Raw genomic sequence first — 576,716 nt, 5'->3', positions numbered from 1 at the left:
TACAAATAATTAATAGAGATCTGCTAATGTTTGTGATAAAAATAATAATTACATTGTTAACACGTATACCAAAGCAGGAGAAAATTTCCTGACAACCCAATAAAAAATTACCATAATCTCTACAAATATTATTATTGATTTGTAACTTGAGATTACAGAAGTCCTATACAATTCAGGAGAGATATATGTGAAATTCCTCCTTGCCTGAGCTTTAGAATTTCTTCAGAATTTCTTTTCATAAAAGTTCTTACTACTTAGAATTTGAAATTTTTTTTCCGACCAACACACTGGCCCAAATAACCCCAATTTCTTGGATATCAAACTGATTCTAATATTAAATGAGACCATAACATTTTTTTTTTTTTCAAAGAAGAAGGTCTTTCAGAATCGTTGATGACAAACACCAAACCAGAAATGTTGGCACTTGCAGTTTTACTGTCCTGGAAGGAAAATGGAATAGTAGCCACTTAAAAGTCAGGGTTTTTTCTCTAAGAAAATGTTTCATATGGGTTCTTCCAAACAAGGGTCTGGGCACCTGCGGCTGAGGGGGCTGAGGTCCACCCTCAGGTCTGGCGGTGACCTCGGGGGCCTCGGGGAGCTCTGCTCACCCCTTCCCTGCCCTGCACCCCGACCCCCAGCTCCTGCTCCCTCTCTCTCGCTCTCTCAAATGAACAAATAAATAACTGCATGTCTTTTTTTTTTTTTTTTTAGTCAATTCATCTGTATCGTGGTGCAAGTCACCTACAAGGAGCCCAGCCGTCTTAGATGGACGCAGCGGCCGTCACTCCCGAAAGAGGCACGAAGCCAGAAATCCATCCGAGGATTCTAGTGCAGAAGATTTAGGGGGCATATCCCGCCAGGAGGCATATCCCTCTGGAAAACTGGTCGAAATCACTCTAAAATATAGATAACAGAAAACTATTCCAGAACCGGCTCCACCTGTGGAAAGGCCAAGGTGGAGGGGGACTGGAGAAGAGAGCGAGGCCCCCGCAGCGCCTGCCCCCAGCCGCCCCGTCCCGGTCCCTGTGCTCCAGGGGCCACACCCGTCGGGGGCACCGCCCTGCGCCCCACATGGCCTCAGGCCCTGTTGCCCGGCGACGCCACCACCTGCGCAGGCCGCCCCGGCCCAGGCTGGGGGGGGGGGGGGGCAGGAAAGGAGCACGTGGGAGCGACTCCGGCGAGGGGCAAGGGTGCAGGGGAGGCAAGGGGGTGCAGGGCGGGTGCAAGGGGGGGCAAGGGGGCCGCAGGAAGGGGAGCACGTGCGAGTGACCCGGGCGATGGCAAGGGTGCTGGGGGGGCAAGGGGGGTAAGGGGCAAGGGGGGCAGGGGGCCGCAGAAAAGGGAGCATGTGCGAGCGACCCCGGCGAGGGTGGCAGGTGCTGGGGGGGCAAGGGGGGGGTCAAGGGGGGGCAAAGGGGGGACGGGGCCGCAGGAAAGGATCACGTGTGAGTGGACCGGGCGAGGGTGCAGGTGCTGGGGGTGGGGCAAGAGGGGCAAGGGGGGCAGGGGGCCATAGAAAAGGAGCATGTGCTGGTGACCAGGGTAGGGTGCAGGTGCTGGGGGGGTAAGGGGGGCCAAGGGGCCACAGCAAGGGAGCAAGTGCGAACGACCCAGGCGAGGGTGCAGGTGCTGGGGGTGGGGCAAGAGGGGCAATGGGGGCAGGGGGGCCATAGAAAAGGAGCATGTGCTGGTGACCAGGTGAGGGTGCAGGTGCTGGGGGGGGTAAGGGGGGCCAAGGGGCCACAGCAAAGGGAGCAGTGCGAACGACCAGGCGAGGGTGCAGGTGCTGGGGGTGGGGCAAGAGGGGCAAGGGGGGCAGGGGGGCCATAGAAAAGGAGCATGTGCTAGTGACCGGGTGAGGGGTGCAGGTGCTGGAGGGGTAAGGGGGGCCAAGGGGGCCACAGCAAAGGGAGCATGTGCGAACGACCCAGGCGAGGGTGCAGGTGCTGGGGGGGGGGGGGCAAGGGGGACAAGGGGGGCAGGGGGGCAAGGCGCCGCAGGACAGGGAGCACGTGCGAGTGACCCAGGCAAGGGCGCAGGTGCTGGAAGGTGCAAGGGTGTGGCAAGGGGCTGCAGGAAAGGAGCAAGTGCGAGCGGTCTGGGGCGAGGACGGCGGCGCGGGGGAAGCGAGTCGGTGCCGGGGCTGCTCCCGCAGGGCCGCTCGCACCTGCGCCCGCGACGCTGGACACATCAGCCGCACCGCCCACCCCGCGGGAGAAACAGCCGCGTCCATCCACTCGCCCCACGCCCACGCCCACGGCCACGCGCGAGCTCAAGGAGGAGCCGGAGCTTCGGACACCTGCGAGGATTCCCGTCGGCCCCGGGAGCTCAGGTGCTTAACGCGAGGCACGTGGAAGTCCGAGCCCCTCCGCTCGCGCGCTCGCACAGATCAGCGACACACACGGCAGGCCGCAGGCCCGCAGACCGCCTGACCCCCAGGCCCGACGCGCCCCCCGCCCCTCCACGCCCCCGCCCCGCCGCACCCCCACTGCACGGGCAGCCGGGCCCGCTCACCGCCCTCCCCGACGGATGCAGGCGTCAAGAAGAATTCTGTGAACATGCTGCATCCCGAGCAGATGGGCTGGAGACAGTTAGGGACGGACACACCCCGGAGAAGAAACCTGCGGAGGCCAGGCCGGGGTGCGCGGCCCCCCTGCTCGGCCCGGTCCCCGGGAGCCCCGTTCTCCAGCCCCCATCCCCCCCGCCCCCCCATGAGCAGGCCGAGGAAATGCTGCCTGGCAGCTCCTCTCTGTCGGGGACCCGAGCCGCCGTCCCAGCTGGACGGCCCCTGCCCCCCGGGCACCTGCCAGAAGCGCTTGGGCACTGAACGGCCGCTGGGGACCCCAGGTGACCGCACCTCACTTGCGCGGCCACCCGCTGAGGCCTCGGCCGCGGGATGCCGTCTCCTGCGCCCCACAAGCCATCGGCTGAGGCCCTGGGCCCCCCCCCCGGGAGCCCCCCCGTGGTGCTCACGACCCGAAAGGTAAGGACCCCGGTGCGTCTGAGCAGCGGCGGGGAAGGCAGCTCTGCGGCCTTGGGGGCAGCAATTCCGCTCACAGGCACACCTGGCGACACGCGGCTCTCTGTCGCCGAGCGCAGCGGATCCTCAGCAGAACCCAGAGCGCCCAGCCCGGACTTGGACTCAGACTCGGTCCGGCCCTCACTCGCTTTGCTTTCAGGAGGGAAAGCCCTCTCCGTCCTTCCCGAAACTCTGGCCTCCATGAGCTCAGATTTGCTACCAATCGTGTAGCATGTATGATCAGCAGTAATGAGAGGCCCTTACTAAGGGCTCTAACCGTGTCACACACGTTGTCTCACCCACCTGGACACTGTTGGTGCTTGTGTAGACAAGGGAGGCGCAGGCGACCTGGCTTGACCTCAGTCCCAGAACTGCCCTCCTGCCCTACAAGTCTTGTTTTTGCAGGTGCAGGACGCTGTGCCTTCACTTCTGCTAAGGGTCCCACTTCCACACTGGGTGGGACTCTAGGGGAGCTGTTGCTCACCTGGGCTGCGACCTCCTGACCTAACCTAGCCAGTGGAAGGTGGGGGGATGTCACCCGAGGGTCAGTCACGGGGAATAGGGTCGTCGGTCTCTGAGTGCACGTGAGCCTTGTGGAACAAGGATATAGGGAGCAGGGAAAAGGCCCCCACTGCTGCAGGCCAGAGAGCATTAGGAGCCAGGTGTAGGGCAGCCCGGGTGGCTCAGCGGTTTAGCGCCTGCCTTCAGCCCAGGGCCTGATCCTGGAGACCCAGGATCGAGTCCCATGTCAGGCTCCATGCAGGGAGCCTGCTTCTCCCTCTGCCTGTGTCTCTGCTCCCCCCCCCCCCCGTCTCTTAATAATCAATAAATAAAATCTTAAAAAAAAAAAATGAGCCAGGTGTAGTTAGAGCACCACTGGCTTCTTTGTCATGATACAAACCCAGCCTCCTGGTGAGTGAGGCCACGACTGAGAAAAGAAGACCTGAGAGATGAGAAGAGAGCGCGGGGGCAACACACCCTGAATCCAGGGAGGGGCGCCGCAGGTGCCAGGCCTCGGACTTGCCGCGGCCAAAGCCGACAAACGCCCTCTCTGTGTAGCTAGAGTCGGACTGGGGCCAGCGCGGCAGGACAAGCCCGGGTTGCCACACTAGGAGAGCCACTGGACCCAAACCTCTGACTATATCACCGTGTCAACTACTGTGTCTTCCCTGAAGGCCACTTAGAGATGGGCGTCCTATGGTTGTTGATAACGCGACCAAGATAAAACGTAGACATTGCACCTAAATGCCCCACACATAGACCCAAGATTGGTAATGAGCATCTTTGTTATAATTACCCTTTTTTTTTTTTACTTTATTTATTTATTCATGAGAGACAGAAAGAGAGAGAGAGAGGCAGAGACACAGGCAGAGGGAGAAGCAGGCTCCACACGGGGAGCCCGATGCGGGACTCGATCCCAGGCCTCCAGGATCAGGCCCTGGGTCGAAGGCGGTGCTAAACCGCTGAGCCACCCGGGCTGCCATAATTACCCTTTTTATGTTTTTTCCAGGACTGTCCCGAGGACGGGTGCCGTGTCTCCCCCCGTAACCCTTCTACGGGGCCTGGGCTCTAGGACGTAGAACATGCTCAATACCTATCTTTTGAATAAACAAATATTTGTAGTAATTTACCAAGAAGACATTTCTACGTGTTATTTCAGTTAGTTGGGGGTACCCTTGCCCAAGATAACTGCACGTCCTACCCCCTTCGTCTATTCAGATCTTTGCTTCGAGGATCTGACTTTCCCTGCGAGCTTTCCCCACGGGGGCTTCCGACCCGCTGCCCTCCTCACTGCTCTTCCTCCGCTTTCCTTTCCTTTTCTTGACGACACTCTCACCTGCTGCAAGGGACATAGTCTGTGCCTGTCACTCCAGTGGGTGAAAGCTTCTTGGGAGTGGTGCCTGCACGTAGGAGGCTCTCAGAAATGGTTGAATGATTAAATATTTACATCGTCAACAGTGTACTTGACGTCGATGCAGTCTAACGAAACGGAGATAACGTCTTCACATTATGACGAGTGGGTCCCCCCGTCAGATGTCTGGCCATCGCGTGAACTCTGAATCTAAGACTCTTCTGCTAAATCCATACTGGTCATCATATTGATTAACACGGTATTGCCTGAAGACAGTCTGCTCACCGGCCATCTGTTTGCGCATGTTGTTATGCTAATGATATCTTAGCCTAGATTAACTGTAGTAATATGTTGAGGCTTAGTGAAATCTAGGTGTAGCTCGTGACCGAGCCAGATAAACTGGACATATGTTATTTTTCAAAAGGGCTTTCTTTGGCTTTGATTTTTTAACTATGACCTAACGCATTTGTCTACCATCATCGGTTTGTAAGTAAATACGGCTGCAGACCCCCCCAGCAATGGTAACTTGCTAGTAAAATTATATTTTGAAAAAACCCACCAATTTAAAAGTAACACATAGGGAAAAAATTCAGACAAAAACCTCTTTTGCTAGAAAGTGATTATGAAAAAATAAATATATCAAGGCAGATTAACTAGGGAAAGCATTCAGTTTTTACTTCTGTTTCATTAATCTCCCGGTTAGATTGACTTTGAGATAGAGCTTTAAAAACCGTGGCAACCGTCACTGTTCTCTGTCTCCCGGCTTCTGTGCCTAGGTATTGCTCTTATTGGTAACCTTTAGGGCTATTGAAAAATGACATATTCGGGTATTTTTCCATGAATATCATGAACTTTTAGAAAAATATTAAATTGCAATTACAGTACAAATCAGTAGCCCCGTGTAATTAAAATAATGACAGTGCATTGTCTCTTGCTGACTCCAAATGTCTAGCTCCTTCTTGCTCTTTATTCCTCCAGTTATCGGAGAGAACAGCTGTGGTTCTACATGGGCTACACCTGGCAGCTTGAAGCATCCAGATGCCAACTCTTGCTTTAAAAAGAAAAAGGGGAGGGGAGAGGGGAGAAGAAAAAAGCACTCCTTTCAAGATGATGTTTATTTCAGACGCAAGTAGTGCTTGGAGTGGAGATTAAAGGAGAGAAACTAGGGGAAGGAAAGGAGCCAGACTTCCATTTGATTTTCATCTGTGACGAATACAGATGACGTGTCATTAAAATACCAGTTCCCTGACGGAGGGATCACTCCTTTCTATTGGAAAAGTATAAGTTAAGTCTCAGCTCACGCCTTTCTGTGCAAATGGGTGACTTGGCTGTAGTTTCCCTCTTTCTTCTGACAACGGAGGTAGGCCAGGGCTTTCATCCCTAATGCGGAGAAGAGGTCGCTATGTGACATTTATACCAAGAGGGCGAAGCCGTAAGAAATATCGGAACCTGGGACCCTAGGAGAGAGAGGGCAGGAAAGGTTTTACGTGAATTAAATGGAAATGCAACCTCCTTTGTTTTGGAGCTTTCATAAAACGTCAAGTAAATTAACCCAGAAGTTGCAAACTCCAGACTGACCACATGTTCTTCATTTAGAGTCTATGTAAAATTATGCAGACAGTGTGATTACCCCCTTGAACACAGCAAGTGATCAGAGGAGGCTTAGGGTGACTTGTCTCATAAGGATCACAGTGAAACCCTGGGTTTGCAAGGGCCAGCAGGGAATTACCTAACGAGGAGTACCTATTCCTGAGGACTTCTCCTCGCTTCCCACAGAGGGAAATTTCCAAGTGATACTTGTTTTTAAACTGAGAGCAAAGCAAGAAAACAAACCCGTCATAATTACAGTCGTGTCCTGGAAAATGGCATTCTTCCCCTTGCAGTTTTAGTTTCTTTTGAGAAAGAATCCTTTTTCTCTGCTTATTCTAATCATGAATTACAATTCAACTGGCCTCAGTAATTTTTACAGAATGAATTTACCCACTTCTATCAAAAACTCAAGTTCACTATTTACTCCTTAACATCTCATACTCTATTTATCTATGTTGATATACAGATGTTAAGACTGAAGTACTTTTCTTCCTTTCTCTGTTAATTCTCATTAGGAATTCCTGGAGGCATTTTGCAGCTCCTCTTCCCCCAGTCTAACTCCATTATATACATGTAATATTGTTATTTGGCTCTATATGTGTCCCTAAGTCATGCCTTTTCTTTCACCCAATTTAAATAACTCTGGAAAAGGAAAATCTATCTTCTTTCACTACTTAATACTTGAATCATATCCCCTACAATTCACAACTGGTACCAGGACAGTCTTATAAATGCCACCATCAAAAAATCATCCCGTAGCCAAAAAATTAGTAAGTAATTCATCCTCAGACTGAACCTAAGTACAGATATTTAATCTTTCGCTCACATTCTTCAAGTTGGTTGTTTTGTTTTGTTTTGTTTTAGTTTACCACTCAGCCCCTAGCTCACATTGTAATCAACAACACCAACCATTCTTATTTTAAATGTATTCGTACTCAGGGATCTCAGCTCTTATTCTAGCTAAAATCTCCTGGTATAGCTAATACTTCTCCGCAGAACCTACAATTCTAAGAGCCACGTCCCTCAAAGACGAAGAGCACCCAGGGACAACTGAATCGAGAGATTGTCTTTAGGAACTCTAACAGCTTCCACTTACAGACCAAGCAACGAGAAATAAAAAGCAGAGCAATATTTGGAGAAACTCAAAACAAAGACCTTCTATAATTCAAACAACACAGGGGCACCTGGATGGCTCAGTTGATCAAGCGCTTGACTTGATTTCTGCTCAGGTCATGATCTCAGGGTCCCAAGATCGAGCCCCAGGTCTGACTCCATTCTCAGCACAAAGTCTGCTTGTTCCTCTCCCTCTGCACATCCCCCCACATGCAGTCTCTCCCTCTCTCTCTCAAATAAATAAATAAAATCTTTAAATATAAATATAAATATATATATATTAAACACCACAAACACACAAAAATTCACTTAAACTCCTTACAATTGGCTATTGCTAGTTAGAATACCAGTGGTTTGTTAAATGAAAAACCCCAGCTTTGTAAAAAGTAGATGGCTATATGAAGGATGTTTAAGCAAATAAGACAGTGGCTTATTTGTGTCCACTGGCAGTTGTAAATTCCAGTCCTCACCACCAGTCCTGGAATTAGCTCAGGGGCCGGGCCTGCACAGGGCGCCTGCCCTCTCAGGGCAACCAATGCTCCCGTGCCGGCCTTGGCAGTAACGATCACAACTCTCCTCCACAGACTCCTGGGGGACAGACAAACCCTCACTGACCCACGGGGTTCTCATCATATCCTCTCAGCTTGCAGGCCCCCTCCAGAGGTCGGCTTCTCTTTTTTTTCACTGGATATTGTTCAAACCCCTGGAGAACATGACTATTTTTAAGAAATTGCTGTACTTAAATCCTGTACTCATCCCATTATTTCCTTCTTTCCAGCCCAATCTCTATAACGCAAGTATTATTTGACCTACTCCTATGTGCAGACACCATTATCTGGGGAGATATAATTGCTAAAAAGTATGACTCTTGTGGAACTTCTAGTCACGGTGAAGCTTAAAAACTTAACCACGGCTTAGAAAGAGGATAGTAGAAGACACTATGTGTTTAATTACCAAATGTTGTGTTTCAAATATCAAGAACAAGGGCTGTTCTTGACCTCTTCGAGGCCAGGTCCAGGCAATTGACACTCTTAGAAGACTTTCTAGGTTATTCTAATATGTAGCCAGTGATGAGATCCACTGTGCTGGAAAGTCTCCACTCTGACCCACAACTAGCCTTCTGTCATTGTTTAGGAAATCAAGAGGGTGAAGATACAGATACTAACCCATTGTTTCTCAAACCTTAGTCTGCAGGAGAAATATCTGGGGTTCTATTAAGCAAGCATGGTTCTGGGGCTGAGCCTCCAGAGAATCACTTTCCACTTTCCACTTTCCTACGTGGGGACCCAAACTCACATTTTCAACAAGAGGCCTTGATGATGTTGATGCAAATGGTCATTAGGCCACACTTTGAGGAAAGCCACTCAAAATCCAGTCACTATAGACCTAGATTGGCGACACTTAGCATCATAATACGTAACCCAGAATCAACAAATCAATGTGAAAGTCTTGAAAAACTAAAGTATCTTACAAATATATCTTAATATCCTTGTCTTGCACTACTTCATAAATATTCCTTTTAATTTTATTTTTATTTGTTCACTTTTGAAGTAGTCTGTATGCCCAGTGTGGGCTTTCAACTCTCACCACTCAGATCAAAAGTACGACCCTGAGGGTATCCCTGGGTGTCTCAGTGGTTTAGCACCTGCCTTCAGCTCAGGGCATAATCCTGGAGTCCCAGGATCAAGTCCCCCATCAGGCTCCCTGCATGGAGCCTGCTTCTCCCTCTGCCTGTGTCTCTGCCTCTCTCTGTGTCTCTCATGAATAAATAAAATAACATATTAAAAAAAAAAAAAGAGTATGACCCTGAGATCAAGAGTCGCACACTCTACCAACTGAGCCAGCCAGGCACCCCTATTTCATTAATGTTCTTAGCAGGTAAAATGAGTTATAAGAAGCAGTTTTGTTTTGCAGTCAGTAGATAGACGTTCATAGTGCTTTGGAATTATCCCTCTCCTGGCACCATCATGACTTAATTAGAAAAGGAAACAGTTGAGATTCACTGTTTTGGAAAAAAAAAAATGGAGAAAAGATTTAAAAAAATGGAAAGAGAGAAAAGGACTTTCTTCCATTATTGTGCATGCACGTGTCTGTGTGTGTGTTTTCCTTGTCTTGTTTTTTGGGGGGAGGAGAAAGGAGGGGTAGCAAAAGCAACGTAAAGTTTTTATTGTAAAATTATTAAAGCTTTCAACTAATGATGTACACCTATGGTAAAAAGTCTATGACTTGCCCATTTTGGCTCAGTGCAACCAAATCGTCTTACTTAAACTACTAAGAAGACTTTTAAAGCCATGTCTGGTCCTGAAGGCAGAACTTTTACATGAACAAAACATAGGATAGAGACAGAGCCCCCTCAAGGAAACTGCACAAGACACATAGTCTTCCCATCACTAAGTACTTACTTACTGAAGTACTGGAATTAAAGTACTTACCGAAGTCCTGTACTGAAGTCAAACGTCAAGGTACGGGTTGGAAAAAGGGCCTCGATGCTATCGAATGCATAACAACGTCTGCTAACCCGTATAATGGACTCCCTATAATTATCTTTGTTTTATTTTCAGACTAAAGTTTCATAAGTGACGTTAATAAAAAAAAACGGATTTTGATGCTTTTAAATCTCTGCAATTATTTTAAGATCACGAGCGAGCATTTTATTCATTTAGTTGGCTTCATTCTCCTCTTCCAAATCAAGCCTTGAAATTCAACTGCTTTAAACCATCTGAATCCGGCCTCCCTAGGAACAGGCGCACCTGCAGAAGGATCAAAGTTCTCATTGACCTTGAGAGCGCAGCAGTTTCAGCGGAGTAATCTCATTTAGTAAAAAGAAAACCATATGTGAATCAACATTAACCACTCTTAGCCCACATCAGGGATGATGGCTCCCTTGGCACCCGTCTGAATTTCGAGCTGAGGAATTTGGCCAGAGCTTCCTCTCGCTCAGCCAGGACAGATTGATAAAGAGGTGCAACATTAGCATAATCCGTTGCTCCATATTTCTGCAGTTTTCCAACCCTGTCCCCCGTAAGTTTGCTTTCAACAGAAATACAGAAAGGATGTTTTCACAGACGTCTCACTCTCCAAGTCAGTTCCCTGTGCGTCGGGGAGAACTGAGCTTAGTCAACCAAAGTTCCCACAACTACTAACACATTAACGGGGAACGTGCCTGACCTGAGACGGGCAGTTTCACACATACTCTGCTGCTTATATCCACGAACCCCTCAAGTAGCTCTCGTCACCTCCACCGCACGGAGGAGAAGAGCAAGGTTGACAAAGGCCCAGTGATTCCCCCCAAGGACAGAGTGAAACCGAGGGCAGCCGAACCTGTGGGACACAACCGCGGCCCAAACGCTTTGAATCACCCGTTTCCACTTTGTGTGTGGCATCGAAAAAGTGGACAGCTGCCTTTTACTTGGAGTTCACTGTGTGTTCGGCACCGACTAAGCGCTCTCATGCGTGAGTCCTTTTAACATTTCTACTGACCCTGCGACGAAGGTGTTGTTATTGGTCTCGTTCTGCAAGTGATGAAACCGAGGCGCCAGAGGTTCAAGCAGCTTGCCTCCGTCTCCAAGCTCGTACACGGGGGACCCCCGATCTTCCCCGGACAACTCGCATCACCGTACGTGTCTTTAACCACGAAGCTGTAGGAATACTAATAGTTTCCAAGTAGCCATTTTTTAAATTTAATTAAAACGTGCAAACACACGCTCCAACCGTCCACATCGGGGTTTATCCCAACAAGACGGAATGTCAGTGTGAGTAATCGAGTTGATAAAAAGAAAGACTCTAATGCTTTACCTGCCAAAAGACAGGCAGGGAAGACCAACCGGACATCAGAGACACCGCGCTGTGTGAGAGGACTCCTGGGTCTTTCCAAGAAATCAAGAAATCTCAGCGTAAAGAAGCGTTCCGTCCTAAATAAAGGCGTTTTGTGCAAACCCCTTAGCAAGCCCCTTGGCACACCTCAATGGTGCAACAGACAGCACAGGGGGCAGGTGTGGGTCACGACACTGCGGTGCCGGGGAGGGGATACTTCACATATCATTTCCACCACCTCACCTTTTCTGAGTTTCAGCATCACGGTTGTGATGCATGAAGATTAACATAATAAATCTTACAGGAAATAAATGCACAGCACTTCACAGAAGAGGAGAGCTCTCAGAGGGAAAAGAAGGGATAACGTTTATAACAGTAGCTTCTGGTGGGTTCGGCAAATGTGAAGGAAGAGGCAAAGAGACGATTATCCGCCTGTCTTATGGGAACTGGTCGGGACGTAACAGCTCGAGTTCTGAGGTTCGTTCTCCGAGAACAGTACGACTAGTTAGCAAACACTTCCATTAAAAGAAATGGGGGAAAACGTGTATCTGCAGAGGAAAAGAAAATTGCAACACTCTTTTACTTAATAAAATAGCAAATATTGACACCGAATGCGGGCGTAGCCCCTGCCTGGATGTTAGGTGTCAAGATACCTACAAAGATGGAGCATCTCTGAGCTTTGGGGCTGTTTGTCCTCACTGGGCACCCCGCTGGCGCCCCTGGGAGTCCCGCCCGTGACCCTTGCGGGGTTGCCGTCGCAGCTGCTGTCCCTGTTGCGTGGTGCTGATCCTCTGCCTGCAAAAATGTGGGCTCCAGGGAGGCCCGGCCGTGCGAGTCAGCGTTGACTATGATTCTAGTCTTCCGGGAAGACACGGTCAGTCACGTTAATAAGGAAAGAAAAAGAGAGTCGAAATTCTGTCCTTAGAATTTGGACTGTTGTCGTTCTAGTGTCATTTAACCACCGATCCTCTGCAATGAATCACTTATACAGAATTCATGAAGTGAGCGAACAAATAACTTAAGGAATTTTTTTTTTCGATTCCCGGTTTCTGATCCTTATATAAAATTTATTTATTTTTCTTACATAGAATTTAACGAACAAACAGGAAAAGAAAGAAAATGGCAACATGCTCTGCACCTTATGTGAGTGCGTTGTTCCATAGGCACCTCCGTTTTGAAAAGTTCGTGTTCTCTCTCAAGTTATTAAGCTGACTAAGATGACTTTAAAAATAAAAGTTGCTTTCTGGCCTTTTTTTTTATTTTCTGAGAATTGTCTGATCCATCTCAGAGTCATTGCTACAGTCCTAAACACCACTCTCTGCTCACTACCAAGAGAGGATTTCTAGGTCATCTCTTAGATAGTTCAAAATGCGTAGTGTTGGGGAATTAGGTACTCCTTGCAATTATATTCAGAGCTTGGTATCACAGGCTACACTCTTATTTTTTGAAATATAAATACTGCAATTTAGATGGCGTGGCACTATTCGGGGCGGCTTGCCATATGCCTTTAATTTCACTGAGAGACATGCCATCTGCCACGACATTCAATAGTGATTACAAAAAAAAAAAAGAGGAAGGAAAGAGGAAAGAAAGAAAGAAAGAAAGAAAGAAAGAAAGAAAGAAAGAAAGAATAAAGTGTCAAAGAAGAAGGAGATGAAGGAAAAAGAGAAGAAGAGCAGAAGATTGTGACCAAATCCAAGAATGTCATCCATCATGTGCACCTTGGTCTGGCCCGGTGCCGTTCATTACCTGTCGTCAGAAGTCAAAGTCAGACAATTTGAACTAATTACTCTTTTTCCGTAGGCGATGAGCTGAGCGCGATGCGGTGCACTCAGCATGATTATTGATATTGGTTTAGAAAAAAAGTCTTTGATATGAAGTAGAAGCCAAAGATCCTCGGGCAATTTAAATTTTAAAGGAGTTTTGGCCCAGAGACTAGGATTAAAACAGGGAGAACTCACTTATATATATAGTTCATTTATTTGTGAAAAATTAATACCTTCCTGGGTGGGGGGAGGGAGGTTAGAGAAAGAAGAAAATAGCAAAAAGTCAGAGATTTTGAGGGAATGTTTTTCTCTTGAGGGAGATGTCTCCATCTATTTTGGTCCTATATTTTATCAAGTGTGAAATCATCTCAGTGTTTTAACGCTACATAATAAAATTGCTGTGATAAATCCCTTAAGATGATTCCCAAAGAACGGAAGTAATTTTTCTTAGAAGCTTAAAAATAGAACTCTCCTCAAATGTATCCAGACAGCGCCCGCACAGTCCGTATTTTGTCAAAGAAACAAAAAACAGCAGAGTAAGTGTAAGTTTTACGGGAAAAAAATTATAAATAGCGGTGTGTTTATTTGGTCTCATTTACCTAGACAAGGAAAATATTTAAATCCTATGGACCAAATTTTGGCTGAGAGAATAGCATCTGAACAACACAGCTGGATTGTGACCAAAGTTTTCCTTATAAAATAGAGAAAAAAAAATGTTGCTAAACTGTAAAACTCGTTTTGAGAATGAAATACAATCTTGTTTTAGAAATCTGTAGCCAATATTATAAGGCAGTCGTGTGCCTAGCTTGTGAGATTTATTCGAAATGTTTTAGCCCAGAAACTTAAGCACGGGTAAAAAATGGTTTCCAAATAACTGAATTTCTAGTACTCGTCTAGGAAATAAATCTTAATGGAAATATTTCCAGCTCCCCAAAAGTGACTAATTACAATAATTATATTTGTCCTGAAATTATATTTGGCCTAGAAATTTCATGTCATCATTTATTTTAAAAAAAAATTTAGTGGGTATCTAGAAAAACACTATGGGAAATTCTAAAAAGAAAAGCTCGAGAATAGTGTATGGTATTTATATATTGCTTTATCATTTATTTACAATGTGTACCTGCTTTATCTGTAAAACGTATTTTTCTATTTTATAGATAAGAAAGCTCGGGCTTATTAGGGTTAATCACCCACCTAATGTCAAATTGCTAATAAGAGTTAGAATCAGAGGTGAGGGGATCCCTGGGTGGCTCAGAGGTTTAGCGCCTGCTTTTGGCCCAGGGCGTGATCCTGGAGACCTGGGATCGAGTCCCATGTGGGGCTCCCTGCATGGAGCCTGCTTCTCCCTCTGCCTGGGTCTCTGCCTCTCTCTCTCTCTCTATTTCTATCATGAATAAATAAATAAAATATTTTTTAAAAAAAGAATCAGAGGTGAACTTAGGTCTTATGAAGCCATGTCAGCGCTTCTTAGGGACAGGGCAGGCGGGAAGAGAACCCCCGAAGCTTCACTCTTAGCCCAAGACGCCAGGGCGTCAACATTCAGAGTTGGACACACACAACCCCATAGAGTTACCCTCAGGTTCTCCATCTTTTTTGAGTGAAACTAATAACATTTTCAACTATTTTTAGCAACAGACTGTATAAATTAAGGATTTAAGAATTTATTGGAAGGGCACCTGGGTGGCTCAGTCAGTTAAGGGTCAGCCTTCAGCTCAGGTCATGATCCCGGGGTCCTGGGATCGAGCCCCTGCTAGGGCTCCCTGCTGAATGGGACGTCTGCTTCTCCCTCTCCCTCTCCCTCTATTCCTCCCCCCTGCTCATGCTCTCTCTCTCTCTCTCTCATATAAATAAAAAATCTTAAAAAAAAGAATTTACTAGGGAAAGTGAAGGGGTATCTTTACGTCACAGCTTCCTACAAACTTCTCAAGTGACCAGGTATACACACATGAAACACCGTAGCAAACAAAGTGTGCTTGCTCATAATATCACACCTTGAGATAGGAGAGCGATGATTTGATCAGTACAATTAAGGAGTCAGACACGACCTAACAGGGTTTACAGAGAAGGAACATCTCAGGGTTTACTTTTCTGGGTCAAAACTTGCACATATAAGTCACTAAAACTTGTGAGCATAGCACAGTGGCATTAGAGAATTTCGAATTATTAAAACGAATAATCACTCTGCAAAGCATCCAATGACTTATTTGTGGAGACGGTTTCGTCTCAGAAATTCTTTGGTTGCTGCGCGACTGGAACTTGAGGTGCAGGGTCCGCTCCGAACAGAGGGCGTCTGCCTCCCAGGGAAATCCTCACGGGCAGCGGGAGCGGGACGGCGCCAGAGAAGTTGCAAGTGCGCTGAATTCCTTAGAGAAAACACTTAAGGGCCTGAATAATATTCCTCAGAGCCGTGCCGCATCTACCATTTCTAGAAATACGTACAGCTGCTAAAAGAGAAAAGGAAAAAGGAGCAATGGGAGGAAAAGACAAGGAAAGTAAAGCAGGTAATAAAACAAAGGTCATCCTTGCAGAGCAGCCCTTGGGGGGATAAGACCAGGTTGAGACACCCAAGGCCGTGGGAATGTGGCTCCGTCCCGTTGGCACGAAAGAAGCGGAATGCGGGTGGACAGACGGACAGGTCGCCGGCCCTGCTGCGTCCTTGTCTATGCCCTGGACGAGGCCCAGCAGGAAGTTGCCAGGAGCTCCTCACTCACGGGAGAGCGTTGCCTTCGCCGGGCCAAGCTGCGCTCATAAAACCTTCTTCTGCTTTTCCGTGTGTTAATCAAACACTACCCACGTCCCCTCCTCCAAGAAGCACATGTTACGTAAGAAGGTGAGATGACATGACCGCCAAGGTCTCTCCAGCTCTCGCAGGAGAAGTTGACGATAAGTGAAAAAACGCCTTCACTGTGTTTTGAAGAATCACCAAGTTGGAAAGTTCTGTTAAAAAAAAAAAAAAAAAAAAAAACATGCTTCTGAGACTCTTACCCTGAGGTTAGGAGAACAGTGGATGATTCATATAATCAACTTCCCATTAAGTTTGGGGTGAAGTGTTTGTCCGCAGAGCATGGATGAAATTCCCCAAATTGAGATTTGTTTTTAGTTCTCCTCCCGCCACCTCCCATTTGCCAGTTGCTCTTTTTTACACTTGCTGGTCTAAGAATTTGCTTGGCTCTTTTCCTCCATTTAATGACTATATTTAAAAAAGGATTTGGCTAGATGCCTAGAGGCTCATGGGTATTGGGTGCCATATAAACAAAATTAATTACTTATCTGAGCGCCAATGCCAGGTCACTGGCAACGAGAGGTTACTTGACGAAAAAAGTGGGGGCCGGGGCGTGGCACACAGTCGAGAGCATTTCAACAAACGGCCCTATGCGCTCTGTGCATAAATCAAGAATGTGCAAGAATTGGTAGAAATGATCCTACATTTGTGTATATGGACATGGTGCTTTTGTGGGCTTTCTTTCTTTTTAATATTTTATTTATTTATTCATAAGAGACACACAGAGAGAGGCAGAGACCCAGGCAGAGGGAGAAGCGGGCTCCATGCAGGGAGCCCAATGCGGGACTTGATCCGAGCTCTCCAGGATCACGCCCTGATCCAAAGGCAGACACTTAACCGCTGAGCCACCGAGGCATCCTTTTTTTTTTTTTTTTTTTTTTTTAATATTTTTAAATATTTTTTGTGGGCTTTCTTCCACGTGTTTTCAGGTACGTTATTTCCTTCAGTTGTCAGAACAATCCCATCCGCTGGCAACTTACGGAGATGACTGACTTCATCTTACAAAATTAAGGAACCAAGGTCCCGAGGTGTTGAGCTGCCATGTACACGTTTTTTTGGGTTTTTTGGTTTTTTCCATTCACTCAGCAGACGCTATAAGCTGCTACTAAGGCCAGATGTCACCCTGGGAGTAGCAGAGTGACCAACGGTCCCAGGTCACCCAAACTGAGGCGGCTCCTGAGATGCAGGCTCCCAGCGCTAAAGCAAGACAATCCTGGCCCGAGTGGGGCGGTTGGGGCCACCCGAATACGGTTCCCATCACCTTCACGACACACCACAGCAGGAGTCCAAGAGAAGCTGTGGGCCCCAAGGAGATCTCCGTCTCCCTCTTTCATCATTTTTCCCTCACTCGGGACTTTTCCTTCTAGACCCCAACTCCCAGCTCTGTACTAAAAATTCCCTTTGATGGGATCCCTTAGGGACCAAAAATTGCCCTCCTGCTCCCCAGGGTCTCCAAGTTACTTGGCATTGTCACGACCTGGGGTTCCCTCTTCCTCACTTTTTCCCGGGCCTTTCTGTGTCTGTCGTAACGGCCTGGGTGTGCCCGTCTGAACGTGCACATGAACGCACGACCTCGCCCCCGTGGCCGCAACAAGGCAGCTCTGACACAGGGATGGGACTGATGCAAAGACTCCTCTGCTCCCGGCCTCCCACCAGCTCTTCCAGCACAAAATCTCTAAATGCAAAGGAATTTTTTTTTTTTTTAATCTCATAGCCAATGCCTGGTCTTGACTTTCCTATCTCTGCTGTTTGGCAACATCCCTTGGCCCCAGGTCCGGTCACAAGTCACCCTCGGTTCTTTCCACCCCATCTGATGTGTTGCCCGTTCTTAACAGGCAGTTTTCTAGGAAGTTCTTCACATTCATCCGTTCTTTGCTTTTCTAGCTATTATCGCCAAGACGAAGTTCCTCTTTCCCTCTCTCCAGTTTACCGGATGAACCAGCTACACCCAATCTATCCACTCCTCCTTCAACTCATTGCTTTTCCTTCACTCCAGTTTAGTCTACACTGCTCCCAAGTTCAAGTGCGTTCTGATCTTCATTCCTAATGTTCTTTTATTTTTTTTTTTAAATTTTTTTTTTTATTTATTTATGATAGGCACACAGTGAGAGAGAGAGAGGCAGAGACACAGGCAGAGGGAGAAGCAGGCTCCATGCACCGGGAGCCCGATGTGGGATTCGATCCTGGGTCTCCAGGATCGCGCCCTGGGCCAAAGGCAGGCGCCAAACCGCTGCACCACCCAGGGATCCCATTCCTAATGTTCTTTTAGATGCACATTCTCCAGCCAAAATAAACCACTTGCCATGAAGTCCTTTCCTCTCTATGCCTTTGTTGGCCTCATTTCTTTTTTTTTTATAAATTTATTTTTTATTGGTGTTCAATTTGCCAAGATATAGAATAACACCCAGCGCTCATCCCATCAAGTGCCCCCCTCAGTGCCCATCACCCAGTCACCCCCACCCCTCCCGCCCACCTCCCCTTCCACCACCCCTAGTTCGTTGGCCTCATTTCTTATGTGTGGAATAGCTTTGCCAGTCGAGATCTTACTCATCTTTCAAGACAATCTTAAATTTTGGACGTTTCTTTTTTTTTACTTTTTAAAAAATTTTATTTATTTATTCATGAGAGACCCAGGGACAGAGAGGCAGAGACACAGGCCGAGGGAGAAGCAGGCTCCATGCAGGGAACCCGACATGGGACTCCATCCAGGGTCTCCAGGATCACACCCTGGGCTGAAGGCAGGCGCTAAGCTGCTGAGCCAAGGGTTGCCCAAATTTTGGAAGTTTCCGATAAAATTTTTGTAGTTCCAAAAGGAGGTAAACCTTCCTTCCTTTGAACCCTTTTCACCTTGTACTCCCAAATGACTCCTGTCACCTGCTTCATGTTGTAATGATGTGCGTCCTCTTCTGGGTCCTCCCCACTAGACTGGGAGCTCGTTGGGACGGCGACTGCATCCGACCCATCACAGGGCCGCTGCGTAACACAGCAGGCGCTTATCAAGCTTGTCTTAGAGACAGAAATGCACTAACCCCTCTCCTAACTCTGGCTTTGAAAGTGCATTTTGTAGAAAATTCATTTCGGATGTTTGAAATTTAGCATGTGACCTAAACAAATATAGGACGACTGCATGAATGCTGTAATTAAAAAAAGAAAAAAAAAAAAAACCGAGTCTCAAGCATCCGAGGGTTATCTAACATCAACGCGAAGTTTGTGAGCCCGGAGGCATTCGCACCAGGAGCTTTACTTTAGGGTGTAGGTTTGTGCACACACGTGTGCCAGCTCCTTATCAGCTCCCCTGCAGAAAAGGCCGCAGAGAAGAAGAGCTATTCCAGGATGGGCAATCACTTGCGTTCAGAAAATAGGCTTTAATTGAGTAATTTTTCAGATGATTGAAATTGAATTGATATTGCACTGCAGGAAAAACGCGTGATTTTGGCCTAAATTGTTTCTCCCCGTCTAGAGAGGGCCACAACAGAAGCATGAAATTCATGCAGTTGGGGAATCATAAACATTTGGATTTCGGGACCGTCCCCAAAGAAACCCATCAATCTGCGCCTTAAAGGGTTTCGCTTAATTAACCTGGAATCAATGAAAACATCAGAACTGAAAAGGTTGGTGATATTTGTTGAATCTCTGCGGAGACAAATCCCGAAAGAGCAGAGTTGAGGAGAAGCAGAGGCCTTTTTCACAAAGTTTTCCGAATGTCCCGAGGGCTTCGGGTCTTTCTCATAGAAGAAAACCCTATGAGAGTTTACCCTGTCCACTGCCCCGGCCCCTTTCCCGTTCCCCAGGCGCCTGGGCCCCCCAGCCCTGCACAGCCGTCTTGGGGAGGCCCCGGGGCTCGCCCTTGGCCTCGTGAGTCAGCTGAGGCCTTGCCCCCCGGTCTGAGCCGAGCCGTGTCCAGGAAGGGGGGAGATGAATGCGTGGCCCGTGCACCTGACACCTAATATCTGCTACTCAGATTTGGGGTTTGATTTAGCGTCTCTATCAGAGAGTTGGAGGAAACAAAGTCTTTTATCTTCTTTAAATAAATCCACGCGCTGACGCACAATTTACCTCCTCTGGCAGTTTTATTGCTCAGAACAATGGGCTTTTTCAGTTGTGCGATATTGTGGCTTTTCCCGTTCCTCTCGCGTGGATCAACAGAAACACTGAGGGTGGCACCTTACACAGGCCGCAGCCGGGAGCAGGCGCGGCCGTCACACTGCGAAGCCGCCGGCTGCCGTCTGTCCCCTGAGATAGAGCAGAGGGTGCAGAGCGGGCCAGCCCTGCCCCCCAGGGGGCCTTTATGGACTTTGCGATGCGGACACGAGAAACTGCACAATTCAGCCCAGGGGCCAGGAGGGCCTCCACTGTGCAGAGGCCGGGCCGGCGTGGTGAGTGGGGTCCGGGTCCCCGCACCCCGACCCCGCGGCCCGCAGCTGAGTGCAGGTGCTCTGCCTCCGAGCCACACGCCTCCCTCTTGCTCAGCACGCGGCCACCACCTGCTCGGCTGATGCCCTGGTGCCGCATCGCCCGACGGCCGGGCGTCCCCTGGTGACCTGCACACGAGGCCTCCCTTGTCTCGTTTGCACGGAGGCGTCCACGAGCTGCAGGTGGGCCTTGCGGGTCTGATGCGTGTCTCTGGATCCACAGAAGAAACAGCATGCAGTGGGGTCCGCGGGCCGGCCTCCCCACCAGAAACCCCGCGGTCTTGCTAACGGAGCTTTTGCTCCGTAGGAAGGCAACTGAGGGCAAAGGACGGGCCGGGAAGACTCCTGGCGTTCTGGCCGAGGGCCCCCTGGGTGGGGTGGGGGCGCGGCGTGAGGGCGCCAGTGGTGCCCGGGGGGGATGCACCAGAGCCACGTGCAGCTGGCCCAGCAGCTGTGCCGCCGAGCCTCCACCGGGAGCGGGTCCCAGGGAATAAGCCGGCTCTCACCCTGGGGTGACACGTGGCTCCGGGTACAATGTGCTCCTACGGTTGAGTCACATCTCGAGTGTGACAGGGCAGTTCCTGAGGCAACAGAAGGCAGCAAAGACCGAGCTGCACGGTGAGGTCGCCCTCGGGAGGAGCGGGCAAGCGCAGTTACCGCCTCCCTCATCTCCCCGCGGGTCCCGGGGGGGAGCACAGGCGAGGTGCAGCAGGTGCTGCGGCGATTCCGTGGTCCCTGCAGTCGCCCGCCCGGGCCTGCTGCTCTCTCTGTCGCCCCCACCCCCACCCCCACCCCCACCCCGGGGTCTTCCTGGTGCTTCTCCACGCCCGTCAGTCTCTGACCCCACCTCCTCCCCGCTTACTTGGAGCAAACCTGAACTAGCATTTCACAGAGAAGTTGAAGATGAGCTGCCGACCCCCTCCCCTGCCTTCATCATCCATCCCGTGAGTCGACCGAGCACTGGCTGCGAGCCGGGCGCCGTAGCAGGTGCACCTGCAGGACATGATCAGAGAGGCCCCTGCGGCCTGGCGCCCACTGCCCTACACAGAGCGCGGCCTCCGCATTCAGGCCTCCCTTCCTCCCGCCTGTTTCAGCAGATCTTCTCCAATCTTATTGGGCCCGTATCAGCGCCTGTGGTCTGGTTCTTATCCCACGAGCCTCTCTCTTAAAAACTCTCTCTTCTCCTTTATCTTCTGTTTCTTTTTCCTCTCAGCGTGTAAGACTCAATGCTCTTTAAAAAAAAAAATCTCCCCAAGTCCTGGCTACTGATCCCTCTCTGTCTGTCTTTCTCTGTCTTTCTCTGTCTTTCTCACAGATTTCAGGGACTCGTTGCTGGCTCCTGGCGTATTTACTTCCTCCCGACCAGCCTGAAATTGCTAAACTTGCTCTCCCTCCAGTCCCTGAATCCCACGTGCAGGCTCCAGGTCTCACTGGTAGCATTCTCGATAGTACCAAGCTTTCCTACACGAAAGCCTCCCTTCTTAGGCCCCCAACCTTCCAGCACAGCACACACCCTGGTTCTCCTCTTCGATTTCTGGCCGCGGACGCTCAGTCTCCTTTATGGTCTTCCGATAAATGCCGATGTTGTGTGAGACCCTCGTCCCCTTTCACTCTGTTCACTTCCCTTGGGTGACCTCGATCGACGGTGAAATGGTTTCAGTTATTTTAACCCAGGAGAGTTCAAATGTTAGCGGGCATAAGAATCAACCGGAAAACCTGATTCGGGCAACGTAAAGCGGGGCCCCATTCAGTATCTGGCACTCCAGACAACCCTGAGCAAAGCAGGCCCCACATTCAGATTCCCCTAAGCACTGAGCTAAGCTGCTGTTTCTGTGAGGTCACAGACCGTGTGTGTCGTGCCCGTCTTGGAGCTCCCTGAGCCCAGCAGGGTGTCCAGCAAACTGACGTGCGCCCTTCATACCCGCAGAACGAGTGAATGTGTGTGCGGGGACCCCTCACCCCGGAATCGCCAGCCCGGACTTCAGCTTGCGTTCCCTCCTGACCCCCAGGTCGGTGAGCAGCCACGTCACCCACTGATGACATCCCTGAGCCCTCCGTCTACCTCAACCCTCCATCCGATTACTTCGTAAACGTACCACGTCGATCTTCTAACGTCGTGCAAGACCCTGCGCTCCCCTCTGTCACCATGGCTGGTGTCCTAGTCCTTCCTCACGTGCACAGCTTCAGGGCTTCTCTGACCAGTCCCACTGCCTCTTGCTAGTGCTCCAAGCTCCCTTAAACCACGACTGCATCCCGGGGTCCAAGCAGGTGAATACGGCTCCCGCGACCCTTCATGAGAGGGCCTCTGCTTGCCATTTAACAGGCCCGTGTGCAACCCCGTTCACCTCCATTCACCCCACTTTGGGCTCTACTCATAATAATTTGGGGAAGTATTTTTCTTGCTTTTGATTCTAATTATTTTTTTTTAATTTTTAAAGATTTTATTTATTTATTCATGAGAGATACAGGGAGAGAGAGAGAGGCAGAGACACAGGCAGAGGGAAGAGCAGGCTCCCTGCGGGGAGTGAGACTCGATCCCAGGACCCCAGGGTCACGCCCTGAGCCAAAGGCAGACACTCAACCGCTGAGCCACCCAAGTGCCCCTAATTGTTTCCTTTGACAAAAATTTTATAACCTACACTTATTGACACTCCAGTTCCGTGTGAGAAATCTTTTTTTTTTTAGGTCTCATCTATATGAGCTATTTAGTTTTTCACATTTTTACTCCTTCACTATGGAGTTTACAATTTCCAGCCTTTGTTGACTTAATCTAGTGTTTTTGACACAGCCCGTTGTTATTTTTGTTGTTACGTGAAGCCTCCGTCGCATTGTGAATGTCTCACGATGTATTTCTATTTTCCAGATTAATTTTTGAAATTTGAATTATTTCTCTAACAAAATATTTTTCATCTTTTCTCTAACTGCTGTTTGTGCAAATCTTTTTAAACGCTTTTGTGCCTCCTCTCTCACTCTGTTGGACCAGGTCTCTAAATGGCTTTTCGAGAATGTGGACAGATAACATATTTTTGTAGCCCTAGCAAAACCTGAAATTATCTTTCTGTTACCTGAATGACAGGTTGATTCTATAAACTATTCTTGGGTCACAGGATTTTTTTATCCCTCGGTATTGATTTTTGCCATTCATTTTGCATTAGACATCTAAGACCAAACTGGATTTTCTTTCTTTGATGGTGAATTACATTTGTCTGCTTAGGTTCTTACAAGGTATGTTAATCTATGCAGTTCAATATATTTTTTTTTTATTTTATGACCAGGTGGGGATATATTTTCATTGACTTTTTCTCCTGGAAGACAGTGAGGGTTTTCAATCCCCTGTCGAATGTTGGCTCCCTAATATCACCAAATCAACCTGTTAATAAGGCAAAGTTGAGTCTGTTGCTTACCTTGCTGAGGGAGCACACTACCTCCTGTTCCTAGCATCGCTGGAGGGAAGAAGGCAAAGTTAGGATGCTTTATGAGACTTTGAAGTCTGGCTGAAGGTAGCTCCTGGGGAAAAGGAGGAGATTTGCTTAGGACAGGGTAAGCATCATGATATAATAGTATCGGGTTGGCAGGCGCAGCAAGGAGAGAATTTTGTCCTGGGGGAGAAAAAATAGGACAACAATACCATTATCACACCTGAAATATTAGTAGTATTTCTTCTTATTATTGACTACGGCTGTTCAAGATTCCCCAAGCTGTCTAATAAATTCAAGGGGCAAAACAGTGTCTTGGGAGGTAAACTTTCCTTCAAAGCTTCCTATCAAGGAGCTGATGGGTCTTCCTAGACTTTTCCAGAGTAAACAAAAAGGTTAATGTCACTTTTATGCCCCTGAACAAGAGTTTCTGGGAATAATAAAGCCGCGTGAATGCGGACAGTAGCAGGGGCGCCTGGGGGCTTGGTGGGTTAAGCATCTGCCTTGGCTCAGGCGTGATCCCAGGGTCCTGGGGTCCAGCCCGGTTTCGGGCTCCCTGCTCGGTGGGGAACCTGCTTCCCCCTCTCCCTCTGCCCTAACGCCCCAGTTCTCTCTCACTAACTCAAATAAATAAATACAATCTTTTTAAATAAATAAAAGCAACAAGAGCAGTGTGGGTACACACAGAAGGTTTCAGTTTTCACTGCATAGACTTGTCTTTCTTCAGCTCAGGAAAGGATTACTGATGGGGGGGGGGGGTCTTCCCGCATCTGTTCACAGCTCTTCTTCAGCATTAATGATTATTCGTATGGGGTCTTTCCAGTTCTAGCTTCCACATCTACTCCCTTCCTGACGACCTTCACCATCTTGACTCCTTGTCGTTTTCCGCAGCATTCTGGAAGACCAGACGAATTTTTTTTAGTCCACATCAACACCAACGTTCTGCAGCATCAGGTCTGCGCTCTAGTGCTCTCAGTGTACATGAAAATGTAAAATCTTCTCATTTTTCTTGTTTGAAACTTCCATTTTTAAGTCTCCATGTTCATGTTTATTCATTTCAGGATGATCTTTTCCTAATGGAACACGCCCCTACTTCATAGTGGACACGGCCCTGGCACTTCCCTGCGGGCTCTAGATAGTTTTCTGAACTTTATTTTGGATTCTGTAGTAGATAATCTGCACAGTATTTCATTCCTGGGATGCTTATTAATCTTTTCCTTTTTCTGGCAGCATTTGTCACACGTTCTAGATTGTTGCCCTGCCCCAGGAATGAGGAATTCATTCCTGGTCTTGCTGTTGTTTCTCCCTTTCTTTCTCTCTCTTTCACCCTGCTTGTCCATGAGTAAGGCACGTTCCTCTGTATTTAGTGGTTATCAAAAGAAAAAAAGAAGGTGATGAAATTGCCCGAAGTCCTTTTTTAACCCCTGGTATGGTGCTAAAATCATTCTTTCAGATCTCAGCTCAACTCAGTTGAACATCTCCTCCTTTGAAACTCTTCCTTACACTGATTTTTACCTGCCTCACTGGCTATTCGTTCACTGTATGCTTTGCTGCCCTTTTTTTGTTGTTGTTGCTTTTTTGTTTGACTTTCAATTTTTAAATATTGGTATGTTTCAAGGCCCTGTCTTGACCTCATTCTATTTTTCCATTTCTTTAAATATTCATGTGCTGGTGGTCCCTGGGTCTACGTTTGAATGCTGATGCACATACATTCTCTTTGGGCTTCTAGACACATTTTTCTAAATGTCTATCCAGTCTCTCTCTCTCTCTCTTTCTCTCGCTCTCTCTGGCTAATAGGCAAAGCAAATCTAACATAAGCAAAGTAAAACTATTGATATTTTTTCTCACTTACCTTCCCCTGGTCCTCTATATCTTAGTATCACGTCACACTATCGAATCCTTCATTGAGGCCATTAATTCAGAACAGTCCTAATTTCTCTCTTTCCTTCATTTTCATTTCTAGCCTAGTAGCAACTTCTGTTGATCCTACCTCCAGGAGGTAGCCAAAATCCTACATGCTCAAGCCTCTCCACTCATATATGCTCTTGTCCATGAAGTCCTGGGCACACCTTAAGGCAATTTTTATGTTTGCAAGACCTTTTCTCTGTTTTTCTTTAAAAAAAAAAAAAAAAAAGATTTTATTTATTTATTCATGAGAGACACAGGCAGAGGGAGAAGCAGGGAGCCCGATGTGGGACTTGATCCCGGAACCCGGGGAACATGCCCTGAGCGGAAGGCAGAGGCTCAACCGCTAAGCCACCCAGGTGCCCCTCTTTTCTCTCTTTTTCATCCCCACCCACAGAACCTTTCATGGCAAATTTTTTTCTTTTCATATTCAGTCTTAAATGTTGTCTCACTGAGGTCTTTCTAAAAAAGCTTCCCAATTACAAATGATGTTTACATCATCTTGTTTTTATCTTCTGTATAGATCTCATCAATAAATTATTTTTCTTCTTATTTATTTTTTCCATTGGCTTATTTTCTACCCTTCTTAACTGCAATATTAGTTCTGTGAGGGAAAGACCTTATCTACTTTTTATATTTCTATATCCATGGTTCCCTGAAATTGTTTCTCATAAATAGTTTCTCAAGTGAGCAAATCTATGGCCTGAGGGTAGATATTAACGTGTTTAATTCCTTAGCCAAATCACAGGTTTTGTCAGACTTGGATTAAATACACAGGTGCTCAGAAGTAATGTAATATATGACAATATATTCTTGACTGCATTGCTATCAAGAAGCATCTTATATCATTCTCACCTCCTGTCTTTCACTAATGAATGCTAAGGATCATATCTTCCGGAAAATTCTGTATCAAGCCAATCCTCTCTTCCATTTTCTTCCCACTTACTTTTCCATGAGGAAGGTCTGGGCTTATGTTGGTTCACACGTTGGGTTTATGGGTATAGAACACCCATAGGAGAAGGGAGAAGTATAATATCATAGTTCATTTTATTAGGTGATAACCTTTGTGATATGAAACCAAGGCTCGAAATGACCTAAACCCTAGGAAGATTTTCCAACAACCCATTTTCATTTACCTAGTAATTATTGTCAATCTTTTCCAAATAACTGGCACTTTATCCCTGTGATAAGAGGGTTCCCATTTATCCCTCACCCAGTTCATCAATTTTTGTCATCTTACTTTATCACAGAATATGAAGCAAACCTTACTAAACTGCAAACTTTCTTTGGATTTCACCAGTTTTTCCATTAATGCCCTGTTTCTGTTCCAGAATCCAATCCTGCATACCACATGGTGTTCAAAAGTCATGTTTCCTTAGTCTCCTCTGGGTTTTCACAGTTTCTGCCCTCTCTTGTTTTTTTATGATTCTGAAAGTCCCAAGTAGGACTGGCCAGGTATCCTGTAGAATGTCCCCTGAGTCTGGATTTGCATCCACTAGAGAAACAGAACTAGGATGGATGGATCTCCAGGTGGATAGATAGATGTGTAAATCAAAGAATTGGCTGAGTGATCATGGTGGCCAATTCACCAAGTCCAAAATCTGGCATGCACGCCATCAGGAAGGGGAGGCTGGAAGCTCTCCCGCAGGAGCTGATACTGTGTTCCAGAAAGTCTTCTTCCTTGGGGAAACCTCACTTCTTTTCTTAAAGCCATTTAATTGAATGATTGGATCTGGCCCACCTCAATTATTGAGAATAATCTCCTTTGCTTAAAGTCAACTGATTGTAGAGGCTGATCACGTTCATAAAACACCCTCCCAGCAACACCTAGATTAGTGTTGATCGAATAACTGTACTATAGCTGAGCCAAGTTGAAACATTAAACTGAACATCACACTGGAATTACAGATTTTTTTTAAAGAATGTACTGGAGGTATATATCATAGCAGGAAGTACAAACTATCCACATCACATCACTGATGAGTTGACCATCACTTGGTTAAGGTGACATTTGCCAGGTTCCCCACTGTAAATCGACCGCTCCTCCCATTTCTGACTCTAATCTTTGGAAGTTATCCACAAAATCTAGCACATTCTGGGGAGTAGAAGGAATTAAATTCCCCCTCCTATAGTGAGCAGTTTCTCCATCTATTATTTGAATTCTTCTGTAAGAAATATCTGTCTCTTTTCCCCATTTATTTCTTTATTCAATTATTTATTTTTGTCAGGGTCATGTATATATTCTGGATTACAATCTATACTGCATCGTTTTATTGATCAAATTGCTCCAGCTCCAGCTCTAGCCATCGGGAGCTCTTTCAAGTTGATTCCTGTGTCTCTTTGACATACCCCCAACCTCTTACTTTTGAGCACTTCCTTACTTCCTGGTACTTAAAGGTAACAGACCCCTCTTCCATTTTCCCTGCCCTGGCCTAGAAACAGTTATTTCTCCAAGGAGCTTGTTGTTTTTATCGGAGAACGATATTTAGAAACCAAAATCTGGGTGTGCGTTGTGCTTGTTGCTACTGGGGTGTCATTGCTGCCAGGCCCTCTCAGAGGACACTGCTATGTAATATATATACTTATACTAACCCGTGTATTGTTAATTGTTTCTATATTTAATTGTTTAATTAATTAAATTGTTAATTGTTTAATTGTTTCTATATTTAATTGTTTAATTGTTTCTATATTTATCCAGGAGTAGCTATAGAGAGCTGAACATGAGCTTCTCCTGATGTCTCGAACTCTAATCAAGCAGTACAGGGTTTATTCTAGACTTCCTTTCTTGTTTATCTGTAATTCTACTCACTAACAATGAGAAACTTGTCCCCCACCACCCAACATCTATTTTCTTTGTGCAACCCCAGTGCTCTTATTAAAGTAATTTCAGAATTGTTAGTCCATGCCTTCGTAAGAAAGAAAGTTGCCAAGTAGACTATGCTGTTTACAAGTAGTTTCTTTTTTAGTTTGCATACTTTTTTTAGTTTTTTAAAATTTTTTTATATATTAAGCTTAACTCTTCATTGTGTTCAAGTCTTTGGATTTTCACAACTTGATTTGTGTAAACGTAATCCCAGGACCATATAGAACATTTCCTTCGTGCTAAAATCTCCCCAGTGCATCCTCTTTGTAGTCAACTGCTCCCACTACCATAATAGGTCTAAACTTTAAGTATTATTTTTACTTTTTAATCTTTTTTCTTTATATGCTTATAGTAATTTTATTAAATAATTGCAGGCAAAGCTAAACTGGGGTATGCTAAACGTAAGGCCTTTTCTATTCATTCTATTTGGAGCAAATGTTTAATAAGATCTTCATCTTACCATGCATTTGTGCTGGGTGGAGTATATACAGAAGAATAACACTTCCTGGGATGCCTGCGTGGCTCAGCAGTTGAGCGTCTGCCTTCGGCCCAGGTCATGATCCTGGGGTCCTGGGATCAAGATCACCTGCTTCTCCCTCTGCTTGTGTCTCTGCCTCTCTATCTGCATCTCTCGTGAATAAATAAAATCTTTAAAAAAAATAATACTTCCTTATTAAAGGTGATGCTTACTTCAGATACTATATTTAAACGTTTAATTATTTTATTTCTTTCTAATGACACTTTAAGATTTAGTCAGAAACTGAACAGAAGCTTTAAGAAACCAAAAATGCTTAATGTCATACCGATGAAGATATATTAGGGAAGAAAATAAGATGGTCTTTATGAACTCAACTTGCTCTTAGTCATTGATAATGAATGACATATCTGGTTCAATGTTTTAAGACAATTCTATGCAAAATGTAGTGATTTACCATGGGTCAGCTTTTAACTTTAGAACATATATATATAGGTACATATAAAAGTCCATTGTCATATTTATTTTATAGTTTACAAATATCAAACCAGTAAACCTTGCTTGTTAAGTTTTATTTCCCATGAAGTTAAGAAAGCTCAGGAGACCACTTGATACCTCAGCCAAGTGTGCATTTGTATATTTGTGTTTATTGGGGGAGGGAGTTTTAGATTCATCTTTGAGCAGTTCATGATCTCATATTCCCTGCTGTCTTCCCTATTTGATTCCATATATCTCAGTCTGCTTCGACTTCAAATACCGTTAGAGAAAAGGTATTCTGAGAACTCCTAAATAAAGTGTAATTATTGTAAAAAGAGACGCAAAAAATTAGATTATCCTTTCCATTATGACAATTTGCTGCTGTGGAAAATGGGAGCTAGATGAATTTAGAAAACTAATGAATTAAATAAAATTTATAGTCCCATTTCACTGTCTCATTTTTAAGACAGAATTCCTGAATTAATAAATCACCTACTATAAGACTCTCAGAGACTTTTCCCATTACTTTGCATACTTCAAATCAACTAACAGAAAAAAATTGCAATTTCGTCTCATCTGAAATTCTGTGGGAAAAATGATTTATCTGTTTTAACCAACCTGATCCGATGACTCTGCTTTCAGAAATATTTTTGGAAAGATTGCTGCCTTGACAAATACATTCTGAACTAAATGTATAAAATGCATTTTGAGCAATTTAAGCGGTAGGAGAGAATACAGAGGAGAATTTGTAACTTGGCTAAATAGAATTGAAGACCCCAAGGGGTGAGGATGATAATTTTCTGGTATAGACCTGATAAAACCTTTCTTTGACTTTACTCCCAGGGCCTGGGTATTAGATAGAACCAGGGAGGTCATCTAGATACCAGGTTTTGTAATTCAATCTTGTGTTTACAGTTGAATGTCCCTTGTATTCCCATTATCTCTTCACAGAAAATAAATGTGGTGGATGCTCATAGCATCTGATCTCTTTGGGAAACTGTTCGACAGAATGATTCATTCATTGAGAGAAAGTTTAGGTGAAGACCGAAATGAAAACGATGCTTTTTAATTCATCATTCCAAAACACATTTGACATTTTGTTGTAAACTGTGTTTCTTGCAGCTGTTAGGGTGATTGTTTTGCCAGTCGCTGGTTGCAGATGTTGGCAGCGGGAGATCCGGAGCAAGTAGCAGCTTCTTGAGGGGATAGAATCAAATATGTGAGAACATGGGATGACGTCATGCTTTTGCGGTCATCTTCAAAACTGCTCTGCAGAGCCGAGTTCTGGAATCCCCACTAATCGTTGGGAAGGTCTGCTAACCTTAAACCTTGAAAAGCTCGAAGCCTCTGCTAGTCATAAAAAAAAGCACGTCATTTTTCATAAGTAAATTAGATGACAAAGAAGCCTCCATGGCCAGCGCAAAGAAAGAAAACTAAGGATTTATTTGAATAATTAAATAAAAGAGGAAGTTTTATTGAATTATTCAGGTAATTGCTTCAATTCCCCCACTTAGCCTTGCCTGTGAAGACCTGACAAAATGCCCTTTTCTCCTACGTTTAGTCTCTAGAGCAACCTAAAAGGATGCTGACAAACATTAATTTTGCATTATAAAATAGTCTCAGTAAGTGACAGCAATTTCGAGATTAGTGTGTTGGCCTCCCGAGAACACGTTTCAGGAATGGAAAAGGTGCTCTTAGAACTTTCTTGGACTCTTACAGAACGCCAGTCGCTGTATCAAAACGACCTTCGCCAGCCGAAGCCGCCGCCCTCCCAGTCCTCCTCCCATGGCCAGTGTCGGTGTGTGTCCCTGACCCGTGGGGCTCGGGGTGCTGCCTTGCGATGTGCGTTCAGGTGCAGGGTGGAGCAGAAAGGCGATACAGGTGCGGGACCTGAGGTCACTGCGGAAAGGAGGCCAAGCCAGGCCGCAGACTGCCAGGCCGTGTGCAGGTTACCTGGGTGCCAGAGAGCAGCGCCCAGCGCCCGGCGGGCCCCCCAATTCCGCAAAGTGAGTGACCCAACTGGAAATGGGCAGAGATGTTGGGCAGATGCTTCGCCCCGAGAGCTTTGCGGGTGACAACCACAGACGGGAGACACGAGCAGCGTTGCTGGGCCGCAGGAGGAGCGCGGGAGGCCAGCGCGGTGGCCGGTGCGCCCCGGAGCCGCTGCGTTTGCAGACACCTGGGCGGCAGGTGTGGCCGCGGCCGGTGTGGGGCCGCCGCTGAGCAACCCACCGGTCCACCAGGGCCCCCGGACGCCCGAGTCCCTCGGTCGGCGACGGGCGGGCCAACTGGGCCTCGTCCCCACAAGGGAAAGCCCTCGGCGACGCCAGGGACGGAGACTCCACACGACCGGCTGGTCCCAGGCTTGGGCCGACCCTATAAGGCAGTGTCCCACGGGGACAGCCTGAAGGAGCTCAGGACACGATGCTCCAGCAAAGGGACGCCGGGGAGCAGTGGCCACAGGCGCCCCGGGCCCGGCCAGGACATGGCCCGCCGCCCACCCGCGCCGGCACCGGCAGAAGGTGCACCTGGACGCGGCCGGGCCAAAGTCAAGATTTAAAGGCTTGCTTTGAAACGCGCTCACGTGGGGATGCGCTCATCTGCCTCCTCCGGGCTTCCCTGTTGCCTCTGTGACCGCCAGGGACCCGGGGACCTGCCGGGGACGCGAGGGGAGTGGCCCTCATCAGCAGGCCCCTGCTCTTCGGGTGCAGGCACTTGGGACGCTGAGCGCCTTGCCTTCGGGTCCGAGCCCGGGGCCACCATCAGACCCGCATCCGGGGGGATGGGAAGCAGCGCCTGAGACTCCGCTCGTCCTGGGGAACGAAAGTCGCTGGAAATGTCCCCGCAGCCCCCCCAGAGCCAAGAGGTAAACCTGACAACGGGGACCTCCTGCCTCCCAAGTTCTCCTGACAGTTGCGGAGCAACCGGGTGTCACAAAGGGGAAAGGCTGCAAAGCGGGGCCTCCTGGCGCCAAGGCACCAGCCGGGCACCCTGGTCACTAGGAAGCTCCATCTCCCTCGGCGGCCACCAGGGTGTCGTCGATGGACCAAACCCAAGCGCTCAGCCAGGGGGAAGTGTCTCGCTCGTGCCCAGAGGAGCAGGGTTAGGCGGGGTGCCCTTTGCTCACCCTCCCTGGCCGCCCCCGGCTGCTGCGCCCTCCCCTCCTGCACTCGGCCCCATCCTCCTGCTGACTCTCCGGCCGGGGCGAGTCCAGCACCTGCGCGGATCACGGCAGAACCGGCTCGCAGAACTGCAGGCCCTGGGCTTGGGGCCCGGATTCCAGGTGCGGCATCGGGGAAGGGTCCCGGCCTCGCCCTGGGGGCTGAGCACGAAACTGGGAGCAGAGACAGGTTGGCTCCAGGGCCGGGCCTCCCGCTGACGACGGGGAGGTGAAGGCTCGCGACCGCGAGGCAGGGGCTTTCCGGGCTGGTTTTCGCAGGAGCAATGGTGCTCGGTGCTTGAGGAGCTCTTACCATCTTCTACTTTCAGAATTCCATGTGTCTAGCTTTAAGGAGTTGAAAAGTTGGATCTTTTTAACACTCTCAAGGAGAAGGTAGGATATTGGCCAATAGACCCTTATAAATCACCCCTTGTGATTTCTGTATAAGGAATCATGAGGTCAAACAATGAGCAATTTTTTTTTTTTTTTGAGATGAGCAATTTTAAACAAAGCTGTCCAAAGACCAGGGTAGGATGTTAAGTTAATGACCGAACTCTGAGCCAAGAAGCATCCGTATCCTGAAGCAAGTATCCCCATGTGCTAAGCCTCCTAGCGTCTCTCTCTAGCTCCACCGGCCCTCAAAGCATGATTTCATGCTGCATAATCCCGCTGAGGTCATCCGTAAACTTGTTCTCTATATAGTGTTGGCTTTACAATGTGCCAGGAGTGTCTATAGTGTTGGCCATAAGTCAACCAATTACTTACCGTACCTATTTTTTAACGGTGAGTTAAAAATGGTTAGATTAAAATGGTCTATGTTGGGGCACCTGGATGGCTCAGTCAGTGAAGAAGCGGAGTCGTGATTTTGGCTCAGGTCATGATCTCAGGGTCCTGGACTGGAGCCCCACATGGGGGGCTCTGCGTTCAGCGGGGAGTCTGCTTGTCTGCTTGAGGATGCTCTCGCCCTCTGCCCCTCCCCGACTCGCGCTCACTCACACTCTCCCTCTCTCCCTCTCTCTCAAATAAGCAAATCTTTAAGAAAAAAAAAAAAAAAAAGAAGGAAAGAAGATAGTGTGTATGTTCACTGCTATACCTGCCAACAAGTAGGGGTAAACACAGCTCTTTTCAGTGGTATTAGTCTGTAGAGGAGGAAATAAATGGTTTGAACTAAGTCTGTGGCTCTCATTGTTTTCCAGAAAGAGCAAACTCCTAAGAGCCCAAACTTTCCATTTAAAAGGGTCTCTTGTGTGAAATCCAATAGGCAAAGAAAAGGTCGTTTAATAGAATCTAGGAACCTGAGAGCAGATAAGAGTTAAGCCTTGGCCTCAGGAAGATTCATACTGGGACTTTTTTTTTTTTAAGATTTTATTTATTTATTCATGAGAGACACACACACAGAGAGAGAGAGGCAGAGTCACAGGCAGAGGGAGAAGCAGGCTCCATGCAGGGAGCCTGTGTGGGACTCGATCCCTGGGCTCCGTGATCATGACCTGAGCCAAAGGCAGACACTCAACCACTGAACCACACAGGCATCCCCATACTGGGACTTTTTAAACTTATCTGGGCCTTTTTAAGCTATATATCCCACTAGTGAAAGACAAAAACAAAAACAAACAAACAAAAAAGACTTTATAACTTTATTTTCTCCTGTTTTGCAGTAGGTAGAAGGCTAGTGGACATTCTTTATGCATCAAATGCCCCTCGGCTCCTTGAGGAAAGGTTCTGTGCATTCTCATTCCCCCAGCCCCACCCCAGACATGGGTCATAGAAAATGCTGTGCAGCTCAACAGGTGTTTAATTATTTACTCAATCAATTCAAGGCAGGAAACGATAATAGACTACACCAGGCTGGTTCTAGTGCTATGGGAACCACTCAGCATTTCAGACAAGGGCACTCACTGAGGAACTGCAGTCCATTTCTAGATCGTCTCTGCATCTCTCAAAAGAGAGTCCTAGGAGAAGACTGTTTTCTCCTCCCCAAGCCCTGTGATACATGCGTGTAAGACACTGCCAAATGCAACATCATCTTTGTCCCCAAATAGGTATTTATTCTATCCTGTATTGGCGTGTGTGTGAATTATCTCTCCTAAACAAGGTAAATGTCTGACAAAGAGAAAAATGTTGTAAGGGACATAATAATGCCTTCTTTCGAAAGCAAAGCCAATTTCCTAATTAAATTTATGGGGAACTTCTTTAGATTGATGAATGACAGTTCAGATAGAGGGCTCCATGGGTTATTTTGCTGGGACAAAAAGTTCATTTAAAGAAAAAGTTGCAACCATCCTATGTATTCAAAAGCTTTCTCTTAAATTTTTCTTGAGAGGGATCCCTGGGTGGCGCAGCGGTTTGGCGCCTGCCTTTGGCCCAGGGCGGGATCCTGGAGACCCAGGATCGAATCCCACATCGGGCTCCCGGTGCATGGAGCCTGCATCTCCCTCTGCCTGTGTCTCTGCCTCATTCTCTCTCTCTCTGTGACTATCACAAATAAATAAAAAAAAATAAACAAAAACAAAAAAATATTTTTCTTAAGAATATTCACTGGTCATTAAGCCCGTTCACATTCAGAGTTACTATTGAAAGATATGAGTTTAGTGTCATCATGATACCTATTCAGTCCCTGTTTTTGTGGATTGTTCCATCGGACTTCTTCTTAAAGGGGAATTTCTCATTCATTTGGGGAATATAAATAATAGTGAAAGGGAATAGAGGGGAAGGGAGAAGAAATGGGTAGGAAATAGCAGAAAGGGAGACAGAGCATGAGAGACTCCTAACTCTGGGAAACGAACTAGGGGTGGTGGAAGGGGAGGAGGGCGGGGGTGACTGCGTGGTGAGCACTGAGGGGGGCACTTGACGGGATGAGCACTGGGTGTTATTCTGTATGTTGGCAAATTGAACATCAATAAAAAATAAATTATTAAAAAAATAAAATAAAATAAATAAAAATAAAAAATAAAATAAAATAAAAAATACCTAACATCCTTTGGCCTCAAAAAAAAAAAAAAAAAAAGAATAATAACTGGTTGACATCAGAGTGAGATTTCTTAATACGTAGTTCCTTTTTTTTGCATGTTCCTGTTTTCAAGTGAGGAGAATAAGGCCTATTTTTTTAAAAAACAATTATATCCAGAGAGTTGCTTTAGAATCTCTTACTCACGGACACAATATCACAACACTGGCCTCTTTAGACATCAAAGTCATGAGTTCCTGACGACCCTGTCTGCCATCTCTTCTGACCCATTGATCTTTGTCCCCACAGTCCTACCAAACTGTTCGAGTCACTGTACCTCCATAAGGTGCTTTGAGACCTAGTAATCCAAACCCAACTAATCAACATCTAAAAAATAGTTTTGGCAATCCTCACTGGCTGTTCTTACTGTTATAATAGAATCATTTTCCCAATACCTCTTTTCCTCCAGCCAACAAACTTATCAATTTACTTTGAACCATATTAATCTATAACTATTGAAGTTACACGCTCTACTCTCCTTGTGGGCAGAGACCATAACTTGCCCTTGTATAGGTCGCACGTGGCACAAAGCAGGGTACAGAATCAATAGTAGAACTTGGTCTGTGTTTAATAACACCTGCTATCTGTTTGCCAAATAGTGGTCAACTGTTATACCTGCCCTGTGTTCTGGAGGGAAAAAAAATAGTACTTCTGATAAATCTCATGGCTGTCTGACATCTATCTCCAGGATTCAAAATTTTCTTCCTTTCCTGCCATCACACCTTACCAAGAACGCTCCTCCAATGCTGAGCTCTATTTGGGGCCTCTTTCCTTTAGAGTGTTCCGGACCAAGACTAGGCAACTTCTGAACCTGTTCCAGAACCTTTCCTAGTTCGTGCAACTTCATCTTTCCCCCATCCGCCGAGCCAGAAATCAGACGTTTTTGTTCCATTTTTTAGTAAATATAAGTTCATCCCAATTAATGGAAGCCATGCTTTCCTTGACATTAAAAAAAAGATAATTAAGTTCAATAGAGTCATTGCCTAATACGATACTTAAGAAATGGGAAATATCTTTGCAAAAAAAAATAACCATCATATACTGAGAACTTACTATGTGCTAGGCTCTGTGCTAACCTTTCTTGGAATATTTAATTTAATCACCACAACACAATGAGGTAAATATCATGTGGATTCCTAAATTCCAGTCAAGGATGCCAAAGCTTGAAGAAGTCAAGGGGATCCGTAAAGCAGAGGTAGAGATGGCATCGTAAGCCAGGTGACTTTGACTTAAGGAAAGGGCCCTCCAGCACGATGCTCAACAGCCCCTCCAATTCACGGGTGCAAATCCCCATCTCACACCAAGACTGGGGGTAACTTTAAACTAGAGCCACAGTTCGCGTGCTCCATTCCGATGCCCTCCTCCCGGCTTCCACGGATGGAAATAATGGCTGGACTGGACTGAACAAATCTCCAAGCCCCGGGGGGTGGGAGTCCTTCACAGGCTAATCGTGATGTGCAAGGGTATGTTAACCACGTTAAGTGGGCAAAAGGTGAGAGAAATTAGAACGTAAGATGAAGCAGATGTATTTCTAAGGCCGCTCTCTTGGAGCAGAGTGTCTGGGACCTGGGAGTGTTGAGAAAAAACACTGCTCGCTGTCGCAAAGCCAAGCCAGCTGGCAAGCTGGACAAGGCCTGCGCAGGTGGGGGCCTGGCTGGCCGTAGCCACCTGCATTTGCCAGGTCTCCTAGTCCACCTCCCTGCAGCCACGGGACTTCCCCTCACCTGCCCATTTAATACTTAAATTCCTAAAGTGCATTTTTAAGGACTTGTTTCAGATGTGGCCTCTTGAAAAGCTATTAAGCTAGTTACCCTGCCGCCCAGAGGGCTCCTCTTCAGTAAAACTGATTGTACCACTGTACGGCCATTAAAAGAACCCTGCATAGCCGCCTGCGTGATTCCTGTGAAAGGTCACCCAGACTTCAACTACGAAGGCCTTCAGTGTTTCTTTTACAAAAAAAAAAAAAAAAAAAAATAGAGATAGAGATAGAGAAAGAAAGAAGGTAAATCAGCTATTTTCAATTTTTCCAGAACAAAAACCAGCATAAAAGCCCAGATACACATTTTTCCCTTCTCTTCAACATACTTAAAATAACTGCATCATCCAGTTGCAAAATGTTGGAAGGAAAGTTACCTCGCCATGTTATGACCTAAGCCAAAATCCATTTTAATTTCTATTCCTGTATCTATTGATTCCATTCTTCAGATATCCCACCTGTAAGTGTGGAATTTTCAATTATTTGATGACATAAAGCAGAAAGCAGGCTCTATGTTAGGCCAATTTTTTTAATGATAAACCGATCCTGGGGGCTCCGTCGGTTAAGCATCTGCCTTCAGCTCAGGTCACGGTCCCAGGGCCCTGGGATGGGGCCCCGCATCCGGCCCCCTGCTTCTCCCTCTCCCTCCACATGCCGCTCCCCGTGCTTGTGCTCCCTCCCTCCCTCCCCCTCTATCTCTCTCTCTCAAATAAATAAATGAAATCTTTAAAAAGATAAAAAAGAAAGAAAGAAAGCAATCCACTCTGCCGTGGAGTAGTAAACAAGCTCCTGCAAGATGCCAACTGGGGAAGCGCAGTGAGAAACAGCGGATCTCCTGTGCGACATTAGCTCAAAGCTCGTGTCCTACAGCCACCCTTGAGGCTGGGATAGCGCTCTTTGTAGTGGACTCGACACGGTGGGCGGTAACGGGGCTGCAAGTTGCATGGAGGCGGCAGGTAACGGGTGATCAGAAGGCCAAGGTTGCCTTGGTAAGCGCCTCCCTTCTCACAGCCAGGCCACCCGCAAGTATCTCCATCTTTTAAAACCTCCCTCTCCTGTCTTCTGTGAGCGGGCCCTAAACGAGCAGGATGGCCAGAGCATGAGAAAGGTTAAAGGTTCCACCTTTCATGGAAAGGTAGGAACTAAGGGAATGTTCAGTGAAACGGCCTTTCGTGTCAAAAGGAATAACAATCACTATTGAAATACAATTAGTGGATGAAACGTGGTTTGATTCATATTATTTTTTTCTGATTTCCCCTAAAGCAACAACTCTTCCTATGGCTTGTCTCTGACTCGTAGAAGGACAATTTTTTTTCCTCGATTCTTCCTGAGTTAAAAACAGCTTTTCCCGTAAAGAAGACGAAGGACTGGAAAGCTCCAGAGTTGTGAGGAAAACAGGGCTTTAAAGGACAAGGCTCTTGCGAATGCTTCTGCCAATTCAAAATAAACTAACACCCCCAAATATATATATATATTTTTTTAATAGTGAAGCATGGAGACTAGTAACGGTGGTTAGGACCAGCCTGCCCCAAAGCTGGCTCGGGGAGAGAGCTGCTGCGGCCCAGGATCTTCCCTCCCGGAGGGCGAGGCCGCGGGGCAGCGGGAGGTGAGGGCGGGCAGGAGGCCGGAGCCTTCCAGCGTCAGGGCAGGCAGGCAGCCCCGAAGATTCATTGGCAGCTGGACGTGGGTGGAATTTTCTGGCCAGATTCTGGGAGTGCGTGTGATGGACCCATAATAAAGGTGGAAAAATCGAGACACTATAACACTAGATGATTTGCAGGAGGGCTGAGTCCCATGCCCTGGGCCCGGTTCCACGGCCTCCTGGCCTGTTGCAGCCACCTTGCCATGCACTCTGCCCCCCCTCCCCCCGGCCCCATGTCCTTGTCTTGGAAAAAAAATTAAAAATAAAAAAAGAAATGTCCTCTGAAGTTTTCCCCCAGATAACTCGACCTCTGGGCACTCCTGATGCTGCTCAGGGTGTAGAAGGGACGACCTCAAAAAAAAAAAAAAAAGAAGGGACGACCTCCCCTGTTGGTGATCACGTGGATGAAGTGAGGCTGGGAGGGAGGAAAGGGCTGCGGGGACAGGTGGGTGCTGGTGGGGACAGGTGGGTGCTGGCGGGGGTGGGTGGGTGCCGCAGGGGGACCACGGGGACAGGTGGATGTGGTGGGGACAGGTGGGTGCCATGGGGACAGGTGGGTGCCTCTGGGACAGGTGGGTGCTGGCAGGGGTGGGTGGGTGCTGTGGGGACCGGTGGGTGCTGCAGGGACTGGTGGGTGCTGTGGGGACAGATGGGTGCTGTGGGGACAGGTGGGTGTGGCGGGGACAGGTGGGTGCTGCGGGGGCAGGTGGGTGCTATAGGGACAGGTGGTTGCGGTGGGGTCAGGTGGGTGTCACGGGGACAGGTGGGTGTCGCGGGGACAGGTGGGTGCGGCGGGCCGGGTGGGTGCCGCAGCGCCGAGCGCCCTGGCCCAGCCCAGCCCCAGCCCAGCCCCAGCCGCAGCCCCGTGCCCCAGGCTCTCTGTCCGCGGGCCCTGCCCTGCCGCTTCGCCCCAGCCGCCGTCTCAGGGGTAGGCCTGGATCCTGGGGGTCTCAGCCAGCTTGGAAGGGGACGATGCCCACACGGGAAGCCAAGGGCAGCCGCCCGCCCCTGGCAGGTGCCTCCGCACCTCGGGGTGCCTAGCCCTGCCCCAGCCCCACCCCAGGCCGCAGCGCCGAGCACCTGCCCGCGGGGAAGGTAGCGGTCCCCGTGCACGCCCTGCACCTGCCGCCCGCCTCGGGGGTCAGCCCCGCAGCACGCACTGGGTGGGGGGACAGTGAATCGCGCTTTCTGTGACCCGAGCTGCCCGCGCTCAACAGGACAAAGGTCGCTTCTTACATCCACTTCTGGATTCTTCCCACCTGAGCATTGCTATTGCTTGAAGAGCGCATCGTGGACAGTGCGCTGAGACGCGGGGCTGCACAGACACTCAAGGCTGCCATGCCTGCTGCCCCGGGGGGCCTTGCAGGTGCGCTTGATCCCTGCCCTTGCAGGTGTGCTTCATCCCTGCCCTTGCAGGTGCACTTGATCCCTGGCCTTGCAGGTGCGCTCGATCCCTGGGCCTTGCAGGTGCGCTCGATCCCTGGGCCTTGCAGGTGCGCTCGATCCCTGGGCCTTGCAGGTGAGCTTGATCCCTGGGCCTGATCACTATTCTCCCAAGAATGACCTGAATCAGAACTCTGCAAGCGATTTCAATCGGGGAAATAGAACCTGTGAAACCTTTGATTGACAAAACATATTGGACAAATAATGATGAGGCATTACATATAGGATTTAGTGACTGTGCCATAATGAAGTTCAGGAAAAAAATTATTTGGGGGGGACACCTGGGTGGCTCAGTGGCTAAGCGTCTGCTTTTGGGGTCCTACTCAATCCTGAGGTGCTGGGATCGAGCCTGCTTCTCCCCCTGCCTATATCTCTGTCTCTCTCTCTGTGTCTCTCATGAATAAATAAATAAAATCCTTTAAAAAAATCATTTTGTACTATTTGTTGGGTTGTGACTTGGATTTACACGGAGGGGAAATAAAAAGAAATTAGAACAAGTCTGAAGTTTTGCTCCTCTAAGATGACTCCTTTTGTAGCAAACCCTAAAGGGGCAATTAAATGGGAAAACATAAAACACACTTTTTATTTTTTTCATATAAAGTCACAGCAAAAAAAAAAAGTAAACAGAATTACGGTAAAGCAATAGGTTATAACAAAAGCATTAAAAATATCCATATAGTATTTTGTGTATCTTGTTACCCCATATCCTCCCCAAGAGATATTTTCTATTTCTGAGATTCGTACCTTTATTTCAGTCATCTATAGCTTTTCAATAACTAAATATTACGAGGGGTAGGTATTATGGCAATAAAAAAGAGACAAATAATGTGGGTGAGTAAATCAGAAACTGTTTAAGGACTAAAGCACTTATTTAGTAGACGTCCCTAAATACCAAAGTTCTAGGACTGGTGATGTTGCCGTGTTCCTTTTCCCTTCCTTTATGCGCAATCCCCATACGACAGAAGGGAGAGCGGGTCCAAACAACCATCGGGAGCATGAAGGCTTATGACTATCATCTCATACAAAGGACACTTTCTAGGGTGAGAAGTAATTTCCTGGGGAGCTATTGAAATTCTGGGATGATCTGAAATAATATGAATTTCCAAAAGTTCGGGTTTTTTTCAGCTTCAGCTCTATTTCACTATTTCACAAGATATAAAGGAAGGGTATAGAGAATAAAAAAAAGTTTATCTTTTCATTCTCATGAAATATATTCTTAGTCTGGGCTTTTTCATTGTTTGGTAGGACATAACCATTTTAAGTAATGAAAAAAAATTGCACAGCGACAAAAAAAGGAATTGTTGGCATTATTGTGGTGTCATTAAATAAGAGAACTTGGCAATCATTCATCGAATTACCGACTTCCCACAATATAATCACCATATATGAAGAAATTGCAAAATTCTAGAAACTACCATGTAATTACATTAAATTTCACAAGTGTTTTCTGTACTTATATTTTGAAAATGAGGTTTAACATACATTTTACGTACTTTTATCTACTATATACATACAAAGATCTGCTGTCCTGTTTGCCTTGAATTGTATTAGGTACTAAGGTAACCACAGGTTTTAGCAGCTGTCTCTCGCTGCAACCACAGTATATTAAAAGCAGCTGAAATTTCACAGATGTGCTTATTTTGCTGACCTTCCCTATATCACCAGAAAGTGGGACAATTTCATCTTTATTTGCAAGCCAAATTCACTCTAAAATTTTCATGGGGAAAAGATGAAATTAAAAAACACAAAATGCCAAATTATCAAAATGGAATGTAGTTTGCTTCATTCACATAAGTATTTTCTTTGGAGGGGGAAAAATAAAAGAAGGAAAAGACAAGGAATGGGGAAGAAAGGAGTGAGGAGGCGGAGAAAGGAGAAGGAAAGGGGGGGAAAGAAAGAAAGAAACATCTTTTTTCTTGCCATTTTCAAACTCAGTTACTTGGTTTGCTTCCAGCCAGAAAAGGACTCTGTATTTTTATTTAAAAACCTGAAGATCAGGGGCACCTGAGTGGCTCAGTCAGTGAAGGGGCCGACTGTTGATTTCGGCTCAGGTCATGATCTCCGGACCCTGGGATGAGCCCCCTCCGAGCCCCCCGCTCAGTGAGGAGCCCACTTCTCCCGCTCCCTCTGCCCCCCCCCCCTGCTTGTGCCCACCTGCTCTCCCTCCCTCCCTCTCTCTCTGTCAAATAAATAAATAAAATCTTTAAAAATTTTCTTTTGAAGATTAAGGGCGCCTGGGTGGCTCCGTCAGGTAAACATCCAAGTCTTGATTTCTGCTCAGGTCTTGACCTCAGGGTCGTGAGACGGAGCCCACAATGGGCTCCACACTCAGCAGGGGTGTCCGCTTGGGGTTCGCTCCCTCTCCCTCACCTTCTGCCCTTTCCCCCACTCGCACGCACACCCACCCTCTCCTCCTCTAAAAGTAATAAATAAATACATAGTTTTAAAAAAAAATTTTTAAGGAATCACAGGTTAGTTAATTAAGGTTAACTTTAAGGTTAATTTTAATCTTCAACATGTATCAAGATTGGGTTGTGGAAAAAGATGGCAAAACTTGTAAAAAAAAAAAAGAAGAAGACAGGAGAGGAAAGAGAAAAGGAGAGGAGAGGGGAGTAGAGGATGTGATGAGAGGGGAGTGGAGGGGAGAGTTCCCTTAGGGCATTATCCTTCTCTTCCCTCTCTCTTCTCTCGCTTTTCTTTCCTTTTCTTCTCTTTTTTCTTCTCTTTTCTTTCGTTGTCTTTTCTCTTCCTCCTTCTTTCTCTTTCTTCCTCCCCCAGTGGTTTTGTGGTTCGGAACCTAAATGAGCACAGACGAAGGGCTGGGGGCTGACTGTGCGGCCGCCTGGACAGCTGTGCAGGACAAGGTCAGCCGACGACTTTGCCATCGGGCCATCGGGTCACTTGCTCGCTCCTCCACCAGGTGCAGGCTCCTCAGCAGAACGAAGAGGGGGGCGGAGGCCAAAATAAAAGGAAGTGAGGGAGGGGGAGGGAGAGAAGGAAGCGGGAGAGGAGGGAACCGTGAGGTCAGTTTCTTGACTCACATTCAAAGAGGGTCTAAAAGCTCTTATTTGGATGTTTCACAGGCAAATAATAATAATAATACTTAAATATATCTTGTGACGAGAGATGCTCTATTAATCGCTGACACAGCGGAGCACATTTGCCGGTTGCATCAATGAGAAACTGTGGATTCGTGTCACGACCTTATAATTTCACTCTGCACACCCTGCGAGCCTGGGTGCTCAACGAGCTCGCCCGGGGACACGCTAGGAGCCCCCGAAGACGTGCAAGGGCTCTTCTTACGTAGATGGAAAATTTGTCTCCTGAGTAAGCACGTGGGGCAGAAAGGAGCCCAAAGTAAATAAAGCATAAGTTTCCGGAATATTTTTAAAATCTCATGGTTTAAAAGTCTGGTTACCGTCTTTAATTGAACCACGAGGTGACAACGGTCCCTCGCAGCAGGGTGTGGGCCCTCATCTCCGGGCCGCGACAGACAGACGCGGGCACACTTGAAACTAATACCACAATGTGTGTTAGCTAACTGGAATTTAAACAAAAACTTTTAAAAAGGTAAAGTTATTTAAGTCCTTGATAAGATCGGTGTAGCGGACAAACCTCTGATAAGCTTGATTAGATAAAGAGGTGAAAACAAGATATATAGTATTATATAGAATTACAGGTAATATTTTTAAAATAATGAAGGAAAATTGTAGAGAGTCTGGCAATCAATTCAGACACTGGCCATTTTATCTGTGTGCAATAGTGTTTTCCTTTGTCAAAACTTTTAGGAGCAAAGGAAAATGAAACAAAGTCCCTTCCTCTTGCACTTGGGGAGGCCGCCGGCCCGAGTCCCTGGCTTCTCTGTGGGCCCTGTCCGCCCCCTCCCCGCCGCCTGCGTATCCACAGAGCCGAGCCCCTCTGCTCTCTGCTCCTTCTCGAACTCTGCTCTCTGGGCAGGAGACGCCCTGGACACGCACTCCTGCACCACCCCCCGTAGCGGTGCCCGCACTTGCTTCCCCGTAAGGCCTCTCTGACAAGGCCATCTGCATCCCCACCTGCCACCTGCAGCTCTGCTTCTAGCGGCGTGAGGCTTCAGCTCAGCTCATCCTCCCCCCTTCTCAGCCCTTGGCGACGAAACTGTAGGAATTATACACGCATCAGGCCAGCATCTGGCTTCAGCTCAGGTCATGATCTCGGGGCCTGCGATCGAGCCACCGGTGGGGCAGGCTCTACGCTCAGTGGTGAGTCTGCTTCAGACTCTCCCCCTCTCCCGCTGCTCCTCCCCGCTCACACTCTTTCTCTCGAATAAATAAATAAAACCTTTAAAAAAAAAAAGAACTAGTGCAAAGGTAATAATAAATATGTTCAGTGTGTTTGCTGGCATTAAAAAAATTCACTACGTGCCACACACTCTTACCCTTCTCGGATCCCCAATTCCCTACCAACCAGTTCCTACTCTTCGAGACGCAAGGGAGGCTTTTCATACTCCGTTCCCTGTGTGAACCGAGCGCTTCCTCTCCAGGTGGCGGTCACCAGCTTCTTGCGGGGATGGCAAAATGCACTTTATTTTTTTTTTATTTTATTTATTTATGATAGTCACACAGAGAGAGAGAGAGAGAGAGGCAGAGACATAGGCAGAGGGAGAAGCAGGCTCCATGCACCAGGAGCCCGACGTGGGATTCGATCCCGGGTCTCCAGGATCGCGCCCTGGGCCAAAGGCAGGCGCCAAACCGCTGTGCCACCCAGGGATCCCTATACTCTGGTTTCTCTTCAGATCGTATAAATCTTTCGCCTTTTACAAAATGCACCTTAAACAGGATGCATCGCGTTATAATCATTCGCTAATCCGTTATTTTCTTCTGGGAACAGTGAGCTTCTCAGAAAGCAGAGAACACTTGCGTTCCAATGCGCTCAAGACATTTGACAGATTCTACGGACAAACGTTTTAGTGCTGCACGAAGGAAAGTGGGCCGACTCCCTCTACGTCCTCGCGGGTCGCACCGGGTCCTGCTCGCATGGGGCAGTGAGCAGTCCATAAACCCGAGCCAAAGACTCATCTACCTTGTATCAGCGATAAACATACACGGAGATACCAAAAGGGCTTTGTACGCACAGACGGGGCAAGTTCAGTAACTGGACACGTCTAGACGAACCTAGTGGTTTCCTAAAGGCTGAGATGTGTAGCCTCTCTACAACTGGGCGCTTGGGTTTTCGTAGTCTAGTTAATCTATAAATCGGTAAACCCCACTGCATGGATGAAATGTTCTGTGTCCCAAAGAATATTACTACATCCCACAAACTCTCCATGTGCGTGCAACGGTGAAGTATGACCATAAAATGAATTACATTTTGCTTTATGCATTCTGTTAAAGTAGGACCACTGACACCACGTTTAAACTCTATTCTAGAAAATTCTTGAAAAACGAAGCTCGCTCAGTAGGTCTCCAGTAAGAAGTGTGCAGTGAATGAATGGATAATAAGTGTGGCTACTTAAAATATGATTTTGAAAAAAAAAAAAACTAAAAAATAAAATAAAATAATAAAATAAAATAAATAAAATAAAATAAAATAAATAAAATAAAATAAAATATAAAATAAAATAAAATATGATTTTGCAGAGTAATGGTTTAAATCCCTATTTGTCAGTTAGAAGCTTGCGGAGTTACCTAAGCGGAACTTTAAAACTCATACTATAAAAGAATTACATTTTACTTTATGTATTTTTTTAAAGTAGGATCATTGACATTAGCTCTAATCTCTATTCTAGAAAATTCTTGAAAAATGAAGCTCAGTCAGTAGGTCTCCAGTAAGAAGTGTGCAGTGAATGAATTGGTAATGAGGACGGCTATTTAAAATGGGATTTTGGATCCCTGGGTGGCGCAGCGGTTTGGCGCCTGCCTTTGGCCCAGGGCGTGATCCTGGAGACCCGGGATCGAATCCCACGTCGGGCTCCCTGCAGGGAGCCTGCTTCTCCCTCTGCCTGTGTCTCTGCCTCTCTCTCTGTGTGTGTGTGACTATCATTAAAAAATAAAAATAAATAAATAAATAAATAAATAAAAAATAATAAATGGGATTTTGCCGAGTAATGGTTGGATTTCTACTTATCAGTCAGTAGCTTGTGAATTTGCCTAAGTAGAGTTTAAAACCCATTTTTATACAGGTTGGTTCAATCTAAATATATCCTTCTTCAAAGGATATTTATCAACATAAACATTAAAGCATATTTTTTACAATATGATCCCAGAGGTGATGGAATCGAGGACGTCAGGGGGCAGCTCTCCCGGGCTACGGAGAGGACGGGGTACCCCGAGCCCTTCTGGAACGCAGCAGGGCCTTGTTTAGTGCCCTAGAGAGCGGTCAAATGAATGCTTGCTTTATGATTACTTGCTAAACCGTACATACATTCTAGATGCTCGGGACATATGTTTTAATTCATAATTCAAAAAAAAAAAAAGAAAAAGAAATCGATGTGCTTCTAGTATCTAGCATAGCTCCCTAGGGCCGCTGTAATAACCAAGTGCCGCAAACTGGGTGGTGTAAAATGATAAACATTCATTTTCTCACCATCCTGGGGGCTGGAAGCCCAAAGTCAAGATGTCAGCAGAGCCACGATTTCCCCGAAGGCTCTGGGGAAGAATCTGTTCCCTGCCCTCCTTAGCTTCCGTCGTCCCACAATCCCTGACATTCCTGGGCTTCTAGGTGCATCTCTCTGATGTCTGCCTCTGTTGTCACCGTACTTCTCCCTCTATGTCTCCCTGTGATGCTTCTCCTCGTCCTATAAGGAAACCGGGGTCCTCCTATTGCATTAGAGGCCGCCCTAACTCTCCGTGACCTCATCTTAACATCTTGGACCTGGAAAAACTCTATTTTCCGATAAGGTCACACCACCCGACCCCTAACCACATCTATCTCGAAAGCTTCACTAAGGATCATGAGAAAGGAAGGCTAGAGCTGTTATTATTTAACTACAGGCCAGCTGTTTGGAAATATCGTGTATTTTTTCTTTCAGTAACTTAGTGTTGGTGCTGAAGAGTGCAGAGTACAGCACGCGGGGCAGGGTGTGCGGGAGAGAGCGAGAAAGGGAGAGAAGGGAGCGATCAGAAATTAAGGGCTATCCCTTAATTTCAGGCCTGAGTTAAATTCGGCCACATCATTTCTCCCGTTAGTTAAATGTGCCGTAAGTGAGATTCACATTGTAAAACCAAGACGGTGAGGGGTTATGGCTCCTTGTTCTTTTAGTGCTGACGTTTTTTTTTTCATTTTTTTTTCCCTCTCTGGATTCTTTGTCATGTTTGTCTTGCTTTTCTGTTGCTTTTGCAATCATTGGTTCTCAAACTTGCAATTAAAAGTTAAGCGAAAGTTTTTGTTTATTTTGTAGCAGCGTCCTTAAATATTTATGAAGGCTCTTAAGTCTGACTCGCTTTGAGGAAATATAGATGAATTAATAATTGATATGGCTGCTTTGCAGAAAATTAAAGGTTGGAGGCACGTGTTAAAAAATTAAATCATCGATGGCTAAGACAGCGGATGTTATTTATTTAAAATCTTGCAAAAAAATGTACAATCAGGTTCTTTCTTCCGTCCACGTCAACTGAAAAACCTAATGATCCATTCCAACTTCTCAGATTCCAAGACCTGAAGCTCATCAAAGACTGGACAGTGAAGCAGAAAGAGAAATTTCACTTTTTTATCCCATCTAAAGAGAGGAGGGGAGATTCTCTGTTCTGTAGTATTTGAGTCCAGAGGCAGAACCGATGAATAGCTTTAGTATTAATTTATGATCACAGAAATCCTATTGTTTATTAGCCATTTTGGTACAAAAGAGCTTGAAAGGGTGTGATTACATTTCTTCCACTTGGGTATTTCTTTCTGTATTGAAAATAAATAAAATGACGAAAGACAAAGATGCAGAAAATGCTAGATTAAAAGTGCCTGCCCTCCCCCCCCGCCCGGTAGGCATCGGTAACTCCAGCAGCTGGGAAAGGAGCAACTCACGCTTGGGCACGAGATTTATGGAACTTGCAGTCTTGGCTGGAAGTATTATTTAGAGGGCAACCTTTCCATAAAAGTTTAGGAGTTTTATTTCTGCCTAGAGAATGAGAGAAGGTCTCGCCCAAATACTATCAGACTATTCCAGAAGCAGAAGCGCGGAAAGCACGACCTCTACACGTCCTCACCGAAGCCTCATTTTCTTATCTCACACTTGAAAAAATAAAGTAAGTCGCCGAGCGAGTCCCTTGAGCAGACACCTGTGCCACTGCGGTGGCTTTCAGCTATGACTCGCCGCCCGGGCTTCCGGAAGGCGTCGCTTGTGAGGGTGTGAGTTGGAGCCTCTTTATCTCCTTGTGGTACGACGCCCCGTGACTTGAGGAGCCCGCGCTCAGCATCGGGTTCAGGCGTCTCTGCCCCTGGAGGGTCCCCTGCAGCATTGGCCTTCTGAGCCCTGCTTGGCGCCACGACCTTGCGACACACAGGCCGGGTCTTTAAGTGAAAGTAGGAATCCGGGAAAAACTTTTCCGGGTTCCTCAAAAGTGAAAAGTTTAATTTTTCTTATATTAACAGACTTTGAAGGTCATCGGTATCCCGGTATATCTAAAGCGTCCTGAAATCTGAAAATAATTTTTCCCGTGGGACACCTGGGTGGCTCAGTTGGTTAGGCATCCAACGCCTGGTCCTCAGGCATCCAACGCCTGGTCATTACACATCCAACACCTGGTCCTCAGGCATCCAACGCCTGGTCCTCAGGCATCCAACTCCTGGTCCTTAGGCATCCAACCTCTGGTCCTCAGGAATCCAACGCCTGGTCATTACGCATCCAACTCTTGGTCCTCAGGCATCCAACGCCTGGTCATTACGCATCCAACTCTTGGTCCTCAGGCATCCAACGCCTGGTCATTACGCATCCAACTCTTGGTCCTCAGGCATCCAACTCCTGGTCCTCAGGCATCCAACGCCTGGTCATTACGCATCCAACTCTTGGTCCTCAGGCATCCAACGCCTGGTCATTACGCATCCAACTCTTGGTCCTCAGGCATCCAACTCCTGGTCCTCAGGCATCCAACGCCTGGTCCTCAGGCATCCAACTCCTGGTCCTCAGGCATCCAACGCCTGGTCCTCAGGCATCCAACGCCGTCATTACGCATCCAACTCTTGGTCCTCAGGCATCCAACACCTGGTCCTCAGGCATCCAACGCCTGGTCCTCAGGCATCCAACGCCTGGTCATTACGCATCCAACTCTTGGTCCTCAGGCATCCAACGCCTGGTCATTACGCATCCAACTCTTGGTCCTCAGGCATCCAACACCTGGTCCTCGGGCATCCAACGCCTGGTCCTCGGGCATCCAACGCCTGGTCCTCAGGCATCCAACACCTGGTCCTCGGGCATCCAACGCCTGGTCCTCGGGCATCCAACGCCTGGTCCTCAGGCATCCAACGCCTGGTCCTCAGGCATCCAACGCCTGGTCATTACGCATCCAATGCCTGGTCCTCAGGCATCCAACTCCTGGTCATTACACATCCAACTCCTGGTCCTCAGGCATCCAACTCCTGGTCCTCAGGCATCCAACGCCTGGTCCTCAGGCATCCAACACCTGGTCCTCAGGCATCCAACGCCTGGTCCTCAGGCATCCAACTCCTGGTCCTCAGGCATCCAACGCCTGGTCCTCAGGCATCCAACGCCTGGTCATTACACATCCAACGCCTGGTCCTCAGGCATCCAACTCCTGGTCATTATGCATCCAACTCCTGGTCCTTAGGCATCCAACCTCTGGTCCTCAGGCATCCAACTCCTGGTCCTAAGCATCCAATGCCTGGTCCTCTGGCATCCAACTCCTGGTCATGAGCTCAGGGCCCTGGGACGAGCTCCAGGGTGGGCTCCACACTCACTGCAGAGTCTGCTTGAGATTCTTTCCCCCTCTTTCTTCCTCCCTCTGCTCCTCCCCCAGCTCTCTCTCTTGCTCAAATAAATATTTAAAATCTTTGAAATATTTTTCCCAAATTATCAGAATTAACTATCTTTAAGGCTTTATTTAATTCACACTCATATATATCCATGTGGGCCTAGCAATTAGTCACACACATACACACAAAAGGAAGCCAAGTCTCCATCACAGAACTGACTGGAAATCCTCGTGACGTGATTTGCTCTGTGGTTAGGGGAGGCAATCTGGGGTCGAAGCCCTGATTTGTCAACAGTCTCATGAATGGAGGTGTCAACAAAACACTCTTGCTTCACGTGACTCCTACCAAGTGGCCCTTGGCCCTTGGCCGCTTGATGGAGGTCCCTGAGCATGCGTGGGGCCGTGGAGAAGGGACGCACCTGTGCATCTCGTGGCTTCTTACATTGCCAAATGGTCTTCTTTATAAATTAAGTTTCCTAGTCTTCCCTAAATGCCTAGTGGCTGTCTTTCCAAATTAAGTATATAACCTGGGATCCTAGTTTATGCTCCCCAAATGCACTTAACACTTTTTTTTCTCTTTTTTTGCCCACGGTCCACCATGAAATGAAAAAATACCATGCTGCTGAGTAGCCAGCTTCCTCCGGATAGTTAAAATCAGACCAGTGTCTTCCACGCATTGTTTTGTAGCATGTCCTCTTGGTATAATATCTGCCACAATGCTGCACAAAATCAATACGTTTGTTCCAGATTGGACCAATGTATTCAAGGAAACACAAGAGAAATGCTTTCAAAGCTTAGAGAAGAGTGCACTGGGGTGGCTCGGCTTCCAGGGATGTTAGTCACGCGTTCTGCATCATGATTGAAATATGCAGCGGACACGCCGAGGAGCAGCCCTCGGTACTCCCCACCCCCCCCCCCCCCACCCCTGTTTGAACCTATAAACCATCTCGGTGGGAGTCAGTTAGGCTAGAGCTTTAAGAACAACCTTCCTCACTTCACAGCTGTAGTGGGGGCCACGGTGAGCAGTGGCCTAGCCCTCATAACCCCAGGGTTTACACCCCACCTGCTAAAAGAGCTTGTCCTCACCTTCTGGTCACCCCTCGACGCCCCTTTGGCAGGCGTTGATGCCCTGGACTAACGGCAGGCAGGATGCCCTGGACTAACGGCGGCCTTCCAGCCGCAAGGCCTCTGCTGGAACACGGGTCCGCCGGCTGCTGTGACCCACCAAGGAGAACCAGCAGCACAGACCACACGTGACCGTGGCCTGTTCGCACGTGCCGGCTGCACAGGCCACTACGTACAGTACTACTGTCTCGAGTATAGGGTCGTATATGGAATCAAGCAGTCACTACACAGCACGTAGGACCAGTGCCACACATGTAATGGTACATAGCATGTGACCACAGTGCCTAGAATTCAAATAAAGTCTAGCAGAGCGTCGGGCACGTCTACAGGATACCGTCTAGGGCAGGAGCGATCGTGTGGCGTAGGGTGTGGTGTACACAGGGGTACAGGCCCAGCAGCCCTGCCCGAGGAGGGCAACTCTCACCGAGACACCATCAGGCCCCCCATCTCGGCCCAACCTGCTACCTGCCCGCTGCTCCTCCCTCCTCCCCTCTCTCCCGCCCTTCTCTTCCCTTCTCCTCCCAGCCCGCTTCCCTTTCCCTCCCACCCCTCTCCTCCCCTCCCCTGTCTCTCTCTTTCTCCCTTTCTCTCTCCCTCTATGATTATTGATCCGGAAACCATCCCGAGCAAAGTGCAGCACGTGGGGGACAGCTTCCCAGGGGCAGCGCGTGTTTCAGGAAAACGAGAACGTGACCCAAACAAGCCTGTGAGATTCCCTTTCTGGACAAGACTTTTAAAGGCATAAAATAAGTGATTATCTTTCTAGAACCATTTAGGTTTCAGCCAGCCTGGATTTTTTTTTTTTCTTTTAGATTAGATGATGTGGATGATCCAATTGTGGAGAGTGTAGGAATAGTCTTAAAAAATCAAGGAGTGTACACATAAGAATGATTCAGCAGCCCAGAGTAAGTACAAATCCTATAAAAAACGTAATATGATTTCAACCAGTGATCCATCTCCGTACATTTCTGACATTCTTTTACTTTTCCATTAACAGTTACTTTTTCTTGTTAATTTTTCTCACCTTGAAATAAAACACATAATTGTCAACACAACTGTCAATTGTCATTGCCACCAAAATAAATTTTAAAAATATGCCATCACTTTGCTCTGTACATATCTTTTTAATAGTCCCTTTTGAGAAATAAACTACGATGACTTTAATGAAGGTCTAGAAACTCATCTGTAAGCACCAGTGTCAAAACCACATACAGAATCTAAAAGCATTTAAAATTTGGGAGCTCACATCAACAAGAGGCCCTGGAGATTACCAATGGCAAAAAAGCACCGAGTACAGAGTCGCTCAGTATTACCAAAAGTCTCTCATCTCCACTTAAAATAACGAAGTATCATTAGGGAGATCGGGGTGGGGCTGGAGGTCGAAGAGTTTTCAAACTTGTTTAATTTCTACATTATTCTAACTAGCGGCTGATTTGCACTAAAGAAATCCTGCCATCGCTTCAGAAGGGCGACCCATGTCTGAAACCAGGAACAAGTGTGTTCTCCTTGACGTTAGAGCATCCATGTCTCATTACACAGTTAACGTCCTGTTTCATCATCTCACGAAACATAATGTGACAAGTAAGCCTTGAGGAAAGAAACCATTTTTTTATGTTAGAGCCACTTTCTTTGGGAAGAGCTGGTATCAGCCTCCACTTCCCTGAACACACCAAGCAGTTCCAGGGCTCAAGCCAACATCTGCGTGCAAACATCGGTTAATGAGTTGATGGCTGACTTTTAAAAAATCTAAGTAACTTGACACATCACTCTCCACCAAAAAAATTATGACATATGATGTTCTATTGCTTCCAATTTGCTTGAAAAGGCTGTGTTTTTCTTGTGTATCATCTTTTCCTGTCTTGTTTATATATTTTACCACCTACATGGATTCACACAAAAATATCGAGTTCCTTTCCATTTCCTTAATTAAGACAAACTACATAATTCCATAAATGCCAATGGAGAAAAATATTGTTAAGTTTTGTTCCTTCTAAGATAAAAACACAGAAAAATATGGGCCAAGATTGTCTTTGCTTCCCATATGTTCCAACCCTGAAGAGAATGTACTTCTATGCCCCAGCTGATGTGGTGCATAAGAATTTTTGGGTGCAAATACATCATTCTGTCTCCAGTAGCAGAGAACTCAATCTCTGGATAAGGTTTCCATGCAGTTTTAGAACATTCAATGTTCAATGATTATTAAAATGATTTTTAAATTACATCGATTTTTAATATAACATTGAAGAACTCTCCTATCGGAGGATCAAAATTTTAATTATTGACACTGAATCCAATTCTTTGATCGTGCTGTACCATCCTTATTAGTGTTGTTTACACTGCTGCTATTATTATTAGCTCTGCGTTCATCGTTTCCTTTGTATCTCATTGACTCTGAGTTAAAACAATGGAAATTTCCCATGGAGAATTTAAAGATAGTGCCTTTAATGGAAAATAGCAATGGTGTTGAGAGGAGGGGAAAAATCTGAAGCTTAAATTTTTAAGAAGTCTATTTCATCCTACTTAATTTTTATAAAGCATCAATTGTATAACTGATATAGGACAGAATTTTGAAATTCTCCTTCCTTAATGAAAGATTAATCCAGCCCACCACCTGTTCTTGGATGCCCCACAAGCTAAAAATGCTTTTCATGTTTTTTAATGGCTTGTCAATTTCTATGACAACTATGATCACTGGAGGCAGAGACTACTACCCTCAGAAGCTAGAAGCAGTGCGAGTGAGTCTAGGAAGGATGTTTCAGGGACATGGTTTGGTTTATTTTCCCACCTGTTTTCTATTTGTACTTATTTTATTATCTTTTGGCTGTCAATCCAGCACTCTGTCTCTCTCCACTTCTTCCATATGCTTTTCCTTTCAGACGGAAATAGCATATTCCTTGAGAATATAAATACAACACAAATGTCACCTATTTGTGGACAAGTGGGGACTGAGTCATCATCGGTCCACCTCTTGTTACTGATGTGGACATAACTGAATAATGAATACACATCAACTATAATTAAAATAGATCAGTAGTATCACTATAAAATAAGGTGCTTTTTTTTTTTAAGATTGTATTCTTTTATTTGAAAGAGAGAGAGAGGGAGAGAGCACACCAGTTGAGGGGAGGAGCGAGGGAAGCGGAACAAGCAGACTCTGTGCTGCTGAGTGTGGAGCCCCAGGGTGGGGCTTGATCCCACGACTCTAGGATCATGACCTGAGCTGAAACCAAGAGTCGAATACTCAACTGACTGAGTCACTCAGGTGCTCTAAAATATAAGATGAGCTTTAAAGAAAAGAAAGATGGTGGATTTTTCCCCTTGGCTAAGCTTTGGGTGGGGACATGGGAATAAATTTTGTATTAAATGAAAACGTGAATAACTGACTCAAATTATCAACTTAGACATGTGTTCATTTGGTTCACTTGAAGTATTTTGACGTGCATATTTTACTTGATGGTGTCAATAAGTTTGTTACTGATGCCTCAGACATGGAATTTTGAGCAAACTTCCTTAAGTTACAGGTTGACATCTTTTATAAAAGAACAATTCTTCTATCTATAAAAATGACCTTTTCCCTATGTCAGTTGTATGACTCTATTTTTGGGGTAAGATCTTATTTATTTATTTAGGGAGAGAGAGTGAGTTGAGTGAGAGAGAAAGAGAAACAGACTCCCCACCGAGCAAGGAGCCCAACGTGGGGCTCGATCACAGGACTCCGGGATCATGATCTGAGCCGAAGGCAGACACTTAACTGACTGAGCCACCTAGTGCCCCTATGGCTCTACTTTAAAGAAGCAATATTTTAGGACCTAGGTAACTAAATGCCTTTCTGTTAACTAAATGCATGCAGTTAATTCACCTTTCTAAATTATAACAATGAGTTCATGCTCATGGTTCAACAAAGTTGAATAGCACATTAGTATTTTAAGATGCAGAACAAGAAACACATTCCCTGTCAAGCAGGTCTGACTGTCCAGGCTATTCAAAATGAAAAAAAAAAAAAAAAAAGGCCATAAATCTTACACTGTGATTGGGGATAGCAAATAAGAGGGATGACATTTGAAAAGGAACCTCAATCCTTTCATTTTAGAAAAGAGAGGAACCGAGATCCAGGGGGATAGAAGGGAGCTCTGAGGTTCTTCCAACATTTAGCTTCTGTGATTTTTATTCCTAAATGAGTAAACATGAGCTTCTAAATTTTCACACTTGGAGCAGAATAAAATAGTATCTAATGCAATTCAAAACAGCTTTCGTAAGTCATCCTGCGAGTATCATAACATTTCTCTTTTTGGTGCATCTTTCTTCCAAACCCAATTTTTCGTTTAGCACCAAAAGAGACTACACTGCAGCACTCAGAAAAGAAATAAAGGTTTTATTTTTAAAGAATGCTAAGTCTACAAGTGACTAAAGAGTCTTTGATACCAAAAATACTCTAGGTAAAGGGGGAAATTTCTCAGTTTGAGCACTCTGCAGTCATAAATGTGACAGACGATTAGCCCAGACAGTGGGATGAACAGTCGGTGAGGCTGCGGCTCTTTGCTGAGGAGCACAGGCCAAACCAGAGGGCGTATGGATAAGGATGCTTCCTTCTCCTGTTTGCACATACACACCTGTACACTCACGCTCACATGTGCTCAGACATTCACATACACGTCATGTCATATGTACACACATACTTAGAAACACACATACCCAGTCACACACACATTCACAGATACGCACACCCAGACTTTACATATACATATGTATACATATACGCCTGGGGGGCTCAGTCCATTAAACATCTGCCTTCAGCTTAGGTCGTGACCCCAGGGTCCTGGGATAGAGCCCCGCATCAGGCTCCCTGCTCATCAGGGAGTCCGCTTCTCCCTCTGCCCCTGGCCTGTGTTGCTGACGCTGCTCATGCTCTCTTTTCCCTCTTTCTCTCTCTTTCTCCATATCAAATAAATAAATAAATAAATAAATAAATAAATAAATAAATAAATCTTAAAAAGAAAAAAGAACTGTAATTTGAAGTATGTCCCTTGTAATCATTATTGGTCCTCTCACATCTAAAGAAATTACCCCTTAATTACCAAAACACCTCGTCACCATATTGAAAAATAGCTTCTTATAAACATGCCAGGAGCTTGGTCAACTCGGGAATGTGTCAACATGATGATATAACAAAAGGAATACATAAAAAAATGCACATGAAGGAAAACATGGCTTCTCATCTGTTTCTGAGAAAAGCTAAGTGACTCACTGTCAAGTCACCCTGGTTCTTCATTTGGGCATGTGGGTGCTGAACTAGTGTCCCCCAAGCTCTCATACTCTAGGAACATATGCTTAGATTGGCATAGGAACAAGAGCGATGAACTCTTATTGTCTGACCTCAAATGGGCTGTCAAAGCATTTTATTAAAGCATTTGCTGCACACCTGAATATTCAGTACTAGAGAAATTATAGCATTTTCCATACAAAGCATTTAATGTGTGCCTTAACTAAGCAGGGAAAGGGTTGGTTGGTTGGTTGATGTATCTACCATTGACCTTGACCACATAAGTAGTGAGAGAGACTTATAATCCTTAGGAGTTATCAATAGTAAACCATCTATATCACCATAAAATAAATCATTCACTAAAAGCATGAGTGCCTTGGGTGCTGAATAGACATTGTGCATGTTAAACAGACTCCAGATAATGATGGTGAAAGCAGTACACTGTATATGAGAAGCAAAACTTCCTGTGTGAGCCTCTGTAGGACTTATGCCTGACACTGGATTTCACCCACTCAGTATGGCTTTAATGTAGGAATCTGTTCAAAAATCTTTTAGGTTTGGGAAAATTAATGGTGTGACTTAAGTACTATTATACTCATCTCATATAGAAAAACAAATCAGTGAATTACCCACAGTTACAAACTACCAACTATTGAGTTCTTAGCATGATCGGGTGGTTTGACATTTTATTTAACATTGCCCGCACTAGGCCACAGTGCTTAAAATTGCTATTTCCATCTACAGATATTGTACTAAAGCTCAGAGATAAGCTAACCTGCCCAAGGCCACAGAGCCAGGAAGTAGCTCATCTAGCTCGGAACTCAGTTCTGATGGATTCTTGGCCACTGCACAACTGTGGCTTAGATGCATGCAAAGGTCCATGTGAACAGAGGCACTCTTTTGGGGTGGCTAGGAAGGCGATCTCATGTTAATCGTAGAAAATACAAAGGCTATTATCTTCTAGAGAGTGTGGCTCCTGATCCCAACTCACATTAGAAGCATGAGGAATAATAGGGCCTCACACAAAAACCAATTATCAGAGAATGAGGCCTTGGCCTTGGTATATTTTGAAAGCTACCCAAGGGAATTTGGCTTCTGAGTAGAGCTGAGAATCACTGTTGTGACCAGTGGTTGTCCGGGTGTAGTTCCAGGTCAGCAGCATGAGCATCACCTGGGAGCTTGCAAATTCTCTGGCCTCACAGACTAGCTGAGTAAAAGCTCTCGAGTCTGAAGCCCAGCAATCTGTGCTTTCGCAAAGCAATCTTGCTTTAACAAGTCCTCCGGGTGATTCTGACGCATGTTAAGGTTTGAGAAGCACTGCTCTAGATCAAGGATTCTGAGACATGGTTTTCAAAAATTAAAATGTGTAAATGTTAAAATGAAGATGATAATTCAAGAGGTCTGAGTGGAGCCTGAGAGTCTGCATTCCTAACAAGCTTCTTCCAGGTGATGATGACGCCCTCCACAGAGGATACTCTGAGTAGAGCTGGTTTCCAGCCTTTTTTGTCTTTTTTTTTTTTTTCTTTTTAATTTCCTTCATCAATGCCAATTTTCCATTCAAGGCAATACTCTGGTGTTAAAAAACAGGACTCTTGGAAAGATATCTCCGATAGTAATAGACAAGGGAACATAAACTTTCCACTATCGTATATAAGATGCAGCAAATGAAAAGAAGCAAGAAGAGAGTTCCAAAGCTAATTCTGAAGAAGTTTGAGCAAGCCCCTTGACTTCTTTATGGCTACTTTTCTTCCTTTTTAAAATGAATAATTTAGAGTAGATAATTTTAGTATTTTTAACTCAAAAATTTTTGTGTATGTAATTAACCTTTTATTACTCTACTGAGCACTCACCCTATTTCTATGCTCTGCTTAGAACATGCTATTGAATACAAGGACCGTCACTTATAAATCCTTATGCTCTTAAGGCACTGGGATATTGCACAGCACCTAGTACGTCCTTCCAACTACCTGATGAAAGCACTAGAAGCAAATTATAAACTATTTTCTCAGAAGACTCTAATTGTTAAAACAATAGCTGTAATTTCATTTTTTTCTTTATAGAGACATTTCTTTGCACTAATGAAGAAGATGCACCCCCTTAAAAATCTTGTTTTTAAGTAACCACCAAAAAAGGCTTCCATGAAGCATCTGACCTATTGCATCACAAATGGAGCAACCTCTTTATGCTTATGCAATCTACACATAGTGAGCACAAAATGCCAAAGGATTTAAAAATACCAAAAAGGACTTCTCGCTTAGAATAACAGCATTTTAATTTTAAGCTACAATGTATAGATATTCAAGACTGTCATTTTGCCCCTTTCTCAGTTGTTGTCATTGAAACACAAAGTAGTCAAAAATGTTGAAAGGTTAACAACAAATGACCAAAGAAAATAAAATGTATGATTTCACTGGATTCAGTATTTTTAGAGACACTCACTTCAAACTCTCTCTTGTCCTTTATTCCTAAAACTGTGGAGGCAAGATAAATACCCTCCTTATGGGTTGCAAACCAAAGACAGGGAGAGGGCATCCTTGAGACTTGGAGGAAGGTCAGTAGATTTGGATAAATAGTGAAACCTGAGAGTCAAAGTTTATCAGGAAGCTGTAATCATCAGAATTAGGCCAGGGACATGAGTGAGACTCATTTGGTTGGGTTGACCATGAACAAAATACTTTGAAAGTTTTAACAGATGGAGTTGAGATCCTTAGAGAACATGGGGACCTGTCTTAAGAAGCAGATGGCTGATGACAAAGTACAGCCTTGAGAACCAGATACAAAATGAACACATGAAGCGAACAAAGATGACTGTAACCTATTCATTAGTGTTGTTCTAAAAAAATGGATCTGGGTGCAAAAGACAAAGTCTAAATCATAAATTAATTAATAATAATAAAATAATAATAATAATGCATTTCCTATCCATGTAAAGAATACCTCTTATTCAGCAGGACAATTCATAGACGTATACAAATGCAAAATAAGCAAAGAGGACTCAAGGATGCTAAGGTAGCAGAAGCAGAAAACCAGCATCACCAGTTAAGACATGTTACTTTGGACTTTAGCAAAAACAAGCAGAACTCTCAATCACCCCTGAAGCCAGGCTAAGTACCATCACTGTACTGAGTGTTGGGGATACAATATTGAGTAAAAACAGACACAGTGCCAGCTCATATGGAGCTTATCATCCAGCGTGGAAGATGTCTATACAACAGTCATGTAAATGCAAACCCTTCCTAGGAGAGAGAAGTGCAGTGGTGCTCTGACAGTTGGTAAGAGTTTGAGTTTGACCTCAAAAGGATGGTGCAGGACATCCTTGAGGAAGTAAGGACTTTGGTGAGACCTGAACAAGGAATGGGAATTAAGAGGATGATGCATATGTTGGTGGTGGGGAGAAGGTGTTGCTAAAGAAGGGATGAGATTGAAAATCCCTGAGGAAAGATGGGTAGTGAGTGATAGATGATGCTGGGGAGAGGGATGGAGGGAAGACCAGCAGAGCTGAAAAGGCCTTTTGAAAAACTTTGGTTCTGATTCTAAAGTTGATGAGAAGCTGAGTCCTTGTGTCAACAGGGGACTGGCATGGGAAGTTACATTTTATAAAAAAGTTTTAAAAATCATTCCAGCAGTGGCATAGTGCACAGCATAATGCAGCCAGATTTGAAACTAATAAAGCAGAAGATTTTTAGAGGCTTTTACAGTGTCCCTGGTGAAGATGATGGCAGCTTGAACTAGGGTGGCAGCAAGGAAACAGAGAGAAGTTCTTGGTTGGAGAGATATTCAGAGAGTAATATCAGTAGGATCTGGTGATGCACCGACTGGAAGTGGCAGATAGAAAAAAAGCATGCCTTCAAGGATGACCCAGATTTCCGGCTTGCTTACCTTTGAAACAGCAATGCTAAAAAAAAAAAAAAAAAAAAAAAAAAAAAAAGATCTGCTTTGTTTGGGATGGGAAGGTGACAAGGATCATAAATTCAGTTTGGGATGGGTAGAATTTAAAATGACTTGAAGATACCCACATGGAGACAACCAAATAGGCAACTGAACACCCTGGCCTGGAGCGGCCCAGGAGAGCTCGGGGCTGAGGATAAAAATAGAACATGTAAGGCCTGGAGGTGGTAATCAAAGCCACAGGCCAAGGTGAGATTGCCCGGGGGAAAAAGTGGATAAAGGGAGAGAAGAAGAGATCTCAGGATGAGATTCAAGTCAGTCTAATGGAGAGAGATCCGTAGGCCATGCCCTCCTGACTCTGACCGGACTTGACCCTCACCTAAATAGTACCTTTCAGGTACAGCAAAACAGAAAGCAAATGAATAAGCAGAGCAGAGTACACCAACATCATCATTTCAAAAGTGGCCTATAGTGGTCTCCGATTTAAGTAAACAAGGTAAAAAGTCAAATAATCAAAATATATATTAAAGTCTGATTTTCGCATAAGAGATGTTTTCATTTACCAAACAAAGGGGTTATCCTATGTTCGTTAAAACTTACTTCTTTCTGAGCACTTAAAATGAAATTTGCTCAGCAGAAAGATAAATTAAGAAAACAATCTCATTTACAATTGTGTCAAAAATTATAAAATACCTAGAAATAAATTTAACTAAGGATGTGAAAGATCTATACTCTGAAAACTATAAAACACTGATGAAAGAAATTGAAGATGACACAAATAAATTGAAAGACACCACATGTTCATGGATTAGGAGAACGAATATTGCTAATATTTAGGTAATATTTCCATATTACCTAAAACAATCTACAAATATAATGCGATCCCTATCAAAATACCAACAGCATTTTCCACAGAATTAGAACAAATAATCTTAAAGTCTGTATGGACCCTCAAAAGACCCTGAAGAGCCAAAACAATCTTTAAAAAGAAGAATAGGGGCAGCCCGGGGGGCTCAGTGGTTTAGCGCCGCCTTCAGCCCAGGGCGTGATCCTGAAGACCTGGGATCAAGTCCCACGTCGGGCTCCCTGCATGGAGCCTGCTTCTCCCTCTGCCTGTGTCTCTGCCTCTCTCTCTGTGTCTCTCATGAATAAATAAATAAAATCTTATAAATAAATAAATAAATAAATAAATAAATAAATAAATAAATAAATAAATAAAACAGGAAGTATCGCAAGCCTACATATCAGGATGTACTCAGAGCTGCAATAATCAACATAGTATGAACTGGCACAGAAATAGACACATAGATCAACGGACCTGAAGAGAGAACCCAGAAATAAGCCCACAATTATATGGCCAATTAATCTTCAACAGACAAGGCAAGAATCGACAATGAGAAAAAGTCTCTTCAACAAATGGTGTTGGGAAAATTGGACAGCTACAGGCAAATGAATGAAACTGGATCCTTTCTTACACCCCACTCAAAAAGAAACTCAAAAATGGATGAAAGACCTAAAGATGAGACCTGAGACCATAAAAATCCTAGAAGAGAGCCCAGGTCGTAATTTTTCTGACATCAGCCATAGCAACGTTTTTCTAGATATATCTCCTGAGGCAAGTAAAACAAAAGGGAAAATAAACTATTGGGACTACATCAAAATAAAAAGCCTCTGCCCAGCAAAGAAAATAATCAACAAAACTAAAAGACAACCTACTGAATGGGAGAAGATAAATGCAAATGATATATCAGATGAAGGGTTAGTATCCAAAATATATAAAGAACTTGTACAACTCAACACCAAAAACCCCCAAATAATCCAATTTAAAAATGGGCAGAAGACATGAACAGATGTTTATAACCAAAGAAGACGTCTGGATGGCCAGCAGACGCATGAAAAGATGCTCAATATCTCTCATCATCAGGGAAATGCAAACCAAAACCACATGAGATATCACCTCACATCTATCAGAATAGCTAAAATAAAAAAAAAAAAAAATACAAGAGTTGGTGAGGCTGTGGAGGAAGAGGAACCCTCGTGCACTGTTGCTGGGAATGCAGGCTGGTGCAGCCACTGTGGAAAACTGTGTGCAGGTTCTCAAAAAATTAAAAATAGAGCTACCCTGTGATCCAGTAATTATCCAAGGAATACAAAAACACTAATTGGAAAAGATAACACGCGCCCCTATGTTTATTGGGGCATGATTTGCAATAACCAAACTACGGAAGCTGCCCAAGTGTCCATCCATAGATGGATATTCCATTGTGTATCACTCAGCCATAAAAGAGAATGAGATCTTGCCATTTGCAGCAACAAGGATGGATCTGGAATGTATAATGCTGAGTGAAATAAATCAGTCAGAGAAAGACAAATAGCATATGATTTTACTCATATGTGGAATTTAAGAAATAAAACAAACAAGTGAAGAGAAAAGAAACAAGCCAAAGACCAGACCTTTACTAGAGGGGAGGTGAGTGGGGGAATGGGTGAAATAGGTAGAGGGGATTAAGAGTGTACTCGCCACGATGAGAACCAATAATGCACAGAATTGTCGAATCACTGAGCACCTGAAGCTGATGTAACACTGTCTACGAACTATCCTGGGATTAAAACTTAAAAATGAAAGTGAAAAAACAAGGGCACCTGGCTAGCTCAGTTGGCAGAGCACGTGGCTCTTGATCTCGGGGTTGTAGATTTGAGTCCCACGTTAGGTGCAGAGAGTCCTTAAAAATAAAATATTTAAAAATAAAAATTAGGTTTAAAAATAAAAAAGCAACAATACAAATAAAGTGGGGTTTGCTTTGGCATCCAGATAACCAAGTGAACTGTCCATGCATATACTTCAGACATGAAGCTGAGGCTTCCAACACGCCCTGGGCAAGGGGGACTGGACCGTGCAGTTTAGGAAGCGTGTTGGGTTTCCAGAGAGGAGAGGGAGTTCCCAGCGTAGCAGGACAGGAGACTAGAATCTCCTTTCTGAGCACAGCACACATAGTCCTGTCCATACCTCCTGACAATCTCCCTCCTTAGCGACAATCAGGCAATCATGATTCTGAAGAGGAAAATGAGGAGGTTGTTTGTAGATTACTAACCCAGAGGTTAAGGTTGACCTGGAAGCACAAATGTGAATTGAGTAAGGTGTTTCTAGAAGGAAAATAATGTATCTCTAGCTCCCTTTCTATGATTCTTTTTTTTTTTCAAATGGTTGAGTCTGTAGTTTTTGCATAGCAAAAAAAAAAACAAAAAACAAAAAAAAAAAAACAAATGTATGAGAAATGCAAAATCCCACAGAAAAAAATCTGTAAACTTATTTTTCACATCTGAGTTTTTATGCAAGCGCTCACATTTTTTTTCCATTTTAAAAACAATGGCTGCTAAGGGAACCATCGCGGCACACAGCAAGGCAGATGAACACACCCAAGGATTTGTGAAAGACTCCCAGTTGGTAACTTCATCACGAGAAAGAAATATTCTCTCAAGGCTCACAATGAGATTTTTAAATCTTGTGTTTGGGTGATTTTTTTTTTTTTATGTCTACTATTTTTAAATTGTTCTGAGAAATGTTTTTGTCCTCTGGAGAAAACCAACAAAAGCATAACTGACAATATATGCACCATTTTTTTCAATATCTTTGTAATCTTTTTTAAATTCTCTCTTTTATGTTTCCTCTGAAAATATTTTTTTTTATTCTGACATTGCCATTCTATTATGAATTTTAGTTGTCTTAGCCTAGCTTTGTCTAACTTTACAGATTTAAATACCTCGACAAACTTAAAGTATAAGGGAGGAAAGAAAGAGAAAAAAAAAATCCCTGATGTGATGTCAATGTGCCAACTGAGTGGTATTTATACTTTGTAGTCAGAAATGTTACGATGAAATTGTCTCTGCTTGTGATCTCACATTATGGAGAGTTCTGAGGGTCTGACAACCCCGACATTATGATATACTCCAGTTACGTGGTTAAATCAGACAGCCGGAGCAGAGTTCTCCGCAGAGCATAAGGAAAGATTTATAGACATGGCAAAAGAACACTTTGCCTGTTCCCTTCTTTAAATAATTATGACTTTCCATGAATCTCTTTCTAAATCAACTCCAGAATGACAAATATCTGGGCAAAGAGGAGGCCACAAAAATATCACTTACGGTAAGCACTATTGAGGTTTTAGAAGCACAGTATTGAATTCTCTGTTGTACGTTCCGCATATGATACATGATGTGGGATGCTCCCCACCTCTCCACACACCGTATATTTCTCCCATTATCATTCAAAAAGAACTTTAAGAACGCCCTGTTTCTGTCAAGTTCTTTATTTTCTCAATACAACGGGTCAAGAAGGAAATATTTCAGTGTATTTTGCACTCCACAGTTGAAGGGATGGGCTAAAAAATATTGGCCTAGGGATCCCTGGGTGGCGCAGCGGTTTGGCGCCTGCCTCTGGCCCAGGGCGCGATCCTGGAGACCCAGGATCGAATCCCATGTCGGGCTCCCGGTGCATGGAGCCTGCTTCTCCCTCTGCCTGTGTCTCTGCCTCTCTCTCTCTCTCTGTGTGACTATCATAAATAAATAAAAAATTAAAAAAAAAAAATATTGGCCTAGTTGAGGACATGGTATGAGTACTCTGGAAGAACGTGCCAGGGTTTGGAGAGAAAAAAAAAAATTACAAGTGTATCTGGGATGTCTATTTCATTTAATCCCAAGGATTTACATAAAGTAGAAATTTTAAAACACGGAGTTTTCTTAAATGCCCACTTTTCGTCAGGGAAGGGAAAGGGAACTCACGTTTATGGAGCATCTGTTCTGCAAGGGCCTTTCCATATATCCGTCAATCTTCACAGCGGTCCCAGGAGGGAAGGGGTACGAGCCCCATTTCACAGATAAGCACATTGATTTTCAGGCAGATGACGTCCTCGAGGCCGTACAGGTATGTTAAAATTGCCTCCTTTAAGTACATGATTGCTACAAACCTAAACAAGCGTAATAAGCTCCTCATCACTTTCATATTTCCACATATAAGAAAACTCTGTAATTATCATTTTAATTGTCTAAAAAATACACAGATACTGTTTAAAAATCTATTTAAAAAAAACCAATACAGAAGTTAGCTTTAAAAAGTACCATGGGACCTAACCTGTTGTACTCCCTACTAGCCCTACCTTCCTCCCTAAAAATAACTACCGTTCACAGATGTGTCCCTCTAGAGTTTTTCAGTGCATCTTCCGAATATATCACATGTAGTTATAATTACACAAATATAATTTGAAGTCATAGTGTGCCTTTTTAACCTTGTCTTAGGGCTCTTTCAATGTAAGGGACACGTAGACACTTAGCTCTATTGCTCTCATTCTTCATGCCCAAATAGTTTACCATGATGCAGATACACCACATTTTAGTTTTCTGTTCCACAATTGATGGACAGCATGTTCTTTTATGGGTTCTTTAACTTTTCTCTAAAGCATCTATCTTGTGCTCGGCCCACCTGCCATGTCCAAAATGAAATTTATCGCCATCCTCCACATTGCTAATCCCTGTAGGGATATATGTTCTCGAGGTCAGTGCTACTGAAAGCATGCGCTGTGGATCAGTGATGGTCTGGGGATTATTTGAACTGGTCCATGAAGCAAGGAGAGAAACTGAAAGTAAGCATCTGGAAACTTGCACCGCAATTTGACAATGCTGCAATATCTAACTGCATGCTTCTAGTCGTTCGTTTTTATTGTATTTTACAAAAAGTTTACAATGAATGAGAAACATTTTTCTTTTTCTTTTTTTGTTAATTGGAGTTCAATTTGCCAACATATAGCATAACACCCAGTGCTCATCCCACCAAGTGCCCCCCTCAGTGCCCATCACCCAGTCACCCCCACCCCCTGCCCACCTCCCCTTCCACTACCCCTTGTTCGTTTCCCAGAGTTAGGAGTCTCTCATGGTCTGTCTCCCTTTCTGATATTTCCCACTCAGTTTTTCTCCTTTCCCCTTTATTCCCTTTCACTATTTCTTATATTCCCCAAATGAATGAGACCATATAAGGTCTGTCCTTTTCCGATGAACTTACCTCACTCAGCATCATACCCTCCAGGTCCATCCACGTCGAAGCAAATGGTGGGTATTTGTCGTTTCTAATGAGGAATATTCCACTGTACACATAGACCACAGCTTCTCTATCCATCATTTGTCGATGGACACCGAGGCTCCTTCCACAGTGTGGCTACTGTGGACATTGCTGCTAGAAACATCGGGGTGCAGGGGTCCTGGCATTTCACTGCATCTGCATCTTTGGGGTAAATCCCCAGCAGTGCAATTGCTGGGTCGTAGGGCAGGTCTATTTTTACCTCTTTGAGGAACCTCCACACAGTTTCCCAGAGTGGCTGCACCAGTTCACATTCCCACCAACAGTGCAGGACGGTTCCCTTTTCTCCACATCCTCTCCAACATTTGTGGTTTCCCGCCTTGTTAATTTTCCCCATTCTCACTGGTGTGAGGTGGGATCTCATTGTGGTTTTGATCTGTATTTCCCTGATGGCCAGTGATGCGGAGCATTAAATGAGAAACATTTTTAAAACGAATCCTTCGCCATAGTCTGAGAAACACTGGCTACTGCAATTCACTGAACAGCTCTACTGTGCCACCAGGCACCTAACCTGGTAATGTGGGCATATCCCTCTGACCAAGAATACACAGACAGACAAGCAGGAGGAAAACCAGGAGAGGGCAGCCCGGATGGCTCAGCGGTTTAACACTGCCTTTGGCCCAGGGCGTGATCCTGGAGTCCTGGGATCGAGTCCCACGTCGGGCTCCCTGCATGGAGCCTGCTTCTCCCTCTGCCTGTGTCTCTGCCTCTCTCTCTCTCTCTCTCTCTCTCTCTCTCTGAGTGTGTCTCTTGTGGATAAATAAATAAAATCTTAAAAAAAAAAACAAACAGGAGAAGATGTCTAGGAAAAAGGAATTGTTTTCAAACTCTTGTCTTCACTGCTCCCTTTCCCACTAGGATTAAAACACGCTGATTTTTCTCTAATCTCTTAAATACCCTCTCTCAACTCCACACGACCCTCCAACTATTTCTCTGTCTTTCTTCCCCTTCATGGTAACACTTCAGTTAAAATGTATGGGGGAACATCATGACCCCTTCTGTGATCCCCATCAGTTTTGATAACCTACTGCCATATGATTGTTTAACTTCTCTGTTGAAAATCTTAATAAAATAGCCAATGATGACTTTTTTTCTAAATCCACAGTTGATATCCTATCTTCCTTGGCCTCTCTGCAACATTCAACACCATTGGCCAGCCTCTTCCTGATACTCATCTTGGCCAATGGTTCCTATTCCAAAACTGTGAAGTAAGGTATGAGGTCATCTGTCAACAGGTATAGAAGACCTAAAATTGCTCTGGTGGAGGTTAAGCGAGGGCAGTGTCTACAGAAAATAGATAGACGGCCAGGCAGTGCTGAGGGCCTGGATCAGTCTGGAGACATCAATGTGGATTAGCACCAACTGCTTCTTTCTCTTATTTTCTCTAGTGAACGCAGCCTCTGAGTGGTTGGATTGATCCAGAAATTATTTTGACGGTTTGGGTAGTGGCTAAATACCACTAGTGAACCTAAGATCCCTTAAGAAACACACCTTGAATGAGAAGCCAGAAAGACCAACGACAAAATTCCAGATGATGTCAATATTTAAGGAGTTGGCAGAAAAAGTATTTACTGATGATGCTGAGGAAAAGTAGTAGCCGGATAAAATGATAAATATAAAAAAAGCAGGACCTAAGAATTATAGAGACTTTTAGAAAGTAGAGATCATCAACAGTAGCAACTGTGAACAGATTACGCAAGATAAGGCAAAAAAAAAAAAAAAAACCACGTGATGGTGCAAATGAACGTCATTAGTGATTTTATCAATAGTAGCTTCAGAAGCACCGGGGACGTCCATACAGCTACAGCTTTTGCTGAATCCGACACAAACACCGCCTCTGGCAGCACTGGGACTCGTGCTGGTAGCCGTGATATTCCCAAGGCCATAAAATATATGACCACAATTAGTGGGCAGCAGCAAATCTCCCCGGAAAAATCCTTCCGTGCACGTTGCCATCCCAAAGGCCTTGACCTGAGAGTGTTATCTGTCATCATCGACTCTACAGCATAAACCACCCAAGCGCCTTTGTGGAAACTGTTCAACCAAGGCAAAACTCTCCTCGCTTGGGCGAAGAGCAAGTGAAAAAGCTGGTTGTTGCCTATCTACTACCACCTCCAAGCTCTGTCTGAATGGACTACTAGGCGCTCGTGTCTGATTGTTCGTAATAATTTCCTTCTCTCTCTTCTCCAAGAGAGAAAGAACCAAGCAAATCAGAAACAAAATCAAACCAAACCAAACCAAACAGAAAAAGTCAACCCTTCTAAATCAACATGAAAGTCCTTATTAAAAAAAGACTAATCTCCTTGGGCTGTCCCTCAACTTTTCATTTATATTTCTCATCCCAAAGGATACTCCAAGAGCCCTCCATGGTTCGCACACGTGTCATGTAAGTCCCATCCAATCCTAGTCCCACCAGCAAAGCCCTCCGTACAAGGAGTGCAAATTTCTCAACATGAAACTTGAGCGATGGGACGTTGGAAATTTGGAACCTTTTGATGTGTTAAAAGACCAAGAGAGCCCTACGAACCACCCCTCAATGTCAAATGTCACTCCTGCTCTTTCAGAGCACACTGAGTGACAAACATAGTGTAAGTGCCATGATGTCTAAGACGAGACTGGAGACACTGTTCCTTCCACCACAGGCACTCCCCGCTCTATCCCGGGCTAGCACCGTGGCAGAGGTCATGCTATGTGTCCACCAAGTTCCATTTTCTACGTCTCTTTCAAGGACGTGATAATAACTACATGTCCAGCTGGCTAGCCTGCCGTTAGACAAGGCCATGGCTCTCGCTCTGGACGAGGAACTGTGAGAGGCAGGGGCAATGGGGCTGGAGATTGGGCCCCTGCCCCAGCGAAAGTGGGGTGTTTGTGTAAAGACAGCAGAGAGATGAGATTCAAGCACTTTGGTTTGCTGGGAAACCACTTGGAGGACAGTCATCATTAGGTATCTCTCAACTTGCAGGCAGGCTTTTCATGTGACTTTTTTTTTTTTTTTTTTTTTTTTTTTGGTTTAAGCCGCAAGGTTTGGGATTTAGTTTGTTACACCACAGCATCTTCATCAATGCAAATACTACATAATTATAGATCTGATTGGGATTATTTACCCCAATTTCTTTTTTTTAATTTCTTTTTTTATTGGAGTTCAATTTGCCAACATATAGCGTAACACTCAGTGCTCATCCCACCAAGTGCCCCCCTCAGTGCCCATCACCCAGTCACCCCAACCCTCCCCCCCAATTTCTTCTTTTTGGATATGAAGCTCAGGCTCAGTGAGTCCATGTGACATGTCCAAAATCACAAATCTGTGTGGTACAGAGGAACACAGAATGTAGGCCTTCTGACGTTTATCCCACTGCTCTATTGTTTATAAGAGATAGAATAATCTAAGGCGATAGAACAATAATAATAGATATTTTGAAAGCGTGTTATTGATATTTTAAAAAAACAGGCACATCGATATGCATGTGCAAGATAAATCCATATTATTAAATATATGTGTGTGTATAAACACATATAGACACGAGAAGGCTGGCTCCTTCATGACCTTCGTGCCTCTCACATGACATAGAATCTGGTTCTGCTCATCTCAACAAGGGTAATAAGATGAGGGCGTCTGGCTGGGTTAGGCACGTAAGTGTCTGACTCTGCATTTTGGCTCAGGTCATAGTCGCAGGGTGGAGACTTGAACCCCGCCTCGGGCTGCATGCTGAGCGTGGGACCTGCTTGGGATTCCGTCTCTGCCCCTCTCTCTCGTGCAAGCTCTCGCTATCAGAAATATTAATAATAAAAATAATAATGACAATAAGAGGATATCCTCTTGCACATCATGTGTTATTTAGGATATGTCTTGCACATCATGTGTTATTTAGGGTTTCCTTTGCCATTGGTAAACAAGGAAACAGAAACCCAGGAAGTAAGACAATATCCCAAGTTAGGACGATCAGTCAGTAGCAAACACATCGTTCCCCTTCCCCTTCCCCTTCCCCTCCCAGTTGAGAAAGTCATTGAAAGTTGAAATGATTTGAGGCTTGAGGAAGGAGAGAGCAGTTTCTTCCATAAAAGTGGTAGGCCCCAAAAAAGATCCAGAACTGGGACAGACGGAGCATTAAGAAGTGAAATAAGGAGATTATTGGCCTGACGAGGAAGGAGGAGACAGTGGTGATGGTTAGGAGCAAACGGAAGAAGCGGGCCCTCAGGAAGTCAGGAGTTCATATGAGCTGGGGGAGAGCAATCTTTGAGGCGAGAGTAAGTGGGTCCTCCTCCCAGCCCGCTCCCCCTACTCCCTGTCTGCGAGGGGTTAGGAAAAGAGCAAAAGGGCGGGGAGAGAATGGCTGCCCCTTACATAAGACTGGGTGGCCCCTGGAACTCCCAGGGACAGGCCTGATGAAAATAATGTCATTCCAATGCCTGTTCCCTCGCGGCTGAATCAATCATTATGATAAATGCTCCCCCACTTTCTGGGCCCAACGAGGCCTCTGAACAAGGCTTTCCTTTCTGTGGGGCTTCAATCTCTTTTCCCGACGCCCTAGATTCCAGCGGCCCTCTGTTCCGAACTTGGACTCTAGCCTGTAAGTAGGCTCCGAGGTCTCTGCTAGAGACTGTGGTTTGCGGTGGGCCAAGAGCGAGGAAACCCTTCCCGAAAGGTCTGCTGGAAAGGTACTAGAATGACCTCATGGCCTATGAAGTGTTCATTAGGAAAGTGAATATGTATGTGGGTGTGTATAAAAGTCCACAACCATCTTCCGTGGCTCCTCCACGGAAGGGGGGCATGGAGATGCAAAAGCCTGTGCCCCCACCTCGGTGGCACAGCCCAGCCCACACGGCTCCCGACTTCTCTCCGCCAAGTGGCTTTATCGCCACTGGTCCACCGGCAGAGGCTCTGTAGACAGTGGAAGCAAATGGAGGCCCCAGGGACCGTACAATTATCCGAGGACCTATTTACTTCCATCTTAAGAATTGCCTATTTGTCCACAAAAAAAAAAAAAAAAAAAAAAAAAATCAGCATTAAAGGATCACCAAAAAAAAAAAAAGAGAGAGAGAGAGAGAAAGAAAGAAAGAAAAAAGGCAGAAAAGGAGGCAATGCAGCTATCCCTCCCCTGACAAAACCACGCACCCAGCGTCGCCTCCCACAGGTTAGCGATCATCATGACCTCCCCGAAGCCTCCACGGTGCTCTAGACTCGTGTTCCTTACACACGATTTTGTTGTGACTTATTCATTTGCGTGACTCCCTCTTGGTAAACTATACATGCTGGAAGGTCAGGAAACCTTTTGTGTACATTCCTACCCCCAACTCTGACACCAAAGTCAAAGTTCAAATTTTGTTTGTCTCAGCAAACGAATGAACGGCTATGAAAGCCAACGACTTGACAGGAGAAGAAAGGATCTTGCAGATAAAAATAACATGCACGAAGGTAAGGAAGCCAGAATCAAATCTGCCTCTGACTTGTCTATGGTAAGTTTTATATCTGTCCATCTTCTGGGGTTTTGGGGGGGGCGGGCGGTCAGGCTCTCAAGCAGCTGTGTCTGCTTTGGGGAAATATTTTCCGAGATGCATGGAAATACTTATTTTTGGCTTAGGAAATAAGAGGTAAAGAACCAGGCCCCGTGTAGAAATCATACACCAAGGTACATGACCCAGAAAGGTGGTGGCCCAGAAACTCTGTCCTCCAGCAGGGTGGGAGAACGTGTCCTCTCCCACTGACCCCGCGGCTTGGACCCATCGGGTCTCCCAGGAGCTGGAGACTACCCAGCAGAGAGAGAAAGGAGGGGACCTGGGGGTGCACAGGGTTTGTGGGAGTCCTGAGCAGAGGCCCAGCGCAGACGCCTTGCAGGCGAGCAGAGGGAAGCTGACCAGGTGGGACAGCAGCACCCAGTGGGCCCCCCAGCACCATCGCAGGTGGGTCCAGGAGGAACCCAGTAACACGTGCACGCCTTCCTGGTGCACAGAGGCCTCCCCGCTCCCCATGTCCTCACCGGCCCCCCGGGACCCCTCGCAGGGCTTGTGTGTGACACGGCCAAACCCTCAAACGCCAGCAACTCTGGGAGTCCGGGCTGTGACGGCCCCTCAGGGCTCCCGGTGCTCCCTGTGACTTACACTGCTTCCTAGAACTCAGTTCTCTGGGGTGACCTTGCATCGCTTGTATCATATTTTAGATAAGCCCGTCTATTAATAATTTACTCATTTCTCATTTACATTATGTTATGTTTGTTTTCTTAAGGAAGTAAGAGTATTGATTTTAATTTCTATATCATGAAGCAAATTATTTCTGACCTCTCTATGTACAGAAGATATGCACTTAAGCGGCCGCTCCTGCTTGCCATAAAATACCCTGCTGAATCATGAATATTAAAGCAAATAACTTTCCATCTTGGGGCCAAGAGTGTACACTTCCATAAAAAAAATAAAGAGTCCATTTAATTGTAAGTAAAAAAATTTTTTTTTAAATTGAATCATAGAGAAGTTGAGAAAAATCTTAAGGGGAATAGAAGAGCTTAACATAAAAATATCTAAATGTTACTGCCGTAATTATAATGCTATGAGAGAAAACACAGAGTTGCAGCCTTCCATTCTAATTTTAAAAATTTGTATTTTCCTCAGCCAGTGAGCCGCTTCTTTAGTGATCACTAATCATTACCCTCCCTTTCCAGAATATTTTGTGTGTGTGTGGTGGGGGGGCGTCTAACCACCCCTTGAATGACTCTTCACATACACATACACAAAATAACAAAGATCTCTGATATAATCAGAATTCCCTAAATTTTATTTTATTCCCAATTCACCATATAACGATCCTCTAAGATATATATAGATACATCCTGTATAGATACATAGATCCTCCATATGTACGATAGTGATACTCTTTCCTTCCAAAATCAAGATGTCTCTGAATTTTTTCTTTTTTTTTTTTTTTTTTCTTTTTGAAATTGACTTTCCCAAATCGTTTAAGCTATTTGTGGAAGGAAGTGTAGATGCACCAGTGGGAAAAAGGCGAAGAAGGATGTGTTTGGGGCGGGGGGCGGTTCTCTCTAGTAGGATCTCCGTGAAAGTGACATTTAAAGAGGGGTTCATCACAACATTGATTTGCAATAGATCCAAACTCTCAGCTTCCCATTGATGCTTTGTTCATGTTATGATGCCACAAGCCACAGCATTTTCTAAGTTGTAGCCTTCAGACATGTATTGAAGCTCGAGTGAGGAGTCTCCTCTTTAGGACCATCCTCCTCGTTACCCTGTCTCCCTCGATGTTGGGGCACACACCAACCCCTACTTTTCATGCTCACCTACCTTATAGTCGTTCCTGAACAATGTACCATGTTGCATATGTGTGATTGTATTTCCAATTGTTTTCTTGTCTCCCCAGTAATATTGTAAACTCCCTGTGGGCATGGGGTCTGTTTTATATGCACCAGAAAATCCAGCCCCATGTGTGCCTCTTTATATTCCCAGCTTCTACACAGCGCCTGCTAGCGAGTATTAGATAAGCTCATCTTTATATTTTAAATGTAGTTACAATAATGAATGATATAATAGGTGAATGTGGCTATAATAGCTAATCCAAAATACACCTGAAGAATGATTTATATTATTTATCTAGAACCTAAAGATAGTATTTCAATCAGCACAGAACAAGAATGCAGTTTAGCTCTTGATCTTTAATGTTATCACAGTAGAGCTCTCGAAGGGAAAGACATCTATTCCATGTGGTTTTCCACTCCAAAAAAACAAAAAACAAAAACCCACAAAGGATCATCCAAACCTCTGGGACAGGGGCGCCTGGGTGGCTCAGTCAGTTAAGCGTCCAATCCTTGATTTCAGCTCAGGTCATGATCTCAGGGTCGTGGGATCTCCACCCAGTGTGGAGCCTGCTTAAGATTTTCCATTCCTCCCTTTCCTTCTGACCCTACACCACCCCCTCTTTCTCCCTCTTAAAACAAAACAAACAAACTTCTGGGAGAGATGTGAGTGTACCTGCCTTCCCTTCTGCTCCAATTTAAAAAAAAAAAAAAAAGCACTCTGAGCAACTGTAAAAGACGAATGAATAGCAAAATATCAGGATTTGCGATTTCTTGGCATGATTGTTTAATGTGCAGTTTTGCACATGTATCCACTTGATCATTAAGCAATATTTGTGATAGCTAATTGTTTTATCATCATTTAGATCTGTTTGATGCACCCTAAAGTCATTAAATTCTTGCATCCTTATAAATATTGAGATAAGGCATCAGTGAACATACATATGTTACTCTAGTTATCCTTATAAAAGACTTCATTTCATAGTTATACATGAAAAAATCAATATATACTTGAAATAAGGCATGCCATTAATATTTAGACACAACAAATTGCATTTTCTCAATGTTGAAACACTTGGCAAGATGGCCATTTTATATTATCAATATTATTTTCTTTATGTCCTAGAGGTGAAACTACACGGAGAATTATGTCATAATCAAGTAAGATAAGAAAAACATATTAAGTGTGGGCTGTGAAGGAACGTGTGCTTGTGATCCACCTCCATTTAGATTTATTGATATATAATAGATATCAAGTAACTCTAAATGGTTGTCTAGTAATAATAATTACATTTTGGGGCCACACTTTATCAAGTTGATTCTATACATAAGAATTTTACTACCCAACCGACAATGCAGTAATGAGCTCTTCTCTTGTAACTAATGACAGTCTATTAAATGGCGTGATCAAAGCCTTAGCAGTCCTTGAAGTTAGGCTGTAGACATGTTGCAAAATTCACATTTCACATGTAGTTAGAATTTCATTGATACAGTCAGCTCTTGAGACAGTAAGAAATCAGGGAATAATATTTAGCAGCTCTTTTCGCTTTCAGTTCATCAATTTTCTAGATAAATAGAACACTGACCTGAAGAAGTACGTTTTCTTATGACTTTTGTAATCTCCAATATCTTGTTCCGTGTGTATATTTATATAGCTTCTATCTTCCTATGCAGGGTCAAAGTTGATGCCCAGCAGCTTCTCTCTGCTTCCTGGCATTAAATTCATAGCACATGCCTCCACCAGCTTTTGTGTAATTAAACTTGCTGTTCTTGACACTCAAGCAGAAACCATTGAAAATATAATGGTAACTGTTGTGTGGATGAAAAAGGCCTGTTTGTCACCATTCATTGTGCCAATTCAGCCATGATAAATTAACAGAAGTGGAGTATTCTCCATATTTCTACTACAACCCCCGTTAAGCCTCAAGGTCTAAAGGCTGAAAGAGGGTGCTTGGCAAAGAAATGGCACGCAGGATGCTGGAATTCGTAGCAGCGCTTTGCAGGCTGGAGCCCCAGTGGCCCGGATCTGATTCATCTCCATGTCAGACTTGCTTGGCATGTGGCTAATGTGTAATTTTGCTTTGACATGAATCATTGAAGCTTAAACATGTTAAACTAAATATTTAAACTCTACATAAAACTTTCATTAAAGATCTAAAGTATATATTTGAAGACTTTTAAAAAACATCTTAGATAAACATAAAATAATTACATATAATAGTCTCCAAATTTCCTGACTTTTCTCTTTTCTAAGGGGAGACTATTCCAGGCATATCGCTATTTTGCTTTCAATGAAAGGAAGATCATTTCAGTGTGAACTTGTCTCCTCGGGATGAGGTGATATGAAAGCTCAGCATTTATTAAGTAACCTTGAAAATTGACTCATTGGTGACAAAGGATTTTGAATCCATCAACACTGGAGGACTAATCTCTGAAGTATCTGGGGAGATGCCGCCTTTCTTGTTAGGCCACTTAAAATTGAATCGAGAAAGAGGACAGTTAAAATATAAAGTAGTGATTTTTTTAAAAAGGAGGTGTTTTTCAAATAATTAAAAATAGCTTTTCAGATGTTATCAACATCTGATATTGATGACCTGGAGAGAAGAGCTGTGATGGTCAACCCTAGATTCAGCAAATATAACTTTGCATTGGATAGTAGAGCATAGAAACCAACTTTGAGCAGTGACCTTCTGAATCTAGCAAAAAGAGAGTCTTCCAAGCTAGTAAAAAAAAAAAAAAGTCCTTTATCCAGAACAGGTATTTTGAAACTTCCACACATTATAAAAGATGACTCCCTACTTCCTTCATTTCAGGAGAGCTATTTGTGGACACTATGGGAGCTTCATACTAGTGCTGAGATCAAAATGGGGTCCCTTATAACCTGACCCCAACAGGCTTCTCCTCCAAGTAGGTTTCCTTGGAACTGTCTCTCGACTCAACTTTGGGAACAGCAAAAAGATATTTTTGATGACAAACTATGACCAAATGTTAAAAAAAAAGCTCAACTTAACAAATCAAAGTAATTTGAAATATAAAAAGGCATATTTATAAAGGCGATAGAACCCAATCCTAAAATACTACTTCAAGTGGTAATTAAATAAAACGCTCTGTGTCTTCATGGGGATATTGAATCAATATGGGAAATACAGGAATACTTGCATTTCTAATTTTGCACTAGCAACAAAAGAAGATGAGATTAGCCTGCAATAATGGTACCAAATGCAGAGCCATGGTCCTCGCAGCTATGGTTAAAGCAATGGGCTCTAAGAATGGAATGGTATGAACGGATGAAACCCTTCTCTCCCTCTCCTGACAGCTGCTCAATTCTCTCCAGCTGATTTTTTTAAAATGCCCTTTTGCACTAAACTGACCTTTTCCATGAATAGGTCAGCCAGGTGCTAGCTACCAGATGTGACTTCCCACGGTTTCTAAGCCTCAGGAGGCCATTTATCTCTTCTATTAGATAGGACTCGATGCTAACAAGAAGCGTGGCGGAGCAGCATTGTTAGGATATGTGGGTCTGATAAAACTGTGTGTTCTCCAGCAAGAAAAGCGCTCAAGATGCACTGCTTCTTTTTATTATAACATGATTATGTTATAAAACAGACTTCTCAGTGTTTTGGGAGTAGTATGGAGATGCTTAGAAAGCCATTTCTGATGGCCTAAATTGCCTTACATGCCTATAAAATGCCCCTTTCACTTTGTGTAGACTTTTTTTTCAATGGCTCAAAAACATGTTGTATGATTTATGCCAAGACTTCAACAAACTTAGAGCCTGTTGGAATAGCTCAAAAATCTAGCTGGGTTTTCTGGAGGACCTCAAACCACTGAAAAATGCACTTCTACTTCTTTTGGGTTGTCCTCCACACCCAAGGTCAGGCCTCCTTGAATGCTTTGTGGCTCTTTTCCTAATAAATAGGACATACTGTCCCTCTCCCCTGACTAGGAGCTAGAGGGCTTCTGATCCTTATGTTTCCATGTCCCAGTACCTGAGGCTCACTGGCTCATTAACCTCATCAGAAAAGTTCATCTCAGCTGATGTTTCGAAGGCCTTCTTGGTGATAACACCTATTTAACATTCCCTGAGAGATGTAGCTTATGTAACTCAAAACTAAAATCTGAAGAGCTTCTTAAAAATGATTCTATAAGGGCAACCAAGATTGGGAACCATTTGGTGAACTCACTAATGGCTATTGTGAGAAGTTTGAGAGCACAGTAATTAACGGGATGCTATCCCCAGGCCAAGGAAAAATCTATGGTCTTTGTTTTTTGTTTGTTTGTTTAAAGATTTTATTTATTTATACATGAGAGACACAGAGAGAGGCAGAGACCCAGACAGAGGGAGAAGCAGGCTCCATGCGGGGAGCCCAATGCGGGACTCGATTCCGGATCCCGGGATCACATCCTGAGCCAAAGGCAGATGCTCAATGGCTGAGCCACCTGGATGTCCCAATCTATGGTGTTTGGAATTACATAGACCCAGGTTCAAATCTCTAGTCTCTCACTTATGAGGTGGATGGCCTTTTGAGCCTCAATTTTCTCCCTTAGAAAATAAGGCAGTAATAATACTTGCCCAGATTAAGTGATTTTGTCAAAGATGTTAATATGAGGCAAGAAAAAGAAATTGAGAAAAAGAAGATAAAACGGATGGTAGAATAGAAATCATAGTTGTGTAATACAGTCCTGGAAGAAATAGTCAGCTCTACCACTTTTCTGATGAGGAAGTCAAGTCATTACGCTCTTCTGGGCCACGACATGGAATTACCCTGGGTGAAAATTAAGAATTGAGATTGAGAAGTGGCCCTGGTCAGGATTTAGGGAGCTTCTCCCCTTGGACAACCTGAAAATTCATCCATATGTTCATTCAACTTATGTCTGTTGAGCACTTATTCTCTGCCAAGCAGAAAGGATACCCACAGAGATTTAAGAGAGCCCGAGAAACATCCATGCTCTGTTGTAACTCATCTTCTAGTGGGAGCAAGGCTGATAATAAACAAATAAACAGTAAATCAATGAAAAAGAAAACACCAGATTGTCATAAATACCGTGGAAGGCATTAAAAAGGCGATGTGAGATGCAAGATCTAGACAGACCCTTTCAATAAAGTGGGAGAAGAGAGCATCTCCCCCAAAGTGACTCCTAGGCTAAAACATGAAGCTCAAGAAGGAGCCAGCCATGAAAAGGTTAGGGGTCAGGGCGTTCTTGGCAAAGGTCGCAGCTAGCACATAGGTTCTGAGATGAAATCCTGGCATGTTCAAGAAACAGGAGGAAAGCTGGTGCAGGTGAGGCACAGTGGGCGATGGTGAGGGGGTGGGACACAAGGTCAAAAAGATGAAATACAAAGAGCTTTGTATTTCAGAGTCAGGAGTTTGGATTTTATTCTAAGAGTGATGAGAAGTCACCAGAAGTTTTTAAGTCACAGTAATTCCATAGTTAGATGTATGGTTCCCCAGGACCAATCTGGGTCCTCAAAGGAGAACAGGTTTTAAATAAAAATAATATCATGGTTCAATATTGTTTCCCCAGGATCAGCCTGAGCTTTTAGTGGTGGATGAAGTTTCCAGCAAAAGGAGTGAAAGCAGACAGAGCTTTGAGGAGGCTACCACTGGGGTTTAGGCAAGAGGGTCGGTGGATGTCCCGTGGAGGACGGTCGCAACCACCAAGAGCCAGAGCAACAGATGGAGTCAAGAAGAAGAAAGTTGTAGAAGCGGTGTCTCCAGTTCTTATGATGTAGTAGATACAGGAGAGGAGGCCAAAGAGAGGAGCCAAGGGGCAACCAAGGCTGAGGGCTGGGGTAAGTGGGTGAAAGCTGGCAAAGGGCAGGTTGAGAGAAGCAAATTCAAGAGCTCTCCTGGTGATATTCCAGCTGCCATAAACCTTGAACGACAACCTTGAACCGAAGTCACAAGCCTGAATAGACCCATGAAAGTCATTCAACACTTACCCCGGAACCAGAGAAGCTACCTCTGAACTGACAGGCTCATCATACAGTAACTGAACTTTATGTTTTATCCTAAGGGATTTTTCAAAAGCGTTTTCCAGCGCATTTATACGAAGAACAATTTTTTAGGAATCATCCTCTCCTGGGATGAGACGTACACAACTACCAAATGGTGCGGCCAAGTGTAGGTACAGTTGAACCTACATCAGGGCTATGTTAGGACTCAGTGGACTTGTGGCCATGAGGCTTAGCAAACTTCCTTTAGCACCCACTTGGCTATCGTGACATGGGGCACACAGAGAGCTCCCCGTTTACAGGCACTGCCTGAAGTGTGAGCTTTTCGGTGACCCTATGAGATGAATCCCAGAACCACGCTCGGTTCCCGGGAGGGGGGCCCTGGAGTCACATCCTCGCTGTCACCACCGCCTGCGAGGGGAAACAAGGCTTGAAGTCAAATCTGACTCCAGGACCCTAAGTCACGCTAGAAAGCCAGCTCCTCCCAGGCCAGACACTTCTGGGACCTCCGGCATCAGTGGAAAGAGTTAACAGCGTCATGCTCCAGGCATCCCCTGGAGAGCATTCTGTCCACAAAGCCTGAAGATAAACAACCCCAAACCCTTGGGGTTTGAAAGCTATGATGGAAGAAAAGATAATTGTGTCATTAACCAACCAAGTTCCATGTAATTAATGTCAAGAAATACTACTTTTTCTTCTTAGAATTCTTTAGGGTCTTATTTATAAGCTGGAGAAATTCAGGTTTTTTTAAAAGTCATTGTTTTTTCCATGAAGATTTTACTTTAAGCATCTCTACACCCAACATGGGGCTCAAACTTACAACCCCACGATCAAGAGTTGCAGGCTCTACCAACTAAGCCAGCCAGGCGCCCCAGGAGTCATTTATTTCTGATGCTAGTGATTAAATCTGTTATCAACGTATTTTATACTTACGATGCAGTATAAAACAATCAGGGCCTTTCATAAAGCAGAGTTTTTACGAACTTAGCTTTATTACTTGTTAATACCCATTTATATCTTAGCTTAAAATATTAACTTTCCTTGAGATTATGAAAACTCCATCCCTTCTCAAACATTTTCTCCGGCAGACTTCTCACTATTATTCCCAGTGAATGAGGTTTTAAACTGTTCACATTTATGGGGCTACGTATAAAAATACTAATAAACACCAACTTTCAAAATTATGCCCTTTTTAATTTTGTGGAGACTGTTTAGAGAAATAAAAATGTAAACGATACAAATTTACAGTTCTTGATTCATGGAGCAATTCTTCCCAAATTGATGCAAGAAGCCAGCAAGTGCCCATAACCACATAAGATTTTTTAATTATAGCTATTTCAAACACCACTAGATTTTTGTCACTCATTTTTAGGAGGAAAATCTCCATGCTGAACAATAGGAAATGATGAAGAGCTGGTTTTGATTGATGCCTACTTTGCTTTTTTTAAAAAAAATAATTACAGGACAGAGAACTCACAATAATTTGACCCAGGACAAATAGTGTTCACTTTTGAGAGGAGGGAAGTCAGTCGGTCGTCAAAGCTAGGATTTACTGAGAACTTCCTATGGGCAACCCCTACTTCAGTACTTTGCGGGAGGCGTGGCGTCTAACTTTAGACCCCTGCATGTGCCCCACTGGGGGGAGACTGGCATCCTCGAGGGGGCGGGAGGGCCTAGCCCTGAGGCTGGGACCTCGCGCATCATCTCCATCACTTGGCTCTCCAGGTGAGCCGTGTCCCCAGAAGTGCCAAGCGGTCGGCATCCCGTCTCTGCCCGGCCCTGGCCGCAGCAGGTAGAGGCGGTGATGTTTTCAGACCATGGTGGGAGGATGTGCCTGGCCTGTGGCCGCCCATGAGCCATAGAGCGTGGAGCCGAAGCCAACAGCTCACTCTGTTCTGTCCAAACATCCTACTCGTTTACTGGAAGCAAAGCCGTCATCCAACCCCCTCGACACACTGACCACTTCTCTGACCTCAGGGTCTGTTTCTTTGTTTTGTTTTGTTTTGATTTTTAGTAGAAATTTTCAAAAAAAAAATTTCAATCTGTTCTCATTTCCCAAGTTTAAATCTCCCAGGGACATAATACATGTTCACGACTCCAAATTCCCCTGCACATTTCTCTCCTGTTGTCTTCCTCTGGCTTCTCATCACTTCCTGTTTTCTCTTTTCCTTTACTCTCTTCTGTTCCCTTCTTGTATTCCTTACCTGGTGGAGGAGGAAAGAGGAGAGGAAGGAAAGAAGAGAGAAAGAAGAGGCAAAGGGGGGTAACAAGGTCGAGCTCAGGATTGACATCGTACGTAGACTGTTTTTGTGCCCCTGTCACTTCCTGGATGTTTGCTTTCTGGTTTTAAGGTTTTTATATCATTAAATGCAATCGTTTGGGGAACTATGCATTTGGACGGGGGTAGCTTTCCTTTCCTCACCCTTCGTGTGCTCCAGCAGAGAACATGGGTTCTGCTTTCCAGCCACGTGACCTCCTGAGTTTGTGACTTTGAATGAGCAATAGCTTGTCGCATGCTCACCTTCACCGTCCGGGGGGAGAGAACGCCACCTGCCTCCCCACCTGGTGCAGCCATGGAGATGGAGCGCGACCCCAGGAGGCGTCCACTCGTGAGGCCTGATGCTCTTGCGGCCGTGGCAGTCCAGGCCGCACAACCCTTCTGGCTCTTTCCCTGTCCCCTCTCCAGTTCCTCCCGCCTTTTTTTTTTTTTTTTTTTTTTTTTTTTTTGCTTTTCTCATCCACCACATCAGCAATGAATGCCTCGTTTATTTGACACACCGATAAATATGGTGTTCCACTAGAAATTAATGAGTTTTCCATCGAACTAAACCATGGAAATTTATTTTTTAGCTCTAATCATTTTAAATGAAACATTTTTAGAGTAGGATTATTCATATCCTGCCTCTTTAAACATAGTTAATTAAAGGTAGTTTCTGTTTCCTTGATGGTTCAGGACTCTGGTCGCTCTCAATATATGATGCCTCCCCCCCTGGTAGACCGGGTGTCACCCACCTCATGCTGCCCCTGGTACCGTCTCAATGACTTGTCCCTGCATCTGTTGGCGTACTTATCTCTACCGCTTAACTCATCTGTGTAGTCTCTCTCCCCAAATAATCCTTAGTCCCTTGATGGCATGGACTGGCTTTCTTAAGACCATATGTCGTAGTTCTACGCGGTATGGATTATTCAATTTATGATGTAGTATGAGTTTAATAAGCACGATCTGGATTTATAAAATGTAGTGATCACCAGGGAATCATTTCTAGGAGGGAAGGAAGGAAAGGGGACCTTCCCACACACCTGTTGCTTTACATACATTTCATCTTCCTAATAATGGGATAAAGAATGTAGTATGAATATCCCCATTTTAGAAAAAAGGACGGTGAGGTTCAGATCAGTCCAACACCGGCCCAAGATTGCACAGCTACCCGCAGGAGACCTGTAACCTGAATCTGAGCCTGTTTCATGCCAAAGCCTCTCCTTCTGCTGCCACACCACATAGTCACTCTGACGTCGAATGGGCCACCTGCTTTTTGGTTTGAGATAAAGTTCATAGGCTTCTACAATTTTTCTGCCTCTCCCTCAAAGTCACTTGTCACCTCTTTGCCTATGGTTTATTACATACCCTCTCCCACGCTGTTCTGGTCTGCAGTTGGCCTAGAAAACACTCCCCATACTCGTTAGACTTGTTTAGAAACAAGAATAAAACATTCTCCATAACAACATAAGGAAATGATGACAAATGGTATTAAAGCTGCACGCTTGACCCCAACAGAACAGTAGTAGCAGCCTGGAGAGCTGGGTTGAGGCAATATCCAGGCTCTGCAGGAAAGGAGGACCCACAGGGAGTAGCGATGTCTGGCATAGTGAAGGGAAGGGAAAGCGGTGCCACTCTTCCGGGGCCTGGGGAGCTTTCAATGAGTCAATTGCGTGAAGGTTACTGTGTGGTCTTGGCATCGTCCATCTACATTCTCAGATGTGCCGGTGCTAACGCCTTCGTTCTCAGCTAGAGTATACATGGTTAAGGAGGCTAGACAAATGACTTCTGGGTGACTGAAATATTTACAAGGGCCTTTTTCTTTCTCTCTCCCTTTGGTTTACTTTTCTTGGCCCCTGCTCTTGGCTTAAGATCTTCAGTTGGAAAATAATAATAATAATAATAATTTTAAAAAGATCTTCGGTTGGACACTACCGCCCACAGCATCCACTGGCCTTATCTAAGTCATTGAGAGCACGTAAGGCTAAAAATGTGCAAATCTCTTGTATAGATTAGACAACCACAAGTAAGTAAACAAGCAGAGAACCAAATGATTACCATCAGCATAAGAGATGGTTTTCCAGGAATATTCAGCGTGTGAAGATTTAAATATACATGGAGCCCCAACACCCACTGGACTACCGATATTAACTCTGAACATCACCCTTGCATCATTCTTTTCCACTGTCCCCAGGAGCTGATGACGTGTCTTGGCCCCCAGGCTACCATTCCTGTCTTGGTTACCACTACTGCTCCACGTACAATCTCCTTTGCTTGCTTTCCCTTTCTCTTTGCCTTTCTTATTTCTTATCTTCTTGGATCCCTGCCGTGTCATCTGAGCTTCTTGGCTTCTACTTAAAATGACTGACCTTTTATATACATCATTATCAGGCCAGAAGATATCTTCCCTCTTGTTGGAGAATCAATCATTCACAGCTCACCTGCTGTAACCTTCATTTGCTGGGCTCTTCTTAACTACATTCGGAATGCACAAAACTCACAGTTATTTCTTTTTGCAAGATACATGTTCTTTTTACCCTTTTGTATCCGAGACTACTCCTGGTGCTCAAATGCTAGACTCTGGATAGCTGAGGTTATGCTGCACCATATAAAGCCAACCTCCTGGAAGTCACTTTTTCATTGTTCCACACATGAAGGGTCAGTGTATGCGTTCATGACCCCTCCCAAGGGGACCCAGTTTAGGCCCAGCTCCCAAGTGGCCAGCTCTAACAATTCCCTTTCTCCCCCACTCTTCAACGTATGCCTCAAAGGGGGGGGGGATGTCTTGTTAGAGGAGTAACCTCAATTTTACTAGAAGTAAATAATCACTAGAATCACTAGTAATCACTAGAATCACTAGAAGTGATTTATTTAAATCATTTGCCAAATTCCTTGTGGCAAAACGTAGTGTGTTTTGGTCCTAATATTAATAACTCCTGATAGCTCAATTTGCTAGAGGTTCATCCTAAAAATATGATTGCTGATGGTTTGTCATGACTCAGAGATCCAGTTCACCAAGTGGTATCCTAATGGACATGATCATGTCATTAATCTAAGACCAGAGTTACCCAATACTGAAAATTTAAACAGCCTTGTGAAGGAAAGAGAAAATAATAGAAAAATAGGTTCTGGGTACTAAGAATAAGACAGGTTTTATTGCTGCTATTTTGTTGGGGTGGTTGTTATGTCAGATACAAAGTTTTATTTACCTATGTTTACCTGTTGAAGAGAAGCAAGAGGAGAGGGAAGATAAAAAAAATATATTGGTGAGGGTTGCCTGGTGGCTCGGTCAGTTAAGCATCTGACTCTTGATTTTGGTTCAGGTCATGATTTCAGGGTCCTGGGATTGAGCCCTGTGTCAGGCTCCAAACTCAGCAGGAGTCTTCTTGGGATTCCCTTTCTCCCTTTCCCTCTGCCCCTCCTCACCCTCTCTCTCTAAAAGAAAACAAATAAATAATAAACCTTTAAAAAAAAAAAGAGAATATATTGTCAAGAGGAGGTTATTCATGGTATAACATTGTCCAATATGGTAGCCACTAGCCACATGTGGCTATTGAGCACTGAAAATGTGGTTAATCTAAAATGAGATGTGCTGACCGTATAAAATACACATGGGAGTTTGAGGATTTGGCAGGAAACAAAAGCATGTCAACTATCACATTATTTCTTCTTTTTTTTTTTTGTATTGGTTACGTATTGAAAAGATAGTATTTTGGATATGTCAATTTAAATAAGAGATATCATTAAAATTATTTTCACCTGTTTCTTTTCACCTTTTTAAAATGACTAGTAGAAAATTGGAAATCATGTATATGGTTTACAGCTGTGGCTCACATGACATTGTTTTTAGGCAGCACTTGTATAAGGTTTTCCCTATTGGGATTAGGTTCAACCGCAAGTAACAGAAAACTCCAAAATAACATGGGATTACTCAAGATAAGTGTGTATTGATTCCTGACACAATAGACCAGAGGTAGACAGGGTGATTAGGGCCACTCCATATTCATCAGAGACTTGGCTTCCTTTTATCTTTATGTTAGGATACGAGAAGTCTGCTGCCTCGTGGCTCAAGACGGCTGCTAAAGCTCTAACCAGAATAACCACCTTCCAGCCACAGGAAGGGGAAGGAGCTCAGTAAGGATACTTTCCATGTGCAGCTTTCTAAAGACATTTTCTATAATTTACCCTGATGGACGAGAAACCAAATTGGTCAAGATACGGGCACCCCGGTAAAACCTTAGGGGGAGACTTACCACTGTCTTCTGGTACCACTTTGGTCACGAGGTCACCTGCAAATACAAAAGAGGCTGGACAACGCAGTCTTTACCCCTAACAATCAAGTATTCAGCTAGAAATCAGGAATTATTTTTAGGATGACCATGTGTCCTAGTTAACCAGAAAGTCTACTTTGCGTGTGTTGTCCTGGCATAATTATTAATAGCTCCCCCTTCCTCTCTCTCAAGTGTCCTAGTTTGGATGATAAATTATATGGTCACCGTTGCTGTATTATCAAGGAAAAAAAAGAGAAAAACAGAGGATGGGGTAGACAATTGAGTATCTGCTAGAGATTCTTGAGGAGTCGCTTGAGAAAACCTTCGCAGGTGGGTGTTTCCTGGGGCCGCCTCCCAATTGCTCTGAAGCTGTGCTTTTGGACATTGCTTGTGACCTCATATTGATAGATTAAAGGACTTTTGTCCCTATTATTGATCCAGTTAAATATCTGTGACTCCATGTACCGAGCACTACGCATTTGGGGGACATTGGGATAAAATAGAATTCAATACTATTTGTCCTCATACTATTAAACCCATCTCCTATCACAGTGGAGTAATAAAAATCTGAATTGTCTGGACCCTGAGACTATTGTTTCTCCCGCTGGATATTTGTCTAAGTCTCTTTCTTTTTCTGCTTCCAGAATATTCTAGCCCATCGTTTCCCAAAACGCCTCCAATAAATCACTAATGCTTCAAGAAAGTGCCATCGTCAAAAAAATACTTGCAAGGGCAGCACATTTAGAGCCTCGCAATGCACGTTATCATATCAAAGGCTCTGAGAAGTACACAGTAGAAATCTCTTTTTGACTCTTCTAATCTGAACTGGCTGTAGGGTCAATACCTGCTAATGGCTGCTACAACATCTCTTTCGCGCTGCTCTGTTTGTCCGAGAAGTATGGAGGTCCTAAGAGTGAGTCTCTATCCGTAGTTCCCCCCTCCACATTCAGCCTCCCGATCCATTTGTTCCTAAGGAGACGACAACCTTTACCTCAATCCCCACACAAATTCAGTGGTCACCTCTACTTGAGCAGAGCATCCTCGTCTCAAGCTTCATGGTCTTGAGCTTAACGACCTAAGAGTTGAATTTGCTTTGTGTCCACCATCAAGTCTCCCCTCATGCACAACGATTTGGGGAGTCATACTGCCTGTGCTAGATATTTTGTTTTTTTTGTTGGTTGTTTCCTCCTTTGGGTTTGGTTTGGTTTTGGCAAGGGTTGCGGTAGGAGTTTGGGGGCAGGCTGAATGGCCTTGCGGCTTCATTCCTACTTTTGGAAAACGTTCCTTTTTGTGCAGTTTGGTGAGACGCTGTGCATTGCCAATGTCTCCCGGCAGCCTCGGCCTGAGCACGGGGTCTGGGCTCAGCCAGTCAGCCTCCCACTGGGGACTCAGAACCTTGAGTTATCAGCACAGAAAAATATGGGAGAAGAAAAGAACAGAGAAATATGAATGGTTACAGTTCACTCATAGGGTGGCAGTGGTGGTTTTAGCAGAGTCCCTTTACAACACTGGCCTGGTCACCCCAGATGACCTGATGCATTTTAAAGTTTGACAACCACTGCTTCAGGTTCCTCTGCTTCAGGTTCCTCTGCTTCAGGTCTTTCTTATATATCAGCCTTTCCAGGAAGATTTAATTATTATTTAACTCTTCCTTTTCTAGAGTCTTATGACCCTTAATATCTATAGCAGTTGCTGAACCTATGCTATGTTGCTTTGCTCTTAATTAAGTGGGTACCTTATTCCTAAAACTAGTTTCTAAGCTTCTAGAAGGCCGGATAGAAGTCACCATGACTTACATAAAGTAATAACTCACTTGGGAATGCATGAATAGTTACTAATGACAAATTAATTGCGCCTGATATGCAAACTTTCGTATTTTCTAGAAAATAAACTTTAAATTCGTTCATCTCTGTTCAAGAGCTTCTAAATCAATGGTTCTCAAATTTGCAATTCTTTATTTTTAAGGAATTTGTGTATTTATTTATTTGAGAAAGAGAGAGAGAGAATGAGGTAGGAGGAGGGAGAGGGACAAGCAGACTCCCTGCTGAGTGCAGAGCCCCAGGCTGGGCTCGGTCTCAGGACGCTGAGATCACGACCTGGGTTGAAACCAAAAGTTGGATGCTTAACCCACTGAGCCACCCAGAAGCCTCTCAAATTTGTGGTATTTTTAAATCACCTAGAAAGTTATAACAAACACATATACTCCAGTCACAACTTCAGGGAATCTTACCTAATCGATTTGGGGTACAGCAGTCTGGGCGTTGTGATTCTCAAAAGTTCCTAAACGATTCTACATGACAAGCAAGGTTGTGTTCATGATTCTGATATCGAAAGGGTGGTTCAAAAACCAGGAGCAGCAGTTCACCGGGGAGCTTCAGAATGTGCAGCTTAACAAGCTTCCCAGAGGATTCCTATATGTATTAGAGTACGAGAAGCACTTGATCTAGAGCAGTAAAAGTCAATAGAAACATAAGCCTGAGATACTGAGATTTATAAGAAATATATATTTGGTCATTCAAATGACCAAAATACATTTTTCTTACCCGTACCCATATTTGGTCTTTGTCCACACTTCCTAGCTGACAGCTCCCACCACCCTTGGAATTTCCTGAACAAATAGGAGCAACAGGCACATCTTTTGTTAAAATATTTGATCTCTTGTCCTCTGTTCCTGAAATCCCTTCAGAGCCATAAAGGTGAAACGGGTGTCTTGTTATTCGTAATAAATTTCTTTCCACCACAACTGGGCTTGTACTAATGAGATGACTTTGGAAAATACCTACAAATGGAGGTGGGTTGGAGGAGAACCTCAGTCCCATTCGATGATTTCCAGGGAGACGAGAGGGGTGGAGGCTGAATTGGTCATCATTGGCCAAAGATTTAATCAATCACACCTGTGTAATAAATGCCTAATTTATGTAATTAAGCCATCATAAAAACCCAATGGGAGGGGATTCAGAGAGTTTCAGTTTGCAGAACCAGAAACTACCACCCTGCCAGGCCCCAAATTCTACAGGAATAGGAGCTCCTTTGTTCAAGTCTTTGACCTACATATTTCTTCATCTCCCTATTGATTTGTATCTTCCAATATCCTTTGCAACCGGTATTCTAGTGAGTAAATGGGTTTCCCGGGTTCTGTGAGACGCCCTAACAAATGAATGAAACCCAAGAAAAGGATAGTGGGAACTTCTGGCTTACAGCCAGTCAAGCCCAGGTAACAACGTGGGCTTGCGATCGGCATCTAAAGGGGATGGGGAGCAAGCCAATCTTGTGGGACTGAGCCCTAACTAGTGGAATCTGATGCTACCTTTGAGTAGTGTCAGAGCTGAGTTCAATTGTAGGACCCCCAGCTGGTGTCTGAAGATGGTCTGTTGGTGTGGGGAGCCCCCCCCACAACATACACACATTAGAATTGGGTGCAGAACCCTTGTTTTTTAAAGATTTTTATTTACTTATTCATGAGAGACACAGCATGAGAGAGAGGCAGAGACACAGGCAGAGGGAGAAGCAGGCTCCATGCAGGGAGCCTGATGTGGGACTCGATCCTGGGTTTCTAGAGTCATGACCTGGGCCAGAGGCAGACGCTCCACTGCTGAGCCACCCAGGCATCCCAGGGTGGTGTCCCAGGGTGCAGAAACCTTTTAAAGCCACCTCTACAATTTCATATCTCCTAGTAGCCATATTTAAAAAGCTTTTAAAAGGGAAAAAAAATTAAGAATATATGACCCAATGTATCTCAAATATTATCACTTCAATAATTAATATAAGACTTTCAGTTAACTGTTTTACAAGGCCCTCTTTCTTCCCACTAAATTTTTGAAATCCAATGTGTATTTCACACAGGCAGCCTGTCTCCCATCAGTCCAGTCACATTTCAAGTGCTCCCAAGCCACACGTGGCGACTGGCTACCATGTTGAAGAGGGCAGCTCTAGAGCTCGTTCACGTTTCCATCTCTGACACCAACTCCACCTTGCCTTACAAAAGCTTTGCGCCGTAGTCAAAGGACCTTTTCACCGGCCCATCGACCTTCACTTTCCTGTCTTTGCAATGCTGTCCCCATGGCTCCTCGCAGCCTGGAAAGCCCTTCCTCTTCTCCCTCCTGGTCTAGGTTCCATTCTTCTTCTTCTTTCTTCTTTCTTCTTTTTTCTTTCTTCTTTTTTTTTTTTTTCTTTAAACCAGTCCAGGTCTATATTTCCTGGGCAACACTTTCCTAGAATGGTCCCAGATTACATTGGTTAGTTTCTGCTCTAGGTTTTCTATAGGGGTAAGATTTAAATTCTTACTTATTAGTGAAGATGGCAAAAGATGATGTTAGAAAACTAAACATGGGATGCAATTAGAATTGGAAAAATGCGTTCCTTCTCGATAAACACAAAATGGAGGCCTCAGAAGGCTGGTATCAGAAAACAAGTTCCCGTTAAGGAGGAACAACCTTCCTAGGAATCTAAATCAATCCACAAATTCTTCTCCTGGAGATCTTTCACAGTTACGCTTGCCTGCCATTCCCCACCCCACACTACTAGAGTTAAATGACTAATGCTCTACCTTAAGCATAGACTCACATGAAAGCAACAACTCCTCTTAATTGCTCCAAAATGGAACTGAGACAAAGATGGAATATTCAAAAAAAAAAAAAAAGACTTTATGAATAGTCCAGTTAATAAAGTAAATTTAATGAATTTTGACAATATGACTTGTGAAAGTTAACCTCTTTTCTGCAAGAGCAAGAATACCTCATTCCCATAGGACACGGACAGGGACTCGGGAGAGAACCTGCACACTTCTCCCTTCCTTGCTCCTCTTCTTCCTCCACAGGGCGACATTATCTTTAGCCTACAGACCTAGCACTTCCAAGATATCTTGATTTCTCTTGGTCTAAACTTGTACCGTCCAATATGGTAGCCATTCACCCTCCTGGGCTCCTGAATACCTGAACCAAACTGAGATGGGCTGTAAGTGTAAAATACGTACTAGATTCCGAGGTTCAATACATGTATGAGTTTTCCATTGCTGCTTTAAAAAATCACCATAAACCAAGTGGCATTAAACACTCCTTTGTTAGCTCACATTTCTGTAGCCCAGCAGTTGTCGTGTGCTGTGGCTTAGCCGAACCCTCTGCTTAGAGCCTCACGAGGCCCAGAGCAAAGCCTCCGTAGGCCTGTATTCTTCTCTGGAGGTGAATCTGCTTCCAGGATCATTCCGCTTGTCGGCCAAATTCATTCAGGTTGTCCCTTACAGTTGTTGGTGGGGGCGAGGGGGGTGGGGGTCTCGTTCCCTTCCCGGCTGGCAGAAAGGAGCCCCTTCCATCTCCCGAAGGCCACCCCCATCCGTTGTCCCGTTAGCCCCTTCATCCTTAAACCAGCCACAGCATGTTGAATCTTTCTCGTGCTTTACAATCTTTGACTTCTTTTTCACATCTTTTCTTGCTTTTCAGAACTCCTGTGATTGGATCCACTGCAGCAAGCCTGGATAATCTCCCTATTTTAAAATCTGTAAACTTAATTACCTTTGCAAAGTCCCTTTTGCTATGTTAATGTCACATATTCGCAGGTTTCAGGGATTAGGGCCTGGGAGCCATTCTATTAAAATGCAGAAAAAAGGGGAAAATATTTCATTAACACTTTTTAATATTTCTCTTATGTTAAAATTGTAATATTTTAAATATTTAAGCTTAAATAAGCTATATAATTGAAATTAATTTCACCTGTGTCTTTTTACTTGTTTAACTACCGTATATTTGAAATTGCATGTGCGGCTCGCATGCTGCCTTGCTTCTGTTGGTCTAAACCTAGAGGAGGTTAAATCCGCTTTACCATCTTTATAGCCTGTGACACCTGTCCTGTGGACTACTTCTTCCATAAGAAACGCTTCCCTTACAATCACGTGTGTGTGGCCTTACACCTTCAGGACTCCAACCACAATGCAAAAATCACAACTTTCATACAAGACTTACTCAAATAGGGTGATAAGAGTGCAGAGATGTAGGTTCAGGGACTCATTTCCATATAAGGGAAGGACCGCAGGCCAACAGGATGGATCTATAACCCTAGTAATTACTGAGCTTGCCCTCTGAGGTTGAGCTTCTTATTCATCTTTTCATTTCTGGTTGTGGGTACAGAGAGGGGTTCTTTGAACGACTATTTGCTCATCCAACTTTTTATCTAGATGTCAGCGCCTGGCTAGTTAAAAGGGAAAAAAAAAAAGATGGCTATCCCCTCTTTCCTACAATGACAAATACTTCCATGCTATAACTGAAAGGATCGGCCTCCATTTAAACTATAAGCCGGGGATCCCTGGGTCGCTCAGCGCTTCAGCGCCTGCCTTTGGCCCCGGGTGTGATCCTGGAGTCCCGGGATCGAGTCCTGCGTCGGGCTCCCGGCATGGAGCCTGCTTCTCCGTCTGCCTGTGTCTCTGCCTCTCTCTCTCTCTTTCTGTATTATGAATAAATAAATAAAATTAAAAAAAAATAAAATAAACTATAAGCCAAACACTATTTAACATTGAGTCTCTATGAGACAAGAGAGTGTGGTGATGCTCAGAAAAAAAAAAAAATCTCCACCAAATGATCACTCTAACTAAATATTTTCATTAACTGTGCTTTCTTTGGCTTCGGTACAAAACCAAACCAGAATCTATGACTGTTTTCAAAACTGGGTTTCGAAAAGATTGTTTTGGATGTGCTACTTTGCCTGGTGTTTAGTTTTAATCCAACACAGTACCAAAATGTTACTAGTGAGTATGTTAGACTCCCCCCGCCCGGCCCACCGCCGCCCTCCACCCGGCAAGCGGGAAGGCTGGGATACCCGTGGGAGTTGAAGAGCCGCACACAAATAAGGTGCAAACACCCCGATGGAATCCTCCGACCGTAGGCAAGGTGGAAACCCTCTCCAAGGGCTCTTTGCCTCTCAGTTTCTGGGTCTGTAGCCGCTCCCAGCCCGAGGTGGGGTCTTGCACACACTAGGCCAACTCACTTGACTATCATGCCCGGCATCAGCTACGGAGCCAAGGACCCTCCGAGGAGAGGCCGGGCTTGCTGAGAAGCACCGGCTGCTGAGTGCTCCTCTCCTGCCGGACATAAACCCGGAGCAAGGCAGATTATGAGAAGCCAGACTCCTCTCACTCACCCCCTGGTCCTTCTCTGTAATCTTCCTGGCACCAAAAGACAAAGAAAGAACAAACACCCATAGGGAGATAATATTAACATTTTTAAATAAAGTCCACTAATTGGGAGGACTCACAGATGAAGGGAGGCGTCCTTCAAAAATCTGTTGTCAGGCCTTTGTGGACTTTATTGCTTATCAGCATTTTCCCCCTGGAGAAAAACAGAACAGCAACATTCGTTCGGAGAAAAAAGCCAATTGTGTTGCTTCCTTTCTTATTACTTTTATTGTTTGAGGTTTCTTTTAGACTATCATGTGGCATTGTGATTTTGAGAGGGGGGAGAAAAACCAACCCCTGGTCTTTCAAACTTAAGAATGCGATCCTAGGCTATTGTTGCCAACAATGAGCTGAAGAGGTTAACGGATCACATACCTGGCAAACAGCCATTCTCCCTCCTGCTCAAATAATATCACACAACATACGTTGTGCCGTGGCTGCTGAGCTTATCAGTTTGTCCGAGTAGTTGGTAAATAAGTTTTTCCTGACACGTGAGTCATCCCTTTCTAGAACTCGGCGGCTTTGTCCTTCAGGCTGGGCCCTGACAGTCTACATGAAGTGCAGTTTGGGATCCGAGCGCAGGAGCTTCCAAAGTGATGCTAAGAGCAGGCCTGTGGGAAGGGGCCGGGCCGGCTGTTGAAGGCGAAGCTGCAAATAGGGCGCCTCGCCCGCGCCCATGCCCATGCCCATGCCCATGCCCATGCCCATGGCGTCCGACCTTTCCTCCTCGGATCGCCTGCATTGACCGGCTGGAGTCCGCGTGATACAAAGACACGGATGCCGGAGGGAGCATCTCTGCCCTTGTCACCCATCTCGTTACGCGGAGCCTCCTCTGCGGCCCCAGGGGGACCCGCCCGGGGCCGCTGTGACTGTCCCTGGGATGCAGACAGGCCGGCGGGGGCGGGGCCGTGGGATGCGCGGCCCAGACTTGTCCGTGTGCTGCACCTGCACCTGCACCTGAGTTAGCAAGAGGGCTGAAGCCCCAGCAGCCAAATGGGGCTGGGGGGGGGCGTTGCTCATCATCATCATCGTCATTATTTATTATTATTATTATCATCATTATTATTATTTCCAAGGAAACTCCGGAGAGAGGAAAGTTCATCAATCGGGGGGGGGGCGGGGGTCGTTAGTTTTCCGGGGCCTCCCGCCTGGGCGGGCGTGGGAGCCGCTGGGCAGCCGCGGGGCCGCGGGGTCCCGGGCGGGGGGGGCGGGGGGGCGGGAGCTGCACCTGCGCCTCCCGGGCCTCGGCGGCCGCGGCGGGGCTGCGGGTTGGGCTGCGCGCGGGCGGGGCGTCGGCGCGGGCGGGCGGGCGGGCGGGCTGGCAGCCGGGCGGTGATCGCCCCCTGCGCCTCGGGACGCGCACAGCAGGCCGCCCCCCCCCCCCCCCCCGCTCCCCGCCCCGCCCCGCCCCCCGCACCTGTGCGCCCCGCCCCCGCCTCCCCCCGCCCCCCGCCCCCGGGGCTCCCGCGGGGTCCCGGCCTGCGCCCTCCGGGGGGGACCCCCGCGCCGCCCCCGCACCTCCCCGCCCCGCGCTGCGGCTGCGGCCCGCCTCTGGGAGCGGGGCGCGCCCGGCGGGGGAGGAGCCGGGGCGGGGCGGGGCGCGGAGGAGGGAGGGGCGGGGGGGCCGCAGCCAGTCCGCAGCCGGCGGGGCCGGGTTCGCCCAGACGCGCGCGCCCGCAGCCGAGCTCGGGCCGGGACCGCCGCCGGGAGGGGGACCCCGCGGCCCGGAGCGCTGCTGCCCGGAGGCCCTCGGCGCCGCGGGCCCGGGAGGATGCGCGCCGCCCCCCGCACGGCGGCCCCGGGCCTGGGCGAGCCTGCGCCGCGGGAGCGCGCCCTGCAGCCCCTGCAGCCCCTGCAGCCCCCGCCGCCCGCCCCCGCCCCCGCCCCCGCGCGCCGCGCGCCCTGAGCCCCCCCGCGCCCCCCCGCGCCCCCCGCCCCCCGCTCCGCCCCGCCCCGCCCCGCCCCGCCCGCCCGCGCCCGCGCCCGCGCCCCGGCTTCCGAAACTACGGGACCAAGTGCCGCCGGGACTGCGGGAGCCGCGCCGGGGACCCAGGTGAGCGGCCGCGCGGCCCTGCACGCCGGGAGCGGGGCCCGGGGCTCGGGGGCGCCCTCCTCCGCGCCGCGCCGCGCCGCACCGCGCCGGCTCCCCCGAGGCGGCCCCCGGGCGCGGGGTTCGAGTGCTGCGGGGCGCGGAGGACGGCGGTCGTCGGGGCGCTGCGCCGGGGCTTCGGGGAGGCCGGCACCTCGCGGTGGCCGCGCTCCGCAGAGTTGGGGGGTCGCGCCCCGGCTGCCCGGGCCGGGGGCTGGGGGTCGGGGTCCGGGGGTCGGGGTCCGGGGGCCGGAGTCTGGGGGCTGGGGGCTGGGGGCCGCGGCCGCAGGAGGACTGCGGCCCCGTGAACTTGCGGGCCGGGGGCGCCCCATCCCTCGGGGCCCCATCCCTGGCGACCTCATTCCTCCCTGGCGGCCCCATCCCATCCTTGGGGTCCCCATCCCTCCCTGGCGACCCCATCCCTCGGGGCCCCATCCCATCCCACAGGACCCCCATCCCTCCTACCTGGCGGCCCCATCCCTTGGGGCCCCACCCCATCCCTGGCGGCCGCATCCCATCCCTCGGGACTCCATCCCTCCCTGGCGACTCCATCCCTCCCTCCGGACCCCATCCCATCCCTCCCTGGCGGCCCCATCCCTTCCCCGGACCCCATCCCTCCCTCGGGACCCCATCCCATCCCTCCGGACCCCATCCCTCCCTCGGGACCCCATCCCTTCCCCGGACCCCATCCCTCCCTCGGGACCCCATCCCTCCCCCGGGCCCCATCCCATCCCTCGGGACCCCATCCCTTCCCCGGACCCCATCCCATCCCTCGGGACCCCATCCCTCCCCCGGGCCCCATCCCATCCCTCGGGACCCCATCCCTTCCCCGGACCCCATCCCATCCCTCGGGACCCCATCCCTCCCCCGGGCCCCATCCCTCCCTGGCGGCCCCAGCCCCCGCCACACGCGCGCACACCCCGACACGGATGCGGTCGCGGGCGCAGAGGCCAGGAGGTCGTGGGGTCGCCGCGCCGCTGCCCCGAGCGAGCGCCGACTCGGCCCGGACGCCCCTACCTGGGCTCAGGTACCCGCGAGCAAGCCCCCGCGCCTCGCTGGCTGCGCTCCCGGCTTGGCTCCCGAGGCCGGAGGGCGCCCGCGCGGGACAGCGGCGGCCCCGGGCCTGCCCCCGCCTCCCCCTCCGTCCATCGCAGAACCACCTTCTTCTTGGAAAACGTTGATCCCTTCAGGGGAGGTTTAATATTTGCAAAGTGCTTTGTATCATATTACTTGGTGGATGCATTTAATTGCACTGTAACTCTTCCCTGATTTATGTAAACTTGGTCTGATAAATAGCAAACAGGGCCAGGCCGGGGTGGCGGCAGTGGGGGGTCGATCTAGCTCCAAAGACGCCCCTTTCCAGGCAGGTTTGCTGGAAGTGCTACCGGCGCGGCGCTTCTGAAAGCTTTTGCTCAGTAGTTTTGACATATTTCAGGGCTTTTTAGACAAATGTGGCCGTTTCCATTTATCTCCAGGGTGTTCGGTTTCTGTTCCAAGAAAAAGTTGAAGTGGAGGTAAGGAAGGAGATCACGCATTTGGATATCAGGACTGTTTGTAAAAGGTATTTTAAGGTATGATACTTTATTGATATCAATGATGTAGCAGATTTTTTTTTTTTTAAAGTTGCCCTTAGCGATTTCTCCGAACGGAGCTCTTAAAAGGAGAAATGAAAAAAAAAAAATGCTCCTTAACCCTTGTTTTCAGATAGGTGCTACATCAACTTACGGGGGAAATGGTGAGCCTAGTATTTAACGCAGTTGCACAGAGGCGCTAGGATGGTGGTTTCTAGGTGAAGCCAGACCTGATGCTTCGATGTTCATACTGGAAGTTGCTCCCTTTTCGGCATCTTTGTGAGGAGGTGCTCCTTCCAGTGTTTTGATTATGCTTTCATCATTGTCCTTCCTTTTTCGCTGGCGTACACAGATGTTTTTGAATGAATAACCTTCTTACTCACTGAATTTTCACTCATTCAAAAAGTATTTGTTGAGCGCCTGAGCACACACGCATATGCAAAGCTAAGCTGGATGTTATTTTAAATAACAAGGAAGGATTTTCGGTAGAAGCAGGATGCTTCCTCCTACACTGTGTAAAAAGAACTGCAAGATCAGGGGCTTACTTGGGGGAAGCAGCGTCTTGCCCAAAGTAGGTGGTCAACAAAGAGCGGTTGACTCAAAAATCCTCCGAGACACGTTAACCGGCCAACTTCGCTGCTTTCACCCTAAAATCGATCACTATTCTTAACGCACCACCTCCCGGAGCCGTGACTCAACCTCAGAGAATTGATGCTGACTTTACTCGTCTTGCTCTTTGTCTGGATACTTTGGAGAAATAGCAGCATCCATGCCCTGCTCTAGCTTTCCGCGTGTGATTTCTGTGGAGCCGTGCCAGACCCGCTACGTCATTAGTATTCATTTATGAGTAAATGCAAATGTTCCTGTTGCATTGAGAAAGTGCCCTCGGATTCATAGAACACAGCATATATTTTGCTCCTTTCTTTCTCTTTACAGTCTCAGAAGCTGTAACGACTCTGACAAATGCGATCCTATGTCAAAGAGCAGGTTAGTTATTTTTATTTAGAAAAAAAAAGGTCGCTTAAGATTATTTAAGAAAAGGAGACCCTCTTACGGAAATTCTAGTCGAGAATTTTCTTTAGCTCTCTTGACATGTCTGGCAGGATGGTCTTTTATTTTAGGGACGTTCATTCATGAGTGAAATAACTCTCAAGATAACTTCCTAGTAAAGGGAGCTGGCAGGGAAGGGAATTCTTGCTAAAAATGATGCTAACAACTCTGGGAATAGAGTGTGAGCAGTACCGCTAGGTTTGTGCCATTGGAATTATGGGAATGCTTATATATTTGATTGGTTTTTATAGGCGTGGCTTTTTTGGGATTTCTTTGTGATACTTTATTCAAGTACCTTCATATTTCGCGGTTAGTGCAGTTAGGTGAGGAGTTATTGTTTGGTAATGGACTTATAGTTTTTTTTTTTTTCTTTCAGAAAAGATAAATAGTTTGAAAGAAGAGACCAAGTTGAGTTAAGGGACTAACTATTCAAACCACAGATTCATCTTCTTTCAGGGTTTATCCGCTTTCGGTAGGAGGGAAACTTCAGAACTGAAATAACTGGTTAAACTCTCCACATGACCTAAATTGCTACTATATAGAAAAAAACCTACATTTTACTTTTTCTGCAAATTTAAGATGAATTCTTTAAAACCAGCACAAGTGTAATTTTTTTTCCCCCTCCCCGGAATCTACTCTCATTGTTGATACATTTTGGTCCCTCTAGGATCAGTGCTAGTTTCTGAGAGTCATGATGTTTCCCTAACCTTTATAGCAGAAGTACAGTTAAAGCAAGACATTTATAACTGCGTTTAAAAAAAAATCACTGATCTAAGTCAAAAATATTTCAGAGCAGCTAACACCTCACAAAAGTGGAAGCAAATGATGGTATCTGGAGGTCCACAGAAGGTATAGGTAGGATAAATGCAACTTTATAGATCTCCTGTGCAAGCTCCATTATCATGTCTTAATTCACGTTTGGTACAATGGATTGTTTTCCATATATTTTTTTAAAGTTTTATGAAAGGCAACTATGTCAGTTTAAGAGGTGATTGAAGAGTTGGCTTGCCGTTAGCCCACTTGACCTAGATTATGAATGGGAGGTGGGGAGGTTTTACATGGGTACACCTATGCTTTTAGGTCCATACACGCATATATACTCATATGCATACACATGGAGCTTATCTTTATTCATTTATGTTTCCGCATATTTCTGTGCTTTGCCCGATAACTCTACATAACAGGAAGAGGGTCTCCTTTGTGGCATGCGTAGTTCGTGGAGTCAGCATCCTTTTGAGAATGGTATTGACAAATGCTCACATGCTTTGATGTTAAAAATTGGAGCATATTCACCCCTTTTCTTTTCTTGAACAACTTAATCCAGAAGCTCTCATCGTAATGTTTAATATGTGCCTGCCGCCGTCCAAAGAATTCTCCCAGCATTAACTCACCGAATCCCGCTAGGCACCCAGGCACCCCGCTCCGCCCCGTTTCACAGAGGGGGCACGTCCTTACTGGCCTTGAGAAGACGAGCCAAGTGAGGTGCAGGGGGCCGCAGAAGGGGCTCGGGCTCGGCAGCTCCCGGGCGGCGGAGGCCGCGGTCAAGGCCAGGCCGTCCACCGCGTGGTGCCGCTGCTCGAGGACGGATGCCGGGGCAAGTGCACTTGAACAGGGGCCGAGTGCGGAGCAAGTTAGGTCATATGACAGGTACATCCTGGCAACCGAGATGTGCCACAGTTTTCAACTTTGAGCGAATTCGTAAGGCAGTCCTCAGGAAGGCCGTTGTCCTGAAGCACCGACGTAGCCTGAGCTAGAGCAAGAGCGGGGCTGGGACTTCACGTAGGTTTTAATGGGCTTGATGATTTCCTTAGGTTCAGCTACTTTTAAATTAGGTAACTTAAGGACGGATGCTGTATTTAAGTAGTTTTAATAGCTCAGAGGCTCTGGTACTGAATGTTTTATGTTTCCCATAATATCCTTATAATGGGAACTTCTCGTGTAGAGGTCGATGTTATGTGTCACTTGCTGGTACTCGCCAAAGGAGCGGGAGTTTTTTATGAAAGGGTGAAATGAGCCTTAATCTGTTCTGATGCACAGGGCATACCGTTGGCATCCAATTAATGTTTACTATGTGAATTGATACAGAATATGCTACAAGATGATAGTCCAGAGGTTAAAAAAAAAAAAAAAGTCTTTATATTGCATAGTTGCAAGACTGTGATTTAATATGGAATAGACCTTTTCCTTCCTCATGATCTCAGGACATTACTGTCTGCGAAACCCCGCGGAATAATAATCCTTATGAGACTGAATGGCCTGAGATAGGAAGAGGAGGGCATAAGGAGGGTGAAATAACAAACTCATTAACGTGTTTAAATCTAGAGGTCGACCAAAGGGAAACTGCCGTAATTGTACCTTTAATTTAAAAAAAAAAAAAAAAAAAGAAGCATATAAGACGTAATGAACATTAAGCAAAAGAATCTTTACACTGCTAATGAGCTCGCAGGACTGTCTTATCGTAAATATTAACAATCTTACTAAATGTATGGTTTGGAGAACTATGTTTGAACATGTTAACATGTCACCATAATCTCTCTGCCTGTGGCTAACTAGCTCAAGTCAATGGAAGAAAAAAAAATCACAATTTCTGCATGTGCCGCAACATAAATAAGGTGTTTTTTTATGGTACAAGTACCGGAGCCAGAGCCGCCTGAACTAGAGGCCCCGCTTCAGGTTTTATGAGCTGTGGGATCTTGGGTAAATCACTTACCCTTTCTGTATCTTAGTAATATTCTCTTACGTGGTTGTGGAAATGCCAATTCCGGATTTCCATATGATGCGGTACGTGAAAGGAGTAGCAGGGAGGGTGGTGCGCGGTCAAGGCTCAGGAACTCGTAATCGATACCGCTGTTAGCGTCGTCACCGACGGTCAAGCATAACGGGCCCAGGACCCCGGGCTGGTCTGTGTATACGTGTGCGTACGTGTGGGTGTTGCGCCGGGTGTTCGTTACCATAAGACGTAGGTTCTACGGATTCTCTTACTGTTGAGGGAAAGGTAGAAAGAGAAGAAATTCGTGTTTCAGACTGGTTCCAGATAAAGGCCTGTGCCAAGCACCGAAATTACACGGAGGCTTTGGGGACAGCCACTCTGCTATTTCCTCTTGCTGGGCCCGGCTATGCATTTTCTTATGGTTCTTTGGAAGACGTAGTTATAAGTTCTAGTTAATGGGAAAGAACACAAGGCATTGTAAAGCATTGAGATATATATATATATTTTAAAGATTTTATTTATTTATTCATGACAGACACAGAGAGAGAGGCAGGGACACAGGCAGAGGGAGAAGCAGGCTCCATGCAGGGAGCCCGACGTGGGACTCGATCCCGGGTCTCCAGGATCATACCCCAGGCTGAAGGCGGCACCAAACCGCTGGGCCATCAGGGCTGCCCAAGCATTGAGATATTTATATTTATTTTTATAACCAATAGGAGTTGAAGTATTAGGACACGCAGAAATTTCTTACTCTTTTATGTCTATTTCCTTTTTTAATATTTTTATACCATATAGAGTTTGTGGTTTAGGGGTAAAAACGCTGTTTTCTAACTCTGGTCGTTAAGCTTGCATAAGATAATTGAAAAGATTAATTTTATTCTTAGATTTTTTATTTTTATTTTTTAAATTATATTATTTTTTTATTATATATTTATTTTTTATTGGTGTTCAATTTGCCAATATATAGAATAACACCCAGTGCTCATCCCGTCAAGTGCCCACCTCAGTGCCCGCCACCCAGCCACCCCCACTCCCCCACCTGGGAATGTGAACTGGTGCAGCCACTCTGGAAAACTGTGTGGAGGTTCCTCAAAGAGTTAAAAATATTCTTAGATTTTTTTTTTAATTTTAAGTTTTAATTTTTATCTATTTTTTTAAAGATTATTTATTCATGAGAGACACACAGAGAAAGAGAGGCAGAGACCCAGGCAGAGGGAGAAGCAGGCTCCATGCAGGGAGCCCAACGTGGGACTCGATCCCGGGTCTCCAGGATCACACCCCAGGCTGATGGTGGCGCTAAACCGCTGAGCCACCTGGGCTGCCCTATTTTTAGTTTTTAAAGATTGATTCATCTGAGAGAGGGAGAGGGTGTGTGTGCGGGGGCCAGGGAGGGGGGCACAGAAGGAGCGGGAGAGAGAGAGACCCTCAAGCAGACTCCCTGCTGAGCGCTGAGCGGAAGCCCCGACACATGACTCTGAGGTCATGACCCGAGCCAAACCAAGAATTGGTTGCTGACCCAACTGAGCCAGCCGGGTGCCCCTCTTGTTTTTTTGTAGCTTATTTTAGTTTTGGTAGGTATCTGGCTCTCCTCACTTTGCAGATTTAGAGACTTTAGGAACTAAACTTCATGTTTAGTTTGTTGTAATGAGTGTACTTATTTACCCCCTTTTCTTTGGAAAAAATAAATGATAATAACATTTAATTAATATTTACTCTGTACCAAGCATCCTACAGGTCCTAATGCATTTCAGTGTTACTAGTATTCCATCTCACAGATGAGGAGACTGAGGCCCAGAGAAGGCCCGTAGCTGGGGGAGTGGGGCCATGATCCAAACCCACGCCGTCTGGCCGTGAGCTCCCCTGTGCCCACACCAGCAGCCCTCTCAGTGGCATTGAGCCCCAGAGCACCATCCCTGGATTTCTGGGCCTTGAAACTCATGCCTCCCTACTCCACTGTGTCCTTCCTGCAATAAAAGAGGGATTTATTTTTAATAAAGTGTAATTTGTTGGCTTTGTCATATCGCACTATTTTCCAATGTATATGCAACAGCCACTAAAGCAAAGAATGAGACCATACTAATTTTTAGTAAACTGTTGGATCTATTTTTAAATAGACTTAAATAGGTCTGCCAAGATCCTGCTAAATAGTTGCATCCGTGCTTTGTATGCAGTGGTAGGGAACTGATACTCGGTGCTAGTGGAATGTCTTCATCTGGTGAGCCAGCTGCCTGTGGGCTGAACTTCCTAATTGCCTTACTTTTTCTGAGCTGAATGAAATAGTACAGGATCTGGGGCATTGGAAAAGGGCTTTTCTTCCCAGGGATACAGTGTGGAGAAGTGGAGAGGCTCAAGGCGTTGGAGCTGCAGGGTTCCTACACGTGTGCACGTTCCTTTCTCTTTAGAGCCAGCAGAGGCCCAGAGAGCACTCACTGAGCCCCCGGCGGACGCCCCATCCGAAGGGCAGGGCTTGCTGGGCCGTGTCCTTGTTCCCTTCACTTCCACGGTGTCTGGCACATGGTGTGATGGGGCAGATGCAGGGCTTCCTCCCGTGGGCATTTCAGAGCCTGGCGAACAGAGCTGAGGGATCCAGGCAGTGGGGACGCGGGAGAGAGCCAGAGACGGGTGCACGAGGGATGGATGGGCCAGCAGGTGGGTCGGTAGCCAGCGGAGCTCCTTGTTTCCATTTCCCTTGTAGTCCAGCGCGGCTGTGTTGCTCCTGCCCCGTCTGCACCACGTGCGCGGTGCCCACTGAGCCCTGGGGTCTGGCTCTAGAGAGAAGACCGTTCTCGCTAGTTGTCCTGGTGGCCGGCTCTAGCACAGCACAAAGTCCTCGTCTTAGCCTCGACTATTGCCCGACGTCCTACAGAACTTCAGGATAAAGTTCAAACCTATTCAACATTCAAAGCACGGGAATCCCTGGGTGGCTCAGCGGTTTAGGGCGCCTTCAGCCCAGGGTGTGACCCTGGGGTCCCGGGATCGAGTCCCACGTCGGGCTCCCTGCATGGAGCCTGCTTCTCCCTCTGCCTGGGTCTCTGCCTCTCTCTCTCTCTTTCTCTGGGTCTCTCATGAATAAATAAATAAAATCTTTAAAAAAAAAAAAAAACATTCAAAGCTCTGTTTTTTCCGTCCGGTGTTTCTGCAATTCGGAGATGCGAGGCCAGGGGTGGCGAGGGTGCGCGTTCGCACGCCGGGCCTTTGCACGTCCCACGCGCCCGCCTGGCCCAGCCCCCCCTCACCGCTTCTGCTTGCTCCCCGTCTCCTTCGGGCAGCTGCCGACCCCCACCCAAACCAGGGGCTGGCTTCCCGCGCTTCCCACCATAGTATGGACTCTGGATCCTGGTCCTCAGGGGCTGCCTCGTTTGTCCGTGGCCTCCCGGCACGCGTGCACGCACCCTGCTCCCGCCCCAGCCGCCAGCTGCACCTCCGGGGTCTGGCATAGGGTCTGCAGCAGCAGAAGCACTAAATACATCTTTTTTTTTTGGAGAAATAATCATTGTATGTTTCCCTCCGCCTTACTTCTTCCCGCCTTCTTCTTACTCGCTGACTTGTCCACTGATGTCAGGATGTCGGAACACACGTCTTGAGCAAGGCCTGAGTCGCCGGCGGTGGGGTGGGTGCCCAAGAGGCCAGTGGCTCAGTCCCTGCTCTCAAGGAAGGTGCAGGGCCAGAGCAGATCCAGCTGGGGGGGGGGGGGGGGTGTCCGTGCGCTAGATGATGGGGGTACAGTGGGGACGCAGCCGGAGGGAGAAGCCCCCTTCGGCCTGAGGTGAGGGAAAACCCGCTCCCCGCCCCCAGCCCGTCCCCCTCCAGCTTTCTCAGCGTCCGTAAGTGGCATCTGTCCAGCAGGACTGCTTCCTTTGAAGGGCCCATTTAGGTCTCCGTTTCTCCTGTAACAGTCTATAGAGAATTACGCAGTTTTAATCTTTATTTCCTACCTATAAGACTAAGGAAGCTTCCGAAAGTTCCTTAACAGGCCATGAGCTCTTTTTTTTTTTTTTTTAGTTTTTCTCCTATTAAATTCTTTTAAGTATATCTAATAATCCTGTGATTCCTTAACGGTTTCTCCTTGTAAAGCAAGACACTTCATGTTTAACCAGCTATGAGTATTTACTGAATGAGAGATGGAAATTTCTCTTCTAAGATTTGCGACAAACATGAAATTAAGTTCTTTGACCATGGGCAAAATGGAAAATGCTGTAAGACCAAAGGGTTAGCTGACAATGTATGATAGGCACAGTAACGTCTTATCTAGTTCTAGAGAAACAGGAATAGAAATCGGTATCAATCAACAAACCTATACACACACACACACATAATTTGTTTTTATTTTATATTTTATTTTATTTTATTTTATTTTATTTATTTTTTAAAGATTTTATTTATTTATTCATGGGAGACAGAGAGAGAGGCAGAGACCCAGGCAGAGGGAGAAGCAGGCTCCATGCAGGGAGCCCGACCTGGGACTCGATCCTGGGTCTCCAGCACCAGGCCCTGGGCTGAAGGCGGCACCAAACCGCTGAGCCACTGGGGCTGCCCCTATAATTTGTTTTTAGACTGGGAACAAAGAGGGGAGAGAGAGAGAATCTCAAGCAGTCACCAGGCTTGATCTCATAACTGAGGTCATGACCTGAGCCAAAATCAAGAGTCGGGTACTTAATCGACTGAACCACCCAGGTGCCCCTAAGGATGTTCAGTAGGAAGCCTTTCTATTTTCTTGAATTTTTGAAAAAATATTTTGTTTATACTTATTTTTACTTATTTATATCTATATTTACATTTATTTAAATATTTTATTTATTTATTTAAATATTTTATTTATTTATTCATTTCAATTTATTCATTTATTATTTATTGAGACACAGAGAGAGAGAGAGGCAGAGACACAGGCAGAGGGAGAAGCAGGCTCCCTGCAGGGCCCCGACGCGGGACTCGATTCCAGGACCCCGGGGTCATGCCCTGAGCCCAAGGCTGACGCTCCACTGCTGAGCCTCGCAGGCGCCCCTATAGGAAACCTTTTTGGATGTGTGAGGCTATTCCCTGGTGAGTAACCAAACATACAAATGAGATAAGAAATTCCCTTCAAAAATACAAATACAAAATTATCTTGAAAGCGTAACATACAAAATATAACCGACTACTCTCTAAGAAGACCGATACATGTAATATGGCATCTAAACCGTGTTTTGGCGGACTTCCTTTAGTAAGGTATCATTTCTAAAATGAAAAATGAAAACGATATTAAATACTACGTTGTTTGCTTCCCCCGAAATACACGAAAGGATGGGTTCCTCCTGTTCCCTGGTTGTACAGACGCTGCAGTCCCGCCGATGCCTTAAAGCTGCGACAGGACCAGGTGCAGTATGAAAGAACCAAGTTAGTCCCGTTTGCCGTCAGTTAGAAGTTCACTTTGAAATTTTTATACTGTTGTCAGAATTTAAGTATATTCTGTGTTAAAAGCTACCTTAGTTAAGGGTGTATATTATAGAGGCACCGTGGGTGGAGGGCTCAGCGGTTGAGCGTCTGCCTTGGGCCCAGGGCGTGACCCCGGGGTCCCGGGATCGAGTCGTGCGTCGGGCTCCCCGCAGGGACCCTGCTTCTCCCTCTGCCTGGGTCTCTGCCTCTCTGAGTCTCCCCTGAATGAACACATACAGTCTTTGTAAGAAAGGGCAGAGCACGTGTACATCCCCGTAAGTGGTGTTCCGCTGGGTGTACTGCCTGCCGTTCCCATCAGCGCGTCCACATCGCCAGGGTGCACGCGGACCCCGTGTCTGGACCCGCGCAGTCCTGTTGCCTTGACGGACGGCGCGCTTGGATTCCTGTGTGAGCCGGAGGCTCTCCGTGACCCAGTCCCCGTGCAGTGACCATCAGGGTCCATCGGCAGCTGGTCCCCCGCATGCACGACATGCTCCGGACATGTTCGAAGGTGAAATGTCAGGAAGCCGAACAGGAGACGTGTGCGCTCCAGGTGGCTGGTCGCCCAACCCTGGCCGCCCGGGGGGAGCCGCTGGGCCCGCGGCCCCGGGAGCCCCAGCCGCACCCCCTTGGCTCCCCCGAGGCCCCCGGGGCGCACGTGCTAGCCTGTGTCTTGGGCCTCTTGTACCCAGTGGGCGTGAGGAGGTGGCCTGGGTTTTCTTCCTGCAGACATAGTCCGGTGGGTCTTGGGTCCCCCGGCTGGTGGGAGGGAGCCCGATGAGGAGACCAGGTGTCTGGGTGTGCGCCCGGGGAGCCCGGGGTGCAGGTGCAGGTGCCAAGACAAGGCCCAGGGCCCGTCCCTGCCACGCCACCCGGGAGGCGACCACCCCCAAGCCGTGCTGTGTGCACTCCAGCCCCCGATGGCCCTCGGTGGCTCGACCCTGCCACCCCCCTCCCCGCTCTAGGAGGGGAGCCAGTGGTTCCAGTGCCCGCTCGCAGGTCCAGCCACGGCTTCCCGAGCACCCAGCGTATCCTGGGACCCCGGGATCATGCCCTGAGCCCAGGCTTGCGGAGGACAGACCGGCCCCTGCCGAATCATCACGGGGTCCCGCAGGCGCCCACAAAGTCAGCGGCTGCCCTACAGCCCCCGCTGCCTTCCCAGTTCTTCCCTTTGAGTAAACCCGGCTTCGGGGCAGACAGAGCACCTGACTCTGTGAACCCAGCGAGGGCAGCAGGCGACTGGGTGATGGGCACCGAGCACGGCACCTGACGGGACGAGCACTGGGTGGCACTCTGGGTGGCAAATTGAATATAAATTTAAAAAAAAAAAAAGACAAATGGGAAAAACAACACAAGAACCCTACTTCAGAGGAGCTGAGTAGCTATTCGGTGTGTGCTTTCTTCTATAGAGATGCTGATGGCTTCAAATCTTTAACATTTTGGTGTTTTAGAGATACGTGGAGTAATCCCAGGATTCTCAACAAAGGACGTAAGAGCTCACGCCACCGGGAAGGGAGAACTTACGGCCTCTCCGCTGGGCCTTGCATCCCTTGGGGTGGGTCCCAGGGGAGAGGGTACAAGTCCGTACCCTTTACCTACTGTATTTCAAACATACATTCTACTAGTTCTCCCTCTTTCCATTATTTTCCATCGGGAAGGATTTTTCTAAAAAATTCTCTTCCTTTCGGTCTGGGAGGAACAACCGAACTATCAGTTGTATGTGAATACTGTGCCGTATGCAGAAGGCTCGCTGCCAGATTTGTGGGGCCCTGTAAGGAGGGGATTAATTACCCGGTGACCCGCGGACCACGGATGTTGGGGAGAAAACCGAGGGGGAGAAGGAGGCCGGGGGGCGCGTGGGAGCCCGGGGCGGGGGGGGGGGGGGGGGGCAGCCTCTGCCGACCGGGCTCTCGGCCTCCCTGCGCGCCTTCCCCATCGGGCCTGCCACCCGCATCTCTTGGCTCCTTGAGGCCCCGGCCTCCCCTCCCTCCGCCCCACATTCCTTTGAAATGTCAAGGGAACTAAAAGGGGAGGTGGAGGCTGGAGCTCTGCCCCTGGCCCGGGGGTCTGGCTGCTACGGCCTTGTCGAGACGACCCTGGCGTCGGGGACACACAGGGCCCCGTTCGGAATCAGAGGTGATACATTCGTGCGACAAGCAAAAGCCGTGCATTTCTCTCCCGTCTGCAAATTTCGGAGCCCCGAGCCCAAGTCGAGCCTGTTCCCGGGCGAGACCTGCTGGGGCGTCTGGGAAAGGTCTAGAGGGCAGCGTCACCCCCCCCCCCCGGCCGCCCGCCCGCCGCCACCAGCTGTCACAGTGACCCTCCGACTGGTCCGCGTGCGAGAACGAGGAGGAGCCTTGCTCCCGAGCTCTGCGTGACGGGTCAGGGCGGCGACGTCGCCGGGCTTGGCTTCACCGACGGCTGACGCTTAGACTTGGGGGGCGAGAAGGACCCCTGACTTGCAGACTTCGTTACTCGGCGGCAGGTCCCTCGTTCATCACAAAGAGTCAGAAAAGAGCGAGGCCCCGACCTGGGCAGTCGGGGGGGGGGTCACCTTGCCCAGCCCCCGGTGTCGGCGTCGGGCCCATCCTTCATGGCTTGAAGTAGAGCCCCCGCAACAGAGCCCTCTGACGAGCAGCGATACTGACGGCTGCGTCCAATTAGCGCGGGTTCCTGCTCACGACAGTAAAGCCTCACTGCACGTTTGGCGCTGGCACGGGCGGTGGAAGAGGTGCCTTTGCCGGCTCGGGACGACGGGACCTGTTTTCTGTGGTTGCAGGTCCCACCACAGCCCGCGGCGTGGGGCTGCCGTTGAGCGTGTGCGACGTGGGAGTGTGTGCATCGCAGGGGGAGGGAAGACGGCGACTGTGAGAGCGGTGGAGGGACAACAGTAAGTTGTGCAGGGGAGAAGAGAGGTCCACTGGCCCCCAGTCCGTGGGTCGGGGGGCGGGGGAGGAGGTGCCCGGACCGTCTCGGCCCGTCCCTTTACGCCCTGGGCCACTCCGCAGCCGGTGCCTGTCTTGCTGTCGCCGTCAGTCTTCCGAAGGATTTCAAATAATAAGGCCCGGACATCCTGGAGGGCGGCAGGCGGCAGGGTCGGGCGGGGGCCCCTCCCGGACCTCAGCGGCCTCCCGGAGGACCCCAGGGTGCCCGGGGCTTGGCGGCAGAGCACGGCCCAGGCCCAGGCCGTGACCCCGGGGCCCCGGGATCGGTCCCCAGGGGTCCCCCCGCATGGAGCCTCCCTCTCCACCTGCCTCTCTCTGTGCCTCTCAGGAATAAATAAAATCCTTAAAAAAAAAAAAAAAAAAAAAAGGGACCTTGGAGAGCAGCAGCACCAATGGACGCGCTTGGACTTCGGTGGCACCTGCTGTTTCCGTTACTTGAATCTATGACTCGGGCCGCGTAGACGCATCAGCGGTTTGTGGCTTTATCAGCAGACCCAGGCCGGGAACTTAACGTACCTTCTTCCCGCTGGCGGAGCCCAGGTCTGAAGCACTTACGGGAGGCCCCGGGTCCCGCAAGAAGAGTGATGTCGCACGTCCGGGAGGCGTCTTTGTGCGACGGCCTGGTGTGTCTCCACGGCGCTGCTTTAAGTTGTCTCGAAGGCATTTATTTTTTACATCGTAAAAAATAGACTCCGTATAATGCACTGCCGTCTTGTAACTTGCCGTTATAAGGGCTGTATTCCTAAAAACTTATGTATCCATGGCAATGAGAGGCAAGCTGAATACGAATCAAGGAATCCTAAATTGATTCTCCAGAAAAAAAAATTTCCATCCTCAAACTGGTCAGCAGAGTTTCCAAACGTAACCTTTTTTTTTTTTTTTTTTTCCCTCCTCTGCCCCCACTCACCCTCTAGTGGACGTAAGGGCCGAAGGGGCACCCGGGTGGCTCAGGGGTTGAGCATCTGCCTTTGGCCCAGGTTGTGACCCTGGGGTCCTGGGATCGAATCCCATATCGGGATCCCTGCAGGGAGCCTGCTTCTTCCCTCTGCGTGTCTGTAATGAATAAATAAATAAATTCTTAAAAAAAAAAAAAAAAAAGAACGAAGGGGCTGCCCCAGCCAGTGTGCAGCAGGTAAACAGTGGGGATCGCCCAGAGGACGGGGCCGGCCCCCTAGTTTGATATTTAATCAATACGCACAAGGACATGTGCCCACAGGCTGTGTTCACAGCCCCAGACCGGGCACTGCACCATCTCCGCTTCCACTACGTGTTCTAACTAACAAAGGTACTTAAAAGAAAAAAAAAAAAATTCAGGAGCACATCTCTCGTTCCAAGGAGCTTTTGCAAAAAAGTAGATTCTGAGAAACAGCATTTGTATGGATGCTAAATATAACGATGTAACTGAGCGTTTAGTTCAGACCATTAAGAGTTATTTTGATTATTAAACTGCAAAACTTCGCTAACATCCTAAATTTAAAGCCCTGCCGAATCTTGTAATATATTGGCATTTAAATCCTATTAAGAATAGAGGTTTTATTTTTATTTTGTGCTTTAGAAGCCAACCAAGAATAGAAGATTATTCACTGAAAACAGTTCATAGGATTCAAGGACACTGACTGAAAAGAAGTATTGTCATCATTGAAACTGGGTATGTTTGACGACTGGATGTTTCGACGATAGAACTTTCCAAAATTAGATCTATAGATTTGGAAACTCTACCCCCCCGCCCCCATCTGCTCTTAATTACGGTGCTAGCTCATAAATTAGCACTGAGGAGTAAAGGCTCCAATATTCTCTTTTAAGAACATCTTTGACTTTTAATATTGTCATTATTCAGAATTCCGTGTCTAGTCGTCAGGCAGATACTCGCCGAGGGCCTCCCGTGGGCCGGAGAGATGAGCAAACAGTCCTCGGGCTTCTCGGAGTCCGGCGAAAAAGCCGATGATTACATTACGATTAAATAAAGACGATTTCATTGTCACCTCTTCCCTCCTACCAACTAGAATGTAAACTCCACTGAGAACAAGATCTTTTTTGTTCGCCGACACACCCTCAGGCTGCCAGAGTGTTGGCTGCACCTAGTACGTGCTCAGTAAGGACTTGTCGAATGAAATCCTGGTTTTAGGACATATTAAAGAAGATGCGCCGAGGAACAAAGAGGAGGCTGTGCCGGAAAGGACCAAGAAAGCACTTCCCGCAGTAGGTAAACCTTGAATTCAGTCTAGAAGCTCTCAATGAAAAATCACTTGAGCGAAGCCGATAGGGGCCTTCGATACTTGCTTAAAGCTGAGCGGGGTTTTCTTTTTCTTTTCATTTATTTTTCTTTTTATCTTGAAACACGTCTCACATCGAGTCAGAGAAGTATCACTTTGATGGCCAAACTAGTAAGCCAGCGGTTTGAATCTCGGGATGCAGCACGGCTTCTCGAGACCCGCTTTTTTCTTTTCTTTTTTTTTTTTTTTAAGATTTTTATTTATTCATGAGAGACACAGAGAGAGAGGCAGAAATCTCTGCGTGTGTTTCACCCACACAACAGCCATGCCCAGAAGCCCTCGTCCTTGTCTGCTGACTCCTGAGGAAACCGTCCTCCAAACCCAACCCACCTTCACAAGGAAATAACGCTCTCGTCACGTCTCTGTCCCACCCTGCTGTGGAACCAGCGCCCTACATTCCTATCAAAGTTGGTCTAGACTTCACATTTTTAAATGGGAATCAGCCTTTGTTATGGAGCCTAGGTAACTTTGTGGTTCCTTTTTTTTTTTTTTTTTTTTTTTTAAGATTTTATTTATTCATCAGAGACACACAGAGAGAGAGAGAGAGAGGCAGAGACCCAAGCAGGGGGAGAAGCAGGCTCCATGCAGGGAGCCCAACATGGGACTCGATCCCGGGTCTCCAGGATCACGCCGTAGGCCCAAGGCAGGTGCTAAACCACCGAGCCACCCGGGCTGCCCTCTTTGTGGTTCCTAAATAGGTTCTTGTTTTAGCCGTTGACCAGTTGTGCCTGGGTACGACCAACCCCATCGAGTTGACCTGCTAGAATCCTTTCTGCTCCAAGCCGTATCTGCCGCGGCGGATTCACAAATCATCTACAGGTGCTAAATGTAGCAAACTGTTCATTGAGAAAGTAGGGGATTGGGCTGATGCCTTCATTCAAGGTTCATTTCCTGCTGCAAGGCAACCCAAAGGGTTTTTTAAGTCTTTGTTTAAATGTTCCTTTCTCCAGATTGTTGGCCTGGAACCCCAGCGTAGACATTTTCTAAATGTGTAACAGTCATTTCCTAGTTTGACAGCGCTTCACTGACTGGCCATATGACTAAAGTTGGCCTGTGCTCAGTCGTGCCCCTGACGTTGGGTAAGACGCGTTATCTGCAGTTGGAATCCCTAGGAAGCATAGGAGTGGTGATCCCATAGACGGGTATGAGTGAAGGAAGGCTACTATGGGGGTTTGCTCAAGTGCACAGATCTATTCCTGGGCCATCTGCATGCTCTTGAATATGCAGGCCAGAGTCTTCTTTTCGGAATGTTTCCATCCCAAGAGACTATTGACAGACTGTGCATCCAGTTGTCTCAAGAACTGGCATAGACTTTTCCTGGAGAAGGCAGAGGACATAAAGCAACGTCAGTAAGGGACAAGTGATGCCCAAAACGCACAGCGATACAGTCTGCCACGCAATACCCTAGCTCTTCTTCTGAGGGAATTTATTTTGATGTGGGCAATATCTGCAAGAAGCGCAGGAGAATCAATCTTAGCCTACATAATGATTAAATAATTTGGGGGGGAAGGGTGTTCATTTTTTAAAACTTGGGAGTCGGAGCCATCAAACTAATGTTGCATCAAAATGTTTGAGGTCCAAGGATTTTGTTCTGTTGTACTGTGATTGAATGTCAAAAGCCATGTGTAAATGATGAATAAAAGTGATGAGCTGAAACCAGAAACCAACCCATGTTAAGAACTACTTGCCCCTCCAGGGCCAAGTTAGAAATGAAAGTTTTCAGGAAAAGACATTCGCGGGAATGCAAGGGTAGCTCCCTTCACCTGATGGAGAATCTTAGAAGCTTCTCGATTTTTTATTTTTTCTCACCTAAGAATTAAACTGGGTGTCAGTGCTACCTGCCAGCTATCGTCTACAGGGAGCCAGGGCGTGTAGGCACTTCAAGAAGGTGCATTTTACGCGCAGCAACGACGATAGCGATGCACAGTATCTCTTCTGTTAGGTGGGGTTTACATCCTACAAACTCCTTGTCCTGCCTCTTTGCAAATCTCACACTCTCAGGAGCTAAGAAGGAAAGGAAGAAGTCCGTGCCCACTGGTGCACCTGCTGGAATCGGCTCTGGATGGTCTTTGTTGAACTTACTCCCCACTCAGCATCCCTTCAGAACGGCCGTCTGGATCTCTTTGGGCCTGGCTAAAATTGCCTTGTTCTGGGCACCTTTGAAATTACCCTCTGTTGCAAGTTAAGGTCCAAAGTCTGATACTAGTTCCTTAACTCACCCTAGGGCTGCCCCTAGCTTTAGACTCTGGATGATTTTGTGTCCTTTAGCTTCCTATTCCTTGTGTAAAGTAAATATAAGCAATAGGATTTGTCCTCAGGTGAGCAGCCCCTGTGTGCCGTGTCCTGGGTCAGGCGCTCCAACACGCCTTCTCTGCTACCTTCACAAAAACCCAACAGAGTCTTCCACGCTCCACTTCCATAGAATAGGAATTGGACTTGAAGTTAAATCGCTCAAGGTTGAGCAGCTAGGAAGAGGCAGAGATAGGAATTAAACTCCTGCGTGTCTGATTCCATAAACTCGTGAAACCCCTGCCACCTGTCATATTACCCACGACAGGTCACAATGAAAAAAGTGCTTTGAAAACAAAACAAAACAAAACAAAACAACAACAAAAAAACAAAACAAAACAAAAAAACAAACAAAAAAAAAGAAAGAAAAAAGTGCTTTGATTTCTGAAGATGAAATTTAAGTATCCCCGTCCTGCTGGTACTTATGAGCCATTGAATGTTTTCCCTGTATCCCCCCTTTGCACACTTAGTAGTCGTCCAAATAAAGGTCTGTAATCTCTTTACGGTTACATATCATTAAATAAGTTACTTTTCTCTAATCCCACCGACAGTCCTGCTTTATGGTTTTGGTTTTGTTGTTGTTGTTGTTGTTGTTTTTCTCTTGCACCTTCTAGGTAAACAAGCTCCCTTTCTTCATCCTGGTGTCTGACTTCTTATCCGCACATGTTAGTCAGGAATAGGCTAGGGTGTGCTGAGGTGACGAATGACCTGATGTCACTGATCTCACGCCTCGGACATTCACTCCTCCCACCGCCACATTTCCATGGCTGGAGGGCTCCCTCCGAGGGGCTGTGCTCTGGGACCCAGGCTGTCAGAGCACCATCCACAGGGACCCTTGTTCCTCTTTTAGTGCAGGGAGGAGAGATCACAGTGGAGGACGTGCTGGCTTTAATCCCCCCGCCCCCCAGAAGGGACACAGGTCTCTCGTATTCATGTTATTATCCCAACCAGTTCCTCTGGCCAGCTCTGACGCGAATGAGGCAGAGAAATACAGCCCTTCCCCAGGGAGGAGCAGCAAAGACCTGGGAAGCCTAAGACCGTCCAGGGCATTAGATACGGATGCTTCCCACTTCTCACAACTACTGTGTATCTAGTCTTGTTAGTGACTAAGTCAAAAAAAAGAAAAGGAAGGAAGGGAAGGGAAGGGAAGGGAAGGGAAGGGAAGGGAAGAAGGGAAGGAAGGAAGAAGAAGGAAGTAAGGACGGAAGGAGGGAATTGTTCCTGTTTAGTCCTCTGCCCCTTCTTTTCTTTTCCTCCCTTCTCCCTCCCCTCCACTCCCCCCCCCCACCCTCCCTCCCTCCCTCCCTCCCTCTCCCGCCCTCCCTCCCTCCCCTCCCTCCCCTCCCTCAACTCCCTCCCTCCCCCCTCCTACCCTTCCTCGATTTTTATTTGTAGAACAGTGAATGCCTGCAAGGAAATCTTCTCAAGGGCTCTCTTAGCAGCTTCTACAGAAATGACCTCCAGGATTCCTGTCCTTTCACAAATAGGTTTCTTCACATCTATTACTTCTGCTAAAATGGATTTGAGTCATTATCAACAGGGAATTTATAGGCTTCAGTGTTGTCTTTTGAATTTAGAATATATATTTAGAATTTGGAATCATTTTCTCTGATGTCAGTTCTGCGACTGATTTTTTTTTTTTTTTAATGTGTTACATGAGCAAATGTAGATTGTAACTATAAACACCGTGCAGGGAGAAAGCAGGCCCATCTGTCTCTTTCAAACTTGATTAGGGAAGGTTGTGCAGACCATACTTTTAGGATGGTCTTAAAATTAAGGTTGAGTTGCTTTGAAACCAGTTGACTACCATAGACTCCTTCATTCTGAGGGTTAGGATAAGACAAATGGAAAACCTGTACGCATTCCCAAAGACGCCTTATGCTGTCACTTTAAAACCACATTTATTTTTTTGGTTGCACAGGAAATGCACTTGCAGGGATAGAGAGCGTTCCTTCTCTGACTCCGGTGATAGAAATTTTGAAATGGCTGGCAACTCTGGGAAATTTTGGAACGGCTAACAGTTAGAATTTTGGCAATTCTATGGGAAATTTTGAAACGGCTAACAGTTCTATTATTAATAAGGGTTGAACTCGCTACCAGGGGGTGGCCTGCGGACTGTCAAGCTTTGTCGAAGGGAAGAAAGTTATGTTATTTTCATCTAAATGATAGAAGAGTAAATTCAAAAGTGACTGCAAGGAAAAAGTGCCTTTTTCATTTGTTGTGAAGTCTGATCTCAATAACGAATGTGGAAGACTGTTCGGTGGAGTCACAAACTTACTGAATCACTCCGTGACCCACAGGCACCGGACTAGCCTCCCATCACCACGGGGAAATAAATAAATGCCAGACAGTCCAGTAAAGAGTCAGATGCTGGGTTAATTGAGAAAGGCTCTGGCAGAAAGCCTTTAGTGGCTCTGATGAAGAAAAGCTTTCAGGGAAAAGAAAGGAAATTCCAGGTCTGTTTATGAAAGAGCAAATGGATTTTGGCCTGGAGAGTGCGTCAGGTGCACAGGTCAGGCTGTTGCGGGTCCTCTGTTGGGGACTTCACATTTTCAGTCTCCCCAGTGCTGCTGGGTGGGAGGGGACGGGGGTCACAGGAGGGCGAAAAGGAGGCTTACAGGGGTGGGGTGACTTGCCCAAAGTTTCCACTAGGACCCCGGGGGGCCAACAGGAATTAAATGCATACATCCGTGCGTCCCTTCAGCAAAGGCTTATCGAGTCCTTTCTGGGCACCATCCTGGGCACCGAGCATGTGCAGTCAGCGCGCGAGCAAAGAACCTTCCTATCCTAACGGAGCTGCTATTTCCATGACATTCGTGGTTTTTTTATTTTGTTTTTCACTATTGGAATGTTGGGGGATTTTTTTTTTCCAAATGAAATCTCATGGGACCCCTTCCCCCTGGACACAAGGCAGAGGGAGACCCAGGCACTGTGCTCCCCGTGAGGACAGGGGAGCGGGAGCCCTCGCGGATCGGTGCCCCCTCTGCACCTCCCTGCTTCACTGGCAGGTGCCTAAGCCCCTGCGCCCTGAGGTTGTGGCCACAGCCGGGGTGGGGGGTGTCGGGGAGGCCAGGGAGCCCACACGCTGGGAAGGCCTGAGAAGTGCCTGAAGGAGTAAGACCCGGTTAGTACGGGGTGGGGTGGGGAGATATCCAGGAGCCAGCAGCAGGGCTTTGAGGGAAGTAACGCAAGGCAAGGAGACCCTGCAGGGGGCTGTTTCCGAATCTGCCTGAATTAGTGAGACAGGGGTGCACACCGAGGGGATCCAGAGGATTCAGGGGGGTGATGAACTTCCATATAAGCTGATACCCTACAGAGACATGGATTTGAGGGCACAGGATAGGTTTAGGAATTAAGGGAATCTGGGTACACAGCCTGGCCTCGGTACTTTGTAACTTTGGTCGCATTGCTGATTTGACCCGAACCTCCATTTCCTCACCTGAAGAATGGGCATAATAAACCTATCTACCTGGGTGAGTTAAAGGTAATGCATATCAAACCCCAAGAACAATGCAGCTGCCTACAAAGTACCTTCCCATCACCAGTAATTTATGAGATTTTCTAGGGAATGTCTTTTGTGTAGTTAAGAACAAGTTCTGTTAGTTATCTGTTATTATCATTATTATTCTTACTATTATTGTTGTCGTTACCACCACTATTTCTTCTTCTCTAAGAAGAGATGGGATGCAATAAAGAAATGATAGGATCTGATATGCCGTCTATTATTGTGAAGGGTCAGAGACAAGAAGATTCTCAGCCTGATTGGGATAATGGTGCAGCCGTTGACAAAAAATTAGAATCCGGTAATTACATGCATGTGTGCAAAGGAACTGAAGTATGTCTATTGCAATATTGTTTGTAGTAGCAAAAAACTGGAAAAACGTAAATTTCCATCAGTGGGAACTGATCAAATAAATTAAGCTATAGAATACTATAAAACCGAAAGAAAGAGTGAGATAGGAATTTAAATAAAAATATGTAATGATTTCCAACATAGTTTTTAACTATAAAAGGAGGATGTATACCCTCTGAAGAGTGACATGAGGATTTCCCACATGATATTTATATTCGGAGTACTGATAAAGAGAAAAGATAGAATAAAAAAATGAGCAAATGACATTGTTGTTTAAGGCTTTTGAAGTGGCCTTCACAAAACATCATCATGGCCATAACCGTGGATTGACTTAGAAAATAGTCGTGATAGCTGGTAACCAGAGCCTATACTATACATGAATCAAATTTACGGAGAACTTGAATATTAAGAAATCATTCTCTTAAAAAAAAAAAAAAAGAAAGAAATCATTCTCTTACGCATTATTTGGCTATGAGGTCACTCCCAGCAATTAATATCTTTGAACTCCCAAAGGAGAGGAGGTGATCGAAGTCACAAGTGTTGCATAATGGTGCATGCAAATTAAGTAATCCAAAAGAAAAGTGTAAATTTTGAGAAAATTAAGCAGATTCAGTGCTCACTTTCTATAAGAGCTTGGAATATATAGGGACGCCTGGGTGGTTCAGTGGTGGAGCATCTGCCTTCGGCCCAGGGCATGACCCTGGAGTCCCGGGATCGAGTCCCACATCGGGCTCCCCGCATGGAGCCTGCTTCTTCCTCTGCCTGTGTCTCTGCCTCTCTCCCTGTGTCTCTCATGAATAAATAAAATCTTAAAGAACAATTTGGAATACATAACATCTTAAGAGACATGCAAATACACATTTATCACATTTAGCAGAAGCTACTTAAAATTAGATGCATAAACAAAATTCGAGATATATACTTTGGAAGGTCACTGATTTGAAGGTGGTGGTGGTTTGCATTCAAGTTTGCAAGCAAAGCAAAACAAAAAGGCTGTCCAGATAACAGGAAATGCCTAAATCTTGTTGCTCCTTGGGTTGATAGGAGCTGATAAAAGTGCTATTTTAGTCATTCTTAGAAAAAAGCTTATGGGGTCATAATAGCCAGCAGATACTGAGCACTTGCTGGGTGCAAGCATGATGCTGAGTGATTTACATATTACTTAAATCCTCATAACAACTTGATGAGGTAAGTGCTTCTGTTTCCCCAAGTGGTTCATTTACGTGCCCAACATCCCACAGGTAATAAGAGGTCAAGTGGGCATTTGAACCCGGGTCGGCTGACGCCAGAGCTCTGATTTGTAACTAAGATGCTGGATGCTCTGAGCTTACGGTGCATCCTCCACGAGGCAGATCGGTAGGATTTAGTTAGGCAGAGCTCGAGGAAGGACCATTCAAGAGAATGGGTTTGGGTAGAGAAACAGGAAATAATGATGTGCAGACTCGGTGGGCAGATTCAGCGACCTATAATTCACTCTCAGAATTTGGCCCAGGACAGTTATTTATTGTCCGGCAGTTATTTATTTATCTTTAATCTGCTTAAAGAGTCTGAGATTAGATTCCTGAGAATGAGTGAGCGAGGGGAAAAAAAAACTAAAAAATTTGGACAATGCAGTGATGCGCAGATTACAAAAGTAAAGCACATGAGTTTCGAAATCAACGAGGAGGAGACTGAAGTTGAGTTAACGCGCTGCTAAGAGTCTTCGCCAAGAAAATTCGCACGATGCCTTTGGCTAGGGTAGGCCTCGCGTTTATTTCCTGGTCGGTCACCTCCTAGTTTGGGCCAGCGATGAAGGGACATCATCGGGACAGATGATGAAGTGGACAGAACGTAGTAGGCTCTGCAGGCTGGGGAGCCGGGAATAGTGAGGTGTTAAACGGTGGAAATTAATGAGCCTTGGCAGGTCAGGGTAGGGGAGCTTGGGTGGCATCTGCTCTCCCGGCAGTGGGTTTAGCTCTCTCCAGTCGTATGCGTAAGAGCTGATGATAGTGGAGAAAAACTTACCTCTTCCAACACGGAATTCTAATTTTTAATTCTAACTTTCCCCACCTTCCGGCCCTCCCGCAGCCCCTGTTATTACTCTGTGGTTCCCACGTAGCCTTTGGGCAACTCGTGGATGTTTGGTTGACTTGGGTTGGTGTCAATCTCCAGATAAACCCAGCTCCGCATGGACAGGCCCGTCCCTCTCGGTCTCGGGGGGGGGGGGGGGGGGGATGCATCGGCCGCCCCTGTGGTGCTCTGGGAGTATCTGTTAAATGAACATAGTCAGCAGCAGCACTGTGTGCTCTCCCAACGGCATATCCATAGGTCCTGGCCCGAGGCCTGAAGGAAGCGTGTTTTCTCCTCGTGGTTTAAGCCGCTCCTAGATCCCTTTGCGTTTCCGTTACCCGCTTCGTTCTGCAGGGAGGTGAGCAACTGGCACTAGGTGCTTCCCCTTCCTGCAGGCAGGTCAGCGAGGACTCGCGAGTGGTCTGGGCTGAAGAGGTGCCTGGAGAGGGGCCGCCCTCCACGTGAGACCATGACCCAGGCCACCGTCGACCTGTATATGTCGCCAAAATGAAATCGAAGCCTTTAGGTGCTTCTAAGGCCTTAGCTTTTACAGAGGTGTCGGACTTCAAATTCCTCATTCGTCGTTTCCACGTCGTTTCCACGATTTCCACGAATCAGGGAAATCGAATCCCTCGCGCAAAGTCCCCTCACTAAGAACTGCAAAGTCCACGGTGTTGAATCAGATCCTTGAATCAGACTCCGGTGAGTTTGCCATGAAAACGCACTGGAATAACTTACGCGAACATCTCCTTTGAGGCTTCGGACTAGCCGCGGAACTGCTTGCGGCGCCGTCATTTCGTTGCCGTTAGAACTAAACAAACAAAAACTCCAGCAACCCAGTGGGTTACGCTATCATCTTTTTCTTACAAACTCATCTAAAATATTAGCATTTAAAATAATCTAAGACATTTTTGGGGCAGCCCGGGTGGCTCGGCGGTTTGGCGCCGCCTTCAGCCCAGGGCATGATCCTAGAGACCCTGCATGGAGCCTGCTTCTCCCTCTGCCTGTCTCTCTCTCTCTCTCTCTCTCTCTGTGTCTCTCATGAATAAATAAATAAAATCTTAAAAAAAACATGCTGTTTAAAAAATAAAATAAAATAATAAAATAATCTAAGACATTTTAATTCTATCTAAAGTGTTTTTTAAAAAAATTATTGTAAAAGCTTAAAAATAATTTGTGCTGATGATTCGGTGACCTTGTTCATCCAGGAGAGCTGTATTTTTTCCAGCAGCATTAACTAGAGAACACATAGGTAATATTTATGGTGAATGTCTTAGCCAAATAATATAAATAATAAATTTGGCATGTATAATGTGGGTTGCTCTTGCTCCGAGATCATCTGCTTTTATTTTATTTTATTTTTCTTTATGAATCGAGTTGTCACTTGAATACTCTTGGATATATCTGGAACCATCTCCCTCTTCTGCTCTACACTGCTTGTCCCCTTGGAATTAAAAAAAATCATCAATTTGATTTTGGTGCTCATCTGATATGTGACAGAGTAAACAATACTGGATGTGTTCCAGGCCCACATTACATTTAATGCCATCCCTCCTCCAACAGATGGCCGGTGCGGTGTTCGTTTTATGAGTGTCCTTAGATCGGGGCTGCTTCCTGCATCGTTGGTTTATTGCAACTGGTAGCGATATGGTTGGAAGAGTTACTTCCAAAAGCAGATGCCGTTATGGTATAATTTACACAAATAATTACCTGTACACAGGCAAACTACTAAAATACAAAAAAAAAAAAAAAAAAAAGATTTCTGTTGCCTTGAAAAAGAAAACAGGTGGAGTTATGGAAGGTCCTTGCGCCCTGATGGCCTAATTCACTTGATAGAACAATGAACTCCGTAATTGTTGATAAGAAAAAAGTCACCTGCCTGCTTCCATTTCTCTTGACGGCACTGCAGGCTTAGATTGCAGCGTGAATGAAGAGATGGTGTGTTCTCAGAGCCTTGGCAGCCTGCAGTGACCTTCAGGAGAAATGAAATGCTCTGCTGGCTAGAGAAACAATTGAGCTGAAACCAGCGAGGCGCAGAGAGCTCAGAGATAGACTCCCAAATTAAAAGCTGTTAGCAACAGCTCAGACAAGAAAAGGGAGAAAATAGTAGCATTCCGCAAGATGATTTTATGCAGAGATTCAAAAATGGGGGAGAAAAAGTTCAAGTGACAGGAAGTTTGCTTTTTGTCTCCTGCAGAGCTTAGCGTCTATACCTTATCTAGACCATAGATGTATGTAAGTCTAACCTGTTGGAAAGCAGGCGGAAAAAGAAAAGTCAGACCTTTTCATAAAGCGGAGCGTGAACGAATTAGTAGTGGTCATAATAGTTTTACAGCCACGTTGTTTTCTCTGCGCTTTGGAGTCACAGAATATGGGTCAGTGGACCCCACACTTGTAGAAGCTGTTTGACATGTTTACTATGGAATATGAATGCTAAATAGGTCTACCAAGTCTGTGGATGGTTAAGCTCTATGATTATTTGCAATGTTTTTCTATTTTATGGAAATAATTGAATGTAACAAGGTTTCTGAGCTTGTTGAGAAACTAAATCAACCTCCTCTAAATGTGTGTCTAGGATAGAGACCAGATAAAAGCAGAAGCCCTTCTCTTTTATATTTGCGGGGAATAAAGGGAGTTGTAGTGGACAACGAATAGAGAATCGTGCTGTGTTACAATATTATGTGTGACGGTCCTATCAACGCTTAAACAGAATGCAAAATAGGTAGGAAATAATCCTATCCATGTTTGCGCATGAAAATCTATATACACAAGTGAAAATGTTCTTAAATCATAGAAGAGGTATTGTTCATAGATCGTCTGAGCCACATAGTATAGTTATTAATTTTACCCCATTATTTGTTGTTTTAATTTACGTTGAAGCCAAAAAGTGGGGAAAGGTGAAAGTATAATAACACAAAATTAAGAATATCTTAATTTTAAACTTGAAAAAAAAATTCCACTTCTAGAATGTCTTGCAACTCTCAGAAGCTCTTTCTTTGCTCATTACTTTTCCGTGGTGAATACATTCATTCCTCTCCACTGTTAGTGACCTACATAATATCTATGCCAAGCCTTCAATCTGAAACTTCTGAGTGCTCAGCACAAATAAAAAAAAAAAAATGAAATTGTAAGCTTTCATGTTCACTTACTGTTTATCTTTGAAGAAAACTCATGTATATGAAAATTAAAAATGGAAAGGATACTCGCAGAGTTACTTCAGTGTATCTTAATCTTTTTTGATCATATTCACTTGAAAATTTGATAAAACTTCATCTTCTCTCTAGGGGAGGAAAAAAAAAAAAAGCATGCACACAGAAAATTTGTGTTGAATTTCAGAGCACTTGCCAACCCTCTCTATAAATTTCCTGGGACTCCTGGGACCCATGAAAGCAAATAAAAAGCTCACTTTATTTTTTTCAGGAAATTACTCAAAATACTAGATTTTATTCCCATTAAATGGAGACACATACGTATGGCCTTAAGCTGCTAACACTGCCCTGTATCTAACTGCAGCCAGGCCAGCTTGCTGAAATTGACCTATCTAATTGACTCCATTTGGGGATCATTTTGTCGGTCTCTATGGCAATAGTTTTCCAACTGTGCCCTAGAGGAGCGATGTCAGCATCCCCTGAGAACTTGTTAGAAATGCAAATTCCTAGGGCATCACCCCTGACCTACTGAGTCAGAAACTTGGGGTAGGATCCAACAATTGCCTTCCAGGTAATTCTGATGCAAGCTACAGCTTATAAACCACTCATCTAAGGAATTCCCTTATTTCTAATCTTCATAGCCAAGCATCTATTTTAAATTTCTTGATTGGTACACAATTTACATACAATAAAATGCATGCATTTTAAGTGTACATTTGGTGAGTTCCGACAAATCCATGGATTCATTTAACCACCACCACAGTGAAGATATTGAGCATTTTTTTCCATACCCCTAGCAAGTTCCCCCATGCACGTTTGCAGGAAATCCCTATCACCTTTTCCCCAGCAAGCTATTAATCTGATTTTTACCACTATTGATTAGCGTTGCCTGTTCTAGAACTTCATATAAATGAAACCCATATTTCTCTACGTAATTAATAAAAGTTCATCCAGGTTGCTGTGTGTATCAGCTCATTTCTTTTTATTGCTGAGTAGTCTCTTGTATGGATATACCACAATTATGTTTTCCCATTCATCGGTTGTTAGACGTATGGGTTGTTATCAGCTTAGGGTTATTATGAGTAAAGATGTTATAAACATTTTTTGTGCAAGTCTGCTTGTGGACATGTTTTTATTTATCATGGATGAATAAGACCTAGAAATGGAATTGCTAGATCCCGTGGTCAGTGTATGGTTAAATTTATAAGACTGCCAAACTGTTTTCCAGCGTAATTGCACTCCTATCAGAAACGTAAGAGAGTTTCAGTTTTTCTATCACATCTTCATTAAGAGTTAATATTGCCAGCTTTTTGTCTTTTTTTTTTTTTTAATGTTTGCCCTGCTAATGACTGTAAAGTGGTCTCTCACTGTGGTTTTAAATTTCATTCCCTTGATGACTTATGTTGAGCATCTTGTGTTTATTGGCTACAAGTATATCTTACTTGATGAATTGAATTCTTTTGGCCATTTTTATGTGAATTGATTTTCTCCTTATTATTTATCATTGAGATTTTTTTTCTTTTTTCTTTTTCCTTTCTTTTTCCTTTTCTCTTCTGGATATAGGTCATTTATCATTACACATGTTAGAAATATTTTCTTCCAGTCTGCGGCTTGCCTTCTTATTTTCTTAATGATATCTTTTTGAAGACCAGAAGTTCTAATTTTGACAAATTCCAATTTATCAATTTCATTTTTTGAATTTTATATGTATTTTGTGTAGTCTAAGAAATCTTTGTCTCAAGGATCTTGTCCTTTTACTGCAGAAATTTCATAATTTTAGCTTTTATATTGATGAATATCTTATATTTTTAATTTAGACCTAAATCCTAAACTTATTTTGCGTGTGGTGTGAGGTACAGATCAAGGTTCATTTCCTTTCCTCCCTACTTGGCTCTGTCTGGTTGTTTCAGCACATTTGTTGAAACGTGAGACAAGTATCTGTTTTTAACTTTCAAATAGTTTGCATTAACTTTCTGTTAAAAGTTTAAGACTCTTCTCCATTATTCTTACATTTTTACCAGAGGTTCCGTTAGGTAATGTTAGTTTGTAAATATATTTAACAAGAGGGGCTCCTGGCTGGCTCAGTTGAAGGACTGTGTGACTTGATCTCGGGGTTTTGAGTTCAAGCCCCATGTTGGGGGGCTGACTAAAAATAAATAAATTTTTTTAAAACCCTATTAACAAGAAACTCAACTATTTCTGAGGAATTTAGTACTAGTCTAGATACTAGTTTGGCTTAAATTCAGCTAAAGGAAGGAAAAGACAAAAATGCTCTATGTGGAACTCTACCTTTTTGGAAAGGTGAATATGAAAGTAGCAAATAACATGTTAATGGAGGACATTACTCAAGTTGTAAAATAAAAATACTACAAATTTTCAAATCAGAATGCTGAATTGAAAGTAAGAGGACTCAAATGATGAACTACCTAGTAAATTATTCATTGATTCAGTTATGACCATAGAAAAAATGTTTTCCTCAAGGTTTTTTTCAAGTGGTAGCTATTTTTTAAGTACTTGGTTTTTTAAAATATTCTAACAGAAGCATAAATTTATTTATAAAAAATGAGAAATCATAAAAAAATATAAAGAGTAATTCAAATAAATGATAGTTCTTCCCATCAGAAGTAATGTATCTTAACACACTAGTGCGTGTTCTTCCAATTATGGAACCATAAAGATCAAAATGGAAATATAGTCTAGATATCATTGTTTTCCTTAAGACATTTCAGATCCCTGTATGTCTCAGTAAGTGAATATTAGAATTATGTAAATTTTTTTTATTTGAAAGTTCTGTATCTTAGTTAATTACTTCCATATAATTTTTTTTGTTTTCTTTTTGATTTTTATTATTATAAACACTGCTATAATTAACAGCCTGGTGTATAATTTTATATTCTTGTCTGATTGTTTTATAATATAGTATTTATTTCAATAGAAGTGGTTGTTGTGTTTCTTTGTTTATTGAATGTATTTATTCTTGAACCTGAACATTTAATCTTGATGACTTCAGTGATAATCAGCATATTCAACCTACTGGAACATTGATAACTGGAACTAAAACCTGAAAGTTGCCAAACTGTACTTATATTTCATGGGGATTTTGACGCCTTAGGTGAATTTATGTATGTGGAATAGATGAAACATTCATCAAACATTCTTCTCATTGAAAATTGTGGGAAACATAATATCACTAAATGAACATATATTTAACAACTCTTTATTGTGTACGAGACCCTATTTAGATGGAAGTAGGCTGAAAAAAATTTTTTTTCTGTGTGCCTAGGAGGAGTAAACAAAATGGCCTTTGGTGAGTAAACAAAATGGTCTCTTCTACAAAAAAGCATTTTTAGAGTTTCTGCCTTTTATAATACAACTGAATTTGACAGCTTAAAATGCAGTTTTAGTAGGAGTTCCTTTCTCTAGAGTCTGTAGGTAACTTTAGGCCTATTTGATTTCTTAGCTCCTTGGAGGGAAAAATATCTAGGGTTCCAAACTTTTTTTAATACAACTACATCTCCCTGACCATTACTACACAGTGAAGGCAGATTTTTTCTTCACTTATTGAGGAATTATTATATAATAGATGTTGTATTGAGCACCCTGGAGGAGCTTGACACCTGCCTGGGAATTTAAAACTAGAAAGATATTTTAGATTTAAGAATGTTAGCGTGGATTTAAATCTAAGTCTTCTGTAGAGACTATGACTGTAGTATTTTTCCCCGCCATTCCATTGTGGGTTCACGATTTCCTTTCTGCTGTGATATTGAGAGGAAACAAGTTCACTGCTGTCTTCCATGGACTCATAGGTCTTGTTCTCTGCACATTACCCTTAAGACCTTGATGAAAGGCCTGTTCAAAAGGATAAATAAGTATAGAGAAGATCATTTTCTTTAGATACACTTTATAGTTATGAAATAGAAATTGGAAAAGAGCCCTGGCAGGCAATATTTAGTGCAGACTTAATTCTCTGCTCAAAATGTGAAACGATCTTGGTCCAAAGACAAATGCAGGACTGTAGTTTTCAGTGTTTTAGCCCTTGCATAAAAAATGAAAATGTTTCACACAAAAGGCTATTTCAGTATTTTTAACCCGAGGTTACTATTTAATTCATTACATCGAGTGGATATATTGGGAACGGTATTATCGATGTGCTGTATTGACAACTTACCCAAATCATAAGAGGTTTTCACCTACTACTGCTTAAATCTATGTCTTCGATCATTCTGTTTGTACTTTATTACAAGTTTAGGTTATTTTCTGCATACGGCCCTTGTAGGGTTCTCGTGTCCCCTGGTCCTTGTATGTATTCTGTGAAAGAGTTTCTTTAGTTGGTCAACGAAATCCTCTTCTAAGCAGCGTCCCCTAGGTTTCTTGTAAAGAGCCTCTTCCTTGGCCTTACCTTTTCTAAATCTGAATCTTTGGATGTGGGGCTCTGTCTTCTGCAGTGTTGACCACATTCTAGGTGAGTGACATTAACTGTACTTTAGAGAACCTTCTTGGGATCAGCTCTCATTTCTGCCTCCTTCTTGCCTGTTGACCTGATTTCCCACTCTGAAGGGAAGGTGGCCCTTTCCGGGTTTCACACCTGCCTGACTCCGAGAACACCTGGTTATTAAGGTCAGCGGTGGCCCAGCTCTTGGGGAGCAGGAATATCCCTGTACAGGCAAGGGTTTCGTTGTATGTGGGGGGCTGTCAGAGTCCCCTCACCAACCATTTTGCTCACTCCTCTTGCCTCCGCCTGGGCCCCTGTTCCAGGGCAGCGAGAGCTCTGAGGCACTGCACAGTTACAGCTCCAGTCAACAGTGAAAGAGCTATAATCTCCTGTGCTTACACTTAAATGTTCAGTGAGTGTTAAACTGGATTATTTCCTGCTATGCAAGTGAGTTGACAAGGGCAAGAATAGTAAGAGACCTGTGCTTTAAAGAGAATTTTTAAAAAATTCAGTGTACTCTTAAGATATTCCTATATTTATTATTACATAAATTTTCAACCTAAAATTCGTAATAGGCATGTATTATCATTTTTTTCTACATTGTTCTTGGAATAAAGAATATTTTGTTAATTGTTTCCTCTCTGTGAGCAATGTCAATGTATAAAAATTTTCTTTGCGAATTAATGTATCCACTTTCTAAAGCAATCATTTCTAAGTTCATTATATGACTCAACACATTAAATTTTTGACATCAGTCTTAATATTGCATGTGAAGTAATAACTACGTTATAAATTAGAGTAATATGACAGAGCCAGAACTCTCAAACATTTCAATCAAAACCAGTATGAAATTGGTAAATAAGAGTATCTTTGAAAATAAGTTAGAATTCATCTCGCATTGCTATTAATTAAAATAGTAGCATTCCAAATTTTCTTAGATATGTTGCTATCAATATTTTATTATCTACTAAAAGAAAGCAAATCACATCCCACTAGTAAATGCCAGTTCATCTGCTTTTTAAATTTAAATGCAAATTATTTCCACCCTTACCTTTACATTGAAATAAGTCAAAGTAGAAATTGCATGTTATGAATTACTTTCCACAGACTTCAATATCAAAATTATTTTAATCACTGTTCTCCAAAAACTTATTTTAGACCAACATCAATGAAACCAATCTTTATCCTAGTTTCTATATTACATTTTAATACAGTAAAATTCTTAGACATTTATAGGAAGTTTTATGATAGTTCTTAGAAATCCCTATGTAATTTTCAAGAGATTATTATGTGAAAAAGAATGTAAGGGTATTTGTGGTAGACATATGTCAAATGTGGCATTCTGTGTTGTTCTTGCAAGGGAGAGAGAAATGTTTTTTATATTATTCCACTGGTATAATGAGTAACGCCCCAGAGGATGTACTAGCACACCCTCTGGGTGATCTCATGTTTAGGAAGTTTAGGAATCAAAGTTTGGGGTTTCCTCTCTGTGCCCACAAAGTCCAGAAACTGCAGTTTGACAACAAAAGGCTGTGGACGTTCCGTCTCAACAGTAGAGGAGGTCCCATCCACATGTTCTCTACTGATGATGTGGGAGGCCTTGCTTGACGGGACTATAATAGGATGCTCACGCCGTCCTCGTTAATGCAGTTTCATGAATTTCCCTCGTGAGCCTCCACCAGATGCTGCTGCCACCAGTAAGTACTGTGGTGCTCAGAACTGAGTTTCAAGAGGAATAAGGATATATTGAAATGGAAATAGGCCCAAAGAAGCAGTCTTAGGTTCTCATGTCTGTTCCTTCAGTAGGGGCTAGGTACTTAGCACTTGGAGCTCCTCTTGGTGATTGAGATTCTTAGCTAAGTCAGGAATAGGTAGGATTTCCTACATTTCTCACTTCCGTGTATTAAACTCATTGGATTCCTGGTTTATAAAGCACTTCATACTCTTCCACGAGTTTAACGTGGGTGCTCAAATAGCATCTCTCAAATAGGGCTGTTTATATGGCAACTGTACCTGTGTCTAAGAGAGCACTCCATACATATCTCCTTTTTTCCCTAACCTGTGAAACGTTGAGAATGTTTTTTCGTCTCTAATCATCTTGATGGATAACACTTCATAGCTAGAACATAGAAACAGAACACTTTCTTGAAAAATTATTATAAGCATCGTGTCAAGGCATTAAAACACCAGTGATGTTATAATACAAACGTAGCCCTGAGATTTATTCTAGGTCAAAACTATACACTGTGATTTCATGATAGAACTCTGCCCCTGGAAAATCCATATACTATTCATGACAGAAGTTTTGCCTTAAACAGTCCTTGAATGAGCCAAAAGAAAAAAAAAAAAAAGCTAAAATAAAAAGTTCACCGGTAAAGAAAGTGGAGGGAGTGCATTGAATATCGTTCAAGAGTCGTAACTGTGTAAGGAATGCGTGTAGACTAAGAATCTCAGAACTTAAAGTACCTTCTTAGAGACAAAATGCAGTGGGAATTGCACGGGAACCGTGTGGCCTTGACTGAGTCACCTTGACGTCCTAAGCTCCAGTGTTTATCTCTGCCGAGTCAGGAAGCCGACCAGCGATCCCTCAATCCCGACGTCAGACTCCAATGTGTTAGATAAACCCCGGTTGTCAAGCTGTGGTGGGCGGACTCCTGGGGTCTTCAGGTCACTGTCAGGGGGTCTCTGGGGTCAGAACTTTCCATGATAATATTGAGGCGTTCCTTGTCCTTTTCACTGTATTACATTTGTGTCGATGGTGCAACCATCAGAGGTGAGTAATACTTCTGAAGCTTGAGCACGCGTGAAGGCAGCACCACCCAAACTGGGTGCGTTCTCCACTGCCACGCACTCAGATTGAGAGGAGAAGAGGGGATGGGGGCAGCTTTCCTTAAGAATGTCCTTGATAGGGACGCCTGGGTGGCTCAATGGTTGAGCGTCTGCTCTGCTCTCGGCCCAGGGCGTGACCCTGGTGTCCCGGGATCGAGTCCTGCATCGGGCTCCCCGCAGGGAGCCTGCTTCTCCCTCTGCCTGTGTTTCTGCCTCTCTCTCTCTCTCTCTCTCTGTGTCTCTCATGAATAAATAAATAAAATCTTAAAAAAGAATGTCCTTGATGAAGCTGTAAAAATTATTAGTTATATTAAATCTCAGCCCTTGAGTATGGCCTTTTTAATAGCTTGCATGGTGAAGTGGGAAGTCTGCAGAGAGCACTTCTGCTGCACATCAAAGGACAAAGGTTGTCCTGAGGAAAACCTCCTGTGTATTGTTTGATTTGCTCAACCAGCCACGTTTTCCATGGAACATCAAGTTTACTTGAAAGAATGGCAGACAAAGCACCGTCATTCGTATTTGGGTAACTCATAGCCGTTTTCACAAAACCCAGCAAGATTAGATTAGCCTACCACTGCAAAGAAAACAACTGACAATACTTATGGCCAATGGGAAAGAAAAACAAAAACAAAAACACAACCTCAAGCTTCCAATAAAAATACCAGAAAACTTGTATGTGCTGCTATTAGCGTGACCGCTTCCCAAACGGTAAAGAGTGTTCTGATGAAATGGGTAGAACTGGAACATACACAGGAGTCAGTGCACTATTTTCCAAGAGGCCGGTGTATAATAAAATATATGCTTGGTGATAGAGTATAAAAGTTCGTTGATACGGTTTCAGATTCCACAATACAACTAACCTTAGGAAACTATTACTTGTCAAGTTTTGGTGTAGTATTAAAGGAAAATACCCACAGTTATCTGAGAATGCTATTAAATCGCTCTGTATCTCAATTACTCTATACCTCTATGTGGAGCCTTATAGGTAATGTAGTTGGATTGAGAAGGAATCATTTAATATATATATATTAAATATTTATGTGCGATGTGTATATATATATATATATGCCTCTATCTCAAGCAACATGACCTATTGCAACAGATCTAACGCAGAAGGATTTATGAGAATCCAGCTGTTGTAAGCCAGACGTTAAAGAGACTTGTAAACATGTAAAACAGTACATCTCTTCTTAGAGATATTTACATTAATATTTAATGGGTCTATCGTTATTTTTAAGTGAATTGAAATTCTCTTAAATCTCACCTTTGACTTCTAATATGGTAAATAGTGATAGATACAATATACATGAACAAAAGGTTCTGAGACCATAAAGTTTGAGAATTGTTAACATAAACCGCAAGGTCGGTATGGGGCAAGCTCTTCAAATCTAAAATGGACCAAAAAGAGTCATTCTTTAGCCACTAGAGGGAGCTTTTATTTTATATAAATGTATAGTGTAGAGGCATTAAGAATTTACATGAAAAATAAATGCAAAAATTCTAGAATCGCAGCACTTAATATATACACCACAAAGCTTTGCGGGAAGCCCCAGTTTTTGTTCTTTATCTCTGCAATAGCTCCTTCAACAAAATGGGAGGACTTTTTTTTTTGTTTTCTGCAGCCATACGTTTGTCTATGCCGAGTGTGCTTAAGAAAATTATGTTTACATTAAAGTAGACGTTTAAGAAAACATCATGAGGTCTTAGTATATGATACCATATGGTTAGGACTCGTTAATTTTTTTCCCTCTTTCTAGCTACTTCTATAAATAGCAGGAGTTGATGTGCTGCTTTCTTCTCACTGACCTCTGAGTAATTGCTAGTTGCGTGTAGGTCAGTCAGAAATGCTTCTTACGTATTGTAGTCCTCCCAGAGACATTTGTATCCGTTACAGGGGAATGACTATGCATATGGAAGCAATGACTACGATCTGAATGATTTATTTCTTCTCTTCTCTGGGGTCACGTGAAATCACACTGCGAGTGCAGCGTCCACGCCTGCGGTGTTACACGCTCTCCCTCGATGACATCTATTCTTTACAAGAATATTTATTATTTTTTTCTCTGTCTTGCAAAAGCCTCAATATGGAGAACCATATCCTCCTTCTTAAGAGACGAGTACAGGCTCAAGGAAAAGCTGCTAGATGACTTTGGTAGGTAGTTTAGAAATAATTGCATGCAACCTTACTTGTATTTCATGAATAACCTTCAGCAGTCGGTGGTACAGTAGAACCAAACCTAAGTACATCCACATTTGCAGCAGCTATGCTGTTCCAAACTCCTTAGAATTTTTTTTTCAGGTGAGATATAATGTGCCCTGATAAGGACAAAGGTGGGGAAGCCTCCTGCAAGAAAAATTATTTTCATCGAGTACTTTTTTTCTCTCTATAGAATGCCTTCTTGTGCTCTTTCAAACCGGCGGTTCGTAATATATTGAAGTCTTACAAAAAGAAAGAAAAGAAAAAGAAGCTTTTAAAAAATCAGGTGAAAGCTGTGATCCCCCTGCCCCCGAAATATGTAATCACAATATGCAAACTTTTGCATCTGATTTTGAAGGTTTTTAGATCTCCTGAAGTCCACAAGAAACCCAGGTTAAGAATTCTTGTTTAAATCAGTAGAAAATCAGTGAGGATAGAATGTGATGGGTTTCGTTTGTTCTGAGTGGGGAGGACAAGTATCTGGGACTATAAGCATTAGTCATTTTTGTTGGAATCACTAAAAAAAAAAATCTTTTGAGTATCTTGAAATACTTTTAGTAAAGGCTTTATAACCCATCTCTATTAAAAATGTTACAAAAGCTAGAGCTGAAAGCTGTTGGGGCCAGAACTGGTGATACCTAGTAACCCCCAGCACAGAAGGCCCACGCATGAGTTGTTTTCACAGATTTAAGAAAGTGACTTTTTTTTTTTTTTTTTTTAGAAAGTGACATTTTTAGAAAAGCCATATTGAGTCAATCTTGGTTTTAACAAATTAAAATGTTTTGAGTGATTCAGAGCACACAGTTTCCAGGAACCAAACTGGTCTTGAGAATTAATGAGGAATAAACTACACAAATTTAAGTTATATAGAGTAAGCTAAGAGCATTTTAAACCCAGGCAAGCCTGCGTAGTAACGTTAAAGTTGTTAATCCATATTCTCCCTGCAGCATTTTCACTCTTAGTTAAGAAGGGATTGGCATAATGTATTTAAACTGTGAATGATGAAGCCATAAATGATGACACCAGGAGATGAAGGATTGTAGGATCACAGATGCCACCGAAGGATCCTATAGGAATGAAAAAGATGAGCGAGAAGAGTAGAAACTAACTTTTGTTCAGTAATTCCGGGCAGGTGTTGATAGTTGAAGCTTACCCAGAAAATGGAATGCTTGTGTTTCTTTCGAGATGGATATTCCCCACATCTCTGCTCCCTGAAATTTTTATAAGGAATTTTCATTGTTCTACGTAGCTTCCTAGGTGCCTTCACTTCTTTTAACCTCATATCTGTACATCTGAATTATTGCCATTGGTTTTAAGTACCTTACGACTGATTAATTTTGTTTGTATGCGTGGATGTAGTTACAGAAAGGAAATAAAAACTAGGGTAAATTTTATCATTAATAAACTTAAGCATGATCTTCCCTCAGTATTTCACATGTGCTGCTGTGTTCCACTGATCGTGAAATAATTTTCCGTGACTTTCAGCAACTCCAGATTGTTACCTTGATTCTGCTTTTTGAAGGTTTTTGATTCTGCTTTATTGATTGAAATAAGTGATTTTTCTATCTCTGTCATGACTCGTTGATCCCAACAAACATGTGTAGGGGTATCCAGGGTCATCGCACGTAAAATTAATGCCTACCTCCTTCACACCTAAGGTTCGTGGGCTGCCATTTGGCAAGAATAATTCAGCACCTTCCTGAGTGGCTTCAAATATTTGCAAATCTTGGAGAGAAGAACAGCAGACAGTATGATTTGCAGCTTGGAGAGCAAACGTAGTGAGTCATCAATGATGTTCAAAGCCAACAGAGATCTGATGAATGCATGCCGTGGTTTTAACATTGGGAATCAACGGTCAGTTATCCAAAAGGCTATTTTTTTCCCCTTAAAAAACCTCTTTTAAGCCCTTGGTTGCCCTTCCATTCTCCTGAGCTTGGCAGGCACAAATGATGAGCAGAGAGTGGTGCATAGCAGGGCTGTGTCATGGTCCTGGGAGACCGGTCCTTTTCTCAAAAGAAACTTGTGAAGTAGCTAAGGGCCCAGCCAAGGTGTAGGGGGAGGGATAATAAGAGCTAAGGAGCATGTCAGTGTCCCCAAAATTGAGGTAAGGTCAGGGATCCAGCTCCAGGTGGAGAAATATCTGCACGTATCCTGAAAGTAGATTTTATTAAAGGCCGAAGTAAAGTTTTCATAGGAAACCAAAGATCTGCCATATTTGGGAAAGAGGGTGGGATGAGGATCCATGGTGCTGATGGAATAGGGAGAAAGTCATGGCTTAATTGGGATATAGATGCCGTAAATGTGCTCTGGTACCTCGGCCACCAATGCTGACTCTAGGCCTCACTGGCTACTGGCACTGGGTCTCTCGAAGTATGATGCATGCCTTGTTCAGCACTGACGCCGGGGGGTTAGGACTGTAAATTTTTGACAGTTGCTCTGTGACCAAAAGGGCAAGGACATCTTCTACCCAGGACTACACTTTAACTTCCCAGAGGATGCTGTGTCCTGTGCGTGATCTTTAGAAATCAGTTTGCTTTTCATAGAAAAACGACAGGGACGTCAAGATGGTTTGTATTTATGTCCACCATGCTAAAAATGAACTTACTGACACAGAGGTGTATATATATATTTTTTTATTTTTATTTTTTTTGGTAGAATCAACTTTTGAAGAGGCCCGCTCATTATTTTTTTAAAAACGGCTTTGCTGAGATACAATTCCTCCATCATAACATCCGTGCATTTGAAGTGTGCAGCTACGTGGCCTTTGGTGTATCCACGGGGCTCTGTACCCACGACGGCCGATGTGTCCTCCTCTCCCGAGCCCACCGGCCCTAGGCAGCTGCTCAGCTGATTTCTGTGTCTGCAGCTTGGTGTCTCCTGGGCGTTTGACAGAAGTGGGAGCGTGGGACGCGCACTCGTCCGCGCCCGGCTGCTTTCCCTCGGCGTGATGCTTCCGAGTTCACCCGCCTTGTAGTTCGCATCCACGTCTCATTCGTTTTTACTGCTGAATCCTATCCCATTGTGATAAATGCGCCGTTTCGCCTCTCTGTTCACTAGTTTGTTGGTTCTGGGTGGTCTCCACGTTCTGACTATTCTGACGAGTAGCCGTGTGCAGGTGATGCGTGGACCGACGTTTGTCTTAACGTGTCTTTGGTGTGTGCCTATGAGTGGAATTGTCAGGCGTGTAGTAACTCTGTGTGGAGTGTACTGGGGACTTGCTAAATCATCTTCCAGGGTATAAGCCCACCGGTACCGCCCTCTACGTCCTCGCTTGCTGCCGTCTCTCTTTGGCTGTAGCCATCGCCATCCTACTGGAGATCAGGTGGGGTCTCGTGGCTTTGAGGTGCATTGTTTTTGTTTTTTTTTTTAATTTTTATTTATTTATGATAGTCACAGAGAGAGAGAGAGAGAGAGGCAGAGACCCAGGCAGAGGGAGAAGCAGGCTCCATGCAGGGAGCCCGACGTGGGACTCGATCCCGGGACTCCAGGATTGCGCCCTGGGCAGAAGTCGGCGCTAAACCGCTGAGCCACCCGGGCTGCCCACTCTTCATATATTCTTGATCAAGTTCCTTTTCAGATAGATGGTTTGCAAATATTTTTCTTCTGTGAGTTGTCTTTTTACTTTCTTGATGTTCTTTGAGACACTATATATATATATATATTTTAAGTTTTGATGAAGTCCAGTTTATCTTTTCTTTTGTCACTTGCGTTTTTGGTGTCGTATCTCAGAAACGACTGCCTAAAGGTACTGGTTATTTTTGTGTATTAAGTCACTTTATATTTTAATCCTTAGGTTCTTAGACTTGCACTATTTTGTGTTTTGCTGCATGGTTCGCTATCTTTACCAGCACGTAAGGACCAGTTTTCTGATGTCAGGCCATGGGAGAGGGAACGATATTCAGGAAGTGCATTTTCTTAGTGATCAGTTACTTCCTAGTGTCCCCAGCACTGAACTTGGGAAAGAGCAGATAAAAGCACTAAACATGTGTTTCCTTCTTTCCCCATTAAGAAATTTAAGTAGGTAGAGTATGTTTGCTCATCATACTTGAGAGATTTTAACTAATAATACCTGGAATGCCCACGAAAGGCATTATCACCAGAAAATTCCGCATTATCCCCCCCGCGTCAGGTTGTTGGATACTGTTATCTTGTAGAGGACAAGACTGTCCTCTGGGGTCACACTTCTGGGGTGGATCCTGGCTCTCTCACTTACTAGCTGTGGGAGTTCAGGCAGGTTATAGCATGATGTTTGAATTCTCATCCATAAAGTGGCAATGATGGTAGCAGCTACCTTGTAGTTAAATGAGACTAAATGAGAGACGGGTTAACCAATTTGAACAGTGTCTGACACATAATTCGTGCCCGTTAGTTTTAAGGGGCAGTGATGATGTTATGGAATTGGTGTATCTGTGAAAAATTGACCAAAACGAATTCTGATGAGCCTTTTGTACTGCTTTTGAACTATTTCAGACAAAATAAAATATAAGCCAGAAATATGAACAGCACTGGCTATGCGTAACTGAAACAGAAAGCCTGATGATCATTCTTGTATTTTCTGTGTTTTTCTAAGGAGTTTTTTTGTCTGATAAAAATAAATCATATCGTCTAATAGGAAGTTACCTCCGTTGATCTTTGTTGTTTAGTTTGTTTGAATTCTGACTATTAAAATAACCCATTAATTAAAGTTTTCTCGATTACTTTCAAATGTTGAAAATATGCTAATACTTTGTATATGACAATCGGAGATTTTTCAACTACTTCTAGTTGCTACAAATATACTATTTTATATATGGAAATCACAGCCGGGGAGGGAGGGGGAGTACCATCATCACATAAGAGGAAAACCTTTTTTTTTTTTTTAAAGATTTTATTTATTCAAGAGAGACAGAGAAAGGCAGAGACACAGGCAGAGGGAGAAGCAGGCTCCCTGCAGAGGAGCCTGACGCAGGACTCGATCCCAGGACCCCGGGGTGATGCCCTGAGCCAAAGGCAGACACACTCAGCCGCTGAGCCACCCAGGCATCCCTAGATCCCTTTTTATTATCTTTATTATTCATTCTGGTAGTTTCCATTGCACTGTCACTACTTCTTGGGATTAACACGCTATTTTCCAGTACAGATCCTGGGGTGATGCCTGTGTCCCAGCTAGACAGCCAGGCCTTGGAGGAGGGACCAGCCTGGCTTGCTCTGCATTCCTAGCATCCGATGTGGTGCTTTGCTTGCAGGAAGGATTCTGTAGGTTTCTAGAGGACCAGCTACAAGAGAAAGGTCTTCATTAAAAATGGATCAATTCCTAGCGTATTCCTAGGATGTCTGAAACAGAATGCTCTAATCCTGCGTGGAGAGAACCACTCAAGGGGCGCTTCTCCCCGTGAGCCCTACTCCCACTCCTTCCTCTGCAGCTTTGGTCTGGTTCCTTGTCCTCTTGGCCATGCCATGCACATAGCTGCCTGGGGAGGCTCTAGAGGGGGTGGCCCTCCAGTGGGTCCCCACCTCCCCCTCAACCGCCTCTTTGCGGCACAGACCCCCGTTTGTTAAGGGCTCGCTTTGCCGCCTGTTGGACCCTCTCTCCCAGAGTGCTTGGAGCCCGAGAGCCATCCCTGTCCAGGGTGGATCCCGTGGCTTCAGGGGCACCTGGCCTGGTGTGCAGGGTCCCCCGGGGACCGGCTGGTGGACTGCAGGGCTGGGTCAGTATCCAGCACTGCCCCTCGGGGCGGGTGGGCCTCAGGGAGCCCGCAGCCTCTCCAGGCCTCAGCCCATCCATGGTGGCTGACGTGGCCTGGATCCAGAGGAAGTCGGGGGTTGCCAGCTCCAGCCCGAGCAGTGCCTTATCTTTACTTCCCTTCTGTTTGTCCCAGAGAAGCAGGTGCTCCCACCAGCCACAGCCCCACCCTCGGGCTCCTGTCACCCCAGCAGCTCCTGAGGCCTTCGAGGTGGCCGCCCCGGCCCTCAGATCCTCTGAGTGAGCCCTCTCCATTCTGAACTTTGGATTCCATGATGTTTAGAAGAAATATGCAATTTTACCCCTCAGTGTACATTTCCTTGTCACAAGGAACTTTTATTCACATTGGGTTGTTTTCGGGAATATCTTTCATTTTGGCTCTTTCCAACTAGTGGCTCTTAGGGATTCGAGAGTTCCCAGCTCATCGCTCCGTCCTTGACTTCAACAGAAGGGATGATATGTATTTGTCTTCTCTCCAGATAGTTTTATAGCACCATGTGAGGGGATCATCATCGGGATGATAATGTTTCTGGGGGACAAGAAATTACCTTTAAGAATAGATATATAAGGGCAGCCCCGGTGGCTCAGTGGTTTAGCGCCGCCTTTGACCCAGGGTGTGATCCTGGAGACCTGGGATCGAGTCCCACATCGGACTCCCTGCATGGAGCCTGCTTCTCCCTCTGCCTGTGTCTCTGCCTCTCTCTGTGTGTCTGTCGTGAATAAATAAATAAATAAATCTTAAAAAAAAAAGAATAGATACATGAATTTTAGAAGTTCTTTCTTATTCGTGTGGCTGTATCTAGTTCGGTGTTTTTCCCGTGGATTATACTCGCATCTCTGTGCTGGGTACAGAGATGTAGGATCACGTTTTAATTCTGAGCTTAACAGTAATATGTCTAAGTTTGTGTACACGGGAACATATGGACGTATTAAATATCTTATTTTTAAAATGATTTTAATAACAGTAACTTGATGTAATCTGAATAAGGTCACCTTTTCGTCAGAACAAAAGCAAATACAAAAACTTCAGATAATCCTCCATGAATCTGCGGCGGGATCTCTGATTAACGGAGGTATCGTTCTACAGATATTGCTGCTTAGCCGAGTGAAGTCTACTTGACGTGTACCCCCAGTTACTGACAATTGAGCGGAACGCAACAGGCTTCTGCTGGGTAAAAACATGAATGTCGTACAGTAGCTTACGAATGGCGAGATGAACCACTTTTAGTTTCGCTCTGGAAAAATAGATAAGAAATCTAGATTTTGTGAGTACTTTTTTTCCATACTGAGCAGAGCAGCAGCCTTTACACTGAGAAATATGTGACTGTTTGGCCTACTATGACTGTTTATTTTAGAACATTCTGCATGGTTAGCTCCTTGGAGCGTAGATTCACAATAGAAGCGACTTTCAAATCTAATAGAAACCCGTGGGACATACACATGGGACTGTTCAAATAATTGAACTCCCTTCCACTTACGACTATCTTATTTGCCACTTGGTGGAGGCCTGAAGATTGTACAAGCTGTGAAGGAGCCACTCGGATATGGTCTGGCGGTCCCTGAGCAATCTTTTTAGCTTCCGTCACAGCAGACCTAGTTTATAGAGCGCTAAGGAGCACCGTCCTTAAGAATGTTAAGGAAATAATTGCTCATACATGAGTTCTGAGTCGTTGCTTCCCTTCTGTATATTTATTTTTCATGCTCTTCTACTGTTATTCTCAACGTGGTTATCTCAGGTGTTGGGATATTCGCGGTCCCCGGCTAAAAATGACCTTATTCTATGACAGTTTGATGTTTGAAGCAGCAGGAGCTAGACATGTCAGCTTCCCATAGAAAGCCTTGAACTCATTGTTTGTACTTTAAGAGAAGTTTTACTTATCCGACGTGTCTGCAAATGTCGCAAAGTTAAACATTGCAGTAGTCAACACAGTTCTCCTCCATGTTTGGCCAAATTCCCCTTGTCCTAAATCAAGCGTGTAATTTCTTATTGGAGAAGGGAACGTAAGTTTTTGAGGATTTATTCTGTGCCTGACACTGCTTGTGTTAGATGGCTGCTCACTTAGGAACTTACCACCTTATGGATGAAATTTTTTTGATACCTGATTTGATGAAGGGGCATTAGAAAAGGTAGTTATGATTCATATTCATTTTCCATTCATCTTCTCTTAATACATTTTACCTTATTTCCTAATTTTTAAAAAATATTTATTTATTTATTTATTTATTCATGAAAGACAGAGAGACAGAGACAAGGTAGAGGTAGAGGGAGAAGCAGGCTCCATGCAGGGAGCCCGATGTGGGACTCGATCCCAGGACTCCAGGATCGAGTCCCAGGCCAAAGGCAGGCGCCACACCCCTAAGCCACCCAGGGTCCTCTTATTTCCTAATTTTGTGAAGGGTGTGTGTGCATGTGTGTGAAAACAAGAAAGAGGAATAGAGAGATGAGCGTGAGTACACACTTCCAGGATAAAATCTTGTGCTTGGCTGTAATTTAGCTCTGTTTCCAGGCACTTGGGTTTCGAAAAGGTTCCTAGTGCCTTATTAATTAGCATGTATATGATTATTTGTGAGATAATTATGTGTCCGCCATTAGTATGTAAATAATTATCTGTGAGATTAAGCTTCTCCATCCAGTAAGGAAACTGTAATCCTTGAATACACAGACATGCTCACCTTCAGGTATTAGTTCAGAATTAAGAGAGAGAGAAAAAAAAAAAAGAAAGATAAATAGAAGAATTAGACATTTGATCTTCACAAGAATTTCCGAAAGGCTTTTGAAATACGTGTATTGCAGCCAGTATGATTGGAACATAATCAGTGACTTCATATTGCATGATCTTAAAACTACTTCAGAGTCATGAAGAAAGCTCTTTCTATATCAGAAGTCATGTCTTTAAATAGATTAGATGTGGGAGAAAAGTTTTATAACTTCAGACTTAGCCAGATTAATTTTAGGGGTTCAAAGAGACATCTAAAACCATCCAGTCCATGGGGATCCCTGGGTGGCTCAGCGGTTCAGCGCCTGCCTTCGGCCCAGGGCCTGATCCTGGAATCCCGGGATCGAGTCCCACGTCAGGCTCCCTGCATGGAGCCTGCTTCTCCCTCTGCCTGTGTCTCTGCTTCTCTCTCTCTCTCTCTGTCTATCATAAATAAATAAATAAATAAATAAATAAATAAATAAATAAATAAATAAAAAATAAAACCATCCAGTCCAACTTTCCATCGATGGCTAGCGTGCTTACTGCGCATCCCGGCCAAGCGTAGCCAGGCTCTGCCTGAATGCTTCAAAGGCAAGAAGTTTGTAACCTGGTCGAGCATGAGCACCGTGTTGTTGACTGATTCTAATTCTGCAGTTTTTTCCTACGTTGAGCCAATGTCCACGTCCCTGCGTCAGCCCTCCTTCTCCTAATGCTGCCTCCCGAACAGGGGCAAAAATTCCACATTTCCTGCAGCTGCCTCTCCTTCAGTTCTCTCTCCGTGACGTATGATTGGGATCCAGTGACAGCCTGGTCCCCTTTCTGGATGAAGATCCTCATCCAACTCTTTCCATAGCTTAAAATCTCTCCCTGATTTTGTGTCAAGCTTCATGGGAGAGATGTTTGCCGTCATTGTTCTTGCTCCTTCACTTGTAGTTTACTCCAGCAAGTGCCATAGTCCGGCTTCTCCTTTGGCCTAAATTCTTCTGAAACGTGCCCTTGTGGAGTTACTGATGATCTTCCGGGCACCAGATCCTGAGTGTATTTAAGTCTCTGCAACATCCAGCCCTGTTGGGAGGGAAGGTCTTCCCGCTTTTGAGGTCCTCAAACTCCCTCCTCCGTTTCCTCCCGCTTCTGACTCCTTCCCCTCAACTCCTTCATGGGTTCACCTTTTTAAAGGTTGGAGTTGCTTTCCAAGGTGGCATTCAGCATTTGCTCATGTCGTACGCATACTTAGCGAGTGGTTCTGTACGTTGCGTGTGTCCCATCCCATATTCTGAGGATTCACAAAAGTATGTCCCCAATTTAGATCTCGCTCCTAACTTATAATTCAGTTGCCCCATGAGCTGCTTTCGCTCGGGACCTCTTCGTGTCTTGCCTGTTGTTCCACACCGGTCTCCTCGTGGGTCTTTACGTCCAATCACGTCTTCACTGGGACAAGAGCGAGCTTTCTGAAACAAAAACCAATCCCTATCCGGAGTAGGAGACTTCAGAGACGCTGCTTAGTCTGGTGGGTACTTCTCACAGTCCTCAGTTTAGCGTTTGAAGCTCTTCCTGACTTGTTACTTGTGCAGCGTAACCTGAAATCACTTTCAGGGATTGTCCCCGAGAATTCACTTCTGTGACCTCAACACTGGAAGCTCTTTCTCCCCTCTGGACCACAGGCGACTTCTTCTGCCTAGAACCCCCTTCCTTCCTTGGCTACTCTCTTTTCCTTCGACCACCTCTTACACAGCTCAGAGATCCCATCCCACCTGCCTCGTGGCTTATTCTTTCCAGGGCTCAAGTTAAGAGCTTCTCTCGAGTGCTCCCAGGGTCCCAGGACACTCGGCACTTAGCGCACTGTGATTCTCCTTGGACTGGTCTCTCTCCTCGCCAGGCCACACCAGACCATGGGCAGCGTGAGAGAGGAGTGTGTCTTCTCTAGTGTCCGACTCCCAACACTTGATAAAATGACCTTTGCGCTTCAATTTAGGCCTTATTCATTCAGTCACTCGGTCAACCTTTTTTTTTTTTTTTTCTTGAAATCTCCCAAAGTCTGTAATAGATGCTTGGAATATACTGATAAGCAAGATAAAAATGGACTGGCCTTCATGAAACTCATTATTCCTTTTAAAGGTTGTTTATTCCTCCCTTATTCCCATATGTCAGGATTATTTTAAATCCCGATCTTGCTGTAAACCACATAGCTGGTCTTTCTTTCTGTGTCCTGTGCAGGTTTGTTTTGTAGAACGCACCTTGGGGTATTAGGTACCTACTCAGTGCTCGCGTGCATCTGCTTCCATCCTCCAGGCGATTCTGAGAAATCTGCTCTTTTTGCAGGCGAGAAAACAGAAGCTTGCAGAATTTAAATTCCAGATTTGTGTCAAAGCCCAGTTTCAAACCCAGGGCCCAAGAGCTTTACACTAAGCTGATCAAGAGGCTCTTTGTATCTTCATTAAAAGCGCTGATAACAAATGGTGGATAAGAAAGAACTGAACTCTGAGGCCCCAGGGCTGACATTACAGCTCTCCTTCCTCGTGACACCGCACATTTATCAGACATTCCTATCAATCTCCCTATTAGGCAGCCCACCTTTCTTCATTCTGTCCACAAGGACATTACAAAGGGCTCACTAAATGCCTTGCAGAAGTCAGTACCCACCTCACCCACGGCACTGCCTTTATCTATAAATCCAGCGCCTCATCACATGGAGAATCGGGGCCCAACACCGGGTCTCATAAATATCTGTCAAATGAATGATTGACTTGACTTTCTTTCCTGTTCTTTCCATTACATCCGCTAATAGCTTGCAGCTCCCTAAATGCTTAGTGCAATTACCCTTAAGTCCTTAGATGAGCTGCCTCAGTAGTAGCAGAATAAATACAAAACAAAAACCATCCTAAGAGACTGGATGGCTCCCTCCTGTGAAGTGTACACAACTGTGTACCTGTTTTAATCAGCCCGCTGCCTGCCCCAAGGAAGAGGTCTCTGAAAGCATGTGCCTCCCCACCCCCCTCAACTCAGTAGTTACACGGGAGTGCTTAGGGTAGGGCCGGTGGGACTGAACCCAGCTACGTAGAGACTTGGTTCATCTCCAGGGGAGCAAGGCGTCGGTCAGCCTTGCCTTGGACAGCGGACTGAGAAGAACCCATTTGACAGAGGACAGAAAGAATCGTACCTAAAGGAGGCTGCGTAGGGCTGACCTCCCATCACTGGGCCCTGTTAGGTCCCCAGACCCAGTTTCACACTTGCTACTTGATCCGGCAATGAGGAGCAACAGTGAGGAGATTATTTTTCTTTTTTAATAATTGACAGCGTCCCCCATGGAGGTTAATGGTTTCTCTTTAAAAAGGAAAAAAAAGGGATCCCTGGGTGGCGCAGCGGTTTGGCGCCTGCCTTTGGCCCAGGGCGCGATCCTGGAGACCCGGGATCGAATCCCACATCGGGCTCCCGGTGCATGGAGCCTGCTTCTCCCTCTGCCTGTGTCTCTGCCTCTCTCTCTGTGACTATCATAAATAAATAAAGAGAAATAAAAAATAAAAAAATAAAAAGGAAAAAAAATGAGTCACACAACTCTTGTAAAAAAAAATACTATCTCTTTTTTTTTTCTTAACTTTCTTAGGCGGATGTGACAGTACCAATACAAATGGCACCTAGTAATTGTGAAGTTGTAGCTTTAGAAATAAAAAAAATGCGTTCCCGATGAGCCTATGTTTCAAAAGAAAAATTTAGCATCGACTTTGATATACCATCTGGTATTCAAATGACTTTGAAAAAAATTATTCATGGTAGTGTGAATTCTCTTAGGACAAGGCTGGTGAGGAACAGGAGACTGTGGAATTGAACAACCTTGAAGAAAATAAAATCCCTTTTGGCGTTACCTCTTTCTGTGTGATCTCCTCTGTCAGGAGTCCAGTTCTGTCTGATCTTGATCAGAAGGGACATAATTTATAGAAGAAATTCCAGAATGGGGCTTCTAGTTTATTTGTTTTTTTTAAACCATGCTCTCTGTAAAGCACTCTGAATGCTCCCCTTAAACATAATTGACTCCTGGTTATTCTGGGATTCTAGAAAAGAACAAAGGATTGACCCGTTGGACTTCTTCAGCCTGCACTGCTGAAGGCAGGAGCCAGTGCATTTGGCACAGGGCACACTTTTTGAAAGCTGATCCTACGGTGTTTTATGTGTCTTTTAAAAGATTGCATTGACACGTTAATTAGATTCTAAAGATGTGATTGTAGTTGAAATTAGAAAATAAAACCCCCTCACCCTTGTATGTCATATAAATCTCTCTCTCTCTGACCATTTTCAAATAGGACACAAGTAGGAAACTTAGAGAAAGATGCCACCTGTCACTGTGCTGCATTTCACTGACTCCGAAGGACAGAGAATTCTTCTATCGGTTGATGTCGTTAGTGTTTTAGGCTCCTCAGAGCTTGTATATCATTGTCATAAAGGAAACGAACTCCTTTTGTTCTTTATCAGGCAGACTAGTGTATGTTTTATTGCACATACAGTGCTCACTGGTTGATACCCAGGGCTGGCTGCCGATCTCCCACTGGACGTCTCGTGCTTAATTGACCGCCGTGGTCGAGAGAGGTAACCTTGAGCGTAAGGTGTGTAGCTTTGTTTTTTTTTTTTTTTTATTTTATTTTTTTATTTATTTTATTTTATTTATTTTATTTATTTATTTTATTTTATTTATTTATGATAGTCACAGAGAGAGAGAGAGAGAGAGAGGCAGAGACACAGGCAGAGGGAGAAGCAGGCTCCATGCACCGGGAGCCTGATGTGGGATTCGATCCCAGGTCTCCAGGATCGTGCCCTGGGCCAAAGGCAGGCGCCAAACCACTGCGCCACCCAGGGATCCCCAGGTGTGTAGCTTTGATTTCAAAGTTCATAGAAAGAAAGTTTGGAAAATCGGAAGCAGACCTCGTTTACTCCTTTAGATTTCGATCTGTCCATCACTTAAGTAATGATGCAAAGTGTAAAACTCGCACTTGTAGAACATGTTTGCAGGGCGAGCGTTGGAAAGTATTGCTCTCCAGGGTCTTCCTGAGAGTGAGATACATGACAGGTATTAATGTCCTCAGCTGACAAACTGAAACAAGGTTATGATTGACTCAAGGTTTCATCATCTGCAGATTTATAAGGAAACCAGCCTCCTGGAGTAGCTTCTCTTTCGCTTACCTGAGGGGAAATAAGATGTCACGGGCAGGGGAGAATCGTGGTAAATTAACTCCATCAGTGCTCACCTGGAGCCCCTTGGAAATAGCAAGAGGGAGGGGCGCTTGACTGGCTCAGTTGGGAGAGCACGTGACACTTGATCTCAGGGGTTGTGAGTTTGAGGCCCACACTGGGTGCACTTAAAAATAAAGTCTTAAAAAAAAAAAAAGTTAAAAAAAAAACAGTAAGAGGAAGATAATTGATTGGGTAACTTTGAACTTTATGTCTTCAGTTTTTAAGATAAATACCCAGAGTTAGTTGTTCTTACATACGTATAATATTTACATGTCTCTTGGACTTACTGGCTGTCTACTTTGCTGATTTGGAAGCAGTTGCAGCATTTTTTTTTCCTACTCAAGGAACAATTTATAAATAGTACTGATGGGTATTCAACGTGTGTTATTTCTTTAAATGGTGACCGAATTGTCTTTATACCAGGAATATATTTTCAGTGTAAAAACCACAGTGTTTTATTATGATACCTCCCATGATATAGACTTTAAAATGTGTGTATTCCAGACTGAAACATAGAAGAGGGCATTAAATAGAGAAACTTGGTCAATGGCTAAAAATATTCATTCATCCATCCAGATGTTCCACCAACTAGCATTTAACAAGGACCTGATGCATGTCAGGCCCTGTTCCTTGAAGATGTACTGAACATCTTCTCTGCCCCAGGAATCGTGCTAGGCATCTGAAATATAAAGTTCATGAAGTATGGTCTGTGTTCTCAGGGAAGTACGGATCTGTGCTATTACGGTAAGTCAGGATGATTAATTAGTAGCTGATTAGGTCAGGGAAAAGCCCCAGGGTGATAGGGCGATGATCCCCATCACTATTGGACAAAATTACTTTTATTGAAATCCTTGGGCACAGACTACATCTAATATCCTGGTTGTTTTGGGGGATGGCAACAGGAGACAAGCAAAAAATTCTAGAGATGCATGGGGCTGGAAATACAGTGTAGGGGCCTTCTTCTGCATGAAATCTTTAGCAGTCTGTCCAGCCAACGATAATCATTCACTCAGACTCTCAAAGCTCTTGGACCTTGGGTCATATGTCTGTGTGTCTATATCTGAATATCCTTCTGTCTGTCTATCTGCCTATCTCCACATGGCCGCCCAGGGCTCTAAGAGCAGGTGTTCCAAGAGGCAGGAAGTAGATGATACCAGGCTCTTATTAGAGAAAGACAAGATTTCAAAGAAGAGTTTTTTGTTTGTTTTGTTAAGCCCTTAAGTATCCCTGCCGTCCTGGCTACCCTGCCACTATACTTGGTGAGATTTTTAGAACCCCATTAAATTCTAAGTACACTATAGTATGAGTGGGTGATGGGACTTTGAGTATATATACAACAAACTAAAATATACGATTGCGTTGGTTTTCTGATTTGCACTGTGAAGAAATACACCCGATGAATGTTGCCACTCAAGAATTGCCCTTTGGTTACCTTGCTTGAGGAATGTGTTTTTAAGGGCGCGTGGGTTTAGTGCCAACTCTTGATTTCCACTCAGGTCATAACCTCAGGCTTGTGAGATCAAGCTCCATATTGGGCTCCACACCAGGGTGGGGAGCCTGCTTAAGATTTTTTCTCTCCCTCTGCCTTCCCCCTCTCCCTCCCTTAAAGAAAAAAAAAAAAATGTTTTTACAATACATTGTTAATGGAGGAAAGGATTATTTTATTGAATGCTATTTACCTGTTGTTTTCACTGGCACTATATATTACCTGGCAGATATTTTCTTATAAATGTAATGGATTAATTATGTATATGTGCTTGGTATATTATGTATTTATAGAAGTAGGTACAATAATTTCTGGATTTTTTAAGCTACCCAGGAATAACTCATGACTTTGTATTTATAGTGCATATGTGAGCGTGTATGTATGTGTTAAAATAACATCTTCACACATGACTGGTTTCAGTAGGATAAAATTTCAAGGACTATTCCCTCTAAAGCATTTAGGTGGGAGAAGATGAGAAACTGGACGAAGGGGAAATTTTCATCTCACTGTGGCGAATCACACAATTAGGTACTTTATGGGGGATTTTATGTCTCCTGCCAAAATAGCCAGCGTTGGGCATTTTCAGAAATAGGATATTGGACTGAGCAGATCATTGGTCAGTTTTGCTATGATAATTTCTGTTTGCCTAAAGAGGGTGATGTTTGCTTGATTTGAATACATGTCAGAAAACAGCACTTCTTGTCTGGGCCAGCAACAGCTATACTACAGGGTCTCTCACTTGTCAGTACGCTGCTTTTCCAAGTGCCCTGGTAGGTGATTGCTTCATGATCTGAGAAGAGGTTCAGAGTATGTTACATGGACGAAAAACAGATTATAAAACAGTATGTATGAATTCCAGTCCCTTTTTATACACCCAGAGAAAAGCCCCGTGTAACAGAGTTGTGGCTGTGATCACAGTCTTGGGGAGGGCCCAACTTCAAATCCCAGTTTCTCTACTTATTAAACATGTGAACTCTGCCTCTGACGAAGTTGCTAAATCATCTCTGCACCTTAATTTCCTCATCTGCAAAATGGAGATGATGATTTTATACATATAGTCCGTTCTAAATTATATATTTTGCTTCAAGTATATATTGTGTATGTGTGTGTGTGAGACTGATACAGAGAGTAGGTGATCAGTTTAGCTATAATTATATTATTATTAATGCTTGATATTAACAGTGCTTTATCTCTGGATAATTGGGCTTAAAAGCAATTCTTGTTCTTCATTTTTATTGTATTCTCTAAATTGTCTAAAATGCACACGAATAAAGCCTACATATATTGTTTAAATGAGAATAAAAAAGGGCTAACACAGTAATTTATGTTAGAAATCTTTAAGCATGACTCCAGTCCTCTTTAACATCTTCTAAACAGACACAACTGTTCTAGTCTAGTTGTTATTTCATTTTTATCTTTTTCTTAATGCATTAAAATTGGAATGTTACTAAGATCTTAACAGCTCCACAGAAGTAAGGGTAGCAGGCAAAAATGTAGGTAGTTTTTCTTCTCAACACGTTATTTATAATAAATATTAAGACAGACTTTTTTGTCATTTGTTATAACTTTCTAAGTTTCTTTCTAAATTTATTTTTTCTAATTGAGAGTGAATAACAAAATGCGAAAAGCAAAACTACGCTTGAGGAAAAGAATTTAGTAAGTCACTGTTTGAAATTCCAGGTTAGTCTAAAAAAAGGAAGAATGGAAATTAACAATTTATCTGAGACGTTTAATTGGGAGAGGAAACAAGCTTCTTCCCAGTAGAACTTAACATGCCTGTTATCCTCTATTTTTATTTATTATACAAATTAATCAATACAGTACGACATACTTGGCTAATAACCATTCAGATATTTACTAGCCAGTGTCTTTTATGTCATTAAACTGGTATATGTATGAGAATGATATGCAGATAGAACAGTCTAGCACTTTAGAGAATGGGTCCTGTAAATGTATATAGAGATGAACTGGAGCTGCACACCAACCTGAATTTTAGTCTTATGGATATTTTTTCTCTCTCTCTTCTGACCTAATTTAACTTGATAAAATGTAGTAATTTTTCCCTTAAATCGGCTGTTCATGTGCATCTGTGTACACACGTGTGTATATCAGAGAAAAACATCTTAAGATTTACTTTTTTACTTCTACAAGATAAGTTTAGTCTAGCTATAAACTCTTAATACATAATTTTTGCTTCCCACCACTTATTATGGAAAATGTCCTAAGGTTTTGCGATACTCATAGTAAAGGACTTCTCAGCTCTTCTTTTCTCTTGCTCCAAGAGTCATTGGCCCAGACTTTCAGGAGTTGGAAATTCAAAATTCGCCTTGGGTTGCTGTTGAGGAGATAGACACACAGGTGAAAGTGATCACAGAATTTTCTGGTTCTCAGTTGTGCCTGAGACTAGATGTCTCTCGGTCCAGACATAGCTGCTCAACATTTGGCACCGTTCTTCGGTAGTGAATGATTTCACGACTGGTTTCTCACCGTAAGAAAAGGACACACTTAAGAAAGCATTAAAAATATTTGACTTGCAACAACTCTGCAATTAGCACCCGAAAAACTGCCTTTGTCAAGGAACGGGCCAGCATAGTACAAAGCCTCCAGCACGAACATGCTGAACGGACTCGTCAACGAAGACCCCGCTGTCAAGGTGAGAAATAGAGTCCATATAGATTCGGTGTGAAACTTTAAACTTCTTTAATGAGTCTTAAATTCCCTGTATAGGGCGGACCAAGCAGTTTCGAGGGGATACTGCACGAGCGCAGTCATTTTGTTGTCACCTTTAAAGGTGGGGTTAGAGTTCTGTTTTGTTTTTCTTGACATTGAATGTTTAAGACCAGATTCCTGGTGGCTCAGAGGCCGACAGCAGTTCGCATCCAAGGGTCTGCGGTGCACGGGGAGATCCACTCCAACTGGTGCAATGGGTTGGGTTCCAGCTTTTCCAATCCCAGAGACACATGCACTATTAAGTTCTTTATGTCTGTGTTTTCTGTCTAAATATTTCACCCACTGCTAAAAAAAAATTGGGAGGGGGCATTAAAAAAATTTAAAAATTGGGGGTTCTTTTTGAAGAGAGATCATTTTTTTTTTCATCCCAGTTTCTAAGAGCATTTTTCTTAGTATCAGCAGCAACTTTCACAAGCTCTCTGGCTCATTAACTAGAAAACTTGTGTAGCATATTTTTTCTTCGCTGCCTTTTTTTTCCCTTTCCCCCCTAAAAACAGACTTAATGTGCATAAAAGGGAGAGAATCCCACTGCACCGTAAACCCTGCAACTTCTTTCTGTGAGCACACAGACACGGAAGAAAGGGTTCTAAAACGTTATTTATTTAACTGAATGACTTGGAGTATAAACCAAAGATGGTGTTTCTCTCATTACATGAAAAAAATCATAGCGAAGACATCTTAGTTTATATACTACTTCTGAGTTTTGAAAAAAAAAAAAAACACTTTGCTGAATACAATCCTGTTGGAATTTTCCAGGTTCTCAATAGTGTTTATATTGCTACTCCGTTTTCATAGGTGAGAAAATTATTTTTAAATATTTTATTTATTTATTCCTGAGAGACCCAGAGAGAGAGGCAGAGACCCAGGCAGAGGGAGAAGCAGGCTCCCTGTGGGGACCCCGATGTGGGACTCGATCCGGGTCCCCGGGATCACGCCCTGGGCCGAAGGGAGATGCTTAGCTGCTGAGCCACCTGGGGATCCCCGCATAGAAGAGAAAATTAAGCCTCTGAGAGGCCTGGCAGGTGGTGAATAATGAACAGAGCCTGGAACTCATGGCAGCCCTTCATCCAGGGATGCCACAGAGCATCTCGATGCTGACTTTGGTTACAGAGAAGCCACGGTGACAACTCAGATCTGGACTAAAACTTAGAATAGAAGAAGGCTAGGGTTGCTATTTTCATAAGCAAAACCTAAAAACGTTGATCAAGGACTGGAATCTAGAATTTAGGTTCCAAACAGCATTCGCATATATTAACTCTTTGTAGCTTCCACAGGAACGATCTAGAGTTCTCCGGCTGGTTCTGTGTTAGGAGTGAAACCAAATTAACAACTTCTTTTGACGAGATGTATACATATTTTTTTAAAGGATCTTTTTTTCAAGATTTTTATGTATTTATTCATGAGAGACACAGAGAGAGAGGCAGAGACACAGGCAGAGGGAGAAGCAGGCTCGATGTGGGACTCGATCCCGGGACCCCGGGGTCACGCCCTGAGCCAACGGGAGACGGTCAGCCGCTGAGCCACCCAGGGACCCCCTAAAGAGATGTATATTTAAAGGCTCTGGAATGCTGGCCAACAGATTACATAAATTGTACGACTTTTTCTAAAACAGGGTTAAGGAATGGAGCTTGATCCTTGTGGAACTTTTTAGTTGAGAGATTCCTTTTCTTGGGACTTGACACGAGTAGTCCCTAAGAGATAGGCCGTAAGCAGTTCCATGAGTTGAATGATCAGTGCTTGGGGCTCCCCGGTTCTTGCCTTTAACAATGGGAGCAAAGGGAATGAGAAAGGAAAGGACGAGGAGGGAGGAGAGGAGGGTGGGTGGGGAAAGAAATCAAATCTGTGAAAAGAGAACAGTTCCAGCGCGCCTCCGTGGGCCAAGCGGAGCCTTCGCGACAGTGTATTAACATGGGCTTGAATAATTCAAACTTTCAAACCACAGGAAGAGGCTTTCCAGGGGGAGGAAAAGTCACCATAATTAAAGCTTCCCTGGCACATGGAGGCAGCTGGATCTTCCGACAGACCGAGAAAATTGGACATGGCCTAATAGCCTAAGAGAACGGGGATGCTGTGGCGCCGCATTGTTCAGAAGTGTTGGGTTTATTTTGGTGTTCTCCAATTATAAAGTCAATTCTCTGGATACCAGCTTCTTTTACATATTAATGGCCTAACCCTTGGCATATGGCAAGAATGCAGGATTCAACTCTGGAGACTGCTTGAAAAAGGAACAGTGAGCGCAGACATGCCCGTGGCCACATAGTACATTTTTTTTAAAAGCCATCGTTCAAAATAAACAAGAAGACGGGGAAAAAAAATTTTTTTTTTTACATCAATATGCAGTTCATTCTGGAGAGCGTGCGTCCTTCTTCACTTAATGTCTTCACATGAGGCGCTTAGGGGTCTCGGGATATTTCGTAGACACGCGTGCCTACGCGCCGCGCGCCCGCTGAGGATGTGCTCTTCAGAACATCACTTCTGTGACGTACGATCCTTTCCAGGACAAATGTCAACCTTCTCCCTCAACTCACGCGCGTGAAACATCGGAGAATCCCGCTTGATTTCAGTGGATCCGGGTGCCAGGCTCCGTCAGCACCTGACGGGCTGGTGGGCTTTTTGTTGTTTCTTGCTCTGCTCCGGGTCTGCTCTGGCCCGGCGCGGTGCGAGGCGCCCGTGTCCCCTCTAGGGCACTTGCTCCCTGTGCCTCCCCGTCCTGTCCCCTTGGCTTCGGGTCGAGGCTCATGGTCGGCCTGGTTCCTGGGGGGCGGCGGCGGCGGCGGCCAAGGGCCTTCCCAAGTAAACCACTCCCTGCAGCCCTGGAGGCCTTGCCAGCCTGAGACGAGCCGGATTGTGGCGCTCCCTCGGGGACCTCACAGCGGGTCTCGGGTCTCGGGTCTCGGCTGAGGAAGGTGGGAGGAAGAGGGGAGCCGCGCCGCCTCCTGGGTCCTCCGTCCCCGCTGACCTGTCCCTGGGCGTCTGGTTCCCGCGCCCCCCTCCTGCAGGCCGCAGGGATTGGAGGATAGAAATGAGAAGCAAGGAGTCGGGGCCCACCGCTCCGGGGAGAAAAGAAGTTTGTTTATGCCCAGCAATGGATAAGCTGGCCAGAAAGCTTCTGTGGCCTTCCAGAACACTCTTCCTTACTTGCAGGATGACTTTTTAAGACTTTTGGGACCAAACTGCCTTGCACAGGACTATCCTTCCAAGAATGGGGCCCCACACCCGCGGACTGTGTGTGCTTTGGGAAGCATCATCCATATTCTAATGAAGGGGCCCTGTTACCCTTGTTAGTACCTGTCCAAGTTTTACTACTGAGAAAAGATGAGATAAAATCAAAACTTAAGTGGGGGGCTCAGCGGTGGAATGTCTGCCTTTGGCCCAGACCGTGACCCAGGGGTCCTGGGATCGAGTCCCGCGTCGGCCTCCCTGCATGGAGCCTGCTTCTCCCTCTGCCTGGGTCTCTGCCTCTCTCTCTCTCTCTCTCTGTGTCTAATGAAGAAATAAATCAGATCTTGAAAAAACAAGTCAGGTGCCACACCGAGCTGCATGGGCAGGGCCCATCGCCGGCCGCGATCTGGTGTGTCACCTGCAGAAGCGGTCCCCATGTCTTAGGACACATCTCTTGGCCCGAATTTCCCAGTGAAATGCTACCTGAGCTCCTGTTCTCGGCTCACAGTCCGATCCTGACGAGAATTTGGCCGAACGGATGCGACTGGGCCGGTACCTGTGCACCTACCCCGGCCGCTGAGCCACCGGGGTCCCCGCGGGCGCTCACACTGCGCCCTGCGTTGGGAGCCCGGCGTCAGGACCGCTGCGGCTCCGTGCGCCCGGCTGGGTGGGGGTGGCAGCGCCCCCGTCCTCGGGGCCCGTGGGCTTCCTGCGCCCGCTGGCTGCCCTGCTCCGTCTCGGGCCCTCGCCCTCCCGCCCGCCTGTGCTGCTGCCGCCCGCCTCTCCCCCGGCCGCCCCGGAGCACGCGAGGCGAAGGGGCCCGGGCCCTGCACCCTGGTGGCCCCACCGCGCGCCGCCGTCCGTCCGTGCAGGAGTGTTGGCTGCAGCACCGAGCTGAGGAGGGGATGGGAGCCAAGGGGCTAAGCCGCCGAGGAGGGGAAGCGGGCGGAGGGGATAGTGGGCCGAGGGGGGAAGCGGGCTGAGATGGGGAAGTGGGCCCAGGCAGGGTAGCAGGCCCGGGAGGGAAAGTGGGCCGAGGCCGGGAAGTGGGCCAAGGGGGGGATGCGGGCCGAGGGGGGAAGCGGGCCTCATCTTCATGAGGCCCCGAGGCTGCCCCGACCCCGGCAGACTGGCCTCGGGAGCCGCGCGCTCCTCCGACGTGGAGAACACATTTCCTTCTGGTTTTCTAAAGGAGGCCCTGAGAGCGCCCGCGTGGCCCGTCGGCTCGGAGAAGAGCGTGTGCTTCGAGGCCTGGTGCGTGGGAGCCAGAGGCGCTGGGCCCGGCCTGCGCCCGCCCCTCCTGGTGTGGCCCCTGCTTCAGGCCCCCTCCCTTCCCTTCCCTTCCCTTCCCTTCCCTTCCCTTCCCTTCCCTTCCCTTCCCTTCCCTTCCCTTCCCTCCCCTCCCCTCCCCTCCCCTCCTCTTCCCTTCCCTTCCCTTCCCTCCCCTTCCCGCCCACAGCCCTGGCCTCCGAGCGGAGCCTGGTATTCGGGAGTCTGGATGCGGCTGATGAACAATTAAAATGTTGGCCGTTTGTGCTAAGAGTCTATGGTGTCCCGCTTTCCCGCTTTCTAAAGAATACTGAAATACCTGTTTTTTTTTTGTTTTTTGATGACTGTAGAAAGACCTCACGTTCCTCCCAAATTGCTCGATTCGCCTCCGTTTTCGGTTTCGTTTGTTTCACTGTATACAGGGAGAAAATTTTCGTTCGTTTTGGCTCAGACCTCGAAAGGCTGTTGAATTTGTAAAGCAAAAACCATGCAGAAAATGCAACCCTCGGGCAGAGAAATTAGTAATAATGACAAGAAAAAGAATAATGCCTTAAATTGCCTACATTCAAATTCAAGAAGTAGAAGCGAACAGCAAGGATCGCTATTGATTTCCGTGTATTTTTTATTACCGCGCGGTGTGCCCGTTCGGAGCCGTATACATCTCATAAGAATAATTGAGGAGCGCGTGTAAGCCCGCCCCTGGCCCCTCTGGGGCTCCTCCCTCCTGACTTAACCCCAGAGTCGGGCGCAGCTGTCAGTCACGGGTGGCCTGTTTGATGGTCTTGGGTTTCTCCTGCTAACCTGCCTGCCCCGAAGCCCATCCCCGTGGCCCTCACCCAGAGCAAGAGGGGAGACCCACGGTGCCCTCTCATCACCGATAACCAGGGTGACCTCATGTTTGGGAGGATTTCAAAATATATTTTATTTTATTTATTTTTTTTTAAAGATTTTATTTTTTTAAATTTTTATTTATTTATGATAGTCACAGAGAGAGAGAGAGAGAGAGAGAGAGGGGCAGAGACACAGGCAGAGGGAGAAGCAGGCTCCATGCACCGGGAGCCCGACATGGGATTCGATCCCGGGTCTCCAGGATCGCGCCCTGGACCAAAGGCAGGCGCCAAACCGCTGCGCCACCCAGGGATCCCTCAAAATATATTTTAAAACAGGAGAGTAAAATGTTAGAAAGTCATCATTTGCTCTTCCGTAATTAAGACCGTTGCCTGGACAAGGCAGCCTTGAATGAGAGCGCTTTGGCCTCGAGAAGGGACATAGAAAGAAACTCCTGGAACTAATAACCCTTTCAGAACATCCCTGAATAAAATCTGCGTTTGTCTTTTCCTGAAGTCCGTGGAATTTCTCCACATACGTACTCAAGCATGGAACAGTTGAGAATGAATTCCTTTATCAACGGACTGTTCCCTCTTGCCTTTGCCTGTTGGACATTCTGGGCAGCTGACATCATAACCCGGGAATGTATCCATTTATTCAGCAGATAGAAATGATAAAATTGCAAAACCAAGAAGAAAAGAAGGATTAAAAAACAAACAAACAAACCCTGAGATGTGCATTTATACAAAGAGGGTTTTATTATTGTTATAATTACTGTTACTGCTTGTGTAACTGCTCGTGTAAGCAGCTGGGTATTTCCTATTGGAAAGAAGCAAAAGCAGTGTGATTCAGTTCTGCCCTTTTCCCCAATTCTGCTTATTACGTTATTTACTATTGACAGTCGATATGCTATTGATAGTGTAACCAAGGAGAGCCACCCCTGGGTTGCAGAATCTTAAAAAGGATTTAATTAAGAATTAAAAATTAATAATGCATCATCCTTATTAGGGATGGAAGGAATTCGGCAATTATTTGCAACTTCAAATTGGAAAAACTGTGAATCCTGTGGATTCCTTTGGACCTTTCTCCTTGGTTTTAAAGCAAAATAAAACATCGAAAACATTCTGACTGTACACTTTCCTTCGCTATGAAGGAAAATCAATCTGGGGAAAAGGGAAAGCCCAAATAGGTCTCCCTGATGTTCATTCTTTGCCAAATGGATCCTTCTTCCCTTTATAGGGTAGCGCCTTTACCGGAGATTTGTCCTAATGCAGTCAAAGGATCGTAATGTCTTCCAACAATATCTAAACTAACCCAAACTGAACATCAGTCCATTTCATTACTTCCTTAATGTAAAGTAGAGAAAGAGCAAGTACTTCCTCAAAAGTGAGCTAAGTGGATCAGGTCAGAAGGAGGGGACAAATGCATGTGCTTAGAAAATAGGCCTCTTTGTGCCCATTAGACCCCAGTCTTCGCTGTCGGAATTGCCCCATGTGTTATGGAATTTGGGCTACATGGAAGAAACTTGAAAAAGCGGTGCTGAGGTCTTGTGATGTGTTTCACCTGGAAACTTTCCCCAATCTCAGAGATTTTTTTTTTTTTTCCTTCTCCCTCTACTCTCATAGCTTTTGGAGATTTAGCTGTGGCGGATCATGGGCTCCTTTACCCAAAGGGAATTTGTGCGAGTGCAGAAAGAGTGCTTTTTGCTCTTCAATGGCTCGTCCGAAGAGTACCCTTGTTTGGCATAAACGCATGAGTTACCTGTTGGTTATGACGCTACCGAACCCTTACTCTGTGGCCCTGTCACTACTTAAATATTAGTCGATTCGTTCAACTAATAAATACACACAGAGCATTCTGGGGGGGGGGGGCGGCAGTAACTGTTGGCATGATTTGCATCACACTGTGGCACAGGATGGCCAAGGAGATGAGGACCCACGGGGTCTACGGTTCTGATCCCGGCTCTTTCGCTTTAGAGATGTGTAGTTTTCAGAGAGTCACTCGATATCTCTATTTTTTGGTTTTGTAAAAGTACTAAAGTAACCGTGACGGAGGGTCTCCAGGTCGCCAGCTTGCCTTCTCTGTTTGCTACCTTTTCTTTCCATTTTTTTTTTGGGGGGGGGGGATGAATTCCTCCATTTTTTTCTATTTTTGGTCATCTGCTTTCCTAGCCCTGTGAAATTTGGCCAGTCAATAGACGATGCTAAATAAATAAATAAATAAATAAATAAATAAATAAATAAATAAAATAAAAAAAAATAGACGATGCTTGGAAAATATTTTTTAGACAGTGACGAGATTATACCCCGTGACCCCAAAGCAGGGGCCACGAACACAGGAAAGATGTCCAAGCTGAGCTCCCACCAATGTCGAAAACCGACGTCTGCCCCAAGCCCGCCAAGACTCTGCTCTCTCCCAGAAGTCTGCCAACTGCGGCCTTGCGGTCCAAGGCCTGGGCCCAGGTCTTCGACGACCACTTATACTTTTTTTTTTTTTTTAATTTTTTTTCGCTTCTACTTTTAAATGGTTGGGGAAATAAATCAGAAGAAAACGAACGTATTGGGACACGTGAAAACCAAGTGGAATGCAGGTGTCCGGGTGTGCGATAGGGGCTTATTGGAGCACAGCCGTGGGTGTCGTTCCCGTGGTGGCTGTGGCCACACAGGCAGAGGTGACTGGTCGCTATGGGGCCCAGGCAGCCACGAGAGGAGAATATTTACTCTCTGGCCTTTTGCGGGGAACATTCGCTGGCACCTACCATCCTTGGGGAAGCCCAGCTGGCGTGTCCCTCATGCCCGGCTGTGGCCACCCCGTGCTGTCGCCCACGGGTCAGTGCCACCCCTGGTTCTGGCCGTGCTACAGGCCCCGGCACCGGACTCGTGGAAGCAGCTGGAAGGCCAGGCAGCCGGGCCCACGCAAGCTGTGGCTGTGGCTGCTCCTCTCCCGCGGCAGCCCGTGGGCAGGGACGTGGGGCCCCGGGGGCTGCACCCCACCGAGGGGCTCCGCACAGATCCAGGGCCGTGGAACGAGGCACAGGGAGCGGGGAGAGTCGTGGCGCCCGCGGGCCGGGCCTGGCGCCACCCAGGAGGGCCGTGTGCCCAGGCTCCAGGGTCCCCGCCGTCCCAGCACCGGGGGCTGCGCCCTGTCATCACCTGGCTGCCCGCCTCAGCTCCAGCACCGCTCGGAGCGCTGCCACTTGCTGATGCCACCTCCCCCGCGCGTGGCCTGGTCACAGCTTTGCCGCCCTCTCGCCCGCGCACTCATCTCGTCCTGCGTGAAATGCTTCCAGCCCCCCGCTTCCAGCTCAGACCCCTCCATGAGCAAACCCGACCCTCCCGTGGGGCCTGTGCCCCGGATCTCTGGGCAGACCCCCCGCCGTGCTGGCTGCGCCGGCACCTGCTGGGCCATCAGCGGCCTCAGGTCACCGCGCCCCGCACCCACCCGTCACCGTGGCGTCCGAAGCCCCCGCGTGTCCCCGTACAACTGCCCAGCCGCTCTCCATGCTCCCCGTTGCATTCACAACAGTAGCCATCAGGGGACGCCCGGAGCCCACGGCCACGGCCACGTGCCGGCCGCTCCTCTGAGCGAATCCCGGGGATCCTGACACTCACTGGTCCCCCGATCCCGTCCCCTGCGCCCCTGCCAGCTCCCACCTCACCCTGCACCGTCCCAGCAGCCTCGACTACCTCATTCCCACCCCAGGTAAACGTGCTGTCACCCCTTCGTGTTGAATCCGTCGGGTCTCGGCCCCCCCTTCCCCCCGACGGCCACCTAGTCCTTCTGCTCCCCTCGAGGGCAGGGCTTCTCCATACAGCTGTCGCCCTCCGTCTCCGGGCCTCCCCTCCTCCCTGGGACCCTCTCCAGCCCAGCGGCCACCCCGTCGCCTCCCTGAAACTGCTCCCCAGGGTCACCAGTGACTCCGTGTGGCACACATGGCGGTCGGCTCTCATTCTTCCTCCGGTTGCACCTTCTGGCCTTTGGCACACTTCATCCCCTTTTCTCTGGAGCCTTTTTGTTTGCACTTGGCTTTCAGGGACCCTGCTTTCCTAGGTTTCCGTCTTTCCCGCTGCCTCCCGTTTCTCCGCCTCATTCCCCCTCGTGTCCCCAACTGCCTAACAAGAAGAGCTCAGACTTCGGGCCTCAGCAGCTTTCTCTTCTCCCTCCCAGGATGATGTATTGCGGTCTTAGGGCTTTAAATACCATCACTAGGCGCATAATTCCCACCCAGCCCCGGCCCTGGGGCTCCAGACTCCGAGACAACAGAGTGTATCACTTAGATTCTAATATGCGCGGCAAATTTAAAGATCCCAAACCGATCTTGATGTTCCTGCTAATTCTCTTTCAGCCCCTTTTTCCCATTTCAGCAGACGGTGATGTCATCCTTCCAGTTGCTCAGGACACAAGCTTCTTTCTCTCCTACTCCGAATCTAATCCATTAGGATTACCTGTGGGTTCCATCTTCAAAATACATCTAACCACTTCTCAGCTTCTCTGCCATTATTGTCCTCGTTCTTGCCACAATATTGTCTCACCTGCATTATTCCAACATCAGCCCTTCGTCTTTATTCTGCTACAATTAATTCTCAGCTCGGCCGCCCTTTAAAACTTAAGTTTGACCCTGTGGCTCCTCTGCTCAAAACCCTCCAAGGGCCTGGCCATTTCGCTCAGAGTAGCTGTCAAATCCTTGCCGAGGCCTACGAGGCTGCTTTCACCCCTCCTCCACTCCCCATGAGTCTCAGTACCTCAGTACCTCAGAACCAACTCTTGGTTCACACCACCGTGCAAGAATGGACATTGTAAGGCTCTTGCACTTGCTGTTTCCTGGACCTGGAGTGCTCACCCTCCCCCATACCTACGTGCTAGCCCCTTTACTGTATTCAGCTCGTCCATCAGATGTCACGTCAGTAATTGCACTTTCCTATGCATGTGCGCAGAGGGAGTCCCAGAGTTCCTGTGGACATCCTACAGGGATCCGTGGCTGAGACCTGGGCTCAGGATGAGCCCCCTACACCCCCCCCACCCCGAGGCTAAGCAGTGCATGACTTCTGAGGGGCTGAGAATGGAACAGCACTGGGCAGACGCTGGTTTTCCATTCCAGCCATGTTAGTGGCTTCTTCACATCCTGTTATCATCCTCGACTTCTGAAGCTGGACTAGAAAGGCCTTCCCCTTTGGAGTTAAGATCACACCCTACCCTTCAGAGCTTAAAAGCAGACATGGTAAGATTCAAAAGGAAGATGCTTCAAAGTTAAGTCTTGCCCACTTACAGGGCATAGAGGAACACCTTGAGCGTTCCACGGATCCGCCCTAAAAATGTGTAGACCAAGCCTACCCAGGACCGAGGTGATCAGCTGATTATTTAACTGCCTGCTGGATAGAATGAGATCAGCACTCCTCACAGGGAGAAGACAGGCTCCAGAATCTCTGTCGTTGATCTTGTACCACATCTGGTATTCGAGCAAAATTACTGTGTGTGTAAGGAGACAGGAAAATGTGGCCTATGGTTTAAAAAAAAAAAAAAAAAAAAAAAAAAAAACAAGAGAGAGAGGTGAGAGTCAATAGAAACTAACTCCTGCTGACCCAGAATTAGACTTTAGCAGTCAAAGACTTTAAAGAACCTATGGAAGGGGTACCTGGGTGGCCGAGTCACTTCAGTGGCCTGCTTTTGATCTCAGCTTAGGTCATGGACTCAGGCTCCACGCTAGAGGGGAGTGTGCTTGAGAATTCTCTCTCCACCTCTCCCTCTGCCTCTCCCCCTGCCTCTCCCCCGCATGTGCTCTCCTTCTCAAATAAATAAGTAAATCTTAAAAAAAAAGAGAGAACTTGATACATATGTTAAAATTATTAAAATATATTCAAAGAAATGTAGCATTAGTATGCATTTCAAATAGGATTTGTTCAGTGGCTCACCAGGATCATCCATGATCTAACATTCTGACATTTTCCTGCTTGTTTAATATGTCGAGGACACATTTAAGGCCGCCAGGAAGGGTGAGAAATGTGAGAAAGAGAGGACTTAACAGAGTAAGGTCTTCCTGTGGGCAGGTGGGAATCAGATGGAGAGTAGAAAGTGTAGGATTCATGTTAGGAAGTTGGGTAGCAAATTCTTTTTCCGGAGCAGGAGAAAAGGAGAGAAATGACAAAAGATGTCTCTTAAGATAAATGTTCATTTTAAGGCAGAAAGAAGACTCACTGGGACCTCCTATTGAATGTGTGCATTGCCTCCTGTTCTGTAGGAGGATGTTATCTGCAATGAAGGGGCAAAATGTAGCGAAACTGAAAAAGAAAATTAGAATACAAGCCTAGGAAGAGGGATAATGAGTCAGCAATATGCTAATTAGATTTTTGCTTCAATTTGAAGTTATAATTGGTTTTTTAAATATAAAATATATGCATGTTAAAGTTAAGCCTCCCAAAGACCTGCATTAATTATATTTATAATTTAGATTATCTGTTCATCCAGGGAAATTATATTATGAGCTATTTGACTTCTCTATCGCTCTTTGCTAGTCTAGCTACTGATTTACTGTCTATGTACCTCGTCTCACCTGTTTTGTTTCAAGAGCTCCAAAAACTATAGGAGAAGGGGTCCAGGAAAGGATAGGCACTGGTGAGGAAATTTCCATTGTGGATTGTACCTGAGGGACGACTTTGAAGATTCCTTTCTGATTCTAAGACTTTGCAATAAATTGTTTTAATAAGGCTAGTGGGAACTTCTTCCTCAAATGCAACATCTCAACTGAAATATACTTAATTTTTCTAAATCCCCACTTTCTTTGTGATCATTGTTAATTCTTAACAACTCATTCTTGTTAATCTAGTTTAAATGTCATTTACGTGGTTAACTCTTTCTTTCCTATAATGAACATATGCTTCTTACCTTCATATTTAGGGATAAAAATGTCATGATAGAATCAGATTTAAAATCTGAGAGCAGAGGCTAGGTGATTTGCTCGAGCTCACGCTGTGTGTGTGTGTGTGTGTAGAACTTCCTGGGACCTCATCTCTGTTGTGCATGTGGTCTCTTGCCTATTTGTTAATTTAAGTGAATTTTTCTGCGTGTGTTTATTTCAAATATCTGATTTATTTCAGTACTTGCAGGGATCATGTTAGATGACCAAGAGCATGCATCATATTGAACCAAAGTGAAATTTTGTAATGCAGTCGAGAAATACAATTTATTTTAGCAGTTTCTTCTTAACTCAAAGTCTAAAGATTTTTAAATAGACTTAAAAAAGTTTCTTCTTACATTTTCACTGAGAAAGTAATCAATAGAATCATAATGCTTTCAAATAATGGTGTAGAGAAAATGTTTTCATTTGTAACAGACTAATTAAATTACTAATTTTTATCATTATAAGTGGGCTTATATTAGCAAAATTGCCACGGTCTGCATCATTAAGTTGCATTTGAGAAGTGCATCTTCTGGGTTGGTGGGATCTTTTTTTTTTCTTTGGTTTATTAATTCCAAATACAAGAATCTTCAGCCCCATGTCAACTTTTCCTGACATTGTCTGCAGACCACACTGGTGCCAGACGGCTGTGGTGCCACCACAGCAAATCTGATTAGAACTCAAAAACTAAATAGTATTTGGTTATGCTAGATCAATATGAGAACTGGAAGGGGCAATTTGAGCATGAGCCCATGGTTTCTCCTTCCCTTGACTGACCAAGGAAGTACAGATGATGGCCCAAAGTGACTGATTGTCAGGGAAATATTAAGTTCATTATCAAGCCAGTGAAACGTTATGTGACAATGTATGAGTCACTCTAGCCCTTTGAGTCTTGGTTCTGTCATCTGTAAATGGAGGGAATCGGACTCTATGATCTCGAAGGATCTCCCAGTCTAAAGTTATATTAATGAACCTCCAGTAGCCCCCAGGGTGTACTGATAACCAGAAATTATATGGAGAGCTGCCAAACACCACACATAGCCAAATGGATTCTCATATATTTCATTATTATTTAATCTTCTTCTTTCTAAGGTTTCCAGCCTTGTTTCAATCACTGGAGAAAATTGAGTATGTTGGGAATAAGCTCAAGATGCCATATGGTGGAACTGAAGCTGAATATGGCTGTTACTTTCTAAATACATTGAGTGCAATGGTTTTTCTAATTTTATGGCTTGACCTTTGGGAATTCAGTGAAAATTCTAAACTGTCCCTTCCGAGAAATCACATAACCACTCAAATTTTGCTTTAATCAGAAGCTCATGGACCTCTCTAGAGCCAGCCATGTCTGTTTCCTTTGATATGTCCCTGTTTTGATGGGTGGTACATAAATAATGGGTTTTTTAGAGCAATATCATGATGTGATAGATAGAGCAGGAACTTTGGAATTAGACCTCCAAGCTTTGTTGCATAGATGCTGGGTAAGATGGTTAATTACAGTGAGTCTCTTTTCACCTATAAAATAGGAAGATAACTCCTTCTTCACAGGATTTGAGTTATATAAGATGATAACAGCATTGCCTGACACCATGCTTGATACGTAAGTGTTCAACAGAGCTTTTTGCTCTTTGCTTTCTGAAGTGTGACTAGTTTATATAGTTGAAGTGTTAGAAAGCAACTAATGAAATTTTAGAATCATATAATGTTAAGTGTTGGAAGATAGTGATCTAATAGCCATAAAATTCTTAACCCTTAGACCATAAATTCTGCAACTTGAGATACTGGAATGAGGCCTGAAGGGCATATTCAGAGCCCCATACCTTCTCTTTGGCATATTCAGTGGCCTTCTTGGGTCAGTTTTTGTCTTATGTGGGGCTTCATCCAGACCAGGAACCGCCATGAGCACCAGCCTCATCACTGTTCCTCATCAAAACCCATCCAGCCTGAGTTTCCACCCTCAGTGCCTTATTCCCTCAACTTATTTGAGCTAGAGTGTTAACCATGGAGAAGAAAATAATTGTTACCACGCCGATAGCTTTTTAATTCCTGCCTTCAGTACTTGTTACCCAAAGAAATGACTACAGTTGACCATTGAACAAGGCAGGAATTAAGGGTGTCAACCCCTAGACAGTCAAAAATCCACCCATAACTCTGACTCCCCCAAAACTTAACTACTAATAGCCTACTGATGACCAGAAGCCTATGATAAAAACATCAACGGTTGGTTAACCGTATATTCCATATATCATATGTATTATATACTGTGTTCTTACAATAAAGTCAGCTGGAGAAAAGAAAATATTAAGAAAATCATAAGGAAAATACATTTACAGTACCGTACTTTATTTATTGAAAACAATTTACATGTAAGTGGACCTGCATAGCTCAAACCTATGTTGTTCAAGGGTCAACCATAATTTCATGAAGTGGCCCAATCCACCATTTCTGAATTGTCACTTGACAAGCAAATACCTGTGAGCATCCCTCAGTTATACTTTGGGAAAAGGAAGTAATTGGTCAGAACAAGCAAAGCTCGTGTTGTTTCAGACCTGTTTCCTCTTGTCGTTGGGTTAGAATGTTTTTTTTGTTGTTGTTGTTTGTTTTTTAGAGGGAGATAGAAGAGAGGGAGAGACACTGGGGGAGAGGGAAAGAGAGAATCTTAAGCAGACTCCACACCCAGTGTGGAACCTGACGTGGGGCTTAGTCTCCCAACCCTGTGGTCATGGCCTGAGCTGAAATCAAGACTCAGATGCTAACCAAATGAGCCAGCCCGGCACCCCTAGAATGAATTTCTTTTGGTAAAGTTTTGAAGTGCTGTTTATAAAAATGTTAGGGGATATATACTGTTGCCATCTCTCCAATTTATTTTCTCTTCCCCTGAGTATTGAGGAAGAGCGGCAGGGGCACAGAGAAGCTGGGGCAGATCTGAACGGGCTTCCCACTTACGCTCTTCTCTGTGAGCACATTCATGATGGGTTGTCTGGTGGAAAGCCCAGGACCTGCATACAAACTTAATGCCATGTATCTGTACACAAGGGGAGATGATGAAGTTTTAGAAGTAGATATTTTTTCCCTCTTCGTTAAATAAATGTGTCTATAGCACTCGTATCATGAGAACTGGAGAAAGGGAGAGGGGTACTACACATCTTTTCGGGAGAGATGGCCAAGGAAGCCACACTTTCTGGAACTAGTGACCTGGAACTCATGAAGGAATCCACTGACACGGACACTGGGACACTGACCAGGAGAGAAATTACTTGCTCTGCTGGGCTTCTGTTTCCCACCACCCTGCCCCCCAGGTCCTTGGGAATTCCCAGGTCTAATGGCAGCTCGGCCAGTCCTGTTTGTTCCCTAGATTCAGCAACTGATTCCTTTGATCACATCCTCACCTAATAACAATATACAAATAAGTAAATACTCCTGCTCCGGAAGCTCGAATTATATCTGCTGCCCTGTTTCTGGGAAGAGGGCCTCTCCCTTGTCTTCCGTAGATCTGAATCTCCGCTCTGTCCTGTGGAACTTGGTGTCCGCTTCACTCTCCCCCCACCCCAAGGCCTAGGGCCCCACCCTGAACACGGTGTGTTCCGGACACTCGGTTCTCAATGGTCTGCCTAATGGTGGGAAAGAGTGGGTGCTAAATATATCTTATTTCCAGCTCTATGTTAGCCTTTTGTTCTTTGGTGCTGATTGTCATGGAAAAATGTAGACAGCCCCAAATGAAGTGGGTTTTTTTTTATTTTTAATTTTTAAAGATTTTATTTATCTATTCATAAGAGACACAGAGAAAGAGAGAGAGGAAGAGACACAGGCAGAGGGAGAAGCAGGCTCCATGCAGGGAGCCCGATGCGGGACTCGGTCCCAGGACCCCAGGATCACGGCCTGAGCTGAAGGCTGATGCTCAACACTGAGCACCCCCAGGCTCATATATGCATTCCCACATATATGAAGTTTTTAATCTTTCTAACAAAGCTTCTTGCTTACATGTAAGTTTATCTCCTTTAAAAATAAGTGCCACTGTCTTTTTACTGAGGTAGATAGTTGGATCATTATTGCAAAAGTGACTTCATCATACCGACTCATTCTTATCACTGCCATTCTTATAATGATTAAATTATCCACCAGTAAATCTTCAGTTATTTAATTTTTTTCATTCTATATCACAGTTGCTAATTTTTGAGAGTTTGTGTCAAGAATATAATGACTATGCTTTGGACCCAGGCTGGCATTTTTGTGTAGAGGCAAGACGATGAAAATGGGGGAGGCACTGTTCTCTGTAGAAATGAGAACAATGGTACTAAACAGGACATCTAGTTGGCAACTAGACATGTTTCTTGCAATCGAAACTGGATTTTCCCCAGGTTATTTGAACTGTGACCTAATATTTGAGTGCTCAGTATGAACACGAATCTTATCTTGGCCAAATACTTTCATAATTTCAAATAGAGATGTCTTGTGTGTCCTTTTGATCAGAAAGATTGGAGCAAACATTTTATTTGAAAAAAATCTAGTACTTGTCACCTATCAAAAGGTTCCTGGTGACATGTCTGTGAGGCAGAAAACAGTGACATGAATATTGGCAAAATTATTGTTCTCAAGCCTGCATGATAAGTATTAATGTTGTTCTCTATTCCTCATAATTTGATGTACTTCTGAGAATTTTTGGAAAGGAAACCCACACATTGCATTGTAAAATGAAAATGAAAATCAGTGATTGTTTTTTCTTGCTTCTCTCATGAACTGACTTGTATATGGTTAACTAATGCTTCTCCACTGAACTTAATTTAACAAGTTAAAAGTTAGGAAATGGGACTCCATTTATTTTCAAAACATAACTTTTGAATTTTTTCAGGTTCAGATTCTTGCTAAGTACTTTCTAATTTGTGAACCTTATCTCTGAATTCAAGCATTTTTCCTTTAGGCAGATGTAGGGCATCAACAAACATGAGAGAAGGGATATTTCAGGCAAGTAAACTTACTGATACCTGAGAAATTAAACTACTTGCCTTTCCAGTAGATAGCACTGATGCCACCTCTGAGCTTGCTTTCTGTCTTGGAGACCAACAACCTATGCAACAGGGCACAGGAGTCCAAGGACTGTAATTGGTTTCACCTGTAATCCATCCCCAGTAAGTTTCCAGTGAACTCTAGAAACTGCCAGATGAGAATACTCATTTTTTTTTATTTTGTTACAGTTGTCAGAATAGTATCAGTGAGTAGTCACTTTATTCATTGGTCCCAACGTCATATCTACATTGTCAGTCCTATTATATTTTCCTACACAGCTCTCCAGTTTCCTTGACAATAGTGAACCTTCAGTCACCCCCACCCGTCACATCCCAAACACGTTTTTCCTCACCATCTACCTCTCTACACGGACAGCCTTACTTCTTCAATTCTCCTTAATCTTCACCCCTTTCCTCTGTCACGATTCTTTCAAATCAATAATCAAACATAGTTAAGTCTTATATATGAGGAGGGTAGGAGGGGAAGGGACAGAACATGACCGAGATATGTGGATAGGGCAGCTGGTAGTTGACAATGTCATTAGCTTAGAGAATAGGAGATAGGAGGCAAATCTTAACGTGAAGGGAGTGTGATGAGTTCAGAGTGGGATCCTTGAGTCGTAAGTACATGTGGGACATATAGTTGAAGGTCTCCATCAGATGATTGGATATAAAATCCATTTGCCAAGCTTAGAATTACATTGCGATGCACGTGCCATTGACAGTTTGCCTGGAAGGCTAAAAGTGATCACTTAGGGAGAGGAGGTAAAATGAGAAGAAATATGAACCAGAGGTGGGATTCTGAAATGCACAAAGGATAGGTGGACAAGGAAGAGATGCCCCCAAAAGAGGTTAGAAGATATACTCGGAAAGGATAGATAAGAACCAGGAGAGACAGGTGTCACTAAAGTTGAGGAGCAGAGGGAATAAATGGTCAGTTGTGTTAACTGTATCTAGTTTGATGAGAACTGGTCTGAAAGACGTTGGTGACTTTGGCCAGAGGTATTTAGAAGAGTCGATCCTTTTGCTAGAACCCATTGCCGTTTACTTTCTTAAAAAATTACCTCCTTAGTCTTTCTCATCATTCTCCTTCAGTTCAGATTTTCCTCTACTGGATCATCTCCATCAAAGTGAGCTGATATCTCCAAACTCGACCCAGACTCTCCCTCCAGCAACTGCCCAGTCTTTCTGTTCCACTCCCACAGCCTTACCACTTGAAAAGAGTGTTCATGCACGCTACATCTGCCATTTGCAATCCAGTTCACTCATTAACCCGCTCCAGGTTGGCTTTGGCAACATTACCACCCCAGCCTTCTACCGGAAAGAACTACTTTCACTGGGTCGCCAGTGACCTTCAGACAGCCAAACCCTACAGACATTTTTTAGGCCTCTCAGCAGAATTACATGTCATCAACCACTTCCTCCATTTTGATACATTCTTTTCCCTTATTGTGACTCTGCATTCTTTTGACATTCTTTCTGCCTTATTAACAATTCTAGCCTTGTTGATTTTGCTGGCCTTTCTTCCTTTGCCCAACTTTCCAACGAAAAATTTTCCCCAGATTCTGTCCTGGACCCATCTCTCCTTGTTTTCTAAACTCTCCTCATAGGTGCTCACATCTGTTCCTGGACTTTAAATACCTCTCATGGGCTGCCACTTTCAGATTTACATCACCAGCCCACACTTGTCACTGAACATCTGATAACACACCCACTAAATGGAATGAAAACCATGAAAGACTCTTAGAGTAGTAAAGCAGTAAAAAGAAGGAAGAGAAAAATACCACATTAGGAAATTGAGAGACAGAAAAAGGTTAAAATGGCCAGTAAACACATGAAAATATGTTCGACCTCACTAGTAGTAAAAATCAAGTTAAAACTAAACTCCAAAGGGCAAATGAAAGTGAGTTGTAATAGTTATTATGAGTAATGTTGATGAAATGGACATTTTTGTATAACATGAGTGAGGCATAATATGGTATGTTTAGAAATGCTGTTTATAAATATGCATCAAAATGCAGATTATATATGTCCTTTGATAGAATATTACCACTTCTAGAAATGCATCCTGAAATAATTCCACAAATGCATGATGTACAGACAGTGTTCTTCATCACAGAGTTTATAAGAGCAAAGGTCTGGAAGCAGTCATAAACCCCAATCAATAAACAATGAGTTAAATAAATCATGTATTTTCTATATAGGAGATTACTTGCATATGATAATCTGGCTCTTTTTATTTTTAGAACAAGAACAATACTATATTAAGTAAAAAAGCAGTTTTGAAAATAATATTGATATTATGATTCTTTCAAAAAAATTTTTATTTAGACATCTCTAGAAGAATCTGGAAAGAGACCCAACACAGGGTTGATAGTCTTTTTGGGTTGCATTATTAAGAAAACTCTTCATATTTTTCTTTTGGTATTTCAGATTTTTTTCTGCACTATAGAAATTACTAACTATAACCACATTATTAGTTTTTACCTCCTTAATTATAAAAACCTATCTCTCTGCAAATGAATATGGGTGTTACTCTTCAGTTCTTAATTATTGGTTTTTAAAATTTCACCTTTATTGAGGTATAATTAACACATAAAATCATGAGATATTTAAAATGTGTATCATTGTGATTTGCTATATGTATACACTGTGAAAGAATTCCCTCATCTACTTAATTAATACATCCATCACTTTATAGATTATAGATAAGTGTAGTTACAGATATTTAATTCTACTCATAGCAAATTTCAATTATGCAGTGCGGTGTTACCAACTGTAGTCATCACATTTTATATTAGATCCTCAGGCCTTATTTATCGTCTAGAAGAAAGTTTGTACCCTTTTACCCTCCTCTCCATATTTTCCCCACCCTGCAACCACTCTTCTACTCTGTTTCTATGAGTTTGATTTCGTTGTTGTTGTTTGAGATTCCATGTGTGATTGACAGTGCCCAGTATTTGTCTTTCTCATCTGGCTTTTTTCACTTGATTAATTACTTTTGACACTTGATGACTTTGGAGTGGGAAGAAGAAGAAGAAGATAATCCCTGTTCTCCTTTGCCCAGTTTTGCAAGGAGACCAGTGGTTCTGTGCCCCCACACTCCTATAGTCTCTCTTGATGCCATCAGGGTGTTTTCAGTATTGTGGCCCATAAATACTTCTATGGAAAAAAAAAAAAAAAAAAACCACAAACACGACTTCACACAACTTCATTTTGAGACTTTGGTTATCAGTAAGTTTTTTTTTTTTTTTTTTTTTATCAGTAAGTTTTTTTTTTAAGCTTTTCTTTTTCTGTTAGAAACCAGTGGTGGAAACTTTAAGAGAAATGAGATTCCATCTAAAACAAGGTTGGCGGAAAGCTACCTGAAAATAACAAATTCCAAAGCTTTGAAGATGAGGAGATATGTTAGAAGTTCAAATAGCTTTTTTCTTATCTGGAGTATTGGATAATTCACTGTTTAACTAGCTAAGAATTTTTTTTTTAAACTAGATTTAATGAGAAAAGAGAGTACATAAAATAAGAGTTCAAACCGTACTGAAAATCTTTTTCTTTCCAAGTATTTTTTTAATCTGTTTTTGAATCTTAACATGGAGGTTATAATTGCCTGAATTAAAGTGGTTAATAAAGATCTTGAAGTATTTTACAAAAAAACTATGTCTAATAGGCCCAGGGTCTTGAAAAAAGATTCTAATTTAGATAATTATTAAATGCTTATCTACTGGAAAAAGATTTATACATTGTTTGAATATTTTGTAAAAATCTCAGTCACCTACAGTCCAACAGAGATATCCATTTTTTCACTCCTTATTTCCCGACCTCCACTGGTGATAATTAAAAGAAACATTAGGCATTTACTGGAAACAACAGCAACCTGATACCATCATACGTTAATTTGATTTCCTATGCTGTCTACATTTTTAAGAATGCTATGAGTAATATCTTGCTTATATTCATAAGCATAGCAAAATCATTAGTTATCAAAAGAAGATTCATTTAGCATATTTTCAGGGGAGAAAGGTATTTTGGATAGCATTTCTCCAAAACTTACCCAACAAAAAGAGATTCCTGAATCACTGTCAACCTGAAAATATAATAATTCACAATCTCCTGTGCATTCCAAGTCATGGAGTTTTAATATTCCTTTGACTAGGGATCCCTGGGTGGCGCAGCGGTTTAGCGCCTGCCTTTGGCCCAGGGCACGATCCTGGAGACCCGGGATCGAATCCCACGTCGGGCTCCCGGTGCATGGAGCCTGCTTCTCCCTCTGCCTATGTCTCTGCCTCTCTCTCTCTCTCTCTCTCTGTGACTATCATTAATAAATAAAAATTAAAAAAAAAATATTCCTTTGACTTTCATCCTCATTGTTAAGTAGCTGCTGTTGGGCTATTTCAGTCATTTTTAAGATGGGTATATGTACATGTTATGAAAAAATTAAATGTATTTGCAATGTTAAAATACCTTTCAGGGATCCCTGGGTGGCGCAGCGGTTTGGCGCCTGGCTTTGGCCCAGGGCGCGATCCTGGAGACCCGGGATCGAATCCCACGTCGGGCTCCCGGAGCATGGAGCCTGCTTCTCCCTCTGTCTGTGTCTCTGCCTCTCTCTCTCTCTCTCTCTGTGACTATCATAAATAAATAAAAAATTAAAAAAAAATACCTTTCAATTTCACTTTAATAGTGAGAGGAAATGTGTTGGCACAACTTAATCAAAAGTATGTGTTAGGGCATCTGATGGGCTCCGTGGTTGAGCGTCTGCCTTCAGCTGCCTTCAGCCCAGGGCATGACCCCGGGGTCTTGGGATCGAGTCCCATGTCAGGCTCCCTGTAGGGAGCCTGCTTCTCCCTCTGCCTGTGTCTCTGCCTCTCTCTGTATCTCTCATGAATAAGTAAATCTTAAAAAAAAAAAAATAAAGTTTGTGTTATAAGATAGTTTTAGAAGACATGATAATAGAGTGCTCCAGAGACCAGAGACAGAATTATTGAGTCCTAGAAAGGAGTTTTGTAGTTTGATTCATAGATCGCATCTCATGGAAAGATTCCCTAGATGATCCGTGGCTTCATATTCTTAGAAATAATCTGCAAAACAGGATGATGCAAACAGAGACATTTTAAGACTTTATTTTCTTATAGGAATCAGAAGTACATGATATCCACTTAATGGAATTTTATTGAAAGCAGTATTCATTTCCTAGAGAAAGAAATTTCTGGCAGAAAAATGTACGAGGAGAGAGTATACAGGAAACAGTAAGTTCTATGGGGACAAAAGTGTTTTCTCATTTTAACGTCATGCCTAGACTGAGGTTCTCTCTAGCTGCGGGTTCAGTGAAGGAATGTGGAGGCAGAAACGCTTTTCTGTAGGGGCTGGGCAAGGTGAGGCACCCTGGGATAGGGAACGAGGAGCTTTGTCTTCTCCTTTATGTGAAAGGACTGGTCGGTCGACAGGTTCTCATTGAATTCTTACATTGTGCAAAACAGGATGATTTATGGGCGCACAGAACACCAAGAGATACCATTTGCCGTGGGTAGGTACAGTCTGCAGGGCGGACACACGATGCAGTCATAAGAAGCCAGCATTCCAATGATGCCGAGTATTAAAAAGAACTGCAAAAAAAGTCATTACATTTACTGTAGAGCCGTAGAGATTGATGAAAAAGCAAGCATGTTATCATTACAGATACAGAAACATCTTCCCCAAAAATGCTGCCCGAAAGGATTAAGGACGCACGTTTTGATTGGCTGTGGGAAAGGACTCAGGTAACCCAGAACTGATTGCTGGTTAGTCCGGCACATGTAGTGGTTGATCTGTGAAGGGTACTGAGGAGAGACCTGGGAGGATGGAGGCTCACGGCAGAGAACGCTCACAACAATCACATTAACCGTTAACGTCAGCCTAACTGCTCAGACACTGTGATGAGGCCCAGGTGCGCACGTTACACCCGAGAACCTACCTTTACTACCTCCCAGGGAGAATCTGAGCCACGAAGGCATAAAGTCTCTTGCCCAGAGCCTCCCTGTAAATCTGAGCTTCCCACGTCGTCTCCACTTCAGACCTCATGTCTTTATTAGTTCTATTGTCTCTATGATTTCAGATAACAGTTCAGCTGGAATCAAAGAGCCTTACCAAATAGACATCAGTGTGGGCAGAACAGATCAGAGCGAGGAAGATCAAAGGTAGGGACCCCAGGCAGTTCAAGGAATATAGCGAGAGGTCAGGCCAGCCAGCGGCTTTTAAATCGGGGGGAAATTGCCTTCCAGCAAGGATTGGGAGCCAGGACAGGGAGATCGGGCAAACAGGGCTGCAATTATAGTTGTAGGGGCACCGGGAAAGGGTTCCCTGTCCCCAGATGTCCCCCTAATGCCTCAGAATCTTTGTATGGCATTGGACTGCCCTGCTGGTGTTCATCCCATGGTGCTAACCCTGCTGCCCAAGATAGTGGGCCATTGGTCCTTTAGATCTATTTTTTTTTTTTTATCTGAATTCAAATTTTTTCTAAAAATTGGTTGGGACCCAGGATTTCAGCAGGGAATCTTGGGCCTTAAAGGTCTGAATCTGGAGAGGACTCCTCATGCCCTTCCCCCGGGGTCAGATCAGCTCTCCAGGGGGAGGGTACGTGCGGGTGAAGGCACTCATCCCAGTCACCGTCTTTCATCTGTGAATAAGGAAAGGCAGTTGGGAGCCTCTGCATTTAATGGCTCAGCTGTTCAATTTTTTGGAAGACAGACTCAAGCACATTGTGTTTGGATTTCAAGTTCATGATAACTTATTAAAAAGAGGTTCACAGGTAAGACGTATGCAAATACGGGGATTAAAGACCAGGGCAGAGCGTGGACACAAGTTACTTAGTGTCCAGGACCTTGACAGCAAACGTACAGGTTCCCCCAACCAGGATATTCCTTCCATCAGTTCCTGAGTCTTGTGCAGCCTGTGACCTGACACAGGTGTGTGAGCCGCCCGGTAAACCCTAATTGCCTGGGTTCAAATCCTGCCGCTGCCCTTTCCGAGTGACTTTTAGCCTCTTTATGACTCGGGGTCGTCATATGTGAAGAGGGGTGCTAAGAACAGTTCCTACATCATAGGGCTATATGTGAAGTAAGGGAGCTATTTGTCAAGAGCTTAGATAGTACCTAGCATTTGGTATATTTTTTTTTTTCCCCAAAAATGTCTGTTTCCCTGGGTCAGGAACCTGTGGTAGGCCCTGACCTGGCTCTGCGCAGCCCCCACTGCCCATCGTGCCCCCCACGCCGAAGCCGACCCCGTGCACTCCTCCCTCTGGACGGGCGGCTAGGCCAGGTGTCGCTCATGCGGGGATAGCTTTGTCACGTGCCGTGACCTCAGCTGGCGCCCCGGCTGTGGCGGGTCCCGGTCCACGGACACAGCTGTGCAGGCCGAGCTCGGAGCTCGGCACGGCCCACCCGAGAACTCTCCTGCCGCCTGGGGAGCCCGCCAGCGTGGTAGGAAGTCGTGGGACGCTCCCGTCTTCGTGGAGCTCCAGCATCTGGGGGGGCGGACAGGCGGGGATGTGGCCTCGAGGCTCCCCCCACGGTGGTGGCTCTGCTCCTCGCCCAGACTCCTGGGCCAGGGAAATCTTCTGGAGCCTGCCTGTCCTGCCCACCCGTCCTCCCGAAGCCCACATCGGGTCCGGGTGTGGCCTGTCCCCAGGGGAGCCCGGGGAAGGGGGCCCGTATCAGACACTGTCTCCTCACTCTGCTCACCTTCTTCCCTCTTGCTTCTGTCCTGCTCAGGTCCCCTGCTTGCTTCCCTGTGACCCATGTCACCGCCTGTGAAGAGGCCCAAGGCAAGTGTGAGCATCTCTGTGTCTCCTTGCCCGTTGCTCCCCTGCGGCCCAGGGCAGGGGCTGCCGTCTGCTAAGGCGACAGGGAAGAGGGACTGCGGGCGGGAAGGGGGGCGTCTAAACCACGAGCTGGCCCCCCGGGGAAAGTCCCGAAGCCAGGGAGTAGGCCTAGGACCTAAAGCACGAGGGGGGCCCCGCCGCTTACCCTGCACAGAGTCGTCAAGTAGCTTCCAGCTGCACGGGGTGCGCCGTCCAAGCTATGGGCCCAGCCCCCGGCCCGGACAAGGGAGCATGAGCCCCCTCCTGCCCAGGAGAAAAGACAGGCCGGCTCCTCAGATTTCAGCTGCAGCGTGCACCTGCTTCATACCCCAAAGTCCACCCAGCACAAAGAACACCACCCAAAACTCAGGAGGAGGCAACTGTCCTCTCGATCTCTGTCGATCCCTACACGCCTAGGAGGCTACCGAGCGCTTGAAATACCCTCAACTCTGAATCGAATGTCCTGTAGTTTCAGATTCTTAAGACGGAGCACTGGAATATTAATAATAATAATAATAATAATAATAATAATAATAATATATCTCATTAGTAACTTCTTGCATTGAGCCCGTGCCAGAATGATAATATTTGGGGTATATGGGGTTAAATAAAATAGATTACTAAAATTAACTCCACCCATGTCTCTCTACTTGCTTTTAATGTGGCTGTTAGGAAAATATAAAACTGTGTATGTGGCTCACTTACCTCCTATTTCTGTTGAATCTGCTCCAGATGGGGACGTAACGGAGAACGACCTGAAAGATGGAGGCTTATAAAGAAAGGACTGAGATTTTGCTCCCATCTTATCTGCCAAAGGTCCAAACATGATGGTGCTTTGACGTGCCTCAGACAGGGCCAACCTTACGTTGGTGAGGCTTTATAGGTGGATCACATTTTCTTTTTCCCCCCCAAAAAGCACTCCTTTCCATTTCTAATACATTCTGCTCACAGACTCACACTATTCTAAAATTCTGATTAAGAATTCCACGTATCCCTGCAATTACCCTCAAATAATACGGTTTTCTCTTGGCAATCATCTAGAACTTACACTCATCCCCTTCCACAGATGTTCAGGAAACTCTTAAGCAAATAATAATAATAACCCAGCTTTGACTCCCATGGATCCTCCATTCCTAGGTCTCCAACATACAGCTTCCCCACTGTGGGTCACCATAATTTCACACTGAGGCCGTCGGCGGAGGGAGGACCAGGACCACCTTAACCCACAGCTAATGAAAAATCCTCAGGGCTAAACTTGCACATAATTGAATCAATGCATTAATTCTCAAACCTCTGCAAGTTGGCTGAGGAGCAAATATATGAGAAATTATCAGCGCAAAGGCACAGAGAGCCTCAGAGCGTTGGAGCAGAGATGGACTTTCCAGCACAATCTGAGCGAACCCTTTGGTTTTACCAGTAAAGGACGTACGACCTGGAGTAGTTAAATGAATTGTCAGGAGCAAAACTGGGATTAGAACCCATGTTCTAACTCTTAACTCATTCAGTCAACAAATATTTGCCAAGCTACTCACTATGTGTTAGGTCCTCTTGTAGGTGCTGGGGTACAATAGACACCAGTTACAGTATTTTCCTGTTATAACAGAAAACCCAGTCAGAAGATAGTTTAAAGGATAAAGGAAGGGCACCTGGGGGGCTCAGGCGGTTGAGCATCTGCCTTCAGCCCAGGCCAGGACCTCGGGGTCCCAGGATTGAGTCCCGCGTCGGGCTCCCTGCAGGGAGCCTGCTTCTCCCTCTGCCTGTGTCTCTGACTCTCTCTCTGTGTGTGTCTCTCATGAATAAATAAATAAAATCTTAAAAAAGGAAAAAAAAAAAAAAAGAAGGGCATCTGGCTGGTGCAGTCGGTGGAGCATGTGACTCTTGATCAATCTCAGGGTTGTAGGTTCGAGCCCCACGTTGGCTGTAGAGGTTACTTACAAATAAAATCTTAAAAATAAAAAAAAAAAAGGAAATTTATTTTCATGGAACTGAGAAGTCAGACTGGTTTCAGGCAACTCTTGACCAGTAGCTCAGATGAATTCCCCGGAATGGCTGTCTCTAGTTCTCAGTGCCATTTCCTTCCATGGTTGGCTCCATTTGGGGAGCCTTTTCCATTATTGTCACAATATAACAGTTCGGCAGCTTCTGGGCCTATGTGCTTTCGGGTACAAATCTAGCACAAAAGAGAGTCCGCTTCGCTGTTAGGATTCAAAACCAAAACAACCAAAAAATAAAGACCAGCCACTGGGACCTGATGCTCACAGCTCTGATTACCCGAGCTGCACCGCGTACTCCCCGCTGAACCAACTAGTGTGGCCTGGAGATGGGATATGGTGACTGGCGTAAGCCAAACACGAGCCACTTTCCAGAGTCAAGAAGGGTGTCGAATCCATCCAGAATACGTACTCAGCATTTCGAGGTACTGTTAGGAAGGGGAATTGGGAAAACGATGCTGGGAAGCAACAAAAACTTTGAATAACCTGTTCCCTCCGGTGCTCGTGGTTGAGAGTTTCCTCATACCCCCCGTTGGTTTTCACAGTCTGCTCCGTGGGGTCCTGGGAGGGCTTCGGTCGTATCTCAGGGTGTGAGGGGGTCCGCACGGCTAACATCCCCAGCCACTCCCTGCGACTTCAAGCAGAGCTAGTCCTCCTTCTCCCTGTTGTGCATCTTGGGCTCACACAGAAGATTTCGTTTGAAGAAAGTGCTTCGCTTTCGAACTGAGATGCGGTTTCCGAACCACTCTCCCGCGTTGATGCTACAGCAGTGGCAACGTCATCCACGTTTTATGCTTCTGGTGCGTTACTTTTCCTCTGGTTCAAGAACGTACCCCCACTGTCCGTAGTCCTCTTCCAGTGCTAACAGAATGGAGTCGGGATGTCATGAAGGCATTTCTTGGAACTTGGGTCTTAATGCCAAAAATTCCATTTCGTAGGCTCTTGGCTCGTGCTTCTGATGTTTTGCTGATAGTAGTCATTTCATAGACATTCTTTCCATTCCCTGCTCCATTTACTCACTCAAAACACTTGAGAAAGACTTCTGCCTCCCCAACGCTTCTAAATACTCACCTTTAAGGTCACGAGTAAGCAAGTGAAATTCTCAACGGATGAGAGCATCTGCCACCGAGTTCCACTAATGCAGATACTAAGCAAGTTTTCTGTGGCTGTTCCCTCCAATAATCCACGTATTTACCCGGAATGAAATTATACCGTGTAAGTTTGAAATTAACGCTTAAAGCAACAACAAGCCAAACTTTAACCCGAGAGAAGACAACATGTCCCTCGCTTCATGCCAAAGCTGACAGTAGGTTTGTGATGGTCACGTGTACTTGGTGAATCCTCTTTCTCTGCTAAATCTTTATCTCCTTCGTCGTCTAGTCAATGAAACGTAAAATATGAAAGTATAGCACATTCGTTGTTAGCTTCAGAAGGACTCGCATCTTAACGTCGTATTTATTTGTATTCCGTTTAGTTCCTTCCCGTTTCATCATTATGATGTACTTGAATTATAAAACATTTTATATCCGGGGCAGCAGGGTGGCTTAGTCCCTTGCACGTCGGACTCTTGGTATCAGCCCAAGTCATGACCTCGGGGTTGTAGGACTGAGGCCTGTGCCAGGCTTCACGCTCAACAGGGAGTCTGCTTGAGATTCTCTCTCTTCTTCCCTCTGCCTCTCCCTCCCACTTGCACTCTCTCTCTCTCTCTCAAATAAATAAGTAAATGGATCTTTAAAAAAAAATTTTAGGGCCAACCAGATTAAGCATCTGTCTTCAGCTCAGATGCATGATCCCAGGGTCCTGGGATCCAGCCCCAAGTTGGGCTCTCCGCTCGGCGGGAGTCTGCTTCTCCCTCTTCCTCTGCTTCCCCCTCCCCCAGCTCATGCTCGCTCTCTCTCGCTCTATCTCAAATAAATAACTAAAATCTTAAAAAAAAAAAATCCCTAAAATCTATTCTCTGAGAAGCATTTAGAGAATTCAAAGTATTTCCTGAATTTCAGTCTTAAACAATGATTAATGTTTCTCTCATAAGTTTTTGTGGAAGGTACTATTACATAATATTATTTCCTCACTTGTAAATTGAATAAGAATCACTCAGATTGGTGGGGATATACAAATACTTCAGGTTCGTATTGGTTCATTTTTATGTTAGTTATCTTTTTTTTTTATACGGTGCGATGTCCTCCTTCGCGTTTCCTAGAACATGCTCCGTGGGATATTGGTGTACGTGGGATTTGGGGATGTGTTTGAGAACAACAGCAATTGAAGGAAACCGAATTGGACAGAGGGTCCCAACACAGGCCCCGGTTATCACGAGAGCTCTTCACCTGGCTGGATCTCAGAGTTGTCCTAAATTGAGGAATGGGTCTTGGCCTTTGTGTCTGATGTTAACCAGTCACTGGATATAAACCAACTCTTGAGGAAGAGGCCTGCCTTGGGGAGGGCAGTTGCCTTCAGCCAAGGGCAATGCCAGGAGAGGAGCGCCGCCGCCCTGAGCTGCCTGTGTCAGCACTCTTACAAGTTGGGGGAATGCATACCTTAGTCCTGAAGGGAGCATTCATCGACTTCACGGTGCCCCCGCCCCCCCCACCAGAACGGAGCTCTAAGGGGTGGAGTAACAAGATTGTATTTAAGGAGTGACAAGGACTTCTGTTTCTGCTTTATACCTCAATCGCCACTCCAAACAATTATTTCTTGTAACTGTGAATGCCTGATTGAATAAAGGCATTTGTTGAGACGATGAAAGTACAAGTAATAGATGGTTTCTAGAAGGAAAACGTGTAAGAGCTTCCCTTGGGCCTCAACGGTTAATTATTGATTAGCATGTATGGGCTAAAAGAGTATTTAAAAAAAAAAAAAAGCATAGACACAGGCAGTGAATTTGTGAAAGTTGACTTTCTTTGGTATGTAATACATTTGTAAAGAGTAAATCACAAGGAGATTATCTCCTGTATCTCACTGATTAAATGGGCCAGTCTTGACAAGACTCTGAGAAGCTGGGCGGCCCTCTTGCTATCCTTTGCTATCCACCAAAAGTATCACAGATGGGCCCACGTAGCATAGACACACACAAAAAAACGTTGAAAAACAAGTCAGAGTAGATGTAAGATCAAATAAACATTACCTTAGGCTTAAAAATTCTGCTTTTGGGATGGAAACAGCTGATGATATGCGACAGGCAGGCGATCCTTGCTTTGCACACGGTACCATAGTAATTGGAATTTGTGCATGTCGGAACCGTGGAAAGTAAGGATTGTCATTGTTTTTCAGTTATTTCAGTTTTTATTTTCCTACAAACTTGCCTCTTTTTAAAGCTTTTTTTTTTTTTTTAAGTTTAAGCTTATTTAGGTGATCTCTGCACCCAACATGGGGCTCGATCCCACAGCCCCAAAATCAAGAGTCACGTGCTCTTGCTGAGCCGGCCACATGCCCCGACACATTTTTAAATTGTCTGAATCATTAGATGTTAGCTTCATGAAAAAACAGCCTTTGTCTGGTTTTCCTTAGTAGAATCTCTACAGCCTAACACGGTTCCTGGCCCCATAGCAGGTGTTCAATAAATATTTGATGAGTGCGTGAACCATCAGCCAGATGAAGTGGTGCACAGCAGTCTAGTGACCATACAGTCTTTTCAGGCTGTCTCGTAAATACCTGGATTATTTGCTGGGTGAATCTTTTTTTTTTTTTTTTTAAAGATTTTATTTATTTATTCATGAGAGACACACAGAGAGGCAGAGACACAGGCAGAGGAAGAAGCAGGCTCCGTGCAGGGAGCCCGACGGGGGACTCGATCCCAGGACCCCGGGGTCACACCCTGGGCTGAAGGCGGCGCTAAATCGCTGAGCCACCCAGGCTGCCCTTGCTGGGTGAATCTTGAAAAGTGAACAGAACTTTCTTTCTTTTTTTTTTTATTTTAATTTTTATTTTTTAATTTTATTTATTTATGATAGTCACACACAGAGAGAGAGAGAGAGGCAGAGACACAGGCAGAGGGAGAAGCAGGCTCCATGCACCGGGAGCCCGACGTGGGATTCGATCCCGGGTCTCCAGGATCGCGCCCTGGGCCAAAGGCAGGCGCCAAACCGCTGCGCCACCCAGGGATCCCTGAACAGAACTTTCTATAACGAACATTAGCGCTTGCTTTCTTATGCAGAGATGCAGCTTTTACAGCAATATTTCATATTTTGTACCAATATTGCATTGGTGTTCCAATCAAAGATTAGTAGTTCTTTCATCTTCAGCTCTTCACTGGACATCTGCTTCCCCCCAAACGGTCAGCATCTCTACAAAGGTGTGATTGATGAAACCCGTTGTGACTACTTCTTATACGGTTGTGAATAAAACAAGCTTAGGCTTTTAGTCTTTGGGGTTATTTTTTATTTAAGTAAACTCTATGCCGACGCGGTGCTCACAACACATGACCCCGGATGGGCTGCACTCTCCTCCAGCCGAACCGTCCAGGTGCCCCAAGGCTAGGCTTTTAAATTCAGTTAGTAACGTGATTTTTCATGGACTTCGAAAACAAATAAAATTAAAGTTTCTAACTCTGCTTTGTTTTCACGGGCTAAGCAGTCCAGCATATGAAACTGAAAAAAATGCAGATATCAAAGGAGAGAATTGCAAATATGGGAGGAAACAGTGTTCAAGGGCACTAGAAAAAACTGAATAATGACTGGAAAACAAGGTGCTTACCCCAAGGAGTTTCTTAAGTTTATTTTCGACTATCAAACTTTTAAACATGGAAGTTTCTCGACAAAATCTGCTCCGATGTTTTGAAATCCCCAGGTCTGTGTGTTACCAACCGTCGGTAGAAGCTTTCGTGCTTTCTTCAAGGTCATACTCGTCTGTCACTCTTTCCTCAGGCTCCGCGTAGACCTCAAGTTCATTGTCTACTTTTTAAAAATGTGTCCCTCCTCGGTTTACCTGTCTCTCATTTCTCATGAAGATCCGTAGTTTTGTTTCGGTCACTAAGGAACCAGTGGAAAACGGCCTACTCGGTAGTGGCCCCTGGGTGCAGCGTCCTGGCCTGAGTGCCCGGTCGTCCCGGTTCGAGCCCAGGCCACGACCGGTGAGCGCACCCGCCTCGGGCCTCGCGTGTCCAAGTCTCGACCGCGGGAGAAGCCCGTTTGGCCACGGGACAAGCCACAGCAGAGCTGAGACCTCGGGGCGGGGTTTGCCAGGATGAGAAACAATAACCCGCAGCTGAGTGGATCGCCAGTTCCGGGATGGAGATGACGGAAAAGGAATAGAACACGTGGATGAGCGTGGCTTCTAGTTGGGAACTCTGATTAGAGGGAAACGGAAATCAGAAAAGGGATTGTCGTTGAATCCTATGTGCCGGGACGGTTCCTGTCCCGCGACCCCAGTATGTGAACGCGGGTTGTAGTAGAAGATCGGAGTTTACTTTTTAATTCAGGGTTGTTGGTGATTTTTGTGTTTTTGTTCTCTTTGGGTTTTTCTTTTTCTTTTTTAAGATTTTATTTATTTATTCATGAGAGACCCGGAGAGAGAGAGAGAGAGACAGAGAGAGACAGAGAGAGAGAGAGGCAGAGACACAGGCAGAGGGAGAAGCAGGCTCCATGCAGGGAGCCCCATGTGGGACTTGATCCCGGGACCCCGGGGTCATGACCTGAACCAAAGGCAGATGCTCAACCACTGAGTCACCCAGGTGCCCTCCTCCTTCCTTTTCCAACCATGGTCCCTTAGGACCTCACTGTCTCTGAGTCCTCTCTTTTAAAACTTCTTCACAAACCCTCTACCGTCCCAGATCTTCTGCATTTTGTCTTTTAAAAGAAGACACAATTCTCCTAATCTTACCTTTCTACTTTTCTAGCCATAATTCCAGTTCTCTGTCATTGTCAACATTCTTACTGAGCATCACAGAAGCCCAAAGAACCCACCAGGCCCTAGTGGGACCTTCTCGGGAGCATGTTGAGGGGAGGGTATGGGGTGATTTGCGTGGACAGCCTGTACCATCTTCAACAAGCAGTGAGATAAAAAAAATAATAATAATCTGGGAGTATTCATGTATTAACAGCTTTTCCCCAATAGCAAAAGACCTAGGAACAACCATAGGAGGGGCCTTTTAAACAAATCCACCATTTGCTTGGAAAAATAAGAATCATGTTGTGCTAATTCCATTTAAGTTCTAGCATTCTTGCTGATGCTTGCCCTAAAACTCTCCCTGATGCCCAGTGAGTTATACCTCTGGGATGAACTTATCCAGCTCCTTGTAGAAATCTTCTCTAGTTCTCATACTTGCCATCATGGCCAAATATATTTTATCTGAGAGGTTGGAGAGGGGCAGGTTTTCATGTGTGCCTTAAGGTTTCCAGTGTGATTTGTCACATTAAAAAATGAAAGCTCGGTTAGGAAGGTTGCCCTTCTGTAGCAGGGGGTATCTCAGAAGAGGCTGGGTAAGAACCACAACATCTTGGCAGCGTACAAAAATAAGCACGTACCTAGCACACGGTTCTCTGGGTCATCTGGAGTTGGCGGATGTAGGCCGTGCTGCGCTGGTAGCTGTGATGATCTCTGCTGCTTGCTCATGGGGCTGGGAATCAGCCGGGGATTGGCCTGGGCTCTACTGGGGCAGCTTGGTTCTGTTCTGCACGTCTCCCGTCTTTCTCCCTGGGCAAGGTCCCACGACACTAGCAGAAGCACCGGAGAGCAGAGTCAATAGTGCCAGCATTGTTCAAGCCTTGGGTCTCTAATGTTTCATTGATCAAAACAAGACACATGACCAAACCCACAGGAGAGGAGGAGTAGAAAAGGAGTAGAAGACATTCTGTGTCCTTATCAGGAGAGATTACAAAGACACGTGGCAGGGCACATAGATGCTGGAAGAGGTGGGGAGTTGGTGACCTCGGTAAAGTCTACCGCAGGTTGTTGACCTATTTTTCTTGAATGTCATTCTATCAGAAGTGAAGTAGTGTTAGCTCTAGATGGAGGCCCCTTTCGTTCATTCAAATATGCATTTGCCCATTGTTCATTTAACACATAATGCGCAGTTCTTTAGACAAGTACTGCGTAGTAGAAATACATTGTGAACCAATTTTCTAGTAGCCACCTTTAAAAAAGGTAAGAATATGGGACACCCGGGTGGCTCAGCGGTTGAGCGTCTACCTTTGGCTCAGGACGTGACCCCAGGGTCCCAGGATCGAGTCCCACATCGGGCTCCCTGCATGGAGCCTGCTTCTCCCTCTACTTGTGTCTCTGCCTCTCTCTCTGTGTCGCTCATGAATAAATAAACAAAAATCTTAAAAAAATAAAAATAAAAAGGTAAGAATAAACAGGCAAACATATATTCAATAATGTGTTTCAAATATATCCAATATTATCCAAATATGGATATGATAGTATTATCCAATATTATCCAATATTATTATTTTGGCATGTAATCAATGTTGAAGTTCTTAAGATATTTTATATTCTTTTCTTTTTCTACTGAATCTTTAAAATCCAGTGCGTACTTTTTACTTGAAGCACATCCCACTTTGGACTAGTCACATTTCAAGTACTAAAGCTGTAAGTGATAATAAAGCTACAGACTATATGTTGACCTTGGTGCTGATGGATGTTACAATCTAGAAAGGAGAATTAATCTAGATTATTTAGTCATTTTATGTCTTACTGAGAAGTACACATTTTTAACTGACTTTTTTGGGAAAATGACTATGTGTATACCCCTTGGATGTGGTCATGCCACGATGTGGCAATTCTTTCCTTATTGCAGCAGTTCTCTATTTCACATGCCCATATGATCTCCCTAGCCTCGTTTAGTCGGAGACATCTTAACACGCCTTCTCAAAATCGCCTATGCAGAGCCATCACTGCACTTTGAAGTCTGGCCAAAAAAAAAGAAAAAAAAATTGTGGCATTTTGCAAAATCAATATAGTGAAGGGATATTACCTGAGATCTTATTACTAGGTGGATAAATTTCCACATTATGACTTTACCTGATAAGACCTGAGAATCCTTCATGATAGAAAAGTTGAATGGAAAAGTTATCTTTCTTGGTGGATATCTGCTTTAAAAAAATTAATAAAAAAAAAGAAACCCTGGATGATTGTAGAGAGAATGTATAATAAAAGTAGATAAGAAGGAAAATATTGCTTCAGAGGTAGTACAAGAAATAACAGAGGCAAAGCATGGAGAAAATGAGAAGGAAAAAAAAAGGGAAACATTAACAATGTTTATCTGTTCTTGACCCGATTAAGCATATAACTGCCTAAAAGAACATTTTGACTTTTCCACACTAAACTGTCCAAGCAAGATTTCTCAAAATGGGTGATTTTTAGAAAGCAGTTATTGTCTTTGGAGGTTAGAGATACAGGGCCTGGCAAGAATAGGGAGATCAGATATTTTCCTTGTCGTCTAAAACAATCTGATGTTGCTTTAAATATTTAGGCATAGCTTAAGAACTGAGAGAGGTCTCTCTTAAAGGCCGTGAGGCACCTCGTGATGTCTTTTCTGTTTTTTAATCCACCTCTGCTTAGTACATGTCTCTTCGGTGGTGATGCATGGCTTTGATTGTCTAATCCACTGATATCAAAACCAGTCGGGCAGATGCCCTCACTCTCCTCTGTTACTCTGGCAACACGGCAGGTCCGGGGACGGTGCTGGAGCGATGCTCTAGGGCGGTCCAGGCCACCTTTGGCTTCCGTCGTGACATGACCCCTACTTGCATCCAAAGAGCCAACGTCGTAGGTAGTTTGGGGTGACGCCGCATGGAGAACAGCGCACTGGATTTTAAGCTCTGAGATGCTCTTTTCATAAGATATTACTGAAAACTACAGTATGGTCTGTGTTTTCATACCAGACACTTTAGAAAATGACTATAATTACATAGAGAAGGGAGTCCAGATTACATGGTGGGCTTTTTTTTTTTTTTTTTTACACTTTAAATTACAAAAATATATTTGTGAGTCTACTCCCATTTTTCAGGAAGCATTTAAATCAGAACAACAACATTGTCTTATGTTTAGTGACAAAGGATGATTTCAATAATTCCAAGAACTATTTTCCACCACCAGTGAACGTCTACCAGATATATCCTCTTCCCAATCACCCCCACACCTGACATTCTTTGCTTTTAACATTGAAATATTTTGGGTCCTTTCCTCTCATTGAGACATTCTCAGATGGGAATTAAAAATAAATTGAAAAGAGCCAAGCTTAGCAAACTTTGATGACAAATTAGTGATTTATGAATTTGGGGGTTAATGAATGAAAAAAAAAAAAGGCAGCCGTAAGGAGTTGTACACCATGAGGTGGAAAGCTGGTCCTCCCCCAGGTCGGGAAGCGTGCAGGGCTTTGATTAGAGTGAAAGACTAGGAAGCCACTAATTCAAGCACAGGGAATGGAGGAAGTTCCACTGGGCAGCTCCCAACATTCACTTTAGTAAAGAGTTAAAAAAAAAAAATGAGTGGGAAATATCAGAGAGGGAGACAGCACATGAGAGACTCCTAACTCTGGGAAACGAACTAGGGGTGGTGGAACGGGAGGTGGGCGGGGGGTGGGGGTGACTGGGTGACGGGCACTGAGGGGGGCACTTGACGGGATGAGCACTGGGTGATATTCTATATGTTGGCAAATTGAACACCCATAAAAAATAAATTTATTTTTAAAAAAAGAGTTGCTGGTGGCATGGGGAGTAAGGAAGATGCCTGTCTGTGTGTAAAAGCTTGAGAATTGACTGGAAACCATTCAAAGAAGCCAATGAACGAGGTTGTGCACTTGCAGATCATCTGAGAATCTTTATATCCTCGGGGCTTTGGCAAAGGCGCCCCCGAACTATTGGGTGGACAAGTGCCTGCTGTCTACCTAAGTCAGTTTTAGTGACTATGGTTTTACTTTTTTTTTTTCTGCATATTAAACCCCTACACCCAGAAAGGAGGCTCTAAGAATAGGACAGCCTCTCAGGTACGACCGTCAGTAGTCTGTCCCCGCTGTCATTTCTCAAAGACACGGAGGAGTCCCACCAGCTGCCGAAGTAGAGGCCAGGGCCGGGTGTAGGGGGCAAACCAGCCGTGGTTCTCCTCTCCTGGTTTCAGACCCTAACTCCAGCTTCGTGCCTGTGGCCTGAGAAGCGCAGACGAGCGGAGCTGGAGCTGTGATCCAGCTGCCCTATTACTTCCCCCGTAGGCCCCTCTCCCTGATGAGACCCGGTGCCCGTTCTAAGACTAGGGTCGGAGACGTTCTCGATCTTTTAGCAGCGGTGAGCCGTTAGCGTTTTCCAGAAGGTCTCCATTTAGGACATGGGGGAGTTTGACTCATCCAGTAAACCATCATCAAGCATCCTCTTCCTTGGAATAGATTTGTCTCCTGTAATGAGACCGATCCTCAGTGTTTCTGTAGCAGTGAACTTTGTTTCCTCTGTCATGATTATCCTTTCGTAGTTGCTAAGATATGCTCAAAGTAGAAGAATTATAAAAAGCTTGGGATTCTAAAAGTCTATGTATAATCCTATATGTATGTGGATTCTGTGATAAGCAGGTACAGTATTAGAAAGTTTATTTTCTGACAGCACTTGTGTTTTGTGTCTCTACTTCTCTTTCCTATAACTACCCTCCTTGTTAATTAGTATTTTATCTGATTTGCATGCAGGGTGTTAGTTGAAAACCTAGAGCAACCCCTCGTTTGGTCAGATTTCTTTCCATGTGGATAGACAAAATAAAAACCTTTGGGTAGGGATGCCCGGGTGGCTCAGCGGTTGAGCGTCTCCATGGGGCTCAGAGCGTGACCCCGGAGACCCGGGATCGAGTCCCGCATAGGGCTCCCTGCACGGAGCCTGCTTCTCCCTCTGCCTGTGTCTCTGCCTCTCTTTGTGTCTCTCAGAAATAAATAAATACGTAAAATCTTAAAAAGAAAAGAACCCTTTGGGTAGGAACTATGTATCTCAGGCCATCAGAGCCTGAATTAGAAGCCACATGACCTAGCCCCATTTCAGAGCAATTTCCGTAACAATCCAGCACTAATATCTTGTTTAGTTTGGACTTGTTTGAACTTTCCCTTGAGAACATTAACGGGAGGAATCATGCTTCTTAATTTTTTTTTTTCTTTTTCATCAACTACACTTGAGAAAAAAAAAAAAAAAAACCCACCGTGCTGTGCAGTAGCATAAATCAACACATGAATTTCCTACATTTCTCAATGTCACCGACCTTGCCTTCCACCCAAAATAAGCCAGTCTTTGATTGTTGTGAGGAATTTTCAGAACACATTTATAACTTTCATTTTTCACAGGCCGGAAGACATCTCAAATCGTTTCAGCGCAGGTAGACCCATTTTTAAATTCATCATATAAAGTAGACGTAATTCACTTCCTAAGGAACACCCCAAGAAAACAGCCCTGGTAACATGGCTCACAGTTAGCAGTGTTAAGAGAGAGATAGTCAAACATTTTCCTGTTCTTTGACATCTATCTTTTCTGTATGGATATATCTGTTGAGCCCATCAAAGTCTAAAATATTTCAATTCAGCATAAAATCGCAGCACCAATTGTTGCGTGGCATCTATTTTATCTTGCGGAGAGATGGAAAAGCATATCTGACTGCATCGTGCCTCTGCTCAGAGGTAATGCAAATCTCCTGTCTTGCCAGTTCCAGAAATAAATGAAAATGATAGTAGATAAAGGCTGGAGACATTTTTCTCTTTTGCACTCATGCAAAATCTCATGTGCAGCGATCATCATCATGCATCCAGCATCTGCCGTAAGCCAGACAGTCTACGGGGGCCGAAGAATGTTGACGGCATAGTCCGTGCCCTCAACTCTTATTAATGAGCGCAGATAAATCAACAATTACAGCTTAAAGTAGGAGGGAGTGAAGAATAAACACTGGACTGAGGAAGCACTTGTAAGTACAAAGGTGCCCCACACATGATGAGCAGAGCAGGTGCGTCCACACTAGTCTCAACCTCTTGTCGGTCTCCGGTATCGGACTGAACATGCGCGTCTCTAAGGATCTTTTGTGAATCGTGTAGGATTTGTAGCAACCGTCACTGTAGTGCGAGGAACTCAAGAATAGCAGGTTTTTTTTTTTTTTTTTTTAATGATCCCTTTTTTTTAGAGGACGTGGAAAAAAAATGCCCTTGCAGAACCACAGAGTAAAGACCAGTGTGTTAGGAAGAGCAGGACAGATGGCAGCGTGTCGCGGGGCCCTGATGCGCTTGTGGCCGTCCCCACACTCCTCCGGAGCTGAGGTCCTGCAGGACCAGCCTGGGAGCCAGACTCGGGGGGATGCCTTCCTTCTGGCCAGACTTCCAAGGGCCTGAGCTACCTGAGCCAGGAGGCCGATGCACCGCTGCGGCCCCTCCGCTACTCTGTCCAGCATAGGGGCCGTCCTCCCCCGAGGCCGTCGCGGGGGCCCGGCCGCTAGACGTGGGCGGTCGCGAGGGATGTGCCTCTCGGGCCCCAGGCGATCTGAGGACTCTTCTAAGTAAATGACGTCTGCGGCTACAGGGAGATCGGAACGTGACCTCCGGGTCAGCCCTGGCAACCTCTGGCTCCTGCTTTCTCTCCTTTACTCTCAAAGCTAGTGGGGCCCCGACCGTGTTCCGCGGAATTCTGGGACGCTGTGTGCCAGTTGTTTTACGGGAGACGGATCTTCTCAAAAAGAAAACATTTTAACTACGGTCATCCAGCCATCCTCTCCCCAGTGTAATATAATTTTAGCTTCTCTAATCACATCCCACTCCTGCCTCCTTATGATGATGTTATTTCCAGATCTCCTTGATGGAGGATTGGGAGGGAGTCCCCAAAGTCTTGAGTCCCTCTTCCTGAGAACAGCACAGAAGTTGGAGCATCTCGGGGTAACCACGGACGTCTTGTTCGAGGCTTTTACTTGTTTAATTTTCATTGCTGTTCTAGGGTGTTCCAATCTTCGAGCTAGAGGTAGGCCAATAAAACTTCTTGGATTTTTATGCAAGATGGAGAGGAAAGCCTACACAAAGTACACATAAACGGGCAGGCGCGGTTTGGTTTTTTTTTTTTTTTTTTTTAGCAGCACTCTAATAAACATCTTTATTCCATGCATTTTTTAAAATTATATGACAGCACTATAGAGAGACAATGACATCCGTTGGCAGTCTCGTACTCTGAACAGAAGAACTGATTTTTAAAGAAATACAAAAGGCTCGTACTCTAATCTTAGAACATGTATCCATTTTCATGCAAAAGGACAAATCTAATCTCGTCAGTCAATAAAGAAATTAACAAATAAAATGGAAATGTTTCGCAAGTGAACTCCTTTGCAGTTGAAAATCATTTTCCCTCATCCAGCAAAGAGGCCTGTGTGAAGAGGAAGAGCTTAAGAATCTGTCCCTCCATCATGTAGTTAAGCTTATCTTTTATTTATTAAAGAGCAAAATGAACAGTGCCACCTCAGCCTGTCCCTTGGAACTTAGGGGGAAAAAAGAATATGAAAGAAAGAAAAAAAAAAAAGAAAGAAAGAAAGAAATCATGTGTATATCCTGGTACAATTTCTTATTTTGCTTGAAGAGCAGTTAACTATTAAATCATGAATCACTGGTTTCCTAAAATATCTTTTAATACCGTAGGGAAAAATTGTACAATACCCTGCTCCCTTATTTTTAGGACAACTATTTGTAGTCATTCTCAAAATGCGTTTCTTGAACAAACTTTCCTTTTTTAAAAAATTTCTTGCCGTTTTTTTTTTTCTTAATTTTTACAAACTCCGTAACAGATTCAATACCCTGAGAAAACTAGAAGATATTTATAACTGAACAACAGGCCTATAGAAACCCAAAGGCAATTATCTCGTGTATAAATATCCCTTGGGCAAACTTCAACTAATTTTTCAGAAACAGAAGGTTAAGCCTACTCGAGAGTTTTTTCAGGCAGAGCATTTGCATTGTCTACTTCTGCATTTCTTGGCCTTTCCTCCTTCTAGATCTTCTCAATCCTAATTCTGTTTATCATTCCCCAACCTGGACAACATTATCTGGCCACAGCTAATAGTCCGAAGCCTTTGACGAGCATGGACCCCTGTGTCCTCCTGTTTGTTGCTTTCGGGTTGCTCATGTGTGTTCTCGCTGCAGGCTCCCCTCAGACATATTTCTCTTATTTTAGATAATATCAGTTTATGGCGTAGGCTAAAATTTCATACCTACCTTTGAATCTCAGAAATTCTTTTTGTCCTTTCGGGTAAATATCCAATAACTAACAATTAATGTATACTTGGGGTAACTATTTTCCAAAATCAGTCTCTACCCAAAAAGACTTCAGCTGTTAGTTATTTTAAAATATTGGAGTTTTGCTTACGTTTTTCAAAGGTAAAGATTTCTAAAGAAAAATATAAAATATCCGGAAAAAATGACAGTGAAAATTACAAACATGATGTTTGAGTGTTTGTCCACATAACTCAGGGCTGACGTGACGCTTTTCCATGAGATGCAGAAGATCAGCTCCTTTTTAATTAATCTGTGAAAATGCCTTAGAGTTGTGACCAGAAACAAGTTTTCTATTTTTTTTACTTCCATTGTTTGCACTTAATAAATTTCCCCTTATTCATTTTTAACCTTCTAGACAGTTGATAACTATCCATTGTGTGAGAGAATGAACTTCAACCTTTTAAAAAGGAAATCAGAGTAGAAATATCAACAGCAAAATAATTGAATACCTGCTGAACCCCTCTTACTCACATAGCATTCTGCTATAGGTTACAGAGAAATATGACACTTCTTTATTGTCAATGTACTTATAAGTAACACAGAAAATAAAATATATAAGAAAAAATAACATAGCGTGGCTCACGGTTCAAGAGATATTGTGAGGCAGCTGTTCATTCAACAAATATTTATTGGGTGCCTACTAGGTGCTAAACACTCTGCTGAATGTTGGGTTTTTAAAACATGAGGCTATTTTTTTTTTAAGATTTTATTTATTTATTCATGAGAGACCCAGAGAGAGAGAGAGAGGCAGAGACACAAGCAGAGGGAGAAGCAGGATACCTGCGGGGAGCCCGATGTGGGACTCGATCCTGGGATCCTGGGATCCTGGGATCCTGGGACTCCAGGATCACGCCCTGGGCCGAAGGCAGATGCTAAACCACTGAGCCACCCGGGGATCCCCAACATGAGTCTATTTAAAAACAGAAATGGTCACTGCCCCCTGGGGAGATGAGGTTGGAGCGTCAGGCAGGGTTGCGTGATATGAGGCCTTGTTCTTTTCCCTAAAAACAGTGGGAAGCCATTGAAGGTTTTTAAAGAAGGGATTGATGTGATCCACTGTGTGTTTTTAAAGGGTCATTCAAAATGCCACGAAGAGAAAATATTGGAGGGAAACAAAATGTGGGATAGGAGACAGAAAAACATCTAATAAGCAGCATTCCGGGCAACAGACAAGGTGGTGGTGATGGTACTGGAGCAGGAGAGGGATTACAGAGAGGATATAGAAAGAAGGTAGACAAAGTAGAGAGGCTTTACAATTATTTAGGAAATAAGATCAAAAGGGCTTGATGATCAGATACTGGGGCCGAAGGAGAAAAGATCAAATCTAGTCTGATTCCTTTTTAAAATGCCGACGATCTTGTTTTTTTGTCTTCTCCAACTAATGTTGATGGTGCTGTTTAAAAAAAAAAAAAAAAAAGGAAGCTAGAGGAAAACTGTACTTAAGAGGAAGGTTTTTATGAGTTTGGTTATGGACAGATTCAGGTTGTAGAGCCTTTAAGACATCCAAGTGGAGACGGGATATATTCAGTTAGAAATAAAAGCCTGGAGATAAGAAATTGTTAAACTAAAAATTTGGAAGTCATGATGAAATGATAGCTTATTATTACATTATTATATAATTGTTCTACAATAATGTATATTATTAGTATATACAATGAAAAGTAAAGTTTTTTTGTTTTTTGTTTTTTTAGTAAAGTGGTTTAAATTTTAAATTAGGATTCTCTCACTATGAATTAGAAGAATCTGGGAATGTATCATGAAGGAAGAGGGCTTGATCTTTTTAGAGAAGAGAGAAGTAGAAATGAATGAAACGGCAGACACACAAACACGTAAATGCATTGGAAAGGTCTTTTTGGTTGCAGGTAACAGAGGATACCAACCAGATTGGAATAATAATAATAATAATAATAATAATAATAATAATAATAATAGGGGATCCCTGGGTGGCGCAGCAGTTTGGTGCCTGCCTTTGGCCCAGGGCGCGATCCTGGAGATCCGGGATCGAATCCCACGTCGGGCTCCCGGTGCATGGAGCCTGCTTCTCCCTCTGCCTGTGTCTCTGCCTCTCTCTCTGTGACTATCATAAATAAATAAATAATAATAATAATAATAATAATAATAAGTTTATAAATGCACACACAACTGATACGTTCAGGGTAGTCCACCTAAAAGCAAAACTCTGCCCAGAGATGACACAACAACCTGTCAGGCCCAGCTCCTCTTTTTCTATTTCTCACCTCTTTCCTTGGTGTTGACTTAAGTTTAGCAAGTTCTCCCATGATCCCAGGGTGCTTGCCAGTAGTTCTAAATGTTAAGGACCTTGGGCTTAATCCCGTTGACCAAAAAGGAGCTCTTGTATTTTGAACAGAAAAAGGATCTAAGGAAATGTTTTAAGAAGCTAAATCCTTAGGATGGGTTAATTATTAAAAAAAAAAAAAGCTAAATCTTAAAGCACTTGTAGGACATAGAATGTTTAAGAAAAAAAGAAAAAGAAAAAAGAAAAAAGAAAAAGAATCTGTTAAGGGGCCTATAGCAATAGTTTAGGAAAGAGATAGTTAAAGCTCAGACTATGATTAAGAAATGTTGATGAAGGGCACCTGGATGGCTCAGGGGTTGAGCGTCTGCCTTGGGCCCAGGGCGTGACCCCAGGGTCCCGGGATCGAGTCCCACGTCGAGCTCCCTGCATGGAGCCTGCTTCTCCCTCTGCCTGTGTCTCTGCCCCTCCCTGTGTCTCTCATGAATAAATAAATACAATCTTAAAAAAAAAAAAAAAGAAGAAATGCTGATGAAGAGAAGATAGTAATGAAGTGATGGATGGAACAGTATTTCAAACAAAGAATCCACAGGACATCACAAGATAGTGAGAATGAATTTTACAAATCGAATTTCAGACTCTTCCACCGAGAGTTCAGCTGATGTGATAGCTTTAGCCCTGAAGCCAAGACGGGATTCTTTTTTTTTAACCATGATACTGGGCCCTCTTCTTCCAAACCTGGCTCTAGAGGAGAGTTTCCATTTCATCTTATTCTAATGAATTACCGTTACCCTGTGATCCAATATTCCCCACGTGTACAGCTTTCCTCAAGTGAAAAGGGAGGCAAGTCCCCACCTCTGTCATCATGACGGCTGTCCCGGCCGGACTCCACGGAGTGAGAACTTGCAGCTAATAACGTAGAAAGGCAGCTAGCACTACGGTCATAGCAATGGCACTTACTTTTTAACAAATGTTGTTTTCAATGCTCTGTCAACCTGCAATGACTCTGTTAGCAAGCAGCAGAAAACCCGGTAGTTCAGACAAGCAGAATTCCAGCAGCAGCAGCAGCCAAGTAGTGTTGAGTCAGCTGCTCTTTAACAGACGACCTGTATCTTTGTGTTTCTCCAGAACATCATTGTGCTTTACATTACGGTGACAAGATGACTCTCTCCTTGCAAATACCACATCCTGGTGCAGGGCAAGCAGTTGTGTGGAATAGAGAAGGGGGACAGGAATCGTCTCCTCAATGAAGCACATGTTTGCCTTCATTTTTTGCCCGGCATGGGCCAGAATGGAATCATGCAAGCATTCTTAGCAGCAGGGGGACTGGGAAAGTAAATTTGGTTTATTTGGTTTGATTTTCTGTTCTGCATTTGTGAGGCTTAGCAAGAGGGAGAGAGTTGGGAGTGGGTTTTGGGTGCTCAGTCCTTAAAGTCTTCCGTGAAAAACTATTGTTTTCCAGTGCACTCTGTGCTGACGTCTATATTACGCTCTTGTCACTTTGTATTTGATGTTGTATTAATCTGTATATGTTGCTTTTTCTACCCTTGAGGAGAATATTTGCATTTGTCAATTACCAGTTTTAAAAATAGATGTTTCAGTCTCTTTTTTCCATTAGCCACTAGCAATGTCTGCTTAACTCATTCAGCAAAGTGCTAGAATTTTGGTTTCCCCGAGGAGGCAACACATATTGATGAGAAAGGATATTATTTTTGTTTATGTCTAATTATCCTGGCAAGCATTACCCAAGTGAAAGAAAATATAGCAAACGTTCCAGATGATTCCACTGGGATTTTGTAAAAGTATCACATTTTGTCTTTTATGGGGTGTGATAGAGGCTCGTGGAGGGATGTATTTCCAAGAGAGCTAATCAACCTTGACTTAGAAAGAAATTCAGCACCAAAATCTGGCATCTGCATATCAAAAATAAAATTAGTAATACCACTTGATGCAATGTTTAGAAGAAATAGTCAATTAAAGCCATATGAATTCAACCAGAATCCTCTGCAGGCAGCAGCATCATGCAATCCTGCCTTCACAATGACATGAAATTTTAAATGACAACTGTGCTAAATCAGAGAGCAGCAAACCCAGGCCAAGTTTAAATTTAGTAACACTGCCAGTTTACTGAAAATAACCTTCTCCGTAGCAGATTCTCTGTGAATTTCAGGTGACCGACTACTTGTTTTTCTGTTCTGTTCAGAGATAATCAGGTACCCAGAGGCTCCAGCAGCGGTGTCTTCCCTTCTCGATGGTGTTTCTGATGTCCGCTTCAGGAGTCTCCTTGGCCAGACTTGAGATACGTGGATATTAGAGAAGCCACTGCATATATTCGTCTTGAAAACTTCCATCATAGAGGCTCAGAACTTTCTGAAGAAGCCTGAGGATTTGAAGGTAAGTGAGTTTGGGAGGTAACGCACATTGCTGTGTACCCTAGCTTACATCTAAAGTGAGTATTTAATATATTTAGCAATATGTGCCAAGGTAGAAGCAGTTGCTGAATATGAGGGACACAGCCGTCTATGTACAGTTCTACAGCCAAAAGGGAAAAATAAAATGCAAACTTGAAAAGTTGTTGTACGTCACGTCGGTGTAAGTACAAGCAAGGTGCAGTGGTACTCTTGATAACTGAGGCTCAGTTTCACGCACACACACGAAAATCGTGACCATCACAGCGGTTCTCAAATTATAACGTGTGTGAGACTCACATGGAGGAGGAAAGGGTCTGTAAAATTCTCTTAATTCCTGGGCACATTTCACAGAGGGTTAGAATCCCTGCATCTCGGATGTGACCCAACAATCTGCGTTTTTATGTCCTCACCCCTAGCTGCTCCTGATGGAGGTGGGTCTTGGGCCTTTGAGAAACGCTGAAGCTGGCATTCAAAACAATACACTTCTGATTTTCAAACTTTATATTAAATGGGATTTTCTGTTGTTTGTTTCCTTCAGCTACAAGAATAAATAAGGAGGCACGTTTAGCAGCGAGGTGCTAAATTAGTGCTCCTTTTTTGACCCCCTCCCCAAGTTGAATTGTTAGTTCTCTTCGATACTCCTTTTTCAAGTTCAGTATGATGGACTAAATCCAGGGGTCCCTGTCTTGCTTTCAGAGTGAATATGCACTCATCGCTGTCTTTAGCTGGTTCTCTTTTCTCTGTAATGTTTTAATTTATTCAGATGTTTATGCTTATTGGATGAATTCTAAGAACTATCTAAGAAGATAGAAATAATGAGTTATTCCCAGGGTCGGCTAAGCATTTCTTCATTTTTGAAGGTTTTTGGTTTTTTTTTTTTTTCTCTTCATTTGGAAAACTCAGGGTTAGGTTTTCAAAAGAACAGATCTGCTTAACACATCATTAGCTACTCATTGTCCTTTGCGGATAAAAACTTCTAAATCATGTGATATCTTTATAACAGGTTGCACGTACATTTATTGAATATCCCTTTATTTCTTTATCTCATTTAGCAATTTCATCTTTATTATGTGCAATTTTAAGTTTATGAAAAGTTTGCTTTTTTTGCTCCAGGGATGAAAGTGATTAGTAGAGGCATATTCACACTGAAATTGTGATGGTTCTTTAAAGGTACAACATAATACTATTTCATAGTGAAGAGCGAAGTTCTTAATTAAAAGCCTTTGAATTTCAGGCTTATAGATGTTTTTTCTCAGTCAGCCTTTGTGTGCACATGTTCATATTCTAAGGAGTTTCTTGTCAATAAAATATCAAATGGCAAAAATAAACCCTTAATCAAAAGGAAAAAAGAGTATATCCCCATGGCGGCAATTAGCTACACATATTAGTTATTCGTATTACACAGAGAAAACGAATATAGATATGCATGAAAGAAGATAGCACTTTTTCCAAGTAATCTAAAGATTTACAGAATTAGATTAACTATAATAATGAATTTTCACATGCATTTGTTGTCAGTATTATTCTCAATAGGCCATGCTCTCACTGCCACAGCTGATGATAAAATCCTAAAATTTGTAGTACCCAAATGATAAAATCCTCAAATAGATACTATACAAGTTTATGGTTCAAAGACATTCTCAAGGAAGACTTAATATAAATCTTCTGTAATATTTTTATTTCAGAGAAACATAGAAACTACTCCTCTGCTTTTTCTTATTTTTCTTTTCCTATTTCCTCTGCAGAGGAGCAGGTGGAGAGAAAATGAAATAGTGTCCTCAAGTGGGTCACGTTCATTATCACTGGCATATTTGTCTTAAGTTGTGACTCCCTAAAGAAAACTTACCGTGTGGTTTCAGGGAACCTGAGTGAGATAGCCTCCACACTCAGGAAGCAAAATACACAACAAAAGAATAAATTACATAAACTTTATTAAAGCACAGAAGAATGAAGTTTTAGAGCAGAAGATGAACCATTAAGATCTCCTAGTCTGGTCCCTTCATATATAATGGCATTTTTTTCTCTCCCAAACTTGCTGTATAAAAGGCTAATACAAAGAGCAGTCAACATCAGTCTGGCGAGGTGTGACTTTTTGAAAAGAGAAACTAAGCAGATGTTTTTCAATAATGATTTCTTGGGTGAGGCAGTGTAGGAGGAAATTTTCATCCAGGATGAAAGTTGAGGAAGTGAAGAGAATACCTGAGCACTTATGAATGTAATTGAAATTAAAACCATTACTTATTTTAGTTATCAGTAAATAACCTTTCATGTCATTAATCTAAAAATGAAAACAGACCAATTTAGGTCTACTTCAGGTTTGGTCAGCTTTATATGGAAATCTGATCTTGAAGGAGAAAAAAGAGCTAAAGGTCAGATACAGCTTTAGAACAGTAGAGCCATCTGGGATCATTTTGTACAGGAGAAAGGAGATTTAACTGTGTAAGAGTCTCTGGAGAGTGGGAGTGTTCTTATGAAACTGTATAATAATGATATTTGTGAGATACCCAAAGAGATGAAAATGTGTTTATTATTCTTAATTTAAGAAGGTGGAAAGTCACTAAAATTTATGTAGTAAAAGTATAATTATTAATGTGAGTGAAATGCCCATTATACACTGAACATGAAAACAACAAGTGGGATCCCCGGGTGGCTTAGTGGTTGAGCGCCTGCCTTCCGCCCAGGGCATGATCCTGGAGTCCCGGGATTGAGTCCCACGTCGGGCTCCCTACATGGAGCCTGCTTCTCCCTCTGCCTGTGTCTCTGCCTCTCTCTGTGTATCTCTCATGAATAAATAAATGAAATCTTAAAAAAAAAAAAAAGGAAAGAAAAGAAAACAAGTTACAGAGCATATTAGGATGTGGTCCTATTTTTATTAAAAAGACAACAGGTGAGTAGGAAGAAAGTTGAAATGATATGCATCAAAATACAATTAATGGTCATGTTCCACTGATAAATTATGGTTATTATTGCTTCTCGGGGTATGTAAAACTTTTTCTAAAATATGTATTATTAATGTAATTTGAAAATATTCTTTAAGGGCTGGGAAAACACTCAGTTTTCTGGGAAACTTACTTTTATAGAACTATAGGGTAGTCCTGATAATGTTTGTTTAAAATAATCTTAAAGTAAAACTCTTGCATCTTGTAGTATTTTTTTCTAAGGATTTTATTTATTTATCCATGAGAAACACAGAGAGATGCAGAACGAGAAGCAGAGACACAGGCAGAGGGAGAAGCAGGCTCCATGCAGGGAGCCCAACATGGGACTCGATCCCGGGACCCCGGGGTCACGCCCTGGGCTGAAGGCGGCGCTAAACTATTGAGCCACCCGGGCTGCCCGCATCTTATAGTATTAAACTGATTTAGATATAAGAACAGTATTTCCAGTTAGATCAAAATGATTTTTAGATATGACTCTTTGTTAGTAGATATTGCAATACACGAAAAATTTTCAAGTTTCCTCTCCATTAAATACTGATAATTTCAAATTATGACAATTACTTCCTTAGAAATATCCTTTACTTCTTGTATCAGATAATTCCAACGTGCTTTCAAGAATTTTCTAACTATAATCGTTTGCTCCATTTGGAGGATAATTTTATATGTTTGGTTACATTAGTGTTAATACATCTTTGTTCTTTAAATCTCCAGTGTAACATACGGTTAGTCTCACCATTATTACTACCAGCTGCGGTTGGCCTATGATTTTGTTCATTCTGTCTGAATCCAAAGTAATTAGCTCTTTAGTTTAATGACAATATTTGTTAATGGGTTTTTGGGGCCAAATTCTGCTGTTCGAGAGTGGGTGGTGTATTTGAAGATAGAATCTGGCCCTTATGTTTTAAGCATAAGCTGTGTAATTTGATTTCAAAATGATGGTTTAGAGAGTTTAGGGTAGGAAGACAAAATCTACATTTATCTGAAGTTTCTCAGTTTCAAGAAACAGAAAATGAAAGTGACAATTTATGTAAATGAACAGCAAACCCTCTGAAGATTCTCTAATACAGCTATGCTCTGTACGTAGTTGGAATGAGAAATGAAATCATAATTTTCAAGCAGCCATTAGGTAGATTTTCTTACGTCGTGGGGCATACATTGAGTCCTTTAAGTGCCATGAAACACTTTTGATCATTGTATTTTTTCATTGGTATTTTTTTATTGAGATGTAATTGACATATAACATAATGTAAATTTAAGGTATACAGCGTGATGATTTGATATACATATATATTGCAAAATGATTACCAAAATAAGGTTGGCTAACATACCCATCAGCTCACATAAGAGAGCAGATGTTAAATGTTCTCACCACACGCAAAAATTGATCATCGTACATTTGAAGGACTCAGTGAAATGAAACGAACCTTTGCCAGGGGATCTCTGGGGTTCGAGGTCAGACTCAGCTTCCTGGTGATGGCGTGCGCTTGGTGAGCTCTCCGTAGCTTTCCTTGGGCTTCAGTTTCTTCATGCTAAAGTAAGGCCTTTGCAGCAGATGATCCCAGTGGCCCCTCCAGCTCTGACATGATTACTCTTAACTTGCTTTAAAATGGCAATATGGGGGATCCCTGGGTGGCTCAGCGGTTTAGCGCCTGCCTTTGGCCCAGGGTGGGATCCTGGAGTCCCGGGATCGAGTCCCGCGTCGGGCTCCCTGCATGGAGCCTGCTTCTCTCTCCTCCTGTGTCTCTGCCTCTCTCTCTCTCTCTCTCTCTCTGTCTCTCTATGTCTATCACAAATAAATAAATCTTTAAAAAAAAATAAAATGGCAATATGGAGAAGGGAGATGCAATCTGTTACTGAGTAGCAAATCATTAAGTCTACTCAAAGACTTTTTGGAGACATTTTGATTTTGGCCTTAAGAATCCTCCTTCCTTGACTTAGTACTTTTAGCCTAGATTGGGGGTTTATGTGGAAGGGTCTATAGGCAGCTCCATTGGAAGTTTTCAAGGAGACCAATTTTGGAAAAAGCTACAAGAAGAAACAAAGGCCACCTAGGAACTTGAGATCTCTAACAGTGCAGTAAGATGCCTTGGGAGGTCATGAATTCACGGTCACCTTAGGAAAGAAAGTGGGTCCCAATGGTCCCAAAGGCAGACCGTCCATCTGGCTTTCAGAGTATAAAAGCAAGAACCAAATATTCTGAGCATAGAGGAACTCGGGAAATGCTGTTATTAGTGAGCCCTCCTGGGGGCCACCATTGGAGCACGGAGTCCACCAAACCAAGAGGTGAATACGGCAATGACTGCGGAAGAACTGCTCGCGAGCTTTGAACCTATTTAACCCTAAAACTAAACCTGAAATATATATGCAGGTGAGGGTGACAGAGCAGACGAGTGTAACATTTTATAGAACTAAAGCAACCAATAAAAATCAGGAGGACACAACAGGAATAAGTTGGTGCATATACTAAATTGGCTTATAGCTTTATTCTCAATATCTAGGATCAGTGGATATCCTTTAAACCTAACAAATCAAGTTACAGAAGTATTTAAGAGTAGGAAAAAAAAAAGACATTAAGAAAGTCATGCTGTTGTCCAACATTGGGTCACAAAGAATGGGGAAGAGAAAGAAGAAAGAATTGCTTTTTTCTATACTCATCATAGGGAATCATAAATATTCCAAAGATATAAAAGATCAAGGTTATTACATGAAGTTACCAACTTCATATGTATGTTATTACGTGAACTTACAAATTAGTTATAAATTAGAAGAAAATATACATCCTGTTGAATATGCTTAAGAAGCTATATATAAATATTAAGGCAAACTGACCATATAATGATTTTTAAAACCTTTAACAGAAAAAATATTGTGAAAAAAATATCCATTTCATATTAATGAAAATACATTTTTTTCTTTAAGAGAAATTATTTTAAATTAGATTACAGTGCAGAACCAAGTTCTAAACTTGCATACAAGGATAGGTCCAACACAAAATTATTTAAAAATTTGAAAATGAAAGGGTGGGCAAATACAATTTAAAGAAATTAGGAGTTAGAATCTTAATATCAGAAAAGGTGAAATTTAGGGGCGCCCCTGGCCAGGTCAGTCGGTGGAGCATGTGACTGTTCATCTTGGGGTTGTGGGTTGAAGCCCCATGTTGGTTGTAGAGATTACTTGAAAATAAAATCTTAAAAAAATTAAAATAAAAAAAAAGAGTAAAGGTGAAATTTAGGGCCAAAAAGCATTGACTAAGATGAGAGAGGAACTTTGTAGTGAATGCCCAATAATGAGGTATACAATCATAAATAAATAATAGTTTTAAGGGCTACTAAAGGAGTTTGTTCAGCAAATAAACCTAACTCCTAAAAAATATCCCACAAGTCATCCACGTTTTAGGCACTGGACTAAGTCCAAAAAGTCACCTTTTCTGTCATAAAGCCAAACACTTATGCTGAAATTTACTTTCAAGAGAAAATATTTCTGTATCAAAGACAAAACCACCTATTAATCAAAAATTAAGTACTTAACTAACGGCAATAATTTTTTTTTTCATTATCAGCAAAAAGGATTTCCCAGTTGCTTGTCTTTGGGAAACCAACCAACCATAGCTTCCACTAAGACTGGAAAGTGTGTACATTAAACTTACTCGACTTAAAGAAAAGTGGCCCGGTCAGCCTTCCCCCACCCCAACAGGTATTCTTTTTTTTTTTTTTTTTTTTTTTTTTTTTTTTTTTTTTTTTTTTTTTTTTTTTTTTTTTTTTTTTTTTTTTTTTTTTTTTTTCCAACAGGTATTCTTAACAGCAGGATATAATTTCAGAGTTTTTGCGGTCAGGAGGTTTCCACTGAGCAAAAATTTTCATTCGATTTAGGAATGCAGATTATAACAGTTCCCCATCCTCCTCGCAGCGGGTTTCCTGCTCTTATTTTGCCGACTCCTGAGTTCAGAAGTAACTTCACTTCCAGGTTAACACCTCCTCCAAACATAGTCCCAGCAACTCCACTGGGTTTTCATGCAAAGCCGCTTGGCCTCACAAGTGAAATGGAATACAGTTGAGTAGCTTTTCTAATGTAATACCTATTTATAATAAATGCAAAGTGGTTAGTGATGGCAAACTTTGTAGAGCATGAAAAATCATGAGGGAGAAAAGCTTATTTTCTTCTGACCTAAAATTGTGAAGAAACGTCATATATGCTAGCAGGTGACACTCGTATTAAAATAAAAAGGGAAAAATATTCAAAAATAAAATAATACATCGGCCTTTGTGATCTATTACCTCAGCAGAAAGAAATGTAAATGAAACGATCATATTTCAGAATAGCGTTTTATTCCTAGATAGCAGAGTTTTTTCTAATTTACATAAATTTTCTCCGGCCTAATTTCTTTCTCTCCTACTGGGCCTCAACCATGTGAAGCCAAAACTTCCTTACATTTGTTTGAGAAAGTAAAGATTGCTCAAAGCTCCTCTTTTGCCTGCTGATATTAGAATACCTACGTCTGTAATAAATGCAAGTTGAACTACGGAAACCGCCCATTACCGAGGTTATTGGTTTCATCCTTTGAATAAGAAAATTCTAGATGGCAGTTTCATCAAGTCGGCTAAAATCAAATAGATGAGATGAGTGTCAGAGCCAGTATTTTACAACCACAGACTCTTCTATCTCCGTGCTCGCGCTCAGGTAATTCACTCTGCCCGTCTACGCATTGCTCTTCTTCCGCAAGGTCTACGCGCACCAGGCCGTGACAACTACGTTTCCATCGCGCCTGGTCAGCACTGCCAAGTTTGATGATTGATTTTTATGACAAGGGACGTAAACGTCTAGCCAGGCCCAGTATGAACTTCATAAACTATACTGGCTTGAAACGTTATTTGGGTTTTTTTATACGTAGTCCTAAGAGTCCAGCTGAGACTCAAGAGCCATAGCTGCGCATGTTATAACCCAACACGAACGTCATTTCTTCCTTCACTCAGCAAGTGTTGGGTCAGTGAGTCTCCGTGCCAGGCTGCGCTAGGACTTGAGATGCATGAGTGAGCAAAGCGTGGCATTTGAAGGGGGGGAACAGGGATCCCTGGGTGGCGCAGCGGTTTGGCGCCTGCCTTTGGCCCGGGGCACGATCTTGGAGACCCGGGATCGAATCCCACGTCGGGCTCCCAGCATGGAGCCTGCTTCTCCCTCTGCCTGTGTCTCTGCCTCTCTGTCTCTCTCTGTGTGACTATCATGAATAAATAAATAAAATTTAAAAAAAAAAAATGAAGGGGCGAACATGCAGATGAGAAACCCGAATCCTAACGAGCGAGTTCTATAACAGTAGAGACCCCAAAGGAGAGAAGCCAGTAAGCAAGACGGGCAGGGGGCAGGAGGGTAGGGGGGCAGGGGGCAGGGACAGGGCAGGATGCAGGCCCGTGGGCTCCCGGCCGCGCTGCTCTTCCCACACGCGGCTTTCTGTGTCCGGCCGACTCACAACCAGAGTATGTGGTTGGGCGTGGAAGGGAGCATCATTGCTAAAGGACTTTCCCAGATGTTCCAGTGTCCGTGCCCGGCTTCGTCGCCGACCTTCTCACGTGGGATCTCTACCTGGGGGGTTACCCGAACCAAAGCCGCCCAGCTCGCGGGCTGCCTACGTCTGAGCCTTGGAGTGCTTTGCGCGCTTTCGTTCTAGGGGATCTTCATTAACAGACGCTCCCCAGGGAACGCGGTGGGATTTCCCAAGGGCTCAAACAGTGAAGAATAAATAATGGCGTTGAATTTGGACTTTTTATCTTCTGTCCTTAGAGTTTATCATTTATGGAGTAATTTTAAGTGACGGCATCAGCTGTGACCACAGTCCTTGTCCGTGATGTTAAGCAATCCCACATGACTTCAGAAAGATCCAAACATCACGTGAGAATATATTAGCTTTTAGAACGAATCTGGATTTTGAAGGTGCCTAGTTATGGCCACTTGAGGTGGGACTCTGACCTGATTCTCAGAAAAACGAGGATGGAACCCTAAATTTGAGTACGTATTTAAAAAAGAAGGAACCCATAGTCAGTTTTAATGTATTCATACTGTGATGTCACTTTAAGAATTATTTTCTTTCTTTTTTTTAAAAAAAAAAGAATCATTTTCCCTTGGATCCTCAAGTACTCCCGGTGCTAAGTACCAGTGCTCTAGCATCACAGCCTGTTTGAGCTGGAAGTCATCCCAGAAATGGTGTTCCAACTGCTTATATTTTGCAGGTGTGAAAACGGAGTCCCAGAGAGGGTACTTAATTTGCGCAGGTTAGACGGTGTGTGCAGATCCAGGAAGCCAGTTAGTGGTAGGACTGGGACAGGAATCCATTCTTTAAAATCCCAGTCGAGTGTGTTTCCGGGTACATCACTCTACCCGAGATTTTTCCAGTGCTTCTTACGAAAATAATGTTAGCTTTAAAATGAGAAACATTGACCGACCCTACCTTTGAATTCCGCAAAGTCATCTTCCCCAGTGAGTGTGTCTGAGCTCCCGGAATGGCCTGCCTCACTTGATGACCACTGTAGCCCCACCAGAAATGACAAAAAAAAAAAAAAAAAAAAAAAAAAGAAAGAAAGAAAAGAAATCGAGAATAATCGTTTGAGAGGTTTTTTTTTCTTTGAAAAATAAATGAAATTATTCACGAAGCCCTGAACTTACTTACCTATATTCGTCAGCCTATAGAGCACAAATGAAATACGACTGCATTATGTTCCCATGAATCGTGGAAGGAGAAAGTTAAAAATAGTAAAATGCTGAGTTTAGAAAACAGCATAAGTAGCATCTGGGCCCCGCGTCCCTTGGCGTCCCTAGGAAATGATACAGAGTCATGTGAGAACTCTCTGAACCCTCAGAAGGGAAAATTATGCAACCCATTGGAAAATAACTTCAGTAGATTTAATAGAGCAGAGAGGAAATATATTCAAAACACAACCAAAAGCATAAAAAAAAAAATTCTGTCTGCCAAGCCCAGGGAGTTTCATATGCCAAAAAAAAAGAAAAAAAAATTTTTTGTAAACAATTAAAGCAGTATCAATTAATTTTCTAAGACAGCTTCTAGTTTAAGCATTATGATGCATCTTACAACGTTCTGCGTTTGGTCCTCACAAATGGATTCTAAATTTGCTTGAAATGAAAGATAGAACCGTGGCTTTAAATAGTGACAAAATTGAGGTTTCTCATGGCACAAGGATAGAGTTTTCGTACATACTTCTAGGCATCTCATTTATTCCACCGATATAATTTAAATGTAAAGTAAATTATAAAGTATGTGCAGCAGTAGGTACACGGCTCTAAATGATTGATGATGATGATTATGGAAAACAGCTGTAAATACCCACGGTCCGGCCGACGTAATGAGTACTTTGTGAACTTACCAAGGTTCTGATGGTTTTTGTCTGATAGTGAATGAAGTTCACAGTACAGGTTCCCAGTTTTTACTTGTTACTGGACACTTGTGAATCTCGTAGGACCAGGAGGCTAAAAACTGTATCTTCTATGTGCTCCGGTATCTACAACACCCTTCGGTTAAAGTCTTTTATAATAAGTAAACCTAATGGAAAATTACAATTTAAAACTACATCTGGTTCTTGTTAATGCGGTGGCTAATTATCAGCATTCAAACATTAGGCGTTTTAGACTAATTGTTTATTATTTTCAACAATAACAGGAAAGGATATTTAGGAAAATACAAAGCTAATATTTTTCAGATTACCAATGAGGGAGGAAACTGTGAAAATAACTGATTTATGCTTATTTGTGATTGATTGAATTCATTTTGTCTGAAGCCCTTAGTGATGTCCTCGGAAATTTCTATCCCTTTTTTTTTTCTCCTCTCCCCCTCTTCCATGAATATGTATGTGATTTAGAAGGCACCACATTTTTTGCATATTCTTTTCCCAAAGGAACATTTTTTTTCCCCATTTTTTAATCACTTCATAGATGAATTGTTCTCTGATAACCAAGGGAATTAGTGGGCCAGACTACTCTTCTATGTAAACCTAGGTGATCAGAGGGTCTTAGTTTGCCTCTCGAGCTGAACAAAATTGAATATACCTTTGCTTTTCATTGTCTTCTCACACATTATGTAAATTGGTAAAAAATAAAGTAATGTGATTGAAAGTAGGGTTTGACAGACAGTATCATGTAATATAATATCCAGATACTTATAAGCTGGAAATGGCGCCTCGAGGCACCACATTTATTGTGAATGAGCGTTTGCATTTACACACTTTTGTCTAGAGTTCAGACTTGCATAATAAATCGATTACCGTGGAAACTAGAATTGCTTTCAAAAGGGTCACAAAGAAACACCAAATGCAGTTTCCTCCCGCAAAGAGCTTTCAGTCTATCCGGGGAAGTAGAGCACAGAGGCATGAGAAGGAAATCCGATTACACAGAGTCAGTAATAAATAGGAATTCTGTACGGATGGACGTGGCCATGAAGAAAAATTCCCTTTCTGTATTTCGTATGTGAATAGTTCATAATAGTTTGGTGCAAAAGCTCGCACCCAAAGTTGTATTCATGTACATTCCCCAGTAATTTGGAGGCAACAGAGGAGAGTGGGGTGGTTCATCCTCAGCAGGGGGCAAATACTACCACCTTGCTCTCGGCCTCATCAGGGCCTCACGCCTCCCGTTTCTCCAGAACTGTCTGTGCAAATTCCAGCCCATCAGGAGATGCCATCATCCTTTCGGAAGCTCGGGCTTGCCCGGGAGGCCCCGCACCCTCTCACCCGGCCTTCCCTCCTTTCCAGAAGCATCAACATTCTCAACACTTAGGTTCTGAGTATTGTTTATTTTGTCCAAAGAAAATTATTCAAACCCGTATATACTTAAGTAAATGTCAAGGACATTTGTCACTGAGCCTGGAACTGCTTACGTATTCAGGTAACAAGATGAAAGTTCTTTCTTACTTTGTCGTGCACCTTGGCACTGAGAAACATCTCATTTTCACGGGGGGCGAGGAGGGGAGGGGGCCCGTAGCATCGGGGCTCGTGGAATAGCCTGTATAGAGCGGCGACTGGGGATGCGACCTGCAGCCAGGCCCTGTCCCTGGGATCCGGGTTCAGCCACTCCCTGGTGGGCCTAGGACACCGCCACCTGCCGGTGTCGGTCTCCTGGTTGCCAGACGCCGCTGAGCACGCGGGGCCTCGGCTGCAGGAGAGGAGGCCTGGAGAGAAGGGCAGGGCCAGGCCAGGCTCCTGCCTGCGGCTTCCGTGTCACAGGGATGAGACCTGGTCACGCGGCGGCTGGCGCCCTGACCGCCCCTTGGTCTTCCTCGGCCCCATGAGCCCGGGAGTGAGGAAACCGTAAATGCGAGCCTTTGTGTCACCGTGCGGCTGGGTGCGTGCCCTGCTCGTGTGGGCCAGCGCCTGGGGACTGGGAGACGCGTCCTTCCGCAGGCGTCTGCGCCTCTGGAGCCGGGCCTCAGTGGCGACGTGGTGACCGTCATCATGGCCACACCACGGGGCTGGGCGCTGCGCAGGTCTCTGAGTCCAAAGGAACCCGCCCACCAAGGTGCCTCGTCCATGTGGTGCCTCCAACCACCTGTGCGCGTGTTGTGGCGGAGCAGGTGTGCGGCAGGGGGCGGAGCAGGTGTGCAGCAGGGGGCAGAGCAGGTGTGTGGATAGGGGGCGGAGCAGGTGTGCGGGCAGGGGCTGGAGCAGGTGTGCAGCAGGGGGCGGTGCAGGTGTGCAGGCAGCAGGCAGCCAGCAGGCATTGTCCCTGCACATGGCAGCAGCTGGACAGCACAAGTGCCACCACCACCCGGCGACCCTGGGGAGTGCTTTGGGAAGTGGAGGCTGCCATGGGCTGCAGGGAAGGACCATGCGGCCCCTTGCCCAACCCCTGCACCTGCCTCCGCCCCCACTCCCCTGTCCTGCACCCACCTTCCCCCACCCCAACCCCACGCCCCACCCCCCAGCCCTGCACCTGCCCCCGCCCCCGGCCCCTGCCCACCAGTGGCGCTGCTCGAGGACCCCTGGGCCTCACCATCTCCCTCCAGCTGGAAAGGGGCAGGCTTCCCATTCTCAGACCCTGGAACCCCGGAACCCCGGAATGAGTGCCTTGTGCACGCTGCACGTTCTTTTCTTCCCTTTTTCTTTCTTTTCTCTTTCTTTTTAATGGAGGCTGTTTCTTTCCTCTGTTTCTGGATTCTGCTGAAGATTCTCTGGGTCGCACCGCGGCATCCATCCAGAAGGGCCTGCGGGACGGACCTGCCTTCGTGCACCGTGGGGCGCGCTGCCAGTTCGGTGTCCGTGGGCAGGTGGGGACCGGAGAGGCTGTCCCACCCGGAGCTGCGCCGATAAGCTGATCTAGCCCAGCAGGGATGGCAGGTGTCGGGGGAGGGCTTCCCCATCGGTGGCCCTGGAGGTGCGCACCTGTGGGACACAAGCCCAGCTGCACAGCCGTGACCGTGCAGGGCACGCCCGGGTCACCAACCCCGGGGTCCCGCCAGGGCACCCAGCTTTATTTGCTGACCTAGCAGAAGGTGATTTATTAATGAGTTCTTCACACTCTATTAAGCCCAATGTCCAGACCCCTCCGTGGGACCCTGCAAGGCCTGTTTCCCCCTCGCCGATGGGGCGGTGCTGCAGTCAAAACCCAACAGACAGAGGCTCAGCTCCTCTTGCCCCGTCACGTGTTATTTCTGAACCTTCGTGAAAGATCTGAAGCGAATGCAGGGGAGAAGCGAACTGAAGCTACTTGTCCTACTTGACTCCCTTCAAACAAGGCAGAGCTCCTGTGGCCCAGGAGCCGGGGGAGCGGGGACGACTCCTTGGCAGGCCGGAGCTCACAGGTGCAGCGGGGGACGCCCCTGTCCAGTCTCTACAGCAAGAGCGAGGAGGTAGGGGTCGGGCAGATGGGACCATCGTCGCGGTTAGCAACACAGTGGAATATCTCAGCGCGTCTGAGGCCCAGGGAGCGGGCTCGATTCTCGACTCAGGAGGAGCCGCTGCTGTGACCAAGGACGACAGCCAGGGGGTAGGACAGTGGACAACAGGCACGGCCCAGTCGGCTGAGCTTTGTCCTGGTTTCAGGGACGAGCGGTCTCGGTGGAGCCCGGTGGGTTACGGTATCGGGGAACCCGGGCAACCGGAGACAGTAAAGAGGAGGCGAGGGATCCCTGGGTGGCGCAGCGGTTTAGCGCCTGCCTTTGCCCCAGGGCGCGATCCTGGAGACCCGGGATCGAATCCCACGTCGGGCTCCCGGTGCATGGAGCCTGCTTCTCCCTCTGCCTGTGTCTCTGCCTCTCTCTCTCTCTGTGACTATCATAAATAAATAAAAATTAAAAAAAAAAAAAAAAAAAGGAGGCGAGTTCTGGCGTCATGGTTGGGGCTTCGGTTCATACCGTCCGCACCTGCAGGGACAGCCAGCAAAGGAGCCGGCTGAGGCTCAGGGTCCCAGGCACGAGGACTGCAGTTCCTCCGTCCTGCGTCTCTTCACAGAAAGCTACGGGACAGAGAGGCAGGTGTTCCGAGAGGTAGGAGCAGTTCTTGAGCCCCGTGATGTGTGCGCGGTGCACGGGACAGTGAGGTCTCTGTGTTCAGTGAGATGCGACAACTGTTGTGCTGGACGCGGAGACCGAGGCCGCAGCTTCCCCTCCTGCCGGCCGCCAGGTGCCCTTGTGCCGCGATTAGTGCCAGCGATCTCTGCAGAAAACGGGCCCAGGTACGGGCTCTGCAAAGAGAGTTCTGCGTCTTAAGATCTTGCAGTCTGGTCCTCCAGCGTCTGTCGTGACTTGCAGTTCCCAGAGCCACAGCCATCTAGTCCTGTAGATGGTCACTGTCCTTTCCGGTCGTTTCCGACATGTACTTGGGTCGTGATTATTGAGCTCTTACCATGTGCTCCTGGGGACAAACACAGGTCTCAGTGACACGTCCTTTTTCAGGGAAGCTCGAGGCAGAGTGAGGAGACCCCCGTGTACGAGTGTGATGACATTGGACGGTGAAAAGTTGTCCGGGTCACGAAGGGTCAGACCAGGCTGAAGAAGGGTCACAGTTTGGAGGAAGCGAGGGAGGCCTGGCAAGTCGGTGCAATGTGGGGTCCTCAGTCGGCTGCTGGACCAGAAAAATGTACGTCCCTGGAAAAACCGGTGACATCCAAGGAAACCCAAGGGTTTGATCATCACCTATTGCAGCAGTGTCAGGTCCTCCGTTTCGCCTGCATGGTTAATGCGGGAGAGTCACATTCGGGGGAATCTGATTAAAGGATATAATGGGAAGTCGCACAATGGGAAGTGGCAGCTTTTCTGTAATCCCGAATTCATTTACACTTAGGAGTTTAAGAACTGATACATCCTACAGGGCAGGTGCAGTGAATCCATCCAGAGGTTCTGAGGAGGAAAACAAATCACTTCCAGTTGGTAAGATAAAAGTTCATGAAGCGGGGCACCTGGACACCCAAGCGTAAGATAAGGACATTTCCCAGGGAAAGAAAACGGGGTGGGTCAAGGCATGAAGACAGGAAAAGAGAGGACTCTTCTGGGAAAGAGAAAAAACACAAAAAGGACGCACCACACCGCCTTAAGTGAAATGCAGAGCGTCGTGGCCCGTGAGGAAGGCTCCGGATTTAGTCCCAGGCAGGTGCGTGGAACGTGGACGGAGACCAGCAAGTAACGAGTGGCCCGAGTTCACCACGGGTGAAGGGAGGCTGCTGGGGGGGTGGTGGGCGGGGAGGTGGAGACCCATGGGGCAGTCATCAGGGTAAGACTGAGAGGTCTGCAGGCCGAGCTGGAGGTTTGGGCCGCCCGTCCTGCGCCGCAGGGTCCCCCGGTGCGAGGCTCAGCTCGGGCCCCGGGCGACTCCGGGTCCTTCCAGCTGCAGGGGCATCTGCCCCCGGGACACGTGGGGACAGGCACACAGAGGTGTATCCCAGCGGGGGTGTCACGGGCGGGGGAGGAGCTCCCGGGGAGGCCTGAGCCTGCAGGCGGCCGGAGTTAGAGACGCGAGGCCACAGACTAGGAGTGAGCGCCGCGGCCTGAACGTTCAGGCAATAAAGCCGGGTGAGAGGTCTCCGATGGAATTGCGAGCGTAAACGCGTCGAAGCCAACCAGTCGCCCACCGAAATGTTGAATACTTCTCGGAATTAGGTGTGAACGCATTTTAGGGGCCTGTCGATAGGAACTCCTAAACCGCCGCTGCCGCTTTTGGTTTTCCCACCGGGACCTCCTGCGCGCGAGGTGGGGACAGGTCAGCGGGGAGCTTGCTGCTCTGGTCGGTCAGTGGGGAAAGGGCACCAGGACAGCAACCTGCCCGCGTACCCGCCCCCCCGGCCCCGCGTGTCCTAACCCAGTGCCGGCGGCTCCCCCCAGGGAAGACCCAGCTGCAGTTTGGCCCGTGACGACGGCCTGGCCGCAGGCCGGTCCTGCTCTCGGTGGAAGCAGCTCTGTGGCTCCCGGAGGGGCGCCTCCCACCAGCCGGGGGTGCAGCTAACTCGTGCCGAGCCCCAGGCAAGCCAACCACGTACCCGTTTGCAACCCGGGCCTCCCGACCAGTGTGAGCTGGGATCCGCAGGAGGCCGGAGTCTGGCTGCCCGTTCCCATGTCACATCGCCCCGCTGTGGCCTCGGGTCTTCCTAACATCCCCCCTTAAGGCGGCGCAGCGATGCCGGGGACAGAGCCCGGGATGCATGGGTCATGGGAAGGAATTTTTTTCTCCCCTTCATTATGTTTTTTTTTTTTTTTAAGATTTTATTTATTCATAGAGACACGGAGAGAGAGGCAGAGACACAGGCAGAGGGAGAAGCAGGCTCCCTGCAGGAAGCCTGACGCGGGACTCGATCCCAGGACCCTGGGGTCACGCAGCACTAAACCGCTGAGCCACCCGGGCTGCCCCTCGTTATGTTTTAGACCTTAGCAATCCCCTGATCTGGCAACAATTCCAAGGCCTCCGAGCACTGCGGGCCTGTTTGGGATCCTATCTGATTCTCCGAGCTTCGTCCGTTGCCCCAAGTATTTCCTGTAGCACCGCAGACTCCTAAATGGAAATGACTTCTTGGTCCTTCTGTGCGATCCAGAAATGAAAGCTGGATTTCCTCCCCGACATACAAAAAGTTAACCACTCGTCCTGGTGAGTGAAATCTTCATCTTCATGGAATGTGACATGATATTAAGAAATAGAGGCAGCCCCGGGGGCTCAGCTGTTGCGCCGCCTTTGGCCCTGGGGTGTGATGCTGGGGTCCCGGGATCAACCCCATCGGGCTCCCTGCATGGAGCCTGCTTCTCCCCCTGCCTGTGTCTCTGCCTCTCTCTCTCTCATGAATAAATAAATTAAATCTTTAAAAAAAAGAAATAAATATATTCATAAGACTCGTAAAAAAACTTTCTGAAGTTAACAGAGAGGAAACTTACTTAGGGACCACATGAAACGTCTGTAAGATTTATCTTTAATTCTACTCCGGTGAAAGCACTTCTGGAATGGGCCTTCGGGACCCGTGGCATCCGGGAAAGCAAATTCGCAGAGGACGTGAGAAACTGAGGAGTAACTCATACGGTGGGAGCTAGAATCAGGGCTCAGAAAGGTCGGTATCGGCTACGACGCTGGGCCAAATCTGGGGAAATGAAATGAAATGGGAATAAATGCAACGTCCCATCTTCCAGGCAAAAGACAGACAGACGTGCGTTGGGAGGAACTTGGAAGAAACACACGTTTCTTTTGTAGCGTCCGTTTCATCGTTAACAGTATGACTTTGAGAGATGATGTCATTGCCCCCAAAACTCATATGACCTTAGATCCCGTTTATGATAAGAATATTCCCGGAGCAAAGAGGATGGCAGCCGCCCCCACCGTAGGTCGCGCTCACCCGCAGCCGTGGCCGAGGGAGCACAGGGCTCTGCACGGTGACCTCTAGCCGGACAGGGGCGTGTGTGGTGGGCGCCGTGGGAGGCCGAGGAGCACCCCGGAGGCGCTGGGGACGTTCAGGTGGGAGGGAGGGAGACGGGGGCGGGGAGGGGGTCCTGAAGGCTGCAGCCACCCGGGACCGCGGGCTAGAGGCAAGGACAGAAGGGGAGAGGAGGGCGGGAGACGTGGCGGTAGATCTGGCCCCGATTCAAGTGCCAGGTGTGCAACGGTGGCAGCCGAGAGGCGCGGCCTTGCAGACGCCCGAGCTGGCTCCCCGCCACGCCAGCGGCCTGGGCCTGGGCCACGACTCCTCTACCCCGGCCCACGACCTGAGTGACGTCGGGGGGGCCCGGGCCTCGCGGGGTAGGGGCCGTCTTGGGAGCACGGCGGGGGTCCCCCGGCCTCCTGGAGCCGCGCCACACGTGGGTGTGATGGACACGCGTGCCGTCCCCCCGCTGGTGTCGCCGCTCGGGCCCGGGCGCGGGGACATCGGCCGTCGGGTTCTCAGCAGCTGCGGCGGCGGCTAACATAAGCCGAAGTATCACAGATTCTTTTTTTTTATGCATTTTGTGGCGGTTCATTTAACGGAAGGTCCAAGACCACACCAGGCCTTGGCCTTCAGGCGCTGCCGTGAGACGTGGGGCCTGCCTAGGGGGGCGCACGGGAGCGGAGCCACGGAATCACTCCCGCCACGCGGGACCAGCGTCTGCAGTCACCACCCGCAGTGGATATTTTATCTCAGCGGCTTGCAACCTTTCCATTCTAGTCCATCGGGTCTTTACACAATACCGTCTTGCCATCTTGCCACCGATGATGCATCGATTTGACCCCCAAGGTCTTTGACGGAAAAATTAGGGACCACAAACGACCTGGGCACGATGTCAAAACTCCATGAGAATGACGGGTCCCGTGGACTTTAAAGAAAAGCCAAAAATTCTCTTTATGCTATTCCTTGAGAATTACCTGGCCAGGAGGAAACCCTTGAGCCTCCTGCCCCTGCTCCCCAACACAGTCACTCACCCCGTCCCCACTTGCTCTTCACCCCTTCCTTCTCCGCCTTCCTCCCTTTCTTTCCCTTTTCCCCTCCCGATGCCCAGGCAGTTACCCACGTTCTTCAGTGGGTATTTCTAACCAACTTTAATGCAAACTTGCACGCCAGTTCCTAGCATGAAGGATTTCAAAATAAAAATTGGAACAGGGACAAGTACTTTCCCTCTTCAGCTTAAGCAGCTTTCTTTTTTATTACAATGAAGTACTCAGAATTTGAATCCCAAAATTGTTTATTCTAGGACCACTTAGTGAGTTGGTGAAAAGAAAGACAATACTCAGTAGAAAAGCCGGGATGTACAGGGGGAGGAAATGTGGGAAGACGAAACAAAAGAGGAGAAAATTTGGGTCAGAAGAGAAAAATGCTCGAGAATCGTATACCGGGAACATGTTTTTAAAAAGAAAGTTGTGAAACAGAAGATAGACAGGGTTTTGTTTTGTTTTTTTTTCTCCGTAATTTAAAAGGGAACTAGGAATGCATATTTGGTAAAGATTTAAAATACGTAATTAATAATTCTCGAAGCAAAACAGTGCCCAAATTTAGCATATATTTAAAAAAATAAAAACAAACCTGGCTTAATTGAATTGAATCGACTGCGGAGAATGTATGGCTTCACGGAAAGCACAGGATGAAGGAAAGGATATTGTTCATATTTCCATTTGGCACTAAGGAAGTGACTCTGAAAGTCTGTATGGCCCGCGTGACCCCCTGCCCACAATTCCACGGTACTGCAACTGGGCTAATTGCTGGCCCTCGTGTGGGGTCGGCCCTTTCCTCCCCGTTTGCCCTTAGCTGGACCCATTGTATTCATTGCCCAGGAAGATTTATTGAGCGTAGGATAGGTCTATAACCACCGTGTATGAGAATCGAACGTACAACCCAAGCCCACCTCCGATCCTTAAATACTGATGAAGTGAGTGGTGTCTTTTCCCATCATGAGTTACAGGTTCACGAGCACTTTGCGTAAACCCTTATGAAGTAGTGAAAACAGGCATTACTGTCCCCTCCTCAAAATTAAAAAAGCTAAAGAGTGGAGAAGTGGGGAGAATTAAAAAAAAAAAAAAGAAAGAAACTTAACCCGGGGCCACTGAAGAAATCAAGGACGCCCAACTGGTTATTTCCTCCAAAGCAAAGCTAAGAAGCGTCTCTATGGCTTGTGTGGGAGTGTGGACTGATCAGATCCACGTCACCGGGGAACGGGGATGGGCTCTCGGGGGGTCGCGGGCCAGCCCCTGTACTGACACTCGCTCCGGTTCCAACAGCAGTAGGATTCTCACTGCCATCCCCCCCCCCACCCAGAAGCATCTGGCCTGGGCCTTCTCCACCGTCGCAGAGATTGAACGATGCCATTGGCAGTTAGCCTTGAGGAGCGAGAGGTAATAATCGCCTGGGAAAGTAACCGGCACCCGCCATGAGGAGATCTTCAGCCCTAAATGTGAGCAATGCCCTTGTCGAAAAGCACGTTTAGGGTTAATGACTAATAGCTATTAATATTTTTTAAAACTTGGCATCTGCCTTTGGCTCAGGTCATGATCCCGGGGGCCTGGGACCGAAACCCCACGTTGGGCTCCTTGCTCAGTGAGGAACCTGCTTCTCCCTCTCCCTGCCGCTCCCTCTCTCTGTGCACTCTCTCTCTCTCTGCCAAATAAATAAATAAATAAATATATTTTAGAGAAAAAAAAAAAAACAACAACTTGGCAATACTAACCTAAAGTTGGTGATTATCAGAATTTATCAATTGACCAAGAGCCTGACCCGTGGGCAGCACTCAGAAGCTTCCTGCAAATGCATCTACAGCACTGAGGTTGCCCCAGTCTCCGGAAAGAACGTGTTCTCATCACGGCCTCGACAACGTAGGCTCGAGTTGGTCGGGTTTTCAGGTGCTGCGACTCCTTGCTGCGCAGAGTCAACCATTCCCTCTTCTGTCCGTCATGAGCTGTTTGGCTAACTCTGAGGTGTTGAGCGACCGACCCTCCTTACGGATGGTATGTTTGGCCCCTGACTTCAGGGACCATCCGTACGTTGTGGTACAAAGACGGGTCATTCCTGCGGCCTGTCGGGAACGTAGGTATCTGCCCCGGCTCCCCTCGGGAGTTTCGTGGTACCGTCTAGCACAGCGGGGCTCCGCGGAGTGGACCGGGAAGCCGCAGCGCAGTCCTGTGCCATCGCTGGTGGAACTCGGGTACTCGACAGAGAACAGCACAGCGGGGGTAGCGACTACCGTGCAGCGCAGCGTGGGTGGTCCAGGGTGTTACCACCGAGAGGTTTCCTTTCCGCCCACTGGGAAGTGGGAACAGGTGACTTGGGTGAATGATGGGGTCTACTTTCCCTACCGCAGGGGCTGCCTACCAAAGCTGGTTTAAAAAAAGAAAACAGGGATCCCTGGGTGGCGCAGCGGTTTGGAGCCTGCCTTTGACCCAGGGCGCGATCCTGAAGACTCGGGATCGAATCCCACATCAGGCTCCCGGTGCATGGAGCCTGCTTCTCCCTCTGCCTGTGTCTCTGCCTCTCTCTCTCTCTGTGACTATCATAAATAAATAAAAATTTAAAAAAATATTAAAAAAAAAAAAGAAAGAAAACAAAGGAGCCACTGGGTTCAAGTACTGCCTGACCTGGGCGGACCTCGGGCCTGGACTTCCTACTCCGAATGGTTGGCACGAAGCAGGGGGAGTGGGTTCCCTCCCCACCGCCGCCCTTGAGGACTCCCGCGAGGCCGCTCCAGTGCCGCCCTTTGTGTGGTGTCTTTCTAATGAAGTGTTTTGAGACCCTGTAGCAGAGATAATATTATTCTTGTTTTAATATCAACTGGTACCTTTTGTCTACAAGGGGAAAGTGTTTCATCCCTAATATTTATCACCTTGTCTCTCGTTTTGTTGAAAACTACCCGAGTGGGTTTCTTTTTTCTCCCCCCTCCGACGCTTTTTATTAAGAAAATATTAGGAAAGAAGCCATAATACTAAATTGCAGAATTATAAAAGGGAAGCTTGTACAGCTGAATTTTAAGATCCTCTGAGGGACACACACACACACACACACACAAAATAAGCCGCCAATGCTGGGTAAGAAAAATGTGCGAGGACGGAAGTATGCAATGTGATTTACTTGGTTGGCTACTCTGTAGGAGGATAAATTCTATAATCTTGCCAAAACCTGAGGGAAATGTGAATTGAATAGCAATAAATAACCTTATTGGAAAGAGTTGAATGTGATATACTGTATCCTCCAGCCTTTATGCGAGAAAATTTCCCATTGATTAGAGCATCAGGCCCAAAGTGCACTGAAGACGAGATCATTTTTAATACACTTCACGATGTCCCTTCTGCTCCGACGCCGCAGCCTCCTCAAACTTTATGAGTTGGGAGGTCAGATGGAACCATGTATGCAACTCCAAAATTTTCAGCCTCTTTCGGGATTACATAAATTTTATAGCTAATGTTTTATTCTGTACCTTTTCATTAATATTCTCGTGCCGTTCAGAAGTCAGTCTTACATGTTTATTAATGTTGTATGTTTAATAACACCTTAATTGCTTTTATTTGGCCAGTGTCTTAAAGTTACAAGCGCTTTGGCACATTCTCTTATTTAACCCTTAAAATATTGCCGTGTTTTTAGAGAGGGTTTTGTTTTTCCTGTGTGGCAGAGTTGAGAACATTCAGACTTAGCGTGATTATACGGCTTGCCCAATCATAGGTAGTGAGTAGGTGGCCGATTTGGGGCTCAGTATCGGGGTCTCTGCATCCCGATAACTCATTAGTAAGAATTTCGTTATATGAAATATTATAATTCATATGATGGTTTCATTTCTATTGAAATGTCTAGTTCTGTCCTGTGAGTATTACTGAGCCGTATTGTAGACTACTGAAGTGCAGTTCGCTTGCTTCAAACAGTTGCTCCTTTATTAAAAATTTTTCAGTATCCACTTTGTGTAGTGGATGGGGGGTGGGGAAAACAGAAACAATTGCCCTCAAAGAATGCACAGTCCAAAGGGAAAGCAGATAAATGCATATGCTCGCTGCAGTACCGAAACCATTTGTAATACACTAAAAAATATATTTAGTCTTTGTTCCTCCTCCCCACCATTCTGGAGCAAAGCTCTTAAAACTGTTGGGAGTTTTCTGGGTGAAAGAGTATGTCATGGTCTGCTAATAATGACTCATGGGGGAACAGGGGACTCGAAGAACCAACCACGTGATTCAGTAGCTAGAATTTTCAGCCCCACGCCCCCCAAGGGAAGAGGCAGGGAGAGGGGTTGGAGGCTGAGTTGGTAACCAGTGATTTCATTAGTGATCCCCGGGTATGAAATCTCAATTAAAAACTGAAACAATAACGCTAAGGGAGCTTCTGGGTTGGTGAACACAGCGATGGAGCTGGAGGGCAGCACAGCTGGAGAGGGCATGGAAGATCTGCAGCCCCTCGTCACCCTCCCTTATCTTGCCATGTGCACGTCTTCCATCTGGCTCTTCCTAAGTCGTGTGCTTTGTATCAGAAATCCGTAATCAAAAGTCTTCCTGAGCTCTGTGAGTCATTGTAGTGAATATTGAACCTGGGATGGGGGGAACCCTTGAGTGTGAAACCAAGTCAGGCAGAAATGTGGGCAGCCTGGGGACCCAGGACTAGAGGCTAGCATCTGAGGTGAGGGCAGTCCTGTGGGACTGAGCCCTGAGCTTGGGGAGGTCTGTGCTACCTCTGGGTACTTAATGCCAAAATGGAATTGAATCGTAGAGCACCTGGTTGATGTCAGACAATTGGAGAACTGATTAATGTTTGCAAAAACCAAACACCAGCGCTCACCGTGTCCTCGACGAAATGCCCAGTGTGGCTCGGGCATGAGCGGCCTGCGGCCAGTGTAGTAGTCTCTAGACCACTCTGCATTTTTGTTTCTGCCACTTGTGCCAAGCACATACCAATAACTGGTCGTGTTTGCACCCAAACTTTTTGTGCTAATAGCATTCTGCGTAGTTATGTATTTTAATTCAGTGTTGAGTAATCTAAATGTGAAACTCAAACGTGCGGGGCGCCTGGGTGGCTCAGTCAGTTCAGCGTCTGACTCTTTATTTCTGCTCACGTCATGATGCCAGGGTCATGAGATGGACCCCCTTTGCGGGCTCCACACTCAGTGCGGAGTCTGCTTGTCCCTCTCCCTCTGCTCCTTCCCCCACTTGCGCACACTCCCTCTGTCTCAAATAAATAAATAAGTAAAGAAGTAAATAAATAAATAAATAAATAAATAAATAAATAGATCCTGGAATAAAAAGTCATTTCTATGAAAACTAAGCTGACCTCTTTGGAAAGACTCGCTAAAGTTAAGTTGCAGAAAATTCTGTCGAAGTGAACAAGAATAAGACAACTCTAAAAGAATGAAGAAAAAATTAAAATCTAAAAGAAATTAAAAGTAACGTGTAACAATTCCGAGAGAATAGCATTACCCGAGAAATCACTCCAGAATATACTTACAGAATATACTTTTAGAAAGTTGATTGTGTAACTATGAGATACGGTAGAAGAACTAAATTTAAAAGATTAATCAGAAGACGTCTCCACTCAAAATTACTAACAAGTGTCTTTAAGGTTTTACTTTAAAGAAACGAAATGAATTTGTAGATGAAATCTGCAAGGAGGAAAATAAGGAACATGAGTCACGAGACCCACATTCAAAAGCCTTCATTCTCCTTCAAAAGATGATTTATATATTTTAAGTTAAAGTGAAATGTATAAAGTGTTGTCATATTCCCACCTTAGCCATTTTTTTCCAACTAATCAACCAGCCATCGGTTTTGATTGTAAAATGTGAGGATGGAGTATACATCAACTTCATAACTCAAATCTTCCTTCAGTTTTTGGTTAAGAAATTGAAGTTATCACCCGTGAGCCTAGAAGGTAATGTCAAATTTAAATTATTTGCAACGCCACTTTGTCAGTAGGGATTTATGACCCCAGTTTTCATTTAAGAAGAGTTAATAAGCTCCTAGTCAGTAGATTACTCTCAGATCGATTTTGAAAGAAAAGCGTAACCCTCAAGTTTCTTCCTTCTCTCCCCCCCCCCCCACCTAGAATGATTTATAAAATACTAAAGCTGTCTGAATCCACCCAAGTCCACCTCGTTACCCTGCCTCCAGGCCAGCTTCTCCTCATTGCGCTAGACTGTTTAGAAATGTACTGTGGACGTACGATTTCCTTGGAGATGATTCTGTGATTTTGCTCATTAACCTATAATTGAACCTGACGACCAGCCTATTGAGATTTCTTTTTTCCTGTGTATCCAATCTTAATCTCACCTACTCCTGGCTTCAGACTCTAATTTTTTAATTTGTTCAAATATTCACTGACTGCCTCCTATGTGCCAGGAACTCTGCAGGCACTTGGGATGCAAAGATCCCCACCTTCGTGGTACTTAAATATTAGAGCTAGGAGAGGAGAGTCAGAAAACATCAATAAACATAAAGGGTTAAGTAAATTGCCGAGTATATTAGAACGAAATAAGTACGATGGTGATGGAGGATGGGGTGAGAAACAGCAGGATACCAGGGATGAGGAGCTCCATGAGTCGGGGAGTGGGTTGCAAGTAACGTGGCCAAGGCAGACTCATTGAGAAGGTGACTTTTGGGTAAAGACTTGAAGGTGAGGAATGTGGCCATGCCAGAGAATATGCCTCTCCCAAGCAGAGGGAGAAGTCGTTGCAGAGACTTTCAGGTGGGACGTACTTAGCATGTCTGAATAGTAAGGAGCACAGTGCCTGGATGAGTTCAGAGAGAGAGCATGTTAAAAGGACCCGTCTGGCTGCCATGCTGAGAATAACTGGAGGGCAGGGAGGCCAGTGGTGCAAACAGACCAGTAAGAGGCTATTGGAATAACCAGACATGAGATGGTTGTTTCTCACTCCTAAGAGTTGCACTACAGACAGTAGGAGCGGCCGGCTCTAGACATATTTAGAAGATTCCCTTAGCATAAGTGGACGAGAAGAGCCGAGGAAGACTCCAAGGTTTTTTTTGACCTGACAACTAGAAGAATGATATTACCATCGACTGAGACAGAGCAGCTATTTTGAGGAACAGGATTAGGATGAAAACTAAAGTTCCACACTAGACCTATGAGTTGAGAGGTTTCTTAGACATCTAAGTAGAAATGTCAAATCAGGAATTGCTTTGATGGACCTAAAGTTTGGAAGAAGAGTCATCAGCGTATAAATTGCTCTGCCCTGGGGGCACCTGCATGGCTCAGTGGTTGAGCATCTGCCTTTGGCCCAGGGCGTGACCCTGGGGTCCTGGGATCGAGTCCCCCATTAGGCTCCCTACATGGAGCCTGCTTCTCCCTCTGCTTGTGTCTCTGCCTCTCTCTGTGTGCCTCTCATGAATAAATAAATAAAATCTTTTAAAAATCAAATAAATAAATAAATAAATTGCTCTGCTCTTAGAGGAGGTGGAGATGAGCCAGCCTTTGTCAACTAGAGTTTCATAAGAGAAGTAAGCCTTTTTGCCTTAAAGATCACTCGTATGTAAATAAATTAAATTCTGTCCTGTGTATTTAGAAAAGTACTAGCTATGTGGTATCCTCGAAAGAACTGAGAAATCTTTGTTTTGTATTTGTCGTTCAGATGAGGAAGCCCAGTTGAGAAAGGCTGCTTGGGATAGATACCTGAACAAACTTAAGTTCTTTGTCACTTTTTCAGACAAATTTTCTTAGTTCTTATTATTTTTTTAAAAGATGTATTTATTTATGTGAGAGAGAGAGAGAGCATGCTCAAACTCATGAGCTGGGGGAGGGGCAGAGGGAGAGACACAGACTCCCCACTGAGCACAGAGCCCGAGTGGGGCTCAGTCTCACAGCCCCCAAGATCACCACCTGAGCCAAAACCAAGTACCAGATGCTCAACCAACTGAGCCGCCCAGGCGCCCTTCTTAATCCTCATCCTCAAAGTGATTGAGATCTTGAGATATTTTGAGTCATTTGAGAAAACCATAAATGGAATATTATCAACCGATGTTTCCCAAAATGTGTCCAGTTTCAACTGGTGTTTATATAAAGTGTGTGTGTTGCGGGGTGTGTCGAGGGGGAGCATGGGATGGGAGTCGGGGATGATAGCTCAGATATGTATGATGTTGAGGAAAATTAATTAAAACAAAATCTATCAACCCCGAAATCCTATCGGCAGATGTAGTAGAAAAGGAAAACACGTTTGTTACTAACTAAGCATTGAACCAAAATGTGACGTGCATCTGGGCGATCCACTGAGAGATTGTAAGGACAGAGAGGATCGTACCCCCTTTGTAGGCGAGCAGATGCAACCCATTAAATACATGTTTTCAAGATAAATGATAACTAGTCCTCAAGTCAGAGGACTTAACAGCACTGTGTTTCACACATAGTTCCCCCTAACTTTAGCATCCGTGTTAGCTTACTGGCTTTATCCATGGGAAAAATACACCTCACATCTTATGACAGCAGGTAGCTTTGCAAATTTGCAAAACTGGGGCAAGTCGCCCACTGAAATTAGGTTCTATCCTCCCACAGAAACTGGAGGGTGGACTGCTGGGTTTTGGTTTTTGTTTTTGTTTTTCAGATTTGCTTTTCAAAAAGGTGGCTTCCATCTTCCTGGGTCGTAATGCTGATAAAAGGCCCATCTAATTTTCAAGATGATTTGTACGTTTTAAAGACAGAAGGAAGTGGGGCCCCTGGGTGGCTGAGTCAGTTCAATGTCTGACTCGTGATTTCAGCTCAGGTCATCATCTCAGGGCTGTGAGGTCGAGCCCCACGTCAGGCCCCACACTCAGTGAGGAGTCTGCTTGAGATTCTCTCCCTCCTTCACCCTCTGGCCCTCCCCTGTGCTTGTTCTCTCTCTCTCTCTCTCTCAAATAAATACATCTTTTAAAAAATAAAATAAGAAGAAAGTACAATTATAAGTTTTCTAAAGTAAATACTCTTTAAAAACAAAGGATGGGAGCAAAGTCTGTCTGCTAATTGTCAGCAAAGAGAATGAAACCTCCTGGTTTTTATTTTTATTGGTCCTTATAAAGGTGAGCTGTAGGGTATAAAATGAAAATAAACAGTTCTTTACTGTAGGACTTCTCAGGGCTTTCAGTTTGCTTGTGTGCATTATGAAATTCCAAGGGAGAAACACAAGATTTGTGTTTTGCAAGATTTCACAATGTCAGTTTCTCTATGATGAAATCTATTTGACCTTAGAACTTTTTTTTAACGATATGTTGGTTTTATTTATTTATGCATTTTTAAATATTTTATTTATTTATGTATTCATTCATTCATTCATTCATTCATTCATTCATGTATTTGAGAGAGAGAGAGAGCATGAGTAGGGGGAGGACAGAGGCAGAGGGAGAAGCAGACTCCTTGCTGAGCGGGGAGCCCGATGTGGGGCTCCATCCCAGGACCCTAAGGTCATGACCTGAGGCCAATGCAGATGCTTAACTTACTGAGCCACCCAAGTGCTCCCAGAACTTTTTTCCTTAATAGAGTGTCTCATATGACCAATATTCCTCAAATTAACATGCTGGAAAATGCCATGCTGACTTAATACAAACCTGACCAATTCCAGAAAGAGTGGGTGCATTAATTTTGTCCTGATACCTTATCCCATCCTTCAGGGCTATAGTTGCCAAACTTAAGTCATTTTTGCACGTGAATTTTTAATTTATTGCTTTTTTCTGTGTTTAGTTTGACATGTGTTATGTTACTCGTTTCCCCTATTTTGGTTCAGGCTGTGCTATTTTTATGTTCCTATTTATGTGTTTGGCTAAACTATAAATATTCTGGATTCTTATTTTATCACTCTGGTAATAATGGCATTAATATTTTATTATTTTACTGTTTTTTACCCCACCACTATTCCCTCAATTCTACTTCTGGACAGTTGCTTTCTATCTTGGAAGCACTTAAGCATCTATTTGAAATCACATGTGATGTTTTAAGTCCCTGAGATATTTGATATTCTAAAAGCAACCCTTTATTGGCCAATTCAGTGCTTAAGGGCACTAAGCCTCTGGGTAACTGCTTGTAGAGACAGGAGGCGTAGGTGTATTTGTCAGAGATAGAGGTTTGGGTGTCCTCAGCATAGAGCACCTTGAGAATTAGGCATACAACCCATAATTACCTCATTAATGCATTTATTTTCTTTAAAATGAGAACTTGTACTAAGGAGTAGCTCTTTTCATTAATCTCTAATTTCTACTAAATTACTTTCTAAATCCACATGACTTGAAAAGCAGAGTAAAGTCCACAATAAATACAGAATGCTTCCAAGTAAATTCAGTCATTTCTTTAATTTATTTAATTGTGCATTGAATTTTGTGCACTTTCAGAGCTGTCCTGGATGGCTTTCCTCATACAACCTGACCGATCACTTGGCATATTAGCCCTGCTGGTGTGTGTGTGTGTGTTTGTGTGTGTGTGTGTGTGTGTGTGTGGAGGGAGGAGGTGCTAATTGCCCCCTTAAACTTACCTCCTACCTTTCTCCATTAATTCTGATTGTTCCGTAGAATAGAGAAGTCCCAACTGATTTCATCCAAAAATGGCTGGTTCTTGGCCAGCAGGTTGGAGCCCTGGGGCTTCCCTGCTGTTTCCTGTAGCTAAAATTATCTTGTCTTTTCAAGGCACACAACCACCAAAAAAAAAAGAATCCTACACCTTCATGTCTTTGCCCTTCAAAAAAGCCTGTTCCTCAGGTAGTCCTCTCTTACTTCTTGCTAAATGCTTCTTTTTCATTTGCAAATTTGCCAGGACTTTACTCTCTCCTTTCTATTGATACCAAATCTCCTTTAACAACAACAAATAAAAATCTTTCAAAACACCATTAAACAAATAGGAAACCTCAAAAAAAAAAAAAAAGTCACATAGTAGTGTATTGTCACCGCCCATACTAAAATCTGTACCTAGTGACTGCCACCTTATGGACTGATCCTCAGTTCCATGGGTCTTGGGGTCATTTTGTGGTGTCTCCCCCTGGCTAAACGTGCTAGGAAAGATGCTAGTATTGGAGATGTAGGCCAGATGTAGTATTCGAAAGGCCACTCCCTGATTTTTCAGCCTTGTCACTGCGATGCAGGCAGTTCATTTTCTATTTACCATTTTAGAATAAAAAGTAAATCAAAAAAAGAATATGCTAAAAGAAGCTGCTTAAAGGATGCAATAAAGGTTTATTTGCTCACAAAACCCCCCTCGGGAGAAGGACAGATTGAGGGGAAGGTATTTATACTCTTTTGTTCATTCTGCCTTCACCCCACCTCACAAGCTAAACCTAAGAGATCCTGAGGACAAATTGGCCTGATCTAGGAAAACTAGAGGAGTTCTCCTAATATGGCACTTTGTTCTGCTAGGTTTGGGCTCTTGGGGAGCGCGTCTGTTTGAGCCCGTTAATGTCATCCACGCAGCCGTTCCTTAGCAGGTCTCTAAATTTAAAATGATTTAAAACTTTCACATGGAAAGCAATGAAATACGGAATCTAAACGTAAGTGTTGTATGTCCTAACTTCTTTTGTGTCTCCCAGTGATGCCTGTGGAAGTGAGAGTTGAGGTCTACTGAAGTGATCGTGATCATTTAATATTATTCAGGGTAGAAGGAGCCAGCTTTTATTTTTTTTATTTATTTATTTTTTTTGGAGCCAGCTTTTAGAAAATGAATTTTGTCAGGTCTTTCTCCCATTCCAATGCCCAGATTTACTCAATAGGAGGGTAAGATGTCAAAGTCAAATCCAATTAAAATTTACAGGGTTAGTCTGAGTTACAGGCCTCAGACGAGAACTTGTTCTTCCCAATATGCTCCATCTCCTCAAAGAAGGCAAGCCTTCTATGTCTCAACTAATCCATTTCTCTTTCTAAAGTGTATACATAAGGTATCTAGGGACAGTATGAGTTTCTTGCACTTATTTTTTTGTGCCCATTCAATCATCTGACTTCAGAATTTAGGAGATCTGAATGCCTGGGTGAGCTGTGACCTAGCCGTCCAGGCATCATCCAGAATTCCTGAGGTCGGAAGCTGCCTCCCAGGAGTAGCTTTCTAATTTGTAGAAGAGAGGACCTGTCCGAGGGAACCGATAACCATAATCTAATATTGCTTATTGTTTACGTGAAGACGTATATGGAGGAGATTTCACCTTAATAGGCGATTAGTTGTCTCTTTGGGGTCATAATAATAATAGCTAACACTTATCGTTTATTGTGTGCCAGACACTGTATGAAGGGCTTTGTAGCACCAGCCCGTTTGACCCTCCCAAACCCTACAGTTTAGGTATTGTTACTTTCCCTGTTATCTAGGTAAGGAAGTGAGGGCACAGAGAAGTTACTAAGAAACTTGCCCAAGGTCAGCTCCACGGTTCATGGCCAGCGGAATGATGCCAGAGTTTGCTTCTTAGCTCCATGTGACACCACCTTGTATAGTTATTCCCCGGCCACTGCAGGCCCCCAACACACCAAACTCTGTGGGTTCCAAGTTTTTCCTTTATCGATGGCACCCTTGCTCACCAGGACCATCTCGTGACTTGCTATTTCACCTTTAAGATATGATTTAGATCTCACGTCATCTCTGAGGACTTCCCTGACTTTAACAAGGAGAGTCCATTTTCCTTCTGTATCGACGCTCCTGTGATACACACACGCACCCACGTACCCTCCCTTCCCCCTTCTCATCTGTCTGTATTTCTTTTTTTAGCCTGCACCATACTGAACGGGCATCATTTGTTTATATGTCTGCGCCTCCCACGAAGCTGATTAAATCAGGAGGTGGGTAGCTTTGATCTCTACTGTCCCACACATTAGTGATTAACAGGAGCTTGTTGATTCAGTGTGCTTCATGAATGGGCAGCAGGGCATTACCCACTTAGTCCTGCTTCCATTAATACTGCGTGATGTTAGCAGACAGAATCTGGAAGGGGAAAAAAAGAAAGGAATAAAGAAAAAAAAAAAAGCAAATACATCCATGCTATCAGGTTAAATTTTTTTAAAAAAGAAAAAAGGAAGAAAAAACAACTTAGCATGCAATAAACTTCTATAGGAACTACGGATATGCATTTAAAAATCATCAAATCCTATTCCGTGCTGTAGAGGCTCAGGACATAACTATTTTTTTAAAGATTTGATTGATTGATTGATTGATTGATTGACTGATTGGAGAGTCTGAAAGAGAGAAAACAGGGAGAGGGACAAAAAGACTCTGTGTGCAATGTAGAGCCCCCACGGGGGGCTTGATCCCATGACCCCATGAGATCATGACCTAAGCGGAAATTCAGAGTTGAATGCTGAACTGACCAAGCCACCCAGGCGCCCCGCGTGATATGACTTGTTGAAGAGAAGCTGTGATCACGTACACAGTTTAATGACGTCAGAGTGATCTATTTCTCTTTGCTTTGTAACGCCAGGGTAAAAGCTATGTAATCCTAGGTCCAATTTTACCCAAAAATAGAACTCTGAGGTTTCTAGCAGAATAATAACCTGTGGCCTCCCTCTGAGACCATAGGCAAGTCTTCTAAATTTTCAGAAATGGAATGTCACCCTTGCTTCCTGGGTATTGTTATTTTAATTGACACTTTAGAATTCCAAAATCATAGGCCCTGGCCCTTGGAGCTTAATTTTGAATTTATCACTATTCAACTTCTTCAAAAAAAAAAAAAACAATCCTAGCAGAAAGAAGTTCTATATATATTTTAAAAGGCATAGGCCCCCAACAGTGGAATATACCTTAGGTAGACAGGTTTTGGCCTTGTGTTCTTGCCACTTAACAGGGTGATATTGGGCGAGATGTTCGCCTGTGAGGTAATCCCCTCATCTCTAGAACGGGAGGAGAATAGCTGTCTAGCTCCAATGGATACTAGGAGGATTAAATAGGTTCATGCATGTAAATGCTTAGAACAGGGTCTGGCCCACGACAAGTACCTTAGGAAGTATTTGCAGGCATCATCATTGAGCCATTGAGAAGTCTATGTGGATGCAATAGATCTCAACAAAAGTTCCTTCAAAAATTGTTACAAGACTCTTCCCTGGACTTACTGAAGGTCGTGCGAAAGAACCCTGTGAAAAACATTTAAGCTTTAAAATCCTTGTGCAGAAAATTGGACATCTACATGCAGAAGAATGAAACTAGACCACTCTCTTTCACCAGACACAAAGATAAACTCAAAATGGATGAAAGATCTGAGACAAGATTCCATCAAAATCCTAGAGGAGAACACAGGCAACACCCTTTCTGAACTTGGCCACAGTAACTTCTTGCAAGATACATCCATGAAGGCAAGAGAAACAAAAGCAAAAATGAACTATTGGGACTTCATCAGGATAAGAAGCTTTTGCACAGCAAAGGATACAGTCAACAAAACTAAAAGACAACCTACAGAATGGGAGAAGATATTTGCAAATGACCCATCAGATAAAGGGCTAGTTTTCAAGATCTATAAAGAACTTCTGAAACTCAACAGCAAAGAAACAAACAACCCAACCATGAAGTGGGCAGAAGACATGAAGAGAAATCTCACAGAGGAAGACATAGACATGGCCAACATGCACATGAGAAAATGCTCCGCGTCACGGGCCATCAGAGAAATACAAATCAAAACCACAAGGAGATCCCACCTCACACCAGTGAGAATGGGGAAAATTAACAAGGCAGGAAACCACAAATGTTGGAGAGGATGCGGAGAAAAGGGAACCCTCCTGCACTGTTGGTGGGAATGTGACCTGGGGCAGCCACTCTGGATAACTGTGTGGAGGTTCCTCAAAGAGGTAAAAATAGATCTGCCCTATGACCCAGCAACTGCACTGTTGGGGATTTACCCCAAAGATACAGATGCAATGAAACGCTGAGACACCTGCACCCTAATGTTTCTAGCAGCAATGTCCACAGTAGCCACACTGTGGAAGGAGCCTCGGTGTCCATCGAAAGATGAATGGATAAAGAAGATGTGGTTTATGTATACAATGGAATATTCCTCAGCCATTAGAAGCGACAAATACCCACCATTTGCTTCAACGTGGATGGAACTGGAGGGTATTATGCTGAGTGAAGTAAGTCAGTCGGAGAAGGACAAACATTGTATGTTCTCATTCATTTGGGGAATATAAATAATAGTGAAAGGGAATATAAGGGAAGGGAGAAGAAATGTGTGGGAAATATCAGAAAGGGAGACAGAACAAGAGAGACTCCTAACTCTGGGAAACGAACTAGGGGTGGTGGAAGGGGAGGAGGGCGGGGGGTGGGGGGGAATAGGTGACGGGCACTGAGGGGGGCACTTGATGCGATGAGCACTGGGTCTTATTCTGTATGTTGGTAAATTGAACACCAATAAAAAATAAATTTATTATAAAAATAAAATAAAATAAAATCCTTGTGCAAACTAATATCCATGATGTTATTTGACATTCACTATTTTACTTCCTACACAAGGACTAGCTGACAAACTTCAATTTTGAATTAGTACCAGAAAAATATTTTTTCTCTCCAGGAACGGTTAACTGTTTCTAAAAGGTATTGAGACCTATATGCCATTTTTTGCTTTGGGGAAGAACTTGCCAATGGAATTCAAGGTTTCGACCTCTGGAGGAAGCTTAAATTTAAGTGGCTGTTGTGAAGATGCATGTGCTTTTATGATAACCAAATGGAAACAGTGACATTTTGCTCACAGGAATGAAGGAATCTATTCGGAGAGATTGCCTCAAAGGTGGTCACTGGAGCCTGAGAGTGGAGGTGGGCCAGGGGACCCCAGGGGCAGGGCCACACCTTTCCTCCGAAAACAGCCTCCTGCACACACATCCCAGAGTAATTGGGAAGCCCCAGACTTTGATGCTGTAGATCAGGGAGCGAGTGGGTGTTTGATGGAGCAGGGCTCCATGCTGAGGATTCTCCACGCGCTATCTAGCGCTGGCATGAAAGTGGAGATAAAGGCTCTGGCCTGAGCCAGCATCTATTGTTTTATTTTCACGGCCTAGCAGTTCCCTGCCTCAAGACTGATTCTCATCGCATGGGATTCTCACGTTCTTTCTCTGTCCCTAACGTGACATTTATTTCAGCATGAATAAATGCAGTTCGAGGCCGCCTGTTTAAGGGTGGCCCGAACAAAAACAAGGAGCCTATTTTCATATGTATAACGTGTGTTCATAACCAACAAGGCAGGACTGAAGGACAATAATGATCGATTTTAAGGATATTTTCACTTTAACATAACTATTACTTTGTAACTGAAAATAACATAAGGAGGGGGAGCCGAAGAGAGAACACCCAAGCACATGGAATATACATTCGAAGTACTTCTTTTCAGGGGAAGAAAACATGTCAGGAAGTAGGCGGTGGGATTCTTTTGTAAGTCCATGTTTTCCTTTGTCTCATATTTTCTATATTTAATGTGATTAGACCGCCATTAGGTCTGTACCAAGAGCATTTGTCAACAGTTGAAGTCATTTTCTCTTTGGCCACAGCTGCAGTTTGAGGTTATTCATGATGACCCCATACTCAAAGGGCAGCAATAAAGTGACCTTCACCATCCAAGAATCTATTCAAACAACTAATATACATGTTAAGTGGGAACCAGGACAGATGGCAATATCAGCCCCGGAGTTCTTTGTCATTGTTGGAGACTGGTATTCAGTTCTGGTCTACATAGTGCATTAGCTCCCCCCAAAAAATATCCTCACCGTAGTGATCAATGTTCTGGGAGAGCAAAGAGCTCCATACATGGTTTTATGTTAGAACAGCAATGAGTATTTAATATCCCAGAGTATTTGGAGACATCTGCATGGGACAAATACAGAGAATTTGTTCAATTGGTAGAGCCTCATTTCTATGAAGAGGATGAGAAGAATTACACGTGGTGATGATTCCTTCACTTTATTTATTTATTTATTTATTTATTTATTTATTTATTTATTTATTCTTTGTCGGCAGATATTTATAAGAGACTTTCTAAGTGCCAAGCACTGCCCTCCCCGATGAGGTGCCACAGGTGATGATGGTAGTTATGGTGTGTTAACTACCTTCCAGATCCTAATGAAACAGCTGAAAAAGAATTATTCGAAAAGCACACGTGTGTAAGGACAAAAGCATGGGTTAGGAGACAAGAGCAACACATGGTTTAAGCTGGAAAGTAGATGTAGACGGAGAAACTGCTGAATCCTAAAACCAGCAGTGGGCAAAGTCCAGAAGCAATGCAGTTCCCACTGAAGCACTCCCCAAGGCTCAGGAAATGGCCTCTGTGTGTATCTGGAATTGGGAAGTGAACGTGAGCTTAATCACAGGAAGATAGGCAACACTGGACCCCCTCCGGATCCCCTCATTCATCCATACAGTTGGGACCCCACTGTTTTATTCCATGATTAGGGCAAAACAGAGGGTCAGTGAACTTGGGAACATCTGGGGGAAGAGAGAAAGCGGTACCACACTGAAAATAATGGGATTAAAAATGTGAGTGTTCACGCATGGAACGTTGAGATCCACAGCCTTCTTTCTCACCAGACTCAGAACCCTGGCAATCAGGTTTCCCCAGGAAGGCTATTTGAAGAATCTTTGGGGAGTTTGGTCAGTCCAGAAATAAAAGAACAAAGGATACAAAGATTCCTTAAGGAAGCAACCTAGCAGGGTCACCCTAGAGTAAGGAGCCTAATTACCAGTTTCTGTATGCTCACAAGCTCTTTGCTCATAATTGTGAGTAGACAGCAGTGGATCAACACTTGTCTTATGGAGGGCATCTCATTTGACATATGAAAAACAGACAGTAATACCCTGCAGGAAAGAGAGACTACATGAAGAGATAAGATTTTTGCTTCATTTCAATGAGAAGAATGCGCTCCTAAAACAGGTACTTTCAGAGAACAACCACAAAAATATGCCTGGAAGTTAAAATTATCATAGCAGATATGAAAAACTAAAATAAAAGATTGGAAGACGACATTGCATTTTCCCAGCAAATATAGCAAAAAGATTAAAGAGATGGACAATATGAGAGTTTTTTTTTTTAATTAGTCTAAGGATTCTACTTCTGAATAATAAAAATTCCTCTTTATGAGAAAAAAAATTTAAATGAAGGTAAAAAAATCATCAAAGGAATATTCTGAGAATTAACTTGAGTTTCCCCACTGATAGGGTCATGGAGTGCCCTGCACAATGAATTAAAAAACAAAACAAAATAAAACAAAACAAAACAAAACAAAAAACATTCATTGGACATTTTATACCACTGGGGACAAAGAACAATCCTAAGAGATTCCAAAGCGAAAATACAGACTTCATAGATCAGATAAAGTATCTGAAGAGTATCAGTCCTCTCAACAGCAATACTGAGTAGCTGGAAGAGACCAGGTGCCTTCAAAAATTAGAGGGAGAATCATTTCTAATTTAGAAGCTTAGAAATATCAAGTGGCCCCAATGATGATTTGTGAGGATAGACATACCTTACAATATCCTACTTTTAAATATACAGGATTCAAAATATATACAGGATTCAGAAAACTCTTACCTTACACATACCATTTTCTCAAGGAGCCTTTGGAAGATATACTTCACCAAAGAGAGAAACAAAGAAAGCAGGATACAAAGGATTTACAGAATCAGGAAACACAAGTAATAATCCAAAAGAGAACTTTGGAAATTCCAGAATGACATCTGTTCAGCAGGTTGTTTAGAATGGAACCAGCCAGAAGATTCCAGAAGAATTCTCCAAAAGAGGAAAACTGATGGAATACCTAATAAATGTATAGAGATAGTTGCACAATTAGAAAAGAGTTAGGATTGAAAGAGTGATAAACTATTGAAAACACACTACAGGTAATTATTAACTTAGTGTCAGGATTTGTGTAAAGGGGAGCACGAAAATCGTATGCTCCATGACTCGGCAGAGAATCCGTAATAATCCATAATGATAATTCGAGATAATGCTCACGACAATCACTGTTGGTCTGTGTTGGGAGAATGGGCTCAGAGACAGTGTCAGCATAGTGGGGAAGTGGGAAGGAGAACCAAAGCCTTCTCTTCCAACAGGGAGCTCATCAGTCAGTGTTTACAACTAAACATCCAAGAGAAAGTAATATAAGCATGGTGTTTACAAAAATAGCCCCAAAATGCCAAAGTATTCAGCTGGAACAGTTGAAAGTAGTTGTTTTAGAGGAGGTGAAAATGGCATTGGTGTGGGCAGGGCACGGCCGTGTTCCCTAATGAGCCCCATACGGCTGTCTGTTTAAGATAACATTCATTTGTTAACTTGAAAAAATAAAAAATAAAAAATAAAAAAACAAATTTAAAAACAAACCAAGAACAGCCTAGTCTTAGTTGTCTTGGGATTTACACCCGAAAGAGGGCTAAGGACACAGTTACACAGGTATGTAACTATCACTACCAATTATGCTAAATGCCGTGACCCAGATTTCCTGTTCAATCTTGTATAAACCCTGAAAGAATGGGAAGGTGGCCATTCTGAAGTCTGTGCCAACCCCAGTAGTGGGTGAAAGATCGTTATGAGTGATGAACTCCGGAGAAGAGTAAGGAACCTTCCAACGTGGCATCTGTTGGGCTAGAGTCACTAACTGCGAGATGCCACCTGGAGCATTCTGTTTAATGATGGCAGGTTAGCCGCTGGGACCATGGGAAGGATAATATTCACCTGGAATAACCTTCACTATTTCCTCTCTTCACGGACATTGACTTTAGTGCCCCTAGAAACAGGGATAACCACCTGGAGCCACAGGCCAGGGGAAGCTGTTAGGACGTCAGAGCTCACCTCTTCTCACCTTATTCCCTCCTTTTGCAGCCCAGAAATCTCAGGGTCCAGAAGGTCTAGCAGTCTGCCCCGAGTCTCAAAGCTATTTAATGCCAGAGCCAAAGTAAGAACTCACATCTCCAAGTTCCTTATCTAGAACTCTTCTCTACAGTTTATAGAAAAATATATAGCTTGGCCTGTTAGAGAAGCTGAAATTAAATTAAACAAATTAAACTAATTATCATAGTGTTGCCCAACTACAGAAAACTTCATTTTCTTTGTTCAGTGATGAAAGAAAATGTTGCAAAAAATAATGACTTTTTCCTTTTGAATTTTGCATTATTGTCTAAATTTAGTATCCAATAGCAGCTTCGGGATGATGGGTCTCTTCTTTAGGAAATAAATAATTTAAATTTTATATTCATCAGTAATTATGTGAAAAATCTAATGATGACTTGTTACAATATTTCCAAGAAGCCCCTATAAATACTGCAACATATGTGACTGGCACATATTCTCATCCTGGCTTAGATAACGGCTTTGCATTTACTGTGGATACTTATATTTTAGTGGTTTTAATCACATGTAGAGGACACGCTATTGTATCTTATGCTAATGAAAGGTATAAAGAAGTACCTTCCCTCCAGAGGAACCTTGTAATTCCAGACAGTGAGTGTCCTTATCACACACACATTCAGATCCCTGAATTCCCTAAAGGACATTGCTCAGAGTCGGGAGACCCACTCGTACCAAAACGAGAGCTCTTTTTAGTTCACACAGCTGCACCAGGACTCACGTTTTAGTCATGTCGACAGTAGTCAAATGTACAACAGCATTTTTGGACTCTCGGTGGGGCCCCTATACCACGTACTTGTACTCTTCTACAGGATTCACTGCCACCCCATAGAAGCTTACTACAAGTTCCAAGAACAAGGCTCTTGTTACCAAAGAGAGGCTGCTTTGAAGGTTTCATTTCCCCCCCGTAGTAAGGAAGCTTTGTAATAATTAGGTCAGAATATGATCTCTGATTCTGAGATCTGATTCCAAGAAATACTCAGGATAAGCCCAAGGAACATTTAGAGCTGTAAGTTAGGGTTGTACTGACCCTGTGATCATTGTCTGCTCAGAACAAATTCTCAGTGACATGTAGGAAAAGAGCTCATTGAGATGATGGCCATTAGAAACGATGTTAGGCCACACGGTAGCTATGAAACTTTCCTTTGGCAAGCAGGAAGTGTCTATGATTTGGTAGATTTAGACAAACAATGATTTAAAAATAGGTATTTTTGTGAATCTTCCCATATCTTCTCTGTCAATCAGCTAGAAAGGAGGGTCAGCACTCAGGTGTATGACCCCATGTCTGTGTTTTCCTCTGTAATGCTTGCTCTGGAAGACCCTGGAAAGATCAAGGAGCCCCTGAAGGACTATTGTTGGAAAGATTGCATGCCTTGAATTTGAATAGTTCTTCAAATCCAATACGGAATGTGACTGAAATAGGCCTATGTGATCTCTAGATTACTGAGGCAGACATTGGCAAGAACAGAAAAGGTGACAAAAGAGTCATTCCTGTGAATATGACAGTGAGTCATCTGATTAAAAGCAGGGAAATGGAGTGTAATTGGTTGTTAGTGTACCAGATAGTTTAGCTCAGGACACTCGCTGTGGACTGGATTGTGTCCCTCACAAATTCACAGTTGGAAACCCTGGCCCCCAGTGCGATGGTATTTGCAGATAGAACATTTAGGCGGTGATTAAGGTTAAATGAGGTCATAAGGATCTGCGTCCAGATCCAGTAGGATTGGTGGCCTCACAAGAAAAAAAAAGATCTCTCTCTCCCTCTCTCTCCCTCTCTCTCCCTCTCTCTCTCTGCATGTGCACACACCCAAGAAAGACCATATGTGCACCCAGTAGGAAGGTAGCCGTCTGCGAGCCAGGAAGAGAGGTCTCACTGGACCCTGACAGTGCTGGCGCCAGGATCTCAGGCTCCCACACCCAGGACTGTGAGACAACCAACTGTTTAAGCCACTAGGTGTATGAATCTTGTTGTGGCAGCCTGAGCTGAGACACCACCACTCAGGGGTCCTGGCGAGATTGGAATGTTGAAGCAAAGCCATCATCAGGCACAGGGCAGGATCCCGAGACCAGAGTTGGAGCAGAGTTTAGCTAAGACCAGGGATCAGGGTAAAGCCAAGACTGAGACCCTGCACGGGCCGAGTCATCGACCTGAGGAGCACCCATAACCAGGATTTGGTGCAGCGAGTCAGAGCTTCAGCTTGGGACCTAACCAGGTTCACTTTTACCTTCCACAAGTTGCAGGACTTCAGGCAAGTCACTAAACTACCTCATTGTAATTCTAGTACTTCCCCACTGACCCTACAACGGAGATAATGATGCTTTTATCACATGGCTGTTGTGAGGCTTAAAGGAGTAGTATTTTACCAGCTGACCTGTCTATGAGTCGGGAACGACATATGGTAGCCAAGGCTGGGGGATTTGGGGTCCGACCTGGTCCACATCCATTTGTTCCTACTCCAGATACTTGCTGCATCTATGCTATCCTCCAGGCAAGGTTAGCGGTGCCAGACATAGAGCAGGGAGCAAAAAACCAACAAAACCAAAACCTACCCTTGTGGGGCTTATGTTCTAGAGAGCGAATGGGCCTAATGGCAAGATCCTGAAGTCGGCAGGCTCCCGAGTCCCCAGCCCTGTCCCACATACACAATGGCCTTGTTCTGGGCAGCTCACACAGTTCCTGGGAATGGCCGGATATACATAAAAAAAAGAGACAAAAACGTGTGCTCAAAAAGAGAGCTCGTCACATGTGTGATAAATATTGCTCATTTCTTCTTCAAAAACGCGCGAAGGACTCTTACTTGACGTGGCTTGTAAAAAACTCCCCCCACCCTTACCCTCTAAGAGCTTGTCTCCTCCTTCATTGCTCCCCCCCAGAGACGGCCTTCAGATAACGACCGCATTCTTGTCCTGGAAAGACGTATACCTCGATCTGTCCATCGTCCCGTGATGTCTGCTTTGCTTTCCTGAATCTTGTTTCTGACAAGTGTCAGCCTGGCAAGAAGGGAAACAGATTCTTAAATGTAAAGAAAATTGGGGAAATTTAAAGCTCCACGGAGACACTTTCTGAAAGGGGCCCCTCTGGGTTGCCAGCTCCCTTTCTTCCCGTGTGTGGCAAGTCTGCGTAAGACAGTCCGGGGAACCTCCTTGGTGTTGGACGTACGTGTGATCCCCTTTTTACCTTCATCTTTCCGTCTTGATTCACAAGGCGAGCTAAAGCGGGTGGCCCTTGGCTACAGACGTAATTGCAGAGCAGCTTTTGTTTTCTTGGGTGGCCATACAGCATGTTATCTGTTGTGTTTTTCATCCTCTTGTCATCCTTACACAGGGCCCATTGGACAACGAACTTGGTTGTGATTAATAAGCCATTTCAGATAGCTGAAAACCCACTCTCCGAGACACTTCTCTGCAGTCACCGTGTAGTAAAACCAGTTGTTGGTTTGCTGCTTCGGAGATGTGCCTTGTTTTCCTTTATTGCTGGAGGCAGCCTGAGTTCAGGTACATACGATCCAAGATCAAAACAGCTGAGGGAAGCGCTGACATCAGCTGCCCGTCGTCTTATGCCTCCACAAAAGAAAGGGAAAAAAAGTAAGAATAAGTGTATTTGCGAGACTTCCGTGAACGCGCTATTGTGGTAAATAAGTGACCACCAGAAACGATGCGGAAAACGAACTGGACGTAGCCCCAAATTCTTTTCTTTTCATGTTTAAACCCAGTGTGGGATTTCTTTTCCTCTTCCCATGTGGATGCGTACGGTACCAGCGTTGCCCGCGACAGAAAAGTCCTGTCGTTTCAGTGAAGTCTCCTCCTTTCGGTGCATCACATGGCTCACGGGAAGGTATATGATTTTAGGGTTTGTGGCTTTTCATGCACGCGTATAAATTAATGGTGCCAAATGGAGACAGCCTTTCAAACAGCAAACTCGTAGTGAAGGAAATTCCTCTTTTATAACTAGAACACCTCTCACAGGGCTAAGTCCTTTGTTAGTAAGGTAAGTTCTGGAAATGGATTTCGGAGTAAAGACCCCAGTATTTGTTTTTATTCTCGTGAAACCAGTAAAGTGCTGACAAAGAGCAATGTGTCACCATAGTTAGAAATAGGGCACATTTAAGTGTGTTCTTTATTGCCTTTGAGGGGTGGGTACTGCTGTCCTTAGCCACGCCACCGTTCTGCAGAACAGCGGCGGGACGATTACGTTCACTCGAGCCCCACCTGGATATTACACACCCTCTTTAAATATGTCAGACCTTTAGGAACATTCGAGTGATTATAATACACCCTCATCATGTTCCCATAGGTCTAAGTCTGAAATACGCTGAATCTAAAAGAGTGAAAGGGTATGTTTTTCCGCTGCCCTTCATGCCATATTATTTCCTATCAGATGGTAGCCCCGTGTCGAAAGACTTGGCTATTTCAAGTGTCATCTTTTTTTTTTTTAGGTAATAAATGTAGGTGCTATTTTGATACATACCTGTTTTTTTTCTTTCTTATTGTTTTTTTAAGATTTTATTTATTTATTCATGAGAGACACGAGGGAGAGGCAGAGACACAGGCAGAGGGAGAAGCAGGCTCCATGCAGGGAGCCCGACGCGGGACTCGATCCCAGGACCCCAGGGTCATGGCCTGAGCCAAAGGGAGACTCTCAACCGCTGAGCCCCCCGGACGTCCCCATACCTGTTTCTTTAGATCTGGGTGTTAAGAGGTGTGAGGCCTCACACTCAAAGGACAGTCGATTTGTGCACAAGCTCTGAGCATGAGCAGGGGGGGACGGGGTATGAGCCCTGGTGAGGGCCTCCTCGGTTGAGAGGGAAACGCAGGTGTGCACAGGTGTTTCTCTGGGGTGAAACTGGGCAGGGGCTTGGGCAGCAAGGTGCAGAGCGAGAGGCTTGAGAGCAGGCTTCCCGACGCTGCTGCACACAGACCCCTAGCGCGGCTGAGCCGGAGCGTAGACGTGAAAGTAGACTCACGACCCAGAGCCTCTGTCTGTGCTCTTAGAAAAGCCTGTGCATATTCAACAATTATACCTCCCCTCGTTTTCCTGTCTGGGGGTGGGGGGCAGTGGACGTTCTACTGTCTGCCCCGGGTGGGCCTTTGGGAAAGGCCTCGCGGCCGGCCCGACGGCAGGGCCTAGGCGGCTCGTGGGCATCAGGCTCTGAGCGAATGAAAGGCACCGCGGCTCCTTCAGAAACGTTCTCTTAGTTCTGATTAAGGACACAAATGAGGGCTCTGAGTCTCCGCCTCGCTGCAAGTGGCACTTCCTTGCCGCGGACCCATTTGTGGAAGGAGAGGAGGGACGGGGGGCAACAGCCTTGGGGTGAAGACGCAGGTCAGCATCCACGGACGCGCTTCTTTGACGGGGGCCCCGTAGCCCGCGCTCTTAAGTCGCTCATCACGGTTATTGTCCTCGATATTGTTTGCTGCTCCCCTGCACCGCCGGCCCCGGGGGGCCCTGAAGGGAGCAGCAAGAGCATCTCCACATTTGCTCCTGGAGAACTCTTACAATATACTGCAAATGAAGAATTCCTAAAGACACAAATACTGAAGGCTTGACAGCTACAAAATACCGAGAAAGACTCTCTTTTATATACACGATGGCCCATCGGTGCCCGCGCTACTCTGTAAACCTGTGGCCCCTGTGTTAAGTACCTTATGTGGGAATAAAAACTGTTTTTTTATTGTCTTTTGCTGTGTCTTTTAGTGTCTTTTGCTGTGGGAGATCACATTCCGTTAGCTCGTCATGTTTTTATTTTATTTTATTTATTTATTTATTTATTTATTTATTTATTTATTTATTTATTTATTCATTCCGTCGTGTTTTTAATCCTGACTTAAGAAAAGCCCTGCTGCACTGAGGGGGGCACTTGACGGGATGAGCACTGGGTGTTATTCTGTATGTTGGCAAATTTAACACCAATAAAAAATAAATTTATTATATAAATAAATAAATAAAAGCCCTGCTGTGGCAATTCTGAAAGTAAGAGTCCCACGCATCTCTCTGCAAGGGCCGGTGCCTTGGCCCGGGCCCTCGCCTCACGCCCCCACCGCACCCAGCGCCAGCCACCCTCGCCCCCCGCCACAGGCCGTCGGGACACACGGTGGCCCTGGCGTCGCGCTGCTCTCTGCCGCCGTGTTCTTGAGGAGGCCTCCCCTACTGCAGAGGGGGCTGGAGGAGGTCAGCTAATGCGATTTCACTTTGATTGCTTATTTGAATTTTGGATGCAGGGAACCCTGAACCAATTCCCTGAATTTGTCATAATCATAATTTAGTTATCCGCAGCTGCTTCATTAGATTAAGGTCCTTTCAAGAGAATATTGATTATTACAGCTCTTGATTATCTACTAACAATATTCATAAGAGGCCCCCGTCTCCCCCTTCCCTCCCCCCGACTCACTCGAAGGCCCCGGCTTGCCCTGCTGTCCTTGTCGGTCACAGCAGCCCCTCCCGAAGTCCCCACCTCCCGGTGACCCGCGATGTCAAGCAAGGCCCTCTGTCCTTGCAGATGCCCCGCATCCCTCTCCGTAAACCCCTCTGCCCCTTGGGGTTCACCCTCTGGCTGCCGTTCGTGTCTGGATCTCCACCCCGGCCAGGTGCCCCCGTCCCCCCGACCTCAACACTCAGTGGGGGCGCCTCCTGCCCCCGACTCTCTGCGTCCAGCCGGGGGTAAGGAAGCCCTTGCACCGAAACACGAGGCCTGTTGGCCCCGCTCGATGACCTAATCAAACGGGAACACGAGCGGGGACACCTGCCGACTCGGTCTTCAGAGTCGTCGTGTGTAACGACATGTGTTGTCGCCCGAACGGAGAAAGTGGACATTGATCAGATAGGAGCCTGTCACTTAGGCGACTCCTCAGGCCATTTAACAGAGTGTTTGAGAGCATCTGGACTATTCCAAGCAGGGCCAGGCGGCGGAGGTGCAGCAGCAGCCAGGACAGACGTGGCCTTAGCCTTCGTGGGGCTTCCAGCCTGTGGACGTCGTGGGCGAGCAGGGAGGCCGTGACATCCCCGGGCGGCCGGGCCTTGCAGTACAGAGGACACGGTTCCCCAGGTCCCGGGAAAAGGTTCCCAGGGAGACAACTGCCAGAGAAGCCTTCCTGCGGACAGTGACCCCTGGAGCGGGAGCCTGCACATCGGGGGGCTGGGGGGAAGGCCTTCGGGCCGAGGAGAGACGGAAGAGGCCAGGGCAGAGAGAGGAGGGCTTGATGTTGAAGCGCACGACCTCGTAGGAGAGCTCCAGGTGTAACGAAGAGGGAGCTGAATGTCTCGAGAGTCCTTGGCTAGTCTTCTAGAAAATTCCTTGACTTAGCTCCCGTGGCGTATTCGTAATTCACTGACCACTGTTTCTTTAGCTCCTTTTCTCAACACATTGTAGAATTTTTTTTTCACATTATAGAATTTTATGCTTAAAACGCATTTTACTGACGACTTACGTTTCCTATTCTAATTACTCACCTTATTTGATTTCTTTGTGTTTTTTTTTTCTTTTTTCTTTTTTTTTTTTTCTAACCAGAAATGGATAGAATTAAAAGCGCTGTGGTCTGCCATGAGGAAGTAGGAAACAGAAGATGTAACGGGCTACACAGCATTGCACTTAGAGCGGATTCTGTGCAGGTTCAGTTCCCCCACGCTTGTCAGAAGTTGTTGAAACATTGCATGCCTTTTTTGAATATAAAATGTGGGCAGACATGTACTAATAGATCAAAAAATGACACTTTGTCAAAGAGGGCTTTCATGGGAAAATGTTCTGAATAAAATGTTTTCTTTTACAAAGAACCCGACCTGTTTAACATTCCAAAGCAAACACAAAAGAACACAAAATGCCTGGACTTACTGCCAGTCACAACCACCAGTTTCATTTACCCTTTCATACTTTTTTTATAAATATATTCCAAAAATCGTTCCCCCAAAGAATTATCAGTTCTACTCCATGATAACCCTTACTTGAAGTAAAATAAAAGTAGCTCAGACCCTCCTCAAAATGGATTTCTTTCAGACTTCCTAGCACTTCTGATAGTACGAAGATGATACGGTTGGCTCTGTCTACCGTCAGACTCCACGTAATTATATGGGAAGCAACAGCTCCCTTATCTATTAGGAACACTTGCTGAGGCTGACTGTACTTCACTATTTGGCAGATGAAATACAGAATTAAAATCTCAAACTAGTTTTCAAGTTGAGTTTTTTTTTCTCCCCCCCACCCCCACCCCCACGGTCATTTTAAAATCTTTTAACCTAGGGAAAGATGGGAGCCAGGAAAGAATGGAGAACAGATGGCATTTAGAGGCCTTAGCAAGATGAACAAAGCAGATGCGCCTGTGTGTCTACCCCTACTCATTCCTCAAATAGTACTTCCCCGTTATGATTAATTTGTGATGGATCCGATGCTTCGGATCTTTTGAGGATTTCCACAATGAAGATAAGGGTTGAAAGTTGGGAAGCTAAACTGAAAAATCAATAGATAATTGGCTTTGATCACAGCCTCGTATCATCTTACCTAAACAGGAGGGATATCTATATATGTTAACCCACATCCTTGGCAGGGAATGCACTAAGTCTGGCTCTTGAGTGGGAATATCATTCATTGTTTAGGGTACCAGGGAGGAGGGTTGAAAGAAATAGAAAACAGATGGCAGTTGAGGTAATGGAGATACGGTACAGCTTAAAGGCATCCTGGAACGCCGCGTAATTGTCCTGGTGTGAAAAGAGGAGAAACACTCTGCGGAGCTTCATTTCACGCGTAAAGCTGAGCCTGCTCAGAATTAGAGTTCCTCGAGGGTGGGAGGGGATGCAAAAGGTTTGAGCTTCTAATCAGAGAACGGCAGGAACAGATTCCCCCACTGGAAGGGTCCAGGTTTTAATAAAATACTAGAAAATTCTGTGTATATCGATATGAGAGAGTCTAATATTGGGAGCAGTAGATTTTAATTCCTAACAGCTGAGCCAAGTGTGTTGCCTTCGTCTTTTAATTAGCTCACACTGTTATTGCAAGGGAGAGGTGTTTGGTGCTGGTGGTGGTGGTGCTTATAAGCATCTCACGACTGGAAACGCCTCCTGGAGGGCTCTGGGTTGGGAGCTGGGGCAGCGAGGCGCAGAGCTGTGCCGCGAGGTTGTGCATCCTGCCTTCCTCCGCTACTAGCTATGGGGCCCTTGGCAAGTGCCTTGGACTCCCCAGGCCTCACTTTGTCCACCTATTAAATGGACCTTATAACGCCAGCTCATGAGGCATTAAGGTCAGTGCCAACACGTATTTAGCAGCTAATACATGGTAGCAATATCATTAAGAGATTTGCACAGCCTGGCAGTTTTTCCACCAGACACACCGAGGAGTGGGATATTCATAGATGGAGCTCCTCACTGGCCCCGGGAAAGCCACTGCGATGGTTATTGTCGGTGATTCGGATTTCCTCAGAATCTGTAAGCCTGGAAAAACTGCCGTACGTTACCACCCGTTCTCTCTTGGTTCCTAGGTGTATAAACCATGTTGTGCGTTTAAATAGAAGGTGAAGTCAGAACATGTCCTGGTTCCATTATCAGACTGACTCAAAGGTTTTTTTTTTATACCGATTGTTACACATTTTTTAATTTATTTATTTTATTTATTTATTTATGAGAGAGAGAGAGAGAGGCAGAGACACAGGCAGAGGGAGAAGCAGGCTCCATGCAGGGAGACTGATGTGGGATTCGATCCCGGGTCTCCAGGATCGCGCCCTGGGCCAAAAGCAGGCGCCAAACCACTGCGCCATCCAGGGATCCCGATTGTTACACATTTATGAGTCATGTGCTAAAAGCAGTGGTTGCCCCTAAATGTATGAAAACCAAAATTTAAAAAAATAATAAACCAAAAAACAAAAATCAGTCTATAAAATTTAGTTCCCTTTATAGTCAGAGCAATCAGATCCTTGACTGTATAGACTGTTGTTACCTAAGAGGTTGAAGCATGCATCGTATGTACAAAGGAAACATCAATGACGCATCAATATTGGATTCTACTACCTATTAGCCCATCGAGATAGCCTAGAGTCACACCTACTGCAACTGGCTCATTAGGAGTTACAACTGAAACCAACACAAGATACAAAGGAATCCTGATTTATCTTTTTTTTTAATATTTTATTTATTTATTCATGAGAGAGACACAGCGACACAGGCCGAGGGAGAAGCAGGCTCCATGCAGGGAGCCCGACGCGGGACTCGATCCCGGGACTCTAGGATCACGCCCTGGGCCGAAGGCAGGCACTAAACCGCTGAGCCACCGGGACTGCCCCTGATTTATATTAATATTAAAATTTTACAGCGCTTTTTGAGCTATTTTATAAATTAATTAATTTCAAAATGGATGAAGCAGTAACATTGAGGTTTAGCTAATTATGTGTAAATTAAATATAAGCATTTAAAATAACCATTTTAATTAAATACAAGACTCAGGCAACTAATCATTAAAAGTGGAATCAGTAACTTGAGATTTATCATTCTGAGAGGACTTGCATCACATTTCTAATGAATTCTTTCCTCTACTTAAATGAAAGGCAAAATGTATCTTTCCAAAGTGGCAGCTAGTAAAAGATAACTCTTCCTTAGGTCATTGTTGTCAATTGGAAATTGAATTGGAGCAAAAAAGTCTGCTTTGCTATAGCCTCTTAGACACAAAACTGCAGTTACTATTTTCTGAACCACTTCCAACTTGACTTACTATTTGGGGTCTATATCTCAGAAAAACATCTCAGAAAAATTCTGATAACGGGAATAACACTTGTCACTACCAAAAAAAATGGGTATCTTTTGTAAGAAAAAAAATCTACTTTTTATGGATGAGGCGCTGAGGAAAAGAGCTGAATAGTTTGTGACATTTTTTAATTAAAATAATTTAGTACAACTTCAAGAGTAATGCAGAATAATGCATTAATAATAATAATAATAATAATAGCTTCATTTTCTAGGTAGCAGCTATCTATACACCAAACTTTATATTTGTAAGAAGATAAGAATATATCGCTCTGTTCAAACTTCTCTCTGGTAATTTGTATAGAGTCAAAAAAAAAAAAAATAACCATTGGCTGGTTTTTATAGTGCGATGGAACTATCACTTAGCGTGAACCATAACCCGGCAAGTGCTTAGTCAATATTTGTAGGTTGAGTAAAAAGATTGATAAATCTTACAAAATATCCTTCAAAAGATTATCTTTTAAAGCTACTTATTGTGCGTGACACCTTCTACTTGAACCTTTCCCAGATGCTGAATAAAGCCCACGAGCCTCGCCTTCGCCCCGTGGGGGCGGCGTGTTTTTCTTGCCATCCTGCTCTCTCTTGCGTTTCTGTTTCCTGGGGTTAGTATAGACCTTAAAAATCCAGACGAGAGCAGTGCCTCTGCTGGCTGAGAGAGAGGTGACCTAAAAGCAAGTTAGCTTGTTTTGTTCCTTGTGCTAAATACCTGCAATTACCGATTGTCACATTTTTCTTGTCATAGCCCCGAACTAATTGAAGGTACTACCCTTAGGGGATGGGTTCCGCGGCGTGACGAATGTTGAGTGCCCTCTTGAGTTCAGCATTTTAATTATTCATAATTGCAATGATTTCTGTTTATTTGGGAACTTTACAAATAATTCTCGCTTCTCAAACAAATTGAGAAGCAGAGAGGTGGTGGCTTTTGTCGCGTTGTCTCACGCGGAGGTCCGTGGGCGTGGGGAGCGTGCGGGGGTTCTCCCGCGCGGTGGGTCCAGCGTGCAGGCCGACGGGGGCACAGCATCATTCACGCGTGCCTCCTGGAACCGAGTGTGTGGGCTTATTCCTGCTGCCTCTCCGGCTTCTCTGGAACCGTCTGGGCAGTGTTGGGATAGTGAGGGGGCAATGCACGAGGAGCAGGTGGAAGAACTGGAAGCGACGTGTGAAAGGGTGTTGGAGGAGACGGGAGGGTCGGCAGCTGGCTGTTAGCCAAGTGTATACAACTTTTTAAAAAAATATTTTATTTATTTATTCATGAGAGACCGAGAGAGAGAGAGAGAGAGAGAGAGAGAGGCAGAGACCCAGACAGAGGGAGAAGCAGGCTCCATGCAGGGAGCTCGACGCGGGACTCGATCCCGGGACCCCGGGGTCACTCCCTGGGCTGAAGGCAGCGCTAAGCCGCCGAGCCACCCAGGCCGCCCAGCATATACAATTTTAAGGTCTTTTCTTTCTCTTGGAAGAAAGTGGGGCCGTGCGCACGGGTGGCGTAGGCGGTTAAGCGTCGGACTCTTGATCTCGGCCCAGGTCATGGTCTCAGGGTCCTGGGATCAAGCCCCTTTGTGGGCTCTGCGCTCTGCAGGGAGTCTTCTTCGGATTCCCTCTCCTTCTCTCTGCCCCTCTCCCTGCATGCTCGCTCCTCTCTCTCTCTCTCTTTTTCTCTCTCTCTCTCTCTCAAATAAATATATAATTTTTTTTTAAAAAAAGCATCTCTGTATGTGTGACACTCTAAGTGCATTTGCATATGAGGGACCTGCGTAAAAGACGAATATCCTGGCCATTTTGGACCAGGATAATCTTTACGTCTGCTATCAGCAAATATATACTAGTGATAATGATGTGTTGGGACCTGGCTCCTATAATCTATTTAGATGTCATTATATGTGCTTAATAATAGCCTGGAAAAAAAAAAAAACGATGAAATATTACTTTAAAGAAAAAGACTTGGGGCAGTGTGGGTGGCTCAGTGGTTTAGCTCCGCCTTTGGCTCAGGGTGTGACCCCCGGGGTCCCGGGATCGAGTCCCACATCGGGCTCCCTGCATGGAGCCTGCTTCTCCCTCTGCCTGTGTCTCTGCCTCTCTCTCTTTCTGTGTCTCTCATGAATAAATAAAATCTTTAAAAAAATAAAAGAAAAAGACTTGGATATTGCAAACCTATTTTATTCTTTTTTTTAATTTTTTTTCATTTTCTTCTTTCTTTCCTTCTCTCTTTTTTCTTTCTTTCTTTCCTTCCTTCTTTCTTTTTTTCCTTCTTCTTTCTTTCCTTCTCTCTCTCTAATATGGTGCTTTAGCGTTAGAGCCACAGGTGTACCCCGCAGCTAAAGAATCACTCAGGTCTCCTGGTGTTCTGTCTTCAACTTAGGAAGAAGCAGCAAGCACTTAATATATCAAAGTGGTAGCAAAGGTAAACGTGATCGATGTGGATAATCGCCATACGGCCGTAAGGGCAGACTGGAGATACGCAGTGTGCAGAGAGTACATCGAACCCCTCTCACCTAAAAACTCCAGCAGCAGCACGGTCAGCACGAGGTTCTGCTGCAGGAAGCATTACCTGAAAGTGCATGTGCGTAGCCCCCGTCTCTGATCAAAGGGGATGAATGATGACATATGCCAGGGTTAGGCTCACATGTGAGCTCTGCTGCTCATCGGCAAATTGTGTAATAAAAGCCCTGGGAGTACCATATAAGAAAGAAAGAGACGGATGGATGGATGGAAGGAAGGAAGGAAGGAAGGAAGGAAGGAAGGAAGGAAGGACAGAGAAAGAAATGTTCTGAGCATCTGAAATACTTCTGCTTCTTCTCGTAACACATCTTTAACCATAGCTACTTAGGAGCAGCAAAATAATAATCAAAATGAAACAAAAGACTAACTGGGAAACCACTCTGTCTCCATCTCCACCGCCAGGTGCTAAGAAGCAGAGAAGAAGCCACGGGGACAGGCGGTGGTGAGTGGGCCATGGAATATCCACCAACCAGATAATCCTCGCGGGCCGCCGAGACGTGTCTGAATGTAGGTACGTGTGCCCTCCCGCGTGCGCTCCGATCCCCACCCCGCGGTGCCCCCACCCCGCGTGTCCTTGCCCTGCCACCTCGTCAGCCTCCTGCAAGCGCCCGTGGCTGGCATGGCACAGACCCACAGGAACCCCCGGTGGCCGTCCCACAGGAGGCCCTCGCTCCTCTCCGGGCTTCTCAGACGCTGCACAGACGGCTTTAAACGGCCTCCCGTTCCCCAGTTTCAGTGTTCCCCTGTAGAAACCTTCCCCACTGCCTCCGAGCCTTCTCTCCTGGACGCAGAAAGCTTCGTCCTTGCTGTGCCGACGATCTGAAATAACTTCCCCGAATCCTCCTAGCTGGTTTTAGTTCTGTTTTTCCTCCAAGGCCTAAGTCCAGTTCCACCTACATTACAAAATCGTGCCGATTCTCCATCCCAAATATGTCCTTCCTCCCAACCTGCTGTAGAACTTGTGGTTACACCCGCCTCTGACATTTAACGACTTTAAGGAGTAGCACTTTGTGTCTCCATATGCACGTGCCCTGTGTCCTCGGTGTAACTCTTTTATTTCTGGAAAGGTGGGATCTGTTGCATTTTTTTTTTTTATATACTGCAATCCAGGGTGTGCAGCAGTGGGCATGTAGTGAGCTGCGATGACAGAGCAAGGCCCCAAAGCAAGACGGTCGGGAACGCAGATCTGGAGCGAGACTAACAGACTCTGAGTTTGAGTTCCTGCTCAGCAGCTAGTAAACGACTGTGGCAAAGTGTGTGTTTTTAAAGATTTTATTTATTTATTCATTTTTTTAAAAGATTTTATTTATTCATGAGAGACCCAGAGAGAGAGGCAGAGACACAGGCAGAGGGAGACGCAGGCTCCCCGCGGGGACCCCGATGTGGGACTCGATCCCGGGGGCCAAAGGCAGGTGGTCAACCGCTGAGCCCCCGCAGGCACCCCCATGGCAAGGTCTTTAAAAATACTTTCTGTGCCTTAATTTCCTTATCTCTAAAATGGGAATAATAATACATCCATCCCCTTGAATTATGGTAAAGCTTAAATCAGTTAAGTGAAAAGTGCTTGGAATAGCCTAATACTTACTGAACGCTCAAAAATTGTGACCTATGTATTACTGTGTATTTATGTAACGGTCCATCTCAGGCAGGTTTTCTGGTAATGCTATGAGATAGATCCTATCATACCCATTCTAAAAACAGGAGGTCTGTGGCCCTAAGAGGTTGGGTTGTTGCCTGAAATCACAAGAAGAGGCAGGACGGCAGCCAACGTGTCCGACCCCAAACCCCGGGCTGTCTCCTGCTGCACTTGCCTCACACACTAGTTCCCGTGGCTGACGGTGAGGTGTATAGTTTAAACCAAAGCATGCTGAGATTTCAGTAGATTTGAGCTTGAAAAGTCTTTTCAAGATGCTCTAGGTGACTATAAAGACCCTTCTTATGAAGGGCTCATCCAGATGCAGTGGGATCATAATCACCGCGTCTGTCTGTCTGTCTGTGAGGTTTGACGCAGAGGCTAAAACTCAACCCAACAAATATTTCTGTTCCCAGGCACTGAAGGAGGATAGAGAAAATACCAAATGGGTAGTGTTGCCCCCAAGGTATCTTATAACCTTGGTGACTCAAGTCCTGGAAACCAAGCCGAAACTCCGCACGCATTTATGATCCTTTCGCCCCTGGGCCCCTCTGAGACTGGCTCTTCCATGTTCCTTCCCTCACCCCACGTCATGATATGGTCTGGATGCAGCAATCGCTGCCTAGGAAAATAAGACTTTGGGGTTTGGCAGAGCGTGCCATGCCATGCAAGAGCAAACTGTAGCACCTACAAGCTCTTAAGTCCTTTTTTTCCATTTGGAATTATTTGGGAGAATTTTCAAAAGGCCCAGGTTAAACTTGGCAGACGGGCCCCTCTTGGAATATCTTTATTTTCTAGGAAATCAAGACTGGTTCTTGTTGCTGCCAAAATTCCTTGGCTGCCGCTGCTTCATGTGCGCATCTGTAGAACTTAGCACCGTGCTGAGGTCTAGTAGAGGACTGATAAACGCTTGCGGGGTTTAATGAAATGTTGGGGCCCCGGTGATACAGTAATATGCTCAGTCCCCCCGGCCCACCACGGAATCAGAGTAACTTCAGGTAAGCTCCGCAGACCTAGGGCAAGTTCCTTTACATGGAGACTCCCCAGGAGGGGACTGGGGGGACCAACATTTTTAAACGCTTCCTTAATTCTAGGTTTTTTACTTTCTGTGTACCGTTTCATTTCGTCATCAAGGTAACCCTACGAGGTAGGCATTGGGATCCTCCGTTTACCAACAAGGAAGTCAAAAATTCAGGGTTTAACACCAATATATTCAAAAATCACATAGCTGGTGAGAAAAGAATTCCCAACACCAGCCTGATCCAAAGACCAACAAATGATGAAATAGGAACGGGGGTGAAGTGAGCCCCAATTCAGAGTCTGTTTGGACACCAGCTTCAGGTGACTCGGGCGCGTCCTATAACCTTTGCATGCCTCTTCCTCGTCTCATGTCCCCTTGTCACGAAGACCAAAATACGTTGCAGGTAAAACTGCTTTGAAATTATCACTGACGCTGTAAACATCGGTGATGGTTAATGGGTCTGGTAAAAAAATAAACACTGGAACAGTCTCGAGACCCCCCCCAAACGGTCTGATATCCCTAGCAGGTAACAGGAGGAAGGTAGAGGCAGTGAAAGAAGAAGGCTCCAAAACAAGCCGAGGCCGTGCCCGTGGAGGGACTTTGGAAGCAGATCTAGACAAGAGCGCTCTAGAGCTCGCGCCTATCCAGGGCTGTGCAGTCACCAGTTACTAAGAGGCGGTCACCCCTGTAAGAGGTCACATCCTGTGGGTGTAATGGGCCCTGGTCACGAAACCAAGGACGGACGGGATGGAGGATAACACGGCAGCAGTGAGGAGTGTGGCACCCGGAGCCGTGTACCTTGTCCCAGGCACGACTGTCGAGGCTCCTCACTGGAGGGTGAAGAGTGATGCTGCCCTTACACCCTCGGGTCTCAGAGTCCGGGTGTCCCGGAAACACACCCTGGGTGCCTCAGTGGGGGCCGGGCTGCTGCTTCTTGGAATGATCTATCCAAAAGTTTATCAGAGCAATTAATGGCACTTCAGGTTGTGGCTGATGTCTGCTTTTTTTTTTTTTTTTTTTAAGATTTATTTATTTATTTATGATAGACATAGAGAGAGACAGAGAGGCTCAGAGACACAGGAGGAGGGAGAAGGAGGCTCCATGCCAGGAGCCCGATGTGGGACTCGATCCTGGGACTCCAGGATCGCGCCCTGGGCCAAAGGCAGGCGCCAAACCGCTGCGCCACCCAGGGATCCCCCTGATGTCTGCTTCTGACCTTGTACACGTAGGAAATGTTGTTGATGAGTCTTAAGCATCAGTGAAGTTTCTGTGCCAGTAACACAACTCAGTCTGCAGGAGGTGCTTTCCGGTCCTCGGCATTTAACTGCAGTCCTAGTGAGCTGAGAGAATAAACCCTTCATCTCAGCATCTGATCGAATCCATGTATTTCGATTAAGAAAGTCACCCGCATTCTTTTCATCTCTTTACATGGTAAGTTCCAGAAACCACCTACCAGATTTTTTTTTATTGTATTTTAACCTCAGTGACAACAGGCCACCGAACTGACCCTTTAAATATGAAAGGGTCAATATTTAATATATAAATATTTCAAGGAGTCAGAGAAATTACAAGAGCATTTCTGGAAGTGTCTTCGCTGAAGCCTGCCTGGGGGAAGCCTCCACGGCTGAGATGGAGCATCTGCGACCAATGGTTCAGGCTCATCTAACCCGTTTCAGCTGCCAAGTATTTCTAAAAATATAGGCCTGTGACAGTAACACATTTATTAACCTTCATTATTAGCACATTGAACATTTTAAGTAACCGCCTTAATATTTGAAGTTTATCATCGTTGTTCATTATTAAACATCTTGATGACAGAGCGCGTTGTCAGAACAGTGATGGGAGTAATCACGGCAAGGAGCGGCTACTTTGGGGAACGTTTTTAGAGCGTAGTCTCAAAATATACGGGTTTCTGTAAACTATAAGTCATTATACAAATATTATTTAAGAGATTTATATATAATGTATTCATGAGACATTAATATTGATATCTTTAATATGAAATTATGTTTTTCTGCAAAGTAGTGAAGTATACGGAGGAAAATTTTCCTACTTCTACTTAAAAAAAAAATTCATGAATGTGGATTTTCTAATACAGAGCAGGAGCGCATCGGAGAGAAGACTCGTAAGAGTCCGTGTCTGCCGTTACAGAGAGCTTGTTCCGGGCTAGACACTTTGTGAAATAGATCGCTTTGGTCTTCAGAATGGCTCTGCGAGGTCTTGTTTTCTTCGTAGATCCACTTAGCGGGGGCTCAGATCTGTTAGCAATAGATTAGTAGACGCGTAACCTAGTGCCCCGGTGTAAACCCGGGTGTCTTAGGCTCCTGTCCTCATGCTCTTTAACTATTAGGGAAGCCATATTAAACAGAGAGGACGTAAGGAGTAAACAGAGAGGACGTAAGGAGTAAAAAAAAGAAAAACTCTCCAAACAACAATGATAATGGTAGCTGTCATTTATCCAGGTGCCAGGCCTGGGGCAGGTGCCACACGGCGCCCTTGGCTTCACTGACCTCATCGAGAGTTCGTAGGGGGTTCGTTCGTCTCAGGGTTTTCAAGCGAATTGGGTATTAATATTTTCATTTGCCTTGCGAGAATTTTAGAGTTCAGAGGCGTTGAGTCACTGACCCCAGCAGCAGAACGGAGTTGCCAGCCCAGGTCTCGAGGAGTTCCCAAATCCATATATTCTTTCTGCAGAACGTTACCAGCTGACATAGATTTCTGATCTATAAGATAAAGACTCTGCCCTGCTGCATACTTCTCTTTGTTTCTCGGAATTGATTCGAAGAATGACTTTAGTTTTATTTAGAGATTACTGCTGGTAAGGGACTTTCAGAAAATCAGCATTAATTCAACGCATATGCACTGTTTTGTGTTTATCCTGTGGCGCCCGAGTTTACATCAAAGTCATATTTTAGCCTTATAAGCCTCGTGTGCTCAGCTTGTATTTCGTGATCTAGAATTTCAGTACGAACTTAAAAATTAAAACAGATTTATTAGGTTCAGGAAAGCTGCCTCGCATACAGAAATGGCTGTTCTGGAACACCACGAGCTGCAAACACACCGGAGCAGCTTTCGTGCTAATCTTGCAAGAAGTCGAGAGAGGCGTTTTGCGCTCATCCGTTAAACAAGTGTCTACTGATTGCTGACTATTTTCAGACCTTCACGCTAGGGAGATAGGCAGATAATAAGAACACAAACACCCCTACCCTTAAAGAACTTTACAAATTAATTAAGGGGAAAAGACATGGAAACCGCTAAGCAATGAAAACTGAAGTTAACCCATGTTGCAAGAGTGAAATTAATCATTTTAATAATAATTTTAAAAATGAGTGCTCCAGGCTCATGGCTGGAGGTGCTGACTATGGGTTGAAGTCGTGAAAAAGGCGTCACAGAAGGAAGGCAACTAGCTAGGCAGGCAGGATGGATGGTGCCCTCCAGGCAGGCGCTGTGGTGAACGTGGCCAAGCAGCAGGTGCATTTATTATCCTGCAGGTTTGTGCAGAGGGACTGGAAGAGAGGAGGTTAGGAAAGGAGGTGAGGCCGGATAGCCAAAGGCTTTGATTTTTAGCTAACGACTCTGGCCTTTGGTCTCCAGGTGATGGGGACTCTCTGAAAATTTTTTAGTAGAAGAATGACATGACTAACATGGTGCTTTAAAAAAGATTGATTTGGCAGGAGTGGGCCAGATGGACTGGTGGAAGGAGAAGAGGAGCAGAAAAACCCCTGCAGTAATTCGGTTCTAAGGTGACGAGGTTCTAGACGGAGGTGACGATGAGAGAGAGGGAAAGAATAAATGCAGGACATGGTGCAGAGAAAGAAAGGAGAGAGGGTGATGACCGGATGTGGGAGAGAAAGACACAAGACATGCTGCCTTTGTATCCGGTTTGGGAAGTTAAGTTTACAAAATATATGGAGCTCACGGACATGACACATAGCACTGATGGCCGGAGACACTACTGCATGCCAGCAACATCTTGTTTTGGTTCACTGTAGCCTTTCTTCTGGCAAAATCCGCAGTGAAGTCCGGAATTCCAAGAGATAAAAAAAAAATACTATCATAAAAATGCCTGGGAGGGTAATTGTGGCTTCATGTTGCACTACCACCACCACCACTACTAACCATGATGACTGCAGTTACAGGATGGGAGCATAATTAGACGAGTAATCAAAACCCAGCTAGACGATGATATTTAATTTACCCCCAAAATTCTAATTTTCTTAGTTCAGCCATTGTATTTTTTTCTTTTTTACCAAATTGACTTTCAGAAGTCGTTAAATGATTGTCCAGAGTACATTATTTTCACAAATATATTAATAGGATTCTCTAGTAGTTTAGGGTTGACTTGGGGCCTTCCTACTAGGGTTAATCCTAGTAGCTCTTGGAAATGTCCTCGTATAGTCATGGTTTTACGTTTACAAAAGGAAAAACTGAGCCGTAGGCAAAGTGAATTGATGATTCATCCAAAATGGTGTGGGGGCTCAAGAATCTATCTTCCCGGTGCGTCCAGTGGACTACAGAGATGAATAAAACTAGAAAGACATCGATAATCTTTCTAGTTACCTAGGTTTAGTGAAAGACCCGGTGCAGGCAAACAGCAGGTGTCGTTTTAATATGACTTGGATGCTGTTTTTAATGCCTCAAGTAAAACGTCCTGTAGCTTCTAATATTAATTCATTCCCCACTTAGAATTGTTAAAAATATTTACGATCTTGTACAGAGCAGAGCATTTTGTTATCCATTTTCTTCGGCTTTGGTATAAAAGCATTCTTCCGCTGTTTTCTAGGGACGGCGGTTGTCAAAGTTTGATGGTAATTTATGTTGTCAGTCCATTAAGTTGATTTTATGGCAGCCAACACAACTATTGTCCATTTATGAGAAACCCGAGGACCACTCCGGGTCCCCACGAAGGCCGCTTGATACCTGCCCTCTCATCTGGCTGACCTTGAGGGGAGTCGACTTTGGTAATTTATGGCAAACACCATCTAGGAAGACCTATTTGCAAGATTCACTGTCATTTAGTGCTAAATGATCATTGCTGAGTCCAGAGACAATCTGAGCTCCTGACAGAGCAATCCCATAAAAAATATTGCCTACCCACCCAGGTGTCCTTTCCAATTATCTGGAGTAGAAATTAATACTTTTAAAAGCTGCTAGTTTTTGAAAGGTTATTACAATTTATTCCAGCGGTTTCTTTTGCACATTATGATGAATTAGTTTATTACACCATTATTTTCCACGTCAGCTTTTTAGAAGATTGAACCATAATGTTGAAACATTAGTGTGAATGGCAAACATACTATTTTACAGCTGAGCAATATATTTCTTTGAGAAAAATGTGCTCAGTTTTTAATAACAGGTAATTTTATGTTTATGCTCCCTAATGCTGTTGTCAGATATTATTTATTTCTGTTTGGTAAGAACTGGAGAACTTTCTTTGAAAATGTTAATGGGAGTTTGGACAGATTTTAGAGTCGTAGTAAGAATATACTACTTAAAAGTAGAAAATATAAATTGTAAGTGTTTTTTTTTTTTCTGAAAGCTAATAATTTCTAAGGTTTTCTTGACACCACTTTAATATATGATTACTTCCAGGGAGAGTGAGACTACTCTCAATTTTTTTCCCTAAACGCAGTTGGTGGGAGGAGATCTTTTTGTTCATTTTCCTAAGGTCTTAACGACTTTTGAGTTTTTCTTTAATAAAACGTCTTTATTTTAAATGATTCATTGCCTCATAAATCATTTAGCAATGCTCTATCATTTACAGGTATTTTGTAGATAATAGTAATTAGCACTATGATGGAGATTTATTTTTTTCGGCCATCATTCTCTATCATATGTCTACTAAAATAGTAACGAGGTATAGGTAATTTCCTTTTACCAGGTATTTTAAAAACACTCATTGTACCTCTGTGTGACAAAGATTGATGAGAAGTAGTCTAACGAGTGTCCAGTGTACTAGACTTTTATTCATATAGCAAATATTTTTTGAACGCTTGTTATGTGCCAGACATTACACAACTGCACGTAGCTGGGACCAAGCCAGAGCAACAGTTTAGAAATCCAGTCTTTTTTATTTCCATTACAATTATTTTTATCCCTACGGTTTGTTTTTTTAAAAATACAACTCCTCAAAAATCCTGAGTCTTGAGTAAACTGAGCGTTGTAAGCAAATTCAATAAGAAGTTGGAAGTTTTACATTTGCTACCTCCAATCCAACAAATGCTTGCCAAAGGAAATACTGTTTTTTTTTTTTTTGTCTTCTCATCAAACACATTTGTTTCTTTAGCAAACGTGTTCAATATTGAAATATTTATTTTTGTTGACAGGACTGAAGCAAATGTTAGTTTTAGCAGAATTAAGATTTGCAACACTGACAAGTGTTTCCCATTGTGTCTGAGATTTTTCTTGATAACGGAGGAGACGGATAACAGGAAGTGCCAAAGTGTCTCCTTTTGGGGGGAAAAGGGTGTGATTTCTACTGAAATATACATACGGAAAAAGATGCACCTGCTAAGTAGGCAGCTCAGTGGATTGTCGCAAAGCGAACGTACCTGTGTCATCAGCACTCGGAGGGAGAGGCAGGAATCACCAGCATGTCAGCCCACACCCCTCCGTCCGCTTCGAGTTGATCACTCCCCAGTGCCCCCGAACCTGGAACCGTTCTTCTTACTTTTGACATCGTGGATTAGGCTGGACGGTTTTTTGAGTAAATTTGTATGAGCAAAACCATGACAAAATTATGACTTCCTCTGCTCAGCATCGTGTTTTTGAGATTTAGCCACGTGGTTGTATGTGGCTGTACTTCGTTTTCTTCAGGACAGGGTTGCCCGGTCTACTACTGATGTTCACGAGGCTGATTCCAGTATGGAGTTATTGCAAAAAACAATATGCTGTTAGCACGATCATCTATATAATTTGCTGAAAAAAATAAAAGCATTTCTATTGAGTATATTTCTTGGAGTCGTAATGCTGGGCCTCAGGATAGGTACAGGTTCAGCTTTTGTAGATCCTGCCGACCAGTCCGCCTGAGTCCTGGCGATCTCTTACGCTTACTACTTATTTTCCTTTGGACCCGAAGCTTAAGAATACTTGGGGGAGAATTGAAGTAAATAATTTCTAGGTTTCTATCAGGCCTAAAATACTGTAATTCGGTACTTGTTTACAGAGGAGAGCGCTGGCATAGATTTTAACAAAAGGCAGATAATGAGAATCTGCTATTTGGTTTTCCATTATATTTCGTGATTTGCATTTGCATCTGGATTTGACTGTTAATGAACCTGAGCATTCACATTTTATGCTAAATAATGAAATTACAGTATCTGGTGCAGAAAAGCTGGAAAGTTTTCTGGTGTGCCAAATCACATTCTTTTTGTAATATAGCATATTTCTTGCCAGGCTGATGGTAATAACTGGCCAAATGCAAAACAGTACCACTCTTGAACGTTTCTGGTTATTTTCACTGGAGTTAAGTGGCGCAGGGATTGTGTGGATGCATCCCTCATGGTACTTTACACAAAACAAGTATTCCATACATTTTGTTGAACACATTTATCCATTTTGTTGGATGCGTTGGGTTTTTTTGTTTGTTTTTTGGGGTTTTTTTTTGGTGGGGAGCCTTGGGGCTTTCATATAATCTTGACTCTGCCAACTGACTTTGGCCAAATTGTTGATCTCCTTTTGCCTTATTTTCTTCATCTGTAATGTGGAGAAAATAATGGCTCCCACCTCATAGATCATGGTGGCAACAAGATGACGGGGTGTGCGAAGCACCTTGCACAGTACCCACACACGATACTCCATAACTATTGGGTTTTGCTGTTGGTTTTTTTTCTTTTTAAGATGAGCATTCTTCCAACTTCTGCCTAAAGATAGTAAAGGTTCTGTTGCTCATGTTTTCAGAAAGTAGACAGACATGCCACAACGTCAATGAGAACTTGACAACTAGATTTTATCCTTTCTGTTATCAGTGTTTCCACAAATATTTTTGAGCACCTGTTATGTGTGATGTACTACACAAGACACAGGCGATCCACCACAAACAGGTCAGACACCACCCCGGGGCACACAGAGCTGACATGGCTTGCAAGGCCTCGGGTGGTTAAAGCGGTAGGATGAGGCAGGAGTGGGAGGTTCAGACAGGAGATGGCATAGCAGGGCACGCGGCCCCATGAAGACTTCCTGGAGGAAGTGACACTCCAGTGACAGCTGACAGATGCATAGGAGCGAACCAGGGAGGCGAGGGAGGAGTAAGAATTGTACCGGGACAAGGGCCTACCAGGCGTAGAAATAGCGTTAGAGGACTGGAAGATTTTCAGAAAGACTGAAGCTTAGAAGGCTACGTGTGGGGAAAAGAAGAGAAAAAGTGTCAGGAAGAAAGAGAGAAGGCCAAAAAGGCAGGGAGGGACCAGTCCTTTGAGGCCATATAAACTGATCTTTGGATTTGGGACCAAAGTCCTGAGGCTAATGAGAAACTATCCAATGATTTTATATTGAGTGTCAGACTTTCAGTGTGAGTATCAAGATCAGATTTGTATAATAGACACAGCATTGTTGGTGCACAGTGAAGAAGGGATTAGATGGGGACAGGACAGGAGGCAGGAGGCCAGTTAGGAGGTCAAGGGAGTGAACAGGGAAGAGGGTGACCATGGTCTGAGGGCTCCACAGTAGGAACAGGGACAAGAAAGTAGATACTAAGAATCATGCTTGGAAATCTAGTATCATCCCCACAAACGTAGCTTGGACAACGGGATGGAGAGTCACGGAAGTTACCGAAGGAAAGGATGCAGAAGGAAGAGAGGGCGGAGGTGGAAGGTGGATGTGCGCCACGGGGCACATGAAGATGGAAGTGCTCTTATCTAAGTGCCAAGGGCAGGAGGTGTTGACTGCGTGGTGCTGAGTTGCGGAGAGAGATCTTAAATGACGACGTGACTAACACGGGTGCTTACAGCAGCCATGGACGTAGGGCAGGCTGCGTCAGCAGGGTTCACAGGGAGGAGAGAGCGGCCGGGAACAGGGCCTGAGGAAGAGCCATTAGGTAAGATACAGATGGAAGAGAGACTTCAAGAGACGCTGAGAAAGAAGAGCCACGGAGGTGGTGGGAAGATGTGAAGACTGGCGGGTCTCGTGATGACCAAGAGGATAAAACGTTTTCAGAAGAAGGAGCGTGTGGTCAGTAGTGCCAGATCTTGCCAAGGCTGTGACGTAAGCTGGGGACCGAGAAGTGTAACCACCAGATTTAGCAACAAGGAGATCCGCAGAAACTGGGCTAAGAAGAGGCTGGCTTTGAGCAAGTTAGGGTGAAATAATAAATAGAAGCATGGCTAAGAGTTGATGGAATTCCAGAGAACGCATTACTAGAGAGCATGTTACGCGACTCTAGGAGTAAGGCGGCTGCACTAAGGCCTGTGAAACATGGGCCTTAAAACGTAAATACCAGAATTACAAAGCACAACAGCTACAAAACACAGACCACTTTTGATCATGTTTAATTTTTTTTCTCAACGAGTGGGCATCACTGGTTAGACATCTACCTTTGAATATAGAAATGTCCTGTAGAAGAGTATGAATTTTACGCCCTAATCGCATTGTTAGAAATTTGCGTCTTAATGAAGCTCAGCTGTAGATTTGGAAGAAACAGGAATGAATGGGGTGAGGAGGAACTGTCTCGTGGGATAAGTCCCCTTTGAACACTTCTCCTTAGTGTTGGGGAGAATAGGATGTGAAAGCGCAGCGTAGAGAATTCCAAGTGGAAAAACAGGTCCCATCCTTGCATGTGCATCTGTGCAGACTCAGACTCAGGGAGAGGATGAAGTCCTGGAGGAAAAGTCAGTGATTCATTGTTGTGAGTTAAGAGGGGACATGTGATAAATCACAAGCAGGAAAAGTACAGTTCTGTTTTCCCTGCTCGGTTCTGCTGTGGAGAATTAATTTTGCTCAGGATTTTTTTCCTGGTGGCTGTTATTTACAGTGTTGTCCGGCCAGACCAGCTCATCCATCTACATAGGCAGGTCCTGCTGGTGCACCGGGGGGTAAAGCGTGGCAAAGTGGTCGGGGGGTGGTAGGGATCCTGGGTGGTGCCTCCCGTTTGGTCTATACATGTGGGCTGTGTTGACCCGCTCATTTCACACCAAGGCCCAAGCCCAGCTGGGTACGTGAGGTTCGTGTTTAAAAGAGCGTTGGGGAGGATCGTGTGTGGGGTAGCTTCCTTCCTCTTAGGAAGACGGAAGGTCACTTACGTGATGATGTGATACCCTCAGCCCTTCCTTGGACATGGCGTCTCCTCACCGTAACTCTGTTGGCACAAGTGCTCCCCTGTCCAGGGGAGCCGACAGCAGGGTGTGGTGGCCGGAGGGTGGCAGGCGCCCTTCACCCCTCCTCTGGCCTCCCGGTGACCATCCTCTAGTTACCATGAGGTAACACCAGAATAGCCTCCGTTTCCCCGATGGAAGCCGGAACCCGCAACATCAAGCCATTTGCCCAAGTAGACAACCAGTAAGTAATAGGAGCTGAATTCAAACCCACGTTTTCCCACAGTGGCCTAATGGAACTACAGAGGGGTCTAGGGCTTTTTTTGGGGGTGGGGGGAGTTGTGGGGTGTTTCTGTTGTTGTTGTTTTGCTTTTTGTGTGTTTTTTCTTTTTATTTTGCTGAATAGAGTCCACTGGCTTGGTTAACGGAAGACGAATTATTTTGTCTTCTAACTCTGCAAGCTTCACTTTGCTATCCTTTTTTTTTCTTTTTTCTTTTTTTTTTTTTTTTTTTTTTTTTATTAGTGAGAGACACAGAGAGAGAGAGGCAGAAACACAGGCAGAGGGAGAAGCAGGCTCCATGCAGGGAGCCCAATGCAGACCTCGATCCAGGGTCTCCAGGATCAGGCCCTGGGCGGAGGGCAGATGCTAAACCGCTGAGCCAACCGGGCTGCCCTCACTTTGCTATCCTATCCTTTTTTTTATTCTTTATTCTTTACATGTTTATATCCCACTTATTTATATTCTATTTATATCACTGTAGGCACTTAAAATTGAAAAGAAGATGACAAAGGAGATACGTTATGAAGCCGCAAGCTAAAGCATTATTAAAATGTAGTATGATAAAATGAGGCATCAGAATCGAGCCAAATACATTAAGGGTTAAGCGTGAGTGAGATTATTCCATGAAGTAATTAGCATAAATTCATGCAACAAATAACTTCTTGAGCACCCCCTGCTCTCTAGGGGCTCCCCCAGCTGCTGGGCCAATGGCAGTGACCAAAACAGAGGGCCTGCCCTCCTGGAGCTGTCATTCTAGGGGGGTGCTGGGGGACTGGGGAGGCAGTGATGAGGGGAGGGGGGCTCAGGGGAGGGCAGGAAAAGGTGTGTTCTGATGCACATGGTCACGGGAGGCTTTTTCAGGGAAGGTCATGTTTGATGGAGGCCACAGGGAGCAAAGCCTGGCCACCTAAGGGTGAGGTGCATCCTAGGAAGAGGAGACCCAGCCATGCAAACTCGCTAAGTGTGTGTGTGTCCCCACCCCTGCCTTTCCCCAGTGCCGCCGGAGTAGAGCAGGCCCGGGGAAGGGAGAATGGCATGTTCCTAAATCAATGGGCAGGGTAACGGGACAGGGCTATTTGGTAGGGTCCCTAAGCCACTGCAGTCGGATTCGAATACAGTAAAGAAGCCACATTTACAAGTAATACTGCTTTGATACTTGCAATCCGAATTTTACACATTAGCCCCTCTTTTGTGTTTCTTTTTGGTTTTGAATAGTTCCGGTTGGATTATTTGTCCCAAATCCAAAAGGAGCGGATCAGAAATTAAGCAGGCTGCCACTCCCTTCTCCTCCCTCGGGGCAGGAAGCAATTAGTGGTCACAGAGTTCTCTAGTCCTCTGCAAAAGGTCAGAGCCAGCCAAGAGATGAGCCATCCCAGCCCTTCACGTGCGCATCTTTCCATCCCTGCCCCTCACCTGCCCTGCCTCATTAGTAGACTAATGGCCAAGGTCCCAGCCTCCAGCAGCGAGATTGGCCTTTTCTTCAGCCCAGTTGCCTGACCCAGAAATTAAAATGCCCTGGGATCCTCTCTGCTCCACATTGACCGACCCTGTGTGCCCTTGGCCCCTGAGGTGAGTCCTCACTCCTCACTGTTGCCCACTTGAAGGCACCTGAACAGCAAAGAGCTGAAGGCAAAATCATCTTGACCTTTCTAGGTCTGAGCTCCCTCATTTGCAAAATGGATCTGATCTTGCCCGGCCTGCAGGACTAGCGGGAGTGTGGGGAGTGTGACGAGGCAGCTATGAATGAAGTGACGACGGCTGGCTCCAGTTGCATCCTTGATCTGATAGAAGAAGAAAGGAAGGGAAAAGTGGGTCCCAGAAACTTGAAATAGAAGAAACAGGGGTGAAAGTTACTTATGTTTTCTACTGGCCTCGTAGCTTTACTGCTGCACCTGTCCTGTCTGAGCACAGGAGAGTTACCTAGAGTGAGAGAAGACGGCACACGTGGTCCAGGACAGAAGCTTGGTGTCTCCATCAATACGATGGGATGGGAATCGGCCCCGCTGAGAACATGAACGTGAAGATGATCATCGGATAATTGCTGCCATCGAGAGAGGACAGAGGTTTCAACCGGTGGATGGGAAGGATGCGCACGTCAATGAAAACATGGAGACAGACAGCATTTGGAAAATTAGGAAGTGCAGCGGAATTCCAATCGCATACATAAGGATTCCAACCTATCGTCACTTCATGGGGATCGTTGAACATTATTCATTTAGCTCTCCTGAAGCAGGGCCGACCCGGGCCGGGGCCTGGCGCTCCCCCACCACCAAAGAACACCGTCAGGAAGGCGCAGAGCGGCCGTAAGTTCGCTGAGAAAGTCTAGACTAGGAGCCAAGTCCAGTACCTGAGTGACGACAGTCACCACGTTCCCACCACCGTGGACGTCGGGCAGCAAGGTGTGTCGAGGGGGACGACTTGAATAGAGCCACCGCAAATATTGCAGCCAGCGCAGGGGACCTCGACCATTGGCGGGGGGCTCAGAGGCAGGACTTCTACTCCTGGTGCGGCGGAACCAGAAGGGTCGGGGGAGACGAGAACTAACATGGGGCGAACCCGGGAGCATGGGAATTATAAGGCAGGTTCCCAGGAGATTCAGTGAACAAAACTGTGACCCACTCAAGGGAAGGCGGACATTTCGGCATCACAGTCGAAAGCGCAGGCCAGAGCGCGTGGCCGCAGAGGGGCCCGGGGTGCTGAGCTCCTACCTCCCTCCTGGCCGAGATGGGGGCTCCCTGGTCAAGGGGCGATTATTCCACCCGCATGGTGGGGGGGGGCACCTGAAGGCAGTGGGGAGGGGCAGGGGAGGGAGCCAGCGCTCGCCCCTCTCACCTGACAGTCTCAGAAAAATCCCCTGGATTTCCTTGGGCTGCAAGATGAGAAGAGAGAAGAGGGAGAAGAGAGATGAGGGAGGTCCATGTGGAAGCTGCTGCTGAGTTCCGAGCGCTTCCTTCTTCCCGACCACCGGCCCTCCCGTAGCTCATGGAGGTTCAGAATTATTTTTCATCGTCTAAAATGTCGACCCTCACTGGATTTCAGTGAAGACCGGTGTCCTCAAAAACGTAAAGCTCTGGAGTTGAAAGTAAACACATTGATAGTGCAGGTGTTTTACTCCCAGTTCATGAAGGCTCCGAGCCACGTGTGCCAGGCGTGCATGCACACTCAGGGAGACGCACCTGGGCTCTCGCAAAGACGGATTTTATTTTATTTTTTTCTTTAAAAGTAGAATCTTGTGTGCTGCGTTGACAACCGAGGCCCAAATTTTCCTTTGGGTGAATTAAGGAACGTAAACTCGAGCTTGCTAGCTTAACAGTTAACCCGGCCACAGAGTATAGGACATAGAAATAGAGCGGAACGCGTTGAATGGGAAAAGAATGACCTTATAAACGCTGGCGCGAGAACTTATGTTTTTCTCTTTTAATTTACAGTTCGCAAAGTGTTGATATGATTTCCTACATTTTACGTAATTTGATTATAAGTGGCTTCTTGCAGAGGGGCTTTGGATATATTGGGATCTATTTGGGCAAATGCTTATTCAGGAGCAAATGGTTATTCGTCTCCTTATTGGCTTCCAGAGAGGGGTTGTGCTGGTTCACGTGGGCGACTGGAATCCCGTCCACCAGAAAGCTAATCAACAAGATGGCCAGTTACGTTCATGAGTATTTCTTTTAGAGGCATTCCGTTTCAATCCCACAGATGGTGGCTGCAGCCCATTAGTTTGCGAGCCAAGCTTTCCCGTGTCCTATTGTACTTAGCAAAATTGCTATTGCAGCAACACCATTATTCCGAATTCAGTGAGACTCAGCAGGGCTAAAACAAAGCGATGTCATAACAATTTAATCCCAGCTCACCTTCCCCTTTACTGGATAAACCGCCAAACACCTGCTGAATTCTGTCCCACATAATGAGAACATCTGAGCAACAAAGATCAAAGAACACTGACATCTGATCCTAAAACCAATACGGCGGAACCCCATTTCGGAAAAGGTTTTTATTACGTGGTTTCAGATAGCTGTTCTGTGGGTCAAATCCTAGCACCCAAAATAAACAATACCAGAACTCCTGACTGGACATGGTGAATGCCTAAGGCCTGTACTTCATCACCAACATTTTTAGGTGCCTCATGCTCTCTCAATCAGCCTTCATTTGAATGACTCGGAAAATGGTCGTCTAAAATTTATAGGGGCACCAGAATATGTGTTTCCTGCTTTAAAAAAGCAGTAACAAAAATAAAAATAAAATAAAAAATGAAAAAGCAGTAACAGATGCAAGATGAAAAGGTATTAAGGATGTTTATCTCCCCGGTTACACTAGAATCTCCGCTGTCAACAACAAGCAAAATACTTTGATCTTTGAAAATATCCCAAATAGAAGTTTTCCACTGTAATTCACATAAGACACCTCGAGTGTCCCTTTTGGGGTTTTCTTTTCCTCCATGAATAAATAAATATGATCACAAATAACAATGCTTTCTTCCAGCGTTTTTTTTTTTTTCTTTTAAAGATTTATTTGTTTGAGAGAGAAAGAGAGAGCGTGAGCAAGGGGAGATACAGAGGGAGGGAGGGGAAAGCAGAGTCTCTGCTGAGCTGAGCAGGGAGCTCTACTCTGGGCTCCATCTCCCCACCTTGAGTGGTGACCTGAGCCACCTGAGCACCCCTCTTCCGGGGTATTGATCTAAGTCTGAATACGTCTCCTACACTCAGGTGTCACCTTCTCCTGTGGGTCTTTTTTATTATTATTTATTGCACTATACACTACAGCATGGAAGCCCCTTACCTTCTCCTAGTGAACCCACATGCCTGTAAACCCCCATATTCTTTATAAAACCTTCCCTGAATGGACCTGGAATGGGCTTCTACTCCAGTCCTCTCTATAGGTCCAGTTACAGCTTTTCCCACGTTCTCTCTTCTATAAAAGGGTCCTTGTATAATTTCGCATATATGAAGTAAATACTTAGTTTGATGTTCTCAGTCTGAAGAGCTCCTCGGTCTCCCTATATTTGCTTGTGAGATTGCCTGTCTTAGGGGGGATCCCTGGGTGGCTCAGCGGTTTAGCGCCTGCCTTTGGCCCAGGTCGTGACCCCGGGGTCCCGGGATCGAGTCCCACGTCGGGCTCCCTGCATGGAGCCTCCTTCTCCCTCTGCCTGGGTCTGTCTCTCTCTCTCTCTCTCTCTCTCTTTCTCTCTGTGTCTCATGAATAAATAAATAAAATCTTAAAAAAAAGAGAGAGAGAGAGAGAAAGGGGGTTGTGGTACAGAATTAAAAAAAAAAAAAAAAGAGATTGCCTGTCTTAGAAAACCTTAGGAAGGCAAACACAGAACAACAGTCAGGCAATAACACTGTGGGCACCTGGAGCCTAATGGAACTGACTGGTGTTTTTATGGCCGTGGTTGTGTGGACGTGGGCTGTGTGACACCCAGATGCACGTGAATCCTGCGGTGTGCTTGGACGTCCAAAGCAGCTCGTGGTGTTGGAACTATTGTTAAATTCCTTCTATTTAGCTAATAATAATGAGCAAGAGGCTAGTTTTCAACAAGGGTAATTGATGGCAGCCACGAAAACCGTAATTAGCTGTTCCCTGCTCCCTGTAGAATATAAAGTCTAGTCTCCAGAGGTAACCCTAGGCCTGCAGGGCCAGAGCATCCTCCTGGCACGAGGAGTCTCCTTTCTCTTTGAGCCGACACGCTCCTCTAGCCGGCAAAGGAGAAACGTCTCTGTTTGAGACTAGAGGGTGCAGAAGTACCAGGATCTAGAAGCAGGCTGTATGTAACTCGTTTGGGGCTACCTTTGAATACTTGATAAAACTGGGACTTCCTTACATGTGATTTCAGGTTGGTGACATACCCCAGATACTAAACTCCTGCTGACCTAAGAATTTATAATAATGTCTGCAAAAAAAAAAAAAAAAATTATTTTGTGGTACCTGGAATTAAAATTTCAAATTCAAATTCCTTTAGAGGCGATGCTTTTTTTTTTTAAGATTTTACTTATTTATTCATGAGAGACACAGAGAGAGGCAGAGACACAGGCAGAGGGAGAAGCAGGCTCCATGTGGAACTCGATCCCGGGACCCCGGGGTTTCGCCTTGAGCCGAAGGCAGATGCTCAACTGCTGAGCCCCCCAGGTGCCCCTAGAGGCAGTGCTTGTATTTGTTCTTCTATAAAATCATTCTGGAATTGTGATGTCATGCGCTGGGACAAAGGAGGATATATTTGCCGTGACAAGGAGACCCCAAACGACAGAAGCTTACATCCACTACGGGGCTTATTTCTCACCTTCCTCACAGTTTGGCGTCACCAGTCCAGGCTGGTAGGGTGACTCTGTTCCAATAGGTTATTCTAAGCCCCAGGTTCCTTTGTGTCGTTTCCAACCACCTTCATCTTCATAATTGAAGCTGACGTCGCTCCCACCCGTGGAGGATCGGAAGTGAGGTGCAGGCAACTTTCTCTTAAGTAAGTGATTTGGAAGAGGCACCTGTCGCTTCCATTCACATTCTGTTAGTGAGATACCAGCCATATGGCCACTTCTAGCCACAGGGAAGGCTGGAAGACGTAGTCTGTGGAGTCCTCACCCGACTTCATGTCCCTGGGTAGCCGAGTCTCCACGTGCTGTCAAAGTCCCACCCAGTCTCTTGCATCCAGCAGAGGCATTTTACACAAGTTTTTCCATTAGGATCAGAGACATTTGCCATTTTCTGGTGACCTATAAACAGTCGAGTTGTCTGGCTCTACCCAGTGACCATCTCTGTATAGTGTTGATGTGGGAATGAGACAACTACAGTGACATCTCCCATTCAGAAATGAAATAAGCCATCCCTGGTCCATGCCAGGGCTGAAGTGCCAAGGCAGGAACATCAGAGGCCACCTGCCCTCCTAGACGTGTCCCCTTGGGTAGACCCCGTAGGGTCAACTTGATCATCAACCTCCATGGCCTCAGACATTTCCCTCTGCGAGGTCCTTTCTTTTTTCTTTTTTTTTTTTTAAGATTTTATTTATTTATTAGAAAGAGAGAGAGAGAGAGAGGCAGAGACACAGGCAGAAGGAGGAGCAGGCTCCATGCAGGGAGCCCAATGTGGGACTTGATCCCAAGACTCCAGGATCAGGCCCTGGGCCAAAGGTGTCACTAAACCTCTGAACCATCAGAGCCGCCCCGTGAGGTCCTTTCTTATCCATGATTGTCCTTAGCCACATCCGAGCTGAGACGGGATACCTTCTTTGGGGTCCAGTGTAGGGATCAAATGATCACAGTCTTTCATAGGCCAGATTTCTGCTTTCTCTCAAATATTAGTCAAGTTAGGCCCAGTCTCTGCCATAAGAGAGGGACAAAGTTAGTTACTTTTTGTTTTGTTTTTTTGTTTTTTTTTTTTAAAAGCAGTTATTCTCACAACGCTCACAGTTTGCTGTCTCGGATATCGCACTTCACCATCTTTGTAGCTGGTCATCAGGATAAAGCTCTACTCTCGGGGAATGCTTCTTCTAGAACTCTGGTTTAAAGAGAAGAGTTACTTGCAGAAGCAGCTAGATTAGGTTATTTTTGTCCTTTCTAATGGAAATAACCGTAGGCAGTCTCGTTGCCAAGTCGGACAGTCCTTCTATTGAAAACGATGAGGCTTTGGACCCATTTTGTTAGCCAGTGTCTAATAACAGTTCACTTCAGTGTGACCTTAGGAAGATGTACCTTCCCTTCAGTTGTCCAGTGGCTTAGAGGGGATGAGACGGGATGGTCACAACTTAGTCAATGTCACTTCCTACAAAGTCTCTAAATTCAGCTATGGTGAGTACAAAGCTGCAGGGATGGTCAGCCCAGGAGGCAGAAATCCTGCTCCTGCTGAGGAAAGCCAGGGCCCTCCCATGCCACACCCAGACGAGCCCTCCCTCACTCACACTTGCCATTTCCCAGACCTCTCACTTCTGCATCTGCTGTCATCGCTTGCCTTGGTGTCCTTGACCCTACCTGCTGCACATACTTGGCCCCTCCCACCCAACCTCCACTGCTTGGGCAGCTGTCATTTCCCGTCCATAGAAACCACCTTGGCGCCTCTCTCTGGTTTCCCTCCTCCAAATCAAGCAGGCTCCGGGGCTCCGTGTGAGCACCCTCATCTTTCCTACTATGGAATCTGCCTTTCTGAGCCTAAAAGTGTCATTTCGTTTCAGCCTTGCCTTAAACCAGGGTCCATGTAGGCCAGGCCTACAGCTGGGACCACCACACATCACACCGGAGATGGAGCTAGAAGCACACTAAGCCCTTTGAGAAAGAACCTCCCATTATAAAGAAACTCTATTCCTATAAAGATGGTGAAGGGTCAATATGAAGTGTTTTGTTGTGTTGTGTCCTATTATTTTGTTGTTGCTTTGGGTTGTTCTTTTTTTTGTTTTGTTTTGTATTGTTTTGTTTTAGTGAGACAGTCTTTGAACTTTGTGTGAGCCAGGACTGGAATGCACTATCCGGAACAGCCTAGAAGTTCAAAGCCAAACTGTAGGTCTAGAAGGACACAGACTGTATGGGCACAGGTGAGACTTTACCTGCTGAAGGTTGGCACTCTTCAGGGCCTCGCTAACCACAGAGCGGGGAGCCGGAGAGACTCAGGTTGGCTGGACCACTGTGTCGTAGGAGCTATTTAAAAGTTGCCCATTTGATTCCTTTGAATTCTTTGGATTCTTTTGACACCACTTTGAAGTCTACGTCAACTCAACATTTTCCAGGTGAGGAAACCAACGCGTGGGTCAGATCCCACAGCTGGCGAGAGCCCGGCCGAGGACCAGTGTCCAGGTCTACCCGATGCCCCAGGCTTTGCATTTTCCATCTACCGGGGCTGGAACACGTGTAAGACAGTCCATGGATTTTCTGGGCCTGCCACATTCGGTTTCCATTTCTCCACCCGGGTACCATAGATGTGTGGGCGTGCGGGCGATCTTGGTCAGGGAGTTGGGCCGCCGTTAAATGGTCCTGATGGTCAGACCGTAGGACCTTTCAGAGAGTTTTAATGTTTTAATGCATAGTCCTTGTACAAATCTCCTTTTATCAAAGACAGTCCCAAGGCTGGAACAGATTTCTTTCTTTGTGGTGTAAGAAAGAAGACCTTCATGGGCCTTTGATTTTGTGTGTGAAATTCCAGTCTTTGACCCATGAGTGGTGGGAAATCACGTTAATAATGTAATCATTTCATTAAATGTAGTGGTCTTAGGTCACCCAAAAGCGGTGAGAGGTCTGCGGGTGTCCGCTGCCGGGGTTGGGGAGCCCCGCATGCATGTCTTTGTGTAGTCCAAAACCGAACGGACGTCCTTCGGCCTCAAAATGCAGGGAGACAGTCTTCCCGACTCTCAGATCATCCATCCTGTCAGGAGCAGTTGTGCGCCGGTCAGCTCAGGCTGCAGACCGGAGGGTCGTGAACATACTGCCCCTGGGGACACCCCGAGTGCATCTGCATTCCTGCCAAACCCTGACGCTGGAGCGGCGACGACGCTGTACACCGAGGCCCCTCCTCTCCTGCCTCGGACATGGGAACAGCTCCTAGGGAAGCACAGGTCTAGAAGAGGGGCGAGCCGATAACTGTGCACAGTGACCTCCCCCTGAGCACAACGCATGTGTCCAGCGACAATGACCGCTCTTACGCGTCAGGGATTTATGCACCGCTCCATGCACGCTGCCTACCTTTCTGTGCGCTGTATGGACAGTAACTCGTTTAATCTTCCCAACAGTCTTCAGAAGTGGGTCCTGATATTATGCCGCCACCGAGGGTGAGGAAACTAAGGCGTTGGCCCGTTACCCGACTTGCCCAAGACCACATACCTCGTTTGGACTTTGTCGCCACTTTTCAGCAGCTACGGAAATCATGCTCCTTGCTGGAGGGAATGGCGAGGGGACAGGTGTACTGGGTAACAGCCACCTTAGAATCACTGCAGGGAGAAGGTGACCTCGGGACCCTTACCCACGTAGCCAGCGCTGGTTACATCCCCACGCTCCTTGCTGTGGCCCCGTCCACCACCTGCATCTCTCCTACCGCAGAAGCCTGGCCGCTTTTCTTTGCGAATATATGTAGGAGACAAAGCTGTGATAATGAGGCAGGAGATGATGGGTGAGGTGGGAGGATGACTTTTACCTAAAAACAGTTCAAGGGAAATGATGCCATTCTGCGCAGCCCTCCTCTCTCCCCCCTTCCTTGTCCCCTGTGAACAGACACCTAGGGAAGCCTTGACGTGGGATGATTCTTTGCATACAGTTCATCAGCCTCGGATCACTTAAATGTGGTTAAATGTGGTTATTTTAGCCCCTCTTCGGAGACTTTGAAGTAGTTTTGTTATACAGGAGACATTTCCGTAATGGCATTTACTGTGATGCAATTGCACGTGCAAGGGCAAAAAAATTTATCAGACTTCGCGGTGATACAATTATTCACCCGGACAAATGTCTTCCAAACTGGCCGCATTGAAATTCTCCTCACCTGCCAAGGTCTGCATCATCCACACCTGCTTGGGCTTACGGGCCCTCCCTCCTGCCAGCCCCCCGTGCCCCGTGACCGCGTGTGGTGTTTCCACCTGGAGTGGACTCTAAAAGAAGGTCGATGGCATTCCTTTCTGCTGTTACTCCTTTGGACCAGTTCCTTTCGTTGGTTGCCAGTCCCAAACTTGACACCTTCTCTGAACTAGAACTTTTTTTTTGGTGGGGTTTTTTTTTTTTTCTTAATTCCTAACAGTGTCTGTAAGTGGCACTTTCCTCTCCTCCTCTTCGGAGGATTCCATACAGAGGTGGGAGGTCCATCACCCTTGGCATTAACCAGGCAGCGATGCTCAAAGAGAAAAGCTTAATAAATAAGAATGCGGACGACAGAAAGGCAGGGCAAGTCTCCAAACATCGAAGGGGAGGGCGTTACGTTGTGAGAGAGAAAAGAGAGACGACATGGAAGCCAAGAAGTGTCTCATGAACATTCCAGATGACTGGCTGTAGATAATGAAGGTTAAAAATGTGGGATTAAAAAAAAATGAAGCAGGGAAGTGTTCGTTTTATTCAGGTAATGTAAGCATCTGAAGGCCAATAGAATATTCTGGTAGCCCTTAGCGTACAAGCCCACCTTGGAAGTCACAGGGGAACGATCACAGCAGGTGGAGCCCCAGGGAGGAGGCCGAGGGCGGGGCGGGCCTTCAGGCTGCAGCAGGTGGCTGCCGGGCAGGAGCTCCTGGGCGGGAAGGTCAAGCTCACCTTCCCAGCCTCACCTGCCAAATACCCTCGGCTTCCTTGGTACAGCCCAGCTGAGCATCACGCGTTTGGTATCGTACATGGTATTAAAATGAAAATTAAAACTGTCATCCTTGGGTGGCTGGTGCACATTTATAATTTATCACTTTCCTTTATAGTTAAAAAGGACAACCAGGGAGATGCAGCTTAGCCCTCGCTCACAAACTCTCAGCACTGCGTAAAGCATGCTTGGGCCTCGTAGGACAGATATACTGCACACATTTAGCATATTTATTTCTCCCCTTATGGAACTTCTTCTCATCCCCGGGTATGCTTAGCTTTAAATATATTCAGAGGCTATAAATATTACATGGAATTTTGAGATCTGAAAAATAACTTCTTCGTCACTGATTTACTGATACGCCGCAGAACAAGTTTAGTATCTATATTTACGTGATAAAAAATTTTTCGGTTAATACACAGGCCGTTTTTAGCCATCCGTGGCAGTGCTATGATTACATTTCAATCCTAGAGTGAAAAGGGAGAAAAAGGAATCCGTTGGGAGTGATCCCAGGTTTCTGTCCTTGGTTCGTGGGTAAATGGAGATTCTCTGCGTTTGAGGAGGCAGCAGGAGACCTGGACTTCCAGTGGTAGAGGAGACGAGTACATTTTAAGGAGGTAGTAAAGGGGGAGCTGGGGGCTCAGCGGTTGAGCATCTGCCTGGGGTTCAGGGCGTGACCCTAGGGTCCTGGGATCGAGTCCTACGTCGGGCTCCCGGTGCATGGAGCCTGCTTCTCCCTCTGCCTGTGTCTCTGCCTCTCTCAGTATCTCTCATGAATAAATAAGTAAAATCTTAAAAAGTAATAACTAAGACTTTAAAGAGGTAGTAAAGCCTGACACCCAGTTCCCTGTCCTTCTAATGTTAGAATCATATACTTCATGTATTTTCCAAATGCCATTTTGGTTCCCAAATGAATAAAAATAACAGCTGCCATTTATTGCTGGATCTGTTGCAGGCATCGTTGCTCACTCTGTCTTACTTGATCCTTAGAACAACCTTGTGGGCATCGCCCCCATCTTACAAATGAGGAAATTGAAACGTAGACGCTGAGTAACTTGCAATCGGTTCGGGGAGGAAATGCAAAGAGCTCCCAGCCTAGAGACGCTGCGCCCTCACGCGGCCCTGTGCGCTTCCCACTTGGGAGGGAAGTAGCAAACTTGGCCTGTCTCACAGGGGGGCGCTTCTTCCTGGTGGCCCGGTCCCCGAGCAGCCCTCGCGGGGCTCCTCGGCGCCCTCCAGGTCCGAGTTGCTCTTCCGCACGCCCTGGGAGCACGTGTGCTCGTGACCCCAGCGCCCTGTGTGCGGCCCACAGCCACGCGAGGCCGCGCTGCTTTCCACATCCACGTGGGGCTTACAGAGGAGTCGTAGGATGTTCTCAGATGTTTTCTCATTCAGCTCAACACCCAGTGCGTCTCGGTTTCAGCTGGTCGGTCGGTCGCCCACCACCGTCATGACGTCAGCCAGCTCACCCCACCACTTTTATCATCATTGAAACTACTGCTTAAATAAACGTTTTTTTGTTTTTTTGTTTTTTACCTTAAATGTAGTTTTTATAAAGGGAATTTTGACATCACGGTTATAAATGGAAAACCAGTATCACTTTCCACAAATTGAAGTTAGTCATTAATATACAGGCAAACCAAAGTCACGTTATTGAATTGTAGCCGAATATTGCCCGAACTCTGGAATTGATAGCACGGTCTTTCGTCTGGCGCATATTAGAAATGGTTTGGGGGATATTAAAGACCCTGTGGCATCACACTGAGACTTCTCTCCTTGAATAAATAGGAGGATGAGAAAAAAGGCTTTGGAAGGAGATCGATCTTCTCTCGAGGTAGTTCGGGATTGCTTGACGCTATGTCTGTGCGTTACCTTACCGTCATCTCTAGCATGAACAGTACTTGGTGCGCATCACTTGGAAAACCCCGTGGTTGTGTATACCCCACGTTTTCCAAAAAAGAGAAACTAAGGTCCAGAAAGGCAAAATGATTTTCCGTGCTCACATATCTGATACCTGGCATTCAGTAGATGTCAATGAATGAATGAATGAATGAATGAATGAATGAATGAACTATTTGGACATAGGTAGACTTTAGAATCAAATGTGGATTCTAATCCTGTCCCTATTGCCAGTGTGATCAAAACCCAGTTGGCCTCTTGACTCCCAGCAGTGTTCTTGTTAATGCCGCATGCTGCCTCACAGGTTGAAGATGACACATAAATAAAGTCCTAAAAAGTCAGAAAGACACCTAAAGGTAAAAGAGGCGGATGCAGATTTTGCCACAGATCCAGGTTCTGCAAGGGAAAGCTTAGCACGGTGTTGAGAAGCCAAGGGGATGGATAGATAGACAGACAGACAGATAAATGAAATAAATAAATTCCAAGGGGTCTTAAATAAGTAATAGTATAGGAATCTTTAGGTGGACAGGAATCTGGTATCCTTCATCCTGCATTCAGCAATTAAATTCATCGTTAATTGATTGGGCATCTTCTGTATTTACCCATATAAATCAGAATTAAAGATAAATGAGGGGAACCTGAGTGGCTCCATTGATTGAGTTGGGGGCCTGCTTGAGATTTTTCTCTCCTTCTGCCCCTCTCCCCGCTTGCATGCTCTCAATCTCCCTCTCTCTCTCTCTCCTCTCTCTCTCTCTATCGCTCTCGCTCTGACTCAGACTAAATAAATAAAATCTTAAAAAAAAATTGGAAAGGTGGGATTACTCATGCTGAGCCACCACCCGGGAGGGGACGTGGCCTACAGAAGCCTGCCTCGCCCATTCTTTCCCCGTCTGTGCTTCAAGCCATTGGGAAGAGTTTTATAGCCTGAGTTCTTCGCACACCTTCCCGGCTGCTTTTCCTGCCTCCTTCAACCTCCTCACCCACACGCGCCCAAGAGCGGCCGCCATAAGCAGTTGCGTTACTTCATTCCAAATGGCCTGGTTGTTCAACACCACAGCTCAGGGCTAAGGGGAGGCTAAAAGTTGCAGGCACCGCAGCAAAGACAAAAGGTGTGCTCCTGAGAGGAAAGTGGGGAGGAGATCCAGGCGGAGGGCAAAACTGTTGCGTCGGGCTAGATGGTGCTGCCCCTGGGGGGTCCTCTCCCCGCCGCCGTGTTTGCTGGTCTGCACAGCCCGGCTCTGCCTTTGGAGAGTGGAGCCTGCAGGAGGGTCTCCTCTAAATGCCCACTCTGGAATTTACCAGAAGAGCCACATAAATGGGTCACAGATGGACTCTGAATTGTGGTGTTTTCGGCCATTCAACCTCATAAGCATGGGGCAGGTGGGAGGGTGGGGCGAGTGCTAGGAAAGAAGTTTAAGTGTATTTAGAACATCGCTGGGGGAGCCGGGGGGGCTCCATCGGCTGAGCATCTGCCTTTAGCTCACGTCACGATCCCCGGGTCCTGGGATCGAGCCCCACATCAGGCTCCCTGCTTCTCCCTCTCCCTTTGCCTGCCACTCTTGCCTGCCTGTGCTCTCTCTGTCAAATAAATAATAAAATAAGTAAAATAAAATAAAATAAAATAAAATAAAATAAAATAAAATAAAATAAAATAAAATAAAATAAAATAATTAAATTAAATTAAAATAATAAAATAAAAATAAAAATAAAATAAAATAAAATAAAATAAAATAAAATAAAATAGAGGATATTCCTAAATGGCCCCTTGTTTAGTCCAACCCAGTTTCTCCTAACCCTGTCTTCTGCTTTTATCCAACCTCTCCCAAAGTCGAGACCTTTGGCCCTCTCCAACATTGTCATTTTTTTTAGAGATTTATTTATTCATGAGAAACACAGAGAGAGAGAGAGGGACAGAGACATAGGCAGAGGGAGAAGTAGGCTTCCTGCAAGGAGCCCGATATGGGACCCAATCCCAGACCCCAGGATCACGCCCTGAACCGAAGGCAGACACCCCACCGCTGAGCCCCCCAGGCGTCCCACATTCTGTCATTTTAAGCAGCAGTTGGTCTAGCAGCAATGACAGAGAAGATCCTATTAACCCAAATACCTTCTACTTCTAACTGCACAGATAACTGTACGAGTCCCCCCTTTTGGAGAATAAAGGAAACCTGAAAAGTGAATTTGTGAAAAGAATTTTTAGGTTTAATTCAGTAGCTGAAGGCAATGTGCCCTTCATTTCATGAAGCCAGTGACTGCCCTGTCCCCGTACATAGAGCCTGCCCTGGAGTATAAGAGATGCTCAGCGGGTGCTGGTCAAATGAACGACTGTACATTTGGGCATTTAGTGAGTTGGGATCAAATGAGGATGTTTGCCGCTTACTGTCGGTGTGACCTTAGGCAAGGTCCCCAGCTCGCTGAGCCTCCATTTCCTCACGTATAAGATGCTGGCAGTACTTTCAAGATGAGGGATAAAGTGCGTGGAGCACCTGTCACAGGATCTAGCCCAGAGGAGAAATGTAACCAGTGGGAGCTAAGTGCATCTGAGCTGCGTGCTTATTATTTGGGAGTTTTCAGGAAATCTAAAAAATGTCTTTTCCCTCAAAGATTCAACTGTTCTTAGCCAGCGCCGCCAATAGGATGTCGTGTTGGGTGCCAAAGGGAGTCCTGCACAGTGGAAAATGAGAAAAGTGGGAGAGATGTCATGAGGATAAAAGAATCGAATATAAAAGGCCGACAAAGAAAAGGAAGTCAAGTGGAGGAGCAGAGTGACCGGCCAACAATGCCTGCGTCATTAGCGCCGGGGACAGAGGAGCTCCCCCCTCTCACTTCTCCTTAGAGCATCCACTCAGACGACAGGAGAGACCGAACCTGGCGATATTTGAATGGTCACCTGGAAAACATGTTCTTTTTTGCCACCATTTTGTGTTTCGCTCTCTGGTATGGCCAACCCGGTATTTGCTGGGTATGTCAGGTTAGCAGGTATTTGTGGAGCAATTCAAAGTCCTAAACCTAGTAGCTGGCACTCTACAGTGAGACACTCAACATTTTTAATCCAGGACGGCAGACGGTCTTCTCTCCGAGGCATCCATTGGTGCGCATTTCTCTGGTCACTTTAATAAAAATAAGTGGCTGCGTCGTATGCAGGGATAATTTTCTCATATCCAAGAGTTACAGCCAGCGTGCCGCTACTTTCCTACTTTGAAATTACAAATGGAAAAAAAAAAAAAAAAAAGAAATTACAGATGGGATCTGTGAGGAGAAAGGGAGAAATGGGAATTGTTCTCATTAAGAGAGAAAAATACCTTTTCCAGATAACCTACTGGAAGAAGAGATCATTCTCCGCTTGCTACTTTGGAAACAGCCATTATCCAGAAAGTCACTGAAATCAGATTGCTGTGATGCATCATATTGTCATATCCACATATCCATTTAGGAGGAAAAAAAATACTCTGGTAACAGTTCCTCAGCAGAACAGATTATGTTCTCCGAATGAGTAAGATCGAGGAGGCAAAATATTGAAGAATGATATTCTCTCCAAAAGTAATTCTTAGAAAAAAAAAAAAAAAAAAAAAGGAAAGAAAGAAAGAAAGAAAAAAGAAAAAGACCAGGACTTCTGGTACTCCATAAATACCATTTTCCTGACTATTATCATTAAAAGAACTAAAATGAGGCCACAAGCATGTGGAGCTCAATAGGAAACCTATCCCCGTGTCTTACCCCATGAAAATGTCCAGAATGATTTTTAAGTGCTCGGATTATGCAAATGGAATGAGGAATTTTCTACAGTGACCTCCTCTTGAACTACACAAGGCTTTCAAATTGCCATAAATTCCCTGAATTGTATTTTCGTGAGCGAGCGAGTCAGTGCCCGAACCGTATGACAAGGACAGCGTGTCCCCAGAGCCAACAGCCAAACAAACTGGGCCCCGAAGGGTTTCAAGCAAATGCCCAGTTCCATTCAACACACAGACAGAGGCGAACTTTTGTGTATAGACGTGGCAAGGGGCACGAGGGGGATACGGAAACCGCGCTTGCTCCTCGGGGTGTAGACTCGGGACAGCTGCTCCGGCCGACGTCGCGCAAGGCAGGAACCCGCCATCCATCCGGCCAGTGGTCACCAGACACTGGCTACGTGTCGCTCTCTGGTCCAGATGCTGGAGGTGAAGCGAAGACAAGTATCTCTGCCCTCCAGGTCGAGGTGCCAACGTACGGAATGCCGGAACAATCCTGACCGACGTGGAGAAAGACAACCAGAGACGGAGGGTCCGGTGTTGGCTTCGGTGACCAACGAGGTCCCCGGGGAAGTCTTGATGGAGAAGGTGGCATTTGAGTGAAGCCCTGGAGGAGGCATCAGGGGGAGATGGATCCGGGCGGGGGAAGAGCGAGGGCGGAGTGAGGAGTACGGGAGGGCGCACGTGCAGAGGCCCCGCGTGAGCAGGCCGCAGCCCGAGGGAGGTGTGGGCACGCAGGTTCTCAGGTTTCTCCCCTGACTTAATTTTTCTGACATCTCCCCACCACACCCCCCTCCCCCCAAAAAAAATCAAACGAGAGGGCCTGGGGGAGAGAGACGACGTTGGAGGGTCGGCTGGAGGCTAAGTTGACGCAAAGTAAAACAGAGGCAAGATCGAGGAGGACAGAGCAGGAAAAATGGCATTTCATGCACCGACTCCTTGGCCTGAACACGCCCCAGAACAAGGTCACAGCTCAGGTGGTCCGGGGCCCAGGTGGCGAAGGGGCCAGGAGCCCAAAGTCCGGCGCGTAGCCCGTGGTCGGGATCCAGCCACCCCAGCCCCGGCCCGCGTGGTGCGCACCGTATGTCACGCCGTCGGAGCCTGTACCCCCTTCCCGGGGCGCCTCTTCTCCTGCGCCCGCGCCCGAGCTCTGGGTGGGCCGCCGGGCCGGGCCCTGCTGCGAGCACGAGCACCTTCTTAGGAGATGCCCGGCGCCGGGCGGGGTTCCGGGGCGCTCTCCTCCTAAGTGGCCGGCCCGCTGCCCGGACAGCCAGAGGGTGACCTCTCCGCATGCCCAGCAGTTTCGTGGCCCAGCAAGGCTGGCCGGGCCGGCTGCACCGCAAGCGCCGCGGACAGACTGGCGTCCAACACTGACGCGTGACGGGTCTGAAAACAAAAATCACAGCTGCTAATGGGTTTTAACCCCTTGTCGGAGCGAGCGGGGAAATGAAGGGCGCGTCTGCACAGTGTTGCTGGGAATTCATAAAATCACGCGGGGGCTTTGTTACGGATCCGCGGTCTGTACTGTCCCGTGCGCGCGTGTGGGACCCGTTGGGTCCTTCTTGTCACTGCCCCGTGGCATCGGTTGGCGGACTAGCGTCCCAGAGCCTCTGCCTTGGGACGGGGTGGCTCGAGGCTTCTGAGAAGGGACTCGTTAGTAAGCAGAAGAAAATTTAAAAGACAGGGCACAAGTAAGATAAAGACCCAACGTACTTACAAGATAAAATACAGAAATATTAAGCCGAAGGGGGGGAAAAACACACCAAATGGTAGAGGAGGCAATTTCCCAGTGGAAGCCCCGCCGCTCACTCCCTTGGCGTCGGAGAAAGGGCACATACTGGAATATCGAATATTCACGGGACTGAGGCCAGAGCGGACGGTGAGCGCCGGTAATAAATTCGATTAGTCAGAAAGAGCAACGTAGAGGGGAAAAAAATGGCAGAGCGATTTTGCAGAAGTGAAATTTATGGATTTTTATACATGAAAAGAAACTGAATTGGACGGAGGTATTTGGTAGCTTCCTGACTTCTTAGGCTTCCGAGCAAACTTTATTTAGTTTTTTTTTTTTTTCCGAGCAAACTTTAAACAAGGATGTTAAAGTCTTTCAAACGTCAGCTTCCTGAAAGATTAAAAAAAAAAAATTTTTTTAATGTTAAATTATCCAACCCCCCGGTTTCCAATCGTCACATAAAAATTATGTTGTCCCCTAAGAACTTTAAGAACGTTTTCTCTCCACTCAACAAAATTCTTCTAAGCTGTATTTCTTACGAGCTCGTATCTTAATGTATTTTTATACTTGAAAAGTTACTGCCAAAAGCAGGAAAAGACGCTTTACAGTTTGTCACTCCCTCCCCTACTGTATAGGGAACGTCGCTGGTTTTCTCAGACTTTACTTTCTGCGACATTTTAAGAACAACGTGTATTTTCTACTTTGGTCCCTATTTAAGACGGTGTCTCTTCAAATCTGGTCTACTTGAATCTCACTGACCTCCTCCTGCTTTTCCTTTAAAAAAAAAAAAGATTTTATTTATTTATTCATGAGAGACCCAGAGAAAGAGAGAGAGAGAGAGAGAGACCCAGGCAGAGGGAGAAGCAGGCTCCACGCAGGGAGCCCGACGCAGGACTCGATCCCGGGACCCCGGGGTCACGGCCTGGGCCCAAGGCGGCCACCTCCACCCCAAGCCACCGGGGCTGCCCGTGCTTTCCCTTTGGATCGTCTCTGTAGTGGGTGTTTGCATCAGCTTGTACGGCAGTAGGAGCATTCGAGTGGCCTCCACCCCATTTCCAGAACTGCACGTGCAACCTTGACCGTCCTCTGACGACGGCCGCCCAGTGTTTTCCTGTGACGCACCCGCGAGCCGGGGCAGATCTTTCTAGAGGCTCGCCATCGCAGAGGTGATTCTAGAAGGGCTTTTGGAAAATTCGGTCGTGCTGTCGAGCTGTTCCTTCATTGTAAAATACTTTTTTTTCTTTTTTTTATAACTAAACGTGGCATTTCTCTCTCCCTGCGGAAGGCTCATGCCGGGCGGCCCGGGACACCGTCTCAGGCCGATGGGAGGGTCGTCTGCTAGGAGAGCTGGCTCGCCCCCGCCCCCCGAGCCCGTGTAGGGTCCCCAGGTCAGCTGGGAACTGCAGGTCTCCTTTGATTCCACGGCCAATATTTTCAATGTGAGTAGCCGCCCGCGGGCAGGGGACAGCAGGTGGCGAGCACAGAGCCTCAGGTGGGGCCGGCCGCTCCCGTGCCCACCGTGCCCCGGTGCCCCCCGGCTGCCCCGCGATCGGGAGCATAGACCGCGCGCCCTGGGCCGCTCTCGGGGGTGCAGAGCTGTCTGGCTGTCGCGTCCGTCTCGAAAACCCCACTCTTTACACGCAGCTTTAGTTTTATCACGGCCTTAACCTCAAATGTCAGGACGTGAGCCTTCGGTAGCGTCGGTGGGGACGGCCCTCGACGGAGTTTCATTCACGGCCGTAGTGATCGGTGTGCCCACGGCCACGCTTCACGCAGACGGAGCGACGGTTCCTGCTAGAGCAGTGAGAAGGCTCGTTTGTGGGCCTCCCTGGGCTGGAGGCTGGACGTTCGAGTCCCGCCTGCCGCAGGGCGCGTCTCCGTGGTCTTGCATCCTGAGTCCCTGGAGGCTCCTGGATGCCCGAAGGGAGGCTCACCGGTGGAGCACCTGCCTCCGGCCCAGGCTGTGACCCCGGGGTCCTGGAATCAGGTCCTGCATCGGGCTCCCTGCATGGAGCCTGCTTCTCCCTCTGCCTGTGTCTCTGCCTCTCTCTCTCTCATGAGTGAATAAATAAAATTAAAAATAAAAATAAAAATAAAAAATAAAGCTATTTTTGTATGTTGCCCTAAATGTTAGAGCTCACTTTCTCAGAACATTCAGACACTTCCAGTAACCCCTAGAAGGCCCCTCTCCAACCTCGTAGGCACCAGGTAAGGGAATTTCTGCCAAAAACCGTGGTTTCCAAGTGGGGTGCACTATTCCCAGTTGAGAAGGACGTGTTAGATTGCTCTTCATAGATGATGCTAGAAAAGCTAAAGTACTAATTGCTTCTAAAGATATTTCAACTTCAGTAGTGTTTTGTTTTTTAAGAAAGAAAAAAAATTCATTGACCGTATTCCATCTTCCATATTTCAGTAGAATATCCTATCTTCCAGGGGAAAATCAATCCCGTCCTATTTACTTTCCCCAGACTGATTTCAATGCCAATCTGAGAGAAATAAACCTGCGTCTTGGCTGCCTCTCTGAAGAAATTTCTAGCAGAAGCAGCCACCCCTGGCACAGGTCTAACACCACACGGCTAGCATCGCCCCACTGAGCGCGCTCGGAAATCTCGCATCTTACTTGCTGGTCTCGTACATTTTCCTTACCACCATCAAGCATGTTGCTGGAGAAAAATACACTAAATGATCCCAAACAGTGTAAATCTGAACATCGGGAGTTGATTGTTAATAATGTGGTTCCTTTGTCTGTGTCTTTGAAAGAGGAGACGCATCTCAATTACACGGTTTCAAATGTACCAAGAAGGAAGGATGAGAAACTTCAATCCTTTGTGTTGTTCTTTTTTTGGCCATTCTCAGGGTTGAGTTCTCATCATCCGGTACCGTTCGATTTTTTTCTTTTTTTTTTTTAAGGCTGATCTTGGGCAGCCAACTGAGCCGTAGGAGTAGGAAAGTATAAGCCAAAAACCTTTCCAAAGCCCATTTACCTAAATCAAAATATCCGTCTGATACAGGACAATAAAAGCAAAGATAAAAATAAAACCTAACCCAGTCTTCCAGCCTCAGATGTGAGTGGGCCCAGGGCGTGGGCTTTGGTTAGTTGAAGCGCTTCTAGAATAAGGACAGTAGGAAATCGTTGACTCCACCCCCGGGGAAACAGCCGGGCCCAACGTGTCTCTTCGGTGTGACCTGCATTCCCAGGTTCCTGGTTTCCTGCAGGCCGGAGGCAGGCGGCCCCGTCCTGTTCAGCTTAGAGCTGGGATGGAAAGGGATGGCAGCCCTGAGATGCCTGGGTAGCCCCAGGAACGACGGGTATCTGAGGTTTTAGGTCCACAGTGGACAACCCTGTCATGGGGAGGACGAGACAAAAAAGCAGGGACAGCGATCAGACAAAGCAAAGCTGGGGAGTTCAGAAAGCCAGGTGACTGGAAGCCGGAGGAGGATGCTATCTGTGGGAGCTTCCTCTGGCTGGGGGGGAGCTGTGGAGGCCAGCTCCGACCTCCACCTCAGGGAGTGGATGTGACGGTGACCGTGGAAAGAGCAGAAGGGAGGCAGCTGGTATCCTCGTGTGATGCTCGAAAAAGAAATCCAGACCGACCGCAGCAACACGTTCTCTTCTCCCCGGTGCATTCTAGCAAGTTATAAAAAAAAAAAAAAAAAATTGGGGAGGAGGGGATGAAGCATTTGGAGACATCAAATGTCAACGTATGCAAAGAGTCATCACATTTCTAAAGTGACATTTTGTACTTGCAAGTGAATGTGTCCCTACGGAGTACATGCGAGCCAAGGACCCGTGGCCTAAGAAGGACCCGTTTGTCCGGGGAGCACGGGGGCTGGAGGTCGGGGCCAGGTGCGAAGAAGGTCAGGCCGCGGATGAGCCTGCTGCGAGGCGTAAGGCATCCGTGTGCTCGTGGTAACGTGTTGATTGTGTTCAAAACCTGAGTTGGCTGGACAGGAGACCTCGGTTAGTTGGAAACCGGAAATGGACCTTGACTGTCAAGCTAAGGAATTTGGATTTGATTTGATTGGACAACTATTAACTAATCTTTATTTTCATTTCTTTGGCACTTTTTGAAGAATTTTCCCCTTGGGTATAGACCTTGCTCTGTCCACTTTTTTTTTTTTTCAGATACACTTTTAATTGTCTTTGGATGTTCCATCTCTGAAATGAGAGAAGCTCGAGCCATTTAACCTTGGTTGACTTTTCCTCATTTCCACGGTGGAGGTCTTAGGCGAGAATATTTCTTAGATCTCTTTCGACTTACAGTGGTGAGTCTAGACAGTGTTAAAAAGAAATGCTGGAGACACTTGACACTGAAATAGGAAAAAAAGTTGCTTTCACCTGCTTAATGATCCCATTTCTAAAAATAGCTACCTGCAGATTGGGAGTTTGATGGACCACATGCTACAGTCTTGTGTGAATGATGATAATACGACCCATGAGTCACCCCCATTTCTTTGTTTCTGTGCCCCGCACGTTCCCGTTCAACACACACTCCTCGAAAGGTGAGGGATGTATAGGGGGTAGAGGCCTCATTGGCTGTATGGACGGTGACATAGTGGTAGCATCTGTTAGCTAACGTGTAGTTTCGATGTCCTAGCCGATTTCTTTTCATCCAAGCTTAGGTTAACAAGGATTATCACGAGTTTAAAGGGAAAACTGTAGACCTAAAGCACACAGGGCTAAAGATAACCAGAAATAGCCGATGCCGCAATCATTCCAAACCAAACATAATCCACCTCCCTGCTCAAGATGAAGGTGAATTCCAGAGATTTTCCAACTGGATGTGATAAATGTGCTTGCTCTCGGCCTCTCCCTGTCTCTGTCTCTCGCTCTCTCCCTCTCTTCTCATAATTCCCCAGAACCTCTGAAACACGGACCCACTCCGTGAAGGTGGCGATTGTGTTATTCACAGCCGCATCCCCAGGCCCAATCTTCCAGACGGGAGGGGCTCACTCAGTTGTGTGGTAGGTGAAGGAAAGAGTGTTGATGTGACACGGGGAAAGGCTTAGGCATAACCCCAAAGGTCAGCATCAGGGGATGGCATGGACCCCACCTATGTGATTCCTGAGGGATCCTGGCAGTGAAGGCATGACTCCCAGGAGCTCGTCATACGTCTTGGATGTGACGTGGTCAGTAGCAAGGTGGCTAAGCAGAGGGCAGCAGACCCCGGCTGGACCTTTGTGTCGGCATTACCCAAACCAGGCTCCTCCCCGGGGACGGGGCTGGTGTCTACGCTGGACCAGGGAGGAACCCTCATCTCATTAAGAGGGAGATAAGGACAGAGGAGTCAGCAGGCCCTGGCATCCAGCTCTCAGGCTGGGCCTGGGACAGGACTTGCAGGGCGTTAGATGGTAGGATAAGCTCTCAGACTAAGATCTAGCACTTGCTTCTTACTCGTAACCCGTAACTGTATTCCCACCTCCAAAATATTATTTTTTAACATATGCTAAACATAAACAAATGTACTGATATCAATTATTTAAAACAATAACAACTTTTTAAAAACATTCCATTTTTTTTCCCAAAGACTGTGGCAAATATCTTTTTTTTTTTTTTTAAGATTTAAGATTTTATTTATTCATGAGAGGGGCTGAGACACAGGCAGAGGGAGAAGCTGGCGCCATGCAGGGAGCCTGATGTGGGACTCGATCCCAGGACCCCGGGGTCACACCCTGGGCTGAAGGCAGATGCTCAACTGCTGAGCCCCCCAGGTGTCCTGGCAAATATCTTTAAGGAATGGTATTATAATAACCCAATATTGGAGACAACCTTAGTATTCAAATCCAGTGGTTTGATTTAAATATATATATATATGGGATAATTATACACTAATACTATGTAACTATGTAGAATGATCTATAAATAATTTTTTATCATGTCATTAAATGAAAAAATAAGTTAAAAAACTAGTATTGTTTAAAAAAAGAAAAAAAGAAAATGTAATTTGTTTAAAAAAAAGAAAATATAATTCATCTACAAAGCAAAGAATTTAGGAAGATTTAAGAAGATACAAGCTAAGGTATTACTAGTGGTTTTTGTTCAGGAACTGGACTCCGTGTTTTGCTTGTCCATCTAGAATTCTTAATTGATAGACAGTGAACAGGATCTACTTTTTAAATTCTTAGAAAAGCAGCAAACATTTGTAAAAACATAGCAAGCAGGAAATCTGTGCCTGATGCCCCGGCTTACGGAAAGGCATCTAGGTGGACTGTCGTGTGTCTTTACGAGTCCTGAGAAATGGGCCCACACCCTGCCGCGCGCGTGTTCTCTGGAGGAAGCACTAGCACGGAAGCCTCCGGCATAGATGTCTCCACGTCTGTTACATCCGAAGACCGTGGGACATTGTCGTGGGGCATGTAAACTGTTGGCCGGGGCCGTAATACAAAAATAATAAGAGTAGTTTTGCTTCAAGAAATCCAACTTAATTTAAGGTGACTGAATTCCAATTTATAAGCCTGAGGTCCATTAGAGTTTGAATGCTTTTTGTTTCCTTTCAAATATACATTAATATTTGGCTCAGTGCTCATAGGGAAGCAATTCAGCACCAGAGGTGCAATTTTTCTTACAGAATGCTAAAATCAATTTAGCTGTTTGGCGTGTGCTAAACGGTGAGTTGTAGTCTCTGATGGCAAATTTCCCTCCAATTATAGGTGTACATTACTGAGACTTCTAAAAAAAAAAAAAAAGTGTATTAAGACTTCCCTCTTTTAATTCCTAGAATTCAAGTTCCAAAGAAAAAGAACTGATCACTCCTAGACAGAAATTACAACCTCCAGCTATAAATCTGTAAAACCAGTGTGATCGTTGCTTGTCTTCTTTAGACAAGATTTTATTACTTTACCTAAGAATAGCCTTTTTTCTGTATTAAGTATGATTTCTAGATGCTTTGCTGAAAGGCAACGTAGCATTTTGCATGTGACTGAGTAAAAAGATTCTCAGAATACGGCTTATAAATCATTAATGTCCTAGGAGTTTCTAAAACCATCTTCCAGTTGAACTGAAAAAAAAAAAAAAACAAAATATAATCACATTTTGAAAGGCAGTTGTTCTGTTCTTTCTTCCCTTCAATAATTCCACTGTCCATTACAGCAGGCATGCGCACACGCACACACAGCACACTAACATTTCAAAAACACTTTAAAAAAAAATCACATAATTTGGGGGCACCTGGACGGCTCAGTGGGTTAAGCATCGACTCTTGGTTTGGGCTCAGATCCTGATTCCAGGGTGTTGAGATCCAGCGCCACATCGGGCTCTGCGCTCGGCATGAGTCTGCTTGAGATTCTCTCCCTCTCCATCTGCCCCTCCCCCTGCGCCCTCTCTCTCTCGCTCTGAAATAAATAAAATCTTTTTTAAAAATCACATCATCTTAGATATGAAAGGCATCAGGGTATGTTTGAAAGAACAAGATGTTGAAATCACAGAAAATGGATTTCAAGTCCCAGTTTCGTCGATTTCGGTATGAATATACTAAGGCCGAATTATTTCGTCTCTCTGAGCTTCAGCAAATAACCCCTACACAGCAAGCTTGTAAACCTGAGGGGGGGCGGGAATTATATAAAGACCGTGTCATAATCACTAACAAATACTAAGTATTTAGTAAATGCTAGCTGGGGGCTTGTGGGTTTCTTATCTGCTTATTTGACTACACTGCACGCTCCTTGCGGGCAGGAACCACATCCTCTGGACCCTCAACATTTTAGCACAATTTCTAACTCCTAGTAGTCCTTCAGCAAACATTTGCTGACTAAATTAATGGAGCAATATAGTATTTTTCAACGACTGAGGGTTCCTCACTAGGATCATTTGTGACTTTATCATAATGTAACATGCTAGCTCTTGCCGGATTTCCGATCCCTTTTACATGTGATGGTTTCAGTTTCCTAAGTATCTTTTTCTACATCTTTTGGATTCACTTCTCTACAAGCTAGAGTACTTTTTTTTTTCTGTCCAGTGCTCCCTATTCGGGTTGCTATGTAATCTCCCGTGTTTTTCACTACTTCCCTAACACGAAGTGGCTCCTTATTGAGCCAGCTTAATTCCAATTTACAGTTCTCCCGGCTGCCTCCTCCGCTTTGGAAGATCCCACAAGTGCTGCTCTTGAAAGATCACTTTATTTTCCGGGTGAGTCCAGAATCTATCGGATCCTGCCATTTTACCAGAACAACATGCATCAAATGGGTGGAGTCGTGGTGGTCTGACCATCACGCCAGCTTCGCCATCTGTGTTAGGAAGACGTTTGGCTGAAGCATCCCAATGACCTCACTCCTCTACTGCTTCATTTATCTTCCATCAGACACGTTGCATTCTACTTTTCCCTTTAGGTCTGCAGGGTACCCCTCATTATAAACCTTTTCAGGTGCTTTGTTAATCGCTTATTCCCTATAGGGTATCGGTTCCTTTGGAATAAGGCGGACTTTTCAGTTATCACCGTCTATCTTGCCTTTTCATTACAAACAATTCACAAACATAAATGGTTAATTTTTTTCCCCCTTGCAACTCACCATGGGTTGGGTGCTCTTCAGTTCCATTTGGCCTCCGTTTAGTACCAGGCAAACAGACCAGCTACTATCTGGAACATAGTCCAACACTAGGCACGACGGCAGAAGGACACTTCCTGTGGGGCACACAGGCTCTGAAAGCTTTCGCCTGTACAGGCCACGTGTCATTTCTGCTCGTAGGTCAATGGCCTGAAAAAGCCCTACACCGTGCCTGTCTTAAAAGCAGATGAGGCATTGCCCTCCTACCATCTTGTCTAAAAGAAAAACCAGAAATCGCAGGTGAAGAGATCGATGCCTGAGACGTAGAACTTTCTACCAATTCATTCTGATTTTGAGTCTTGTCCCACCCCCCGGAGCTCATATTTACTTCCACATTTTAAAATCTCGAGTTCACTTATTAACTAGAGTGGAAACTTTCCTGGAACAGAGAAATGGAAACCGGTAGTCAAGATAATGGTAGACAATGGTAATAACGCCGTGTAATTGTTTTATTGCATAAATACTGTTCTAAATACAATTAAGGGACGCCTGGGTGGCTCAGCGGTTGAGCGTCTGTCCTTCCACCCAGGGCATGATCCCGGAGTTCTGGGATCGAGTCCCACATCAGGCTCCCTGCCTCTCTCTCTCTGTGTGTCTCTCATGAATAAATAAATAAAATCTTTTAAATAAATAAATAAATAAATAAATAAATAAATAAATAAATAAATAAAATTATCATCCTTAAGGCATCAAAACTTCGAGAATCACGAGTTTACTAGACATCAAACTCTTAAGACAAAACACGGTTGCAGTCCTGTTTCATCCCTGTATTTCCTGCCCGACTATAGATCAGTCTCTTTCTGGACATCATTTTGACACTGAAAATTGTGACTCCCTCTGGTGACATATGGGAACGGCTGAGCCAGCGAGAATTGTATACTTGTCCCATCAAGCCCTCAACAGAACCTTAAAATTACCTGCTTAGAGACTGGTAAATCTGGTCATATCCAGAAAACCCATAACCAGAGGAACAAAGGAATCCCCCTTGCCACCAGGAGAAGGTCCTGTGAATGTGAGCATGAGCTCAATTTCCTTCTCCGACGTGAGGCAAGTCACTTAGACACTAGCTGTCTTCCTTTTCTGGTCCAAGGATAATACTAACATATTTCTCTAGGTCCTTGTGAGGCACAATGCGTAGAATTGATAGCAAAGGCATTTTTCAGAATCTGAGACACTGTAGACGTTTGATGTCCTTCTGGATGCCCAACAGTTCCCCTTCTCGAGGAGAATGTCTGGCCAGAGAGAGAAATGTCTGAAGCCAGGGGTGTTTCTATAGGGCAGAGGTGTCTGTCCCTGAATTCCCAATTAGGCAGAGTCATTTATCTGTGTTGTTGATCATATTTGGGCTGCTTGACGGGCTGATGTGATCTTCCTCCTTTTTTGAGGCATTTTCCTGGTTTCTATCCTAACCACTTGGCAAAAGAAATAAAATTCAATTTTTTCCTGGTATAGTAACTCTAGGAAAAAGTTGGATTGGAGAGCTGGTTTATAAATAATACTGATGCTTTGGTCTTAGCGTTAGAGTAATGACATATTTATTTAGCATCTAACTCTTTGCAAAGTGCATTCACAGCCTGTAAAATCGTATGTGAGCCTTGCTGTTGCTCGGTAAGGTGGGCATCAGCCTAATTTACAGAAGAGGAGACAGAGGTCTAAAGCATTCAGTATGTGGCCAGAGCTGCCACACTAAGAAATGACAAACTCCCAGATTTTTCTGATTCTACACGGAGTGATCTTTTGCTCCATCATTCTAGCCTGCCTCTGTGTTTTCTGGCAGAGACAGGTGACACTCAGCTTTAAACCATGATCAGCTGGAACCTACCGACGTCAAGCAGTAGGCAAGGAGGGAATTGATTAAAGAAACAGAAAGGAGCTGATCATCTGGAGCCAAATTTAAGATTCTTTTGCTTAGGAAGTAAAAGGAACTAACCCTTTCTTCAGGACTAATTTTACTATTCTATTGAGATCAAATCAATGTAGTTACTTCACTAGTTATTCTCTGCTGGAACATTCAGCCAGAATTGGGGAGGGAGAGATATTTTTAATTCCCAGTGAAAATGATGACTTGATTTCGTAATGGTGGTATCAACCAGTGATTCAACTCCATTCCCCAACTCCCAGAAAATAATAGCGATAAGGAGAGTTGATTTTCATTCATTTATTATGCACTTATTTAATACCATTTGCCAACAAGTTTTAGTCTAACAGGTGAAGGGAGGGGGAGAACAGAGAAGTACAGGGATTCATATAATATAGTAAGCGCTAATATAACAAAGGATGGCCCCAAACCCAGAAGGAGAAGTCAAGACTTTTTCTTGGAAAAGTCAACCGTTAAGGTGAATGAAGCCATTACTTAATCTCATGAAGTGAGAGTTACTAGGATCAAAGGTAGGGGAAATGGAGTTCTGATTGAAAGAGCAGCAGCGCCTGTGGCTCTGCATGGTAGGAGGATGGGGAAGGACATGGGAAGTGGAGGGAGATGGGCCAAAGAGGTATGCACAGGTTGGACCTTGAAAGGCCTGGTGTAGCCTAAGACTTTTTAACTTTATTCTTAATGCTGTTGGAGTCACTGCTGAATCTGACAAAATTAGAAAGATCTGTGGGGCAGATGGATTTAGGGACCTGGTAGCAGGTCTGCTGGCTGACCCAGAAACATTCGAGGAGGTGGTTCATGAAACCCAAGCAAGAAACGACTGGGTGAAAAGAGATATAGTCTTTGCTGAATGTCATCGACCTCGAGCTGGAGCAAGTCAGAGGCTAGAACTCAGCTTTTCTAATGCCATGGCTGACAGTTCTTTCTCTCATCCTACAGTGCCTTCCCATGTCTTTGGCATTTCCTTTCTTTAGAGAACTCTGTTCCTTTTGGAATGTGTGCTAAGATGCTAGAACATTTTTAAGGTAATCTCATTCTCTGGTAGAACTAAATATTTATCATGATGATGTTAACATTCAGACACTTCCCACCAGCAATCCCATCTATGTGATCTTATTTGATTTTCTTCTGGAATGCCAAAGCTATCTTTACTTCGATGGGTAAAAATAAAAATGCTCTAGATTTCTCTAACTAAATAATTTAAACTTTAAGCTTTGGCTTTTCTTTATATTAGAGTTTGAGGATAAAACAAAGCCGTTGTTTTATTTTATTCTTTAGTATCAAACAATAACTGCTCAATGTTAATGAGAATTGTAGGGCCAGGTCGACTGCAATGATATGTTCAGAGCATAAAAGATCATATATCAACATGACCTCCCTCACCTTCTCTGTACTAGATGACAAACTGCTAGAAATAGCCTTTGGATCAGGTCATGGGCACACTAAAATACTTACCCTTCACCGTGGAGCTCTGTTGAACCCTATCTATCATTTACCACCTTCAATCACAGAAGCCAGCTTCCGTGCTAAACAGAATTTCAAACAAAAAATAAACGGAGTGACAACTTCCTTCAAATCGTTCAACTTCTGATTCGATTTCACGTCTCTTTGGACTTTTGCAATAACGTGGAGAAAGATCCCAGCTAGTTACACTGTGCTTTTTGCATTTGTAGAGGGATTGTGGTGTCAGGGAAAGAATAAGGTTTTAGAGTCGGTGGGTTACCCCTTCCATGAGGGGCTACCGTCGTCTCCCTGCTATAATGATAGGACGGATGTATGACGTTACTCCTTTCTTAACAGCAGAACTGGACCCAGCTAATAAAGATGTAGTTAAGCTTTTTGAGACAATAGTGTGATTCAGCCAAGCAGTTCTAGGATGGCCAGGTTCACGTTCTACACACTGCACACGCCTCATCCCCAACTTCCAATAAACATCATTGTTCCCCATCCTGAATGTGTCAGCAAGAGACTTTTCCAAAGTACTTAGAAAATCGAGATTTTAAATATATTATACTCAAGGAAATAAATACACTCTTTAATCATTCTAATACTCCTGTGTCGTTTTCATATATTTTTAATAGGAGAGGGAAATATTTGGGAAGGCATAAAAATGAAAATGCATCCTCACATAGATGGTTGAACTTCATAGTTTGTCGGGGGGTCCTAGTTGCGATTTCATATAGAGCATTTATGCATTCGACTGTGGGACAGGCAGTTCGGCTATCCTGAGAAACAGCACCGAACCAGGCAGACAATGTCCTTGCGTTTGTTAAGCTTACAAGGGGAATAGCGAGGATGACTTGCTGAATGAATGAATGGCCCCTGGCTCCACACAACCTTTTATTTTTAATTGAAGTAGAGGTGACATATCCTGTGTTAGTTTTAGGTTACAATATAGTGATTCAACAGTTATATACATCATGAGTGCTCACCAGGTGAGGCTAGTCCCCATCTGTCATCATACAAAGTTATTACAATATTATTGACTGTATTCCCTATGCTGTACTTCTCTTCGGATCATTTATTTATGTTGTAACTGAAAGTTTGTACCTCTTAATCCCCTGCACCTATTTCTCCGGTCCCCTCATCAACGCCCCCCTCCACTAGCAGCCACTAGTTTGTTTTCCAAATTTATGAGTCTCTTTCTCTTTCTCTCTCTCTGTTTTTCTTGTTGTTTGTTCATTTGAACACAGAAAAGCTATATTTTCCTATATGGCTGAGCCTGAGTTACGACAAAACAGCTGATCAGTGGAATTTAAAAAAAAAAAAAAAACAGCTATCTGTTCTATTTTTAACTTCAACTTTTCCTTTATTTTTTTTCAGCTTTTCCTTTAAAAGCTTTTTGCCATTTCCTTGATAGTATTTATCACTTGTCTTCTATATTATTCTACGGTTAATTTAGTCAAGAAAAAGAGAAATCAAAGCATGAATATTGCACCAATCAGAAAAGCACATGTATAATAACAAAATGACCTATAATCTGCACGTGGTCAGATTTTAAGGCATTTAAAGTTTTCTAAATGGGAGAATGTAGGACTTTATGTGATACCAAACGACATAATGAAGTCTTACGCATTCCTGCCTTTGCATCCCATTCTGTGGGAGATCACTTTATCGTTGGATCTTCAACCACTAAGCCTTTGTTGAAAAGCTCTTAAGAGCTTATATCATGGAAAACCCAGGTGGTCAGTAGTTGAGCTTCTGCCTTCAGTTCAGGGCATGATTCCAGGACCCCGGGATCAAGTCCTGCATCAGGCTCCCTACAGGGACCCTGCCTCTTCCTCTGCCTTCCTGTGTCTCTGCCTCTCTCTGTGTATCTCTCATGAATAAATAAATAAAATCTTTTTTTTTTAATTTTTTTAATCTTTTTTTAAGTGCTCTTTTTTTAAAAAAGAGTTTATATCATTACCATCCAATAAACTTCAGTAACATTATTTTCTGTAAATCACAAGTGGGAATGCTTATGCCAAGGCTCGTGGCTGACACTCAAAAACAACAGTATAGTGAATAAGGTAGGATGTGGATGTGCTGTGAGGTGTGGAGGAAAGGAAAGCCCCAATAAGGCAAACAGATTTCCTGATTCCATTGAAAATCCACCAATGAATCTAACTATTCACAGAGAACCTAGTACATACTTGCTTCAGTGATTTAAAGAACTATAAATTGATTCCACCGTCAAGATCATTCTATTCTAATCTGAGAAGCCAAGTCAGTGCACGAGCAATGAATGCAGAGACAGCCAGCACTCATCACTGCAACGGCAGGACAAAATTAAAATACAGGTGTTCTCAGTGAGGTATAAGCTGTTCCTTTGAGATACTTATCACTGTCAATAGTTCGTCATAGAATCAACATAGAAACAAGCCAACGGAGGGTGCTGCAGCCACCCAGCCTGACATCTAATGATGCCAACTTTGGCCACCAGGCCTGGTGGGAAGGCTATGTCCATACCACTTCTAAGAAAACAGTCATGTAAAAAAGACTTTGGCCTGCCCAAATTTTGCTTCAACCAAGTTAACTCTGGAGTAAAATTTAGAACATAAGAGTCATAAAAATTTCATTGAAAGACTATATGCCATGCATGCATTCTGATGGGGGCACACAGAATAAAAGAATAATTAAAAAAAATTGAATAAATGAACAAAAGAGTAAATGGATGAATGGGAGTTTGGGTACCGATGTATGCCATGAAGAGTTTTCTTAGGCATGATGTAATAGAACAACTTCCGGTTTGTTTGGCCAGGGTCAGTAAAGCCTTCTTAAAAGGGATAACATTTGAATCAAGACATCAACGAGGAGAAGGCAGCCCTCCAGTGAGGTGGAGGAGGATGATTCTTTTTTTTTTTTTTTAAGATTTTATTTATTCATTAGAGACAGAGAGAGAGAGAGAGGCAGAGACACAGGCAGAGGGAGAAGCAGGCTCCATGCAGGGAGCCCGACGTGGGACTTGATCCTGAGTCTCCAGGATCACTCCCTGGGCTGAAGGCAGGCACTAAACCGCTGAGCCACCTGGGCTGCCCAACGAGGATGATTCTAAGCAGAAGGAACAACAAATGCAAGAGCCCTGAAGTAGGAACAAGCTTGTTTTCGTTGAGGGCAAAAGAAGGAAGACAGAAGGTCAGCATGACAGGAGCAAATGAAGAAAAGAATTATAAAAGGGGAGATGGGAAAGTCAACAGGTGTCCAATTACATAGATTTCTGTAGCCCAGGGTAGCGTCTGGATATTTTATTGGGTGCAGTGGAGAGACTTTTGAGGATTCTAAGTGGGGAAATCATTCAATTTAGTCTTTAGAAAAATCATGAAGGCTATCGTGCCTTGGGAGGTGAAGACAGGGAGGTCATTGCATCCGTCCAGGTGAGAGGTAGAGGGGAACTAGACTAGACCCTCGCAGTAGGGATGTGAGAAGTCATTGAGCGAGGGGCACACAGATACTACTTACACGTCTAGGTGTGGTCGGTGATGGGCATTGTGCAATTAAGACTTCTACAAGTTTTGCCTGGGCTAGTGAGTGTCACTGCCACTAAGGGGGCCCCTGAGAAGTCAGGAGGGTTGGGATCCAGGCCTCAGCGGAGGAGATTGGTTTTCCGATGGGGCTCATGGACAGTTTATCCATTCAGCGTGTGGAAGACAAAATGCACCTGTAGCAGTGGAAGCAGATTAGGGAAATGGTGGAAAGATGCTGTTTCCTAACTATCTATCGTTTTTTTGTTGTTGTTGTTTTTTGTTTTTTGTTTTTCTGTGAGGAAAGATAGAGTTAGAGAGGTGAAGAAAGAAAAGGTAGGAAATGATCATCTTGGGGAGAAAGTGAACTTACAGAAGCATATGATCAGATTGTCTCAAAATGTAAAGAGGTCGCTTTTGACATCTAGTCATACTTTTTTTTCAAGGTTTATTTATTTATTTCAGAGAGAGAATATGCGAGTGTGGGGAGGGGCAGAGAGAGAGGGAGAGAATCTCAAGCAGACCCTGTGCTGAGCTTGGAGCCCGGCCTGGGGCTGACCCAGAGGGCATGACTGGGGCTGAAATCAAGAGTCAAATGCTTAATGACGGAGCCGCCCGGGGCCCCATGGTCATTTCTGCAGTGGGGCGGGTAGGCCTGGCTGCGTGGTGTTCCTAGTGATCAGCTCTGGGCGCCGGCATGGACTGAGTAAGTGGATGGTTGTTGGTTTTCACCCGGGTATTAGTTTGCTGTTGCTGCTATAACATACCACGAACTCACACGTAACCAACCACAAACCAGTGCCTTTGAGCAACACAAAGTTACTATTATTGCCAGAGGTCAGAGTTCAAAAGCTGAGTCTCACTGGGCTAAATTTGAAATGTCAGTAGGGCTGCATGTCTTCTGGGGACCCTCAGGAAAAACCCATGTCTTTGCCTTTTCCAGCTTCCTGAGCACATTTCTTGTCTTACTGCTCCCTTGAGTCCTGGAAGCAGCGATGCGTGGCTGCGTCCTTCCCATGCGGCCGGCCCTCTGCGTCTCCCCCTTGTGCCTCCAGTGTGACTACCTTGGGCCCGCCGGGTAATGCAAGATAGGCTTTCCGCCTCAAGGCCCTCCCCTTGACAACATCAGGACATCTGCGACTGTGAGCCCCCTTTGCCGTGTGTCCTGATGTATGCACGCTGTCAGGGAGCAGGCTGCGGATGTCTGTGTGTCTGCCTCACGCTGTCTGTCGGCTGCGGCTGCCATAACAAAATACCATAAACAAGGTGTCTTAAACAATAGAAATTTGTTTTCTCACAGTTCTGGAAGCCGGAAGTCTGAGATGGGGATGCCAGCCCGGCCGGTAGACAACTGCCTTCTTGCTCTGTCTTCACATGGGGAGGTTGAGAGTGGGGCTCTCTGGTGTCTCTGCTTATAAGAACACCAATGGTATGGGATCAGGGCCCCACCCTCATGCCCTCATTTAACCTTAGTTACCCCATATAGGCCCCACATCTAAATACAGTTGCAATGGAGGCTAGGATTTCAACATACGGATTAGGAGGGGGCACAGATCAGTCCACAGCATGCACCTTGGTTGGAGTTTGGCCAGATGAAGGATGATGAAGAGAAGGAAGGAGAGTGAGGAATGGTTATAGGGCCGAACCAGTGAATCCCATCTGTAGGCAGAGAGCCATAGTTTCCAATGGATGGTTACAAGGTGACAGACTAGTGATGGATCTCCATGAGATCAGGAAATTTCTGGAGGCGAGAACTGGAATCATTAAGCTGGAAGGACAAGAGGCGATGGCCAGAGAGCAGCAGATTTAAAATGGGGTTTCAGAGACTTGGGCTTATTGGAAATGGCAAAGTTGATGAGTTATGAAAGTGAAGGACCCAAACACACTCCTCACGAGTGGTGTCCCCCCAGGTAGGTCAGATACATGGTGTTGACCCAAGGAGCCAGGAAGGTTTCAGGGTGCTTATTGCTCAAAAGATTAAGCGCCATGTATCCATTTAGAAAACCCAGTTTCACGTTCCATCCCTGCCCCTGAGCCTGCCAAGGGGAAGCCTCTCGTCCAGCCTCAGGTGGGTGGGGGTAGGAAGAGAGGGGCTTGTCACTCAGGGCAGCGGGGACCAGAACAGCAATGCAGAAGGCCCCTCATTCTGTGTGAGGAGGGTAGTCATTCTTTTTAGGGGCTAGTCCATGGCTTGGAAAATCACGGGGGCCTGCTTCCCCTCAAGTGCAGCAGGGTTATTTGGGATGCCCTCCGTGGGACCAGGGGGGCTCCTGCATCTAAATTGCTAAGGATGTTTCTATTTTTAACTTAAACCTGTTTCATGGGCCTCGTCATTGCCGTCTTCACGGAGAGACCCCTCTCGTGTGCTCTGCCCGGAGGGCACACAGTGAGTTCTGCTCTGTTGAAACCAGTACAAAATCACCGGCAAAGAGCCTGGTTTCCGTGTCACTTTATTAAAATATCATTAATTTCTTCCCGGTCTCCGTATATACATTCTTCCAAGGCCAGTAGAAAATGACAGCTTAAAAAAAATAAAAAAATAAAAAGTAAAATAAAAAACATTAAAAAAAAAAAAAAAGAAAGAAAAGGAAAGAAAATGACAGCTTACCGATCCGGGAGGCCAGGTCTGCACGCGCTCTATAATTTGGAGGTGAATCTGAATTGGATGAAAAAGCTACCGAACGAAATTGGAGAATAAATGGAACGGCACGTTATGTGTTCTGGGGTCAACACGTAGTGAAATGTGACGACCACAACAATATTATTAGATAATAAGGATTTACCTTGTGCCTTTTGAAGAGAATTCAGAAACCAATTGCTGTTTTAAGTAGACACCACGTCTTGCTGAATATGTCACTAAAATAATAATCAATGCCACTACATTATGGAGTGTGCAAATACAAGCTGCAGTGTCAAAAAACTCATCTGATTATTTCCGTGACACTTCTAATAGCCTCACGTGTCTCATCCCACGTCGCACATTTGCCCACACTCTCACTCCACCCCCCCTTCTTTCACCTTCTTCATTTTCCGAACGTCTGGCAAAGCGCAGCTGTTCCACAGAGACCTCTTTGACCCTAAGACCCGCACACCGCTCCTCTCAGACTTGCTTTGGGCCTGGGCTTACTAACCCTGTTCTCAAGTCGAACGGTCTCTGTTGACCAGTTTTAACATTTAACAACGTCCCGTCTGTAAGGACGAATCAGACCACGTCCCTGCAGAACCAGCCTGGCCGTGGGCACAGCGTCATGCGCAAAAGCATGTTTTATGTTTTTTTTCGATTTAGGGAGTAACTGAAAGCATGCCTCAACTCCCCATGGTGCCCTAACCCACCCCAGCCGCTCGCTTATGGGTCATGTAGGGACGGCAGTGGGTGCAGTGTCAGGGTCACAGTCCTATATTTCATAAACAATTTTAATGCCTTTAGACAGATTAATGTAGAGTAGACTAAGGGGAAAAACAGCCCAACTCCTCAGTAAGCGCTCATGTAGCAAAAGGTCGTCCAAAAAGGTGAGTCTTCTGCAGGTAGGTGGTGTATATGGAAGCACGGTCTCTATAATGCACCGCTTCTGAGTCCCTGCCCTTGAGAGGCTCACAATAATCCTAGCTTGAGGAATGGCATGGCATGTCGAGAGAGTTTCTGCTTCTCCTTTCTACGATTCCCACTCTACGTACACTCCATCGGGGCAAAGACTATGTCCGGATTGTTCCTTGTTTTAGCCCTCATCGTTAACACAGCACGCGCATATAGCGGTCGCTAAATTAAATTAAATTAAATTAATGCAGGATTGTTGCCTGACTTTTGGGACACAGGGAGTGAGGGGAAGGCACGCAGTACTTTCCCAGTCTGCAAAGGCAGCAAGCACAGCTGTACCTCAGTGTGTGGTCTAAATCTTTGAATGAGCAGCAGCCGTGGACGCCGTCCCCCAGGAGAGAGGGGCCTCCAGGATCCAGGGGTATCCGGCCACACCAGGAAGCAAGACCTGAGCGGGGAGGGATGGGGGGCAGCCGGTAGGTGCCTGTGGGAACCAAGTCTCAGGTGAGGCCAGCCCTGAATTCATGCAAAGGAGATTTGTTTCATCCCTGGCCCCCCGGACAGGCAAGTGGGGTGAATTTTCTCAATCCCCCGGACTCAAGTCAGATGGATCTACAGGTAGGGCCTCTGGAGGATTCCCCTCCTCATGAAGCAGGGGGCCCTTCACCGTCAGCAGCTTTGTCTTCCTTGTGTAAAAAAAGAATAAATGCACACAGACACCTTCCACTTAAGCTTCTAATAAATGCGAAGGTCACTTCTACTGGGGGAGCAGTAGAGCAACGCTGCATATTAGCTTTATTGATCCATAATCGACATACAGTAAATTGCTCATGGCGTAACGTGCAATTTGATTAGTTCTGACATACGTCTGTACCTGTGGAACCGTCACCCCAATCAAGGTAACAAACCTATCACACACACACACACACACCCCGTGCAAAGAAAAAAAAAAAAGATTTCCTCGTGATTCTTTGTAATCCCTTTGTGCTATTATTGATTTATTGCCTCACCGCTCCAAATGCATCTTTTTTTTGTCTGCTCCGTGAAAATGGACCGGGGCCAGTTTGGCAGCTGGCACCTCGTTTAGCTTTGTCCGTGGGGGGTGCTGGGGAGCTACCGCAGGAGGGAAGGGGTTTGCTACTGGATTGGGCCACGTCTGCAGAGCGAGCAGCCAGCGGCCCGGGGGGCAGAAGCTTCGCCCCATGCTCCCGTGGGCTCCTTCCTGGTTGAGGGCCTCCGGGAAGCCCCTGCACCCCAGAGGATGGATCCGGGTCCCGTTGCACAGGGCTGCACACAGCCGCCTGCTTAGTGAGCCCGGGAGCCACCGCCGCACCCTCTCTGCACCCTCTCGGGGAAGGTCTCTACCTCAACCTTGGCAGGAGGGGGGCGGCCCCGGGGCTTCGCCTCTTACCAGGCACCCCCGGCTACTCCAGTCTCCTGGTGGACTTAACTCTGAGTATTAGACTTTTCTCTGTTTGACGTGCCGTCTTACTTCTGTCTCCTGGTTGGACCTGGACCATCTACCTATGTATCTGTCGATTGATCATCGGTCATTTCTCTGTCCATCTGTCTGTCATCCACCCACCTTCCTCTATAGCTACACCTGTGTATTTATATAACCTCCTAACTATCCCCTTTCTGCTACTCCTCTCACCCAGGAAAACACTGATGTGCTCTTTGTCACTATAGATTCATTTTCTCGAATTTCATATAGATGGAACCCGAAGATTTCCTCCTGTGTTTTTGTCTACGAATTTTATGATTTTAGGTCACACATGAGGTCTCTGATCTGTTCTGAGTTGGTATGTATATATGGTGCAAGATATGGATCCCAGTTCTTTGCATATGGATACCCAGTTGTCCCCGCACGGCTTATTGAGAAGATGATCATTTCTCCACTAAATTGCCTTGTACCTTCATCAAAAAGCAGTCGTCCATATACATGTGAGTGTACTTGTGGGCTTGCTCTCTTCCATTGATCTGTATGCCCATCTGTATCCCAGCGCCACACTATATATAGAATTATACATAGTTTATTAATACAGCTTTATAATAAGTTTTGAAATCAGGTGGTGCTAGTCCTCTAGCTTTGTTCTAATTTGTCAAATTTGCTTGGATCATTGCAAGCCAGTGAATTTCTATATGAATTTTAGAATCCTCTTGGAAATTTCTACCCCTTCCCCCCCACCAAAAAAAAAGCATACTGAGGTTTTGATTGGGATTATGTTGAATTTATAAATCAATTTCAGAATTGGCAGCTTGGTAATATTGGGTTTTCCAACCCATGAGCAAGACCCATGACCCCATTTACTACGGGGTCTTCTTTAATCTCCCTCAGCAACATTTTATGATTTTTGGTCTACAGGTTTGTGTATCTTTTATCACATTTATTTCCCAAATACCCCGTATGTGCATGGTATTGCAGTGGCATTGAATTCACAACGATCACTGCTAGTCTATAGAAATAGAATGGATTTTTGTATATTGAATTTATATTCGTAAGCCTTAGTAAATTCACTTATTCTGATAGCATTTGTATAGATTACATCATCTCCATCATCATGTAGTCTACAAATAGTGACAATTTTACCTTTGCCTTTTCAGTCTATCTTTTCTTTTTCTTGCTTTATTATCATCGCTAGAACTTCCCAAACAATGATGAGCAGGAAAGGTGAAGGGAAACATCCTTGTCCTGTTCTTGATTTTAGGGGGAAAGCATTAAATCTTTCATCATTAAATATGATGTTAACTGTGGGTTTTTTCATAGATGAGCTTTATCAGGTTGAGAAAGTTCCTTCAGTTCCTCATTTACTGGGAGCTTTCATCAGGAATGGACATTGGATTTTGTCACATGCTCTTATAGTATCTATTGAGGCAAACATATGGTTTTTCTTTTTTAGTCTCTTACTATGGTGAATCACATTATTTGATTTTCACATGTTAACAGTCTTGCATTCTTAGGATAAACCCCACTTGGTCATGATTTTTTTTTAATATTTTGCTATTTTTCTTCCCAAAAAGGCAGAAATTGAAACTCACAAGAAGGAAAAAAAGAAAACAGCCAGAAAAATATGGTGTTTTCTTTTTAATTCCTTACTCAATTTTAGTCAGTAATTTGGGCATTGGGGAAGACTATAATTTATGTTTGCTGCCAATTACTTCTCAATATGATTTCTAACACGAGTCTTTTTGCGCAATTTCTGAGATGTAGTTAATGGAATTATTTTTAATATGCCATCTGCTCGTCTTCTAATTTTAGCACCAGTAACAGAAACTAAGATTTGGTAAAAATACATAACAAACCTTATAAAATTGGTATCTTGTAAGTTTTCCACAACAGAAGTAATGTTCAAGTAGCTTTTCTGCATTATTTTCTAAGAATAGATGATTGTATATTTTCTCAGAACCTTATCTTCATTTCCAACTTTCACAACGCACCTGGCATATCATAATTATCAGGAACAAGTGAATTCTTGCATCAGCCTCAACCTTATTCAGGTATAAGCTTCAACTCTAAAGTAGCAAGGAAGTTTTGTCAAGGGGAGACTTTCAATTTCATCCTAAGCAATCTCCCTTACTATTTGGGCGCCGCTCCTGGGCAGTCATTTTAGCCGTAGTTGTCTCATATCAGGACAATATTTTTTATACTGGATAAAAGAGGTAGTTCTAGGTAATGTGTTTAGAATATGGATCTATGGCCCCTGTACATATAGCTTTGACTGTGCTGTTGTTCATGGAGAAATACAAATAGAACATACTACGAACGGAAAAGGATGAGTGTCTTTTTTGCAAGTCTTTGTTTATTCGATTCAAGGAACTTCTGGGAAATGCCAACTCCACACAGGGTTCTTCTGTTAATAGTATTTCTTAATTTGTTATCCCTCTCCTAAATGATGGTATTTTATCATTTCATTCGGTAGGTCTGTTCTAACAGGGAGATGGCTACTGCAAGATTAGTCATATGAGGGATGATAGTGTGATTTATTTCATTCAAGTAAGGAGAATTTTTGCCTTTCTGGAAATCCCATTATCTTTAAAACTTTGCCCTATTTTCTCCTTTTCATGAAATTACCTCCCTAGCTTAATTACAAGTGTAGTGTTTTCCCACAGGCAATATAATATCTACTTACCCTAAACACCCCAAAGTCAAGAAAACTTAGAGCGTTAAATAAAATTGATTCGTTCAGTTCAGATCGAAAACAACCTTACAGCTTACTGGTTAATCAATGTGAATCTTGCTCATGCCACGAGGAGTCAAGTCCATTTATACAGGAACACGGGCCCAACCCATTGCGCGCATCCGTCTCTCGTGTGCACTGTTAATTTGATCTCACCCAGGTAGTTTCGTAAGACAGAGAAGACTGTCTTCTCAAAATACTCGAGTTGTGTAACATGAGATGTGTCCAAATGCGGGAGGAGACGTGTGCGCGATCACACGGAAACATTAGTTGACATGGAAACCGCCTGAGCTGTTGGGAATGTAAAACCCGACCGGCTAGTTCTAGCAGCGTCCATCTGCGTTCCATCCGAAGGACAAGTGGAGACCGTGGTGGTCAGGAGACTAAGGAGTCCACACTCTTCACCAAATTTAACTCTGGAAAATTACTTGGAAGCTGACAATGATATTTCTCGCCCAGGGGAAACTGGTGGTGAATGAAAGGTGTGATCAGTAGTATATCACAGTAGCAAAGACGCCACAAACGGAAACTTCCATCCGGTAGGATAGTAAACTAGGCTGCCCCGTGTGTAGGACGGGACAGGTGGGCCGCTGGCCAGCCCCTCGTGGACGCCGGAGTCCTAGCTCGCAGTACCAAGCGACAGCCCCCGCCACGCGGCCTCCTGAAGCAGCACACCGGCTAACACATGCTTTAGTTAAAATTGTCCTAAAATGTCTTTGGCTTAAGATTTAGGAAGACTGTTGAGGGATTGTGTGGCTTTTTCAACTCTCCTAAAGCTATCCATAGCTGTTGGGTTGCAGCCTTCTTTGACCTAACACGTCTTTCCCTCGACAAAGCAAAACTTCTCGTTCACAGTTATCCCCTTAACCTTAAAATCACCTCAGTATTACGTAGTCACTGTTAACAGCTGTGAGAGTGGTTCACCCTTCACTGGGAGCCCATAAAAAATTAAAAAAAAAAAAATCACCAGGTCCAAAACATAAACTTTCTAGGCTTTTTCCGGGAGGTTTTCGGAGCTTTGAAAGTGCTCTGAAGGAACTGAGGGGGTGGGGCGTGAGAGGTGTCGCAGAGCACCAGCACTGGCTGCAAAATCTTGAGTTTTAAGTGAATGGATAAAGGGAACCAAAAACTGAGGTTTTCATGAAGCCTGAATCGAGGAGGAGGATATTCAAAGCCACAGAAATGTCCCGTGTTGTGGCTCGGGTACATCCTTGGGGAACTTGGGCCAGAAGCGTTCTCCTGTTCCCTTCGCATTTGGTCCCACATCCTCATCCTGCAAAACTTTCTAAGGAAGGGTAAAGAAGCCAGGTCCAGCTGTGGGCGAAGCTGCACCAACTTTTCAAGACCACGGCCTGCCTAGCTGAGGTCTCATCGAGAGCTGAACAGCATCAAGCCGTGTCAGGACAGAGTCCGCCCCGTTCAAGTGGTGCCGAGCGTGGCTTTCGAGAGCAGGTGAAGTGCAGGGTCCTGCGTGGTTCAGGGGAGTCTAGGGAACTAGGACCAGTCCTGGAAAAACCCCAAACTGAACAAGTTGGAGAAAACGCAACGTAAAATGGCAGCAGGGGACCTGGACCGACAGACCCGGCCCCACTGATGGACACGGTTGCTGATGCTCCGAGGAGGTGATGAGTGCGGATGCGAAGCTCCCAGGCTGTAAATCCAAGCTGCCCCTAGTCAACAGCGGGAAGGGGCAGGGGAGCCCACGTGTCTGGAAACCTGAATGCACGCAGGTCCTCAGCTGTTGGCACTTTCTACGAATACACCACCCAGACCCGGTACCAGAGGAAGTGAGTACGATCCCAGCCTTGTCGCTAGCTTGTCACGGGGTTCTTAGAATTCATACAAATCTCTGTGGTTTAAGCAGTTTTAAGATGCGAGTCAAATGCTTCTCTCCTTTGGATCTCAGGATTGTTTTATTTTTATTTTTTTTATTTTTTTTTTAATATTTTATTTATTTATTCATGATAGTCACACAGAGAGAGACAGAGAGGCAGAGACACAGGCAGAGGGAGAAGCAGGCTCCATGCTGGGAGCCCAACGTGGGATTCGATCCCGGGTCTCCAGGATCGCGCCCCGGGCCAAAGGCAGGCACCAAACCGCTGCGCCACCCAGGGATCCCTCAGGATTGTTTTAAATATCAAAGGGGATACACGGTGTAGGAGTGCTTTGGAAATGAGGACACTGGGTAAGATGCTAAGAATACAGTCAGTCAAGCAGTAAGGACTTGCTAACTGCTCTCCGAAGCCAGCTAGGGCTGTGCGATCGCAGTTCTCAGACGCAAACACCATTTGCAACCCATTTTCATGAGCTTTTTTAATCCTCCTACCACCTATACTATTATTTACATATATGTTTCCCATAAAACAGGTCACTTTTTAATTTTTTTTTTTTTTTTGTGCTTACGGAAGTCTCACCCTATAGGTAACATTCATTAGTTTTCAGAGGTTGGTGTGCTCCTTATATAGTTGTAATACATATTAAAAGAAATGCAAACTTATTAAAACATATTAAGTTCTCTATAGTATGCTTTCATTAACATTGCTAGAGAAGAAGGCTTCAAAATTCAGGCAAGAAGTTAAAACTGTTCGAACAAAGTACAACATGGAAGCTATCAAGGGTCCTGGCAATTGTTTTTTGATGCTTTTTCAAATATAATCACTCTCCTCCTAAAAAGTGTGGGGTATTGGTTTTTAACGTATAGTGAGTCGGAATTTTATTTTGAGATGTATTTATGATAACTAAGTCATCAGAAGCATAGAGTCCCAAGAAAACTTACTTGGGTCTTTAAAATTCTGTCTTGGTCGAGCTACTTCTGTCCGCCCGAGGAAGGGCACAGAGTCACACCCTGCAGTCCAGAAGGCTGGGCTTTTCTGAAATGCACGCTTGGAAAGCCAGATTTTGCATTTCTTCACACAGTCCTAGCTGTAGTTCCACCTGCTGGCCTTACAATGTAATCGTAATGATAGAATTTGAAGTAGGGTTATACTGTGTGACTGTTTGGCTCAAGCATTCAATGCACTGAGTGTTGTGAAAGGGGAAACCAAGACCATGTAAATCCATTCGGGCCGGAGTGCTTCCCACCTCCTTCCTGGGGTATAATTATTATCATCAAGGGGTTTTTTGTTTCTTCGGGGGGTTTTGTTGTTGTTTTTAAAGATTGTATTTATTTATCCATGAGCGACACAGAGAGAGAGGCAGAGACACAGGCAGAGGGAGAGGCAGGCTCCCTGCAGGGAGCCCGATGTGGGACTCGATCCCGGGACCCTGGGGTCACACCCTGAGCCGAAGGCAGACGCTCCACCACCGAGCCAAGATTTATTACCCCCTTGCAAATCCCCCTATCTTCAAGATTTATTACCACCTTGCAAATTCCCCAGGTCTGCACCCTCGCCCTTCACTGCAAGGTGTTTCCTAGGCACCGAAGACGCACAGGGCCCGTTTCCCTGCCATGTCCAAAGTGCTGGGAACACCAGTTGTCGTCATGCTCTGGAGGGTCAGGGTGAAGAGACAAACGTGGCAGGTCCTGCACGTCTACAGATCTGCTCCCAGTTCAGCACCAGTGTAGAGGTTCCAGAACCAGCTCCAAGGGAAATGCCCGACGTCCCCGGGTAGAGGGGTCACGTGCGACCGTTTCTGAGCCAGGAGTTCCATACCACATACCAGGATGGTTAGGCGGTGGAGGAGATGCTACGGGAAATAGAGTCTCTTTTGCCGAAGGTCTTTTTGGAGCCTTGGATATACCACCAGGCCCTATAAACCACTAAGATGGGGTGTATCGATCCTCAAACTGGTTTTGCGACATACTCCTTTTTCAGGGAGTGCGTGAGGAGACCAGGGTCTCAGGGGAGCGCTGCTCTAAAAAGATACCATTGTTATTTGGGGATAACATAAAAATAGTGCAGTGTGATCGCGGAGGTTACCTTTTCATATGTTTTCTTGAACACGTCGTTTTCGTGCTTTGGAATTGCCCTGGATAAATATACCGTAAGCCCTTGTGAGTCTCTGCGTATTCGGCTTAATAACCTCTTTCTTCGTGGCTTCTGAATAATGTAAGAATTTGATTCATTATTTAGAAATCCGAGTCGCTGCAGTAATGAAGTAGATATCACATTTAATCGAGACTGCCAAACTGCGGAGACTGCCAATCTCACATGGCATCAAACCCAACTGAATTTTCATGCTGGCTCAAAAAGAGAGAGAGAGAGAGAGATAGAGAGAGAGAATTCACTTTCAAAAGTCAGAGAAAAACACTTTGCCGATTGCTCGTGACCCCGGGCCTGACTTCTAGTCTATAGAAAGGCACAGGTTAATTGTCTTTCAACCCAAATGCTAAGACTCTTCGGGAGCATTTTAATCTTAAACAAATCCTACTCCCGCCTTGCGTCCGAGGCCCTACCTACAGCTTTGGGAAGGACCGTGTGGCGGGTGGCAGCCCCAGGAGCCGTGTGCCATCTATGTGTTGGAAGCGAATATTTCTTCTTCCCATTGACTTTTGACCCCCTTAGAACAACTGTCGCCTCCTTCAAACACTTCCACTAAGTAAAAAGTCAATTGGCGGTAAGTGGTGACGAAGAAGATGTCATGTGATTAATGCTACAGTTTAGGCTGTTGTGATTTAGTCCCGGGAAAACCAGTTAAACTTCCTCCCCGAGAAACGTGGTATGTTAACAGCAAATGGCCTGCCTGCAGCCCAGTAGGAAGAAATAGTTGGGCAGTGTTAAAAGCTGCCTATTGATTTGTGCCCCAACTGAAAGCCATGCGCTGATGTAAATGAAAATGTGTCAAGAGTTGATATCGATTTTTTTTTAAATCAGACGATCTCTGGGGAAATACTGCTAGCCATACTACTGCTCTTGTCTATGAGTGAAATAAGGTTCCTTTCCACAAGACTACACATGTCCAGACATCAAATTTTCCTCTTTAACTGAGGTAGGGTAGGATGCTAGTCTATCGTCTGCAATCTCTGCTTGGGGAAAAAAAAAAAAAAAAAAAAAGGCCTAGAGTCCCTATACCCAGGGCTAAAATAAGAAAGAATATAAAGTTTAAGAGGGATGTGTGAGTGGGAAGGTGTGGGGATCCATGCACACCTACCTACCAGTTGGCCCGTAACACACACGTGTGCTGAAGCGAGGGATTCTTACCCCGGGTGTCCCAAAAGAAATCATTTCAGGAGGATAGGTTTATTTATTTTTTAATTCTATGTGAAGTTAACCATAAAATAGGGTAGGAAGTGAACTGTGTTAGGGTCCAACCATGAAGTTGGAGCCTTAACTAGCCACCTCCCACTGCCCACTCCCCCCACCCCTCAGCCCGTTGGAATAACTTCCCGAGCCGTGCTTTATCCATAGGCCACGGTGCTTGTAAATATTGATGAACAATATAAGAAAAGGCCAAGAGTCCTAATAATCATGCCGCTTTGGGTCAGATCTGTGGGGGTTTCAGCTGCCTCGCTAAGGCTGCACGTCATGATCCAGCTGGGGGAAGGCATGGACTCTAATATTGGGCAATTAAAATGGAAAATTAGTATGGAAGGGGAGAGGGGTCATCGTCGGCCAATATATGTGGATTATTTGGAATCAACTATTGAGATTAGAGAAAACCCTAATAAACTGATAAGGGAAAGGCCATTCCCTCCAAGGAAGCTTAAAGAGCTAAAGCCACTTAGTTTGATTCACTGGCCTTAGGCACAGACCTGTGATAAAAACTCCACATTGCAAATTGATTAACTTCTGTTGATTACTCGCTGACCTTTGAAATATCCTAGATTTTATGCTCTATATACTTTGCCTTTGAGACGACAGGAAAAACAATAATCTGAAGTAGACCTTAAGGAAGGAGGATCACGATGATGAGATCATTCTATATACCCGATTGTCCTGCATTAAAATTCAGGAATGTGTAGGGAAAATTTGCAGAAGACAGTTCATTACCGTGCTGGTAACGGGCGATCTGAGTAGATGGGGCTTTTCTGTTTAGGCCACTGCCTTAAAACAGTTGGAATTAATCTGCAGCTCTTGAAACAGGTGGCCTGCTGGACCTGTAGCTTAACCAACTGAGGCTCGTGACTGATCCTCCAGAGTTTCCCCCGAAGAGGCTGCAAGAGCAGCACCCCCTGCAGCTGGGAAAAGCAGTGCAGACCCGGGACCTTAGCCCGCGATGGTTCAAGGCCAGCTCTTGATTGTTTCGCCTCCTGCCATCCCTAGTCCTGACTTGTACTGTCATTTAACTTAGGATATATGTTTATTAAGTGTCTCTGCCAGCACAGGAAGCTCAGTAAAGACAGACACATGCATTATTGGTCATGGTGCTGCCAGCAATGCATCACTTCATAGCCACTCGAGGAAGAAACTCTGCAAATATACACACATCCATACATCTACGGACACACAGGTGCATGTATGCAGATATTTATTTAAATATGTGTGTGTGTTTAAATGCAAGCTGAGCTAGCCACCCCTGCGATGTTGAATTACCTAGCCACTTTGCACATTGAAATAAAAAAGCTGTATACATACCCAAGCTTTGCACATTCATTCTAGGATAAGCTCAAATCCACTCAAAAAATGTTATTCAGAATGAAAAATGTGTCTCCTTCCTTGTGGTTTATACAGCTGCTTAATACAAACCTTCACCAAGTAATTCCAAGTGGCCTTCCTCTCTTGCTCAGGCATATAAATATTATTTTCAAATATATATATACTTGAGACAATGAGGTAAAATGATTTGAGAGTGGCTATGAAGTCTGGAAACATAAGATAATATTAATTTGCTATCTGTATAATATCAGTAAATCGTTTATTATAGGTTTGCCTGTTTCCAGAATTAATGACCACCCAGTATGTTCAAATAAGATTGTCTGGAAGTGTTGCATTTAACAAACTATTAGATCTTCTGATTTTGACTTTGGTTACCAAACTGGAGGTTTCCACTTGGTTGATCAAGTTTTAAGTTTCAAAGAAAAAAAAAATTAGCAAAAAGACTCTCACAGTCAGAAACTTCCAGATCAAGCAAAAGATCGTAACTTTATCATGAATGTTTCCGTTCACAGACTGTCTGCTTTTTTTCAAGTACTGCCAAAAGGGGCAGATGAGTAAATGTCTATACATAAGTCACGCATTTGTTTTTGTTTGTAGAAAAGAAATAGAAAAAAAAAATGGAAAGGGTGGGAATTACGTACGAACACATGCTAATTCAGATTTGTTTCTGAGTGAAGAGCCTACTAAAACATTCAAAGTAAACATTAAACCTAAAAATAAGCATGAATTATTTTCCAGCCCACAAAATTTTGTCACTGCTCTTTTTTTCCACCCCTCTAAGGATACGGTTAGTTTTTAAAATCTGTATTTGAATTTTGAGTGGGGAAATAAGGATCCGAGAGGGGAAACAGAAAAGAATGAGAATATGGAGTAAACTCTGATACAAAGAAAATAGTTAAGGAAGGAAAGCTAAGGACGCTCCCCTTCCCTTTCGCATCCCCCACAACTACCACCCCCAAAATATTTCTGATTACTTGGATTTGAAGAGTACGTATTTTCCAGGCGAGGTGGGGCACTTTCAGGGTGGTGTGGCTGTAGGGCAAAGAGTCCATATTTTCCGAGGCACAAAATATACTCCAAATACAGTTCTGCGTGGAATTTTCAGATATTCATGCCGCAATATTTGACAAGAATGGGAACGAACAAGAAATACATAACGCAGTGCTCATGATTTGAACGCATCTGACAATCTGTGGAAACAAGCATGAATCACGATATATCATAGGATGTTAAATATCCAGTATTTCCTTTTCTAGTAGTAACACTTTGTGTCATAAATATGATTTAATATGACTGGGAAAAAAGTTCTTAAATGATTTTTGCATTTTACATGCCCTAGAACAATAAATCAAATATATCCTAATAAGAAAGGTGAACTTTTATCTTAAATACATCTACGTAGATCAAGCCTTTCATAGATTCCTCTTATTGGTAATATATCAGTATTTGTAATTTAAAATTTCTGTTCTGCGTATCCTGTTAAATAGAGTTCAACAATCTAATATCCAGTTCCCTATGCATCTGCATAGAGAGATATTTATTTTAAATCAATGAATAGTGATCTATTAATTGGTAGGCTAATTCAGGTGGTAAAAATTTTAATCTTTTTATTATGTAATCCTCAGGATGAAAAGTAATCAGGTAGCTAGATGAAGTTCTATTTTTCTCCCTTTTATTACACCAAAGAAATTGAGTTCAGCCAAGCACATCATGCCTTTCCCTATCAGGTGCACATTTACATTTGCATCGCTAAATTATTTACCATAAATACATTTTTAACGCTAGCAAACCTTAAAATAATAAAGTTCCACTTTCAGGCTTTATGCAAACATGCAAATGCTAATGTTAGTGAGGAATATCCTTTAAATTACAGAGCATTTTTATTCATTATTCTATTGCCCCTGCTGCGTTAGTCGGGCCTCCCAACAATTTTAGGATATTAGGGGGCCCCCTAGTGGCACCTGTGTTCCTGGTAAATTTACAAACTAAAGAATAAAGTTAGGTTTTTTTTCTTCACTAACTACTTAGACCAGTGCTGGTACCTAAACATGTTTTGCTGACTTCCCACCCCCCGACCCCCACCCCCAGTTTTTAAACCCCAGTGGACTTCGTTTCACGTCCCACATACGTTGCGCACACCCCTGGCATCAAAAATGCAATCATAATAATTCTCATCTCCTGTTACTCAAATGCACAACTGCTAAAACCCCTTCTCATTTTTTTTCTCGTCTTGTGTGACCTTTCCAGTCATCTCAGAAGCCAGTTAGAGATTCCACATGAAAAAACATTTTCATGGGAAATAAAATTCCTATATCACATGATAAAAACATACATCTCCCCGAATAGATGCATGTTTTAATGTCATCGTGGTTCCGAGGTGGATCTTCGTTATACTTCCGTCTAGCTGAAGACAGAGGGACACACAATGACACCTAGACTGCATGGTCACCGGGGCAGCCGGACAGCATCCTTAGAGCTTTCTAACATTAGTATCATCATGAAGACTGAATGATGAGCTGGAGAGTGATGTCCCCTTGGAGCAAATGAATACTTTGCAATAGTTCTGACGCCTTTCTAACCACACCCCCCAAGGCCTCTCTTCCAGCCCGATCCTCCTCGACAGGCAACTGAAGGCCTCCTGGAGGTCATACTGTTTCCACAGAATCTTAGACGGTGGGGTGAAGTCAGTCTCAGAACTTTGTGGAGAGCATTCCTCAGAGTGAGGACAACTGCCGCAGGGGATCTGGAGGTGACAACAGCATGCCTCTGCACTGGGAACTACGCTATAAATGGCCAATGTCATCGAAACCCTGAGGGAGAGGTGGTGGGGTCACAGGAGGCGTATCCAGAGATGCAGCAGGCCCGGCCAGACTATGGGAGGGTTAGGGGCTGCACTACGGGGTTGGAATTTATCCTGAACACAGAGGAGAATGTTGTGAGATAATCAGGTTTGTTTTAGGAACGGAGTCTAGGAGGATAGAGGAGGATAAATTTAAGGAGCAGTAAGATCTAAGAGTGAATATTTGGTCCAGGCCGGAAATGATGAAAGTTGGTAGAATGAGTTGTGAACGCGCCTCTGCAATGAAGCGAGGTCACTTCTGGGCTTCTGATGCCCCAGGCAACAGTGGCATTAACTGGGATCTGAGCAAAGGCCCTGGCACCTCCCTGCTCAGCGCGACAACCCGTCGGTTTTATCTTTGGTTGTTCACCCATTGCTCTTGGCAATACCACTGCCTCGGTTCTCTCTCGGAGAGTGAGCTCAAGTGACCGTCTCATCGCCTCCAGCCCCAAGACACACACAGTCTAGAATGCACTACTTTGGAAGGTGTGAAGCCCGGAGAAGACCTGAGGAAGAGTTGGGTCACAGATTGTGCCTAACGGTCAGATGTTAGATGTTGGGCATAAACGATGGAGAGAAGGCCAGGAGTCCTCAGCCTCCAGCAGGGGACTGGGAAGATGGGAGCACTCCTCACTGGTTTGCAGAGCCAATAAGAGAGAAGGAGCAAAAGGACCTGTACCCATCTTGTAGGGTGTGCCTCCTACTTGGCAGCTCAAAACAACACACATTTATTATCCCATCCTTCCTTTGGGTAAGGAGCCTGAGCATGGCTTAGCTGGGCGCTCCGGTCCTACGGGCTTCGATCAAGGTGCCAGCAGAGCGTGGTTCTCCTCTGGAGGCTCACTTAGAGACGTGTGAGCTTTCCTGCCCACGTGATTGTTGCCGGCATCCGGTTTCTTGCAGCTGAGGGTTCATGGTTCCTCCTCCAAAGCCAGCGACAGTCGCTTAGAGCAAGTCTGAGAGCAAGACAGTCTCATGTCAAGTAAAAAGACCACAAGGGTGATAACCCATCATCATCACCATATTCTTGTGATTGAAAGCAAGTCGTGGGTCCCCGGGCAGACAAGAAATATCCAAGAAAACAAAATCCCAGAGGACAAAAGAGGTCGTGTGCAAGGATTTTTTCGGGCTCTGGAGGGATGGGGTAAGCAAAGAGGGTAGGCAGATGCATAGTCATCTGCTTGATAAGGCAACCGCTTGATAAGAAATGCAGTGACCCAGGATCTCCATGACCCCGTGTACTTCCCGCCCAGGCAGCTGAGTGCACATGGAGGATCATGGTCTTTCTATCAGTCCTGGGTTCAAATTCTTCTTCTTTTTTTTTTTTGAAGGTTTTATTTATTTATTTATTCATGAGAGACACAGGGGTGGGGGCAGAGACACAGGCAGAGGGAGAAGCAGGCTCCCTGCAGGGAGCCTGATGTGGGACTCAATCCCTGGTCTCCAGGATCACGCCCTGGGCCGAAGGCAGGCGCTAAACCGCTGATGCCACCCGGGCATCCCCAGTTCAAATTCTTCTTCTGTCATTTGTTAGCTGTGCGACCTTGGGCTAGTTATTGAGCTTACTCAAGCGTTAGTTCATTTATCAGCAAAATGTGGATGAACATACCAATCTTAGGGTTTTTAGAAGGATTAAATATATACATTATATATTAAATGTACATACGTATGAAATATCTGACATCTCACAAGTGTATACATATTGATTTTTATCATTTATTTTTATTTGCCATCTGCCAAAACCGAAATGGCTACAAAATCGTCTCTGAGATCCGCAGGACCTTCTTCAAGTGATCCAGAACCTTCTCTCGCGATGCATTCAGTCAGCCTTACGCATTGTGCCATTTGTCACAGAATGCTCTGTGGGTTCGCTAAGTTTCAATTATTTAAGCTAATTTCCCCAATGATATTATGAATTCCTTGCGGAGAGGCTTCCCACTGCTAAGCTCGTTAGAAAGACTCAGACAGCAGTTGCTATTACAGAGCATTTCAAGGCCCACTTCATGCATTCTTTCAACAACTATTTATTGAGCACCCACTATGTGTGATGTACTATGTGTGATTCGCTAACAAAAATAAAGGCTTGGTTTCCTGGAAGGAGGCATGGAGTATATCACCAGGGCATGGATTATATCTTAAAAACGGAAGGACCTATGAGATGGTCTAGCCCGACTCTCTAATTTTACAAAGATGCGATTGAGGATCAAAGAGACGACACTTGGCTTTTGATTTCTTCTTCACTACCTACTTCTTTGCCTGTACAGTCACTATAGTTCTAAAAAAATGAAGAGAAAACTGTAGGATGTTTTTAACCGAGTAAGAGTTAGCAAGTAAATTGTTTTGCCGTCTGCCGGGTTGCCGTGTCAGTGAGCCCACTCCTCTCGGAACGAGGACACGCATGGCATAACCTGCACAGATCCACCAGAACACTGACAAGAGCTCTCTAGGGATGCCGCGCTCTGGCTTCTTTGCTTTTGCCCCAGCGTGCGGGAGGGGGGGGGGAAAAGAAAAGAAAAATCCATCATAGAAACAGAGGCCGTTCTGGAATATGCAAAGACGTTTTTTTACTTTCTTTGCTGGGGAGGGCCAAGATGGGGGCCTCCCCCAGTGGTCAATCTAGACCATTGCTTAGTACGTTTGAAAAGACATATCGACGCGTTTATATAAAGAGATGCCTTTGAATCAATACTACGAGACTGGCATCTGAAGACTTGGTGGCTTTAATCAAACTGTTTGTTCAACTGCCTTCAATACCTCAATACTTGATCCACAAACTTATTTCAAGATTAGAATGCCAAGGTGAAGATTAGCACCTCTAGTACAGGGGGGCTAATGAGACATGACTTATTAATCCTACAAGAAAATCTTAATTAGACATTGGAGCACTGCTTATTTCATTGTTAAATACTACCCAATCCCTGAAGGATTGGAAAATAAATAAGGACTAAAATAGAAAGTGGTGTTACAATTAGGCGCCCTGAAATGAAAGCAATGCTTACTTTCTCCCACACGGAAAGTATCTGTGACTTGTTTCCCCTAAATAACTCAGTATTAGCATTTTTAACAAAAATTTGCCACAAACACTCTTGAAATAGCCAGACATGTGGGCATTAGGGAAATAGCAGATTATGACTCAACAGAACTCCAGGTTTACTGCTGACTTTCAGCTGCAGCGATGTTCATCATGTCCAGGCCAGTTAGCAAGATGACTTGTCATTTACTTCTTGTACGTTGGCTAGTTTCTTCCTATTAAGAGACACCGAGGGTTTCATAGCACAAGCCCGCGTGTTTTGGAGCTGTGTCACTGTATTTCGTTGGCACTTTTTTCAGTCTGTCCATCAGACCCAAAAGGGAAGGGGGGGGTGGGAGGAGCAGGGCTGCACCCCCAAGGGGATAGGAGACGTTTACTCCCGCTCCCCAAACAAAATGGTAGAACATAGCCTACCCTTGGTAAGATGCATGGGTACCAAACATTCCCATAATATGTGATATTCTAAACTGTTTTTCGTGAGTAAGTTCATGATGAGCCTGGAAAGGAAGAAAAGGGAGGAGAGAAGGAGGGCAGAAAGGAGGGAGAACCCTTGGGTCATTGGTCTACTGCTTTAGAATAAGTCTCCTGGCTGAGATCTAGGTGGGAAAAATGTCGTTGGCATTTTACATACAATTACTTACAAACTAGACTAATAAGCCAGATTGTCAGATTGTGTCAATCACATCTAAACAACAACAAGCAAATTGCCTTACACAGATTGAAAATGTGCAAGACGCACAGATCTCCTGTGTAAAAACAACCTCAACTAAGATCTATTGATTACTTTTGTCCTACTTATCTATTCTCTTTAAAAGCATAGCTTACATTCATTTCACCTTCTTTTTTTGAAAAAAGAAAAATCATTAAAGCCTAAGCCTCACATTTCAAAAGCTTCAAGCTTTCACAAGTCTCCTAATCTTTAGCAGAAGGGGGAATTCCACAAGTACAGGCTCCCAAAAAAATGTCACCAACTCTCTCCCCATCACTGGAGTTTCAGAAATAGAGCAAGCGGACCCCCAATATAAAGTGTCAGGGAGCCAATTTAGCAGTTATTCTGGTTATTGTTATGTTAGATGAAGTTATTAAGAGAAAGGTTATTTTCTCTGCACGCATACTAAACCCTGAAAGTTGTGTTTTAAAGAGAATATTCTGGGGGCACCTGGGTGGCTCAGTTGGCTAAGAGTCCAACTCTTGGTTTCAGCTCAGGTCATGATCTCAGGGTTGTGAGACGGGCCCCTGCGTCAAGCTCTGTGCTGGGCATGGAACCCGCTGAAGATTCTCTCCCCTCCACCCCCCGCCTGAATAAGTAAATAAACAAACAATTATGAAGAATAAGAAATTAACTGGTGAAGCAAGCTAAGGTCATGAGGTTGACCAATTTCTTCCCTCTGTTCATGCCTCAAACAATAACCTCCTGCCCCAGCCATAGGTGTTCTCATTCATAAGTAACTCGGAAAATAGTAGGGGGTGCATTGAGAATATTGGGAAACAATACAGAAGACACATATAGCCTCATCACATCTTAGCTGTATGATGTTTGACTGGCTTAAGTTAACTTCTCTTAGCTCCGCATGTCAAAGTGATGGTACTAACAATACCTAGTGAGTTCGCTTTGAGAATTTTAGGATATATGTGAGAGGAGTGCTCCATGAAACACCAGGCAACAAACAAATGCACAATAGGGACCAGGACAAGAAAGAATCAGGGAAATCAATGAAAATCCATCATTGCTCTTGTGGAAATTGCTGAAAGCAATTCCAAGATGCGTGGGTACCAAGTGCACAAACTTTCTTCTGCACAGATGAGGAGGAGCAAGATAAGCACCACCCACTTGGAAGTGAATGGGAAGGACAGATAGCATTTACTCTTATAAATCCACATATGCTTAGATGCTCTTGTCAGACAAACCGTTAAACGATTCATCTAATGGTTGACTAAGACGAATGTTTTGAACATACCTCGCCATTGCTTCCCAACTTGCCTTCTCCCCTCTGTGTGCTAGAGGGGAAATCTCGCTACGCTGAACCAGGCAGGTGGATAGTCTAGTTGCACTTCACCAAGTGTGCTTACCTTGCATTATTCATTCATTCGCTGGCCTACTGTTCATTGACTTCCAAGGGTCAGGTCCCGCACCAAGCACAGGAGACCCAGCGGTCTACCTCGCACGTGGCTTTCATCCAGCCCCATCACTCCACTTCTCCAGCTGGCGCTCCTTCATCTGTGAGACGACGGAAACGGACGTAGTGCTCTCTACAGTCTCTTCCAGTGCTGATGTTCTGAGTCTTTGTTTTCCTCCCTGTGGATTTTGTTCTTTATTCTTCTCCCAAGACTCAGAGTCTTCATAGTGATCCTTTCCCTTTCCATTAAATTAGGAAATATTTATAAGTATGTATATTTATAGCATAACACATACACATGTTTATACATACATTTGACAGAGAGAGAGAGTAAGCAAAGGAGGAGGAGCAGCAGAAGGAGAAGGAGAAGCAGACTCCTTGCTAAGCAGGGAGCCAAATGCAGGGCTTGATCCCTAGGACCCCGGGATCATGACCTGAGCCGAGGGCAGATGCTTAACCGGCTGAGCCACCCAGGGGACCCCGGGAGAAGGTTTCTTATAGGCAGTGGAGCTAACATGAGCCTGGAAGGACAAATAGTATTTTTATAATCAAAAGGAAAGATAAGAAGGAAATAGTATGAGCAGAAGAAAATAAGGACAGGGTTTCTGAAAAAACACTGGTCTTGATGGACGTTTCATGTGTGAGACATAAGAGATGAGGTTCTTAGAGGAAATTGAGGCTACATGTGAATCCCAGTGCCAAGCTCAGGTGCTGAACTTTATGCCCTTGGCTAGCACTGACTAAAAGGGTATATCGCAAGCCATCTATATAATCTTTAAACTTTAGTGGCCTCATTAACAAAGATAAAATGAACAGGGGAAATTAGTTTTAGCAATACGTTTCCTTTCACCCAGGGCAAGCAAAATATCTTAACACATAAACAATGCAAAACATTATTAATGTGATAGTTTCTATTCTGTTCATACTATGCCTTTGAAACCCATGGGCATTTAATACTTTCATCACATCTCATGTTGTCTTTATGGCCATTGACTAGTAACTGCCACACTGTGCAGTGCAGCTTCAGGCTACAGGGAGACACTGCTGGGTTTTGAGATGGAGAGTGGTTCAGTTCAAGCAATTTTTTGGCAGCTGAATAAAGTTTTAGTATGTAGAAGTAGACACAAGATGGGGAGATGATCCTGTTAACGTTATCTGGGTTTGAAGTGTTGGAGATGGACTGCGGTGGTCAACTCGCAGATTACACGAGTTTGAGAGAAATGTCAAGTCTACACAATCCAACTGAAGAATACAGTAATGAGCAACAAGCCAATTCATACAAAGAAAAACAGATATGTTTTTTTTGCATCACCTGATTATCTTGCTTACCTCACTAGACCCAGCCTCAGATTTATGGTGTGGCTCAGACATCTGTTAATGAACTGTACCAGCTTTGGAGGTGTATATATATATATGGACAGTTCCTAAAATTAGTAATTTAGCAATAACATAGGAAAAGTGGACATTTGCACAACAAAGAGCAAAAGCTTTGGGAACACAAAAGAGGGAATATATAAATCTGCTTGGAAGAATCTAGAAGAGATTCTTGGGGGAAGTGACATCTGAGCTGAATATGGAAAGATAAATACAGTTTCTGCAAGTAGAAACAGAAGAGGGAAGGAAGAGCGATGAGGAAAATTAGGAAGGTATCTGGCAGGTCTTGGAAACAATGAATACTCGTCCAAGTCAGGGCCTGTGTGGGCACAGCGTAAGAAATGAAGCAGGAAAGGTGAAAGGGAAGTTGAGGGCAGGGAAGGTCAACATTTGGTTAAATGCACAATGTTCCACTGTGTGCTGCAGAGACCTGGAGCATCGTCTGGGAGGGAAGCCACTTCAGAGCCCACAGGGGTGTTGGGGAACGTGGATTTTGCTTGAGAAAAAGACACAGAGGGCTCAGTGTCTAAGGGAGTAATATGAAGACAGTAGCTTGCACGTTGCAACTCAGGGTACTGACTTGGTGTCAGATGTAAGGATCTGCCTTTTCACTGAAAACTGTTCGACATTTCACTAAATTGACCTTTTCTTGCCAATAGCGAACACAATTGCATTACCGTCTCCGTTCAAAGTTTGAGCACAAGAGCTAGCGTTGTTAGGGCACTTCCTATAGATCTCTTGAAGCTGAGCTTTTGCTATTTGGTGCTCAGTACGCTGTGAGGAGAGAGCTCCAGGGAAAAATCACCACTACTTTTTTTTGCCCCTCAAAGCTACAGATGATGGAGAAATATGCCTCTACTAGTCATAACAAGTGACTACAAACACAGTGACATAAACCAGCAGCCATTTATTAGCTCACAGTCCCAGAGGTCAGATGTGCAGGTTGTAGGGGGGCCTGGGTAGCTCAGTCAGTTGGGCATCTGACTTGATTTTGACTCGGGTCATGACCTCAGGGTTGTGGGATCAATTCCCATGTTGGGCTCCACCATCAGCAGGAGTCTACCTGGGGATTCTCTCTCTCCCTCTCTCTCTGCCTCTCCCCTCCACACTTGGCACACACTCTTCTCTCTCTAAATTAAAAGTAAATAAATCTTAAAAAAAAAGAAGAAGAAGAAGAAGAAGTGCCAGTGGGTTCAACTGGAGTGTCTGTGGAGAGTCTCCTAGGCTGAAATCAAGCCATCAGCTTGACCAGGCTCTTATCTGGAGACTGCAGGGAGGAATCTGTGTGCAAGTTCATTGTCGCAGTTGGCAGCATCCAGATCCTTGTGGTTGTAGGAATGAGGTCACCTGTCCTTCCTGGCTACTGGCCAGAGGTTGCTCCAGATCGGAGGCTGCTCTCCAGGTCCTTGCACCTCGGAGCTCGAAACAGCATAATGAATTCTTGTCTTGCTTGACGCTGAGCTGCCAGCTGAAGAGAACTTCCTGCTTTTCAAGAGTTCCTCTGATTAGATTAGGCTCACCTAGATGATTTCCTTACCTTGAGATCAACTGATTAGCAACCTTAATTACAATCCACAGAATCCCTTTGCTCTGTAATAGGATCAGAGCAATAACATCAGGGGCAAAGGTCGTGGGAGACATGAGAAATCCTTCCCTGCCTACAGTGCCCTTTGCCATGTTGTCAGACCACATATCAAATGGATTCATTTTCTTTTCTTTGTAAATTGAAATAAATTGTTGGCCACTTTACAAGATGAAACAAAGAGATAACATTCCTTTGAATGTCTATAAAGGGAGAGATCTTCTCCCGGCTAAGTGATTAAGTAGGTGAGCAAGAAATTTGTGTGAGTTTTTGGGAAACGGAATAAAATAAAAGACACCTTCATTTCTGGCAGAGTGGTCAGATAGTCTGTGTCACACTTGCTACTGAAATAACTAAAATGTATGGTGAAATGACTAAACTGTATGTCAATCTCTATAAATATATATCTATAAGGCTGCTTGAAAGTAAGGAATCAACAGAGGCCCAACATGAGATAAAATCAGGAAACATGATTGGCAAGTAAGTTCCAAAATGAGGATTACTCTGAGAATTTCTGCCAAATTCTAAAATCCTTTAGCGTCCACTTTGATGATTTTACCAGCTCAGCTGTGAGAAAAAAAGCACAGGACCTGGTCAGTGCAAAGAATCTAAACAGAGACACTCATAAAAATAGTATTCTAGAGGATTATACTGTCATTGTTAAGAATGAATTAGAAATAAAACCTAATTCTATAAAGAAATCAATGTAGACACAGAATAAAAGGACAAAATTCCCTGAAGATTCATAATCACAAATTTGTTCTCTCTTGAGGGTGGAGTTCTAATTCATCCTACATGTATGGTCAAAAAAAAAAAAAACAAAAAAACAAAAAAAAACAAACCTCAACCTTGATCCCAGAGGACCGCACCCCCAGGCAATTGACAGCAGCAAATTTGTAACTCCTTTGGAAAATTCAACCTCAACCCAGGCTTCAAAGAATACCAAAAAATAAAGCTCCTTGAAAAATGAACAACCCAGAGAGAATTACAGAACAAACAAGGAAATAAGACATTGTGAGTAAAACAACAAGCCCAAAGGTCTCAGATAATGAGATTTTTGACACTGAGTATAAAATAGCTATATTTAATGAAATTTACCAAAAGCTTGGAAATATGACCAGGGACCTTGAGACCATAAAAAATGACCAACCCTATTTGAACAATATTAGATTCTAGAAAATAATATATAATCATTGAAATTTAAAATGCAATGAATGTACTATCCAAAAGATTAGATATAGTAAAGATAGTGAACCGGAAGATAAATCTTAAGAAATGAACTAGAGGGGCCCCTGGGTGGTTAAATCAGCTAAGCGATTCTTGATTTTGGCTCAGGTCATGATCTTAGGGTTGTGACATGGAGCCCTGCATCAGGCTCCGTGCTCATGGGGGGAGTCTACTTGAGATTCTCTCGCTACCTCTGCCCCTTCCCCCTCTCTAAATTAACAAATAAAAAATCTTAAAAAGGGATCCCTGGCCGGCTCAGCGGTTCACCGCCTGCCTTCGGCCCAGGGTGTGATCCTGGAGTCCTGGGATCGGGTCCCACAACGTGCTCCCTGCATGGAGCCTGCTTCTCCCTCTGCCTGTGTCTCTGCCTTTCTCTCTCTCTCTCTCTCTCTCTCTCTGATAAATAAATAAATAAAATCTTTTTAAAAAATCTTTAAAAAAAAAAGAAATGAACTAAGATTAGGTCAAGACAAGTAGAAAATAGAAAACATAGGTTAAGGGTTATAGAGAATAGAATGAGAAGTTTTAACATAAATTTCATCAGTTTTAGAAGGCAGTAGAAGTAACAGAAAAAAGAAAACTCAATAAGCTGATGATTCCTATTTTTTCCAAATTTACTAAAACATATGAATCCTGAGAACCAGAAAACCTAGTGAATCCCAAATAGGGTAAATAAAAGGTTTCTTCTACACGAGGACCTAGAAAAAAACCACAGGTCACCAAAGTGAAGGAGAAGATCTTAAAAGTGGAGTGAAAAGAGGCATTTCTTTGAAAGAACCAACAGCTTGATTATCAACTTTGAATGGGCACCAGTGGAAACTGCAAGACAGTTGGTATAATATATTTAATAGAATGTGCTTCGAGAAAATAACCACTTCCTTGAAGTCTATACCCAGGCTTCCTTATAAAAATGAATGTGAGAAAAGACGTTTATATTTCAACACGGGGTCAGTGAATTTTCACCTAAATTGCTTTTCCTAAAGGCAAATTCTGTCTCAAATAAAAGGTAATGATCCAAATGTTTATTGTATTAAACAATAACAATAATAAAAGTGTCCAGTTAGTAGGGGGAGAATTCAAGCTAAGATGGTAAGTCAGGCTCAAACTCAACATAACTGTTAAGAGCCCAGCCTTAGAAATAATAAGATCCTTGACTCTGCCACTTGGGCAAGTTTCTTTAAATGGTTATGACAGTGACCAACCTCCCAGAGCCATGAAAAGGAGTGCTAAGTACTCATGTATGCTAAGTACTTCATACTTCACATATTGACTTAGTGTAAGTGGCTACACTAAGTGGCCAATAAGTAATATCTGTCACTATTGCTCATCATGATTCTCTGAGACAAATTGAGACCTTTTGATTTGCTGGTCAAGGAAAAAAAAAAAAAAAACAGTTTTCAAACAAGAGCTCATGCAGGACCTGTGACCTCCCACATGGAAGGCGCTGCCGAGGACTCTCTCCCGTGACAACTCCAGTCAGGTTCCTTTGGACCCTCTTCTCAGTGAGGCCTCAACCTTAGTCGATAAGCATTGCAGACACTCAGCACAATTTTGTCCACCCTCCCCCGTCACCCCACCACCCCGCCACACACACACACACACACACACACACACACACACACACACTCGCACAGACAAGCATGGCTTCAGGCCACATAAGGACATATCCCGGGGATCACCCAGCCCTCTTTAAAATGCCTGCCTGTTCTCAGTGCTGTCAAAGGAATTTACTGTTTATTCCAGCCAAAACCTGACATAGGCCCATGAATGCAAACCTCTCCAGGGAGGGAGCTCTCACGCCTCCGAGTCCTGGGGGAGAGTAAGGGCCTAATTTGTTGGGTGCCTTGCTCCAATTTATAAAAACTGCTTCCTGTTCTGAAGATATAAAAAGATTGTTTTTCCTCCAGTTGAGGACCAATTAACAAACCCAGATGGTTTAATCACAGTGACCAACCCCCTCCTCCCACTCTAATTTTTTTACTTTCCCAACCCTACTAGAGCCTCCCTCCGTTCCCTGCCCACTCCCTCATTCTCCCTTTTTTATTTAAAACTCTCAGTCATCTTTGTCCCCCAGAGGTGAGCTCAGCTCTATACTGAAATCTCTCCCCTGGTGCAGTAGTAGTACTGGAAAAAATCTGTCTTTACCACCATTAGCAAGTGTCCAATTTTGTTTCCCTTTAACACCACTCGATGAACGAGAGCTTTATCATGACATCTCAGCGCATTCCCCGGTCCCAGTAAAGTTGTTTGCTTCCTCGTGCTGCCTGCTTCACCGGCCCCTATTTTCTTTATGTTCTGGAGGTAATTACTAGCCTGAAAGGCCTTAAGGAACACTAAGCATCTTAAAACCCGTTGTTCAAAAAAGGCTGATTTTGGAAGAGCCCATTTTAGCACTCTATTATTTTAAAATAAGTTTCAGCTCACTACTAGTTCAACAGCTAACAAATCCTTCAGGAATGAGATCATCCTAATGGAATAAACAGATAAACGAAAGAAAGGAGGACTACCTGTTTTTCCCTTTGGAAAGAAAAAATGGAGGAAAATATTTCTGCATTCGGTATGATATATATGCCCCAACTTTTGTCTGCTGAATGGGAAGAAATCGTACCTCTGGCAAAAGGAAAATGAAATGCAAGATGGTCAGTCTAAGGTAAAAAGTGAGGGGGTCCCTGGGTGGCTCAGTGGTTTAGTGCCTGCCTTCGGCCCAGGGCATAATCCTGGAGTCCCAGGATCGAGTCCCACATCGAGGCTCCCGGTGTGGAGCCTGCTTCTCCCTCTGCCTGTGTCTCTGCCTCTGTGTGTGTGTGTGTGTGTGTGTTTGTGTGTGTGTGTGTGTCTCGTAAATAAATAAATATAGTCTTTTTTTAAAAAAGTGGATCAGTGGTTGCCTAGGACTAGGGGGAGAGGTGGGGAAGGGGGCTACTCAAGAGTAGTGTTTCCTTTCAGGGTGGGGGAAATGTTCTAAAATTGATTGTAGTGTAACCATGCAACTCTAAGTATACTAAAATCCACTGAATTTATACTTTTAAATGGGTGGATTTCATGGTATGTGAATTATACGTCAATAAAGCTGATAACGAAAATAATGCATTTAAAAAAAATAAAGCTGATGACAAAAAGAATAGTGTCTGATGACAATACTAAATATGGATAAATCTAAACCAAAAATAATTGTGCAAAACAGTAATAACAAAAATACTGTGTAAATTACAAGGGGTTGAGGAATCAAGCTGGAATGGAAATCCCGACCAAAAGTATACATATGAGTTGGGAGAAGGTGATTGGAGTTCATGTTCTAAATTCACAATTGGCATAATGATCATTATACTTGGGAATTATTCGATTAACTGGTTTATTTCCTCTTTTGCTCTTCCTGGTGAATCTGTCACAATCCTTATCCTACTGGAATATTTTTCCAAGAGGAACGGATGATCCAGCCAGAAAGACACAGAAAGCATATTATTCAGTCGAAATTACATAATATCTCTTTCCTCTTTTCCAAGTCTCATACCTTAACAAAAAGTATTTTATCAGTCTTTCAAAACACAGAGCATCCAAGGATTAGATGTGCACTAATGAGTGAACATTAGATCCTTATAGTAAAACTAATGCCACATCTTCATGGAAAGAGGATGAGTTTTCCCAGCACAAATATAAAGTCACTACAGCTGTATTTTATTTTGAACTCTGCCCATCATCAGCCAGGTGGACATGAGTACCATCCCTACGCCAGGCATTGGCTTTCTTATCTAACAGTAAATGGAGAATAATGTAGGTATTGTGACCCTCGTGTGTTTGTTGTGAAAATCCAGTAAAATAATGTTTGAACTAGAACTTGAAAAGCTATAAAAATGCCACACAAATAGATATTGGTATTCTGAATTGTGCTTTTGTGATGATTAAGTGGAAAATAAGAAGTCTGTCTGTAAAGGATTCAGGAGTACCCATTCAAATTCCCATAAATTTTACATTAAACAGATTGAATTTTCTCAATCCAACTTGGTAACTTAAACATGTGCGTTCATATTTATGTATAGTCTACTAATGGTTTGATTCTTCACTTAAAATGGTTAATGTTAAATCGGCATCATTTTCAGTCATTGTAAGAGAAATATATAGCTTAGTCTTACTAAGATTAAAAGGAGAAAGTCACTGCGGAGAAAGGATAATGAGAACTGCAATCAAATAAAAAAAAATCAGTGATAAAAATACCACCATGCTTTTCACTTATATATGGTGTTAAAAGACGCCGTTTCTTTGATCCTCACCAAAAACAAAACATTTGTGAGAGAGGAAATAAGACGTGAAAATTGACTTTCTGTCTGGTAGTGACTATCACACTTGATTTTACCGCGTGTGACAAGCAGCATTTCACAATAAAGTTGACGTTCGCTGTGCAAGGGTGGAGGGAAGAGCTTATCCAGGTAACTTGACCTTTTGTACAGCCTGCGCCTGAATTACTGGAATGACCTCCCTGGGCCGCGACAGGTGAACTTAAATACCTGGATTCTTGTTTCCTCTCCAGCTCGCACTTTCCTAGATACACAGAGGATCAGAGAAGGAAAGACTCTCCTTCTAAACTCACCAGCAGGACGATTTACGGAACCCCGACAACTGCTCAATGGAGTGAAGAGAAGCTCGAGGTTCCCCCTGGGAACGGCACCCTTCTTCCGTAAACGTTAGCTACATCTAGCCACGAGGTCCTGGAGAGTAAGAGTAATCGGAACTCTGTGCCGAAACACAGTTCGGTTCCCGTCTCTTTCCTTAGGACGTCGATCTACTCAATGAGACCCCTGAACAGAAGCAGAAAGGACCGGCTTCTTCTAAGTTCCGAGGGTACGAATGCGAAGGGAGTGTCTTCCTGCAGGGGGAGGCCCAGAGGACCGGCCAAGCTAACACAGTCGTGGTAGCTGTGCGGGATCAGTTATGTGTGCGTGATACCAAAAGCTGAGTGGAGGGAGGCAGCGGAGAACCCATTTGAAAATGTGGAATTTGCTCAGCGCCGCTCCTGCAGGATTTCCCAGGAGGATAAGCACTAAAGCTCAGCGCAGTAATCAACTCCACAGTTCTGTATAATTCATCAGCTTTTTTCCTTTTCATTTCTAACATTGACCCTTCATGGTTAACTGAAGAAACAAAGAGCTAAATAGCTTCCGTAGCTGTTTGATAGAGCAATTATGAGCATCCTGACTGATGCATTTTCTGCTTAATCTGCTAACAAATGGTGTCCATTTCCCTCAGTCTACACCCTGGCTCCACATTCGACTTGACACACGCAGAACACTGCTTTCCGTGCCCTTGTTCCTGCGCCCCTCTTCATTGGTTGCTTTCTCATTACAGTTCTCTTATTTGATCATTGTAATAGAAGAAAAGCGAGTTCTTTATGACCATTTTCCTCTGCTGCCCTTGGCTAATTTTTTTTTCAAAATGTGATTCCTGCGGGTTCTCTGGCAGCTGGGCAAATTGAAAGCTAATCAGTAGAATCTTCCTTAAGTGTCAGTATCTTTTCAAAGAAATTTCATGTCTGAGAATGAGAGGATTGTTTTTCACAGGAATAAGCAGTATAATGGGATGGAGCCGTCTTGAAAGAGGTCAAACTGTTCAACCCTGGGGGATAACAAGAAAAATTGAGATTTACCTCAGGCACTAATTTCCCCCCCGCTGCAGTTGTCCTTACTTCCTTATCCACGAATCTGTCATTGTAGGAAAGCTCATGTGGTGCTCATCTGGGAGCATCCCTTAGAGTAAGAGAACATTAGCCCCAGAAGGCCCTGCTGAACACATCCCTTCAACACCCTTTCTTTCTTGGGTTAAAAAAAAAAAAAAAATCTGGGAGGTTAAGAGACTTACCCACAGTCACATAGCAGGTGAGTAACTTAAACTCCCTCGGTTTTTTGCCTTGAAGAGTGGAGGGGGTGGGGAGATAGTTTTCAGGCCACGGAAGGAGCAGATGCCTATAGTCCTTAGGTCTGTTTTCCCATCTGTGTGACAGGGATGATGACACTTCTTCCTCCCACAGGATTTCTGCCCACTAAATTATTGTAATGAAACCCCCATGCTGTTGTGTGTGCTTGTGTGTGTCAACATCATCCTTGTGTGGCACTTGCTCTCCTGTAGATGTCGTTGGCTGTAGGACGGTAAAACTGCGTCCTGAAGGCTGATGCCATTTTTAGTATTGGGGATCCAGGGAAGATATGAGCCTCAGGGAAGGCCACAGAAGTGGAAGGAATGAAGGGGAGCGGAATTCCCAGCTCTCTAAGAAGACGTGAAAGGCTGTGTTCTTGTGTGACGGGTCTTAAGACAATGTCCACCTCTTGAGGCCAAGCGTCTGGAAAGAGGAGGAGGTGCCGCTGACTATGAAGAGTTACAGCCAACATACAAGTGGAAGGCCTTCCCGGAAGGCGGAAGGTCTCACTGCAGGACTGTGCACATGATTTGTACAGCCCAGTGCAGAATGAAAATGTGGGGCCTCTTGTTCAGAAATTACAGAGAATTTGAAGACCGTGACAAGAAAGCATTAAACCAAGCATGGGATCCTTCTGAGTACAGAGCCCCATACAAACGCGCGGGTCACATACCCACGATGCTAGTCCTGTTTGGTCACAAGCACTTAACTTGGCAAAGTCTGGTCTAAACATGCTCAGCGAAGTCTTCACTCGGCAAAGGGCTTTGAAAAGAGTCTTGTTAGAGGAAGAATAGTACCTTTTAGAGAGTTGGTTTGCCTGTAGCTACTTGGATAGCAGGCAGGGACCTTCCATGGGGAAAGTGGATCTTAGGGCCAAGAGACGAGTCTGGGAGGTCCAGCAGACCCTGAGCTTGTGGGAAGTCTTTGTTCTCTGCCCTCCAAGCGGATCTGGGCTCTTGCGTAAGAGAAGATGCAGTTTTCTTACACTTTTATTAAGAACCGGCCTTGAATACTAGAAGACGGCAACAGACATGATGCGTGTGTCTTTGGTTCTTCATATTCTCCGTGGTGTCTGCAGTGGCTAGCGCGTGATAGGTCAGTAAACATCCGTGGAGGACCAGGGACATAGGGGGTTATCTTAGTGTCAGAATTTGGTGGAGCCCCTCTGCCCTTGAAAGAAAGATCCGAGTGGCAAAGGAAAGCGGTGCCCCTGGTAATAAAAAGAGGAAATTTTTAAAGCATGTGACTAATACTGCAATTTAAGAAAATGTTAGCCTGCCAAGAATGGACAGCTTTTGGTATTATTTTGCATACAAACTAATTGTAGATTATTTTATGGATTTGCTCAACCTTTATAAGATTTTTTTTAATACCTTTTGCTGTACTGTTCTTTCACCATCAACGTTACGATGGATAATAGCACTGCATTCTTTCTTTTTAAGCCCTGGTATTTAGAGAACATAGGCAGGGGCTTGGTGCGGGGAGGAACTGAAAGGAGGCACCGGAAGCTGGGGAGAAATACCTAGGAAAATGAGAACAGAAAAGAGCTACAGGGGCCTCAGAAATGAAAACAGACCCCTACAGGAAGGCAGGGGCGTGGAGGAGGCTAAAAGAGAAGGGGAACCTGAGAGGGGGGCTCACTCTGTCCCCAACTGCGCCTGGTTACATGCTGCACACATGGTGGGCACTCAGGAACAACTTGATGAATGTACACGGGAGAAATGATTGGAGCATGACCAGCAGAGTGCTGGGAAATCCTTAACAACCAGCTCGTGGGGACAGCGATGATTCCTAGTAATTAAATCCCTTCTCCCTCCAGTTTTGACGTCCAATTCCACCATGAATTCACTGAATGTGGACTTAGAGATGCACAGTAGTATCCTCTCTGTACAGACACAATAGACTTCATCCCAAGGCATAGATAAATAGGAAGATGTAGTAAGATAATTAGGAAATAATGAGGTTTTAAATATTTATTGCCTTTGTTTTAATTTATTTAATCGTGAATTTCTATAAGGTAATTCTTAACCATGGCATTAACAACTGGCTTGCCAAGTACGACCCAGCTCGAGCACTCCAATGGATGGGCCCTCACAGGACGCTACTGATGTTATGTAGAGAGCACTTTTCCAATTCTTATTTCTTTAAAGGAACTGAGAAAAGAAAAGTAAAATACGAGACAGGATAAATAAGGAAATGTAAGTTGTTTTGTGTGCTGAAGTTTGTAGATACAGGCGTTGGGGGTTGTGTGGAGCTGCAGTGAAAAGGAGCTTGGGGTCTTTTGAAACCATGTGGATGATAGGGACACACTAAAGTGCATTAAGTCTGAAGGCAACATGATCAAATTTCTGTTTGGAAAGACCACTCTAGCAGGACGCCTGGGTGGCTTCATGATTGAGCGTCTGCCTTCGGCTCAGGTCATGATTCTGGGGTCCCAGGATCGAGTCCCACATCGGGCTCCCCCCAGGGAGCCTGCCTCTCCCTCTGCCTGTGTCTCTGCCTCTCTCTCTGTGTCTCTCATGAATAAATAAATACAATCTTAAAAGAAAGGGGATCCCTGGGTGGCTCAGTGGTTTAGCGCCAGCCTTTGGGCCAGGGTATGATTCTGGGGTCCCGGGATTGGATTCCACATCAGGCTCCCGGGATTGGATCCCACATCGGGCTCCTTGCATGGAGTCTGCTTCTCCCTCTGCTTCTCTCTCTCTCTCTCTCTCTCTCTCTCTCTCTCTCTCTCTCATAAATAAATAAAAATAAATAAAATCTTTTAAAAAAAAGAAAGACCACTCTTGCATCACTATGGAGAATAATTTGAGGCAGGAAAAAAAAGTAATGGTGAGGAGACCAGTGAGGAGCCCATAATACTCTAAGGAAAAGAGAACATGGCTTGAAGCAAGGCACTCACAAATGACCATGCAGAGAAGTAGGTTGATTCTTGTAGTATCTTGGAGGTAGAATTTCACTGGCTGATTGGAGCCCAGAAGGAACCCCAGGGTTTTCAGTGTGGGCAACCCCGTGGGCAGAGGGGGTGCTGCTCACTGAGATAGAGAGGGGAAGAGCTGAGAAAGGTGGGAAAGGGATGGGGTGATCACGAGAGGTCACCAACAGACTTAATCAAGGTCTTACAGAGATGAGCACAGAAGAGTCTGAATCAAACAGCAGTAAAAAGCAATGTTATTTTGATAGTCGACTATAAAATTTATCAAAAAGTAAGTCAGTTCTGGAATTATGGGGAGGACAGATGGGGTTCCAAAGACTCTGGTTGGTCTTAATTAGAAATGATAAGGAAAGGAACCTCCATACCATTTTCCGCAGCGACTGCATCAGGTTGCGTTCCCACCAATAGTGCATTAGGATTCCTTCTTCTTCAAATCCCCGCCAACACCTATTGTTTCTTGTGGCTTTGATTTTAGTCATCCTGACAGGTGTGAGATGATATTTCATGGTGCTTTTGACTTGCATTTCCCTGATGATGAGTGATGTTGAGCAACTTTTCATGTGTCTGCTGGCCATCCAGATGTCATCTTTGGAAAAATGTCTGTTCATGCATTCTGCCCATTTTTTAATTGGATTATTGGGCGTTGACTTCTGTAAGTTCTTTATATATTTGGGGCATTAACCCCTTATTGGATATATCATGTGCAAATATCTTCTCCCATTTAATGGGTTGTATTTTTGTTTCATTGATGGTTTCCTTCACCGTGCAAAATCTTTATGGAGGTTCCTCAAAAAAAAAATAAAAAAATAGAATTACCATGTGATCCAGTAATTCCCCTACAGAGTATTTACCCAAAGAAAATGAAATCAGTAATTTGAAAAGTTATATGCACCCCTATGTTTATTGCAGCATGATTTACAATAGCTAGGATGTAGTTGGAAGCAACCCAAGTGTCTATCCATAGATGAGTGAATAAAGAAGAAGTGGGGTGGGTGTACGTGTGTGTGTGTGTGTGTGTGTATATACACAGTGGAATATTATTTAATCATAAAATGAATGAAATCTTGTCATTTGCAATAATGTGAATGGACCTCATAAGTATAATGCTAAGTGAAAACCATCATTCAGAGAAAGACAAATACCAGATGATTTCACTCATACATAGAACTTAAGAAAACAAAGAGACGAAGAGACATCCAAAAAAATAGATTCTTAAATAGAGAGAACAGACTGGTGGTTACCAGAGGAGAGGTGGAGGAGGGGGGAAAAATGCATGAAATAGGTGACGGGGATTAAGAGTACACGTATCCTGATGAGCACCGAGAAATATGTGGAATTGTTGAATCACTATGTTATACGCTTCAACTAATGTAACACTAGATGTTAACTATACAGGAAATAAATAAATAAATAAATAAGCTAAAAGGAATAAGCAATCAACCAAGGATTGGTTGATATGTCACAAATGACCTCTCCATCAATGCAAGAAAAAAAAAAAAAACCTGAAAGGACTATATGTGAATTAAAAAAATGTTGTAACATAGCAACCAAAACAACGGAAGAAGCAAAAGTAAGAGAAACGGTATGAAAACCACTTTGTAACATACTAAAAACATAATTTTTCCGTAAGAACAGCACCTTTCATTTTCGTCATCATCGTCATCACTTATTAATATTTTCCCTTGATTTTATCAGGTTCAAATCATCCAAAATGCCCCTGTCGCTTGCCCCTCCATGGAATCTCTGTTCCTCTTTTACTTTTTCTCACCTTCCCATCTTCTACCACAAGGTTCAATGGCAGGTAATTTGGGTGGCGTTAACCGGTTGCGTCCGCTCTCATCAATCAACAAACAAGTATTAGTTAAGGGTGTCCCAGGGGAGCTCTACGAGTGGCATTGCAATCAAGGGGCCACGTTCTTTGGGGTCAGATAAGTCTGAATTTAAATTCTCCTTCCGCAGTTATCAGCTACACGCCCACGCCCTCGGGTAAATAACCTGCTCATCTCTCTGCTCTTTGATTCCCATCAGAGGAAATCAAAGAGAACACTTCACAGCTCCCTTGCATAACAACATGAGATAATAAATGTGGTTCCTGTCCACTCCATAAGGCTGCCGCTAAATGAGCTATCACGCAGCAGACCCTTAATGATTTCCTTGGAATAATTCTGCTCTGCGAGTCCTGCCGTCTCTAATGAACTCTGCTGCTCTTGTCTCTGTTACTGTCTTTACTGCTACCAGGGGCTTGCGGTAACCATGTCTACAGGCTTTGGAGCAGCACTTAGACATGGCTTTATTATGATTATTTTTGAGTTCCCTTATTTCTTTGCTTCAGCTTGGGAATCACTTCTCTCTTTGCTTGGTGCCGCTCTCAAGAAACAGCCAGATGTCTGCACGATGTGTTGTTTCTGGCCGCGGACTCTGTTATTTAGATACTCTGCTCTGTTGGGCTAAGATACCGGGCCTATTAAAGCTTTAGGAATCTGGAGAAACTGTAATTGTGCTGTTCTTGGCACACCAGATGCAAAACGCTGAGAGCTTAAAAACCGGAAATGAAGGAGGGCTCAAGTGTCACGGTTTGGTCTCTAACCTTTTTTTGATAAGGCGTAAAAAGAAATAATAAGCTTCAAAAAAAAAAAAAAAACTTAACTTTATATAAATTGCCTATTACCAGTATGATTGATGTGATGAAAAATTTTTAAAATAGCCATTAAAGCCGGTAGAGCTAAGGGGAAGGAACTTGGGGGTTGGAGGAGCAGTTGACCTTCTCCCCAGTTTAATACCATGTTCAGTGAACCTCGGATGGTGAGGCTTCTCTCCGGCGGATACGCTCCGAGCAAGAGCAATGACTCCCCCGCTCCTAAGACCCCGCCTGGCAGGGTCCTCGGATGATAGAGACTGAGGGGCACCTTCAGGGTTACAGCAGCCGAGCGCCTTTGGTGTCCCCTGGGCAGGCCATCCTGGGGGGCTGCGAGGACCCTGCCTCTTAGGATGTCCTGTCAGAGACTAACCTCAGAACAGGATGAGATTTCGCTTCCTGCACCCTAGAGACACTTATTAGCAATCACTGGCCTGGCTTCCTCATTTCTGACAAATCCCAAGAGATTTCAGCCTAACAAAGTAAGCGTTGACTTCTCGTCCTTGTCTTTGGTGTTTCTTTGCTTTGCCGCCCTTTGCCGTCTTGCTTTGAAGAGGGAATTCCAGCGTTAGCGTTCTCGTAGGTAACAGTCGTTTCCATTAAAAGTTATTTATGTATAAAAAAAAGAGGGGGGGCTTACATTTTTTGCAGTCTAATTATATTATTAATGAGAACTGCATTTATTTCACTCTCTCCCTCCTTAAAGTGCATTGTGAGAACAAACATATCAGCCTCCCGAGCTCTGTCATGCCCCATTTTTGCAAAGTGCCCATATATTCACAGTTTTATCTCGCATCGTCTTACCCAAGGCTCACGTCATAAGAACGCCGTGAGATAAGCATTGTGAGCCTCACTGTGCAGATGAGGATGCCAAAATTCAGCGAGCTTCCATTCTAAAAGTAAACCAGGATGTTAATCAGGGTCTCGGACTCCTAACCCAGGGCTCTCTGCACTTCACCACGGATGCTCCGTTCACAGTAGCTGAGCCCTCGAATAAAAGCTCTAGTTCTCCTCGGCCTCCTAGTAGACACGGGGGTGCTTTGGAGGTGCAGCGGGCCTGCCGTCCGGAGGGGAGGCAGGGCAGGCAGGCATTTGGAGAAGCCCCAGTGGGCGATTCAAGGTATCTCAGACATGAGCTGGACTGGCTGCAGCCGTTCGTCCCACAGGGCAAAACCCTCATGGTGACAACCGGACTGGCCATAAAGGGCCATGGGGGGGGGGGGGCAGTGGAGCTTTTGACCAGGAGAGATCCTCAGTGGCTGTAGACAGAGCCTCGGCCTCGTGTGCAGTAAGGTGTCGTGATCCACCATTTCCCAGATGACGTGTGCATCTGTGCGTCGCCGTTGAAGGCTCGAAAACTTGGTTGTGACATTCCCCTGGGTCTTGGGCCCATCCCTCCACAGCCTTCCCAGCTCCGGTCATTTCCCCCTGCGTGCAAGCGTCTCCCCAGGGTGGAGCCCCTCCCACCCCCGAATGGCAGTGCACTGGGATTTCCCGCCCAAACTGCCCATCAGCCACGATCGCCCTCTCCAGGGAGACACTAACAGGACCTGGGAATCCTGAAGAAGGAAAAGTGCGAGAGCCGTGCTGGCCAGTGAGGACGCTGACGGAAGCAGAGAGACGAGAGTGGACAGGTCTGAAAAGCAGGAATGAGGCTGACCTGGGGGGACACAGGCTGGAGTTGGGGAGTTTCAAAAAGGAAGGAGGGAGGCTGGCTGTCTGGGCTGGGCCCTCGGACCGAAGGGCCTGTGCTTTCAAGAAGAGATTGGACTTTTTTTTTTTTTAAGATTGTATTTATTTATTCATGAGAGACACAGGGAGAGAGAGAGGCAGAGACACAGGCAGAGGGAGAAGCAGGCTCCCCGCGGGGACCCCCTGGGACCAGGCCCTGAGCTGAACGAAGGCAGATGCTCAACTGCTGAGCCACCCAGGCGCCCGGAAGAGATTGGACTTGATCCAGCGAATAGATGAAAATCAACTGGGGACAGAGGAAGGAAACTCAGGACACACAGGCCATAGGAGCACGTCCCCAGATGGTAAGAGATGAGGGGGGTAGGAAGTGCCTCAACAGGATGAGGCAGGAAGAAATTAAGGAGGAGTTTGACAAAATTGGTGACTCAAGAGAAACATAAAAAGTAGACAATGGGGCCGCCCGGGTGGCTCAGCGGTTGGGCGTCTGCCTTCAGCGTGGCGTGTGATCCTAGAGTCCCGGGATCGAGTCCGCATCGGGCTCCCCGCAGGGAACCTGCTTCTCCCTCTGCCTGGGTCTCTGCCTCTCTCTGTGTCTCTCATGAATAAATAGATACAGAAAGAAAGAAAGAAAGAAAGAAAGAAAGAAAGAAAGAAAAGAAAGAAAGAAAGAAAGAAAGAAAGAAAGAAAGAAGAAAGAAAGAAAGAAAGAAAGAAAAGAAAAGAAAATCTGGGATTTTCACTTAAAAAAAAAAAATAGACAATGACTGTGATTAAGGTGTGTATGTCATTGATTCCACTGTGAGAACAAAACCACCACAACAGCAATGGTGCAAGGTTAATTCTGGCTCGTTGGCCTGGGATCTCTGAGGGCGGTGGGTGCGCGCTCACCGTAGGGGACCCGGCCCGTCCAGCAAGGCACACAGGATCGGGGCTCTCCCCTCGGCTGGCTTCCTGGGACCTGTGAGCCAGGAGCACGCTCAGCCGTGGCCCGGAGCTACACTGCTGCCATAGCGGGGCAGGCGCTGCCTCTAACCTGGCCCCCCGGAGACCCAGCACCTTGGAGACCCTGACCCTAAGAACCAGCCCCTGGAGACCTTGATCCCCGGAGACCCGGCCCCTCAAAGACCCGGCACCCGGGAGACCTTGACCCCTGGAAACCGTGACCTCCGGAGACCCTGACCCTTGGAGACCCGGCACTTGGGAGACCTTGACCCCCGCAGACCTGGCCCCCGGAGACCCTGACCCCCCCTGGAGATGCAGTGCTCAGAGACCCGGCTCCTTGGAGACACAGCACCTCGGAGATCCTGACCCCAGAAACCTTGATCCCCGGAGACCCGGCCCCTCAAAGACCTAGCACCCAGGAGATCCCCCGGAGACCGTGACCCCTGGAGACCATGACTTCCAGAGACCCTGCACCTCAGAGACTGTGACCCCCAGAGACCCTGATCCCTGGAGACCCGGGACTCGGGAGACCTGGCCCCTGGAGACCCTGACCCCAACAGACCTGGCACCTCAGAGACCCTGACCCCCAGAGACCCAGCACTCGGGAGACCTTGGCCACTGGAGACCTGGCCCCCGGAGACCCGGCCCCCGGAGGTGGAGGGAGACGGCCGGGGCGGGCAGCCGGGCGGCCTTCCCCGGGGAGGCGGCCGTGCCCCCCTCGGCAGCGGGCTCCGCAGCTGGGGCGGTGGGCAGAGCCCGTGGCCGGTGGGAAGCAGGAGGGCCACCGGGGGCCAGGCAAGGCGCCACCGCTGGCCGCTCCCGGGGCGGCTGCCCGTCGGGGCCTCTCGTAGGCTCGGCGCCCTCTGCCTCGCTCTGGGTTCCCGCGAACTCAGCCGCCCGAGGCGCAGAGGAGCCTCAGCCACGCCAGGCCCCCAGCAATGCACCTTTGTGCCGCGACGTTACTGGTACAAAGCTCACCCCGTTCTCGGCGTGGGGGCCGGAGTGGGGACGTCAGAGATCGTCCCCATTTTACAGATGGGGAGGGAGAGGCCCCCGCAATCTAAGAAGCCCACATCTCTGACGTTTCTTTCTTTCTTTTTTTTTTATTTTTTTATTTTTTTATTTTCTTTCCTCGATATTTATTTCTACATTAACATGAATTAGGTTGCATCCTCTGGTCGTTTTGCGATTTCGTCTCGCATTATTACTTGTTCAAGAGCTAAAACTCACTCAGGGTGTTATCTGGAATCCTCCATAAACCCAGTAGAATAGCTGGGAATGTTCTTGGGGCTCCTAATCTCGATGAATGAATGAATAGACCCATCAGTCCACCCTAGTGTACCCCTTGCCACCTAGCAAACATGGAAATACCATTGCAAGAAAATAACTTCTACCCATGACCCACTGCTGCAGTCCCTCTTCTTGGGTTACTACTTTGAGTCTCAATAAGAAACAAACAGTCTTATCTTGAAAGGGCAATTGGATTTATTTTTAATAAGGAAGGCTGAATCGGAGCTTGCATTTTTTTTTCCCCAAAATTTAATAACGGCACTAATAGAGCCTTACATTCCTCCTCCAGCCTTATTTCATGAATAAGAGTCCAGAGCTTTCAGGTAAGCTTCCGTCATGACAGGAGAGTGAGACCCGTATCGGCAAATCTGTTTAAATCCATCGAGAGCCAAGGGGGGGTCCCCACAGCAGGGGAGCCTGTCCCGGCATGTCTCCAGGGTCCCACCGTCCAGTTATGGCACCGGGCAGAGGAGGTGAAGGGCAGCATCGGGTCACCTTGAGCCACTGGCCTCCAACATCTGAGGGCCTGATAGTTACCGCTGATAACCTCGGAAGGTAAAGAACCAGCCTTTGATCTTTCCTCCCTTCGCAATTAGAACTAAACAAAACCAAAAAACATGCAAGTAACATATGTCACTGCAGTGCCCCAGAGGATCACTCGCTGAACCGGAATTTCTACGTTTGTCGTGTTGTTCCGGAGCAGGACCTTCAGCTTACTGCCTGCCCCACTGGCACACCTCAGGTTACCCAGTTGCTCATTTTATCAGCGTCCTTTGAATGACTAATAATAACAAATATGTGTGCGTGTTCTCTCTCTCTCTCTCTTTATATACATGTATGTGTGCATCTTAATTCACTTTGACAATTGTCCAACAGGTTCCATCTAGTTGGGAGCTTCCCCTGGTTTAGTCTTTGATGTTATAACATGGGTCAGGGAGAGGAAGGCAAGCTTTGGCAAATACCTGTCACACCCTCCACATTGTCGAGGTCCACATGGGGTCTCTTCCTCACGAAGCATCCCTTGATCACCCGTACCCCCCGTCCGTGGCTCTGTGACTAGTCCCGGAGCCTCTGAGACATGACTGCTGATGGGTGCCTCCTATCCCTGTCTCTCAGGCCGCAGGAGTCCTGAAGGTTGATGGAGGGCCATGCTATTCAAACAGCAGGCGTGGCTGAGACAGAAGCTCCTGGTGCTGGGAAGCCTTGCCGTTGGGAGTCTCCTGTATCTAGTCGCCAGAGTTGGGAGCTTGGATAGGTAGGTACTTAAACACGGAGGTAGGTAATTACACCCAAGCCCGTGTGACTTCAGGGGTCTCTCGATTTAAACTTCCTTAGGACATCATCTTAGACCTACCCATTTATTTTCCTCTCTCAAAATTGCCAAGAAACATGGTTTTCTGCCGTATTGATTTTGATTTATTGAGCCTTTAAGAGAAAGAGATCCTGGTTGCTCAAACCAAGGCGTTCGTCGGGATCCATTGGTATTCTGTGTGCGTTGACGTTTGTTTTCAGAGAAGGGACAAAGCCATCTACAGGTACAAATGTCATTTACTGGAGCTCCGTGTGGTCTGCGTGCGCCTGGCTGTTGCCTCCTAGCCGGGGCAAAGTAGTGATGTTGTATTTATTTCCCTTCATTGTTGGAATTTATGAGTGAGCAATTAACGTGCTGCCGTGAGAGTGAGGATTCCGTGTGAGCCTGTGAAGGAGCTCCTCAAGTTGGGAACCCAGTGCCCTGGAAGGAAGGCTGCAGGCCGGGGGAGTTTTAACCGTGTTAATCAGGTCTGGTTTCCAGGAGCTGAGAGTAGCACCAAGCTGAGGAGGCCGTCGCTCAGAGGAATTGCCCAGAAAACAACCGAAAATCCAGGGAGGGGGAATTTACGGAGCCACCCCGGGCTCTCAATAGGCGCACGGTGGCGAGGTACCAGCTTGGGGCAGGCCCGGCAAACACCAGCTGGCTGCACCTTGCGTATCTCTGGACCGTCCCACATTTGGGGTGGTTGGAAAAGACAGTGAAGTTCATCTCTGCAATGGGAAGCCCCCTTCTTTGCCCTTTAAAATGAATCCTCACGTGGGAAAGACTGAAGTGTGTTCTCTATGAATTCCGTTCCCATTCTCCGTGAAAACGCAGCCACGCTTAAAATGAAAGTATCTTCCGTTCAGTGTTCTAATATAGAGATCTTTTCACTGGGGTATTTAACAAATCCTATGGCAGCGGTTTTCATTTTCCTTCAGCCAGTGTCCGTTTTGACCGGTCAAGGGAACCCCTCGGATGCTTTTCAATCCGAAATTCTGAAGTCAACTTCGCGCTCACTGGTTGCTAACTCTGGGAAATGGCCTAATCCAGAGCTTATCACTGACTTCAGGTAGTTTCCCTAGAGTGGTACTTAGTTATTCGTGAAAAGCTTTGAGGTGGGCACCACTGTCCTGTGTCCCTAATGGAACTTTTGTGTCAAGTTCTTCCCAATACCTTTCATTAGCTTCCAGTCGTTTGCTTTTAACTGAGCGATTGATCCAATGATCCTTAACACAGTAGCCATTCAGTCGAGGATCCTTTTCATTTTTTCGGTGTCCAGTCTCTAATGGGATAGCTTTTGGGCTTTCTTTCCTAAAACCTCTCATTTGAGAGTTTGATGAACAAAATTATGTCTGACGTTGACACACACTCAGGCCTATCCTTTAGTCACTGAGGACCCTGCTCTCTGGGTGGGAGACTGAGCCCAGTTCCTTCTACTGTCCCTTCCAGTCCTAAGATTCCATGTTTTTTTTCCCATGTCTGAGGCCCATGCCCAGAATTTACTCTTCAGGAAATGGAAATAATATATTTTCTCCTCTCATGAGTTAGGAAGTCAAAAAGGCAATTGTTCCATAGGGTATGCGCTCCCACGGTGGAAAGTAGAAAGTGGAAGCAAGGAAAAGAAGGAACGGCCCCGAGACGGTCTGTTTCAGCCTTTCTCGGCCAGAACTGTGCAAGAGAATCAAGTCCTTACAGAAAAGGATTTGGCTGACTACTTCCTCAGTTCTCCCAAGGATGGCACTCGCATCTAGATGCACAGGAGAGAAGTCTCTCCATTCCATTCAGTGGATGCTGTAGGGAATCAGGGCTTAGTTCTCGACCAGAACCCAAAAAGAGCTAAAAGATGGATTTGTGATATTCCAATCAATGTCACAATTGAAAATATCTTTGACTAATGTATGTGTTGCTACTTCTGTAGCTTCCTTTTTTTTTTTGTATATATATTTTTTATTGGAGTTCAATTTGCCAACATATAGCATAACACCCAGCGCTCATCCCACCAAGTGCCCCCCTCAGTGCCCGTCACCCAGTCACCCCCACTCCCCGCCCTCCTCCCCTTCCACTACCCCTTGTTCGTTTCTTAGAGTTAGGAGTCTCTCATGGTCTGTCTCCCTCTCTGATATTTCCCACTCATTTTCTCTCCTTTCCCCTTTATTACCTTTCACTATTTTTTATATTCCCCAAATGAATGAGACCATATATGTTTGTCCTCCGATTGACTTACTTCACTCAGCATAATACCTTTCCAGTTCCATCCACGTCAAAGCAAATGGTGGGTATTTGTCGTTTCTAATGGCTGAGGAATATTCCAGTGTATACATAGACCACAGCTTCTTTATCCATTCATCTGTCGATGGACACCGAGGCTCCTCCCACAGTTGGGCTATTGTGGACATTGCTGCTAGAAACATCGGGGTGCAGGTGTCCCAGCGTTTCATTGCATCTGTATCTTTGGGGTAAATCCCCAGCAGTGCAATTGCTGGGTCGTAGGGCAGCTCTATTTCTAACTCTTTGAGGAACCTCCACACAGTTTCCCAGAGTGGCTGCACCAGTTCACATTCCCACCAACAGTGCAGGAGGGTCCCCCTTTCTCCGCATCCTCTCCAACATTTGTGGTTTCCTGCCTTGTTAATTTTCCCCATTCTCACTGGTGTGAGGTGGGATCTCATTGTGGTTTTGATTTGTATTTCCCTGATGGCCCGTGACGCGGAGCATTTCCTCATGTGCTTGTTGAGCATGTCTGTGTCTTCCTCCGTGAGATTTCTGTTCATGCCTTTTGCCCATTTCATGATTGGATTGTTTGTTTCTTTGCTATTGAGTTTAATAGGTTCTTTACAGATCTTGGAAGCTAGCTCTTTATCTGATGGGTCATTTGCAAATATCCTCTCCCATTCTGTAGGTTGTCTTGTAGTTTTGTTGACTGTTTCCTTTGCTGTGCAGAAGCTTCTTATCTTGATGAAGTCCCAATAGTTCATTTTTTGCTTTTGTTTCCTTTGCCTTCATGGATGTATCTTGCAAGGAGTTGCTGTGGCCAAGTTCAAAAAGGGTGTTGCCTGTGTTCTCCTCTAGGATTTTGATGGATTCTTGCCTCACATTTAGATCTTTCATCCATTTTGAGTTTATGTTTGTGTATGGTGCAAGAGAGCGGTCCAGTTTCATTCTTCTGCACGTGGCTGTCCAGTTTTCCCAGCACCATTTATTGAAGAGACTGTCCTTTTATCAGTGGATAGTCTTTCCTGCTTTGTCAAATATTAGTTAACCAGAGAGTTGAGGGTCCACTTCTGGATTCTCTATTCTGTTCCATTGATCTGTGTGTCTGTTTTGATGCCAGTACCACACTGTCTTGATGACCACAGCTTTGTAGTACAGCCTGGAATCTGGCATTGTGATGCCCCCAGCTGTGGTTTTCTTTTTTTAAAATTCCCCTGGCTATTCGGGGTCTTTTCTGATTCCACACAAATCTTAAGATGATTCATTCCAACTCTCTGAAGAAAGTCCATGGTATCGTGATAGGGATTGCATTAAATGTGTAAATTGCCCTGGGTAGCATAGTCATTTTCACAATATTAATTCTTCCAATCCATGAGCATGGAATATTTTTCCATCTCTCTGTGTCTTCCTCAATTTCTTTCAGAAGTGTTCTGTAGTTTTTAGGGTATAGACCCTTTACCTCTTTGGTTAGGTTTATTCCTAAGTATCTTATGCTTTTGAGTGCAATTGTAAATGGGATTGACTCCTTAATTTCTCTTTCTTAAGGGGATCCCTGGGTGGCTCAGCAGTTTAGTGCCTGCCTTCGGCCCAGGGCGTGATCCTGGAGACCAGGGATCGAGTCCCGCATCGGGCTCCCTGCATGGAGCCTGCTTCTCCCTCCTCCTGTGTCTCTGCATTTCTCTCTCTCTCTCTCTCTGTATCTCTCATAAATAAATAAATAAAATCTTTTTAAAAATTTTTTCTTTCTTCAGTTCTATTGTTAGCGTATAGAAATGCCACAGATTTCTGGGCATTGATTTTGTATCCTGCCACACGGCCTAATTGCTGTATGAGTTCTAGCAATCTTGGGGTGGAGTCTTTCTGTGTACAGTACCATGTCATCTGTGAAGAGGGAGAGTTTGACTTCTTTGCCAATTGGAATGCCTTTAATGTCTTTTTGTTGCCTGATTGCTGAGGCTAGGCCTTCCAGTACTATGTTGAACAGCAGTGGTGAGAGTGGACATTCCTGTTGTGTTCCTGATCTTAGGGGAAAGGCTCCCAGTGCTTCCCCATTGAGAATGATATTTGCTGTGGGCTTTTCGTAGATGGCTTTTAAGATGCTGAGGAATGTTCCCTTTATCCCTACACTCTGAAGAGTTTTGATCAGGAATGGATGCTGTATTTTGCCAAATGCTTTCTCTGCATCTGTTGAGAGGATCATATGGTTCTTGTTTTTCCTCTTGTTGATATGATCTATCACCCTGATTGCTTTACGAGTGTTGAACCAGCCTTGCATCCCGAGGATAAATCCCACTTGGTCATGGTGAATAATCCTCTTAATGAAGTGTTGGATCCTATTGGCTAGTATCTTGTTGAGGATTTTTGCATCTGTGTTCATCAGGGATATTGGTCTATAATTCTCCTTTTTGGTGGGATCTTTGTCTGGTTTTGGAATTAAGGTGATGCTGGCCTCACAGAACGAGTTTGGATGTAGCTTCCATTTAGAACTCTAGCGTATTAATCTTGTTAACAAATTTATAAAAACAAAATTCAAGTTTTTCTAAAATATTAAATGTAAACCTCATTATTTTTACACTATTCCATATTTTCATGGTTTCCACAATGAGCATGAGTTGTCTATGAAATAACAAGAAACAAACACCATGAACGAGAATATATGAATATCGTTTTCCACAAGCACCACGATAGATGTTCAAACAGGCCATACTCTTCTCCCTTAGTTCTGCAGAACGTCTTGGTGTGACAAAGTTTTCCCCTTCTCCGTTTAGTTGTATACATTACAGGAGATGAGAATGGTACAGTAGGTTCTCTTGGGAAAAGCACGAGACAGCCTCATTGCCTCGGAGACTCCAAGTAATTAGGATCGCTAGAAGCTTCAGTTGGAGGATTGGCTTAACAGCCATTTTGACTGATGCTACACCCTTCAGCAAGAAGGCTAAAATGCCTTTTCAGAGAAACTTAGGGAAGTGATAATGAATTTCAGTTAGGTTCCAGACTATTACCCAAAAGGAAACTGCATTTGCCACCCATAGACGTTGGCCATGCCAAATCGAGCAGCAACTCTAGTCTGATGTCATTATGATCATTACCACGCCTTTCTCTCTGACAAAAGCGCTGGTGGTGGTTCATTACTTAGGGCAGTGCTGCAGTACAGATCCTCCTTTCTGGCTCCGTCCATTGCATTCCTTCCTTCCTACGCCGGAGTCCCTGATTTCCACGGGCTTGGCGCTGAGGACCCGAAGCTTCTGGCTCTGCCGAGGTCTGGTTGATTTCTGGTCCCAAGAGTGGGAGGTGATAGACAGCGCTTGCTGATGGCATTGGCTTTGTTCCTACATTCAGCGAAGTAAAAACATAATCTCGACCCCTTTAGATAGAAAGAGAGAGGAGAGAGAGAGAGAGGCAGAGGAAATATAGTATTTGCCTAGCTGTCCCCAAGGCCAGCGGCAGAAATTCTCATAGAATGAAAAGCTCAGCAAGCGCCAAGATTGGATGTTTGCAGGTTAGTGATCCAACTAGGCACAGGCGGAGACTGGGACCTCTATTCAGAGTAGGTCTCAGAGATTTCTGAGACCCACAGGAGTGCTGCTAAGCTGCAAGAAAACAGTACCACACGAAACCCAGAAGACATGGCCTCCCCGCCAGCCTTCGGCCTCGCAGCGCAAGATGATCTTCTTCTGCCTTTCACGATTTCTAAATGAAGTTAACTGGTGAGCTGTTAAAAGGCTATTAGTATGGCTGGTGTCACTTGTCTGTCCTGTGCTGCGAACATAAGTACACGCTGTAGTCAATTAAGTGCTTGGTGAATAAAAATTTTTAAGGAGCACTAATAAAAATAATCCCATCAATTATGTGTGCTCCATTTAATACAGGGTTGCTTAAAATAAAATTTCCCAAACATATGTTCATTACGGATGGCAGCAGGCTGGGAACCAGTGGTTTTATTTATGCATTTAAAGTCTTGCTCCAACTAGGGAAGCAGAAAAATGACAAGTCAGCTGCCACGAGCTTCTAAAGGCCTCTCTCTGTTGCTTTCAGGCTACAACCCATTTGCCCCATCGAAGGCCGATTCGGAGCGCGCAGTCAGGCCGAGTTCCCTCTCCGCGCCCTGCAGTTCAAGCGTGGCCTGCTGCACGAGTTCCGGAAGGGCAATACTTCCAAGGACCAGGTTCGCCTCCATGACCTGGTCCAGCAGCTGCCCAAGGCCATTATCATTGGAGTGAGGAAAGGAGGCACCAGGGCTCTGCTTGAGATGCTGAACCTCCATCCCGCTGTGGTCAAAGCCTCTCAAGAAATCCACTTTTTTGACAATGACGAGAATTATGCCAAGGGCATCGAGTGGTACAGGAAAAAGATGCCCTTTTCCTACCCACAGCAAATCACAATCGAAAAGAGCCCCGCGTATTTTATCACGGAGGAGGTTCCGGAGAGGATTTACAAAATGAACTCATCCATCAAGTTGTTGATCATTGTCAGGGAGCCAACCACAAGAGCTATTTCTGATTACACTCAGGTGCTAGAGGGGAAGGAGAGGAAGAACAAAACTTACTACAAGTTTGAGAAGCTGGCAATAGACCCTAATACCTGTGAAGTGAACACCAAGTACAAGGCGGTAAGAACCAGCATCTACACCAAACATCTGGAAAGGTGGTTAAAATACTTTCCCATTGAGCAGTTCCACATTGTCGACGGAGATCGCCTCATCACGGAACCTCTGCCAGAACTTCAGCTCGTGGAGAAGTTCTTAAATCTTCCCCCGAGGATAAGTCAATACAACTTATATTTCAATGCTACCAGAGGGTTTTACTGCTTGCGATTTAACATTATCTTTAATAAGTGCCTGGCGGGCAGCAAGGGGCGCATTCATCCGGAGGTGGACCCCTCTGTCATTACCAAATTGCGCAAATTTTTTCACCCTTTCAATCAAAAATTTTACCAGATCACTGGGAGGACATTGAACTGGCCCTAACAGGACAAGCCCCATAACACTGTGTGTTGTGGCTGGTGGAGGCACACAAGGTCTCCCTCTAGCTTATAACATGCACTTTTCTTAGACACAACTATCCAAGTCATTTTTCCACGTGCACTTGTACATACACCGTGGGCGACCAAATAGAAGATGGATTCTTTTTCTATTGAAAATCCACAAAAAAAAAAAAAAAAGAAAAAATGATTTGCTGTCTGAGTAGTTGCATCTTTGGAGCTATATACAGAAAGAAAAGGTGGTGGTCTTGGGGGGGACAGTGGCGTCAGCTGTTCTCAAAGAGTTAGTCTTCCTTGGAGTCAGAATTTGTGCCCGCTATTTTCATAGAGTTAAGCCAAAAGATTATGCGTGAAGACGGTACGGATGGCTGTGAAGCTTCGGGAAGTAGAGGATTCAGGTCGCGCATTCTCTTCCAAGGGAAAGCCGGCTCTGTAATCCAGAGACTGAACTGGTGCCGCGAAAACAGAAAACGCTATTTTCTTATCATTTAAAAGACTGTCTCGTCTCATAGAACTGACATTGTCCCAAAGTTCCTGTGGTGATTTTGCACTATTGTTTTCTCGTACAGACCATGGTGTCACTTGTAGCATGTCAGCCACACATCTGAAAGTCGAGGTCCTTTTACGTCCATGTTCTGTGTCAACAAAGAGAAACGTCATGTACATAGTGTATATTGTTGTAAATACTGGTTTCACACTAAGTAATTCTATTTTGTAAACTGAATATGGCTATTTAATTTATTGTGAAAATTAAATTTATTGTGGTATTTAAAAACGGAATGGATTAAAATTACTCTATGTGCAACCTTTTTTTTTTTTTTTTACTCACTTTGTTTTACACGCCCCCCCCCCCCTTGCTGGCTCCCCAAACCGAAGCTGTTTATGCGCATAAGAGCGCGCCTGGAAAGATACGCGTCTCCGTTGGATTTCTGTACCCTTGTGAAAATGTTTTTATGAAGTGAGGTTGAGTATATTACAAAAAAAAAAAAAAAAATCTCAACCATCTGGAAATCTAGTAATAGAGCCACTTCAAAGAACACTAGCTTACTCTGCGACAACTGCGTAACAATTAACTTACTTGCGATGGCTGCTGTGCCAGGAGAGAGAAATATTTTCCCATAATCAAGGCCTAGAAGAATCACGATTTTATTTGAACCTCTAATCAGAGTCAGACCAGTCGAGAAATTAAATAAAATCAGATTAGGGAACTTGTGTGGCCTCTGTACTGAAAGCTGCTGATGCTACAAAAATGAATACAAACTCTCAGAACTCCCTCTTTGAGATGGAAAAAAAAAAAAAAAAGTCAGTCTGCTCAGAAATGATCAAATGCATAGTGCTGCTATTACTGACATAAACATATGGCTCGTGTTTCCATCCAGAGAAATTAATGCTAAATTGGGTGCTTGCTAACATCAGATACACTGTATCGCGCTCTTAAATATAATTCAGAAAGCCGCGGAGAGAGGTGTCAACAACAACAACAAAAAGATGGATTTTTCGCAGTCGTGGCTGCTGATCCAGTTAGAAGACGTCTGAGGGAGTTTTGCTCAGCGTCACACTGAGGGTGCCCAGAGAAGTCCCAGCCGAGTACAGCGGATTCCCCCTCTTGCTTGTGCTAAGTGTTGGTTCTCTCCATGAGTTGTTTCTCCTGTCCAGTGATTTGATGGTGAACTTTGCTAAATAAATAGCCCTTTCCCCTCTGGTGTCGGTATATATTGCTTCTCAGGCCGCAGCCTTAGTGACCATCTCTGCCGATCCCCCAGCACGGAATAGGCGACGCAGCAGCTCGCCCCGCCGGGACCTGGGGAGGGGTCGCGGGTCTCAACGCCAGGCCCTCTAAGCCACGGGTGAAATCGAACCCAAGGAGCCGAGCCGCGTTAGACTTCCTCGGGCCTCTGCTCTCCACTAGCCCTCAGCCTGGACTCTGAATACGCCACCTTCCAGGGCACGATCACCCGCTGTCACGGATTCTATTGTAAGTCTTTCGAGAGCGGTGGCAGCTCATACAGTTTTACACCAGTGACTGTAAAAATTACCCCCCACGTTGGGACCCTGATGTCTCAAAACCTCAGCCTGAGTACCCCCCCCCAATAAAATTGAGAGACGGCAGTCTTTTCCGAGACAAATCGAGACATGTTTTTAAAATAGTGAAGTTTATCAGTGATGAGCTTATATTCCAGACTGTGTCTTAAATTTTGCTGCTGCTACCAACAGTGTGTATTATCAGAGTTTATTCAGAGACTCTATTTGACTCATACTGACTTTTCCAGTTGGTTATTTTGAGCTCAATAAGCCAGCATTTATTTCTTCACCACACTCAGAAAAAAAAAAAAAAAAAAAAAAAAAAAAAAAAAAAACAACTGATTGCCAATAGTTCTGCTTCCTGAATAAGTTTGAGGATTGTTTTAGACCCCAGGGCCTCCCCCACAGGGACCTAAAGCAGAAGGCCTGGCTTAGGAGGACGTGTTGGGGGCAGGTTTCATTTCACCGAAATAAAACCAGCCACAGCCACTGCTGACTGAGCAGCCCAGAGAGAAGTAAAAACCCTATAACTTAATAGCATGCTTCCACTGGAGGTTTTCAACCTCCTTGTTTAGAAAAATGTTTCCTGTTGTCATCAAAGAGGCAGCACATCTCTAGAGAAATCCTCAGCTCATTACGTTAGCTCCACCAGGGCTCTCTTGAATAAGTTATTCCTTTTTACATCATGAAATCTCTGCATTCCTCCTGGAGGCTTGGTGGCACCATACGGCTTTGTGAAACAGCCCTGACTGCAAAGAGAAAAAAAAAAACTTTAAGCAAGGGTGATGTTTCTGCGGGACCCAAACTGAAATGACACCATTTTGGAAGCCAAAAAATTCCAATTATACGTATTCGAACAGGAACCAGAGTCCCAGGGGATCAGAGAGAGAGAGAGACAGACAGACAGACAGACTACAAACCCATAGATACACATGCCAGTTCCAAGTCCAAGTCCATCACCTACTCCCCTGAAATCACCCCCACAGAAGCCCTCATTTGATGAAGGTGCTCACTTTTCCTACTCCCTTCACACTGTCCTATAGGAAATATCTAGGACGTGAGGGTCCTTCCTCACATATGATAGAGCAAAGGCATGTGAGCCATCAGAGTCACATCTGATCTTGGAGTTGGCACCTCCCATGCTGAGGGACCAGTGGGAACAGTCACTACTTGCTACTAGGGATGACAGCCCCCCGATGGCACTGTTTGGAGGCCCCACCTGGTTCAAGGGCCCTGCCAGCCCTGCAAGGCCGTGTGAGGAGCATGACCCGGGCCCCGGGAGGCGTGCTGCTGCCAAGGGAAGTCCAAGTGCCAGCCCTGCCAATAAGCTTTTGCTTTCTCCAATTAGCAGTTAGCTAAATTGGATTGCCTTCATAAGCCTAATTTGAGAATTTTCCAGAAATGGAGAAATTTCAAATGATCATATAAGCAGTGTCTTCCTGCTGAAGTCTTTTGTACTCTTTTGGCGCACTCAGCAGCCGTTCTCCACTCAGGAGAACGGTCTCCAGCGTAAGCAAAAAAAAAAAAAAAAAAAAAAAAAAAAAACCTGCCGAAAACATTCCCCCTAAAAAAGGCTAAATACAGCAAAACCTTAGCAATTCGGGCTAACCAGGTGAAAATATAGACTACCTTCAAGCAAATTCACCACAACGTATTCCCAAATGGATAACGTGCAGAACGATCCTGACCATATACTGGAAAATATCTCGTTGCATCCACTTTACTAAATAAGAGCCTCTTAATTGGCCCAATTTTTTTTCCCAAATTGGTGTTACTCAAGAATTTTCAAAACAGTCTGTTCTCCTAAGCAGGTTCCTGAGGCCCCCTGGCATCTGTTTATCAATTTTCATAGCAAACCTTTCCCTTGTAGAGAGGCCCAGGATGAAATTTAGGCCGAAGGAGGAGCATTTGGGAAGGCTCTGGTGGAGGGAGCCTCCCTGCACACGTGGCAGGCACGCGCACGTGCACTCCCAGGGGCGCCTTTCCCAGTTCCTTCTATGGCCCCTCGTGGTTAGAAGCACGCTACCCCCGAGGTTCCCGGTGGGTCGGGGCCACGGCGGCCGAGCTGACCCCACGGCAGGGTGCATCCCCGGGAGGCCCCGGCACCTGCACCGCAGCCCAGCGAGGCCTGCGCTGGATTTCTAGGCCTGCGGGCATGTGGGAAGAACTTTGTGTCATTTGGGGCCTCTAACTTGGCGGTCACTTGGGACAGCGGCCGCAGGAAACAGCCACCAGGGGTGAAGGGAACCGCAGGCCCCCGAGGGCCACCGTCCAGGCCTCCACCCCCAGGCTGGCGGGCCTGGGCAGTGACCGCACCTGCACGGGCCGCGGGCAGAAGGCCTGAGGACCGCTGGGCCCTTGACATCCCTAGAGGCGAAGCCAGGCAGGGTCGCCCTGGAGGAGACCAGCCCCAGGGACAGAAACCAGGGCAAGTCTCATTTCTCCTGGGACACTTCCACCGAAGTTCAAAGGGTAAAAAAGTAAAAAATTAAAAAAATAAAATAAAACACAAAAACACAGTTTAATGGTAACTTGCAGATAAGCTTATGACAAGGTAGAGATTGTGTGACAGTTTTCAATATCTTTAAAGGTTTTTACACTAAAAAGAGAGATGTTTCCGGTCATTTTTACACGTCCATAGAATCTAGCCTCCACCCAGAAGAAGTGAAGTCTCCAAAGATCGGAGCCAAGAGATTTGGTCTTTTTCGAATAGGTCCCAGGGCCTCCTCCAAATGGCCTGAGAAACTGTCCTGTGAGGATAACAAAGACCTGAGATTCTTTCTCCTGGGATCAATGAAATTCAGAGGCATTTATTGATCACCTAGTATGTTCCAGCTTCTGGAAGATCCAACAAACAATTACTAAAGGTCACTAGAAAAAGGCAGCGTCGGAGGTGTGACCAGAATGCAGCCCCCCCGAGTTGCAGCCCGGGCCTGCTTGTCAAGAAGTCTCTAAATGGTTCTCTTTATTATTTACGTCCGCCTACTTCCTACAAGGATTTGAGGTGGTGATTTTCTAATTAAAATTTGTTTCTAATCTCTTTCTAATCTTGCTTTATTGGCTGCATTTCAACCCTCTTGTACTTAACCTTGAATAGTAACGTGTATCGGGTCTGTATAAAAGTATGAATTAGCATTAAAATTAAAATGTACACACATTTAGTACACCTGTAATATGTATGGGCATATTTGTACTTGTAAACCTGTTGAAAGGAGCTAATGATCACGGTTCGTTACGGGGCTAATCAAAACCATTCTTTGGTTAGCGATCACCTATCGCATCGGCACAGCGGCCTTTTAAGAATGACATTCCGAAGGGGTCACAGTCAGTCCAGCCAGCCAAAGTGAACAGACGTGAAGAAAAGAAAAACTCAATAAATTAATATTTCAAAAGCGCATCAACTGACCTGGAAGCAAACAGGCTTTGATACAAGAATACAATTTACCTAATCGGAGTGACGCTACATCTGGGATAAGGAGTTTTAATGGTAAAAAGACGTATGTGTTGCTGATTCAAGGGCACGGGAGGCGCTCACACGGGAGGTAGTACACGTGCCACCACTGTGTACGTGTGCGTGGGCGCGTGTGTGCATGAGTGTGATTCTCGGCGGTTCTGTAAGTGGCCCATCCCTGTGGCACTACTGCATTACTTCGGCTTGATCGCCACCCTGAGGCTTCCACCTTGGAACTGTAGCACGTTTCTCTGAAAGCACAATTAAATTTAAAGATAAGTTTAAGAACAACATGCTTACCTGGCATTATTACCCGTACCTGTGGGGTCTGAGGCGCTAATGCAAAACTAGTGGGAAATTAGTAGGTACACAGGCCCACGCCTCCAGCTCTGAGATCACGGAATTGATAACCCCCTCTGGGACCCTCCAACGTCTCTGGGAATTCTATGCTGAAGACTCCAGACTCCAACATCACGAAAAACAAGAGGGTTTGAGGTGAGTGGTCAGAAGCATAATTGCCCCGGTGCCCGGCTTGTCGCCCCGAGCCCCCTCATGAGAAAGGCTGCAAAGGGACCGGACACCCATTGGGTGTTTACACACACAGACCAACCAGCTGAATTAGCCCCACAAACCCTTATTTTGAACAGTCCATTAAATTGGCCAAAGTATTGGTCATTAGGGGATCATCTTCCAAATAAGTCACTTGAATCTTTTCAAGTTGTCCTTCTGACACTGTCTCTGAAACATTTGGAGAAATAACTTAGAAAATATTCACATAATATCAATTATTTTTCCGTCTCTTTGGTTGGCTCGTGCCCTACATGGGCCCCAGCCTGAGTGACGTGCTCTCAACCGCCCCCCCCCCCCCCCGCCCCGGAGTCCTCCAGAGCGTCAGCTCCGCAGGGACAGGCCAGCACCACGGCGCACCTGTCAGGTACGGCCGTCTCGCGGTGCCACAGCCACTTTGCTGGACGCTTCTCCGGGGTCAATAAGCAACTTAGGACAAGGATTACGTCATCTAGGCCTCCCATCCCATGCAGGCCCGAGACATGCTTTACGCCATAACAAATGATTTTTTTTAAAAGTTGTGAATGAAAAAATGTATTTAAATAATGTCGAGAACACCAAAGGACCATTGTTTGCTGAAAAGTAGCTTCTGATGCCCACGGCCACTCAGGGACCACCAAACACGGGTGCTCCTAGATACACGCGTTCAGGGGAGGGCTCCTCACGAGCATCACGAGGAACAAGAAGGGCCACTGGCTCCCAGCCTCACGCTGGCAAAGAGGTCAAAGCCAGACAAGGGCCATTGCCTCCAAACGAGATGAGAGGCCGGTCCCTAAAAACTCCGGCACACATCATGATTTGACATACTTCATGCCTCTCGTACACCCAAACCTCAGAAAACGGGGGTAGGCCCCGTGACTCTGAGAAGCGAGAGCCCCATGCATCGGGACCTACCCCTTCCAACGGGACGGTGGGCTGGAGCGGAGCCCTCTAGCCTACCCGCATCGCCCGGCCTCGTCCATCTGTCTGGGAAGCAAGAGCGTGGGCTCCCAGGCCAGCTCGGGAACGCGCCCGGCACGGAGCAGATGCTAACCGGGGCAAGTGCGGGAAGGCTAACCCGCAGTCCTGCGGAAATGCTCCGGTTTCCATATTCCCTTTGAAAAACGTAATTTCTCTAGTGAGGTGGTCACACTCCGAGAGGAATTAAGCTCGAAAGATAACAGAACTTCAAAAGCCCAACTGAAAAGCCCAGACCCGAGGCTGGGAAGGGCATTCGGAGGAGGGAAGGATTTTAATTCAGCTTTCAGAGCATGCTCGCCCTCCTCTTTGAACGTTTCTGACACCCGGGGAGCTGCTGGAGAGTTTCCCACCCGTGACATCTTTCAGCAGAAAACCATGAAATAACAAAAAGCTCTTTCTAGGTGGGGCGGGAGGGGGGAATGTGAAAGCCCGTTAAAATAAGTTGCTTCTGGTTCTGATTCTTGTGTGCGTGTGTGGGTGTGCGCGTGTGTACATGTGTGAGCGTGTGTGAGCATGTGTGCATGCATGTGTGTGGGTGTGCATGTGTGTGCACACGTGTGGTTGTGCATGTGGGTGTGCACGTGTGTGCATGCATGTGTGCACGTTGGTGTGCATGTGTGTGCGTATGTGCGTTGTGTGTGCATGTGTGTATGTGCATGGGTGCGCGTGTGGGGGTGTGTACATGTGTGGGTGCAGAAGTGAGTGGGTGTGCGTGTGTGTATGCATGTGTGTGCGTGTATGTGTGGGTCTGCATGTGTATGAGTGTGTGCACGTGTGTGGGTGTGCATGTGTGCGTGCGTATGTGCATGTGTGCGCGTGTGGGAGGGTGCGGGGGTGCATGTGTGTGCACGTGTGGGTGCATGTGTGTACATGGGTGGTGTGCATGGGTGCATGCATGTGCACGTGTGTGGGTGTGCATGTGTGCGCGCGTGTGTGTGCACGTGTGTGCATGTGTGGTGTGCATGGGTGCATGCATGTGCACGTGTGTGGGTGTGCATGTGTGCGCGCGTGTGTGTGCGTGTGTGTGCATGTGTGTGCGTGTGGGAGGGTGCGGGGTGCATGCGTGTGCACGTGTGTGCATGTGTGGTGTGCATGGGTGCATGCATGTGCACTGTGCGTGTGTGCATGTGTGCGCGTGTGGGGCGGTGCGGGGTGCATGTGTGTGCACGTGTGTGCGCGTGTGTTCTTGCGGAGCCTAACCATCGCCGAGAAAGCTGCCTGGCCTCGCCCCCCGCCCCACCCAGCCCCGACGCCGGCGGGCACAGCCGGGTCCCTCGCAGGTGTCTCCCAAGGGCGAGCTCAGGCCCCTCGGCAGGTGCCACAGTCGCGCCCCCGCCCCGCGGTCAGAGGCTGGGGGAAGGGGTGGGGGGGCCCGGCGCCCCCCGCCCAGCCCCGCCCCGCCTCCCGGTCCGCGGAGCCCGTCCTGCCGCGTTTCCCCGGAGGCCGCGGAGGGTCGCGGGGGGCACCAGGCGGGGGGACCCGGGCGCACCGCGCAGGCGCTGAGCCAGCCCCGAGCCCAGCCGAGCCTGAGCCCCAGGGGCCGCCCCCACCGTGCGCTCCGCAGGCAGGAGGGCGGCGGGGCACCCCCCGGGGCAGGCGGCGGCCGTGAGCCGAGCCCGGGGAGGCCCTCGGGGTGACGCGGGGTCGCGCACCTGCATCCCCGCCAGGGACGCGCCGGCCTCCGAGGCCCCAGGCCGCGGGGACCCCACGGAGGCCAGGCCAGGTCGCTCCAGGCCGCTCCAGGGGCTCAGAAGGGGCCCTGGGCTCGGGCTCCCGCGTGCGTGAGCGAGTGACACGGGTCCGCAGCTGTCGCCCTTACCCGTCCCTGTCCCGTTGACCCATCAGGCTTAGAGTCGTTGCAGAAAGGCCTCAGGAGCTCACCCCCTCCTCAGTGCCGGCTCCGGCATCAGCACTTTTTCCCCAACGGGTGGATAGTGAGTTCTGTAGGCTTTGTGGCCCACGCCGCCTCGGTGGCAGCTGCTCGCCCAGTCCCCAAAGCAGCCCGAGACAACAAGGGGACAACAAGGGGACGAGCCGGGACTGGGGACCGTGCAGGTAGACTTCACCTACGAAACAGCCGGCGGCCGCCAGATGGGATCCGCGGGCCTGGGTGTACTGCCCCCTGTTCGTCTACAGGACACACGGACCCTGTGGCCTTGGGAAGTCGGGTAGAAACACACCTGCGCCTGGTCTCAGTGGAAAAGTCTGCGGGGCCTCCGCATTGGAGGGGGTCCCAGGGCATCGCAGCTTGGCCTCGAATGGTCGGTGGCCCGGTGCCGGCCGCCGCTTCTCCGAGGACTCAGCACCCACGTCTCTCCCTGTACAGGCCCCTCGGCCCGCGCTAATGGGCGACACAACTAGTTTCCCTTCGTAGTTTTACCTTTTTCAGATTTTGCCCCAGGATCTTCGCCGCCTCCACCAACCACGGAAAGACAGAGAAGGCCGCCAGGATGCGCGAGCCAGAGGCGGGCTTGCCCACAGGCCCCGGGCGGAGGCGGGAGGCGGACCGTGGGCATCAGTAGCTGGACAAGGGCTCGAGCCTGGGCCCCGGCATGTGCGGCCCCGGAGGTGAGTCCGGGAGGGGGTGACGGCAGGCCCCGGGCCAGTGAGGCAGGTGCCAGGGGAATCCGGAGACCCGGCCGGGGGGCTGGGCGGCAGGCCGCAAGGCTCTGCTCCGGGGGGTGGCTGGCCCTGCAGGGACAGGGTGGTGGCCCGACTGTAGGGGCTCAGGGACCCGAGACGGACCCCCCGGGCAGTGCTGCCACGTGTCCGCCGAGGACAGGGAGGCCCGGGGTGAGTGAGCCCGACCGGGAGCCCAGCACAGAGCCCACGAGGCCTCAGCGGGACTCAGGTGAGCCCCAGAGGTCGCACTGGGCTCCTAAGGGCCCCGGCCCGGTGGCCTCGGGACTTGATGAGACGAAGTCTCCGATTCCTTCCACGTCTCCATCTAATCAGCGTGGTCAAGAGCACTGAGGACTCGGGAGCCTCGGCAGCTCGTTCGGTTCCGAGTCCGACTTTGGCTCTGGCTCAGGTTGTGAGCTCATGGGTGGTGGGACAGAGTCCCGGGCTGGGCTCGGCACCCGTGGAGTCTCCTTGAAGCTTCTCTCCCTCTGCACCTGCCCCACTCGTGCCCGTGTATGCACGTGCGCTCTCTCGCTCTCGCTCGCTCTCTAATAATAAATAAGTCTTTAAAAAAAAAAAAAAAAAACAGCCCACGAAGACTTCTACTTTACCAGCACATTCTGTGCACCAGGCATGCACTCTGCCAGACGCTTGACGTACCTTAAAAGGAAGAAAACTAATGGGATTTTGTCACCAGTGGTGTGTTGGGAAATGTTTAACAACCAGCTCTCTGGAGAAGGGTGGAGGAGGGGATGCGAAGCCCTGATCTGTGGCTTTTGCCAGTATCTGTGGTACCAAGACTTCGAGTAGGGACGCCTGGGTGGCTCAGTGGTTGAGCATCTGCCTTTGGACCAGGTCGTGATCCCGGAGTCCTGGGATTGGGTCCGGCATCAGGCTTCCCACAGGAAGACTGCTTCTCCCTCTGCCTATGTCTCCGCCTCTCTCTGTGTCTCTCATGAATAAATAAAATCTTAAAAAAAAAAAAAAAAAAAGACTTCAAGTTACCACCAAGTAGTCCTTGAACGCGGAGTTGGGAAGAAATGTGCGATGGGACACTGTTAACTGGCATTTCCATCCTACAGCTACAGATGTGAGTAGCCTCAGAGTGGAGATAGAACAAAATATAATAAAATGACTAGGAAGTGATATGTTTGGAGTATACAGTTGTTTTTAATAGAGCTTATTTAGTTTTAAGTCAATAATGCCTGTGTTTAACAACCAGCTCTCGAAATTTCTAATGATTTATCAGTCAGCTCCTGAGAGCTGGTCGGGGCCACCTGCCGCACGCCGCTCCTTATCACTTACTGTGTGCCGGGTGCCAACATTGTTATTTGAGATGCGCGCTTTCATCGATCCTCACTGTGATCTTCTGAAGTAGTTACTATTTCACTGATGAATAAGAGGATCTCTAGAAAGGTCGAAAAACTCTCTTGGGGTCACACAGCCGAACCATGGTGATGTGGCCTCCACCCGCCAAATCCGTGTATTCTATTATACGACACCGTCACTCCGGTTGCAAACATTTGATTTTACAGCGTCTTATTCTTGGGGCGCCCGGGTGGCTCAGTCAGTTAGGCGTCTGCCCTCAGCTCAGGTCATGATCTCAGGGTCCGGGGATCGAGCCCCGCGTCGGGGTCCCTGCTCAGCGGGGAGCCTGCTTCTCCCTGCCCCTCTATTCCTCCCCCCTGCTCGTTCTCTCTCTCTCTCTCTCTCAAATAAATAATCTTTTTAAAAAATGAATAAAGTGTTTTATTCTTTAAGAGAGCCGACGGTGCTCCACAGACGCCGGGGTCCACTGAATTCACTGGGTTTGTGAGCACGGGTGTGTGTGTAAGGTCACTGGCGCGGAGTCAGTTTGGTCTCAGAGAGTGCCGGTAAGCTGGATAGGATGGGCGAGTGAGGCCGAGCTTGGCCGGTGTGGCAGTCCACCAGAGGAGGAGGGCAGCCCCGGTTTCCTGGCAAGAAGTCTTTCCAGAAACAGTGGGAATCACCTCAGGCTCTCCTCTCTTTTCCTTTCTCTTCCCTAAATTAATTCCAGCTCACAGAACGAATTCTTTTTTAATCAAGTCGACGTCTTACACGGTGAACCTAAAGAGGAGTGTCCGATAACATTTCGGCCACTGTTTTCAACCGATTCACAACATTTGCTACGGTTGTGATTTTGGGGAGTCGGAGTTATTTTTTCTCGTGAAAACAGAATCTGACGGTGTTTCCTTTGTAATAAGCAACATCACTGCGAAGTTGCAATAGGAGCCCCTAGGAACAAAATAATTTTAAATCATGAATTCAATTATTTCCCACAATAATCCTCCGCAGTAGGAAGTATTCTTCTCCTAACTTTATAGTAGACTGAAATAGAGGGAGATTAATAATTTCTAAAAAAAATAATAATAATAATTTCTCTAATAGCATTTTACTGGTCTAAAGACAAGCTCCAGACTCCTTAGGTTCTCCATCGAGGCCCTCCATAATTTGGCCCCAAATGCCTCTCCAAAGTGAGAGCCCATTCCTCATTGACGCTGGTGCTCATTAGGACCCGCCACATCTTCTGCTTCTTGCCCGCTAGCCTCGGTCCCACTACCGTCCCCATCCAAGATGCCCTCTTCCTTGCCCTTTGTCTGGATCCTCCCATCACACAAAACTCTGCTCTAGTGTTGGCTCTTCCGTGGAGACGTCTCTGACCCTTCTCACCCAATGACACTCACAACCTGCTCTTGCCAATAATAGTACCTTGTCACTTCTCTTGACCTATTGTCTTATATTGTCATCTAAGCGTCCACATCAGAGTCTTATCCTCCAGCTAGCATGCTAATGTGCCGTAAATCGTACCTCCGCGGTGCCTAGCGCAGTTCTAAGTACACAGTTTCCTCGATGCCTTTTTTTTTTTCTTAAGTAAGCTCTAGGCACCCAATGTAGGGCCCAAAACTCATAAGGCCCTGAGATCGAGTCCCAAGGTCCACCGACTGAGCCAACCAGAGAACCCCTCAATGCCGTTTGCATCAGTGTATTCTATGGTTTATGCAGAGGCTCTTCTTTTTATCAGAAGGGTACTCTGTTTTTGGACCCACACCTCACACATCTTTGGCATGAAAAATATTTATATGCCTGAAGATTGCATCCATTTTGGTAAAAGAGAATCGGTGAGAGTTCTCCATTAATCAGGATACTTGCTGCCCCAAGCTCATATTTTTTTACTTTATTTTTATATGCCATAAAAATAGAATATTAGAACAAATTACCACCTTAAGCAAACTGGTTAGAGTAACATTGGAAAAACTTGCAGCTGAGGCAAGAAACAAGAAATTAAATTTCTTTTAAAAATGGACAAGACCGAAAAGAAGGCAGGTGTCAGAGGTAGAGCGCCGCACTCTACTGGAGTTGTTTTCAGCAACTTCAAGGATCCTTGGATAAAGAAAAGTTGCAAAAGTTAAAATGAAGAAGAAAGGGTTTTTAAACGGCAGATTAATTTGAAAGTTTGGAAGACTGTTCGGGGCAGTAATTCACAGCTTTTTGAATGTATTTAAATGAGGTGGAAACTGACAAAATGGAATTGTTTTTAGAAAACTTGCCCCAAGCAGACAAAGAGCAGATGGGTGGAAGATGAGAGTGAGCACACAGCTACTTAACTCCAGTTTGGAAATGGACCATTAGGCCAAGGATGAGAAAGAAAAAGGGGAAAAAATGTTTAACTCACAACGAAAGAAATAAACAAGCTAGCTACTTTCAATGTTTTGTCCCTGATTTTACTTCAAACTGCTCTTTAGGGGATCAGAAGTACATCAGCTTCTGCGAGCAGGCAGTCGAAACCGTCTTTGTGTTCCTCGCAAGGCTCATTTGCTCATAAAACAAAAGAATGAACAAGACTGAAGCATCAACACTCACTGGTCGCCTGGTCCACATTCGCGTTGACTCGTTTTAAAAAGTCCTGATTGGCCAAACTTACAGCACAACATTGGAACATCAAGGTGATTAACTGGAGTCCTATCAGTCAAGATTCAGGAGAGATTCTCGAGGAATTGAAATCAAGTGACAATCCTAAAGATCCAGGGATGCCCCAGGTCCAGACGATCATTGTCTGGCTGGTTTAACTTCTGTCCTAGAGAAAGTATTAGGCTTTATTTTTAGAAACCAATTGGGAATACTGACGGACAAAGCCTCCCTTCGTGGAGGGGAACTAACCTGGTTGCAGGAAAATACGGCCACCCTCACCACCCTCACTGGTGGAGGTAACAAGAGATGCCGTTTGAAGATAGCAGAGCTGAGGAAGACAAAAAGGGAAGGCCGACATCATAATTGGATTGCCACAAGGAGCGTGAGAGCATTTCACACTCCGAGCTCAGGGCATGAAGGGCAAAGTCAGCGGCCCGCTGGTGGGGACACTGCCAGCGCTCAACGTCAACCCTCAGATGCCAGATAAAAAGATTCTGTAACCTCCCATGCTTGGAAGGTCTGGATGGCAGTACCTGACATGTGACCCCGTCATGTATGGAGGATCCGTTTTTTATTAAATATAAATAATAGATTACAACGTGCCTTAAAGCCCATTACAATGTGAGGGACAGCATGAGACTAAGGACCATCCTATTATAGGGTGTAATAGCCAATAGGACACTAAGTAAAACCGTCACTGAGTAATGAAAATTCAACCCAACACAAAGCTTGGTACGTTGGGGCTATATTTCATCTGTGCTGCCTTCTCGAGAAGGCACAAGCAGCCAAAAGTACGTACACAGAAGCTTGTGAACAAAAATAAATGCCTTCTATTTCTTGTTGTCGACTTTCACTTTAAAAAAAAATTTTTTTTTTTAATTCTGAGCAGAACATCTGGCCAATTTGGTCCAAAATCCCATTGGTTTTAGGAATAGTCTCAAGCAGCTGGATTCATGACCTTTTTTACGTACGGACTCTCCATTTTGGTGTCACCGTATGATATTATTCAAGGACATAAGTTACTCCTTATGAGAGTGGGCTCTTTGATGGATGCGTTAACTTTTTAATTTTCTAGACTTTGAAGCAGCATAGACTACTCCAGATTGATCCACATCACCAACATTGACTGAGGAGACAAAAACCAAAAGGCACAGGAACATGAATTAAAATAACAAAGTGGCGTAAACTACCTACCACGGGACTGCTAAGGACAACAAATGCCACAGAATGAGGTAACACTGGTTTGGAAAGGTCAGGGAAGAATTTACAGAGAATGCAGACATGAAGCAAGTTAGAAAGTCCTGGAAGAATTAAATAAATGGAGAAGAGCAACCCAGACATCGAGGGTAAGGAAAATGTGTCAGCAAAAACCTAAGGGTTGTAACTCACCTGGCTCGTCCAATCTGAATACAGTGCAGAATTCCTGTAGCAGGTGCAATGAGAAATAAAGTTGGAAAGATAATTAAGAGCAAAATGATGTAGCTTTTTTGAAAGTCAGGGCTAGCGATTTGTGCTTAATCTGCAGATAAATGGATTGATGACTTAGAAAGTTCGAAGGGAGATCGGTGAGCAAGATGGGCCAAAAGAATGAGGGTCGAAAAATCAGTTAAGACGGTTTCACTAATCCAAGCCAATCAAACCAAATTCATCCCCTGGTAGCCCAAGGGCCCAGCCTGGCCCACAGCAGGTTCTATTTAGCTTACGTACTGTACTATTTTTTTTTAATTGAGATATAATTGGCACATAATATTGTGTAGGTTTAAGACGTCCAAAGTGATTTGGCACCTTTACCTACTGCGGTGTGATTACCACCGTAGCAGTGGTAGTTAACATCTCTAGCACGTCACATAACTATCACTCCTTTTTTGTGGTGAGAACACGTATGACCTAGGCTCTTAGCGACGCTGAAGTCTATGATAGTGTGGACGACCATCACTACACTGTGCGTCAGCTCTCCGGACCTTACTCATCTTCTAGTTGCAGGTTTGTACCCTTTGACCGAAATCTCCCCAATTCCCCGACCCCTAGCCCTTGGCAATCGCCATTCTATTCTGTTTTTATGAGTTCAGCTTTTTTGAGCTTCTACATAGAAGTGAGGTCATACAGTATTTACCGTCCCCTCTCGGATTTCTCTCCCTTAGCGTGGCACCTTCAAGGTCTACCCATAGCGTCACAAATGCCTATATACTTTTTAAAAAATTCAAATTAAATCAGTCGCCAACATTTAAAATGAGAACATTTCCCATTACAACCTGAACCACCAACTTCTCCAGAAGGACTGTTCAAGACTCTCCTAAGTCCCTAGGGCCGAGGCACTGAATTTGGCGACCCAAACCCATCTTCTATCAAACATATCCAAGTGAACCCAAATCCCACATTAAATATAATCTATACCTACTTGTCTAAAAGTTGACTTGCATTAGATTAGTTGATAGCATGTCAGGTTTTGCAGATATTTAATTAAAATACTTATTGATTTTAATATGCAGTTTTGTTTTTCAAGTCAAAACCTTGGGGCACCTGGGTGGCTCAAGTCAATTGAGTGTCTGACTTCTGCTCAGGTCATGATCTTAGGGTTCTGGGATCGAGCCCCAAGGTGGGCTCCAGGCTCAGTGGGGAGTCTGCTTGTCCCTTTCCCGCTGCCCTCCCCCCTACTCATACAGGTGCTCTCTCTCAAATAAGTAAATAAATAAATAAATAAATCTTAAAAATAAAAAAAGTAATGATGCCTTTCATTTAAGTAGGAAATCAGAAAGAAAAAAGGAATAGAATGAATCATTTTACACATGTTGAATTTGAGGTATCAGCAAGAAAATATCAAAGTCCAAATATCCAACAGGCCATTGCTGACACACAATTGGATCTTGAAAGAGATGGGGCCTAGAGATTTAGATTTTATAGTCACTTACCCAAAAATAACCACGGGAATCATTAAAAACGATCCTTGGAGAGAACATGAGGATTAGCGGGCTGAAGGCAACGGACGTCAAGGAAAAGGAGAAAAAGGAAAATGAAGCATCGTAATTGTCTAGGGTTTAGAAGCCAGGAGAATACTGAGTTTCAGGGCAAAGCCAACCGAGCCTGGGTCAGCGAGGCACAGTAGCTTATATAAGCTACGTGGCGGCCTTTCAAGATGGGTCATTATACCCATTGGACGGATAACACCAAAATACAGAGATTTCCTAATTAGCCCAAAATCACACAGCTAAGAAGCGATGAATCTAGCACAGTGTTTCTCAACTAGGAGTGATTTTTTCCCCCACCTGGACAGTTGGCAATATCTGAAGGAATTTGGGGTTGTCACAGCCTGGGGTGGGGGCTTGTGGGGAGAAGTCGGAGAGGGGACGAGGGCAGCGAGTGGATAGAGGCCGAGGATGGTGCTAGATATCCTGAAGGCACGGGACAGAGAACAGCCCCCACAACAAAGAATTACTTGGCTCCAAATATCAATAGCGCTGCTGCAGAGAAACCTTATTTAGCATCTAGTCTGAAATACGGTGTAGAATCTTCCCACAGCACCACTGCACCCACACCTCAGCCAGGTTGCTCCACTACTGCCAACATTACAGTAAGGGAGCTATGACGGAAGTTTCTAGAATATGTTTTCTGTGTAGCGCAAGCGACTGAATTAGAAACTCTAGGAGTAAGGCCCAACCATCTGTGCTTTCAAATCCTTCCAGATGATTGTGCTACACTCTGAAGTTTGAGAACCAGTAACTTTTTTTTTTATACAAGTCTGATGAATTTGGTCATTTGTAGACCATCACTGTCTGCTGAGAGGGTTCCTTTTGGGAAGGTGCCGGCACCAGAGGCTGGGGCAGGAGTGGAGGGCAGAGCCCTGTTGCAGAGGATGGCTGCAAAAATCCCACTGCTGGACAAGAGAAAGTCCGTGGAAAAGGCGATTCTTAGGAGAAGTTGCAAAAATGGAAGAGCATTAGTCCTGCATGCAAGTGGCAAGATGCCTTCTGGGCAAGGACGCCAAACCAGCCAAAGTTACGCAGGCCCGCGTCAGCGTGGCTCATGATAGGACAACAACAAGCAGTTCAGCATGACCAGGGGACAGCCCGGAGAAGGTGGGCAGAGGGGACGGCTCAGTCCGGAGGGCAGGGATGAACAGCTTGGCCGTGTAGGCTGGAGGCAATTTGCAGAGCTAATGAAGGGAGGGGGGCGGCGAGTGTGGTCTCAAGCATGGAAAGGCCTTACTTAGATATGCATTCAAAAAACATGACGTAGCAGCTATTTGGAGGGTAGATCAGTGAGGTAGGAGGTGAGCACGGAGCTGGGCGGGTGCTCCTGAAGCCATTTATTCCATCAGCGGTTTCCAAAGTGGGAGGATGTTCGGGAGGGCGGCAAGCTGACCCACTACGGTAGGAAAGGGAGTATCGGAACTTGTTGATAGGTATTCATTATATTTGTCATCTAAAAAATTAAGTTTTACTAGCAATTAATACATGAATTAATGTGAAGACCTTCACTTTTCCCATGTGCCAGAGGCCCGTGTGTTACTTACCCTAGTCAAAGCGGAGAGGGTTCCTGGCAGGGCGCTTCTCGTCTCAGACGCTTTGTACCCACCGTGTGTGCAGTCAAGTGGATTTATGGCTTATGTTACCTAATTTCAGCTAAACTAGCCCTGGCAAAATGAGCACACGGGTTTTATTTATTTATTTATTTATTTATTTATTTATTTATTTTATTATTTATTATTTATTATTTATTTTTATTTTTTTTAACACACGGGTTTTAAAAGATTCCTGCAGAGACATCAGATTGTAGATGATACGAACAATTCAAGCACGAGGAAATGGCACAGCTCAGTCCTCTCCTCCTAGCCCGGAGTCTCCCTCAACCCCCTTGGAGGCAAAGATCGGAGGAGACGCTGGCCAAAATGCTTCAAGGCGTCCATAATACTTGAAATATTACTTTATAACAATAAAGAAAGCCTTACCTAGGTTGTATGTCGTGCTCTGAGATGTGACCTATTGATAGGATGATGTCGTCAAAAGTAGTCAGATGTTTCAGCGCTGAGAATGAAAACACATAGCATCACAACGTGAGCAGATCTCAGGAACTTTGCAGTGAGCAAAGGAGGCTGGACGCAGGGAGGATGCGCTATTTGACTACCACGTAAAGTGCAAAGCCAGGAAACGGCCTGTGGTGGCCGAGGTCAGGCAGGCGGTCGTCCTTGGCAGAGGGGACGTCCTTGGCAGAGGAGAAGGGCACTATGTGGCCTAGGGGAGGGGACAGGGAAGCTTCTGGAGACTGATAATGTTCAATTTCCTGGGTCTAATTTAAATTACAGGGTCACACGCCAAGGTCCACTTTGCAAAAATTCATCAAGCTGGAAATATAATGATTTGTCTCCTTTTCTCCACATAGGTTAAATAAAACTAAATAAAAAAGTTCACCCGCAAAACTTTTTTGAAGAGGTTGAACAAAAGCAAACGCGTTCCTATAATTGGTGAGAAAATTGCTTTTGTGCCGTTAATAAATTCAATTTTTAAAAATTGTTCCGTCCATCCATATCTAAAACGTACCTTCATAAGGTATAAAATGTTAGACAAATAGTGCCTGGATTCCATTTCATCAAGTATAAACCATGATACACTGGGGAGACAGATGCATCAGTGTCGCGATGGGGAGATGCCATAAAGGATCTCAGCAGGCCTGCAGGCCAAAGTTGCTGAGAGCGTGAACTCCCAGTGCCCCAGGGGACGGCGGGGGGTAGGGGGCTGGGGGTGCAAGGAGACGGGATCTGCAAGACTGATAACTGGCAGGACTGTGGGATTTGCAAAGGAAGAGGGGTCCCTGGTGGCTCCCAGGTCCAGTCTGGGTTTTAGCTTGGGCTTTTGGAGGTTGACAGTGCCTCGCGCCATGAGTGGAAACCCACAGTGACAGTGGGTGTGAAGAAGGTACATTCAGAACACGACATGTGCGCTATTTTCATTTCACTCACAATCATAACCCCGTGGTATAGAGTCAGCACCTAAAAATAATCAATCTATTATTCTCTGAAGCCACACGAGGAAGTGTCACTCCTAAGAGGTAGTCCTGACTGATAAATGTCATACACTGATGGTTGTACCAGAAGTATCAGAGAAGGTCTAGGAAAACCCACTCAAATCAAATACTGAGGGACGCCTGGGTGGCTCCGCGGTGGAGCATCTGCCTTAGGCCCAGGGCATGATCCCAGGTTCCCGAGATCGAGTCCCGCGTTGGGATCCCTGCATGGAGCCTGCTTCTCCCTCTGCCTGTGTCCCTGCCTCTCTCTCTGTGTCTCTCATGAATAAATAAATAAAATCTTTAAAAAAAAATCAAATACTGAGATTCTTTCTCTAAATGTGGAAAACTGCACGGTATTTTGAGATCTATGGAAAAGGGCAGTGTAATTAATCCTCAATTACAGTCTTAAAACGAGGCTTCTTTTAAAACATAAAAGTCAAAGAAATGCATTTGTTTTTAATGGAGGCCTTAAGAATGTTTTAAGTGAGCATCCTGCAAATGTTAGTAGTTCAAAAGTCACTTGCATCCCCACAAAAGACCCTGTTGTCAGTCAAGAGCATCGAGGGCATCGTCTCTAAGAAAACTTCACCTTTACTTGACTCCTTTTTTTTTTCATCCGAAAAGCTTTAATTTCTTTACAGACATTTATCCAGCTCTCATGTACCTCATTCTCTGAGAGATTACATGACACGAAGATGCCCACCTTCCCCTCCAGCCGTGTCGTGACAGCGAGGTGGCGCAGTCAGGCAGGGACGAGTCAGGAGACCCCGCCTGGTACCCCCCGTTGCTGCTTTCACTACAGTAAAAATGTATGCTTGGAAGCTATGAAAAGCAGATGGGGCCCCCTAAAATGTGTTGGGAGGACAAGAAAAATCACCCCAAAGAAGGAAGAAACACACTGGAGGGAGAAAGGGCAAACAATCCCCCTTGGCCATGGTCGCCCCTGTCTGAAGGGCTTCCCTTCTGCTGCATTCCGTCTCTGCACCTGCCTGAAATTTCCTCCCCTTCCCTCTCCCTGCCTCCACTCCCCTCCTTTCATGTTCTTTCTTTTCCCTTCTCCTCCTCCCTGTCCTTGGCTGATCGCTTGGCTGTAGATCGCACCGAGCCGGCATCAGGGACACCAACGCAAACGGGTTTACGGCGCCCACCCTCGAGGAGATCGGAGTTTAGTAAGGAACTTACATTTTCATCAAGGAAAAGACTTGCCTTGTACAATGGTTTTGCCCACAAAGCACGTGGACTCTTTTGTTTGACCAGGAAACTCTCAGTTTGTCTTGAAATCTTCAAACACTGACAGAGTGGCATCTTAAGAGTGGTCCGTCCTCTTGGACTGGTCTTCCAGTAGACAAATCCCTCTCCCAAAAGATGAAAGGGCAAAGGAAGTCTGCTTTACTTTTGGATGATGTTTTCCCAAGGCTGGGCGTGACTTTTCAATATAATTATTTTTAGTGGGATCCCTGGGTGGTGCAGCGGTTTGGTGCCTGCCTTTGGCCCAGGGCACGATCCTGGAGACCCGGGATCGAATCCCACATCGGGCTCCCAGTGCGTGGAGCCTGCTTCTCCCTCTGCCTGTGTCTCTGCCTCTCTCTCTCTCTGTGTGTGTGACTATCATAAATAAATTTTAAAAAATCTTTTTAAATTATTTTTAGTGATATGGATGCATGCAAAGAACATTTCAGTGTGCCCTTCTCAAACCCCAGGCTCACAGGTATATGGTTTTAAAAATCCAAGTTATTTACCTCCTCTCCCCTCATTTATTGAGGGGGGCTCATTCTAAGACTATTTCAGATAACAAATCACAGACACTAGCAAGCCTACTTTCCTTCTAATGGGCCCTGTGACATTCGCGGGCTATGGTTTCCCTTCTTATTCCTCAACTAGCTTTTTTTTTTTTTTTTTTTTTTTTAATGATAGTCACAGAGAGAGAGAGAGAGGCAGAGACATAGGCAGAGGGAGAAGCAGACTCCATGCACCGGGAGCCCAACGTGGGATTCGATCCCGGGTCTCCAGGATCGCGCCCTGGGCCAAAGGCAGGCGCCAAACCGCTGCACCACCCAGGGATCCCTCAACTAGCTTTTAAAGTCAAAAGACCAAAAAAAAAAAAAAAGTCAAAAGACCTGGCCTTCCCTGCATGGGGCAGGGATTTCTGGGGGCGTCACCTCACTTTGGGATCTGGAGTCTGTAAGTGCTTAATACAGAGACCACCCTGGGGTTTGCAAAATCCAAGGCTGTTGCTGAAGGTACTGAAGTGGATACGTGAACATCAGACAGGGCACCCGAGCGTCCTCCCTCGCAGTTCTGTGATGTACAAAGTGCTCTGATGCAGGTGGGAGGATGGGGCGCCCCAGAGGAAGCATCTGCTCCCTAGCGTACAGTGTCTTTCAGGGACATGGTCAAAGGAAAGGGAACCACCGTCATTGTGCAGATAAAGCACATTTTTTGCCTAGGGGCCTGCTGTAAGATGTAATCAGAGCTTTCCTTCAATGGACCGAAACCCCAAACCAATGAGAAGACCGTCTGAGCCAAACTGTAGTCCAGCTCCGACTCTGCGAGAAGCTGTTGTCTTTAATGGACTTCACCTCTCCCCTGAAACAAGCTCTGCTGCTTTCGAAAAGGTTACGATGATGCCTGGGCAGCAAGATCATGAACGGCCTGCCTACGAGGAGCAGACGTGGAAATGACATCCTGAACCCTTACCCTGAGCACGAGGAAACCACCGTCGTGGAGGAAGCGTGGCACGATATTTTCAGGCGAAAGACCCGCAGAGCTGAGGAACGAGAAGCTTTAATAAACTGATATTTCTTAAAAGAATACTGAGGAGTTTCAGGCAGGTTTTCTAGCCCTCTCCAGGAGGAAAGCACAAGTCTCTGTATGTCCACACACGGAAGGAAACAGTCTTTATTTTCCGACAGGAGATGCAGGGATACGCTGGGCCCACCCACGAATCCCAGGGCCTAGGAGGTCACAGAGGGCGCGGCGGTGTGAGCAGCAGAAATGGGAGCTCTCCAGTCCTTCCTTCAAGTGCACGAAGAGACCGACAAGACATTAATTATGGAAGAAAACAAGGGTAGGCTGTATTCACCAAAATCTTGCTTTCCTCGGCCGAATCATCTGCCTCCCCACCTGGTGACGTGAAAATCCTGAGCGGACCGACAAGGACCGCAGCATCTGTTCTCCAACTTACATGGGAAGAAAATGTACACGAGCGGCTAAGGCAGGTCATAGACCGTGAACTTCCCACGTCGTGGAGAGGAGAGACGGGAGGGCCAGGGCTGCCCCCCACCGCCTCTCGGGCGATCTTTGGCTGGTGGGCCGGTCACTCATGGATCGCCTCATGGTTCCCGGTGCGCCCTTCTTTGCTGTGTCGTGATGCTGGAGCAGGTCCCTGTGAACCCTTCTCCTCTGCGGGCTAGACCACGGCCGCTCTGCCAACCGAGGGTACTAGAGGGGCTCCGCAAGGGCCAGAACAGGAGGCAGAGATCTTCCTTACTTCACTCCTGGTGTGAGGTTTCCACTAGGCCATCAACCCGCTTGGCACCTGCGGTGACCAGTGGCCGGCCTCAGCCACCTCCTGCAAGACTGGGGGGCGCCAGGGAGCCACTCGGCCCCGGGGGGTGACGGGGGAGCTGCTCCTTGGTGCCTGGAAGTGCCTTCTTGGACGCTCTCTCTCAGTCTAGGGGAAGCAGTGTTTTCTCTACTTAGTGCCTCTCTACCTCTCGGGGGCCCTTTTTACACCTTTTAGTTGTTAATTACCTTTTGCAAGCTTACGATTCTTCATATTAAATGTTCCCTCTTCACCTTGCTGGTGTGATTTCTACCTCCATGAGGTCTCCGTGGAAGCCGGGTCTCCAAGGGTTACCATGACCCAGGGTCTGCTACGTGTCTTTGCAGATTTATGGACTCAAAAGGATATGGGGCATTTCAGGTGTGCTCTACCATTGGAAAGCCTTGGAATCAAGTCTTAGCTCCACAGTGTCCTTGCTCTGTAATCAAGAGCAATTCGTATGAGTAACAATTCTACGTATTGGAGATGATTCATTTATTAATAAATGTGTTTTTTGGGGATCCCACTATGTGTCAGGTGCTACTGTAGACATTAGGGAAACAGACAGAAATCCCTGCCCTCAAGGACCTTATATTCTGGTAGGGGGAGACTGGCGATAAATAAAAGCCGTGTGTGAAGTACACAGCATGCCCTGTGGTCACATCGGCTGTGGCAAAAGGCTAGGCAGAGAAGGGCGATGGGAAGCGTCGGGACACTGGAAGCTTCCATAGCCTCTCTGTGAAGGTAACCTGTGAGCCAATTTTTGAAAAGGGATAAGAGAATTAGCCACAAGGATCCCTGGGGGAAACGTATTCCAGGTTAGAAATTACTCCCAAAAGTGTTACTTCGAGAGTTCGTGGACCAGAGTGGCAGGAGCAGAAGGAGTGAGAAGAGGAATCCTAGGTAATGAAATCAGAAAGTGACAGTGAGCACAGCCATGCAACCTGGAGAGCACTTGACCCCGTGTCTGGCATGTGCTCCCTCAAAGGTGACCCCAACAGCCCCCTCTGGGACTCTGAGCTTCCAACCGAGAGAGGCCCTCGGAGCAGCATCCTCTTCATTTCTGAATATCTCGCATCTCCTGGAGTGCCCAGCACACAAGAACAAAGTATTTACCGTCGTGACACACCTAGGACTGTGACGTGAGGTCAGAACATGAAGCTATTAATTTAAAACATGTGATACACCCCTCTCCTCCACGGATTACATCAGCCGCTACCCAGGACACTTCCTACCAGACATCCAGGTAGTTAGGTAGCCTAATCAATCATGAGAAAACTGCTTAGTAAGCATGGAATAAGGTCAAAGAGAGCTGGGGAAGCCTGGGGGGTGTCCCTTGTGGTCCTCCCTGCCCTGGCAAGTTTACAAACCACATGATGTGTCGGGCGAGTACTTGGGATCAAAACGGGAAATGGAACACACACACAACAGGGACCTTGTTGGTTGTTGTCCAAGACTTGTCCCCTCTTCCCATCCCATAATTCGTAGCTAGCAGACACCAAGGAGCCACATGCTTCGGGGGAGGCTGAGCCCCCTCCCGCCCCCCAGGAGAGATTCACAATGGATCTAAAGCCATCACAGTGACCCCATTCTCCTTGAAGGGGTTACTTAGGCAAAAGCCCATGACACAATTCTGACTAACAAGACATAACCAAAGGACTATGGGGAGGGGGGAGCTCTGGAGAAGCTTCTTCACCCAAATAGATTTGCATGAGGCGAAGCTGGTTTTTCTGCTTCTTAAACAGCTGTGAGTAGGCAGCAGCACGGGAGCTGATACAGCTCTCTTGCATCTGGGCATGGACACCCTAGGGGTTAAAAGTCAGGTTGCTGAAGATGACAGAATTGGAAAATGGAAAGAGTTTGGGTCTTTGTTCACATTACTGAGCTGTTAATTAGTCAGCCTTGGAAATGTCCTAAGTCTAGAACTGTCTATGTCATATGGGATAATAAAGGTGCCTTTTATTTAAAGCAATCTTGTTTGGATCTTATATTAGTTTGCTGGGGCTCTCATAATAATACGCTGCAGACCAAGTGGCTTAAACAACAGAAATTAATTTTTTCACAGTTCTAGAGTCTAGAAGTCCAACATCGACATGATGGCAGGGTCTGAGGAGGCCTCTTTCTTAAGCTTGTAGATTGCCACCTTCTTGTGCGTCCTCACTGGGCATTCCTCTGCATGTGCATCCATGGTGTCTCTTCCTTTTCTTGTAAGGACACCAGTCATATTGGGTTCAGGCCCCATCTTCATGACCTTATTTAACTGCAATTACCTCTTTAGAAGTCCTGTCTCCAAATCTAATCACATTTGGGGTTAGACCTTCAATGTGTAAATGCGGGAGAAGGTGTGGGGTGGTACAATTCAGTTCATAACAGGTGTCCTCTTAGAGATAATATACCTCCTCTTAGGTCATTGTGATAATCTCGGGGTGTCAGTGCAAGCCTACTGTCACAGCATCTGATGGCAATTATAGGTTGCCCCCTCAAACTTTTAATTTGTATAATTGGATAGATTATTTTTCAAGCTGCTCCCAACTCTGAGATTCCATGAGTACGTTTATTGCTAATATTTTGAAAGCTATCATCACGGTTATACAACAGTTGAAGTACTTTCAGCTTCAAGGAACAGAAATATCTAGAAAAATGCAGCTAGAAGGAACTTAAGATGCATCATCCAAAAAAAGAAAATAATCCAGAGGCAGAGAAGTTCCAGAATGAGTTAATAAAGTTGCTTAATAAATGATCAATCAGGGCCAAGATTCCTTCCATCCGTCCAGCCTGCCAGTTGCCAATGTGTTAGCAGTCCCCCTATGGTCACAAAATGACTGCAGCAGCTCCAGCTATCAGATCATTATATAGCACCCCCATAAGCAAGACGAGGAGAAAGAAAAATATCTTCTCTTCTTTCCATTTTATTTTAAGAACGAAGAAAGAATTCCATAAAGTTTCCCTATTAGCCTCTTGCTAGGCCGACCTCTGTCGCAAACTTACCATGATTGGTCTAAGTTGGCAGGCTTCCCCTCATTTCTCCTTGATAGAGGCAACCACGCCAAATCATTTAAAAGGACAGTGGGGCGGGGGCATCTGGCTGGCCCAGTCAGAAGCGTGTGTGACTCTTGATCTCATGGTGGTGGCCTCAAGCCCCACATTAATTAACTACGGAGATTACTAAAAACAAGTAAATGAACTTTAAAATATTTAAAAAGAAAAAAAGCAAAGGGGGATGAGGCCTAAGCTAGTTTATTTTTAGAATTTTTTAAAATTTTAAATCGATTTTGCAACATATAATATACATCATTAGTTTCAGATGTAGTTTTCAGTAATTCATTAGTCGTGTGTAACAGCCAGTGCTCATCATACCATGTGCCCTCCTTAATGCCTGTCACCCAGTAACCCATCCCTCCACCTACCTTCCCTCTGCAATGCTCAGTTTTTTTCCCCAGAGTTAAGAGACTCCCATGGTTTATCTTCCTCTCTGATTTTCCCCATTCAGTTTCACTTCATTCCCTTATAGTCCTTTTCACTGTTTCTTAAATTTCACACAAATTGAAGTTGTTTCTGTCCCAGCCAGTTACATTAGCGTCCGAACTCACACTCAGAACAGGTCTGTTATATGTTACTCTTCCCCTCCAACACCCCTTCCAGGATTACGTCCTTTCTTTGGCCGTCTAACATTCAAGATCCATGGAACTACCGCTCATTATCGTTCTCTGGCTTTGATTAATTTTTTTTCCAACTTCCTTGGAGTTGATGAGAGGTCAGCCTCTGCTGGAACAATGTGCCCTGGAGAAGAACCAATCAAGTCAAGATTCCACGAGCAAGAAAGGACACGAAGATCTAAGATGTAATGACCACATTACTGCCATCCCACACCGGAGCTGACTGTGGGCCTGCATATTTGATACCAAGGCCGCCCTGAGAAATCTGAAAGAACACAGAGACAGTTGTTCCCACCCTGGTAGTCTCTAGAAATATCAGAAGGTAGGGACAGAAATTTTCAATATCTCAAACACCCCAGGAGAAAAATGTGTACAAAATGGCTGAAATATTACTTTTTTTTTTTTTTTTAACTAACTGAAATTCTTTAAAGCCTGTGTGCTAAGGATTGTTCTCTCGTGCTCATCAGGAGCTCCAATGGCTCATTAAGTATGTATTTAATAAAAGTTTTCAATAAATTAAGAACTAAAACATCTTTGAAAAATAGACACTGGTAAAACAAGGAAGACATGAAGGAAGAATACGTTTCTCAGGTTATTGCTGAGAAAAACATGAGAGCTCACGGATGCCCAAACTATTCCTTTCCTCAAGGAAATGTGAGGGATTTCAACTAGTCATGGCTCAAGAGGGCTTCCCTCTCTAAAGAGACAAGAAGTAATGGTTCCCAGACATTGGGCCACTCAATCTTAGCCCGCTCTGTGCCTGGGCAGCTATCTTTCACACTGACCATATGCTCCCAAATCACCATCTTTCCGTATCATTAACTCATGACACCACCAGAATTTCTTGAATAAACGCATTAATTAATCTAAGTGGAACGTAATAGGCACCCTTATTATCTTTTTGTTTCTAGAAGAAAAGGACCGATCGACAATAAGCACTTAAAATCTATCAGCAAGATAAACTTCTTTGATATCATAGACATTTGCATTTTATGCCCCGCAATTGCCATTTGCTAACAGTAATTTAATTGTTTAACAAAATACTGTGAAGGAGAATAAACATGAATGAAATGGTGAACACTTTATAGGAGTCCTTCCAGTTTTATTTCTCAAAAGTGACAGCTATATTCAGCAATTAAAAAAAAAATTGATCAAAGCCAGAGAACGACAATGAGAGAGATAGTCCCATGGCTCTGGAATGTTAGACGGCCAAAGAAAATAAGTGATCCTGGAAGGGGCGTTTGAGGAGAAGAGTAACATATAACAGACTTGTTCTGAGTGTGAGTTCGGACGCTAACGTAACTGGGTAGGACAGAAACAAGCGCTTGGGAAGAGCGTGCACTGGGATTGCACACTCCACACCCATCCTCCTACCGTTTACATCAGGTACAACTAAGCTTGTTGGGCAGCTCGCAATGCGCCCGTTGAGGAGTTATCTACCGAGCACTGACCTCAAAGATTGTTGAACAATATACTCGAAGAAGGGTTTGTTTTTTTCTTTTTGTAAGTGAATGACTGTGGCTGTATCCGTGCCCCGGGGAAGTGGATGCAGCAACGAATCTGATTCTCCATCTCAGACTGGAAAGGCCACCGTCCTAAGGAACTCTCTGGTCCAGGTACTGGGGACATACAAGTGGGATAAAGGACAAAGAAATGGCCCCAGGGATACAGAAAGAGGAGCCAGAGTGGGGTTCAAGCCCAAGCCTTGGAGCCCAAGCAGAAGGGTGGGTCTTAACCCAAGATTTCTCTGGAGTCTTTGGCCATGGTGCGTCTTTGCCACAGTCTATGGGGCACCACCTCTTCTCCACTCGCCTCTGTTGTCTCCTCTTCGGAACTGGCTTCTTCGCTCTCTAATCTCCGCGTCTTTCTCCGTCTTGAATTGTCTGCTCACTCACAACCACAGCTCACGGATCGTTTTACGTCACTCGTGACCTAGCCCCATCCCAACCCGACCCCGGCATCTTCTTGCCCCATCGCTGACCCCCTTATTCCCTTGGCACCTCCCACCTGCAGTGCCCAGGAGACACCGTTGACTTGGCTCAGGTTATGCTTCTGTGCCCAGCTCGCACCTCAGCCGCTGACTGCCTTCGGGCCAGGCGTCCAGCAGGGTGTGCAGCCTCTGATGCCGGGGAGAGGAGGACGCCTGGTATCAAATATGACGTGCCCAGGGCCCGTTCCCCACGGGGGCCTTACGATGAGGTGCCTGCCTGAGGAAGCTCTGAAAGGAGGCCAGGCAGTGTGACTGACAACACTAGTCAACAACAACAACAACAACAACAACCAGACCCTAAACCAGGAGAACTCAGTTGGAAGACAGGCCGGTAGGCGGTTCTTAGCAGGTGGCAGATCCTCCCGGGAGTCAGTGAACTGGGTCACCTCCCGTATCTACCTTAGGTAATATAACCATGGTCTAAACTTCTTTCGACCTGAGAGTAAATGCTGGTAATTATGACAGATACTTTTCCGGTGCACTGGAGTCGTCCCGATGCAACCAGCTTTTTGAATCAAAACAACTTTGACAGAGACCCGCGGGAACCTGCTGTCGTCTCTAACTCCCGGGAAACAGACGCCCTTCAGAACCCACGCATCAGGACTCTCCATCCTGCTGGTAATCACTTCTGCAGGAGACGTTTCAAAATAAAGGGCGGTTATTATTTATTGTTTGTAATGAAGCCTACTCGGCCCGGAGGGATGTTGTGAGGATCACTGTCAGATTTTGTAAAATGTCTCTCGGCTTTTCAGCGGAAAGGTATTATATATGATAATAAAAGAAATGGCAATAATATTCTTGCACTACCCTGACACTGAGTTCATCTTTGTCTTAAAAAATAAGATAGTTCATCTTTTGGCCTTGTGGGGATTAGTGGATTCAATTTGTTCCGAGGATGCTAAGGCTGATGATACAAGGTACTCGTTACAGAAGCACGTTCTCCAGCTCCTGTTCGGTTCAATACGTGCTGCTCTTAACTTCTGTTTACAGGGAAGAGCTGACCACCATGTGTAAACGCACAATCGTACTAATTGGGGTCTGAACACTATGACACTTTCAGGGTGGCAGAGAAAGAACTATTCAAAAGACGAGGCATCAGGAACTCTGCAGATCTGCGTGGTGAGATGCACTCAAGGGCTCGTGCAGCTAAATATACACACATGGCGTAGAGACATGCAAAAGCAAGAAGAGGTGCTTTTTTAAATTTTTTTAAGACCAGTTCTGCATCTGGGTTGTGCTTGTATTGCTTTCCAGGGCACTTTGGATATTTCGTTTGGGTCCTACTAGGAACCTTGGAGCTAGGCGGAGTGCTGAGCTGTTGGGCCGGCTCCCCTGCTTGGAGCCTCTGACTACCCAGAGGGCGACACAGCCCAGGGGACAGCAGGTGCCGGAACAGCGGGTGTCTCCCGTGGGGGACACAAGGACAGAGCCCATGGAAGCCCAGAGAGCCAGTGAACCTGGAGACCAGGGGTACCAGGTGTCCGTGGAGATTGCCGATTGGTGTTCCTTTAAGCCCACGTGGGTTGGGGTGAAGGGAAGGATGTCTTTGTGAGGCAGTGACATTTGAAGGGGGTAGATCACTTGCATCATCCCTTTCTAGCAACTTCCAGGAGCCAGTGGAGGCTGAGCTGACGTAAGCCATGGAGCCCGAAAACAGGCACCCTGTGGAAGACAAGGAGGGGCCTTGGAAACCCCAGATTCACGCCGGGGCCCGGCGGTCAGCTCTCTGAGACCAGGTATCCCTCACGGGGCTGACATGCAACTAATCCTCTGCAGACAAACCGACGGTTCTGATCAAATCACAACAGGAACCCAGCAAACGGCTCCAGAGGAGGCCCAGCCTCGCCTCCTGCCCCTTTGGAGATTATCCCCCTTCTCTGGCTTTTTTGGATTCTCATGTTTCAGAATTTCCAGGCTGCCTCAAACGTGGCAGCCTAGCGACTCACTCCCCCATAGGAAACTTGGCTGTCACCCCGCCACCTCGAGATCCAATTTAGACCTGCTTCCCCAGTTCTTACAACTCTTGCCTGGTTCGCTCCTCCCTTCCTTTCCAAGTGCATTTCTCCTTATCTCCATCAATCTGTCACCTTCAGCTCCGCCCCCTCGCCCGCTTCTTGGCTTCTCAGCCGCTGCCTGTGAATGGGAGACTGAAGCTCGCATTTATCACCTCCGAGAAGTCTCGCGGGCGCATATGCAGAGCTTCCCTCACACCCCAGAGAGAGGGAGGGAGGGGAAGCGTGACACCTAAAAACGAATCTCTAGGGAGGGAGTATCCTGAAAATAGAGCAAAAGAACAAATCGATGCTGTTCTGCTTTCTTACAAAAACGAAACGACTCACAATGGAACTTTCCCTTTGTCGATGAGCTATTACCGAAGTGCTTGATACTAAAGAAATTCCACAAATTGCTAAATTCTCTTTAAAAGAACAGAAAAGGGATCCCTGGGTGGCGCAGCGGTTTGGCGCCTGCCTTTGGCCCAGGGCGCGATCCTGGAGACCCTGGATCGAATCCCACATCAGGCTCCCGGTGCATGGAGCCTGCTTCTCCCTCTGCCTGTGTCTCTGCCTCTCTCTCTCTCTAATAAAAATCTCTCTCTCTAAATAAAATCTTTAAAAAAAAAAAAAAAAACAGAAAAAAAGAATCCATGCCGTTCAAGCCACTGCAGTGAGCCACGACAGAAAAAGGCTGCGAAGACAAAGCCCCGTGTGTCCCTCACTCGGTCACTGGATACCGGCACCGCCCAGGTCTGTGTCACCACCGGGAAGACTCGGCCACTCCAGCACCTGTTCTAAGGCACACCCCGTCGGAGCCGCTGCCTCCATTCACGGTCCTTGCTTCCACGGGATTCACTCATGCATGTGTCCCTGGCGGCCCCAGGTCACATCCAAATGGTTGCAACAGCCACCTCCCGTGTAGCAAACACTGCTCCCTCCACCCCCAGGTGGCAAAATTGAGATAACAGTAGAGGGTGTCCAGTGATATAAATGGGGCAGCGAGGCTCAAGATCCAACATTTTCCCTGCTGGCAGCACCCCCAGCCAGTGTGGTGTCCTCATCCCACCACACTCCTTCCATGAGTGACAACAGGCACAGCACAATGCAAAGGCGAAGAGACAGACATGCCCGCAGGGTGTCTCCCACGTGCTGGCCAGGTGTCTTGTTGGCACCACCCCGTGGGTTATGGGAGATGGAACTGCAAGTCCCAGAGGAGGCGGCCTGCCACCACGTTGGGTCTCTACGGATTAATCCAGGGTCTCCTGTCTCCGGAATGCGCTGAGAGATGACTCAAGGAGCAGGGTGCAAGCTGGGCAATGCAGACTACAGTGTCAGAGCCAGGGGGGAAAGACTCGTTCCATTAGCAGGCTTCCTTTTCACTCTATAAGTAGAAAAGAAAGACATGACATGTCTAGCAAAAAAAAAAAAGAAAAGAAAAAAGAAAAGAAAGAGAAGAGAAAGAAAAGAAGAGCAAGGTGCTGCTGGTGAGAACTATCACCACGTCCACCAGACTGGGGTCTCCACTTACAGATGGTGGTTAGCATAGACGAGGGCTTAAACGGCGTCACCATACGTACACCAGAGCTTCTCGGCCCTCCTGGGGACCCTGTTTGGTCTTCTTTCCTCAGAGTCCTTTCACGCTCTACAGTTTTCCAGTTTCGCTCTTTGCTCTAGGCGGGCATAGCATTCAGATCCCGAAGGGTGTTAGGTTGTGAGTATAGAAACGAATCTCGTTCTGATTTGTTTTTGTGTCTGGCTGAAGGACGTGTGTGTCATCTCTAGAGGGGCTGTGAGGAGTCTGCTGCCTGTAGTGCCGTGGCCTCTGAGATGATCCTAGAAGGTGATCCATTGCTATTTCCATTAGAATTTATTCAGAGTCTTGGCACGTCCCTTTCTGTAACGTGCCAACATTCTGGCCTTATCCACTGTGGAAACGGGCTTAAAACTTTTCTTGAAAGGCTGCGTGCCGCTCGGTTTACGTGCTCCCTAGCCACACACGTGTCCTCTTCACCACCGTCCCCCCCATCTCGCCAACTGCTGTTCCGATTCACACCTGGCTTTTCATTACATCTTCCCTAATTCGAACATTTCCATTTGCTTTCTTCCATCTCTCGTCTCCCCGCTAATTCTCTGGAGGGGAGGAGATTCTATCATCGTCGTCGTTAGTTTCTTTTTTTCTTCCAAAGACTGGAAGAGTGGAGCTGAAATATCTGGGAATTGCCTAGTCCCATAAATATCAAAATACAGGTAATCAGTGGAAGCGGGTCCAGAAATCCCAACACCTGGACTGTGGTCTATTTTTAGTGAACCACGTTAGACATGGATGTAGATCCAGAACCCAGGGGCCCTCATTAATTATTTTCGGGAGCTAAAATCAAATCAGGTTTCTCAAGTATACATGCGTCACAAAGCAAACTGTGCCACGACGATAACCAGTCGGTCGACCTTACCATTGAGTACGAAGTTCTCAACAGATTCGTGTACAAGCTGGAAGAATGAGGCTCCAAGCTCAAGAGTAGTTCAGTTCTGTTAACAAGATAGAGCTTTCTTTTTTCTTTTTTTAAAAATAAAGACAGATACGTCATCAGGTTAGCTCAATGGTGTTTCCCTTTAAGGGTGAAAGGACAGGGGAGCCCCACTGGCCCAGCACCCAGCCGCCGCCGCTGACCTTTGTGGCGTCTGAATCAGTGGCTAAAAAAGCTGCTTGCAACCTGCTTTGGTAAAGTTCAGCGCCGGTGATTTTTTCATTTTCACGTGAGATCTGCAGGGGTTGCAGAGAAAAAGAGGGTGCGCTTGTCAAAACGTAAATGCAGGACGGTGGCCTTGGCCCCACGGCCGGGGAGCTGGGGCCCACAGGTGCCCCCGCAGGACCCCACTGTGGAGCCAGCGGTTACAAGCCACAGGCGGCGGGGGGCCTCGGCGGCGGGGGGGGCTGCAGTGCCCTGCTCTGAAGAGCACCTGGGCCTTTCCAGGGAGCGCCGAGGGCAGGTGATCGCAGGCGTCAGTGAGCAGAAGAATCAGGTCCCCCGCTTGGAAACTCAGATCCCCTGTCCCACACCCTCAGACTCGTGGGGCCCGGGAATCCTAATTTTATATCATCCACACAAGTGACCGTGATGCAGCTGTGCCGGGAGCCACACGTTAAGAACCCCCGGCTGGGGTGCAGCATCCAGGACCATCCGGAACACGACGATGGGGACAACCAGGCAAGCGACAAGACTCAGCATGTCTACAGAGGGATCTGGCTTCCTTGGAACCCTTTAAAAACTATACCGCTTACCCATGAAATTGAATTATTTAGGGGCTATTTAATTAGGTCGCTTCCGTTTTCTGGAACTCTGACCTTTTGCCAGACCCCAGGTGTCTTGATGTGGGATGCTCTGAATATGATCCTCATTTTGGAAGAAACCATGCTCTCTTGCTGTTACAGCACTTACTTATCTTCGTGGCTATTCCATTTTGGAAAAAATAAAATCCACATGAAGAGAGAGACCCAGGTCCTGCTTCTCTTGGTTGCTTAGAAATAAAAATAATCTGAGCTATAATTGAGCCTGAGCTGGGACGAGCCTGCTCCATAGCCACTGTCTGAAATGGCTGCTCAGGACCCTGCGGAAATCACCAAGGGACCCACTATATGTGGTGACTGCCGTGCCCCACGTGCTTTCTGCCACAGGAAGGCCCACCCCAGTTGGCATCCATCCCGTCCCGTCCCTTGCCTCGCCGTGGACCCGAGTGTCCGTCTGAAGATGGGTCTCACCAGAGCACAAGGACACCGTCTTGCGATGCACTTTTTTTGTGATCAGATGGAGGATATGAGTGGCACCAGATTTAATAACTGCCAGAGGCAGGTGCACTCAAACCTAGAAAAATAAATCAAAAGAAAGAAAGAAAGAAAAGGTTGTAGGGGAGTTACTTTAATCATATGCATCAGATTTGCAATATTTCTTAGATTGTTCTTGGTGGAAGAGCTAGGCTCTGTCCAGGAAAGGCAGTGCTACCGCCTTCCAAAAAATTCATATTCTTCTATTGTTACGGGTCAAGGTGAAAGTCAGCTCTGAAAGAATCAGCTACAAATCTAATAAGTGGCAAAGAAACTTAGTTTTATAGAAAAGTAAGGGTTGTTTGTTTTGTTTTGTTTTGTTTTTTGTTTTTTTAGACAGTCTGCAAAAAAAATGTGCTGACCTAAAACCAGCAGTTACTAGTCTTTGAGATATGCAAGAGGACTATTGAATTTTAGGGCTTTCCCGAAACACAAGTACAGAAATATGAAAGTACCTATTTTTCAAAGCTCTAAAGTGGATCATCAGCAAATCAGCCCATAACCGGGCAGCTTAAGCACAAACATTACACCTTGGATAATTTGTAAACATCGGAGATTCCTGCTACACCGGGCCGGCTTCTCCACCCTGATGTCTTACGCTGCAGGCCCCTGGGCTGGCTCCGTGGCAGCGGGATAGCTGGAGCAGCTGGTCAGGGGAGAGAAAAGTAGTGAGACTCACGAGGGAGATGGGTGTGGGAGGGAACTCGAGTTTGCCCTCTGGAAGTCAGAGAATTCGGTGTGCACCCGCACGTTTCTTACGGTTGCCATAGACACTGCCCAGTGCTGATTCCCTTTTCATCCTCAAATTCCTTCCCTGACGCCGGCAGATGGTATAACAAGGTCAGTGCCAAACCCGGGGTGCAGGGAGGGCTGGGGGATACAGTCCCTGGCTGGACAGCCGCCTCCCCGTGACATCTGTACCCTACGTGGGGCAGCAGCAGGCCACCTGCACCGCCCGAAGGTTGGAGAGGGCACAGCGGGCAGGCGTGGGCCGGGAACCAGCCACCAGCGGAGCAGAGGCTGTTGGGGGACCGGGCAGGACGCTTAACTGAACGGAAGGCCATTTCCCCGGGGGCTTTTCATAACAAAGATGAGACGCACGATTCAATGAGTTGCCGTGGACGTTTTGGGGCCGAGACAGATTAAGAATTTAGGTGTGACGAGGTTTAGGAGACGTGGTTGGGCGAGCAAACGCAATGCGGCCCAGAACTAGTGCCGGCGTCTCCACTGAGCTGCTTCCCAGGTTATGAGAGGAGAGGGTCACCTGCTTTTGAATTGTTCATGTCCTGAGGGGGGAAAAAAGCGCCGTTTGCAGTCGTTGGAGCACCCAAGGCTTTTGCTGGTGGGAGCAGAAACGGCTGGAGTCTAGGCGAGAGCGGGAGGAAGGACACAAATGTGTGCATCGATGGCAAAGGCCACATCTGTGCACCGGGGACAGTCGCCCCCACCCGGCGAGGCTGTCGAGCCCTTGACACGAGGCTGGTGCGACCGCAGACCTGGATTTTTAATTTTATTTAATTCAGAGACGTTCCGGGTCACAGTTAAGCCCCCGGGGCCGGGATCCGGGATCCACATGCTAGACGGCGTGGCCCTGGGGGGCGACCGTGTCCTCGCGGGCCTCTGTCCCTCCGCAGGCCTGCTCAGGGGCTGTGCACTCGGGGGCTGAGTGGCTGGCTGTTAAAGCTGGGGTGACCCGGCGGCGCCCCAAAGTGGGCAGCCAGAGCCCTGCCCTGGATGCTGGCCAAGAACGGGGTGTCGGTGTCCCCAGTGTCCCCGGTGTCCCCGGGCACAGCCAGGAGAGAAAGGCCTGCTCCAGGCTCCCGGCCCCTGACCTCCCCGCCATGTCCTAGGACGGGCCTGCCTCGGGCCCTTCAGCCTCCGAAACCCCCCAGGCTCCGCTAGCAACTCCGATGGGGGTAAGGGAGGTAAGGTGGTAAGGGAGGCCGAGCCTAGTGGGGCTTGGGGACGGCGCCCCTTGCACGCAGCTAGCCCCAGCTGGGAAAGCAGGGGGGCTCGCCGACTTCCCGAGGCCCTCGCAGCTGACCTGCAGCGGGAGGACCGTCCCCGGGGCCACCACGCGGCCTGCTCTGCCCCTCAGCCTCGCTCACCCGGCCCCGGGTCCCCGAGGGCTGAGCCAACCTTCCAACCGCCCGGATGTTGGTTCTCAGCAAGGAGGGGCGGCGGGCCCAGCTCTGCATCGCCTACCTAGTAAACGCTGGTGGCATGCAATTCTGTAATGACCTGACCTCACTTTTTTTTTTTTAATTAAGCCTCGACTTCCTCCCACGCATCCCACTTTCTGTTGCACACACATGCCATGAATTTTTCCTCTATGTCTTTGCTCCTACCGTTAACTCAGCCTGGAGTGTCGGACTTCACCTCCGCCAATCAGTTCTAACAACACTGTAGGACCCGTTTCCAAGGCCTAGCACTGCCCAGGCTTTGTGCCTTTTTTCTTTTTTTAAGATTTTATTTATTTATTCATGAGAGACACACAGAGAGAGGCAGAGACACAGGCAGAGGGAGAAGCAGGCTCCCTGCAGGGAGCCTGATGGAGGACTCGATCCCGGGACCCTGGGGTCACGCCCTGGGCCGAAGGCAGGCGCTCCACCGCTTTTGTGGTCAGTGTAGACAGCCAAGGTCATACCCCTTGAGGATTTTAGCCCAGGATAACGCTGCACATCATGGGCAGGCTGGTGAGAGAGCGGATGTCGGGTGGGGGACAGACGGCAGTGGGCACAGGAGCAGAGCGCAGGAAACCTGGCTTCAGTCGTGTCAGCATGGGACGGACTTCGAGAACAACTGCAGCAGGTAACTGCCCCGCTCCGGCAGCGAACCCCACTCGAGTCCGCGGCGGGCCTAGCGGGCAGCCAGCAGGGCCCAGAGATGCTGGCCACGGTGTGCAGGGCCTCGAGCTCAGCAAGCCCCAGGCCCCAGGGCAGCCCCGGTCAGCTCTGCCCCACGACTCCCCGCGCAAGGGACTCTGCCCCTGTGAGCCTCAGTTTCCCAATCTGGAACATGAGGGAAAATATTCGGGCTTTTCACAGAATAGTGGTGAGATTCCCGAAGGGGCTGACGGAGTGTGGCCCGCGGCCGCCCCGAATGCCCGCGTCCGTGTCCGTCAGCTTGGCGGCCTGCGCGGGCGAGGGCGGGCTGGCCGCCGGGGGCCCCGGCTAGCAGACGGGTCGGGCTAGGCCGCGAGCCGGGTCATGGTGTGAACGGCAAGGGTTAGCGACTCGGGTGGAAGATGTAGGTCAGGAGAAGCACGGCAGCTCCCGCCTGCTATTGAACCCTAAACCCGGAGCCTCTGGACGTCGTTGGCGCCTGTCATATGTGGTGGCTCCGTCCCACAGCGTCGGCCCCCCCACCCCCCCCGGGCCTCTGTCTCCTCACTTTGCAGGTTGTCCCCGGTGACCTCACCCTGTGGCTTTGACCGGCTTTCTCCTGGCTGCTGCGGACCCCACTCCGAGTCTCCAGCTCTGCACCCACGAGGGAGCCTCCCCACTACCGGGCAGCCTCGAGGTCACTTGGCACCGAGCCGCAGCGAGCCCTTTGCCCTTCTGCCTGTGTCCCCCCATCTTTCCTAAGGAACTGGAGCTCTGGCTCAGGAGTGATTACTGGGCATCTTCAAGGCATCGCTCTAATCAATCCCATTCTGTTACCAGAGCGTTAAACACGGATCGTGACCTATTATTAGGACTAGAATTAACTTTGAGAGTCACAACTAGCTTCTTCAAGCATAGAACATAGGGGCATCTGAATCACGCTGCCCTCCTTAACCGTGTGGGTTAAGCGCCTGACTCTGCAGCTCATGGCAGGACCTCCCGGGTGTGAGATCGAGCCCTAGTCGGGCCCCATGCTGGATACGGAGCCTGCTTGAGATTCTCTCCCCCTCTCTCCCTCTCCTTCTGTGCCTCCCCTTCCCTCTCTTAAGAAAAAGAAAAAAGAAAAAAATGGAAGAACATAGAAAGGAGTAGAAATAGCAGAATGCTCGCCTCCTAGTAAGAGCAAGTATGAAGATGCTCTGTTCACCGTGTGAGCACTGGGTCACACCAAAAATTTTATTTTTTTTTTAATTATGAGCCGATAGATATATCATCGACAAAAGCGGAATACCCATTGGAATAGATCGCAGTCTCTTCCAGAGAATCCCAAATCAAACTTTCAGATGAAGGATTTGGGAATTACCCTGGGTTCAACCACAAGCTCCTGTGCCGACTAGTGTTTCATGGACAAATTACTTTATCTTCTCAATTTCTTCATCTCTGAAATGGGTATAAAAATAGTAACTCCCCATGGGCCCATTGTGAAGATTAAATGAATTAATACAGTTGTTGCCTGACACGGATGAGTGCTTTTAAGTATTAACGATTCCTAAACCATGAAAATCTAAAGATCAGAGATATTAAACGTACGGACGTGTGCGAGAGGTGGCCCCATATAGGCCCATCTTATATAATGTGGAAATAGACAAACTCATCCGATTGTTTCATTTTTTTCATGACATGACAAATATGGAAAATGAGAGTGTTTGCCACTGTGGGATAACGGGAATAGTCGGCTCTGGCTGGAGACGACTGGCCAGATGTGACAGTGGCTTCTGGACAGGAACAAATGGCAGCCCCAGGGCCCGAAGGGATCGACCCGACCCATTCTCAGCACAAAGTGAGACGCTCTGGGCTCTAAACCAAGACGTGTGTGTCGTTCCCATGGCTATGGTTACCAGTTCAGGGTGGGCCCGTGATCAAGTCTGGCCAAGAAAACGGATGAGAAAGATTTATACCCCGCTGTCTTCCTGCCTCCCCCGGCTGAGAAGAAGGAAGCCCAAGCTGATGGCAGCCTTAGGATGGGGCTGACTCGACGGGGGGCGCAGAAAGCGAGCTAAGGAGCCCGGCCGCCCACAAAATGCCTGAGCTGCTGCATCAGCCAACCCTTAAGCGTGCCCCGTTCCAGATTCCCTGTATAGGGAGGCACCATTTTTGAGTTAGGGTTTCAATGAATCCAACACAAAGCATCGTAGGTGATTCAGCGTCTCGCCCTGTTTCATGGGTTTTCGAGCCCTGATTCGTGAATACCGTGCGTCAAATGCAAAGGGCTAAGTAGCCCGTGTCACGGGCCGCAGAACTCAGACACTGCAGGTGCCTGCATGTGGGTTTGGAGGTTCTTCTCGGATCCACAGTAGCCCTCCCCTGACAAAGCTTCCCGCTCACTGAAGACTGTTCCGTCTTTACCTCATTAGACTTTTCGTTTCTCCTCGGTGGAGTCAGTGCACTTCCGTGGGCCTGGGTGACTCCGGCGCGTAACCTGCTGGAAGCCACAGCGCGACTTGGGTGTAGTTGCTCCTCCGGGGAGCCCACGGATGCTCCCTCGTGGGAATTCCATACGTGCTGTAAAAAGAGTGAAGTTCACGGAACTCAACAACTGTGAGGACATAGGAGTCGCTGCCCTCTGGACGGCCCGGGACCGACTGCGCTTCCCCCTTGCAGGTGTCCAAGGCAGGCGGGGAGAAGCCAGGCAGGCCCGTGGGGGCGGCTTCGCAAGCTGCCCGGGCCCTCCCGACTCTTCTCAGGCCGCTGCCCGGCGTCGTCCTCCAAATGCATTGGTACATATGGAAGATGAATCCAGGGAACAGGCAGCCGGGGAAGCCCTGAGAACCGCCTTATCGCCACCACCACGTCAGGCCTCTCGCCAGTGACAGGACAGGTGGGGGGCCCTGGCTCCAGTACTGCCCGAGCAGGGGACTGTGTGCCAGGAGGGGGGATGCCCAGAGTTTACACGGACGACCAAAGAGTGGCTGGGACAATAGCAAAGCAGTTTTGAAGTAGCATTCACCCTGGCCCCTTAATTTTAGGCGACCCTAGAGGACACACGGTGGCGCACATGCATCTCCAGCCCTGCAACCACCAAAGGGGACCCCCTACCTCTTCTCCGCCAGTCGAATTTATCTGGAAGCAGCCCACTAAGGCATGAGAGGGACTCCCTGCGACGGCTTGCTCATCCTTACAAACTCTCCCTCCTGCCTTTGTTTGCCTTTACTTTTAGTCTTAGAAACATTTAAGGTCGGAAGAGCTCTGGCTGCCGACCACTGGGCTTCCCTTTCCCATGAACTAGGTTCTGCTCCACTGCTGAGCAGCACTGGGAATCTAGCATCCCCACAGCATCTTCCCCTGGGGGAGGGTGACTGGGATGGGCCGGGTTCTGGGGAGCTTCACGGGGGCCTCCAAATTCCATCACTTGAAGACACGTGCAGCTCCATCCTCTGCCAATCCCAAGGCCAGTTCCAATTTCTGCTCCTGTGGCCCGTGATGCTTCTTCAAAGGACAACTTGTTAAAACGTTTACTTATCAGCAAGGGAATGGTCTTTTGTGCAGTTAGTGGCAGTTTTACTTCCTAGAGATGGAGACACCGCTACATTTGGGTTTGCTGCCATTTGTTTTGGAAAACTTAAGGGAATTGTTCACACAAAGATAAAGCTAGCTAGTAACCATCCACTGTCCTCGGAGATTAGTTTGAGGTCACCTGGAATCTGTGACTGATGCTACAGCCCAGGAGTTCAAGGATTATAGAGAACAATGAACATCTATTGAGTGTAGAGTTAGGTCAGAACCTTCCCTCAAAAAAAAAAAAAAAAAAATAGAGGAGAAAAAGTTTTCAGTAAAAGGAAATTTAGGTGGTGGCCCTCTTTTAGGGTTATTTAATACTGAGTTATATTATCAATTAACAGCAATGCTTTTCTAGGTCATTAGTATCCTCGGTTGTTTATATGGAGCAAAAAAATCTGTATAGAGTTGAGGGAAATAGCATATGTGCACACTTGGGGGTAAACTGAGGAAAGGCTCATTTGGGGCACAATGTGTGGCTGATGCTGGAGCCTTCCTTACCCAGCACCTTGAGGATCCATTGGCAGGAACAGGAACAAAAGGGCTTCATCTAACAGACCTCACATGGGTAACTATGGCCCTTGTGGACAAAGGACCCTCAGTATTCTTAAATTTATCACAATGAGGATTCTAAAGACATCAGAGGATACAGGGAATGGGAGTCCCTTAAAAAGAAACGAAATTGGGATGCCTGGAGGACTCAGGGGCTGAGCGTCTGCCCTCGGCTCAGGGCGTGATCTCGGGGTCCTAGGATCGAGTCCCGCATCAAGCTCCCTGCATGGAGCCTGCTTCTCCCTCTGCCTGTGTCTCTGCCTCTCTCTGCATGTTTCTCATGAATAAATAAATAAAATCTTAAAAAAAAAAGAAATGAAATCACTTTTACCCCCAAACAGTGCATTAAAACCTATTCATATTATAAGCATGTGAATTAAGACCTATCTGTGCTGTAAGCATATTACAAGCATCTACACCTAACGGAGATATTAATCACTGTACAACAAACGATGTGTGTTCAAAGTATACGATCGGACGGGTTTTGACCTACGACTCCTTGAATGGGATGAGACTTTTCAAATTTCCTCCAAAAGTCTCCACTGCGTTAGGAATCTCACAGTATGGAAGTCAGAGGGCCTCGGCGCAGGAAGACATGCGCAGATCCTAGCCCCGGAGCCTAAAAGTGACATCCAGGGAGGGCTGAAGAGCAAGGAGATTTTAAGACCAACTGTTCTTCGTACGTGGCTGAGGCACAGAAGGCAAGTGAGGGTCCTCTTCTGTCTGTGTTCTCCTCTCCCAACGTGGCTCATAGGAGTATGTCCCCTGTCATCTGGAGGGCTGCGCTGGGGGGCAGCAAGACGACCGGGTGTCCAAAAATCCACTGGGCGTTGAGAACAGGCTTCTCAGAGGCCTACGATCAAACAGGCTGACCACACGGTGGGAGGGGGGACGAAAGGGCTCGAGTCCGTGGGCGCCCTACTGCTGCCTAGCGCCAGGCGGCATCTCTCAAAAATAGAGGCCAACACTTGCAGCTCGTTCTTTTTTTCTTTTTTTTTTCTATAAGATTTTATTCATTTATTCATGAGAGACACAGGCAGAGGGAGAAGCAGGCTCCATGCAGGGAGCCCGATGGGAACTCGATCCTGGGACTCCAGGATCAGGCCCTGGGTCGAAGGCAGGCGCTCAACCGCTGAGCCACCCAAGCATCCCTTGAAGAAAGAGAAATTAAGGAGTCAATCCCATTTGTTCTTACAGGTGACCTTGACACCCTACGCGTTGTGTGGTCGTGAGTTTTAGAGCCCCCCACCTTGAGTTGGGGTGCACCTTTGTGGCTGTCTCATCTAAGAAACTGCCATAGGAGTGAAGGTATGTGATTCCTGAGGCGAGATCACCAAAAGGTCGTGTTCTTTCCTTTGTCCTCTGGGTATGTTCATTCCCAGAACTCAGCCGCTGCCCTATGAGAAACACCAAGCAGCCCCACGGAGAATCTCAGAGTATCTCCTCACTGATAACGTACTTACAAGGGGAAAAATAAAAACTCTACAGTGGAGAAGCCTGGTGGATGTTACCTTAGCCGAGTTAACAGACCAGTTAACATGACCAGTAATGAGGAAAATAGAGATGATGTGTCTCCAGATATAACACACTGAGAAAGACACAGCATCATCTCAGGGGTATTTCTGGAAAAGAAAAGAAAGAAAAGAAAAAAGAAAGAAAAGAAAAAAAGAAAAGAAAAGAAAAGAAAAGAAAAGAAAGAAAAGAAAAGAAAAGAAAAGAAAAACAAATTTGATAACAAGAAACATCAGATTAACACAAAGAGAAAGACATTCTATAAAATAACTGGCCTGTACTCAAAAATGGCAAGATGAAGAAAGACCAAAAAAAAAAAAAAAAAAAAAAAAAAGGCTGAAGAACTGTTTCAAAGTAAAGGAAATTAAACAGGTATTTCAACTAAATGTTATATATGATCCTGGATCGCGTCTTAAGCTGGGGCAGGGAGGGGTGGGGGAGTAACTATAAAAATATTGCTGGGGTAGCTGTAGAAATGTTAACATAGACCCCGGATTAGATAATAGCATTACATAACTATTATGTCTGCTAATTTTGATAATTCTACTTTAGTTATAGAAGGGAATTCTTAGTCCTTAGAAAATACAGACGGGAAGGTTTCCAACCTACTTTTAAATGGTTCAGAAAAAGAAAAATGTATGTGGGAATAATTGGCAAGTCTGGAAAAACGGTAAAGAGAAGGTTCTCCTTATATCCTTGCAACTATTCTGAAAATTTAAAATCATGTCAAAGTAAAAGGCTCTTCTTGGGAAAATCCCCCCAAAAGAAGTAAAGGACGTACGTGTGTTTAGGGGCTGGGGCTAGGTTTGGGCACAGAAGCGTCTAGAAGCGTCTCTGAATCCAACAACACTTACAGGCTGGTTGCGCTTCGGGAAACAACGGGCTGGGGGATGGGCAGGGACGGGGGGACTACAGAGGATGTCAGGGATCCTGGACAGGGCTTTGGACCAGCAAGGGGCTCCCGGAGCAAAGTGATCAGTGAGCGCAAGCTCTTCCTCCTGTGACACCCTGTGGCGATAAAGGGCTATTGCAGACTTCAGTGCCATCCCTACTTGCAGGGATTAACCTTTGAACTCAGTCATCTCCCCATTCTTGAGCAATCTGGGAGAAAAGACCGTAAGGAGACATCACACTTCCTATTAAATATGGTCGGTGAGCTTTCAAACTAGTAGGTGGGAAGAAAGGGATGTCACAGTGTCTGCATCCCGACTTAAGGGGATGCCAGTCCACAGCCTCATATGCTCCTGTGCAACCACTGTGTCAAAACCGAAGCCAACGCCAAGAGAAAGTGATGAAAATACAGTCGGAGAAGTTCTCATGAATGGGAGAAACACAACTGCAAAACAAAGTGATGTGATAGTCCCTTCGCATGATTTTGTGTCCTTGAAAAGTTAGGAGTAAACTGAATGTTTATAACTGAAATCATATTTTCATCGCACCGAGAGGCACTTAAAAGAATATTATAGAATAACATTCTGAAACGTGAAAACATACACACTTTTTTCGTTTTCTAAGCCAAATTTTTAGTCTCTGGAAAAAAAAAATCACATTCCTGTAAAGGGCAGCATTCCTTCAAAGTTGGGTGTTTAAAATAGATAGAGACTGGTGATAAGTCATGTAAGCTTGGGAGCAAAAGTTCTGTGTTTTACAATAGTGGGCCAAGGGGAGCACTTGACGGGATGAGCACTGGGTGTTATTCTGTATGATGGCAAATTGAACACCAACAAAAAATAAATTTATTATTAAAAAAAATAGTGGGCCACATGATAGGAAATGCATGTGTGGATAGCTATTAAGATAATTTATCGATAAGACCGATAAATCTTTATAATTTTCATTTTTTTATGATGCTACATGTATTGTCAAGACGGTTTTGGTTATAAGTGACAGAGATCCAAATCAACTAGTCTAAGCAAAAAAACAAAACAAAACAAACAAAAAAAAAACGGAATTTGTTGGCTTATACGACTGGGGAATCCAAGAGGTAGCTCTAACTCTCAGGCATGGCTAGATACAGAAGCTCAAATATTTCCTTCTTCCTTCCTCCCTTCCACCTTGCCTGCCTCCTTTCCTTCCTTCCTATCATCTCTCACTTTTCTAATTCCCTCTTTCTTCCTCCCAATCACTCTTTGTACAAACAGCCTTCTCCTTAATGCCAGGGAAGACAGCCAAGAGTGGAGAGAGTAAGTCTCTCAATCTGCTCCATCAGCAATGTCTGGGGGAACAGTCTGGTCCAGTTTGGATCACAAGCACATGCCTGGGAGGGGAGGAGGGAAACCATGCGACTTACAACCTTCCAGGATCATGGCCCAACATGGGGGGCAGAGTAGGATGCTCCAAGGTGTAGCTCACTTGAAGAACCAGAAGAAAAAAGGAAAAATGTGGTCCATATAAAAACCATAGCTAAAATTTCCCCCATGCTGGATAAAGGCAGTTTTACAAGATAATTCTAATGGGCCTAGACATAGATAACCATACATCAAAAGCTCTTTAAGGTAAATATGGGACGAATGCACAAGGATCTACACCATCTTATAAGAACCAAAGGTTTTTAAAAATCTAATAGAGGTTTGGTTAAACAAATCTTACTTTATGCTAAGCGAAATAAGTCAATCAGAGAAAGAAAATTATCACATGATCCCACTCATGTGGAATTTAAGAAACAAAACAAGGAAAGGGTCATAGAGGAAGGGAGAGAAAAAGAAAACAAGTGAAAATCAGAGAAACAAACCCTAAGAGACTCTTAATCATAGGCAACAAAGTGAGGGTCGCTGGAGGGGAAAGGGTGGAGGGAGGGGGTAACTGGGTGATGGACATTAAGGAAGGCACATGAAATAATGACCCTTGGGTGTTATATAAGACTGATGAAGCACTGAACTCTACCTCTGGAACTAAATATATTAATTAATTGAATTTAAATTTTTTTAAAAGATTTTATTTATTTATTCATGAGACACAGAGAGAGAGAGGCAGAGACACAGGCAGAGGGAGAAGCAGGACGTGGGACTCCATCCTGGGACTCTGGGGTCACACCCTGGGCCGAAGGCAGGCATCAACTGCTGAGCCCCCCAGGCATCCCAATTGAATTTAAATTTCAAAAAAGTCTTACTTTATTCCTGAAGTAGTTTTGCATTTACTTATATACAAATGTATTCTTGAGAGGGAGAAGGTACATTTAAAACAGTATATAATTATGAAACAGTATATTAACCCTTTTATTTGATAAAATTATTTGTGTTTCATAATGTATTATCCTTACCTGCTTACATAGCTTTACGTGCATTCAAAAAGTAGGATAGTATATGCAACAAAATGTCACCCCGGGTTATTTCAGGCTAGAAAGAGATGGATGATAGATGATTTTTTTTTTTTTTTTGGCCTATTTGTATTTTATTCTTCTATAGAACTACATATAAAACAAAGCTCAAATTCTATGTAATTCAAAGTTTTGTGCAACAACTTTAGTTGCAGGTGCTAATCCATTTCAGACTAGCACGGAGCCTGCAAGCAGTCGGTTTTACAATAGTGGTAATAGGTAGGTGTCAGGCCTCACCAGCTTACCTAGTTAATTTGAACTAAGTGGTTTGGTCAATAAGAAATGGTAATTGTGCTGACAAGAGAGGACTGCCATACTTCCCAGGGCCTTCATATTGTGATTACTATCAATAGCCTAGTTCTTTTGTCTAACATGAACACTAATCAGAAAATTAAAAAGTCGTCATTAGGCATCTTTGATTTATTTGAAAGATAGAATAACCGTATTACATAGAGGGCTTCAACATTTTTTCCCAGTAGAATACATTCCAAATTTTTAGGGATCAAAAATTCATAAAATGCACAAAAATTCACAGTATAGAAACCACTCTAAGATCATAACTATGATGTTAACAAAACAGCCTTGAAAGAATAGATAGTTCAAAAAGAAATAGAAACAGAAAGAAAGGAGGAAGGGACAAAGAGGGAAAGAAAAATTCATTAGAATTTTGTTGGGCGTAGGGCAGCCCCGGGTGGCTCTGTGGTTTAGCACCGCTTTCGGCCCAGGGTGTGGTGCCGGGGTCCAGGATCGAGTCCCACCTCGGGCTCCCTGCATGGAGCCTGCTTCTCCCTCTGCCTGTGTCTCTGCCTCTCTCTCTCTCTCTCTCTCTCTCTCTGTGTCTCTCATGAATAAATATATAAAATCTTTAAAAAAAAATTTTTGTTGGGCACCAACTAAGTTCCTAGGGCAAAGCACTTCTATAATCAGAAAATTCCATCAGGGTTGCTTTTTAAATTATTTAATATACAACTTTAATATACCAAAGTTCAATTTGCAAATTAACTTTTGGGAATCTACAATTTTAGATATTTCCTATTATATTAAAATTTTAGTAGAATAAATGAGGAAATAAAAGCAAGGTGAATAATTAACCCTGCTTCCATTCTACCTAGCCAATGAGTGTTTGCAAGTAATGTAACAGAAAGCAGTGAGTAATAAAGAAATAATTTCATGGAAAAAAAGTGATTGGGATGCCCGGGTGGCTCAGTGGTTGAGCATCTGCCTTCAGCTCAGGTCGTGATTCAGGGTCGAGTCCCACATTGAGCTCCCTGCATGGAGCCTGCTTCTCCCTCTGCCTGTGTCTCTGCCTCTGTGTCTGTCATGAATAAATAAATAAGTCTTAAAAAAAAAAAAAAGGAAAAAAGTGATTCATAGAATAAAATGAGCTAAGCTAAATTCTGATAAACCCTTATTTTAAAGATACTGAATGATTTTCCACTGGGAGTAACAAAAATCTTTATTGCCTATTAAAAGTACTTTTAAAGTACTTGGAAATACAGTGCAGAGGGAAACTCAGCAAAATATAAAAACTGAATTATTATCTTTTCAGTTATTTTCTTCTTTAGTTTCTATGGTGTCCTAATAGCTTAGAGAAAGCATCAACATCAGAGAGCTATGGTGTGCCAGATTTCAGCCATGTAACACACAGTTTATTCCTTCAGTGACATAGTACTCATTCTATCTTTATGATTTTATTAGTCCAGGTTCTCCAGAGAAACAAAATCAATAAGATGTGCATATCTGTAAAAAGAGATTTACATTAAGAAATTAGCTCCTGCAATCATGGAGGCTGGCACATCTCAAATCTCCAGGGTGGGTCAGCTGGCTGGAGACTCAGGGAAGAGGTGATGCTGTATTTCAAGTCTAAAGGCCATCAGGCTTGAGATCCGGGAGAAGTTTGAGTCCAAAGGCCACCTGCTGGCAGAAATCCCTCTTGTCAGGAGGAAGTCAGTCTTTACTTCCATTTAGAAACTTCAACTAATTGGATGAGGCCCACCCACATTATGGAGGGCAATCTGCTTTACCCAATCGACCGATTCAAGTGTTAATCCCGCATAGAAACACCCTCACAGAAAGACCCAGAATAACGTTTAACCAAATATCTCGGCACCCCGTGGCCCAGTTAAGTTGACACATAAAACTAACCATCACTCAGAAACGTCCAAAATATTGTTTGACCACATACCTGAGCGCTGACACATAAAATTAACCATCACAATGACCTAAGTGAGATCTGACATCTGAGATAAACAGTAGTTTTTCTTTACCTTCTATTCAAATGGCTCATTTTCTCATTGAATATAAGGAAACTTAAGTTTTCCAGGTTATTTTATGGAGAGAAGGATGAGACCTTCGGTATAAGACAGAGAAAACCAAGAGTTAATTTTACATCATTTGTTATCAAGAGGTGAACATCTGAGGTGGACACTTTTGGGCCACGAGCATCTTGACCCTCTTCTCAGGTTTGGGCTGTCTGCCATTGGTGCAATTTAGTGGGCGCCAAGCTCCCATCTTCTATCACAAACGCCACACACCTGGCTCCCATTGATTCCTGACAGCTCCAGCTGAACCATTTATTAGACGTTCCTGCTCATGACTTTTGAACTGAAGTAAACACACAAAGAGGCACTGGCTCCACAGTGGCAGCTGGCTCCAGGGACTTGAGCTGGGGTTGGTGATGCTAGCAATGACAGTTTCCAATGCCCACCGAGGAAGAACATCATAACCAGACCCCTCCCATGAAGATAGTTAGCTATGTTTCATCATCTGCCTGACTGGTTGATCCCTGCCAATCTTCCAAGCCTGTCCTTTGGCTTTCCCATCAACTTTCTGAAGTACCTATACCCTTCTAGTACATTTCTTTTTGCTTATTGTAAACAGAATGGTCAGCCAACAACTCTGACCAATCTAATACTCTTGTCTAGGAAGCTTCAAAGGAAATTGTTTTGATGTTTTATAGAGTGGATATAGCATAAGGGGGACCGTTCTAACACACTACAAAGCCTGGATTAATTTTAGAACATAGTAATGTGTACATTTACGTCAGTCATCCAAAATCCGAAGACCTATGAGACAAGTTACCCTCCTGTTATAAGCGGACTTGTGTTCCCTAAAATTCGTATGTCGAGGCCTTAATCCCTAGAAACTCTAAATGCGACCGTATTTGGAATTAAGGCCTTTAGAGAGGTGATGGAGTTAAAATGGGACTGTCAGGGTTGGTCCTAATTCGATATGACTGGTGTCCTTACAAAAGAAGAGGTTAGGACATGAGCAAAACAAAGGGATGACCATGTGAGGACACAGCAAGAAGGCCGCCATCTGCAAGCCAAAGAGAGAGGCTCCAGAAGAAACCAAACCTGCCAACACCGTAATTTTGGACTTCCAGACTCCAAAACTATGAGAAAATAAACTTCTACTGTTTAAGCCACCTAGTCCATGGTATTTTGTTATGGCAGCCCTAGTAAACTAACATATATATGCCCTGAAGGATCTTATAATTTTTAAGAGAGATAAATATGGATAAGAAAAAATACAGATGCTAAGATATAAATTGCACATAGGATAGTGGAGGATGAAGGCGGAGGGTTAGGGAAGAAGGGTTAGGAAAAGGCCGTAAGAATTTAGATATTATTTGTCTTATTTTTAAGCAAGATCTTTTCTTGAGCCAAACCATATATAAATACCGGTTGCTTAAGCAATGAGAATGTGTTTGGCTAATTAGCCTACCATCACAAACGAAATGCAATAAAAGCAAATTATAAAGCAACTGATGGAGGGCAAAGAAGAAGAAGGAAAAAAAAAAAAAACACCCCAAGCCTTAATATCCTGTTTTTAACATTTTGCCTGATGAATTTTTTTAACATACTAAAATACCAACAAATGTAAATATCAACATATCAACAGATAAGCTATAAAACTAGTATCAAATTATCCCTGTGAAGCAAGGTGGCAAAATTATGATACCGGGCCATCAACTATGAACATCCTGTGAAGCAAATCTGCCACTATCTCAACTAAGACCAGAGCCTACAGCTAAGACCAGAGCCTACAGCGACAGTTTAATGTTTTAGAAAATGAGAAGACTTCATTGTAGACAAAAGGACAGCACTAATGAATGCAGCCTCCGCCATCGTGCACACTCAGGGGGAGGTCATTGTTGTCCTAAGGAAGGTGTGGTGATCTCTTGGGGCGGGGCAATGCATTTGGATGGAAAAGGTCATAGGCCCATTATATCTCAATAAAACTGAAGAAAGATAAAAAGGTTAGAAAAGAGCAAGAGGGGCACCTGGGTGGTTCTGTCCATTAAGTGTCTGCCTTTGCCTAGGTCATGATCCCAGGATCTTGGGACAGAGCCCCACATCCCATTTCTCCCTCTGCCCTTCCTCCCTTCTCTTGACATCTCTCTCCCTGTCTCTCTCAAATAAATAAAATCTTTAAAAGAAAAACAAAAGAGCAAGAGAAAGTGACAAAAAACTCAATTGGCATGATCTAAACTTCAGTGCTACTGCATAATGCTGCTCTAGATTATCAGCATCCCCTGTCCATGTTCATATGAAAATGATACTGAATCTTCAGTAATTTGTGATTCTATTTAAGTGCTTTTGTTTAATACCTCAACTTCTTGGTATTCACATTAACACAAATGGGATAAAAGCACATCAATTTTCCTCTGCTAACTATCGATCTGATGCAGTTTCCCAATTAAATCCATCTAAAGCTAATGTGCAGTTTTCTTCTTTCTTCTTTTTTTTTTTTTAAAGATTTTATATATTTATTCATGAGCGACAGAGAGAGTGAGAGAGAGAGAGGCAGAGACACAGGCAGAGGGAGAAGCAGGCTCCATGCAGGGAGCCCGACGTGGGACTCGATCCTGGGACCCCAGGGTCACGCCCTGGGCGGCAGACGGCGCTAAACCACTGCGCCACCGGGGCTGCCCTAATGTGCAGTTTTCTAGGAAGTTTTGCATTTCTCCCCCCATGATCGGAAAGAAGAATCTAGAATTCACCCTAAACTGGGTATACCTGTGGGTTCACAGTATAAGAAGCAATTTCTCATTGCTGACAATACTTCGGCATTATAGGGTCATGAACTGTCAAACCTTTGAGATTTTATCCCCTCCTGCAAGCTAGTAAGTTAGCCTATTACAGTTTCGGGGGCTCTAGCTAAAAGCAGGCGATGCCTGGGTCACAGACAAAGTACTCCACTGCTCTCGGCACAGCAGGCTGCATGAGCATCAACCTATTTGGATCAGTTGCTCTTGCCCCCTAAGTCCCAGAAAGAATACGTAATGGACCCAGATGACAATGTCCACACGGAGGGGCTTGCACGGCAAAAAGGAAACCCAGGACCAAGGCCCCAGATTTCTTAGCTGGCAGCAAGCAGCCAGCCTCCCCCACCCCGAGAGTGAGTAGTTAGTAGTTCCCCATTAGTCGTGATGTGGTCGCCTTCCTCGCTGGGCCTGTGACTAGTTAGGGAAACTGCTCAGTCTCAGGAGACAGAGAAGCCTTGCGATCTAGCACCCTCGGCAAGAATGCACAGGGACCAGGCTCTCCTAACAATCCACCCTACACGTTCTTGACAGAACGGAAATTTTCACATGGATGTATAACCCCGTTGACTGCCCTGATTAATCTGACTGGCAGAGGCTTCATTCAATTTGTCTCGTACAGCGTTTAATTAAGGCCCTGTCACCAATAGCTAAGTGGCAGGATGAGACCCATCTGTCGTATTGACCTCAATCGTGCCCCCCGGTTCCTGGAATCCCATAAACCATCAGGGTCTACCTTTGAAAGCCACCGGCGTTCTCCTTATGGCTCTGATTTCACCTTCCTATCTGGTCTGAGGCATTAATCTCGGTTCAGCTCATGTTTTAAGGATGGTTCAAAATCTGCCATCTAGGGCAATTCTATCACCTATAACAACTCTGGCCAGTGAGTTGAGGCCGACCCGACTGCCCTCTAAGGCCGAGGTGGCATCAGTGATCACTCTAGCTAAACTCAGGGACAAATGTCCTACCATCTTTTCTAACTGGCTCACATCATCAGGATAACCAACCACAGAGTGCACGTACGTGAGTCCGTTATCTCTCTAGGAAGTTCCTCCAAGTAACTAAGGGTGGCCCAGTCTCAGAGATCTCCACTGTCATCTGAAGCCTATGCAATCCATTGGAGGGTCCTTAAATGCTTGAAAAGCTCTTAGGACTACAGGTAAGGTGCCAGTTACTGCGATCCTGGAAGCAGTAAAATTAATGCGGGGCTTCCATACAAGCAGCACGGTCCTGGGAGTGAACAGGGTATCCCCAGAAAGAAAGTGTTGATTACCATTGTTGAGGATCCCTAGTGGGACCAACCTAAGTGTCAAAGCACAGGTCAGGTTGACAGGGTCTCCAGCGTGGTGAAGAAGGACCCCTCCAGGAGGAAAGTTACACAAGCAGGATACTGTCCTGCCGTCCGTGTTTAATCCTATTACCTGGTTGGGGCGCTTGGGTGGCACAGTTGGTTAAGCACCCGACTCTTGGTTTTTGTTTTTTGTTTTGTTTTGTTTTTCCGTCTCTTGGTTTTGTCTCAGGTCATGACCTATGGGTTGCGAGTTGCACGGAGTCTACTTGGGATTCTCTCTCCCTCTCCCTCTCCCACTGCCCCTCCTCCTCCTTTAATAGAAATAAGTCTTAAAAAAAACAAAACAAAACAAAAAAACCTAGTCCCTGGTATTTAGCCTGCAACCCCTCAATTGCTCATTAACAGGCAATATAGTGTAGGGCCATTTAATTTCCAGCTGATTATACAATCTGGTCAAATGTTTGCCACCAATTCCCATGGACTTGCCTCAACTTCTGTTGACTGACAAGGCTCTTGTCTTTCCTTTTTTTTTTTTTTTTTTTTAGAAAGTTACATTTCTCAGTATTCTAACCTCATCACCAAAAACTATGAAGAAGTGTGAAGGGTCTGAGATTTTACCCTATTTGCAGGCTAACAAGCTAGCCAACTATAGTTTCATAGATGCTCGTATAAGACACAAGACTCCTGTGCTAAGGACAAAGATAATTTATAATTCACAGCAGTAGCAGTGACCAGAGTATAAGTATTATTATTTTTTGTGTGTGTGCTGCCAAGCCCCATTTCCTACAGGTCATGAGGAAGGGGGCCAATGACACCTACACTTGTAGTGCATTGCATTATAGGAGATGAATCCTGAATTCAGAGAACCTGAATCATAATGGGTAGTAAGCATGCGCTCCTTTTGTTGCAGAGGAAGTCATCTTCTCTATCTCCCAAAGCTGTTCACTATACAAACATCTTTGAACAAATTGCTTGGGGGAGAAAACCACATTCAGTACCTCCACTCTCAGGATATTCAGAAACCCACGGAGAGCTATCTCTCAAAAGAAATCTCTAATTTCTTAGTGGTAATTGCCAGAAGCCACTAATCTCTAATTCATATTTCACATGAGGTAGGATTGCACTCAACTGCATTTAACAAAATTCTGACTACAGTGGTTTAACCAAATGTTTGCTTTGATTTGTTTGTTTGTTTGTTTTCTCCTGCATGTAACCAGAGGTGGACAGTCCAGGTCTAGTATAGATATAATCAAGGTCTTCAAGGACTCAGCTCCCTATCCTCCTGCTCCACTCTCTTCATCATTTGGTTTTTCACTTGATGGTCCCAACATGCACACTCTCCCTCCATTTGTACCATTCTGGAGCTCAGTTGAGAGGAGTAACTATCACATTTGAAGGAAAGTTGAAAACTTTAAGAGAGGATAGATGAAGAATTAAGATACATATTAGGGTGCCTTGGAAACACAAGTGAAGTAGATGTTCCCAGACATGGAATGGTGTCGAATTTTACTAGAAAATTTATGTAAGTAGATGGACTGAGTCAAAGCAATACTTTGTTTTAAGGCACAGGAGCAAAGTATTAATCAGTGAACAAGCTAACAGGGGTGACTTGAAAGGTTAAATGTAACTGAATAATTTAGTAAATAACCTATGATTCAAAAATGTGTTTTGGGGCACCTGGGTGGTTCAGTGGGTACACGTCTGACTCTTGAGTTAGTCTCAGGTCAGAAGAGTCTGCTTGAGGCTCCCTCTCCCCACACCCATGCATGCAGGCACATGCGCACATGCGTGGTCTCAAATAAATAAATCTCAGAAAAAGACAAAAAAATGGGGGCGCCTGGGTGGCTCAGTTGGTTAAGTGTCTGACTCTTGTTTTGCCTCAGGTCAGGAGAGGCTGCTTGTGAATCCTTCTCCCCTACCACCGTCTCTCCTGCATGCACACATGGACACACACAGTCTCTCTCTCTCTCTCTCTCTCTCAAATAAATAAATATTAAAAAACAAAAAAGCCAGGGCACCTGGGTGGCTCAATCAGTTAAGCTTCTGCCTTTGGCTCACATAATGATCTCAGGGTCTGGGATCGAGCCCCACGCATTGTGCTCCTGCTCAGCGGGGAGTCCGTCTTCTCCTAGTCCCCCCATATGTGCTCACTCTCTCTCTCTCAAATAAATAAATAAAATCTTTTTCTAAAAAAGTGTTTTTAATAAAAATTAAAAGTTTTATTTTTTAATGATAGTCACAGAGAGAGAGAGAGAGGCAGAGACACAGGCAGAGGGAGAAGCAGGCTCCATGCACCAGGGAGCCCGACGTGGGATTCGATCCCGGATCTCCAGGATCGCGCCCTGGGCCAAAGGCAGGCGCCAAACCGCTGCGCCACCCAGGGATCCCTAAACATTTTAAATTACACAAATGCACAGCTCAAACAGCACTGTAATCTTTCCTTGTTTGGTGCTACTGTTCAGATGAATGAGTTATGGCTTCTAGTACTAGGTAAAAATAGGAAATCAGAATGCAGCTTGAGGCTGGCTCAGTTTGTGACAACACCCTAGTGTTAGTTACTATACTTCTCTACCTTCTGTATTACCTTATGGAATTGCTACATAGAATTTTAACACCAAAAAAATCTATATTTCCTTAGAGTAGAAATAAGCTTATATGAACAATTCTTTTATAGTAACTGAAAATCAGACAATCTGCTACAGTTGGTATCAGGGATTCATTTTTAGCACATGCTGAGGCAATCGGTTTCTAGTTTCTAAATAATCAGTTCTGAATAGTCTAAATAATCCATTTACGCTCAACAGATCCTTTCAGTGTATAACCCCAAAGCACTAGGTATCTTCAAGATTGTAAGGATAGGGCAGCCCTGGGGGGGGAGGGGGGGCTCAGCGGTTTAGCGCCGCCTTCAGTCCAGGGCCTGATCCTGGAGACCTGGGATCGAGTTCCACGTCGGGCTCCCTGCATGGAGCCTGCTTCTCCCTCTGCCTGTGTCTCTGCCTCTCTCTGTGTGTGTCTCTCATGAATTAAAAAAAAAAAATTAAGATTGTAAAGATAAATTCATATAGACAGAGAAGAAACTAAAGAAAAATAGTTTGAGGATAAAGTCAATCCTCAATTATGCATCCTATGAAATAACCATATTCTCAACTTGTTTCCTTCTCCTATATGTTGTCTAAAACTCTCTTTTTTCCCTAAGGGTAAAACGTTTGATAGAGAGGAGTCTGAATATGGTAAATGAAATTTGCGCTTGTCAAAGTTTCAATAACTGACTGTATGTTAGTTCTGATCATCTAAAGTTCATTATAGATGTTTAGGCGCATACTTCTCTTGGCCTGCTCCTATTACCAGTAAGATATCCTTCTCTAATGCCAGTTTCTCAGGGTAAAATAATTGCGTCTATTAGTTTGAAATTATTAAATGATAGATAACAAGTTCCTCAACAATAAAAACGTATGCTCAGGCTCTTCCCACATGTCGGAGGTGAGCTACTGTACATGCAAAGAATGATCATTATTATTACTTGTATTGTAATAATCCCTTTTTTTAAAAGAATATTTTATTTATTTATTCATGAGAGACACAGAGAGGCAGAGACACAGACAGAGGGAGAAGCAGGCTCCATGCAGGGAGCCTGATGCGGGACTCGATCCCGGGACTCCAAGATCACGCCCTGGGCCAAAGGCAGGCGCCAAACCACTGAGCCACCCAGGGATCCCTGTAATAATCCCTTATATTCACACAGTTCTTTAATGTTTAAAAATGATTCAAAAAAAAATGATTCCATGTTTTCTTATTCGAGGGACTCAATATTCACATGGGGAATTATTCAAGTAATACTGCCTCATTTTACAGATAAGGCAAATTAGACCAAAAAATGTTTAAGCGACTCGCCCCATGTCGCGAGCATAGAGATGTAATTACATTCAAAACAGACATAGTCCTTAGTCTTGTTAAACTCTATTCTGATGAGAAGTTCAGAGAAGTTCAGAGAAGTTCAGAGAAGTCGTGAGCAACCTCCGCATGGTATGGAGCCAGGGCGCTAGGAGGCCCCAGGACAGACGATGGGAAGGGCAGAGAGGCAGGCCCCAGCCCGGGAGGTAGGTGAAGTCAGGGAGATTTTCTTGAGGACCATAAAGTCCCATTTCAGCCTTCACTCTGTTGGTCCTGAGAATAGAGGTTTCTACTTAGAATCTACCAAACTGCTTTGGGACTTGAATAAAACTGTGAACGTCAGTATCTTGTAATTAACCTTGAGCCCATGTTTCCCACCCTGCTGCCCCCCTACCAGCCGCGTGGGTTGCATGGAGCGCTTGTTCAAAATACAGACTTGGCAGGAGGGGTGGGGAAGGGATTACTTTGGAGTTTTCTAGAAACTTTTTGGGGTGAGATCCAGGAAAATTACTGCTTTAAGTATAAACACCTTGGGGATTCTGAAGTCAAATAGCAAAATAAAGAAGACATTTTTGGTAGTGGCTCTAAATGGCTTCTGCTCCAATAAGGCTTTTTTTTTTTTTTGGATGAGTACCTGGAAAAGTGTATTTGGGGTATTTGGGAAGGGATTACTTTGGAGTTTTCTAGAAACCTTTTGGGGTGAGATCCAGGAAAATTACTGCTTTAAATATAAACACCTTGGGGATTCTGAAGCCAAAGAGCAAAATAAAGAAGACATTTTTGGTAGTGGCTCTAAATAGCTCCTGCTCCAATAAGGCTTTTTTTTTTTTTTTTTTTTTGGATGGGTACCTGGAAGAGTGTGTTTTGGGGGTATTTGGGTACTTGGGGGGGGGACTGTGAAAGATACAGTTGGGATGAGAGCGCTACTTTGCAGATTGTCAGTGCCCCCAGGCCTCACGTGCAAGGTGTTGGCTTAGACTAAGTGCATGCTTGATGCATGTTTGTGGATTCGCTCATCGGGCATCAGTATTTGCAACTTCCATGAGTTTTGCAAGCGCTGTCTTTGGGGTTCCTGCTCCAACCTTCGGGCGCCCGGCCAGGAGCAGCTGCAGCAGCTGCAGCAGCTGCACGAGGGCGTGCAGGTCCGGGAGCCAGACGGAATGCACCGGGACCCGGGTCCTGCAGCCGGCAGGCCCGGGTCCCCCCATCCGCGCTCCGGCCCACAGAGGGGGCGGCGACCGCGCCTGCGCCCCGCGCTCGCTGGGGTCTCGGCAGGTCTGTGTCGTGCACGGGACGGGCTCCGTGCAAATGCTGCCAGTGCACAGGCTGAGGGCTGTGCCGTGCGCCCCAGTGCACATGCGTGCCCTCGACACCCCTTCAAACCCAGGAAGTACGGCCTGCAGCCGACTGGCCCTATTAGGTCCCCCTATGGGGTCGGGGCCCCGGAGCAACTAGCAAAAAGGAAAAGGGAAGAGAGAACGAGCGCAGGGGCAGGCGCGGCGGGCCGGGCGGCCGAGGGGGCCCGAGGGGTGCAGGCGGGGCTCCCCCCCCCCCCGGCGGCGGCGGCACGTGGTCGGCCCGCGCGGGAGCTCCGCGCCGTGGGGGAGGGGAGCGCGTGGGCCGGCGCCGAGGGGCCCGGCGGCCGCTGCAGCCCGGCGGCCGCCACTGCGCAGGCTCCGGCCGGGCGCAACCACCGTGCGCGGGCGGGGGGGGGGGCGGCCCGCGGCGCCGCGCTCCTCCGTCGACCGGCCCGGCCTGCCGCGTCTGCCTCCGCCGCTGCCTCCGCCGCTGCCCGGCCGCGTCGCCGGTCGACCGCAGGCCCCCCGCGTCCGGGCCGAGGGCCGCTCCCCGCCCGGCCGCCCCCGCCCGGCCGCCCCCCCCCCCGCGAGGCCGCCGTGGACGCGCCCGCCGCCCCTCGGCCCCCGGAGGTGGTTTGGCCGCCCCCGCCCCTCCCCCTCCCCAGTGTCGCGCGTCGGCGCCGCTGCCTCCCCCGCTCGGCTCCGCTCCGGCCCGCTCGGCCCGCTCGGCCCGCTCCCGCCCCGCGGCCTCCGCGCCCAGCTCCGCCCGCAGCCGCCCCCGCCCCCGCCCGCCGCGGCGCTAGTGTCCCCGCCGACCGGGCGGCCCGGCGGCAGCAGCAGCAGGCGGAGCGGCCCGAGCCCGAGGCGGCGGCGGGAGCCCATGGCGTACAGTCAGGGAGGCGGCAAGAAGAAAGTGTGCTACTACTACGACGGTGAGCGCCGGGGCGGGGGAGCGGAGGGACGGGAGGGACGGGGCCGGGAGGGACGGGGACCGCGGAGGGCAGGGGAGGGGAGCGGAGGGACGGGGCCGGGGACCGCGGAGGGGAGGGGAGGAACGGGACGGGGCCGGGGACGCCCCGGGACGGCCCGCCCGCCCGCCCGCCCGCCAGGCCTCCCCCTGCCGACGCCCCCTTCCCGCCCGCCCGGCCTCCCCCCTGCGCGCCCCCCCTGCCTCCCCCTGCCGCCGCCTCCTTCCCGCCCGCCCGGCCTCCCCGCCTCCCCCCCCCCTGGCCTCCCCCCTGCGTCCTCTCTGCCTCCCCCCCCCGGCCTCCCCCCTGCCCGCCGCGGCCGTGTGGGCCCCGCTCCGGCCCGACCCCTCCCCCCGGGTCAGGGCAGCTCCCCCGGCCCGGGCTCCGCACAAAGCCCCGCGGCCCCGAGGGCCCCGCCCCTCCCTCCTCCCCTCCCGGGCGGGGGCCGCCGCCGCGCTCGGCTCCGCGCTCCGCCCCCAGCGTCGGCCGGGCCCCCCGCCCCGGTCCCCGCCCCGGGTCGGGCTGCAGGGCGGCCCCGGGCCCCCGCTCCCCGCTCCCCGGCTCCCGCGCCCCGGCCCCGTCCCGCTCCTTTGTCCGCCGCCGGCCCCTTCGGGCGCCCCTCGCTCCGACTGGGAGGCGTGAGGCCGCCCTGGCTCGGCGGGCGGGGCGGGGCGGGGCGGGGGCGCAGGTGCCCCCCGCGGGCCCGCCCAGGCGCGGTCACCACCCACCTCTTTGTTGCTCTTTGTTCGGTCAGGAAATAACACCCGGGCGTCGGGCTTGCGAAAGCCGCTGCCGGGCGCTGGGAGTTTCGGGTGGGAAAAGTTCGAGGAGGGCCGGGTGAGCAGGTGGGCAGGTGGGCAGGTGAGCCGTGAGCAGGTGGTGGACAGGTGAGCCGGGGTGCGGGTGAGCAGATGGTGGACAGGTGAGCCGGCGGACAGGTGAGCCGGTGGGCAGGTGACCAATGGGCAGGTGAGCAGGCTGACAGGTGAGCCAGTGGGCAGGTGACCAATGGGCAAGTGAACCGGTGGGCAGGTGACCAGTGAGCAGGCGAGCAGGCAGACAGGTGAGCCAGTGGAAAGGTGAGCCAGGGGGCAGCTGACCGATGAGCAGGTAGGCAGGTGAGCCTGGGGGGGCAGGTGACCAGTGAGCAGGCAGACAGGTGAGCCGGTGGGCAGGTGACCAAGGGGCAGGTGAACCGGTGGGCAGGTGACCGTGAGCAGGTGAGCTGGTGGGCAGGTGACCAGTGGGCAGGTAAGCTGGTGGGCAGGTGGCCAGTGAGCGGGTGAGCAGGTGAGCCTGTGAGCAGGTGAGCAGGTGACCGACCGGTGAGCAGGTGACAGGTGAGCAGGTGGGCTCCAGCCGTGCGGCCCGCGGCGAAGTCGGCTGCCCCGCCGTGTGGAAGCAGAGATGCCGCGGCCCGGCGACCTGCAAGCCCCGCGGTCCGTCCGAGGCCCCTGCGCGGGGAGGGGGCGCACCTTCCAGGCCCAGGTCACCAGACGTGCGATTCTACCTTGAAAGTGGCCGGGTCGCGTCAGGTCGGTCCGCAAGGCTGAATCTCGACGCCCGATTATGTAAAATGACCACCTGCGGCACTTATGGAAAAACTTAAAAACGATACATAAGAAACCTAGATAGTTTGGTAGTTGACGGCCGGTGCCCAACAGTTCACAGCTGCGTTTTAAAAACCGCTTCTGAGAGCGCTGCAGACACGTGTAGTCCAAGTCGACATCGTGCCGCCCTGGAGGAGCAAGGACAGGAATATCTTTTAGTGTTAATAGGAATTCTGTTTCTTAGAGATCATTCTTTAAGGATTCATTCACATTTCGAGGCAGCGGTAAAACCCAAGCCCCGCATTCCCTGATGAAATTGGAAAGTTAATAACCATGGGTATGGGTTCATTTTTAAAATGATGCTAGTAGTTCCTAAGGTTTAGAGACTTGTGCTTGTCAGGGGTTGGGTAAAGGAGGGAGGCTTAAAAAGTTGGGGAAACTCTTCGGGGCCCTTCCCGCAGCTGTTGGCTGCTAGCGACAGGGATAGGCTCCCATGAAGTACACGCCGCTTGTAGCCGCTGGGCACAGACTGGCACTGTGGAACCTGGAGGTGCACTCAGCAGCGGTTGTAGGAACAGCTGTGTTTCTGGGCCCCTTTATGATGAGCCTTTGCTGAGGGATGGGGGGATGCCCAGGGCAGGATGCCGACGTGATAGGGAGAGCGGAAAAGTGGAAATATCAGGTGTCGTGATTGTTGCCTAATACTTTACCGTAGACCATCCAGCTGTTTCACCCACGGCCGACACCAGGTGTATAACTGAACGTTTGGATATCTCTCATTAGGTCATCTGCCTTTTGTCTGAGGCTCATGCCTCATTTTCAGAATGGAATTTTTAGTTGCTTTCATTTGGAATATTTTTTGGTTTGGGGGGAGGCTAATAAAATGTTAAAATTGTCAAGTGGGTCGGGTATCATTGTGTTGATGATTAGTGTGCTGCAGTATAGCTATCAAGCTTTGAACAATTAATCCCAAAAGCTTGCATTTCATTACTCAAAAAACCCTAGTTTGTCAGCCTAAAAAGGTAGTGGTGTTTCTTTGTGTGTGTGTGTGTGTGTGAGGAAAGATGCAAGTAAAGCAGCTTCTGCACCAAAGAATTGGGAGACTTGAAGGTATACAGTGTAGATGGGATTGGAACTAAAAATCTGCCAGCCTAAATCAGCTGGTTTTAACTTGCTGATCAAGTAGAAGGAAGAAAGGTGAAGACAGAGATGCAGTAGTAGATTCTGTAGCCATGGGGATCCTACCTTTAGGCTTAGGGGGACCATGAGGCACACTCTTGAGGACACTGTAGCAAAGGAAAGGGACTTCTAAAGATCTGCATTTTTCTCTGAGTTTTACAGTGTTCAGCATTATACCCCTCAGACAACTGGCATGCTGGGTCCAGCTGACCTTTGGGCATTGATGGATCACGTATCCATTAAACGTTTGGGGAGAAGTAAGAGGTCACTTCTCTTGCTGTAGAGGTTGACCCATCCCTCCAGAGTTTCCAAAAACTTAATTTTAAATCTTGGTCGTCTTGTACGTATCGCACGACTATCAATACTCTGTAAAATGACGTACCTAGTGTCTGAGATCCCTGCTGACTTTAAGATGATGTGATTTCTCTACTTAAATGTGATTAGCAAACCAACCCGTGGTAGGGCTCCTATTACAATACTCACATGTATAATACTCTATCTAGGGGGCGCCTGGGTGGAGCAGTCCGTTAAGCATCAAACTCTTGATTGATTAATTTATAATACTTTATGTAGAAGTGTTAAGTGTACTTTGTTTCTAACTAAGCTTCAAGCCAGTGCACACTGAGTGCTTGTTTTATAACATATAGTCGGGCTGTATACATAGACAGGGTTTACATGATTGTTTAGACACTGCTCTGTGCTGTTTCATCCTCCTTTGATAGGGTGCATCAAAGTGTTTGGAGGCGAGTGGTTCCGTGAAAAGCACTCAGCACTATACAGAGATAGAATATAAAAGTTACCAAGAACATGCCTTCCAGTATACTTGTAGTTTACTCTAGGAGATTATAAGAATTTATTTGGCAACCAACTAAAATGGATAGATTTTCTTAGACTTATTTGTAACAGTGGTGCCAAAGTCTTTTGGTAGATAGCCTTTAATAAAATAGCACGGGTTCCTAGCTGTAGGATAAATATTATCCATAAAAATAAGTAATCATTTTTTCCAAAATAGGTAATCAGCAAATCAGAATGCTAAATGAATTATAGCAGTAATTCATAAATACCAGTATTTTTTTAAAAAAGATTTTATTGATTTATCTGAGAGAGAATGGGCAGGGTGGAAGGAGCAGATTCTGCACTGACCGCAGAGCCCAATGTGAGGCTCCATCCCACCATAACCTGAGATTATGACCTGAGCCGAAATCAAGAGTTGACGGTGGACTGAGTCACCCAGGTGCCCCCCTAAATACCAATAGTCTTAATTGCACATCATTATGTAAAACATAGGAGAGTGTAACACTTACCTAAAACAGCTTTTTCTTTTTTTTTTTTTTTAAGATTTTTATTTATTTACTCACGAGAGACACAGAGGGGCAGAGACACAGGCAGAGGGAGAAGCGGGCTCCATGCAGGGAGCCTGACGCGGGACTCGATCCCAGGTCTCCAGGATCAGGCCCTGGGCTGAAGGCGGCGCTAAACCGCCGAGCCACCCCAGCTGCCCTTGACTGGTTTTAATGGCCTAAGAAGCCAGTACCTCACACCTAAAGATTTTTCTTCTTTCCTTTGGTGACAAGAGTGAAACTCTTCTGCTGCTACCCACCTCCCTCCAAAAGAGATATTAGTAGTTACTTCTTTTTCCTAACAAAAACATGTAAATGTTTTTGTTGACAAATGTTTAAGGAAACAATTGGAACTGGTAATCTCTTAGGGAATGATAATAGCATTGAAACATGGATGAGCTCAGATTTAAAAGTTACAGTATAAGGATCTTTGTACTGGTTAAGAAGTCTCATTTCTCTGTTTCAATAGCAGTTTATACTTGTTTATGAAATCAACTTTCGGTTTAGAAATATCAAATGGGCTTAAAGCCCCTACTGTGTGCCAGGTAGACAAAAGATTATTTAAGTCCTAAGAAGGAAATAAAAACCTCTATGCTAGATAGTAAGATTTGAGACCTTTGTAGGGTACTCCAGTCAGGGAAGACCTGAAGGAAGAGAATGGGTCAGCCTTAAAAGAGTTTTCCTGTAAGATATTGCAAACTGCAAAGGTCACGGGGTTAGGATTTGGCCCACTAAGCAAAAAGATAGACACGGGGGGGGGGGGGGGGGGGGGGGGGAAACAGTGGGATGCCAGGCTAGGTAGTAAAGGGCCAGGCCACAGAAACTTTGTAGGAAGATATTTGAACTTGATTGAGGGAGTGGAAAAACCACTGCAAGATTTTTAAATAGAACTCAGGTGGAGAAAGGATGGTGAAGAGTGATGAATAGAAGATTGAAAGCAAGAATTGAATGCATATTGGTCCATATAAAATATAATGGTTGTGGCTGACGGAAATGGTCACATTTAAGAGCGGTTTGGGGAGTACAACAAATAGAACTTGTTGGGTTAGAAATGGAGCTGGAACTGGTTGGTGTTGTTAAAGAATAAAGGACGACCCCTCAGTTTGCAGATTAAATAATTAGGTGACTTATTCCTGAGAGATGGGGATTTTTAGGGCAGCACTCCTGTTCACTGACTTACCCAGGCACCTAGAATAGTGCGCGGCTCACAGTAGTCTCTTGATCTGTTAAGTGAATGAACGAACGTGGGAAACCGCTGATGTGTAAAGGTTGTTGTGTACAGAGGCTAAGGGGTAGAAATAAAATCCAGGGGAGTGGTATATGGAACCCTGTGGGAGAGTGTTTAGCTAGTAGTGGACCAAATAGTGTGTGGAAGATGAAAATAATACTGTAGCTTTTTCTTTTTTCTTTTTTTTTTTTTTTCTGGATAATTTTTGTAGTCCACTTATCTTTAGGAATAAAGGCGGGATCCCTGGGTGGCGCAGTGGTTTGGTGCCTGCCTTTGGCCCAGGGCGCGATCCTGGAGACCCGGGATCGAATCCCACGTCGGGCTCCCGGTGCATGGAGCCTGCTTCTCCCTCTGCCTGTGTCTCTGTCTCCCTCTCTCTCTCTCTGTGTGTGTGTGACTATCATAAATAAATAAAAATTTTTTAAAAAAAGAATAAAGGCATATTTTACAATCTTAAAATTCAAAATGTTCTGAAAACGGGAAGAAAAATCTGCAACTCCTTTGGAATCAAGCTTATCTGAATTAATATTTATGATCTTTATTCTCCTTACTGTGAATATTCACACATTTTGCTGCAAAAATTTTTTTTATGTTTTTTTTTTTTTAAGTTTTTATTTATTCGTGAGAGACACAGAGAGAGAGAGGCAGAGACACAGGCAGAGGGAGGAGGAGAAGCAGGCTCCATGCAGGGAGCCCAATGCGGGACTCAATCCTGGGACTCCAGGATCACGCCCTGGGCCAAAGGCAGGCATTCAACCACTGAGCCACCCAGGGATCCCCGCTGCAAAAAATATTAATGTTTGATTATAGAATGGTGTGCAGACAGACCGCAGGGTATCACATAATATATAGCAGATGTAACATGCTACATTTATAAAACCTGAAAAAAAAAAAAAAAACCTAAAATGCACCTAGTCCCCCAGGTACTTTGGATAAGAGTGTGGACCTTAGTAGCCATTTCATTCTGATAGCTTCTTTTGAAGAATAAGCAATTTTCTCAAATTTTACAAATAACTAATTCTTTATGGTTATTTCTTCATAGTGACAAAGTTTGTTGCATTCAAGGAACCACCTTATGCTAGTTTTTCTGGATGTTTGCTTCATTGGTAATGCATTTTTGTGTATTTGGTTGAAAATCAAGATAACATTTAAAATGCCCATTATGTTCCTAACCGCTTAAATCATGAATGGAATTTGTAGGTTCTTGAAACTAAGAAAAGACATTTTATGTTTAATAAGAATTGGATGGCTACAAAGCAATCTTGTAGAGAATTTTGAGATATAATAGGATTAAGCCAGAGAGCATTGGGAGATTTTTTTTTTTTTTTATAACCTTACATTTTGGAGGAATTTTTGATAAACAAAATAGCACTTATCTTTGGCTTAGCTCCCCTGTAGACATATGTCATTTAGGTAGTGCACATACTTATGAAAGGACTGGGGCCCCTAAATTGTAAGCAGAGAAACTTGTTGAAAGTTATATATAATCTTACAAAAATCCAGAAGCCAATTGTTTTTTTTTTTTTTTAACTTTGATTAATTGGATAAGTAGTTTCTTATATTCATTTTCTGTAAATTAACAAAGACTCTAAGCCTTTATTTAAATATTTGTATTCCATAATATATCATTTTCTTGCCAGGCTTTCCCCTACCATTTCTTGTTAGTGACTGTAGTGCCATTGCTCTCCTAGTAGCTGCTGCTAAAGATTGTCTGCGTTGCTCGGCACGTGTTTGAATCTAGCTCCTCTGGCTTGCTAGCTAGCTTACTTTGGCGATATTACCTTACTTAGCTGCATTTCACCTTTCTTCACTATAGGAATAATAGTAATAATACCTACATCATGGGGTTAATTGAGAAGATTAACATATATGTGAAGTGCTTAGAGTAGTACCTCCTAGTGAGCACTCAGAAAAATGTTAATTACTGCTATCATTTATTTTTATTTTTATTTTTTTTCATTTTTTTTTTTTTTTTAAACAGACTTGCTGAGAAATGTAACGGTAGTCTCCCTTCTGTAGGTTATTGGTATCCTTCCTGTTTTTAGATTATTGGTGACTTTCCATTGGATTCTAAGTATGTCTATAACTAGCATATTTGATCTTAAAGTGTGATAGGTGTTAGAGACATTTTGTATTAGTAAATCTTAGAGGCATTTGGAAGTTCTTTGAAGACTAATTTTTTTATTCTTACTCTCTTGATCTCTTCTGGTAGTGATGATTAGAAATACCTTCCTTGCAGTAACTTGTAATTCTAGTGGACTTTCTGTACCTTAAGAATTTGAGAGCAGGCTGCTTTCAAGGACCTCTGTGTAGTGCCAGCCACGTAGAGACAAGCTAGCTTTACAGCAGACCCTTATAAAGGGAGTTTGTTTCATGCATAGACTCTGAATTGTGGTAAGTGCGAGGAATGTTGCACATCCCTTTAGCCCTGCTTACCTACTTATGTATATTGTCTTAGTCCTGTTGGCTCTTGTTTTAAGAAAGGTGACTTCACTTTAAATGGCTGTGTATATATTGTTTTCAGAACAGTTGGTGTTGGAAGTGAAGAATTAGGTAAATTAGTGGTATACCAACAAAATCAAGCAATGGTGGCATTTAGAAATAGGTAAGTTATAAAATAAGCCTGTAAGAAAGCAGGAATGTGCATCCTGAACCATGATCAAATATATGGAAGAGTGAGATGAGAAACACAAGTTTCTGAGTTCTCAGTTTTTATTAAACAAAAAAAGTGTGTATTTAGGCAGGATTTTGAAAGATTTTTTTTTTTTTTTTATCATGAAGGTAAGGAAATAGCGTTCTTTAGCTCTAGCTTTTATATAAACTTGTGTTGAAATGACTGACTTTGAGCCATTAAAATCAACTTGACTGTCCTAATAAAATTTCGGACTTACTTATTTAAAGACTAGAATTAATACTAAAAGTGACTTCTAATTTAATACAAGCTGTTGCAAAAGGTGCTTGTTACATTTTAAAAATAGTATGTTTTTAGGGGTTTCCTTAACCCCAAGGTAACCTTTGTTTATTATAAAAACACTGGATCTGTACCCAAAAGTATTGATTTCATTGAAATTCAATAGATGAAAATTTGTGGTTTTGGTGTTATGTCTGTTCATTTTGAATTAAATCTTAATGCATGAGTATTAATACATTGGTACATAAGATGTGACAGATAGGCTGGCACTTAACGACTTTTAATCATGAAGAAGGAGACAAAAATATTCTTACTATCTTAAAAAAAATGTCACAAGTATGTCTTATTAGAGCAAAACTTTATTTAGGACCTAAATTTTATTTAGCAAAAATTTATAGACTGTAATATGGATATGTAGAACATTTTAACTCCCGTAATGCCAACTGTAAAATATTTCTGGGATGCCAGTAAATATCAAGAAGCAATATTTGCGGGCAGCCCAGGTGGCTCAGCGGTTTAGCGCCTGCCTTCAACCCAGGGTGTGATCCTGGAGACCCCGGATCGCGACCCACGTCAGGCTTCCTGCGTGGAGCCTGCTTCTCCCTCTGCCTGTGTCTCTGCCTCTCTCTCTCTCTCTCTCATGAATAAATAAATAAAATCTTTTAAAAAAAAAGCAATATTTGCTGTAAAATGTTTAAATAACAATGAAACTCAGAATTTGCTTTAGGCGTCTGAATTTGTCCATAAATACAAAAAATTAATTTTCAAATTTAAGTAACTAAAACTACTGTTATAAGTATTTTATTAGGGCTAATCCTAAATAAATTTTGGCAAACTGAAAATCTGAAAAGCTTGCTTGCTTTTAATCTCTAATAAACGTGTATTAATGAAGTTACCACAGTTAACGTAACCCAGTATCTTGGCTTTCTAGTACAGTTTGAAAATTGAAAGATCTGAGATCATTTCAAGTTTTAAATCTTGATTAGGTGGTAAGTGCCTTGTGATGATGAACACACATAAATTTAGACTGTAAAGATTCTCTATTCAGTTGTCTTTTTTCTATTTTAGGTGATATTGGAAATTACTATTATGGACAGGGTCATCCCATGAAACCTCATAGAATCCGCATGACCCATAACTTGCTGCTAAATTATGGCTTATATAGAAAAATGGAAATATACGTAAGTATACCTTTTGGTAAATATTCAGTGTTGTTTTTTTTTTTTTTAATCTACTTTGAAATTATTAATCCCCTTAAATGGCGTTTAGCAGATGAAAACAAACTCTGGAAGAAAACAAACTCTTTTTGTTTTAATCTTCAGAGAAAACAGTGTGGGAATGGTTTTTAACCCTCTTACTCGACCATTTTTCAAAAGTTTCTCATATCCCACCTTTTCACATTTTGGCCAACAACTCAGTTTAGCAAACTAAATATCTTTGTTGCAATAGTGGTTTACTTGGCTGTGCTGCTGAAGAGTTGACTATTACAGAAGAATTATGTAGGAAATTCTACAAATACTTACTGACATATGGAGCAGTGTATTAGTGGATGTGTACAGTACAGCTAACATTTAGGATACACCTACCTTAAGTGCTTTTGCACTAATGTGGAAGTATATGTAAACAAATGCAAGACACAGTTCTTGCCTGTTTGGGGAGAAAAGAAAGACTTGAAACAGTTACTAGTATTGAGTATATATGAGTTACTTTTTTCAGATAACAAATATTTACAGGAAAGGAGGGGTTGGATTATATACTTTCTGGAAGCCTCCTGGGAAAAGTGTGTTAAAAATGAAATTGAGCTCTTGGGAATAAGGATAATTAGGATAGGCAAAGGAAAGGAAGAGATTGTGAACAAAGACTTAAAATTGAGCTTGAGTCTCAGTCTCACTTGATACAGAGCAGACGGTTTATGATGGAAAGTGAGAGTTCCTGAACAGATTCAACTTTATAAGCATTGACCCATTTCCACTGCAATAAAAGGAATGTATAATTGGGGTCAGACCTGTCTAATGGCTTTAAAGGAGTAGGAATTAGCTTTGGAATTGATTACTCATTTCTAAGAAATACACGTATAAATTTGGATTCACTTTGGAATTTATTTTCTGGCAGAGCTAGTTCTTCTGAGAGGATTGTTAGGGGAAATTGTGTACGTGGTGTTTGATGACTCTGATGTAACCAGTTGTGGCTCCACCATTCTGACATTTGTTTTTCTTCACAGAGGCCCCACAAAGCCACTGCTGAAGAAATGACAAAATACCACAGTGATGAGTACATCAAATTTCTACGTTCAATAAGACCAGATAACATGTCTGAGTATAGTAAGCAGATGCAGAGATGTACGTTTCTATGTTAAAAGTCTATGTTAATCTTACTAAGGATCAGTGAGTATTTTCTAGAAGCATATCATTAGAATATCCACATGTAGGTGTTCCGCCTGAGGAAGATACTTCCTTAGTTAATTACTGGTTTGAAAAGTCAATGTAAAAATTAAAAATACTAAAACTGCTTTAAAAAAAACAACAAAAAAAACCAGGCGCCTGGGTAGCTCAGTTGACTCACTGATGCTGAGCTCGAGGCTTGCGTCGGCCTCCGCACCCAGCACAGTCAGGTCCCTCTCTCCCCCTGCTTGTGGGTGCGCCCTCACGCGGACCTGAGCACTTTCTCTCCCAGAAAGAAGGAAAGAAAATCGTAAAACCCAAAACAAAATCTACCCGAAGCCTGAGCTCTTGGGAATAAGGATAATTAAGATATCCATCTGCCAGACGGCCCAAGAGCTGTCTGGATGTTCCTCTAGTCTTTGTTTTGGTCCCATGTTACCTTGGGGATGATGGGTATTGGTGGGGAGACCTTACTTCCCTGCCTTTTTAAAAAAAAAAAAGTCTACTTGGATTGGCCTTAGCTTGGTGTATGTACGGATCTCTTACCTCTCTTTGTGTGTTTTAGTTAATCTGGATTGTTAATACATAATCTGTTCCATTTGTTAGTGAAGCTTCTTCTACGTGATTTTGATTTTGATTTTCTTCTACGTGATACTCTCTTTTATAGATACGTGTTTTGTTATTAGCGGTTGCCTGGCTTGAAAGTGGAATGAGAAATGTCTTAAAATGATTGAAACAGTTTTTTTTTTTAAAGCATGATACTGAAGTTCATTCTCATCAGCAGTTCTGTTCTCTCATGAATAAATAAATAAAATCTTTTAAAAAAAAGCAATATTTGCTGTAAAATGTTTAAATAACAATGATTTTAAAATCACTTCAGTGATTTTTTTTGAGAAGAACAATTTCAGATACTAAATTAGGTGTAGTGGCTTGATAAGTTATACATTCATAGAACTTTGTACCCATTTCTACCTTAGATTATTTCATTTACTCAATAAAATGCTATAATGCATGTAGAACATATTTTTTATACCTTTTTTTTGGATACAGGTTCAGGCTTAGATTAAAAGTCCTGTGTAGATAGGGCAAATGAATTAACAGGATTGATTTAATACATAATACTGAATTATATTAAGATTATGATTATATTTAAATAGTAAGAAACTAAAAGCTGTTCATTATCATGCTAATAAACTAAAGGTATACAAAGCTATGTAAAATAATTACCCTTATTTTTGAAGAGGTTATAATTGGGGTGGGAAGAGGCTGCGAATGGGTCATGTACATAAATAATATGTCCCTTTAATCCTGTCAGTACTGAGGAACTAAATATATTGCAATGTGTCATGTACCCGTGTTGTTTCCTTGTGCTTTACCCCTTCCTTCTATGTCTTGGCTGCTCCGAACCTAGTTAATTCTTACCATCCTTTAAGATTGGGTAGGCAGCCAGCTGCTTTGTCTTTTTAGTACTCACTAAAATATATTTCAAAGTTATGGATGTTCTGTGCATTTAAGGAGTTTTAGAAAAAGTAAATCATAAAGGAATTAAAGTTTTTTAAGTTTTTTAGAACCTTGATTAATTTGTTGTATGTTTTAGGAGAAATGCCTAATATTTAAGTGCGTGTTTTAATTTAAATAATTCAAATACCTTTTATATTTTGGTGGCTATTGATCTTCTGATAATAGAGCTGAGATTTTCTACAAATTATCCTGGTAGGATTTGGTGGTGATGTTTTACATATAACCCTTGAAATTACCTTGGATAAAATGATTAATTATATTTTTAAATAGCAAACTTTAGATTTATACTGTGATGTGTGATCCGTGATTACATCATATAAAAATATTTGTAAGGAATAGTTTTTGTAAGAAAAAACTTCATTAATTCGTAGAATGGATTGTAACTGAAATCCGTCTTTCACAGTTAATGTTGGAGAAGACTGTCCAGTGTTTGATGGACTCTTTGAGTTTTGCCAGCTCTCAACGGGTGGCTCAGTTGGTAAGTGTCCTGATTCAGATCTAAAGATTGATTTAAACTTGGTATTAATCTTCCTGGTTTACCTGTTTAAAGCAAAGCGTTTTAGTGATGATGGATTTTGATACTAAAAAGTGATCTGTATGTTTTTAGTACAGTTGTCTTTAGAAATCCCCATCTTTGGGGCACCTGGCTGGCTCAGTGGTAGAGCTTATGCCTCAATTTGGGAGTCGTGAATTCAAGTCTCATGTTGGGCACAGAGCTCACTTTTTAAAAACGAAATAAAGTAATGATTTCTTTCTTTAAAAATAAACCCCATGTTTTATGATCGTAATGACTTGAACTTTTTTTAGGTTCCTTACTTTTGTATTTTCACTTAGAGATTTCTCTCCTCTACCTCTCTTCTGGCTACCACTTTCCATATATACTCTTATTTAATCAGATCACCGCTATAGGATAATACTTACCTAAGGAGAAACTGTTGTTAGTGTCCTAGACAATGATCCTTTTTGTAATTTTAAACTCTTACTTATACGTGGCATACTCTTTGCTATAGGGCTTTTGTCTTGTTATATTAATTTTTTTATTTTAAACACTTTTGAAGTCTACCCTGTATTTTTTTTAGCTGGTGCTGTGAAGTTAAACCGACAACAAACTGATATGGCTGTTAACTGGGCTGGAGGATTACATCATGCTAAGAAATCAGAAGCATCAGGATTCTGTTATGTTAATGATATTGTACTTGCCATCCTTGAATTACTAAAGTAAGTTAATTTATGTTGATATTTTCCTTATGGAAAAGTTTTAATTAAAATGATATAAATCTATGACTTAAAAAATATCAAGGAAATGGTGGGTGAAAAATAGTTCAGTGCTGAGTTTTCTATGGATTCGTTACAAACCAATGTAGAAATACAGAACATTTTCCCATTCCTTGAATTAATAAGCATGAGAAATGCACATACATGTCTATAAAACTCATATTAAATATACCCTTTTAAAAAAACCTAAGAGTCGTTCAGTGTTTTAGATTTGAGTTACAGTTTCACCTAATGAAAGATGACATGACTCTGGAAGTTTATGCTCTAACATTTTCTAAGTTTTAACTTTTGAAGGCAGAAATTTGAAACTTGTGTTAAAGGAAATTTGTTTATTGATGAATCTAGCTAATTGCCTAGCTTCCACATGGAATGGGGCTTTGTTCTTTACTAATGGGTATAATTATCTCTAAATTACTAAAGGAGTTAGATTTACAGTGATCCCCGACTGCAGTTTGAAGGAGAGATCTATAGAGGAACATTAGAATTTGGAAATTTACAAAGGTGTTTCTCTTTTTTTTTAACCATTATCAGTTGTAACATGTCTTAATAGATTCCACTTCAGATTGTAGTGAAGGAGTTTTTTGTCAGTATCAAAAAATATTCTTGCCTGTAGTTATTCCATGCATATTGTTTATTGAGGCTAATTTCTTTTTTTTTTTTTTGAGGCTAATTTCTTAGTGTAAAATTTGGTATTACCGCCTCAGATAAACAGCTAAAATGTTTCAGTTAACTCCTTGAGAGCCAAGGAAAACCACTTGAAATTATTTGCTTGTTTTTTTTTTTTTTAAGGTTTTATTTATTTATTCATGATAGACAGATTCACAGGCAGAGGGAGAAGCAGGCTCCATGCAGAGAGCCCGATGCGGGTCTTGATCCCCGGTCTCCAGGATCACGCCCTGTACCCAAGGCAGGCGCTAAACTGCTGAGCCACCCAGGGATCCCCTATTTGCTTGGTTTTTAATTCAACCAACTGTTGGTGTGGTTCCTGTGTCTCCGTCTCTGAGCAGTGGTTCTTGACTGCGTAGACCCTTAAACAAGCTTAACCTAATTTGTCTAGACATATTTCTTTTTTTTTTTTAAGATTTTATTTATTTATTCATGATAATCTCAGAGAGAGAGAGAGAGAGAGGGGCAGCGACACAGGCAGAGGGAAAAGCAGGCTCCATGCAGGGAGCCCGATGTGGGATTCGATCCCGGGTCTCCAGGATCGCGCCCTGAGCCAAAGGCAGGCGCCAAACCGCTGCGCCACCCAGGGATCCCTCTAGACATATTTCTTTAACTGACGTGATCTATCATGATTTAATTGGCTGTTGATAAGCCACTTATGAACCACTCAGAAATTTACTTGGCTAACACCTCTTATTTTTGTGAAGAAAATCTATAATGAGACATTCTGCTTTAAAAAGATTTTATTTATTCATGAGAGGGGCAGAGACATAGGGAGAGGGAGAAGCAGGCTCCCTGCGGGGACCCCAGTGTGGGACTCGATCCCGGGACCCCGGGGTGACACCGTGAGCCCAAGGCAGACACCCAACCACTGAGCCACTCAGGTGGCCCGTGCTTTTTTCTTTTTCTTTACTGAATGGTGCTTTCCTGTGAGTTGAGGATATTATCAGGGTCCTTAGTCTGATATCAGTTTGTTTATTTTCTTTTAGCATAGTGGTGGTATCCTTCTATAATAAACATGCAATGCTCTGCCATTTTATTCAATAACAAAATAATACTCCATTATTATGCCATAGAAGGATGAAATTCAGAATTCATTTCCTTTTGTTTTGATATGGGTATGTATTGGTAATGGGATGTCACGGTATGGTGATCTACATGGCCTTAAAATGTATTTGAGTTGTAACTGCACCGCTGCAGTGTTTAGTGCTCCAGGCAGCACCGTGAAGGGACGAGAGTACCAGATGGTTTCTGTCACAACTACTACTTGCAGTTGCAAGCACAAAAGAAGCCATAGATCATTTATAATCAAATAAGCATGGCTGTGTTTTAGTAACACGTTATTTATGGACATTGGAATTTGAATTTCCCTAAATTGTCACATACGAAATATTCTTCTAATTTTATTTTTCAGTGATTTAAAAATGTAAAAACTGTTTTAATCTCAAGGTTTACAAAAAGACTCCATTGGTCAGATTTGGGCTATGAACTGTAGATTGCCAACCACTGTTTTATAATACTGAAAATTTATTAGACGTTTTAAAGTAATCATCCATCCTGTAAGTGCAGTATAATCTTCAGTTGTTAATATTATAGGAACTGGTAGTATGTTTCTAGAACATATAGAACTGGACAGATTTCACAGAGAGTAAGTACATTTTTCTTACCTAGATTGGGGCTAAAGAGAGGATTTGAAGATCGGAGGCTCAGTCTTGTAACTTTAGATGTTTGAATGGTCTCTTAGGCTGGAAATTAAGAGAAAGGATTCAACATTCTGAAATGGAAGAGCTCGAAAATATTTCTGAACCCATTTCAGAAGAACCTGGTTCTCATTTAAAACCTTTTAAAAAAAACTTAACCGATGCTTTATTTTCAGGTATCATCAGAGAGTGTTATATATTGATATTGATATCCATCATGGTGATGGTGTTGAAGAAGCTTTTTACACAACAGATCGTGTAATGACTGTATCATTCCATAAATATGGGGAGTACTTTCCTGGAACAGGAGACTTGAGGGTAAGACTGAATTTCTATCTGAATAAATATGATATAAATATTAGAACTGAAGAAGATAATAATCCTATATCTAAACTAATACTGTTCTAGAGTCATTTAAAATTTATATGCAGAATTGAGTCATTTTATATGCTATATAACATTTGCTAGAATTCACTTTTGTTGACTATAGGCAAAAATTTAGTGAGAACTGAGAGGACTTTTGCTCAGCCATTTTCTTTGGTCGAATAATTATTTTTGAACATCCTTGAAGCACAGAAGCAGTTTTCTTGATGTTTATTTGGATCTTCAAAACCTACTTCACAGTAGCCAGCATTGCTGTTGATTGTAAAGATTGGTGGATGAAAATAGAACTAAGTCTATTTTATTTTAGGTTCTTGTATTTACCCCCCCCCCCTTTTATGATTAGTCTTGCTTTAATAGGTCTTACTTTAATCTTTCCCCCCCCCCCATTTAGTGCTCTTTTATTTTATGAGTATAAAACCACTGGTCACATCTTGTTTGTACAAAGTTCCTCCGGTAGTTTTGCTTCACTGGCTTTTCTTGACCCAACCTACCTGCATGTTGAAAATTTATTCAAAGATTTAAATGACTTTTTAAATTCATCCTGGATTGTATAGGAAATTTCTCTTATCGTGGCATTCAATATTAGTTCAGAGTTTTCTAATTAAGGTTATTTTTCAGATCTGTGGTATGTATTACAGCTTATTTTAGCAACTAATATTTTGAAGAGTAGCCTTATTTTTCAAATATGTGCTTTCTTTATTTGACCACAAGATGGTGCTCTTTCAGTAACAGTCATGATGGTGAAATCTTAAAATGAGTAGAAGGTCAGTCATTTAATTTTAATTTGTTGGAGTTTAAATTATGTGGCTTCTAAAATTGCAAATTTGTATATTCAGTTCCATGCCTGCTAGCTCCGTCAGTGCGTTTCTCCGCTTGGCCCTAACTTACATACCAGTGATTCTTAGAGTATGAGCCTTAGGCAAGCGGAATCGGCATCTCCTGGGGACATCCTGTCAGGCCTCGGGAACTGATTCTGCGCACTAAACTTTGAGAACCACTCACTACCCTAACCAGTAGAATTCCTTTGTCTGTAGCCGTTGCACCCGGTAGAAATTCAGCAAAAACCTTCGCAGTTTTAAGCTTAAACTAAGTCTTTTAAGTATAATCAAAAATGGCAAAACATGGCCTCTGTTTTAATTTCTGACAGTGTTCTTATTGTTTAAAGTTGTTGGAACATATTGGAGAGTGGGTATCTTTTAAAGATTATAGAATGACTTTCAATATTTCTTTTATTCACTAAAGATTTTGTACTTACTATGGGAAATGTCAGCATATTTTCTCTTTAGTTATTATAAAGGTGTCCCTAAAATTTTATAAGGAAATCAAAACTATTATGCATGGAGTTCTATTTGGAATTTCATAAAACTTGTGTGTATCTCTGGATGTTAATAAACATTCCCTTTTCTACCTTCCGGTTCATTCTAAATTAGAAAAGAAAGCTACTCTGAGCTTAGATCATTGTTAACATTGCTTGTATCGATTAGATTGGGAGTCTTTAAGTAGAAGAAAAAGATATGGTAAAGCAGCAGTTGAGGAATAAGAAATGGAAGGGAGAAAGCTTGGTGCAACAAGGGAGCAGCTGAGGCGCCAGGTTTTGGTTAGAGTGAGAAGTGCTGACCAACTTTCTGTATTCTGAAATCTTACTGTCAAAGTATGTCCCAGGAGTTTAGTTTTTTAAAGTGCAGAATTTTACGGATTCACGGTGCTTTAGTTTATCAACATCTAAATGGTTTGTATTTAGTTAAACATTTTAGGTTTCTTCAAGAAAAATTGTTGCGGGAGATATGTAATTCCACTTCCTTTTTCTTCATTGGAATTTGGATCATAACTCTAATGTTGAAGGATAAACTATGCTTTTTTTTTTTTTTTAAGATTTTATTTATTTATTCATGAGAGACACAGAGAGAGGCAGAGACCCAGGCAGAGGGAGAAGCAGGCTCCATGCAGGGAGCCCGACGTGGGACTCGATCCCAGGACCCCGAGGTCATGTCCTGAGCTGAAGGCAGAGGCTCAGCCGCTGAGCCACCCAGGCGTCCCTAAACTATGCTTTTTAAAAATGAATCAAACTCAATCATTATATGAGAGAGAAGGGGAGACTTGTAAAAAAGCATTAGTAATCCTAAAGATTCACATATATTGAGACTTAATTTAAGAATGTAAGAATCAGCCACCACCAGTCCTTTCGTGTTGCAGTTAAAGAACTGTTTGGGGGCACCTGAGTGGCCTAGTTGGTTAAGCTTCTGCCTTAGGCTCAGGTCATGATCCTGGGGTCCTAGGGTCAAGCCCCGTGTCGGGCTCCCTGCTCTGCGGGAAGCCTGCTTCTCTTTCTTTCTCTCCTACTCCTCCTCCCCCACCCAGTACATTCTCTCTTGCTCTATCTCAAATAAATAAATAAAATATGTTTTTTTAGAAAAAGAACTTACTTTGTAGCAGTTTTTGTATTGTACCATTTCTTCTAGGAATTCTGTGTGTGTGTGAGCGCATATAGGTAGATTTACACGCATCTGCACGTCCATAATGTATATGCATAGTACATGCAGTGTTAGGGTAAATGCGTGTGTGTGTATATGTTGCTGGACCCAGCTCTCAGTTTCTCTTACTTTGGGGAATATTAATATCAAGAGTGGTATTTATTCAACAAGTAGAAATAAGACTTTATTTCAAGCCCAATTATAGAGCAGATTTTGGTGCTTCAGTCTGCATTTGTCAAAACTTGAGGACAGTTGGAACTTTTCTTTCATCATAAATAAACTTATACCATGAAGTGAGCTTCAAAGGAGGATTCTGCATTATAGAGACAATTGTCCTGCACAGTTCTTTGGCTCAGGGTATCTGTTTTCCATAATGTCTTAAATATTCTGTTCATGATTAATTTCTTGGTCAAATAGAATACTGCCTTTAATTGTTAAGTTTCTTTTTCCCCAAAATAACCATTACAAATTAATTGGAATTGATTCTTTCCAGCTTAATAAAGCAATCCATTAATATTGAAATATAGACTTACTCTGTATTATTTCCTTTTTTTAATCTTTTTTAAAGATTTTTTTATTTATTTTATTTTTATTTTTTTATTTAATTTATTTATTTATTTTTATTTTATTTTTATTTATTTAGAGACACAGGCAGAGGGAGAAGTAGGCTCTCTGCAGGGAGCCTGTGTGGGACTTGATCCTGGTACCCCAGGATCACCCCTGAGCCGAAGGCAGATGCTCAACAGTTGAGCCACCCAGGGGTCCCTATTATTTCCTTTCTTAACCTAACAGATGAATTCAGAATTTGATATTGTTACCTAGTTTTTTAATCCTGTAAAAAAATATTAACACGCAAACATGTTTACTATGAAACGCACTAAGAGCTGTTTATTCATGCATTTTAGGATATTGGTGCAGGAAAAGGCAAATACTATGCTGTCAATTTTCCAATGAGAGATGGTATAGATGATGAATCCTATGGGCAAATATTTAAGCCTGTAAGTATTATTCTTTTCAAAATGAAAATGGAATTTTAAAAGATTTTTAGAGAAGGTGGTAACATTTGTTATTTTGTACATAGATTATCTCAAAAGTGATGGAGATGTATCAACCCAGTGCTGTGGTGCTACAGTGTGGTGCAGACTCACTGTCTGGTGATAGGCTTGGTTGCTTCAATCTGACAGTCAAAGGTAAGCTATTTCCTGGGTGATAGTCCCAGGAAAATTTTTTTTTTCTTTCCAAGAACTTCTCATAAAAGTTGTTATTTTAATTTTTTGCCTATTGTATTAACCCAGAACCCTATGTTTTGTTTTGTTGTTGTTGTTGTTGAATGTATGTATGCATTTGGAATTGATTTTCATAACTATAGTCTTGTTTCAGTAAATTAGGTGGTCTTTATGTCGGTACATTCATACATGAATAGTTTTATAAAGCTGCTTGAAGTCCCAACCAAGGCAGCCATTGTCAATCTTTTTCCAAATAACACGCAGACTCTCTTCTTCCTTCCTTCCTTCCCCTCCTTCCTCTCTTTCTTTCTAAGATTTTATTTTTAAGCAATCTCTGCACCCAACATGGAGCTTTAACTCAAAACCCCAAGATCAAGAGTCTCACGCTCCTCAAGGCTCCTGAGTGGTCAGGATGTTGAACGTCTGACCGTTGATTTCAGCTCAGGTCATGAGGTTGAGCCCTTTGTGAGGGACTCTGCTTGAGATTCTCTCTCTTAGTCTCCCCCTGCTCCTCCTGCTGCTGACGTCTCTATCTCTGTCTAAAATAAATAAAATCTTTAAAAGTTGCATGCTCATCCAGCTGAGCCAGCCAGGTGCCCCAAACTTTCTTTTTTTTTTTTTTTTTTAATTTATTTATTCATGATAATCACAGAGAGAGAGAGGCAGAGACACAGGCAGAGGGAGAAGCAGGCTCCATGCAGGGCGCCCGATGTGGGACTCGATCCCGGGTCTCCAGGATCGCGCCCTGGGCCAAAGGCAGGCGCCAAACCGCTGCGCCACCCAGGGATCCCTAAACTTTGTTACTTTCAATTTCAGCTTTGTTTATTCACTTCCCATCATGGAAGAAGAGGGAGGGATTCAGGTCTTTTTCACCACTTTGTCTCCAACACATGCACACACTCTTCCAGTATCTTAATTTTTACAGTTTAAATCTGATTGTGGTTGTGGCATTCAGTGTTTAGTGTCATCAACATTAAAGCATGTTCAGCTTAACACATTTTTCTTTATTGTATGACCTTTCTTGCCTGATTTTTTTCATTACTTAGCTTTCTCTTTACTCATTATTAAACTAAGTAGCTTCAGAAGTTCAGGTGCATCAAGTATTCCATTATGTTGACCTTCTTGAAGAATAGCCTTCTGACCTGTTACTGTTGGATGAGTATCCCCTCCCTATAGGCTTGGTAGAACAAGGAGCTCTTTGCTTCCCTTCTGTGTGCCTGCCTTCCCTCCCGCATTACTTTTTCCTCTGTCTTCATCTTAATTTTGGTAGAGCACATTCTCAAGTAGCTTTCTGAGAAAAGATGTGTGGGGGATTAGGAGTGCAGCACCCAAAATTTATATTTGATCAAGTGTTGGAATTAACGTGTACTAGGAGTCCAGACCAAAGTGAAAGATCACCATCATGGAGGGAACTTCTAGGGTAGGAGGAAAAATCCTGAATTTTATTTAATAAGTTCTTAAAATTTGTTATATGAGAGTCAGTAATGATGAATGTTGTATATGGTTTTATAGTTGTTTTCCTTTTGAACTTTGAGTTAACAAATGGCTATTCTTAATTACCTCGTAAGATGTGAAGAATTCTCAGCTGTAACTTTTTAAAAATGACTCTTGGCTTAAATGGAATTACATAACTAAACCCAGATATTTAATTCTTTTACTTAATGTTAGGATTGCTTCTGTACCCAGTTAGCATTAGAATTATGGTATAATCTGTTCTGCCTCTCTTAGGTTGAACCAGTACAAACTTGATTCCCCCTTTTCTTGGTAGATCAATGGCAGTCAAATAGCAGTTTTCTATCGTTCAACTTAATGTGTTGATAACCACCTCTTGGTCTCAAAATGGACATGATCTTCCTAATGTACACAATGGGTACTAACTGTCCGTTTTCATGTCCTGGCTCTTTGAAAATGCTTTAATGCTTTCATGCTTAAAAGTAATAGCATTCATAAATCCTATACTGTAGTGTTTTACAATAATCTACATTTCAATTGTTAGAATTTCAGTTGTACAAAGCATAAGGGTATTTGTAATCCTAGATCTTTTTTTTTTTTAATTTTTTTATTTATTTATGATAGTCACAGAGAGAGAGAGAGAGAGAGGCAGAGACACAGGCAGAGGGAGAAGCAGGCTCCATGCACCGGGAGCCCGATGTGGGATTCGATCCCGGATCTCCGGGATCGCGCCCTGGGCCAAAGGCAGGCGCCAAACCGCTGCGCCACCCAGGGATCCCTGTAATCCTAGATCTTAGATTCTAAGTTTTCTCTACTGCCAGCTTCAATTTAGGTTTCTCAGGTCTTTTGAAGTCCGTTACCTCTTGTCCATCTCCTTCCTATCTTCATTTATGTTGTTACTGTTGTGTTTCTGCCATTCTTCATTTTTTATAGGTTTTAGTTTTAGCCTTTAAAAAAAATTGCTTTATAGTCCTTTTTATCAGGTTTTGAGAAGAAGGAAAAGTGGTTTTGTTTAGCCAACTTTTTTTTACTCAGAGGTCTATAAAGTAACTTTCTGTTTACTTTGTCTTTAAAAATACCGAAGTGGTTTTTATCTAAGAAGACTGTGTTTTTTCAATAGCAGCAATAGAAATTGGGTTATGAGTTTCATAGTGCAGCAGTTAAAGAATACTTAATGGAAATGTACTATCTTTGGATGATGGAGTTTCAGATAGCTTTTTTTGTGTACTTGATTATACCAAATACTCTTTAGTAAGCATGATTTTTTTCTGTAATCGAAGAGTTTTTTTCTTTAAAGATTGATCTGTATGCCTGAATTTTTGATATATCCATAATACTGGTAACTAGCTTATAATTGATTATTAAATAATCACATTTATGCAAAGAAAATATTTTGTTTTTATATTCGGTTTACTTTTCTGTTCAAGTTTCTACACGTAGAAATTTGTTGAAGTGTTCCTCATGTAATAGGTAGTAATTTTATAATCTTAGCTAAGATTATCCATGGATATCTGCATAAAGTTCTGTTCATATTTTTAATCTTAATGGTATAATTTGCTTTTCTGTCAGGGACACTTGTTAAAATAGCCAATTGTATCTGAGTTGTATATATCATTGTATGAAAGGTATTTGATTAAAAAATCTTAGACTAAAAATTCCTTGAAATTTTTGCATATTCTTTAAATACTTAGAAAAGCCATTTTGGTTTATGTAAAACTGTTTGCATTTATTATCTTTTTAAAACTTATTTTTCAAACTGCTAAAATATTTAGATTTGCTGTTAGCCAAATCTTTTTTGTCTCAGGTCATGCTAAATGTGTAGAAGTTGTGAAAACTTTCAATTTACCATTACTGATGCTTGGGGGAGGTGGATACACAATTCGTAATGTTGCTCGATGTTGGACGTACGAGACTGCGGTTGCCCTTGATTGTGAGATTCCCAACGGTAAGCATTCTTATTAAGACCCATACGTACAAATGTGGGTGGGTGGATGATGAGCTTCTAGAGCCATGTGAACAGGAGAGCAGTCACTAAATAAATGCCCTTTGTGTTCACTTTTAAACGTTTTCTTGGGGAATGTTTCACAGCTTGAATCTGGGTTTTGTGCGTGGATTTGTGTGGAAAACTGAGCTTTTAATATGTTACTTTATTTTATTGTTTTTAATAGAACTGCCATATAATGATTACTTTGAGTATTTTGGCCCGGACTTCAAACTGCATATTAGTCCTTCAAATATGACAAACCAGAACACTCCAGAATATATGGAAAAGATAAAGTAAGAGACCATTGAGTTAATTTGATAAATATTTCATCTTTATTTTTATATATCAGATGTTTCCTTTGTCTTTTTCAGAAGCATTTTTGAAACGTTAAGATGACTGATTTCTTTTAATTTTTTTGAGATCATGAAAACGTATGTGCTTCGTAGCTCAAAAATATTTCCATTTTCTACCAAAATGGATTTTTAAATTTCAAAAGGCACTGTAAATTGTATACTTTTTTGCCTTACGAAAAAATGAAATTTTCCTTTTTGAAACATTTTGGTAGGAGCACCTGGGTGGTTCAGGGGTTGAGCGTGTGTCTTTGGCTCAGGGCACGATCCCGGGGTCCTAGGATTGAGTCCCACGTCGGACTCCCTGCGTAGAACCTGTTTCTCCCTCTGCCTGTGTCTCTGCCTCTCTCTGTGTGTTTCTTACGAATAAATAAAAATAAAATCTTTAAAAAAAAAAAAAAAGAAACTTTTTGGTAGAACTTTATCTCCATGAACAAAGTGTTTAGAGATCTGTTGTGCTATACAGACCCAAGTTTGTGTCTTTTCTCTGCCAACACACTAATTTTTGTGACATTTGGCAGGTTAATTTGCCTTTAGGCTTATATTTTCTCATTTTTGAAATGGGGGATGAAATAGTATCTGTGTTGTAAATTTTGAGGATTAAATGGGTTAATGATAGTCTGAATGTCATGCTTTTATATTATTATTTAACTCATAGGTTTTAAGTCAGGTAAAAGATGAAATGTTTGCTTAATATTTCCTCTTACATTTAAGAGGAACATGAAAAGAAATGAATTTTATCTAATAAATTTGCATGTGTAATTTAGACAGCGTTTATTTGAAAATTTACGCATGTTACCTCATGCACCTGGCGTCCAGATGCAAGCAATCCCAGAAGACGCTGTTCATGAAGACAGTGGAGATGAAGATGGAGAAGATCCAGACAAGAGAATTTCTAGTAAGATAATGCCTTGATGTGTATTGTTACATTCAACTTTCTTATGTCTTAAAACCTGATTTGAATGTCAGTGTTTTTAGTTCATGTGACTCTGTGTGATCAAGGGGGTGCCTGGGTGGCTCAATCGGTTGAGTATCTGACCTCTTGATTTTGGCCCAGGTCATGATCTCAGGGTTGTGAGACCAAGCCCCACACTGGCTGTGGAGTCTGCTTGGGATCCTCTCTCCCTCCCACCACCACCCCCCCTGGCCCCCACTCCCCATCCATGTGCATACATGTAAACATGCTTTCTCAAAAAAAAAAAAAAAAAAAAATCCTGTATATTTGGGAATGAAATGAAAAGTAATACCATTTATCCAAAGTAGGATGAGTTGACTAACATCAAGCACCTTCCGTTTGAGTCTCTAGCCTCCCATTCCACTTAATATTGCCTGCTAGAGTTCTAGCACAATGGTATGCTATTGTGGTGTAGACCTTCTAACATACTTGGTAGTAATGATATTTTTAATATTGTCTATGTCTCATTTTAGCTGTAAAACGAATGGTTAGGGATCCCTGGGTGGCTCAGCGGTTTAGCGCCCGCCTTTGTTCCAGGGCGCGATCCTGGAGTCCTGGGATCGAGTCCCGCATCGGGCTCCCGGCATGGAGCCTGCTTCTCCCTCCTCCTGTGTCTCTGCCTCTCTCTCTCTCTCTCTATGTCTATAATTAATAAATAAATAAATAAATAATAAATATTTAAAAATAAATAAAATGAACGGTTAGTCCTTTGAAAAAGACGTTATCCCCACCTCCTAGTAGTAAAACATAGTTTTCCCCTCCAAATTTTTCTTGGTGAGATCCCCAAATGTTTTTCATGTTGCTTTGAATTATTTCTTCCTAGCCTCCGATCTAAATTTTCAGTATTGAACAAACCATGCATTCAGTTCTAATCTTAAAAATATTAAGTATCTGTTACCCTGTACTTTTAGATGTAGAAATTGGTTGGTGCATTTGTACCTGAGTGTGCTAACAACAATTAAACCTCTGACCGTCTTTGTCAACTTTTCTTAAAATCCTTATATAATCAGTTCGAGCATCAGACAAACGGATAGCTTGTGATGAAGAATTCTCAGATTCTGAGGATGAAGGTGAAGGAGGACGTAGAAATGTGGCCGATCATAAGAAAGGAGCAAAGAAAGCTAGAATTGAAGAAGACAAGAAGGAAACAGAGGACAAAAAAGCAGGTCAGATTTATTTCTTGTTAAATATAAGTTTTAAAAATGAGCTTCACTTCAACTTTTTATGAAATCTGAAGCCAGTTACACAAGTATTAAAGGGGGTGGTTTTGCTGGGTAGATGACCTCTGTCCCCTGTGTCACAGGTAAATGGTGCTTACCTTTTAAATCTTTTATTTAGAGCTCTGTCCGTGTTACTAGTTACGTTTGCTTTTATAATATAGAAAACCTTCTTACCGTCTCTTGCTGACAGAGGCACAAAATGATGAACATCACACTATGATAGAGATCCGGTAAGAAGACAGAGGGGTTCTATAGATCCATTTGTATTCTGAGCAGAGCTGAAATTCTATGATAGTCTTTAACTATCTAAAAGTTTATTTGATGGGAATAAAACATCCTTAGACCAATTTCACCATTGTGAAAAAGCTGAGAGAGTGGACTTTGCTCAGAAATTATTTGATGAGAACAAAACAAAACAAAACAAAACAAAAAAAAACAAATTATTTGATGAGAATATAAAAACTGAGGGAAAATCGGAAGGGATTTGGAAGCTAGGTTGGAGGCGAGGTATAATACTTTGATACCTTAACTTAAAAATGCTGTTAGCTTGTCTTTTGACAAAACGATGGTTTAGGCAGTAAATTTACTACCAGAATATATTATCTTTTATCTGAGTTCGCAGAGCACTTAAACACACTTTGGTCATTTTATTTAACATACATTATAATGCCTCATTACAGGGTTTTTACGTGCCTGCACGCTAGATTGAGCCGCTCCTGGCTAGGGAACGCCGCGGTATCCTAAATACCTGTATTCCGAACACTTAACACACCTGCGTTCGCAGTGTTCCTGTTGCTGTCTCACTGCTCTTTATGACAGTGGTCGAGTTTCTCGGGACTTGGCCTGCTTATCTTACCTGATTCTCCCCTCTTCTCACATACTTCAGTCCCGGTGGTCTTTCAGTTCTCCCTCCTAACCTATTCAGTCTGCCTTGCCTCAAAGTCTTCTTAAGTTTTTCTCTGTTCTGGATACTTCATCCCTTTTACCACCCAAAAGCTCTTCATTCTTAGGACACCTCCCAAATGTCACTTTTCTGTGGTAGCCTCTCCCAGCACCGTCGCTCGGTGCTGCGCTCGGGTCTGTAGGCCGACCTGTCCACAGCGTACCCGTACCCGCTGAGATGGTGTCGAGGGGAAGCACCTTGACGGGGGCAGGGCCTGTGTTACATCGGCCCCTTGAACCTCTGTCTTTCAGCAAAGTGTAAATAGATGGTTACTGAGTTCATGAATAGTAAGATTGTATATGGCAGCTTTTTATATTTTATTTTAAAGTTACATATCTTATATTTAAAAATAGGCTTCAATCTCTTCCCAATTTCTCTTCCCAATTTATGTTTTTAGATGTTAAGGAAGAAGATAAATCCAAGGACAGTAGTGGTGAAAAAACAGATACCAAAGGGTAAATTATGTTCCGTATCGAGTAACTTTTCTGTGCTGTAAAAATAAATACATTGACTTTGGGTGTGGATGTATCGTATTCTTTTGAGAAGTGCTGGACTGAACTTGACTGAGAGCATCAGTTGTATGAAGTGCTCTAAATTTTAGTCCGTATTGGTACCTAAGGTAATCTGTAACATATGCCGTCTTAACCGTCCGTTTGTGTTGTCTGTTCGTCTGTTACTCACGTAGCTTGCCTTAGAAGATGGTAAAGGGTAGTCCTAATACTGTATAACTGAACATAAATCGGATTGTACTCTCGTATGTAATGTATCTCGGACCTTTTGCTATTAACTTTATGTGATCTTTTCATGGTGCTCTTATTTCTTTGTGTATACGAATTTTGTTAGTTTTGGGTAGTGGATAAATTGAAACACGGGGCTAGCATAAAACAGTTGATGCAGTTACATTTAGCAGAATCATAATTGAGGTTTTTATCGTCAGAAAGCATATAAATCCCTGACCTCGTCTGATTTTGTGTTAGCCTTTATAGGATAACGTGGACTAGATTGTAAAATCACTGGGAAGATGTAAGGTAGTCAGTACTCCGGGAACAGTCAGGACACTGTGTGTTTGGGCCGTGACCCTACGGGGCCTTAATGTTTTATGTTGTCTCTTAACAGAGCCAAATCAGAACAGCTCAGCAACCCTTGAATTTGAATGTCTCACCAAGTTCAGAAACCATAAACGAGTGAGAAAATATTGGGAAGAAAAATTTTTTCTTTTTGAAGACTTCCGGCTTCATTTTATACTACTTTGGCATGGACTGTATTTATTTTCAAAATGGCTTTGTTTTTGTTTTTCTTGGCAAGTTTTATTGTGAGTTTTCTAATTATGAAGCAAAATTTCTTTTCTCCACCATGCTTTATGTGATAGTATTTAAAATTGATGTGAGTTATTATGTCAAAAACTGATCTATTAAAGAAGTAATTGGCCTTTCTGAGCTGATTTTTCCATCTTTTGTAATTATCTTTATTAAAAAATTGTACTTGGATTGTCTTTGTCTGTTTATTACAACAAATCTTTTTTCGGGGGCTAATAACAGGACTTTGTACAATTAGAATACACGAGGAGTGAAAGATAACTGATCATGACTTTAAGGACATCCGTTTAACTGTTCAGGAAAGGCTGTTTTACGGTACTTCTTTCTTAATGTGATAGCAGTTCCTCTTCTAGCATCTTCTTTTTATAGTTTGGCTAGTTACTACCAGTGAAGATTGGCATCTTATTTTAATAGTTTATCTCTAAATTAACAATATAAGCTATGTGATTGAAATACAGGAATTATATTTGAGCTGAACCAAAGATTCCCAAAAATTGGAAATGAAAATTTCTGAATTAAAACCATAATCAGAGAAGGGAAGGAAACTTGTCTTCCATACTGAGCAATATGTGACTTTGTTGCCCACCCCCACTGTGTACCAAGTAGACAAGGATTGTATGGCTGTGCTTGACCAGAATTTTCCTGTATTCATACTAAGTCTAAAATAAAACCTATTTAGACAAAACCTGGTCCTTTTACTGCATTTTGTAGAGCATCCAGGTTCCACTATTGCACACAAGTCTCCAAACCAAAGAAAGAAACACTTAATTTGTTTATCTGTTCACTTTCATGTCCTGGGTATGCAACTGAAGATAATGAGAAAATGCACCCAGAGCTTACATTCTAGTGGTAAAAAGCAGACAAATGGGTAATTTATACTTATTCCAGGGTGTGCAATAGAAAAAAATAAAACATTTTAACTTGTCAAACTTTTTTGCCTATCCTGAAGTAATTGTTTTGAGACAAAAATCATAAAATTCTGGAAGATAAGTGAAAACTATTTCTCTGTAAGCCCCTATGTTGAGAAGTACTTGAGACGTTCACAGAAACACCTGGATGTAGGTAATGAGCAGCCACGTACTTGCTCTGATTCAACAGACTTCGCTTTTGCTATATTTACTAAGTTTTTTTTTTTTTTTTTTTTTACTTTAAATATATTACACCAGTTTGAAGAGTTTATACGCTTGGCCATTTAATTTAACTCCCCTTTCCTGCTTTACGGAAGTAACCATTACTCTGAAGTTTGTGGATATTTCACCCACTGCTGCAAATCTGTCAACATCCAAGACTTTATGACGCTAAGTATTAACTCATTTCTTCATTTAGTTTGTGAAGCACAAAGTATCCCATACATTCGCTTCTGTGACTTGGTTTACCCTGTTGAGCAAGTGTCCATTGTAACGGCTGTGGATTACTGCTCTATTGTGAGGACGTACCAAACGTGCGTTTCAATACTGTAGTGAACCTCCTTGGTGTATTTACCTCGTTTTCCTATCCAAGTTTAAGTGTTACGTAAAACTGAAGCTTCAAGAGAATTAGGAAACCAAGCAAGTTCACCCTGTGAATTGGTACAACCAATTGTGACTTGGTTACAACCAATTGTGACTTGGTACAACCTACAAACAACTGCTGGAAGAAAAAGGCCTCATTTACAATAGCAATGACATTTTCTGGAAATAAAAGCACAGAGAAGGTACAGGTCTGGTGTGTAACAAGAGCAGTGTAACAGGATGTCAAGATCAATGTATTTAGAAATTAATCATGGATAAATAGGCTGGGGAGGGGAGAAGGCTTATTCCCTAAGGACTGTTGGGATAGCGGATAATCAAATGGGGAAAGGTTTACACCTCCCACCAGAAGATTCAAGTTCAAATTAGTGAAAATGAGACCATACGTACTAGAAACCATCCAAGAGACTTAAAAAAGTAATTGGAGAAGGTCTGACTCCCAACTATAGAAGAAACAATTGGTGTATTTTGATTTAAAAAAAGGTAGGCCAACAGGACTAAGTTGAGGGAAATGACAACCGGCAGGAGGCAGCCGCGTGCAGAAAGAATTAGGACTTGGTCACGGTTCAGAAGGTGGCACCGAAAGCTAGTAGAGAAAGACCGAAGAGGCGCAGGGAGGATACGAACAGCGGGAAAAATACAAACGGTTATAAATCCAAACATCTTGAACTAATTAGGAAATACAAAATAAAAACTATGAAGATTTGGGATCCCTGGGGCCTCAGCCCAGGCTGTGACCCTGGAGTCCCGGGATCGAGTCCCGCATCGGGCTTCTCGCAGGGAGCCTGCTTCTCTCTCTGCCCGTGTCTCTGCCTCTCTGTGTCTCTCGTGAATAAATAAAATCTTGAAAAAAAAAAAAAAACCTGAAGATTTAACTTTTTGACCTGATTTTTTTACACCTATCCTAAATTTGAAAAACAAGTGTTGGCAAGAGGATGAAGGAAGTTGGTTCATACCGTAGTAGAGCGTGAGTCGCTAACGTATGGTGACTTAATGTAACAGCGTCCGTCAAAATGACCAGTAAGAATCTGGGGGCCTGGGTGGCACAGTTGCTTAAGCGACCGACTGGGTTTGGGCTCCGGTCATGGTCCTGGTGTCGGGGGGAGATGAGGTCCGGGCTCTGCGGGGAGGCCGCTTACGATTCTCCCCCGCCTCTTCCTACCCTGCTCGCGTGCACTTTCACATCTTTTTTCTTAAAATTACAGATAAAAATCTGATCCAAAATTCCATTTTGAGAAGCTCCACAGCCTTGTGCAAACGACTTTCAGGAATCCCTGTGCAGCACGGTTGGGAGAGGTCAGGAGGGCATGTCCTGCGGAGGAGGAGCCGCGGGGCGCGCCAGCGGGCAAGTGGAGTCGGTTCCCGGGAGCACCTCTAAGGGGCGCCCTTTCCTCGTGTGCAGAGAGCAGGGCCGACCAAACTGATCCTACAAACAATGCCTAGAACTATAGGAGGTGCCGCCCTGGCTGCTTTCACGGGCTTCCAGCGTCCGGCCGGTGAACGTCGTGCAAAAAGTCCATTAAAAAACCAGCGGATGGTTTGTCGTCAAAGGGATAGACACTTTACACGACCCTATGGCCTCCCTTTCCAGGTCTCAACTTAGCTTCTGGAATGACTGGCGGGTCCACACAGCTGGTGGCCGGGCCACAGGGACGGTCTCAGCCTCGCTTCTTCCCGGGGACGAAGGTGTGCGGCGCCCGCCAGACTCAACGGTCACTAGCATTTATTCATGAGACACAGAGACACAGAGGCAGGGACACAGCAGAGGGAGGAGCAGGCTCCATGCAGGGAGCCCGACGTGGGACACGATCCCAGGACCCCGGGATCACGTCCTGGGCCGAAGGTGGCCCTCAACCCCTAGGCCACCCGGGCTGCCCAGCATTTCGTTTTTTAAAAAATGCACTTTGAAACTGAGGCCTCACCTCGGGGAAAACAGAAGAGTGGGCCTGGAATGACGGTGTGCCCTGTCCTTTCTTCGCATCCCTCAGGCCACGGGTGCCAGGCCCACGGTGGCCCGAGAGACGAGCGTGTGGACCTAAGCCCCAGTGTCATCAGGCGGCCGTGCGAGGACTAGTCTTGGTCCTGCCGCCAAGGCCCGGCGTCCTGCCACTGGGAGTTCTGGAAGCTCTTCTGCCGAAGGCCCTTCCCCGCACCTTCTGGCTCCAGCGCGTGCAGCGGAGTCTCGCTGAAGCCTCTCGGTTCTCTGCGGTCCCCACCCTCCACGGTGACACAGACGACATGCGTCGGCAAGGTCTAAACAAAAACCCGGGCGCGTGTAGCACCACAGGTAGGACACCTGCACGGCCTGAGACCCTTTCTCTCGCCCCGATCCCGCGTGAGCCCCTACCCCCGTGCCTCCCTTCCTCTCGGACTTAACAGGAAGGTGATGCTGGCTCTCCGGTCGGGCCACACTGCGAGGCCCGACCCACAGGGACCCACTGCCCAGGGAGCCCGGCGGGCTCCGGCCGGGGAGCACACGACTTGCTGGGTCCGGGGGTCCTGGAGCCCGCGGCCCGTGTCGGGTCAGATGGCTTCTCAGAGAGAGAAGAGAAATGCACCCTCCGCGTGGGCCAAGGGGCGCAGACGGCGCTCGGGTGATTGGGGGGCAGAGCCAGCTCTGCGGGGCCCGGGAGCAATCGGGGAGCGGGTCTGAGCCACGAGGCTGGTGACGGCAGCTGCAGCAGGACCGTGATGCCCCGCAGTTTGCTTGAGGATGACCTGCCAAGCACAGTGGCGAGCGGGCCCTGGGAAACGGGGCTCCCCCTGCTGTGGCTCCCCCCCTCCCAGGGAGCACTGTCCTGGAGGAGCCGCCGCGCTGCCCCAGCTCGCCACCAGATGGCATGTGTTCCATTGCTTGCACGGTTTTCCTTTTCTGCTTTTTAATTTTTTCCTGTAGACGCTTGACCTGTTGAAGCAGTAGAGCAACGCGAACAGGCTTTGGGGGCGCAGCACTGGATCCAGGCCTCTGGGAACCACGCTTCAGGGGGCCGCACTCCCGCGGGCCTGAGCTTTCTATCCACACGAGAGCGCGGACCGGGTGGTGAACTGTGAGCTTTCTCATGAAAGGCAGAAGAGAAATGAATATGGGAAGAAGAAGAGCGTCCCCCCTTTTCCTGGGGCTTTGATCATTTACTATCCACCATGGAAAAGGAGAATTGAGATCTCGTCCTCGGGGTTGCAGCCCAGCACGATGAGGGTGAAGTGCAGGGGCAGTGGCTTCCTGCCCTCGGCCTCGGTCACCAAACCAGGCCCGCAACCCTGCCCCCCGGTACTTCCCAGGGCTGGGATCAGGATTATGGGGGGATCCTGGTGGGACAGATTACCAGGGAGAGCCGCTTCCTCGCTTACATTCTGTTACTACCAGACGGCGGGACCGGGGAGGTTTTGGGGGAAGCTCACCCGGCGACAACTGGTGTGTGTTTAGGGGTGAGTCCGACAGCTGTGATCCAAACTCTGATCCCTCTGGGCTGGAAACTTTGGGTTCTCTGGATAAAGCAGAAGCTTCTGGCTTGTGTCATGGATCATTCAACTCGTTACCTTTGTCTTTCCAGAAATCAACATTTCCGGGGTGACCTCCAGCCGTGTGGCCCTACACTGAACAGGCTGGGGCACAGCTAAAAATCATAAACAGGAAGTTAGCCGCGGCCTTGACATCCTATCGTTTTGCTTTTGGTCACGTTTTGCTTTGAGCGCCGTGCCTCAGTTTACCAATCTGTAAAGCGGGTCAGCTAACAGCTGGCAAATAACCACGCTTCTCCACCCTTCCTCTGCCACAAACCGATCGGTGCTCGCGGGCCTTAACATGCTCAGGGCGGAGAGCCGCAGCAGTGACTCAGAGCTGGCATTAGGGTCGCGCTGTGACACAGGACACGTCTGGGTCAGCGGGGAGCTCGCACCGCTGTGCACCAACGCGCAGTGCATTTCCTGCTGCTGGACCACGGTAGGAATTATCTTTAAGTCACTATTGTCCTCACATGTGACCACTTACCATAGAGGTTCATTTTTAGAATCTGCGCTGGAGCGGGTATCAGCATTTCATTCCTCTTTGTGGCTGAGTAATGCGTGTATATACACACTACTTGGGGTCCATGGTTTTTTCCTGTAGCACCTTCCTCTGGCTTTGGCGACAGGAAAGACTGGCTGTGCAAGACAAGGTAAGAGTGTTCCTTCCTCATCTACTTTTTTGGAAGAGCTTGAGGATTGGTGTTAGTCCTTTAAATGACGGATAGAATTCATTAGTGAAGCCATCTCGTCCTGGGCTTTTCTTTGTTGGGAGGTTTTTTATTAAAGATTCAGTGTCTTTCCTTGTTATAGGTATATGGAGATTTTCCTATTTCTTTTTGAGTCAGCTTTGGTCATTTGTGTATTCCTAAGAGTTTCTCCATTTCATCCAGGTTATCAAGTTGCTGGCACACAATCCGTCATAGGATTATTATTCTTATTCTCTTATTTTCCTCTATTTCTGTAGGATTGGTAGTAACGTCTCCACTACCACTGCTGGTTTTATTTACGTAATGGAAACATTGCACTAAGTTAAAGAAGCCAGAGGTAAATTCTTTGGGTTTTTGTTTGTTTGTTTTTTAAAGATACTATGTATTTAGTTGAAAGAGGAAGTGAGAGCTCAGGAGTAGGGATTGGAGCAGAGAGAGAGGGAGAAGCAGACTACCCTCTGAGCAGGGAGGCCCAACCCCAGGACCCTGGGATCCTGACCTAAGCCACAGGCAGGTGTATAACTGACTGAACCACCCACATGCCCCCAGAATGGGGTAAATTCTTTTTTTTTTTTTAATTTTATTTATTTATTCATGAGAGACCCAGAGAGAGAGGCAGAGACACAGGCAGAGGGAGAAGCAGGCTCCATGCAGGGATCCCGATGTGGGACCCGATCCTGGGACCCCGAGGTTACATCCTGAGCCCAAAGCAGATGCTTAACTGCTGAGCCCCCCAGGGACCCCAGAATAGGTAAGTTCTTAACCAGGAATTTAGATTGGCAGTTGCCAGGGCCTGGTGCAAAGGTCAAATAGTAGGTATTGGTTAATGGGTACAAAGTTTCCTCCTGGGATGGTGAAAGTGTTCTGAAAGTAGATGGAGGGGGGGTTTGCACAATACTGTGGGTGCCCCCCCCCCCAGCTGCCCCCTTCTCAGCGGTCCATTTTATGTCAATATCGCCTCTAAAAAATTGCTTGTGTTAGGCCCCCTCCTGGGTACGGCCTTTACCGTGCTGTTGGAGCAGGGCCGAAGCTATTCCAACATAAGGAAGGAGATGGGCATCACGCAGCAACCTTGCCCACACCCGCAGAGTGCCAAGGGCCGGCGGCTCCACTCAGGAAAAGAAGGCGGGGGAGGAGCACATAGTGAGGAGAGCAGGTGGTGTGGGCCTGTAGCTGAGCCAGTGTGGTCTCGGCGGTGATCTGCCCGGTGAGGAGCTGCGGCCACAAGCTGGGGGCACGGGGAGCAGCCGCGGAGCTCCGAGGGCTGGGGGCCTGGGGGGGCACGGCTGGGGCACGGGGTGGGGGGCGGGAGGGCCGCGGACGGGCTGGGCTCGGGGTTGGGGCGGGAGGGCCGTGGACGGGCTGGGCACGGGGGGTGGGGAGGGCCGTGGACGGGCTGGGCACGGGGTGGGGGCGGGAGGGCCGCGGACGGGCTGGGCACGGGGTGCGGGAGGGCCGCCGAGGGGCTGGGCTCAGGGTGGGGGCGGGAGGGCCGCGGACGGGCTGGCACGGGGGGGCGGGAGGGCCGCGAACGGGCTGGGCACCGGGTGGGGGCGGGAGGGCCGTGGACGGGCTGGGCACCGGGTGGGGGCGGGAGGGCCGCGGACGGGCTGGGCACGGGGGGCGGGAGGGCCGCGGACGGGCTGGGCACGGGGCGGGGTGGGAGGGCCGCGGACGGGCTGGGCACCGGGTGGGGGTGGGAGGGCCCCGGACGGGCTGGGCACGGGGTGCGGGAGGGCCGCCGAGGGGCTGGGCTCAGGGTGGGGGCGGGAGGGCCGCGGACGGGCTGGCACGGGGGGGGGCGGGAGGGCCGCGGACGGGCTGGGCACGGGGTGGGGGCGGGAGGGCCGCGCACGGGCTGGGCACGGGGTGGGGGCGGGAGGGCCGCAGACGGGCTGGGCACGTGGGGGGCGGGAGGGCCGCGGACGGGCTGGGCACGGGGCGGGGTGGGAGGGCCGCGGACGGGCTGGGCACGGGGTGGGGGCGGGAGGGCCGCGCACGGGCTGGGCACGGGGTGGGGGGCGGGAGGGCCGCAGACGGGCTGGGCACGTGGGGGGCGGGAGGGCCGCGGACGGGCTGGGCACGGGGTGGGGGCGGGAGGGCCGCGCACGGGCTGGGCACGGGGTGGGGGGCGGGAGGGCCGCAGACGGGCTGGGCACGGGGGGGGGGGCGGGAGGGCCGCGGACGGGCTGGGCACCGGGTGGGGGTGGGAGGGCCCCGGACGGGCTGGGCACGGGGTGCGGGAGGGCTGCCGAGGGGCTGGGCTCAGGGTGGGGGCGGGAGGGCCGCGGACGGGCTGGGCACGGGGGGTGAGGAAGGGCCGCGGCCGGGTCCCAGGGGTCGGGGGCTCCTCTCCCCCGCGGACTGGCTGCGGGCGCCTGCGGCCCCCCCCCCACGGCCTCCGCGGCCCACTCGGCCCCTCCCCCTCCTCCTGGTGCCCCGGCCCGCACGTGAGGGCCCCGCACCCGGATCGGTCGCAGAGGCTCCCGGGGCCCCCGCGCCACCTGCCAGCCCGGCCCTCCAGGCAGGGGTCGCGGCCTGTAGGACCCGCGGCCCGGTGGGCGCCTGCCCCGCGGTGACCTCCGTCGTTCCTCCAGGGGCAGAAAGGTCGCGGCTCAGCCCTGCGGCCCCCTCCCCCCGGCCCTCTGCCCCCCTGGCCTTCTGCGGGGAAGCCCCTGGGCGGTGGGCACCGGCGGCCGCCCCAGCCAATCTGGGTCTCCATCCATTTTTTCATAAACAAACAAACAAAAAAAAGGTAAAGGAAGAAAAGAAGGGAGTGAAAGACCAAAACTGAGATCCTATCGCTGCCACTACGGGCCGAGTCAAGGCGCGTCACTGAGCCTCCGGCTGCCTCGGGTGCGGAAGGAGGAGAGGGGATGAGGAGGGAAGGGTGCTGACCCCACAGGTTCACGGCCAGAAGGCCTAAGACAATGCATACAAAGTGCCCACGGGTGCCCGGCGTGTTTGAGGTGCATAGTTTCCATTACTTTCTTTTTAAAGATTTTATTTATTTACTTACTTACTTATTATTTGTTTATTTGAGGGAGAACATGGTGGGGAGAGGCTGCAGCAGACTCCCGGCTGGAACCCACAGGGCTTGATCCGAGGACCTTGCGACCATGGCCCGAGCTGAAGGCAGATGCTAAGGGATGAGCCCCCCAGGCGCCCCGCTGTTCTGTTTCTTATTATGAATACTTGTTTTCTAGTCTGTAAATCAGAATAGAATTTGGCGATTGAGGTTAATCTGTGATTTCCAGGTGCGGGTAGTTTTTCTGTCGTGTAACAGTGTAGACATTCCTGGCTGCTAGAACATACTTTTAAAAATGAAACACGTCGTGATTGGGAAATTTGCACATCTCGTCATGGGTCAAAATAATCTTAACTCCCAACGTTTTGCAGGTATGAAAATAAACAACTAAAACTGTAGGTGGGAGTGAAGCAAGAGTTAGCGAATGAAGATGGGAAGGTACTTGGAAGCCAGCTGCACGGTTTTGATGACAGCTTGATGACAGCATTTCGGCCCTTCCGCATCATCCTTCCCAACGACCCTGGCTCCGGGGAGCCTTAAATATCCAAGGAGAGCGCCGCTCAGGAGAAGGAGAAGGCTCATCCCTTTTCCTTCCTTGATCATAAGTGTGAAGACTCTTCTTGTGTCACACTCTCCAAGAGTGGTGCTGGTAAATATGAAGAATGTGTGAATCCGTACACTTTTATAAGTGGTTTTAGGACTGATTTAAAAAAAGTTATTGGTCAAATTGAACACCAATAAAAAAATAAATTTATTATAAAAAAAAGTTATTGGCAAACATAAGAAAATTAGTTCCAAGATGTTCATTTTGGTGTTGTTTATAATAACAACCTAAGTGGTCATTCTTGTAAGTTTCTGTAAGGAATTATAGTTTATTAATTCCCTGGAATATGAAGTATTCCATGAAAATGATTATATAAGTCTATATTTTAACGGGGACATATATTTAGAGATATTAATTGGTGACAGAAAAACAAGTTACATAACAAACACATAATCTCACTACCTTTTTGTTCAAGTGATAAATACACGTGTACGGATTTAGAGGGACCAAAGTGAAAATATTAAGTGACTGTCTCTGTATAGTGCGTTTAATGTGCTTTTAAATTTCTTCTGCGTGTTTAGTTCTATTTTTGAACGTGTCCACAACAAAGATACATGTTACTTTGATAAAATAATTTCTCACAGGAACTCACTGACTCCAAAATGTGACTAATTTAACTTTCTATCACTGAAATATTGTTAACATTCTCTAGCTCTCAGTTAATGGAGGAAAAGCTAGAGGTTAAAAAAAAAAAAAAAAATTCCTGACAGAGAAGCAAACTTTGAGATGCCCTGTGTTTTATTTTCAACTAAAATCTTAAAGAAATCCTAAAGAACGTGTACAGAGAATCCAGAACCTCTCGTTGAGCGGGCCCGAGGAAGACTTGCCGCGGAAGAAGGGACGGGCCGAGCACTGACCTGCCCTTTGGAGAGGCCGAGAGCCCCCTGGACCCCGGGAGTCCATCTGAATTTCCTTTAAGACAAGCTGAAAATCCGTAACAAAGCTCAGGACCCACATTTAACCTCGCGTCTCCCGTAGTCTGTCCTCCAGGGCCTAGTTCCATGGAGTATTAGCAGTGGATAAAACCCGACGAAGGTTCCACGCTCAGTTGGGGGAGCATTCCTACGTAGTAAATGCCGCAGCCTTATTTCAGGAGCTCCTGCGCAGACCTGGAGTGGGAGGCTGGGCCAGTGGCTCCAGGGAGGCACGGTCCTCGCTTCTCTGACTGGTGTCCTCTCAGGGTCCTCGTGGGGAAAACAAACCAAAAGTGTCCTGTGGTCAAAGAGAAATCAGGGCTCCTGGGTGGCTCAGTTGGCCGAGCGTCTGCCTCGGGCACAGGTCATGATCCTGGGGTCCCGGATCGAGTCCCGCATCGGGCTCCCTGGAGGGGGGGTCTGCTTCTTGCCCCTCCCCTGGCTCCTGCTCTCTCGCGCTCACTGTCTCTCTCAAATAACTGTATCAAAGTTATTTTTAAAGATGGTCTAGATACCATCTCATCTTTGTACATCTTTTTTCCTTTGCTGTGTTCGGTCCACTAGCATTTATTTGTTGCTCCCTTCACCATATTTTTCAAGTGTGTCCATTTAAAATTATATATTAACATTGAGTGTCTACTAAACACAACGTATTTAAAGAGCTTTATAATTTAGCTTTTAGAACAACCGTGTATGCTAATTTCACCTCTGTCTTCCAAGTAGAGAAACTGAGGCATAGAGACATTAGGTCAAGGGGCTCCTAAGAGACTGAGCTTTGATTCGAGTCCTTGAAGTGGTTCTTCCGGGAGCGCATTTCAGGCCTACTTCAGTGACCTTTGTCGTTCCCCCCAAGGACAACGGCACAGTTTGTCTTCCTTCCCTCCAGGCGCCTTCTGCTTCCATCCACCCAGCTCTGTCGTGTCCCTGCTCCCTGTCACCCCAAGATCAGGGGCTCCCCAATGCTTCGGGCTGAACCCGGCAGGGGAGGAACTGTGAGTTTCCAGTGACTTCACAGACCTTCACTTGTGCAAAAAATTTTTCTGCTGCCGTTAAAACTTCCAAAGAGGAAAAAGATGATAAATGATCAGAAGAAGGGGGACGGGTCTAACTTTCACGGTGTTCGAGTACGAGGCAGGTGGAGCCCGGCCAGGAGCGGGGACAGAGAGGGGCTCTGTGGCCTGCTTTCCCCATGTTGCCCCCTCCACACCAAGGGGAGGTGGCCCCCTCTTCGCTGCACCGGACTCCAGGTCTGGGAAGCCTCCCAACAATCCAGGATGGAAACTGGAAGAGGAAACCGATGGTTTTGATTCAGCGAATATTTGAAATGATTTCATTCCAAAGAAAAATATCCCAATTAAAGTGCCAGGCATTCAGTGTTCACGAACAGAAAGCAGATGCAGCATGTGTTCAGTTTGAAAGTGACTTGGGAATAACCTTCCCGAAACTGAGTGTGGACACGTTGAAACAATGTGATTCATCACGGGGCTCTGGAGGGTTCTGGAAGAGGAGACCAGGGAGCACCAGGGAGCACCATGGATGCCCAGTGAGCCCCCCGAGAGCCTGCCCATGTACCACGTGTAACAAATACATGCCTGCTCTTTGGCTCTGCCGTTTCAGAGCTTTGTCAGTGACTGCTTGACTCATCCCATAACTCAACTCTTTTGGCAGGAATACATATGGTGGTAACGGTTTTAGAACCAAATTATAAAATTAATTAACCAGTGGGAAGAACATTTTTTCCTACTTCTCAAGTTCAGTATTTTCCCAAAAAAAAAATTTCTGCTTCCTGATTTGGAAAATGAACTTGGAGCCAGGATTTACTCTCTCTTAGAAGGGAAACTTCAATAAAGTTCTGTTGTCCTTTGATCCTTTTAGAAAAGTGAGGCTTTGATTAGTCTTCGGAAAACAAAATTCCCTGACAATTTCTTGTATTGCTTCTGAATAAAGGTAGGAGCGTGCCTGGAGTGCAAAATAATATTGTAGTTAAAAACGATTGCAGTCAGGATGGCTAAGATATAGTCAATCTTCCGTCCAAGTGAATACAAAGTTTTAGCAGGCCTATAAAATGCCTCCACGAATTTCTACCCAGAGAGTTGATGGCGGATCCCAAATTGTAATGTTTTGCAGTTACTACTGTCATCAGTATTTTGTATGTTTTTTTTTTTTTGGTTTTCCTTTGTTTAACAAATGAGATTTCTCACATTTTTTAATGTGTTGCTTTAGCAACAGTTCTCACATTCAAAATAGATTTACATAGACTCTACTCTGCAAATATATATTGAATGCTCACTACGTACAAAACATTATACTGTGTTGTTATGAACCTTCCATTTGAATTAAACTTGGATAGAGGTTGACTTGCATGTTAATTTCTTAGACTGATGTTGGGAAGCAAATTTTCAATTTGCTTTCCCTTATCCTAGTTCCTCACTAACCTACTCTACAATGGACTTGTATGTATCTGTGTAGTCCCAATTAATAAAGAGTGGGTTTAATATGGTATATTATACATCCAATCAATTTAAAATTATTAATCCTACTTAAAAATGTGGAATGGAGCTGAAATAAAATTGGAAATATAGAGATATAGTATGCAATTTAAGACCATATAAACATCTAGGTGAACACCTAAGCTATGATAGATTACATTATTTGCCCCAATTCCCCCCACCCGCCTTCCCTCCGCCATACCCACACTCAATGCCATGCCACTCTGCAGTGCTTCTTCCTATGGTTTATGCTGTTTGATCTCTACCATTGGCTTAGTCACGTGAGTTGCCTTGGTCAACAGAATGGGGCAGAAGGGATGGTGTGCTAGATCCAGAATTAAGCCCTTAGGGATTTTGCATGATTCCACTTTGTCTCTCATGTTTCCAGCATCCATGAAGGAGGTAAGGCTGGGGCTAGCCGGTTGCCAGAAAAAGGAATTTAGACAAGTGGAGGAGAGTTGCCCTCCCTGCAAGGCAACCTAGCCAGACTTGGCCGAGACCAGAGCTCCCAGCCACCCTAGAGCTGCAGCCCAGCTCCCATCAGCTATATTAGTTTGCCAGGCCTGTCACAACAGAATACCACAGACTACAGGGCTTACACAACAGAAAAAAAAAATATTTTTTTATAGTCCTGGAGGCTGGAAGTCTGAGATCAAGGCAGGTTGACAGATTTGGTTTCTTCTGAGGCTTCTCTTCTTGGCTTACAGGTTAGCCGTCTTCATGTTCACATAATATTCTCTCTCAAAGCGTGTCTGTGTCCAAATTTTCTCTTGTAAGGACACCAGTCATCCTGGATTAGACCTACCATAATGACCTAATTTTAACTTAATTACTTCCTTGAAGAGCCTCTCTCCACATACAGTCACATTCTGAGGTAGTAGGGGTTAGGACTTACACATATGGATTTTAGGGGGATGCATTACAACAACCAAACTCAAGTGGCAAACAGATTCATCAGCTATAATAATAAAAATCAGAATTTTAAGACAGTGAATTTTGAATTTTGGTGTGCTTTGCTACAAAACATTACATGTAGCATGAAAAAATTTTTAAACAATTATTAGTGATGAGATTTGGGGTGATTAAAAAATGTTTTAGATTGTTGCTGCATATTCATTGAAATTGGCTGTATTTTTTTTCTGTAAAAAATGTTTTTTTTTTTAAAAAAAAAATATTTTTTTTCTGTAAAGTAATGCTTCTTCATTGTTATAAAAAACAGAAAATGTGGTGATATATAAACTGTAAAAATAAGAATCAGTTGTAATGTTTCCCCATCCATGGTAGAAAACCAATGTTAAATACCTTTTAATTACTTTCCTATTTACAAACACACACCTACCCATACATATTTTTTCACATATACCCATACATATTTTCACAAAAAGATACTATATTTTACATATTTTAAGCTGCTTTTGTTTTTTTTAAATAAAAAGTTCTTCAAGGATAGTGTGCTATTAATATAGAGAAATATAATTTTAATGACTATGTAGTATACCATTTTATCAATTACCATAATCTACTAACTTTGTATTGGATATTATTTAGATTGCCCTCATTTCCTGTGATTATTTTCTTTTTCCCATTAAAAATAAGCATTCAATAGTGTTTCTTTCTAAAATTCTTTGAGACTTGGGGTTACAAAATAAAATACATGTGGAGATTGTTACTTTCTTCAGAAAAAGATTTTACTTACTTATTCATGAGAGACACACACACACACAGAGAGGCAGAGACCCAGGCAGAGGGAGAAGCAGGCTCCATGCAGGGAGCTTGATGTGGGACTTGATCCTGGGACTCCAGGATCATGCTCTGGGCCAAAGACAGATGCTCAACCACTGAGCCACCCAGGCGTCCCATGTGGAGATGCCTTACTCTAGTTTACTGTAGATTTTTTGGGCCAACTTTACCTAGATGGCTCTAACAAAGTGTGGAGATGATCACGTATTTGGCCTCAGTGTAAAGGTCAGTGAGCGGAAATAAAGATGATGATAACGGCTGAGCTGATGGTTTCATTTTAAAACATTGATTCAATTGATACCTCCTGAGTTGCCTACGAAGTGTGTGACACTCACCTACACACTACAGAAAAGAAGCAGACATGGAGGGGGCGCACAGGGATGTGTACAGGGATCCCAAGGACCAGAAACACCAAGCCAACCTTAAATCCACAAGGTTGCATATGGGATGATGAAGGAAGTTCAATGTAAGTGTTGGAAAGAATCAAGTTTTTCTACTTTTGTAATTAATAACCTGTTCTTAAGAGCAGTTTTCTTCCTGGCTTCTCTTTCTGCATAAGAAAAAAGTGAAATTCTCATTTTCCTAAGGTCAGGATGCGTTTAACAACCCTCAACATCTTTCTAAGGAAGAGCCTCCGAGGCAAACATCTTCAGTGAAGTTTCTGAGGTGGTTCCTTTCTCTCCGGAGCTGTGGCCTGCCTCCTGTCTGTCACTTGTGGGTCTGGCTTCTTTCCTGCCTTCTGTCACCCTCTCCCAGGCGGCCTGGCCACAGCCGGAAGTCAGCACCGCTGAGGCAAGGACACCCCCCTTGGCTCCCCCGAGGCGGGCTGCACTGCTGCTGCCGGTCGTTCTGTACCTCGGGGGACCCCACGATGGTCTTGACTCGAGTCCAGAGTCTTTACTTCCGGAGAATGTGGTGGTGATGCTCTTGTGTAACCTCTCCCCCAGAGTGCAAGGCCACCCCTGGCCTCAAGTAATGTACTTCACAGAGGCATTTTTCTCTGCAAAAATTGGGAAGCTCACGGGAGGAAACAATATTTTTAGCTGAATGTACTGTTTGCATTTAGGTTAGTGTGATCCAGAAATTGTACAAACTCCGTGCCAGCTTATTTTCTTCACCTCCGTCAGTAAATTTAGGAAGCACAGATTAGTGTAGCTCTACCAACCCTATTTTATTTAATGCTTTTAGCAGTGCCGTGTGTTTCCAATGCCAGACTCCCAGGAAGCAGATACTCACACTGCCAGATGATGTAAAAGACGAGTGTATTTGCCGTAGCCTTACTGGCTTCCAGATGCACACCTGGTCACAGGGCTGAGACGCAGAGGAACGAGGCTGGGGACCGAGAGGCATATGTATTTTCGGCCAAGATGACAAAAATCTGAGCCAAGGTGGACATCAGGTTTTGTATTGAATGATTTGTTAGCAGACTAACTACGGGAAGTGGAGGATAAAATCATAAAAATACTAATAATAACAGGCAACGACAATGGTAGTGGTGACAGACAGCCAGAGTTTACTGGAAGCTTCCTATTTCCCAGGTCATGCTAACCACATTATATACTTACTTTGCTTCTCCTCCCCAACAATCTACTGAGGCAAATACTATTATTACCATTATTATTCTATTTTTTGAGATGAGAATATTGGGGTGCAACGGGATTAATTGGCTTCCATCACTTAAAGGGTAGAAAGTGACAGAGCTGAGATTTTTTTTTTACCAGATCCTGGGTTATTAGTTACTGCACCACACTACTTCCGGGCATTTATTTTACACTGTTCCTTTCTGCACTGCCCAACCTCTTATTACTTTCTAATAAGATAATTCTATGAACACTTACGGAGGGAAATGTTCGCTCAGGGTTTCTTATTTGAAGAGGACCACCATTGCAGGGAGTTAAAACCCAGGCCTGTCAGTGGGATTTTATTTATTTATTTATTTATTTATTTATTTATTTATTTATTTATCCATTAGAGACACACACACACACACACAGAGAAAGAGGCAGAGACCCAGGCAGAGGGAGAAGCAGGCTCCCTGCGGGGAGCCCGATGTGGGACTCGATCCCAGGACCCCGGGGTCATGCCCTGAGCCCAAGGCAGACGCTCCACCACTGAACCACCCAGGCATCCCTCCATGTCTAGATCTTTCTAAACTCATGATGAGATAGGACTTTTAAGGAATTGCTTTGGGACTTTTGCACAGAGCTTCCTATGGATGAAATGTACTGTCATGCAGAGTGTACTCTCCCTACAGCCTAGGGCCTGGGTTGTCATGGGTGGGGAACTTGCAGTCATTTCTCTGTCTCTCTCAGAATCATTAATAATGACTTCACTCTCCATCTCTTCTACATAATACCCCCACCACTGCTCCTCCTATGCCTACTCCTAAAGCTTCCTTTCCTCCTGAGCCCATCTCCACCTGGCTCATTTCACAGGTGTCACCGGTGCTGGCTGTGGCATCATCCACCTTCGCAGCCAACCTTCTGGACAAGAGTCTTACCTTCGGGGCACAGATGATGTGCGCTGTAATCCAGGCAGCCTGGGGCCTAGAGGGAGAAGACCAAAGACACACTCCACTCTTTTCCTTGCTCTTTCAGGTCTGCAGAAGCTGCCTCCTTAGGAGCACCGCGAGACGTCCTGCCACTCATACAGGAGTGTGTGGTTTCTGTCACAGCTCTAATCAGTAGCTGATCAGTAGCTTCAACACGTCTTACTGATGCCATGTCCACACTCAATTATATCCATGTTGGCACTTACAAGTTGTGAATCTGACAAAGTATCTGGGGTAGGCATTGTCTGGCCAGTAATTAAATCCATCCCAGACCTTCTCATGGAGGCCAGTGAAGTCTGTTATATCTTGTGTTTTTATTAACTGCAGAGGAGTCTTTCAAAATTCATTGTCATTTGTCCTTCTGTGAATCTGGGCAGCAATCAACTCCATGTGCAGTTTCTATGTCAGTAACCCCAAGTTTTCAATAGTAGTCGACTCTTCCCCCATCTAGGGCCAAGAGTACACAAGCAGATGGGCTTGGCTACCGGACATTAGAACTAATACAGTGAATGGAGAGGGGATTCTCAAGCCACGGCCTCTTGCCCCACGCCTGGATTCACATGCGTGTCAACAGTCGCGTGTGGAGGCTTTGAATTTTAGAATGTTGTAAGAGGAATTCTCAACCCTGGAGACACAGAAGTGCAATGACTTCTTTTTCTTTCCCTCTCTTAAAGAATCATTAATAACTATTTCCTTAATAAAATGTGTATACTAGCTTTCTATTGATTTCTAATATATACCATTGTACTAAATATGGGGCTTCATTTTTCTTTTTACTTTATACTTTGATATAGTACATAATACATTCACCAGGTTCAAGAATAAAAGATGTAAAACATGTAAACCTTCTTTCCTACTTTGGTTCCCTGACTTTCCTTCACCATCATGGCTAACCATCATTTTCAGTCCTTTGTATCATTGCAGAGTTTTTAATGCATAAAAAGGCAAATACTAATACACTTGTGCACACACACAAATTTTTATTTTTATTTTTTTTATTTTTTATTTATTGTTATTTTTTTTTACACACAAAATTTTTAAGAACAAATTAGGGAGCATTCATCCATTCATTTACTTATCCAATGAAAGGAGGCATCATAAAATGTCTAAGAACGTGGACTTTCAAGTCAAATAGGCCCAGGTTTGAATCCTGGCCTCATCACTTTCTAGTCATTTAACTGATGAAGTTATGAAACCTCTCTGTGCCTTTAATTCCCTTGGCATCAAAATGAAGAAAGGAATGTGTGTGACACTTAAATGCAAAGAAACCTATAAAACACTAATCATAGTTCCCATCCCATAATTAGTTTCCAGTCTTATTATCATATATTTACAAGTCCCTATGATGTGCTTTGTGTAACTCAAGATCCCCACTCTTCTGGAGTTTGCAAATAACAGGGAGCATGGCATCACTGAATTTAATTTTTTTCATAGAGAAAAACAGTGAAGGAAAGTTTTAAAAAGACAAGCCACAGAATAGGAGAAAATATCTGCAAAGTGTATCTGACAAAGGACTTTTATCCGGAATTGATAAAGAACTCTTATAACTGAATGAGATGAACAATCCAATTTTAAAAATGGGCAAAGCAGGCATTTCACCAAGGAAGATACACAGGAGGCTAATAAATACCATGAAAAGTAACCTCAACACAAATAGTCATGAGGGAAGAGCAAAGTGAGACGGTAGTGAGATCCCAGCACACCCACTGGTCTGGCTAAAATTAAAGACTGGTGACTAAGTGCCAGTGAGGATGTGAAGCAACTGGAACTCTCATTTGTTGACGGTGGGAAACAGTTTGGCATTTTCGTATCACCCAACAATCGTGCTCCTAGGTATTTTGTATTTCACTCCAAAGAAAAGTGAAAATACATGTCCACACAATGATCTGTATGCAAATATTCATAGCAGCAATATCCATAGGAATTAAAAATAGAAGCAATTCAAATGTCTGTCTACTGGCACATTTTGTGGTATATCTTTTTTAAAAAGGATCAAAATACGGATATAAACAGCATGGATGAATCTCAGAAACTTTATCCTAATTAAAAGCCTCATAAAAAGACATTATACTCTATGATTCCACTTATATGAGATTCTAGAAAAGGTACAACTATAACAACAACAAGACCAGAGGTTGCTTTTGGCCGGAGTTTGGAGGAGGGGGTCGACTTCAAAGGGGCACAAAAAAGCTTTTGGAAATAAATAATAGAAATGTTTTATATCTTGATTTTGATGGTGATCCAAATATAAAATTCATCAACTATGCACTTAAGATGGGTGGATTTTTATTACATGTAAATTATACCTTAACAAAGGGAGGAAGACACAAAAGCCTTACAGTAGGTATGAAAGGAATAAGCATTATGGAAATCGAGGGGAGAAAGTTGGCTCAGATGACTGAAAAAGTCGTTCTTGAGGAAGTGGCATATGTGAGCTGACGCTGGAAGGATGAGCAGAATGTAGACCTGGTTTTGTTTCTGTGGGAATAGTCCATACGATGAGACCAGTGTCAGTGTGAAACAGGAGCACGGGAGAGCATGGAGGGGATACCTAGGACTCCAACTTGATTCAAATTAAAATTGTGTGATTAAGCAGTAAAGGAGAAAGATAAGATTGGAGATATAGGCTGAGGCCCCAAATCCTGCAGTGCTGTAAATGGAAGGTAGGGATATTGGACTTAATTTGGCAAAAAGAATAAATAAATAAATAAAGGTTTCTGAGCAGCAGCACAAAGGGCGTCATGGGTTGTTGGCAACATAATTTGATTTGTGCTTTTGATCAGGACACAACTAATTATGGTCTGTGGGCCAAATACAGTCCACTCCCTGTTGTTATAAATAAAGTTATATTAGAATATAGCCATGCTCATACTCTTATACAATGTCTATGGCTGCTTTTATGGTCGAGTTTTTTATAGAAGTTTGCTGACCCCTACTCTACTTCAGATGAACCAACCCGTCAGACTCTTTGGAAAGTGAAAAACTCTTTTCTCCTCATAATATCTTGAATTAACAGAGAATTTATACCTAGAACTTCTTGTCAAAATTCTTGCATGAATTTCTCTAAGTTACATGTAGAACCTTATGGCCTGAAATATAAGTACAAATTGCTCACTTTAGTAGGATTACACTATATGTATTCTTTTGTGACTAATATTTTTTGCCTAATAGCATGTGTATAAGACTCATTAAAAAAAAAAAAAGACTCATTCAAGTTGGTGAATAGATGTGTGGTTGGTTCATTTCATTGCCTTATAGTTTTCCACTACACAAATATGCCACAATTTGTTTATCCTTATCACCTTCATGTACTGTACAAATGATATGGCTAAACACATTCTTAGTCTGGGGCACATTGTGATCATGTCTTTGCATCTATATTTAGGAATGAAATTGGTTGCTAGTCATAGATTATGTATGTATTCAGCTATACTAATAACTCACATTATTTTTTAAAGTAATTTTTGTGGATGAATTATGTCCCCCAAAGAGATATGTTGAAGTGCTAACCCCTGGTACCTGTGATTGTAACCTTATTTGAAAACCGGGTCTTCGCAGATGTAATCAAATCGAGATAAGTTCATACTGGATTAGGGTGGACACTAAATCCATTAATCAGTGTCATTATAAGGAGAGAGTGATGAAGAGCTAAGCAGACACACCCAGACGGAAGAAGGCCCAGTGAAGACAGGCGGAAATTGGAGTGATGTAGCTCTATTGCTGGCAACCACAAGAAGCTAACTAGCAAAGGCATAGAAGGATTCTTCTCTAGAGCCTTCGGGAGGAGACTTGCCTTGCTGACACCTTGATCTTGGACTTCTAGTTTACAGAACTATGAGAAAATAATGTTATTCTAAGCCACTCAGATGTGATAATTTGTTACAGCAGCCCTAGGAAATGAAAACAGTGATCATATTGATTTTGTTCTCAATAGCACTTCTGAGTATTTCTTCTCCTGTGCATACTCATCAACAATTGATATTGGGGACACCTGGGTGGCTCAGGGCTGAGCATCTGCCTTCAGTTCAGGGTGTGATCCTGGAATCCGGGATCGACTCTTAAGTCGGCTCCTTGCAGGAAGCCTGCTTCTCCCTCTGCTTGTGTCTCTGCCCGCCCCCCATCTCCCATGAATAAATAAATAAAATCTTTAAAAAAAATTGATATTGTCAAACTTTTACTTTGCATATAGGATTGGTACAGGAATAAAAAGGATATCAATGGAACGGAAAAGAGGGTTCAGAAACAGATTCTTATATTTACAAACACTTGATTTATGATGAGAATATACTTCATAGCAAGGGGGGAAATAGAACGCACTTTTAAATAAATAATGCAGACACAATTGGTTATCCTTATGGGGGAAAAATGCAATTGGACTCCAATCTCACACCATAAGCAAAAATCAATTTCAGGTAGATTAGACTTAAACAGGGGAGGCCACAGTATAAACTCTTTAGAAAATGATATAAAAGGATATCTTTACCACTTGGGGTAAACAGGGAAAAAAAATAACAAATTTTATTACTTTAAAATTAATAGTTTCTTAAAGAAATAAAAAATAAATAAAATTAATAGTTTCAGAATTTTACTTCTAACCAAGATGAGGTAACACATACCAGATTTAACCTCCTTCCTGAAACAACTTAAAAATTGGGTGAAACATATGAAGTAATAGTTTTCAGATATCAGACAGAAGAGTGATCCATGAGAGACAGGAAACACGGTATTTGTAATTATTCTAGGACTCTCTGAATGTGACTGTATTTGAAGTTAGGGCCTTTAAAAAGTGATTAGATTTTAATGAAGCAATTAGTGTGGGCCCTAATTTAATCTGATTTGTCCTTGTAAGAAGAGAAAATTGGGACACACTGAGAGACATCAGGGTTGTTTGTATACACAACAGAGAGAAAAAAACCACATGAGGACATAGCAAGAAGGCAGCCATCTGTAAGCCAAGGAGATACCTGAAGAAACTAAGCCTCTTAACACCTTGATTTGGACTTCTAGCCTCCTGAATTGTGAGAAAATAAATTTCTGTTGTTCAAGCCACCCAATCTGTGGCATTTTGTTAAGGCAGCTTAGCAAGTTAATATAGCCATAATTGCTCGTACTTACTTCCTAGGGAGAGTTTTTAGGCCACAACACATGGAAGGGAGAATGTGAGTGGAGTTCAGCAGTCTCCCTGAGTTGAAAAGATGGAGCTGGCAGTAAGGGGAGGTCAGATGGTTAGAGTCTAAGGACAGAGCATATATACACACGGATATATGTATATGGAGAGAGCTTCAGAGATCTGCACCAAGTTTTCAGCTAAGGAGTGATTAGCATATGCTTATGAGAAAAAACCTAGGACTAGAGAAAGAACCATCCAAAACAAGCAGAGAGAATAATACTTGGAGCTCAGACAAGGCCAGAAATAGTCTGTGTTTCTCTTAGCCAGACTAGAAAACCACACAATTCGTGTAGCATCAGGTAAAGTTCTCAGAAGGGCATCACCTCAGTAATGGGACGAAATCAACTCCAGACTAATGGCTGCTCGGTGTCATGTAGTAAACTTGAAAAATAAGCCTTGAAAGATAAAGTTTTTTTCCAAAAACTACATCTCACAGCAAAGCTTAAGATTGTATATAGGAACACAAAAACCTAGTCCCTAATAAGTTCATAATGTTTGACAAGCAAAAAAGAAGAAGAAGAAGAAGAAGAAGAAGAAGAAGAAGAAGAAGACACAAAGTGAAAAGAGTCAATCATAGGAGACAGACCCATAAACCATACAGATAAGAAAATTAGATATGTGAACAAGGGATTAAAACCATTATTATTATAACTATGTTCCACACGTTTAAGATGGTAGGAACAGGATTGAACATGTTATGTAAGGACATCAAAGATATGTAAAGGATGCAAGTAGAACTTCCAGAGATGAAAAAATACAATGTCTTAGATGAAAAATACTGGCTGGGCGTAAGAGCAGATTAAACACTACAGGTGAAAAGATTGGTAAACTTGCAGACAAGCAATACAAACTACTCAAAATGAAATATAGAGGAAAAGTGGGAAAAAATGAGAATTTTACTGCACTGTAGGACTACATGAAGTGGCCAAATATACTTGTAATTCTAGTCTTTGAAGGAGAAGAGTGGGAGTAGAAACAGTAATCAATAAAGTAATGACTAAAATGGGATCCCTGGGTGGCGCAGTGGTTTAGCGCCTGCCTTTGGCCCAGGGCGCGATCCTGGAGACCCGGGATCGAATCCCACGTCAGGCTCCCGGTGCATGGAGCCTGCTTCTCCCTCTGCCTGTGTCTCTGCCTCTCTCTCTCTCTCTCTGTGACTATCATAAATAAATAAAAATTAAAAAAAAATTAAAAAAAAAGTAATGACTAAAATAATTTGATGTCTGACAAAAACTATGAACCCACATATCCAAGAAGTTCAACGAACTCTAGCACAAGAAACTTGAAGAAAAGGTCACCGAGGAATATAATAAACAGATTGACTACGACCAGTGATAAAGATAAAAATCTTAAAAGCAGCTACAGAAAGAAGGCACACTATGTACAGAGAAGCAAAGATGAGAGTGACAGGAGACATCTCGCTGGAAACAGCTCAAGCCAGGAGAGAATGAAACGACATCTTTAAAATGCGGGAAGAAAAACTGGCCACGTAGAATTCTATACCCAGCAAAAATACCTTTTAAAGCAAAAGCTGAGTGCTTTTTTTCAGACATTAAATTAAAAATGTCTATTTGTTTAAAAACTAAATGGACAGAAACAGAATGGAGAAAGTATTAAGAATATCTACAACAACAACAACAAAAATCCTGGTATCCAGAATCCTAAATACTAATATAAATCCATAAGCAAAATGGCCAGAAGACCTGAGTAGGCTCTTTACCAAAGAAGAAACCAAATGGCTGATAAATAGACAAAAGATCTCGAAATCTCTAAGTAGCCTGAGGATCACAAATTATGACCATATCATTAAACATCTATCTAACTGGAGAAAAATGTAAAAGTCCACACTTTATCATTTCCTTTTCTGATTTGTGTAAAGAGAAAGGAAAATATTTTTAATACTTCTCTATTCAATAAAAATAGACTCTTATTTTTCCCGATATAGTGATAATAATATATTGAGATGACAGAAGTGTTTACATAAAAATGCCTATAAACTGGTTTTCTTATTAGCGACTTGTCAGATGTTCTTAATTAGAACAGATGTACTAGAACATTGGGTACATTATATTAACTTTTATTAATAATGTTCACAATCATGAAGCTAGACTATTGGGGGAAAATATCCTTAACCTAGTCATTAAATTCAAAAGAATTTCTATAGAAATGCTAATCAATTAATTCAATAATTAATCATTGATTTTATAATTAATGATTAGTTTAATTCAGTGAGCAGAGAGAAGCAGACCATGATTTCACTGTACGAGGGCATCTTACCAGAAATAGCTGCTTTTACATTCGAAAAGGAGAAAAGAGAAAGAAATACTCTCGTTAGGATCAGAGAACTGTCTATTATTCATTTCTTTGTCCCCTGTTGTGCTTGGGACGTAGAAAGTTTGTCTGATATGGGCAGCCTAGGTGGCTCAGCGGTTTGGCGCTGTCTTCAGCCCAAGACATGATCCTGGAGACCCAGGATCGAGTCCCACGTCAGGCTCCCTGCATGGAGCCTGCTTCTCCCTCTGCCTGTGTCTCTACCTCTCTCTCTGTGTGTCTCTCATGAATAAATAAATAAAATCTTAAAAAAAAAAAAGAGTTTGTCAGATAGAAGTCTGTGGTGCCATGGTATTTGTAGTTATTTTAGAAAAGACAGGGCAAAGGCTTGACTGGGGACTTGAACTCACTACCCTTTCTCTTAACAGTGCCTGACAATGCTTATTGACACTGATCAATACATATATAACTAAATAATCATCTTCAAAATTCAAAGAAAGGGAGCTGCGATTAAAGCCCGTCACACGTCCCTGCAACTCAAGGCTGACCTTAGAAGCCCCGGCAGGTCCAACTATACTCAGGAAGATAGACAATCAGTGCCCTAGTTTATGAAGGTGATCGATGAGCAGGGGAACCATCCATGAGCTGCCAACCAGGAAGACGGGAAGAAGGTGCCAAATTCTTTTCTACGACTCAAAGAAGATGTGAATATGGGCGTAAGGAAACAAGATTCAGACTTGAACCCAGCACGCGTTACTGAGCATCTATTATGTGATAGTTCACATGCAAACCTCTGGCTTGATCCTTTCAGTAGCCACAGTGCATCTGCCCTAAGTTGGAAGAACTGAGTTAAACAGTGAATAAAGCAATGGATGACGCTGAAGTGGATTTGTGTCAATACAGAAGGAATTAAACTGCCGGCAAGCAGGAATATTTAGGGTTTTCCGCTGATTGCCCCGTTCACTGGGATTGGACGGCGATCTTTGAAGGCAGAATGGATCGCATCCGATACCCACGCATCTGCACGTAGGCTCTAATTTTGTGCTCCTCATAGTTTAACTGAGTCGTTTTCACACGTCAGGGTTTGTAGGGCTCCTGGGCCTGGGTTCTATGTACCAACCTGTGTTCATATGCATCATTTTATGGATAATTTAAGGGAATCTCAAGGGTAACTCTGAATATGCACAATTTTAGCTCTCCTGCTGGCTTCAGGTCTCCGCTGGCAACCAGCCTCGGCTGCACGGGGTCGCAGCTCCAGGATGAGGTGGCCGTGTTAGCACTTAGGGGCAGGATCGAAGGCTGCAGCAAAGCCACCCACTCCTTCCACTCCCAAAGCTTGCCTGTGTATTTTCATCGATGACCCGCTACCAAGGGACTTCTGGTGTTTCCTTTTGCTTAAAACAAACGGCTCTGGGCATGTTTGGCCTCGAAGCCGGACGCATTTTCCGAGGTGGCCCCTGATCACCTACTTCGGCACCGATGGCTCCTGCTCCTGGCTTTGGCCTTGACCTGGCGGTCATTGTCCTCAGTAAAAAAGGTCGAGGTGAGCGGCAGGCAGCGATGCAGTCACTGGGGCGCCACTCTCGCCTTGGCAGGAGTCTTAATTACCCCTTCGGAGTGTCAAGTAGGTCATCTGGAAAATGGGAGATTAATCATTCACCCACTCCCTGAGCGGCGGCCAACCTGAACTAATGGCCTCTTCTGACTCCAGGCCTCTGGCCACCCTGTGCCTCTGCCTGGCCGGCTCCCCAGCCTCCTTCGGGATCGCACTTAGGATCCCTTCTTCTGAGAAGGGAAGTCTTCCCTGTTGCTCACCTCCCACCCCCCTGCAGTTGGGGTGAGAGCCGCTCCGGCCCCGGGGCTCCCACCTGTCCAGTGAGCTACACGCATCGTCTCCTTGGTGGTGGCTCTGAGCACCGTCAAAGTGGACATGACGTCTACGTGGCTCTTGTACCTTATTATTTTTTTTTATTTTATTTTTTTGGCTCTTGTGCCTTATTAAGGTTTGCAAGAGTTTGGAAAGAACATGTTGAACAGAAGAGAAATAGAATGATATGCCTCCCGGGCCTCACATGAAAATCTCAGGTGTGAAATGCAAAGCCTAACGGTGACAGTGGTAGGACCCTAGTGTCGGTGAAAGCGGTAGGACCCTAGTTTCGCTCCTTACTCTCCTCCCACAGCCCTTGGTGACTTCTGACCCAGCCCCTAGGGTGACAGGTGACTTGCGGTGGAATCTGCGGGGCCGTGCTCCCTCTCTGGGGGAATTCGCATGGGATCCCAATGGGAAGTGTGTATTTTAGGAACAGTCTCACTTGAGCTAGTTGTAAGAGGATATGGGCTCCTCAATGAGGATGTTGCATAGAGTGATAAACAGTGACGTCCTTTTCTTGGAAAACGTAGAGTACATTAGCTTTATGTTAATTGGGTGATAAGGGCCTGCTGGTGAGGTCTGCACCGCAATAAACTCATTATTGAACACCGAGAATTGCAAACAATAATAGCAGACGTTGAGATGCATCGTGCGTGTTGGGGATCCTGATCAATGCAAAAAAAAGAAAAATTTTAAAGTGCAGATTCAGTGCTAGAGGAAATTAAATCTTCCTCCCGAAAATTATTTAAATAGAAATGCCCGCGGCGGGCCTGGGCGAGCGTAAACACTATCTTGGCCACTGGAGGGAGCTCATACTTTAAAAAAAAAAAAGTTTGGAAGAACCACATTGTGCAACTCGGGCCAGGGTGGGTTTTAAGATCAGTAATGCCATTGCTCTGATTTGGGGTGCGGGGGCAAGGGGGCGGGGTCCCACACGACCAACGTTCCAGAGGGATGGATAAGTGACAAAAATTGTAAATATATTAGAATTGGGCTAAAAACATTCGGAAGCATAATCTCTGATGATACGTATATTAAGTTATGGATTCAATATACTTTTTCTCCCAGAACATAAAGCATTTTTTTTGTTTGCTCTTTTGTTTTTTTTTATAGATTTATTTTTTATTGGTGTTCAACTTGCCAACATACAGAATAACACCCAGTGCTCATCCCGTCGAGTGCCCCCGCTCAGTGCCCGTCACCCAGTCACCCCCACCCCCGCCCTCCTCCCCTTCCACGAGCATAAAGCATTTTTAAAGGTAGTTCCTTACAACAGCGACAACAACAACGCATTTCCGTCAGTGAAATGAAGCGAAAGCTATGGAGTTACTCATTTTGTTTTCACTTACTCGAGGAATGGGGAGTTTGTGTGAATCACGGTATCGTTAGGTGCATGGGAGGCAAGTAAGGTGTCGGGCTCACCCCAACCTTTGGGACGACTCCTGAATCCCTTCTCGCTACCCTGTTCTCACTACTGCAGCCTTGGCTTAAAGATTTTTTTTTTTGTTCTCCCCCGGGTTTTCATGGCAGTTTCCTTATTGGTGTCCCCACCTCCGCTGACCAGCCCTGCCTCCGCTCTCCCAAAGGCACCCGGGTACGTCCCTTCCAGACTCGTTTTCACGGGGTACACTCTGATGCCACGGCCTCTCCGCGCCAGCCTCCAGGGTGCTCGGCCCACCAGCTCCGAGGACTACCAGGCTTGCACGGACTCTTTCCCTCTCTTTTCCGAGTTCTCACAGCACCTCTTCTGGGCACTGATCTGTAGGTCACGGTTCCGTGGGAGCGTATCCTACCTGCACGCCAGCTCCCTGGAAGGCACGAGTCCCTGCTCGGAAACCAGGAAGCAAGCTTGGCCCTAACGAGGCAACGGGCCGGAGTCGGCCGAGAGGCCCAGATTTGGAGACCTTCCGAGGTGGGACTGAGAGAACCTGCGGCCGGTTGTCTGTTGCTCTGTCGCTACCTCAATGTGTAGTGGCTCGACGTCGTTTATTATTCTGCCTCGAGACTGGGGCTGACTGGAGCCACCTGGCTGGGTTTTCCGTGGCTTCTTCCCAAGGCAACTGCAGCGCGCGAGGAGCCGGCTCGAGGCACGACACGCTCCAGCAGGCCGGACGGCCAGGGCGGCCTCCTCACTAGACGGGCCGGCGGGACTCCCCGAGGGCTTGGCCAGACACTTGCTCTCTCCCGGCGGCTCCTCCTTCCCCCGAGACTGGCGGTCTCAGGTCTCAGGTCTCAGGGTCGACTCCCTGCACGCGGGCCCAGTCTCCCCAGAAAGAGCATCCTGAGAGCCACAGGGGGCAGCGGCAGCGGGTCCTGCGTCCCGGGGCCAGCCAGGCGCGCCAGGGCACAGTGCCGGTGCCTCGGTGGCCTCACCTCACCCGCTGAGCTCTCCCCCCAAACGCAGAGACGCCTTTCCTTGAGGCGCGGAAGGTGGAAGCTGAGGATGCACCGCCCCGAAGAACTGGAGGGGATGCCACCACCCCTGGGGCGCCAACCAAGACGGCAAGACGAGGAGCGGCCCGGGCCGCCGGGCAGCAGCTCAGCACCGTTCCCAGGCCTGCGGTCACGAGGCCGCCTGTGTCCCGTCCGCCTGCCACCCGGCAGGCTGTGCTGGCGGTCTGGGGGGCAGAGGCGATGCTGCGTACCTCCCACGCCAGGGCAAACGGAGGTGACAACGAGGTTTCCACCGCGATGGCTGGACGCTTGCTCCTGAGCCCTGGGGCCTGTGTAGACGCAGCCCGAGCCCGCAGGCCGCCGCTGGGGGAAGCCTGGATTGGCCTCCGGAGGACAGCATGTTCACGTCCTGTCATCCTTTAGTCGTCGCGGAGGGGGGACACCACGTACTCACTCTAGGGGGGCCACGGTGGTCGGGGAAGCGGGTTCCCAGGGTGGGGACTGGGGGCAGGAGGTCGGAGGCAGGGAAGCTGCAGAGCTGCCTGCCCACCTGCCCCCGCCGACGGCTCGGGCCGCTCTTTTTTTTAAGTCCCGCCTTTGAAGCTTTTTGTTTTTCTTTTACAGGGTAAAGTGCCCAGAGGGGCCACGTGAGTGTGAAAAGCCCGGAGGACGCGGCCTTGGCAGGTGTGGGTAAGGCGGCCGGAGGGAGGCCCTGGATTCCTCTGCCCCCCCACAGCATTCCTGGGGGAGCCGGGCCACTGGCCTCATCCCCGGAGGACCAGCGACTGCATCCCGTTGCCTTCGGGAAGGACAGGACATGGAGAGGCAGGACGGCCGGGGGCGGGGCGGGGGGAGGAGGCTCGAGCCCCGCGGGGCACCAGGCAGCGACCTCTCGGACTCGGACCCCGACCCCGACGACTTTTGGGTCCCAAGGCTCGCGGAGGGCTCCTAGGGAGGAGGCCTGGCGGCCAGGAGGTCGTGCACCTGCAGCCGGGAATATGTGGGGGGCACGGGGGCCACCGAGGGTGGGAGGACAGACCCCTGGCCTCTGACTGGGGGGGAGGGGGGAGGGAGGGGGAAGGAAAGAAGGGGAGGAGGAGGGGAGGGGGCCGAGGGTGCAGGATGGTGTCCCCCGCCACCCTGCTGCGCCATCACTCCAGGCTCAGCGCTTGGGTGATGCAGCCCGCCCTCCCCTCCTCCCCCCTCACCTCCTCCTCTCCCCTCTCCTCGCCCCCTTCCCTCCCCTCTCCCTTCCCTCCCCCCCCACCTCCCCTCACCTCCCATCCCCTCCCCCCCAGCACCCGGGGCTGCTTCCCACGCGAGTCCCCCTCCAATTGCACCATCAGCGTTGAGTCTCCTCCTCAGGAGCGACCTGGGGGGGGCTGGGGTGGGCTCCGGAGGGACCCCTGTGAAGGGCTCAGTGCTGGAGCACCTGCCTTCGGCCCAGGCCGTGACCCCGGGGTCCCGGGATCGAGTCCCACATGGGGCTCCTGCATGGAGCCTGCTTCTCCCCCTGCCTCTCTCTCTCTCTCTCTCTCTCTCTGTGTCTCTCGTGAACAGATAAAGTCTTTAAAAAAGTAAAGAATATTCTTGCCAACCCGTAGGGGCGGCTCCGCGGTTTCCCTTCCTAGAGACCCCACCCTGGCCAGACTGCGCTGACCCTTCAGAGAAACTGGGCGGGCGGCCTCCCCTCGCGGTGCCCCCGCCGGCACCCAGAGCCCCCCGGAGACCCAGAACCCCCGGGGACCCAGGACCTCCTGGGGACACAGAACCCCCCAGGGACCCAGAACCTTCTGGGGACACAGAACCCCCCGGGGACCCAGAACCCCCGGGGACCCAGGACCTCCTGGGGACACAGAACCCCCCAGGGACCCAGAACCTTCTGGGGACACAGAACCCCCCGGGGACCCAGAACCCCCGGGGACCCAGAACCTCCTGGGGACACAGAACCTCCCGGGGACCCAGAACCCCCGGGGACCCAGAACCTCCTGGGGACCCAGAACCCCCCCGGGAACCCAGAACTTCCCAGGGACCCAGAACCTCCCGGGGACCCAGAACCCCCAGGGACCCAGAACCCCCCGGGAACCCAGAACCCCCCGGGAACCCAGAATTTCCCAGGGACCCAGAAACTCCCAGGGACCCAGAACCCCAGAACCTCCCAGGGACCCAGAACCCCCCGGGGACCCAGAACCCCCCGGGAACCCAGAACTTCCCAGGGACCCAGAACTTCCCAGGGACCCAGAACCCCCAGGAACCCAGAACCCCCCGGGAACTCAGAACCTCCCGGGGACCCAGACCCCCCCGGGGACCCAGTACCTCCCGGGGACCCAGAACCCCCCGGGGATGGGTCGCTCAACGCTTGATCCCTCTAGGCTGCCTGGGGCACTCCGGGTGACAGCGGGGCCTCAGCCTGCAGGGCCACCAGCCACTGGCCTGCACCAGGCTCCCATGGCTCAGGTGTCGAGGAATGCGGACCTTTTGCTCCCGGGTGGTATTTCCCACCGCTTCCTGAAAAGCAGTACCTTTCTCTCGACTTACTCTGTTCACTCTTTCCAGAACCACAGCGCAAAGCAGAATTTATTAACCAAAAATTGTGTGTGGTCAGGGGCTGGGGTCAGATGCACTGGTTGGCGCCGGTGGGAGAGGATGCTGGTCCTGGACTGCGGGGCAGGCCCTTGCACCTGCAGGTGAGTGTGCAGATGCCCTAAAAATAAAATCTTAAAAAAAGACAGCGTCGCCTAAGGACTTTGAGGGGGACTCAGCTGTTTCATCTCAGCGGAGGGCGACTACCTTTTCTGGCACTTTCTCGCCCAGAGGCTAGGACGGACAAGTCACACGTCCCATTCCAGCTCAGGGGTCACCTGTGGAGCCCTAGGGGCTGTGGGAGATGCCTCCCCGCAGTGAAGGACCTGGGATGGGGGAGCAGAGGCGGCGTAGACCGGTGACCTTGTGGCCCAGCAGCTGGGACCTGCAGAGGCCCCGCACAGTCCACAGAAGGGCCAGCCTCTCTTGACAGTTTTCCTCCACACATTTCTTTCCCGCCCTGCTCGACACCCTAACTTAAATTTCTTTTCTGGAAACAATCACCTGGCCCAGATGAGGCCTAGGTATCCCCGGGGAGTCACTTGCCACCGCTGGGTTCAAATGTCGCCTTTAAATGGAGTGTCCCGACAGGATTCTTGGGGAGTTCAGGGACCCCTGTGTGCTAGAGGCCGTTGTTGCATAGCCGTTGGCCAAGGCAGTGCTTTTTCAAACTGATAAAAGTTACGGTGGATATTGAAGACAATTTTAAGGTCTATCATTTATAAAATGGGTGTACATACATATCTGTTTAAGACAGTGCCTGAGAGGGATGCAGGCACTTTTTTAAGATTTTATGTATTCACTTGAGAGAGAGAGAGAGAGAGCATGAGCAGGGGGAGAGGCAGAAGGAGAAGATCTATGGGATAGATCGTTAATGAGCTCAATATATTTTTTTAATGAACTAAATATTAAGACATAATCGCTAAAAGGACAAAATGAGAAACTGAACCCAACTGTGAATCGAGTTGATGGCACATCCTCTTAGAGAGGAAATATTTCAAGTGACTTTAAAACATGGGAATTGACTATAGATCCCAAGTGGGATGTATCCTTAGAACAAAAGGAGCTGGTTAAAAAAGAAAAAAAGAAAAAAAGAAAAAACAACCCTTCAAATGTTTCCAGGAGTTATATTGTTGCTATTGTTATTCTGAGACTGTTGTATGTGTCTTGTGGGGTAAAACAAATGAGGGATTACCTAGGTGTGTCGGGAACCAGGATTTAGACTATGAAAGGAGATGTAGATGTAAGATTGACAAGACCGAATAAGAGCCATGTGGCCCGCGCTAGGATTTGCACTGGAAGCAAGAGTATAAACGTGTGATGCTTTCTCTGCACCTGTCTATCCACCGGTCTATCATCCGTCATCCATCTATCTCTAATCCCCTAGTTTTGTTCCCTGAAGAGGCCTGGAAACAATGAGCAACCCATGGGGACCGAGCATCCCGAGCATCCCGAGCACACAGATTCCGATCACCTCAGCAGGGGGGCTCCTCGGAGAAATACGTAGCTCCTGATCTAGGTCAAGAAATTCTCACGGTGAACCTCTAACTTCCGATCGGGCCCGAAAACACTACTGATGACGCAACCATGATTGGGTCAAAAGGCGTCAGGAGCCAACGTTCAGGGCCTTCCATTCGAGTATCCATGAAAGTAACACTTGCAGGAAGTTGAAGCCCATCAACTATATTTAAATCTATGAGTTTACGAAGAGTTTATCAAAAGAGAAATTCCTGGGAACCGGAGTCAGTGTGGCAATGACAAATCTGAAGGGCAGGTGAAGGATGGCCCAGGTGATCAAGGGCACCTGATCGGGCGGCCCCCCCAATGACGGCCCCAAGGCAGGAGAGCAGGGGTCAGGGACAGGCCTCCCAAAGGAGGGGCGTGCGCCAGGCTGCGTGCTGGCCGTCGGATGGGAGGCCCAGAAGGACGCTGTGGGGTTGGGGTCTAGAGGAGACACACGAAGCCTGGAAACCACGGCAACTCGCGCCTTCACGGTCGTCCCCGTGGAGTCTTGCTCGTGACCTATGACCCGGGGTATCGTACCTGGGAGTATCAACAGTAGGAAATTGAAGCCAGTTACCCTGAGAATCTCATATTATTGTGGGAGAATCGAAACTCAGAGTTTTATTATTAAAATCAACCAATTTTATTAGAAACCAAAATGGATTTCCTTGAGTGTCCTCGCTCTTTTATTTCTGGTATAAAATGTGTCTGAAAACGAAGCTCCTCTGCGGCCGTCGTGCTGGGATTCATATCTGAGAAGGGGTTGTTATTATCGGTTGAAGCTCTCTGCAGTTCCCAATAATTTCGCTTCACTTCCGCTCTCCAGGAGCCAAGGAAGCGACTCAGCTCGGGCTGGCTCTCGGTCGTAGACGCGGCCTGTCTTTCTGGGGGGTGGGAGTGAGCAGAGTCTGGGGCTGGGCTCATGTGGCTCCCCAGGCCCCACGCTTTTCCCGAACGAAGCGCAGTGATTGACGTTACATGTTCTGACTGCGCTTATTTCCTGGTTTCTCAGATTTAAAGAAACTATCTGAAATCATAACCTTCCTTCTTCATGTCACTGAATCTCTGGTGGCAAAATAAATAAGTAAATAAATGCCACCATCTCTCCCTCTCCGTCCTCTCTCCACGCGTTCCCCCCCCTGACCCCTAATGAGGTAAATCTTCCAACACCGGGCCTCACCTCGGACCAAACGCCCGAGAGTGTTGAACACCGACTTGAGGAAAGCGTCTAGAGTCCGTAGCTTACGTAGGGGGATGTAAAGTGCATAAAAACACTTTTTTTATTTGATTAAAATACTCCATTTGACTTGTGTCTAGTGATGTGCTTTATTATGACATGGGTACCTGAGCCTTAAAAGAAACAACAACAAAAAAACCCCAAAGTTCTGGAATGCCCCTGTGGCTCACCGGTTTGGTTGCATGGACGGTGTCTCGGAAATGAAATTCTGGCTCACCCCCTAACCTTACACCGGCTGTACGTGGTTTTCTGAAATTGAGCAGGGCCAATCTTTGACGTCTGCCCACGGTTCCCGTTTACACAGGGGCTGAGGAGGTTGCTGGGAGGGTTGGACCCTGGGAAAGCTTTATAAGAGAGATGATTGATGAGACGTGTTCGATGAGGGGAAAGGACAGGAGAGGCCAGAGGGAAGTCTGGAGGAGACCAGAAGGCCAGGTGTTGCACAAACAGGTGACAAGTGATGGGAGGGGAGGGGTGGGCGGACTTCACGGGCTGGAACGGAGACATCCAGCCTATGCAGCAAAGCAAGGGGCTGTCGTGCGTGCAAGTGGCATTGATGACTAGCCTTAAACTCAAGGGGAGAGGCTCTAACTTAAAGCAGTGGAACATTTGCAACTTGAATCTGCGGAATGACTCCGTGGTGGCTGTCGGTGAGTCTCTGAGCGAGGAATGATGTCATTCAAGAGGACCTGAAAAAGATCACTCTCGCTCTTAGTCTCTAAAATCTGGAGGAGAGACGCCAGAGGAGGCTGAGAGGCCTACGATGGGCGGCAACGGGCTGTGATGTGAGTCGGGGGAAGATTCAAAGCACAGTATGGGGGGGGGGATCCAGTGTGAGGGAGCAACTCCAGGGTTACAGGTGAGCCGCGGAAACGTTTGGTAACATGGGAGGGAGGGGGAAGGACGAGGGTTGCTGCAGGTCGAAAATGATCTCTGCACGCAGGACAACATCCTAAGGGGTAGAAGTTGGCGGAAGGTTGTGGGGCATGAATCCCATTGGCGTCGAGGCCACGCTTAAGTTCTGTGCGGATTCTGTAGCGGACGTCTCAGGGGCGCGTCTACTTTGGTGTTTACCCACCGGGGTTTGGCCCACAAACATGTCTCTTAGCATCTGGTGGTTTTCTCTGGAGGGTCCATTCCGGGGCCCAGGAAGGCACATTGGGGAACGTCAAGGACCACTAGACGGCACGAGAGGCTAAACACGGAGACACTGGGGAAGCAGGGATTTAAAGCAGAGGGAGTGAACATACCCAGGTCAGGAGGGTTAGGTTTACCCAAGGGGGCCTGGGGACCCCGTGATGCTTTTTCAAGCCAAGGAATGACATGGTCAAATGTTAAAAACACCTGGGGTGTCTGGGGGGGTCAGTCAGTTGAGCGTCTGCCTTCAGCCCAGATCATGGTCCCGGGGTCCTGGGATCGATTCCTGCACTGGGCTCCCTCTTCCTCTCCCCCTCCCACAGCTTGTGGGCTCTCTCTCCCTCCCTCTCTCTCAAATAAACAAACACAATCATAAAAGAAAAGAAAAGAGAAAAGGAAAGGAAAGAAAAACCCCACTAGCAGTGGTAAGGACGACAGACGGAAGAGGAGGAGACCATATAAGCGAAACCACTGCCTGGAGGGGGATTATTTAAAGAAAGTCCAGAAATCCCATTCTCCAGGAAATATCAGTTCTGAGAATGCCAGGATTGGAACAAGCAGACCACCCGGGCTCAATTCCCATGGTGTTTGGACTTAGCGCCCTGATAAGTCTCGTATAGTTTAGCTCACCGAGGGTCATGGACAGCTGGGGGGTAACTTATGCCAGAGATTGCAAAGAAGGAAACAGGCATCCGAGACGGGCCCAGAACCTTAAATGGAGAAGGATCGAGAGTATTCTGAGGACACACGACAGGAGCTGCCTGCCTTGATCAGGGCCCAGCCAGAGAGGCCAAGCCACTAGGATGCGTGTGTTTGCACACTCACAGTCGGCCTCCAACGCGGGGGGCGGGGGCAGCAGCCCGGGAGCCCACGGGACAGGAGGGGGGCCCAGGAGCTCCTGAGCCAGCTGCAGGTCCACGACCCCAAACCTGAGCTGCAGCTGGAGCATCCGGGCTCCGGGAGGGGCCGAGTCAGTCCTCAAGGGCCTTGCCCTCGTCTGAGTCCGAGCCCGCCTGGATCGTGGCCCTTTCGGGTGACTCGAAGCCAACCAGCTGGGGACTTAGGTCCCACCTGCACAGTCCCTCTGTGGCAGAAGCTAGGTCAGTGCTTGGGTGAACAGCCGGGGGTGACGTGTGCACGGCCCGCATCGGCTCCGGTGTCCTGAGTGGGCGCACCTGCCGCCCGCCTGGGCCAGGACCGTGCCAGGGCCTCCACCCCAGTAGCCGGGACTAGCGGCCCCAACGGAGACACAGCCATGAGCTGTCACTCTGGGCGACTTTTCCAGGGGAGAACCCCATTCTGGAGACGGTGGGAGCTGGAAGTGCAGAGCGAATTCCTTCTGGTTTTAATAGTCACGGGGCAGGGCAGGGCGCCCGGGGGCTCGTGCGTGGAGCGTCGGCCTTCGGCTCAGTCACGATCCGTGGGCCTGGGCCCCTGCTCGACGGGGAGCCTGCTTCTCCCTCTCCCTCTGCAGCTCTCCCTGCTTGTGCTTGCTTGCTCTCCCTCTCACTGTGTCAGATAAATAAGTAAAATCTTAAAAAAAAAAAAAAAAAAAAAAAAAAAAGGAAAGAAAGAAAGAAATCAATAGTCATGAGGCTTAACTGTCTCCGTGCGGTGTTCCATCCAGGGCTTTCCTGCTATTAAATGAGAATGTCTTATTTCAGAAAATGTTAGCATTTTTGTTACATCTCCTTCTGTAATAAATAATATATACATTCATTTTAAAAGGTAGAATAAATATTTAAAATTCAAATAAGGGATATATATTCATGCTATAAAGCCAAACTTAAAATTGGGACACCTGACTTCCTAAGGAAAAGTCAGAAGACTTGTGTTTTCTTCCAAGGCTTAGCTCCTAATTAGTTTAGTCCCCTAAGCCAAAGCATTTACCCCCAAACCCACACCTGGCTTTTCTCACGGGTATTAGGAGCTGCACCGTCTGTTAAGATCTAGAGTCTACTGGCAACATTCATAAAGCAAGTTGTAGATTAACTTCTTAAAAATTGTCCTTTTGATATTATTGACTAAATTGCTCATAAAGAAGTCGACTCAAACAATCCAAAATCTCCTCCTAAATTAGCAACACTGTCTGATTGTTTTTTAGGCCTATAACATTCTAGAAAATCTGTGTTTCACCACGGACTCATCAGTTGTACAGGTTAATCTCCTTAGGGCAGTTTCGGAAAGCTTCGGGCCTCACGGGTTGGGAAATGTGAACCCTAGTGGGTTTTCTCCCCCAAGACAGAGCTGGGGTCATCCTGCGGCAGGTATCGCCCCCAGAGTGGAGAGGCCCACACGGCAGTTCCTAGTTCTAAACTACTGCACATCCCAGACCGGACCAGTGCTTGCCAGCCAGACCCGAGGAACATTTACTGCTTATTGGGGTGATGTTCTGAGATGACCCCTTCCTCATGTGCTTCAGCATCACAACACTACACACCGTCAGTGTTATTTCCCCGGAGAGAACCAAGACGCCTGAAAGGAACTTCACAGCTGTTATTTTCCTTCATGTGAATCAATTTTTTTTTAATTCTCCTAGGAAGCCATCCATCCCTCAGGGGATGTGGTCATCACTGTGTCCCCAGGGTGAGGCCCAGGACAGGCTTTCCTGACAACAATCAAAGATCTGAGTGTTCTTAGGCAAATTCTATCAACCCGTTAGCCCGACTTCTGATGGGAAGAAATACGAATGAGCCCCAAATAGTGTTGATTTCTCATCTTTTCAAAAGCCAATCTTTTTTTTTTTTTAACAAAGAAAATGAATGTAAAATACCACATCAGACTACCCATCAAAGATCTCAAAAATATGGTCTACATCCATCATCTTGCTGCTTATTTTCTATTTGTCTCTTCTTTCTTCTTCTTTTTTTTTTTTTTTTTCTCTCTTCTTTCTTCTATTTGTCTTTTCTTTTTTCCCTTTTCCTTCTTCTTATACCTTCTTTTAGGCTAAATTATATAAAAATGAAAAATATTTTTAGTATTCTATTTTTTTCTCCTTCGTTGGCAATAAACAAAGAAATAAATAAGGATCTCAAAGGACTAAAACAATGAAAATGAGGAGTCAGGGCAGGAGACCAGGTGCAGGAAGAAAAAGGAAGATGGTGTCTGACCACGCAGCCCCCTCCTCCCTAATCTAGCTATATGGCTTCCTCCAGGTAGACAGGACCTGTTATTGGAGCAATGGAAATACGATAAGCTGTCCTCCCTCTATATTTCCAGAGAAATTTGTTGATTCAACCAATACCTGCCGGGCCTGTACTCTACACCAGGCACATCACACTGTGACCCCAGGAAGATATCTTGTAGTTGAATCTCCTCCTGTGTCTCTTCTCAGGCCTCACATGACCTAAGTAGGAATGGATATTGGAAATGTGAGATATTTTTGCCTCCCGGCATAAAATCAGAATATGAACTGAAAGAAAGCACAAAATCTTAATATTACCCTGATGCTTTTATTATTTTCGTAGAAGGAAATGATGGTTATTATGTCTTTCTAGATGTCAACGCTCATTTTACAGTTTGTTCAAAAGGATGCCTGTCCAAAAAAAAAAAAAAAAAGGAAAAAGAAAAAAAGAATTTTCATAATTTTCATATAGGTAACAAGCATACAAAAATCTGGGAATGCTGTGATTTTCCCAGTGTCAAAATTTGTGCAGCAATAGTTGACCTTTGGCCTTCAAGAATCACATTTGTTAAAATTTGTGTAATTACCCTGTAAGAGGCCTTGTCTTTTAAATAGACAGACTTAAATATTTATAAATGAAATCATGTGATGACTGGAATTTTCATCAGAATAACCTTGGGGCAGAGAAGGTATGTGAGGATATAGATGAAACAGGAAAAAAAAAAAACAAAAAAAAACCAGGATTATCCAAGAGTGGAGCATTAGGAAAGCTAGGTGATGGACGTGCGGCCTTCCTTATACTATCCTTGTTTACTTTACATCTGTTTGAAGTGCACATACTAAAACACTTTTTAAACTATCATATACTGTAGTACAGAGATTACTATGATGGATTGTCATGTAATGATGCAATATGTGTGACATATAATATACCTAATATGTGATACAGGGGATCCCTGGGTGGCTCAGCGGTTTAGCGCCTGCCTTTGGCCCAGGGCGTGATCCTGGAGACCCGGGATCGAATCCCACGTCGGGCTCCCGGTGCATGGAGCCTGCTTCTCCTTCTGCCTGTGTCTCTGCCTCTCTCTCTCTCTCTCTCTCTCTGTGACTACCATAAATAAATTAAAAAAAAAACTGTAATATACCTAATATGTGATACATAGACTATTGCCTGACTTTCTTGAATGCTTAGAATCAAAATGTGAATGATAGCTGAATTCAATCTACAGAAGAAGAGCACTCCCTGCCACGATAACTCTTTAAGAGTATTTTTTTAAAGATTTTATTTATTTATTAATGAGAGATACAGAGAGAGAAGCAGGCTCCATGCAGGGAGCCCGATGTGGGACTCGATCCTGGGTCTCCAGGATCACGCCCTGGGCTGAAGGTGGCACTAAACCGCTGAGCCACCCCGGCGTCCCAAGAGTATTTTTGATCCTCTGAATAACTGAAAATTTTAAGAATGAAATCAATGGTCTTTATAATAGTAGGTCACATGTGAGAGTCTTGAAGGTTATGTTCTTGAAAGAAAAAAAAAAACTAGATAGGGGATCCCTAGGTGGCTCAGCAGTTTGGTGCCCGCCTTCGGCCCAGAGCATGATCCTCCTGGAGTCCCACGATCGAGTCCCACGTCAGGCTTCCTGCATGGAGCCTGCTTCTCCCTCTGCCTGGGTCTCTGCCTCTCTCTCTCTCTTTCTCTCTCTCTGTGTTTCTCATGAATAAATAAATAAAATCTTAAAAAAAGCTAGATAAATGAAAAAATAGACAAAGAGAAAAAGAGAAAGAAAAACCTGTAACATCTCAGCTATTCAACTAATTTGGGAAGAAAATAAACAAAAGTGTTCCAAGAGCCAAGATGAACATTTGGTGTCCACGAAGACATGAAAACACTATGAATTGAGACCGTAGATACAAGACAAACAACGGTACTTACCAAATGGAAAATTGGGACTGTGAGTTGTCATACTGCATGTTTTGGGAGTGCTGTCACTTGATGAGCTCACAGACCATGTCCTTAATAAAAGTATTTGTGTCAAGTGGTTCCATAAACACCGAGTATATGAAAAATTGTGGTTTGGGAGACAGTGTCTCTACAATAACAGACATCTGATTGGAAACTTTCAATAATAATCAATTTTCGTGTTTGAGAGCGCCTGGGCTTCCGGTACTTGCATTCATCCCACAAGTAGGTGTTGGATCCTTACTCGGCTCCAGGCACTGTCTGTGGAGCTAGAAAGACGGAAACGAACTAAGCCACCTTCCTGCCCTCCTGAAGCTTATATTCTCCTGGACGAGGCCAGGCAGTAAACAGTAAGAGAGACGTAAGTCCTGCAGAAGCAGAGGGCGCGATAGGGAGTGTGGGAGTCGGGAGTAGGGATGTGGTCCTTTTTGGGGGAAGGTGCTCCCGCAGGAGCTCAGGGAGGGGTGGGTGAGGGAGCCCCTCAGAGACAGCTTGGGGGGAATCCGGGTGGAGAACAGCAGGTGCCAAGGCCTTGAGGTCGGCACGTCTGGGGTGCCAGAGAAGCACCGAGGAGGAGGCCGGGTGTCTGGGTCAGGGTGTGTACGGGAGGGAGATGAGGCGGCCGGGAGAGCCTACACAGGCCTGGCCAGGGCCCCGCCGCCCAGAGTCAGTAATGACTGCTCATTTCAGGGGTCACGGGCTGGTAGAAAGTGGTGGAGCTTCTGTGCCACTGCCATGGTGGCTGCTGGGGGCCACTGGGAAAAGGCCAGCACCTGGGGAGGGGGTGGGGGAGGCTGGGTGCAGCCCCTGGGCTCGGCAGCCCAGGCATCCGCGCAGCCCCCTCCCCGCGGCCCAGCAGCGCAGCTCCCGGAGGAGCGACTCTCGGCCCTTCACACGGAGGTCTCATTCCAGTAAATAAAATGTGTGGCTGTGTGGGTGTGCGGGTGTGCAGGTGTGCAGGAGTGCAGGAGTATGAGTGTGCAGGTGTGCGGAGTGTGAGTGTGCGCGAGTGCGGGTGTGCAGGAGTGTGAGTGTGCGGGTGTACAGGTGTGCAAGAGTGTGAGTGTGTGGGTGTGCGGGATGCAGGAGTGTGAGTTTGCGGGTGTGCGGGTGTGCAAGAGTGTGGGTGTGTGGGTGTGCGGGAGTGTCAGTGTGCAGGTGCGAGTGTGGAGTGCAGGAGTGTGAGTGTGCGGGTGTCCGGTTGTGCAGGAGTGTGAGTGTGCGAGTGTGCAGGAATGCAGCTGTGCGGGAGTGTGAGTGTGCAGAGTCCAGGTGTGCGGGTGTGCAGCTGTGCGAGTGTGCTGGGGTACGGGACTGCAGGAGTGCAGCTGTGTGGGAGTGTGGGTGTGCGGGAATATGGGTGTACAGGTGTGTGGGTGTGCGGGAGTGCGGGAGTGTGAGTGTGCAGGAGTGCGGGTGTGCGACTGTGGGAGAGTGCGGGTATGCTGCTGGCCAGAGGTGCGAGTGTGCGGGAGTGTGGCTGTGGGGCTCTGCGGGTGTGCAGCTATGCAGGAGCGGGTCTCTGGGGGGGTGCGGGTGTGCCAGTGTGCCGGTGTGTGGGTGTGCGGGAGTGCAGAAGTGCGGTAGTGCAGGCGTGCAGGAGTGTGGGAGTGCGGGAGTGGGGAGGGTGTGGGGCCCCAGGGTAGCTCCCCTCCTGGGCCTGCTGCAGCCCTGGAGGCCTGGGGGGGCGGCTCTCTCTCCCGCGCCCACCCCTCCCATGCCTGCCCCCTCCTCGGGCCACTTGCTCCCTCCCTCAGCCCCTCCCTGGCCCACCCCTCCCTCACCCTCCTCCTCCCTGGCACCTCCTTCCTCACCCTGTCCCACTCTCACCCCCTCCCTCCTTCCGGAGCCCAGCCTTAAGGGGGTGGCATGAGGGGAGAGCGGGGTCCCTTCTGGGAGCTGGCGCCTGGGCTCAGCACAGACCGGCCAGGAGGCAGGCCCAGGACCGGCTGAGGTCGCAGGCTCACACTAAACGGGCATCCAGAAACTCAACAACCAAGATAAACGGATTTTAAACAGATTTTTTATTTTTTAATAAAAAGTAATGGAAAACCCAGGGGAGCTGGTATCACGTTTTCTCCGGGGTGGGGGTGGGGGTGGGGGGCGGCGGGAGAGCTGCTGAGGTAGGATGGAGACTCGCACCTAACAGGTGACCCTGTGATTGTGGAAGTGCCTGTGCTGCCTGCAGCTGCCTGCGTGAAGGGAGGGGGGGTGCCTGCTGCCTGCAGCCTGTGAGCCGCCCCCAACGGCCTGGCCCCTTGTTCTGCAGGACCCACTGGCGGGACTCTCACTCCCCAAGGCCTTCCTGGACTCCATGTCCCCACGGCCTTCCTGGACTCCATGTCCCTGCGGCCTTCCTAGACTCCCATCCCCCGGGGCCTCCCTGGACTCCCGTCTCCCGCAGCCTGCTTGGTTTCCTGTCCCCCCACCCGGCCTTCCTGATCTCCCGAGTCCCCGCAGCCTTCCTGGACTCCTGTTGTCTACTAACTGTTCGCATTTCCCGAAGTTCACACATGGCAGGTGTAGCCCTAGAGGTGAGGCCTGAGGAGGTGTGGCCTTCGGAAGGCCATGCCATCGTGAGCCAGGGTGTCCCTGGGTGGGGGGGATCAGTGCCCTCGCAGGAGGGGACAGAGAGACTTGCCTCCTTCTCCCCAGCACACGGGAAACCGGAAAGGGCCCTCGCTGACCCAAACCCCCTGGCACCTGGCTTCCCAGCTGTGGGGTCCTGTTGCTGCCACCCAAGGGGAGCCCCCCTCCCAGGGCCCTGACGGGGACCATCACACCTGAGATGCTGTTCAAGCTCTATGTCTGTTGAGCGATCGTAAGCTTTTGCATTCTCCCTCCACAGCACTCCTCCTAGCGTTTTCTTCCCTTTTTAAATTTTTCCACATGTTCCCAACTCAGAGAACTAAGTGCTTAAATCCCAAACCAGCTTCGACATACACAAACAAATTGAAGATCCCCAGTAACTTCTCTTTACCCATTTTTCTTGGGTGAGGACACACTACAAAGCTCAGCATAAGGTCAACGAAAGAAAGAAACGAAGAGAAAACACAGAGTTCCAGGGCTTCGTGACTTCGGGGTATCCACGGAGCGCTCTGCTGGGACAGAGCAACTCCAAAGCTTCCTCCGTGGTGCTCTCCAGATTTAAGAAGATAGAAGCGCTTGAAAACAATTACATAGAAAACAAAATCAAGACAAGTTGAATTTTCAGGATAACAAAATGCAGCAAAAACACAAGTTTAGAAACATCTTGACAATTCAAACTAGGTTTCCTGTGATTTGGGGGCAGTTGAAGGCAGATGTGAAGAACCACACATGTCAGACACCAACAAATCCCCCCAATTCTGCTGGTGTTCTGTACAAGATAGTGTGTGTGTGTGTGTGTGTTTAAGAATGCAGTGTTCAAGGAAAAGAAAAACAACAGAACCCCCAGACTATCCATTTATAAACAGATCTTCCCAAGTTTCAAGGATTTTCTGACAAATTATCTGCTGTCATCTCAGAATCGCAGAGTCCCCAAGAACAGGCTGATTAGCTGAAGGCTGACCTCAGGGGTTACTCACTGGTCAGGCCAAATGTCTCCACGCCCCTTGCAGAGGGAGACAAGGAGCGCTGGGACTCTCATTCTGCCCTGCCTTGCAAAGCCCCCCCTCCGCTGACTTCACGACTGCAAACCTGAGGAAGCCTCACATTTCGGGGTCACTCACGGATCTCTCTCTAGTCTCGGGACCATGCAAAGCGAAGGGGTCAGGTGGTCTTCTGGGTCTCACCTGGAAAAAAATAGGAAGGCTATTTTTTTGGTTGCACAGGTTTTTAAACCTCTAGCTTTTGTATGTTTTTTTGTTTTGTTTTTGTTTTTTAATATATATATTTTTAAAGATTTTATTTATTTATTCATGAGAGACACAGAGAGGGAGAGGGGCAGAGACACAGGCAGACGGAGAAGCAGGCTCCATGCAGGGAGCCCAATATGGGACTCGATCCCAGGACCCCGGGGGTGACGTCCTGAGCCAAAGGCAGATGCTCAACCGAAGAGACCCCAGGAGCCCTCTCCTTTTTTATTCTATCCACTGAGTCATAACAATCTCTTGAGTAAAACGTTAGCTTTGTAAAGCGTCTCAAAGTCGACCAAGGCCTTCCCGCCACAGAAGCAGCCGGAGCAGACACTGTTCTTCACTTCCCAGCTGAGGTCACGAGTCCGATCCGGTCAAGGTCACAGAACAAGCAAGTGACCGCAGTGCGATGGGGACCCAGTGCTCCGGGCTCTGCACGATGCCGTCACGGTTCCTCCCGTTTCATACAAGAAAGGTCTAAACTTAGCTTGAGAGACGGAGTTAGAAGAGTGAGGCTCAATCCGTGTTCCGTGGGCACCAGCGTCGTGCTGCACACACGCTCCAGGTCACCCCCGCCGCTTGCGCTTCTCTATTCTGACATCTCCAGCGTGTGGCCGCGAACGCTTGACGGTGTCTCTGACTCCTCAGGGCGGTATTTGAGAGGAGTTCAGAGCAGGGCGTGGAAATGGTTGGTCTGGACGCGGGAAAGGAAATCAAACTTCCTCTGAGGAGCGCGATGAGCCGGGATTAATTCCGTTAAGACGGCAAGACACGCAGCGTGGCGCCCTCAGGGACGATCATGCCTACATCGTTGGTGTGATTTAAGGGAAGGCGGTAAATTGGATTTTTTATGTGTGTGACATATTATGAAAAAATGTACAGAAAAGGAAAACTTCACTGAGGTTTTTTTTTTCACTCCCACGAGCAATTCTCTTTTTAGCAGCAACTAGAGAAAGCGAAACAATCATTTATATCTTCTCACTGTTCCATTTGGTCTCGTCACCATCTCTTGGTGGAATACAACGGAGTTTTTCACCGAGAGGGTCGTTGTCGGAGTACAGAGCGAACGGCAGAGATTAAACGCGCGTACACACGCGTACACACGCGCACACACACACACACCACGAGCTGTCACTCCGCACTTCACGGCCATTGTTGAAGGAGCCTGATACCAGGAAGCCCGGCCCAGGCCCTACGCCGTTACCTCTTCTCTGTGAAACTTTGGGCAACTCACGCACTTTCTGAAGACTCACGTTCAGGATCACGCGACACTCGAGGAGGAGAACGCATCTAAAGTAAGAGTCCACTTCTTGAAACATCGCGTTCATTTGCTCCTGGTCCATCCAGGTCAGCCCCTCTCGCGTGCAGGCCTTGAACCCGGCGCTGGGGACACAGCAGCGAGCGAATCAGCAAGCACAGGCCCACGAGGGTTGCATTCTCGGGGGGAGGGGGGGCGGGAGACAGAAAACCCCAAGACACACTCTGAGAGTAGCCATGGAAATAATGGGGCGAGCGGAGAGGATGGCAAAGGAGCAATTTTAAGCAGGATGATTGGAAGGCTGCGGCGGGGAGGGTAGGTTGAACCAACGTCCTCATGCTTATCAGTGACCCAGGCGTCCCCACTGACATGTCCTATCTGCAAGTCCCTGTGCGTGGCCCCCCGAGGCGGACACCGTTCACCGCCTCCTGCACTCACAGTGGTCCCCAGAAGCCTGCGGCTCTGCAAATAATTCGATATCCGGGAATTATCCCCATATCCCCCCATCCTTACACACCTGGTTCCCTGTGATTCTGTGACGCGGCGGGCGTCAAGGTCATGATAATGGCACGATCAAAATAAACATAAAAGGCAGATCTACTCCTTTTTTAGAAAAAAAAAAGTGCTTTGTGTGGGATGAAGTGTCCACCGTGCACTTCCTCGAAGGGATGGCGTCACTTGCCCCCGTGGCAGGGTCCCGTGGAGCAGGTGTCACACGCACAGGAGCAGGCGCCGGTGCCTCCCGCTGCTGTCCTCCAAGCAGCGCCTTTATCCAGGTCCTTCTGCGACGCTGACTCCGCTCAGCTCGTCCCCGCATTTCTTTCTCGCCGTGGCTCTCTTTCTGCCTTTGCCCCTTCGTCTTCAACTTGTCTCCGATGCCTCCGTCTGGTCCCCTCCCCTGTGGCCAGCCCGTGGCCCCGCACGCTCCCTGGAGAGGGGGAGGCCTTCCAGCAGCCGGGGGAGCCTCTCCACGACGCCCGGCAGGCACCTCTGCAGGTCTCTCCCCGGGCACCCGGGCGGCGCCCCACAGCTCGGCTCAAACCTCCAGCGGCAAAGAAGGGCCCGGCTGCGGGGCCCCAGGTGCCTCGACCTCTCCGAACCTGCTTCCTCCACGAAACAAGCTGTATCGCCTGCCTAAAGTGTGTTCGACGGCGTGGCAAGGCCGCGACCGCTGTGTGGCACCCCTTCGGGCCGTCCCGGGGATGCTCTGGAGCTCTTGAGCACGTCGTGAGCGTGATGCTCATCTCATTTCCCGTCCCAGCAAGTGCATCAATAGCGTTGTTTTAAGCACACGGCGTCCTGCAGGCCCTAAGAGGCAGGTGTCATCTCCTGGCTCGCTGCTGTCCCGCCGCTTTCCTCTCTGAGCCCGACCCCCCTTCTGTCCTCCCCGGTGTCTCCTGGGGACTGAGCTTGCCTCTTTCCGGGGCCTTCGGGCTACTGATGCAGCAGGTGCTTCCTCTGCCACCTAAAGCCCCTTGCCTGGGCCTGGGCTGTCATCCACTTGGGTGCTGTCCTTCCCCCCTGGTGCTCCGAGTGCCTGGGCCGGCCCGGGTGGGGGCCCCCCTTCCCTGCACCGCCGCCGCCTGCTCTTCCTTCCTTGACATTCCTGCAGAACGTCGTGCACGGTGGCACCGGCCGGCCGCAGCTCTTCCCGTTGCCCGGCCCTTCCTACCTGCTTCCAGGTGGACGATGCCCTGCTCCCGGGGCACCTGGGAGCACGGGAAGCCCCCCAGCGATGTGGACGCTGCCCAAACAGACCCCAACGCAGAAACTCGAGAAAATTACCGACAGCTGACGGCTTCCGTCTGCCAGCACTTTCGATGCCAGCTAGCTGGGGGCCTTTGTGTTTGGGTTTGTTCTGTGCGCCTGTGTGTTTCTGTGGGGTTTGTTGGTACCGGAGCAGGCTGTGATATGCCGCGAGCCTTCGAGGATGGGGACGGGCTGGGGGCTCACCCAGCGATCGAGCCTGGCCAGCCAGGGCGCACACGCGCCGCATTTGCCGGGATAGACAACGACCAAGAAAGCAGGGGGATCTTTTGTCTCCCCTTCTCTTACCTTAATAACCCGGGGCAAATTTAATACAAGCCTGAGTCACGTACCAGGATAGAAAAAAAAAAAAAAAAATAAGGCTGCAAGTTGCTAGTCACCCAAGCTTCTAGGTATTTTGAAATCGCAAGGTTATGGAGCCACCTGCCCTCTGAGCCGGATGCAGAAGCCGACAGCTTCATCTCCGCCCTGCTTCTGCGACACCCGCCAGCCGGCCCTCCACGACTTTCCCCCCCTACGTGTTATGGATCCCCCAAAGGATTCCTGCTTCTGGGAGGGCCCCTAAGCCGCGATCCCATAAAATCAAAATAGTGAGATGGAAAACCGGGGAGAGCCCCACCGAGTACCATCCGCGGCACCTGGCAAGTCGCTAAGCCCGCTGCTCCCACGGGCTCCAGGCCTGCGCTTCTTCCCCACGGTCCCTGCCCACCTTCCACCCTAGGGAGATTCTTTTCTTTTCTTTTCTTTGGTGGATGTTTTTTCTTTTTTTCTGTCTTGTCTTTTTTTCTTCGTTTGCTTCGTGCTGGGTCGTGGTCGGTTTTTCGTTTCTGTTCTTGTCGTTTCTTTTTTTTTTTCTGTTTTTTCTTGCTTTGTCTTCTTTCTTTTTTCTTTTTTTTCTTCTTTTTTTCTTTTCTTTCTTTCTTTTCTTTTCTTTCTTTTCTTTTCTTTTCTTTTCTTTTTTCTTTTCTTTTCTTTCTTTTCTTTTTTCTTTTCTTTCTTTTCTTTTCTTCTTTTCTTTTCTTTTCTTTCTTTTCTTTCTTTCCTTTTTTCTTTTTAAAAGAATTAACTCTACTGCTATTTCAACAGCTCTACTATAGTTTCTCTACCTTTTCCCAGGTCCTTCCTTGGGATGCATTTTTAAGCTGTTCCCAAAAAGCTCAGTCTCCTGTGAAGCATGAAGTTTTGGAGATTTAGGCCAGTTTCGTTATCTTTACTGATGTTAGCTGAACGGTGTATTCTGGTAATAATGTGGATTTACATTTAACAGGTCAGCTTTTATTTCAACCCTATGGAGTTTGGAAAGAGCCCTAGAAACCAAGAAGAAACCAAACCTCTCAAGAACCCTGGCAGGTTCCTCTACTACCATTTTCTCATCTGTCAGCAGGGCTCCGCTTCGGGCCGCACGGGTTCCATACGGCACAGCTTGACTGTTGAGCAAAGAAAGGCAGCCCACCTACCATCGGACGAGGGGTGGGCAAATTAAATGGTCTTCAAAATCCCTTTGAGCTAAAATTTAATCATTATGTCAATGTAGAACTCCAACTTTTCTTCAATTTTCCTCCCATTGGCTTTTAATATACCATTTTGCCAATTATTTTTTAATAATAAATTTATTTTTTATTGGTGTTCAATTTGCCAACATACAGAATAACCCCCAGTGCTCATCCCGTCGAGTGCCCACCTCAGTGCCCGTCCCCCTTTCACCCCCACCCCCCGCCCTCCTCCCCTTCCACCACCCCTAGTTCGTTTCCCAGAGTTAAGGGTCTCTCATGGTCTGTCTCCCTTTCTGATATTTCCCACTCATTTTTTCTCCTTTCCCCTTTATTCCCTTTCACTATTTTTTATATTCCCCAAATGAATGAGAACATATAATGTTTGTCCTTCTCCGATTGACTCATTTCACTCAGCATCATACCCTCCAGTTCCATCCACGTCGAAGCAAATGGTGGGTATTTGTCATTTCTAATTTTGCCAATTATTTTTAACGTGTTCTGGACTAAATTTGGTTTATACATATTTTGAGTTTAAGTTCGTGTGCTACTTTTAAGAAAATGAAATAGTAAATATAAAGAAAATGTAGTGATTTTTAGAACTTTACAAACCCCGCAAAAATCAAAATCCTGTAACTCACGTGACATGTCATAGAGACAGCCTACCCAGTGATTTAAACTGAGATTGCTAACAGATTTAAAGAGATTACTAGATGTCAAATACGGTTGCTTCCTGGGACGCCTCGGTGGCTCAGTGGTTGAGCATCTGCCTTTGCCTGCTTCTCCCTCTGCCTGTGTCTCTGCCTCTCTCTCTGTGTTCCTCATGAGTAAATAAATACAATCTTTTAAAAAAAATGCGGTTGCTTTCTGTTGTAATTCATATGGAATATTCTTAGGGCTTAGACATCACCATAAATCCCGTGTGCTCAGGAGTGACCTTCCCTACAAGGATCATTGGCCTTGGAACCCAAGTAAGGGAGTTTATTTAGAAACCCTTGATGAAACGATTCTCCCTGTTAAGTGAGCCTAATAGTGTTAGAATCCAGCTCTTTTCCTGTAGGTAGTAGTATATTTATATCAAGCCACTATATTTCATATCCAACCAAAAAGGACACAGAGAAGCTTCAAAGTTTATTCAAACCATGTTGACTGACATCAAGTAGCTTTTCCTTTCTTTGTAATTTCCAGATCAACGGTATCTTGTGGTGCACTGTGCCAGGAAAGCTACAAACCCCCCGAAGCGTAGCTTTTCCTGCTATAAATTAAGCCCGTTTCCTTATTAGTATCAACCAAATGCTTAATTATCACTCTCCTCTTCCACACGCCCTTCACAGGATGCAAGACTCTTTGCTCTTCCCATTCTTTTCCATCTCCAGAAAAGGACATTGTTTTATTTATTTTTTTTAATTTTTTTTAATTGAAGTTCGATTTGCCAACACATAGTATCACACCCAGTGTTCATCCCATCAAGTGCCCTCCTCCGTGCCTATCACCCAGTTACCCCACCTCCCCCGCTACTTCCCCTTCTGCAACCCTTTGTTTCTTCCCCAGAGTTAAGAGTCTCTCGTGGTTTGTTTTCTTCTTTAATTTCCCCCACTCAGTTCCTCTCCTTTCCCTTATAAACAAACCCTTTCACTATTTCTTATATTCCCCATATGAGTGAGACCATATGATGATTGAAAGACATTGTTTTTTTTAAAAAGATTTATTTATTTATTTATGATAGACAGAGAGAGAGAGAGAGAGAGAGAGAGAGGCAGAGACACAGGAGGAGGGAGAAGCAGGCTCCATGCTGGGATCACACCCTGGGCCAAAGGCAGGCACCAAACCGCTGAGCCACCCAGGGATCCCCGAAAGACATTGTTTTGAAACACCCACCTTTTTCATCACTCCTCCAAAATCTACACTGAATTTAAAAATGAGGTTGAGTATCCCTGTGATGTCTGACTGCACCCGTACCAGGCACTGCACAGGATACCGTAGTTATACACAGCATCACCTCATTTAGTCCCCACACCAACTCTAAGAGGTAGTTCTGTTGGTCTCATTTTATAGGTGAGAGACCTGAGCCACAGAGAGGTTGAGGAGACGGCCCAACGTCGCACTATTGGAGTCAGCAGAGCAGAACCTGTGCTCCTAACCCCTGTTCTGCACTCCTCTACGCTGAGCTTGCTTGTTTGGCGGCCAGCTTTCTGAACACTGAGGATCACATACACTGAAGTGCCTTCAGAACACCCTTCTGGCGAGTAGTTATTGCAAGTCTAAAACTAGCTTGCTAATGGAACACACTCAAGTCATCAGAGAAACAAATTATGCTCTAACCATGTCTAGTCCAGTGCCCTCCCTCCCAGACTGCTCCCACCCTCCTTTTTTTTGTCTGTTTTGCAATGGGACTTTTGACATTCAACGCCTTCCTGTCGAATACACTGAATTTCACTTTAATTGCCAGATACTGTCTGTGCAGTGTTTAAAAATGAACCAAAAATGTAGAGATTACAACATAGAAAACTGTAGAAAAATTTAGACTAGTACCGGCAGTTAAAAATGATAAAATGAAAAATATAAAAATGGCATGTTATTCTGAATTTTGCACAAGACAGGCTAAAAATCTTCCATCGGACCAATTTTCTACATGCCATGTTCATGTTAACCACCCCATGGTATAAGTGCGTATTTTCAGGTAACTGGGGCAAAACCGTAACTTCAAAGCAATAGAAATAAAAACAAAGTGAAACCATAGAAGGCTAAATAAAGCCCCAATTTCCAATAAATCTAAACTTTAGTCTTTAATCTACTAAGGAGTGCCCTTGGCCTTTCAACTGAGATTCAGTGCACACCACTGACCTCTCCGTGTCACTGGTGTGCTTTCTTTGGCTCCCTTCTCCTTTATCTGTTGACCGGGTTTCCACTCAAGTGCCATAGATGTTCTTGCAAAGGCCACTAAAGATCACGGTCTTTATCACAGCTAATCTTTTCCCAAGGCAAATAGTATTCAGGGTGAAAAGAAAGCTCCTGGCTAATTTATGTTCCTTAGAAAACCAAAACAGATAAAGGAATCGCCTTCAAAAATCACCACCACACTGTAATATAATCAGGAACTCGGTAAACTCAACAATAGAAGGAAGTCAAATAGGCTGACCTTTCCCAAGTTGTTTTAAAACTGACATGTGAGTGGAAGTTACTGGTGTGGTTTTGTTGCAGCTTCTGTTTTCCTAAGGAATTTGGAATCTAAGCAGGGAAGTAGCCTGTTCTTTAAACTAGGAGTAGAACAAGAAAGAACACACCCATCCTTGGGGGGAGGGGGGGAAGGGTGGGGGAGGAGTATTCTAGCTGGGATCCAACTCCCAAAAGACACAAATAAATTCATCAACCGGCAACTTAAACAAGAAGTATTATTTATCTCTTAACAATTGACCTGGGCTGTTCCAAACGTTGGTAGAGCTCCAAGGGAACAAGGATGCAAAAGGAGTATTGGAATGCACTGAGTAGAAAGATGGTCTCTTCTCTCAAGAAGTTCATAGCCTCATTCAACATTGTTGTCTTTTAAACATGTTTGGAAGTATTTAATTTTTTTTTGCTTCACCACTTGTCATTTTTTTTTAAGTTATTTCTGTAGTGTGGACATAAATTATGATTCTTGAATTCTCTCACACGGTCCCCAAATACTGTGTGTGTTGTACATTGTGCCGTCTTTTTATATAAATACTTAACAAATTACCAAGAAGTAGGGGCCGTTGGTAAGCCAAGTGGTATTTTTTTTTTTTAACTGGGTTTATAAAATATGGTTAGTAGAACCATGTCCTGGTGTGGTAAGTGGACTTACCCAATTTATACTCACCAGTCAAAAAGTAATGCCCCCAAGGGAAACATGGACGCTACATTTCTAGCAACCACCAGTAGAAGCAGAAGCCAATGGTCATTTATTCCCTGGACTGAACCCTCATCCGGAACTGTGCTGTGTTTGGAATCTTCTTTTTTTTTTTTTTTTTTTTTAAATTTATTTTTTATTGGTGTTCAATTTACTAACATACAGAATAACCCCCAGTGCCCGTCACCCATTCACTCCCACCCCCCGCCCTCCTCCCCTTCTACCACCCCTAGTTCGTTTCCCAGAGTTAGCAGTCTTTACGTTCTGTCTCCCTTTCTGATATTTCCCACACATTTCTTCCCCCTTCCCTTATATTCCCTTTCACTATTATTTATATTCCCCAAATGAATGAGAACATATAATGTTTGTCCTTCTCCGACTGACTTACTTCACTCAGCATAATACCCTCCAGTTCCATCCACGTTGAAGCAAATGGTGGGTATTTGTCATTTCTAATAGCTGAGTAATATTCCATTGTATACATAAAGCACATCTTCTTTATCCACTCATCTTTCGTTGGACACCAAGGCTCCTTCCAGTCTGGCTATCGTGGCCATTGCTGCTATAAACATCGGGGTGCAGGTGTCCCGGCGTTTCATTGCATTTGTATCTTTGGGGTAAATCCCCAACAGTGCAATTGCTGGGTCGTAGGGCAGGTCTATTTTTAACTCTTTGAGGAACCTCCACACAGTTTTCCAGAGTGGCTGCACCAGGTCACATTCCCACCAACAGTGTATGAGGGTTCCCTTTTCTCCGCATCCTCTCCAACATTTGTTGTTTCCTGCCTTGTTAATTTTCCCCATTCTCACTGGTGTGAGGTGGGATCTCATTGTGGTTTTGATTTGTATTCCCCTGATGGCAAGTGACGCGGAGCATTTTCTCATGTGCATGTTGGCCATGTCTATGTCTTCCTCTGTGAGATTTCTGTTCATGTCTTTTGCCCATTTCATGATTGGATTGTTTGTTTCTTTGGTGTTGAGTTTAATAAGTTCTTTATAGATCTTGGAAACTAGCCCTTTATCTGATATGTCATTTGCAAATATCTTCTCCCATTCTGTAGGTTGTCTTTGAGTTTTGTTGACTGTATCCTTTGCTGTGCAAAAGCTTCTTATCTTGATGAAGTCCCAATAGTTCATTTTTGCTTTTGTTTCTTTTGCCTTCGTGGATGTATCTTGCAAGAAGTTACTATGGCCGAGTTCAAAAAGGGTGTTGCCTGTGTTCTTCTCTAGGATTTTGATGGAATCTTGTCTCACATTTAGATCTTTCATCCATTTTGAGTTTATCTTTGTGTCTGGTGAAAGAGAGTGCTCTAGTTTCATTCTTCTGCATGTGGATGTCCAATGTTCCCAGCACCATTTATTGAAGAGACTGTCTTTCTTCCAGTGGATAGTCTTTCCTCCTTTATCGAATATTAGTTGCCCATAAAGCTCAGGGTCCACTTCTGGGTTCTCTATTCTGTTCCATTGATCTATGTGTCTGTTTTTGTGCCAGTACCACACTGTCTTGATGACCACAGCTTTGTAGTACAACCTGAAATCTGGCATTGTGATGCCCCCAGATATGGTTTTCTTTTTTAAAATTCCCCTGGCTATTCGGGGTCTTTTCTGATTCCACACAAATCTTAAAATAATTTGTTCTAACTCTCTGAAGAAAGTCCATGGTATTTTGATAGGGATTGCATTAAACGTGTATATTGCCCTGGGTAACATTGACATTTTCACAATATTAATTCTGCCAATCCATGAGCATGGAATATTTTTCCATCTCTTTGTGTCTTCCTCAATTTCTTTCAGAAGTGTTCTATAGTTTTGAGGGTATAGATCCTTTACCTCTTTGGTTAGGTTTATTCCTAGGTATCTTATGCTTTTGGGTGCAATTGTAAATGGGATTGACTCCTTAATTTCTCTTTCTTCAGTCTCATTGTTAGTGTATAGAAATGCCACTGACTTCTGGGCATTGATTTTGTATCCTGCCACGCCCTGATGAACATGGATGCAAAAATTCTCAACAAGATACTGGCCAATAGGATCCAACAGTACATTAAGAAAATTATTCACCATGACCAAGTAGGATTTATCCCTGGGACACAAGGCTGGTTCAACACCCGTAAAACAATCAATGTGATTCATCATATCAGCAAGAGAAAAACCAAGAACCATATGATCCTCTCATTGGATGCAGAGAAAGCATTTGACAAAATACAGCATCCATTCCTGATCAAAACTCTTCAGAGTGTAGGGATAGAGGGAACATTCCTCGACATCTTAAAAGCCATCTATGAAAAGCCCACAGCAAATATCATTCTCAATGGGGAAGCACTGGGAGCCTTTCCCCTAAGATCAGGAACAAGACAGGGATGTCCACTCTCACCACTGCTGTTCAACATAGTACTGGAAGTCCTAGCCTCAGCAATCAGACAACAAAAAGACATTAAAGGCATTCACATTGGCAAAGAAGAAGTCAAACTCTCCCTCTTCGCCGATGACATGATACTCTACATAGAAAACCCAAAAGTCTCCACCCCAAGATTGCTAGAACTCATACAGCAATTCGGTAGCGTGGCAGGATACAAAATCAATGCCCAGAAGTCAGTGTTTGGAATCTTCAACCTCGAACCTGTCATCAAATTACCTTCTATTTGTCTAGCTTTATTGCCCTTGCTTCCATTACTACCCCCAGAGTCTTCATGCGTCCAGCTGATTCCTCATCATCTCCCACTTCTTCTGGTTTCCCGACCAGTATTGCGTGGTCCATAGCCTTAAACCTCTCACCCCACGTTCCACATTTTTTCATCCTTCTCCCACACCGTCCTGTCCATCTGTGATCTCAGATCAGTTCATCATCTGTTTTTTTTTTTTTTTTCCATCCTCTGTTTTTATCTGTATCTGAGTTGGCAAAGAAAAATGCCATTGTGTTGAGGGCGGCGTTGCAAACTCTTATTTTTCAACCTATTATGCTAGTTCTTACTTCTCTTACTCATTTGCTACAAAAATGCTGCCAGACTTTTCATTCCTTTGAAGCCTTCCTTCTTAGCCCCAGAAACTCACATCAAGGTATGACCTTGTCTCATCTTTCACATAAAAAGTAGAAGTCATCAGACTTGACCCCTCTCGATTTCTTTTCACTACAGCTCACCAATATTTGCAACCTTTTTGTTTTGCTTTAAGATTTATTTATTTATTTATTTATTTGAGAGAGAGAGAGAGAGAGAGAGAATGAGCAGAGGGAGGGACAGAGGGTGAGGCAGGGAGAGAGAATCCCAAGCAGACTCCCCTGCTAAGCACAGAGCCCAATGTGGGGCTGGATCTCAGGACCCCAGATCATGACCTGAATTGAAACCAGGAGTCAAAGGCTCAACCGACTGAGCCGCCCCTTGCAGGCTATCTTTTCACTCTTCAAGCCCTAGTATAAAGGCCACCTTGGGTCATTCTCTCCCCATGCAGGTAGTCAGTCCTCTTCTGAGCTTCCGTCACATGATGAATATAATCACCATCAAAAATGACACTTTCTAGGGATAGATTTCAAATTTCCTGCTCTCTACCAAATACGTTTTCATTTTTAGCTCAGAAAAATGTAGCCTGTAATGCTTATACTATTTACGGGTCAACTTTTTAAAATAGGTAATACATTCACACCGTACGAAAGGTACAAAGAGAAGTCAGTGAACATTTTTTCACTTCCGGAACTACATATCCCATTTTTTTGTGTGTGTATTCTCTAAAGATAATCTTGGGCACATGTAAGCAATTAAATATATGCGCCCCCACCCACACTTGTTGTACACATAGATCCGATCATTATATACACCCATCACTTAACAACGGACAACAGAAATTATCCCGACTCAGTCTATAAAGCATTCCCTCTTCCTATTTTACAGATGCATAGTTGGGTAGATTACAACACTTGATCTTAGCCGAAAGGCCGAGAAGTGATAGTTGGGTAGATTACAGATGGTCACAGATTCTTTGCCACTCTTCTCCTTGAAGCGATGGAGTCTATTTTCCTCACCTTGTACCTGGGCTGCCCGTGGAACTTATCTTGTCAATTGGATGAGGTAGGAATGATGCTGTATGACTTCTGAGGCTGGGCCTTAAGCGATCTTCAGCTTTATGTCCTGGGAACACGCCCTCTTGGAAGCCAGCCATCGCGCTGGGGGAAAACCGAGCTGTGAGGAGAGGCCACGTGGATGAGAACTCATGCTAACGCACCATGGTCGACCGTCCCAGCTGATTCTCCATCTGACGGCCTGGACCAACCACCAGCCATGTGGGTGAGCCATCTTGGACATCCCAGCCTAACCGAATTTCCAGATAACTGCACCCCCACACAGCGTCACCCAGAACCTAACTAAGGCCAATCGCCCACAGACTTTTGAGAAAGGGTCAAGAATTGTTCATTGTTTTAAGCCCCTGTGTTCGGGTGGTTTATGCATAGCAATAAATAACCAAAAGCACCGAGCAGTCCATCACACGGCTGTACTCTGTATAATCCATCCACCGTTGATGGACTTTCAGGTTGTCTTTTCTTTTGCTCCTCTTTGGTTATTACTGATAATGCTGCAGTTAATGACCATATATACGCGCCATTTTGCTCGTGTGAGTGTATCGGTGGGATGAGTTCCTAAAGGTCAAATTGCTGGATACAAGAGGAGATGCATTCAGTATTGATAGATGTTTCAAAATTGTTATCTGCACAGATTTTACTAACTTCCATCTTCTGTCAATAATATGTGAAAGCCACTGTTCTCCCAAACCCTGACTACCACTGTTATCAGGCTCTTTGATTTTTGTTATCTAATAAGCAGAAAAATGATGTAATTTATATCTGTAGTTCCATTCTTATAAATAAAATTGAACTTATTGTAGTATATTTTAGAGCCATTTATATTTTCTCTTAAGTGACCAGACCCTGTCCCTTGCTCAGACTCCACTGGGATGCTGGTTTTTCAATTAACTTCTAAAAACTCTTCTGGATATTAACCTTTTATTTATAGTATGAGCAGTAAAGAGTGCCTGGCTGGCTCGGTTGGTAGAGCATGTAACTTTTGATCTCGGGATCGTGAGTTCAAGTCCCATGTTGTGTATAGAGCTTACTTGAAAAAAAATAAATTGAATAAATATAAGCAGTACATATTTTTCCCCAGTTTGTCACCTTTCTTTTGATCTCGCTTAGACTTATGTGGTCAAATTTATCACAGTGGAGTAGGGTTTTTTTCCATTCTGATAGTTAGAAATGCTGCCTTAGACTCTTCTAGTACTTCTTTTTTATATTTTTATTTTAATTGTTTTTAGCATTTAAATCTTCTCTAAGATATGGATCTACTACTTTATTTTTTTCTTTCCAGATGGCTTTCGGTTGTATTTCACAATCTATTTACAAGTCTTGCTTGTAGCCCTCGTACTCCTTAAGGACAGGAAACCTGTTTCTTTAATGACTTAATCCTGAAAACCTAGCATAACAGCTCGTACGTAGAAGACTCTCAGTAATATTGATAGCCATTTGAGAGAAACTCTGGTTCTGCACCAAATTCCACAGACTTTCCACTCTTTCTGACATTATCTGGGAGGATTTTGTTGAGAAAGAACAAGAAAGCTTCCTTTTGAACACCCACGCTGGAAACCCTGGGACGTAAGTCTGGGTGATACGGGAATACTTTTGAGTCTCTCTGTTTTCTGGCTGTATTTACTATGCTCCAGGTGTGACTGCTATTTCTTGCAATGCTAATCAATTAATACTACAAATGTCAAACAGGTATTTGTCACCCTGCACACAGAGACCTCTACCAGAGGTCTGGAATGCGGGTGGGTGGGTAGATCCTTTAACCTTATCTAACCTCTATACGATAATTAATTTTAATTGCTTTTCACACTGGTTACACGATCTCCTAACTTCTTGGTGGTGGTCTGACTCTGTACACACACTGACTTAGAAAAGGAAAAAAAAAACAAACCAAAAAAACCTGATATGAAAGTCTTAAAAAACAGATGTGAAGTATGTTTTAAACATTCTGTAAGCAAATATAAAACATACTTAAAACAAAGGAAACTTGTTGCTGTCATTGCTTGCTTGGGGTCCTGCCTCTATTCTCCCAAGGAACGTCACTGCCTGAAACTCTATTCCTCAACAGACACTGCCTGCTTCTATAAATCACCTTCAGATTTATCTAGTGATCAAAACTTTGCCCCGTGGTCGCGGCTCTAAGTCTGGTATTCCAGGTGAATAACATTTTTAGTGTTTCTTTGTAATCTCTCGGACTAGGGGAATACATGTTATCTTGCTTCTTCTCATTCCTGTGTGCTTCAGTCCAAAGAAGAGGTGTTTTAGGAATCAATGTACAGTGCAAAACTTAAAAAAAAAAATACCCTGAAATATTACTTGAGATGAGCCATGGTTGAGAGGAACCAAAAAAGGATGACATGAGGTCATTCTTTCTTTCCAAGTATGGCCACTTCCCTGTTAATAGAAATATTACATATAATGATTAATACACTTATTTAATCATTTAATCCCCCTCAAATGAATCAGGTACCCCCTTTCCTTGGGTGAACTGTGTTTACACACTGGCTTTCCCTTGTGTTTCTCAAAAACACTGCAATACAGATATTCTCCCGCGGGGGTTACGTTTAGTTGGTATATTTCGCCAACCAAAATGTTGGTTGCTGGTTTTTATGCTAAATGTATACATTTTTCATGTAGTGGCTGACTGTATTAAAATATATATATATAATATATATTTATTATATATGAAATATATATATAAGTATATATATCTTTATATTTAAATACATATGGCTTAATGAGACTTCTTCAATATGCTAGCCTTGTAGCAGATTATATTTATTCAGAAAATAGGACACCATCGATTTGAAATGATCTCTAGTGAAGCTTGTTAAAGTACAACACATCCGTTTGGAGAGCTGTAATCCTCTCCACCCCTTATGCCACTGCCCCTACCCCAACCAGCTGAAAAGAAAAAAAAAAAAAAAAAAAAAAAAAAAGAAAAAGGAATTCTTACAAAGGGAAATAAAGCAGAGTAGATTCCCAATAGTGTAACGTCTTAAGAAAATAATAAAAACAGGAGCTGATGTGTCCATCTCAAATGGTTTCACTTGCTTAATTGTGTCTCAGTGATTTTTGGATCTTGATCATTTATATAGCTAAAATATACCATTAAGTGAATAATATTGGGGCTCCTGGGTGGCTCTGATCTTGAGTGTCTGCCTTTGGCTCAGGGCGTTATCCGGGGTCCTGGGATCGAGTCCCCCATCGGGCTCCCCGCAGGGAGCCTGCCTCTCCCTCTGCCCTTCTCCCCTGCTTGTGATAGCTCAGTCTCTCAAGTCAACAAATAAAATAAATAATAACACAATATTCTATAATAAAAACCAATAGTACTTACTGTATTACTCGATCGTATGTATTTATATCCAAATGCACCCACTTATACAATATTGGGGCATAATAGCTCCAGGTTATTTGAAGAACATTGCTTGATAAGGAGCAATGAAGACAGAGGATTTGGCAGGTCTTCCATTCCTTCCCCTCCCCCTGCCTTGTGACCCCCCCCACCCCCAAATTGTTTATTCATACTTTCAATTCGAAGTTTTCTTTTAATCAGGAACATGGCATATGCAACACGTGCTGTAGTGATTTAGAGACGGGTAGAAATGTCTTTGACAGTTCTCCCACCGAAAGGTGGTGTCCCCGTCCTTCTTCCCTAGAAGACTGGGTTCCGTGACCGAGAAAAGTGGAGTGGAAGTGAGCGGTGCCAGTTTGTGAGACCGGGCCCTACGAGATTGGCAGCTTCCCCTTCCTGTCCCCTGGAACAGTCTCTTGAAGCTCCCGGGTGGGAGCAGCCAGCGGCCGGGCCGCAAGGCCGACTACCTGAGACAGCCGTGGGGTGGGCGCAGGGAGGGCCTGCTGGGTGGCTCCTCTTCCAGACACCCCAGCCCAGGCACCAGGACCAGGGTCAAGGGCCCATCTTAGGCCTTCCGATCCTATAACCAACACCCCAGGAAGAAGACTGAAGATCTCCGACATATGGGCCCAGTCTAGCTACCCCAGCGGCCTCCAGCTCTTCCAGCAACCCCAGCTGGAAGCCACCAACGTCACGCCTGGGAGACAAGCTGTCCCTGCCGGGTCTGCTCTAATCCCTGACCTGCAGAACCTTCATGGATGTGACGTTACCTTGATTCTGGGGAGGGTTTCACAGGTGTGTACATACGTGTGCCTATCAAAGTGTGTCCTTTAACTGTGCACGCCTTATTGTATGTCACTTATACGTCAATAAAGCTTTAAAAAAGAAAAAACAAATTGTTGTTTTATACCACTGAGTTTTTGGGTCCCTTATAATCTGACACTAGATAACCTGAATATGCATCTTTGGTATTTTATGTTTATTTTTTCCTGCTATTTATAACAATCTTATTAAAATATAAAGCTGACATGGAAATTTAAAAGATATACCGAGGATTGTTTTTTAATTATATTTGATTTGTCCTCATCTAATGTCTAATCAAGAATATACGATAATGAAATGCATTTGGCATTTAAAAAAATCACATTATAGGTTATTAGTGGTAGCATCAGCATTATTTCTGACTTGCGATTTTCCCACCAGAACAGACTCTAGGCACGCAGCATATTCTTATAGGAAATGTTTCAAAATTGCAGTCCTTCTCCTCGAACATATTAGGTGTTCAACAAAAGTTTGCTAAAATTAAAAACGAAGTATGGCAGGTTCTTAAGTAGAAATCTGTCCTTTAAAAAGAAATCTTTATCTAAAACATCTTCATTCAAACATATTGCAAATGCTTACAGGGTACCAGCATAGGATCTAAGGTACATTACTCAATTTTGAACCAAAAAGTGCAGAAACCATGAAGTAAATAATCGCAACTATTCACTGACTACCTCTCTCTCAAATGCCAGACACAACACTAGGTGTATTCATTGCTAGTAACTGGCATTCTTTTTATTCCCATTTAATACATGAGAACACTGAGGCTCACCTCGATGAAGTAATGCACCTAATATCATAAAAAGTTTGCACGAGGTAGAGCCGGATCTTGACTCCAACACCCGAGTGCCTAATCACGACTTCATTCTTGTACTTTCATTAGGCAAAAACATTATAATCACAAGTCTAAGATCTATAAAAGAACAAAAAAGAGAGAAGAGTCAGTCATCTCTACTCTGCCTGTTTCTTTTTATTGTAGGTCAGACGTGCATGATGATTATTATTGTAACTACATGTTATGAGAAATTAATGAGTGGCAAAACCAAATTAAAGATTTTCACACAGAGAATCTTGAGTGAAATCAACTTCTGGTCAAAATACCCTCCTTTAACCAAATCTAAAACCTTATTCAACCACTGTTCTCTATGACCTTAGGAAGCATTTGGAAGACATAATATTTTCTAAGGACTTTAAGGAGCAAATAAGGGAGGTGAGAAAATTGAAAATAGAGGACTTTTGTTTAGAATTTTTAATATTAAATAATAGCACCCATTCATATTTATGCCTGATTTTATAATATATTAGACATATATTTATATTAAATACATACCACTATAAAATATATTTATGTGCTTATAAAGTATATATCAAATCAGGCATAAATATGAATGTGTACTCCATTATTAATTTTTATCTATACATTTATTTATATATATGAAATATGTATTTATTACTTGTAATTATACTTTGGATAACAAAATTAGAGTTCAGGACAGTGAGAAAGTAGGGATGAACAGCATGCTTTATGAACAACTAGTTTTAACAGGTCTTCTTGATCTAAACAAACAAAAAAAAAACCCTGCATTTCCTCAGTAAATATGCTTATTCTGTGTTTTAAGTCTCAAGGAGTTAGGGCAGAAATGCTTCACAAGAAATACTCTTCATTTGCTCTTAACCGTGACTGCTTTGTTACTGACTGTATATGAACTTCTTCTTGGTTTACTAAGCATTAGTAAGCGTGAAGAATGTTTGTACTCTGTGTAAGAATGCTAAAAAATGCAGCTTTTTTCTCAAGAGATTTGAATAATAACTTTCATTATTGTTCAGAGGAAACTCTGGTATTTGCATATTTTTGGTTAGTTTTCAATAAATTCATCATTGGAATTCTGATAAGTTTCAGCTCTGGACTGCATAGAATCTTAAATTTAGAAGCTACGTACCACTACATTAAAAAACTTAAAATTCTCATTTAAGAAGTGTCAAAATTCTTGGCAATAACGAATCCTTTTAAAATATCAGGAAGCATATGAGAAAAGGAAAAATAGGCCATTCTTTGTACTACGGTAATCCAATTCATGAACTGGTTAGCACACTAAAGACAGAGGAAAATGACCCTTGTCGAGATAATTCATTTTTCTAGTTAATAATTAATATTTTATAATATACGCGACCGAGTCCGTAGGCTCCTTTTCCTTTACAATTTCACTGAGCATCTGCAAATCTATTAAAATGTTATCTACGGATAACATTGCCTACGGATCTATTGCCTCATCCAATGCTTGCCAATTTTTTAAAAAACATTAGAAGAAGTAGCCCTAGTTGGTAGTTTGCTTAGAAAAGAACTCGACCTTACAGTCACTTAAATTCAACCTCTTGAGAACTTCTTCTTCATAAAAGCCGTGAATTAATCCTGCCATTGGAGCCTCTGGGCTATACAACGAGTATATTTTTTTTTCTTTAAAAATGACCAGTTTCACTGACACAGATACCAGGATAGAAGTTCTGGAATTTTGCTGGTGAACTTAGTAAATCCTGCTCACGCCTTGTTCTGTTTAGGGCCCGGCTTGCTCGAGCGACAGCACGTACGTCTGTGGGACTGGGGATTGCTGAGTCTCCTCAAACTCATAAATTTCCAGACATTTTTCTTACTATATGGGTAAGGTGTTATGTTGATATGTTTTGATGACATTTAAATATGATTATACAGCGGTAATTAGAGGGTAAGAAAAAAATTGCAACGCCTCCCATTTCTTTGAAATTGTATAAACAGACGGCTTCTCGGCATGAAACCCCAACTGAAATGAGGGATGTGCCAGCATGCAAGTCTGTAAACCCATTCCATTTGAGTAAAATAAATATTGAGTTCCATCTATCTTTTAGCACATTCTCAAGTAGCATCTTAATAAAATATAAACTGATTTCATTTATTGAATTCTATACCTTTAAAGCATAATCTACCATGAGCCAATTTAAGCATCGCTTATGTTACTTAAGGAAGTTTGATTTAATCAAACCAATACCATCATTGGTACCTTGGGAGGGTATTAGGGAACCAACTCATTATTCTGAAAATCAGTAAATAAAGGGAAAGAATTAAACATTTATCCTGACTTTCCATGAAGAAAGGACAACCGATGGACAACCAAAAGGTTGCTGAAGGAAACTTTCTCTTTATAGATATAACTGAACAAATAGGTGAAAAGGGAATGACAATTAGAATAACACCATTTGGCCACTTTATATTAATTAATGGATTTAAGCAAAAATCAATGGCTTTAAAGATCACAAAAAGAGAAATGATGAACATTGTATGCCTCCTGATAGAAACAGAACATCGCCTGTGATGTAGCCCTGTAAATCTGAATCTGATCAACCTCAACATCTATTGATCAACTTACAAAAACTACAAGAAACACAGGAAAGACAAAGTAACGTATTAAATGACAGCGTGGCGTGCAATCAGCAAAATCCATACTCTGGATACTAATGAACAAATAACTCAGTTTCTTGTACAAGTAAATCGCAAGGGAAAGTAGAGATGGATAAATTCAGATATAACATTATGTAGTGTTTTTAGACGATTCCTTTTTTTTTTATGGTTTGTGTTCCAGAGATCTTATTTTATCAACTCATTAATGATTAAGATAGCCCTATAATCCACCTTTCTAATTTTTAAACTACCATTTCTCTCTTTTCTCAGGGAACAATAACGACAATAATAAAATTTTCAGGCTAGAAAGCAGTTTCTTTTCCATTGGAGGCAAGAGCAAAAGCAAGCCTACAGAATTCTTTACATCCTCGGGTAGAGACCATCTTTCCCCTCCCACCAAGGAGTCCTGCAGTGGTTTCCTAGGGCTCCCCTAACAGAGTACCCCAGGCTGGGGGGCTTCAACAACAGATATTTCTTTTCTCTGTTGTGGAGGCTGAAAATCCAAAATCAAGGTGCCGATAGTCTCGGGAGGCCTGTGTCCTTGGCCGCTTTTTCATTGTGTCTTCTCATGATCTTTCCCCTCCATGGGCATGCACCCCTGGTGTCCCCAGTGTGGGCAATCTATTTCTTCTTCGAAGGTCACCGGTCATGTTGGGTCCCCTAACACCGTCTTTTGAACTTAGTGACCTCCTTAAAGAGCCTGTCTCCGAATACAGCCACATTCTCAAGTGCTGGGGGTTAGTGCCGCAACCCGACCCGGGGCAGGGGGAGGGCACACGGTTCGGCCTACACCAAGCCCATTCGGAATCTCACGTTTATCGATAACACCAATGCCGTATTAACTGCTTAAAACGGTTTGGAATTTAGAAAAAAAAAACCCTTCCATGTTAGCTCAGAAGCTAGACCCCTGAAGCTCATGAAATTCATCACGTAAGCCCCACTTTGCCAAGTCTGTCCCCGACACGCCTCCTCCCTCCTGCACTCCCAGACGCTGGCTCTTCACACCTGTGCTCTCCAGTGTGGTAGCCGCATGTGACCAGAGGACACTGGAAATGTGACCGCTCCAAACCGAGGTGTGTGGTCAGTGTAAAATACACCGGATTCCACAGACTTGGTAAGAAAAAAAAAAAAAAAAGTGAAATATGTCACTAAGTTTGGTGTGGATTACATGTAAAGGATCCTGGGGTTATTGGTTTCATGCTTGATCTTTGTTTTTTTTTTTAATATGATTACTAAAAAAAAGTTTAAAGTCACATGTGGCTCTCATTCTATTTCTATTGGTTGGTGCTTTCCAAAATATGGGTATATCGTTTGACCTAAGGCTTGCTTTGAGAGCTTTCTTACACGGCCAATTTGTAACTCTCCCCAAGAATCGCTCCCCCCCCCGCCCCACCCCAGTACACAGGTATAGAATTGTAGCACCACATCCAGTCCCTTACATTTCAAACCTAAGGAACAGCGTCCCGCTTGTTAGGAAGACAGCCTGTAATGCTAACGTAACGGATTCAAAGGAAATGTGTTGTATTGAAGTATAAGTGACAGGTAGTCCTGCCGCCTCTCACCTTTCCCAGAAATGAGGGAAGTTGTAATTAACAGCAATGGACAAAGATACCTATTTTTCAATTACCAGTCCTACTTAAAAAAAGTCTTATATTCTAATTTTAGCAAAACACTAGAACTGAGATTATTAGGATTCCTAGAAATTTTGCAGTAATTAAATACTTGCAACCCCTAGATCTTATGGCGGGGGGTTTTGCTTTTGTTTTAAAGTTGCTGTTGAGGGGCACCTGGTGGGCTCAGTCTGTAAAGCATGTGACTCTTGATCTTGGGGTTCTGAGTTCCAGCTCCAGGTTGGGTGGAGATTACTTAAAAATAAAAATTTAAAAAGTTGCTGTTAAAAAAAAAAAAAAAAAGGGTGCTGTTGTGCAGTTGAGAGGAACTGTAGATAGAAGTATCTTAGGGATCAGTTATTTCTCACTCTTTTCAGGTACATAAAGTAAAATACAATATACATAAAAAAATATAGTATTTCTTTCCCATTTTTAAAATGGCACTGTTGGATGTAAAGGGTGCTGGCAACCTGAATCCCCAGCAAGGACTGGAATATCTACGGACTGAAAGCATTTTAAGATTCATGTTTGATACATCCTGCTTTAAGCGCTTTCATATGGCTGGGAAGTGGAAAGGGGAAAAAATGCTCAAAATTGCAGTGAATGATGAAAGGAAAGATAAAAGCTAGTAGCCCTGTCACTTAACCAATTACTTAATTTTGAAAGCAAATTTAACTATGTTAAACTACGGGCCCCCTTCCCAAAGTATGTGAATGCAAAAAGCACCTTTTCCCCAAATTTTATTTTATTGTTTATATACATGAGAGGAATATGTAGATACACTGCATTCTTTCCCAAACATATTATCAAGACCTATCAGCACGATGTTTGTGGACTTGTTAACAGAGAACTCACCTTCAGGGGATATGATTATATATCCTAAATATAATGTCAAGCATACCTTCCAAATCCCTTAAATGGAGTAATAGTTAATACTTACCATCAACCCTTAAAATTTTAAGTTTTTCTCTAAAATTTGCATTTTAAAATTAAGTTTGTAAAAAATCCTATTTTAGCAAGCTTGATTATATCAACCGGTAAAACTTTATTTTACAAGCAATAGGAATTGAATCAAATGATTATTATAATCCAGAGGAAGTATCTTATAACCATAGCAAATGCCATTATACATACTGCCGATACAGATTTAATAAACAATACTGAACTGTACAAGAGTTATTTATTTTTCCTTAATCTCAAAGCTATTGTTAGTAATACAAAAAAGCCATATTAACATTTTTCCATTAGAAAACAATGTGATGTACAAAACTTTGGATGAAAAGGTATATGTCAAATTTCATTTAATCGCTTGGTGGAAAATCCACCACTCCATCAATACCACCCAAAGTGTTTTAGGCAATTAAAATCAAAATAATGCATCTTAATTCCAGCTGTTAAAAAACAAAAACAAAAACAAAACAAAAGAACCCAAGCCTAGCAATATAGTTGGCTACACAGTATTTTTGACTACTCACGAGTTAATTTTTTAAATCAATTTTTTTGAGTCCTCCCACATACTAGGCCCTGTACTTGGCCAAGCAGGCATTTGAGAAAAAGTTGGTGAGGTTGGAAAGACCCTATAAAGCAGTCCTTTGGTTACCAGATTTGACTTTTAACTTTCAAACATCCTTCAAGACCAACACACCCCAACTAAAAGTACATACTTTTCCAAATGCTATTTGTAGTAGTGGGGAGGGTATTTGGTAAGGAGAGGTCATGGACTATCATATATGATCTACTCTTCCAATTATTAGCACGTCAAAAGCTAATGTACCTTTCTAAGGAGTTTAAGATTTGGCGCTCGGTTGTCACAAATGTGGTTCAGTCCCACCGTGAACCCTACACAAGGCGTGCTGCTCAAAAACAGCAGAGGTGTGCGTCAACTATTTTCCTTCGCCATCTCATGAAGTAATGGTACCTGATACACACCTTTATACCTTCAAATTCAATCCAGTTTAGGATCCAGTGAAGAAAAAAAAAAAAAAATCCAGTTATGCGGTGGTAAGAGCAAAGGTGAAACTGGTTAAGGATCATCACTATAGAAGGAAGCATCATTCTCTATCTTTTCCCTTTGAGTAACAAGAGACTAACACACTACTGATTTAAAAAAAAAAAACAACAACAACCACTCGCAACTATCGAATTGAGGCAAGTACTAAAGGCCCATAAACTGACAACATTGCCCATTCACCACCATCACTTCTTTACATAAGCCTGTTTTCCTAAGGTATAACACATAATCTAAGCAGTATTTGGAAATCAGCCAAGCACTAATCAATTACAATGGCAGGTAATACACCATCAATTTCTGAAACACATTTGGCCACTTTTGTGGCCCGTCTGCAGTTCGGATTAAATAGACTCTCGCTCAGGTTTCTGGACAGGCATGACCGAAAACATACTTTATGAGATTTTCACATGACATTTAAATGGTCTTGGGGGGGGGGGGGTCACACCACTTTTGTATTAAATGGTTCATTCTGACATGCTATATAACTACCATAAAAATAACTGTTGAATTTTTTAAATGAAAACTCAACGTCAATGCAGGTAAATGGTAACAGACACGGAAGGCTGTTGACTCCTTCCTGCGTGTAATCTGACACTGCTGATTATGAATTTCAGAGTCTGGAAAACTTCAGATTACAAACCACAAGAAAATTTACTCTTGATGGCATGCGAGATGTTCCTCAAAACTATCCTTGAGACCTAGAGGTCTCGGTACTTTATCAGAACATAAATAAACACAACAGATTTGTACATTTTATTCACATTTATTTTTCGCTTTTAGTGTGCTCACAGAAAATTAGAACACCTTAAGCAGGAGTTTAATAGCAATTTTTGTAAGCAAAGTTACATTCCATCTCTAAGTCAAATTGGTCAAAGCTTCTCCAGTATTTACAAAACATGATAGACAAGATGCTACACAAAACCATTGCATCTGAAGATTTTTTTTTTCCTTTATTCTCAAAGACGACTGGAAAAGAAAGCATTGTCTGCTGTAATCAAAAACATACCACAGTATAAACAGTAACCATTCCACTTATCACAGCTTGGTTGAGTTTAAAATTTGTGTTTAAAAGGTCCAAGATGACTGCAGTTTTACAAAAATGGGCAGGGTGGAGAGTTGCAAACTTCATGTGCTTCTGGATATCAAGATTTGTTTTTATACAATAGTCACAGTTAAAAACACCCTGCTGGTAATACATAATTACACTTTATTAAGGTCATAAACCAGCAATAAACAATAAAGCCTATACAACTTGTAGTTCTACTTAATCACTGACTGGTACAGCTAACATGAGATAAGTGAAAAGTTCCTATGGTTTAAATGAACTCCTAAGACTATGATCTTTTTTTTTTTTTTAAATCTGGGTATTGGTGTTTTTTTTTTTTCTTTTTCCTTTCCTTCTTAGTCAAGACTTGTAGTGTTGTAAACCTGCCTCACAAAATACATTGTAATAACTTTTCTTTAAAAAAAAAAAAAAAAAGACTAAGCCTTTACACCATCGCTTCTAGTGGTACATTGTTCTTGGCAATGTCACGCACCACTGGAGATTTCCCCTTCGTGGCCCCTATCACTTCATCTGATATCCCTTTTGACCCACCCATCTCCTTCATATATGGGCATGTCCATAGATTGACAAAGAAAGTTTACATTTTTGAATAAAGATGCAAAGTATGCAAAAAACATTAATACTGATGCAAAAAAAAAAAAACAATAAAAAATAAAAAAAAAAAACGAAAGAGACACACAAGGCGGAGGAAGGTGGCTTAAGCGCTCCTCAACCTGTTGGAATGGTGGTAACAGAATGATCTGAGATGGGATCTGTGGGGGGGGGAGGGAGGAGGGGGGAACAGAATTTGCTGCATTAAAAAAAAAAAAAAGGTAAAATCAAAAAAAAAAAAAAAAAAAAGACATCTTTAAAAATCAATCCCTGGTTGTAGACGAGTTCTCCAAAACCAGTACCTGGCACCACTCCAACAAACGAACGGGGGGTGGGGGCGGGGGAGAAGAGTTCTCGGGTCGGCTCGGCGCTCCGCGCCTCTACTCGGCCGCCTCCGCCGGGGGGCCTTCCGGACTGCACTCGGGCTGGGGCTCCTGCGAGGACGCGGCCGCCGTGGCCGAGGCCGAGGCCGAGGCCGAGGCCGAGCCCGCCGCCGCCTCCTCCGCGGCCGAGGCCGAGGCCGCCGCCGCCTCCTGCTCGGGGCCCGCGGCCGGCGCCTCCGCGGCCTCCCCCGCGGCCTCCCCCGCGGCCTCCCCGGGCTCGGCGGCCTCCCCGGGCCCCGCGGCGGCGGGCGGCTGCTCGGGCGGGGCGGCGTCGCGGGGCTGGGCCTCCTGCGGGCCGCCGGCCGCCGCCTGCTCAGCCGCCCGGGGCTCGGCGGCCTCCGCGGCCTCCCCCGCGGCCTCCGCGGCCTCGGCCGCCTGCACCTGCGCCTGCACCTGCGCCTGCACCTGCGCCTGCGGCTGCGCCTGCGCCTGCGCGCCCGGCTCGGCGGCCTCGTCCTTGCGGCCGTCTGCGGGCGCGCCCCCCGCCGCCTCGGCCTCCGCCTCGCCCGCCTCCTTCTTGTTCTTCTTGAAGGAGAAGCCGCTCAGCTTGAAGGACTTCTTGAAGGAGAAGCGCTTCTTTTTTTTTTTCGGGGTCTCCCCGCTGGGCGAGGGCGCGGCGCCATCCTCCGCCTTGGGCGACGACGTGGACGACGCGGCGGACGCGGCCTCCCCCTCGGCGGCCGCCGGCGACCCCGGCGACCCCGGCTCGGCGGCCTCGGCCTCGGGCTCCCTGTCGGCGGGCGCGGCGGGCGCGGCGGGGGCGGCGGCGGCGGGGGCGGGGGCGGGGGCGGCCTCGCGGTCGGCGGGCGGCTCCTCCTGCTCGGCGGCCGGCGCCCCGCTCCCCGCGGCCGCGGGCTCCTCCTTGTCGGCGGCCGGGGCGCTGCCGTTGGCCTGCAGCTCCTCCTTGGCGCCCGGCTCGGCGGCCGCGGGGGACGCGTCCCCGTTCACCTTCACGTGGCCGTTCTCCTGCGGGCACACAAGGCGGCAGCGTCACTCGGGCGGCCCCCGGAGGCCCCGCGCCCCGCTGCGGGGGAGGGGGGCGTGCACCCTGCTGGGGGGGGCGTGCATCCTGCTCCGCGGGGGGGAAGGCCCTGCACCCCGCTGGGGGGGAGGGGGTGTGCACCCTGCTGGGGAGGGAAGGCCGTGCACCCCGCTCCAGGGAGACCCTGCACCCTGCTGGGGTGGGGGGGGAGGCCGTGCACCCCGCTCCAGGGAGACCCTGCACCCTGCTGGGGTGGGGGGGAGGCCGTGCACCCCGCTCCAGGGAGACCCTGCACCCTGCTGGGGTGGGGGGGAGGCCGTGCACCCCGCTCCAGGGAGACCCTGCACCCTGCTGGGGTGGGGGGGGGGAGGCCGTGCACCCTGCTCCAGGGGGAGCGTGCACCCTGCTGGGAGGGGGGTGTGGCTGTGCACCCCTCTCCGGAGAGAGGCCGTGCACCCCGCCCCGGGGTGGGGGGAGGTCCTGCACCCAGCTCCAGGGAAGCCCTGCACCCCGCCCCAGGAGGGAGGCGGTGGACCCTGCTCCCGAGGAAAGGCCGTACACCCCGCTCTGGGGAGGCTGTCACCCCGGCTCCAGGGCGGCCGTGCACCCCACTCCGGGGAGGTCCTGCACCCAGCTCCAGGGAGGCCGTGCACCCCACTCCGGGGTGTGGGGGGAGACCGTGCACCCTCCTCCCGGGGAGAGGCCGTGCACCCCGCTCCGAGGGGAGGCCGTGCACCCGGCCCCGGGGGGAGACCGTGCACCCCGCCCCGCGGAGGCCGTGCATCCCGCTCCGGGGAGGCCCTGCACCCGGCCCCGGGGAGGCGGCGTCGCCGGCCCAGATGAGCACCCTCCGCGGAGCCGGGGCAGGGCCGGGGCGGCGCCCTGGAGACGCGGCGGCGGCCGGGAGCGCCGGGCAGACGCCCTACGGTCCCACGGCGCCCGGGCCGCGCACGGGGAGCGGCGCATCGCCCACCGCAGCCCCCGCCTCCCGGGCTCCGCACGAACAAGAGCCACGTAACACACGATGCTCGGGGCGCCGTTAGGGCGCAGGCCCCGAGCCCGGCCGCGCGGTCCCCGGGCCCCACGCCCTGGAGGGCGTCCAAACCCCGAGCCCCCGGGGGCGCCGCGCGCGGCCTCCAGCCAGCAGCCCGGCCTGCGCGCGCACGGGCCTCCGCCCCGCAGGGCTCGGGGGCGCCAGGGGGCGCTGCGGCTCCACGGCGCGGGGCTGGGCGCGGGCGGGCGCGAGCGAGGGGCGGGGCCGCGGGGTCCCCCGCCCTGCCCAGCCCGGCCCTGCCCGCCGGCCGCGGCGCCCCCGGGCCCGGAGCGCGCAGCCCGGAGCCCGCAAACAAAGCTCGGGCGGCCCCGCGGCCTCCGGGTCCGCGCCTGTCGCGGGGGTCGGGCCTCGGCTTCCGCGCCCACCCCCCTCGGGTCGGCGGGGCCGGGCGCGCCACGGCGGCTCCTTCTGCACGTTCCACGGGTTCCGAGCCCCTCGGCCGAGCTCGCCCGCCCACTAGGGCGGAGGAGGCGAAGCCACCGGCCTCCGCTCTAGGAAAAGAGGCGTGGTGGGCGCCGGCGCTGGCGGAGCAGCCGCCCGTGGCCGGCCTCGCGCGCCCACCTGCCTACCCCCGGGAGCGGGGTGCACGGTCTCTCCACCCGGGAGCGGGGTGCACGGCCTCCCCCCGGAGCTGCGGCTTCCCCGCGGAGCAGGGTGCACGGCCTCCCCCCCCCCCCCGGGAGCTGCGGTCTCCCCCCTCGGGTCCCGGCGGCGCCGCGCGCACCAGCAGCCCCGGCCCGCCCCGGCCCGTGGGCACCGGCTCCGCAAGGACCCGCGGAGCCCTCCCTCCCCGGGGACGCCGTGCCCAGGCCGGGTGGGTGCGGAAGGCAGGACGCAGGCCCGCGGGAAAGCCTCCCGGGGAGCCCCCGGCCCCGCGCTCCGGGAGCCGCGCGCCGCCCGGGCGCACAATGAGCGGCCCTCCCCGGCCCCCTGGCCTGGCAGCCCCATCACGCCACCCGGCCACGTCGAGAGCGACCCAATCCGGAGCGCAAACGCGGGGGCCGGCCCGACACCTTTGTGCCCACCGAGCGCACCCGCGACCTGGCCGGGGCGGGGGGGGGGGGGCAGCACCTAGCTCGTCACGTTCCAAGCTCCAAACACGCCATTTTAGACACTTCGCACTTCTCAGCTCGCGGCTGCACGACAAGTGGCCGGGGTCGCCCGGGCAGCCCGCCTCCGCCCCCCGCCGCCCCCCGCCGCCCCCCAGGACGAGCTGACAATTCAGGCGGCCGCCTCCCAGCCAACTTTCCCGGCGGAACGCGGCCGCGCGCCTCCCTCCGCCGAAGGCGCCCCGGGCGCGACCCCGAGCGGAGGAGAAGCGTCGGGGCCGGCCGGGGACGCCGGGGACGGCCGCCCGCATCCCAGGTGGACGTTACCTGGCCGTTCGCTTTGGAGGGCGACGAGGCCACGGCCGCGTCCCCGGGCCTCTCGGCGGCGGCCTCTCCCTTGGCGGCGGTCTTGGAGAACTGGGCACCCATGCTGGCTTCTTCAACAAAGAAACTCAACAGATCCAAGGGGGGGAAACAAAGAGCCTCCGGTTGGTGCAACGACGGGGCGAGCGGCGGCGGCAGCGGCGGCGGCAGCGGCACACACCCCGGAGGGAGGGAGGGGGGAGTGGGGGTGGCGGAGAGGACAGGACAGAACCGACTAAATACACTCCGGGTAAAAAAACCTGAAGTCCGAGAGCTAAAAAAGCAGCAGCGCAGGAGGGAGGGAAAAAAAAAAAAAAAAAAAAAGGGGGAGGAAAAGAGTCGAGCACGAAAAAAGGAGCCCAAGTGTAGCCTTTCTTTAAAAAAAAAAAAAAAAAAAAGAAGTAATAAAAAAAAAAAATCCCAGATTTGTAGCCGCACCGTAGACAAGAGGAAAATGGAGAAATCTCCCTGGTTGCTAATAAGATGCGGGGTCCAACGCCCAAGTGCACAGATGAATGGGCTCGCGGGCGCTGACGCGGCCCCCGCGCGCACCGGCCAATCCGCGCGCCGCACACAAAGCAGGGGGCGGGGCCTGCGCGCCCGGCGAACAATGGAGCCGCGCTTTGCAAAAGGTTTGAAAATCGGCCCTCGGACCGAGAATTAACGTCCCCCAAATAAATAAATCGATTAAAAAAAATGCATGCCCCTCGCCTCCCTCTGCTTGAAAATAATGATGCATCCCTGGATTGGCTTGCTTTGTTTGGAATTAATTAACGCGGGGGGAGGGGCAGGAGGAGGGGAGGAGGATGGGGAGGAGGATGGGGAGGAGGAGGAGGGGGTACTTGTGGACGGGGGCGGAGAAAGCGTTAACTTGACTCGCTTTGACTCCTGTCGGTCTATATCCGCGTCTGGCTCCCCTCCCCCCAGCCTCCCCGTGTGTTTATGTGCGTGTGTGTCTGTGTGTGCGCGTGTGCGTGTGTTGGGGACAATGGCTGGGATCCGTGCGCGGCGTGTTCCATGTCGGTTTCACAGATCCTGCACCGAGTTTGTGTTTTTTTTTTTTTGTTGTTTTTTTTTTGCATGTGTGTATGTGTTTTTTTTTTTTCTTTTTAACGGTCGCAAACGTGAAATCGGTCCCCCCCCCCACACACACACACCCCTTCCCCGTCGAAAGGCATTTAAACCACGAAGATCGAATTTCATCAAACGACATCTCGAGTTGGAATTAGGTCTGTAGGCCAGACGTGGAAGATGCACAGGCGGCGAGGAGCCCGAGCGCTCCACCGAGGAGCAATCTTTGCATATTGGCCCGCGCCGCTCCTCGACTCGCGCCCCCACCCACTGCACCCCCGGCCACTCGCAGTTGGTGACCCCCCCGCGCCCACCACCAGCGCCGCCGCCGCCGCCGCCGCGGTGCACACTATAAAGTGGGGATCCCAATAGTGGGCGTCGCATCGCCGCCCGGCCTGACAGCGCGGCTCCGCTGAAACGGGGCGCAGCCTGGAGCGCGGGGCCCCGTGTCCCCGCTGGGGGTGCGCCCCCGCCGCGTCGGTGTGAATCGCTTGCAGCCCGCCTCGGAGGGGCTGTTTCCGAACGCGTGTGCGTGTGCGTGTGCGTGTGCCCGGCGGCGAGTGAGCTCCCGGAGGCGGGGCGGGCGGGGCGGGCGGGCAGCCGCGAGGAAGCCCCGTGGAGACGCTGCAAGCGGAGCCCCGGGCGCTGCAGGTCGGGCTCGGGGTGCGGACCCGGCTCCCGGGGGCGTGTGTGCGACCCGGGGCACCTCGACCCGCGCCCCCCGCCACGCAAGGTCGCGGCGCTGTTTGTGCGAGACCGGGCGCGGCGAGCAGGCGGCCAGAACCCGAGGCTGCAGCCTGGTGCCCCCCCCCCCCCCCGCCACCGCCTGCGTCTCTGCTCCCGAAGTTTCCGCCCGTTGCCCCCGCAGACCCTGTCCCCGCTCCCACCCCGCGGCCCCGAAAGGAGCCTCTACTCGCTTGGGGAGGCGGGCAAGTGTCTGCGGCCGTTGGCTCGGAATTCTCACGCTGCTTTATTTTCTGCTTATTGTAGGGAAATGGGTCACACTTGGAGCGAAAAGAGATGGTTCGAGCCAATAACTCTTTGTTCAAGGACGGCTCTGCCGGTGGCGGCGCCGAGCCCGTGCTCCCGGCCTCCCGGCCTCCCCGGGGCTGCCCACCCCGCCGCGCGTGCTGTCCCCGTGGGGACCCCGGACCCCGGCCCGCCTGCGCCGAGCTGCCCCGAGCTGCCCCGAGAAGCAGCTGCTGGTGCAAAGCCCCGTCACCTGAGGCTGCGCCCCCCGCCCCCCGCCCCCCGCCCCCCGCCCCTGCGCAGGCCGGCGCGCCCCGACCCGGGGCTCTGAGCGCTGCCCGGGCCTCGCAGCCGCGCCCCCAGCCCTCCGTCCGGGGCCGCCTTTACCGCTCCTTTGTTGCCCGGCCGCCCTGCAGCTTTCCCCCCTTTTCTTTCTCCAACGCCTATTTGCCTGGTAGCGGCTGGTCTCCCTGGCAACGGCCACGGACGATTCGGAGCCCGGGACCCGGGGCGGGGGGGGCCGGGACGCGGGGCCGAGCGGGCGAGACCGGGCCAGATGGCCGTGGGGGGGGGGGCGGGGGCGGGGGCGGCAGCTGCGGGGCTGCGGAGCCCGTGCGGACGCGGAGCGCGGGGTAGAGAGCGCGGCCGGGCGGGCGGGGGCCGCTCCCTCCGCAGCTGACCCGGGGGCGCTCCACCTGGGGACACCGCGGCCCGGGGAGCAGGCGGGGTGGGGGGTTGCTGAGCGGGCCTGACCCGGGGTCACCCCACCCGGGGGGCACGGGGGGGGGGACCGGGTGCTGAGCGGGACTGAGCTGGGGCCGCTCCCCCCGCAGCTGACCCCGAGGCGCCCCACCCTGGAGGCACCACGGTCGGGGGGGGGGGGGAACAGGTGGGGGCGGGGGACTGAGCGGGGCTGACCCGGGGTCACCTCACCCGGGGGGCACGGGGCGGGGGACGGGGTGCTGAGCAGGGCTGAGCGGGGGCTGACCCAGGGTCACCCCACCCGGGGGGAACAGGTGGGGGGGGCGGGGGACAGAGCGGGGCTGACCCGGGGTCACCCCACCCGGGGGCACCACGGCCAGGGAAGTGGTGGGGGGCGGGGGGCTGAGCTGGGGCCGCTCCCCCCCCGCAGCTGACCCGGGGGCGCCCCACCCTGGAGGCACCACGGTCGGGGCGGGGGGGAACAGGTGGGGGGCGGGGGACTGAGCGGGGCTGACCCGGAGTCACGCCACCCGGGGGGCACGGCGCGGGGGACGGGGTGCTGAGCAGGGCTGAGCGGGGCTGACCCGGGGACACCTCACCCGGGGGCACCACGGCTGGGGGAGCTGGCGGGGGCGGGGTGGAGCGGGGGGCTTGAGCAGGGCTGAGCGGGGCTGACTCGGGGTCACCCCACCCGGGGGCACCACGGCCAGGGGAGCGGGGGGGGGGGGGCGGGGGTCTGAGCTGGGGCCGCTCCCCCCGCAGCTGACCCGGGGTCGCCCCACCCGGGGGCACCAGGGCCGGGGGAGCAGAAGGCGGGGTGCGCTGAGACCCGCGGCGACCACGTGTGGGTGCGCAGGTGCCCCGAGCTCAGGGGTCCCAATAACACGTTTAAGTGTGTGAATACGATGATGTATGCAAACGGGGCGAAAGAACCCAAGAATTCCCAGCGAAAGTGTGAACCAGGTGACTACCGCGGCCGACTCGCCCAGAGAAGACAGGCGTCTACTTTCCTGGGTATTCTGTCCCCTGGGCCCTGGGGTGTGTGCTTCTCAGGTGACGGGGATCTGTGTCTGTGTCTCTCCAGTAAAAGGACTACTGATTGAGGAGACTTCGGAGTTATTTTTTCCCTTAAAATCTTAACACTGGAAGGAATTTCTAGAGACGGGCACAAGGTCTTGAGGGCCTACCACGTGCGGCCCATACCGCCCCAATCCTCCGCGCCTGGGAGCTTAGGGCTACTAGGGCATCTGATTCCATCCCCTCAGTGGAGGAAAACCCAGGCCCAGGGGAGCTGCCAGATTTTGTCAGTTGGGAGAAGCACGAATGGAGAATGGAGCCCACCCGCTTGATGATTCCGAGTGCCCAGCTTCTTCCCCTACTGCATGGCGCTGTCTGGTCTCACCCGATGGCACATGCTCACCGGGTAGGTCCCCTCATTCCTCCCTGATGTTATTTATTTATTCAGCTCCTGCCAAGCACCAGGAAGAGGGCCAGAGGTCAGCAGACACTGGAAGAACACGGGCATGGTCTTTCCTCTCCTGTAGGTTCCATCTCATTATCTCTTAAAACTTCTTAGAATGTGGAAAAAGAGAGCAAACGGCAAGATTGACTGTGTGCTACCACAAAAACACAGTAAGCAAAGATGAGGGCCACCGTCCTAGAGTCCAAAGTAAACATGCCTTTTTCATCTGAAAGTGTTCAGTTCAGCATTCCTTCATTCACAGAATATGAAATCCTACTGTTTATGGTGTTGTCCTCCATTGTTCGCCCTAGGTTTTATCTTACCAGAACTTTAATTCCACAGAAATTGATTAGTTTGGAATAGAGCGTATGGCAAAACAGACATACACCCCCTCATTCATTCAGTAGCTATTTTTATTTTTCATTCCATAGCTATTTATTGAATTCCTATCATGTGCTGGGCATTTGGAACATATCAGTGGGCAAAAGAGACAAGGAATCTTTATGGAACTTGCATTCTAGTCTGGAGAGAATAACAAAAATTAATAGCTATAAATAAGGAAAGTATATGGAATATTAGAAGCATAGTAAGTGTTAGAGGAGGAAGGGACCTAGAGCAGAGTAAGGGAGATGGAAGGATCCAACATAAAGATTGCCAGTAGATGCGTAATTGTGGGAGGTCATGTGTGCTCTGAAGGAAAACGCAGGGTGCTCTGAGCTAGTGTAGGTTAGTTAGGAGGGTTAAAGAAGGCCCTTTCAACGCAGCGACATTTAAGTAGAAACCTAAGAAAAAGTAGGCATTAGTCAGGTAAGGAGGTCGAGGACAGTGTTCAGATGGAGGAAATAGCAAAGCACCCAAGGAGCAAGGGTTCAAATGGGTTTGGGAGGAAGCTCAGGAGATTAGTTGGGACGTATTTTGACGTGCTTATAAACCGTTCTGGTGGAAAAGTGAAATGTGCAGATATGAGTCGAGCTCAAAGACTGATTTGGAATATAAATATATATAAATTTGTGACCGTTCCACGTGTAAATATTCCTGAAGCCAAGAACATGCAAAAGGCAAGAGAATCCAGAAGCACACCCTGAGTGTCTTCTGCTTTAAGAGACTGGGTAGAGATTTGTCAATTATATCGCAAAAGAGCTGAGAAAAAAAAAAAGAATAAAATAATATAACCTAAAATAATAAAATAAAAGATGAATAGAAAAAAAAAAAAGAGAGAGAGATTGAGTAGAAAAAGAGTCCGCCGGCAAAGGAAGACTAAGAAGGAACCCCCGAGAGGTAGACAGAAAACCAGGAAAACGTGGTGTCAGGAAAATCGATGGAGATCGTGTTTCAAAGAGAAGTGGTGAGTTTTGTAAAATGCTGTTGAGAAGTCTAATAGAATAAAGGCTGAAAAATTTCCGTTGGATTTTGCTGTTTCTCGAATAGCATTCTGTATACAGAAGTTACTAGTTACAGACTCGAGAGTAGGTTTTACAGTATGTTGAGAGTGGGATCCAGAATTAGCATTGAGGAGTAAAGGAGAAGATGACAGCATAGATGGCCCTCTCCTCATAAAGCTGGACTGGGCCAAGAGCGTGGAGAGACAGGTAGTAGGTAGAAAGGGGTGGGATAATACTTTTTTGTTTTGTGTGGTGTTGTCTTGAGTGGAAGGTATTAGAGCAATATTGGCCGCTCTGCAAATTAGTCCAGTAGAAAGGACATGCCATAGATCTAAGTGGGAAAAGGAGCAATGAATGCAATGAGGTCTCTAAGAATGCAAGAGTGGGTGGAGATAGAGGGCACGTGCTGCGAAATTGGCTTTTGAGAGACCCTGTTGCTTTCCTATAAAGGGTGGCTACAGACTGACTAGAGGGAAAAGGAGAGCGTTCCCTTCAGACGGTTTCTGTTCGTCCTTCAAGTCATCAGTCAAGAAGAGCAAGGGAGAGTTGGCCTTTAAATGTATTACAGAAGGTATGGAATGAGGATTGGGAAACAGAGGATTGAGATCTGGGGCACCGTGTGACTTCACAGCAATCGTGAGTGCCCACTGGGGCTTGATTAAAATGTTTGATCAGCGTATCAAGGTCTCTCTTTCCTATGAAGTTTTAACTGAAGAATAGGACCCATTACGATTCTCTTGAAAATTACCAGCCATTCACTTTCTCAGTCTATATCCAAGCTGTGTTGCCCCCGTATGGTCAATACCTGCGGAGAAGTGAAGTACGTGTAGATTGAAATGGCGCTGCTCTCCTTATGCTCCCTTTTGGTTAATCCTGGATGATTTCATACAGATACGTATAAACGTAATGAGAAAGGGAAGAGAACTGACCATGTGCCGGGCGCTGCACGCCCCACGGACTTTTACCATTATCTCCATTTTACGTTTGGAAATTGGGAAATTGAGGCTCAGCAGGGTTTGAAAAGTAAAGTACAACTAGTGTGTTAGCCTTTGGCCATTGAGAGCTGTCTGATTTTAGGAATCTAATAAAGGTCTCCAATCCCCGTAACAGAGCAGTGGGATCTCATATTTTGTATATAGTAGGAGCTTTATTAGTTTTTTAATTGGTACCGTATACTGAACCTCTCTTTAATTGTTAAGACTTCACCTTAGTGTTCCTTATAGCATGCACATGGAAAGATTCTTTTATAGTTAGGGAACATCAGAGTTGCTGTTTATCTGATCTGGAGACTCAAGGACCAACACCTGTACAATAGGATAAAGTTTCTGGCATGTTGGATGCCCTCCAGATGCATGGGTGATGACTACAAAACCACTAGGAGCATGAATATATATTTAGTCACTGCTCTGATTCAGGCATATCAATCGAATTAGCAAAAGTTTTTCTATTTACCAAAGGGCGGGATACATTCTAGACTAGAGACGGGTAAACAAGAAGCAGGAAAAAAAAATAAAATTTTAAAGAAACTTTCTCCAGAAATTCTCAAAGTTTTATTTTATTTTTTTTTTAAATTTTTATAGCAGCACTTCCTAGAATGTGTGCTATTTACCCTCCAAGGACATGCTGCAGACTTTCCATATAAGCTCTTACAAGAACTGAGCTGGGGTAAGGAGATAATGCTCCTCCCATCTTTGTTTCCAGAGGTAATAGGCCAGTAAATAGAGATGAGCAATCAAAGTTTACATGCGAAAGATGAGATTCCTAGTTTTACAGAATTACCTAATTAATTGGCTGACCGGGAGTGAGAATACAATATCCACACAGAAAAAAAAGGTTGACTTTTCAGAGTGATAGCATAGGAACCCTGCAAAGGGTAATTCTTCACTGTTGTTTGGAAGCCATACATACTTCTGATATTTAAATACTAGATTAACTTCCTGGCTAGAATAAGATACTGGCACTGTGTTTCTTGAAATTAAGTTATAAAATCATGGCGAACATTTATTTTTATTCCAAATGATAATGTGGTCTCAAAAAAGGGGGTGTTGGATATGTTCACCTTTATAAATCACTTGTTGGAAAAAAATAAATAAATAAATAAATAAAAGAAAAAAAAATAAATCACTTGTTGGGCAGCCCGGGTGGCTCAGCGGTTTAGCCAGCGTCGCCTTCAGCCCAGGGCGTGATCCTGGAGACCCGAGATCGAGTCCCACGTCGGGCTCCCTGCTTCTGTCTCTGCCTCTCTCTCTCTCTCTCATGGATAAATAAAATCTTAAAAAAAAAAAAAAGAAAAAATAAAAGAAAAGAAATCACTTGTTATGGTCAATAAATCGACAAGGCCTTATTAAACTACTGCCAAACCAGACCTCCGTAGGCCCGCTCCAGTGATGGATGTCACCGTGCACTCAGCACGCTGGGAGGCCTTCTGCGGGGCTGACTGGGAAGGACCCTGACGCTGCTTTGCTTAACAGATAGTTGCTCAGTGGCGGCTTTATACCCAGCCCTGGGTGATCAGCCTTTGCCCCCTGTTCCTCCTGGAATCCCCACAGGTAGAGACCATCGCGTTCCCCAACTGTGGCCTCCAGGCCTTACGTAACAGGCTCAAGTCCTGCTGCTCCTAAGTGGTCTGGGCTGGGTTCTGACTCCAGCGCTGGGTAGTTCCAAAGCCAGTGGCCCTGTTTCCCGGGATACCACGCCGCCTTAGAGAGAATAAGAATTTGACGGGATGTTTCCAGTTCTCTTGGACGTTACGAAAATGCCCAAGAGGCACTAAAAATTAACCAAAGGATATGAAAGTTCATTTATGCATCGTGGGAGAATTATCTGGGGCTACATCTAGAAAATGAGAATTAGCATTTAAAGAAGCACACACACACACACACACACACACACACTTACGCACCGACTCTGAGCAGTCAGATTCTTGAACCCGGATACATGATTTAGTACCGTTAGCCAGAGTACAGTCCCTACAGGGTAAGATTTTGTGTGATTGATAAACTTTTTTTTTTTTTAAGATTTATTTATTTATTCATGAGAGACCCAGAGAGAGAGAGAGGCAGAGACACAGGCAGAGGGAGAAGCAGGCTCCATGCAGGGAGCCCCATGTGGGACTCGACCCCCTGGATCCTAGGATCACGACCTGAGCCGAAGGCGGATGCTCGACCGCTGAGCCACCCAGGCGTCCCAAGATTTCGTGTGATTGAATGCAAACATGGTTAGGTTGCACCCAGAACCTACCCTGCCTTCCCTAGGGACAAAAGTGTGTGCGCTGCCGAGGGTGGACTGAAGTCACTTGGAATGTAGGTCAAAGGGTGTATAGGAAAACTCCAGAGAGGAAGTTACCCTTGGGAAGGAAATCCAGAGGTGAGATGTGGCTGGGAGGTGAGATTAGACATGAGGGGGTGCAGACCTTCACAGTGCCACTGTGCGGAGACTGTGGGGATGCCGGGGCGGGAAGAGAATCTCAGCAGTGAACACAGGGGTGGTGACAGTGGGGCGCTCTTCCCCTAAGGCTACAGCTGGAGTCGGATTGACATTTTGGTTGTAGGTGTAAATACTTGCTAGTTTTTAGCTTTGAAGCAGTTTTGCATGTGTGATGTCATTTAATACCTGCAGAAAATTCAAATATCAATGAAGTCAATCCCCAACTATAAGAGAGTTAAATAATTTTGCTTGAAGTCCTAACTGCAGCTGCCCTGACGGGCCAGTTTCTTGCGGTCTGCGGGAACAGGCCGACTTTCTCGCTGCCCTCCGTGCCCTGTCCCCGTCCTTCTGTAGCGTGTCCTGCCCTCCCAGTCTACTTCGATATTTAACAAAAAGGCGCGGCGTGTGTCTGATGGATTGCGAGTTTTATTCACATTGCTTTGAAGACTGCTTCCATGCTGAGGACACTGCGATCAGCATTTCATGTCCAAAGCCCAGGTCGGTGTTTTGTGCTCCCCCTCACCGATCCGGGCACTGCCGTGGGGCCAGGACTCACCTGCCCCAGACTGACGTGATCTTTTCCCCAGCCGACTTAGCGTCACCTACTGAAAGAATAGTATTAGGTTTCTTGGAAACATTTTTAGCTCGTTTCCTCTCCCTCATTTCCCAGGCTGGGAACAGCACCAGATGGAACGTCTCGTTAGGGTTCAGCGTGGCTAACCATTCTACTACCAGGCAGAAGTAAGAACTAAAACAACGAACGACCCAACAAACTAAAAGCTTCACGCTGTCCCCTGCTTGGGCCGCCTGTACGCCTCTCCCCACCTCCAGCATCTTCCTTTCTTGGACACGTGATCCCTCACGTTGCCTTTTCTCCCTCTCAAATTACCATCGATGTGACTTTGCAAAATAGAAAAATAATTCAGTAGCGAGGAGAGGACTGGGATTCTCACTGTCTGATTTGCTACAGCCCAGACCACCTCATGGATCATCCTTGTCAAGTTATGTTTTTTTTTTTTTTTTTTTTTTTCCTTTCCTCCTTCCAAACATCTCCGGTGTGTTCCCCTTCTCAGTGCCACACTGCAGTCAGGGTTCCTGATGCTTTCCGCCTGAATCACCTCCGAGGCGGTCTCTCCCTGCCCCAGGTGTGTTTATGCCACAGACATCTCCCCTGCAACTCCCCTGATCACAAAGTTGACATTCAGCCGCCTGGGGTCTACTCCGGCCGTGCCCGATTTCCAAGATTCTGAATAATCTCTCTGTATAATCCCGAAGCAGAAGGTCAGTTTGGGTCACTGAGTGGCAATGTGTTAAAATCGTCCTTATAATTGTGTTACCTGCCTCCTGACAAAGAATTAGTAGTTACAAGCAAAGGGTAGCCCCATTAAAAATAGAAGAGTGAAGAACTTCCTCGAAATATTTCATAATTTAATACAGTTGGGGAAGCTGGTTCTCCTCTCTCACTTTCTTAGGGGTTGAAAGTGAGAAGGTTTCAAGGGGGAGTGTGGGCTCATTTCCCTTTCTGCTGAGGAGAGAACCCTGACTTTGAACCTTTTGTGTCCTCCTCTGGTGTGGTTTGTTTGACTCAACCACAGCAGCAATTGCACCAGAATGGGGGCAAAATGTTCCCCAAAGAGGTAGAGGAAAAAAACCCCAAACAACGATTGGTGAATAATTGACATTTCTTCTCGATTGTGCAGATGAGTCAAGTTTTTCTATCCTGATCAGAATGTTTTTTCATGTTCTTAACATTTCATTTTCTCACACTAACACTTTTTTTTGGCCGGGTCTCTTGTGGTTCTCCCCCCCCCCCCCGCCCCCGTACTTTAAATGTCCTAGGTATTTCCAGTGAGTTTAAACTATAGAGTGTCCATTAATTGACTAAAACAAATAATGATTTTCCCCATATTTGTTTTATATTCTCTTTGCCAGATGCAAAAAACATTGGCAACTTTTGAGTTTACACAATCTGTATTATTATAATTGTCATGTTTTGAGAGCATCCCTAATACATTATTATATTTTAGACGTCGGTACTTTTTATTTTATTTTATTTTATTTTATTTTATTTTATTTTATTTTATTTATTTATTTATTATTTTTGGTACTTTTTTTTAAAAAAAGATTTTATTTACTTATTTATTTGAGAGAGTGAGTGAGAAAAAGAGAGAGAGGGAGAGAGAGCACAGGGGGAGGAGGAGCAGAGGGAGAGGGAGAAGCGGGCTTCTCGCTGAGCAGGGAGGCTGACCTGGGGCCTGGTCCTAGGACTCTGGGTTTAGGACCTGAGTTGAAGGCAGATACAACTGACTGAGCCACCCAGGTGCCCCTGTCTTTTTTGAAAAGAATTCAAAAAAGAGTTCTTTTTTGAAAAGAATTTGTTTTGTACTTTATCTCCTTTTTACTGATATGCTCAAAAGACTCATTCAGTTTGGTGGGGGAAGAGAGTCAAAAATTGTTTGACACAATATAGGCAAACATCTGCTTATATTGTTTTTTTTTCCCGTATCTTTTCATGTAATTCTTATTTAGGAACTTATTATTAAGCCCTTAATGAATCCCCAGGACTATTTCATGAAACGTGTTAGAATAATGTGGTTTATATCATTGTCTTGTTATACATCCATGAAATATATTGAACATTGTATATGCACACGTGCACGTGGGTTTCATAGCAGCTTGTTGATATACTGCATTCCATGTGTCACAATATAATTATTAAAGTGCATGTCTACACGCGAACGGGATAAAAATGAAGTCAAGAATATGGATTTCTATTGTCATCCTGTTAGCACTGGTAGGAACAAGCAATTATCCTTTGAAATGATCGCTTTATCAGGGTAGCCAGCAGACCCATGTCAATCTGCAAATCAGTTGAGGGAACATTTCTCTTTGGGACGACTTCACAAGTCACCCGAGAAACTCGGTCTCCATGCTGTATGACGATGATCTTTATTACCGTCAACTGTATCCCCCACTTTGATCACTCACTTTAATGATACCAATGCCTTCTAGGTACATTAAACATTCCAGTATTCAATTAACTTTTGAAATACAGGTTTATTCACAGTGCTTTCGGCTGTTTCTAAAGCTAATACCTGTCCCTAGGGGAATCACCACTCCCGGGGGTGGGGGGTGGGGGGTGTGACAGCTGTGATGTCCTGAGACTACAGGATTTGAAGACAAGAGCTCCGTTTCAGGTTCAAACAGTTGACAGCCATGTGTGACCTTACACAGTTGACTCAGGTTTCCTGAGCCACCGAGTTTCCCCCTTTGGGAGATGTAAGTAAAAATTCATCTTTTTTTTAAACGATAGTCCTTTTTTTTTTTTTTTTAAAGATTTTATTTATTTATTCATGGGAGACACAGAGAGAGAGAGAGGCAGAGACACAGGCAGAGGGAGAAGTAGGCTCCATGCAGGGAGCCCGATGCAGGACTCGATCCCGGGACCCCAGGGTCACGCCCTGGGTCGAAGGCAGCGCTAAACCGCTGAGCCACCTGGCTGCCCAAAAATTTGTGTCTTAAAGAGTTGTTGAGCTAATGTATTATTGGGGCGCCTGGATGGCTCAGTCAGGTTAAGCTTCTGACTTTGGCTCAAGTCCTAATCTCAGGGTCATGGGCTTGATCCCCTCGTCGGGCACTGCATTCAGTGTGGTGTCTGCTTGTTCCTCTGTCCCCACCCCACTCATTCTCTCTCTTTCAAATAAAGAAATAAAATCTTGCAGAAAAAAAAAAAAAAGATAATGTGTTGCTGTTTTCTTAAGGCCTGCCTTGTTAACATGTTTTCTGCTGGGATTTGAGTGAAAATAGGCAGGAGATAGGTTGAGTGTTCTGAGATAACTCATGTGAATGGCCTGGGGTGGCACTTAGCAGACTCAGTAGAGGCAGGGTCTTTCCTTTCCATCTAGGAATTAGAGGGATTTGGTGAAAACCTCTTCATAGATTTGGAAGTCCAAGAAATAAGCAAAACATTGGTCAGCAGAGCTGTTATTTAAAACTTCTTTGTAAAGTAAGGATTTGCAGTGAATCCATTTCTTGACCTCTTACCTGGGTACTCTCCTTAGGGAGTTTTGAGAGAAGCTGGTCAGAGAGACTTCCAGAAGACCCTACAAGGCCTGTAGTAGGACGAATGATTCCATGGGAGTAGTTGTCTTTTTCTTCCAGCAAGCCAACGGCTTTCACGAAGCAAGTGGGATTATATTTCTTAATTACTGTCAGTTTTAATTAACGTTTAGACTTCTACATGATTAAGCAAATGCTAAATTCCTACATTTTGCTTTTCTTCTTTTTTTTAAATCTGCACTTTTCCTTAAATATCCTACAAGCCAGAGTTGTTTAATACAAGCAGGTGTTTTGTCCTCCTTCCTTGGACATCTCATCTGGGCCTTTGTTGGGAAACCCAGCAGAGAGAGTCAGGGTGAAGAAGTTGCAAGAGCAACTAGAAAAATTTGCATTGGACTCTTTTTTTTTTTTAAATTCCACCCTTCTCATAGAAAGTCCAGAAAACGTAATGAGCTTTCTTCAGGTTCTCTCTCTCTCTCTCTCTTTTTTTTCCCTGGCTGCTAATTAAAAGTCTTGTTAACAGCAATCTTAATTTATTTGTACCCTGGGTTTCTTTGGGCAATATTTTGTTATCCGTCCGCAAATTTTATTTTTTACAGGTTTTGCTTTTTCCTCTCATTCTGAAAAAAAAAAATTAAAAAGATAATTTGTAACAATTATAATCCTCACAGTGATTATTATGGTCATCATGATCACAAAACGTGAACTATGTGATTACCTCAGGAGGCAGGGCCCTGTCTAGTGTAACGGGTAAGAGTTCTGGAATCAAAGACCCTTAGGTTTGGGTCCAAGGCCTGTGAGGTCTGCATTGGTATCCTCTCAATGATGGGATAGACGGCAAGGCCTGGAAAGGTGAAGCAGTTTTCCCTGAGATCACACTGCAAACAAGTAGCAAAAAGTGGTCTTGAAGACTTGGCAACTGACCGCGTTCCAAGATGCTCTTTCCCTTCCAGAGCAAGAGCCTTGGAATTTTAAAGAAGTTTGGACATCAAGTTCAAATTGTGTTCTCACTGCCACAGAGGCACCAGGATCACGTGAGGCAGGCTGCTGCCCAGCCCAGGGCATGGCCACACTGACGCTGTCCTTTGGCAGCAGTAGCCCTTGGAGCTCTTGCTTCCTCCAGGAAAAAAAAAAAAAAAAAAAAAATCAGGCTTTTAGATTAGGCCTGTGTCAAAACACAGCTTTAGAAGTCGACTTTGCGTATATTTAGAAGGGATCCAGAAAAAAAATAAAAAAAAAAACAGAAAAAAAAGACAGAAGGGATCCAGAAAGATACTCTTTAAAAGTTTCCAGTGCTTCTGTGTTAGCTGAGCCTTACAGAAACTAGAGCGGTCTACGCTAAAGTGAAAAATAAAGACAGAAAATGAACATGTAAGGAAAGAAAACTCTAGACTCTGAGACTTTGCAACTGCTGGTTTGTTAGATGACCAAGTAGTTCCGTGTTAAGGTGGGAGCCGTGTTAATAAAAATACTGCACACTGATAACTCTTTTTTCTATAAAAATTTTTGATGAGAAAAGATAGACATGCTTGTTGTAATTTTTTAAAAAAATGGCACAAAAGCGTATAGTGTGACTTAAGAAATATTCCCTCTCTCTTTATTCCTTCTTTTAGAAATTTCCTCTACCCTCTATTAGCAGGTCGTGATAGATCTTTCTGAACTTTATTCTATTCATTTTCATGCTCACACTCAGATAGGTACATGAGTTTACAAGTGCAAGTGACTGAAGTTATTCTATACAGTCCATTTATTCTATTTTGTGGCTTCTTTTAAAAACTTTGTACCTTGAAGAATTCCCTGAAGAGTACATAGAGAAAAACCTCATTCTTGATAACCGCCACATCGCGTCTCAGAGTTCAGAAAGGACTATTGAAATTTTACTTACTCATTCTCCATATGGATGAATATTTAGGTTGTTTTAATTTTTCTCTCTCCTATCATTAATATGCATTTATATATATTTGTCCAAATGTTAAACTATCTTCCTATTTATACACCAGGAGATCTTTGTTTAACGGGTGTAACTTTATAATGTATTTTGATATCTGGCAGGGAAACTTATCCTTTCTTATTCTTTTGTTTGAAAAAAGTCGATTTTCTTAGTCATTTACTCTTGCCGGTGAAACTTAGGATCAACCTTTTAATTCCAGAAACATTTTCTCTCTGAATATTTGATGGGATTAAGCTGATTTGAAAATCAATGTGTATAAAAGTGACATCTTCCTAATATTGGGTTTCTCCTTCAGGAACATCAGCTGCCTCTGTTTTCGTGTCTCTTTGAAATTCTTAGGTACAGATACAGAGTCACCTTCGTTATATGTTGTGTCAATTATTCCTAGACAATCACTGTTTTGTCTCTCTCCTATTGTTTTATTTATTTACTTATTTTTCACTGAGGTATAATTGACATATAAATGTGGTGATTCAATATTTGTATACACTACGAAATGATCACTGTGATGTCTAGTTGCCGTGTGTTACCAAACATAGTCATGAAATTTTGTGTGTGTGCTGAGGTCATTTAAGATTTAGTCTCTTAATGTATAATTAACTATTAACAAGCATGCTGAACATTGTATCCCCTGTGGTTTTTGCACGGGTTGCTTGCCTATGTGCCTCAAGTAGGAGCAGGTGCCAGAAATAGTGGGTGATCTGCCCGAGTTTAACTGGCTAATATCAGAATAAAGATTAGAAACCGTATCTTCTGACTGATGCTGCTTCTGCAACAAGGCAGCTTCTTCGGATAGTCCCATCCTTGTCGCTGTCTCTGTTTTAGAGGTAATTTCATATTGAATATAAATCCGAGTGAAAGAAATATCACCTAATTCCCTGAGTCCCCGAGTCACAAGACGTTGGAAGAATAGGCTCTTATAAGGTTAAAAATCTCTCAAATTCGGTTCATGTTCAAAATGAGTGATATGTTTGTCGATAGAGTTTGGGAGATTTATTGTTAAGCTTCCTGTTTCTTCAAAGGGTTCACCCAAGTGAAATCTCAGCAAAATGTCTTAAATTTTAATCTCAAACTTCACCTACAAAATAAAGTTATGTCGTCCCGTCCATAAAACGGAAAAACGCTGTAAGTATAATTAAACTTTAGCGTTTGTCTTTTATTTAGTAGAGTTGCAAAGCAGAGTTGTTTGATCACTTGACAAGTTGACGGGAGTGTTAGCAGTTACCAGGACACAGTGACTCACCAAGTACGTTGATGTTAGGACAAATCTGCAAATTTCAGAAAGTCAATACGATAGCAGCATTATTTACCAAAACCTAAAGTAAGGGCCGTAAGCAGATGAGTTCTGGCTTGGTGATGCAGCCTAACGATTTCAGCAGGTGGCTAGTCAGGAGCAATGCATGATGCATCGTGTCCTTTGATTTCGCAAAAATCTCTAGACACTTTCTTTAAAGTCAGCAGGTACGTATTCTGATTGCATATTGCAAAGAGAACTCTGAAAGATTTGACTGCCTCTGTATCATTTTTCTCCCTTAAGCACTGTGCCTCGGGTACGACGCCAGTGATGCCTGTTAGATCAGATCAAATGTAAAAATAGAAAAAAAAAATTGAAATGTGTAGCGTAGTCAGCCCATTTAAATGTTGATCCAGTCGAAACTAGATTTAGTAGATGATAAAAACGTGGCTTGCTCTAAATACAAAAAAGGTAGGAAAGGCACGGACTGAAAGGATCAACAATGAGGGAAGCTGGGTTGCATAGATGGAGGCCAGTTGAAGAAGTTAAGGGCACAAAATAAAATAAAGAAGACATGGTTGTCTTGACTCAGGAGGGGTCCGAATTTCCAATGCTTGTGGAGACAGTCATCAAATGCTTGAGACAGTCTGTCCGCCTTACGGAAGCAGCCTGCGAGGATGCGGATTCTGACATCCTGACTTTCGGGAGTGGTTCCTGCCTCAATAATGAGTCAGTCATGAACCCTCCGTGACACCTGTTGATGTTCAGAAGCCAGCTGACGTCTCCCACAAATAAATGATGGGACATGGATAAGTCTTGTACTTTTTTTTAAGATTGTATTTATTTATTTATTCATGAGACACCCACACAGAGGCAGAGACACAGGCTGAGGGAGAAGCAGGGCCCTTGCAGGGATCCCGATGTGGGACTGGATCCCAGGACCCCGGGGTCACGCCCTGGGCCAAAGGCAGACGCCCAACCGCTGAGCCACCCAGGTGCCCCAAATCTTGTATTTTAATGGAACCTTTGTGTCTAGTCATAGGAATCTCACAGAATTTTTTGGCTCCTACTATGGGTGTCTGTGGCTCTTCTCTGGTGAAACAGATCCTGAGAAGATGTGGTGCAGAAGGTGATTCAGTGCATTAAATATGATTCCTGTTCATTGTTTTGTGGTCTTTCATCCAGTTCCTCTTGACAGAAAATGTATTATTTTAAAAAATGAAATGTTCCTATTTTAAACATGAAAATGAAATAATTAAATGTAGGCTTTAATATCTCTACTACGTGTGCCCCTTGTCCCCATGGCTGCACACCCAGAACCCCGAAGCTCAATCAGGTAAGCTTCCACTCTCGCACGCGACAGCTATACCTGAAATGAGAGTAGTTGGGATGTGGGGCCCAGACAGGAGCTGGAAGTAGTTGTCTCAGGGCATCAGTGTACCAGCTCTTCGCTGCGGGATTGACGCTTCTTTGGCTGACCCATATCTTCTCTACTAAAGAACATTCGGGAGGGAGCTTTGCATCATGTAACTTGCCTGGTTGGCAATTTCGTCTTTTTTTTCTGAGCCAAGAAGCAAGGGGCTCATCAAACCAAATTTGAACCTTGAGCTCCACTTGGAAAGTCATGGTGGTTGGTGTAAGAATCAGCAAAGTCTTTGAAGTTCTTTGTCATGCAAGGCAAATTGTAATTTGGTTTGTAAGGGAAATGCGAGTTTCTTTTTGAGTTGCTTGGCATCCTGGGCACAGTGTTCCCAGTCTTCCATAGCCAGCATCACGGGGTATTTTTGTGTCATAATTACATGTGAAGTTTCATCTTCCTCTCACATTTCATCTTTTATCTGGATAATGAAGTCAAGACAGTACCAGTCTAGTCTTGAGCCAGATAAATTCAGGTCACACAAAAATTAAGTGATTTTTGAGAAAGAAGTATTTTGTTACCCTCATATTGTTTTTATACCAACAGAACACCAGCGATGGAGATTCTTGTAATCAAATGTGATAGAAGTTACTAAAAACCCGAGTCTTCTTTAAATATTGCCAATTGATGGAAATGGATATTCATTAGTCAGTCAACATAGATTTATCGAGTGCCTCTGAATGTAAAGATTTTAAAGTCCTGCTTTTAGACTCTGTAGTGATGACAACAGCATTTCCTGGAAACTGGAAGGGGGTAGCATTCTTCCTGAAGCAGATTCAGGGGTGGTTACAGGGGATGGTTCCTTAGAGAGAGTCAGCTAACCCCTCGCACCCTGCTCTTGCTCATTGGCCTCACGTACCGAAACGCTGACTTCTGGTTACACTCATGGAAAGTGTATTCATGAACTTTTAAGTTGAAGTACTTTTATTGAAGCCCATGCAGTGCGACCTAGCAGTGTGTGGTCAACGACTAAAATAAATAATTAGTGTTCTTTACATCTACTGTAAGTTAAGTATGAGCGTGTGCGGTAGGAACTGCCGTGTGATCTTTTAAGGCTTTTGTGCCCTTTCTAGACCCACCATAGCCCTAGGTGAAGTCGTCCTGGGGTAACTTATCCTGTGTTGAGGTGTCTTTCTTCTTCCTCCAGGACACAATGCTCTATATCAAGAGTCAGCAATGTTTTTATGGAAAGGGCCAGAGAGTTTAGATTTTGCAGATATATTAGTTTCCTAGGCTGCCATAATAAAATGCCACGAAACAACTGAAATTTATCTCTTTTGCTGGTTCAAAACAACAGATAAATTTGTTCTCACAGTTTTGGAGGTTCCGAAGGAGAAACCATTCCATGCCCCTTTTTGAACTTCTGGTGGTTGCTGGCAATCCTTGGTAGTCCTGGGCTGGTCGATGGCTCATTCCAGTCCCAGCCTCTATCTCCATGTCAATTCTTTCCTTCTGCTTATCTGTGTCCTCTTTTTTTTTCAATACGGACACCAGCCATTGGATTTAGGGCCTGCCCCAACCCGGTATGACTTCATCTAAACTTAATTTCATCTACAAAGATCCTATTTCCAAATAAAGTCACATTCTGAGCTTCTGGGTGAACATGAATTTTTGGAAGATACTGTTCTACCACTGCAGAGGGCCATGTGGTCACTGTTGGAATTATTCAACCCCCTTGTAGCATAAAAGCAGCCGTAGACAATATATAAATGAGTTGAATGGGCCGTCTTCCAATAAAATTTAATTTATGGATGTTGAAATTTGAATTATATGTGTTTTTCTTTTTTTTATTTAAAGATTTTATTTATTTATTCATGAGAGACACAGAGAGAGGCAGAGACACCTGCTAAAATTTAATTTATGGACACTGAAATTTGAATTATTTGTGGTTTTCTTTTATTTATTTAAAGATTTTGTTTATTTATTCATGAGAGACACAGAGAGAAGGCAGAGACAGAAGGCAGAGGGAGAAGTAGGCTCCCTATGGGGGAGCCCCAGATGGGACTCTATACTGGGACTCCAGGATCACGACCCGGGCCGAAGGCAGATGCTCAACTACTGAGCCACCCAGGCATCCCTTATATGTGATTTTCACAGGTCATGAAATGTTGTTCTTCTTTTGATTTTTACCCAATAATTTAAAAGACTATTCTTAGTTTGTGGGTCATGCAAAAGCAGTTAAGGGATGGAGTGGGGAACAGCCAGATTTGACCCTAACATGTGATGTATAGTGTTGGTGGGCCGAAAGAGGAAAACTATAGGGCAGTTTTTCTTCCTTGTGCTCATAAGCCAAAGAGCCAAATTTGCAAAAACCTGTTTGTGATTTGCATTGAGCAATTTTTGTTAGATAGCTTTATGTTTCAGCAGAGAGGAAACCAGACTGATCAGCAATGATGCGTGTTTGGCAGCATCATTCCTGGTGTGCTTGCCAAAATTTTGGTGAGGATTTTGTTGTCAAGATTAAGAGGTGATGCAGGCTTAAATGAGGAACATGACCTGGAGTCCTTATGTTGAAGCATTAGAACATTTCCCTCATGGACTCACGGTGTTCCCTGTGCCAAATGTTTGAGTATACTTTTGAGGTGATTTTAAATTAAAGGCATTTTGTGACTCAATACTACATGGCATTCTGATGAGATGTTGTCAATCCCTAGATACCCATTCAAGGCCAGATATTAGATAATACTCTGCACATCTGCATTATCTTCTAATGCTAAGAGTTGCTAAGTTATCTAGGGGCAAAATAAATCTAAACTTTCTGATGTATCATGCGTATTGTTTTTAATCAGATTTATATGCTATACTTTTTGGAAATCATTGTTGAAGATTGTGATTATATATACGCTTTTTCTAATTACAAAACCAACGTATGATCCTTATGGAAAATTTAAGCGATGCCAAAATGAGTAATATAAAGAAGGAAAGTCCTATAATCCCAATTCCCAGAGATAATTTCTGAGATACTGTATTTATTTTTCCAAAAATTTCCACCCCATGTAATTGTGAAAGTGAATGAAAAAGTACACCGGACAGATATTTTCCATCTTTTAAAGAGACATAGGAACAAAGCACACAAACATAAAGAGCAACATATGATTAGGTGTACGGATAGTCCCCAAACTAATGATGGTTTGACTTCCCATTTTTTGCCTTTGTGATGGTGCAAAGGCAGTATGCATTTGGTAGAAACTGTACTTTGAATTTTGAATTTTGATCTTTTCCTAGGCTAATGATACATAGTGCAGTGCTCTTTCATTATACTGGGTAGTAGCCACAAGCCACAGCTCCCAGTCAGCTATGCCATCATGAGGGCACACAACTGATACACTTATAGTCACTGTATCAATGGTCTTTCTGTTTTTTTTTTTTTCACTTTCAATATGGTATTCAATAGATTACATGAGATATTCAACAATTATTTTAAAGAAGGTTTGTGTTAGATGATTTTGCCCAATTCTAGGCTAATAGAAGTGCTCTGAGCATGCTTATGATCGCCCCGATGAAACCGTAAGGCTTGGTAGGTTAGGTGTGTTAAATGCAGTTTCAACTGAAGATATTTTCAACTTGCGATGGGTTTATCAGGAGATAACCCCCGGTGAGTAAAGGAAGATATGTAAATACTTAATTATGCACTGAACTCATAGTATGCTGATAACAGGATATGAAAAAGTCGTATTTCCGGATCTGAAGGGATATCTTTTGTTTTGCTTTTGCTTTATTTCCAATAAGCAGAGGATGGCCCACTATAAATAATAACTTACGTATGTATATAGTAAAATCTGTTATTTGGAAACTTACTATGCTTTGGGTTTGGCAGTGACTCTTTGCTCTGTTTACCAGAGACTCTAAACAGATATCCACCTTCTTCTAGGACATCAACATTTCAATGAGGTCTGACCATCAATAACACAAAACCAGTAGAGGTTTTATCCAATTGGGAATTGAGAAAATCCTGTGACCTTCAGTGTGATTTAAGGGAGAAGTTGGTTGCCAGCATCTCAAGTGGATTTCAGTTATAACTGGTGTGGCATATGCGCTCAGTAGCCCGGGAGACAACGGCCAATTTATCACCATTCTTTGATGACAGGGAAATCTTGTATACAAAAGTGCATAGATAATCCTCCACTTGTACGCAGAAGTGGATAATCTTAACATTCACGATATGCCTACAAGTTGGCAACGTACTCTATTACTAGTTTCTTAGGGAATAATCTGAGCTTTGGAACCAGACAGAGCTGTGTATGAATCCTAACTTTACTCTCATTATCTGGGGGGGCCATAAGTTACTTAACTGAGTTTGAATTTCCTTATCTGCAAAATGGGAGTAAGTAGTACCCACTTTGTAGGATTGTCATAAAGATTAGTGTTAATGTGAGTGTAAAGCACCGAGCCAGTGTCTCACATTTAGAAGGACTCAAAAAATGTATTTCTTTTTTATTGTTACTATTTGAGAGATTTTTTTTTTTTTTTTTGAGAGATCTTTAGCTGATCCAATCCAACTCTCTTATTTAACAGAAGGAATTGGATTCAGAAGGCTCGTTGCTCTTAGGTTATTCAGGTAGTTGGTGGCAGGCCAGGAAGCATAATTTTGACACCTTGAGTCTTAACCCCAGTCTTCATCATTCACTCACTCATTCGTTCATTTATTCATTCTTTACCTGCCATTCATTATGCAGCCATCAAATTCCAGATCTTGTGCTGAAACTTGAGACTATAAAGGAGAATAAAGTGCAGACTGTCTTGAGAAGCTTATAGTCTGATGGAAAACAAACGCATAAACTATAGATAAACTATTGTTCAGTTTGTTAGATGCTAGAATGGAATTCTTTTACACATACTTACTAAAAATGGTTGAAATGGTGATCTGACTTAGCTTTGGGGAAACACTAAGACTTCAAAGGCAGCACGATATTTGAATCTAGCCTGGAAGCACGTATTAAAGATTTGAAAGGCAGGTCAGTGTGTGTGCGTGTGTGTAAACATGTGTTTGGGAAGGCGATGATGGTTGGAGGTGGTGGAGAAAACAGCCTGTGCAGAAGTTATGATGGTGTTAAAGAGTGTGGCATATTCGTGGCAACTTGGATAGTCTAATGTGGTTTGTGTAGTGGGAAGGGGTGAGACCAGAGGATGCCACACCAAAGTGCCTGTGATATGGCACCTCTTTTTCTGCTGAGATGCAGCCATGCATCTTGCGGTAGCCAGAGGAACTAATAAAAGTTAAATGTGCAGAAGGGGATAAATGAGTTTTTGTGATAAAACCCATTGGGATGTTTGGGGATAAAACATGGTCCAATTTCAAATTAACAGGACTAAAATACACATTTGGAACCCAAACTGAACAAAGACATTCTGTGTAATGGCTGACTTACAGATAGTAGGCGCTGAATAAATACTGGTTAAATGTTTTTTATGCAGTGGTCCAGTTCTTGAGTCGCTTTTGATATGAAACTTTAGGACTATCTAATGATTGCCCAATTCTGTAAAGTACAATAAAACTTTATTGGCTTGTATTACAGTCATTATCATTATGTATTGTACTATGGTTATTAATTGACCGTTACAATCCAATTAATGTAGTTTGGCTCATTTTTGTGGGACTTAAGCCAGGTAAATTTGCTTTTGATGGTTGCTAATTGGGCAAGGGGAATAGTCTGGACTGTCCTAACTATGTGTCCCTATTAATGTCTGGACTGTCCTAACTATGTGTCCCTATTAATAACATGATGTATTCCATGTTTGGTTGAAGTCATGTCTCTTGTGCTCAGCATTTTACTACATTTATGTATATTTTAGGTGAATAAATATTCCCTGTTTTTTATTTTGTTGAGGTGATTTATAGAAGCTTTTTGTGTGTGTGTGATTAAGACACTCCACCACGTGTCTCTTTTTAGTGCAATTCAAATGATATCATCTTTGGAAAAATGCTACCTGTTTTCAGTATATTAGGCCTGATATCCTAGCATAATCATATTTCCACATTTCTTCATATTTTGTTGATTCAGTGATCTGTTACTTTTCTTCTCAGTTTCTCATGGAGTTATCACTGTGGCATATTTATTGCACTGAATTTACTCAGCAAATCTTACAATTTTGGGATAGAATTCTGAATATGATCTGATTATAGAAACTTCAGGCTTTGTCTTATTGAATAGGATTTCTTAGTTACACTCTCTAATAGGTAACAGTCAGGACCATCCACAATTCAGAAATAAGAAAATCTTGAGGGATCCCTGGGTGGCTCAGTGGTTTGGCGCCTGCCTTCCGCCCAGGGTGTGATCCTGGAGACCTGGGATCGAGTCCCATGTCGGGCTCCCTGTGTGGAGCCTGATTCTCTCTCTCTCTCTCTCTCTTTCTCTCATGAATAAATAAATTTAAAAAATTAAAAAAAGAAAAAGAAAGCCTTGATAGGCTGGAGAGAGCTGCTCAGAACTTCGCTAAGTGAGGGGTAGGGGTAGGTGAGTAGTGGGTGAGGAGGGTGGAGTAAAGAATGAACTTGAGGGTGTAGTTGAAGAGAAATGGTAGTTAAGGGGCCTCTGATAAAATTTCTGCAACTGACTTTTTAAAAACTTAACCAAACTGCTGCTTATTTCCTGGGTCATCTTCAAGGACTTTAAATCTTACAGGGTTTGCTTGGTCTCTTGGTTCCATCAGTCGAGTAACTTTTTCAGATAAAATGATAACTGCATGCAAATATAGTGTTTTAAAGTCTTCAAGGTCTTTAGTAGCTATTTCTTAAACAAGTCACTGAAGTGATGTTTCTGGAAATTTCTGTAGCTATAGCAACTACTTTAGGCCAAAGTATCAGTTAGGTTTTGCTGCATTAAAAAAAACACTCCAAAATTTAATGGCTTGAGAAAATACCATTTATTATTTCTCACATTTTGGTGGGCTGAGGTTGGACGGCCAAGGACGGTCACACCCACTCCCATGTCTCAAGTGCCATCTGGGTGGCTTGGATGATTGAGACGGCTGGGGCCTTTCTCCATGTGGTGTCACCTAGCAGGCTAGTGGGGACTTATTCAAAAGGCCCCAGCAGCAAAAGAGGGCAAGTCCCAATGTGCTTTTTTCATGTCTGCTTGTGTCACATCTTCTAATATCTTGTTGGTCAAGGCAGATCATATTCATGTAGCAAAGCCCAGATTCAAGGGTGAAAACCTAGTCTCCACCTCTTGATGGGAAGAACAGCAAAAGGGCTTGCATATAGTGCTTAGAGAAATTGTGGTCATTTTGGAATTGATCCTAGTCAGTCATTGTAGAAATTAGGCTACATCCTCAATAAGAGGTTATAGCAGTGAGCATAACTGTGTATGGCTCCAAAAATCACCGCACTTACCTCCAGTGTCTTCCACAGGCTGAGTCCATAAAATTTAGGGGGGAAAAAAAGCTTACCTACTTAGAAGGCTGAATTTGAGAAAGGAAATAAGAAAATCCACTAACATTTCTATATTATTTCACAGTTTATAAAGCATGTTCACATATATTGCTTTTCAAAAAAATCTTTCAAGCCTTGCTAGAGGTAGGTATTAGGTCACTATCCTCATTTCAAGATACGTAAACTGACGTACATACGTGTTAGGAATCTTGCAATCACTTATCCATTAAGAGAAGTGAGTTTTGTTTTTTTTTTTTAGGATTTTATTTATTCATGACAGAGAGAGAGAGAGAGAGAGGCAGAGACACAGGCAGAGGGAGAAGCAGGCTCCATGCAGGGAGCCCGACGTGGGACTTGATCCCCGGACCCTGGGGTCACGCCCTGGGCTGAAGGCGGCGCTAAACCGCTGAGCACCGGGGCTGCCGGAGAAGTGGGTTTTGAACTTTGTTTTGGTGGGAAAGCTGGTAGCTACGCTTCCACGTCGTGCCCAGGAGTTTCTGGGCTGCCCCACTGGTCATGTAATTCAGCACGGGACAAAGAAAGGCAGTTTTTAGAGATCTCTGTAATTTTTAAGCCATTTCGCTTATATGTTGTGCTGTCCTTCAACGTAAAGTCTGAAGGTCTCGACTTTCTTTTTTTTTTTTTTTTTTTAGGAAAAATTTCCATATAAATAATATGCTCATTAAGAACTTGGTGTATTCTTTCTATCTTTCATTTCTGGAGTTTGTTAATACCTATATTCAGTTATTTCCACGTTACACTTACATGTTTACTGAATTTTACAAGAATTGTTGGATTTCACACTTTTTTTTTCTGAATCCTAAATATTTATAACGCCTGCATCCATTTTACTGTAAGAAAGTTATTTATCCTATATGTACACATGCACATGTACATACGAAAAGTCTATACGTGTCTGTGTGTGAACATATGTGTATGTGTATTTATATACGTAAAACGTCTTATCTTTTATTTTACGCCACACAGTCATGGCTCTGCAGCAGAATCTGTAGACTTTTCATGCTTCTAACATGTAGCACCAGAGAGAAGTAGGTTCCCAAGGGCTTCTTTAGGGAGAGATCGGCCTTCTTTAGGCCTGCTCTTACACACAGAAATTGGAGAATCCTTATCCTTTCTCATCTGCTTTTCAGTGAGTTTATCTCATGCATAGACCCGTGACTCCAGCCGTGTTGTAGCGTGTAGCCAGCATCCAGCACCTTCCTGGGCACAGTAGGTCACCTTGTCGGAATGACCCAGAGAAGCTCTAACTGATGAGTCCCCCTGAGTCTTCTGGACCATTAGCTGACCTTGAGCTAGCTGCGTAAATTTTCTCAGCCTCTTACCTTACATACTTGGTGGGACTTCAAATGAAGTAGGAGAAAATCATTTGTAAACCTTTATAAGAAATAGAAACATGAATATTAATATAAACATGCAAAAAAAATAAAAAAAAATAAACACGCCTCAACAAAGTACCTGTAGGAGAGGCCAGAGTAATTATTTTAAATTCTTGATTACTAACTTTATAAAAATTCAAGGACTTCTGGAACGGCTCTCTGTACCGTTCCTATATCTTCAAGCTTAACAGTACTTGAGAAATATCCCAAGTCTGGGAAGAATCACAACTGCCCTTGATTGCACGAAGCCAGGAACTTAGTCTAGCGGTGAAATGAGTACCTTCTCATCCCCATCTCTGGGCCTTACCCCAAAAGAGGATGGAGAGGGCCTGCAGAATGTCCTCAGGGGTCTATTCAAGAGGCAATTAACATTCCTCCCCAACCAGTCTCTGGTTGCTCCCTTTGCACCCCCGCCGAGCACTTAGACCCCTCCTCACCCCTGGCCTGGATTCTCCTAATCATATTCAAGACCTTGGCTTTTAGGCTGAGCTAACCTTTATGACCAATTTATGGGCTATTTTCAAAGAAATTTCCTAGTGTTTTACAGGGACTTTATTGACTTTCGTAAGACCTCCTCAGTGTATTCATTATAAGGAACCACATTGGTCTGCTTTTCTCCTCTTCCCCGCGCGCCGCCTCCTCTGTAGGAAATTACTTTGCAGGCAGAGGCTTCACGCAGGGAAAAGACGTCTCCTTGTTCAGAGCAAGCGATGTCTGTCTTCTGCGGTACCTCGACTGTCCTAACATTCTCAGGTGTGAACTTCAGTCTCTTGATTAATATTTATAGGCTGCTCTCCGGGTGCCTGGAAGGTTGGTGCCGTGGGGGTGGGCAGGAGGGGTGGTACCGGCCGTCAATACAGGAAGACACCAGGGTGGCCGAAGGTCCCACTGTCAGAGGAAGCCCCGGGACGCATCCTGGCTCCCTGGGGCGGCAGCACCCCCTGCACGAGGCCCAGAAGACCCAAGTGGTATCTACTTGCCCCTGGTTTGCTCTGCGGCTTTGAGGCACTCCCTGTCGTTTGAGACCTTTATTTCCCCAACAGTAACGGGGACTGAATGACTGTCGCCGTGGGACTCGTTGTGAAGAGGACGGGGGCATGCCCAGGAAGCTGCCTTCCAGACATTCTTCTGTTCTCAGAAAGGTTAAAACTAGAGTATTTTCCTCCCCCTGGGAAGAAGAGACTCCCAGGAGTGGCGTGGAGTTACAGGCCCTGGAAAGGAGGCGTGTGCCCTTCACTCTGGTGGCTCTCAGGTCGCGCCCGTCGCTGGAACAGTAGGACGATACTGCAGATCTCCAGGGGATCCCGACACAAGATCGGGGCGGACTTGGAGATCAAAGGAGAAAATAATGCTTGGCTGTCCACTGGGATGGAGAACTGCGCATGAGCCATTTGTATAAGTTTCTCTTTCTTTTTAAGTTTTATTTATTTATTCACGATAGACATAGAGAGAGAGAGAGGCAGAGACGCAGTAGGAGGGAGAAGCAGGCTCCATGCCAGGAGCCCGACGTGGGACTCGATCCCAGGACCCCAGGATCGCACCCTGGGCCAAAGGCAGGTGCCAAACCGCTGAGCCACCCAGGGATCCCCCATTTATATAAGTTTTCTAATCTTGGTCACTAAGTCAGCAAGTGATCTTTCAAAAATTATCTTGTGTTTTGTATCAATTTTCATGAGTTATTAATTCATCGTTATTTGCTCGGTCAACACATATTCTTGGAGAATCCAGTATGCCTAAGATATCATAGAATGCTGTCCAAATTCTAGGGTTTAGGTCAAATGCTGCCTTTTGCATGATTTTTTTAAAAAGATTGTATTTATTTATTCATGAGAGACACAGAAAAAAAAGGCAGAGACACAGGCAGAGGGAGAAGCAGGCTCCATGCAGGGAGCCCAATGCAGGACTCGATCCCAGGACCTTGGGATCACGGCCTGACCCAAAGGCAGACGCTCAACCACTGAGCCGCCCAGGTGCCCTGCATGAATTCTTTATGGATTCCCTCAGTTGTAGGTAATTTCTCTGCTTTGGCTTCGTACTTTCTAACTTTCTCATCCTACTTACCATGTGATGATAAGTATTAATGTCATTTGTGTACATGTCGACTTCCTACACTGTAATTCTTATTTATCATCAAATCCCTAAAGTGCACATCCCCTGCTAATTTACAGATAACTCAGTAAATCTGTAACAGAAGGCTCGGGAAAACAACAGCAGTATAAGACGGTCCAGGATGTCATATGGGCAGATGAGTGGTGCAGGTAATAAATGTTCAGGGATGTAAGAGAAAGTGGATTGATGAGGGGGGACAGCCGCTGGGGAAGTAGTCAGGGTGGTAGTGGGTGGAGGGGAGTGAAGGCATTTCAGGTAAGAGGAGAAGCATCAGCACGTGGCACAAGTGGAAAAGAATACATCTTTGGGGAGCCGGGGAGGTGAGGCAGTAGGTGACCCCTAGAGAGGAGGGGACGTCGCAAATGTCAAGCTAAGGCAGAGTCTTCTGAAAGCAAAGGCTAGTTACTCAAAAGTGCCGGAGCAAGTGAGTGACAGGATCAAAGAGATATTTTGGGAAGATTTCTGCGGAGTGGTAGGAGTGGTATGCAAGGCGGGGAGAGCCTGGAGGCAGGGAGAATGGGAAGAGGTGGTGCTGGGCAGGAGCGCTGCGGCCTTGGCACAGGTGCGAAGGCTGAGGGGGACTCGGGGACTCGGGGACTCGGGGACTGATTCCAAAGAGCAAGGCCCGGCAGGAGCAGCCAGAGGGTGGAATGCAGATGCACCCCCAGTCTTTGTGTCTGGACGACTGGGGAAACAGCCGTGTCAGTCAGGGTGATGGGCAAAGCCAGGTGGGGCAGCTAGTGCCTTGGCTTTACAGGGCCAGCCTGCGAAATGCCCGGGGTGGGGGTGCGGGCGCAGCAGGTGTTCGGGGTCTGGGCGGTGGGGGCAGAGGCCGGAGCGCCGGGCAGCCACCTGTCACTGCCACCAGCTCCTTGAGGCGGGACCAAGCACGGCCTGTCCTGCCCGGCTGCTTGGGCCTGGGGGGCGCTGGGCGGCGGGCACCTGGGGCACCCCGCTCCCGGCCGCCCGGCCCCACCGACCGAGCCGCATGCACCGGTGGGACTCGCAGCCCTAAACCACGCAGCAACAGTCCCAGGTCCTCTCGCCCTCCTGGGAAATGCTTTATTAGAACAAGTTGCCAAAGTTAAGTTTTATGACTTATTTTAAATTCATAAAATGACTTGAAAGCCCTCAAGCCTGTTACAGGCAGGGCGCCCAGCTAATTGGCGTCTGCTGTTGCTCAGTTCTCAAGGCCCTCACCATCCTAAGACATGGAATTTTCTTGAAGCCAGGTTAAGAAGGATAATAGTGGGGGCGCCTGGGGGGCTCAGCGGCTGGGCGTCTGCCCTCGGCCCAGGCCGTGACCCCGGGGTCCCAGGATCGAGTCCCACATCCGGCTCCCTGCAGGGAGCCTGCTTCTCCTTCTGCCTGGGTCTCTGCCTCTCTCTGTGATTCTCATGAATATAAATAAATAAAATATTTTTAAAAATAAAAATAATAAAAGAAAAAGAAAACCAGAAGTTAGCTAGAGCTCTGGGTTGCTGCAGGGCTGAGGGTGTGTGTTGCCCCCGCATGTCTGCCCTGGGCCCAGGCTTCTCGGGAGAGTAGGGGCACCGAGCGGGAGGCCAGGCCTTGTGCAGGGGGCATGTCCCTCCCTCCCGTGGGCCAGGGGCGGGGGGGGGCGGGTGGAGGCAGGGGGCAGGCGGCCTTGGAGGTGCTGGACCCCGGCCCCGATGCTCCCGGAGGCTAGTGCAGCGGCCAATGCAGCCGCACCCCTGGGTGCACACCCACCACGTCCTGCCTGGGCCCTGACTTCCCCGCCCACAGACACGGGGCTCCAGGACGGTACAGGTGCCCGGTCCTGGCCTCGGGGTCACACCACTGCAGGGACACCAGGTACCCCAGGCCCTGCCCCGCCGGGACCACAGGAAAGGGCCTGCTCCACCTCGGCAGCAGCTGCAGGGGGTACAGGGGGTGCAGGGGCGCAGGGGGCGGCAGGGGTACAGGAGGTTGCGGGGAGGGAGCCGGTGAGTAGTAGGTCACGGGGGTCACTCTCTGGAACCACTGAGCACTCCATCCCTTTTCCGTGCTTGTGGTGACCCTAAACACCGAGGGCTGTGAGCCGGAGCAGAAGCCGGAGCAGAAGCTTGCCCACCTGCCCACCTGCCCACTTGCGAGAATTCCCTCCCTGGTGCCTTTTCCTGTTGGGTAAGGCTTAAAATAAAATAAAATAAAATAAAATAAAATAAAATAAAATAAAATAAAATAAAATAAAATAAAATAATAAAATAAAATAATAAATAAAATAAAATAAAATAAATAAAATAAAATAACTGATTCGTAAGAAGGAACTGCTTTTCTGATGCCAGACTCTGAGGCGCCCACTGCCACAGGGTTCTCCTGGACGGGGCCGAAGTGCAGGCTCCCTGTGACCCAGGCCGCGCGGGGGTCGCTCTCCCAGGTCCCCTCCTGGCCGCCAGGCTCACACCTGCCGCGGCTCGTGCAACGAGCGTCACCTGCCAGCCGAGAGGCCCTGGCTCAGCGCTGGGCATCGTGCGTCTGGGATCCCGCGGAGCAGAGCCGAGCTCAGATCCTGATGTTCAATCCCTGTGACCTGCGGCCCGGCCCCAGGAGAGGAGCTGGTGCGCCCGGGAAGCAGCAACGCTGAGTCAGTGGCCTCCGGGCTCCGGCTTCAGAAACCTCCCAGAAAGTTAAATACTGTCGTGCTTTCATGTTGTGATTACTAGAAACTGCAATAGCGGTTGTTTTCTTTAAAAAAAAAAAAAAAAAAAGTCAGTGTACCTAAGAATTCAATTTTTGTCTCATTGGAACATGGGCAGTTTCTGTAGTCTGAAATCACGGAAACTTCTGAAGGGACATATTTCAGGCGTTACGGAGGGTGTGTGAAAAATATGAAATAGTGATTTTTTTTAAAAAACTCTTTAAAATCTTCCTTTTGATCTGGGTTGTTTTGTGATTGATTTTTCTTTTCCCCCTCCTGTTTCCATTCGGGGAGACTCCCCACGGCTTGTCCCCCCGGAACCACGCCTCCTCCTGTTGCTTCTCCATCACCTGGTGGCTTCATCCTGGCCTGGTGACCACCGCCCTGGTTCCCCGTCCGGCCCACTCGTGGCGTCGCCAGGCCCATGGCCCTTCCCACCCGGAGCTCTCTCCCCGCAGCTCGGCCCCGGCGGGCCCAGAGGCCCGGCCCGCTTCCAGGCCCAGCGGTCCCCTGCCTGGAGGTAGCTGGGGCCCCCCACGCGTGGCTTCTCAAGTTGGATCACTCCGAAGTATTTCAGAACCAACATCTCTTCACCTCCTGGTGTCTTTGCGGCCCACTTGGCTTCAAACTCTTGCATTCGATTTTCCTCCTCTTTAGCCTTAGCTTTAGTGGGTCTATTCGGAATTGGGGGGGCCAAGCTCCCAGACTCCGGTCACTCAAGTTTCTTCTTCGGGTGCTACATCATGTACGTCCTCTGTAAAGCCTGGCCCACGGTCGGTCACATCCCTCCCAGAGGCCTCCTGCCGAACGTGCTTGACGCCTCTCCCTCCGTTCTGGAATGTGCTCGCTCCTGTTTCTTTGCAAATCTTCGTGTTTGCAGAGCCGTGGCTTAGAGCTTGGGTGCTGGGGGCCGGGTAGCCTGGGTTCACATGCCCGCGTCACCATTTCCTAGCTGAGCGCTGCGGTGCAGGACACTTACACTGTCCGAGCCCCAGTATCTTCACCTTTCACATGGGGGTGAAACAGTAGACCTTTCTGGATGAGGCCGTTGTGAGCACTGAATGAGTCCCTACCCACGAAGCGCTTGGAATAGGTCCGCTCAGGAGGACGACGACTTATTCACACGCACCCCCCGTTTCACCGGTCTTCACTGTCCCAGACTATGACTCTCCCCATTTCTCTCTTCTTTTCATCTCCTGAGGATTGAACGCAGGGCTCTGCACATAAAAGTCGCTCAACAAATATCTGTTGAAAATCTATAGAGTGTGGGGAGACGGCCGGCTTCTGTGGATTTGGGACTTGCCTCTTAGTCGCCTGAGAACAGGACAGCGTGTATCTTGTACTGTGTCCTTGGTCCCCGGCCTAAGAGGGCCCGGCATACGTAAATGCTCAAAATCAACTATAAATGTTTGGATAAATGAATGAATGAAATGAATTGTCAAATTTTTCAAAGTTCAACTTAGGAACCACTTGAGTCACGATGAAATAATCTATTATTTATTTATTTATTTATTTTTATTTTATTTTTTTATGATAGTCACAGAGAAAGAGGCAGAGACATAGGCAGAGGGAGAAACAGGCTCCATGCACCGGGAGCCCGATGTGGGACTCGATCCCGGGACCCCAGGATCGCACCCTGGGTCAAATGCAGGTGCTAAATCGCTGAGCCACCCAGGGATCCCAATAATCTATTTTTTAAATCAAAAATAATTTCTATTGTCACTAATAACAGTATATATCAAGTATAGGGCACGTATGTACCCACCTCTGAAATATGCACACACACACAGTACATAGTGTATCTGTTGAGTGTATGTTGTAAAACTATATGCATCTTATATATAAGCATGTATATTTTTTGAAAATTAAAAAAAAGATAAAACATATGCAAGCCTGTAACTAAAAATATCTATTTGGTATATGCCCATCTTCTGGGGGGTACTTTCTTCAGATGCATGTGTAGATTTTTTAAAAGATGTGTAGATTTAAAAATAATGAAATTGGATCACCCAGTACCTAATAATTTATAAACCCCACTATTTTGTTTATGTACAAACGTAGAGTGAACTGGGTGTCCACTCTATAACAGGCACCAAACGTGGGTTACAAAGGCCATCAAAGTTTTGTTCTTTTCCTTCTTTCTGCGCATCTACTCTCTCAGTCCTCTTTCTTACCGACCTTGTCTACTTGGAAATGTTACAATTTAAAAAATACAGTTTCCAAGAGGGGGAGGCCTAACCTACCCTAGAACATATCAGCGTTCCAGAAAATACGCTTCATAACTTTGCCTCATTCTACTACTTCGATTTTCCTTTTTTTTTTTAAATTTTTTTAAAATTTTATTTATTTATGATAGTCACACAGAGAGAGAGAGAGAGGCAGAGACACAGGCAGAGGGAGAAGCAGGCTCCATGCACCGGGAGCCTGATGTGGGATTCGATCCCAGGTCTCCAGGATCGCGCCCTGGGCCAAAGGCAGGCGCCAAACCACTGCGCCACCCAGGGATCCCCCGATTTTCCTTTTAGCTAGATTTTTTTTTATAACAATCTTTCTTAAAAAAAAAAAAAAAAGATTTATTTATTTATTTATTCATGAGAGACACAGAGAGAGAGAGAGGCAGAGACACAGGCAGAGGGAGGAGCAGGCTCCATGCAGGGAACCCAACGTGGGACTCGATCCTGGGACTCCAGGATCACGCCCTGGGCTGAAGGCAGATGCTCCACCGCTGAGCCACCCGGGCATTCCAGTTTTAGCAAGATTTTATCTATTTTGTTTTACACGATGTACAGCCGAAATTCCCCATCGATTTTAGAACAAACCCTGTAGTCAAGGATTCAGTCATGGAGCGTACAGGGGGCATACACTTTGGTAGATGTTTTCAGGGAGATCAAAGCATTTTCGTTTGCTATTTAGCAACTGTACCCGGGGGTGGGGGGTGGGGGGCATCTCACAAGTAGCTGTCTCTCCCTCTGGGAGGTGTAAGAGTCAGTGAGGCACCGCTGCTCCTTCCACAGACCATTTTTCTATACAAAGGACTCTCCATTTAAAGGTCAGGATAATGTCAAAATAGCGGGACAAAAGGGCACGACAATGGACAGAAAAATGACAGTGATCTAACCAAGAAGCCATCCAACTGCATTGTAAATGGGGTAAAAGTAACAGAGACTGTGTTGAATCAAATGAACAGGTTGGGCCGCACCGATGATGACATCCTCGGGTGACAAGAGTGTTCGTCTTTACGGAGCGTCGTGTGTGTCCAGGAGGAGGCTGGTGGCCTGGAACCAGCAGACCTCAGGCTGTCAGGAAGCCACCTTGACTTTCACAAATATCTTTTTTTTTATTTTTTATTTTTTTTTAATTTATTATTTATGATAGTCACAGAGAGAGAGAGAGAGGCAGAGACACAGGCAGAGGGAGAAGCAGGCTCCAAGCACCGGGAGCCCGATGTGGGATTCGATCCCGGGTCTCCAAGGTCGCGCCCTGGGCCAAAGGCAGGCACCAAACCGCTGCACCACCCAGGGATCCTGCTTTCACAAATATCTTGTTCCTCAGCTCCTCAGTATCATAGAAATGGGGAAAAAAAAAACAAAACAAAACAGGAAAACTATTTAAGAAGCAACATGAATTTCAATTTCAGGTTTATGAGGTAGTATAGATAAGGAATCATACTTAAGGGACCTTTTTTTTGGTTTTGTTTTGTTTTATTTATTCTATTTATTTTTTTAATAAATTTATTTTTTATTGGTGTTCAATCTGTCAACATATAGAATAACACCCAGTGCTCATCCCATCAAGTGCCCCCCTCAGTGCCCGTCACCCAGTCACCCCCACCCCCCTTTGTTTTGTTTTAAAACAGCAAGATTTTTGTTCCCCTTGGTTCGCTGAAACAGCATGACGAGTCAGTGTTTGACAGGAGCTCAAGGTATTGGGGGATGGATTTCAGGTGGAACCTGCGAGTGGAGTTAGGCACATGCCCGATTCACAAGGTTAGCTGAGCTTTGAGTCTGGGGACAAAGGGGTAAGAATGAGGAGAAAAGGCAATGTTGATAATACTGACATATCTCATAAAGGGTAAATGGGGTAATTTCATTATGCTGGAGGATAAGTGATACTTAATGAAAGGACAAAGCTAGTTCACGCTACGGAAATGGACAGTTTCCAGAAGGTCCCTACGCTAAGTCATGCCTATAACCAAAAGAAAATCACCACGTACATACCCAAGTGTCCTTGCAGGCGTTTTGAAGAAGTGTGGCAGGTGTTCTTAGTTTCTAAGGGTTAATAATCCTGGCCAAGTCAGAGATAGTTCATTATTCCAAAGGTCCTGTGAAAGGAGTTTTTTTTTATAAGTGTCTTGATAGCTACTAGTAGAAAAGGACATTTTTGTGGGACTAGATTTTAATTTGCTCGGAATTTGTCTTCTGAACATGTCGTGTGTAAAGAGAGTGACAATCTGAAAGCTCGGTGCAGCTCGAGCTGCCCAGGCCCATTCTCCCTGCCTTTCCCTCTGTGGTAGGTTTATGCAACCCCAACAGGGTGGAATGATTCCTGACCTATTTGCTTTGTCAAGATACTAATTGTCCAACGGACTGTTCATGTATCAGAAGGTCCTTGGGAATCAAACCTTATCTGCCCCTCTCTTTCTTTCTCCCTGCCCTCCAGCCCCCTGTTTGGTACAACTTTTGTAAAGTAAATTATTTCAATGACCTTGAACATTTTGTTCACATGCTTTGGCGGGGGGGGGGGGGGGGGGGGGGGGGGGGGGGGGGGTGCGGGAAGCAGGGGTGCAAAATGGTATCTTTCCCAGCATTGTGTTACCAAAGATAAAGGGTCCCTATTAGTTCAAGTTCTACATAATATTTCTCAGGCTTCCAACTTATGAATGCACCGATAACTAGAATATTAAAGCTAGGTGGGAAGACCTTTACTGATAACATCAAAACCCCTTTGATTTACTGGAATCAGAAGATATTTAAGAGGCGGCTGGCCGGCTCAACCAGTAGAGTGCGTGACCCTTGATCTCAGAATTGGGGGTGAGCCCCATGTTGGGTGTAGAGATTACTTAAAAAAAAAAAAAAGATATTTAAGAAATTGCTTAGTTCTGCTCTGACCCTAAAGAAAACATGATCATTTTTTTTTCTTAATATGAGTACTATATAGACAGTGAATGTGTGAATTTGTGAAAAGTGACAAATACGTCTGTGCGCTCTGCCCAACTTAAATATAAAACATGATCAAAATCAGCACACAGTTTAGTTTTGTCTATTTTTTCTACTTGATCGTAAATGAGAATCCAAAGTGCTACCAATGGAATTTGAGTTCTGATTGTTCCACAGCCCTTGCCAACGTTTGATATCCATGAGCGTTTATTATTATTTTAACTAACGACCTTAGTTTCAGGTGTGCGACGTAGTGATTTGACAAGTTCATACATTCTGCTGTGTTCGCCACAAGCATAGTTACCCTCCGTCCTTTCTCTCACCGATATGATGTCATTGGCTGTATTCCTCACGCGCTGCCTTTTATTCCCTGTGATTACTTATTCCCATAACTGGAAGCCTGTGTCTTTTTCCCTCCCTTTCACCCTTTTTTACCCCGCCCCCACTCCCTGATATCAATAAATGTAAAAATGTTGCTTCTGTAGGGTTTGGAAATGGTATCTTGTGATTTTAATTTGCATTTCCAATGATAACTAACAAGATTGAACATCTTTTAATATTTTTTCATACATTTTGGTTTTCTTTTCAATTGTGCCAATTTTTCTCTTGGGTTGTTATATCATTCTTCTTCTTCTTCTTCTTCTTTTTTTTTTTTAGAGAGAGATCAAGAGAGAGAGAGCGTGAGCAGGCGTGCGTGAGCCAGGGGGAAGGGCGGAAGAAGATAGAGGGAGAGAGAAAATCTTAAGCAAGCTCCATGCTCAGCTGGAACTGATGCAGGGCTCGAGCCCACCACCCGGAGATCATCACCTGAACCGAAATCAAGAGTAGGATGCTTGACCATCTGAGCCACCCAGGTGCCCCTGCTTATATTCTTCTTAAAATATATAGAAAATTTTCAAACATTTGGATGCTAATCCTTTGTCAGTTATGTTTTGTAAATATATTTTCTCAGCTAAACTTACAATGAGAAAATATATTTTAAGAAGAATGTAACTATCTTCTCAGTTTAAGACTTACCCTTTGCTTCTCCTCATAGTGTCTTTTTTTTTTTTAAAGATTTTATTTATTCATGAGAGACACAGAGAGAGGCAGAGACACAGGCAGAGGGAGAAGCAGGCTCCTTGCGGGGAGCCTGACGTGGGATTCGATCCCAGAACCCAGGGCATTCAACCGCTGAGCCACTTGGGCATCCTCATAGTGTCTTTTAATAAGTATGTTCTTAATTTTAATGATATCCAACATACAATTTTTTATAATAATGTTTAACATTACATTAAAGATTCATGTTTATGAGATCTTGGTCTACACCAAGGTTATATGTTCTCATCTAGAAGTTTGTTTCAATCTTCATGTTTTGGCCTATGACACATTTTGGAATTTTTTGGTACTATGGTGTGAGGAAGTCGGGTTTCCTAATTTTTTCTATCTTGATACCTAAATGAGCCAGCACAATTGATTGAGAATATTTTCCACTGAATTGCAATGACATCTTTGTCATAAGTCAGGTTATTGTATGTGTGCGCCTCCCGGGCTATTCTATGAACATATTCGCATCCTCTCCACATACCTTTTGAGAGGTAGTGTTTCTAAAGCCTGGATCTATCAATCCTTTTCTTTACAGTTTGCACATTTTTACGTCTTCCCTAACTCAAAGCAGTAAAGATGTATTTACTTACATATTGTCTCCTGAAAACTTTACAGTTCCATCTTTCAAAAGTTTTAAGAACTTGTAGAATTTAAGTATTTAATCAATTTGCAACTGATTTCTGAAACTGGTCTGGAGTAGAAATCCAGTTCTGTTTTATTCCATATATATTCCAATTTGTCCCTACATTATTTTATGGAATAGCCCCTTGTTTCTTCTTTGAGCTACTATTACGATCTATCACAGATCACATTTCCGTATACTCATAGGTTTGTTTCCAGGCTCTATGTTTTGTTCTATCAGTCTATTTGTCTATTCTTGTGTTAGGACCCCACCACCCTAATTACCATAGTTCTAAGACTTCCAACATTTTACTTCTTTCAGGAGTATCCTGACAATTTTGGGCCATTTATAGTTTCACATGAATTCGGAATAAATTTGTCAATCCCACAAAAATCCGTGTTAGGATTTCATTTGGGTTATTTTGGATCTATAAGCTAATTTAGTGAGAACTGTCATGCCTATAATATTAAATTTTCCTCCAGGTGTATGCAGTGTATCTCTGAATATTCTTTAAAGGATTTTCTTTAATGTCTTACATAATTTTATCCACGGGGGTATTATATTTGTTAGATTACAGATAGATGACATATTTTTGTTATTATTACAGATATATTATTTACTATCTTAATCATGAAGTCCAAATTATATAGATATGTACTTCTATAAAAGACACATGTAGGTACAGTTTAGCAAATCACTTTACAATGAATATCCATTTTAACAGTCCTCAGGTCAAACCATATATTTCCAGCCCCATAGCAAATATTCCTAGTTGCAACCTCTCAGCCCGTCCCCAGAAGTCACCACGATGCTGACTCTTTAAGTAATTAGATATGTACTTTGCTTTCAGTTTTAACACCTACATTTACCATCTTAAAGAATGTAGTTTAGTCGTGGCTGTTTCTGAACTTCATATGAATGGGATCTTTATGCATTCTCTGTCTTGTTTCTTTTATTTAATATGATGTGTGTGTGATTCGTCCGTGTTGTAATGGTATCTCTTTGAAAACCTAGATTTTTAACATTTTGTCTCTCTGGAGCTAAGGAATTCAATTGATTTTGTAGAGATTTTGTGTATAGGACAATGATCGCTTCTTGGCCTTTTGGTTAAGATCAAGTGTTGTATATAGGACAATGATTTTCAGACTTCAGACAACAGGTGGTGCAGAAGCGTGACCCCAGAGAGAAGGAAACATCAGTGAGGAGGACCCTACAGAGGCCTGTTTGCTACAGAGAGAGTTTCAGGTTGAAGGCCGGTGGGGGAGAACTGAACAGCCTGGAGGGCTCCTCAAATTCAAGATACTGAGCCCAGAATCCAAAGGCTCCAAGGCTGCTGGAATTCTCGAGGCAGAGGAGCTCAGATGAAAGAGCTGAAGGCAAATCTGCGGCTGGGTAAGGAGCAGCCTCCTGTGCGGACTCACTCTCTGGGGTCAGGGAAGGACCTTCAGGAAACCGTCGAGCACACAATCCCCACACTTCACACAAGGTGAGAACAGCTTGTGTTCCTGCCACCCTGGGTGGAAAGATCTCCCAACACACAGGGTACCATGTAGAACCCTCAAGGGGTCCTGGGTGGCACCATTAGTCTCCACCAACAGGACATTCATTCAGTCCTGCCCCTGAAAACAAGGCCCAAGGGGCTCTGGGGGACCTCACCATGGCCCACGACGAAATCAAGAATATTCATGAGAATACGAAAACATCCAGGACCCAACGAAGTAAAATTCATAATATCTGACATCCAATAAAAAATTAACAGGCATTCGGCACAGCCGGGTGGCTCAGTGGTGGAGCGTCTGCCTTCGGCTCAGGTCATGACCCCAGGGTCCAGGGATCGAGTCCCCGGGGAGCCTGCTTCTCCCTCTGCCTATGTGTCTGCCTCTCTCTCTGTGTCTCTCATGAATAAATAAATAAAATAAAATAAAAATTAACAGGCACTCAAATAAGCAAGAAAATACAGCTTAAAATGAGGGGGAAAAATCAATTAATTGAAATGAATCCAGAAATGACACAGTTGAAAAGTTATTCCACAATGACAAATGTTTTCCAATCCTTAAGTCATTTCTAGTAATATTTGTTTTTATATTTTTAATACTATTCTTGTACTTCTCTTTTTATTTTCCCATTTATTTTATTTCCTATTAATTTTATGCTTCAAAAGATAAGGTTTTAGCTCCCTTGTCATCTTCACACATACTTCCCTTTTTTTTTTTATCCCCACACATACTTCTTGATCCTCATTTACTCCTATTTGTTGTATTATGATTTTTTTTTGTTGATCTTGACATGGTTAAGAATTTTGTTCCAAACTAAGATAAAAGGGTATATGATTACATACCCTCTCTTGTATGACCTTATTTTTTTCTCTTTTGCTGAAGGTTTGTTTTTTTGTTTTGTTTTGTTTTTTGTTTTGTTTTGTTTTGTTTTTTTGGTGTGTGTAAGCGTCACAATAATTGAACTCTAAACATTCCAACAGGACTACAAAATTTATGTCAATATGGACAATTAAAGTAATATGTATATTTCACTTTTTTAAAATCCTAGAGATGTCCTTCTTGTCCTTGCTATTGAGGTGGTGGTCATTTGTGATCAGCTTTAAGGAGACTACCTTTTGGGCCCAGTTCTTAAATGACTATAGTGAGCAAAGATGGTCTGCTAACCAAGCTAATCTCCAGTGGAAATGTAGAGTGAGAGAGAAATTAACCTCTGATGTTTTAATTCACTGAGTTTTTGGGAGTTGTTTATTATTGCAGCACAACTTAGCCTGTTCTGACTGATGTAGTTTCCCCCCATCTAAAAATAACTGCCCAACATTGGTCACCTTCACTTTTCCTCTGTCATCAATCTAGAAGTCCTTTGACTCCTTCCTTTTTCTTTCTTTTTCTTTCTTTCTTTCTTTCTTTCTTTCTTTCTTTCTTTCTTTCTTTCTTTCTTTCTTTCTTTCTTTCTTTCTTCTTTCTCTTTCTTTCTTTCTTTCTTTCTTTCTTTCTTTCTTTCTTTCTTTCTTTCTTTCTTTCTTTCTTAGATTTTATTTATTTATTTGAGAGGGAGAGTAAGAGTGCAAGAGCAGGGGGAGGTAGAAGCAGGCTCCTCACTGAGTAGGGAACCCCATGCAGGGCTCCACCCAAGGACCCGGGGATCATGACCTGAGCTGAAGGCAGATGCTTAACCTACTGAGCCATCCTGGCACCTCTCTTCCTTTTCTTATATCCCTGTTTTTCAGTATCTCAAATCTTCCTCTTATTTTACTTTCTTGTTTTGGTAGCAAATATTCTTCAGTAGCTTCTTTTTCTTTTTTTTAAAATTCTCTCTATACCCAATGTGGGGCTTGAACTCACAATCCCAAGATCAAGAGTCGCATGCTCCACTGACTAAGTTAGCCAGGCACCCCTTTTTGGTAGCTTCTTATATTATTTCTTTAATAATATCCTCTCTGCCATTTTATCTGAGCTTTCTTTTCAGAATTTCTATTATTCAGATATTGATCTCCTGGATTGATTCTCTGAGTAACTTATCTTTTCTCCACTATTTTCAACCTCTTTCTCTTTTTGTTCTACTTTCTTGGAGATATTTCTCAATATTATCTTCCAAACTTTCTCTTGTTTTTGCTTTATTTTATTTTTCCATATACATTTTTTAATTTCCAGGGCTCTTTTTAAATTTATTTTTCTTTCTTTCCTCCTTTCTCTTTCTCTCCATCCTTCCATCCTTCTTTCCCTCCCTTCCTTCCTGTCTATAGTTTAGTTTTTTTTTAAAAAAAAAAACTTATTTGTGCTTCTGCTTACTGCATTTTCCCCCTATGTGCTGTTTTCCCTTCCCATACCTTGCTAGGGGTTTTAACCAAATATCTGAGGATCCTTGACTATTTATTCATATTATGAGTGATGCACTGCAAAGCTAATTAGAATCTGGGGACATGAGTCTCACCATGATGACTCTGCACTAGAATTCTAGTAGGTGCTCTACAACAAATTTACTTTGGAAAATTTCTTTCCATTACTAGCTTGCTAAGATGAAATTAAAGAAGAAAGACTGGGATGGATTTTGTATTTCAACAATGTTTTCTTGGCACCGTTTGAAAGCATCATATACTCTTTAACCTTTAATCTGTCAGTGTAGTTTCCTAAGGGTTGGGTTTCTAGCAGCTATGTTTCAGAGGGCTTTGCTGCCCTTCTCCAAGGAAAGGCTAAAATTTTCTACTTTTTAAGAAGAGGGTGGGAAGGTTCACAGTGCTGCTCATGCCGCCTATGTTTAGGGCTGGCACTGCCCTCTCTTTGGTCTATGCCATGCAGAAGTTACGATTTTCCTTCCCAAAACAAGGATTTGGCCAAGAAAAACTGTGGCATACATACTTTACGGAGTCAACTTAGTTTGTTGTTATTCTTACGTGTTTTGTGTTTAATATAATTTCTGCTTCATAAACAGCCCATATGGAGTGAAATCTCCTCATGATAGGTAAGGCATTCATGTGACACATTTTAAGGGTAAGAAAAGGTATTTACAAAATTTTTTTCCATGAGTCTCTCCTCTGTGGTTTAGCTACTTTCTTTTCCACAGCATAGCTGTCCTCCTCCTCTTCATCGTCACGTGGCAATCAAAAGACCAAGACTTTTTTTTCTTTCTGCAGTTCTATGCTCTTCCACTTACTTCCCCAAAGAAGAAGGAAGAGTCAGAGGCCCGTTCTAATTGTTAATATTAGCTGTGAAAGTGTGTCTGAGTTGCGTGAAATGCCAAAGGCCATTTAGCTAAGATTCTTCCTTAAGCGCTAAGCTAAGAAATTTTACACAAAAGTCTAAGACGTTATTGGTAGAGTGAAAACAATGAGAGACAGCCGTAAGATGTCACAGAAGAGGCCCACACCTGAGGCCTTTCCTGCCAGGAGGTTCTAAGCTCACTTCTATCAGTCACTGGCAAGCCCCTGGCCCCTCTGAGCCTCAGTTTCTGCATATATAAATTAAAGAGGGTTGACTTCACTCGATCACCCCTGAGGTCTTTTGGGGTCTAACATTCTTTTGTGCTCAAAACAACATCAACTCTGGAAAATATTCAGTAAGACATCCGCACTTCCTTGTCTACCTGTAAACTTCATTAATATTACTGTATTCCGTAATTGCATATTTTTCCTCTTCGCTACAAACTCTGTTTTGTTTTTAAATATATGAAACAGAGGGCTTCCTGGGGGGCCCTAAAATATCCCCCATTCTAGGCACAAAATGGCTTCTTTTGAGGAGCTCATGTTCTAGTCTCCAAAACCTATTAATGCTTTATGTCACATAACAAAAGGACTTTGTAGATGTAAGTTAGGGATCCCCAGATGGAGAGGTGATCCTGGGTTATTCAGGGGGGCTCAATCTAATCACTAGGGTCCTTATGTGTGGAAGAGAGGAGCAGAAGAGGTCAGAGTGATGTGATGTGAGAAATGAACCTACTATTTATTGCTGGCTTTGAAAATGATGGAGGGAGCCATCAGCCAAGGAATGTGGGCAGCCCCCATCAGCTGGAAAGTCAAGGAAATTATTCCCCGACAGGACCTCCAGAAAAAAAATGCAGCCCTACTGAAACCTTGATTTTATTTTATTTATTTATTTATTTATTTATTTATTTATTTATTTATTTAAAGATTTTATTTATTCATCCATGAGAGACACAGAGAGAGGCACAGGCAGAGGGAGGAGAAGCAGGCTCAAGGCAGGGAGCCCGATGCGGGAATCAATCTTGGGACTCCAGGATCACACCCTGGGCCAAAGGCAGGCACCAAACGGCTGAGGCACCCAGGGATCCCTGAAACCTTGATTTTAGCTCCGTGAAACACACTATAGTTTTCTAACCTCCAGAGCTATGAGATAATAGATCTGTTTTGTTTTAAGCCACTATGTTAGTGATAATTTATTGCAGCAACAATAGGAAACCAACACCATTTGTCACTTCTACCCTTTTTTATATTCTATCATCTATCTATCATCTATCTATCTATCTATCTATCTATCTATCTATCTATCTATCATCTATCTATCTATCTATCTATCTATCTATCTATCATCTATCTATCATCTATCTACCATCTATTATTTATTTTTGAGGGAGAGAGAGCGTGTGTGAGTGGAGGGTGAGGGGGCAGAGGGAGAGGGAGAAGCGGGCTCCCAGCTGAGCAGGGAGCCCCATGCAGGGCTCCATCCCAGGATTCTGGGATCATGACCTGAGCAGAAGACAGACACACAAGCGACTGAGCCACCCAGGCATCCCTGTATCGAGCAAATGTACTTAGGCTCTAGGTACTTCTGTGCATGCTGTGCACACATGTAGCAGCAAACACGTCATTCTGCCTTAGTAATCCAGAACTATGCCATATTACTTGTTTATATTATAGCTAAAGGAATAATTAGAAAATTGATTAATTATGCTTCTGTGTACCATTATATTCCCAAATTTAATTAGTCCCTGGGACTATGTTTTATTCTTAGAATTCATAGACTATTGGATCTGGAGAGAACCATAAATATGATCTAATGAAATGTAATACTCTCTTTTTACAGGAAAGGATATTTTTACCTGTTGAGGTTAAACCCATGAGTTTCCCATAATCATCCAGCTAGTTGCCTATAACAATAAGATTACAACTGAGGACTCCTGGCCTCCAGTCCAGGGTTTGTCCCACTATACCATATTCTTTCCAACTAAAAGTATTAGGACATGAAAATATTTAATAAATCTGGTCTCTTAGTGTGAAATACGAAAGAGTGTAAAATTCAAATGTGCCTTGTGTAGCTGAATTCATTTGCACCAAGAAGCAAATGAATATATAACTCAGTGGTTCTGATCTGGGTCCCAAAGGGTATATATAGGACCCTGTGAGCAAATCCCATCTCCAGTACTTCTCAGCAATGAGACCCCAGACGAGTTGTTTAGCCTCTCCACACCTCCGTTTCTTCATCTGTAAAATGGAGATGGTAATTGTACGGAACTCATAGGGTTGTGGCAGATTTAGTATACTAATAACTGTCACACTCATGGAAAAAAGGCCTGGACCACATTTACTACCAAATAATTATGAGCAATTACATCATCAACAGTAGGTTATATAATAAAGACTATTTTAGTTGAACAAAAGAACACTTTTTATTAATATTAATGCTATTAATATTTGTTCTTGCTGCGCTTATTAGCCACCTCTTGTGGTGAACCCTGAACCCTAAAACAAGGCCCATTGTTCAGGTAAGCTGCCTGTAGACGGGGATCTTGTACTCTTCTGTACCATCAGACATTTTGTGGACAATTAGCACATGACTATCATGAGTGCTCTTGCTAATTGCAACCGCATTAATACCACAGAACTGTACAATGGCTGGTTTTATACTGTCATTTCTGCAAGCTGCATTGTTTCAAGGACAAAGCGGCTGATGTACTGTTTCGTTTCTCTCATAATGCTGAGCATGGGTATCTGATAGACTTGCTTAGGCTGGCAAACTTTTGAGCAGAAGTGCTAGATTTGTATGCATCTTCGAGATGGGGGCAGTTCGGAGCTAAAGTGAGCTAGGAAAGAAATAGGAAGTGAAAAAGTAGAACGGAAAGACATAGGTAGATAGAGGAAGAAAAAAGAGGAAGGAGGAAAGAAGGAGCCATGAAGGGACATGAAAGATAAATGAAACTTAAATGGAGAAGAGTTGAAGAGGCAAACAGGAGACGCTCCGGGCAGAAGGGTTTTCTATGAAGCGTTTCTGGTGCCAGATCATCGGGGCTGCTCAGGCCGTGATGTGCATCGGAATCAACTGGAAGGCTGGGCAAGACAATCTCCTGAGTCCCATCTACGGAGATCATGGCCAGTAGGTCTGAAGGCAGTGGAGCTCAGTGCCAATTCTAACGAGCTGGAGGGGACACAGACACTGACCGTTGGTGTGAGGACACTTTGAGAACTTCTGGGTTAACCTATATTCACACAAAATAAATGGAATCGTTCTTGGCTCTTTTTTTCTTTTTTTTTTTTACTGAGCTATATCTTACATATAGTGAATTGTACAGCTCTTAATGGTCTTGGTCTTCTAGCATAAACAATTCCCTGTTCAGTCATATAGAGATTTTTCTGTTCCCGTATATGTCTCTGTCAAGGACAGCAAGAGACTTTATGGGATACAGCCCTAGTGTCCTCCAATGATGACATGAACTTCAGTAAGTAAGTTTTTTGGCTTTTTGAAGAAGAACATATACTCTATACCTTGGAACGGAATGCCAGAGAGCTAGAAAGCACCTACATTATGCTGATTGTCCCAGGAATATTCCTGGGCTCCTCCAAGCCATAGCCTCTTGTCTATCTCTTATTTCTTATTCCATTCGACAGGAGGAAATTTGGGTGTGTTATATCGAATTCTCTCCCATTTTCCGAATTAGCAACTCACTGGATTTATGTCATACGTAACTTGAGATGTTGGGCAAGGAAGCTATTGAGATTGAAATCCGTCAGCGGTGTCTCCCAGACTCCAATGTCCATCTGAACCTGTTAAAAAAAAAAAAAAAAAACAAAACTGCAGATTCTGATTGGGTGGGTCAGGTGTGGGGTTCAAAATCCTGAATTTGTACCAAGATCCCAAATGGTATTGATGTTGCCAGTCCACGGATCATTCTCAGTAGCAAGGCCCTGTCTGGTGTTGAGTAGGTGGTTCTCTAACGTTAGCAAGTATCTGATAGCTGGCGGGCTGGTTAGAACGTGGACTTTGTGGCCTCTACCCCCCCCCCCCCCACAACTATCTGATTTGATAGGAGTGGTGCCTGAGAATTTGCATTTCTGAATTCTAGGATGATGCTAAGGAAAGTGCAGGAAACACACTCTGACAGCTGCTGATCTATTGACCCCCCTGCCCCCCACTTTGCTGATGCTGATGGACTTTGCCAGCAATTGACACTGGTAGTTGATGACAAAGGAACATCTCTGACAAAGTCACTAATGGTCTCTTCAGTGACAGACACAATGGACTCCTCTCAGTCTTCACATTCCTGGGCTTCTCAGTGGCCTTCTCAGTTGGTCCTCTCCTCTTGAAGCTCTTTATCTTTTGGGGTTACAATAATAGAATTTTCTTTGTTTGCTTCCTACTTTTCTGACTGAGACTCTGTTCTTAGACTCTTGTGTAAATTTCTATTTTTATCTCTCCCTGTGCTTCAGCCTCAGAATTGTGCCTGAGTTCAGCCTCTTATCATCTGCCACCTAGACCAAGTCAGCACTTGTCTAATAAATCCCTCCACCTTGGTCGAGTCTCCAAGCCGCCCTTCCCACCTCTACCAGAACGATCTTTATAAAATACAGGAGTGATGGTGTTCTCACCCTGCTTAGGACACTTGGTGGCCCCCTGTTTGCCTTGCGATGCATTCTAAGCCCTTCAGCTTGGCTAGTGTGGCCCTCTATAATCTGGTTCTTATCTACCCCTTCTCTCACCACACCTACTTTGGAATTTTACTTAAAAACAACCAACTCCCATAGAGGCTACATGATTTCATATCTCTATACCTCTGTTTGTGTTGGTTTCTCTTGCAAGATTTCTTTCCTTCCCGATCTTCCCAACCTGCTCAAACAGCAAACACCTCAAATTTCATGTGTCTCTGCTCTTGAACCCTATTATGACCATCCCAGGAAGCACTGACCTCTTTCTTCTTGTGCCGACACATTATAATGACATCAGTCATAACAGATTTTAAAACTCTCGAGAACAACCAAAAAATTTACTTTTTCAGCTCTGTGCCCCTCAGTGTCTGACATATCACTTGCTTTTTCTTCCTGAAGAAGTGAACGAATAAGTGATTGAGGGAGAAGCAACTGATAAAGGCCTTTGGTGACAATGTTAGTTTCCTGAGTCTGCTTAACAAACAGACCACAAAACAACAGAAATGTATTCTTTCTGAGTCTTGGAGACCAGAAGTCTCAAGTCAAGGTGTTGGCAGGACCACACTCTCCCTAGAAGCTCTAAGGAGAGATGTGTTCCCTTCCTTTTCCAGACCCTGCAGTTTCCAGATGTTCCTTGGCTTGTGGCTGTATCACTCCAATCTCTGTCCCTTTTCTCCTCTTCTATTTCTCTATCTCTCTTTTTAACTTTACATAGGCTCCATATCCAAGGTGGGGCTTGAACTCATCACCCTGAGATCGCAAGTTGCACGCTCTACTGAATGAGGCAGCCAGGTACCTCCTCTTCTGTCTCTTATAAGGACACTCATTGTTTTTAGGGCCCATCTGGATAATCCAGGATAGTCTCGTCTGGAGAACCTTAACTTACTTTCATCTGCAAAGACCCTTTTCCCAAACAAGGTCTCATCACAGGTCCTGGTGGCTAGGACGGAGACCTATCTTGTCGGAGGCCACCATGCAACCCACTGCAGTGACTATAAGACAAGCAAGGATAGTGTCCATAAGTAGAAATTGGAAAGAGACAGATAACCTCATCTTCCCTCTGGATCCCATGTAATAACAATGGATAGAAGGTGGTAGACATATACTCTACTACTCTAGTTGTCTTCAAATCTGTTATCAACCAAAGAAAAACCCTTTTTTCTTAAAAAAAAAAAAAAATCACCGTGTGTGTGTGTGTGTGTGTGTGTGTGTGTGTGTGTGTGTCTTGGGTTCCAGGGCTCAAGCACCAAGAGCATTCTCCTTTTTGCTTAAATCATACCAAATCCTTTTCCTTATGCTTACAAAATAAAACACAAAGGTCTCATCTACTGGTCTTTCTGAACTGATTTTGGTTTTCTTGTAACTTCACATTTGTCCTGGAGGAGAGGACACCGTTTCTCTTCCTGGTACGGTACCTTGCCTTTGTCACCGCTGGGCACTTAACAACCACTTCTGATGGAGCCGTTAATTGGTATTGGATGAGAACAGAGACGTGGGGTTGGGAGAGGCAGTTCTGGAAACTGTGAGGCCCGGAGACTGGGCAAAGGTGGGGGGAGGCCGATCCAGGTCCCAGCCCCGCCTCTTACCCTCCGGTCGCACATGATACCCCAGCACCAAAGCCAGGGGTTTCCGGAGTGGACAGACTTCATTTCCATCAGTGACTGGCTTACCACCGCCAAGATCAGCCTTTCCTCTGACTTCCCCAGTTGAAGCCCGGAGGCTTTCTCGTCTAGTCCACGACTCTGGGCCAGCTCGGGAGGATGGGGGAAATGAAAGAATAGGTGACGGAGAATCCATAGGGTTACAGTTCCCCTTATTTTCCCACGAGACAAGAGCACAGCACGGGATCCTGGAATTTGTCAAACCCCCAAACCAAACAAAACAGGTCTGTTGTTAATACAGACAAGTGGTCACAGCTGCAGAAAAGTTTCCACATGAAATCTTTCAGTCCTAACTGGTCATTTTGCAGTTGTGTGATCGCTTTTGCAGGATCCTTTTTCCCACCCTGTTTATTCGTCGTAATGATTTGTTCCATGTTGCAAGGTCTGCCCTGGGCGGCAGGTGCCCGGCCGGGCTGCTTTGGCGCGGGCGTCTGATGTTGCCCTGAGCCTTGCCCACCCAGACGTGGGGTTCGCCTGGCACCGGGGCTTCGGCCGGAAGAGTAAATGGTTTGGTTGTCTAGTCTGTTAGAAGAGCTGCCGTTAGACGCCCCCCTGGACCCCCGTTCTCAACCTGTGGGTTGAGATACAAGCCACCCCCAAAGGGTGCAGCTAACGGTTGTGCCACGAGTGCACGCAGGGAAGCCTGCAAGCCGGGCTGTGAGGCCGCTCAGACGTAGGCCAGGTGCCGCGAGAGTTTTCCAAATGTTTTGCCTCTATTTTGGTTAAGTTGAGTTTTCTGAGCTGGCTGCAAAAGTGAGAAAGCCACACGGAGGGAACTGGCGTTTGATCATGTAAGGCTGAAATTTAAACCTCAAGCGAAACTCGGGGAATCCAAAGCCAATTCAAAACAGAAAGAGGAAAGTTTTATGTGACATTTCTGTGATCGAAACTGATGAGTTATAAATTTTCACTGTTGATACTTAGCCTGTCTTCCTCTTTTGCCGGCGTATATTTATCTCTTCGGGCATAATACCATGTTACAGTAAAACTGCTTTCATTTTGACTGCATTGGTGATACTCAGACACACAGAGGCTGATGTTTACTTTTGAACTTACAAGAAAGAGTTTCCAGAGGACAGTGTACCAGGCTGTGATACAAATGTTGAAGCCGCACAAGGAAAAAGGGATCTCCGAGCCTTGGAAAAACACTGTGCCAGCACAGAGATAATTAGAATAGAAATAATTCCAAAACTGAAATGACAAAGTATTCATATCTAAAAGTGGCATCCGGAGGTTTCTACTTGGCAAATTTTATGGACTTTGATATAAATCAAGGTCATAAAACTCTAGCTTAAATGTAAAATGATTTTTACAATACTTACTACAATGTGTCCACTTATTCAGATGGACTATTTAAATTAAGAAGCCATAACACACACACACTTCATAAGTTACATTTATTTATGTGCATTTTCGGCTATAATTTTTACAGATTTTATGTTACAGTTCTAGGGAAAGAGAAAAAATAAACATGAAAAATTAAATGTTTTATACATTTTTCATTATAAAGTATTACAGGTTCATTAAAAATCAAGGAAATACAGAAAAATCTAAGGAAGACAAGAAAACCACTAACAGTTTTACCACTTACCAATAATCATCACTAACCTTTTCAGTAGCCTTTTGTGTCTGTATGTCATCTTTTTAAAAAATAAATCAACTAATGTGCGGAGTCAATCCAGAGGATTCAGCAGTGCTGGAACAACTGAATATCCGTTGGGAAGAAAACAAATGGACTTTGACCCATATCTCAGTCCATACATAAAAAATTAATTTGAGCTAGGTCATAGCTCTAAACCTAAGACCAGAAACATACAGCCACAAAAAGAATACAAGGAGAATATCTCTATGATCCTGGAGTAGGCAAAGAATTCATGTAAAGAACACATAAAGCATAACCACAAGAGGGGAAAAAAAGGCTATATAGGATGGTGCAATTTTTCCTGCTCATCAGAAGACGCCTTTCAGAAATGACTAGACATGTCATAAACTGGGGGCAAAAGCATTCTGAGCACATATACATGACAAAAGACTTGTATCCAGAATATATAAACAACTTCTAATAATCATTAATAAAAGGACAACTCCATTTAAAAATGAGTATATTGGGATGCCTGGCAGGGGGGCTCAGTGGTGGAGTGTCTGCCTCCGGCTCAGGGCGTGACCCCGGGGTCCTGGGATCGAGTCCCACATCAGGCTCCCTGCACAGAGCCTGCTTCTTCCTCTGCCTGGGTCTCTGCCTCTCTCTGTGTCTCTCATGAATAAATAAATAAAATCTTAAAAAAATGAAAATGAGTATATTATTTATCGCTGCATACTGAATTACTATCAAGCTGAGTGTAAAACAGCAAATATTTATGATCGCGTACTTCCCAAGGATCAGGAATTTGGGGACAGGTTAGCTAGGTGGCTCTGGTTTGGTGTCACTCATGAGGCTGCAGTTGAGGTAGCGGCTGGGGCTGCCTTCAGCTGAAGGCCTGACAGGAGCTGCCGGATTCACTTCCAAGACGACTCATATGCCTTTGCTCCATGGACTTCTTTATAGACGGCTGGAATGCCCCATGAGATGGCAGCTGTCTTGCCCTGGAGCCAAGGAGGAGGTCGTGATACCTTCAGGTTCCCCTTTAGACGTCCACATGGCCACTTCCACCATAGATTATTTATGAAAAGCAACTCACTGAGTACTAAGCCCACATTTAAGGGGAGGGAGATTTGACTCCACTTTGGAATAGAGGGATATCAAATAGTCTTTGCACGTATTTTAAAACCACCACGAAAGATCACATATATAAATGGGCAATATGTATAGAAAGAAGAGTGGCCGTTCCATTAGTCAGCAAATTAATGCCAATGATATCCACCACGAGGTACTATTTCAACCCATGAGGGTGGCTAAGATGAAAAAGATTGACGGCACCAAATGTTGGAGAGGATGTGGAGCAACTGGACCTCTCATCACTGTGAGAATGTAAAGTAGTGCAAGCATTTTGGTGGGTTGTTCAGCAGTGTCTTATAAGTTAACTTTACACTTATTCCACTTCTGGTATTTTCCCAAGAGAAAGAAAAACCTATGTCCACAAAACCTTAGACGTGGCAATATTTATATTTGGCTTTATTTATAAACACTTAAAACTAGAAACAGTCTGATGTTTATTGACAGGAAGAAGGAAAAACAAACTTACACAATGGAATCCTTACAAAATGATGCGGTTATACAATCCAATGTTACTGAGCGATACCAACGCATGAACTTCCAAAACAGTCAACAATAAGAACGAACCTCAAAACAAAATGATCCAATGATTAAGCAAAAAAAGCCAGACCCAAAAGCGTAAATATTGTATAATTCCATTTATATGAAGTCCAAGAACCAGCAAAATTAATCTATAGAGATAGAAATAAGAAAACAGTTGCCTAGTGAGAATGGAGGAAGAGAATCAATTGGCAAGAGACATGAGGGGACTTTCTGGGGCTGATGAAAATGTTGTATTTCTTGTTTTGGATGGTAGTTACGCTAGTTTACACAGTTTCCCAAACTCCTGAAACCGAACACCAAGTTGTGTGCATTTTATTGTATGCTATATGAGAAAATAAAAATGAAGACCACATAGAGTTTTATTTACCACTTCTTTGACTCAATATTTCCTTGTGTTTTCTGGAGCTCTTCAGTACCTTTTGAAAAAGCATCTTGACAGTTCCATATTGTTTCATGATATAAGTCTATTAAAATTGAATTTGTAAATATTAAGATGAATCCCAAATTTTATAAAAAGCACTGATGGATTTTCTTTTATCTCTAAGCATCTTGTCTTGCATGCATTTGTGATTAGGGAACGTTATATTTAAGCCGTTGAACCAAGGAGATCTGGTGTAAGGAATGAAGATTGAAGGCCTTTCGTCCGTTAGATGTTTCCTGCTGGACCTCCTTTTCCTCTCCTTCCCCCTCTCCCTCCCTCCTTTTCTTCCATTTTTCTTTCCTCTCCTCTTCTCTGTCCTTTCCCTCTTTCTTTTTTTTCTTTCTCCCTCCTCCCTACCTCCTGCCTACTGCATTATACCCAACTTTTTATTTTGAAAAAATTCAATTCTACAGAAAAATAAGATGAGAACACAGCACAATGAATACTGTGTATATCCTTCGCCTTGATTCACTAGTTCTTGACATTTTGCCACATTTGTGGTCTCTCTCTGTATGTGTGTAGACATTTTCTTGAGTTGTGCATGTTACTTCAGTTTGTAGAAACAAGGGTAATAACTGACAAAATCACAATGAAAATGATTACTCTCAACAAACTTAACACTGCTATGAAAATATTGTAAGATATAGAGCGCATATTCAAACATGCCAAATTGTCCCCAAACTGTCCTTTATACATTTTTTGATCTGGGATCCAAACAAAGATAATTCATTGCATTTGACTATTTCCTTAATCTCCTTTAACATAGTCTAGAATAATCCCTCTAACTTTTTTCTGTCTGACATGCATTGATATTTTGAGGGATCCAAACAACTGTCCTGTAGAATGTTCCACAACCTGGATTTGTCCGATTATCTCCTCATGATTAAGTTCAGGCTAAATATTTTGGGCAGGGATGCTGCATGAACGATATGTATCATGTGTCACATTATAGAATGTCACTGTGTTATTTTACTGGTGAAGTTAAGTTTGATCCCTTGGTTGGCATATTTTTACCAGATCACTGTCTTTCTCTTCAGGAACTAAAAAAAATCATCTGTGGGGTGATCATATGACTATCCTGTCTTCCAGTACTCTTCACCCAATAATTTTAACATTTACGAATGATCCTTACCTGACTTGGTTATTACAGTGATGGTTACAAAATGATTTTCGAATTCAGTCCTGTTTTTCACATTTACTAGCTGGCATTCTTCTGTACAACAGTGTTTTTCCTTTTTCCCCTTCTCTATTTTAGTATCATGGATTCTTTTTTTTTTTTTTTTATTTCTTTTCTAAAACAAAACCAGGTGCATCCTCTCACAAATGACTTGAGTTATTTACAATTATAAAGAATGAAACTTTATATATGGGCCTATGGAAATTCAGTCCTAAATGTAAGAATTTAAAGAACTTTATTTGTTAGGTCTGTCAGCATAGATGATGACATACATGTCCACATATACCAAGATATATGTGTCTGTACATAAATATACATATATGTGCATGGATATGTGTGTTTATGTGTGTTTAAAAATAGCATATGTCCATTGCAAATATTTTAGAAAAGACAGAAAAGTACAAAGAGGAAAAGCACATACTTTATCCCAACATCCAGAGACAACTAATATTAAAATCTTGCTCTCGATTTGTGGCTAGCTTCCAAGTTGGTATCCAGTGATCCTCATGCCCTTGAGTAACCTCCTTCCATATAGAATCAAGTTGACGTATGTGAGCATTAAAATAATTTGGAAGTGACTACATGTGACTTCCAAAGCTAAGGCATTAAAGGACTTGCAGCTTCTGTTTGGTCTTTTGGGTTGTTCCCTGTGAGGGAATCCAGCTCCCCTCTTTGAAGATAGTCGGGTGTCTCTGGAGAGGCCTAGGGGGAGAGGAACTGAACCTCCTAGCAACAGCCAGGCTCAACCTCTCATCCATGTGAATGAGCCACCTTGGAACTGGGTCCTCTAGCCCCCGTAGGACCGTCAGATGACCATAGCACCAGTTAACATCTGTTTGCAAACTCATGAGGGAACCTAGGCAGGAACTGCCAAGCTAAGCTACTCCCAAATTTCCAACCTATTAAAGCCATGAGAGATAATAAATGATTATTGCTGTTTTTAACCACAAAGTGTTGGGGCGCTCTGTTACACAATAATAGATAAGTAATAGTATATTCTTTCAGTTTTTCTGACTATATTTATCTTTTCATTCAACAAATGTTCGTTGAACATTTGCTACATCGGTCAGGGTTGAGCCAGAGAAACAGAATCAGAAGGAATGTATATGTGGTGTGTGTAGGTGTGTGTATGTTTATGACAAGAAATTGACCTACATATGCCACCGTGGGGGTCTCTAAGCAAACCTGAAGTCCATGAGGCAGGCACTTAGGAAGGAAAGAGCAGGTTGGAGCTCCAGGAGCTTGGGCTTGTCTATAGGTAGCAGTCATTCAGGAAGAAAGACCCAGAGAGAAGGAAGAACAGTAGCACATCCAGCTGCTGTTTTCGAAGTCTCGTGGCTCAGAAAAGTGCTCAGCTTCCTTTGAAAGGCCTTCCAACTGACTAAGCCAGGCCCACTAAGGGTAGTGTCTCTGGATTAATAGAAGGGGAATTCTGAAGTCTGTAGTTTAGCCAAGCCAGGTTGACATTTTACAAAGCCAACACACTTGGTCTGCACCAGGCTTAGGTCTAGGTCCTTGGGATCTACTAATAAGTAAAACAGACAAGATGACTGCCCTAATGGAACTTATATCTAGTGGGAAAAGACACAAATAGTCAACACATAGAAAATAACCCCTCTCAATGAACCTTTCAGCAAATAATAAATACAGTATCTCCAAATGAGAAGTGTTAAGAAAAGAAGATGAGATAGTGTGTATGAGGTGCCTAGAGAGTGGGAGGGGAGTGGAGGGTGAGCTCAAAGAGGTAACAGAGAGCAGGGTCGGGACTTTTATTCTGAGTGCTGTGGGAAACCACTGAGGGTTTGGAACAGAGGGATGACATGATCTGACCTACAGTTTCAAAGGGAGCAAGAGCTGAACAAGGAGACCAGTTGGCAGGTCATTGCTGGAACCTGGGTAAGAGATGATGGTGACTTGGACCGAGACTTCTGAAGCTCAGAAGTTTCGAACATGTTCTATAGTCAGATGGGTTTGAAACAGCAGGAAGTTAGAAAGCCAGACCCTTTCAGTCCCGACAGTTTCTTTCTTCTAATGCTAGTGAGGGTTCTTCAGACAAGGTTCTTCACAGGAGCCTCCACACTGTTTGTCATAGCAATTGATCCAGTTTACATCCTCACCGGTAGTGCGCGAGAGTTCCCTTTCTCCACGTTCTTGCCAACACTTAGCTGTTCTCTTCTTGATGGTAGCCAACTAACAGGTGTGACGATATCCATATATCTACGTAGAGAGAGAGAGATCTATATATAGGCCCATATATAGATTTCCATATATATGTATGTATTTCTATACGTGGAGGAGGCAGGATTTATAATGAGGAATTGGCTCACAGGATTATGAAGGCTGAGAAATCCCATGATCTGCTGTCTGCGAGCTGGAGACCTGGGAAAGTCAGTGGTGTAATTCAGCCTCAGTCTGAAGGCCTGAGAACCAGGGGAGCTGATGGTATAAATCCCAGGGATTGGAAAAGGCCCACCCACAAAGGGAAAGTAATTTACTGTATCCACTGGTGAAATGCTTTTCTTATCCAGAAACTACCCACACAGACGTACCCAGAAATAATGTTTAATCTGGGAACCCTGTGGCCATACTGATCCATAAAATTAATCATCACAGCTGGTTTCTCCACATTATCACCTCTTATCGGGTAACATGCTATTTTTGACTAATTTTGCTTATTCAAATTCAGTTAGCCTAAGCCGTGCGTGCAATATTATACATCAATTCTGCGTCTTTCTCCCACATCATATACGATTTTTGGAAGGGCTTTTAGAAACATTCATGCCATTTTTCTATATCAATTAATATATTTAAGACATCAATACAGAGCTAGGATAATTGACTCAAGAAATCATCCATAAAAGTTAAACACTGTTCACAGAAAGCAGTTTTGTTGTGTATTATCTATCGATTAATGGCTGTGTCGTGCATTTGGACTAGGATGTTCTCATTTTCAAACACTTTCATGTCATGCCTCTCACATGATCTCTGCAACATCCCCGAAGGTGAGCAAGGGACGATGCCACGTAACAAAACGGACCCAGGTTGAAGGAGGCTTTGTGGTTCATGGTGAATGTACTGGGTATAAGACTTAGAGCAGAAGATTCAAGGATGAAAAAGATTGTTTTGATGTTAAGAAGTTGTCAGTCTTATGGGGGAAGAACAATAGGTAAACAGGTGGTCGTGAGAGATTAGTTGTGATAAGTAACGTTACGAATAGCAGGCAGGGAGGCGTTTGGGGGAAATGAAGGCAGGAGAATCAGATTGAGCAGAGGGAGAGAATGTGCCTAAACTACCTCAGCAGACAGCCTATTACAGTGTTTCTGGAACATATTTGCAATGAAAATTGGGGCCAGTGGAAAGTCATGAATGTAAGTAACAAAAGTAATGGCTGAGGCGGCCTCAAATAATATTTCTCTGAAACTAAGCATAGAGGATATTATTTTACTCATGGAAAAAAAAAAAAAGCTTTTTGGAAAACGTTAACCCTTCCAAGGTGTTGACTAAACTATGAATTTTCTGTGGCTGAAAATTTTCCTCAGGATTAGAAATGACATTGAATAAACTGGATTTTGGAGAGGATTGAAATCTTCTGATACTTGAAACACGTTTATTATTGACACGGAGAATCTGCGAGGCTGCGTGCAATGGAGCCTCCAAGGAGATAAAACAGTGACAGGAGTGTGGAAACCCTTCGACTCAGTGACTGAGCACAGGACAAGGCCTGAGAACACATTTCTGGCCCTGACGCGGCATGGCATGTGGGCGTGGGACTGGGGGAGCCACAGGGCCTGCCCTCCTCGGGGTCATCTTGGGTCATCTTGGGTCATCTTGGGTCTTGCAGTCGCCGGACTGGTGTGTGCATTTCTCCAGGCAGGGTCCCTGCAGGGCCCAGGGCAGTGTTTCCTGCCATCAGAGGGAGAGAGAAGGGCTCACTCTGTCCTTCCTGTAGGGGGGCCAGGGAAACCAGTGGTCATTTACTTTACACAATAGAATTAAACCAGATGAGTCAAGAAAGAAATCTTTCTGTTTCCCGTGTGTATCATCTTGGTTCGGATTTCGAAGCCTTTACATTTTCGGCAAAAGTGAATTACTTTCTTTGGATTTCTTTATAAGAAGATGACTTCCAGGAATTAGCAGGATGCAGGGTGGTCTGTTTGAGGAGAGAATGGAACCGCACCATCCTTCGGCGAAGTGTCTACGACAGACTGTGACATACGCACAGAAAAGCAACTTAATTCAAGGGCTACAAAGCAGCAAACTAATCGTGGGCTACGCATATCTCGGGGTCAACTTAGACTCACACCAGTGGATCATGCTTTCCCAGTCAAGTCTGCATCACCATGTCTTTGTAATTGTCATCAGACAAGAACGCTAAGGCACTGTAATGTTTTTTTAATCATAAAAAAAAATATTAAAGCAATTTGTATATACCCTGTTTACTAAAGTAGAAGATCTGTTACAAAGCTTTAGGAAAATTACCAACCACTAAGTTTGAAATAAAAAAGAGATTCCATTTGAATCCATCAGAAGTTTTCATTATTTAGGAGGGCTTGCTCCTCTAACTTCAGGCAATAATTAACCTAACCTTGTATCTTGTTTGGAGCTAGCTAGGTACTGGTACTTCCAAAATGAATTCCCATAGCTAAAAGCATAAACTATTTAGGAATTACCAGAACCATTTCTTAAAATTCTGAGTACATATAAAATTTTTAAATGAACATATCATGAATTTAAACTCACCACCTTTCTTCTCCTAAATTGATTATATGTGTAGTCATGACCAACTGATCTTATGCTCTGAACAGTGTATATATATGTAGTTGTTATTGTAGTTGTTGCTTTTAACTATTATTAGTGCTAATTTACTCAACAAGGAAGGTCAAAATATTATTAGTCTGGTTTTGTAATATCCATCACCAAGGAAATTTAGCAGAGCATCCTGTTCCAGATTTAGTTGGATGACAGTTCTGACGGGAAGAGGAATATAATTTACATATTGGCAAACCGAATATCGAAGTAAGAAAAATTTTTAAATATTTATTTAAAATAGGCCTCTAGCTTTATAGAGAAAGATGATGCAAGTATTGTACTCAAAATACTTTAAATTGATTTATGTGGTCTGTTTTAAGATGTCAATATTTTATGTGCTATATGTCTGTTAATAGTCTATTTTCATGGGTGAGCGAGCTCATTATATAAATATGCACTTATTGGAAGTAAGCTCTATCTTCCTCTTACTCCAGACCTTATTTCTTCAAATGCGTTCTGGATTTTAGGTATATATACAATGTTTTTGGTTTCGTTTTTGTTTTTCTCCCCCCTAAATTCATTAGTTTTTTAAAGACTGTAAGTGTTCCTCTTTTTCTTCTTCTTTTTTTTTTTTTTAAAAGATTCATTTGTTCATTTTAGAGAGAGAGAGAGCACCCAGGGAGGGGCAGAGGGAGAAAGAAAATCTCAGGCAAACTCCTTGCTGGCTCAGAGCCCGACGCCAGGCTTAATCTCACAACTCTGAAATCACGCGACCTGAGTCAAAACCAAGAGTTGGATACTCAACTGGCTGAGCCACCCAGGCGCCCCAGGGTTCCTTCTTACAAGCTAGATGAAAATTGCAAATATTAAGAAGGCATGTGTGGAGCCTAGAGGTCTTTTACCTAAGGAAGACCATTTTCTTCCATGATTAACTCAACATCACCAAGCAGTAGTCCTTTGGGTCTAGTTTCCTTATCCGTGAAAATGAAGGTTTGCAATGGTCAATTGCTAAAGGTCCTCTTTTTTACTTTATGATTCTATAAAAACTAAAAACAATTATCTTTGAAATTTCCTTTTAAAATAAGATACATAGGAAGTTTGGGATCTCTTAGCATAAGAAATTAAGAAAGTAGGTGTCAGGAAGATAAAAATAAGTTAACAGATAGATACTTTCATGGTAAAAATTCTCATTCAGGATTAGGTAAAATGAAAATCCCAGCGTTGGTAAGTGCATGTGAGGAATATTTTTTTTGGTTTTAATACACTTTAATATGCTTTAATATGTGCCAGCCCTAACAAAATGAGTTTTCAAGCAATAGTGTTTTCCCTAAGGGAAAAATTAATCATCAGTTTTGGTCTGTGTAGGCAGTGTGTAGGCGAGACTCTCAACTTCCAGGAACATTTCTGTCTTTATAGAAGAGATTTTCCAGCTACTTTTTGAATTATTTCCTTAAAAACATGGCTTGCCTGATGACGGAAGTGGCCTGCTGCTGTGTCTACCTTTCCCAGAGATGTGAGCAGAAGCTGATACGAAAGAGAAAGGAGGTGCGGAAGGTGGGACTGGGAGGCAGTGCACCCAAAGCTGTTGTAGAAAATGGTCCAGTTGACCAGATCTCCTTGAGGGCTAGGGATCACTGACACCTGGAATGGGTCGAACTGAGTCCATCTCAAACTCGTATGTTGAAGTCCTATCTCCTAGTACCTCAGGATATATCTTTATGTGGAGACAAGGTCTTTACAGAAGTGATCTAGTTAAAATTAGTCCATTACATAAGTAGTGTTTTTTTAAAAAGGAGAAATATGGCAACAGATACACGTACGGGAAGAACGCCGTGTGAACATGAGGATGGCCATCTGTAGGCCGGAGAGAGGCCCACAACCGACCCTTTCTCAGGAGGAACCAATCCTGTCGACACCCTGAATTTGGATTTCCAGCCCCCTGAACTGTGAGACAATAAGTTTCTTGTGTTTAAGCAACCCATTTTGTGATACTTTGTTCAGCAACCCTAGCAAACTGATACAACGCATAACCTGGATACATTTAAGGAATAAGTAAGCAGCAAAAATGCTGATTCTATCGGAGTCATTCCACAGAATAAAGTGAAATTTATCTCATTTGTTTGAAATGAAATTGGGTATCTTCTTTTTTTGTGGTTTTATGTGTAATCAGAAGATAATTTTTAACTAAAAAAAATTATACACACACACCTACATACACATATGTATTCCTATGCTCATGCGTATGTTGTTAAAATTTTTAAACTATACAGGAATATGGAATGTAAAATGAAAGCCATTTTTTTACTCCTCTCTCCCCAGCTTTATTTATTCTTTTTTATTTTTAAAAGATTTTATTTATTCATGAAAAACACACACAGAGAGGTGCAGAGACACAGGCAGAGGAAGAAGCAGGCTCCATGCAGGGAGCCCAATGTGGGACTCAATCCTGGGTCTATAGGATCAGGCCCTGGGCTGAAGGCAGAGGCTCAACCGCTGAGCCACCCAGGAATCCCCTCTTTCCCCAGTTTTAATTGTCTTCCGAGTGGTTGGCTGTTTGAATCTAGCATTGTGTTTTTGTAGTTCTGGATTCCTAATATTACACTGTACAAACTTGAATATGATTCCAAGCTGATCCTGGAGTTCCGCTAAAGCAGTACATTCAGAGTCCATACTGTGGAGCCGCATGGTAAGTGGCCTCTTATACTTCTATTATCTCAACACCATCGGTAAGCTGTAAAACAGGCCTAATATTTTAAATTACATCCAATAATAGGTCACATGTTTAGAATTTAGTATAGCATCCGCCAGGGAAGAATTTTTTAAAAATCGACTATCAGCTGTGTTTTTCTCCTGGCTTTGTTTTGTTTACTACTTAAAATATTTTTGTAGTTACGAAAAAAACTGACTCGATCTTATTAAACTTTTTTCTAGGAACCAATAATGAATTACCTGCCTTCTCTGACATTTGAGTCAGTTGTAGCATCGCAATACAATCTTTTTTAAGAGAAGTCAAGAAACCGATAGCTCACCTACCTGGAATGATATTCAGGACTTCAGCTCTCAAGGTCTCTGAATAGACTAAAGGAACATTGCCAAATCCCACAAGAAAGCTCATTCCTTTACCAACAGACATGTCCCTCGGGTCCTTAACTGGTGTCTGTGTACTCACGTTCATATATAGCTCCAACAACTTCTCTCTTGAGTCCAAAGTACAGTAAAAGTCATAAGAAAGAGGCAACATTATACTCTTTGTATTCACAATGACAAGATTAAGAAGGGAAGTTTATTTTTTAATTTTTATTATTTTTTAAAGATTATATTTCTTTATTCATGAGAGACACAGGCAGAGGCAGAGACACAGGCAGAGGGAGAAGCAGGCTCCATGCAGGGAACCTGATGTGGGACTCGATTCCAGGACCCCGGGGTCACACCCTGCCACCCAGGTGCCCCGAGAAGGGAACTTTAAACTCTCAGTGGCTCGGAAGGAACCAAAAACTATAAAATGCTACAGTCAGTTGAAAATAATTTCTTGGAGTCATTTAGTAACAGAGAAAATGGTGCTTTAGATCTTGAGATCATTCTTATATCCAATCACTAAACAATAGTTGATGCTCTGAAGCGCCCCGTGTCATTTTGAAAAAAAAAATTATTGCAATCAATATGTCCTATTGAAGGTAGTAGAAAATTGTGTAATGACTTAATTTAAGAATACTCTCTGCCTAAAATTGTTCAATCATTAAAAGGATTTGGTGTATAGGGAATAAAGATTTGGTTATCTGAAAAATTTTGCTGTGTCGATGTTTGAGGTTTTATTAGTATTCCAATTCAAGGGTTGCATTTGCTAAGGTGTCTGCCTTGATGATTGTACCTTAATTTACTGGACCTCCCTAGGATAGAACATTTATTCTAGTGGTTGAAAATAAAGACTTAAAGGTTCGTAGAACTCTTCCTTATTTCGGCAAGTTGAAAGCTAAGCCGCAGAGTGAAGGACGCCCCGCCACCTCAGCACACTGGGGCAATTCCTAAAGGTGAATGGGCCTGAAATGAAGAGACCTCATTAAAATGCGTGCTTCTCATTCCTGGAGCTCTACAGATACAGGCAAAGCAAGAGATGATCAACAAGATGACATATTTTCGGCAACTTTACAGGTATCTTCTTTTCCTCATCTTCATATCAACTGGCACCTTGTTATTCAAATTATATTCAAATAGTCCAATAATGCCAGTTTAGGGTTGAAAAACAAATGCTGGGAACCCATCAGGTGAAGTTTTCGGCATTATAAGTAAAGGAAGGCAATATTTGTAGTATTTCATTAAGGAACAGCGTGATAAAATTTACAGCAAGTCCTGAGCAACGACGGCAGGCGTGGGTGCTCTTTGGTGCTTCCTCTCTGAGGTGCCCGACTGCCAGCCCGGGTGCCCTCCGCCGACCTAGGAGAGCAGCGTATTTATAAGAGCGCGGAAGCAGAGGTCTTTCAAAGTGCAAAGATACCATCTTTCCTTCCCAAGGAGCAATTGCTCTGCACATATGTGCTACAAATACCAAGCACAGGGAACTGGGTTTTTAATTACAAAGTAAAATATCATTCCAAAATTGCATAATTGGTGGTTGCCTTTTGCAATGCAATGAACATAAGGGAACCTGACATTAAATATTTGATGCGGTGCCATGACATTTTCTGGGATTTTATTTTATGCTGCCTTTTCAGCTGCAAACTATGTTAAATTTGAATTCCTTGGGGGGTAATAGAGTGATACAGAATTAAAGAACCTAACTCTGATGTTGGAATGGCTGTGCTCACAGCTTGTACAGTTCGGATTTTAGGGGGGGGGGAAGTAATTATAGAAATAGAGACATACTGGGCTCTTTATTCTCTCCTTACAGTAGTTACATGTTTCTGTTTTGGTTTGGTTTTTTGTGGGTTGCTTTTTTTTTGTTTTGTTTTGTGTTTGATATAGAGACCATTTAGTCAGGGAGGGATGTCTCTAGTTTTCCCTTTGAGTAAAGGGAAAGCCAGAGGAGAGGAGGAAGACGGGGAGGCAGTCAGTGCCCAAGGCCTCTGACTGTGCAGGCCACTGGGACTGCGAGACCCGTGTCACAGACCTGTGTGCTCCTGCGTGTCACGGCGTCGCTGGCAGGAACAGCAGTAGAACGGATGCTGCCCTGGTTCTCTCTGTTCCAGAAAGGGCCTTTTGGAGTTTATGCTCTTTGCTCAGCAGACTTCAGTACTACTGCGCCTGATGGCACCACCCTGATAACCTGCAGGAAAATGATCACTAATTGACCCCTTCCCCACACCTGCATTTACCACCCAGCACCTCCTTGCGTGCCTTCCTCCGCAAAGATCTCTGACATTTGGAAGAATGCAGGGCCCAAACCTTCAAGCTGAGAGCGACTTCAAGAGGTCATCTGTTCTGCCTCTGAAAGAGCAAAGGGCAAACCAAATAGGTGTTGAATTTTCTTCCTCATGATCATGCGACGGAGGAGAATGAATTCCTAGTGGTAAAAAAAAAAAAAAAAAAAAAAAAATTTCTTGGGTTAACCCATTTATTTCTTCTCAGTGAGAAATACAGAAAAAAGCCTTCTTGGGTAGATAAAATACAGCTGGAATACTTCATTAATTCTGAAAGCCTAATGTTCATATCCAAATAAATATTGTCAGGAATTCTGAGAACGAATCAGAGCCTAAGGAGATGGTTCAGAGCCCTGTCGAGCCAGTTCTTCCCATTTTCCTAAACATTCGTGCTTTGCACTCAGTCACATTTTGGGGTTATTTCCTCTACCTCAAGCAGACTTTTTTTTTTGGTTCCAGTGTTATTATTTTGATGATCCATATAACAGAGGCAGGACCTCTTAAACACACAGACAACCTGACTATTCCAGCATTTTCCTTGATCTTAGAAATATTGCAAGTAGAGCATGGCTGAGACTCTCTCAGCCTGCTGAGAAATGTTCAAGACCAACAGTCAAATTCTCCACTTTTTTCTTTAAAATGATGATTTAGTATTTACTCAAAATGTAAAGTTGTTTTTGTTACTTGACATTACCAACAATATGTATTGCATTTTTAAAGCAATAGATCTATAAGGTATTTATGAAGAAGTATTTCTATTTGTTTTTCATAAGAAGTTAAAACACTTTCTCTAGGACTAGAATACCAGAGCTCCTTTCTATTCCAAGGTTCTTTTTGCCAATAGCCTTGGGTACCATGAAAAAAAAATTAATCTGCCTCTTAACAAAAATTTCCCTTTTACATCTTTTCTTTAAATGTCATGCTTTGGAAACAAAAGGACAACCAGATTAAGTCTATGATGTCATCCATATAGGTTGGGTTAATTTGAAAGCTTTTAATTCAAGCAAGTAGTTCTACTTTTAAAAATTGTAAGTTCGGGGTGCCTGGTAACTCAGTCGGTTAAGCAACTGCCCTCTGCCCAGGTCATGATTCCAGGGTCCTGGGGTCAAGCCCTGCATCAGGCTCCCTGCTCAGCCGGAAGTCTGCTTCTCCCTCTCCCTCTGCCCGTACTTGTGTTCTCACAAGCTCTGTTCTCTCTCTTTCTAAAAAAAAAATTTTTTTTTAAATTATGAGTGCTCTTTTAATTGGATTAAACATCGAAATAATTGATTTGATTATGTTTATAAATGACTTGAAGCAATTCTGCAAATTGACAATTTAAAATCATGTAAAATTCTTTGGCCTACCTGAGTTTTCCAAGACTGGTTGCGGAAACTGGTTAGTAAAACATCTATGAAAGATAAAACAGGGAGTCAGAACATCAGATTAGTGAGGGGTAAAGAATCTGAGGCTAAAAAGAGACTTTTAGGAGCCATCACAATCCCAGTTATGTTTCTTTCTGGTGTCAAATGCAGAAATGAGATGTTTTACCAACGGAGAAAATACAATTATCAATAGAGAATAAATATATATATTCGTAATCAGGATCGAAAACATTTCTTTCAATAAAGGATCAGCTGCTTTAATCTGCATTAAAAAGCTAAATTTAGCCATTAGATAAGTGTGGCGAGTCCATTTTACTCAATGCACACTCACAAAGCTTTTTCAATAGTGATAATTTATAGTGCCTCAGCCCAAATGAAACATGTAAGCAGAGAATCTCATTTTCTGAAATTCAACCACAACCACCATAACAAAATCTATCTAAAAAGACAAACCAAATTAGAAAAGACCACATTAGTTCAGATGGAGTGAAAACAGCAGACGTAATAGATTTTGGCATTCACAGTGTACGGCTGCGGGAATTGTGAATCCATTTTATTCCCTTCCGTGTACAGTAGGATAATGCTATAGAAAGTCCCATAATCTTAGTTTTTAATTCCTTATTCACGGTTCTTGGCCCAGATTCCAAAATATCTGTTGAATTTCTAGTAAGGGAATGCATGCCACTGAGTTGGATAACAATTCAAACTAGTGTTTGTTGGCAGGATTTAGGGCCTGAGTTTCTCTCTACCACTCACATTATTAGGAAACGTATCAGCAATAAACTCTCACGGTTATAATGTGGGCTTATATACATAAAATATATAAAAAGCTGAGTCATCCTGCCTGAAATGGTTTTCAAACGTTCAGTGTGAGCCAAATGTCTTTGACCTCTGAAACACCCAATACAGCGAAATATGGTACAGTGTAGTGAGTGAGCAGTAGCCGGTTGTCCACTATGCTGAGCAGGGTTGACACAGCGATTTCAAGAACCTCTTGCCTTGTTTTTAAGTTCCACACCAAGAGCCCACGCACACACTTCGATTCCCACAGACAGTGAGATAGTTGGGAATAAATCTTTCCTTCTTTGCCCCGGTTCCTAGAACGTTCTTGCCAGCCCGTCCGCCGTCCACACCTCCAGAGCCAATCCAGAATGTCACCGTCCAAGGGCCTGTCTCTATGAGACCTTTACAATTTAACCTCGATATTACAAGTTTCGTTGAACTTTGAAATTCTTGAACCTTTCCTCTACCTCGTTCTGCGTTTGGCCTTATTTCCTGTGTGATTTGTTAGGGCTGCTGTCGTTACAAGCTTCTTGTCAACTTACTTATTTTCTGATATTCCACTGTGCTGAGCACGGTGTTCTGCGTACAGCAATCACTTAATAAATATTTGTCAACCTGAGTCAATGGCTGCCTTCCTGTCAACCCTAAGGTACAATTTAGAGTTGTCTTAGGATCAGGAGCGAAGTCATCGGCCTATTAACCAACCTCCTACCCCACGGTACTAATACGTATTCTAAAATAGAAAGATTGAGTGTGCTTGCTTTGGTGCTTTGTTAAGAACTTTAAAATTATATGTAATAGGTAATATTTATTTAGATTTTACTATGTATCAAGCACAATAAGGTCACTGTGCTGGGACTTTTATAATCATGATCTCATTTATGTCTCCTTACAATTTTTTTGAAATAGGTGATAGTATTTCCCTCATGGAGACCTAAATTCATGAAATAATTCGCTTAATGCTATTCAGCTCATTAATGGCAAGACAGTGACTTTAACCAATGCACTAACTACTCATTCTATTGTCCATATTGATGGGCCCAAGTAAGTCAAGAACTAGGAACTGCTAAGTTCTAAGAGTTCTTGGTGCATGGGTGAGCAAGCAGATGATTGTGATGACTTGATACCCATTTTCTAACCAAATATTATAAATGCAGTAATACATATGTAATAGTATTTACATAGGAGGCTTGTGGCAGTATGGAACTGTCTCCTAAATATGCCATTAATGGAAACCTGATACTTCCGATTCAAATTTTAGCCCAAGAATTATGTTTCATTTATACCAAGTGCTGTCATTTACAAATTACTATCATATATATTTTCACAGTGGATTCCTACAACCCACTGAGTTCGTAGGCTCTATAATATATGGCTTTACTGTCGAGGATTTGGATTTGAGAAAGGTTAGGTGACTTCCCTCAAGTCATGCAACAAGTGTATAAGAATTAGTTCTTTTTATTATACTATTCTGATTCTAGAATATTTCAACGTGTTAATATCTCCACGTGTATGTGCATTCATAATCAGAATTCCACTAACCTACCAGAAGTACATGTGTATGATTTATTATTATTGTTAATAATAACAATAGCAGCTTTACTACTTTCACACGGACCTGGCACATGAATTATCAGCCAAAGCAGGACCCCTTAAGAGTGACAAATGCCAAACCAGTTGGAAAGCTGAGACAACAAGCATAAGTTGGGACCCTCCCAGGCAACTGGGACGTGCAATCCCCCAATTTAAAAGGCACCTATCCTGTGCTAGGTCCTGCTCTAAACGTTTTGCCTGAATTTACTCAATTCTCAAACTTTATGAGGTCGGAATTACACTCATTTTCCAGATGAGCATTTTATGAGTGTGCCCAAGGTCATACAGCATTTGTGGATTCCTTTCAGGGCGCTGTGCTCTAGCGAATTTCTTTGCTTGCTTAATACAGAGGGAGGGAGGGAGAGCAAAGGCGAAGAAGATATAAGAACCTGAGAACAGGCAGGCAATGGGGATTAGAATTTAGTGGCTGAAAAGAGAGAAGTAGTTATATTCTAACGCCAGTGTCAGAGTTGAGGGGATAGAAATTTGCGGGAAGCAATGGCAATGAATTAGGGAAGTATAGATAATATCCCCAACAATCTTGCTGATTACCCTTTTTTTATTGCTCACATTAGGTCAGTCCGGTGGTTTTGATGTACTCCAGATACTTGGAAAATTGAAGATCTGTGAACTGTCAGCTGGCTGGAGCCTTTAGCAGCTGATTTTTATACATGCCTAGGTGAAATGAGCCAACCCATCAGGATTAATTTGTTAGCATTAATTGGATCCAATCTGGGATAAATCCCAATTTCACATTGTGAAAAAATCTCAGCCTCTGCTACAACTAGTTTGTTTTTGTTTTTGTTTTTTTTTTTTCCTAAGCATGTGTCATCTATGTGAAGTCCTGGACCATTTCTTTAAGTACGTTTCTTTTCTTCTCTGCTCTATCCCCTCTTAAATTTGTTTAGAGAAGGTCCTCGGCATTCCGCTTCGTTTGTCAGGCTGCATATAAAAGCAAAGATTGGAGATCTACAAGTGAAAAGAAGTATTTCAACAAACAATGCCTGGTACTTTCAATCTGATCACTTTACAAACAAGTGAATGCTTTCTCTATTGTAGGACTGACCTCATCAAGGAAAGTAGATTAAGCTCTGGATCCCTCTCCTCAGAGCTATCTTCCAGCACTCCTCCCAGTCACATGCCTATTCTTCTGGCCTTCTCTTCCCTTAAAAAAAAAACAAGGGGGACTGTAAATACCATTCATTCCATTATTTATTTCTTTTAAAAAAGGTAAATATTTGTATCTTAAATAGTTAAATGTAAATAATGTTTTGTTGAGTGTGATATATTGCATTCACACTGACTTTAAAGCATCCTCTAGTTTGGGCAGGCATTATACTAGAACCTCTTCTATAACTTATCACATTCTCACAATATTCCAGGCAGTACTTTCCCATTTTATACATAAGATAATTGAGGGTCAGGGAGGTTATATAACTCGCTCAAGGTCAACAGTAATCTCTTCGAGAGATAAATGTTACCTTGACTTCTACCAAAATATTTTTGAAAATTCAAAAAAAAATGCACAAGAATATTTGCACTTTTCTTGGTAATATATCATATGATAAGATATCCATATCCATAATTTTATGGATTTACTGAATACTGATTATTTATGCTTAGTACTTTCCATACATGTTTGTATTTTAGTTTTATCATAACCTTGGGGAAAATTCACTATTCTCTTCATTTTACAGATGATAAAATTGTAGCTCAATAATGTATGCAGGGTGGTAATTAATGTAGCAGAGCTGGAATTCAAACCCAGGTTTGCATAACATCAGAGTGATCTTAGTTATACTTAATTGTTTTCCATAGTGCCAGGGGAGTCCTTTCATAAAGCAGAGATTTTGCACTGCATCGACAGGCTTTTGCAATCTTAAGTTATAAGCACTTTTTCCCCCTTTTCCAACAAGATTAAATACAGGTCGATGACCTGACATTTTCTTTGTGGGATTCTTAAATATTTCTGCCATATGATAATTTTTCCATATTATGTAGATTCAAAAAGATTTTAAGTATCTGAAGTAGTAATTTTTTAAGAAGATTTTATTTATTTATTTAAGAGAGAGAGAGAGAGACCAGGAGTGAGCAAGTGTCGGGGCAGGGGCAGGGTCAGGGGCAGAGACTCTCAAGCGGGCTCCACGGGACTCACAACCTGAGCAGAAACCAAGAGTCCGAGGCTTCACGGGCTGAGCCACCCGGGTGCTCCTGAAATAGTGATTTTAGAAATCAACTCGCTCAATTGGATGAAGAAGCCGACACACAGAAGAGTGAGCTATGCAGGTTCTGAGTGGTTTCCATACTTACCTGCTCCATGGGTCCAGCCATAATAATACTGGTAATGACAATAGTATTATCAGAACCACTGGCACTTAGGGAGAGCTTAACTAGTCTTACGTGGTTCTTCACACGTTTCTTCATTTAGTACCTCATTTAAATCTCTCAGTGACATTATAAGGTTGGTAAGCAGAGGCCAGTCAAGGTCAGGAAGGAGCTCATACCCCCCACACCATAGAGTTTCTACGGGCCCCCCTCAGCTCATAGTTTCAGCTCTTCCCTCCTCCAGCAGGGCTGGTCTACCAGTAGGTTGACGCCTGGCTCAGCCACTATGGCCACTTCCGGTCTGTGGCCGAAGAGGTCAGAAGCCCCCTCTGCTGCTAGAATGGCTTTCGCGGCATCTGCTTATGTCTGAGACCCTTCTCCCCATTTGCACCCCTTCTTATTCCTGGGTTGCTTCGTTCCTCCTCTCCTAGTTGATGCAGGCCTCTGGGGATGGACTGCGAGCTCCTGCGTGCTTCTAGTAGAATCTGAGCACTGACTGGTTAACTTCTGTTGGAGCCACTTTCACCCTTCACTGCTGGGCCAAGAGCCTGTCGTATAATGAATAAGCAAAAGTGCATTTACACGTATGCGTATACTGCATACGCATAGATTTATACATACACGTATGTGTACATATTTACATGTACACATATATATGTAAGATCCAGGAGGCTAATTCGCAACAAACAGTTCTAAATGAAGGGCTGATCCTTAGAGTAAATTTATATAAATTTAATACTTTCATTGATATATTTTGTTTATGAACATTCACTATGTTTAATATATAAAATAGAAATCATTTTTATTTTCTTCTTTTTGGGGAAAAAATGGCCTCTTGCCTCCAATGAGTCAGAATATGTTGTAGGAGGGTATTGAATTAAAAGATGAATTCCTCTTCAGAATCGATCTTTTGAGGAAAAAAAAAAAGAATTGATCTTTTGTAGGTG

The 576,716-nt window shown here is 45.2% G+C and overlaps 3 protein-coding genes and 3 long non-coding RNA genes across 15 annotated transcripts; 3 read left to right on the top strand and 3 right to left on the bottom strand.

Moving 5' to 3' along the window:
• The first annotated feature begins 95,696 nt into the window (after positions 1-95,696).
• Positions 95,697-346,833, top strand: HS3ST5 (heparan sulfate-glucosamine 3-sulfotransferase 5). Of its 8 annotated transcripts, XM_038555003.1 has the most exons (7): positions 95,721-95,784; positions 97,296-97,391; positions 98,328-98,378; positions 196,061-196,251; positions 248,458-248,566; positions 338,120-338,258; positions 344,544-346,833. In XM_038555003.1, exons 6-7 carry the CDS (start codon positions 338,152-338,154, stop codon positions 345,472-345,474), a joined length of 1,038 nt encoding a protein of 345 aa, XP_038410931.1. In that variant the 5' UTR covers positions 95,721-95,784; positions 97,296-97,391; positions 98,328-98,378; positions 196,061-196,251; positions 248,458-248,566; positions 338,120-338,151; the 3' UTR covers positions 345,475-346,833. The 8 variants fall into 8 exon arrangements, with proteins under 8 accessions (XP_038410932.1, XP_038410934.1, XP_038410937.1 ...); XM_038555004.1 differs by lacking the exon at positions 98,328-98,378 and having other exon boundaries at positions 95,697-95,784; positions 97,296-97,334; XM_038555009.1 differs by lacking the exon at positions 98,328-98,378 and having other exon boundaries at positions 95,714-95,784; positions 248,458-248,562.
• On the bottom strand, positions 172,725-184,104 carry LOC111098407. Its single transcript, XR_005368174.1, has 4 exons — positions 183,871-184,104; positions 176,951-177,009; positions 176,124-176,173; positions 172,725-173,187 (listed from the first exon to the last, which is right to left on the bottom strand). It is a non-coding gene; the product is annotated as an uncharacterized LOC111098407 (long non-coding RNA).
• A 17,101-nt stretch (positions 346,834-363,934) lies between the features above and the next one.
• LOC119876885 lies at positions 363,935-405,265 on the bottom strand. The gene is made up of 3 exons (XR_005368173.1): positions 405,028-405,265; positions 385,276-385,431; positions 363,935-364,061 (listed from the first exon to the last, which is right to left on the bottom strand). It is a non-coding gene; the product is annotated as an uncharacterized LOC119876885 (long non-coding RNA).
• On the top strand, positions 403,134-432,522 carry HDAC2 (histone deacetylase 2). 3 transcript variants are annotated; one of them, XM_038554999.1, is made up of 14 exons: positions 403,134-403,308; positions 413,576-413,688; positions 414,729-414,846; positions 416,813-416,887; positions 417,489-417,627; positions 420,227-420,368; positions 423,811-423,903; positions 423,987-424,095; positions 427,388-427,528; positions 427,752-427,860; positions 428,685-428,815; positions 429,883-430,038; positions 431,433-431,490; positions 432,152-432,522. In XM_038554999.1, exons 1-14 carry the CDS (start codon positions 403,194-403,196, stop codon positions 432,180-432,182), a joined length of 1,530 nt encoding a protein of 509 aa, XP_038410927.1. In that variant the 5' UTR covers positions 403,134-403,193; the 3' UTR covers positions 432,183-432,522. The 3 variants fall into 3 exon arrangements, with proteins under 3 accessions (XP_038410927.1, XP_038410928.1, XP_038410929.1); XM_038555000.1 differs by lacking the exon at positions 403,134-403,308 and adding an exon at positions 404,125-404,263 and having other exon boundaries at positions 432,152-432,471; XM_038555001.1 differs by lacking the exon at positions 403,134-403,308 and adding an exon at positions 405,101-405,186 and having other exon boundaries at positions 432,152-432,471.
• Positions 432,523-435,065: 2,543 nt separating this feature from the next.
• Positions 435,066-446,664, top strand: LOC106559557. Its single transcript, XR_005368172.1, has 5 exons — positions 435,066-436,146; positions 436,756-437,127; positions 437,411-438,013; positions 438,328-438,407; positions 441,470-446,664. It is a non-coding gene; the product is annotated as an uncharacterized LOC106559557 (long non-coding RNA).
• Positions 446,665-499,168: 52,504 nt separating this feature from the next.
• Positions 499,169-506,423, bottom strand: MARCKS (myristoylated alanine rich protein kinase C substrate). The gene is made up of 3 exons (XM_038554998.1): positions 505,607-506,423; positions 502,600-503,160; positions 499,169-502,569 (listed from the first exon to the last, which is right to left on the bottom strand). Exons 1-3 carry the CDS (start codon positions 505,706-505,708, stop codon positions 502,192-502,194), a joined length of 1,041 nt encoding a protein of 346 aa, XP_038410926.1. The 5' UTR covers positions 505,709-506,423; the 3' UTR covers positions 499,169-502,191.
• Positions 506,424-576,716: the final 70,293 nt, after the last annotated feature.

Source organism: Canis lupus, chromosome 12 (assembly GCF_011100685.1).
Source record: "Canis lupus familiaris isolate Mischka breed German Shepherd chromosome 12, alternate assembly UU_Cfam_GSD_1.0, whole genome shotgun sequence".
NCBI lineage: Eukaryota > Metazoa > Chordata > Mammalia > Carnivora > Canidae > Canis > Canis lupus.
This window is presented reverse-complemented; position numbering and strand designations above follow the sequence as displayed.

What these genes read in the sequence shown, in the direction of transcription:
- HS3ST5 (XM_038555004.1), top strand. Translation starts at nt 338,152, where the DNA reads ATGCTATTCAAACAGCAGGCGTGGCTGAGACAGAAGCTCCTGGTGCTG. An exon ending in AGAGTTGGGAGCTTGGATAG is followed by an intron (nt 338,259 to 344,543) that starts GTAGGTACTTAA and finishes TGTTGCTTTCAG; the next exon opens with GCTACAACCCATTTGCCCCA.
- HDAC2 (XM_038554999.1), top strand. Translation starts at nt 403,194, where the DNA reads ATGCACCGGGACCCGGGTCCTGCAGCCGGCAGGCCCGGGTCCCCCCAT. An exon ending in GCCATCCTTGAATTACTAAA is followed by an intron (nt 417,628 to 420,226) that starts GTAAGTTAATTT and finishes CTTTATTTTCAG; the next exon opens with GTATCATCAGAGAGTGTTAT. An exon ending in AACAGAGGACAAAAAAGCAG is followed by an intron (nt 430,039 to 431,432) that starts GTCAGATTTATT and finishes TTATGTTTTTAG; the next exon opens with ATGTTAAGGAAGAAGATAAA.
- MARCKS (XM_038554998.1), bottom strand. Translation starts at nt 505,708, where the DNA reads ATGGGTGCCCAGTTCTCCAAGACCGCCGCCAAGGGAGAGGCCGCCGCC. An exon ending in CCTCCAAAGCGAACGGCCAG is followed by an intron (nt 503,161 to 505,606) that starts GTAACGTCCACC and finishes GTGTGCCCGCAG; the next exon opens with GAGAACGGCCACGTGAAGGT. An exon ending in AGGCGCAGCCGCAGGCGCAG is followed by an intron (nt 502,570 to 502,599) that starts GTGCAGGCGCAG and finishes GCGCAGGTGCAG; the next exon opens with GCGGCCGAGGCCGCGGAGGC.